We start from the raw sequence: 549,242 nt of genomic DNA, 5'->3' as shown, positions 1-549,242 counted from the left end.
GCGCACGGGTGAGCCCTGTGCCCCATCTCTCCGTGCAGCGGAAGCCGGTAAACACCCGTAGTGTTGAGCGTGAGGCCAGCAGGCACCCTGGTCCCTGAGTCACTTGGGCCAGGAGAGGAAAGTAATACAGAGACGTTTCCTGGCATGTATTTTAGAAGAACTAGGGTGACCATGCCCAAGGACCCCCTCACTGGTTACTCAGCAATGCTCTACCCCACCGCAGTTCATTTCTTCCTTTCTTATCTATCTATCTATTTATTTTTTTCTACCTCATTTTATATGGGTATCATTAGGTTATGATTCAGGGCAAGCTCTTCCTGGAAGAGGCCAAACAGGACAAAAATGCAGCGATTCAAATGTCCCAGGAGTCTGTTTTTAATGCATCAGCAGGCAGATTTTTGGCTCTACTCAGCGACCTCAAGGACTCTTGTTATGATCCAGCGAAAGGGTTAAGTGGGCTTCTGTTTGACCACCCCTCCTAGTGGCTCCAGACTATCTGGAAGGAAGAGCTATGGTCTGGGCTGTGTCTGCCTGTTCTCCTGGAGAGCTAGACCCTATGTGCCACTAGTTTCCTATCCTGTGCAGATGGGGCCAAACCCACTATTATGGGGCCCTTTAGAGAAGAATGCCCTTATTTGAGACCTCTGAGCCCAGAGACAAGGGCTCCAAGCTAGGCATGTGTATTTGTGTGTGTGTGGGGGGGGGGGGGGGGAGCATCAGTCACTCTGAGTTGTTTGAAATGGGCCCTTCTGGGAGATTTGTAGAGGGTCTGCGAGGAGGATGTCAGACAATCAGTGAATGTTTGTTGAATTACAAGACTTACTTTCTTTGAAAGCTTTGTGCCAATGAGAGACAAGACACACGACTGAGAGCTCATCTCTGCACCCGGGGGCCGTAAACCCACAAACAGCTGCTGATGCTGCACTGACACCTGAGGTCAGTGACTTTGGGCTGTGGAGTGAATGACTGACCTTAAGATCCTCAGTGATTCCCCAGGAGCTGAGAGAAGGTTCCTGGGCCTAAGGGGCTTTGAAACGCAGTTGGTGCTCGTTCTAAAGATAACAGAGACCCGTCCATGTTGCCAGCTTTCCTCTTTGCTTCCCTCAATTTAGAGGCTTTGGAAATGTGAGCACCAGCCTCCTTTGAGGGCCCAATGGTCTCCTTTATTTTCCAAATGTCCCTGGAAACTCTGTTCCTGGCACTGTCTCAAATTCCTTTGCAGGTCCCAAACTACTCCTAGTCATTCAGAGGCACTTCTCCACCAACCTTCCATGTGTAAGAACACACACACACACACACACACACACACACACACACACACACTTCCCTATCAACCCTCCACAGGTACATACACATTCATACATATGTAAACCGTTATGGGTTTTCCTGATTATAAAGTAATACAGATGTGCACTACTAGATATCAAACCATAACATAAAGCTACAGTAATTAAAATAGGTGGTTTGGGTACAAGAATATATCAAGAGATCTAAAGAACAAAAGAGATAGGCTGATATTGGGGCGCCTGGGTGGCTCGATTGGTTAAGCATCTGACTTCGGCTCAGGTCATGATCTCACGGTCCGTGAGTTCGAGCCCCACGTCGGGCTCTGTGCTGACAGCTCAGAGCCTGGAGTCTGTTTCAGATTCTGTGTCTCCCTCTCTCTGACCCTCCCCCATTCATGCTCTGTCTCTCTCTGTCTCAAAAATAAATAAATGTTAAAAAAAAAAATTTAAGAGATAGGCTGATATCAGATTAATGGCCTACGGGATTTAGTTTAACATAAAGAGGGGATTGAAAGATGACATTTCTCAACTGAATTGAGAAAAAAAATCCCAATTACTCATCACAGACAAAACTACATTTTAGTCAGATTAAAGGTTTAAATGTGAAAAAGGATTTACTATCCTAAGAAAATATAAGAGAACATTTTTGTGATCCTTGGAAAGGAACAGCGTCCTCCAGCATGAAACCAAAGCAGGAAGACAAAGTCAACAATCTTGCAAAAAACAAAAACCAAAAAACAAGCCCCCCCCAAAAAAAACGTGAAACAACTGCATGGAAAAAGACATCTTAAAAGAGAAAAGAGGGGCACCGGGGTGGCTCAGTCGGTTAACCATCTGGCTCTTGATTTTGGCTCAAGTCATGACCTCACGGTTGTGAGCTCAATTAAAAAAAAAATTGCGGGGGCGCCTGGGTGGCGCAGTCGGTTAAGCGTCCGACTTCAGCCAGGTCACGATCTCGCGCTCCGTGAGTTCGAGCCCCGCGTCGGGCTCTGGGCTGATGGCTCAGAGCCTGGAGCCTGTTTCCGACTCTGTGTCTCCCTCTCTCTCTGCCCCTCCCCCGTTCATGCTCTGTCTCTCTCTGTCCCCAAAATAAATAAAACGTTGAAAAAAAAAATTAAAAAAAAAATTGCGTAGCAATATAGAAGAATGTGACAGCAAAGCGTGAAAAATCAAAATATATAATGAGGTCATACCCATCTAGAAAAATTCACAAAAGAAGTATAAATGGCCAGTAAACGTGGCAAAGATGCTTAATCTCATTACTTACCCCAAAATTGCCATTTAAAATTTTGACATCTTTGGGGCATCTGGGTGGCTCAGTCACTTGAACGTCTGACTCTTGATTTCAACTGAGGTCAAGATCCCAGGGTCGTGGGATTGAGCCCCATGTGGGGCTCTGCACGGAGCGTGGAGACCGCTTGGGATTCTCTCTCTCTCTCTCTCTCTCTCTCTCTGCCTTTCTCCCTCTCCCCCGCTTACACACACACACTCTCTCTCTCTAAAAAGAAAAAACAAAAACAAAAAACAAAAAAAACCTTGACATCTTTAAACAAGATTTTTCTTGACTTATCAGTTTAGCAAAGCTTTAAAAAAAAACTCTGTAGGTGCTCTGTGTTGGAGAAGGTGTGGGGGAAACACTTCTTGAAGTTTCTGGGAGGTGACACGCCCTAGTTTTCTTCCCGCCTCCCCAGATGCTCTCTAGATGCTTTTTGCTGGTGTGTGCTCCTCTCCCAAGAGTTTCTCAAGACTCTGCCCCGGGCCCTCTTTCTTCCAAACCCTGTACCCCCTTTCTCGGTAATCTCATCTATGCCTGTGGCTCCCGTTTTATTCACAGAAGCCTCTTTTTTTAAAGCTTATTTATTTATCTTGAGAGAGAGAGCGTGCGCGGGAGAGTAGTGGAGGGGCAGAGAGAGAGGGAGAGAGAGAATCCCGAGCAGGCTCCTCACTCTCAGCACAGAGCCCAGCGCTGGGCTCGAACTCACAAACCTTGAGATCGTGACCTGAGGTGTGAAATCAAGTCAGTCGCTCAATCGCCCCACCAAGGCGCACCGAAGCCTCTTCAACGCACGTGTCCTGCTCAGGCTTTTCCTCTTGAGCCGTGGACCCAGAGAATGGCCTGTCTGATTTCTTCTGGATGTCTCAGGGGCGTCTCAGTTTTGTCGGGCTCCAGCCGAGCGCCTCATCCTCCCCCAGCAAACCGTCAACTTCTCCTGCGTGTCTTGTCTCAGTGGATGGTAGCCTCACTCATTCGAGTGAGCAAGCCAGAAAGCGCAGGGTTCCCTTTGCTAATCGTTCCCTCTTCCCTCATCATCAACCAGTCACCGAGCACGGCTGACTTTCCCCTCCTAATTCTCTCCGCAGTGTGCGCCCCGTCTCCACCGCCACCACAGTCGGAGCCAGGGGTTCTCAGTCTAGGCACGATTTATATTTCCGGCCAGGTAGTTCTTTGTTGCGGGAACAATCGTGTGTACTATAGGGTGTTTACTTAGTAGCATCCCTGGCCTTTAGCTGCTAAATGCCAGTAACACCCTCACGCACGGTGTGACTATCGAAAACGTTTCTAGAGATTGCCAGGTGTCTTCCGAGGGGGCAACATGTCCCTGGTTGAGAACCTCTGGCCTGAGCTAGCATTCTCTTTCTCCTGGATGTTGGCAACGGTCCCACCTAGTTCTCGGTGTCTACTTTCTCCCCTTCAGGTCCATTTTTCTCACTACCACCGACTTCATCTCGTCAAAACACAAATCTCGCCGTGTCGGCGCCTCCTTAACAATCGCTCCTGTGCTGTCCATTCCTCGGTCGATGCAGGTTTCAATTCTTAATGTGACCTAGAAGGCCTTGCACTGTCTGGTGCCTGCTTCCCTCTCCAATCTCTTTGAGCCACATCCTTCTTCCCACTTTATACCCGGAGGGCATAGCAGCCATCTTTCAGTTTTTCAAATATGCCACAGGGCCTTTGCACGTAATTTCCTTGGCCTGTGGTGTCTGCCCCTTCTTCCACCCTTCCTTAATTCGTGCTTGTGTGTGCTTTCATTCTCAGCTCAGAACTTCATTCATAGCCCCCGAGACTCCCCAGTCTGGGTCACACATCCAGCATGGGTCAGGCCCTCCCTGACATGTGTCCTCAGCAGGCATTCCTTTCCTCCAGTTAGTGTTTCATTATGATAATTGTCGGATGAGTGGCACCTGTGGCCTAACATCAGGGACAGGAGTCCCAGGATGTCAAACCACTGCCTAGTTTGCAGGTGTCGAGGTTGCCAGGAAAGACATGACTCACGCGGGCCCTGAGCGGAAGGACACTTCACTCACGTAGAGAAGAGACAGCAAGATCTGCTTCAATAGCCGTATTTGTCTCCTACGCACGGCCAGTGGGTCTTGACCTCATAGCCCACACGGGGAGATAGTCCGCACGCACCCCCTTTGCACTGCAGGCCGAGGACCCCATGCCCTCCGCCTTGGGGTCTGAAATCCAGAAAGCTGAAGTCAGGTCTGAGGGCCTTTGACCACGCTTAAATAGAGCAAAGAACTACGTCTGTTCAAACGTGGGATGGGAAAAGATATTCCAGAGCCCAGAGCTATACCCAGCACGGGTCATAAGGGCTCTTTATCACTTTGTAAGGGAATGTTCCAGGCCCAGGGCCGCCCTCCGATGCAGGAGCCTAGAAGCTGCACGTGACTGCCTTTCCCAATGGTGATTTCAGATTCATTTGTTTCTGCCCACTAGACAGTGAACTCCACGCATGGAGAAACCGTGCTATTCTTACTCACCATTGTGTTCTTAATGTCTAGCACACTGCACCTGCTGAGCACTGAATAAACATGTTGAATGAACAGGACGCTCTTTTACAAATTAAGGACATTAACCCTGTGACTCTCCGACGGGACAAATACTTGCCCCTAGCTTTCTATTTAAGACTCAATGTTTTTTCCTTCCCCTCCCCCGTGGTCTTGTGTTAAGTTTCTCAGGATCCACATAAGAGTGAAAACATATGGTATCTGTCTTTCTTTGTATAGCTTATTTCACTTAGCATAATACCCTCCAGGTCCATCCGCGTTGCTACAAAAGGCCAGATTTCATTCTTTCTCATTGCCACGTAGTATAAAAAAAGGTTAGAGAGGGAGGGAGCCAAAACATAAGAGACTCTTAAAAACTGAGAACAAACTGAGGGGATAGGGGGTGGGAGGGAGGGGAGGGTGGGTGAGGGGTATTGAGGAGGGCATCTGTTGGGATGAGCACTGGGTGTTGTATGGAAACCAATGTGACAATTAATTTCATATTAAAAAAAATTTTTTTAATTTAAAAAAGACTCAACGTTTTTACGGGTGACTGCTGTATGTTGAGGATTTGTAGTATCTGAGGTGAACAGAGCATATCTAATTGACAGCAGATAGCTAACAAGGATGTAGACCAGAGGGAAAACCAGGTTATCCGAGAGAGTGCTAGAGTACTATTGGGGAAATCTGGCTTCTAGTCTCAACTCTGCTAAATTACCAGCAGATACACGTCCCTGGACACATCTCTAGGTTTCTAAGCTCTTCAATGTTATGATCTGTGAAATGAAGGCACTGGTGGCATCATACTATCTATGTTTCCATTATTTTTGAAAGCTCAAGGCTAGGGATATACATCATTAGCACACTGGGAAGGGCTGGAGTTTGGAGACTAGAGGCGACCAAGGGTAAAGATCTGAGTGGAGTCTCAGAGTGGAAGTCGTGTTGCCAGAGATCATGAAGAATGCACGAGGAGGATGTGAAGCAGGTGTGTGTGTGTGTGTGTGTGTGTGTCCATGTCCCCCCGACAACCCAAATTCCTGCCCCCCTCCAAAGCAGTCCTCACCTCTACCATTTGAGCCAAACTTAAGTTCTACTGAAATTCATTATCTCGTTTTCCCTGATGTTCTTTTGTTGATTTAGCAAATGTAATAAAGCACGAGGAGCATGTATTCTCTGAATTTACGACATTGGTCACATTTGTACCACTCTCGTAGGTGAAGGGCCATGGACAAAGATCATTTCTACTGCTGTGGAATCAGCAACAGAATCAATAGGGGATAGAGAGATCGATAGATCAATCAATCGATTGTGTGGTTATGGAGGTTGAGAAGTCCCAGGATCCACACTGGACAAGCTGGAAACCCAGGAGAGCCAATGGTGTATTTCTAGCCTGAGTCAAAGGCCTGAGAACCAGGAAAGCCGATGCTGTGAGTTTCAATTTGAGTCCAAGTCTGGAGACCGGAGAAAACCAAGTCCTAGCTCCAAAACAGGCACAGCGAGTTTGCCTTTCTCTGTTAAACCAGATATCTGAGCGTGGGATGATACAGTCAGGTTGACATATAAAATTAACTCTTCTGAAATCCAATTGCCTTTTCTTGCATGTCGATCCTGGCCCCGGATCCACGTCTTGCCTGGGCGGTGTCACATAGGCAAGCCATCCTTTGCAATAGAAGTTCTGGGCCGGGAAAAGCTTTGTCCCAACCTGCTTCTGTGGAGACGTTCAGGAAGACTGACAGATGTGCTTTGTGGCAATGGCTCAAGAGTCCCATCTAGAAAGGAGAAAAGGCAAATCTGGAACAAGATCAGTGAAATTAAAAAGTGAGACCATTGAGCACTTCTGGGCTATTCTTGCCCTTTAGTAGGGGCTCCCTGCACGTTTCCATCCTTCTAGACCTGCCCCCTGGGCCAGACCCCACTGGAATGCAGCTGGGTTTGATGCAACAGCTTCTATCCCCCTTGATCCTTCCTTCCTTCCTTCTTTCTTTTTTTTTTTTTTTGTTTTTTTAATATTTATTTATTTTAGAGAGAGAGAAAGTACAAGTGAGGGAGGGGCAGAGAGAGAGACACACACACAGAACCCAAAGCAGGCTCCAGGCTCTGAGCTGTCAGCACAGAGCCCGACGCGGGGCTCAAACTCACGAATGGCGAGATCATGACCTGAGTCAAAGTCAGACCATGAACCGACTGAGCCCCCCGGGGACCAGGATCCTTCCTTCTTCCTAACCTCATAAGCCCACTTACTGGACCAGCCCAGTATATCCCACTTCACTGCTGCTTCCCACGCCAGTTCCATTTTCCATTCATTTAACAAATTAGACTTGGTGGCCTCTGTATTCCAGGCACTGTGCTAGGGGCTGGGGCTGGGCAGGAAATGAGTCAGATGGGGTTGTAGGGCTGAGCTTCCCCTCTGTCCTTCACACCCTCATTCCAGCCCCGCTATCATTGGATCAGACTGCTACAGCCTTCAGACATCTTCCCTCCTCTTCCCACTCTTAACCGTCTTATTTTTCACTTTTCTTTTTCCTTGGGGCCTTGGACCCCTTTGCCAGTCCAGTGAACCTTATGAACATTCTCAGAATCATTTTTTTAAACGTATAAAAAAATTCTGAAACACAGAATTACAAAGGAAACCTTCATATTAAAATGCGTTTTTGAAATGTTTTAAAAATCAAATTTGAGATGTAATATATATGTGTGTTTTAAAAATTTTTTTTAAATGTTTATTTCTGAGACAGAGAGAGAGAGAGAGAGAGAGAGAGAGAGAGAGCGTGAGCAGGCAAGGGGCAGAGAGGCAGACACAGAATCCAAAGCAGGCTCCAGGCTCTGAGCTGTCAGCACAGAACCTGCTCTGGGGCTCGAACCCACAAACCAGGAGATCATGACCGGAGCCAAAGTCAGATGCTTAACCTACTGAGCCACCCAGGTGCCCCTCTGTGTGTTTTTTAAATCAATTTACTAAGTAATGAGATCCAGCAGCAGATCTAAAGCCTACTCTAATTTCCAAGGGTGATGAGTAGAAGGGTATTTAAAGACATCTACCGCAACTATAATGTGATAGGCAAATATCTGCGGTTTCTGTTAGTGCCAAAGTCACAGTTCCTGCCAATAGCACTGTGTTTTGTTGACTACACTTAATGGAAGGAAACGTCCCATTTCCTGAAAACAAAGATAAATTCCCCCCCAGGCAAGGACACAAGCCCCCTGACTTCTGTCTGTGGACCTCAGGTTAAGAAACTGCCAGACTGATCTTATAGCAGAAGTGTGGGTTTCCTGCTCAAAATCTTTTGATGATTCATTCATTCAACAGTGAGCTCTCACTGCCTGCTAAAGTAAGTCCAAATTCAGCCCGGCATTCAGAGATTTGCTTCTACCAATTAATTTCTTTTCTAACTTGAAAAATTATGTAAATGGTATTGTATATGGCTCTTCTCTTCTGCCAACCTGCCTTTCCCATTCAAGAGTTTTTCTTTCCCCAGAGACTTACCCGTCATCTATAGATTTAGTTGCAAGTAAGCTGTATACTATTTTATTAAACAAATAAAGCACAGTTCACTCATGGTTTTCCACAGTTATGGATATTTGCCTTGTTATCATTTCGCATTGTCTGTGAATGATGTATTGAATTTATTATTGTTATTTTTAAGTGAATAAAAATTTTTTTAATTTGAATACAGTGAATACTGGTAGCTAAAATCCATGAAAATAAAAGCCGTTTGGGGTCCTGAGAACTATTCTAGGCCAATTCTGCCTGCGCCACAGATCGGCACATACTCAGCCCTTTCTTAGGATGGGGCCCTGTCTGTGCCCAGGACCAGGTGGGCATGGGCGGACCTGGCCAAAACCTTTCAGGTGGACTGAGATCTAGAAACAAGTTTGGGGTGCCTGGGTGGCTCAGTCAGTTAAGCATCTGACTTCGACTCAAGTCATGATCTCGTGGTCCGTGAGCTCGAGCCCCGCGTCGGGCTCTGTGCTGACAGCTCAGATCCTGGAGGCTGCTTCGGATTCTGTGGGTGTCTCTCTCTTGGCCCCTCCCCTGCTCATACTCTGTCTCCCTGTCTCTCTCTCTCTCTCAAAAATAAATAAACATTTTTAAAAAATTTAAAAAAAAAGAAAGAAAGAAACCAGTGTTTCTCCTGGGGAACCAATTTGAATTGCAATCTTTCTCCATCACTTGATTTCAGGGAATAAACTTCTGCACTCCTAGCTGGAATATGCCTGATTTCCTTTTCCATATGACTGGCTTCAGTGTGTCTTTTTTTCTGCCTGATTGGATTCTGCATTCTTTCAACAGCTTTCTTGGCTGGCTGGCAGCCGCAATTCCATTGTCATTTTATTATTGTCCTCTCTGCAGTGTGCCTTACTTGCCATCACAGCTAGTTTTGTTCTTATTTTTATTACTTCCTTCTTTCCACTTTTTAAATTGTCATTGTCCATTTTGTAACTCCTTGAGCCAAAGGGTTACTTTATTATTAAAAAAATTGTTTTCTGGGGCTCCTGGGTGGCTCAGTAGGTTAAGCATCTGACCCTTGATTTCGGCTCATGTCATGATCTCATGGAGATCAAGCTCTGGGTCCGACTCCACAGTGAGAGCAGGGAGCCTGCTTGGGATTCTCTCTCTCTCTCTCTCTCTCTCTCTCTCTCTCTCTCTCTCTCCCCCCCACCTCCTGCACTTGAGCACAAGCACTCTCTCTCTCCCTCCCCCCCTCTCTCTCTTTCTCTCAAAATAAATACACAAACAAAAAAAATTCCTGTCTTCTCTGATTATGCTCTTTACTCCAAAGGCCACTTGGGCTGTGTTCTACACGTTTTCACATTTAATGCTTCTGTTATTATTCTGTTTGAAATATTTTATGGGTTCTATCATGCTATTCTTTTCCCCATTGATTTTTTTTTTTTTAACATGCATCTTCTTAGTTTCCAAAAGGATAACGTCTGGGAGCTAAATTTTTATAACTGATTTAGAGTTTTATTGGACTGTAGTTAGAAGATCTGTGTGTGTAATATGGATCTTTCCTGGTTCTTAAGATTCCTTCTGTGACCAGGTACTTGGTCAAGTATATATTTTATTGAACTTCAATAGACTATGTTTTTAAAATTCAATTTAAAAGTTTGTTTGTAGGCAGTAACATTCCTGGTTTTGGTGGTCAGTTCAGTGAGTTTTCGCTGATGCATAGAGTAACTACCTACCATGATGGGACTAGAATGGTTGTCATCCTCCACTGCTCCCCCGCCCCCCCAGCTCCTGGCCATCTCTAACCTGTTTTCTGTTCCTTTAATTTTGCCTCTTGTAGTCATATTAATGGACACGTAGGTATGTGACCTCTTGAGTCTGGCTTCTTTTATTCAGCATAATGTGTTTGAAATTCAGCCACATTGTTACAAGTAACAGAATTTCATTTCTTTTTATTGTTGAACAATATTCCCCTGTGTGGATATACTGCCATTCCTTTATCCATCCACCAGCTGAAAGAAATTGGTATGGTTTTCAGGAACACTGTATATTTTATTTTATGTTTTTTTTTTTTAAGTTTATTTATTTGTTTTGAGAGGGGGGCAGAGGGTCAAAGAGAGAGGGAGAGAGAGAATCCCAAGCAGGCTCTGCACTGTCAGCGGGGCTCGAACTCATGAACCGTGAGATCATGACAGGATCTGAAACCGAGAGCCAGATGCTTAACCGACTGAGCCACCCAGGCACCCCAGGAACACTGTATGTTTTAAATTGTTGGGAGTAGAATACTCTCTATATTTTTTAAAAGAAGCTTATTGTGTTGTTTAAATTTTCTGTAGACTTAGAAAATTCTTGTCTGCTGCCTCCATCACATTCTGGGAGAGATATGTCAAAACCTCCCACTATGATAGTGTATTTGTTATTGTCTCCTTACAACCCCTGTGGTATTTTCTTTATATACTGAAAAGCTTATGTTGTTGGATTCATATAGCTACAGGACTGTTACATCTTCTAGATGAATTATTTGTTCTACCATTATGCAAAACCCCCTTTCATGCCTAATAGTGCCTTTTGTCTTTAAAGCCTCCCCCCACCCCCGTCCTTTTTAAGTAGGCTTCATGCCCAGTGTGGAGCCCAACGTGGGGCTGGAACTCATGACCTTGAAATCAAGACCTGAGCTGAGATCAAGAGTTGGACGCTTAACCGACTGAGCCACGCAGGCGCCCCATAGCCCTTTGTACTGAGCGTGAAAACTGTCATACCTTTTGCCCCCCTTCTCTTCTCTCCCTGGCGCACAAACTGTCCCCCCACCCCCACCCCAGACTCTCTTGCTAGCTGCCTGTGGTTAGGCTGCCAATGGGAGGCAGGAGAGGTAAGAAGGGAGAAGAGAGGTCAGGTATTCCTTCCCTCTTCTTCCTCACTCCAAACTGCATTATATGCAGAAACGACATCCTTCCACGACTGTAGGGCATGGAGACCCCTCCTCCAGGACTCTGACATCCTCTGAAGTCTAGCAAAACTGTCTTCCCCATGTCACTTGTCGCCTGAGAGTACCAACAATTTCTCTCTGCTTCTCATCCCTGTTTTATTTCCTGAATCTTCCTCTACCTCCCTCTGTGGGCTGTCCCTAAAGTCTTTTGAACCATCTGATTTGGATTCTACTGGAACCCAGCCTGATTCACCTCGTAGATTTTTTTCCATCCTTTGACTTGTTGTGTCCCTAGATTTCCTGTGCCTCTTAAAACCTTTCCATTTTGGAGGGGCACCTGGGTGGCTCAGTCGGTTAAGCGTCTGACTCTTGATTTTGGCTCAGGTCATGATCTCACAGTTTGTGAGTTCGACTCCCACGTCAGGCTCTACACTGACGGCACAGAGCCTGCTTGGGATTCTCTCTCTTCCTCTCTCTCTGTTCCTCTCCTGCTCAGGCTCGCGCGCTCTCTCTCTCTCTCTCTCACAATAAATGAATATACTGAAAAAAAAAACACTCCATTTTTAAGGTGAATTGGTGATTACTAATATATTTTCATTCATTTTTCTACTATCTTATTTAGCGACCTTTATGCACCGTGCTTTAACACTCTGTCCTCCGTCCTTTCCTTCCTGCCTTCCACTAGAATTTATTGAGCTTTCTTTATTCCCTTATTTTCCATCCACCAGTTTTGATTTTTTTTAATGTTTATTTACTTTTGAGAGAGAGAGAGACAGGGCATGAGCAGGCGAGGGGCAGAGAAAGAGGGAGACACAGAATCCGAAGCAGGCTCCAGGCTCTGAGCTGTCAGCACAGAGGCCCACACGGGGCTCGAACCCACGAACCGTGAGATCATGACCTGAGCCCAAGTCGGATGCTTATCTGACAGAGCCACCCAGGCACCCCATCCATCCGCCAGTTTTGAATGCATACATCCTATTTTTTATTCTTTTGTTAGTTGCTATGACATAGCAAGATACACATATTTGGTTTCTAACCCTGGTTTGTGACCCAGAGGTCCCAAATGCGTTGGAATTTCTTAGGCAATAGAAGCATAGTTTGTTCTAATGAGACAATTCTCAGTGGGCTCCTGGATGGGGTCTGCTCACCAGAAAGACCAAGCATTGTTAGAAGCTTGAAGCTTTCAGCCACAACCCCCATCCTCCTAGGAGGGGAGAGGTGCTGGAGACTGAGTTAAAAATCAATCATGCTTATGTGATGAAACTTCTATAAAAATCCCTAACCTATGGGCTTCAGACAGCTTCTGGGCAAACCTGGCCATGTGCCAGGAGGGTGGCTTATCCCAAGTTCACTACACGTAGAACATTTCTGGGTCTTGTCCTATGTATCTGCTTCTGTATCCTTTCTCCCTTCGTTCTCTCCTTTATGATGAATCGATAAACGTGTTTCCCTGAGTTCTAGGAGCAGTTGTAGCAACTTATTGAACTTGAGTAGGGGCTTGTGGGAACCCCCAATTTGTAGCCAAGTAGTCACAAGTGTAACCGACAGCCTGACACCTGTGACTGGCCGCGGAAACAGGGGGACAGTCTTGTGGGACAAAGCCCTTCGCCTGTGGGGACTGCACTCACCCCAGGTAGTTAATGTCACATTTGGATTCTAGGACACCCAGTTAGTGTCTGGAGAGTTGGAAAGTTAGTGCGGGGGGGGGGGGGGGGAAAGCTGCCCCACATCTGGTGTCAGAGGTTAAGAGTAGAGCAAAACAGGTGGGTTTTTTTCCTTTCAGTGACTCTTTAACATGTGCACTTGTTATAACAAAGATGTAAAATGCATCCTTGATGAAGGTAATTGGTAACTTTATTATCTTAGCCCCAAACAATGCACAATCCATAGATGGCAATCACTCTGTTCCCAACTTCTGACATCCGCTTGCCACTTTTGTTGCCATTATTGGGTCAGCTCGGATCACCATAACAAAATACCACAGACTGGGTGGCTTAAACACCAGGTATTTATTTTCTCACAATTCCGGAAGCCAGAAGTCCCAGATCAAGGGGCTGTCAGGCTTGGTTTCCAGTGAAATCTCTCTCCCTGGCTTCTACACAGTCACCTCCTCACTATGTCCTCACATGGCCTTTCCTCTGTACATAGGCAGACAGACAGAGAGAGAGAAAGAGACGGGGGGTGGGGGGGATCTATCTGGTTTGGTCTTTAAAAACAAAATCTTTCTTTTTAGTTTATTTATTTTGAGAGAGAGAGAGCAAGAGCAGGGGAATGGCAGAGAGAGAGAGGGCGAGAGAGAATCCTAAGCAGACTCTACACTGTCCGTGTAGAGGCTTGAACTCACGAACAGTGAGAGATCATGACCTGAACCGAAATGAAGAATCAGACACTGAGCCTCCAGGCACCCCATCTGGTCTCTTCTTATAAGGACATCAGTCCCATTGGATTATGGTCCCACCCTATGACGTCATTTAACCTTAACTACTTCCCTAAAGGCCCTATCTCCAAATATAGTCACATTTAGAGATAGAGCCTCGGGGCACCTGGGTGGTTCAGTCGGTTAAGCATCCGACTCCAGCTCAGGTCAGGATCTCATGGTTTGGAGCCTGGAGCCCGGAGCCTGCTTCGGATTCTGTGTCTCCCTCTCTCTCTGCCCCTCCCCCACTCATGCTCTGTCTCTCTCTGTCTCTCAATAAATAAATAAACGTTAAAAAAAAAAAAAACAACCCTAACTATGCCTGATATTGATTTAAGTGAACTGGAGTCAGTCTTACTATGACATTACCTTTACATCTGTATTTTTCACTTCCTCAGAAGTAGTGATTTTTCTAAAATAAGCTTTTTATTTTAGAATGGTTTTAGTTTTACAGAAAAGTTGCCAAAATATCACAGAGTTTCTGTATTCCTCATACCCAGTCTTCCCTAACATTAACAATACTATGGTACATTTCTCAGAACTAATACATTGATACTGATCATGAATTCAAGCCCATATTTATTCAGATTTACAGTTTTTACCTACTGTCCTTTTTCTGACCCAGGATCCCATCCAGGATGCCATATTCTAGACTGTGACCGGGTCTCAGATTTTCCTTATTTTTGATGAGCTTGACAAATTGGAGAAGCACTGGGCAAGAATTTTGTAGATTGTCCTTCAGTTTGGGTTTGTGTGACATTCTCAGGGTCAGAGAGGAATTACAGGTTTGGGAGAGGAAGAACACAGAGGTGAAGCACCCTTCTCATCACTTCCTATCAGGGGTACCAGCTGTCAACGTGACCGTCACTGATGATGTTGACCTTGAACCCCTGGCCAGAGCATGTTCATTAGTTCTATCCAAACATACTCTTCTTTTCTTCTTTTCCTTTGTGTACTTCTGAGAAGGAAGCCTTAAAGGGTGGGGAGTTATTTCCACATCCTCGAGGGCGGAGCATCTACAGAAATTATTTAGAATTCTTCTGCACAAGAGGTTTCGTGGCTTATTTTTTCATTCAATTGTTATGTTCACCAGTTTCTTTGTGCTCCATTGCCTCTTTTTAAGTAGTTTTTATTATGGAAATTTTAACCATATACAGAAACGAAGAAAATAGTGTCATGAACTCCTATAAGCTAGTTTCGATAATGAACACTTTGTTGCTTCCATATTCTCTGGCCAACACTTTTTGCTGCTGTATTTTTTAAATTAGTATGTGTTATACCATACCCATGATCTCTCTTATTTGATTTTTTAAAATGTTTTTTATTTTATTTCTTTTTGAGAGAGAGAGAGAGAGCGTGAGGGTGAGCAGGGGAGAGGCAGAGAGAGAGGGAGACAGAGAATCCCAAGCAGGCTGCACACCTAGTGCAGAGCCCAACACAGGGCTTGATGTCACCACCCTGGGACTGTGACCAGAACCAAAGTCAAGCGATGGATGCTCTACTGACTGAGCCACCCAGGTGCCCCTGTTTTCTCTGTTTCTAAAATTAACACGTTTTTATAAGATAGAAAGCAGATTATAATGGAAGAAGAAAGCATCCCTCTTCTTAGCCCAGCAAAGCCTTGGGTCCCCCCACCTTTCACTCCCCAAAGATCTAAGTGTCCCCTCAGGAGGGCTGTTAGCCCTTGAACGTGCTCACCAACCTCCCCACCCCCCCCACCCCGCCCCGCCCCACCCCACCCCACCCCACCCCACCACCCCTCTGTAACATTAGCGTGGACAATAAAACCCAGGATGGTAATTCTGGGAGAAAATGGTTGTTTTTTGGGTTTTTTTGGTTCACAATTTTTTTTCTTTTTCTTTTTAATATTTTATTTACTTTTGAGAGAGAGACAGAGACAGAGAGAGAGGGCAAGCAGGGGAGAGAGGGAGACAGAATCTGTCTGAAGCAGGCTCCAGGCTCTGAGCTGTCAGCACACAGCTTGATGTGGGGCTCGAACTCGAGAACTGTGAGATAGTGACCTGAGCCGAAGTCTGATGCTTAACTGACTGAGCCACCCAGGTGCCCCTGTTTCACCAGTTTTTAACTTCACCTGGTAGTCAGAGGATGGGAAGATTTGCAAAAAGTTTGTATAAAGGATTTGTTTTTTATGAGGCTTTATAGTTTAAAAAAATGTACATATTGATGCTTTCTGGTATGATAAGACCCCAGTCCTATGTCCTGAATGTTTCTGGGCACCTAATGGTATTTTGCCTTATCAATACCCCATATAAGCCACATTTAGAGGCTTTATCATTCTTCCTACTTCTTCTATAGATGCAGTGGGTGTGTGTGTCACTTACATGACTCACCTCGGGGGTCCCCACCTCCCCAAGTCTAGTCGCAGGGTTTCACATCTCCACCCCTGTGGCTGTGCGGGGGCCTCCCCGGATTTAGGTGTTCTCATGACAGTATAGGGTGGCGTTGAACGGAACAGGGTACTCCGACTGGAATGGAACGAAGTCCACTGCAGTGATGGGTTTTGCTCACTTGAGAAATCACCAGGTGAAGGTGGAGGCAGCCGTGGTGAGATCCCGACCCGGGAGGTTCTCCTGGAGAAGGTGAGACATTCACCTGGTGAGACCTCAGCCCTCCGACAGGGCCTCCCGCAGTGATCCTGCACGGCACAACTGCGGGGCGTGCCCTTCACGTGGAGGGCCTTGTGCAGTGTGCAACCTACATAGCCGAGCATGGTGGCCCGGATGTGGCTGGGTGCACAGGCTTCCAGAGCATCAGGGCTCCCGTTCCTCCCCGCGTCTTGCTTTTTTGTCTCCATAACTTGCACAAGGTCAACTCCCCTCTCCCCTCCACTCATCTCTGGGGCTGTTTGAGGTTTAAGTTCTTCCTGCCTTTAGGAACTGCGAACCGGTTGTTGGATGCTAATGGTTCTGTTCCCCTACTGATGGGCCATGAGGGTTATAGCGCTGAAATACAGAGATCCACACACACACATATATAGGAATTAATGAATATAGCATAGAGTTTTTTGTGTCCAAGGCTAAGGGAACACCGGAAGGTAGCAGACTCAGTGACTATAGCCCCTTTTTACAGATGTGGAAGTCACAGTCTAGAGAGATTAAGTGATTTGACCAAGAGCACCCGGCTTAAAGTGTGGGAAGGGTAACTCCTGGTTTGCGAGCCCATCGTGGTGGCATCATATATTACCCGACCAGTGGTTTCTAGTGAGGTACAGGAGTGAGGTACACTTTCGATACAGTAAACACACGCATCTCAAGTGCTTAGTTAGCCGACCTTTCAATGTGCAGACGACTTAGTTCAAGGTATAGAAAACATTTCCATCCCTTCAGAATGTCTCCTCGTGCCTCCTCCCAGGGGCAGTCCGTATTCTGACATCTGCCACCATTAATAAGTTTTGCCGGTTCTGGAACTTTACCCAAATGGAATAGCGCGGTAACGGGCCGCCCTGTGTGGTTTCCTGCTCCAGGTAATGGGCGTGTGCGGGCTAGCACTGAGTCCTGTTTGCCCTTCTCGGCGACACGTTAAGTACAAACCCAGAAATAAACAACAGGCCCGGTGAACGGCTGAGCTGAGTCATGGATGTGCTGTGGATTTCTAGTTGCTGGGTTTGGGGGAAGGCACCATGTCGGTGGACGGCCTACATGTAGGTGTGCTTCCGGCCCAGTGACGGAAATCATCGCCTCCGTGAACTTCATCTGTTGGCTTAACAACGTCCGTTCTCCAATCACATTAGCTGTTCATGGGAAAACAAAATTAACTCCGTCAGGGCTGCACCTGGTTGAGTAAGTGCCCATTGTCCCCGAATGTTGACTGGAGTGGGCATTGTGGTCTTAAGCTTTCGAAGGACGGGGACACCTCCCATCTCTCCCATTTCTTTGTAGCGCTGCGCTGGGTAAAAACACACCCAAAGGGAAATGAGACCTGCTCACTGCTGGGCTGGCGTTGGGCAGGAACGGTCTTGCTTTCCCGCTTCCTCTTCGCTCCGCTTTCATTATTGTTCCCGTGAGCGTTGGCACAGCCGACAAGGTGACTACCGCACGTCCCGCAGGCCGTCTTTGCTTCGTGTTCTTAAAGGCAGTGAAACTAGGCGGTACACACTCAGGCGTTGCCATTTACTGGTTGTGTGCCTTTGGGCAGGTGACTCATCCTTTCTGGGCCTCCATCCGCTCAGCTGCAGAACGGGGACAGGACGGGCACCCGTGTCACAGGGTTGTCGTGGAGAAGGGATGAACTGCGCATTTATGCGTCCAGCGCCGGGCACACCACAAGCCCTCAGTCAAATACAAACTATTGCAAGAACAGCGCTGAGAGCCTCTGAAAGCACATGAGCATTTCGTGCAAATATCTGAGGCTTCAAATAACATCGACGGGCTCTATATTATAAAAGGAAAACTGCAAAATAAAATCAATAAATATTAGATAAGCTTTGTGGCAGGGACATTTACTGCTCGTGAATAACCCTGGGCTCCCCTGCGTTTCTCGGTTTCTTTGCAGTAAGCACTTTGTGGCTGGTTTTGGCCATTGGCTATGACTGAAAGTGGCCTCTGTCCCTTCTGGTAGGAAACACTTAAGAGCCACTTAAGACTCTCCAACTTACTCCTTCCCAGCTATAGAGGCTGAAGAGGTCGTATGTTTCCACTGGTGCAGCTACAAGACAATGATGCCTTCTGAAGTCGGGGTTCCCAGAGGAACAGAGCAACTCCGACCTACACTGGACATGCAGTGAGCCAAAAATAAACTTAAGTTCTGTTAAGCCACTGAGATTTAGGGGATTGCTTGTTACCTCTGCAGAGTCTAGCCTAACCTGACTAATGTAAGCGTCTACCTAACAGAACATGCCAACCATTCAACTATACTTAACTCAATTCAACCTGACTCCTCCATAGTCGTATTTAGATTGTGTAAAACAAAGGTTCTACAATGGTAGGGATCTTAGTTTTGTTCGCTACTGTGTGCCAAGTTTCTAGAACAATGCCTAGGGCAATCAATCCTCAATAAATATTTATGACATGGATGCATTTTAAAGGATTTGATAAGAATATAGGTGGGGCTTTCAAAAGTAAGAATGCTCAGGACCTAGAAAGGTCTTAAGATAGCTCAGATGGCATTGGATACAAAGGTCTTAAAACAACTCAGATCGGTATAGATGCCTTATAACCAGAGATGCTGTTTATGTTACATGTTGATGAGATAGAACTCTGATTCTTTGGGGTCCTAGCCTAAAGTCCTGCTGCAGACATAAAAGAGATAAACTTCAGAGGTGGATGAACCACATTTCATCCTCAAGGCCTCTCTCGTGTTCTTCCGTTTTTAAATTCCTGACTTCTATTGTTCTTTATAAAGAAGAGGACAGACCTGAATCCATCTTTACAAAAAAAATTTTTTAATGTTTATTTATCTTGAGAGAGAGAGAGAGAGAGAGAGAAAGCACATGAGCAGGGGAGGGACATAAGAGAGGGAGAGAGAGAATCCCAAGCAGGGTCCATGCTGTCAGTGCAGAGCCCACCTCGGGGCTTGATCCCATGAACCATGAGATCATGACCTGAGCCGACATCAAGTCAGATGCTTAACTGACTGAGCCACCCAGGTGTCCCTGAATGCATCTCTTTCTACAACATAATTTAAAAATTACTCCAGAGCAAAGTCAGGAAATGTGATGTGTAGCCTACCAGCCTATACTTCTTGAAAAACTTTTAGTTTTAATTTTTTTTTTTTCAACGTTTATTTATTTTTGGGACAGAGAGAGACAGAGCATGAACGGGGGAGGGGCAGAGAGAGAGGGAGACACAGAATCGGAAACAGGCTCCAGGCTCCGAGCCATCAGCCCAGAGCCTGACGTGGGGCTCGAACTCACGGACCGCGAGATCGTGACCTGGCTGAAGTCGGACGCTTAACCGACTGCGCCACCCAGGCGCCCCGAAAAACTTTTAGTTTTAACAGTGAGATAGTATGTTGTTTTTAAATATAGAAATCTCAAGCATTAAATTATCACAGTAAGATGACACTGGTAATTATACAGACAGCTTCAGATATTAGCATGAACTCAATACCAAAATAAATCAGACCATGGATAATAGGAATCAGAGAGGATAAACAGTGTGACTAACAAAGTGAATATATTTTGGCTCTGTCTTTCTTCGAGTTAGTTCTCATTTTGAAATTGTGAGACCATCTTGCTCTTCTGATACAAAGAAAAACTAAGATGGACCAAAGGAAAGGCATTTATCAGCTTTAGAAAAACCAATGAAAATATGAGATCTGGAGAAAATTTCCACCCTCCGTTCTTATAAGAAAGACAGAATGACATAATCATATTCAAACATGGACAATATCTTTTAGTAACTTTTCATATTTTATTGGCCATTTGGTGTTGTTTGTTCATTTTGGTGAACTGGGAGTACATACTCTTTATTTATTTTTTCTATTAGGTTGTTTACCTTTTAAAAAAATTATTATTTGAGGGAAAGAGAAAGAGAGTGTGAAAGCATGGGGGAGGGGCAGAGAGAGAGAGAAAGAGAGAGAATCCCAAGCAGGCTCCACGCTGTCAACACATGGAACTTGATGTGAGGTTCGATCTCATGAACCGTGAGATCCTGACCTGAGCCGACATCAAGAGTCAAGTGCTTAACCCACTGGGTCACCCAGGCACCTGTAGGTTGTCCATCTTTTAAATGAATTTCTCCGAAAAGATAAAGGATTAAACATAAGGTTTGTGTCCAGAGCCCCTGGACCTGCTGCAATCTTTGGAGGACTTGACCGTCCTAGGCTGTGTGTTGCACGATTCAGGGTAGACATGGCCTGATCAACGACAACACGGTTGGTACTCCTTCTGATCTTGGCGGTCGTGATGTGGGGCACCCAGCCCTGGACTTTGCAGGCAAGAAGTGACCTTCTCCTGTCCACAGGGATGCCAAGTGCCACAAGGGAAAGACTCAAGGACACGTTGCATGAGTAGTACAGCCCCTGAAAAGACACTGCCTGTTCCAGGAAGCCCCCGATGACATGTCCGGCCCGTTCAGACTCACTGGAGCCACATAGAGAGACAGCACCCTCCTGCAAACATCCCTTCATCCTGCACACCTATTCCCTTCCCTCCACCTGGAGCAGGATTCAGCAGGTGGACCAGCGTGGGCGCCGGGGGCAGGCGTGGACGTGTCGCTGCATGAAGAGGACTGTCCATACTCATGGGAAAACTGTCATACCTGCTTCACCTGCACGAGCAGTGGCTGAGGGCAGGAGGTGGGTTGCAGGACGCACTAGTGCCGGGTGGGGACTGCCTGCCTCCCCTTAGGTTTCTACTTCCCCACACCCGGCACTCTGTGCAATGAAGGGGATGGTTGCTGCAACCAGATATGGTTTGAGCTGCCCCAGGGAACAGGGGAGGTCCCGTGCCGTGACAGTGCACTTAGGCTGTGCCCCATAGGGCCGGCCTCTCTGGCCCATCCTGCCCCTGTGGCTGCTCCACTGAACGATTTCTCCTTCCTGATGCTGGGACATCCCAGGTTGTGCAGCCCACAGCTCCTAGACTCTCAGTTCCTGCTTGGCGGTGGGGTGTCTGGCAGGCGATTGAAACAGACGTGCCTGCTGCCCACACAGAAGTCTTGCAAAAGGTTGTGTGAGGGAAAGAAAACCTCCCTCCAAAGATATGCTGTATTTCAATGGTTTCTTGTTAAAAATGGTAACTTGAGCAACATTCATAGTGCTCGTCTGAAAAATGTCCAGATTTGGGGAGGAACTGAATTTTCCTATCTCTTTCTCGACTGTTAATATTTAAAGTTTCTCTCTTGGTATAGTTATTTCTCCCACAGAATTACTCAACATACAGTTGCCGGTGCCCTTTTACATCAAAATGATGCTTTGCACCTTTTCCTTTCGGCGCCCGTTGGGCTGGGATATCTGAGCATCAGGTCCAAGACCCTGTCTGGTAAATGTCACCTTCCTGTGAGTTTCACCTCTCATCTTCCTGCCCTGTGCCCTGACCCATGCTCCTTAAATTCTTCTGATTTGGTTTCATTGTTTTTTGGTTTTTGTTACTGTTGTTTTGCTTTGTTTTGTTTTTTGTTTTGTCTTTGCTTTTGTTTTGTTTTGTTTTTCCCAGAAAGCATGCCCTTACCTGCTTTACTGTTTTTGTTTGGGTTTGGAGAAAAAACAGTTTTAAAAAATCGGAGTAAATTGTGATGTCTATTTTAGGAAGGAAAACTGCCTGAGAACACTGAGAAAGTCAATGGAAACTGGCTAATAGTGATCACATTTCTCCCAAAAGGTGTGATATGGGCTTGACTGAGGCTCATAAGGGAGCACTCGGGAATGTTTTGAAGAGAGCTTTGCCTGAAGGAGAGGGGAGGCCCGATGTCTAAAAAGGGTCAGGCTGGTCCACTCAGTTTCCTCTGACCAAACCCTTCATGGCTTTACCACAGGAAGTTATAGATGGGTATTCTCAGGCTCTCCTAGAAATGGTCTAGATTCTGGGAGTCTGGTTTGGAAGATTCATTAGATGCCTGGTGATGACTGAAGACCTCAGCTCCAGGCTGAATGGTAAGCCTTAAATACGAACCAAAGCCAAGGCTGAGTGGAGAAAAACCACCAACGTGCATGACCGAGTGGGAGACAACAAGGAACAACAGCCACAACAAAACAAATCGGAAAAAGGGAACTCAGAGAAAGCTAAGATGATGCAAATTACAGAAGAAAATATAAAAAGCAAACCCCCAACAACCATTCAGCTTCTCAGGCCGACTTGAAGGTACTGGATCCATTACGCAAGAAAGAAATTCTTTGGAGCGGGAACTGCCAGAGCATAGGAAGCCCTCTGATGGGCATTTACGACAGGATAGACAAGTGAAGAATATAACAGACTGTTTGGAAGATAGAGATGGAAAAGTAATATACATTTGTATGTCACATAAATGTATAATATTAGTATTATAAAAAGATACAGTTATGGAAAATGGGACAGAAATGATAAGAAAATTAGAGGCTCAGTCCTGGAAGTACAGCACCCAATAAGGAGTTCCAGAGATAAAGCAGAGAGGGTGAGAGGGAAGAGATTATCGGAGAAGTAGTACAAGAAAAATCCTCAGAGTTGGAAGAAAAGGAATGTCCAGACTGAAAGTGCTGATGGAGTGCCTAGCACCACAGATGGGAAAAGAAGCAACGAAGACATCTCACTGTGAATTTTCAAAACACTGGTGATGGAAAGGAGGCTGGGGAGAAAGGGAAGGAGAAAGAGAACTTCTTCTCGGTTCTGTCCTACCCCTATGCCAGATAAGCCTGACTTGGTGTCTTTGACAATACGGTACATTCCGCATCCACCGTGAGCCTGGGCACAAAAACGAATCCTTGTCCACTGATGAAGCCAGCTTTTTACATTCAAACGTGTTCTGATGTGAATAGGTGAATTTACACCGTGAGCCCCACTTCCCTTGTGAGGCAGGAGAGGGATTTCAGGGAAGAACATTCAGGATGTTCTGGCAGCCCCTGGAGAGGCGGACATATCCCTGGAGGAAACGGAATTCAATTTATCTTTTTCCAAGTGGGACTGTGGCTGGTAACACGGTCTCGGTGAAAGCAAGCGGGAACAAAGGAGGCTCTTAGGGAGGGAGGGAGTCCCCTTGGGTGCTGCTGTTGATAACCAGAGGTGATAATCACAGGACGGGGAGAATGAAAACCATTCTGAGGGGTCACTTAAAAAAATTCCACGGAAAGTTAAGCAAATGAAAAACAGGGAAAAACAGACCACTATAAAAGGAAGCAAATCATAGTGCGAGACTAGGTATGAGAAAAGCCCTGAAAGGCTTGAGAGCAGGTGCTTCTGAAGGACAGGGGGAGTTTGGGGGTAGGGGTAGGTCAGGGAGAGAGCTTTCATACTACTGATTGTTAAATGCTGTGCCGGTGTTCTTTTACCTGCATTTTTTAAATGTTAATTTATTTTTGAGAGAGAAAGACAGAGACAGAGCACGAGCAAGGGAGGGGCAGGGAGAGAGAGACACAGAATCCGAAGCAGCCTCCAGACTCTGAGCTGTCAGCACAGAGCCCGACGCGGGGCTCAGACTCATGAACCACTTATGACCTGAGCCAAAGTTGGTCGCTTCACTGACTGAGCCACCCAGGCGCCCCTTAGCTGCATTTTTTATAATAGAAAGTATTTTCAGATGTTTCAAAATTCAAATGGCACAATAAAATGTCTCCCTCCTTCCCTGCCTCCTTCCACCTAGTTCCCCTCTGCAGAAGTGACCAACATGTTTTTGCTCATGTGCTGTTTCAAGGATAATTTGCTTATACAGTTTTTATTAAAATAAATATTCATTTTTTAAGTTTGATTTACGTAAGTAATCTCTGTCTCCCACGTGGGGCTTGAACTCATGACCCCGACATCAAGAGTCAGGGACTCTCCCAACTGAGCCAGCCAGGCGCCCCCGAACACTTGTGACTTTCAAAGGAGTTAAGGCCAAAAGAAGATCTGATAAGGCGGGCAGCCGTAAAATAAATTAAATCTCAATGCAACAAAGTGACTCTTGCCGCAGATTCGTAGAATGTCATCATTCCTTGATATCATCGATCGTAGTCTACGCTCTTGCTTTAACAACAGTTTTTCTGGGAAAAAGAATCATGTCATTAAATTAAAAATCAACAGATTTACAATAACTACAGCTTCTCTTTCTTTCTCAGGGGCATGGGCCCAGCTTGTAATGTTCCTGGATTTGCTTCCACTTTTAGAATGAGAGGGAGCTGACTTCAAGCCAAACATTCTGCCCTTAGGCTTGACATTGGATCCTTCTCCCAGAGCCAGTGGTGAGTTTAGCTGCTGGTTTGCTTAGAAGTCAATTACAGATACTGGTAAAGACAAGATGTGATTTGGGGGCAGGCTAACTTGTTATTAAGCACACTGTGTTTTGTCCGGTGCTTGCTAAACACTTTTCCCCCGGGCCCCGAGGAGTCATTCCCAAGCATGATATCCAGCAGGAAGACGAGAGCAGGATGGGGGCAGGGTGGGGCAGAGGAACACCATCCCAAGGCTGCCTTGTTTATTTATTTATTTATTTATTTATTTATTTATTCATTATTGTTTTTTTTAGCATATGAAATTTATTGTCAAATTGGTTTCCCTACAATACCCAGTGCTCATCCCCAAAGATGCCCTCTTCAATACCCATCACCCACCCTCCCCTCCCTCCCACCCCCCATCAGCCCTCAGTTTGTTCTCAGTTTTTAAGAGTCTCTTATGCTCTGGCTCTCTTCGGCTGCCTTGTTTAAGTGTACAGGAGGTGAGAGAGGCCCAGGCTTCGTAAGTCCTTATACCTCAGTGATCTTTGTGTCATTGACCGCGTCTGTGACAAAGCCGGCTCCAGAGAGTCTGAGGAAATCTGTGGTGTATTTGTTCAAACATCAAATTTTATTCACCGCCTGCCATGTGTCAACACTGGGCTGTGTTCAGGAATTACAGAGGGGAGGACTGAGGCTGACAGGGGCTCACTGGCAAGATGGTCTGTATTTTTCTGTGACGCCAACTAAATAAAGTAGTTGATGGAATCTTAACTTCGGTCCCTCTGTGGCGCCTGGGTGGCTCAGTTCGTTAAGGTCCAACTCTTGATTTCGGCTCAGGTCGTGATCTCATGGTTCAGGGGTTCGAGTCCCATGTCGGGCTTCTCACTGGGAATGGAGGCTGCTTGGGATTCTCTCTCTCCCTCTCTCTCTCTCTGCCCTTCCCCCATTTGTTCTCTCCCCCACCTCCAAAAAAAAAAAAAAAAAAAAAAAAAAAAAAAAACTTAAAAAAAAATAAATTTGGCCCCTTAGAAGCTATTTTTCCAGGAGCACCTGGCTGGCTCAGTCAATAGAGCACATGACTCTTGATCTCGGGGCTGTGAGTTCAAGCCCCACATTGGGTGTGGAGATTATTTAAAAATAAAACCTTGGGAAAAAAATAGCTATTTTTCCAGATGGAGCCCAGTGACATTAAGAGACTGGCCCCAAATCTCACTGGCATTTGCAGCACTGAGATGAAAACCAGTCTCCAACCTGGTTGGGGTCCATGCAGTAGATTAATATTAAAGGTGTGAAAGGAGTGTAGAAATTCTGCATCTCTTATGATAGGAAGGTTCTGGAAAATGCATGACTAAAGGGGCACCTTGACTTTTCACAGAAGGAACAACTCAGTTGAGCATCTTTGCCAAGGAGAAGAGAACTGCTCCTGAGGGTCAGGAACCTCTCTGGCTCTGAGCTGTCAGCACAGAGCCTGACACGGGGCTCGAACTCCACAGGTTTCTAAGAGAATGGAAAGGATCGTCCTGGAGGCAAAGCGTGTAGTGTGATATACTCCACACAGGCTCTTCTCTAGCTTGGCAAGAGCTGCTGAGCTACAGGGAATAAGGCAGGCAGAAGTCTTTCACAAGGAAATGGTAGCCGAGTTATACTTTCTGAAAGAGAGAGAAATAAAATCCGTCTCACACAATTTTCAAAAGAATTAGGAGCCTGAAACACGAAAACATGAATTAACAGCAGAACATACTCATTAGCTCAGGACTGATGCTGATTCAGTCACGGGGGTGCAGGGGGAGGAAAGAACAGAACAACAGAAAGAGGAGGAAATCAGAAGGTGGGAAGGGGGCAGGGCAGGGGCGGGCAGGGATAGGATTTAGACAGAAATAAGCAGAAGAAAAAGGGCGGAGGGCAGAGACACAGCGAGAAGGGAAAGGAAAGGTACAAAGAAGAGAGATTTCAAAAGAATAACGTAATGATTCCTCATGTCGGCCGCTCTCCCTCCGCCATCCCATAGTTGTGGGGTCCAAGGTTGCTGGGTCGCCATGACTCATGCAGGTGAATTGAGCCCTGCAGCGTTCACCCCCACCTCCAAGAGATGGTTAAAATCTCTATTTTCTTTAGCCAGTGCCCATCTTCCCAGATTTCCACTGCACTTTTCTTCAAGCTCTTGGGCCTAAAGAATACGTCATAACTGTGCACCTTCACACAACTTTTTTTTAAATAATTTATTGTCACATTAGCTAACATACAGTGTATACAGTGTAGTCCTGGCTTTGGGAGCAGATTCCCGTGATTCATCGCTTTCATACCATACCCAGTGCCCATACCCAACAAGTGCCCTCCTCAATGCCCATCTCCCATTTCTCCCGCTCCCCCCAGCCCCCACCCCCATCAACCCTCAGTTTGTTCTCTGTATTTAAGATTTCTGGGGCGCCTGGGTGGCGCAGTCGGTTAAGCGTCCGACTTCAGCCAGGTCACGATCTCGCAGTCTGTGAGTTCGAGCCCTGCGTCAGGCTCTGGGCTGATGGCTCAGAGCCTGGAGCCTGTTTCCGATTCTGTGTCTCCCTCTCTCTCTGCCCCTCCCCCGTTCATGCTCTGTCTCTCTCTGTCCCAAAAATAAATAAACGTTGAAAAAAAAAGTTAAAAAAAAAAAAAGATTTCTTATGGTTTATCTCCCTCTCGTTTGTAACTTATTCTTCCTTCCCTTCCCCTATGGTCTTCTGTTAACACCATTTTAAGTTAACACCTACTTTCTTCTCGTCTTAAGATTAAATAAAGGATAGAATCCTGCAAAGGACAGAATCTCCAGTGTGCCCATATAACATATGAATCTTAAATATATCTTTGTCAAAACACTGTGGTTGCAGACTTAGCCTGTCTAATTTATGGAAATGCCTGGGTACAATCCAATCAGCCACGCCAGTCCTCATGGTCAAACCCAACCAGCAGACTGGGCTTATTTTTTCTAGAAGTTGCTGCATTTAAAATTCAAATAAACATGTTACGCTTGCTCCTTTACGACCGCATCACCATACAGAAAAAGTAGGGCCAGAGTCTCCCCCAGGAGGCGACGTGCTCTTTACGTTTCCAGTTTTGGGGTGCCCTGTGCCCCAGCATAATTCCCTTTGGAAGCTTTGGGGTGTGTGAGACGTGAGCCTCTTCTACAGTAGAAGGAAAAATGGCAGACAGCAAGCTTCTTCTCAGAGAGCTTTGTGTGAGGAAGGAGTTCATAAAGAAGGCAAGGTTCTGGAATCCTGTCTGCCCTCAGAAACCCCTTGGGACCACCCAGGACACAGTACTTGGCTTTGATGATGGCCACTCTGCTGCCTTGTCTGTGGCTTTGCCATGCTGTGTACCTCTCTGTCCTTGACGTGGTCACCACCGTTCTCCACTTCCTGAAACGCTGTGTGGATGTCCTGCCTCGACCACTTCTGGGAATGTTCTCCCCACCTCCTTGCCTTTAACCCCACCCCCCTCATGTCTACTGGGAGTGCTTCCCCCGCATGACTTTTTATTCTCTTACAATCCAGGGTGGGGAAATGATTATCGTTTTTCACCCCACCTTCTCATAAAATCTCTGCCATGTGGCTGACAGTAATACAATGTGGGACGATCTCTATTTGGTCAAATGGTTTTTCAGCATTAGTGAGATGATAATGTATTTCCCCTTTAATCTCTTACTGTACTGAATTAGAGTAATAGATATCTTAATGGTGAATCATCTTTCTATTTCTAGAATAAACTCATAATACATTATTCTTCTAAATCATTGCCAGACTCAATTTGCGAGTATTTTACTGGGATATTTTTCCACTATGTTCTTAAGCAGAATAGACCAATCACTTTCTTCTAATTCACTAATTTTGGTATCAGATTTTTAGGCCACAATCCTAAATGAGTTGGGGACATATCCACCTTTTTCTCTGCTGTAGGAATATTTATGTGACACGGAAATTCTTACCTTGTTTTAATCATTTTACCTCAGGTGCCTTGTTTAGGGTAGATCTTTGACTGCCTTTTCTTTTCTGGTTGTTTTCTTTCTCAAACCAGTTTTTTATTATCTGTATTACTCTGGAAAGCAATCCATTTCCTCTAGTTTTCCAAATCTATTCATACAAAATTTCACATAATTGATTTATCCCTTTCAAACTCTTCCATGTTTGCAATCATTTCTCCTGTGTGTGTGTGTGTGTGTGTGTGTGTGTGTGTTCTCTTTTTTCTTGATGACACTTGCCAAAATATTTCAAATTTTAATTGATGTGTAATTTAAAAATTTGGGGTGTGTTGCTATAGGGGGCAAACAGTTGCCACTCTCAATTTGAGAGGCGTTTAGCAAAGAACTCTACCAAGTTGTGGTCAGGGTACAGGGAAATGCCAGGGGCTGGCATTGGTGGGGGCATTATCACTCCTAGACAGGAACAGGTGAGGGCAGGAAGCAGTGACCAACACCCGGAAGAAGAGAACCCTGGCGGGGCGGGGGGTCCGCCTTGGAAGGAGCTCTGATTTGACAATGAGATACACAGGCAGACACAGTCTGAAGAAAGGGACATACATGGAACAAAGGAATAAAAGTTTTAATCTGACTCTTTTTTCTCTTCCAACACAAGCTAGCGCTCTCCAGAGGCCAAATCCGATTGGAGACCCCTGGACACCATACACAGTGATCAGTATCTCACTCAAGACATAGAATCTGGTGGAGAAGGTGAAGGCTCTCGAGGGACAAAGGGAAGATGTCCTTTAAAGAACAAGCTTTTCAGGGGTGTCTGGGTGGCTCGGATGGGTAGGTGCCTGACTCAGACACTTACGTTTTTAATAAACTGTAAAAATAAAGAACAAGAGTTTCTTTTTTAAGTTTACTTATTTATTTTTGAGAGAGACAGAGCATTGTCAGGGGAAGGGCAGAGAGAAAGGGAGAGACGAGATCCCAAGCAGGCTCTACGCTGTCAGCACAGGGCCCCACTCGGGGCTCGATCTCCCCAACCTGGAGCTGAAACCAAGAGTTGGAGGCTTAACTGACTGAGCTACCTCAGGGGAGCCCCTGAAAGAGCAAGCATTTGATTTGATGGTCTATGTTAATTTCCTATTTCATCTTTTTTTTTTGCCTTTATATTTATTAATTCCTTTCTTCTAATTTCTTTGATTTGATTCACTTGCTCTCTCTTGCAGATTCTTGGGTTTATTTATTTTCAATCTTTTTCTGTTTTAATAAATTCATGTAATGCTCAAAATTTTCCTTTAAGAATAACTAGATTGCATCACAGGTTTTTATAGATCATCCTCTTATTTTTTAATAGTGTTTAGTTTCCTTTTGGGGGGTGCTTAGACTAGGAATTACTTGTTTTGTTTTTGTTTTTTTTTATTTTTTACCCTGTATAATTCTGTTTATTTAAAGTCCAAAATTGGGGCGCCTGGGTGGCGCAGTCGGTTAAGCGTCCGACTTCAGCCAGGTTACAATCTCGCGCTCCGTGAGTTCGAGCCCCGCGTCGGGCTCTGGGCTGATGGCTCAGAGCCTGGAGCCTGTTTCCGATTCTGTGTCTCCCTCTGCCCCTCCCCCGTTCATGCTCTGTCTCTCTCTGTCCCAAAAATAAATAAAAAAACGTTGAAAAAAAAAATTTTAAAGTCCAAAATTAAGCAAAAACTGATCTATGGTTAATGGAAGCTAATATATTGGCTAACTTTGGTAAAGAGGGGGATTGGGAGGGGAAATGATGAGGGCTTCTGGAATGCTGATAATTTTCTATTTTGACCCCCTTGGTGATCACATGGGTGTGTTCGCTTTGTGAGATGCATTGAGCTTGTGTTAGTCAGCAGCTTTGGTTGTCTTAACGAAGTATCATAGACTTAGTGGCTCAAACAATGACACTTATTTTCTGATAGTTCTTATGTTCTCATTTTCTAGGATGTCCAAGGTCAAGGTGCCAGCCAATTTGAGGGCCCTCTTCCTGGCTTGCAGATGGTTGTTTTCTTCCTGTGCCCTCACGTGGAAGGGGGGCAGAGGGGAGAGCATTCTGGTGTCTTTTCCTCCTCTTATAAGGGCATCTTATAGGATCAGGGTCCCTCCCTTATGACCTAGATGACTTATGGAATTTAACCTTTATCATCTTCTCACAGGCCCTATCTCCAAACACAGTCACATTGGGGGTTAGGACTTCAACATACGGAGGCATTTAGGGAGTGAAGCGGGGGATACAATTTAGTCCATAGCAGAGCTATTCACCAATGATTTGTATGTTTTTCTGAATGTAAGAAGTGTATTCAGTAAAATATGGGCTGTTCTTGGTAGCTCAGTCGGTTGAGTGTCCAACTTGATTTCGGCTCAGGTCAGGATCTCACAGTCGTGGGATCAAGCCCTGCATCAGGCTCTGTGCTGAGTGTGGAATCTGCTTAAGATTCCCTCTCTCCCTCTCTCTCTGCCCCTCTCTCCCACTCATGCTCTCTCTCTCTCAAAAAAAGCGTATTCAATAAAATAAAATGAAAGAGAATATGATGAACATCAGATATCCAAGTCCCATGGTCACAACAACTCTTGGAGACATGTGAATCACAAAACCAACTTATAGAGATGGACCAGTGCTCATAGGCAGTGTGAAAGCTTCAGTCCGGTCTCCAGGCCTGGGTTCTTTGCCTGACTGCCCATGGTGGACACACCATATCTCAGGTCAGTAGGGAAGTACTCACTGTTACCATGCAGAGTGCTGTACCTCATTGTCCCCCGCAGTTTTCTCCTCCATTGAGCTGCTGATCTCATAGACAGATCATGGCCTGTACTTACCATAGAAATGGTTGTTGATCTGATACTGACAACCCCACACCACATCCTCCAGGGACTCCTCTTTTCCCACAGCCTTGCAGCTCAGAACTGAGCATATCTCTAGCACAAAACATGGACTAGTTGTTGGGGGGGGGGGGTTGCCAGCACGAGGTGGGCTAGGGAGAGAGAAGGGAAGAAGAAAAGGAAGAAGTCAAAAAGTATTTTAAAATATCAAAGGGCAAAGATTTTTAAAAGTATTGTTTGGTTACTAATTTGTAATTATATTACACCGTTGTCATTAAATGTGACCTAGAAATTTCCTCTCTTTGAAGTTTGCCAACATTCCCTGTGTGACCTAATACCTAGTCAAAATTTGCTAATGTTCCATCTTAGCATGAAAAATGCATATTCATTCAACAAATATTTATTGACGTCCTACTATGTGCCAGGCACTGTGCCAGATTCCTAGGATCCATCGGTGAATAAAACAAAGATCCTGCTGAGAGCAAACAGACGATAAGCAATACTTGCAATGAATAAGCAAATTGTTAAGTAATGATATATGTACATTAGAAAGGGACAAATGTTTTCCAAAAGAATAGAGTAGGGTAAGTTGGATTGGGATGGCAATTTAATTGGGTGGTCAGGACAGGCCTCAAGATGACGTGGAATGTGAGGGTAGAGGAGGTAGGTAGGTGTGTGTGTGCACGTGTGTGTACATCTTGTAGGGCTTTGTAGGGCTGTGTAAGACCCCTTGACTCCTGGTGAAGTGGGTTTGGACAGAGGAGTGTCATGATCTCAGTTTTTAAGGGCTCACACTGATAACTTTGTGGGGAATTGACTGTAGGGAGTGAAAAGTGGAGGCAGGGAGATGTCCAGGGGGTTAATGTCGTTGTTCAGGTAGGACATGATTTGGATCACAGCAGTAGAGGTGGGGAGAAGTGATTGGACTGGGGATATAGATATATAGTTGAAAGTTCATTTATTTTGAGAGAGAGAGAGTGCGCATGCGTGCACAAGCAGGGGAGGAGCAGAGAGAGACAGGGAGAGGGAATCCCAACCAGGCTTCACGCTGTCAGCACAGAGCCTGACGCGGGGCTCGAAGCCATGAACCTCAAGATCCTGACCTGAGCCGAAATCAAGAGTCAGATGCTTAACCGACTCAGCCACCCAGGTACCCTGGATTTGGGATATATTTTGAAGGTAGAGCCAACTGGATTTCCTGACCGATGAGCCATGGGGAGTCCAAGATTGGAGTCTAAGATCGTGTCAAGGTTTGTGCTGTGTGACTTTCCACAGTCGCCATCCGCTGAGATGGGGAAAACTGTTGATAAGTCAGGTTGGGGGGTAAAGGTCTGGAATTCAATGTCCAAAATGCTAAATTTGAGTTGTGTTGAGTAGACGATTGGATCTATGAATGTGGGGCTCAGAAGAGAGGTCAGAATGGAGATATAAATTTAGGAGCTGTTAGCAGGCAGTTAGTATTTATAGCCAAGAAACCAGACGAGGTTTCCAAGGGAGTGGATGTAAATAGAGAGGAGAGCTCCAGCATCATGTGAAGTCTGAGGGAAGGAGAGGAACAAGGAAAGATCTGGGAAAGAGGCACCAATGAAGTGAGAAGAAAACACAGGATGGATCATGGAGGCTCGGTGTAGAAAGTGAATCAAGGAGAAGGAATATATTATTTGTTTTGAGGCTATAACATTTAATGTACGTTATCAACTGTTATTCAAACAATCTATATTCTCATTTGTTTGTACCCACTCTGCCAGTGTCTGAGACTTTTAATTTTGTCATAAAGATTGTGGATTTGTCCATTTGTCCTTGTACATCTACCATTTTTGTTTCACAGATTTCAAAGCTTTCATACTAGGTGCATAAAGTTTCACGTATATAATTCTTCTACCTACTCTTAATATTTAGGTACATCTCCTGTTTTCATTGTGGGGGGGGGTGGTTAGAGGAAGATGTGAAACATCACAATATTAAGAGCAGAGATTCAAGACATGGCCCTGGAGGAAGCGTTTGAGGACGGCAGAGAAGCAAGCATGAAGTTTTATGTCTGAGAAAAGCTATAGCTATTAAAATCTGTTAAATACAAGCTCTCCAAATACGACCAACACAACCTATTGTTAAGACAGTGCTGAGTTGATTGCTTACTCTGGTAAGGAAGAACAACACCACAATGGAACTCTGAGGGGCAAAGGCAAAGCTGGACTTTATTGAGAAACGGAAGTGGGTTTTTCTAATGTTTGTTTTTTTAATTTTTAGGAGAGAAAGAGAGAGAGAGTGTGAGTGGGCGCGGTCATAGAGAGAGGGAGACACAGAATCCGAAGCAGGGTCCAGGCTCTGAGCTGTCAGCACAGAGCCCGATGTGGGGTTCCAACTCATGAACCGCAAGATCTTGGCCTGGGTTGAAGTTGGACGCTCAACCAACTGAGCCACCCAGGCGCCCCAGAAATGGACGTGTTATTTAAAGTGACTCTTTCCGTGAGATGCTCAATTAGGATTGGATAAAGAGCATGGCATAATGGTTTAGAGTTTCTGGAAACAGCAAGGCAAGGGTTTTGAGGTGAGAGATCCAAAGAAGTTTAGAAAGTCAGCCGTCTGCTGACGCTTCCCAGAGAGGCATTGATGTGTCTTTTGGGAGGTTCTTATAATGAACTTTCAAGTTACTTTCCTGGGCAGGAGTCTCCTGGCATAGCGAAATTACGCTCATGAATATAATGGAGATAGTAAAGTCCTGTTAATGCAGGCAGGACACTCTGTGTAGTGGGGAGCGGGTTGTGTGTTCAACACAAAAACCTCCCGGGCCCTTCCTCACCACTGGGTGCCGGCCTCCAGCCCTCCAGCCCCGACTGCACTATGCCTGCTGACTCTGGCCCCCAGGCCTTCCATTCCCATGCTAGAACATGGCGGATCGTTTGACATCTTCCTAAAGTTCGTAAAGTTTCTGTAGTCGTTGAAAATGCAATTCGTAACAAACAGAATCATTTGAAATTGAAGAAACAATAAAATATTTGCCAACACTTTTCATTGTTCATCCGCAGTGGACGTTCCAGAAGACATAACGTGTTGTCCGTTGGTGACAAATCAGATCTTGAGTTTTCGACTCCCGCTTTATTCTGTTACAAGGTTTTAGTTACAAATAACTAAAGGCTGTAATTGTCCTGACCTTATCAGCGCTTCCATTTTTTAGGAAGCAGAGATTTCCTGGTAGACATGGGCTCTCCAGCTGCCAAACACAATTCACAGTATTCAACCTCATTCCCTGAAATTCCCTCATTACCCTGGGCATTGCTGCGGAAGACTCAGCTGACCATGTGGCCTTAGTTTTATTATTATTTTCCCTAGAAGAATCACCGAGTTCCTAGGAAAGACATAAGAGAGTTTAATTCATCTCCCATAATTACTACCACTACTACCTGAGTTTGCTCTTTGGTCATATCGGTTAACTAAGTGAATAATTAGCTCATTGAATCCACTCCCAGCAGCTGGGAGTGTTGGTCATGAATGACTCACAGCGTTCCCCTTCAGAGGGTTATTTTGCCAGAACAGGAGCCATCTGGCCTGGAATATCACACCCCCAGTACCCCAGGGCAGCCCAGAGCCAATGAGTGACTGACATGGAGGTACGGACGGCCAGCCCTCGACCAACTCTGTGGTACAACTCAGGCTCCACAGCCTCCCAGGGGATCAGGCTGAAGCTTACTCCAGCTGAGACCACTTTTCTGCTTAGCCTCCACCCTGTTTTCCCTCCCTCTCCTCTCTCTTAAGAACACTCCCTCTGTAAATCATAGGCGCCCGGTGCCTGTCTCGGGCTCTGGCCTTTGATACTCCTCCCATTAGCTGTTGTGTGGTGATTCAGGAAGACAGGAGCTAGTCTGGATGGAGTCATAATGAAGTATATTGACCTTAAAATGCAAACTCCATGAAGGCAGAGGGGGTGCCTGTTCTGTTCATCGGTGTATTTCTGGCACTTCTGCTGAAAAAGCACCATGAGATCAGGTATTGTGGTATCTCAGGGCCAGATTCATGGCGGTCGCTTTTGTGGCCTCTTGGGGTAGAATCTCTTGTCCTTGTCTACCCCCAAATTCTGACTTTTATCCTGGGGAACTACCCCTCTCCATCTTTTGGTTCAGATGGAGCTGACCTCACCCCAGCCACTACCTAGCAAGTGAAGACAATGCCGAAGAAGGCAGAATGAATGATGTAGTCTGAGCTGCCGGGGTCAGCCGTGACTGAAGATTGGTGAACCAATTTGCTTTTTTATGCTTTAGTGAACTTGTGCTATGTTTCTGGCACAGGCAACCAAAACAGTCTGGACTAATAATACAATGCTTCTGCTTATATTGCAAACTATCTTGCCTTTTGACCTAACCGCTTCCCTTTTGGCCTACATCCTCAATGGCGGCGGACAAGAGAAGACAGCTTACCTGTGAAACCTGACTTTAATTGCCACTTGAGAGGTGCTCGTCCAGGGGAGGCATATACTCTCAGGCATCTTCTCTGCTGATCATTATGTCTTTGATCAGTACCCGAAAACCCTCACCCAGATCAAAATAGAGGTCTCCCCTGCTCCCTGAAAGCTTGCTTTATGCCTGCTTCCTTTTACAAAAGGCCTACGTCAGTTTTCTGCTACTGACAAAAGGCCTACGTGTTTTTGCTAGCTGAAAGTTGAAGAGGAATTTTGTCTCTACGAAATGGTAATGCTTTTTCCATTCACGCCATTTCAATTTATGCAAGGTTCCACAGGGGCACTGTTGTCAGAGAGTGGGTGAAAACCTCTACTCTGCTTGATCTCTGGGACTGGGAAATACTGAACAGAATCATGGAGCCGTTTGCCAAGGGTGTACTTTGGAGAGGACGTAAGAGTCATACGGTTTCGATAGATTTGGTTTGAACTGCTCAATAGATCAAGATGTCGATGGTCGTTGTTGGTGTTTGACCTTTAACAGCAACACCTAGGGGCAGTAAGATTTGGCCATGCAAATGGTTTTCATTCTTAAGCTGCGGTGAACTTGAATTTTTTTTTCTCAGAGTAAGATAAACCCATGGAGCCCAGTATATTTAGCGCCCATTTCAGTAGGTCTTTGGATGGAATTCGTGAATGAGATACAAGCCCTTAACTCTAACGTGTCAGCCATGGCCCCCTCGTGTTCCCACATGGATCCAACGACTGGACGTGAAGAATGGGGCAGCTGCACTGTAGTTCTGGCACCAGGGGGGGTAATCAAGTTCATAACTCAATGTGCCCATCACATGTCACAATGAGAGGCCTGTGTTGAGGCCAGGGGTGGGAAAAAAGATGGGGTAGAGACAGGGAGGGCCATCAACTCCTTCTTTGGCATCTAACACTCCAACGACTGGCTTCTTTTCTATTTTTAGTCACATGCTTCATTTATCAAACCATGTGGAAGCACAAAGGAGAGTTTTGAGAACCATTGATTTGGCCCAAATTTCTCCAGCTAAATCAGAAATGCCTTCTAAGAACTCCATAGCTGCCTCAACTCCATTTGAATATCTTCTTCTTTTAAATGTTTATTTATTTTGAGAGAGAGAGCATGAGATGGGGAGGGGGAGAGAGAGAGGAAGAGAGAGAATCCCAAGCAGGCTCCACACTGTCAGCACAGAGCCTGATGTAGGGCTCGATCTCACAAACCATGAGCTCATGACCTGAGCCAAAATCAAGAGCTGGACGCTTAACCGGCCGAGCCACCCCGGCACCCCCTGAATATCTTCTTTTAAAGCCTATTCTATCAAAAAGAGTTTTTGACTCATGCGATAGACTCTGGGACGGTTTTTGTTTTGCTTTGAAAGTAAGTGGGAGAAACTGAATCCAGATCAGGTTAAATGAGGGCTTCAATAAGGAATTAGGTGGCTTTTAGGGATGAAAAATAGAGTGACAAATATTCCTCAATCATTGAGTGGAAGAACCTGGGAAGAATTCAGACAAAGAAGTGACAACAAATGACTGTATCTGGGGGACGAGTTTCAGTACATATATCTTGGTAAAAAAAAAAGAACAGGACAGAAACAATCCAAATGTCCATCCATGAATAACCAAATTGAAGGATAGCCATACTATGGAATATTATCCAGCTATAAAAAGGAATGGAGTACTGATACATGCTTCAAGGGGGATGAACCTTGAAAACATCATGCTGAGTGAGAGAAGCCAGACAAAAGTCTACCGACTGCATGACCCCATTTATACAAGATACTCTGAATAGACAAATCCACAGAAACAGAAGATAGATTGGTGGTTGCCAGGGGCTAGGGAGAGGGGCATGGGGAAAATTGCTTAATGGGAATGGGGTTTCCTTCAGGGGCAACGAAAATGTTTTGAAACTAGATAGAGGTGGTCGGTCGTCGCACAGCACGGTGAATTTTGCTAAGTACCACTGAATTTATCACTTTGAATTGGCTAATTTTATGTTATGTGAATGTCGTCTCAACAACCGGATGGAAGGAAAGGATATTCCTGCTTCTATTATCGTCCACGTTTAGGAGGAGGATGGGAGCAGACATAGTTTCTGGGGTTAGTGTTGTGGTTCCATCTAAGCAGGACAGGAGGAGCCTCTGGTGTGTGGTGTGGTTAAGGCCAGCAGTCCCCCCGAGGAGCCCTGCTCTAAGCTAAGCTGTCGGGTCCCGGAGCCCTACCAGCCAACCCTTGCCTTGATCAACTCCCAACAGGGCATCCACGGTTTTCTTGAGGAACCTCAGAATCGTATACCTCAAAAAATGACCGATGGCGTGAGGACAAGAAATGTGAGGTTGTCAGAGGATGGTGACTAAGAACAACTCACTAGATGCTTTCATATGCCCTCATCCGATACTGATGGGAATGTAAATTGACACAATCTTTCTAGGAAGCGATTTAGCAATGTGTTCCCAAAGATCGTTCTAAAAGGATAGTGGCTTTTGACCTAGTTTTATTCTTAGGAAATAGATGACTAATTAAGAATCAGCTATATGGAGGCTCATCTCACTGTTATTTGGACTAATAAGAAATTGGAGACAACCGAAAACCCCAAAAAGGAGAATTATTATACGTTCATGCAATGCCATACTGCTTCAGGTACTAAACAGTAACCATTTATTATACCATCGTTTTTTAAAGTTTATTTATTTTTGAGAGAGAGCAGGGGGAGGGTCAGGGAGAGGGAGAATTGCAAGCAGGCTCCATGCACACTGTCAGCGAAGAGCCCGACGCAAGGCTTCATCCCACAAACCATGAGATCGTAACCTGAGCCGAAACCGAGAGTCAGACGCTTAACCGACTGAGCCACCCAGGCGCCTCATCGTTATTCCTTCTAATCATGGTTTTTGTGGTCAGAAATTCGGACGGGACACAGTGGAGATGGCTTATCTCAGCTCTGTGCCGTCTGGGGGCTCAGCCTGAGAACTTAAAGGCGGGAATCACGTGATGGTTGGTTTGCTCACGTATTTAGCAGATGCTGATGATCGGCCAGGAGCTCAGCTAGAACATTCACGTGGGGCTTTTCCACGTAGCTTGGACTTCCCCATGATATCGTGGTTTGGTTCCCAGGTGGAAGAGAAAGAAAGAGTCAGGCAGAAGACATATTATTGCCTTTCATGATCTAGCCTTGGAAGTCACGCAGCATCACCTACGCCTCCTTTGGTTGACTGTGACCGTTAAAAAAAGTCTGGCTAGGTTCAAAGAGAGGAAACAAAGACCCCACCTCTTAATGGTGATGTGTCAACGTCGCATTGTCAGAAGAGCTTGCAGTGTGGGATCTACTCCAGTGTGGGCATCTTTGGGTAACACGGTGTGACTGTAACTAATCGTATTTTAAAAGAATGCCTAATGGCATGGGAAAACATTCATGACATGTTAAGAAGTAAAAATCAGATTACAAAACAGTGTGGATGGTGTAATTCCAGTCTGAAGGAAAACAGTTATAGGTGCAAAATATGAACACTGGTTATCTCTAGGTGATGGGACAACAGGACATTTTTATTTTCTTCTTTATGCCTCTCTGCATTTTCCAACATCCTCACAACAAGCGTGTTATCAATTTTGTAATTAGATAATTAAAACGAAAAAAATACCCAATACATCCAATACACGTTATTTTCAAAGGGATGCGTCCCTCTGCCTTGGGGTGTATCCGAACATTTTTACCATAGGGTGTCAGGGACCCCACACCCCACTGCCCCGTTGCCCCCCAGGCTGATGTCTGAGAGTAATGGGTTTTCCTCCTCATGAAGGTCAAGTCCCCATCTGGCATCACTGGGTCCATTCTTGCCCTCATTTGAGGAACTTTTCTCAGCCGGCTACCCTGCCTGTCTCCTCTGTTTCCGGTCTCCTCTTTGTTGTTGGATCTTTCCTCTCTGCTTACAAACACTCTCAAGTGACCAAACTTTAAAAACCAAAGTGCTTCCTTGACCTCAAGAACTACTCTCCCTCTGTTCTGGAATGAACCCCGTACACTGGCCTTCTCTATTCTCACCTCCAATTCCTTCCTCAGCTCTCCACAATATGCCTTCTGGCCCCCCTCCTCAACTTAAATTACCCCAGGAAAGGTCCCCGTGGATGTCTGATTGACAAACCCAGTGCAACCAGAGGCTGCAAGCTGGGGGATTGTGGTGGGTTCTGGTGCATGAGTAGGTTTCTCGTAACTTCACAGTATTTGAACATGTTTGAATCGATTCCAAAGTTTAAAAAATTAAGAAAACCCATAATAAGAGGCAGAGTTTCAGCCTCTTTAAAAATGGAAAGATCTAGCAAAAGTGCCCCCCCCCCCTTGCATGGCAACAGTCACTTGAGCAGAGTAGGAGCTATCCCCAAGAGAGGACATAGCCACCCCCTTCCCCCCAGGACCCCTCATGCACCTCCTGGCTTCTTCACTCATTGACTTTGGCCTGTAGATATTTGGGCTCACTCTTAGTACAGCTACCTTGGAAATGTCATTACTGAGGTTAAGAGTAAAACTGAGTCTTAGTTTGAGTTCCTCTGAAAGCAGATGCTGAGACTAGGATTTGGATGCAAATACCCTGTATTTCTGTATTTGAAAAGCGATTCTATAAAGTGAGTCAGAAAAGGGAGGAAGGCCAAGGCAGGGAAAGTTAATGAGCAGGGGGCCAGGGTGGGCAACGGGGGCTTCCTCCCACCCAGGGGCCCCAGGGAACCCAAGTGGGACAAGGGGTGAGGAGGCCGTGATATTTGTCTGCCAGCTCCTCCCTCACCGGACCCCCTCCTGGGGGCACTTTGCGACAGTCCTGTTCACATGCCTCAAGCTCCCACAGCCAGAGATGGCCCCCAGTCAGAGACGTGCGGGGGTTTAGGGTAGGAGGCCAAGGGACCGTAGGTGATTTCCAGGTGCGTGGTGGGCGGGGTACTGGCCACGTTTGCTGAAAGGTGATGTCACCTCATATCCCCACAGTGCCTGGCACCAAATGAGCAGTTCCTCCATGAGAAAGGTTAGAAGTTCTTGTTTTCACATCCTCATCCTGAAGGCTTCCCAACAGAAATGTGATGAATTTAAATAGGTAATTGTGTAATCCCAATTTGCGTGCGCGCGCGTGTGTGTGTGTGTGTGTGTGTGTGTGTGTGTTGGAGTGGGGGCATTTACTGGAAGCACCTGTTCTGTGCCCAGAGGCAGCTCTCGGCTTCCTTTGGGAGTGCTCTCATTAGCTCCCCGAGTGAGGCATTGGATTTAATAATCAGGAGTCTATTTTTACTCCCTGATGCCTCTTGGTGCTGTTCTGAGAAGCCTGGCTTCAGCCCAGGTGACTGTGGCTCAGATTCCCAGCAGCACGTGGGCACAGGGACAAGGCATGAGTGAATTCACGTTTAATTACAGGTGAAACTCGGCTGTAGATGGGGTGACCTGTTGCTTCCTGGGTAGTTCCCGTGGGCGAGGTTCGAAAGGGCAGCATAAACCCCAGCCACGTTGCACCACTCTCCCAGGCTGGTGTGTGATCGATCAGTCCCCCCAAGGGCAGTTTTGTGGGACACGTTTCTTTCTCTTTGGCAGAGGGGATACAAAAATGTGGAGGAATATGGCGGTACAAACACAGACCGCTAGTGTGGGGCAGTCTGGAGGAGGAAATGCAGACTAGGTTCCTGGGTCTGTAAGCCACCTGGAGCCCTGAATTCCGGGCCCCTTAACCCCCCGGGCCCCTCAAGCAGCCTTCAATACTTTTTACTGGGATGGGTGAGCCAGCTTCTCTGTCCACTGCCAAGCTGACTTACCTGCTCAGAGAAGTCATCGGAAGATCGGAAAAGGGGGGCATCTACGTGGCTCCGTCAGTTCATCCATCGTCCGACTCTTGGCTTCGGTTCAGGTCACAATCTCACAGTTCATGAGTTCGAGCCCCGCATGAGTTGGGATTGTCTGTCTCCCTCTCTCTGCCCCTCCCCCGCTTGCTCTCTAACTCTCTCTCTCTCTAAATAAAAAAATAAATAAACAAACATTAAAGAAAGTAAAAAAGACCGGGAAAGCCACAATCAGGGCTCGGGAGTGGGCCTTGTCACACCCTGGCTCTGGGACTTTGGGTGAGGCCCAGAAGCCATTTGAGCCACAGTCCTTTCGGTTGGATGACAGTCCCTCGCCTTAGCCGGCCTGGGGTGTGTCCGGGGGACAATGACGCCTGTCAGGGTTAGGCCACATGAGCCTTTGGCACCAGAACATGACAGCAATGAAGAAGACAGAGTTTCGTGGAAACCGAAACTCTGCTTTGCAAAGCAGACCCCCGTGGTACCAGGCTTTGGGGTGACTGAAACCGGATCCACGGGCACGTCCCAGGGCTTCAGCAAATGGAGTTGGCAGGCCTGCCCGGTAACACCGACACGATGATGGTGAACCTGAGAGGAAAGTCCAGGGAGAAGCGACTTTGCAAAGCACATGCTCACACCCTTCCACACGTTGTCTCCTCAGCAGAACCCAGGAGGCATTTCACCCCCTCGCCACCCCCCCCCCCCAGTGATGCTTCCTAACCCCCTGTAGGCAAACGTTCGGCCTGCCCTCGCTCCTGCTCTCCTCTGGCCTCTCCCGGGCCTCTTTTCAGAAAGCCACGGGGCCTACTAACCGTTTGATTATTTCCCTATTTCCCAGCTCGGCTCAGGTTTCTGACAGCGGGAAAATCCCCCATCTCCGGGGGCCCAGGCTCATGCAACTTCAGACACTCTTCACGAAGGGAGGGAGAGGTTTGCATGCAAATCTAGCCTGGGGTCCTGGAGGAGGCCTGAATCTGAAAGCGTGTTTGTTTCAGGGCGAGCCGGTCACGGCTCGAGTCCAATAATAAGGCGCTTTTGGTGGTTGGGGTGGAAGGCGACATTCGGTGGGGTCAAACCGGACCGTTAGAAGCCGGAGCCTTTGAGCGCGGGCCCTGTGTCTGATGTTCTTTTCTCAACCATGCAGGGAAACTGGTCTTCTCCGGGAGAACTTGGCCATCTCCCCATCTCATGGGTGCTTCTCTTCATCCAGAAGCTGGATGTGGGAGACGACAACTTCCCTGGGGCCGCAGACTAAGTGTGGGGTCCCCGGAGACCTGCAGGGGAGGGCGCAGGCACAGGATGGGTAATGATCAGGTGGTAATTCCCATCCTGAGCGCTCCCCAGTACCCAGCTCCCGAAGGACTCCAACGGGGATAAGGAATGGCTGGATCCAGCTGAGCGTGGGGACATTTATAGCGTTCACGTGCCATCGTGGATTTGTCAAAACCTTTCCATGCTTCCTAACAACCATCTCTGATGGTTTCTCCAGCAAAAGTGCCTGGAAGCGGAAAGGTCTCAACTTTTCAAGGGCCCCGACATGTACTTTCCTTCAAATGAAATCCAAATTTCATTCTAGGAAGTTGTGCCAACTTACGCTTTCTCCAAAGAGGACGCATTCGCCCACGTCACAGCATCCTCACCAGTCATGGAAGCTATCATTTAAATCAATTCCATTTATCGTGTTTCTCTCAGGACAAAGGTAAGAACCATGCACTTTATAAAAATTCAAATGTGCCAGAGACATACAGTGGAGAAAAGGAAAGCCCTCCCACCCAACCCTCCAGAGGTACCCACCACGAACAGTTTGCTGAATATTCATGCAGATTTTTTCTATGTCATTTTAATAAAAAAAAAAAAAGATTTGGGTTTATTTATTTTATTTTGAGACGGAGAGAGAACACAAACAGGGGAGGAGCAGAGAGAGAAGGAAAGAGAATCCCAAGCAGGCTCTATGCTAGAGCCTAACTCGGGGCTTGAACTCAAGAACCGTGAGATCCTGACCTGAGCCAAAATCAAGAGTCGGATGCTGAATCGACTGAGCCACCAAGATGCCCCAAATTTTAAAATTTTATACAAAACGATGTCACACGAGAAATACTTCTTTGAAACTAGCATTTCTGATGTGCCACATGGATTCCTTCCGGGACCTCTTCTCTATACAATCTCTCCCTAAAAATTTCACCATGGCTTTAAATAGTCTGTGAGTCCATACCTCCTGAATTTATGTCTTCTCTGACCGCCAGCCTCATACACCCAACTAACTACCTGCCCGACATCTCCAAAGGGGCGCGTGTCTAAAGTCCCTAACACATAGCATATCCACACAGAATTCGCGTTTCCACTCCTTAATCGTGTGTCTCTACCCCAGCCTTCCTCATTTTGGTCATGTCACTTCCTGCCCCTCGGTTTCTAAAGGTTGGATGTGGGAGTCATCTTTTCCTGGTCACTGACGTCCAGTACAACCCCGAGTCCTGTTAGTTCTGTCCCCAGAACAAGTGTGTAACCCGCCCAACCCTTCTCTTTGCCACCATCTCCTGCTTGGACCGGTGCAGTAGCCTCGATTTGGTCTCCTCTCTTCCACTACTGCTCCCCCTACCTCCCTTCCTCTCACTGTGCAGCAGCCACAACTGGCTTCTTCCAGTCACTGTATCGGGCTGTTTCTCTGCTTTAGAACATGCCAATGCTGGGGCGCCTGGGTGGCGCAGTCGGTGAAGCGTCCGACTTCAGCCAGGTCATGATCTCGCGGTCCGTGAGTTCGAGCCCCGCGTCGGGCTCTGTGCTGCCGGCTCGGAGCCTGGAGCCTGTTTCGGATTCTGTGTCTCCCTCTCTCTCTGCCCCTCCCCTGCTCATGCTCTCTCTCTGTCTCTCAAAAATAAATAAAGGTTAAAAAAAATTTTTTTAAACACACCAATGCTTCAGGGTAACACTCACGCTTGTGGCCCCGGCCTATGAGCCCGTCTGACCGCCTGCCTTTCTAGCTTCCTCCTCTATTGCCAACCTGCCCTCTGGCTCAGTGCTCTCATCACACTGGCCATCTGCTCTGTCACGGGGGGCCCTTTGTGTCTGCCGAGCCCACATCCTGAAGCTTGCCACCTCCCACCTTTGGCCTGCCTGGATCCTCCTCGGGCTGAAGGTATTTACTCATTCTGGCTCTGGGATTGGTCGTTTCAACCACGGTGCCCGAAACATCTGAATGCATTCCGCTTTGCCCCAGAGTGGAATGGCTAGGAGGGAAGGGAATTCGTATAGGACACTTTGATATGAAAATGGTAACACGCCCTGCACAAAATTGGGCACTCTCTGTGATCCTGCGGATTCTCCTTCTGTTCTCATTCTCTGGGGAGAAGCCGTGGACCCCAGAGAAGGAAGGGCTGGCGGGTTAGTGGTCTCCCTGCGGCCAAGCAGGAAGCCCTGCCTCCGGGGGTGGCCCTTGCCCCGTGGATGGAAGCCTGGAGGCTCGTCCCAGGCCTGCCCGCGTCCCTCCACGTTAGGGGGTTCGTAGGGCCGTCTGGGGACTGCTGTCCCCTTCTTCCTTCCTCCATCTTCCACGAGAGGGCTGAGCTGTCTCTCTGGGCTTCCTCTGACTCCCTCGTCATGAAAACTAAGAGATCAATGCCGCTGCATCAGGCGGATGGATGGTCTGTCTCCCTAGTTTCCAGCAAGGAGGCGGGTGGGTTTTCCCATATTTTTAAATTCTGTACAACAGTGTGTCAGACTTGCGCGATCTCAAGACGTTTCTGGGCACCTGTTAAAACGTTGAGTCCCTTCCCTCCCCAGACATTCTGAAGATGTGGGAGAGGAAGGGTCTCACGGGTTTGTGGCTTTTCATAGCATCTCGGGCAGATTTAGAAAATGAGTCCACAGATCGTTTCCGTGACAAACTAGAAGTGGTCCAGGGCGTCCTGTATCAGTATTCACACTGCCACGTTCCGTGAAAGTGTCACATCTCCTGAAAACGTGACCAAGTTCTTACCCTGGCGAGGCATTGGCTTGGGAGCCATATTCAAATCACTCCATTTCACCCTGTGTGTTATTAAGTGTAACATCCCTAAGTCACTGTTGAGGAAACTGAGGCTCTGAGAGCTTCTCTGGCTGGGTCAGCTCACACTTCAGCATGGAGCCTGGATTTGAAGGCAGGCCTTCTGATTCCAAATCCTAGAGATTCTCTGAAGGGACCACCACCCTGACTCCTGCCATTAGACCACGGCCATGAACGCTTGCTACCCAAAGTGTGGCTGGCAGACCTATGTTACCAGCATCACCTGGGAGCTTGTTAGAGATGCGGACTCTCACGCATGTGGCTAGACCTCCTGAGTCAGAATCTACATTAAAAGTTTTTTTTAAATTTAATTTCTACTTAGTTAACACACAGTGCAATATTGGTTTCAGGAGTAGAATTCAGTGGTTCATCACTTACGTACAATACCCAGTGCTCATTACAACAAGTCCCCTCCTAAATACCCACCCCCCATCTAGCCCATCCCCCCCCCCAACCCCCCCTTCAACCCTCAGTTTGTTCTCTATCATTAAGAGTCTCTCCTGGTTTGTTTCCCTCTCGTCTCCCCCCACCCCCGCTCCCTTCTCACATGTTTATCTGTTCGGTTTCTTAAACAGAATCTGCATTTTAATGAAATCATCAGGGGATTCTTTCCCCTCCAGCTTGAGACAGAATTCGTATATAACATTATGTAAGTTAAGGCATACAATGTGATGATTTGTATGTACTGTGAGATGTTTACCAAAGTAACGTTAGTTAACACATCCTTCACTTTCTTCGCTTCACATAATTACTATGTTGCTGTTGTTTTGGTGGACTGTTGAAACTCTACTCTCGCAGCAACTTTTCGGTACAGGTTACCGTATTGTTAATTACAGTCACCAGGCTAGGGATGAATGCGTTCATTGGATAATTGAAAGTTTGTATCCTTTGATCAACATCGCCCCATTTCTCCCACCACCAGCCCCTGACAATCACCATTCTCCTGATTCTAGGAGTTCCAGCTTTAGAGTCCACATATAAGTGAGATTGTACCGTCTCTGTCTTTCTTTTTTAAATTTACTTATTTGGAGAGAGATAGAGAGAGAGAGAGAGAGCACATGCACAAGTGGGGAGAGGGACAAAGAGAGAGAGAATCCCAAGCAGGCTCGGTGCTGTCAGCACAGAGCCCGACTTGGGACTCAATCTCATGAACCGGGAGATCATGACCTGAGCCGAAATCAAGAGTCAAATACTTAACTGACTGAGCCACCCAGGCGCCCCCAGTCTTTGCCTTTCTCTGTCCAACTTATCTTGCTTTGCATAATTTCCTTAAGGTCCATCCATGTTGTCCCAAATGCAAGACCCCTCTTTTTTAATGGCTGAGTAATATTCTGTTATGCACATATATATGTACATACATACATACATATACACATACATATAGCATATATATACATATATAACATACATATTTATTTGTTTTATAACATATGCACACACCTCACATCTTCTTTATCCATTTGTCTATAAATGGACACTTACGCTGTTTCCACCTTTTGGCTATTGTGAATAATGCTACAATGAACATGGGAGTGCAGATAGCTCTTTGAAATAGGGATTTCATTTCCTTCAGATGGATACCCAGAAGTGGGACAGCTGGTGGTTCTTAATCAGATTAAGTCTCAAGGAGCACTTAGGAGGCTGTGGTTTGAACAGAGGGCATTTGAGAGAGACAGGACACAAACACGAGGATATGTGTACCTTGGAAAGGTAATCATTCAAAGGCGGATGCCCTCCCTCACTGTCACTTCCACAACCTGTTTCACTCTGGTGGAAAATTGTGCCCAAATAGATTCTAACCTTTTTAACCCTTAAAGGTGAGTTCTGGGAGGAGCGTTCATCTGTAATCCAAAACAAATCATCCAGGTGACTGCGCCAGGAGAACCATCACCAGGGACTGACTGGGCAGATCACTGGGACATCAGGACGCGGAGGGAAAACAAATGCTCCTTCACCAGACCTCTGGAATCAGAAGTTCTCACAGGGACATTTCTCTGCTTCTTTTTATTTATTTATTTGTCTATTTTTAGTTTTTAAAGTTTTATTTATTTTGAGAGAGAGAGAGAGAGAGAGAGAGAGAATCCCAAGCTGGCTCCACGCTTTCAGCACGCAGCCTGATGCGGGGCTCAATCTCACCGACCTCACTGAGGTCCATGACATGAGCTGAAATCAAGAGTCAGACACTCAACTGACAGAGCCACCCGGGCACCCCTCTCTGCATCTTTTAAACCAAAGTTTTAATTTATTATGCTTATATCTTGAGTGCCTGGAGCATCTAAGTGTTCAGCCGGTATCATATAACCTCTCTACCTCTTCTGACTTTGGGGTCTTTTCTTTGAAACAAACTCACATGCAAGTCAGCAGAAATTAGAGAGCCCTACGGAATAAAAGAGCTGGCCTTAAATGGGTCAATAGCATCATCTATTGGCCATATCTGGGTACTGCATCTCCTTTTTTTTTTTCCACTTAAAATTACAAGCTACACTTGGAGATCTGTGGTTAACTAAGACAAATTGTCTCCCCATCACACCCCCAGCCCTGCCCATGCTGTAACAAAGCAAAACCACAAAGAGTGTAAAAGCAGTGCTATCTTCAAGGCAATAAGTTGACATCTGATATCTCCAAATAGAATATTTGAAGAGAGTTTGACACCAGCAGTAAAAATGAATCTGGTTCAAAAAAACAAAAACAAAACAAAACAAAACACACGAATCGGGTTGAGGATACCTGCAGAGTTCAGGGCAAGAGACCACAGAGCTCTCCAGGGAGCTTCGGGAAGACCATAGTTAATGGAAACTAGAAAATATCTCTTAGTGAATGATAATGAAAAGACTAGCTATCAAAACCTGTGGGCTGCACAAGGGGAATGTACATCCTTAAATGCTTACAGTGGAAAAGAAGAAAAGTTAAACGTGAGGGAGCTCAGTGTCTAATTTTAAAAGTGACCAAAAGGATGGGGCGCCTGGGTGGCGCAGTCGGTTAAGCGTCCGACTTCAGCCAGGTCACGATCTCTCTGTCCGTGGGTTCGAGCCCCGCGTCAGGCTCTGGGCTGATGGCTCAGAGCCTGGAGCCTGTTTCTGATTCTGTGTCTCCCTCTCTCTCTGCCCCTCCCCCGTTCATACTCTGTCTCTCTCTGTCCCAAAAATAAATAAAAGTTGAAAAAAAAAAAATTAAAAAAAAAAAAAAAGTGACCAAAAGGATAGAACAAAGAGAGTGGAAGGAAGAAAACAATAAAGGGCAGAGATGAAAGAAACAAAAGAATAGACATATTAGGTTTCCATAGTAGGTCAAGGAAACCAAAGAAATTTGTGGTTCTTTGTTTACTTGTTTGTTTTAACAAAACGGATACGTTTTTGACAATACTTATCAAGAGAAAAGGAGAAAAGGTACCAACAAAGAATGAAAGTGGAGCCATCACTACAATGCTATGGAGATTAAGCAGTTCAAGATCAAAGTTGACTCTTCGTAAACAGGGGCCACTGTGCCCGGCCCCAGACTTAATGCGTGGACTTGGTCCCCAGGACTGTGCAAGCCCTGCTTCTAACAGGATGGTTGAAATGCCACCTTAGATCTCACATTTTCTCATCATGCACCTCGTTGATTTCTGTAAAGTGGACACGACCAATGTTTTCTCCTTTATAATAACTCAAGGAGAAAGCATTTGTTAAATGCTTATTAGGTGCCAAGCACCGTGTAGTTATCCCCACAATGAGTCCCTGAGGTTATCATCATCATGTCCATTTTATAGATAAGCAAACTGAGGCTTGGGACATGGAGAAATATGCCTCGTATCCCAGAGCCAGGATTTTGGCTGAGCAGTCACGGACCAAGCAGACAACAGAATCCAGGCCTTTTTGACCAACGTCCTAGTGACATCAACAACTCTAAACTTGTTTATTTTTTCCTCTCCTTCTCCAAATTGAGCGGGGATATGCTTTGAGACTCAGGATAAATCCATAAATGCAAGTCTGGTCCTAGATGTGGGCATTCGCATGGTCCCGAATACGGGGAGGTTTCCAAGGCTTTGGGGGCCAAGTGGCCTCTACCTCAAGTCTCCCTCTCCTGCCTGTTTTGGAAATAACTCTTTAAACAGGCTTTCCTCCATTGTTATGGGCCACTACATTTTACTTTGAGGGGCTTCAGATAAAAACCTGCTTTACATTAGAGAGAAGTGTGGCTTTGCAAAATGCCATCGTAATCAGAACGGTATTTCTTGGTCCTGTGTGTGATTTCTTTATGCGCCATGATCCCCGTGTCACATGAAATTAGGGTCTGGAAACTATGAATCCTGGGCCACATCCAGCCTGTTGCTTGTTTTTCCATGGCCAGTAAGTTCGGAGAGAATGGTGTTTCCATTTTTAATTGGTGGAGAGGAAAATCAAAAGAAGAGTAATATTTTGTGACTTGTGAAACATCTATGAAATTGGAATTTCAGGGTCCATCAATAAAGTTATATTGGGACACAGCCACTTCCAAGATGGAGTTGGATGATTGAAATAAAGGCCATTTAGCCATTATAAGAAGGTCTGCTGCACACAGACAGCTCACTTGGGTTTTCACCTGGAGATGTTCTGCTCTGCCGTTGGGTCTTTGGAAGCCTCTGTCCTTGGCTGGAGTTTCAGGAGCCAGGGCGGACGACCTTGTTGGGTTACAGAACCTCAGGTACTGGTATTGCGGGGGAGGAAAACCTTTCCTTATCCTTCGAGAGCCTCCCCTGGGACCTTGCAAAGGAGACAACAAAAGACAGAAGTGTATTAACACGTGTTTACACACAGGAGTATTCGGTGATGAGTACCACAAAGGGATGGGTAGCACTTGGGTCCGTGTAGCAAAGAACAATAATTCTGTGGAGAAGTGATAAGAAAAAGGGAGAGGACTTGGAGTTTCTAGGGACAGCAAATTGCAGGAAGGCAATTATCAGCAGAAACTAATGGTACAAAGAGCTGGTTACAAAGGTTTGTTACGTAGATTCCTCTGAAGTCCAAAGTTTGGCTTCTCCAAACTGTAATGGGAACACCCAGAATTTCCACACCTGAGTCTGGACAGGCAAGGTCCTAGGGGGGAGGGGCTATCAACCACTGGAGAAGGAATAATGAATGACATAAAAAATTGTGAATGAGAGAGAAAATAATAAAATGGGGTACAAAATATAATAGACAGGCTAATCCTACTTTCATTATAAAAACAACTATACCCCAAACCCCCAAAAGCTATAAGATTATTATTGTTTTTAATTAATTTATTTTGAGAGACAGAGAGAGAGAGAGAGAGCATGAACGGGGGAGGGGCCCAGAAAGAGGGAGAGAGAAAATCCCAAGCAGGCTTTGCATTATCAGCACAGGGCCTGATGAGGGGCTCGATCCCATGAACCATGAGATCATGACCTGAGTCGAATCAAGAGTCAGACGTTTAACCGATGGAGCCACCTGGGCACCCCAAAAAGCTATAAGGTTATGTACTTACATGATACAGTGGCTCCCCTGTATGGTGGAATTATGGGTAACTTTTATTTTTTTCTCTAAGCTCTTCTGGATTTTCTGTGTTTTCCAAAAGGCCCGAAAAAAACCCCACACATTACAGAGATAACAATAAAAAAGTTCAAGCTTTCATGAAAAACAAAAAGTTTATTCTTTCATTTAATTATCTCCAGTTCTAATAGCCAAAACACGAAGCTGTCTTCCCTCAAATGGAGGTAAAAAATTTTTCTCTTTTTTTTCTGAAAGCGATGATATGTGCATATTTTTGAAAGAAGCTTAATAACCCCTTGGTATATATTGAAAATGTTTCTTTTTAGTTTGGTTGTGTCTTTAAACTTTGTTGCTTTAGATTTTATTTTGTTTGGTTTCTGAAAGCATAAATTTAAAAATTTGGCCAAATCAATTAATTTTTGAAGGTGCCGGATTTTAAATAGTCAGAAAGGGGCAGAAAATCCTCCAATGAACATTGTGGAAATAAAAATCATTCTCAAGTACAAAAGGCTTTCTTTGCTGATTTGCAAGAGTTCCTTATATATTCTAGAATTTAGCGCTAAACCTTCATAGGTTTTAGGCTTTGTAATATCTTCTGTTATTGTCTGTTAACTTCGCCTGGTGTGTTTCTGACAAAACACAGTCTTTATTTTCAAATTTTTTTTTGTAACTTTATCTGTTTTGAGAAAGAGAGAGAGCAAGCAAGGGAGGGACAGAAAGAGAGGGAGAGAGAGGATCGCAAGCAGGCTCCACGCTGTCAGCGCAGAGCCAGATGCAGGGCTCAAACCCACAAACCGTGAGATCGTGCCCTAGCCGAAACCAAGAGCCCGACGCTTAACCTACTGAACCACCAGGCATCCCTCGACAAAACACAGTCTTTAATTTTAATGGCGACCAAACCGTCAATTTGTCTCCTTATCCTTTGTTTGGGGTCCTGTTACAAAATTCCTTTTCTGCCATATTCATAGCAGCTTTATTCACAATAGCTAAAAGGTGGAAGGAACCCAAGTGTCCACCAATGGATGAACGAGTGAACCAAATGTGGCACATACATACCACGGAGTAATTATTATTCAGCCTTAAAAAGAAAAGAAAGGGGCACCTGCGTGGCTTAGTTGAGCCTCCAACTCTTGATTTCAGCTCAGGTCATGATCCCAGGGTTGTGGGATCGAGCCCCACATCAGGCTCTGTGCTGAGTGTGGAGCCTGCTTAGGATTTTCTCTGTCTCTTCCTCTGCCCCTCTCCCAGCTCTCGCACGCTCTCACTCTCTAAAAAAGTAAAATAGGGGTGCCTGGGTGACTCAGTCGGTTAAGCGTCCGACTTCGGCTCAGGTCGTGACCGTGCAGTCAGTGAGTTCAAGCCTTGCATCGGGCTCTGTGCTGATGGCTCAGAGCCTGGAGCCTGCTTCGGATTCTGTGTCTCCCGATCTCTCTCTACCTTCCTCCTGCTCATACTCGGTCTCTCAAAAATGAATACATGTTAAAAAAAAAAATTAAAAAATACACAAAATAAATTAAAAAAATTAAGGGACGTTCTGACACCTGCTACAACGCGGATGAACCTCGATGACATCATGTGCCACATGAACTAAGCCAGGCACAAAAGGACAAATGCTGTCGGACTCCGGTCGTATGGGGAATCTAGAATGGTCAAATGTATGGAGATTGAAAGCAGAATGGTGGTTGCCAGGAGCGGTGGGGGGGGGGGGGCGGGTGGAGGGCAGGAGAGGGAGTTACTATGTAATGGGCACAGAGTTTCAGTCTTGCAAGATGAGAAGAGTTCCATGGAAGGATGGTGGTGGTGGCGACCCAAGGCGAATCCACTTAATACCACTGACCGCACCTCAAACCGGTTAAGATGGCAAATTGCATCTTAGGTATGTTTTACAATAGAAAAATCTTTCGCGTCTCGAAGTCACAACATACCCTACTACGTTTTTTTGATTACCGTTAAGTCTTTGCTTTTCACAACTAGATCGTTGATCGTCTGGAATCCACCACTATTCATCGTGCGAAGTGGGGACCCAACTTCTTCTCCATTTAGCCAGATTTCCCAACACCTGCAACCAAACAATCCATTCTTTCCCCCAGTGGATTCCCATTGTGATATAGAAGGCCTGTGAGAAGGATGTAACTAAGTCTCATCCAGCATCTTGGCAGGGCCGGGCACTGGGTAATGCTGGTGAATGCCAGCGGGGCCCAGCGTCCCCGTCTCCCCAAGGCCCTGGTAGGCTATGCCTCCGCCAGGCATCCTGTCAGCTCTCTCTCTCCTGCGTCTGAATTCCTCTCCTCTGCCCCCACTCCAGGGAGAGGCATGGGTGACAGGCAGGGTGAGGAGACAGCTCGCCAGGAAGAATTGTGTTCAAACAATCTGATGACAAAAAGTGTAGCCGTTTCCCATTTCGGGGATGAGTGGGCTCCAAATGCCTTCGCAACCGGAACGATCCGCAGCTAAGTTATCTAATTGGATTGGAATTTCCCAAAGGGTGAGTGGAGGTCAAAGGAAGGAAGACTTAATCATTTGTTCAACAAGTATTTACTGAGCATCTATGGTTTCCCAGACCATGTTCTAAGCACCGGGGGTGAGAGATACAGGGGCGTCTTAGGTTGGGTTCCCACGGAAGGCTGCGATAAGGATTTAAGTGCCCGTAGTTTATCTGGGAGGTGAGCTCAGAGAGCACTGGCAGAAGAATGGGGACGTGAGACAGGAAAAGAAAGAAAGCCGATCAAGGGCGCAATATCGATAGGTTATTATTATGGGCACCTGAGGTCCCAGCTTGCTGGGGAATTCTGGGAGCCAGGATAGAACATGCTTCCAAGTTTTCCCATCTGCGGGCGACGGATCTGGGGTACAATATACCAATTCCCACCAGTCACTGAGGGCCACCGAAGTAAGGGGCAAGGCGCAGGCGTTAATTCCCTTCCCCGTGCAGGCCCAGCGTGCTCCTGTGGCCAGAGAAAGCCCTCAAGCGAAGGCCACAGCTGCTTGTAGATGGAACACCCAGGGAACGTGCACAGGAATGGTGAGTGCCGAGGGAATGAGGGACCCTGACAGTGTCTCCTGCAAGAGTCTCTCCTGGACCTTACAGGGAGAGGAAACCAGCGAACAAGTAATGAACAAGATACTTTTGAATAAATGGAAGTACTATGAAGAAAGGAAAATACAGGGTGTTTTGTTAGCAATGGACGGTGGGGGGCTTGTGAGGACTAGATGGTCAGCGATGGCCTCCCTGAGGTTGGAACTAAAATGGAGTGACAAGGAGGGAGATGGAGAGGGGGCAGAGCATCCCAGGCAAAGTGAACGGCGAGTGCAAAAGCACCAAGGCAGGGGACCAGTATGTCCCGAAGCAGAGTGGAAAGTCAAAGGTGTAGAACAGGAGGCAGGCAGGGAACAGGTCACTGGGACCCCGTAAGCCCCTAGAATATGTTCAGCATTAATATTAAGCACAGTGTTCACAAAGATTTTGTGCAGGGAACTGACGTAATCTCATTTGAATTTTATAAGGCATCTTCAGGGTCGGGGGCCCAGCTCATGGTGCTGACGCTGATCATGTAGGATCAGATCCCTACAGTACAATTTCTGTGTCGCCCCGAGCCCTCATTACGTCTCCCCTGCTTGTGACGTTGAGCCTCTCCAAATGAGTTCTGTTCTGGGTTCTCCAGGCTTAATGGAACGGCATCGTGTATTGTGGCCTTACAAGCTTTTAGGGAATCCCGTCAGTACTTTCCCCAGATAAAAATCGCTGATGTGCAGCTGACCCTCTATGTGGGTGTGCCTCTAGTAGCCAAAAAGGCACAGTAACCTGTGACACAGGTTTAAATCGAGAGCACTATATTTGAGTTCTCTCTCTCTGTGTATAAAACTCCAACTGTGTTCTTCAACAGGTGACAGTTTAGGAGCAGCACTTGTTCTCTGGAGGCTCTAAACAGATGTCTCTGTTTACATTTGAGTTAAATTCCTTCTAATAACATTGTGGTCGATAGTAGGTGACGTGGCTTTATGCTTCCCCTGGGTGAGGCTGCAGAAACGTTTTCTGGTCTCTCCCACGTAAAAGCAGATCGCAACAGGTTTTTATGGACTGCAGTGATAAAAGATCGGCTGGACCAATTTCGGCCTAATACGCGAGGGGCGACAAAATTGAAGTCGTCAGCTGGTGCTTTAAGGATCCCCTGCCAACAACTTAAACCTCAGCAGTTTACTATGAACTGCCTTCCAGGAGCTATCGTTTTTTTCTTAAAGTGGCCACAAGGCGGCGGTAAAGGGCTACACACTTGCCCCAATCACCTCCCCTTTTCACCTGCCCCTTTAATTCCCGGTCTCTCTAATAGCCCAACTCGCCCCTGCACCCTATGCGGTTTTATTTCAACAATCCTGGTCTACCAAGGAGGTCGCTAGGGGCTCCTGTAGTCCAATCTGAATATTGGGCTTACATTTCCTGTGTTTTTGACAAGTCGATGGCAACAAAGAGCTGACAGTGGCACTCAGTTCGTGACCAGGGAGTAGGTGGGCCTCTTGCCTACTTCAAATAGTTATGCTTCTCTCCAAATCCTTGGCGACGTCTTCTCCGCGGAATTTGTCATGGTTTACATGGATTAAAGTACTTTTTGATTCTATCTCCACTGCCGTGCTGTTTGCTGTCGCGTGCACCTGGAGTCCTGATAAGAATGTGTGAAGGGGGGCGCCTGGGTGGCTCCGTCGGTTGAGCGTCGGGCTTGGGTTCAGGTCATGATCTTGCTCAGGTCATGATCTTGTGGCTCGTGGGTTCGAGCCCCGGGTTGGGCTCTGTGCCGACAGCTCAGAGCCTGGAGCCTGCTTTGGATTCTGTGTCTCCCTCTCTCTCTGTCCCTCCCTTGCTCATGCTCTGTCTCTGTCAAAAATAAATAAACATTAAAAAATTTTTAAAAAATGTGTGAAGGACACGTGGAGACAACCTGAGGGTTACAGTTAGCCTCCTTTAAGACAGTTCTGTGTGCCCAGAGGCCCCGTGAAACCCGCCAGGCTGGAGAAGAGAGCTTCAGCTGAAGCACCGTTTGGGGGGCTGAGATCACTTAGATTCCCGTGAGGAATTCTGGCTTTGAACTTTAGTCCCCTTTTGTGCCTTGAATGAATGGCACCTATGTGTATACTTGCTTTTTGCATGAAAAACGTGTGTAGGTTGTTCATTCCTTTGAGATGAAGGCACCAACCATAATTCCAATCATGCCCTCAATTCATCGGGAGAACTACAGACCGCGGCAGATTTACCGCTCCCCCTGCTAGGTTCAAAATCAGACTGATGAGCCGCTCGGTGAGCTGCCTGACCCCCAGGCATCCTCACAGCCAAGGCTGACTTTAGCTGGGCATTCCAGTCCTCTGTGCAGGTGAGAGGCTCCCCACTGGCTGGATGGCATCGAACACGATGAGGCCTGGATGAGGAGGATCCAAGGACAGTTGGAAATTCTCTCCCCTTTCTGGCACTAATTCCACTCTGAATGATTCTCCACGAGTGAGGAAAGGCAGCCATTCCTCTGATTAATGGTGTTTCTTTTTCCAGGTTTCCATTATCCAGATGGAGGGAGTTAAACGCCAACATGGCCACGCGAAAGGAGCTGTCAACGCTGAGGGCCCTTTACATGGTTTGACTCCTGCTTAATCGTAGCTGATTTGCTTGGTCCCTTGACCCCAGACAGGCATCGTGTCACCTGGCTACCGCCTGCCTGTCGAGCAAGGGCAGCTGGTTGCAATCCCTGCAGATGAAGATTCCCTTGGTTTTTTACGGCAGGGCCATGCCTCCCTTGTTCTCTCCCCCCCCCCAAGGAATTCTGGCTTGGTAAGGGGAATCCTCAGGAGCCCCAGTGGAACAACCCTAATGACGTTGTGGGCAACCTGGTGAGGCTGGTTTTTGCACGAGCTACCCGTTCCTTTAGATGGAGCCCAGCCGGTGGCAGGTGGCACACAGAAATCTATTCACGTTCTGTGTTTCTGACTTCCACGGCCGTGTGACTGGGAAAAGAACTGTTCTTCTGTGTGAAGAGTCGCCCCCTTCCGAGGATGGTTGAGAACAGCCACTGTTACTTGAATCCTTTGTAGCTAGAGCCGGGGCCACTTCTCCAGGCTTTCCTCTGCCTCAGGGCTTCTGAGATCTGAGGGCAGGGGACGTCACTGCTAGTGGCCCTTTCCTCCAGGCTGTGCCTCAACCAAAGGTTCATTTCCTAAAGGCTTCGCCAAGACCTCTGCCAAGTCTAGAGGTTCAGGGACAAATGTCCTCGTCCTCTATTCAGTATTTTCCATGTTGCGTCCTCAAAGTACAGACCACTTACGACACTGCAGATCTAAATACTCCCACACCAGAAGCACAAGGAAGTACGCCCCTCGGCTAGTTATTTTCGGTGCGTTTAAGACGCGATCTATTTTCCCTCCTCGGTCATACAATGCTGCCTAGTCCCCCTTGCCCCTGAAGCAGACAAGCACAGTTGGTCCTGCTCCTGTGCCTTTACGTACCTCCAAGGCTCTCAGAGGGCTTTTCCACGTGAGGGTGATGTTTATTCCAAGTTCATCCTTTGATGATGAACTTGCAGAAATCCGTAGCTCTTAGTTACGTCCTTTCTTTCCACGGCATTGCAAACACCAGAGAGGAAAGGGCACATGATCTGTTCTTGCTCTAAGGATGGGGATTGCCCTACAGGTGAGAAGTCCAATCAGGTATCTGGGGCTCACAGGCTAAAGGGAGGTCGAGAGAGGTGCTCCTCAAAAAAATCCAGTTTTGCTCAAGGTTTTTGATCCATGCGGTGGGAGTGGCCTGACACATTGACGATGGGAGAGCTTACCTATGGGAGCCCAGATGAGGTCCCTTTTTATCTGAAGTTTCCCTCTTTTTTTTTTTTTTTTTTAACATTTATTTATTGCTGAGAGAGCATGAGCAGGGGAGGGGCAGACAGAGAGGGAGGCAGAATCCGAAGCAGGCTCCAGGCTCTGAGCTGTCAGCACAGCTGGACATGGGGCTCGAACTCACAAGCCGCAAGATCACGACCTGAGCAGAGGTTGGATACTCAACCGACTGAGCCACCCAGGGACCCTTTCTGTGTTGTTTTAAGTCAATTCTCTCCTGGGCAATAGTTTGACTCGACTTTAAATACGCCACAACGAGGGGAGCCTGGGTGGCACAGTCGGTTAAGCGTCCGACTTCAGCCGGGTCACGATCTCGCGGTCCGTGGGTTCGAGCCCCGCGTCAGGCTCTGGGCTGATGGCTCAGAGCCTGGAGCCTGTTTCCGATTCTGTGTCTCCCTCTCTCTCTGCCCCTCCCCCGTTCATGCTCTGTCTCTGTCCCCCCAAAAAATAAATAAACGTTGAAAAAAAAAATATTAAAAAAAAAAAATATGCCACAATGAAAAGGCAACTCTGGAATGTACCTGTTAACTCAGGTTTCTGCTTTATCGTTTTCATAAACTGTTTCCACAGCACCTCTCAACTAGAGGTGGAATCATTGTAAAATGTTATGGATAGAAAATTGAGGATTGCTCAGTGAAGCTGAATAATGCTCAACAGCTCAATCTTCTTGTTCAAATTGTACTGTTTTTCAGAAATGAGCTTGCTAAATCTGGCACCATATTCTGGTATTCTCACTTAATAGGACCAATCTTAAGTAGTAATGGGGTGAGAAAGGAAGTCTATTACTTAGTGTCTTTAAAAGGTCAACTATGGGGCCCATTTTGCTTGTCCAAAAGCAGTCCCCTCAAAATAGGGGCAAAGGTTCAGCTGGTACACAACTGGTGGCCCACGTGAGACATCGCTCACGTCATCATCAGGCCGAAGAGGACACACTTGTGGACGCGTCTCGGCAGAATGGTTTCAACGGCATGGCTTATGTAACCGAGCAAATTATTACCATCCACCATCCACAGTGGAGTGTGGAACTCGAGCTGCAAATCTATTTCTCACACCGTCCCCAATCCCCTGCGAGATCACCCACGGCTCTCACTTCCTGTGGCGGAACACATACCGAAGCCAAGATGCAGCGAAAGAACACGGATCTTCTGGCCCGGGAGCCCTGAGCGGGCACCCCGATGCCCAGCACTCCTGGCAAGATAATCTGCACCTCGTCTTCCATCTGTAGGACAGCGACACCAGCCACCAACACTTGCAGGACAGCGCATGTGACTGAACTTATTTGGGGTCGGGAGCCTGCTGTATCATCTGGACTTAGGGACAGATTCACATGGGTAGTCCAGTAACGGCAAGAAAAACACACAGAAGAATTCTACGTGCTAATACCTGGGAATTTAAACTGTACTTCCTATTTTCAAACTTTAACACCACCTTCTGATAAATCTTGCCTCTGGCTGAGCTTATACTCCAGTTCTCATTCTCATCTGTAAGTCAGTAAAGGAAGAACACAGGTTACATGACAAAGGTTCCCCTCCGGCTTTGGGTTTAACAGCAGGTGAAAACTAAGCAGAAAGAACACTTGCAGAAGGAGAACTCCAACTCTCAAAGACAAAACCTGCGTATTTACTTGCTTAGATTTGGGAGCCTAACTGCTCACAGAAGGATTCAGAGATGTTTCTTTATTGTCAAGCTGCAACATACATGGTTTAATACAACAAAAAAGCATTTAATCAGGTGAAAAAAAGCTGAACAATAAACAAATAAACACTCAAAACAAAATATTTTCCATTGGAAACATGTTAAGATGAATACGGGGTTTCGTTACCATCTTACTGCAATTTTCTTGTGTGTTACTAGCCTACATACCCCATGTTTTCTGTAATCATGCACGTGTGAATGGGAGTTTGAACGATTAAATACATGAAAAGTCCGTTTACTGCAGAGAGTCATTTCACGAGGCAGCCACACTGGGTTTAGAGGACAAAATCATTCAAGAAATTCTCCACGTCTTCGGGTTCGTTTTAGAATCCATGAACCTTAAGCTGTTCCTCCTTGACAATGCCAACCTGCAAAACAAACGTAACAGAATCGCTCTGAGGGATGCAGGACTTCAGCCCCAAGAAAACGTGGAGCCCCGATGATAAAACAATCAGGGTTAACAGTCTGTTGCAACACTGTTCCTTGTGGCGTTTACCGTTAGCAATTCAATAGACGCTTACACACCTTGACGTGCCCCAAAACTGGCTGTGCAGATACAAGAACGGTCACGTCATTCGAATGACAAAATAAACCAAAAAAGGTTCCGCTGCCTTTAAAGTAAGTACCGACACTGTATTTCTCTCTCAATTAACGGATTTACCTCATTCACGTAATTTTTTTTTTTTTTTTTTTAATGAAGTAGGAGATAATTCACATTGTCCTTGAATACAATTTTGGAAGCAATGTCAAGGTTGTACATAAAGCACCCAATCACTCACCTCCAGGAGAAACTGGCAAATGTTTTTTCTTTGGTCACCTTGAAGCTGAATAACCTCTCCGTACTCAGGATGCTCAATCACAGTACCATTACAGGCGAATTTCTGGAGAAGGAGATGTGTCACACAATGGAGTCAGATACAACAAGGAGGTTTTACTTTGACCATTAAGACCCATACCATTTGAGTAGAGCTGATGGTGTTTAGGAAACACGTTTGGTCTCCCCAACACTCCCAAATTAATTTGCAAGTGAATCAGCAGGAAACATACAGGGAATGATTTTACTTAGAACACCAAGAACTGAGTATTCCACATCTCGTTTGGTTTGAAAGCCATTCACATCTCAGTTTGAAATGGGAGGCCACCCATAAACGCCTGGGTGTTAATTACCAGAACCAACAGGCTTTCCCTTCCCGAGCCCCATCGTTTGCGCCCACACTGTGCCCACACTGTTGGAGTGTGCCCACACTGTTGGAGTAAGGGTGTCCTGCTCGGAAGCGCATCAGCAGCTGTGGTTTAACCTTTTCTGCCCAGCACCTTTACCTTTTTGAAAGCTTTCACAAGTTTCTTTTTGTCATAATCATCTGCGATGCCCTGGACAGTAGTCAGTGTCTTTCTGCCGTTCCGTTGCTGGATTCTTATATGAATGTAATCCTCAGTCCCTGCCGGGAGTAAGTCGTCACCCTTAGTTGCATCAGCAAAGGGGTCTGCAAAGGGACACACACAAAAAATGCCAAAGCAGAAGAATTACCTTCCAGAAAGTGATTCCCCGGTGTACGGCCCACTACGATCCAGGCCAGCGGCAAAGAAGGTTCTAGTGCCTCTGCTGTTTTTGCGGATGGGGACGGGGCGGTGATGGGGGTGGGGCATTACCAAAACCTCCAGGCAAGGTACTCTCGCAGAAAGAGACGCATTTGAACGGCCGATGCCCGCCCCCCCGACATCCGACTAGAAAACGCTATTCTAGGCAGACTTCTCGGGGAGCGGCGTCCTCTAACGGGGGGGGGGGGGGGGGGGGGGGGCAGATTTCAAAAACACGATTTTACAGCTACGATAAAGACGTGCGTCATCTCGCCTACATTCTGATGACAACAGAGGCACTCGAACGTGCCCACCGCAAGCACTTAACCGTGGCCGCGTCTGGAAGCAGCGGAAAGGAGAAACCTACCCACGTCCACGCACAAGCACGAGCGCGGGTCTCCCTCCCCAAAGGCGTCATTTTACAAATTACTACGCCAGCCGAGGAAGCTGGACCGCGGGCCCGTGACCCATCGGAGGCCGCGACCCGCGTCTCCAGCCCGACGCCCGCCGGAGCTGCTGGGCATCGGCTCCGACCGCCGAAGGACGCCGATCCCCGGGGGGCCCGGCCCCGCGGCGCCCCGCGGCGCCCCGCGAGCGGAAGGGCAGGTCCAGGCGCGGCGGGGGCAGGGCCCGGGCCCCGGGCTCCGCGGGGAGGGCCCGGCGGCCGCGGCCGTCCTCGGGGAGGGGGTCGCCAGGGGCCCAGTCGCCATTTTCTGGGCGCCGAGACAAAGCCCCACTCGGGGTGCGGGGAGGGCGGCGGGGGGCGGGGTGGGGTGGTCCTCGGGGCTGCGGGGCGGCCGGCGGCCCCGCCGAGGGCGGGCCGGGGCGGCCGGCAGGCGCGCGGGGGGCGGCGGGCAGGGGGGGCGGCGGCCGGATCTTACCGAAAGATTGGAGGTTCTGGATAGTGGACATGCGATACTAGTGTGAGGCCGGTGAGGGGATAAAATTCCTGCGGGGCCCGCCCGGATCACCGTGTCTGGAGGCTGCAGTGGCGAGAAAACGTAAATAACTAAGGAGACGCTTTGCCCCGGGGTTGCGACTCGGCTGGAGCGGCGGCGGCGGCGGAAGCCGGGAGGAGGCAGGAAGAGGCGAAGGAGGAGGCGGAGGAAGAGGCGGCGGCCACGGAGGCGAGGACGCGAGAGAAGAGGCGGCGCTGTAGCTTCTCCCACAAAATGGCCGACGGAGGCTATTTAGCCGCGCCCGCCGCCCCTCCCTCGTGACCCGCCCGCGCCGGGCATCCTGGGACTTGTAGTTTTCTCGAGGCGGCAGAGCCCGTCCAGCCCGGGGCCGGCGGGCTTCCGGGACCGCAATTCCCGGCAGGGAGCACGCCCTCCAGCGCCGGCGGCCGGGCCGGGAGGGTACCGGGGGCTTCGGCGCCGTCCGGGCAGAGCCCGCGGGGTTCGGGGAGTGGGGAGTGGGGGGTGGGGGGGGGCTGTGCACCCCGTGCCTCGCTCGCTCTCCCTCACTCCCCTTCTCTCGCCGTGCAGCTGCGGCGCCGAGGGGTCGGTGCTGGGTGCACAGTCTCCATCACTCACCGTCGAGGCTCGGGGGAATGTAAGTAAAATCGGGGTGCAGGAGCAAAACAAGCACCCCGGCCCTGGTTTGGGACTCGTCGGCCGCCGCTCAGCGCCTCTTGCGTCGCAATTCCGTCCCCCGACTCCGACCCCCGTCCCTGGTCCGCAGCTGTGGGAGCCAGCTCCGAGGTTGGAGGCGAGAGAGCTCCTCCGCCACCCCCACCCCCACCCCCACCCTCGCCCCGGGTGGGGCCGTCCCCCCCCCCCCCCCCGTTCCCTACGGGCGGTTGTCCAAGTCCAGCGTGCATCTCCCGGAGGGCTTGATGAAACACGGATTGATAGCCCCGGGTGCGTTTCAGGGCTGCGGTGTTCCCCGAGAGCCAGCAAATTGGCAAATGTGACAAACTGCCAGGAGACGCAGATGCTGCTGGGCCTGGACCACGCTGCACACTCACTGCCCCGCTTCACCAGGGGCCCGGCGTCCAGCGGGGGGCCAGGGCTGTGTCATCCGAACGTACCAGAAAAGCAGCCTGTCAGCTTGGGACACAGGACCTTGAACAGGACAGGTGCCAGGCGTAAATGGAAGGCGAGCTTGGCAAATTGACTGATACAGAGTCGGGTTCCAGGACTGGAATATCGTTTCCAGCGAGCTACGGACAGAAAACAAACCTGAGACTTTGGGAATGGGCTCACCCAGGCAGGTGCTCAATTGTCCAACTTGGTTGGCTTTCTGGAAGGAAAGAGAGAGACTAAAATGTAGGGATTCTTAACCTGTTTTTGGTGCCATGGCCGTCTTGTGAGGCCCATGGACCCCTCCTCAGAATAATGCTTTAAGCGCATAAAATAAAACATTGATGATTACAAAGCAAACTACGCTTCTCGAAATTAAAAACAAACGTTGATAGCATAGTATTGTTTCTTTACTAACGCATTAAGATCTAGCACCAGGTGTAATGACAACTAGATTTCAGAGAGACGATAAAAGATATTTTGACATAACTGTAACATCAGAAATGTAACATGAAAACACCTGTAACTTCTATTAGTGCAAAGAGACAGGTTCTTCTAATACTATTGTGGTGAATATTCATAATTGGGAAATGCTGAATTTTGCTTAGAGGTTAGCGAAAATGTAGATGTAATCTCTTTTCCCCATCCACGTTTTGGGATTCCCCACAACCCTGCAGTTTTGTCTATGGACCAGGTATCTGTAGACCCCAAGTTAAGAACACCTGGCTTTAATAATCTTTTCTAGTTAATGATGACAGGTACCACTTACTGAGTGCTTACTATTTGTCTGTTGGACTTATACGTAATATTATTACGTATTTTCATAGCCATTCTGTGATTTAGTTATAACTATTGAAAAGATGTAGGAATGGAGGCTTTCCTAGGTTAAATAATTTGCCTTAAAAATTCAAATTCTTAACTCTCAGGTATCTTACTACAATTTTGGTCTTCCAATCTTGATGTAAATGAGTAATACTTTTTAAATACAAACTTAGGTATAAGGTTTTAGAGCTGGTTCCAAAACAAGGAGAATCAGGCATTTTTTTTGGTTGCCCATTTGTTGATTACAACTATGATGGTTTGTGTTCTTTGGTTTTAACACCTCTGTAAGCATGTTTTAAAGTAATTTTTAACACTACTGTACTGAAGCACAGGACATACAAAATGCATAGCTCTTTCTGTTTTCTTTCTTAGCCATTTTATATTACATTGTTTCTCAGAAGGAGACAAGGGTGGTTTAGTGAAGAATAAAATAACAAAGGTACATAGAGAAGTTAAACACACACACACACACACACACACACACACACACACACACACACACACAGTATCTTCGGGATTTCATGATCATTACCCCTGGGAGAACTCCTTTCTACTTGCTAGTGTTGTGTCAGAGACCCCCAGGACCTCAGAAATCTTTAATAAAAGGCAATCACATAGGTTAGATACAATTATCTTAAAAACTCTTCCGATTTTCTGGTCATTGGTAGGCCTGTTTTAGGCTTACACTGTCTAACACAGGAACCATTTTTCACATGTGGCCACTGGGCGGGGACTTGTAGTGTGGCTGGTCCAAATTCATACATGTTCTAAGTATAAAGTATACACTGGCCTTTCAAAGGTTTAAATTGTTTCCATGTCATTTATTTCCTTTTCCTTTTTAAGATGTGGCTACTAGAAAATTTAAAATTACACGTGGGTTGCTCACTGTTTCTATTAGGGCTGGTTTAGAGTAGAAGGGTTGACCTGTATGTAAAGTTACCGTAAAAGGAATAAACTGAAGCATTTAAAAACTACTCTTTTTAGTTCTAACACGTACTGGCCTAGTTGAACGTGATTATATCCCGCCTTATTTCAGAAAGGATTATAGATCACCTGCAGGGAAAAAAGACTATTGACTAAAGGAATCAGGAAAGAATAGAAAAAAGGTAGAATGGTTGAAAAATAAAAGCCCCAAAGCTAAAGTTAGACCCCAGGTCTGGATCTTAACTGGTTAAGACAAAGGGAAAATCAATGAGAAAATTTGTATGTCTACAGGATGAAAACATACCAGTTGTACAGGAGGAATGACTTTGCCCGGCCCTGAGCCACAGTAGATGTTTCTCTTGGGTCCTCATAAAGGAGATACTGTGATGTAGTGAACAGCATCCCCAGCAGTTTGCCTACCACGAAGACAATGGTGGGTTTTATGTGGCTCTTTTTTATATCTGCTAGTTATGAAGATGTACTGTCTGGTTAGAACCTTGGGTCCTCATCCATCCTTCTGTGGCAGGCGGGTGATAATGCGCCACTCAGATTCCCTGCTTCAGCATGCATAATTGACCAACAGCCCCAGACACTGGGCTCTGAATTCTACCTTGCTTACTGCTGAGGCCACACTTCCCACCCGCTGCTCCCAGCAGATGACTGTGCAACAGGGATGCCGGTGCTGGCTGTTCTCCAGATGTGGGACTCGACTGATGGGCACCTTTCCTCACAGACTCTCCATTGGCCTGGGTGAACTTTCCTAACCTTGGGCTGAGGTCTGAGTCTCTTATCCAACCCTTCTTCCCTCCTCCTTCACAGGGTCACCTCCTCTGGCTCCTCCCTCTTTCCCCCACACATCCTGCGCATCTAAACCCATGTCAGTGTCTGACTCTCAGAGGACCCACACTGGTACACTAACCCCATGCTGGGTGGGACACAAGGTTCAGCTTCTGTGGTCTACTCTCGCACTAAGCTCAGAGGCAACAAGAAGGGACCCGAGCGTCAGGCCATCTTCGTGCGATTCCAGCATGTGGTTGCTTGTAGGGTTCCGGCTTGCCTGAATCTTCTCTTCTTTCCCTTACCTGCATCAGATGCAGAGATGCAGTCCTAAAGAAGCTACTTAAAGGTCCCTTACAGTCACATAAGCCGATCATCCCCTGTAACAAATTCCTTTCTATATATTTGTGTGTCTTCAACTAGAGAAGTAGAACCGGCAAGAGATACATACAGGCGCTATTCCCAGCCCTGTGTGGGGTATTGCGCGCTGTTCCCCTAACCTTTTGGGTGCTTTCTTCCTAAGCTCCACATGGTTGCCTTAGATTCATGTGCTGATCAGTATCCTGCCAATTACTGGAGAAGGGCCCAAGAACTCTTCAGAGTTCCCCCTTTCTCGGAAGCTCTTTCCAGGACTTTTGTCTATGAACTCTAGCTGCCTTGGACTCATCACTGTTTCTACTTAGCTTAGGGAGTCTGCTGGGCTCTGCCTGTGTTTCCCTCCAAACTCTTTCAAGGCAGTGAGATGCGGTGGTCACAGGGCTCACCTCACTTGTTTTTCATCTTTTAGGGATCGCTATCCTTTGACATAGAGTTTCTTGAAAATCCGTGGTGGCTCATATTGTGTCCTTTGTTTTGGTTATTTTAGGTGGAGAGTAAATTCAGGAAATTCATCTTGGTTGACAACAAAAGTCCACTACATGTATTTGGAATAAATGAATGAGCTTCTCCTTGGCGTCCAGCCTGAGGTTAAACCTTTCGCTGTGAAGGTGTTCCTTGCCATGTGGATGTGCTACAGTGGTGAACACGTATGTGTGTGCAAATTTTCTATCCACCGATGGTGCACATTTCTTACAGTACTAAAAACTGGTCCTTCAGAAGACCTTTACAAATGTGTATTTCTGTAAGTGCTATTTTGTAGCAGGGAAACTTTGGGTTGCTTTATGGCAGAGAAATGAATCAGCCTATAAATTACGTTAACTAAATTCCTGTTGTGTTAGTCTGCCCACCTATCCACTTTTATACCTGAGACCTTGAAAATTTTCTTAGTTATTTGCAAGTACTGTGTAGGGAGTTAAATATACTATGAGTATTTGGTAAGTGTGAGTTGACCTACTTTATGGCTAAAAAGAGAAAACAGGGGTGCCTGGGTGGCTCAGTCGGTTAAGCGTCTGGCTTCAGCTCAGGTCATGATCTCGCAGTCTGTGAGTTCGAGCCCCGCGTTGGGCTCTGTGCCGACCGCTCGGAGCCTGGAGCCTGCTTCGGATTCTGGGTCTCCCTCTCTCTCCGCCCCTTCTCTGCTCATCCTCTGTCTCTCCCAAAAATAAAAATAAAACATTAAAAAAAATTAAATAAAAATTAAAAAAAAAAGCAAGAAAGCATATTCTGAGCTGAGGCATGCACTAAATGACCAAAGAAAATTGCTGGTAATATTTTGTATATTCCATGTGGGCCAGGAGATGTGCTAAGCACTTTACGTTACTGTTTTACCGTTCATAATAAATAATTTTGTGAGGTGGGCTTATTATCCTGTTTTACAGATGAGGAAAATGAGTCTCAGGAAGTTGATTACTTACACACACACACACACACACACACACACACACACACACACACACACACACACGAGGGGTATTCCTTCCTCAGGAGTCTGTAGCCAGTAAATGGCATAGCCAGGATCTGAACCTGGGTTTGTCTGCCTCCAAAATCTATGCTCTTTATCCTATATTCTTACTCCTTTATGGAGGTTAAGCATACACTGTGAGCCACACTATGTTTATTAGTATTTTTACAGGGAAAGAATAGGAAAATCTGGCCAGTTGAAAACATGTAACACATGGACCAGGAAAGTACAGTTCCCGTGGTTGCTGATAGATGCCCTAAAATCACTCACGAATATAGATGTCACTAAAGCTTGTGTCAAACATACACTAACGCCAATTTTTCATAATGCCAGGGTTTTCGTTGCTAACAAAGCAGGTGTAAAACCACGGTGTTCTCATTCACTGGGAATAAAAAAGTGATTGGATCTCCTCTTCATGATAACCAAGCTCATATTTCTCAGTTCCGTGACCCTATCCAAGTTCTGAAGCAGCCCTGAAACTCCTCCCTCCACGAAGGGTACAAATTCATTGGCCAAGTGATAGCATCAGGCAGCCTGGTGCTGTGACAAGATACACATATTTGAACCAATTAGGGAGTAATTCAGTATGTGCTGGGGGCCCACTCATTATTTTTTTGAACGTGAATTAGTATATTCACTAAAATTGTATAAAATTTAGGTTTTTTCTCTTAAGGACAGTATATGAATTTCTAGCTTATCTTTATTTTAAAAAAATTTTTTTTTTCAACGTTTATTTATTTTTGGGACAGAGAGAGACAGAGCATGAACGGGCGAGGGGCAGAGAGAGAGGGAGACACAGAATCGGAAACAGGCTCCAGGCTCTGAGCCATCAGCCCAGAGCCTGACGCGGGGCTCGAACTCACGGACCGCGAGATCGTGACCTGGCTGAAGTCGGACGCTTAACCGACTGCGCCACCCAGGCGCCCCTCTAGCTTATCTTTAAAAAATTCAGGAGCACTGGTAGCAGTTGCTCTACCTTAGCTTAGGGACAGTTCTTGAATTTGTCACAATACCTATTATTTCTTTAAATTTCTTTTTTATTGTTTATTTATTTTTGACAGAGAGAGAGAGAGAGAGAAAGAGAGACAGAGCATGAGAGGGGGAGGGGCAGACAGAGAGGGAGACACAGAATCTGAAGCAGACTCCAGGCTCTGAGCTGTCAACATAGAGCTCAATGCCGGGCTCGAACTCACGAAGGGCGAGTTCATGACCTGAGCTGAAGTCGGACGCTCAAACGACTGAGCCACCCAGGTGCCCCAATACCTATTTTTCCTTTTTTAAATGTTTACTTACTTATTTGGAGAGAGAGGGCGCACAAGCAAGGGAGGAGCAGAGAGAGAAGAGAGAGAATCCCAAGCAGGCTCCACGCTGTCAGCACAGAGCCTGACGCGGGGCTCGATCTTATAACTGTGAGAGTTGGACACTCAACCCACTGAGCTGCCCAGGTTCCCCGACAATTGAGATTTCTGTCTTCCCTTAAGAAAAAAAAATCTACGTTTATTGCTTGTCTTCAAAAAAACAAAGTCAAGGCTGATCTGTAGATACTTCACTTCTGATTGCCCAGGCAGTGGGATGATGTTAATGGAATTGTGATTAAAAAAAAACAAACAAACAGTGAATTAGGAAAATATTAGAAAGCAGTGGAGCCACTCATACCTGGATTATTCCACTTTAGGGGGCATTTGGGGAAGAGTTTAGTACCGAGTCAAAGAGTGGGGTCCTGAAGGAAGGAATTTGTGTTTTGTATTAAAAAGTTAAAATTGAACCTTTTGGCTTGAGAGAGCATCTGGTGGTACAGAGTTTTTGGCTCCTCTCCTGACTTGGGTTAGTCCAGAGTGTATAATACATCAGCAATGCCATGCTGTGTTGTTTCGCTGTTCTGTGCCCTGGGATTTGTGGCAGAGATTGTGGGTTGCTACCTAGTATCATTCTCCCCTTCTTTCGTAGCAAACAAAACCCAGTTTCATTCTGGGTTGCAGCGTGCCCAGCTAAAAGAATATACTCCATTTCAGTTGGCCTTGCTAGATGTGGCCAATGCGGTATAGGCACAAACGTTGAGTGGGCTTTCTAAGAATTCACTTAAAGGAAGCCGACTCGGTTCAGAAAAGGGCCCGGTTTGCCCTTCTCTCTTCTTCCTTCCTGCTGCCTTGAATGGAGACGCGATGTTGGAAGTGTGACCGCCATCTTGGACGATAAGGTGACCTCGCCATATGGTTGTGCTGCCGCCGGTGGCTCAGAATGATAGAGGGAGCCTGGGGCCACGGACTGCCTGTCTCTGGTCTTGTTATGTGACAGAAGGAAGCCCACGTGTGTAAGCCCCTGCTATTTTGGGTTTTCTGTCCAATGAAGCGGAACCCAGCCTGCAGAGTGCTGCTGCCCCAGTGGAAACCCCCGGACCCAGGGAAGCTGGGCGTGCACCTTCCCGGTGCCCTGTGTTGGGGTTGTCTGTGGCATGGATCATGCCTTCTGTGCTAGCCGTGATCCAGAAGTTGGGCCCGCTCAACGTGGGCTGTAGGAGGATGTGCTAGAAACAAACTGACAGTATGTTACATTGTGTCTCCTGACACTTCAGAGGCCACCTGGCCGGGCAGATGTCCATCAACTGTCTTGGGCTCATCACATCTTTGCCATAAACACTGGTGACAGATGGCATCCTATGGGAGTTTTAAGGGGAAGGGTTGGTGAAATTTAGCCTTGTTTATTGTCTGCCTTATAAACAACGTGCCTGGACTCTCCCCATGGACCTGGAAGCAGAGTCCGTAAAGCTCAAGTTTAAAAAGTCTTAAATAAACATTCTTTGGCTTTTTAGAATTTGGTTGTATTTGTTGGAGGGTTGACATCCAGCTGGTGTACGTGACTGCATCCATACAAGTCGTTAAATTATTAAAATACGCCCATGCTGGTCGGCAAATAGTTACTGCTCAGCACCCCCAACGCCCGCCCGTCCCTTTGGACCTCTCCGACCATTGCATGAACAAGCAACGAAAACAGCAAAATTTCTCCTGGATTTGGGCCCTCTGCACTTTTAAAATTAGGCATCTGAGCTCACAGTGCTCGTTTTGCCAGCAACGTGTTCGTTGCTGCCCAATTTTTGTCAGTCGTTTGATTGAAACACTGTGGAGGGTATTGTTCTAGATGTTCCAGAGTCCAGCCCTGGATCAAATCAGGTCAGCAGAGGAACTGAGAACGGGTATATTGTTTCAGTTTGTTCCTGCCGCCTCCCACCCTCTGCAGAGCGGGTCTTGCTGAACTGTTTTGGGTGATGTCATCAGCCTGTGCTGAGAGACAGGGAAGGGACCGGCACAAATGACTCTCACTGTCATCTGTCTTACAGATCGTTGTCAAGCTGTGTGTGTTTTTTTTTTATATCACCGTGTCTATTTATAAGAATCCTCAGAGACTTGTTTCACTGGTTTTAGAAGCAAAACAGTTGTATTACTCCGGGAAAACTGTGTTTTTTGGGTTTTTTTTTTTCAATCTTACAAACCTGTCTATAAGTGTCCAATTTTCCCTTCTCCCTGTCTTTGTAAGTATACTTATTACAACCTTTCTGGAATGAAGCAGAGAAGAAACGAAGGGAGGAAGGAAGGGAGAAAACACTCAAAAGTTACGGAAAATCAAAGTAGATAGGTGATCAAAGCAACCCAAACACACAGGCATTTTATGTTTTTTTTCCTCAGCGGAATTTCAACACGAACTCATCACGGATTTATACCGAGTAACAATTAGGAACTTCACTTTTCAAAGCTGTGAAGTACAAACAGGAAGTACCCGAAGAGGATGTTCTTTCTAAACGCCATGTCTGGGGACACTTCTAAGCTCTTCTTCCCACCATGTTTTTGCAAATAACCACTTCAGTACAGTCAGCGCCTTGGTAGAATGATACCTGGACACGTTGCTTTCATTCGAAGGTAGGCACAGTGACAGTGTCTTTGTTGGCCTTGATCTGCATTTTGGCAGACAGGGAGAGGGCAGTTCGTGATTTCCATAAACAAGTAATCCAGGCACATCCAAGCGCTGCGTCTTCTGAGATTACTGCTTCCCTTTTTCCTTTTGTTAATAAACTGATTCAAGTCCAATCCCGCGGGGCCCTGGGCCGTCCTGCACCCTACCTACAATTCCCAAGGCTTCTCTGGCGGTCTGCATTCTCCTGGTCCTCCCCTACTTTCAGTTCTGACCCTGGCGGAGTTCTTTGCCCCTCTTCCTCCCTTACTTCCCTAAACAGCGCTAACACAGGGCGAGAGCGCATAGCACTTTCATGGAAAAATTGGAGAGAACCCAAGAGGCTACAGCATTGCACGGGCTGGGGATCAACTTCCAAGTTCAGGGTTAGGCATCATTGCCTCCTGAGACCCCTCCCACTGCCATGTGACTCATCCTCTCCCCGTGTTCCGGGCAAGGAAACCACTCATCAGGGGAAGGTGAACGTTTTCTGGTACCTTATCCTGCAGAGCAGTTTTAAATGCCTCCCTCAATCCCCCACCCATCTCGGGGTAGAGGCCTTGCTATGCTGGAGTCCCATTACATAGCAACAGTAGCAAAGGGCGGCAATGTTGTAGGTTATATTTTGCTTTAAGTTCTGGAAAAGCAAATTCTTGGGCAGCGCTCCCTCTCCACCAAGCTGGATCCAGGGATTGTGGGGCCTTATGGTTTGCGGGGAGGAATTTGGAGCCTGTAGTAAAATAGACACTCTTATCAGGTATTTTTGGGCTGTTTACAGTAGAGTTTGCTAATCAAAAAAGTCCGTTAAAGATCTATAGCAGCGATAGACATACTATGTGTTTGCATTTTACCAAAATATGTAATTTGATAGTCTTTCAATATTGGGCTCAGGCCTTTTTTTTGATGATCGGCTTACTAACTGGAGCTCCCTGGGATCACAAATTCTACCAATAACACACTGGTTACAGTGTCCTCTTTTTGTGTTTTTAACGTAAGCGCTTAAAGAGTATTTTTAAGCTCTCGGTGCAAACTCTGTCTAGATTTTTATGACTACTTCCCGCTAACATTTGTTGGTTTTGTTTGTACTTTACTTGACCGTAATTTTCTTCAGCGATTTGCTTTTATCTCATTTTTCCAAAGTAGCCCATGTATTTATCCTGGATGTGACGACCGTCTTTCTGTGTGCACTCACTTACTCAGTTTTATTATAGTTGAATTAGATAATTGCAGTGACATGTAAAACCTGCACAAACAGATTTGGGAGCAAACACGACTGACTCCTGGTGGGCATGCGTTTCACGTGGTGGAGACCCGGCCAGACTGGGCAGCAGCATCAGGGCGGGGTGATCGACGGAAGGAAGGAAGGGGTCGAGCAGCCTGGAGAGTTGGTTAGTGAAGGTCCATCATGGGAACATCTGAGCAGATTCATATCAATAACCAAAGGCCCAAAGGCTCACTCTGTCTACCACATGCATGGCTTCATGGATGTAACATCACCTCTCTGAACCTCAGTTTCATCTGTAAATTAATGGGGGGAAAAGAGTACTTGCCAAAACGACCTGCTAGGAAAATCAAATGAAGCGATGTACGTAAATACGCAAGGCCCTTTTGAAATAGTAAAATAGGTTTTAAAAAGCAGGTTTTTAAAATTCATTCACAGTAATTGAGAGATGTGGGGAAATACTTGTCTGGACTCTCTCCCACCTTTTCTTTTGTTTATGATGACCGATATTCGTGACTTTTTAATTTACCTGGAGCCTTATGTGACGTGGAGAGGCTCAGTCACTTGTAAATTGTTGTCCTGGAGATGAGTTGCCTGGTCCCAAATGTAAATACTAGCCTTTCCAGATTTCAGTTTAAGAAATAAATTTGGTTCCAGTTAGACACCAAGGCATGTGATGGTTTATCTGGCAGGTTTTTTTGTTTTTTTTTTTAATGTTTATTTATTTTTGACAGAGAGAGAGAGAGAGAGAGAGAGCATGAGCAGGGGAGGGGCAGAGAGAGAGGGAGACACAGAATCTGAAGCAGGCTCCAGGCTTCAAGCTGTCAGCACAGAGCCCGACGTGCGGCTCAAACTCACGGACCACGAGATCATGACCTGAGCCGAAGTCAGACACTCAACCGACTGAGCCACCCAGGTGCCCCTATCTGGCAGTTTTAAGGCCACCAAACAGAAGCACGACTTGTTCCCTATATTATACATATATTTCAACGTCTGAATCCTAAGACTCTAAGCATACAATCATTCTGGCTAAAAATGTCCAAACCAGAGCATTTATATATATATTATTTTATTAAATGCGGGTAAATAAAGCAGGTGATACTCTCTTATGTTTACGTAGCAGGAACTTGAGGCTAAGAAAGGGGTTAAGAATCTTGTTCGTGCTCACACAGCTTCAAGGCTGAGCCTTGAATCCAGGGCTTCTGATCCAGTCTCATGATGACTTATGCTCTAACTCCCTCGTACTCTTTGGGCAGAAATTGGATAAACATACCTCAGTGATGCACAGAGCTGGAGCAAACGGAAATAATTACAGAATGTCTGAAAAGTCAAGAAACGTAAGGATGAACTCGTTTTTAGAAGCATATTAATTACATTTTCAAATAACGTTTGAAATAACATTTGAACTCATTTTTAGAAGCATAGTAATTACATTTTCAAATAACATTTCAAATACGTTTTCAAATGCTCCTAAGATATTTTTTTTTGAACCCCTGGAAAACTTTTCAGGTGAAATAACTAAGCTTAAAGCAATAGGTCCAGTCTATTTTTTATTTTGAAACAAGTGCAATAAATACACTATTTATGTTTCTAGGCTTGTTAGACACCGTCTCATGTCCAGGTCCGGTAGAAAGAGTAAAAAATCTCAACTTACTATGAGCACCTGATGTTCTATCAGCAACGTGTGATATAAAGGAAATACTGGAAACATTACTAGGTAGAAGGATTTAATTCTTTTATTTATCACTGAAAATAGAATTCTGTCACAGCAGAACTCATTGTTAGGCATATTTGCACCGGCCAAAAGTAAAATCATGTCCCCAGAAACCTACTTAACCTACAGTAGGAGCTTGGATGACAGATCATTAATAGTAATCATCATACTAAAAGGTTATACTATCTTTAGAGAGAAGGGGATAGTAATTGGCTCAAGATGGTTAACTCAGCATCTTTACCATCAAAAAGTCCCTGGGGGTCTCAGACAAGGTACATTTTGCGACAGGATAAATCTAGCACTGGACAACAAGGGTATACTATCTTTGGATCGGACATTTCCTTCCACCTGAAGGAAAAAACAGATGAAAATCAGTCGATGGAAGAAACTGCATATTTAAACACTAGCACCATTGGATTCTTAAAGATCACAGAATATCTTCAAAATTTGGAGACTTTGAATCCCAAATCCTATATTTAAGTAAAAGAATATGCAAGAAAGAAGGCAAAATAAAGGCCCTTTGAAGCATTTTTTAAAATATTCAAGAACTCGGAAAGTTTTCTTCCACAGGCAATATTGATGACACAGAAAAGAAAGATATGGGACAAAAGAAATATAGGTATATAAAGAAATCAGTATTAAAAATTAAAAACCCACAGAAAAGAAAGGCATGGGACAAAAGAAATATAGGTATATAAAGAAATCAGTAAAAATTGAGGTTATGTCTAAATCATACTGGTATGTAATGAGAGTGAAATATTTTATGGGTGATTTCTAGAAGAATAGAAATTTAATGCATTTTTTAATTAAACAAAAGGCAAGGAAAAGGATAAAGTCCAGAAGAAATCATGTAGTAAATTAAAAACATTAAGTGGTAACAAATAGAAAGTACATTATTATTAGTAATCCACAAAAAATGTGAATGATATGGGGTGCCTGGGTGGCTGAGTCGGTTAAGCGTCCGACTTTGGTTGAGGTCATGATCTCATGGTTCGTGGGTTTGAGCCCCGCCCGCATTGGGCTCTGTGCTGACAGCTCAGAGCCTGGAGCCTGTTTGAGATTCTGTGTCTCCCTCTCTCTCTGCCCCTCCCCCACTCACGCTCCGTCTCCCTCTGTTTCAAAAATAAATAAACGTTAAAAAGTGAATGATAATATTTTTTGGTTATAACACAACCTCTGGTTTCAAAACTTTATCTAGCTTGTAGTTATGACACATTTAAAGTCAAGTGACAGAGAGATTGAAAAACTTATTGCGAGCAACTGCTAATTGAAAAGTGGGGTGTATATATGTGTATATGTGCATATATATGTGTATATATATATGTGCATATACATATATACACATATACACGTATATACAAACTGCGAGATCATGACCTGAGCTGAAGTCAGACGCTTAACCTACTGAGCCACCCAGGCACCCCAAGAAATTCATTTTTCAAAGAAAGCAGTATACATCCAAACTTAGGGAATATAGCCAAAGCAGCATTAGGGGAAAATGCGTAGCATTACTTGTACTTACGAGAGAACATGGGAAATACCTGGACTATATTTTCAACTCAAGAGCTAGAAAAAGAACAAAGTAAGTCCAAAAATATGGGGAAAATCACCAAAATCATAAAGAGCAAAGCAAAAGTTAATAAGTTAGGAAAAGCAAGAGTAGTGATCAGTATAACTTATTGATCAGTAAGAAGCCAAGTTTTGTTTTATTTTAAAGGCTTTCAAAATAGACAAACTCTTGGCAGTTGCGAACAAGAAAGAGGAAGAGGGCTTATAAAGATAACCTGGTGGGGCTCCTGGGTGGCTCAGTTGGTTAAGCATCCAACTTTGGCTCAGGTCATGGTCTGGGGTTTGTGAGTTTGAGCCCATCAGTCTCTGTGCTGACAGCTCAGAGCCTGGAGCCTGCTTCGGATTCTGTGTCTCCCTCTCTCTCTGCCCCTCCCCACTTGCGCTCTTTCTTTCCCTCTCAAAAATTAGCATTAAAAAAAGTTTTGTTTTTTTTTTAAAAGAAGGAACCTGGCCCAATAGTTTTTGATGGTCAAGTTCATCAAACATCAAAAATCCCATCTTATTTAAAATGGGATTTTTAAAGCATAGAAAAAGATGGAAACCTTTCTAACTTGTTTTAGAACTCTAAAAGCAAAAGGAATAGTTTATAATAGCATCAAAATAATAAAATACTTAACAACAAATTTAACAAAATAAGTGCAAAACTTATACTTTTATTTTATTTTATTTTATTTTCAAGGTTTTTATTTATTTATGGGACAGACAGAGACAGAGCACGAACGGGGGAGGGGCAGAGAGAGAGGGAGACACAGAATCGGAAACAGGCTCCAGGCTCCGAGCCATCAGCCCAGAGCCTGACGCGGGGCTCGAACTCACGGACCGTGAGATCGTGACCTGGCTGAAGTCGGACGCTTAACCGACTGCGCCACCCAGGCGCCCCAAAACTTATACTTTTAGAACTATGCAATGCAATATTCTTGAAAGACATTAAATAAATGAAGAAACATCTTCATGGATCAAAAGGCTTAATATTGCTAAGGTGCTAATCTCCCCCAAACTGATTTACAGACTCAACACAATATCCATTAAAATTCATGCTGACTTCTTTGCAAAAATTGAAAAGCTGATCCTAAAATTCGTATAGAAATTTAAGAGACCCAAAATAGATAAAACAATCTTGAAAAAGAACAGCATTGTTGGAAGATTCATACTCCTTACTACAAAGCCACAGTAGTTAAGACAGTGTGGTATTGGCATAGGATAGACATTGTAGGTCAGTGGAATGGAACTCGAAGTTCAGAGAAAAAAAAACCCCTAAAATTTATGGTCAACTGATTTTTTGACAACAGTGACAAGACAATTCAATGGAGGAAAGAATAGTTTTTTCAAACTATTGGTGTTGGGACAACTGGATATTCACATACAAAAGAATGAAGTTAAACTCTAAATTCACATCATACATAAAAATTAAAATGGACAAGAAAGCTAAATGTAAGAGCTAAAACTATAATGTTCCTAGAAGAAAGCATAGTGTATATGATCATTGTATTGGGTTAGGCGATGGTTTCTTAGGTATGACACCGAAAGCACAAATAACAAAAGGAAAAAGATAAATTGGGCTTCATCAAAATTAAAAAACTTTTGTGCTTGAAAGGACACCGTCAAGAAAGTGAAACAGAAAGCCACAGAATGGGAGAAAATATTTGCCAATTATATACCCGATAAGAGAGTTGTATCCATAATACATAGAGAATTCTTACAACTCAATAATAAAAAAAATAATCCCATTAAAATAAGGAAAGGATTTGAATAGACATTCCTCTGGAGAAGATAACACAGGTGGTAAATAAGCACATGAAAAGGTGCTCAACACCATTAGACATCAGGAAAATGCAAATCAAAACCACAATGAGATACCACTTCATACCCACTGGGATGGTTACAATCAAAAGGAGAGATAATAATAAATGTTATTGAGGATGTGGAGAAATTGAAACTTTCATAAATTGCTTGTAGGAGCTACTTGTAGGAATATGGAATGTCTTTTTGAAAACAGCCCGGTAGTTCCTCCAAAGGTTAAAACACAGATTTGTAATATGACCCAGCTGTACTACTCCAAGGTAAATACCCAAGAGGAATGAAAACCTGTATGTTCGCAAAACATTTGTACATGAATGTTCATAACAGCCTTATTCATGAAAGTCATAAAGCAGAAACCACCCAAATGTCCATCAACTGATGAATGAATACACAACATGTGGTCTCTCCGTACAATGGATGTTCAGCCATAAAAAGAAGGTTACATGCTACAACACGGATGAACTTTGAAAACATTATGCGAAGTGAAAGAAACCAGTCACAAAAGACCACATATTACATAATCCCATTTATGTGAAGTGTCCAGAATTGGTTGGTCTCTGGAGACAGAAAGTAGACTAGTGGTTGCCTGGGGTTAGGAGTGCATGGTAAGGGGAAAATGCGTGGTTGCAGCTAATGAGTATGTGGTTTTTTTGTTTTTTTTATTTTTTGTGTTTTTTTTTTTTGGGGCGACGAGAATGCTCTAAAATTGATTGTGGTGATGGTTACATCAACTCTGTAAATATATTTAAAAAAAAAAAAACATTGAATTCTACACCTTAAATGGGTGAATTGTATGGTATATGAATTTTGTATCTCTCTAAAATTGTTATAAAAAGGAAGAGTAATCAAAAAAAGTGAACACCAGTTTCTCCTATTTCCTGTCAATATATTGACAGCATTATATCAAAAAGAATATTATTAACCCAGACATGCAAGGGTAATCAAGCATAAGTAAATGTACTATTGTAATTACAGTAAAAGATCCAGCATTTAATATATCAGGATTCGAATACAGGATTTTGCCATTTTGGAGGAACAGGGAGACGTGTTTACCAACTCTCCACACTGAGGAAGTCTCCACACTGAGGAACCCTCCACACCGCAAGTTTTTAACACATCAGAATGAAGGCTTTTATGACCCATATATAACCAAGACCGCTCGTGGGAGTTTCCTTTCAGTTAATAAGGTTGAAGGGGCCTTGGGACACTCAACGAGGGAATGGAGACTTGGCGATACTCAAGTGGAGGTGATGGAGACCCACATCTGCCAGATGGAGGAGATGAGACCCCTTGACAGCATGGGAAAGAAAGGTCAACATCATAAGTACAATCAGCTAACTTCAGAAAGGCCCTTTGGAAAGCGATGCTGATCATATACATTTGGAAAGTGGCATGGAGGCTGTAACTCCTAGTTAAGCACGTGATGCACCACCATGTTGTAAAAGGAGGGCTCGCTCTCTTCCCCAAGACATTGATACATTAAAGAACCCCAGCTCTATGGTCCTCTCAATAAGGTGAAATAAAAAGTGATTTTAATCAATCACCTTGTTCTGTTCTCTAAGCACAGCCCTCCCCCACAACCCCTGCCTGGCTTTGTCCCCAGTGTGAGAAGGGCCAAGGACCACAGTGGGGGTTAAGGCCTCATGTTAGATCACCTGTATGTTTTCTCAAAGTGGGGTGATGCAGGAGCTGTTGCTTCTAATCTCAAGGATAGACCAGTGACCTTTCCAAGTTCTAGATTTATGCTGATATTTTCATTGTCATAATAGCCTCCCCAAATTCTTTCCACAGCTCACTTCAATATAAGAGCTGCTTAATGGATTCTATTACTCTTTTAACCAAGAGTAATATTTTAACCAAGAGTATTTTTAACCAAGAGTAAAATTTTAACCAAGAGTATTATTTTTTTATGTGCAATATACCCATATTGTAGTCTGCCCACCAAAGTTTGTAATCCCAGGCCAACCATGCCCTTATGTTACAGGGCTGCACAAGGCTATCACAATGTAGTAGCCACAATGAGACAAACTTGTGGTACCGTGTCTGTATAAAATCTTATTTAACTGATAGCACGCTCTTCATGTTTCATTGGTTCCTTAGGCTTTAGGTCTACTTTTCAAGACTCTTAAATTCAGTCATCTTACTTTATCGGAAATGTTTTCTGTATTTAATGGACTTACAATGCTGGTAAAGCCATCTCACCCAAGATTCATTTTCTCTTTCTTTGTTTCCTTCCTTCCTTCCTTCCTTCCTTCCTTCCTTCCTTCCTTCCATCCATTCTTTGGACGGGATCCTTCCTTCCTTCCTTCCTTCCTTCCTTCCTTCCTTCCTTCCTTCCATCCATTCTTTGGACGGGATCCTTCCTTCCTTCCTTCCTTCCTTCCTTCCTTCCTTCCTTCCATCCATTCTTTGGACGGGATTGTATCTCATCTAAGCAAACAGTAAAGACATATTCATGTGGGAAAATAGTAATGGCTTGCATTTACTGAATGTGCATTATATACCAGGTCAGGGCTAAGTGCTTTACGCAAAATACGTCTGTGTTCATTAGCCAGCCTCATTTTAAATTGGAGAGCACAAATCTCAAAAGGGTAGTCTGCACTTCACTTCTTGCTGTACTCCCTGGGATGCTCTTTTTTAACTCTCTACAGTGATGGTTTGAGACCTCTTCTCTCTTTGCAAAACCCAACTTCTCCCCCTATATTCATCTTAGCTGATGGCCTTGCGCATACTTTATTGAGAAGATAGAAACAATCAGATGGGAACAAACATCATCCAGCCACGAAATCTCCAAATTTCTTTGCATTTGTACCTCTGGTCTCTACTTTGCCTCTTGTTACAATCGGTGTAGAATCCCTGTTTTCCTCTTTTGTCCCTTCTCGGATGTTGGTCCCCGAAGAATCCCCTTCTCTTTATTGTATTTATAATGTCTTTCTCTGTATAGTGTTAGTTCTACCAGGATGCAGGTATTCTCTAGAACCTTCCATCTCAAAAAGACAAAAGTAAAAACCTCCCTTGACCTCATTGCTTGTCTTGCCAGGACCCATTTCTCTGCTCTTCCAAAGAGCTGTCTGTTTCACTCTCTCCACTTGCTCAAGACCTATCTCTCCTGAACCCCTCCAAGCAGGCTTCTCTCTCCGTTGCACCAAGAGTATACTTGTCCAAGTTTGGTTGACCTCCATATTGCCAGTTGAATGCGATTTCATTTTTTTTTTTTCCTTCCATGACTTCAGAATTTGATGAAGTGAATTACTACTCCTTTCTTCTTTTGGTTTGTGTGACATCACCCCCTCTTGGTTTTCTTCTCTATCTTCTGTCACACTATTTCCAGCACCTTTGCTGGCTCCTTCTCTGCTCAGACTATGTCAGTGTGATCATCAAGAAAGGAGGAAAATCAGAAGATGGTGTTTTGGATACCAAAGGAAGGAAGGGTGCATCCTAGAGGCTGGGTTAGGAGGAGTCGTCACCGGCAGAGGACAGTCAAGCCCAGTGGCCTGGCAGAGTCACAGTTTTATTCGGTGGCACGATGCTCTCAGGGTGAGGAGGATAGAGGTGAAGTAGAGAAAGTAGCTATTTCCAAACCCTCGGGAGACCAGGGAGGGTCTCACATCATCCACATTTTGGTTATACTAGTTACAGTAATCTACCAGCAAGAAGGAAATGCATTAGAATTTTCCCTTGAGCTAAAGAAGAATGAAGATGGAGAGGAAGTTTTTCTGCATCAAAAACATCTTTTTTTCATGTTTATTTATTTTTGAGAGAAAGAAAGAGGGAGAGAGAATGAGAATGAGCAGGGGAGGGACAGAGGGAGATAGGGAGAGGGAGAATCCCAAGCAGGCTCTGCACTGTCAGTGCAGAGCCCGATGCAGGACTCAAACCCATGAACTTTGAGATCATGACCTGAGCCGAAATCAAGAGTCGGATGCTCAACTGACTGATGCATCATGCATCAAAAACACCTTTGAGGAAGGGAAACAAAGGTGGGCGATTATGTAAATAAAGGCATTCGACCTTAAGAAGTGGGTAGGACACGGAGAGAGGGTGAGAAAACAGATTAAATAAAACAAAATCTACTCTTTAGTTCAGGGCACCTTAATTCCCTTTGAATATTAGTTCACTTTAATGCAGAAACATGAAAATTTGTAGAGCTATCAGTAAGAGCCATGAGTTTGGAGGGCAGCATCATTGTTTCTTGGGCTATTCCAAACTAAATAAAGTACCCCAAGCAATATAACAGACTATTTTCAAGAGCAATTTCCACTGTAAGCACAGAAAGGGGTTCTGTGTCGCTTTTTCTTATAGGGGAAAAAAGAGTGAATATCTTTACTGTCTTAGAAACAGTTGTATTAAAAGTACCCAGTCTTATTATGACTTTGTATATGTGCTTGACGGATAGAAATGCCGTTAGTTTCCCCTCTGCAATGTCAGAGATTCCAAAATAAGTACCCAGTTACAAAAACCAGATCTGGTTTTCATAGCAAACACGTATATTTTTCTTTTTTAAAAAAGCTTATTTATTTATTTTGAGAGAAAGGGTGAGCAGGGGAGGGGCAGGGAGCAAGGGAGAGAGTGAATCCCAAGCAGGCTCTGCTCTGTCAGTGCAGAGTCCCATGAGGGGCTCGAACTCATGAACCATGAGATTATGACCTGAGCCGAGATCAAGAGTCAGACGCTCGACTGACTGAGCCACCTAGGCACCCCCCTATTTTTTCTATGTAATTGCGTGGTTAGCGGTGGGGACATCACCGCTACATAGCTGGGGTGCTAAGTTACAGGAGTGGTGGGAATGGTACAATCAGTCTTCTCTCAGTTACTCAGATAATTTTAGGTGTTGCTCAGAGTAGCTAATGAAAAAGTGTGGAGATTGCAAAATCAGTTCAAGCAAAAATCTGAGCAAACTTCAGAGTAAAAGCAAGAACTACATCCCATATCTGTTCCATTGTTTCAGCTACTGACCCAACAGCCCTAGCAGGAAATCTGGGGGGCCTTCCTGCCTTTCTTCCCTTCTCTCTGCTTTTTCTTCTTGGTTCTCCTCGTCTGCCTCCAACCCTTGAACACCTGTTTTCAGCCTCACTATTGCCTTGGGCCTGGGTGGGGAGGGGGCCATGTTGAGGGTGGGTCCCTTCCCTGCCTCTGTGCAGACCCCGGTTCTTGAGTTCGTCCAAGAAAGAATGCAGAGCCAAACTCTCAAGTAAGCAAGGCTTTATTAGAAAGTTCAAAAGCAGAAGTACACTCTCCGGATGGGACAGCAGGCAGGCTCAGAGACGGCAGATGCACCAGGGCTGGGGGTGCCTTCTCTCTTTATGCTTTTGCCTCCATAGGTAGGGCAGTCTCTGAGATTGCTTCCAGTCAACTAAGGGACCCTCCTACTGGTTGGGAGGGGGGAACTTTTGGCCCTATAGGGTCCTTGTCCAAACTGTCATGGCAGCCTTCCCTTCCAAAGGGGAGTCGAAACTACAAAGTAAATGTATTATAATGAAGCTATAGGTTGCTTTAGGGCAGTGGTTATAGGGAAAGGCACATGTGTGCTCCCTGGGGCTTTTCCTAGCTGTTTGTGTTCTGGATTTTTATTTATTTATATTCGTTCGTTTGTTTGTTTGTTTGATTAATGGTCAGAAAATCCTGTTCCCTGCTAATATCTAGCTAACTGCCTATTCTATCAGATAGGGAATAAGATTGTGTGAAATTAGAATTTTGGTAGGGAAAGGGGGCTGGCATGGGCTGGCATGTGTATTCTTAAAAAGCACCCCCCCCCCCCGGGGATTCTGGTTCCCCTCCCCACCACCACCACAGTTAAGAACCTGAAGGTATAATACAAATTCTGAAGATCAAAGGAAATACAAGATCTTTCACAGCAGGAACAGATATTCTAAACCCCAGATGCGTCATTCAGGCAAAATAAAGGACAAAAAGGCACCAGGAAGGAGATGTGAGAGAACATGAAATAAAACAGGACAAGCCAGAGACCCAGATTTGAGATATTCAATACCGATCTTTGGCCACCCCTGCACCCCCAGCCTGCCTCTGGGCAATAGGACTCTGCCCAGTTCTGACTGTATGTCCTTCTCTAATGGGGATGCCAGCGTCATTAATTCTGTGTCTTCCTAGACTGCAGACTGCCAGAGGGCGGAATTACAAATCTTTTACTTTTTACCTATCTGGTGCCTGGCAAAGGGTAGACACTAACTAAACATATGCTGCTGAATTCAGTGAGTGAATGTGTGTTTCTAATCTGCACCTGGATATCTCTATCAAGATGTTCCAAAAGCACCTGAAACTCAACATGACCCCAAACTGATCTTTTTATTTGGATTGTGCTTACTCGTGTGCCTCTACTTCCGTATTGGTTGGTGGAATGGAGTCGAGCAGTCAGAACCCTGATGTTTTCTGGTGTGCCCACAACTTGGCACTCAGTAGCCACTCGCTTTTTCCTTCTTAAACTTCCTGTTTCCTGAGACATTATTATCCCCTGGTTTTCCTTCTTTCTGGCTGCTCTTCCTCGGCCGATATGGTTCCATAGGTCCAGGCCCTCGGTACCTATCCGATTTTATAAGGTCCCCCGGTGACCTCATCCATGTGCACACTTCTAGTTCCATCCGTGTCCCAGTAGCCCTCTGATCTCCACCTCCAGCCCTGGTCTCTGCAAATGTAGACCCACCTACCTCCTGGACCTCTCCACTTGGCCAATATCTCAAATTGAACATATCCCAAAAGGAATTCATCTTCCTTCACCATCCGCCAGTTCAGTGAATGGGAGCAATGTTTTCCTTATTTCACACCTCAATCTTTTTTACTCCCCATATCCAACCGATTCCCCACTCCCGTCTTTGCCTCCAAAATGTCTCCTGGATCCACCGAAATTCTCCTTCCTCCCTGCCCTGAGCCAAGCTGTCTTCATTTGTTCCTGGACTCTCTGGGAAGTCTCTGAATTAGTTTCCCCATAATCTTTGTCCTGCTGCAATGTATTCCTTATGCTAAAAATCCAGAGCAATTAAAAAGAATAACTCACAAATCTGACTGGGTCACTTCCCTCCCAAACTTTTCAATGTCTTGCCTTAAATCATGGACTAAACGTAGGATTTCACTGTATCGATCCAGACTTGCACATAAATGATATTTATCTGTGATAAATGGGATGGTGATGGGGGAACATGCAAAATGGTCTGCATAGAGAGGAAGGAGTGAATCACGCAACTAGGTGGAAAATGATAGCTTAACAGTGAGTCCCGGCACTCTGCATAGGTGGAGAGGTGTCTCTGGGCAAGGGCTTGGGGCAGCAAGTGGGACAGATTGCATGCCTTGAGTTTTCAGTGGGGCCAAAACATCACGGAGGCCCGTGGAGTTGGCCAAGCAATCCTGGAGGTCAGAGAGGAGGAGACAGGACACAGCAGGAGACTGGTGCCATATGGAAAGTCCACTGTTGGTTGGAAAGAGGACTTTTGAGGAACAGGAATGTCTCAGTGGGATTTTTAGCCATTAGGTGACATGTATATGCCCCCACCCACTCCCCCACGCCACCCCCAACCTCTGCCAGCTCCTGCTGCCCTGAAGCCCTTCAGTGAGGTCTACTATTTAGAAATGGTGGGTTGTTGTCTTTGTTGTTGTTTTAAATGAAAATGGCGACGGGCTTAAATTTCCTCTCTGGATTGTTGCAGTGCGAAACAGAGCCTGCAGCAGGGAAGCAAAGATCAGAAACCACAGATCTTCAAAAGTACAAACTCACAGACTTTGGGGAAAGGCTTTGGGCTTCGCAGGAAATAGAATTAAGGGTTTGAACCAGTATAGGTTTGAACCTAGATTTTGAGTGGCACCCCCCTCCAACTACCTGGGTTACACTAGGATTCTCCTAGGCTGGGAGGGATCCGGCACCATCAGAGAGGAGGTGACACTTGAGCACAGCCTTCTTAAAGAATAGGTAGGGATTTTCCCAGTCAGAGGGAGGCATTCCAGGGGATTGAATATGATGTGGGAAGACACAGAGTTGAGAAAGGTCTTAGCTTTAATGGCTTGTGACCCACAAAGGGTAAATGGGACCCTACCAGGAGCTGTGGTCCAGAATTCCCATCTGGTACAGCCCAGCTCTGACAATGCCTGAAATGGGCTTTCTAACCACATTGTAGATCTGTCATTTCAGCATTAGCCAAGATGTTTATTTTCCCCTGCAATCAAAGACAGAGTGGAGGCCAGCAGAGCAGAATCCTAACTCCTTCGAGTCAAGAAGGACTGACTTATTATTCTTTTGTCATCAGATAGTTCAACAATCAACGGGCACCAAGCTGACATTTGGCCGAGTGACATCAGCAGAGCTGTTGAACCTCAGATAGTCAGCATTTCAATAGCCCGTGGTCACTAGGAAGAATTGCTACTGGGCACAGCAAAAGCAAAAACAGTGTCATTCAAAGACAAAAAAGAACCTCAACTCTGCCAGACTGAGGAGAGCAAACCCATTCATCACCAGGATGGTCCTACAATGACCCAATTTACAAATGGGGTGGAAATGCTCATTCACAGTCTGTTCCCGGTAGAGCATTCACGACACATGGTCTACATTTATCAGGGCAAAGAATGCTTGTCCAGCCTTCCCCTTTTAAAGACTGGCCCGTCCTCAAAGACGGAAATCTTTTTCTGACTTCTGAGTGCGTTTGTCATGAAATGAATAAAACAGAAGGGAAGAATAAACCAGGAAAGACAGGCTTGAAAGTGCCAAGTTATTGTCATTACCAGAAAACAGGGAGGGCGTGTTGAAGACGGAAGTGCAACAAAAAATCCTACCCCGACTGACTGCAAATCGCTCTTTTAGCTTCCATTAAGTAATGGCCATATTGCTCAATGAATGAGGACAGCAATTACGTGCCTTCTCATCCTGTCATCCTAACACCTCATGGCTGTGGCACACCCTGGCTCTGGGCCAGCATCACTTTTTCATTTGATCACACAGCACACGGAGAAGAAGGTGGCTCTCGCGGTCCTCAGGCCACAAGGCTCTCCGGTCGGTCTCGCAGACCTTCCTGAGCAAGCACAGACTGAGAACTTGGCAAACTGGATGGGGAAGTGTCAAGGGCATACTCTCCAAATTGCTCTGCTCAGAGCAGAGTACAGCCTCTCCTGGACTCACGCGAGATCTTAAGAGATGGCAGATGTACGGATGTTTGGTGCCCTTTTCCTGTGCAAGTAGACTTCCTGGAGGTCCTTAGGTTGCTGGGCTTGTGAACGGCTGAGCCTGCCTGGCTGGAGGGCTTTGGGGGCTATAAACCGGAGGGACGCAGAACGGGATAGAGGAGAGGCTGTTACACCTGCCTCACCGTGCCACGTGGCTCTTACCTCTACTAGCAGAGATTTAACTTGGGTCTGCTTCAGAGAGCCACAAGGACACCTGATTGGAAATCCCCACACCTCAAGGCTGCCTCCTGGGTTGTTTCTGGGAAAAAATACCCTGATGTCCTTTAGAAGCTCAGTTGAGATGGCTGGATAGGAAGTAGACATTCCCTCCCTGGGCTGGGGGCGGGGGGGGGGGGGCGGGGAGAGCGAGGAAGGCAAGACTGACCGAAAGCTTTTCTCTGAAGGGTTGGAGGGACACTCATCCCAGGCAAACCAATAGATTGGGGCTCTCAGGATGACCTCCCCACCTCTGCCCTGCTTTCAGCTGCCCTTCAAGCCCTGGGTCATGTCTTGAGAGTTAGCACTGTCCCTGACAGGGCAGGGGTGGGGACTACCTGGAAGGGGAATTTGAGTCATGAGAAGTGTAGTGGGTGTTCTAGTTCGTGGGTGGTCTCCAAACCTTTTTGGCTACATATGCCACGAGTGAAAACTGTTTGATGATGCGTGCTCAAAAGATGTAGTTTCATTTATAAATTATTTACATGTACTGTCATCTATCATGTGTTTAATATTGGTAAACTTGCTTCCAGATAAAAAATAAGTATAAATAGAAGTTCTAATATTTTCTTTCACCTGTCCGCAGTTGACCACATTCTATACCTTGTGTGTTATCTGTACCCCACTTTGGACTACTACGTTTTTTGAGTGCTTATTATTTTTTATTTTTTATTTTTTGAGAGAGAGAGAGACAGAGAGGGAAAGAGTGCAATTGGGGAAGGGTCAGAGAGGGGTGGGGGGCAGAGGATCCCAAGCAAACTCTGTGCTCACAGCAGAGAGCCTGACCGGGGGCTGGAGCTCCTAAACCTCGAGACCACGACCTGAGCTGAAGTCAGACACTTAACCGACTGAGCCACCCAGGCGCCCTGAGAAGCGCTACCTTAAAGCTCTCATCTTTATGAAACCTGGTAACTTTGATATAAAACATACTTTTCCATATTGTAGGACTTGATTCTACCAACCTGGATCCTTCTAAACAACTTCTTTGAGGTTTCCGGTGTTTGAAGTGGATATTAAAGTTTTCTAGCCCTTTGAACACTCTTTAAAATGCAGCTCCGTTTACCTGCACTTTATCATAATTGGAACTCAATTGCAGAGACAGAAGGCTCGCACAGCCAACTGTTCTGTAGAATGCAAATTGTGCATGGGAAATACTTCCCCTGGGAGAAAATGGAGTGGCTGTTGTGAGAGAGGTTATTTTTACAAGAACACACCAAATGTCTCCCGTGCTTTAGTGTTTTATCGAAAATCTCAATGAAAGAGAACCCTTTGTGAGAGATCAATACACACACGCACAGGCACACGCGCACACGCGAGAGTAAGAGCAAGAGAGCGATGCTATGTTTTAGGGCGCGTGATGGAAACCTAACAGAATTTGCCTACATCAATTGTGAAATGTCAAAAACAAACAGCCCAATAGTTTGCTTATGCATCCTTCATACTGGCACGTGATTTTCTCTTTGACAGCCACTCACCTTCACTTCTTCCCCAGCAGGATTCATCTAAGGTGATAAAACTCATCTTTCAGGTAGCGTATCCATTAGCCATTCCTGTGTCATAAGCTACTGCCAGATTCAGTGGTTTATTCTTGCTCGTCTGTCTAAAGGTTGGTGGGGTGGCTCTGCTGATCTCGGCTGGGCTCAGCCCAGCTTGGCTGCAGGCTGTAGGTTGGTTGGGTCTGGCCCTGTTCCTTGGACCTGTGACACGTTCTCATAGTGAGTGGCAAAAGGTAAGTGGACAAACCCACCTCCATAAACGTATTTCAAGCCCCTTATGCAGCTCTCACCATAACATCTTATTGGCCAAAGCAAGTCATGTGGCCCAGTCCAAACCAAGGGTTGGAGACTCCAATGCTACAATCTGAATGTGCCTCCCCGCCCCCCCATTCATATGTTGAAACCTAACCCCTAAGGTGATGGTATAAGGAGGTGGAGCTTTGGGGAGGTGATTAGGTCATGAGGGGTCCGCCCTCCCAATTGGGACTGGTGTACTTTTAAAGGAGGCGCCAGAGAGATTCCTCGCCTGTTTCCACCGTGGGAGGACGCAGTGGGAAGATGGCGGTCCGCAACAGCTTCCAGCAGCACCTGGCCATGCTGGCACCCTGGTCTTGGATTTCCAGCCTCCGGAACTGTGAGAAATACATTCCTATTGTTTATGAGCTGCTGGGTCTCCGGTATTTCATCACAGAGCCCCAGTGGACTGAGAGAGGTATGTTCCACCGACCATAAGGCATGTCACGTGGTCAAGCCCAATGTCAAGGGTGGTGCCCTCCTCTCAGAGTTAGGGTGTAAAAGGCGTGCATATTTGTAGAACGAGGGTCTTTTCTACTATCAGTAGGAAAAGTGAGGCATAGCATTTTGTACAAGTCACGGTGCTCGTGTGTGAAGGATTTTCTTATCCCGAGAGAAGGAGGACATAAGCACTGAGTACCTATAGTACTCCAAGATTCTACTGAGTTTTCTCCCATGTTATTTCATTGAACCTTTTAACACCACTAGAACCCATTTCACATACAAGGTGACAGGCCAAGGAGCTAGGATGTGGACAGTCTAGGAGTGGAGCCTAGTTTTTTCTGGCAGCCTTCACTTGCCTTGACTATTGGGTCACATTTTTGGTGGTGGTGTGGCAAATCAAGCACTGACTTCTTAGGGGGAAATATTTTTATTACACTGTTCTAATACCCCAGAAGAAAGAAGCGCCATACTTTTTCTGTGAGCATAGCTGCCCATCACTCTTGATATTCAAATTGTTGGCTCAAATGGATTCTCTTGAAAACCTGCACTGATGATGCCGATTGGTTGCTCAACACAGGCTTTGGGGACTTCTACGGGTTAGAGAGGCGGACTGTTCCCGTCACTTGAGTGTGACTGGCCTCTCTTGACTGTCTTGCTATTCCTATCCTGCAGGGCTGGGGCCGTGGGGAGGAAGGATGGAGAAATCAGGAACTCCAGCCAGGAAACGCTGCCTGAAGAGAATTTCAGGTGGGTCGATGATGTTGTTCTCCCCCATCTGAAATGCCCTGTTGACCTAAATGTTAGCTTGTTTGTCACCAATGCTTAGCAAACACCGATGTGCCAGGCACATTCACGGGAGTGTGGAGAAAGGTAGACCGAGCGCTAGTGATGACCGGGTGAATCCTATGGATCTGTGTCTTAATAGGTGATTCTGGTGCCACTCAAGTTGGAGTATTACTGTGTTAGGCCACCAGATAGAGAAGGCTGGTGGCTTCTATTAGAGTTACTATTCACTCATTCATTTCAGGTTAGAGGAAGGTTCCTACTCTTCTTCAGGGATGGCAGGGGCCAGGGTCTGGGGAGGCCAGCCTCAGAGAAGCAACAGTTGCCACCGATCCCGTGCAAGACTCTGGGAGAGTCACGGTCCTGCTTCCTGCTTGGCTATGCAGTCCCTGCAGGGATGGACAGGGACCTCCCCGGTGATGTCCAGGCTTACCTGCAGGGTCTAAGGTTTCTCAGCCTGGGCACTATGGACATTTGGCACTGGATAATTCTTGGTTGTGGGTGGTTATGCATTTACCAGCATCCCCGGCCACTCTCCACTGTATGCCAGGAGGAGCACCCGCCCCCCCCCCCCCAACCCACTCTGCCCCGCCAAGTTATGACAATCAAAAAGGTCTCCTGAGGGATTAAATCACACCACTCCCCTCCCGTCTCCTGCTTTGAGACTGCTGGGCTTATGCTGGGAAATTCCCTTCTCAGGATAACGAGCAATGGAAAAGCCAGTGGTGTAACTGCAAGGAACGTGGGGTGTGAGGCTAGCAGCCTTGAATCTCGGCCCCTCCGATGACCAGCCACGGACTTCTTTCCCTGCCTCCTCTCCACTCCCAGTCTTCCCCAACCCCCAAAAACCACACCCCCACACACATTATTTTCATAAATGACTTTTACTTCTTTATCATTTCTCTTGACAGTAATTCTTGGCGATGTGCATATAACATGAAGGCAAGCATAACTTTCAGAAGTCATCAAAGATATGGTCTTATTGTCCTCGTTTTCTTAAACCATTAAAATATTTTCATTTATAAAAATTAATCTGAATATAAATATTGACACTGAAGATCAAAATCACTTGATGACAAAATAATTCTTCCGAAACTATAACATATGCTTATGGTTTTTAATAGTAAATTAAATCTTTGCACTTATTTGGCACAAGGAAACCTTTATAAAATTTCAAATGCCGTAGAGCAGGCTTCTTCTTTTTCTTCTTTTTGTTTTTTTGTTTGTTTGTTTTTGTTTTTTGCAAGGCTTACACAGTACACATTTTTGTCAAAGAAAACTGAATATTAACACTGGAACACACCAATAGTTGCTTTTCATGCCTCTTAAAGGAAACATTCGATTTGGAACTCAGATCTTTTGTTGTTGTTGTTGTGTTTTTAAAATTTGTATTTGTCTGCTTTGAGTCATACCAACAGAACAAAAAGCCAAGATTTACTGTGTTTCAAAGAAGTCACTTCTGTTGGATAGCACATACACAGGATCAGCAAAGGGTGTCACCGTAAGATAGGTAGATCGCATCAGGAATGGATCGGAACACACATTTCAGCAGCAAATCAGGTCTGGCAATGTGTGTAGCAGCAAAAGAAGGTAGGAGTTGAAACCAACGCAGGGTGAGGCTTTGGGGAGGCATTCCGATGACACTTGGCTTAGAGGTGTGACTTTGGCAAACTAATCTCTCTGGCCCCCTCGGTTCCCAAATCTGAAAAGTGGGGATACCTACTGAAGAGGGTTGCTCCAAGGATGAAAATGAGAAGAAACTGCCTTCCTCAAAGCAGTCACTTAAAACATTTCGGTCAAACTATCCCCTTGCCCCCCATCGTTTGCTTTCTTCCTAAGATTCAGAATGTCTCAGGGACAAATTTTAACAAAGGCTGTAAATGCTCAGTTCATTGAGCGGAATTCTGTTCCACTGGCTTTTACAAGCACACTCTACACGGTCATGCCTTCGAGACCGCAAACGTGGAGCACGTGTCGGCTCGTGTGTCTGTTAAACTCACAGTTTGTCCTTGCTTTTTTCATGCCTGTGAGCTTTCCAAGGCTATTCTTTAACCATTTTTTTCCTTTAAGGTCATCCTACTACTTTTGCCGAATTATCTACTGGGAAATAAATTCTGGAGGACATTTTCTCATGTGGTTAGCATCCATTTAGACGCGGCCATCACTAAGCTGCATCACGTGGATTCCAGACAGCGCCCCAAAGTTAAGCCAATGGTGAGCTTTCTCAAGCTCCTCTCCCCTTCACACTGGGGAAACTGTCAGTGAGTCCAAGGAGAAACCCTAAATTCTCCATGAGACCTCGATTCAGAAAGACCTGGGCCTGGCGTGGGTGAGTCAGAACTTTCCATTCCGTGGTGTGTGATTGCAAAGCGATGGAAATGACTGGGCCACTGGTTATGGTCGTGTGGTGTGGGGAGAGGGGTAGCTAGGAGCTTCCCAGGAAGGAGGCGGCTGAAGGGAGACCTGCATCCTTGCTGGGTGCGCGCTCCCCAGATGGGACGGTCCGGATGTTCACTGCGGGGACATCTGCACATTTTTCCTTAGCATTTGTGGGACAAACGTGGTTTTGAGAGATTAGTAAGAACTGGTGATGAATTCAATGGTAATCTCCATCTCCCTTCTTTCCACCTCCCCCCCCCCCCCAGCCCCCAGCTCCCAACAGTTCTCCTTTGGACAAATAACTATTGACATATACTTTCAGTTGAATCAAAGGGATTAAAAAAAAGATCTTAAAGACAACACACAGTAGCAAAGCGAACACGGAAAAGATGCGTCTTTTGAACAGGGAGCTCTGTTGTTGGAAGCCAGCGTCTCGGTTTTCTGTCTTGGATTCCCCTGGGAGCCTAAGGCAGCGAGTGGGCAAGACCGCAGTGCTCAAGTCTGGGGCTGCTTTCTGGGTGAGGTATCAGGGCAGCCCTGTGCGGTGGTGCACCATGGCCCCCCCAGGCCCCCTCCTCGGGTGGAAATCGGTACAGTATTGGATGGGTGTTGGGTCAAGGCACTGTCGTGTACGGCCGGAGGCAGTGGGTCACTGGCAGTGGAGCTCCGTGGCACTAATACATCACAGCAGACGCCAGACTGGGCTCCTGCGGCGAGACAATGAGCACATGGTCATCAGCCACTTGGCAAGAGCAAGAAAAGGCAATTAAAAATGTCTCCTGCTTTTTTTCTTTTTTTTCTTTTTAAATAGGCTTCACACCCAACATGGAGCCCAATGCAGGGCTTGAACTCAAGACCCTGAGATCAAGACCTGAGCTGAGATCAAGAGCTGGATGCTTAGCCGACTGAGCCACCCAGGTGCCCCTGTTTTCTATATCATAAAAAATGTTTGTGCTCGTTGACTGGGAATATTTAATTATTTAAAAAATGATACTTTACAAAAAGTTTATTTTGGAGAGAAAGAGGGGTGCACCTGCACGCACATGAGCAGGTGAGGAGCAGAGAGAGAGAGGGAGAGAAGGAGAATGCTAAGCAGGCTCGAAGCCACAAACTATGAGATCATGACCTGAACCAAAACTGAGTCAGACGCTCAACCGACTGAGCCACTCAGGCACCCCAAAAGTGATGCATTTTTTACTTGTACTTTTTTAAAAAGTGTTTATTTATTTTTGAGAGAGAGAGAGAGAGAGAGAGCACAAGCAGGGGAGGGGCACAGAGACAGACAGAGGGTCCGAAGCAGGCTCCCAGCTGGCAGCAGAGAGCCCGAAGTGGGGCTTGAACTCACAAACTCATGAGATCATGACCTGAGCCTAAGTCGGATGCCCCAGCTACTGAGCCACCCAGGTGCCCCTACCTGTACTTTTTAATCTGTCTGAAATTTATTTGGCGTGTGGAATACAGCAGTTATTTAATTTGATTCCCTTCCCATTACCACCCCCATGGCCAATTTCCTATGTTCAGAGTCTCTTGTGGTTTGCTTCCCTCTCTTCTCTTCCCACCCCCACTTCCTTAAGTTCATTCGTTTTGTTTCTTAAATTCCACGTATGAGTGAAATCATACAGTATTTGTCTTTCTCTGATTGACTTGTTTCGCTTAGCAGAATACATTCTAGCTCCATCCACATTGTTGCAAATGGCGAGATTTCATTCTTTTCGATGGCTGAGTAATCTCCCATTGTGTATATAAACCACATCTTCTTTATCCATTCATCAGTTGATGACATTTGGGCTCTTCCCCTAGTTTGGCTATTGTTGGTATGAGGAACCTCCATACTATTCTCCAGAGTGGCTGCACCAGTTTGCATTCCCACCAACAGTGCAAGAGGGTTCCCCTTTCTCCACATCCTTGCCAACACCTGTTGTTTCTTGTGTTGTTCATGTGAGCCATTCTGACAGGTGTGAGGTGGTATCTCATCATGGTTTTGATTTGTATTTCCCTGATGATGAGTAGTGTTGAGCATCTTTTCATGTGCCTGTTGGCCATCTGGATGTCTTCTTTGGAGAAGTGTCTCTTCGTGTCTTCTGCCCATTTCTTCACTGGCTTATTTGTTTTTTGGGTGTTGAGTTTGATAAGTTCTTTATAGATTTTGGATACTAACCTTTTATCAGATCTGTCATTTGCAACTCTCTTCTGCCATTCCATAGACTGCCTTTTAGTTTTGTTGTGCAGAAGTTTTTATTTTTATAAAGTCTCAGTAGCTCATGTTCGCTTTGGTTTCCTTTGCCTTCGGCAATGTGTCTAGTAAGAAGTTGCTGCAGCCGAGGTCAAAGAGGTGGCTGCCTCTCTCCTCCTCTAGGATTTTGATGGTTTCTTGTCTCACACTTAGGTCTTTCATCCATTTTGGATTTATTTTTGTGTATGGTGTAAGAAAGTGGTCCTGTTTCATTCTTCTGCATGTTGTTGCCCAGTCTTCCCAACACCATTTGTTGAAGAGACTGTCCCTTTTTTCTATTGGATATTCTTTCCTGCTTTGTTGAAGATTCGTTGGCCATATAGTCGTGGGTCCACTTTTGGGTTTTTGATTCCATTCCACTGCTCTATGTGTCTGTTTTTGTGCTTGTACCGTATTGTCTTGATGATTACAGCTTTGTAATATGGCTTGAAATCCACAATTGTGATGCCTCCAGTTTTGTTTTTCTTTTTCAGGATTGCTTTGGCTATTTGGGGTCTTTGGTGGTTCCATACAAATTTTAAGATTGTTTGTTCTAGCTCTGTGAAAAATGCTGGTGTTATTTTGATAGGGATTGCATTAAATGTGTAGATTGCTTTGGGTAGTATAGATGTTGATTTATTTATTTTTAAAAGAACATTTATTTGTTTATTATTTATTTATTTTTGAGAGGGGGGAGGTGCAGAGGGGGGGAGACAGAAAAGCAGGATCCCCACTAACAGCCTCATGCGAGGCCCGAACTCATGAACTGTGATATCATAACCTGAACCAACGTCGAACACTTCACCAACTGAGCCTCTCAGGCAGCCGGGGGAGTACAGACGTTCGAACAATGTTTGTCCTTCCAATCCACAAGCATGGAAAGCTTTTCCATTTCTTTGTTGCCCTCTTCAATTTCTTTCGTAAGTGTCTTGTAGTTTTCAGCGTACAGATCCTTTACCTCTGCAGTTAGGTTTATTCCTGGGTATCTTATTGTTTTCGGTGCAATTGCAAAAGGTAGTTCCTAATACTTTAAAACAAATCAAAAACACATTCTCAGATATGCCTGTACCTCTTCTGAGCCTTCTTTTCCACTGACCATTTTTTATAGCTTTTAATTTGTTTCAAAATCTAGCAGGAGGGGCGCCTGGGTGGCTCAGTCGGTTGAGCGTCCGACTTCGGCTCAGGTCATGATCTCATGGTTCGTCAGTTCAAGCCCCGCGTCAGACTCTGTGCTGACAGCTCAGGGCCTGGAGCCTGCTTTGGATTCGGTCTCTGTCTCTCTCTCTGATCCTCCCTTGCTCACATTCTGTCTCTCTCTCAAAAATAAATAAAGATTTAAAAAAATCTAGCAGGAAAATCACTTTAATTTTGCAAAATGCTTTTGTCTATTCTTTCTGAGTCATTCTTTCAGGAACTTTAGTTCGAAAGAAAGTCCCACTGAGAGCTTTATGAGAATTGGATTAAACTACAGATTAATTTGGGAAGAAATGACTTTTCTTGTTGAACTACTGATGTAACTGAGTAATCAATACCTCAGTATTAAAGGTATCCTTGCATTTCTGTAAAGGTTAGTGCTGCAGTTAACTCGCTGATGCATTATGTAGTGAGCTGCGTGTGTGTACATGTGAAGAAGGATAGCTGTTGTGTGGGGCGTGTGTGCACGCGTGTGTGTGAGCAGGCACGAAACACGTGCGCACACGTACGTGTAGCTTCACAACACGAATCTTTCAGTTTTCAAGTTTTTTAAGTGTTCCGGAGTACTTTATATTGCCTGGAATTAATTTCTGCTTAAAAAATCTATCCCTGAGGGGCGTCTGGGTGGCTCAGCTGGTTAAACCTCCCGCTCTTGATCTTGGCTCAAGTCATGACCTCACTTTGGTTCATGGGATTGAGCCCTGAGTCCAGTTCTGTGCTGACAGCATGGAGCCTACTTGGGATTCTCTCTCTCCCCTTCCCTCTGCTCCTCCCTTGCTTGTGATCTCTCAAAATTAATAAACTTAAAAAAAATTTATCAGCAAAACTATTTGTCCAGTCTTTTTTTTTTTTTTAAATATGTTTATTTATTTTGAGAGACAGAGAGAGAGTGAGCAAGGGAGGGGCAGAGAGAGAGGGAGAGAGAGAATTCTAAGCTCTCTTGGAATGCAGGGCTTGATCCCATGAACTGTGAGATTATGACCTGAGCCAAAATCAAGAGTCAGATGCTCAACTGACTGAGCCACCCAGGTGGCCCCAGACAATCTTTTCTTTAAGTTTTACTCAGTTTTAAGTCAGTTCTTACTAATATTCTGATGTAATTCTTATTTTATTAGAATTAAGCCTCTAAAATTCATTACTATATATTTACATCGCATGGTATGTTTAAATTAAAAATTTACATCTGTTAGAGTCTCTTATTTTTATTTATTTATTTATTTTCTTGATCTGGCTTACAAAACACTCTGCTTTTTATTTTTTTGAAGAATAAGCTCTTGAACTTATGATCATTTCTATAGTTTTCTGGCTTGCATTCATTGGTTTCTGCCTTTATCTCTGATGTCTGGAATGCATCGTGTATGTGGGTGTACGTGCTTTCTAACTTCCAAGTAGAGTTTCTGTGTATTTTAAGTTTTGTTCCAATTTGCTAGGTTTGCTCTGTCACTTCTGGTAGTCTAGGCACATGTGGCTCTTTAGATTAATTAAAATGAGTGAAATTTAAAAAATCAGTTCCTTCAAGGCAGTAGCCACATTTCAAGGGCCCAACAGCCCCATGTGGCTGGCGGCTGCCATATTGTGCACCACACAGAGAACATATCCATAATTTTGGAGAGCTCTGCATGACAGCGCGGCTGGAGAGTCTCTCTTTTTGAAACTTGTTTTTAATGTTTATTTATTTTTGAGAGAGAGAGAGAGAGACAGAGAGACAGCATGAGCAGGGGAGGGGCAGAGAGAGAGGGAGACACAGAATCCGAAGCAGGCTCCAGGCTCTGAGCCATCAGCCCAGAGCCCGACGCGGGGCTCAAACTCATGGACCGTGAGATCGTGACCCGAGCTGAAGTAGGACGCTTCACTGACTGAGCCATCTGGACGCCCCCTGTTGAAGATTATTTCTGGCACTGGAGTCACAGAAGTTTGTTCTATGCTTCCCACTTTTTGTCGCTTTTTGTAACCTCAATAGGTTTTCTTTGTAGCTGGTGAAAAATCAACTTTTATAAAGGGTCCACTGATGCTTGGAAACAAAGTGAATCTTCCATGAAGTGTAAAGTAAGAGAAATGCCTTAACTAAAGCTTATTAATTATACTATTCCCATGCTCTCATTTGTACTTAATTTTTAAAAAAAATGTTTATTTTTGAGAGACAGAGAGAGAGCACACACATGTGAACAAACAGAGGAGGGGCACAGAGAAAGGGAGACAGAGGATGCAAAGCAGGCTCTGAGCTGTCAGCACAGAGCCTGACACGGGGCTTGAACTCACAAACCGTGAGATCATGACCTGAACTGAAGTTGGCCGCTTCACCAACTGAGCCACCCAGGCTCCTCGTAATTTGTATTTATTTTTGGCATATTTGGGCTTCCCAGGGTTGCTAAGGGAATTTTAAAGTCACCAACCATGGCACAATAAATTGTATCACTTTTGCATGCTGAATCAAGAAAGGCTCAGGAATTACCTATTTATTTTTTAAAGTTTACTTGTTTATTTTGAGAGAGACAGAGACAGTACAAGTGGGAGAGGGACAGAGAGAGGGAGAGAGAGAATGCCAAGCAGGCTCCACACTGTCAGCACAGAACCCGATGTGGGGCTCAAACTCACGAACCATGAGATCATGACCTGAGCTGAAACCAAGAGTCAGATGCTTAACTGACTGAGCCACCCAGGCACCCCGATTTTTTAAAATCAAAATTAAAACATCCTCCTTCCCCATTTTCTCCAAATGTTTTTCTCTTGGATTCTACTTTGTTTGAAAGTGATATTGCTGTTTTTTGTTTGCATTTGTTTAGGAAATATTGCCCATTCTTTCATTTTTAACCTCGCTGTATTATCTAAAGGTAACTTATTCTTCAAAATAATCTGAGGTGAACTTAGGTGATGTAACATTAACCATTTTATTATTTTATTTTATTTTATTATTTTATTATGTTGAGGGAGAGATAGACCATGAGCAGGGGAGAAGGGCAAAGAGGAAGGGAGAGAGAGAGAGAGAGAGAGAGAGAGAGAGAGAGAATCTTAAGCAGGCTCCACTCTCAGTGTGGGGCCTGATCTCACTACCCTGAGATCATGACCTGAGCCGACATTAAGAGTTGGACTCTCGGGGCGCCTGGGTGGCTCAGTCGGTTGAGTGACCGACTTCGGCTCAGGTCATGATCTCACGGGTTGTGAGTTCGAGCCCCGTGTCGGGCTCTGTGCTGACAGCTCAGAGCCTGGAGCCTGCTTCCGATTCTGTGTCTCCCTCTCTCTCTGCCCCAACCCCACTCATGCGCTGTCTCTCTCTGTCTCAAAAATAAATAAAACATTAAAAAAAAAAAAAGTTGGACTCTCAACAGACTGAGCCACGCACATGCCCCAACATTAACCATTTTAAAGTGAACAGTTCAGTGGCATTTAGTACATTCACCATGTTGTGCAGCCATTGTTTGAAAACCTCCTGTCCCTCTAAAGTAAAACCTCCTATCCACCGAGTGGCTTCTTCCGATGGCCCCTCCCTAGAGCCCTTGGCACCCCCTGATCTGTGTTCTATCTCTATGAAAGGTAATTTATTTGTAACTCTCTTATTTATAACAGATTCCTTCCCTGACCCTAATGGTCTGCCCTTTTAAGTGCGTAATGCATCTTTTTCACTCTTTGAAGTAACGCTCTGACGACCAGGAGCAAAGTAACTGGACTTTAAAAGGTCGAGGGTAACGGCTGAGCAGTGAAGAAAAGCTAGCGGGCAGCGCTGTTGCCATGGGGTGCCGAAGAGACGCAGTAATCCGGAACCCCAAAGGGCACGCCCCCCATTACATCATTACCTGGTGCTCTGCACTCAGAGCACAGGGACGGTGGGGGGGAGGAAGGGGAAGGGAGGGAGGGGCGAGGCATAAAAGACAACAGAATAAACTGGCCCTTGTTCTAATCCTGTCACTCAGACATCATCTGCCCTCAGCATATTGGTACCACTGAGGCAGGTTAGCTGGATTATCACTTCCCATATCAACAGCACCAAGCCTCTGCCCAAATCTGAAGCATGTGTTGGTGTTCAGGCAAACAGTCCGTTAGCCCTCTTTACGCGATCGCCTCTTTACGTGCCAATGATGTCCTGTCCCTCCCTTTGCATTTAGGGGCAGCTGCTGGCTTTTCTCAGGAGCACAACAAGTAATTCAGGGCTAATAAGAGATTTAAGGAAGAGTGAATTTGGATCAAAAACAGGAGAAAGACTCTGGCACCTCAACCAGACCTTAACGTTCCCATGTACGTATTTTTACTTCTCTCGGATCAAACCCCACAAGGAGCTGGATGTACGGTTGAGAGGACGTATCCACGTATCAAAGAGGTGAGCGGTCCCGGGCACGGTGCTCATCACTTCTCACTGCACCCCCGCCCCCGCCCGTCTCCCCAGCCAACGGACCATGAAACCATCCACGGAGGATGCTTCCCGGGGCTCTGACGGGGGAGCTGCAGACGGAAGGGCTACAGACTGGAGGCACCATCGGCAGTGGAAGCGATGGGCACTGAGAAAGGGCTGACTTACCATCAAATCCTTGGTGGCGCTTTTCCTTTCATTAGTCCTGTTTGTCAAGGAGCCTTGGAGAAGGAAGTTGCGGTTAAATGTTTTAATGGTGGTCACTGAAGATGCCTCAATGTTTTCGGCTAAAAGGAAACACATGGAAGTAAGTGGTACCCAGGAGCGGGGCCGAGTGTTGAGGAAGAAAGACCAGGTGTCCCCATCACCCAGATTTTTGCTCTAGACTTGGCATCTCATTGCAGTCCACAGGTCTGACTGTAGAATCTCTAAATTTTGCGTCTATGTTTATGATATGCACCAAATGAACTCAAGAATTGTTAGCGGCTTTCCAGGAAAAGGTAGCTTGGAGATAATTGACCATAGTTCACAAATCCTTATTTGCAATTCTGGACTATAAAAGGCTCTAAAGACAAAATCTTTATAACTTTGGGGCCAAAACTGTCTGATGGGAAACCCTGACTTAACTGACATGTGGCCATTTAAAATCCTGGTCCATCCCACCCAGTGTGAACATTCTCGAGCTTTGCTGAGAGGATTTAATGTGTTTATCAGAGGCTTCCCCAGACACCAGAGGGAGGGGACTGTTATGAAATATACAGTACATGTACCGTCTTAGCTTTCTGATGTCCAACATGTCCTAAAACATATATTTATCCAAGGGTTTCAGATAAGGGACCGTGGATCTGTAATAAATTGTAATTGTATAGGGTCTCATGGAATATCAAGTAGGCATTCAATAAATGTTGAAGAAAAGATCGGCGGAACCAAGACTCAAACATCTATCTTCTGTCTGTCTGTTCTTCTACTTTGTAGATCTAAATTTCTGGTTTGGCATCATCGTAAGTGGCTCCTAAATCCAGGGAAAGTGTTCAAAATGCCCAGTGGATGAGGATGCCACCCCGGCATTGCTGGACTCCCTTCTGGGCGGGGCGCTGTGTTAGATGCCTTCGGTGTCCTGCCCACGTTTCCCTGACATCACCACACATTCTGTCATTCGGCACATTCCGGAAGCATGTGACCACAAGCACCGTCACTCCCTTGGCTCATGCACGGGGTGGGGCAGAAGCACCAGGGGATTAATGCCTCCCCACCCCCACCGGAAACTTCAGGGGCTGAGGGCTGACAGCTGATATCCTCATCTTCCTGTTCATTGGGCAGAAAACTCTGAGGTGCAGTCAATACTGTCTCTCAGGAAGTCCCCAGCAGGATTCAGCCTCATTTGCCCAGAGAAGTAAGCTATGAACTAAATCGCACTGTACCGGGGTGCCTGGGTGGCTCAGTCTGACTCCCGATTTCAGCTCCGGTCATGATCTCGCGGTTCATGAGTTCGAGCCCTGCATCGGGCTCTGTGCTGACAGTGCGGAGCCTGCTTGGGGATTCTCTCTCCTCTCTCTCTCTCTGCCCTTCCCCCGCTTGCACACACACACACTCTCTCTAAATTAATAAATAAACATTAAAAAAAAGACATTGGACTGTACTGATTTAATTTCCTTCCCTGAATCATTTCTCTCTTTTCCTACCACGATTTCTTGCAATCACGTTCCAAATCACATCCTTGTCCATGGATCTGCCTCTTGGGGGGATTCAAGTCAAGACAGATTCTCCACAAGAGCACTTCCAGGTAAGAACTCCCCGTTAGGTCTGGTTCTCAAACTCAGATCACCAAGTCACTCAAAGTCAGGCTTAATTCTTTGATAGCTCTGCTACTGTTTTCCTTTAAGCACACCTTTCACTGGTGGGGCAGGCAGTTTCCTCCTCTGCTGCCTTGATGTGTCTATGGTTTGTACCTACAAACAGAACACAGCAATCAATACGCCTTTGCAAAGCCAAAGATACATTATCTTCCAAATTTTCCAGGTGGTGCAATATTCCAACAGAGGGAGTGAGGGACAAACGCACCTGGTTCCTTTGCTTCTGATCGCGTCTTCTTGTGAGGCGGACACACGGTGCTATGTTTAACCCTGCAATGGTCAGGGCTGAAATCCGGCTCTCAATATCAGAAATCTTAATGCAACAGAAAGACAGAATTGGTAGGCGAAAAAGCACAGGAGGGGAGAATCTTTGTTAAAAGTGTCAGGAACCTCGGGGCATCTGGGTGGCTCGGTCAGTTAAGCGTTGGACTTCGGCTCAGGTCTCGATCTCACAGTCTGTGGGTTTGAGCCCCGCGTCGGGCTCTGTGCTGACAGCTCAGAGCCTGGAGCCTGCTTCCTTTTCTGTGTCTCCCTCTCTCTCTGCCCCTCCCATTCGCCCTCTGTCTCTCTCTCAAAAATAATAAAAAAATTTAAAAAAGTGTTAGGAATCTATAAAGATTAAATCTGCCTTTATGTATACTCATTTACTCAACTTGCTTTTTTTTAAGATTTTATTTTATTTTATTTTTTTCAACGTTTTTTATTTATTTTTGGGACAGAGAGAGACAGAGCATGAACGGGGGAGGGGCAGAGAGAGAGGGAGACACAGAATCGGAAACAGGCTCCAGGCTCCGAGCCATCAGCCCAGAGCCCGACGCGGGGCTCGAACTCACGGACCGTGAGATCGTGACCTGGTTGAAGTCGGACGCTTAACCGACTGCGCCACCCAGGCGCCCCAAGATTTTATTTTTTAAGTAACCTTTACACACAACGTGGGGCTCGAACTCACAACCCTGAGATCAAGAATCCTGTGCTCTACTGACTGAGCCAGCCAGGTGCCCCTCATTCATTCAACTTCTATGAGGCCCTTCTCCATCTAGTGCCATAGTAAAAAAACAGCATAGGTTTTTCTTTGTAAATTTATATGTCTAGCTTGGTAGATCCAGACTGTATCAACACCCTTGTCAGAGTATTTCTGGGGATAAATGGAAGCCTGGGGCATGATGGGAACCGTGGCCCAGGGCCTCCTGGCTCAGCCCGGGGGCGGAGGGTGTGAAAGGTGGTCAGGGAAGGCTTCTAGAGCAGGCAACACTTGATGTGAACTTTGAAAGGCAGGTATGATTTAGAGGCCCTTCCATCTCCCATGACTCCATGAACCAAAACCGCAGAGCACCGGCTCTTAGGAGGGAGGTCCAACAGCCCCTGGTTCAAGTCCGTTTCTTTCACTAAAAGGACAAGTGCCTTGAGAAACTCCCTCTTCTCCCTGGGCATCAGTTTCCTCGACTATAACATCAGAAGGTCAGAGAGAATTTTTTTCCCCAGCAGAGTCTTAAGGCAGATGCAGGGAGCAGGAGCCCACTCAGGGCCCAGAAAGAAGCCTGATCCATCAGGTCCCCAGGGTTGAAGAAGACAACAGTCCCTGCTCCCGGAAAAGAGCATTAGTATGTGCTGCCATCATGCGAGGCGCTTTAAATATGCGAAGTCGTTCACGCTTCGCTCACGGACTCATTCGTGAACCTGTGACGCAGGTACCGTGCTTTGAAAGATGGGGAGACCGTGGCTCCGAGGGTAGTACGGCCAACGTTTCACAGCTGGTCTGGGGCAGAGCTCCGGATTCATGCCAACGCTCAGGCTCTTGCCACACCGCCACGTTCTCAGAGGATGTGCCGTGGGGGACACAGGAAGAGGCGGGAGCGGGCCGGTGGAGGGGCGGCAGGAGGCAGGGGTCCCAGCCGTCTTGCTGCTCTCCCCACGCAGCCGGAGTGTTACTGGGGTGTCAGGCAGGAAACCTGAAAGGCGGCTGCAGCCAGTGTGCGTGGGCTCTGCCCTGAGGTCCCCCCTCCCTCCCCTATCCCTGCACTCTCTTGAGCTGCTCGCGACACATCTGTCCTTTAAGGGCAGACTACAGGGAGTGTGAGGCTTCCTGCTCTGACAGCGGCCCGCAGTTCGGTTCCCGGGTCGAGACAAGGTCCATAAAACCGAAGGCAGGGCTGATGCCCTCCTCTGCCAATGGAGGGCACTGATGCGAGTGTCTGCGGGTCTGAAGGCAGCACCGACACGTTTCTCAGGAAGCCACACGGCGCAGGCTGGTGAAGAACGTGGCCGTGAGGTCAGAGAGGTTAAAACCCTGGCTCCATCACCCGCTAGTTATTTGACCTTGGGCAAGTGGGGATAACCTTTCTGAGCCTCAGTCTCCCTAGAAATGAAAGGGGACACATCACAGAGCCCCTCGTGGAGTTGCTGGAAGGATTCATTACAATAATGAGGTCAAGCGCCAAGTACAACTTTTGGCACAAAGAAAGGCTCGCTGAACACTAGGTATTATTGATAACGTTACTGTAATGTTTAAAAACGCAGAAAAACCAGGCACATTCAAACCCAGAAAATGGTAGTTTGGACTCCAGGATTTTCTCCCATAAAACACCGCTCTTACAATTGAAGACCGGAGAAATCTAGAAGCGGGAATAACTAATTATCCAACATAACCCTCCCAGACACCCGCAAATAATATTACTTCTGGCTAAACCATTCAAGAAGTTATTTGCTGCAGAGTGTACCCCAGAAAAGAAAAGATTTGATCCCACTTTCTGTAGCTTTATGGCAAACGGATTAAAGGTTGGGTGGCACTTATGGGAAATGATTTGTATTTGGGGAGAGACGCTCTTCAGTCATTCTTGCTGATAATGAATAGTTGACGGGGCCGCGTCCAAGGAGACCACACCTATAGCACACAGTGTTAACGCACCCACAGGGTGGAGAATGGCACACTCACACTCTCAAGAGTGCTTCCCGCTGTCAGTGGCGGTTGTGATTTTTGACTAAGACAAAAATCCCGGTTGAAAAAATAGTTACCGTGCAAGACTGTCATCTTCTCTCTCCATAGGTGGTTTCTACTGACCCCAGTTTTCCTAGGATACTGTTTAGGGATATGCAAGGTGTCCGTCCGTGAACCAGGGGTTTATACTGAGCTTACACTGCACGTCTTAGCAGCACGTCTCAAGGACCCCACTTTGAGCATCAGCGACTTAGTCCACAATCAATTCTGATCCAGAGTCAGAGGCCACGGGGGTATCCGTGCAAGCTGCAAACAACTGTCTTCACAAGCTAATATCACAATGATACCATCTTACAGATAATATCATTTCAGTTCTGAAAAGGCCATATCTAAATCATCAAAATACTGGTCTGAGAAATCTTTTCTTTCCTTCTTTCTTTCTTTTTGTTTTTCTTCCTTTCTTTCTCTTTCTCTCTTTTCTTTCTTTCTTTCTTCTTTTTTGTTTTTCTTCCTTTCTTTCTCTTTCTCTCTTTTCTTTCTTTCTTTTTTGTTTTTCTTCCTTTCTCTTTCTCTTCTTTCTTTCTTTCTTCTTTTTTGTTTTTCTTCCTCTCTCTCTCTTTCTTTCTTCTTTTTTGTTTTTCTTCCTCTTTCTCTCTCTTCTTTCTTTCTTTCTTTTTTTTCTTCCTTTCTTTCTCTTTCTCTCTTTTCTTTCTTTCTTTCTTCTTTTTTGTTTTTCTTCCTTTCTTTCTCTTTCTCTCTTTTCTTTCTTTCTTTTTTGTTTTTCTTCCTTTCTCTTTCTCTTCTTTCTTTCTTTCTTCTTTTTTGTTTTTCTTCCTCTTTCTCTCTCTTCTTTCTTTCTTTCTTTTTTTTCTTCCTTTCTTTCTCTTTCTCTCTTTTCTTTCTTTCTTTCTTCTTTTTTGTTTTTCTTCCTTTCTTTCTCTTTCTCTCTTTTCTTTCTTTCTTTTTTGTTTTTCTTCCTTTCTCTTTCTCTTCTTTCTTTCTTTCTTCTTTTTTGTTTTTCTTCCTCTTTCTCTCTCTTCTTTCTTTCTTTTTTGTTTTTCTTCCTTTCTTTCTCTTTCTCTCTTTCTCTTTCTTTCTTTCTTCCTTTTTGTTTTTCTTCCTTTCTCTCTTTCTTTCTTTCTTTCTTCTTTTTTGTTTTTCTTCCTTTCTTTCTCTTTCTCTTTCTTTCCTTTTTGTTTTTCTTCCTTTCTTTCTCTTTCTCTCTTTTCTTTCTTTCTTTCTTCTTTTTTGTTTTTCTTCCTCTTTCTCTCTCTTTTCTTTCTTTCTTTCTTTCTTTCTTTCTTTCTTTCTTCTTTTTTGTTTTTCTTCCTCTTTCTTTCTTTCTTTCTTTCTTTCTTTCTTTCTTTCTTGTTTTTCTTCCTTTCTTTTTCTCTTCCTTCTTTCTTTCTTTCTTTCCTTCTTTCTTTCATAAAGAAATCTACATTTTCAGTTTCATTCAGCTATTCACCCCAGTTTTATTCAAAGTGCTAAAGCCGTGTCAGATGTCAGGCACTGAAGTTATCGTGTTAAGCTAGACAGCTATAGTCATGTCCTCATGGGGCTATTAGTGTATAGAGGGGAAAAGGGCATCAAGTAAGTCATCAACAGTGTGATACAGGTTAGGGGAGGGTGGTCTTGAGATGCAATGGGACCCTATATAGCAAGGAGATCTGCCTGTGGGTCAGAGGATTTGTCAAAGAGGAAGGCGACATAGGTTTAAAGAAAATTCTGATATATTATCAAGGCTATAATTTTTTAGAAGGAGGGTTGGGTGGAATCCACCCGAAAGGACCATGCGAGTGTGCTAGGGAACGGATACAAAGGCTTTGCAGTAATTCTTGTGGAAGATGGGGTGCTCTCCCCTTGTTCACGGTGGTCCTCCATCTGGGCGGGAGGGGGTTCTTACCTGGAGCTCAGCGTGGTGAACCTGGGCTGCAGCCGTGGCCACCTGGTCCTCCAGATCTGCCAGTTCGGTCTCATCGGTGCCACTGTGGATGCAGCGGGCGGCATCCTCCAGTTCACTCAGCTGGCCTTCGAGTCCATACACGGTGCCTGCCGCCAGGTACACCTGCAGAGGGGGTGCAGCCTTGAGCTCAGGATTTGGATCCAGGACTGGTGGGGTCCCTTACGGGCGCCCAGGTGATTCAGGCTCAGCACTGGGGGAAAAGCCAGGGAATGCCCCCATCTATAAACCTTCTTCACGCTTAAATGGTAGCATGAGGTCTTACCACCCCCTCACCGTCAACTGCACCTCCCCTGCCTCAACTTTCCGGCAAGAAATAGCAACTTATAAGTTTTGAAAATCTGATAAAATACTCCAAAGTACATGGCGTCAGCCACATAAGTTGCAAATTTGTCCGGTGATTCACACAACCAGAATACCAAGACAGAAGAAGCAAAGAACAACTCGTGATGCGATTTTTCCAATAAAAATTTTGTTTGAGGAAAAATAAGATGAAAACAGAGAAGGAGGCAAACCATAAGAGACTCTTAAACATGGAGAACAAACTGAGGGTTGCTGGAGGGGTGTTGGGGAGGTGGGCTAAATGGACGATGGGCATTAAGGAGGACACTTGTTGGGATGAGCACTGGGTGTTATATGTGAGCAATGAATCACTAAATTCTACTCCTGAAGCCATTAGTACACGGTATGTTAACTAACTTGAATTTAAATAAAAATTAAAAAAAAATTAAAATTAAAAAAATTTTTTTGCTTGGCATTTAGTAATTGAGAAAAATTCAGAAAACATAAAAGAGATGAAATTAATTTAAAACAACAATTTAAAACATTTCGAATGAATTTTCTCTGATTGATTACCTACAGCTTGCCTGGAGCAGGTGAAGGGCATTAAAAGGGACCTGAAATTCATAGCAGGAAAATAGTTTATTTCTTAGAAAAAAGCGCGATGTTAAAACAAACCTGTCCACTCTATTCATCTGTCAAGGAAGACAGTTTTTTTGAGAGCTACTGAAAATTAAAGAGAGTCAGACAAAGGGAGTGATGTGAGGAAAAATTAAAGGGAAAAAAACGTTGACTCGAGTTAATACAGCGATTGCCGTAAAAGTGGGCAAACAGAAGGTAGGATTGTTGGAATCATTCAGACCATGGGAGGAGTGAAACAAATCCCTTCTGCCTACAGAATAACGTGGATGAAATGACCAACAACACCGGACCTCTTTGATCTAAAGAAGCTAATTACTTATGAGGGGTTTTTTGAAATTTAATCAACATCCACAAAGCTCTAAGCATCTGATTGCAGCAATTTGGAGTTGATTTGAATGAAAACACATGGTGGTCACACAAGCTCTTTTAACTTGAGTTAAATAAAGCAGAGTTGGGATAAGCCAAGAGCTTGTGCACATAGGACAAGCAAGCGTTTTGCACTGAGCTACAGCGAGTGTTGGGGAAAGACAACTGAGAACCCCGTCAATTCCTTAGCCCGATTCCTGCATCTCCATAAAAACTGGTAATTTTACGGGCGCCTGGGTGGCTCAGTTGGTTAAGCATCTGACTTCGGCTCAGGTCGTGATCTCACAGTTGATGAGTTCCAGCCCCTGTCGGGCTCTGTGCTGACAACTTGGAGCCCGGAGCCTGCTTCGGATTCTGTGTCTCCTTCTCTCTGCCCCTCTCCCACTCACGTTCTGTCTTTATCTCAAAACTAAATAAACATTAAACATTTTTAAAATAATAATAAAAAAAACTTGGCAATTCTACACAACATTTCAGAGTGCAGCAAAGGCAGGTGCAGATCTGATGAATGAGCACTGGTGCCACACCAGGCACAATGGGCTTGGCTGGGGGGGCTTCCGGCACTGACTGGGGTAGTGGACGTCCGTTGTGTTAAGCGATTCGTCAGTCGCATGGTGGGCCACGAATCAAACGTCTGTTGACAATTGCCATATTTCAGTTTGCCCTTAGTTGTGCATTTCTTGGTCCTATGTGAGTATCAGAGAACTTGTGTTTCTAAAAGATCCTCACAGTTTAATAGAAGACATTTATTCTTCGCCTTGAAAACAAGATACACTCCTTTACTGTTTGTCACCTGAAGGAAATGATGAATATTTCAAAGCTATTTGAGTGTAGAAAACCTTAAAAATTAGTCTCTCAAAAGTTCTGAAGTTAAAAATTTCTCTTCAGAGGGAAAGAAAATTGAGGGGAGAGAGAAAGAGAGGGAGGAAGAGACAAGGAGAGAGGATAAAAGGTAAATGTATTTTGATAAGATAATTTTATTTTTTAAATTTTTATTTAATTTTAAAACATATTTAATTTCATTTAATTAAAAATATATAATTTTGAGAGGGAGAGAGCGAGCAGGGGAGGGGCAGAGAGAGAGGGAGACAGAGGATCTGAAGCTGGCTCTGGGCTGACAGCAGAGAGGCTGATATGGGGCTCGAACTCATGACCTGAGCCTTAGCTTTAGCTTTAGCTTAACCGACTGAGCTGCCCAGGCACCCCTTGATAAGGCAATTTTATTTTATTATTATTAAAAAAATTTTTTTTTAAGTTTTATTGATTTGAGAGAGACAGAGACAGTGTGAGCAAAGGAGGGGTGGAGAGAGAGGGAGAGAGAGAATCCCAGGCAGGCTCCTCACTGTCAGTGCAGAGCCCGAACCCATGAAACCATGAGATCATGACCTGGGCTGAAACGGAGAGTCTGACGCCCAACAGCCACCCAGGTGCCCCTGGATAATTTTAAATATAAACTTACAGTGTTGCACAATGAAACAAAATTTGGAATTATTATTTAAATGAGACCAACAATTTGAGTGAGTGTGACAATGGGGTTAAACACAACTCGACATGACTTGGGTCTCAAGAGCCTGGATTTTTCCAGAAACACACAAAACTCAACATCATCACACCCCACAGCTGTATCATCTCGACGGTCTCTTGTTTTGTCTTCAGCATGGTCATCCGCTAACGTTCTTTGTTTTCTCTGCCAAATCAAAGCAATATGAAATAGCTCCAAGCCTCCGAGCTCCCGTATGCAATAGCTCAGTAAGGCCAGAATGTTAGTCTTTTACTCTGTGTTCCCTGAAAGCCTACTCTCCTGGCACGAGGGGGAAGGGAAGGTTCTGTGGTTTGGCACCGACGCGGGCTGAGCGGGAACTCACCGCCACGGTGATGGAGCCGAGAGGGCCCGTGATGGTGATGATGGTGACGACACACATTTATGGAGCCAGGCGCTGAGCCAAGGGTTTGATGTGACGTTTCTTTACTGCTCATGGCAGTCCCTGAGGTGGGTGCTATTACAGTCACGGTGTGAAAGAGGAGAACACTGGGTCCTGGAGTTCTGGTGACTTCCCCAGGCCTCGCAGCTGGGAAATGGTGCAGCTGGGATTTGAGCTCCTGGGGGCTGATGCCAATTCCCTTGCCTTTATTCACCCTGTCCTATGGTGGCCTGATATACTTAATCTTGCTTGCCATGTTATGTTATGACTTTTTACGTTTCGAACTCTGACCTGAAAGTCCTAGAGTTACTGTGGTTATAGATCAACATGACTTTGGCTCTGTTGCTGGGGCTAAAATAACAAACGTTAACATTCTATAACAATGGAAATGTTATTCTAATCTTAAAAAAAAAAAAAAAAACCAACAAAAAAAACAACCCATTTGAAAACCATGAACCTGGAATTGCTGGCTGACGAAAGGCCCACTTTTGGCCAGAACCAAGGCTACCATTTTAGTGCAATCTATGTCTTCTCCAAGCTCCAGCCACTGATGCCCATGACCCCATGGACTGGCTCCTGGTTCAAAACGCCCTTCTCAAAGTGGGTCAGGGGACGAGAACAGGTGTTTCATTAAGGAGGGACTTGACCTAACTTTGGTCTCAAGAGGCCTTGTGGTCAAAGCCTGTAGGATGAAGAGAATGAAACATATTTCTTTGCTGCAGGACTTCTTGGAGTCTTTAATGTGCTAATCCGTATCTCAACGATCCTAGAAAGACACTATACGGATTGATCAAACTGATTTGGTCTTATCGCATCTCATCAGACTAACCTTCCATGAAACACATTCTAGAGAACTAAAGCTAGACAGGAACCGATAGCAATTCTTTGCTTGCTCTCGAGGGCAGAGGAGCACCTGATGAGCCAGGACCATCTCCAGGGCCACAACCTCTCCGGTGCTGTAGGGGTCCCGAGAGCCTTGAGGAGGAGGACCGACAACACCCTCTGCCCGGTCCCAGATTCTGTGGCAGAGCTGGGGCCCCTCAAGGGGAAGTCCCCCGGTGTCTCCAGCCACTACCTACGCGACAGATTTGGTGTTGCCAAAAGTTACGGGGTAGTGCGAAAAGGGAAGTTGGGACTGTCCCTCTACTGCCTCTGTGCTGGGAATTACGGGGTGCCCCAGGCTGTCTGGAAGTTCCTCAAATGGTGGCAGTGGAGGGGTGAGGCAGCTGACTCATCCCTCCTACTCATAACCCTGCATAAATCCACAAGATGGCCTCTGTGGGTCCCTACTGCTCACACCACAGGTCTGAGAATGGTCATGCCCGTTCTTCTGTGGACTCCTAGATCCATTTTCCACTCTTCTCTGTCCCACTCTGTTCTCAGGCTGCCCTGTGTGGACCTCATCACCCAGGCCCCCTTGTGGGTTGGGCCGGTGGGAGACACCAGCAGATCAAAGGCAGGAGGAGAAAGAAGTTAGTCTCCCTTCCCCTGCTCCCTCTCTGTGGGGGCTTCTTGGTGACAGCTCCCACTAGGGGGCGATCCCCCAGGCTCCAGCTCTCCCTGGGCTCCACTGCCCAGGGGTGGTGACCGCTTGCCCGCCTCCCCGCCGACTGCTACTCCCTGGGGGCTGCAGCATCCCTGGACCTTACCCACACTTCAGATTGTAGTCCCTTCCCGAAACTTGCCTTTCCCAGCCAAGTCCCTGCAGGTACAATGGAACCCTACAACCCACAGCTGTCAGCGAGAGCTTCAAACACAAGAGACGCAGGCACGCAATCCAAGGGACTGAGCTCCCCGTGGTGCACAGGGGAGGCTGGGATTGGCCCGAGGATCCCCCTGCCTGCAAGGGAGCCAAGAGCTGATTTCACAGTGCCCAGCCAGGCAGCAGGTGAGAAGTGTCAACACAGAGAGACTAAGGGAATTCTGAAGTCCCCAAGCCCTACTCTAATTAAGTGGATTAACAAGGCACCTTGTGAAAACAGGAGATTCGCCATGTGAACATTTTTTTGTTATCAGAGGCAGCTCTGAAACCTTCAGAAGTATTTTTGAAGGTGAAACATTCTCGAGCCAATGTTCTCTTTCATTTCTGAGTCCCCGGGCTGGTCTGCGGTGGCCAATGTTCAGAAGGTGACAAGAGGTGTCCCCGTTGCTATTTCTGACAGTCCCCATCCCTGAGCACAAAGGAGCCAGGCAGCGAGAAAACGAGGAACGTGGGAGCCGCTCTTTAGAACGCAGACAAAAGCCCCAGTTTAATTAAATCACTGCACCCAGAGGCCGGTTTAAGAATCTCCCTGCCCTTCTGCTGCTCCGCTGAATTCCATCCTGGAAACCGCAGAGCCAGACCCGCCCAGGGCTGTGATCTCTGTCTCTAAAGAGATAAAGAAAACAGCCATCCCTTCTCTGACTCAAAACCCAGAGAAATCAAAGGAACAGCTATGGAGTTTCTTCTGAGGTGCAGTTTGAAGAGCTGGACGGGGGGAAGGGAGGAGGAGGAAGAGGCAGTTAACTCTTGGGGACCAGGAGAGGCATCTCCCAGGACCGCGCAGGGGTGAAGTAAACTACAGACGCTGAGCAGGGGTGAGGTGCACTACAGACGGCGGCCTGCAACGCAGTCCCTGCTGGGGTTTGGGACCTCTCACATCGGCGGCTAAGTGGATGTGTTTTGAACTGAAAGTGTTAAGGAACCCCAGGAAAGGAGACATAGCGTGTAATAAAAGGACGTTACAAAATGAAACCCCCCACGATATCCCCCTTGGAGGGCAAAAAAGGCAGGCTGTCTTCGCTTTAAGTGTGTGCTACGGGAACCCACGGTTGTCATTTAAATCTGAATATTTCACGCACTGTATTTTTTTTTTTTTTTAAATACAATACCTTGTAAAACAAACAAACGAACAAACAAAAACCCACGCCCCTTGCCTGGTGAACCATATCTTGACTTTCACTTTTTCACTTCTATGTGTCCAGGGGATTACGGCCACTGTAGGACCATCAGCACTGAAAGAACCGTATTATAGACGTATTTAAAGAACAGAGGCCCGACGCATCAGAAGCAAAACATTTTTTCCGGAAAAAAAAAAAAAAAAAAAGGACTTCATTCATCTGAATCTTCTATCAGGTAACCACATTCTTTGAGCACCTCTGTGTCAGGCTCTGGGCAAGGGCTGGAGCTCGTGATGTGCAGGACCCTGGTCTTCAGGGATTTATACACCTGATTCCTAATCTGGGGGCGACTGCACCTCCGTGCATCTCCCTCTCTGATGTTTGGCAACATCTGGAGACATTTTGATGGTCACAGTTAGGAGGGTGCTGTTACCGGCATCTCGTGGGTAGGTGCTGGGGTGCTGAACATGCTCTACCGTACAGGACGCTCTCCCCCCGCAACAAAGAATTATCGAACCCAAAATGTAAGTGGTGCCGATCTAATGGGGATAGACGAGTGGACAGAAAGGGCAGCCAAGTGACGTTAACTGGCAGACAGACCTCTGCTCAGGTTTTATGGGAATTCAGAGGGAGAGAGTCTTTACCTTTTAAGATAAAGCGACTATCAGCATTTTTTTTTTTTTTTAACCTGGAGGCATTCTGATTTGTCGTTGTTGCCACTTTCTGCAAAAATTGCCTCTACCAACCGGTCCTGATTTCTGGGAGCTGCATTCCTGACAGCACCCCAAAATCAGGGTTGGTTCTTGCTGGGTGTGGAAAGATGGAACCACCCGACTTCATTTGGTATCTGATTCATGGGCAGGACTCTGCCAGCTGGTGATGGTGCGTGTGGCCCAAGGGGCTAATGTTCCAGATCTCTCTGTGTCACCCCCTCGTCTGAAGTGTTGGCAAATTCTCATCAGACATTTCTGAAAACGCTCGGCGATGAGCGGGGATACTTATATGGAAAAATCTGTTCCCGCCATCCTTTCCTCCCGAGGGAGGCTAGAGAAACGCCCTACTGGCAAACAGACCTGTAAGCTGGGCAGACCACTTGTGACCTAAGTTCCGTGGGCAACCACGCCCTTGCCCTGCAGTGGCACTGGGAGTGCTCCACCTGGATCCTCCCGGGGCCCTTTTGTAGTTTCTGCATCGCCCCACCCCCCCAGCTTCAGTGTGCCTGCGTTCCCACCCGCTCAGCCCTACACACCAGACCGCCTGGGGCTAGTGTAGACAGAAGTGTCTACGTTTGGCTTGCTTGCCAAGAGACCGAAGTGCCTGCTGGCTGGGTAGAAAAAGCCAGTTCCTTTGGCTCGCGTCAAGACAACCCTGAGATGCAGCTAACACCTCAGGGCTCCCTACAGGTCAAATCGACTCTTGGTCTAAGGTCACACCTTTGCTTGACCCCTTAGCTTTCCCCAGTCCTTCCCCGCTCCCTGATGAGCCTCCCTGGGGGAGCACTTCCGAAAGAAATCGCCTATCCTCTCCTCAGGGTCGGCTTCTGGAGGACCCGGCCTGACACCCTCCCTGAGGATATACTTGCTACGCTGTGTGGTGTGCATGTGTCCTTGCACTGTCTGTGACGGGTCACAACGTCATCAGTGTCTTCTCACGTTTGCCCCAGATGGGGAACACCCACACCGGCTTACGTTTTCTTCCAGAGAAGTCAGCTGTTCATCCAGTCTCACTTGGTCTGTCCCAAGAGGAAATGTCCCCTTCTCTCTGTCGGGAGGGACAGGTGGGAACTCCCAGGGCCCTGCGGACTCTGCTATCAGCTCCTCGGTGGCGTTGATGACTTTCAGGACTTCTGTGGAGATGTTGCAGAGAGAAACAGCAGAATACTTCTGTTTGGCCCAATAACAGAAGGGGACAGAAGACAAGAACAGCACATTAACAATGACAAGGGAATTCCACATTATCTGGTGCTCATCATGAGACTTATTCCATCATAACACACATAAACATCGCTGTGCCGAAGGAACGAGAAGCTAAAAAAAAAATCTACAGGGGCGCCTGGGTGGCGCAGTCGGTTAAGCGTCCGACTTCAGCCAGGTCACGATCTCGCGGTCCGTGAGTTCGAGCCCCGCATCGGGCTCTGGGCTGATGGCTCAGAGCCTGGAGCCTGTTTCCGATTCTGTGTCTCCCTCTCTCTCTGCCCCTCCCCCATTCATGCTCTGTCTCTCTCTGTCCCAAAAATAAATAAATGTTGAAAAAAAAAAAAAAATCTACACAGCAGGAAGGCGCCTGGAGGAGGCCTGATTTGACACGGCCTCGCTTCTGGGACTCACACGGGGTTATCTGATCCCCCGAGAAGGAAGGAGACCTCAAGCCGAGGCTACCACATCTTCGGCCCACTGCTGGTGGTTTTAGACGCATCACCTCACTGTTTGCATGGCATTCTATGTCCTCAACAGAACGTCAGTCACAGACTCTGTCAAACCCCATCCATGGTGTGGTCTGGTAGGTCTGGACTGGATGTTAAGAGACCTGGGCTCCAGATCTGGTTCTCCCTTCATCTGGTGCTGGGATCTCGACCAAGTGGCTTCGTGCCTCTGGAACTCTGTTTTGTCATGTGTGGAATGAGAGTGGAAGAGTTTCCCTGCAGGGTTCGGTAGCCCCCCGTGTGTCACAACCTCCTCTCGAGCCCATTCTCCCTTGCTCTCCTCTACCACAGAGGCGGGACAGAGCACTCCATTCCCCACGCCTCTGTAGACAGGGGCAGGCATGGGACACAGTTCTGCCCAGTGAGCCCGACAGGAAAGCCTGCTGAGGGGGTCTCTAGCAAAGCCGCTGTTTTCCTAACCCAGTGAAGAGATCTAGCTGATGTTCTCCTACCCCACTTCTTTTTCTGTTATCTGTGGCTGAAAAGATTCCTCACCGACGTAAGTCAGTTCCTGCTTTTACATTCATGGCTGAAAATTACAATCAGGATCTGGGCCAAAGTCATTGATGGAGCAGAGGCACTTCAACCACCAAGAATTATCTGCATCTTCGAGTTCATCAGGACATAGAACATCATTATAAGCTGGAGATCAATGTGTCTTGATAGTAATGGCATCTACCTATGATCAAGTTTATTTATCCCATCGAAGGGTTTGTAAATTGGAACTCAAATATTGCAGATGCACGTATGTGTGTGTGTGTGTTTACCATTTACCAGTAAAGTGTTTCAAGAAAATCTGGAATTTTAATCCCTTTGGTACCTTCTAAGGTACCCTTCTGACTCACGTATCCTGGCCAAAATGTTAATGGCAGCTATGGCTCGATTTTGCAAAGCCTGTTCCTCCAAGCAGATGATGCTACTGCAGGTTTTGTTTTGCTGGAGGATTTTTTTTTATTTTTAATGTTTATTTACTTTTGAGGGCAAGAGAAAGAGTGTGAGCAGGAGAGGGGCAGAGAGAGAGGGAGACACAGAATCCGAAGCAGGCTCCAGGCTCCGAGCTGTCAGCACAGAGCCTGACGCAGGGCTCGAACTCACAGACGGTGAGATCGTGACCTGAGCTGAAGTTGAATGCTTAACCGACTGAGCCACCCGGGTGCCCCAGAGGATGTTTTGACACCCTTCCCAATTCACTAGGGAATCAAAGTGTTTGAGTGACAAATCAGTGAGTGAGTCCACAGTCTAGAAACTGGCTCTGGCCTTCCATGCACATGGTCTCCTATCTGTCAAATTTTTGTAGGCTTAGGGCGCCTGTGATAAGAGGGCCCCCCATCTAGCCCGTCCACTCCACAACAGCTGCTTGCCTGACCCAACGGCCACACTCCTTTCGGTTTAAGGGATTTGGTATAAACCCAAACAATTCGGTCTGCGTTGTCAGGAGAAGGGAATGGAAGGGACAGTACACAGACCCAGTAGAATAGGGCCAGTGTCCGAGGGAGCAGCCAGTGCCAACTCTTTATCTGAGGAGGAACTTGCAGGGGCTACCCCACCACTTTCCAGGACGCTGGGACTTGCCGTGGCACACGGCGAGGATGAACGGGGCTCGGCATGACTTTGGCACGACACGGCTATACCACTGTCGGCTCGCGTCCGTTTCAGAAGAGGCAACGTTGTAGGTACGAAAGCAGATGCGTTGCCCTGCTCTTAGCATGTGAGTTCGTGTTTAGAAACTCTGCCCCCTCTTTGGTAGAAGAGGTGTCCTTGTACAGTTTTTTGAAAAGAAAAACGTATGACTAGGAGACTCCGAAGAAGAAAAAAGGACCACAGCACAGTAGGAGGGAAAAGTGTGAAGATGGACACACGTCCCCGGTGGGCACAGGGTCATTCAAGGGCCAGGGTTATTGATGGGAAGGGTTTAAGAGGTGCTTCGCCAGGAAGGGTTATCTGCATCCTGACTCCGACTGAACATATCACGTCAAAGCTGGGCATCCATGTTGCTTGGCGGCCACTGTTCCATTCCATCCATAAATAGTGTTGTTTATTCAGCCACAGGGGTTGCACGCTGGAAGCCAAACATTGCCCAGGGGCATGCTTTTGGGTTTTTTTTTGGACGAGAATGCTTTCCTTGAGACATGTACTTCCCAGGTCTCTGCAGTCCCCACATGGCTCACCCTACATATTTCATTGGGGGTGGTCTGTGGTGGGCAGGCTCTGATCTAGGTGCTGGGATCAAGCAGTGGACAGTGGATGAAGTCCCTGCCCTCGAGGCACGCCTCTAGTCCTACCCCCGCCACTGGACGTGCAGACATACTTTCCTGTCCCCTGAAGGCCGTCCGCATGTGCCGCTGAGTCAGAGCGTGGGGTCCCCGGCGGCCGGTCCGAGGACAGCAACCACAGCTTTAATGGGAAGATCTGTGGTCTGGGGGAAGCCCCGGGAAAGTTCAGAAGCGAACTAGCCACCAGCTGGGGGACGTGGCCAAAAAGAAAGAAAGAAAGAAAGAAAGAAAGAAAGAAAGAAAGAAAGAAAGAAAGAATATGAAAACTGGACAAGATCTCTCTGGTTGGTGAGCCAGTCGGCGGGACCACTGCCCTCTGTCTGGTGGTGAGCTCTCCGTGGGCAAGTGCAAACTGGAAACCATCAACCCCGGCAGGGAATCAGGTCTACTTGTCCACTACAAAGGGCTGATGGGACTTTTTGCCTGGACGTGGGGGTGGGTGTGAACAGTGCGTGGACTGGAAGCTAAGATACCTGGGATTTAATTAGCCACATGGCAGGAGCGGGGCTCCAAGCCTCCCTGCTCCTTGGTTTACTCGCTGGTCCAATTAAGGAGACCAGAAGATTTGGTGCAGGGCTGACACAGACTTGTTATATAAATGTCCCGCTCCCTGCCCGGTCCAGAGTTAAAAGTAGAAAGCACCTTGTACAGTTACGTTAAATAAAGCTAGATTTAGCACTGGATGGGATCTTGTTCAGATGAAAAGCTGGTGTGGACCGGGGTGCTGGCAGGGAGCCCCGTATGTGGGAGAAGTGAAGAGGTAAAGGACCCTCTGCTTTATTGCTCATAGCCCCAGAGAGCCGAGCTGAATGGCACCAACAGAACACAATTGGAGAGCCCAAAGCGAGCTACTGCGGTAGCTTATGGTACTCCAGATAGCAATTATAAGATGGGTCCAGTGTGACAGTTTCATGGGATCAAATAGGGAGGGGTGAAAGTGTGGACATTAGCCCACAGAGTAGGGACAACTACCAAACGGGAAGGTGGCCTCACTGACACTTGGGGCCAAGGCCCCACAGATGACAGAATGAAAACGGCCACGCAGTAACAAATTCAACCTCCCAGCTGTCAAAGAGATACAAGTTAAATGGCAAATTGTATCAGGCACCAGATACCCATGCGATTCCCATTTAAAATGCTTGTGTGGGGGGCCCCCGGATGGCTCGGTCGGTTAAGTGTCCGACTTCAGCTCAGGTCATGATCTCACGGCTCATGGGTTCAAGCCCCGCATCGGGCTCTGTGCTGACAGCTCAGAGCCTGGAGCCTGCTTTGGATTCTGTGTCTCTCTCTGGCCCTCCCCTGCTCATTCTCTCTCTCCTCTCTCTTTCTCAAAAATAAATAAGTAAACATTAAAAAAATAAAAAAAAAATACAATGCTTGCGTGGGCCAGCATGACTTTGCATAACTTCATGGGGACTTCATATGGAACATCGCATCCATCATGCCGACTTTGCTACCTCTGGGGCTGAAACAAACGGTCTACACTCGGGGTACAGAGAGGGTGATGAGACGCTCTCCGGTGCCCTTGATCGCTCACAGCAGCAGCAGAACAAGCAACCTCAACAAAGACTCCTGTTTCCTGTCCGCCTGTAACCTACAATAGGACCGATGCAGACCTTTCAGAAGGTTACGTACCGCTCGAAGGCGGGGGTCCTGCCACGGGGGCCATTTCAATGGCAGAAGAGCAGGTCAGGACCCAAGTCGTAAACCCCAGCATCCTTCTTCTCTCACTAGGGACTGCAGAGATTAGCCTTAGTGATTTCTCCCTCCTGTCCCCACACACTCCCTATTCAGATAAAACATGTTCTGGAACAAATTCCTCCTCCATTTAATCTTCCTTAGAAACTGCTTTCCAAAGGCATGCAGACTGCAGGGTGTTGCCAGGAGATTCTGAGTCTGTGGAGTTCTACGGAAAAGACGGTTTCCATCCTAACCATTAGCTATTCTTGCTTATTAGCAACCCTTGCAAACTCTCCTGAGATTTTTTTTTTTTTTTTCCGGCATCATCATTCATTTCAAAGCTTTATGCTGGACAAAGAAATGCAGACTCATTTCAAGCTGGAACAGACAGGAATGTTCCTTACCAGAATACCCCAAGCTTGCCAACACGCAAAGAGCGGGGGTGCGTGAAATGCCTGGCTTGATCCAGAGGGAACACTGTGGATGCCAGACGGCTGATTCTGGCCCCAGTTCTACCCATGTGCATGCACGTGTCTGCCTGCCTCGGCTGGGCCAGAACAGACCCCATGGCTGGCTGCGTGTGATGAACTGGGGTGTGACAGAGGCCTGGGGTGTCTATTTATTTGACTTGATATGAGTCTTACGATGATCTCATCGAATACAAGGTCGGGGGCGGGGGGAAGCTTTGAGGATTAAGTTATATGTACAGGTATCTGGGGCAGAGGAGGAATTTTTCTAGTTTGGGAACTGCTCTGAGTCCCGTCATAGGAGCAGGAAAGCTAAATTGGCAGAAGCCGAAAGGACAGCGACACCGGGGTGTTTGTGAGATACGGAGGCAGGCGGTACGCTTTGAGGTCCGTGGGTCACTCCATGAGACAGGGATGGTCAGTGGCCAGGGTCTTGCAAAGGGCCTCCTTGCCCACTGGGCTCAGCAGGTGTCGAGCCTACAGCTCATCGTTCTTTTAGAAGCCTATACAAATGCTTTAAAATCAGAAGATAAAAGAGAACTCTTAGGCCCGGGAGCATGTTTTGATACATAATATTAATATATTAATCTATATACCAACACAGCTGTAAGATTTGATTCGCAAGTGTGTTTTCTAGAGCAAAGGGCCCATGAGGGCAAAGGGAAGGGGGCAAGGAAGTCGTAAGTTGGCCTGGATCTGGCTGGCCTGGAGCCCCTCTGTGAGAAGGCATGTGGGCAGCAGAGGCCTGGTGAGACCCGTCCTCTGGGGGCACTGCTGTCCTCCCTGGATATTAGTGAGGCCCCCAGGCAGGCCTGTGAGAGGGGGCTGTCCACTCACACTTGGGAGAACCTTTCCGAGCCTCCCCCAGATGACGGAGGGAGACGGTGGGTGTAGGTGCTGTGGTCCTGCGGCTTCCTATTGAGGATTGATGCTAATGTGACCTCCCCATTGCACACACCAGACCACGAGGCTTGGGAAATTCAGGTTACACTGCCTGTGACACTTTGGGCAAATAACTTAACCTCTCTGAGCCTCCATCCCAAAATGGAGATAATAGCATCCAGCTCAAGGGGCTTCTGAGATTAAATCAGACAGCATATGTCGTGTCCACAAAGTGTCTGGGGCCAGAGCTGTGAGCCGCCCCTCCTTCCCTCGCCAAACTGCCCCACCGGCTCTAGACGGGCCTGTTACTGCCTGGCTTACGTGCCTTCCATTATGTGCCACGCTCTCGAAGCATCTTTCCCTGCCTACGAGGTGTTTTGAAGAATGTTTTTTCTTGTTCTTTCCTGAAAAAAGTTAAACTTTGCTGCTCTCCGTTTCCCAGTTTTTTTCCTCGTCAACTAAGAATACCTTAAAAAAACAAAACAACAACAACACTGTGATCTAGTATTGTCTACCACCATCACCACAATTTCATAAAGAAGAGATAACGTGGGGCGCCTGGGTGGCTCCGTCGGTCGAGCGGCCGACTTCGGCTCAGGTCATGATCTCGCGGTCCGTGAGTTCGAGCCCCGCGTGGGGCTCTGTGCTGACTGCTCAGAGCCTGGAGCCCGCTTCGGATTCTGTGTCTCCCTCTCTCTCTGACCCTCCCCCACTCACGCTCTGTCTCTCTCTCTCTCTCTCGAAAATGAATAAACATTAAAAAAATTAAGAAAAGAGAACATAATATCACAATATAGAAGGTCTATCCTAAGCAACGACAGTAGGTGACCTGACATGGACATTCGGACAGCCCCCCACCCCCCCGCCCTGGGCACTCACACATATCCCCGACCCTGTATCCCCCTCTGACTGCAAGCAGACTGAATCGTATGTACTGCTGATGCAATAAAAACAAGGTATGTCATTGCCTAGCTGGGAAACTGAACGAATCAGGTCCTCAAACATTGTCTGCTGTTTCTCACTGGCACTAACTTAATGCAAAGCCTTCGGGAAGAGTCTCCTCTGTGCCAGGGCCCTGGCGTGGAGCCCTGCAGGGGATGCAGAGGTGAGTAAGCCATGGTCCCTGTCCTCAGAGAGCAGAGAGGGGAGAAGGACACGAAGACCAACAGCAGGTAGCAGAGGGAGGCCCTACCCTGCTTGTGAGCCACAGGCTGCAGACCTGCAGAGGCCACGCCGGTATGTGACTTTGGGGTTGGTCTGGAGGCACAAGAAAGAGGTGAAGAAACCGCGAAGTTGGGCTTCCGGCCTCAGCTGGAAGGGCACCGGCCTCGGAGGCTGGAGGGCACAGCCTGGGGCGTGCAGATGACAAACAGGAGGGAGGCGGGGGCAGGGCAGTGCCCCGAACGCCAAGCTCAGGAGTTTGAGTTTTGTGCTCCCGGCAATCAGGCGCCACCGCAGGTCCTCGCTGCTGCTGTTCTCAAGAGCTGGCATTTCCTGAGCACTGACTGCATGCCAAGCTCTGGGACAAGCACTGGACTGGCCTTGCCTCCCCGAACTTTCTGAGTGCCCTCTGAGGCAGGTATGCTGATCACATCTCACAGATGAGGAGATGGGCCTTAGAGGGGAGTTCGCTCGTCAGGAGTCGGCTTTGCACCCAGACCCGCCCGATTTCAAAGCCAGGTTCCTCCCACGCCGCACAAGAGGCTTAGGCTTCAGGAAGGCGGTTCTGACCGGCAGAGGAGGCACAGATTTAGGGCTGGGGAGGACCCGTGGCAGAGAAAAGCGTCGGAAACTATTACTGCAGCTGGAATCCAAGGTCACCGGGGCCCCGGGGTGGGGCAGCTGCGTGGGAGTAGGTGGTGAGCGGTTTTCTGGAAAGAGAGCTGAGAGCATGCTGTGGCTGCAGGGTGGGGAGGGAGATGGCAGGACAGGCTGTAATCCCAGTGGAGGGACCGGGTGCAAACTGACGCCAGTAAGGAGATTTAGATGCAGAGAAAGAACGGTTCACTGGGCTCTTGGAATAAGGGACAATGTAATATTTCAAAAGTCCTTCTTTTTTAAGTTTACTTATTTTGAGGGGGGGAGGAGAGAGAGAGAGAGAGAAGCAGAGAAAGAGAGGGGGAGAGGGAATCCCAAGCAGGCTCCGAGCTGTCAGCGTGGAGCCCGATGCGGGGCTCAATCTCACCAACTGTGAGATCATGACCTGAGTTGAAATCAAGAGGCCGTCGCTTAACCGGCTGAGCCAATCAGGTGCCCCAAAGCTCCTTTCTGACAACCCGAGAGGCTGTGATTACCAACGGCCGGGATGGAAAACCTCCAGGTCATCTATTTAGTCTTTATTTTGAATCTATCATTTTTGATGTCAAGTGTCCTGAGCAGGCTGGGGGGACACAACCTCCAGAGGTGGCTTTGGCAAAAAAGGGAAGATGGTGGGAGTGTGGAGCCCTCCAGGTCTCCTTTCAGCCCTGTGATACGTGAGTGTTCCTCAAGGGGCTCACAGGACAGCAGACATCCCAGGTATCGGAGGAAAGAACTTTTTAACAGGGCCCTTCTAGGGACCGGTTTGAACACAAAGGGGGGCTCTCATGCAGCACAGAAAAGCCCTTCAGGAGCTCACCGTGCATCAAACACATATGGGCCCCTGCCGAATGCTGCTCCCGAGACCCCTCTAGGAGGGAACAGAAGAAGAAAGAAGGCGGCCAACTCAGAGCTAATGTGGGTCCATCCGGTGCCATTGTGACTCCAGGCTTCTCGTCACTGCATTTAGCCCTCACAACAACTGGACACGGTTGATGTTTTAATCCCATCTTTAGAGATGAAGAAACTATGGCTCAGTGAATCAGACGCAGAGCTGGGATTTGAACCCAGAGACTGGTCTCCCAAGCCCATGCTCCTTCCCATCTGTCATAGCACCTCCTCCGTGCGCATAACTCCTGGGACCCAACGGTCTGTAGGAAGTGATGGTGGAACTGAATTGTATTGAATAATCAGGTCAGGGAATAACAGATCAGCGAGAGAAGGGCATGTGAGAGCCCTCGGAATGTTCTGCACCCTCGACTGGTTGACATCCGTAAGAATTTGGCCACACCAACCACCAAGCCACACAATAGAGCTTGAGATCTCCCTGGTGACAAGCTCTAGTTCTGAGCCTTACTGAACCCACTAGGACTGGGGCACCAAGGACACTCAGTGGGAAGGAATTCGGTCTATAAGGAAATCTGCTCTAAGTGTGGTCCAGACTTGACGGTCTCCTCATTACTTTTCTGTCCCATATTACAGGTGCTTTCTTGGCTTTACAAAATGCTTCCATCAGACAACCAGAGGAAGCAAGGAAATTTGTCCAAAACCCCCGATTTCATGTTTTTTTTCCCCTGTTCAAAGGTAAGAAAAGAAACTCCATATGTCCTCTTAAATAGTTGACAGAAATCTGCTGGAAAAACTAAATGCAAATACGTTTCAGCTCTCATAAAACAGAAGGCGCTCTGGCGATGCCTCTACAACCCGTCAAAATACGTTCTCCATGAACAGACTCATGTCCCTGAAGTGACTTGATGAAAGTGGGTGACACAGAATTGTAGAAAGAAATTGGAGCACAAACCTAATACATTAGCATGTGTAATAAAACGAAGCTACGAACCGTAACAGAGATTAGAGAACTGACCTCTTAGGAATGTTTAGGTTCTTAAATCACCTTGGTTTTCATGGCCAAGGCCATTTATGAAATAAGTATTTTCCTTTTTTTTTTTTTTTTTGAGAAAGAGAGAGTGAGTGAGCATGTGAGCGAGTGGGGGAGGGGCAGAGGGGGAGAGAGAGCCTGATACAGGGCTCGATCTCACAACCGTGAGATCCTGAGCTAAGCCAAGACCAAGAGTCAGATGCTTAACTCATGGGAGACACCCAGGTGCCCCAAGGTTTCCTTTTTTAATGGTGATTACAGAAATGAATTTTTGAAAATGTGCTATCTGTAGTTTTGTTCCAGAATTAAACTCACTGGTCTGCATGTTTTCCTGAGGGCATTTTCTTGCCCCCTCCCCTGCTCATGCTCTCTCTCTCTCTCTCTCTCAAATACATAAACATTAAAAAAAAAAAAAAGAAAGAAAAATAGTTCCTGGGCACCTGGGTGGCTCAGTCAGTTAAGCGGCTGACTCTTAGTGTAGGCTCAGGCCGTGATCTCACGGTTTGTGGGTTCAAGCCCCATACCAGCCTCTGTGCTGACGGTGCAGAAATGGCTTGGGATTCTCTCTCTCTCCCTCTCTCTCTTCCCCTCCCTAGCTTGTTCCCTCTTTCTCAAAATAAATACATAAAAACTTAAAAAAAATTAGTTCCTGATCCTGATTGGAAACATTTCTCCACTGCTGGCGGTAGCCAGGGTGCTGCCCAGGAACACGCTCACGTCTACAGAAGCTTAGTGGGACGTGAAACCACCTTCCACGTTCACTGGGGACGGAAGTGGCACATGGCAGCCTGGGTGATCTTGGTAAATGTAAGGTCCTCCTTGTCACTTCTGCTGACACCTTCCCAGATGTTCCCTATGTCAAAGCAGAAGTTCCCCGCCTGGCCCTCTGTCACCTTCCCTCACTGCCCTCCCCTTTGCCACGGTGCTCGGGCCACCCTGGCTCTTTCATCTGTTCCTTAAAGTTGTCCAGGTCATTTCCAAAGTATGGCTTTGCTTGTGTTCCTCTGCCTGGAAAGCACTTCCTTTCGATCTTTGCCTGCCTTCTTCTGTCTTGCCCTTCAGATCTCGATCCAGGGGACACTTGGCCAGAATGGTGTCTGAAAAGACCTTCCAGGACTCCCCTTCCTCCCAACTCCCTCCATCACTGCCCTGCTTAACCTTCTTTTGAGCTCTTATCTCTATTTGACACCTTGCCCTCAACCTGTTTACATCTTTCTCAGCTGTCTCCTCCAGTAGAAGGTAAATTCCACGAGACAGGGGACTTTTCTCTCTTATCCCTGCTGTATTGCAGCTCTTGGAATAGTTCAACCATTATTTGTTGGATAAATGGCAAGCGAACAGGGATTCAGAGTCCAGAGCTTTAATCTTCCTTTATTGTCTCCCGTAAGTACTGTTGGGCCTGCAGACCAGGAAGATTCATTGGAGGGAAAATTAAGGACGTTCTTCTCTCGCTACATCTTCCCCTCTTCCAAATAGCTAGTGAATGTTTGTCCCAACACCATTTATTAGAAAGTGTTCTTTTTCCAAACAGGGGTGACAGGTGGGTGGGAATCATGAGATAAATCGTGAGTTAAATTTTAATATATTCTAGACTGTACTTCTGGACTATTTCATTGTATCTTGTATCACTATCTCACAAATTTAATTACTAGGACTTTATTTTTTTTTAAGTTTATGTATTTATTTTGAGAGAGAGAGAGAGCACAAGCAGGGGAGGGACAGAGAGAGAGGGAGAGAGAGAATCCCAAGCAGGCTCTGTGCCATCAGCACAGAGACTGATGTGGGGCTAGAACCCATGAACTGTGAGATCATAACCTGAGATGAAACCAAGAGTTGGATGCTTAACTGACTGAGCCACCCGGGTGCCCTTTTAATTTTTTTTTTAAAGTAGGCTTCAAACCCAGCACAGAGCCCAATGCAGGGCTTGAACTCATGACGCTGAGATCACGAACTGAGCTGAGATCAAGAGTTGGATGCTTAACCGACTGAGTCACCCCTAATTACTGTGCCTTTAAAGCATACTGTAATATCTTAATACTGGGGTCATTTTCATTAGTTTTTCTAAATATTTCTCAACTATTCTTGACTTTCTTCCCTATCCAATGATTTTTGAATCCATTTGAAAAGTTTAAAAAACATCTGGTTCAGATGTTGATTTGACCAACATTAAACTTCTACCCTAATTTTGGAAGAATTCTCTTACATTATCTTTTCTTCCATCAGACTGCTAGGTTTCCTGGAGAACTTCAGTTTTCTTAAGTTTTAAGTTATATATATAACTTATTATATATTTGTTATATATTATTATTATATATTGTTATATATAATTGTTATATATTATATATATGTTATATTTATATATATGTTATATGTTATATATATAATTGTTATATATAATTGTTATATATCATATATATGTGTGTGTGTGTGTGTGTGTATATATATATATATATATATATATATATATATATATATATATATATAATTTGTTTCCATTTTATTTGCTCTCCCCAACTCCCAAACTTGGGTTGAGATTCATCTACAAATTTCACTGCAAATTAATGGTTAAATTAGAAACGCTTGATATGAAGAGTTGTAATGTAAATCCTAGAATTGACACTTGAGTTGTCCTATGTAATTTTGCTGAATGATGTGGATTTATGAATACACCTGCTACTAACAGACCTTTTCTTCAAATAGAATGGATTTTTATTTTGCATTTATTTTGCTCAAGGTTACTTGCTCTTTATGTCTCAGGTAAATGTTTGTGGTCACTGATCTCACCCAGGCCTTCCTTGCCGTGTGGGGACCCTTCTTATTTGCCCACACTGTTTCCTTTCCCTTTCTATGCTAGAGCTGTTTCAAACCTTGAAACTTCAATTCCAATACCCCCTCACCTTCAGAAGACAGACTTGCCTTCTAGTTCAGAGAGTGGGAGAAAAACCCAGAACATAAGACTTCTCCAACTTCCTGACATCAAATTTATGCACTTCCTTGTGTCTGGACCAAATCTGTCTGCTATTCCAGTGCTGATGCCCCATCTGTTTTCTGGACCCCATCCCCCTCCATTCTCCCGAATCCCTTATTGTTGGACAGTAAGGTCATTGTTTCCCTACAAGAATAATGCGATGCTTGGTGAACTGCACTGATATACCCTTGGCTTCTTGTTCAGTTTTTCTGTAGGATAAAGCATGGAAAGTACAATTAATTGCTGGATCGAATGCTATGCCCCCTTTGATTGCTCAGAGCTACCCAGTTACCACTGTGCTAACATGTGCCCCTACTATTTTGTGTCTATTAGACTGGCTGTTTCCCTGAGCTCTTACCGACTTTGGTCATCGTTCTTTTTAATCGTCCAGTTTGTTAGGCAAAGTGACATTTCGTTATTTCAATTTGCATTTCTGTTGCTTGTCTAAACGAATGATGAGCTTTGCCCTGTTCATGGCTGCCTTCCCAGAGCCTCACTGTGCACTTGTTGAACGGGAAAGATGAATGCGCAAACCATACGCTAAGTTCTGGGCGTTGAAATACAGTTGAAATACAGATGAAATACAGATGAAATACAGATGAAATGAAGTGAGATATTTTTTTCACATGCTTATTGGTCATTCACGTTCTTTCTCCTTCCTTCCTTCCTTCCTTCCTTCCTTCCTTCCTTCCTTCCTTCCTTCCTTCCTTCCTTCCTCTTTTTGGTGAATTGCCTGCTTACATGCATTGCCCTTGTATCCATTAGCATTCTGAGGCTATTAATTATTTGCCCATTATATATTTAAGCAATATGTCTTTCCAGTTATCTGTCCTTTAATTTTATGGTTTGTGAAAAATCAACTTGTCTTTTCCCTCCAGAATTATTGGGATATAATTGAGACAGAACATTGTGTAAATTTAAGGTGTATAACAGGATTTGATACACTTTTATATTTTGAATGAATTACCATAATAGGGTTAGTGACTACCTCAATCATCTCATATAATCCTTTTTTTTTTTTTTGGTGTATAGTGAGAACATTTAAGGTTTACTCTTAGCAACTTTTAAGTATATAATACAGTATTGTTAACTATATTCACCACACTGTATGATTCTCGGGACTTATTCATCTTATAACTGGAAGTTTGTACTCTTTGACCAACATTTCCCCATTCCATCCATCCCACAGACCCTGGAAACCACCATTCTACTCTTGGTTTCTAGGAGTTCAGCTTTTTTAGATTTCACACGTAAGATCATACAGTATTTATTTTTCTCTGACTTATGTCACTTAGCATAACACTCTCAAGTTTGTCACAAATTGCAAGATTTCCTTATTCCTCATGGCCGAATAATACTCCATTGTACCAATATGCCACATTTTCTCTATCCATTCATCTGTAGAGAGATACTTAGATTGTTCCCATATCTTGGCTACTGGATAATGCTGCCATAAACATGGGAGGGCTGATATCTTTTCCAGATCCCAATTTCATTTCCTTCTGATAAATGCTCAGAAGTTGGATGACTGGACCATATGGTAGTTGAACCTCTATACTGTTTTCCACAATGGATGTATGAATTTACATTCCCACCAACTGTATACACAAGGGTTCCCTTTTCTCCACATCCTCACCAACACTTGTTTTCTCCTATCTTTTTGATGACAGCCATTCTCACAGGTGTGAGGTGATATATCAACGTGGTATTGATTTGGATGTCCCTGATGACTGGTGATGTTAAGGCTTCTTTTTATGCACCTACCTCTCGGTCATTTGTAGGTCTTCTTTGGAAAAATATCTATTGAATTCCTCCGCCCACTTTTAAATTAGGTTGTTTTGCTTTTTTTTTTTTTTTGCTATTGAATTGTATGAGTTCCTTATATATTTTGGATATTAACCCTTATCACATAGACAGTTTACAAATATTTTCTCTCATTCTGTAGGTTGCCTTTTCCTTTTGTTGACTGTTTCTTTTGTTACGCAAGGACTTTTTAGTTTGATGTAGTTCCTTATTATTTTGTCGCTTGTGCTTTTGGTGGTGTATTGTCATATCATTGCCATACTAACGTCAAGGAAATTTTTCCCTCTGTTTCTTGAGATGTTTTAGAGTTTCAGTCTTTGATTCATTTCAGGTTAATTTTTGTGAGTAGTATAAGATAGGGGATCATTTTCATTCTTCTGCATGAGGTTATCCAGTTTCCCCATATTGTTTATTGGAGTCTATCCTTTTACCATTCCGTACTCCTAGTTGAGTATTTGAGGGTTTATTTCTGGGCTCGTGATTCTGTGTCATTGACCTGAATGTTTCTTTTTCAACGTTTATTTATTTTTGGGACAGAGAGAGACAGAGCATGAACGGGGGAGGGGCAGAGAGAGAGGGAGACACAGAATCGGAAACAGGCTCCAGGCTCTGAGCCATCAGCCCAGAGCCTGACGCGGGGCTCGAACTCACGGACCGCAAGATCGTGACCTGGCTGAAGTCGGACGCTTAACCGACTGCGCCACCCAGGCGCCCCTGACCTGTATGTTTCTGCTAATGCTAGTACCATACTATTTTCACATCTCTGGCTTTGAAGCATAGTCTGAAATCAAGAAGTGCAATGCCTCCAGCTTTGTTCTTCTATCTCAGAACTGCTTTGGCTATTTGGGGTCTTTTGTGGTTTCACAGAAATTTTAGGATTGTTTGTTCCATTTCTGTGAAAAATGTTATTGGAATTTTGATAAAATTTTGATGGGGACTGCATCGATTCTATAAATGGATTTGCATTGTATGAGCATTTTAACTATTAATTCTTCTGATCCATGCACATGGGGTATTTTTCCATTTGTTTGCATCATCTTCAATTTCTTTCATCAAAGTCATAATTTTCAGAGTACAGATCCTTCACTTAGTTGGTTAAATTTCTTCCTAAGCACTTTATTGTTTTTGGCGCTAATATGAATGAGATGATTTTATTTCTTTTACAGATGTTTCTTTGTTAGTATTTAAAAACACAACTGACTTCTGTATGTTGATTTTGTATCCCACAAATCTACTGAATTCTTTTGTTAGTGCTAACAGTTTTTTGGTGGAGTGTTTAGGGTTTTCTCTATATAAGCTCATATCACTTGAAAACAATGACAATATGACTTCTTCCTTTCCAAATTGAATGCATTTTATTTCTTTTTCCTACCTGATCATTCTGGATAGGACTTCATGTAATATATAAAAAAGGAGTGGTAAGAGTGGGCCCCTTTGTAAAAGAGGAAAAGCTTCCAGTTTTTCACCACGGAGTATGATGTTAGCTGTGGCTTGTCATCTCTGAGGTATGTTGAGGTATGTTCCTTCTATACACAATTCGTTGAGGGTTTTTATCATGAAAGGGTGATGAATTTGGTCAAATGCTTTTTCTGTATCTACGGAGAGGATCAAGGTTTTTATCCTTCATTATATTAATGTAGTATATTATATTTAATGGTTTGCATATGTTGAACCACCTTTGCATCCCAGGGATAAATCTCACTTGATCATGGTGTAGGATTCTTTAATGTGTTGTTGAATTCAGTTTGCTAATATTTTGTTGAGATTATTTGCATCTATATTCATCAGGAGTATTGGCCTGTAGTTTATAGTGTCCTTATCTGCCTATGGTAAAAGGGTAATGCTGACCTCATGAAATCACTTTGGGAGTACTCCCTCTTCTTAAGTTTTCGCAAGAGTTTAAGAAGGATTGGCATTAATTCTTCTTTAAGTGTTTGGTAGAATGAACCACTGTGCCATCTGGTCCTGGGCTCTTCTGTGTTAGGAGGCTTTTGATTACTGATTCAGTACTCATTATTGGCTATTTAGACTTCCTATGATGACTCATGATTTTTCTTCATGATTCAGTTTTGGTAGGTTCTGTATTCCTGGGAATTCATTCATTTTTTTCTAGGTTATCCAATTTGTTGGCATATAATTGTTCATAATATTCAGTCATGGTATTTTGTATTTCTGTGATAGAGGTTGTTATGTCTCCTCTTTCTTATGATTTTACTTGAGTCTTTTCCCCCTTTTCTTAGTCTAGCTAAAGGTTTGTCTATTTTGATTTTACCCACAAAACAAGCTCTAATTTCATTGATCTTTTTCTTTTCTTTTTTTGTAATGTTTATTTTTTGAAAGAGAGAGAGAAAGAGCACACGCGAGTTGGGTTAAGAGCAGAGACAGACAGAAGAAAGAGAATCCCAAGCAGGCTCTGGGCTGTCAATATGGACCTTGATGCAGGCCTCAGTCCCATGAACCATGAGCTTATGACCTGAGCTGAATTCAAGAGTTGGACGCTCAACAAACTGCACCACCCAGCTACCCCTCACTGATCTTTTCTATTGCCTTCTGGACTCTATTTCATTTATTTCTGCTCTGTTCGTTGTTATTTCCTTATCTTCTGCTAGCTTTGGTCTTAGTTTGTTCTTCTTTTTCTAGTTCCTTGAAGTATAAAGTTAGGTTGTTTATTGAGATCTTTCTTTTTTAACATAGGCATTTAGCACTATAAACTTCCCTCTTCGAATTGTTTTTGCCAAATTCCATAAGTTTTGGTATATTTAGTTTCCATTTTCATTTGTTTGAAGTGGCTTTTTTTATTTCCCTTTTGATTTCTTTTTTGACCCACTGATTTTTTGGAGTGCGTTGTGTAATTTCCACATATTTGTGAATTTTTCTGTTTTCCTCCTGTTATTGATTTTTAGTTTTCTATCACTGTGGCTGTAAAAGAAATTTAGTATGATATCAACCTTTTTAAATTTGTTAAGACTTGTTTTGTGACCTAACATGTTCTGTCCTGAAGAATGCCCCATGTAAGCTTGAAAAAAATGTGTGTTCTGCTGCTATTGGATGGAATGGTGCAAATGTCCATTTGGTCTAAAGTACAGTTCAAATCCAACCCTTCCTTATTGATTTTCTGTCTCTCCCCTACTCTTATTGTATTGTTATTTATTTCTCTCATCAGACCTGTTTGTATTTGCTTAATATATTTAAATGCTCCAATACTGGGTGCATATATATTTATGAATTTATATGCTCTTAATGAATTGAATCTTTTATCATTCTAGAATGACATTGTCTCTTATTATAGCATTTGAGTTAAAGTCTATTCTGTCTGATATAATTACAGCTACCTCTATTCTCTTTTGGTTTCATGGAACATCTTTTTCCATCCCTTTACTTCAAGCCTATGTGTGTTCTTAAAGCTGACGTGAGTCCTTTGTAGGCAGTGTGTAGTTGTGTCTCGATTGGTGAATTTAATCTACTTACATGTAGAGTAACTATTCACAGGTAAGGACTGATGAATGTATCTTATTAACTGGTTTCTAGCTGTTTTCTTGTTCTCTTGTTCCTTTCTTCCTCTCTTGCTGTTTTCCTTTGGGAATTGATGATGTTCTGGCATGGTATGCCTTGACTCCCATCTCTTTATCTTTTGTGTCTCTACTATAGATTTTGCTTTATATCATAAGGCTTACACAAAACATCTTCTAGATATAGCAGTCTACTTTATGCTGATAACAACTTAACTTCAATGGCATACAAAACTACCCTCTATTCTCCCCCTTTATGTTTTTGATGTCACAATTTACCTCTTTTTATATTGTGTATTCATTAGCAAATCATTGTAGCTATAAGTTAATTTTAATATTTTTGTCCTTAGTCTTTTTACTAGCATGAAGTGGTTAAGACACTACCATATTACAGTATCCGAGTATTCTGAATTTGACTATATATTTACCTTTATCAGTGTGTTGTATATTTTAATTCATTCATATTATTAATTAGTGAATTTTCATTTCAGCTTGAAGAACTTTCAGCACTTCTTGTAAGGCAGGTCTAGTGTTGCTGAACTCTCTCAGCTTTTTTTTGGGAATGAATGTCTTTATCTCTACTTCATTTCTGAAGGAAAGCTTTGCCAGTTAAAGTATTCTTGGTTGGCAGGGGTTTTTTTCCAGCACTTTTTAGGAGGGGGATGGGCAGTGGGGGAGGGAGAGAGAGACTCCTAAGTAGGCTTCATGACCAGCATGGAGCCCAATGTGGGGCTTGATCTCACCACTCTGAGATCATGACCTGAGCCAAAATCGAGAGTTCGATATTTAACAGACTAAGCCACCCAGGTGCCCTTTTTCTTTTCTCTTCTCTTTTTTCTTTTCTTTTTCTTTCAGCATTTTCAGTACCTCATTCTACTCCATGTTGGCCTGTAAGGTTTCTGCTGAGAAATCTGCTGATAGCCTTATGAAGATTCCCTTATAAGTGTAAGTTTCTTTTCTCCTGCTGTTTTTGGGATTCTCTTTCGGTCCTTTATTTTTGTTAGTTGTATTATTATGTGCCTCAGAGAAAATATTTTTGACCTTTTTGGGGACTTATGAGCTTCATGAACTTGGATGGTCAAATCTCTCCTCAGATTTGGGAAGTTCTCAACCATTATTTTTTTTTTTTTTTAAATTTTTTTTTTTTCAACGTTTATTTATTTTTGGGACAGAGAGAGACAGAGCATGAACAGGGGAGGGGCAGAGAGAGAGGGAGACACAGAATCGGAAACAGGCTCCAGGCTCCGAGCCATCAGCCCAGAGCCTGACGCGGGGCTCGAACTCACGGACCGCGAGATCGTGACCTGGCTGAAGTCGGACGCTTAACCGACTGCGCCACCCAGGCGCCCCTCAACCATTATTTTTTTAAATAAGCTTTTTGCCCCTTCTCCCTCTCTTCTCCTTCTTGGTCTCTAGTAATTCACAGATTGCTTCTCTTGATAGTATCCCATAGTTCATAGGCTCTCTTCACTCTTTTTCATTCTTTTTCCTTTGTTGTTCTCTGGCTGGATAATTTCCAAGATCCTGTCTTCTACTTCACATATTCTTTCCTCTGCTTGATCCATTCTGCCCTTGATACTCTCTACTGCAGCTTTCATTTCATTCATTGTGTTCTTCAGCTCCAGAATTTCTGTTTGGTTCTTTCATATGATTTCTGCCTCTTTGTTAAACTTCTCATTTTGTTTTATGCACTGTTTTCCTACTTTTGTTGAATTAACTTTCTGTATTTTCTCATAGCTCATTGAGCTTCCTTTAAAAGCTGTTTTGGGGTGTCTGGGTGGTTTAGTCAGTTGAGCGTCTGACTCTTGATTTTTGCTCAGGGCATGATCCCAGGGTCATGGGATTGAGCCCTGAATCGGGCTGTGTGCTGAGCATACAGCCTGCTTGGGATTCTCTCTCTCCTTCTGCTCCCCACTTGCATGCGCTTTCTATAAATAAATAAATAAATAAAAAGCTGTTTTGAATTCTTTATCAGGTAAATCACAGATATCCATTTCTTTGGGGTCAGTTACTGAAAGATTATTTTGATCCTCTGGTGGCATCACGTTTCCTTGATTTTCCATGTTCCTTTAAGTCGTGTTGCTGTCTTTGCATTTGAAGTAGCAGTCACCTCCTCCAATCTTTACTGGCTGACTTCAGGAGAGAAATACCTTCCAGCAGCTTTACTAGGGATTCTGAGGCTTTCTCAGACCTTCTATGGATACTCATGCTCTACACTTCTTCCTCCCTCCTGAGGCAGAATTCTTGAACTTGTATGCCTTCTCTCAATTCTGCAGTGCACCAGGCTGAGTGCTGACAGCCTGCCTTTTGCTTTCCAAAGGGCAGTGCTGTTATCAAGTCTATGGCCTCTCCCATACTCACAGGTTCAGTCCTGCTGTGTGTGCGTGCTCACTAGCCATCTGGCAAAGCTTCCTCTCACCGCAGCCACTGGGGGTATCCTTGTCGGGGAGCCTGTGGATGAGGTGTCCTAGTGGTGGGCAGGACTCTAGAAGGAGTCCATGATGCAGTTAACAGGATCTGAGTCCATCTGATACATTCTGAGCCCTGGCTGCTGTTCCTGTAGCTTCTCGCCAGCCCTACTCATGTAGCTTATGACTCAGTATTCTGGATGGGGCAAGCGAGAAACTGACCTCTTTGGTAGTGTCCTGCACAGCTGGGGAGGCGGGGTGCTCACTCACACGCTCTTACTTTCCCCCATGGGAGACATCATGGGCCATGCGCCACCCTGGGGGAGGGGTGAGGCAGGTAAAGTCAAACTGTTACTTTGACCATCTCCAACGTGTCCAGGCTCGGACTGGGTTTGCTCCAACAGGATGTTGGAACTTCTCTGATGGACTCCTGGACCTTCCACATTCCTAACCGCATATATGTGCAATTGTCTAGGTCAGTGTTCTCCAGGGGCTTCTAGACCATGGCTGAGATGGGCTGCAGCTGGCTGATGGGACACATCAGGTCCACAGCTGGGCCTGGGCTCTGTATTCCTGTGACTTGATGCATAAGTGAGTGAGACTCATCCTGGGACTCTATCCAAATCCTTTTCATTCTTTACAGGTTTATGGAGAGCATCATATAGTTTTCATCAAATTCCTAAAGAGACCAGCGAGACTCAAAAGGGTCATTACTGTTGAGTTTTTATCTTCCAAATTATCAACTATTTTTCACTCAATACTTATGAGTGTTCATGAGTTTCCTACGACATGTTAAACACCAATCTAGGAATTTATCAAAATAATTATGTTTTCCCCCTTTGATCTGTGAATATAATGAAAAGTATTAACAGGTTTCCTAAAACTGATGTGATTACATTCCTAGACAAAATCCTACTTGGCCACTGTAAATTATTATTTTAATATGCAGCTGGAAACGTTTTGTTAACATATTAAGAATTTTTGAATATTTATCAACCAGTGAGATAGTATGCAAATTTTTGGTGGTATGTGATTTTTGGGTTAGACTCAGACAAAGTTTTTAAATAAATAAAGTGGACTTGTATACCTTTAATTTTTTAATGCTAAATCATATGGGAGTAATTGGTACCATGAACGATTAATGGATTTTATTGGCAAGATCATGGGGACTATCTTCTTTTTGATGATAGTTCTTTGACCACTTTGCCAATTTCTTCTGTCTGGTCCGTTTTGCTCATTTACTTCTCTTAAAATACTCAATATTTAAAAAAATCATTACAAATATCGAATTGTTCACCTATAATTTTACATAAATCTTAAAGCCACACATACTTATTTTTCAAATGCATGTACATGCTCTTTTGATTAACAAGATAAGCATTTATGCAAAATCATTTGCCTTCATGACTCATCATATATGGATTTGATCAATAATGAAATATTATAATATTCAAGACATTTTTGATATTTACAACGAGTTCTCATTGAGGAAAAACTCCCTAGGTGCTTTGAGATGAATATCCTTCATTAGAATTATCTATTTCATTGGGAGTTTTTTTTTTCTTTTAATGGAATATGTGTTGAATATTTCCAAGGGCCATTTTGGCATCAGTTGGGATTATCGTGTGTTTTTAAAAAAACAGTATTTACTAAGCAATTTATTAAAACAGTGGGGTGTCCTGCTATTGCCTCCAGTTTTTCATCCTGAGAATAAATGTGTTAGTTGTGTGGGCATGCAATTCGAATATTACAACATTTAGTTTGCTAATTATTTAGGATTTTGGTATGTGTGTTTGTAGGTCAGACTGGTATATATTTCTTTCTTTTGTTCTTATATTCTCTTATATTGTTCTTATATTCTCTCCACCCAGAAGTGTTTTCCAAGAGCACACTCCTACTTATTCTGGGGAGCTGCCTGCACACAGTATGTTCTTTGGTCTCTCTCCCTTCTTACCTCCTGTGGTCCCATTTCCCCAGGGGATCCTACTTTAGAGCTTTTGTGGGCCAAGAACTCTGAACCAGTGCTTTCCTATTTGCAGCCTTCTAGGGCAACTCTGCCTTTCTCTCTTCCAACCACATCTGTCCTATGTCCCATTCTATTGCTGTCGCTGAGGCAACCTCAGTTTTTCCTGGCCTTTCAGATAACACCTGCATTTCACAGAGACGTTAAGGAATCTTTGCACTGGAGTTCTGGACAATCTTTCTCTAGTCAGTTCATCTTCTGCCAAGGGAAGATGGTGTTCTGCTGCAACCCCAGTGATCCAGGAAAGAACCTGGAACTCTTCCCAGGCAGGCAGCCAGGCCCCTCCCCATACACACACAGGATACGGTTGTGGGAATCAGTGACGCCAATGACATCCTGAGTGGTATGGAGCCTCCTCACCTGTTCAAGCACCGTGGATAAGAGCCGTAGTTCTCAGTGGATGGCTAAAGCTTCTCCCCCCCACCCCAACGGCTAAATGGAAAGTTAGAAAAGAGGCTCTAATTCTTCAACAGGCACAGGCCTACTGAGATGAGTCACTTGTAAGATACAAGTCAGTATCTAACACTATATTCTCTCTGGCACCAACTGAAGATCAAGACATTCTTCTCAAATAGAATATGACCTTGGTTGAAAGACACTGGATCCTTATGTGAATGGCGAGTTATTTTACGGGGTGTGACACATGTGGACAAACTTGCCTTTATGTCAACACTGATATCAACGAAAAGTTTTTCACAAGCACATTAAACTTTAGAAACCCAAGGCTCTAGGTTTTCTGGAACAGTTAATAGATCGGTCTCCTTGATCATTGACCAGGATTGTGTTTTTCTGTCCCTTGAGGTTAGTAGATGGGGAACAGCCAGGAGATACACAAATTTGTCTCTTGTTTGGGGAGAAAGTCATTTAATAGTTCAGGGAAGTCTTAATACTTTAATGAAAATTGTTTCAAGAAACTATAAATATGGGTGATATGTGCAAGTCTGTGACTCCGTTGGAAAGCAAAGCACAATGATCCAGCCACTTATAATAATAATAAACAAAGCCACTTTAAATAAAATGCTTTTAGGAGCCTGGATATACAAACATTTGCCTATAATGTAAGAATTTACTAATTTGGGCCTTCAACAGACACTCAACATCCCATGGACATCTTTTGTCATATAAACAGTGTCATAGGGGCGCCTGGGTGGCGCAGTCGGTTAAGCGTCCGACTTCAGCCAGGTCACGATCTCGCGGTCCGTGAGTTCGAGCCCCGCGTCGGGCTCTGGGCTGATGGCTCAGAGCCTGGAGCCTGTTTCCGATTCTGTGTCTCCCTCTCTCTCTGCCCCTCACCCGTTCATGCTCTGTCTCTCTCTGTCCCAAAAATAAATAAACGTTGAAAAAAACCATTTTTTAAACAGTGTCATAAATGATACTTATGTCAGGAAACAAAAATCCATCTAATCTGTTACATATCTAGACCCATGGGACTTTGGAGCCTGAAGGGACATTGGGGACCACTGCTCCAAGCCTGGAAAGATTAGGGGGCTTACAGGAGATCCAGCCCCTGAAAGTAGTCTCCAAACTCAGGCCAGGAGTTCTTAGCCATTCTTTTGCTCCTTCTTTCAGGAATGCTGCGCTTGCATACCTAGAAGCAGACAGTTGTAAGAACCGCTTTGTCCATGACTTTTCTGCCAGAACCATCGGCATGACCACCGGCCCAGTGGTAGAGGAGAAGTAAGTGCTCACTCCTGGGCTCGAAGGATCACATGGTTTGTAGGACTGACCACTGAGGTTTGACGGAATACGAGGACTTAAGGAAAGAACGACTCTTTGGGAATCCGGTTCCCAAGAGGTCTCTGGGCTTGCCCCAAGCTCCACAGACTTGTTCTACAGTTGGTTAAAATGCAGATGGTGCTGACTATCCCCCAAGTGCCACCTATATGACAAGTTTGCCTACAGCAAAGGGCTGACTCCCATCAAGGTAAAGCATGTTTCAAGGGCACCTAGGTGGCCCAGTCAGTTAAGCATCCAACTTCGGCTCAGGTCATGATCTCATGGTTCGTGAGTCTGAGCCCTGTGTTGGGCTCTGTGCGGACAGCCCAGAGCCTGGAGCCTGCTTCGGATTCTGTGTCGCCCTCTCTCTGCCCTCCCCCGCTCGTGCGTGCACCCTTTCTCTCTCTCTCAAAAATAAACAAACATTTTAAAAAAAGAAAGATAAAGAATGTTTCTGAAATGGTTCTTCTGCTGTTGCATAGGATTCTGAAGTCCCAGTTCCCATATGGGTCATCATACTAAGGACACTAAACAGCCACTGATGTCATGTGTCTATGGGAACAGGAACATTCCTCTGCTTTGGCTCCTGGGGAGCAGGGCCAGTGGTGGAGGCAGGGGACAGTAGGGCCTGAGCAAAGCTCTCTCTGTGTGAGGCAAGGCTCCTCTTAGTAAGGCAAAGGCCATTAGCAGCCAATCGGGCATCTGGATTTCCTCACTGCCTACGTGTGAACACCGACGTACGGTCACAACCCTGGAGTACTTGCCAATCGGGGACCCTACATTTCTCCTGTTTGGTTACTGGCCTAGTCTGGTTTCACCCAGAAGCCGATCTGAGATAGGGATTTAGTTCATTCGGGAGGTGATCCTGGGGAAGTAGTGGTGGAGGAGGGGGAAGTGGGGCAGGGATGGGAAGGGAGTCAATGGGGACGGCTCATCAGCGTGGGTGCCCAGAGCTCAGCGTGCCGGGGAGGCTCGGGGAGTCAGTGTAGCTCTGCCCCAGAATCATCATGCCAGTGGGGGCCAAATAGCTGGAGAGCATTTACTTTCTTCTCGCTCCCAGCCTGCCTTCTGTGCAGGAAGAGGGGCTCCTGCCGCGTCAGGTGTCCGCAGGCAGTTGGACTTTGGGCCAGGGGGCACTGCCACAGTAAGAAGATTAGGGGAGCACCGGCAGCTTCCGAAATAGTCACTTTAGTGAGTTCCACTCCCAAACCATGCTGTGCCAAGGTCACGGTTATTCTCTCTCTCTTTTTTTTAGGTTTATTTATTTTGAGACAGACAGAGTACAAGCAGAGAAGGGGCAGAGACAGAAGGAGAGAGAGAATCTCAAGCGGGCTGTGCAATGTCAGCACAGAGCCCGATGCGGGGATAGAACTTACGAACCACGAGATTATGACCTGAGCTGAAATCAAGAGTCGGATGCGTAACCTACTGAGTCACCCAGGCGTCCCAGAGATAGTCCCAGTTATTCTGATCCTAAAGATGGGAACCTGGGGCGTTCTGATGCCCTGCCTTTCCACTTACATTCTACGTCGCATGACAAAACCCCAAAGGTGGTTACAGACCTAGGCTTGACATACCAGGTGCTGACTGCAACCAGGTGCAGAGCTGTCCCTTCAGTCCCAGCAGACGGATGTTATCTCACAGCAGTGAAGTTTATTTTCCTGGAGGTTGTTCCAGGGGATATGATATTTGCTGGCCTCCTGCTAATGTGCTAAACCCAATGCTGTATAACTCAACCCTTACAACTCTATTAGTGGGTATGATTACCCTCATTTTACAGATGAGGCCAAGATGTGTTTATCTAATCAACAATGAAGCCCTGGGATGGGTCCCAGGGATGAACTGAAAAACAAGACAGGTGTGGGCCTGTCGGTGGTGTTGGGAGCAAAGCTCAGGGACTGGAAGGCAGTTCCGGCTGCTGAGTGCAGAAAGGACTGGAATACCACGCAGGGCCTGGAGGGACAGGGGGAGCAGCCTGAGGGTAGGGTACGCCAGCTTGTTCAAAGCACTGGCGGCGAGTTAGGATATTAACCACAGTTCACAGAGTTTGCAAATTGCATGGTGGGTATTCAAACTCAGTCTAATCGCGAAGCCTATCCCTGTATCTTTCTGCTTCTAAATAATATTGAAGATAGAAACCTGTATTTGTTTTCCCATCCCAGAGTAGCCCTCTGCCTGATATGTGCTAATTATCTGTTTCTGTTTGCTCATGTGGATTTTTGCAGACAACAGATCTGATTGATATTTTCATGCACTGATTCATGATAGGCTGGGGAAAGACTTAACTTTCGAGAAATGGACATATTTGGGAGCTTGAATAAAAGCTAGCGTTTTCAACAACTCTCCTCATTTCTTGCTCAGCGAGGCATGGGGAAGGATAGGGGAGCTAAGATTTTTGCCCACTGGCTCCTCCTTTCCCTGTTCACTCTCTGCCCAGGAGAACCCCGCGCAGATTGGTGGCTGTGCCTCCAGAAGGTGACGCCTGCTGGCTGATGGAGGGGTGGGGTGGCGGGCGGGAGTGCATGACTCATCAGGGTCTGGAATGCCAGAACAGCAGGAGTTTTTGGAGCCTTGTGACCATCAGGCAGCAAAGCCAGTAGGATGTAGAGCCATTGTAAGAAATAATGTGATATTCTTCAGTTACCCTCTGGCTCTTGGTTCTGGCAGACAAATGATGACAGTAATGGGGTATTGGTTCAAGTAACGGAGAGAAGCAAAGCCCACTACCATTGAGGAAGCAATGGGTTGGAGCCCACATCCCTGGGAGGGGCTGCCTGCGAGAGCCAAGCTCCATGCTCCAGCCCATGGGCAGGCCAGTGGAAAGATGTGCGCACTGTCCACAGGCAGGCGACCCGATAGATTTACGAGTATAAGGACTCAAAGGTTATGGAGGGTGGGGTGGGAATGAGTGAAAGGCAGAGTCTGAGACATTGGAGGGTTCGGGGGCTCAGCGATGGGAGATGGTCCCCACACCCCTCTGGGCCTGCTCTTGACCATCTGCGGTCATTCCTGGCTTGGCCTGGCTCCCCCATGGCACCCAACTGTACTACGGAGCTTGGCTCCAATAGCCTGGCTACAGAGCAGATGAAGAGGGCTTCTTCCCCCATTCACATGGGCTACCGGTAACTTGTTGGCCTATGTAATGTACTCTCAGAATAGGGGGAAAAACCTGACCACAAGCGCAAAGAAATCTAAGTGTTTCTAGGCAAGATCTTATCTGAGTTACAGAAGAAGCAGCTTGCTGTAGAAGGAGCCTGTGATTTAAGGCCAAGCAGGTTTGTGAAGCGGACCCAGCTCTGAAACTTACTAGCTGTGGGCCTCAGGTAAGTACCTTCAGAACAAGCCTGTTTCCTCCTGTACGTCTCCAGAGGGTTTTTATGAAATGAACGAACTAACATAAGCAAAGCACCAGGCACATAGGAGACCCTCAGCAAATGTTAGCTTCTTCCTCTTCCATTGGAAGCAGCCTTATCCTGACTCTAATGTGGCCAAGTCTAGCACGGATGTGCTTTGAGGAGCTGTAGAGGGAAGGACAGGGGGTGGAGCACTGACTGGGGGGCAGGGGGTCTGGGACCCCCTTTCTGCCAGGGGTCCTTTCCGCTGTGGTTTTCAAGCAATGTCCGTAGGTGCTTGAGGTGGGGTGGGGTTGGCTTGGGGTGGGGTTGTCTGTGCTGACAACTCAGAACCTGGAGCCTGCTTCGGATTCTGTGTCGCCCTCTCTCTCTGTCCCTCCCCTGCTCACACTCTGTCTCTCACTGTCTCTCAAAAAGAAATGTTAAAAAAATTAAAAAAAAAAATAAATTATGGTCTCGAAAGTAAAGGGCTGTCTGGTGAAGGACAGCAGGAGGAGGAAACAGGGCTCAGGAGGCCCGGGCCACACGGGGCCCTTTTCCTGCTTGAACTACTCAGTGCTAAACAACTGGGGTTTCTGGGGTCTCCTGTGTGCACAGGATAGGCATTTGAAAGACAGCTCTTTGGGGGCACAGGACACTTCGGCACAAATATAGAACTTTCCCCGCACCCCGGCCACACAAAACAAGCTGTCCACCGGTGGCTTCACGGTGCTTACCTTCTTGAGCTCTTCCTGGACGCCCTGGCTGTTGTCTTCAGAGGACAGACTCTCCTTGGGGTTCTGAGACTCCGTCTTGGGCTCCGACTCCTGATCGTCCCCCGAAGAGGTCTCCTTCTCGCTCACTTTCATTGCTAACTCGTACAGCCTGTTTCTCAGTTTCTCTTCCGTGGCGGCCGCCCGGCTCCGAGGGTGCCTGGCGTCGTCGCTGGTGTCGGTCTCCGACAAATCACCGGATGCCTAAATGCAAGTCAGAATCAGCAGCTGAGGACTCCTCTGCCAGAGTCCCGGTGCTCGTTCCCCTTCACCCCCCGGGGAAGGGACTGTCCAGGAAAACCAAGCTCTCTTACCTGACCTGCTTGCTCTACAGATGGCCTTTTAGTTCCCACTTTTACTTACTCGAATACATGCACCTTAATGCTTCGTTAAAGCGACCATGCAGGTGAGCGCCTGTGCTCAGAAACGTGTTCAAATTCAGCGTTTTTCGCTCACAAGATGCTTACGCGGCGCCCCCCGAGGCAGCCCTGTGTGGGTAGGAGGAGGCTGAGACACCTGGCTGGCGACCCCCTTGTGGAAGGGACACACTAAAACCTCAGGTGCTAACTGTCCTGGTGGTTAAGTACAGAGAAGGGGGTGGGGAAGGATGCTCTGAAGGCCCCCCTAAGGGGCACTTGAGGGCCGAGAGATGGAAGAAGCTCTCTCATGGAAATGGCCATACAAAATGCAGCAGTTACCGAGCTAAAAGGGAGACAGGGAAGGACAGCACTCTGGGCAAAGGGCAAAGATTTTGAGATGGTGTGAGGTCCTTGTAGGTAGGTAAGCAATACTGTGTGACCTTCCTTTGATAATTACAGTCCCAGCTTAATAATGATACCTTTGGCTCCTACTGTCCACTTGGTGGGTATCTCCTAAGCTGCTTCTGGGAGTAGATCCCTGAAGACATGGAGACTGTGACTCTCGCTCTGGCCTTGGCCTTAAGGTGGACAGATGTGCATGGAATTTTAACAAGATAACCCTCAGCAAACCATTGGGGTCCATTAGACCAGACTTCAGTTCTTTAATTCCCCTCAGTTGCTCTATCTATTTATAAGGCTTGACACTTTATTGTTTTTATTCTTTCTTGAAGGCTTTCTTAAGAACAAAGAGAAAATTTACTGATTTTTTAAAAAATAAAATAAGACTCATTCTATTTTGTAATTACTACGTGGGTTCGTTGGACCCTTTCATCAATCTATGGTACATGACGGGATCTTTGTGATCTTCTTTTTCCTATCTTTCGAAATATTTTGCTCTTTCATCGTCCTGGGAATTATCTTCCATCATTACTCATCAATTATGCCCAATTATGCTAACAGACACCAAAATAATACAACAGAAGAATGGAATTGCCTGGAAGGATGATTCAGTAACGAAATAAATCATCGCCGTTTTGACTCTGCTTTTAGCTCACTGCATACAGTTGAGAATTCAAAATTTTTCATAACTGCAAAGAGAAGGAAAGTGACAGAGAACAACATTTCATGACGATGAGATGACTCAGAGGATGAACTCAAAGAGAAGGAGAGCGGCTCTTCAGAGCTAACAATGATGGTAACTTGCCTGTATGAGTAAAAGCTCAGCCCAAGAGTCTTCAGATGATAGTGTCTCAAGGTGAATTTCCTCACACTAAAGAATCTGATCAGTAAATAATGCATTTATAAGGACACAAGGAAATACGGTATTTTCATTCAGTTGGCCATTCAACAGGAAGGGCTTCATCATATACCATATTATAGCAAGAATTGGGACCGTCCTGTTCTGCTAAAAAATGTGTGACAGATTCTTTCATTCTTTGTGACATTTGCACATCAAATTCACTTGACACAGTTGTAACTGGACGGATGCTAAAGGCAGCAGTCTATATAAAGGGGAGTAGGAGCAAACAGATGACATAGAAATGAAAATAAAGAGCCCCTGACTGGATTGATAAAAGAAAAAAACTCCACTGGAAATGATTGTTTTTCTGGTCCTGAGCAAGAATCTGTGATGAACTGGCCTCATGGGAGGTGACCAGTACTCCCAGCGAGCTTGAGAAGGAGGAATTCTTTTGCCTGGGGATACAGGGAAGCTCAATGGGGAGAATGGCCTCTGAGTAGGTTCTTGAAAGATGAGGAACATTTTAATATGCAGATGTCAGGTCAGACATTCTTGATGAGGAAGCAGCAGGGCCAGTAAGACCCAGGGAGCATGAGATTGCTTAGTGTAGCTGGAGGAATAAGGCTCAGAAATGGGAGAGTGGGGGGGGGGGGGGTTGGGAGGGAGGAGAAAATGGGCCTGGGTCAGACTGCAGAGGGCGAAGGATGAGCCCAAGGAGCTGAAATTGTCTACCAGTTTTGCTGCTGCCTTGTGGTGTGAACCACACTAGCCTGGAAGTCAGCAACTGGCCACAAATCCACATCCAGCAACCTCTTTTCAGCTCACTCAACAGATTTAACACACTGAAATAGCAATTCGTCTTAATTCCAGTTTGCTTTTCTTTAGCTTTGGCTTATGTCTTTACCTCACCGGAACCTTTGAAGACTTGGTCAATGGTGATTCAGTCTACATTCAGCAAACGCATTCCGAATGCCTACTATGTGCTGGGCCCGTGCTGGCCACTGGAGCCCACAGGTGGGAGTGAAAACCATGCCGCTCTGGTGAAATTCTCTGGTGGTGGAGGGACGTCATCTTGACACATGGGGTACCACACACACACGTGAGCATTTGATGAGACTCGGGGGAGCCCTCGCCTAGTTCGTCGGATGGATGTTGTCAGGAAAGAAAGAGGAATCGGTGATAGCTGAGTAGAATCTTAAAGGATAAAGTCCTAGAGATTATCGGGATATATGTCCAGTGTTATTTGAGTGTTGAGAATTGTATTAATGATACATGATGGCCCCAGAGTTCAATAAACACTGTAGTCGTACGCACAGGGATCTGACATCAGGAGATGTAGTACCATGAACGTAGATGAAAGCATCATTATCAAAAGCCACGAGAGCTTCAAAACTAACTTAAGTAATATTTGGCCCTGTAATATTTACGTAATATTAAGTACGTCAACAAATAGTTACATCTCTAAAGAAAAATGGGTCTGTGTTTCCAGTCTACAAAGGATCGAATCATGCCTGCTCTGTTATAGACTTAGAGGTTTCCCCCATGTATTGATTTTAATGTCAGTCTCCATGACAGCTGGAACAATAGATGTTAAGTTGGGGTCTCAGCTAACACGGGTCTGTGGTTGGCCTCTGGGGATCCCTGATACTGTTTTCACACTTCAGTTTCCATGCACAATTTTCTAGGGAGGGGGTTACTGGCCTTCATCAGATTTTCACTGGCATCCATGGCCCCAAAAGACTAAGAAACAAGGAAAAGAATAAATAATCCTACTTCCTGATAAGACAACAGTAGACAGATACACGTTACTCGAATACGGAATAGCAAACTTCCAGTTGAAATCAAAGGAAGGGGGAGAAGTGTAGTTGGTTTCCAGAGTCTGTTTGGAACCTGGACAGAGGGTTTAGAGAAGATGAGAAGGGCTGCAGAATGTCCAGCCTGAAGACTATATTCTTGTACCTCAAAGGGACCTTGAAAATGAAAATGTTGGACGGTGACTCAAACAGATTACCAGGAGCATTATGAAGACAGTGGAGAATTCTAAGAAACTTTGGCGACTCGAAAAATAAAATAATCATAGAATGGAATTCCTGAAGGGCAAGCTGGATAACATAGCAATATGTGTATCTGGGCATAAGACATTTTATATAATCAGTTAAGAATCATAATTGCCTTCCACTGGTGCTTTTTCTCAATCCCGCCCACTCCACTTTATAGATCGGCATTGGTATGTATAATGGGATGACATTACTTTGAAAATAAGAAACTAATGTTTTTCAGTTGCCATTAAAACAATACTCCTTCGCACCTCCTTTTTCTTAGCCAAGCCTAAGCATCTTACCCAGGGGAGAAGAGCGTAGATCCAGAATGGAAGGATCATGGATCAGCTCACTCCACCACCTCTTTAACATGGGGATAATGGAAAGAGAGAAGAGGCTTCTAGAGACTCAAGTTCCCTAAAGTTCAAATGCTGGATTTTGCTTGCTCCTCAGTTGGGGGCCAGGGAGAAGGAGCCTCACGGGCTGCCTATGTATTAATTTGGGGCTGCTGTGCCAGGGTTGAATCAGACCCAGAGGAAGGGCCTCAGAGGGACCTGAAGGGGCTCCTGGTCTCCCCGGGGTTCCTGTGTGGTGCAGAGAGCATCCAGGAGCCGGCTCGCAGAAGATCATTGGTGGTGCCGGAAGGTGAGCTTAGTAGCGTTTCCTCAGGTGGGAAGGAAGCGGCTGACTTGGGGCTGGACAGCCGGGTCCCAAGGGTGATGACAGTGACGGCCACGGGGGAGGGGGGGCGGCCCGAGGGAGAGATACTGGGTTCTGACCAGGCACACAGGGAACAGACCAAGCCTTAGGACGGTTCTCAAACCTTAGGACGCCAGCGGGGTGGGAAGGACTTCATGAACAGGGACCCCATCGCTGAAGAGACCTGCAAGGACCCAGAGGACCCTGCTGAACTCTAAGATGGCCATACAGCCACAAGGACACAGAAGCTCCCCGACAGGTGCCCCAAGATGGCAAAAGTGGAGAGAGTGGAGGGGTTGGAGGATTAATTATCTACCTAGAAGAGGAAAGACCATTTTATTTATTTATTTATTTATTTATTTATTTATTTATTTATGTATTTATTTATTTTTTTAGAGAGTGGAGGAGGGGCAGAGAGAGAGAGAGGGAGAGAGAGAGAGTATCCCAAGTAGGCTCCATGCTCAGTGCAGAGCCTGATAAGGGGCTTGATCTCATGAACTGTGAGATCATGACCTGAGTTGAAATCAAGAGTTGGACGCTTAACCAACTGAGCCACCCAGGTGCCCCAGGAAAGACAGTTTTAAAGAGAGCAACCAAAGAGGCAATGTGTTCTTGGATTGGCTCGTTTACGTCGCTGGCTACGCAGCGTGGGGAGGCAGAGAAGGAAGGCTGAGGCAGTTACAGAAGGACACAAGGTCACCTTTTCCTTGCACACTTCAATTTAGCACGTGGAACCCGGAGACCCCGGCTAAGTAAGAAAGTGATGGGGGTGTGAGAGTGGGGGGGCCGGAACTGGACAGCTGTGGCTGTGCACGTTAGCGTGGGTGAGCAAGGAGCTGGGCACAGGACACGCAGGGTCTCACTCGCGTGTCCTGACGATTCCCTGCGTATCCACGAGGGCCCTGAGGTTGAGCAGGCTGTCGGAGGTCATGTGACCAGACAGCCTGACCCTGAAGGCCACACTCTTGCCATTTTTCCAAGACAAGGCCAGATGCTCCGGATGAAGCCATGCTCATTAGAGAAAGACAGCAGAACCACAGAATAGGGACAGAACCCGACAGGCAAAGGATTTAATCTCTTCTTTCATGAATCGCAAGTGTAAATGGGGGAGAAGATACTTTCTCTGGAAGCTTTCTGGAGATGGCTACCTTCAGATTTCCTTAGAGGATAAAGTGTTCTTACCTCCACTCACCCTTGTGATCTGTCTTTATGCACCCTGAAATCCTGCCTGCTTTAATTTAAAGCAGTTTTTCTCCTATTACGCCTCTCCATCGTCCTTATCAAAATTCTCCACATGTTTGAAGGGAAGCAATGTCAACGTCTTCTAGACTGAGCAACCCCGGTCCCAGGAACGCCTTTTCACAAAGCCCGTCTTTCATCTGCCAGGTCATTTGAGGGAGAGGTGGGAGGCTTAGCATTTTCTCCACCTTTGAAAAAAACCCGGCTAAAGGATTACTTTCACATGTTAGGTATCAGCCTTCGTTGATTATATCCCGGGTTCTCGTGGTTCTCTCTGTTCCTGCTGATGAAAAATACTGAACCTGACCTAAAAAAGCAGTTGTGCGGCTTGCTTTTAGGTATTCCAGTGAACTTCAGAGAAGGGGCCTGGCTTCCAGGTGCACCCGCCCTGGGACTACCATGCGTGGCGAATATGCACGTAGTTTTCCTTGCAGATGCCCTGGCAGAGTTGTCCAGAAGCCGGAGAAGAGAGAAGGAGCCTCAGCGCTGGCTGGCTCTACCGTCGGCCTGTTTCTCCTGAGGACTCGGACGATTTCCGTCTCTGGCGCCTTAAGGCAGAGGTCTGTCCTCTCTCGACGTACTGCCACTAACCTAAAACCAGTTTTGCTCACAGGCTGTGCCCTGGTGATCAAGGCATTTATTTTTCTTGTAACTGCTGTGATAAGAACAGACACACAGCCACACACCAAATCCCTGGCCAACTATCACGGTTAAGATGGGAACGCATCACCTGGAATCTTATCAAATTGAATACGATCATCTATTTCTTCCTGCCTCTGTGAGAAGCCCTTCACATGGAAGGACCTGGGTTTGGCCGGTGGAACTGTATGGAAGGCAGATGCTGGCCCCAGCTGCTGCGGATGCATTTGGTGAAGGAGGTTGTGAAAACTTAGCACCTACGTGCTGATCCGAAAGGCTTAATTTTAGCTTCTACAATTACAGGTCCGTTGTCCTGTATGGATCCCAGGCTGTTTTCTGAGTCTTTCATATTATAAAATTGATTTAAAAACGAACGAACAAGGGGCGCCTGGGTGGCTCAGTCGGTTAAGCGTCTGACTTCGGCTCAGGTCATGATCTCCTGATGGTGGGTTGGTGGGTTCGAGCCCCGCGTCGGGCTCTGTGCTGACAGCTCGGAGCCCGGAGCCTGCTTCAGATTCTCTGTCTCCCTCTCTCTCTCTGCCCTTCCGCCCTCTCACTCTCTGTCTCTCTCTTAAAAATAAACATTAAAAAAATTAAAAAACAAAAACAAAAAACCAAATGAACAAAACCTCAATCTAATCTGGGGCACATCTCCCTCTCCCAGAACAGAAAATCATTCCCTGACGGATGGGCTCTGCCACTCGTCTGTGTTGCCTCTCTTTATAATCTCCTCTCTGACGTGATTAGACCATGCTGTTTCTTGAAAGGGCCAGAATGATGGCAGTTCCATATAAAACAGCTAGAAAATCACTTGCCTGGGCTCCTCGGGTCAGGAGTCTGTGTTCATCAGGTTCTCAATAGGGCCTATGACACAAACATATTTAAGAATCACCATTATTCAGCAAGTGTCTCTCCTGGTTTTCTAGACCTGTTCTCTGCAGGGAGGTTACCTTGGAGGGCACACCCAGCAGTCCTCATGTTCAAGGGGAATCATTTGCCAGATACTTAAGATTTTGCTCCTGTTGAGGGGGGTATTGGTCACCCCCATCCGGAACTGTTTCCAGGTTATTATTTGTTTTTGCTTAGGCTGTTGTGTAGGTGGGAGTAAGGGACAAGGGCAGAGGCCAGCCCTGTCTCAGAGCTGTTCTGCTTTCAGTTATATTATATATTGTCTTCTCCTTAAGTTTGCATTTCAGGCAAAGTTCCCTGCCTAAAAAGGTCTGAAAATCAATGGCGAAGGGGCGCCTGGCTGGCCCGGTTGGTAGAGCGTGCGACTCTTGATCGTGGGGTTGAGTTTGAGCCCCACATCGGGTGTGGAGCCTACTTTAAAAACATAAATAAAATATTAAAAAAAAAGACAACTGGAGGTGAAGAATTGGGGGCAGGGTGTGGGGATTACCACCCTTTGGTCTGTGTACTGGAGGCAATTCAAATTCAACTGGAGTAAGACTGAAGGGCCTGCTTGGGGGATATTCTCTTGGCACACCTCAGAGGGAGGTGCACCTGTTGGGTGCCTCAGTGTTCTCGGGATGCGGGGGGCGTCACACTACCCCCAATACCCGTGGGTCTTGCTAGCACTTGTCAGAGAGCACCCCCTTGAATGCGGAACTTAACAACGCTCATGAACCAGGGCTTGGGGCGGGGGCAGCCATCCACTCCTCCACATATCCCGAACTGAATCCCGAACAACCTGGACCAGCAGAGGTTGGTGTATTTGGCCCCCGATAGACTGACTTGATGGAACTGTGCCCGCGGTGATATACTGGTTCAAGCTGAGTGACACTGCGAGGAGCAGCCTCCAATGTGTGTGCTTGTTTGGAGCCATTTATAGCAAAGGGCGATACATCCTGCCTTCTCTCCATGAGGACCCATGGGATAAATTTCTCATGGATCTCAGCTCCAGGAGCAGCCTGCTTTAAGGAATGGATTTACTGTTCTAATATGGTTTCCCTGACTCAGCAAGCTGCTCGCATCATTCTCTCCTATTGTCTTCTGGAAAGCTCAGAGCCAAATTTTTGGTACTGTTAGCCTGTGATTAGGAACCTCACTGCATCCGTATTGGGAACTAACATGACTCCTAGCTTCATTTATTTTTCCTATCCTGATTTCCCCTTTGTCCTACTTTTCTTATATTTTCATTTTATTCTCTTCTGTTTACATTTATAGAAACCACTTTAAATTCTCTCCGTAGCAAGGCATAAACACGCAAAAATAAAGGAACATTTACAGATTCTTAGTTATAAAGGATTACTAGCTTCTCAATGTGGCGAGATTCTTAAAATGTCTTTTGAGAATAACTGGGACCTAGCACGCTAGACAAGGGGGCAAATTTCTCCCAAGGAAACAAGTTTCACTAATGAGTACAACAAAACGTGAAACCTCAGAGGAAACTGAAAACAGCAGCCCCTGCAATCCTGACGTCTCAATCAATGAAAAATTAACTAGCAGGTTTCCATTTTAAAATGGCATCTGGCAAACATCATTCTACAGCTTCTCCAAATTTTCCACCAGAACTGTGTGGGAAGATGCAGATAAAGGTGAAAACTTACGTAACAGAAAAGGAATGGAAGTCGGCTCATTACTGGTAAATGGATGGGAACAATTTTCACTAAGTACAAAGCCCAGGGAAATGAACTGGAGAGAAAAAAAAAATGTTTGCGGAGGCCTGTCCACTCTCTCCCTCTCCTAAGTGGTCAGGGTAATTGGTTGCCCTCCTACCAAACAGTACCTCCTCCTGGTTCAGAGTATAAGATAAATGCTCACAATAAAACAAAACAAAACAAAACAAAACAAAGCAAAATAAAACAAAACACCAGACAAACAAAAGCACATTATCCAAGCTGTTGTGGTATTGGCCATCTGAAACATCCAGAGATAAGCCCTACTCCTAGCCCTTTTTCTTCCTCCTTGTTTTATAGCTACTTAGGAAGTATCTTCTTCAAACATTCAAGTGGGCGGAGGAAAGAGCTCACCATGGTACCATGTTGCCTCCTAGGAGCTATGGTCATGAAATACAAAGCGCCAGGGGCAGAGACTATAAAACCATGTAGAAACATAGAATGCTTTTTGTTCTTTTCCATTCATTCACTCGTTCATTCGTTCAACATACATATACATATTGTAGGTTCTTAGCCATTTGTCCAAAGAAACATAAAGCAAGACAATGCGAGTAGGAGAAAGCTTGTATCTTAAGCTAGCAGAGGGGAAGTGGTTTGAGCATGTTAGATACTGGTAAACAATGCGGTGGAGACAGCATTATTCTCATTTAGCGATGACTAACAGAAACACGTTAACATGGAACTTATGGAAAAATACTGCAGAGCAAAGGAAACAAAAGCTAGCTCAGGCATCACGTAAATTTCACTAACAAGTAGGGCACAATGTCTGATGGTGGTTTTGCATTTTCATTAGGGCATAATAATACAGCGTCTCAATGAAGAGGTATAGAAAATTATGAGGGCTAAGCACCCAGACTGAAAGGCAAGGCAGTAGCATGAGATAAAATGGGGAGACTGCTGAGGCAAAAGAATCCAGGAAGACTGCAGGCATGGCAGCAGGATTAGAACTCATATCTGACAATGGTAATAGCTGAATTAACCCTGGGAACACAAATGAGTGATGGGGAGGACAAACTTGGGAAGGCATTCTAGAGGCTGAGAAAAAGATCAATAAGAGAAGGGGAAAACAATAAGACAGGGCTGCAGACATGGAAGATAGAGAATCAAGATTCAGCATAAGAATTACAGGTGAGCTGGAAGAAGTAAGAATCAAAATGGCAGAAGAAAACACTAGAGTTGGAACAATACTTAAGCGTGTAGGAAAAAAGGTCTGTGTATTATGTGCAACGGCATGAAATATGAGTAGACACTACCGTTCTGGCAAACTGTTTGCTCTTTAAAGATAACGGCAAACCAAACAAACGTCTAAGAGAAGAGAAAATCGTTACACATAAAGGAAAAATTAGGATGTCTACAGGCGTCTATTCACTCCAAGGCTAGAGATGGTGAAATACCTGTTGCAGGGCTTTGGAGGGAAAGTGATCCAGCCGCATGGATTTCATCCCATCGGCGGACATCAGGGGTTGGGGTTCCAGAGGTCAGAGAATGTGCTCAGCAGTCTATGGTAACAGATGACAGAGCGACTCCATGTGCTAAGTTATGTGTGAGGTGAGACTGGAGGCTGGGGGTGCAGTTAGAGAATGTGGGACGGGACTTCTGCCCTCAATGGCTCTACCTGCTGATCAGGGCTGGCGAAGGCAGGGGTCCAGGAGGGGGTGGAGCCTCCAGTACCCGCTGTGTGTCTTCCAGGGAGTCGCCAGAGTCCGAAGAGACAGAAAGTAAGAAAACCACAGAAGCACGAAGACGACAGTAGAAAAGAGTGGGGAGTTAGGGGAATGAAGCCTGACGGACGTGAAGGCAAAGGAACGTGAGCTTCTGAGGCACTGACTTGTCTATCTTGCTGACGTACACAACATTGTGCCTGTGTACATGGTGTTTCTCCTCAACAGACAGATAATATGTGTTCTTTTCAAACACACAAATGAAACAGTCATGAAAACTGGCCACGGACTGGGCCACAAAGGAAATGCCAACAGCAAAATCACATAAGCCATATTTATTGTTCACAATGCTGTAAGACTAAAACAAACAAAGACTAAAAAAACAAAGCAAAACAAACGAGAAAGTTATCTACTCTTCTGATTACCTCTTCATTTTGATTGAAAAGAGAATCACATTGGGAATGATAATTTACTTGCAAAAGTTTGACGATGGGTACACTACATTGCCTACGGGATGTTAACAAAGCTGCACTTGAGGGAAATTCATTATATATACACATATATATACACATACTATATATTATGTTACATATAATGAATATATATATATATGAGCCAGATTATAATTTTATTAATTGATCTCAAGGTTTTTTGTTTTGCTTTTATATTAATTTTTTCATTTAACTTTCTCGTTTTCTGATATATTTCTAATATATATTTTCTACAGATTCTAATACATAAAATATTTCACGTAAAAAATTCACTTTTAAAGCTGTGGGCAGACCTTGATAGCTTTATAGGTGAATTCTTCCAAACTTTCAGAAAATTATCAAGTCATATAAAGCGTTCTAGAAAATAGTAAACAACAGAGAGTCTTTGTCAAGTCATTACTACAACTTGATAGCAAAGCTCAACAAGGCGGCATGAAATGGAAACGTGCGACTAGAGACCAGTTTTTGTACAAAGGAACCAGGATCCAGTAAGATTTACGCAGCAAATGAAAAGATGTTTCAGAATTAAGCACTCTATTAATGTGACTTACAAACATCAACAGGAGAAAAACTATAGGATCATTTCAAGGGATGGCAGAAGGCAGTTGATGAAACTCACATTCCTGATTTAAATCATTGAGGGAGCCAGGGACAGACAGATGCTTCTTCGTCTTGGAATATCTACTAAAGGTACAGGAGGTAACTTACTTAACCGTATCTGCTAAACATAGAGGAGTCGCCACTGGAAGCAGATGGCTAAGGACCGCAGCAAGATAGACACCAAACGCTGGGTGTCACTAGTCCTTCATAGTATAGCACACGATTGTCGCCGGGCCATAATACGAGCAAGACAAATAAGTGTAAATCATGGAAAAAACCATGAAAATGTCCTTCCTTGTGGACAAGATGATCATCTACCAGGAGTCGCTAAAAGAACCACGGGAAAGACTATTAGGACTAAGAATCTATTAGGGCTAAGTTATAAAATTACAAACATAAAGTCAATAGTGTTCTATACACCGTCAGAACTCAGAACAGGGAATAGATAAAAGAGATCTTAGGGGCACCTGAGTGGCTCGGTCGGTTGAGCGTCCGACTTCGGCTCAGGTCATGATCTCGCTGTCCGTGAGTTCAAGCCCCGCGTCAGGCTCTGTGCTGACAGCTCAGAGCCTGGATCCTGCTTCGGATTCTGTGCCTCCCTCTCTCTCTGTCCCTTCCCCGCTCACATTCTGTCTCTCTCTCAAAAATAAATAAACATTAAAAAAAAATTTAAAAAGAGATCTCAACCACAATGTCAATAAAATGTACATAATTAAAAACTTCTTCACAAAAAGAGGAGAGCTTTGAAAAAAATCTCTAAAACTTGACAGAAAGTAAACGAATAGAGACAAGGAGGACACCGTTGGATGGGGAGCCTCAGTATTATGCAGACATACATTTTTTCCAAATAGATAAATGCATTTGGAGCAATCCAATCAAAACTTAAAATTTTCTTCAACTGGAAGAGAAGATTGTGAAAAATCATTTATGTGAGTAAAGGCCTGAGACAAGTTGAGACACTTTATAAAAGATCCTCGGCAAAAACCACCACGAAGGGAAGATCATCTACCAGATATCAAAGTACGTTATGATGTTAGTACAGTGAAAATAAAGTTGTATCTGTACATGAATGGACTTCTGCGTCAGTGAAGAAAATAGAGCATAAGGAAACCAGGCTCATGGAGATAAAAGAAGGTCAATATATATTAAAGGGGACACCTGAGGCCAGCAGATAAAGGATGAATTATTTAATAATGATTTGGTGACAAATGCTTCATTTGAAGAAAAACAAGGTCAGATCTTACCACATATCATCCGGAAAAGCAAAGAGCAGAGCCACTGAAGGCCTAACCGTAAGTTACGCTACTCAGAATTGTCCCGGCATGGTGCAAGGTGACAACAAAAAGGCTGACTTTTGTTGAACTTATTATTGTTTTAAAATTCTCTACCGGAAGTGCACCCTTCCTGCTTGCACCCTGAACACACTGTTCTCTCTCCCATGCCCCCCCCCCCCCCCCCAGGGACCACCTGGAGGCAATCTTCTGCAGGCACTGCGTGGAGATGTGTGCTGACATTTCTATCACTGTGAATAGCAGGTGGCAGGAGAATATGGAGAGTAAAGGCCCGTTTTGCTAAGATACTGATCGCTTACAGAACTGTATTTCTTTAAAAAAATTTTTTTTTAATGTTTATCTATTGAGAGACAGAGAGAGACAGAGCATGAGCAGGGGAGGGACCGAGAGAGACAGGGAGACACAGAATGTGAAGCAGGTTCCAGGCTCCGAGCTGTCAGCACAGAGCCTGATGCGGGGCTCGAACTCACAAACTGCGAGATCATGACCCGAGCCAAAGTCGGACACTCAACCGACTGAGCCACCCAGGTGCCCCCAGAACGGTATTTCTAAACATATTCTATGTGTATGAATGCACAAACACAACTGCAGTTATTCTGGGGGACGTGGCAGGGATTTAGATTGTGGTCAAGGGGGACTGTATTTGTACGTTCACAACTTTTTTACACTACATTCATTTATTTATGTTAAATATAAATTTGGATAGTTAAAAAGCATGCAGTTAAAAATAACTACACATATATATACATGTATATATATATATGTACACACACATATAAGATCTAACCTTATGAAATATATCTAACCGTATAAAATATATATATTAAATATAAATTTTCATAAAAAGCATGCAGTTAAAAATACTATACATATATATACACGTATATATATGTTCACGCATATATACAAAAGATTTCATACTTTTCTCAAAAAATGATGCATCCCTCAGTATTGGAGATGTGTGTGTGTGTGTGTGTGTGTGTGTGTGTGTGTGTGTGTTTATTTTTATTTTTATTTTTAGTTAGTTTTGTTTTTGAGAAGACAGAAGAGAGACTTGCCCTAGTAAACTAAGAGGGAGAGCTAGGAGGGCCAGTTTTGAAGTCTCTGTTGGTGCAACACCACTGCCACCTACTGGGGAGGAGAGGACACTGCAGGGAGACAGAAGCGACGCTGGTCCCAAGTGCTTTTCTGCCGGTCCTGCCTTCTATCGATGCCTTGCAAATATTGCCACCGGAAGACAACTTTCAAGCCACTTCAGAATAAATAGGAAGCTTCATGCAGCCAGCTGTTGTGGATACGTGGCATTTGATGCCTGCCTGTGAGTCAGGCCAACTGCCCTCAAGAACATCCCTTCAGGTAAGTCACCCAAAGTCTCTGTAGGACAGTCTCCACTTGAGCTAGATAATAATGGTCTGGTGTTACGGAGGAGCAAATGAGACCTTGGAGCAAAGAAAGGATGTTTTCTAGGGGATACATTAGCAGCTCAGGAAGGACCGCTGCCAGATTCTGTGACCCGAGGGCCTCTGAGTCCCCAACGATCTTCACCACGGGGTCTCTCAAGAGCAGGGATCTGGCTGATGCATTCCCGAGAGGGCACTGTCGGAGCCACTGGTGACGTCCCAGCCTGTATCCGCTGGAGGTGCCTGAGTTGCCTGAAGTCCTGAAGGATAGTTTCTGGCTACTGATAGTTTCCCACCTCAGACCCGGGTGTCTCTGCCTGCAGGATTTCTCCAGAAACTGCTTGTGTCTCCAGTTAATTCTCTCCTGGGAGGGGCCACTCTCTACCAATGGGAGACGGGAGACTGTGACTAATGCTCCTGTCCTCAGGGGGGAGGCGTGTCCCATGTGGCTTCTCAGTGGGTCCCTGCTGGAGAGCACAGCCTCAGTAGTCAGCCTTAATAGGCCTTTCTCGCCACCCTGGCTCACCCTTGGGGTTCCTGGGATCTCCTCCCACCTAAACCTGCATCCAAATCCTTGACTCAGCGCCTGCTTTTGGTTAGACGCAAACTAGGAATGCAGAGCACGGTGGCTGAGGGCTACTGGCAACGCAGTGAGGTTCCGGAAGTGGGTGTGCTTTCTCTAGGAGTGTAAAAGGTCAACCCGACAGTAATGTGAGCCTACAGAAGGCAGGGGCACCCTAACAAGATTCTTCCATTAGACTCTCAGTTTCAAATGCAACCCATTGTTTTCATGAAGTCATTTCAATTCTCCGGGCCACCTGTGTCGCTTTTCAGTTTAGAAAATATTGAGATGAGAGCGGGCTCCACAAAGTCCCACATTCAGTTGGCCGCGTCGCGCTTCGCCGGGAAGAGGCAAGGGAGGGGCAGGGCACAGCGTGATCCCAGCACAGAGTTGCGAGCGAGCGAGCAGGGTGTCTTTGGAGAATACAGAATTAATCCGGTTGGGGGTGCACGAACTACCTGACGTTGTACGTAAAATGACATTCGAGTGCACGCCTGTGTGGGAGTATGTGTATGTGTGTGTATATTTGTGTGTGTGTCAGGTGCGTGAGTGTGTGTGTGTGTACGGGTGCATTTTTCCAGGTAGAGAGTCTGTAACTTTCATCACAGAGTCTCAAAGGAGGCTCGTGAACTAATTCATGTTGGCAAGGCCACTGAAGACACGTAGAGGGGGTGTGAGGCGGACGAAAGAGTCACAGAATGTGAGTAAACTGTGGCCTGAGCTATCATACTGGAATAATATTTACTGAGCCCTGTACTCTGTCCAGGACAGAGCTCGGTTCCTTATAAGCCTCACCTTTTTCGTGCATCAGAACCGTTCTTTGAAATGGCTGGTAAAACCATCTACACTTACAGAGGAAGGAACTGAGCCCTCGCCCAAGGCCACACAGCTGGATTTGAAGCCAGGGAGCCTGACTCTAGACCCCATACCTTTAACCCTAAGCCAGCGGCCCTCACGCTTCGGTCCAGCAGACTCACCAGGAGAGCTGGTTCCAGCAGATGCCGCACCACGTCCCCAGGGTTTTTGGGTGGGGCGGGGCCTGAGAATTTGCATTTCTAACTTGTTCCCAGGTGGCGCTGACGCTGATGGTCTGGGGGCAACACTGCAAACCCACTTTGACCTGTCGGCGCTCGTCTCCAGAGAGGAGGTCATGGAACCCCAGAGAGGTGACGCGAGCTGTCTGGGCCACTCAGCTACCTCCCAGCAAACCAAGGTGAGAATCTGGGTCTGTGAATTCTAAACCCAGCCCTTTCGGCACCAGTCATGCTGGCAGAAGGGCACCTCTTGCTGAGAAGCGTGTACATGCACCTGCACACACCCGGTTTTATTACCTGATGTGCACCCAGCCCCTGGCAATGGGCGTTGGGAGAAGACAACTCCTCGCTCGGCTCCTCTGAGCCCACACGGGCCCTTCTCCACCTCCTGGCCTTCCGGTCCGCAGCCTGGGGCATCTCCTCGGGCTCGCTGCTGTCCGAGGTCTCCCTGCTGGCTGCCTGGGGGTTGAAGTTCACGTCCAACTCTCCCTGCAGGCGTATCTTCTCCGCGGCGGGGTCCCTGGGGGCCTTCCTCTGCAACCAGGACAGTCTGGCCCGGCGCCCAGCTTCCCGGGAGGAGCCCGCAGAGGACGTCTCTGAGTCGGAGCACATGGCCTCGGGGTTGGGAGAGAGCCCAGAGGAGGCGGAGGTGGCCGAGGGGCCTTGGTCCGAACCCTGGGCCTGTGTGGGCTGAGGCTGGGGGCTCCTGGGCAGGCCTAGGGGCCGCGGGCACAGCGTGCTCAAGGCCTCACTCCAGTCAAAGTCCTCCTCGCTTTCGGAGCCCATCTCCTCGTAGGCAGATGTCACACGGGAGGCTGCCTCCAGGGACTGGAACGTGCCACTCTTGGGCTTGGCCAGCAGGCGGGTGGGCGGCAGAGCGCCATCTTTCAGGGCCACCCAGTTCCCGTCGGGGCTCTGCAAAACCGCGGCCAGGTCTGCGGGTGGGAGGAGAGAAACCAGAGAGGGCTGTTATCACCTGACAGCAAGGTGAGGCTGCTGTCTGTCTCTTCCCCACGACCGGCTTGTGGGGGTCCTTGGATCGGCGGACTCTAAGAAGTCCACGAGGCCACGCCTCTTTAGCAGAGCTGAAGGTCCCCAGGAAGTCCCTCGAGGCCCCAGTGCTCCACAGATGGGGAGAAACTCAGAGATCAGGCTTCTATTGCACATATACCTGGGTAGTTGGTCACCTCGGCCTCCTCAGAATGGCCCCCCTCCTCCCCTAGGCTGGCTGGGCACAGAAGAGGTGAAGGGAGAGCTACTGTTGGCAACTGCGGGTCTGGCCTTTTGCCCTTGGGCCATGGTTTCCCCTGGTTGGATGGGAGATGACTCCATCACCCTCCCTGGCCTCCCTCCAGGTTAACACACCCTGCCTGCCCTTGGCACTTGGACACATCCCACCAATCACAGCCCTGTGAGATTGCATGCACACACACACACACACACACACACACACACTCCAGACTCTGTCCAGGTTCCTGCTAACATTTGGTCTCTGACCCCAGTTCCTGACACAGGGCTCCTAAATTAAATCCCTTGGAATTTCCTGGGTTCTGGGAGCATCTTTTATGCTAAGGAGGTGACTCTGGGGGACTCCAGGATGGGACTGGCCACCAGAAAGGCCAAGCCACGAGTAGAAACTTAGGGCTGTCGGCCCCACCCCCACACTCCAGAGAAGGAAGAAGGGCTGGAAAATGAATTGATAATTGATTGTGCCTACAGAATGAGGCCTCCATAAAAGTCCCCGAAGTAGGGGGTTCTGAGAGCTTCCTGGTCGGCACATCCATGTGCCTAGAGAGTGGTACACCCCAGCTCCTCGGTGCTCAGGACCCTCCAGGGCCTCACTCTATGTACGTCTTCATCTGCTTGTTCATCTGTGTCCTTTATTATGGACAAAAGTACTTCCCCAAGTTCTGTGAGCTGAGCCGTTCCAGCAAACTACTGCACCTCGGGAGGAGGTCGTGGGAACCCTGAGTATAGCTGGCTGGTCAAAATGCAAATGACAACTTGGGACTTGCAACTGGTATCCGAAGTCACGCAGTCCTGAGCCCTTGGCTGCGGGATCTGGGGCTCACTCCAGGGAGACAGGGTCAGCATGGAATTGCAGGATACCCGGCTGTGGTCAGTGAGTTGGTTGATAATGGAAAAACCCCACACATCTGGCCCCAGAAGTGTTCTGTGTGGGTCGTGGAGGAGTGAGGGTTTGTTCCTGTTCTGCATGTACGTTTCTCTTCAACTCAGGGCACGTGCCCCATTCTGAAGAGGATCTGAGGGAGAAAGCACTTGGTATCCCCAATCCTACCTTGCAGATGGGGGAACAAAGGTAGGCAAGGCTACGTAACTTGTCAAAGGTCCCAGAGCCCATAACGGGCCGAGTCGGGATGAGGGGCCTCTCTACCCAAGGCCAAAGCAGCCCTGCCTTATAGCCTGTGCTGTGGAAACCCTTGGTCAGCTGTGAGGCTGGAGAGGTCCTCAGTTCAGGGTCATGGTCTGGATTGGCCCTCAGCTAGGCTCAGTTTTGCTCAGAGCATCTGTGATGGCTGCTGACTGGGGCCCCGAGGGTTGATCTGCATGCCAGGGGGTGAAAGTTGCCTTGTCTTATTTTTGCCGAAGCCTAAAAGGACGACGTGTCCTGCCCATGTGCCTGGGGACCATGTACATGGTCCTTCTCAGCCCTGAGTACCTGGCGGAGCTCACCGGCCTTGGGCACAGCAACTGCCACCAGAAGCTGTTTCCTTTATGAGGAGCCTTACAGGACCCCCTGGGGGTTGGGTGATGAGGATCCTGGGGCTTTGGGGACTAACTTGTGTGTGGACACCAGCTCCTGGGCTTGAGGCCTACAGGGCCACAGCGCTGCTGTGCTGGGACATGGGGGCAGAGTCCCGTCACATGCCACTTCAAACACAGATTCATTTTTACCCATTAGATGATTACTGTCTCACGTAATGAAATGAAGGTTATCAGTATTTCACGGTGTTGTCCACGGAGGACTGCCCTGGCCAGGACCCTGCTTTAGAACCACAGCCTGAAGGGCATTCAGGTGTTGGCTGGACATTCTTCTCAGCTCAGAGACCGAGTTCTAATTTAGCCGCCCAGGCTGGCAGGACACCTGAGTTCCCTTTTTTCGCCGGGAGTCAGAACACAGGCCTTCTACATTCTGAGCCCGGTGGCGGCTGATTGGAGTACAGCCCTCCCGGAAGCCTGAGGGCCCGGGTCCTGCCTTTCTCTGGCTGGTTCCGCTATCTTTGGGGTCCCTCCGCACATCTCCATGTGGCAGAGCTCTGGTGACCCCTCAAAGGCCTCACGTCCTAGGCCCCCCTTTTCCTAGAGCACTTGCTTCTCCCCCTGCCCAGATGTGGCCTCCTCCTTCCCCGAGTCCTCCTGGTGTGATAGCCTGTCGGGCTCATTCCATGACCCCATCCGTGTTCCGGTAGATCACGCGCATGACCGCACCCTCTCCCCACCCAGGACAAGGCCCCCGCGGCTGGGGCTGCATCTCTGACCTCTCCAGCCTGCTCTGCCCCACAGCCAGCTTGTGTAGAGGGGAGAGCAGACGCTGTGGAGTCAGGGGGCCTGGGCAGAAAGCTCTGAGAGCCTCTCAGCCTTGGTACAGCTAATCCCCCCCTGGTCGGGTGTGGGGTTTAAATGAGAGGACACCCATCAAGGGTGTTACATGTGCCTGTTCAGAGCAGGGGACGGTCATAATAGCACTCTTCCCCTCGCCCATACCTGGGCTGCTTTAGGGCAGGGTGAAGAACAGGGACTGTGGGTTCAGGCAGATCCAGGGCTGAGCCCCAGCTACTGGGATTCCTGGCAGGCGACCTTGGTCAGAGAGCACCTCCTGTGCCAGTTCCCTGACCTGACAATGGAGACAGTGTGCCCTCCGTGGCGGTCAGAGGATTATTATGAGACAACCTGTGTAAAGCATCGATCATACTATCCGCTACCCCTCAGCCTTTTTTATCTTCTACCTGTTGAATGGGCTTTATACTATCATTATTTTTATCTGACGTCACAGGGCAGCACCACGAACTCCATACATGTGTATATGTATGCATCTACCCCATAGTTGCTATTCCGGACCACAGCAACACTGCTCTCACTGGCCATGGAAACATTCAGAAGAAAGGCCAGTGAGGGTGTTATTACCATTTACCTGTTATGGGCTCCACCTGCCATGGTGGTAATGGAGGTCTTCTTCTGGGAAAAAGGGTCTCTATTTTGCTGGCATTTTCCCAATGCCACATCCCAATAGCATCAGTCAGCTGGTGTGGAAGGCAGGGACCAACGAGCCCACCTGGGTTTCTCCAGAAATGCCCGGGCTCTCTCTCAGTGAGGCTATGAATGGCCAGTAAGTGGCAATATTGATTTTCTCTGCAGCAGACGTTGTGGATCATTTCAGGGTATATATATCCTCTGGGCTCCCAACTGCCAGCACTTGTGATTCTTTGCCTGAGGTGTGCTCTGTTTATCAGAGACTGCTGGGCTGCCCCAGGGGCGGGGGGCGATCCCGGTCCCCTGGATGCAGCCCTCAACGAATGACAGGGGAAGCCGGTGGATAAGTCTCCCCACTCCCCTGCCTGTTGCGCAGGACAGTATTCTATGCTGGCTCTTAAGAGTTCCCCAGTGGGGACGAACTGAGTTCCCCAGTGGGGACGAACTGCCATCCTGTTTAATGAGTCATTTGCTGCCTTCCCTTCCTGTCTCCTGTCCCCTCCCCTCTCTGTGTCTCCTGGGCTCACCTCCAAATAAACCACAGGTCCTCAAGTCTTCACATTACAGTCTGCCAACAGAGACACCCCCACGATGCAAAGCAGACTCCGCCTTGGCCGCGGGGAGCGTTCACTCCGAGGGGAGAGGTGTGGCCCTGGGGCCTTACAATCGGTCACCCTGTCTGCCTTCTGGGTGGTCTTTGGAGGCCCAACTCACCGACTGCTTCCTGGGCAGACTGGCCCCTCTGCTCTCTGGGCTCTTCCAGGAAGCTTTCACTTTTAAACCCTTAAACTACACTACAGCTTACTGCCTTGGCCGTCCACCCCCATCACCCCTGGCCCGCCGCCACCCTGACCACAGCTTGGGTCTTCTTTGCCGCTCTACCTCCAGTCCCTGAGCATTTCTGGAACCTGTCCTGGGCTCATAAAGACTACTTGTTAGTGAACACGGACACCCACAGGCTGCAGGGACGAGGCCGAACTCTCAATGCAAGGCTGTCTGGGGCCGTGGGAGGAAGCCAAAAAGAGAAAGGCCCTGAGAAGGCCGCTCCTGCCTGGCTCCAGGGCGGACTGTGTTTTCTCTGCGGTCACGCATCTGCCTTCAACACCCACCCCAGGGCGGGCAGGGATTCAGCCCGCTGCTGGCTCCTCTCTTCCGCCTTTTATGGTCCCATCTACCACGGGCCTCTGCGGAAGCTAGAAGTTGACCGACTTCTATCTCCGCAAAAACAGAGCTAGCTCCCTGAATGGCCGACCCGATGGAAACCTCGCTGTCTAGCTTCCTGGCTGGAACAGCTCAAGGCTGCGCCTGGGCTCCAATACCACATGCTCTCAGTCCTCCGGGAATATGCACTGGGGACCCTGCGTCCCTCCGTTCTCTCCTCTTTCCACATCCTCTTTCACGACGGTGCAGACAACGGCTCAAGAGCAGGGGCTGTCCCCTGACTGCAGTGTTCCAGCACCAAGCAGCACGCAGCCAAGGTCTGTAAGGGGAAGATGTGTTTTGGGAGACATCCACAGACTGCGGTCAAGCCCTGCCAAGGCCCCAAGTGGATCTGCTTTGGTTTACTCAGCCCACAGCGTCCCTAAGGCTGACCCTGACCGTGAATTAGCAGGCTCTGGAAGCGACCTTTCCCCTGAGGCATACACAGAAGTGCTGAAAATAGCCCAGTGGACATTAACCCAAGATGCTCTCCACCTCTGGGTCTCCGCTGGTCTCCATTTCTGCTCTGCTGACATGGGGCAAGGGCCCTGGGTATAATCTGCTTCCTGCTAAACATATCAGACATCCCTCATCACCTCTGGGGTTGGCCTGGAGACCTTAGCAAGGCCAAGCAATCCTCAAAACACCCTGCAGTTTTCTGCACAAGGGCTTTATATGTTTGTAATTTTAAATCTCCATCCCGAGGGATGCATGGAGCTTTTGAGTATGAAATCTTTTGTGTGTGATATTGTTGAACTAAATTATATATATATTTAAAATTTTTTAATGTTTATTTTTGAGAGAGAGAGAGAGAGAGAGAGAGAGAATGAGCAGAGGAGGGGCAGAGAGAGAGGGAGACACAGAATCCGAAGCAGGCTCCAGGCTCCAAGCTGTCAGCACAAAGCCCCACACGGGGCTTGAACTCATGAACCATGAGATCATGCCCTGAGCTGAAGTTGGACGCTTAACCGACGGAGCTACCCGGCACCCCTAAATTTTGTTTATATACAACTGGTGAATTATAATATGGGTGCTTTATTTTACAGAAAATTAGGTTAAAAAAATCACATTTTGAAAATTAAAATCCTTTCCAAATTTATTTGGAATGCTCATAATTCAGCAGGGAACTATTTCATGAATTGGAGTGTTTGTCAGACGTTTTTATAATCTCTTCTAAATGTATCAGTGTGTTAAGCATGGATTCTGAAAGGCTCTTTGTCGCTGCTGTTGTTTATTGGTTTGCTTTTATGGAGTTGGGACGCACTTATTATCATGCAGTGGTTGAAAGAGCCCGCAAGCTGGGGCCACGATGTTTGGGTTTGGGCACACTAGCTGTGGGATCTCAAACTCGTTCACCCTCACTGCCCCTCACAAGATAATGACCCTGGAGGAATGAATAAAATAGTGCCTGCAGATGAACGCTGTACGTCGTAGAGTATTTTTAAAAGTTAGTTATTATTGTTTATTGTTTATTGATGATCTATCATATGCCTTGGGGAACTTTTACAGTCCCTTCTCTGTGGGGACTTTCAGTCTCTGGTGGGAGCTAACGAGAGAAAAAAAGAAAGAATCTGAATGAATGAACAGCAGGAGGAAGGCAAAGTAAAGCTCATTTAAAATGGAAGAATGTGGGGCGCCTGGGTGGCTCAGTCGGTTGAGCATCCGACTTCAGTTTGTGAGTTCGAGCCCCGCGTCAGGCTCTGGGCTGACAGCTCCGGGCCTGGAGCCTGCTTCAGATTCTGTCTCCCTGTCTCTCTCTCTCTCTCTCTCTCTGCCCCTCCCTCGCTCACACTCCGTCTCTCTCCCTCTCAAAAATAAATAAACATTAAAAAAAAAATTTAAATGGAAGAATGCCAATTACAAAACAAAGCCCCAAAGCATATACATAAAGAAAGACCATTTCATGAGTTTCACCGAATCCCTGCAGGTTCTCCCGATGGGTTCTACTACATGGGACGCATGGAAGTGACCCGTTTGGAAAAAAGTTTTAGAACGACTGTAGTAAACAGTGCACTGGCCATTCTTTGCCCTGGGAGAACATGGAACATCGGAATTTGCGTCAAAAGCTGTTAGTTCAGTCTTTTCCCTTAGAGAGCAGCAATGATAGCGCCATCTTTGAAAGCATATTTCTAAGACGAATGTTTTGCTGCGAGGTTTTGTGGTGTTGTTCGGAAAAGGGGAGGGCAGAGCTGACATATACTGGGAGCTGAGGACCCTTTTGTGGTTTCTTCCTGTGAGGACAGTGGTCCTAGCTCTCATTATGTGTATCTAGGTGAGGAAAGAACAGGCCCGGGCCAGAGTGAAGTGAGCATCTTGACGTGGACAGTCAGTCACGGGCCGGGGAGACCGAGGTGGCCTGGCCAGGCCGCTCCATGGCCCTCGGCCGTTACCCACGTGGTTCCAACCCCCTCACGGCCTCCTGAGGTGCGACTCTGGGAAAGCGACAGGCTACTTCGAGCCTCCTCATTGGGAAGGGTTACGTGACTTGACAGGTTTACAAGGGACCGCGTGTTGTGGATGTCGGGTCTCTGGAGAGGTGAGTTCAAGGGCTCTATGCAGAGACAGGGCCTTCCGGAAGCAGGAGCAGGAAGAATGGGGAGCATGCCATTCTCAGGTGTGGCGGGGATGACAGCTGGCCACGAAAGCCCCTCTCCCGGCCCAGCTGTGTGGCCGGAATGTGTTTGCAACGCCAGGACTGTGTCTACCAGGCCCTCTGCATCAACGTGGGGCTGTGTGACCGGTCCCGGCCTGCGGTCTGGGAGTGAAAGTGGTGCGGGCCATTGGGCCATTTCCCTGCTGAGGCGGGTAGGGAGCAGGTGCACTGACTTCTCCATTCTCTCTTCCTCTAACTGCTGGCCGAGGTGAAGGACCCGGCGGAAGAGTCAGAGGCCACAGGGCACAGCAGAGCCACAAAGCAGGAGCCGCCTCTGGCCTCTGAAGGCCCGTTCGAGGCACTGCACCGGTGTGTGGTGAGAAATTAAACTCTTGTGTTGAGCCGCCTAAATGTTTGGTTCCTTTGGGACAGTAGAGAGTGCTACGCCGACTAGTATGTCGGGTTTTAAAAAGGACTCTCTTCAAACCAACCCACGCTGGGACCCAAATCCTTCTGAACGCTGAAATGCCCTGCCAGGTGGGATTAGCCTTTTTGGCCTGCCTGAGACATATTCTCCTGGCCCACGTGGAACAGGAGGCTGGAGTGAGACCGTGCAGCCAAGGACCATAGCGCACTGGCCCAGGAACCCCCCGCTGGCCCGTGGGTCTCAGCAGGAACCCGCCCAGTGGGGAACACGACCACATTACAAGCATGTACCGGGCTAGAGGCCTCGTGACTTGGTGGCTCAGCGGCCCCCAGGGGGCACACACCAACTCGGGCTGATGGAGGGGGGCCACTCAACAGCTAAGAGGCCCCCAGACAGCACGTTGGAGACCCATAGACCAACCAGATGCTGCTTAAAACAGTTACTTGTGTCATCCAGCCTGTCCACGCTCTTCCAGATGGGCAAGGCCGCCTCCTCCCTCGGTGGCTGGTCCTGGCCCCTGGGCGGCCTTGACATAGCTTCCAGCGAAGGGGTCCTCGGGGCATCTTCTCTGGTGAGTGAGAATGCAGACTGGGATCGCTGAGGAGAGACAAGAGGGGAAAAGGGTGAGCTGAGCGAGAGTCACCGGGAGGAAAGCCTTGCGCTTTCTGGAGGACGATACGACGTGGAGAAGGCAGGATGGCTTTTCTGTGCTAAGGCTTAAAAGCTGCGAACCAGTGCATAATGCTGTATAACGACAGGAACGGTGCCCTGTTTGCTGCACCGCAAGCTGGCCAGGCCTTCCGGAAAGTGTCAGAGACGCAGCGGCCTCCGACAGAGCCTGTGTCGTAAGGCTCCTTTTATGCAGCAACACTTCTGAGGCCAACTGTGCCGGAAAAGGAAAGCATCTTCCCCCTGAAGACCTCCAAACCCGAGAGTTCCTGCAGCACAGATAGATCTAGCACCATGAAAATGCTACGACGGCTAAGTAAGCCAAGTGTGGCCGTCCACAAACCTACAACTATTGCAACATGTTCCCACCCAGCAGGGAAAAGACAGTTACCTAAGAAGTGGTGAGGGGGAAACACGTTTGAATTGTATCACATGTATATGTTACGACATATACACAAACATATATATGTTACGAATGTTACAAAGAATTATATGTATATATTATATATTAATTACATATATTAATTTATTATTATATATTAATTGTACATATTATATATATTAACTAATATATATAAATTAATTATTATATATATAATTTATCGTCAAGTTAGCTAACACACACTGTATACGGTGTGCTTTTGGTCTCGGGGGTAGATTCCCGTGGTTCATCGCTTACCTACAACACCCAGTGCTCAACCCAGCAAGTGCCCTCCTCAATGCCTGTCACCCGTTTCCCCCTCCCCCACCCCCCACAGCCCCTCAGTTTGTTCTCTGTATTTAAAGAGTTTCATCAAACAGAAAGAGGCCAATTTTTCCCTTTGTCATTTCATCAAGGGATTATCCCTCCCTGGTGATTGATTTTGCTCTTTTCGTGTTGATCAAGTGAGGAGGGAAAGGACAGAGCCACTCCAAGCCTCTGTGACTCCCACGGGAAACAAGGCACTGAGCTCTAATGCCGGCCCCTGGGCAGTCTGTCTCCCCCTGCTGGCAGACCTCAGCGCCAACAGCCCCCCTTGCCTTCCCTTCCAGGGAGAAACGCTGCTCTTGGTAAGGTCCACCCTCCACCACAGGTGCTAAGAATAGGAGAAAAAGGAGAGCATGTTGGGAGAGTGTTGAGCAGGGCCCTGCGGTGGTTGGAGCCAGGTCAGGACTCAGTCGTACCCGGACTCCACCACAGCCTCTGCTACGACACCTTGGCCAGATGACTGAATTCCCTGGGAGATGTGGAAACTTAGCCTTGTCCTGCACACAGTAAATGTGTCAACAGTTCTGACGCTTGACAACAACCAAGGTTTTCATGGAGATGGGTAGTCAGGGAGCCATCTATGATTTTGCTAGATCCTTGGCAGATGATGATCAGCTACCAGAGAGAACAGAGATCAAGGCTGATGGTCCAGTGAAGTTCCCAGAAATGAAGGACAGGGGCACCCGGGTGGCTCAGCAGGCTGAGTGTCTGCGGCTCAGGTTATGATCTCACAGTTTGTGGGTTCGAGCCCCGCGTCGGGCTCTGTGCTCTCAGTGCAGGGCCCGCTTCAGACCCTCAGTCTCCCTCTCTCTCTGCCCCTCCCCTATTTGTGCTTTCCTCTCTCTCTCTCAAACATAAACATTAAAAAAAAATGAAGGACCAAATCCTTCTATGGCAAACTCCTGTGTATTCAGGGCCTACACCCCTGACCACTCATGCCTCCAAGGTCTGGCAAGAAGACCGCCCTTCTGTGTCATCGCACAGACCTTTCCATACTCTGATACAGTCATTATTACGACATGTCAGTTCTGCCAAAGATTGTGAGCTCCTTGAAGGCAGAGATGGTCTTTTGGATGTGATGGTTGGTTACACGTCTGTGACTGAATTTACAGGATGTAAGACGGAGGTCAGGCGCTAAAGGAGCTGATGATCTGTCGTCAAGGACACAATGAGCAATTTTATATGCCCTTCTCTTCCTTTTCTATAATTGCAACCTTCTCAACTATAAACCACTGAATACATGTTTACATCATGACAAAAATGATATTTAATGTTGCATTTTACGGTGGTTCGCATGGTATTTTATGTATGTCCGTATGTGTCTTTAAGAGGTGGCTTGGGTCCACTTCTATGGTTCAAAAATGCTCCCCCACCTACAAAAGCCAAACCCAAGAAATGGGTCCAACATGGAAGATGGAATCTGTGTTCTTCATGAGAGTTGGGGACACCAGACTTTTATAATCTATTTCAGGCAAGCTGCTCTTTCACACTAGAAGAGAACTATATCCTGACAGTCACAGAAGACCCAAAGATCTGGCTTCTACAGGTCTCAGGACGCTGCTGGCCAGGTGTCCAGCCAGGGTGCAAAAACCCCAGTTCTGAGACCCATATCTGGTTTTGCCACAAATTCATTGCAATAAGCACATGGTCCAGCAGATGGCGCCACGATAATGCTTTTACTCACCAGTTAGTTCAACCTCTATGGCTCCTGGGAAGTGATGGGATTACTTGAGTCATTTACTTGCTCATTACCCTGGCTGGACCTTTGTGCCCACTCTTTCGTTCCTACCCATGACCTCTGCTTCTCTTCCCTTTCCTTTCTCTTACCCACCCTAGTGTCCATGGAAGAAACAGGGCTGGTGATGTCAGGAAGGGCTGACCTGAGTTAGCATCTGCACGTGCATTGCAAGGAGGGCCCAGAATGGTTGGTGGAATCGACGGTCCAGGAATATGAGGCTTGCAAAGCCAGCAAAGCCTCGCAGGGATGAACTTGAGAACCTGAGCTTGGAAACAGGCCTGCCTCAACTCTTCAGGCACCAACTAATGGGGCATGTTAGGCAGAAGTCCGTGCCAGCTTCTCCTCCTGCTATGTGGGATCCTGGGTGGAACCTCAGCTGTTCTACGCCTCAGTTTCCTCATGTAAAGGGATCAGTGTCAGGCCTGGCACCTCAAAAGCACTCGATGAATATCAGTCAAAACAAGAGTGTTTGTTAAGCTCTGCCACCTAGCCCAGACAACGAGGAAACAAACACGAGGAAACTGAGGCCGGGGTGGACTAATTTGCCCAAGCACATCGTTGGTCAGAGGGCAGAGGCAGGGCCTGAGCTCGGGTCTGTCTGGTTCCAGGCTGATGCTATTCCATGCTGTGTGGAGCCTGTGCCGGGAGCCTGGGAACAATGAGCTCCTGGCTAATATGCTCCAGCCTGGCGGGATTTGCCACTTGAACCAGCTGGCTCTGCTGCTCTGGGCGAAACACGCAGCACGACCACGAGTTACCTCTGTTACAGCTTCCTTTGCATCGTGTGCTGCCCACAGCCCTTGGAAGGGTATGCTGTTGCGATGGTGGCTAGGGCTATCAATGGGGCAGGCTCCCTGAGGCCCTGACCATGGCTCCCCAGTGGCCTTTGCTCTCACGGAGGCCGCGCCACAGGGAGAGAATGTTTTTAGTATCAGGCGTTGGGGGCCAAGGGATCAACAGTGGCGCCTGTATGAATAACAACTGAGACCAAGCTTTTGCTTTGGAGTTTTAGGGTCAGGCATAGATACTAAATTCAATCTGGTAATCATAACTGATGAGAAATACTTTAGGTCTATACTGGAGTCCCTCAAAGGAGAGAGCAAATATGAGGGAGGAAGGGACCGAAACACAAGAGGAAAGGCTGAGAAGAATAGGGAGGAATAGAGAAGGGACAGAGAGGTGCCTCTTGGTCACCGGGCACGTCCTAAGAGTCTGGCGCCTGCTGTTGCCATCGTTATTATCGGTAGGATCATCAAATTATTACTAAAGCAATTTTGTGTATATACACGCCCAAAGAGACAGGCCTTAAATGAATTACAACCCCTGCAGTTTTAGGATATTGCACCTTAAGGCTTGGAAAGCTGGGTGGCACTGACCCCCCTCCCGGCAGGGAACCACACAATAAGGGAGGAAATTAAAAAGAGAACAATCACAGTCAACTTTTTTCAAGAGAAGGGACGAGAGCTCCTGTCTGCCTGGGGATGGGCTCAGTGTGTTTGCAGATCAGCGGAAGTCACAGGGCCTGCACTGTCTGGGATTCTGCATAGTTATTCCCTGAGCCAGCGGGGGCCAGGTCAATGGGGCACTGAGGCCACGCAGACGGTCAGGGCCGTCCACGGTCCGGAGGTCAGGGAGCCCTCCTGGGATAGAAAGAGGCTGTCCTTAAGCCTGTTGGCCTCACCTGGGCAGATCTGGGTCAAGTACACTGAGGCCCAGGCTCCACGCCAGACCCCATGAGTCAGAACCGCTGGAGTGGGGCTCTGGTGGGTGACGCAGATGAGCATCCAGGGTGGGAACAGCAGGTGGGGAGGTGGGGACGACCAACTTCCACAAAGTCCCCAAGAACCAAGACTTGGCCCGCTGCTTCATGTCCAGGCTCTGGCCAGGGATCAGGCATAGTTCTGCATTTATGCGCTCCGTTTATCACTTCATCTATTTATCTCTTCCTGTTTATCACTTCCTCTGTTTATCACCTCCTCTGTTTATCTCTTCCTCTGTTTATCTCTTCCTCTATTTATCGCTGCTGTTTATCACTTCATCTGTTTATCTCTTCCTGTTTATCACTTCCTCTGTTTATCACTCCCTGTTTATCACTTCCTCTGTTTATCTCTTCCTCTGTTTATCACTTCCTGTTTATCACCTCCTCTGTCTATCGCTGCTGTTTATCACTTCATCTGTTTATCTCTTCCTGTTTATCACTTCCTCTGTTTATCACTCCCTGTTTATCACCTCCTCTGTTTATCTCTTCCTGTTTATCACCTCCTCTGTTTATCTCTTCCTGTTTATCGCTGCTGTTTATCACTTCATCTGTTTATCTCTTCCTGTTTATCACTTCCTCTATCACTTCCTCTGTTTACCACTCCCTGTTTATCACTTCCTGTTTATCTCTTCCTGTTTATCACTTTCTCTGTTTATCATTTCCTGTTTATCACTTCCTCTGTTTCTCTCTTCCTGTTTATCACCTCCTCTATCACCTCCTCTGTTTATCTCTTCCTGTTTATCACTTCCTCTGGTTATCTCTTCCTCTGTTTATCACTTCCTGTTTATCACCTCCTCTGTTTATCTCTTCCTGTTTATCACTTCCTCTGGTTATCTCTTCCTCTGTTTATCACTTCCTCTTTTTCTAAAACCCTGGACCAATGCTGTGCAATAACACTTTCTGGAGTGATGGAAATGTTCTGCATCTGGGCTGCCCAATATTGTAGCCGCCAGCCAGAGGTGCTGCTGAGCACTGGAAATGTGGCCAGTGTGACAGAAGAACTGGGTTTTAAGCTTTGTTTCATTTTAACTAATTTAAATTTCAACGGTCACTTGGGTCTTGTGGCCACAGCACAGCCCCAGGACTTGGAGGTCACTGAGTCTGCTGATCTCATTCTATAGAGGAAGAAGCTAGATCAAAGGCTTTGGAACAGGAGAAAGGTGTTCATCTCCCAGCCCCACCAATCACAGGCTGTGGGACCTCAGGCAGTCTATGGTAAAGCGTTAGCCTCAGTTTACTTATCTATAAAATGGGTTCAATAATATCCGCATCCCTGCCTCATGGTGAGGGGTAAGAGAGCCCTGAGGTGGGCAAACGAGTGCCTGCTCCTTGACCCGTATGCGCTGCTGTCCCCTCCCCACACGGCCTCATCAGCAGTCACCAGGCTGCACAACCCAGGGGGTGCCGCTCGGCCTGGGTTCTAGGTGAATGGCTGTGCAATGTGGTGGCCTTGGCCAGGGTAAGTCCCCCTTAGGCTCTCACTCCGGATGTGGTGCTGGCACAGACTCTTTCACGGCAGGGGAGCGGGGCCAAGTGCAGGCCAGGGGCCGGCAGAAAGCACCAGCTTAGCCCTCAAGGGCAAGCCTTTGGAGAAGCTGACCCTCGTCCCCTGGGTGTGTCACCGCCTGAGGCCCCAGGCTGGCCCTGCCATGGTGCCGGTCAGAGGGAAAGGGCTTGGGGTCCTGACCAAGGGAAGTCAGGCTGCGGTCTATCCAGGGGGTAAGCCCCAGCTGCAGCGTCACATGGAAGTCTGAAGGCAAGAGAGGAAGGCAACAGGCCAGAGACAGGGACAGAGGGAGGAAGGCATGAAACATGGTGGAAAGTGGTGTGTCATGGGCACCGGAAGGGGCCCTGCCCTCTCCTGCAGGCCCTCTTGGGGGCCTTGGCCGGCCAGCTTGTCCTGTTAGTTTGTTAATGTGGTTGCAGCCAAATGAGACGGCAACTCAGGCAGAGGAGGGATGCAGGCTTCTCTGTCCCCGCACAGCCAGCACTTGGCTTATGCCTTTCCGAACAGCCAGCTAATCAAGACTGGAAGGGTTCTTATCACCGAGGGCTGGGTAAGGCACAGGCTCTCCTTCCAGACGTTTTTGCAAAGCTCTAATCACACTGCTGTCTTTAAACCAAACCAGGAGCTACAAATGGTTTTTCTCGAGGGTGTGGATCACAGCGTTTTGCTGAGACCTTAATCCACATGTTCTCCTTCCTTCACGGGTATCCCAGGAGCCAGAGGGGAAGCGCTCAAGTCCGGGCCATGACTGAGTCTCCACAGATCAACATCCTGCCATCAGGTGGCCACGGCCCTGTATCCGAGAAACCCCTGCCACGTGCCTGATGCTGAGCTGGCCCAACGCCAGAACATACGTGACCAGTGACAACCGGGGGCTCATGCTAGAGGCCGCTACGTGGAACAGGCTGTGCCAGGGACCCGGCTGCATGCTCGATTTCCCTTCACTTCCAGATTCAGGCTGCTCTGTTTGGGGCCGCTCCCATGAGTACAGTGTGGTTGGAGAAAGACGAAGCATTCATGTCTCTCTGCCTGATGTTGTTGACAAAAATATGCTGTTTACATATTGCAAATCACAGTATGGGCACAACTCACAGGGAGAGGCCAGCAGAGGACTTCTTTGATCAAACACCAAAATTCATGGGGCCCCTGGGTGGCTCAGTCGCTGAAGCGTCCAACTTCCGCTTAAGTCATGATCTCACAGTTCGTGAGTTCGAGCCCCGCGTCGGGCTCCGGGCTGGCAGCTCGGAGCCTGGAGCCTGCTTCGGATTCTGTGTTTCCCTCGCTTTCTGCCTCTTCCCAGCTTGCACTCTGTCTCTCTCTCTCTCTCTCTCTCAGAAAAATAAGTAAAACACTAAAAATAATTTTAAAACCCCCCATCAAAATTAAAGATGAAATTGTCGGTGATAGCAGCCAGCTCGTGATCTTATCCCCTCGGTAAGGTGCCCACACTCCTGCCAAGCCCTGTGACCTGGGTGGTTAAAGTGTTATGCAAGAAGGTGTAACAATGTCCTTTATGGGGTGTTCCCAAACTACAGCCTCAAGGACCCCCTCCCACCCCCTCTCCCACAGGTGGATGCAAGCCCTGGGTCAGGTGGACACAGCTTCCAAAGCACTGCATGAAAGAGATTCAAGAGGTACTCGATCCGAGAGGACTTCCATTAGGCCTTGGTCTATGTCGACATCTGGAAACAAATCATACTCTGCCATTTGCCTCAGGAAAAGTAAGTAAGAAATGCGTCAGCTTTGTCTGCCTTGATGTGGGAGCCAAAATGACAATTGTGCTGTGCAGAGGTCAGGCGTTGGGCAAGACAGACTTTCTGGTGAGAAAAGGACCCCCGAGAAGCTTTGACGTAGCAACAGGAGTCCCGTGCGACTCTGACCTGTGCCCGCTGCGTGCCTGCGTCCCAGCTGGACTAGAGTCTCTCCAGCTGGCCGAGGGGCTGCGCAGGGGGTCCCCCCGGGAAGCTTCAGGGCCGCTTTCGGCCAGTGCTTGACTGGGGGGTGTGCGTGAAGCCCTTTGCGGCCCCGCTGTGGAAAGCTGGGGCCGCTGCGTTCTGGTTCATTCCAGCACCCACCGTCCCACGTGTCTGGTGACACGCAGAGTGTCTCCAGTCTCTGTGAGGGGACAGGAATAGCATTTCTAGGCTGCGCTATGAACACGGGGGGGTCCCCCGGAACACCTGGCGGGGAAACAGGCAGTTCATATCCAATGAGCCAGGAGACGGGAGCAGGGCAGAGCAGAGGAAACACTCGGAGCCAGGAGACCTCGATTCTGGTCCCGCCTCCTCCCCCAACTTCATTCCAGTGGCTCAGACTAGGTAGGCCTCAGTTTACCGCCCTGTAAAATGGGGGTTATAATGGGTGCTCTTGCGTGAATCGAATGAAATAATACGTGGGAACACCCTGTGAGTTTAAAGCCTACGTTAGGGAAAACTATTGGCCATATGCTATTCCTACAGATGTCCGACAATCCCTCAATTACTGCTATTTATTAGTTACATTTCCTATGATGACTCCCAAGTCTGTCTGCATCCGTTAGTTACTGTGCAGAGCTGCGGGCAACTGACGTGACCAGGGAGCGTTGGAGGAGTGTGTTTCCGGGGAGTGAGTCTCTCCCCTGCCCTGGGGAAGCAGCACAGGGTCAGGGTGGGGGAGGGGAGCTTCCGGCCTCCCATGAAGAAAAAACAGGATGGCCCAACATGCAGTGAGTGGCCAGAGGCATCCAGTGGGTGAGCTGAGACAGCGGCAGAGAAGCAAGATGATGCCTTCTGGCTGCAGGGGGAGGGGTGGGGAGCGGGCACCCGGGAGGACACGAGGCAGGGGCTGGGCTGGGGGAGAACGGGGTGGGGGGACTGTGAATCAGAGCAGGCAGATCAGTGACCCACTGACAGCTGCTGCCCTAGCTGACCAAAGCACGGCGGGTTCAGCTCACAACTCGCAGAGGTCCCTTGATGATACTGTGGCCTCAGTTCTGAAATGTAGAAATAAGGTGATAAGAAGAAGAACAATACCTATCATTTGGGGAATGCCATCTCCATGCAAAGTGGCCAGTTGCCACGTCTCATTTAGTTACTGTTCTAGTCTATTCCTTGAACACATTAAGTTCCTTCCTGTTCTGAGCCTCCGTGCATGCTGTTCCTTCTGTGGGAATGCTCTTCCTCTCACTGCTCCCAAGTCTCTCAAACCTTAGTCTCAGGTGACCTCCTAGGAAGGGCTTTCCCTGACCGGCCCCCTAGCCAAGCTTTCACCTGCCTCAGTACTCTGTTCCTGCCATCTTCTTGGCTCCTCTTGACGACAATGACTAGAGTTTGTCCCCTTGTATTTCTCTTATCATCCCTATTTTACAGACAGTTACTAAACAGCTGCTCAAGGTCACGGTTAAGGGCAACTCCAGACTCTCATGCCCAGAAGTGCCAGAGGCAGAGCGCCCAAGCCCCCTGGGCTTGCCTCTGACCCCTCAGCTCGCGGCCAGGTCTGGGGTGCTGTGGAGATCTGCACCTCCTGGAGACCCCCAAACCCGACGCTTCGAGTTTCCTTCAGAAAGACCCCCGGAAAGCAGGGGGTGCTTTCTGTGTGCGTGCTGTGCACGTGCAGTGCGTGCTGTGCACGCAGCCTGAGCCCGCAAGGGCAGGGATCACTTAGCAAAACATCTGAATGACAGGCTATTTGAAGGTCGTGTGCCTCTCCCTTCTCTGAACCCCGAATCCACCTCTGGTCTCAACCTTTCAACCGAGTGCCTATCACCGTGGACTGACTCGTATCCCGGCCCTGCTTTGCCAACCAGGTGATTGAGTCCCGGAGGGCTGGGATCGGGTCTCCTACTTACTTTGTGGAGGAGCACACACAACGAACAGCAGTCAAGCTGACAGCATGTTGGCAAGGGGAGGTTCTGCCAATAAATCAATGACGTTAAAGCTCTGACAAAGCCATCAACGTGCCTCTCGTCACCCCCCATGCATCTGGTGGTGGTGAGGCCACGGAGCATCACTTCCGGAGTTGCACGCCGACCACGCAGCTGGTGTGCACGCCCTTTTTTCGACCCTTGACCCCAAGGAGGGGCAGGCTACGGGCTTGGCATCGCTCTCCCCACGTCCGACTGCCCAGTTCGGCACAGCGCCTGTGTGCTGCCCCGTCCCTTCCCCCTGCCAGGTCCGTGGATGCCGACAGCTTCTAGAACACGAGCCCTGCCAACCAGTCCCTGTGTTTCGGGCTGAATCTCCACCCGGAAGGCCCGGCTCCGCAGCCTTAGCCTCCGTCCTTCCCAGCAGCCCCCGTGTCCCTCGAGGGGCCGCTTAAACCAGTGGAGGATTTTACAGGCTTGGTGGCTCCCCCAGAGACATCAGCAGGCCCAGACCCTTGGGTCCCAGGAAGGCCACCGTGCCTTGTGATTCGGCCCTTGGCTTAATTTCAAGGTGACAGGCAGAAAGGCCAGAGCCCCTTCCTTCCCGACTTCCCAGCCGTGTCCAGATGTGGCCGTGGCCACTTTGGTGGCAATTTTCTCACGGTCACCTCTCAGGTCCACTAAGCAAGGGGTGGAAGTTGTAAGGACACACGTGGCCCTCATACAGGTGTTCTTTTCACAGGGCCAGTACAACTCTTTCCAGAAGGAGCATGCTTACTGACACCTTTGTTCTTCCTAAATTGGTCTCTGCGTAAAAACCCGCCTCCATATTCCTTAGGAGCCCGACTATGTTTCCTCCCTCTGTCCCCTCCCAGGCCCCCCACCCCCCCCCCGACACTTTCTCTGTTCCTCACCCCGTCCCCCCTTCAGGAACCCTTGGCACACCAGTCAACTATAGATGGTTGGGCGTGGCAGCCCCACGTCCATGGGGACAACGGCTCTGACCTGTGCCTGATGCAGGACATCTGCATGGGAGGGGGGGCCTGGGACTCACCCAGAGGGTGGAGGGAGCTCGGGGGCCTCCCGGGGGGGCTGCGGTCCCCTCGTCAGCGGCCTCTGCACTGCAGCTCTGGGGCTGTGACCACTCTGGCTCTTCTCCCATTTGCTGCTCGCCTTTGTTCTTCTGTTTTCTTATGATCTGGGGAGGAAGTGGGTGACACAAGGGGGCAAGTTACTGGCAAGGCCTTTGGGTGCTGGGTGGAGCAACTGGGGCCACCTCTGGGATTTTTTTAGCCACTTTCTTTTAGCCACATTTAAGGGCTTAGTTTCAACAGAATACCAGCCTGTTTCAGATCTGCCTTAGGGTAAAAATGACACAAGTACAGCCCTAAATATTCTACGGCACTGTGCGGTTTATAAATAATCCTTTCGTGATGCCGACAACTTCTACTTATTAAGGGCCAGCACGTGCCAGGCTGTTTCAGGCACTGTATATGGTCTACCTCATTTAATCATCGAAATAATTCTCAGGGCTATGTTCTATAACTCTTCCCATTTTACAGATGAGGAAAGGGGCGTGGCGAGGTTAAGTTATCAGTTAAGGCCATAGAGCTCATGAATACTGGAACTGCATCTCAAACCCAGAGTCTCTGGCTATAAATCCTGGTTTTAGGAAGCGCTGGCAGTCTGCGAAGCGGGCAGGTACCAAGAGCCATCAGGGAAGGCTTCTGCTCGTTTGTACTGCTTGCTACGTGGGGCACAGCCATTTGGATATAATGAGTCCATTTATACAGTGGTGTCTGGGCTCCCAACCTCTTGTAGGCAGGAAGCAGCCGAGAAAACGGCTGAGCCATTGATCTGAGTGTATCCTTCGATGTCTTTGTAGACCAGACAGGATGAGAAAGCGGGAGGCCGAGAGCCAGGGGGAGTGATGAACTGATGTGCCACGCCCTCGGGCAGACCAGGGCCGGATGGAGGCGTACCCCCATCTCCAGAGTCCTGTACCAGCTGTCTGTGCCCCCACAGGGTGTGTTCGACCCGTGACTTGTTTGCTTGGTTCGTAGGTCTCCAGCTTAGAAGCAGCCGAATCTGGGTTGAACGTACTTTGAGCTGTGGGTGGGATGAGACGCTTGGGGGGTCTCTGGGCGGAGTGAGGGACATGGATTTTGTGACCAAAAGGGACGACCGAACGTGCTCATCGCTCCCCGTGTGCAGTCCTTTGTTGTGTGACTCCTCATCCCTCCCAGGACAGGGAGAATGTACTTCCCACCTTGGCTGTGGCTGACTGTGCGCCTTGCTTTGGCCAATGACGGGTGACGAGGGAGTGGGTAGCGACAGGTGTCAGGGCGGAGCCTGGGCCCTCGTCCACACCACTGCTTCCTCTTGCTCTCCCGTGCTTCTGTCCTGGCTGTGTAGCTGAAGTGCCTTCAGTCCGGCCCCAGAATGAACACATTGCACGGACTAGATCCCAACCCATAGCTCGAGACGGGGTCACTGCAGATGCACGCGTGAGAAAGAGACTGCGGTATGATAAAACGTATGTGTGGCCTTTGACCCTGGCTCCTGGCACAAAGCTTGGAGCGTCGTTGTTAGGCTAATGAGGTGATGAGCCACACCACTATACAGATGGAGGCTGGTGGCCAGAAAAGCCAACCATGTGAACCATGGGACTTTCAGCCCCACCTTCAGCCTCCCTCGGGGCGAGGGAGGAACTCTATGCACCTGACTGGTGCATGCACTGATGTGCTGGGAGTGAGTGTGGTGGGCGGAGAGGGCATGGAGGTCTGCACACCCCTCCTACACAGGCCTTGTTACCCTCTGTATCTCTTCATCTGGCTGTTCATTTGTCTCCTTTATGATAAACCAGTAATTGGAAGTATAGCGCTTTGCTGAGTTTTATGAAAATCATCCGACCCGAGGGCAGCCATGGGAATCCCTGAATGTGTAGTAGGCTGGACAGAAGTGCAGTAACTTGGGCGTACCTGAAACTTCACTGGTACCTGGAGTGGGGGCACTCTAGTGGGGCTGAGCCCTTGGCTTGTGAGGTCTGTGCCAACTCTGAGTAGACAGTGTCAGAACTGAATGGAATTGAATTGAACTGAATTGAATTGAATTGAATTAAATTGAATTGAAGAACACCCCTGTGGCATCAGAGAATTGCCTGTGGAACACAGAAATAATCCTGCTCAGAGGCACAGAGTTTTGGGGTGGCTGGCTTCTCAACAGTAATTAACTGACACACCATGTAAGGGACAGTTTAGGGCATAGAGGTAGCAGGGGTGACTGCAAGTTTTCTTCAGCAAGAGACTATTTGAGAGATGTGAGAAGAGGACACACGTATACACACACATGCGCGTGCACACACACACTCGTGGGAGGCACACTCCAGGGAACAGGAAGACAGTGAGTAACCTGCTCCGTGCTGAGTTCCTGGCTCCCCACCCACTAGCTCCATCCACAAAGGCAACCATATTCGACCCCTCTGCTTACGTTTTGCCGGGCAATGCAAATCCTTTTGCACTGGCCCCCAGAGCACAAGAGAGGAGAGTGACAAGGCACAGAAACGGCGCCCAAGGCAACAATGGTACCCACAGGTGCGCCTCAGCCGGCCAGAGGCCCTGGTCTGGGCCAAGGTGACGAACTGCAGTGCGGGAGGCCAGGGTCTACCTACCTTCTGCAGGATGGTCGTGGCCAGTTCGTCCGTCAGCTCCTCCTTGTGGTCCCGCAGGTAACTGGCCTCATTCTGCTTGTCCTGCGGAGGGAGGGAAAAGAAGGGCCGCATGCTGTGGGTGGGTCGGGGGACCTGGCAATCACTTTCTTGGGAGTTCTGACCACAGAGGCAGAGGGAGGGTGGGCCTGGCTCTAGTCAAGGACAGACACCATGAGGCCGGTTTGCTGACAACCTATACTTTGTCCTGGCGGCCAGGACCTTGACCCGCACCTCCCCCCAGGGAGGAGAAGGGCGTCGTACCAGACTGTCCCCATAGGCTTCTGCTTTGGAAATTGCCTCCTCGATGGCCTCTTCAGCCACCCGCAGGGCGACAGCCAATGTGTCCATCATGCTGTGTCCTAGACAGGAAACAGAACACAGACCACTTTCGGAAAGGGAAAGACAGGTAAAATGATGGTTCCACTTTACTGCTTCTGTCTAAGTCTTGCAGGGGCCCGGTGATAAGTTCCCCACTGTTCACCCTGGCCCCTAGTGGTTCCCACTCACCCTCGACTCCAGCCACAACAGAATCGCTGCAGAGTTATTATCTCTCCCTTTATGATCCCCGTATCTTGGGCTTCCTTCCTCTGGTCCCTGCTCTGTAACTGAGCTGGTTTCTGGGGACCCCAAGCCTTGGCCCAAGTGTTCCTCCTCTGAAAATCCTCCTGTCCAGATCCCTTCTGTCCACCCACCTTGGCTGGATGTCCATCTGAGGTTCTGCAGTTCCTTCCTGTGGGGCCAGAAAGACTGTCCCTCCCTGCACAGGTCATTCTCAGAGAGCACGACTGGATCACACGGTCCCTCTTGTGGCCTAACACTGAGCATGGCTCCCGACACACAGAGTGGCTTACGGATAACTGCACAGAAGGACTCCATGTAAGGAAATACTGGTTCTTCTAAACCAAGTCTATCACTAACAACTCTGACCAAGTTCACCGAGCTCAACCACCTGCTGGCCCCAGACTGAGTGTCACATCCATGGCCACAGTTAATCTCTACAAGAATCCACTGAGTAGGTGCCATCTGACAGACAAGAGAACTGAAGCACAGAGAGGTCAAGCAACTTGGCCAAGGTAACTCAGGGAGACAGGAAGAGAGATGAAGTTGGGATCCAGACTGTCTCCAAAGCCCTCGATTTTAACCGCAAAAGCGAGACAAATACAAGCTAACGTGATTTAAAGTCTAATGCTATCGTTATTTTTAGCAAGCGTATTTTTTGCAAATGGCAACAGGTGGATAGAGATGTTCCCATGTCAAAGGACTTTTGCAGGTGACAAAATTCTTTAATTTTTTTTTTTTTTTGGAGAGAGAGAGAGAAAAGAGAGAGAGAGAGAGAGAGAGAGAGAGAGAGAGAGAGAATCTTAAGCAGGCTCCACATTCAGCATGGAGTCCAATGTAGGGCTTGGTCCTGGAACCCTGGGGGGTTGACCTGACCCTAAATCAAGAGTCAGACCCTCAACCAACTGAGCCACTTGGGTGCCCCAACAAAATTCTTTTTGGATCTAAGTGATTGGAAGAGTTCTGCTTCCCCAGAAGCTAGATTTCTTCTTCTTACTTGAAAGTGCGAATTTCTATCATCCCTCTCTTAGTTCAGCCCGGAAACCTGATTCACACCAGGCACAAAAACACAGGTCTGCAAGGGCTGCGTGCCTATGTCTTCTTTGCCCGGATTTCAACTTCCTGTTTCCATTTATAATCTCCTCCTCATGCATTATTTAACACATGCAAACCTCCTGAAAGCTGCCTCAAATCCTTTGTAGAGCGAGACTAGGTGTAAATACATCAACTCACTCATTAATCAATCAAAAAAACTTAATTCAAGCTTCTTAGGCTCCTAAAGACACAAACATGGACCCAGATTGGCATCTGGCAGACATGAGTAAATCTCTAAAGCCAAGCCGGTCAAGCTCAGAACGATCCAGCCGGCTGACGGGTCCATTGTAAGCTGACTATGATGATACAAGACACCCGGATCGGGGTGACCCAGGTCGAGGCTCTGCGCACCTCAGGGTGCCCGACTGAACATGTATTTTCTCTAATGTCTCCATACGAACAGGCTACAAAATTGGGGTTGTCATGACACCAAGTACTCCCTGGAGGACACTGAATTTCCCATGTCTCTTCTTCAAGATACTAGCCAATATATTTGTCACAGAAGAAGTGCTTGTAAGCTCTTGCTGATTCTGTGAGGGGCCCCATGATGCCTTGAGAGACAAACCAAGTCCACGCTCTTGTGTGCTTCCCAGGCTACTGGGTGGCGGGGATCATTACCCAGCTCCACAGGTCCCGCGCAAGTACAAGCCTGGAGCCAAACCCAAAGGCTCTGGATGCTGCGGTCATGACTTCCAGAGGAGGATGAAATGGAGCACTGAAGATGGTTTAGCTTGAAAGTGAAGGTTCAGGTCGGTGCCACAGAGGGAAAGACTGTTGGGAGGTGTAGAGGAAGGAGAAGAAGCCAGAGGCAGACTGATCTAAGCTCAGAAGGCCAGCAGACAACGGGATGGTCAGTTTTAGGCATCAACCTGGCTAGGCTACTGTACCCAGTTATTTAATCAAACTGGGGTTATGAAGGTATTTTGTGGATGTGGTTAGCATCTACAGTAGTTGACCTGAAGCGAAGGGCATTGCCCTTTAGGTAACGTGGGTGGGCGTCATCCAAGCTGTTGAGAGCAAAGGCCTTAAGGGTACCAACTGAGGTTTCCGAGAGAAGAAAGCCTGTCTCAAGACGGAAGCATGGACTTCTGTCTGAGTCTCCCACCTACTGACCTACACTGTAGACTTCAGGCTTACCAGGCCCACAACTGTGTGTGAACCAAGTCCCTAAAATAAAATAAAATAAAATAAAATGAATCTGTGTGTGTGTGTGTGTGTGTGTGTGTGTGAGTGTGTGTGTGTGTGTGTGTGTGTGTGTGTGTGTGCAGATGTCCTACCGGTTCTGCTTCTCTGGAGGACCCTGGTGGATATGAACAGTCACTGAAGGCAACATCAATACCAGGGAATTGTGGGCAGGAGGTGCTCAGGCCATGGATGTCAGAATATCAGGGTAGAAACTGAAGGACAGAATTGGAAACAGAGCTGACAGGAACTTGAGTGGCTGGGGCGACGTAGCAGGGAGGGGGGCTGAGGGAAAGGGAACTCTTGCCGGTGGAGCTAGGCGGCTGAGGACCTTGATTAGGATGGGCTGAGGTTCAGATCACTGTAGGATTTACAGGGCTTAATAATCAAGCTTTGGAAACGTGAGTTGAGATCTCTGGGCTGAAATGAGTGCCGGGCATTTCAGCCTCGGCAGTGAATGGAGGTGCACGGGGGGCACAGGGGTGTAAGGTACCCCGTGGAGAGGTTCCAGGCGGCAAGGATGGAGGAGGATGGGACCTTCCTGGGAAGGCACCCAAAGAAGAGAACGGAGAGAAGCTGTAGGGCGCCAGAAGCCGGGGGCTCAGGAGGCTCTCAAGGTCCAGCACTCAGGAGAAGGAGGTGAAATAGTGGAGAAGGTTTTATTGAAACTGGAAGTTTGTTTGGGTTTTAACTTGTGCTCTAAGGGGACTATTATATTGGTATAAAAAAAGGAGAAGTGAATCAGGAAATGACACATTCTTTATAAGAATATTTTTATTTTATTATTATTTTTAAATGTTTATTTATTTTGAGAGAGAGAGAAGCAGAGAGAGAGAGAGAGAGAGGGAGAGAGAGAATCCCAAGCAGGCTCCGCATTGTCAGCACAGAGCCGGATGCGGGGCTCGAGCTCACGGACTGTGAGATCATGACCTGAGCCAAAACCGAGAGTTAGACGTTCAACTTACGAAGCCACCCAGGCACCCCTGCAAGAATATTTTAATATGAGCTACGTGGGTGTATTCATTATTATATTCCAAGTCCGAAAGATGGTATTGGAGCTCTGACTCACCAGGTGATGTGAGGTACCCAAGGGTGGGGTAGCAAATGCGTTTCTTTAGGCCACGCCTTGCGTATACTCACGAATTTCAACGATGGAGTCACACAAATGGCAACAACAAGAATGCCCGTGGAGACTCACACACAGCCACAAACAGTTGTGTCCAGCGGTTACAGTGCAACCGGGAGACCCTGATGGGGTCTGAAGGTGTTCCTAGCCCTCCAACTTCCCGTTAGCTATAAACTCTTAGGCAAACTCACCTTCAGACTGTCTATAAAATGTTGAATCACTGCCTGACACACTTCCTTCATTCTCCAGGTTTGCCTCGAAAAAGCTTCCTCCTACAGGGAGGGAGAAAGCGGGACAGAGAATAGGATTATCACAGGTCCCCAGGGAGCACAGGTGCACGGTCACAGAACTGGCAGGTCACCTGTACCCACTCTGATTAAGTCAGCTTTGCAAACAGGTTTAGGGAACCTCTGGGTTTTATAATAATGCTACAGTTTTGGACCAGTCACCCTATTCTTCTCACACTGATTCGTGGTGTAACGTTGCTGCCTCCCCTAGCTTTCTTCCGGTACCTTCTTTGGAGGCAGTGTGGAGTCAAAAACAGAACAACAGATCGAAGTCAGAGACATGAAAGGTTGATTCCTGGACCTGCAAATTACTAGCCATGTGACCTTGAGTCTGTGACTTAACCTCTCTGACACTCGGCTTCCTTACTAGAAGAAAGAGAAATCTCAAGAGCTCGTGACGGTGATGAGACCCTGTGGGTTTGGTCTTTAGCTGCGGTCTGTGGCACGGACCCACACAGCTGCCTTTAGCTAATGATTTAACTATCACCCTTCTCTTCTGTAGAAGGGAGTCCACGTGGAACAAGCCCAGAGACAGCCAAGGTCAACCCCCTGGCATCTGATCTTTGAAGGCCCGCTGCCTCTCCTCTGGTCTTCTTTGGATCGAACACACAATCCTAATCTGAATCCAGGTCGGGCAGAGCAGTTGGCTAAGCCCTTTTTAAAGCCCTTTTCCAAGTTGGGAATTTTTACATGTGTTCATTCATCAAATGAGATCTCTGAAGATGGGGATGATGGGACTCTTTTAAAGTCACTGGATATTATATCCTTGGTACCCAAGATAGCACCTAACAGTGGGTGGCTCAAGAAAAATGGATTGGATTGGATGTTGGTGGGAACACTGATGGAACCCAGAAAATAAATATGGGTCTATGTGCCTTAGCTCGAAATGGGGCAAATGCCAGTAATGCTATGTCAAACTAAGCAACGGGCCTCCAGTGCTTATAATACACCCTGTGCTTTCTTGGATGGCTGTTAGGGGGGGCTCCCATGTGGGAAATCCAGGGGTAAATGCTAGAGGTATTTGAGGCAGGTTTAGTAGCCGGCTACCTTCACGAAACAAGCCATTAGTGGGTAGCCTGTCATGGCGACTCAGTCTGACCATATACCATTCTCTGTGTTTGTGTTTTTTGCCCAGCCTTTCATAATATATATGAAGTCCATTTATTCTAGCTCTGTGACCCTGAGGATGTGGCCTTGTCTTTCTGGGCCTCAGTGTCTTCACTTACGATGTAAGGCTTTAAGATGTCATCTCTGCAGACCCTAAGCTACAGATCTTAGTGCAAATATTTCACTGTGGCGTGGCTACAGCCAGTATTCATTCATCCATCCAGCCAAAAGTCCGCAAGCACCTACTAGGCGCCTGGCTCTGGGCTGGGTGTTAGGGTATACTGGCCAGCAAAGCCAGAAATCCTTGCTGCCCTGACCAATTGGATAGTCTAGTGGGAAAGAATTCATCAAAGATTTATGTAAGTCAATGTAAAATTATAGATACGTTAAGTGCCCTGACTGGGTGCTTCATAGTATGGTGGACGTGTCTAACAGGGACAGTGAGTCACCAGGCAGAGGGGTGGTGGGGAGGCGGGCAAACAGCGTGCACAGGGAAGGCGGTGGGCGTAGCAGGTGCATCTGAGGACCGAAACAGGAGGCAGTGTGGCTGGGCTTGGAGACCCAGACCACACAGGGCATGGTGACCGCATCTTTATTTTTTGATCTTTATTCCAACAGCCACATGAATAGCCAGTGGAGCTTCCATGGAGGTGATCTGGTCAGATTTGCACGTCCAAGTGCACTCTGGCTACCATCGGGAGAACGGCTTGGTGGGGGCAGTGAGGAAAGGCAGGGAGTGGAAGCCCTGAGTGCAGTGTGCTCTCGGTTGAGGGTCTCCGCCACCTACTGGGAAGAGCACTGAGGCAGGGCGGCAAGTGGGGGAATGTGCAGACCAGGAATGGTCTGGGAAACAGAGAGACCCGGGCATGTTTACAGATCAATAGGAAGGAACCAGTTAAGAGAGAGGCTGGCTTAGCAAGAAGGAAGGGATGCATGACCTTGAGACCTTCCTGGAAGGTGACAGGATCCAGTGTAGGGGTGCATACTACCTGCCCTGTGAAGAAGGTGCGGTCATCTGCCGAGAGAATGGGGGAGGGTGGATGGGGGAATGAGCAGAGAGAAGATCTAGAAATATCTTGGGGAGAATGAGCTGCCCAGAGGGCAAGCTCTTGCTGTGCATCATTTTGAACCTGCTAGTACAGCATCTCTCCCCCCGTGTCCCTTTAAATTCACAGGTGGGATCTTTCAGTGTTATTTAGGAATGGCAGAAAGTGGCTGAACTGTTCTGGAAAGCACTGATGTGGCAGTCACACCAGGTCATCCTATCTTTCGTGAGTTGCAGGAACCTCTGATTTCACACGGCTCAGCATTTTCAAAAGACCACGTTTGTCAGTCAAATCCCAGATGAAGGATGTTATAGACCTTTACAGGAATCACATCCAAAATAGATATACAGTGTTCATGAATAAAAAGGCAGGGTTTATTTCTCCCATTTTATTTATCCCATAAACACGTATTTATCCAATAAACGTTTATTTATCCAATAAACGTGTATGTTATTTATCCAACTGTCTAGAGATTAAGTACATTAATAACGACTACATTTATCATTTCACGTAGTGTCGCTTCTCTCTAGGGTAATGATTAAAAATGTCACGCTCAATCTATCGGATGAATCAGGTGAGCACTCGTTACCATTGGACACTGTATTTTTAAAAAATTTATTTACTTATGATCTGACCTCTCCAACTGGCCTGCTGGCTCTGGAATGGTAGGGTATTGTCTGTCTTGTCACTTAAACCAGGTGGGCACACAGTAGGTGTTCAATACATGTTTGCTGCATGTTTATTAAAGGAATGAATACCTCTTAGATCTATCTGATGGAACCAACGGGTCTCCTTGTAGGCCTGGCCTATCCCGGTCACCTGATACGGTCTGTGGGAGGAATAAGCCTAGCTTGGGAGGGCCGGAAGGACTGACGTGGGTGCAGGGCGGGCACCTGGTGGCTGACCCATAAGATTCTACGAACTCGGGGCGCCTGTGTGGCGCAGTCGGTTAAGCGCCCGACTTCAGCCAGGTCACGATCTCGCGGTCCCGTGAGTTCGAGCCCCGCGTCAGGCTCTGGGCTGATGGCTCAGAGCCTGGAGCCTGTTTCCGATTCTGTGTCTCCCTCTCTCTCTGCCCCTCCCCCGTTCATGCTCTGTCTCTCTCTGTCCCAAAAATAAATAAAAACGTTGAAAAAAAAATTAAAAAAAAAAAAGAAAAAAAAAAAGATTCTACGAACTCAATGAATTTTCAATGGACTGAGGGTGCTCAGGCCAACTACGCTGGTCCTGGGGGTGGAGAGGTTTCACAGGTACAAGGAACTCCACCCCGAGAGTTCTGGAGCAGAGCACATGCCTTGCGTGCCGTAGATATTGCATGTTATGTTCTGACCAACACGATTCTGAAAATGAGTACCCTTTGCTGGATCTGAAGATGGGCCCATCTTATTTAGAATGCTTGCTGCATAGGGCCGCCTGGGTGGCTCAGTCGGTTGAGCGTCCGACTTCAGCTCAGGTCATGATCTCACGGTCCATGAGTTCAAGCCCCGTGTCAGGCTCCATGCTGACAGCTCAGAGCCCGGAGCCTGCTTTGGATTCTGTGCCTCCCTCTCTCTCTAGCCCCTCCCCTGCTCATGCAATGTCTCTCTCTGTCTCAAAAATAAATAGAAACATTAAAAAAAAAAAAGAATGCTGCTTCACAAATTGTGGTCAGGTGCTCTCTGGGGCTCTCCATCTCGGCTGTGCCTTAACATACCCCATGGAGCTTTACAAAGTATCTGTACTGGGCTCACCTCCACAGATTCGGAAGTACGTGGCTGAGCGTGGAAGATGACCCTGTCACTGGAAGGTGATTCTGGACTGAGTACATACGGTTGGGATTGAGGAAGACAGGTAACAACAATGCAAGGGTGCTGGGTGATAGGTGGGAGCTCATTGTGAGGGCGCCCCAGTCATTTGGCGCAACCGGGAGGCCACGTGTGCCCTGGGGAATTTCCCTCTACTTGAGGCGTGAGTGAATTTTCTAGGCGGTGTGTAGAATAAATCCCATTGTTTCATGATCGTGGCTTATCAGCTTTGAACATGATCTCACAAACTGTTTCTTGTCCCCTGGTCTTCGCTTCTGTTAAACAGAAATCTTAGTTTAAATGGCGCCCTGAATCATGAAAGCAACTGACTGGAATGCTTCAGTGAAGCGTCTTCGTACCCACAAAATGCTTTCAAGATTAAGCGAGTGCCACGCTGAGGACAGAAGATGTGCCAGGGGTTGAGCCACACTTTGGGGACACAGAGGTGATGAAGCTATTGCTTCACAGGGTTGAGCAGGAGAGAGGCGTGTAAAGCATTCCCTGAAGGCCCGGATGAAGGAAGTGGTGAATCCCGGAAGGCCCAGAACCCAGATCTGCCTCTATGGTGGCAGACAGCTACCCCCAGTGGATGGTTTTCCTCAGAAAGTGACGCGTGAAAATTTCAAAGCCCTGAGCTGGCCCGCTTGGGACGCATGTCTGCCTGAGCCACCCTTGGGGCCTGAGGGAGAGAGGGGAGGAGAGCAGACCTGTGGTCTGTTCTGTGGGATTCTCCACATGTTTGCTTTTCCCCTCGTCTTGCAGTAGGCAGTGGAGGTCTGAATTTGGTGACTGGTATAGGGGTACACCAAGCAGACCTGGGGGCGTATGTGAGAGAAAAGAAAGGATGAGATGCAGTCAAGTGAGCCAATAATATTCTGGAAACTTCCTGAGGTATCTCTCTGGGTTGAAAAACGACTGTTAACAGGATTCCTCTCAGGCTTTATTTCTTTTTTGGCCTCCATTCCTGGAGAAAAGGTTTTTCAAAAAACCAGCAAAGCGAAGATAAAAATAATCTGTGGAAACCTTCAGCGCTGCTCTCTTAGCTTAGGCTTCCTGAACGGTTTGAAAGATAGGGTCTAGCAACCACCACAAAAGGCCCTAATGATTCTCTGTGTTTAATGCGTCCTTTAATGCTTTACTCCCTCGTCTCAGTGGCTGGCATATTTTTAGATAAGACATGGCCATAGACTTTATTGAAAATACGACAATGTAAAATAATGACGGCGAAAAAGCTCCAGAATGAGACGGATGAGATCTTTTTTCCTTCCCTCTTTCTCGTGGATAAAAAGCATTTACCTGTGTCAGCAAAGTGTTGGAAAAAATCTGCCTTTAGATAGAAGGAAAAAAACAACAACAACAAACACCAGCCTTTTTTTGGAGGATACGCTGTTCATATTCTGACAACGATTTCTTTCTACTGGCTGGTGTAATAGAACTGAAGAATATAATTTCTCCTTCTAATTACATTGGTTGTCTTAACTGTATAAAAACAGCGAAGGTAGAATTAGTCCTTCAGGCTTCCTGGGAGAGAAGCCCGCACTTTCCTGACTCTCCCAACACATCAAGTTCTGGAACTGGTGTGAGTAGAATTTTGGAGTAGGAGGGCAGGGGAGTGGAGGGCATACCTCAGAGTACAGACTAGTCTATGTGATCAAAGAGGACTTTCTGACGTTTTAATCATTAGGGGGAGACGATCCAGAATCTTTGATTTCTAGGGATCTAGAATTAATATGTGCACAACACGCAGAAATACTTTGGTCTTCTTTTTTAAATGTTAATTTATTTATTATTTTGAAGGGGGAGGGGGCAGAAAGAAAAAAGAGAGAGAGAGAGAGAGAGAGAGAGAACCCCAAGCAGGCTCCATGCTTTGGGCACAGAGCCCGACTCAGGGCTCGAACTCACCAACTGTGAGATCACGACCTGAGCCGAAATCAAGAGTCGGACACTTAACTGACAGAGACACCCAGGGGCCCCAATACTTTGGTCTTCTCAGCACATTCGACAGCCCAGTGGGGATGCTGGCACGGGGTAAGTCAAACTTAACAGAATCTTTGGTATTTAGCCTCCTACTTCTGATCCTCATTGGGGCCAGATAGTTAAGCAACTTTCTTGGTCCCAGTTGAGTGTGGCCGGTGTCGGGGGCCTCCCAGCCCGGCCTCCTTCCATCCCACCAGCCCCGCAAAGACTCCCAGAGCAGAGCACCGCCCACATACCTAGAATATCGAAGCACGCCCCGGTCTCCAGCCGGTGTTTCCTGTACAGGTTCTTCAAGACTTTAGCACTGCCGAAGCGTTTGAAGCGACTCTTCACGTTATTGTAGAACCATTCCAGAGACTGGGTCCTCAGAAGCCTGCGGAAAACACAGAATTAGAAAACAAAATCAGAATTAAAAACCGGAGTGATTAAAATGGTGGGTGGCCAAAGGTGCCGTGATACTCCGCAGCGCCTTCCATCAAGACGTGCAGCTGCCTTCTCCACTCTCGAGTCCGGGCTGGTGCGCGTGTGTGACTTGTTCGGACCACGGAGATGGGTGGGTGTGACACTGCAGATCTTGAGCCTTACGGTGACCTCTCTTGCCGCTCCTGGAGATCCTGCACCCCGTGACCACGCGAGCAAGCCCAAGCTGGCCTTCAGGGTGCCCACGGACACTTGGCCCAAATCACCCCTTCCGCCTCAGGCAATGACCGGCCCATCTCAGACAGGTGAGCGAGGGAAAAGGTGACAGGGACCTGGCGAGTGACAAGAGTGATAGCAGCCAGGAGGACAGCAGCGAGGATGAGGTCCAGACCACCCGGACAAAGAGATATTCAGCAGCGGTGTGGATTCAGAAGATGAAAGAGCTGACTCTGGTGATGAGGACACAGGCCAGCCTGTGGCAGTGACGGGGGGTGGCCAGGGGAGCTGCAGCCACAGCCGGAGCCACAGTACCAGTCTCACCCCCAGGGGCAGCGAGCACTCAGCCCAGGAGGCTGGCAGTGAAGCCACAGCTTTGGATTCCAGGCACAGTGACCGAGTCCCGGGACTCCCGGGACTGGCGCCGACATGATTACTGTGCATAGAAACGCATGTTTCCAGCGGTCTCTTTGTGAGCCTTCCGCTTTGTTCGTTTTCCTCCCCTCCTCCAAACCTTGGCTGTTATTAAAGCCAGTCTCTCTTTAAACAAATAAACAATTGCCTGGAGATGCATGAGTGGCCTGAAGAAGGACCAGCAGAGCAAGCATGCATCTGAGCCCAGCCAAACAGCAAGTGGATAAATGCTGGCCATTTTAAGCCACTGACTGATACACCTGCTTAATAGCAGGCTTTGTATGTGATACTCCTGTTGCACTGACAACACCTCTCACTCAGCACGAGAGAGACAAGATTTTCCAGCCACTTATGCATTCAGCTGGGAGCACGGAGGGAAAGCAGTTTCTTGGGCAGTGCTGGAACGGTGGGTCCAGAACACTGACAAGATGCTTCTCTCTTTTTTTAATTTTTAAAAAAATTTGTAAGAAAGTTTATTTATATTTGAGAGACAGAGCTTGAGCGGGGAAGGGGCAGAGCGCGAAGGAGACACAGAATCCAACGCAGGCTCCAGGTTCCGAGCTGTCAGCACAGAGCCTGTGCACGATCATGAGATCGTGACCTGAGCTGAAGCTGGACGCCCAACCGACTGAGCCACCCGGGCGCCCCTCTTTTTAAAATTTTTTAAAGTTTATTTATTTATTTTGAGAGAGAGCAAGACAGAGAGCAGGGGAGGGGCATAGAGAGAGGGAGAGAGAGAATCCCAAGCAGGGTCTTGCACCACCAGCACAGAGCCTGATGAGGGGCTCAAACTCACGAACCGTGAGATCATGACCTGAGCCAAAACCAAGAGCCGGATGCTTAACTGACTGAGCCACCCAGGTGCCCCCAAGATGCTTCTCTTTTTGGCTTGATGACATATTTCTAAGTCCCTTCCATTTCAAGAATAGCTTTTACTGTTACTTTTATTATGAATGTAATAACACATGCTCACTTTAGAGAATTCAGAAAAGCGAAACGAACATAAAGGCCTCTAATTCAATGGATGAACAAGCACATCTGTATCTACTCTTCCTCCCCAGATGCCAGTAAAATGGGAGAAGATACCCAAAGGGAAAAATCTACACAAACGAAGAATAGGGGTGAGAGCAAAACACCAGAGATTTTGACATATTTCTGGAAAATCGAAAGTGGATGATAGCATGAACGTAAGAGAGAATTCTGTCCTCCAGACAGGTACAGGATCTGGGCCTCCTGGACCGAGGGGTCCAACTTGGAGCTGGCTTGTGCCAAGAGCAGCACTGGCTGTGAGACGGAATTCAGAAAGCTGATCTAATGGCTGCATACACGACAGTGAGGCCTCTCGGTCTCCATCCCAATTCCTAATCAAATGGACAACTGGTCCAGGGATGCTTTGTCCTTAGGTCCCAAACGAAAACAGTCCTGTAATAAAATTGGACAATCTACTTGAAGAAGACTAGGGCTTGAATACAAGGGTCACACCTGCAGTGAAACCTTCCTTGGGCAGCTTTGGAAGAGTGTTCCCCCCCCCCCCCCCCCCCCCCGCCAACACCTGCCCACCAGATCCTGTCCATCTACCTGAAGATGGGCCTGGCCGACAAACTTGGAGCTGTCAGTCAGCACATCACCCCCGGTTCAAAGGACAGGTCTACTGGGAATACTAGCCTATCCATGTTAGCCATCTTTATTAATCAGCCAAGACCTTTGTTAAAAAATATGAATAGACAACCAGAGATCACTAGAAATTTGAAACAATCCAATGGATTGGGAAAGAAGGACCAAGAGAAACTAAGAGGGAACTTTTAAAAAGAGAAATGAAGGTAATCTAGGGTAATGAAAATCGCTCTAAACATTCTAATAAATGACAGTGATTTGAAACGACACTGTACCTCATCCATATAACAAGATTACGTGGTGTGAAAAGTAAGTAATCAGGCAATAATAGTTTCTTGGACACAGAACCTATGATCGGTGAAATCTTCCAGAATGCAGAGCAAGAAGTCAAAAAGATAGGACTTATCGGAGAAAGGAACATGAGGATCAATTCAGTGGGCTCAGCATCTAACAGGATTCCAGGAAGGGAGAAGAGGAAAGAAAAAACATCAGACATATAACAGAATAAAAGGGGCCCAAGCTAAGAAAGGCAAAGGTATTTAGGTTAAGAGTCTACCAAAGGCCAAGCAGAATAAATTAAATACCAAACAAAACACAGCAGACAATCCTACCTACATACATCTAAGATTCAGACCCTCAAAAAGATGAGGCTTTGAAGGCTTCCAGACAGAAAAAAAGGGCATTTTTGCAAATGAACAAAAATATGAATGACATTAACATTTGAAATCTATAACACCGAATGCAAGGAGACAACGGAGCATGGGTTTCCTAAGCCCAGAGAAGAAATAACAGGAACTCAGAATTCTATGTTCAAACTGTCATCGGAGGAGGGCCCAATAAAGGTATCTTCAGCCATGCAAGATATCCGAAAGTTTATGTGCTTTCTGGGAGGAAAAAAATTCTTAAGGTAAACCATAGGAGAGTGAAAAAACCATCTAAGAAAGAGGAAATCACGGCCCTCTAGAAAGAGGGAGTCGGTGCAGGGATCCAATGGGCAGAAGTCTCAGCGGGTATGAAAGGCGGGCAGTGCAAACAGGCCATTCAATAAGCGCATAATTAAGAGGCCAAATGAATGTAGAGAGATGCTGAAGAAGGAGGCACATCTTTCTTTTGGCAATAAGAATAAAGAAAGATAATTAGAAGCCCCGGGGAAAACAAAAACAAAACTCAAATGGCAGCTCTAGAAAGCGACGGTCTAATCAGGAAGCACATTCAAGGCCGTCAGATTCTGCCAACTAACGAAGCAGAAGAAAAGAGGCAAACGGCTCGTGGCCCGGGTTCGTGGCCAAGGATCACATTTCCTTCTCTCTGCAGACTTCACGACAAGACTCTGGTCTGTAGCAAATTGTATATATTGTATTACATATATAATATATGCATTATAATTTTATGTGTATAATGAAAACACCATTTTACTTTTCACACCCTATTTATAGACAAAGCATGAAAGGCCCTCCCTGTCAAGACGTTTGCATTTTTTGCTGAAAGCGAAACCAAGTCATCAGCTGGCCTGAAAGGGAGCCCGGATGCAGAGAGAGGCAGGAACAACACAGACGGCTCACAGAGGCTAACTTCCTCATCTTGCACAGTGGGGTCCAGAACGGCTTCTCGAATATATGGACAACCATCACGGTTTAAATATGTCATGTAAAGTGACAGAGGTCACCGGGTATTAATAAAACTTTGGGGGGAGGGGAAAGAGGTAGCAAGGACGTGGGCCAGGCATGAAAGTCTAAAGTTGATGAGTCAAGAAATGGTAAGATCAACACGTTAGTTAGAATTTTAGCAGTAACCCCAAGGAATGTTTACAGGTGACTGCTTGGGGCATTGGGACTTGGCATGTTGCTGGGGGCATGAGATCCCTTAACTTTCGTATCATTTTATATTGCTTGAATTCTTTTTTAACCAGGTACATGCATTAACGTAAGAGCACTGAAATAAAAACAAAAGGGGCGTCTCGGTCAGGTGGGTGGCTCAGTCAGTTAAGTGTCCAGCTCTTAATTTCAGCTCAGGTCGTGATGTCACGGTCATGAGCTCGAGCCCCACGTTGGGCTCTGTGCTGGTCGTGGAGCCCGCTCAAGATTCTCTCTCTCCCTCCCCCTCTGGCCCTCTCCCCAGCTCATGCTCTCAATTTCTCTTTCTCTCTCTCTCTTTCTCTCTCAAAAAAAAAAAAAAAAAAAAACATACGTAAAAGAAGATTTTTTAAAAAATCACCCCAAAGTCTTACCACTGGAACTTGACATCTGAAGTGTTTGTTATGGACTGAAAGTCTATATCCCCACAAAAGTCCTATGTTGAAACCGAATCCCTGATGTGATGTTACCTGCGGGTGGGGGGCTTTGGGAGGTGGGGCCCTCATGAACAGGATGGTGTCACTATAAAAGAGACCCTAGAGTGCTTCGTCCCCTCTCCTACCGTGGGAGGACACAGCGAGAAGCCGGCCGTCTATGAGCTGGGAAGCAGCTCCTGGCCAGACACCAAGTCTGCCCGTGCCTTGATCTTGGCCTTCCCGGCCTCCAGGACTGTGAGACATACGTTCCTGTTGTTTAGAAGTCACTCAGTCTGCGGCATTGTATGATAGCCGCCGGGAACAGTGGTATGTGTGGGTGTGTATGTGTGTGCACACGTGTGTGCATGCACGCCTAACGCAACACACATGGGGAAGACAGTGTCGGTCTCAAGTCTGTTGGTGCAGAAGGGGCCCCAGGGCCAGTGTCGCTCTGAGGGACCACGTTTAAGAGGGAGGAAGCTCCTCCCCCTTCCGATAAAGCCCAGCCGACAAAAGCTGTGGGGCAGCATCAGTGCAGCCACCAAGAGTACCCAGGAGGCAGTGAGGGTGGCAGTGGAGGGGCACCCCTCCTAAAAGGCTCAGGACTTCACTGAAGAGAAGTTCTGGACGGCCTTGCTCCTGAGCACACGCGAGGGACCTCCAGTACATGTAATTCGCACACTGTCTTTTCTTAATTTGTTTTTAACATGTATTCATTTTTTGAGAGAGAGAGAGAGAGAGAGACAGAGAGACAGAGCCTGAGTGGGGGAGGAGACACAGAATCCAAAGCAGGCTCTGTCAGCACAGAGCCCGACACGGGGCTCGAACTCACGAACCGTGAGATCATGACCTGAGCCGAAGTCTGACACTTAACTGACTGAGCCACCCAGGCGCCGCCCCCCCCACCCCCACCCCGACACTGTCTTTTAAGAAACAAGGGATCACAATGACTTCGATCCCGCAGATGCCTTCAGAGCTCAGTCTGTCACTTCATTCAAGTCTCGGCACAAACGTCACCCCCTTGTGAGGCCCTGCCTGGCCACTTTGGCTAGAATACCATGACCACACCAACACGTCTTGTATCGCTTTCCTTTTCTCTCTCCGTTTTCCCATAGAGTACTTTTCTGCACCTCATGTGTCATTATATATAATTGTATAGAGTTACTTACAAGTTAATATGCTGATGCATTAATTAATGATTGTTAAATTGGTCATGATTTCTTTCTCCTTTCCAACAGAACGTAATAAGCTCATGGGAAACAGGGTTTTTTTTCCCACTCCTGTATCCTAAGTGCCTAGACCCACCGTGTGCACACAGCGGACACTCAGTAAAATCCGGTGAGTGAGGGACACACACTGTCCTAACCTACTGTTTTCACTTGCTATTCCTGATTGAGTTCAATGTCCTTAAACAGTCTTCCCCCACGGCACCTTTGGCAGTCCCAGGGTTCTCCGCGGTTTGGATGCAGCCTGCTTTACATAACTGATCTCCTATCTTCGGACGCGGAATTTTTCCCCATTTTGTTTTCTATTAACAACAATTCTATGACACGTATGTTGGCGGCTATGGTTTCACACAGCCACGATTGTGGATTCTAGAAGAGGAATCACTGGGCTCACAGATATCAATCTTTCATAAAGTTTGTACCAGAAAGCTTGCTCCTCACCTGGGCGTGAGATTCTAAAATCCTCAACGTGGCCTCACATTGAAAAGAAAGCCCCAGAGGAGTGGCTGATGGCTCCGTGCAAAGCCCACTTGTGGTCCCTACGTGCAGCCCAGGAAGGCAAGCATCACCTCCTCCGCACTCCGGTTTGACCCCCAAGAGGGCATTTAGAGGCCGGTCTCCACTGAAGGGAAAAAAGCAGCTATCCAACAGCACGTACCAAATGTGTCATCCCTTTTATTTAAAACTGCATTATATCACCCGTATCATTGCTATTAAAACAAATGGACACGGTTATGCGAGTGCTTGTTCCGTCTTAGGCACTGTGCCAGAAGCTTTCCTCGAATCCTTTTATTTAATTCACAGAGCATAGCACGGGGAGTTAAGACCATGCGTGCTGGCCCAGGGATTTGCTACCTGTGTGGGTGCTGAGCAAATTCCTGTCTGTAAGCCTCAGTTTTTTCGTCTATAAGATGGGGATGACAGTAACCACCTCGTAAGGCGGTTTGAGGATTAAATGATAGAACACAAGCAGTAAGTTGCCTGGCGAAACGTGATTTCTTAAGACAGCTCCACAAGGGCGAGCCTCATTGGGATAGATGGTTAAGTCGAGATGTAGTAAGATTGCCTGTGTCGCCCAAAGGAGCAAAGCGCGTCAGCAGGGATTCAAAACGGGAGCTCAACCATGCAGATGTGCTCACCACGGGCATTCAAAGGGAAGAGAGATTGGCTCTCCTTAGTGCACTTTCCTGTAGCATTTTCATTTACTACAAAGAATAACTGTCATTTAGTTTAGCATCTGTCACTTTTATCAAAAACCCATACAGCTATTTTCAGAATAAACACTAACACAGCAGACAGGAAAAAAAGTACAGAAGACTTTGTCCTTGGAAACCATAACATCTGGGCTTACGATTTACTTGATAGCTTTAAAAGCACAAACGGAATGTGACTCTAGACATGTTCTCCAGGCCACGTCCCCGGTGCACTGCCCTGCTCTCCGAGCCGTCGACCATCACAAAGGACCTGTTGGTGGCTCAGCAATGTGGCTGAGGGTCCACAATGGTCCTGTTGGGGGATGGTTGTTACTGTGCTCCACATTCCTTTCACCAAAGGACATTCCCTGTCCTTTTGGGACACTCACCCTTCCCTCCTAATGGAGGGTAAGTTGTTCTGGAAAACCTAGCGCCCCTTCCCCTCGCTCTCCCCCACCCCAACACCGCCCTGGTCAGCATGCGGGTGGTCACACGACACAGAACAGCGAACCCAGGTCATGATGGAGGTTTTTGCTGCTGCTCTTGGAAGGCGGGGTGCTGCCTTTCTGCTGGGCTGGCCCCACAGAGGAAGGAAAGCCCAGAACTGCTGGGGCCATCCCGCCCATCACTTGGGGGGATATCTGTGGTCTTCTGGACAGAAGCAGATCTGATGTTGGAAAGGGACAGGATCCTGCTGCTACGCTTCGAACGCTTGTATCTCCTCAAGCCCAAGGTCAAGCCCTGGACTCGTCTATTACATGAGCCAGTAATTTCCCTCTCTTACACCTTTTGGAATTGGTTTCCCTTATTGGCAACCAAGAGTCTTCATACCTCAAGTATACAAAAGGATGAGCTCTTTCCTCCCTGGTTGCACCCAAACTTTTGGCATTCAGAAGCGCGTTAATGACCTCTACAGTGGAAGCCCCAGTGTGCTCAAGTCTTGGAGTGGGACCAGGGCACCGCCCTGGGCTGCTGGGAGGTGGGAGGCCGGCACCGAATCCTTGGAGAATGACTGTCAAAACCACAGCCTGATTTGGGAGCAGAAAGCTTTTCTCTTACAAAGTGATGTGTTTTAGACTATGTTTTGACTTAGCGTTACCGTGGAGAGCTTTCCTGGAAGTCAGGCAAGGCTCGGTCAGGATGACCTTCATTTCATATTAGCACTCTTATCTCACTTATTTAAAATCTCAGGGCCCAGAGGAAACTCATGGGACGCACGTGATTCGTGCGGGAGGGGTGTGGGGAGGGGGCTGTGAGGATGCCAGCACCAGCGGGGACTGGGTAAATGTGCTCCTGGGGGCTCCCTGGTCTCAGGGAGGCTGGAGACCTCAGGGTAGTCCGGTCTCCAGCCTCCACCTGAACGAAACATGACTGCAGGCAAGAGCGGACGGGAAGGAAGGAACCTCGTGTCGGCATCCTGCTCGAGTGGAAGGCAGAATGGAATCCTGTGCGTGCATGTGGACTCCTTCACTTGTCCACTCACCCATTCTTTAATTCCCTCGCTATTTCTTGCGTGCCCCCTGGGGCAGGCACCGTGCCAGGGATACCGGCGGTCACACACCGATAAGGCGGCTACCCCTCAGTGCTGCCAGACTAATCTCAAAGAGTGCCAGGTGCGTCATGAGATGGGATCAAAAGGAAGCCAAAGGTATCTCAGGAGTGGCCGGACATAGGCTTTGGCTTCTGGATTATTCCCACCGGTGGATGCGACACTACGTGTGGAGGAGAGGAGACGTAGGCAGGGGTGGGAGCCACCCTCCTGGTGACGAGGCTTGCCAACAGCTTCCCGACCCGGAACCGTCCAGAGGGACCCTGCTTGACTTCCCTGGCTTATTCTGTAAACGATCCCGCGTTATCCCTAAGAATGTTTGCACAGCGATTCTCAGCACGCTGTAGTTTCACCAACTTAAGTGTGAACGTTTCTTTAAATACTAAAGAGTTTTAAAAGTCAGCAGCGAACCCTTCAACTTCAGCAATACAACATAGTCAGAATTGATTACTTTTGGTCCTGGGAGCTACTTCGTCCTCTGGAAAATGTGATACTAATGGTACCTCGCAAGGCTGGAGGGAGAATTAAATAACTCAGCCCAGGGTGCCCAGAGAAAGGGCAGGCCCACGGTGCCAGCTGAGCCTGATGTGAGTGGATACATCTTTGGGGCATGGCCTCCCACGTCCGTACTCACTAAACGCTGCAAACGCGTGATCCCCTGTGGGGCATGTGCTTTGATGGGGATGATGGCACTGTCTATTGGCAGGAGGGTTTCCCCCCAGATGCACCTGCTCTTGGAGATGCTGATAAGCCCCTCCTCTGGCACCCCATCGTCCCTTCCTACTCCGCTCCCATGTTGCAATGAGAGATGTTACCGATAAGGCAGAAAACAAGACTGGGCACGACAAACTACTTAGGTGATGCGACGAACCATATGCCACAGGGGTATGCCTGGACTTGTCCTCCAAGACCTCATAGACCTGTCAGGACAAGAAGGTGCCCAAGGGCCCGAGGCCATGGGTGTGGCCACCTTACTATGAAGCTCCCGAAGGAGTGAGTGAGTGAGTGCTGGGCCCCAGGACAGGCTGGGTGAGCCCCTCGAGTTACACCGGGGAAGCACAGCACCGTGGAAAGAGCTGTTCGAATTCAAGGGAAGCACGGTCCGAATTCTGGTTCTCCTGCCGTCCCGCGAGGTCACTCCGCCTCTTGGTGCTTTGGCCCCCTCTGCAAAGTAGCCGGAGAGGTGACGTGACAAACAAAAGATGCAGCATGTGCCGACTGCGGCAACAACCCACCTCAGGCAAGTCACTTAACCTCCCCCTGCCTCCGTTTCCTCACCTGTAAACTGGGGATAAGCACGACAACCATCGCGCGTAGGGAGCAGCTGACGGGCAAATCCAAGTCAAGTGCTCAGCCCTGACACAACTCAACCGCTGTCCTGAGTTCGAGGCGCTTCGAAAGAAGTGTATGTAGAGGAAGAGGGTCAGGTGTCCCACTCTGAGAGGGTGACAAGAGAGCGGGGTGTGACAGTGAGGGGGGGCAGGGTAGGCAGACAGGTCAGGAGCCCTGTTGCAGGCTGGACCGACAGCGGGAGGTAGGACGGAACGCCACCTCCCATCAGAAACATGAGCACCCCACCTTCACAGACAGAAGCGCCCAACTTCCTTCCCCGGCCCCTAATGGTCTGTTCTGTCTTTGAGGAGACTGACGCTTCCTTATAAAGTGCTCGCAGGAGGAGTGTGTGTGTCCCCGATGGTCTGGCAGTTAGTTTCATTCTTGGAATCTCCCCAGAGAAGCACTCACAGGTGTCCTCAGGGGTATTCCCTGAAAAAAAAACCCGTGAACAGCCTTGGCTCATTCATTCATTCCTTGTTCATTCACTCACTCGTACATCAAATACAAATTCATTCATGAGCACCCACCACACGCCAGGTGCTGGGGTGAGCACCGTATCCTGCAATGGACAAAATGGACAAGGTTTCAGACATTCTAGGTGGAGGAGACAGGAAGTGCAAAGGCCCTGGGGCCTGGTTTGCTTCCAATATCTGAACGACAATAACAAAGAGGTAACTGTCTGGAGGGGAGTGAACAAAGTGAGAAGTCTGTCAATGAGAGAATGGTTAAGTAAACTGCGGTTTATTCATTCCACAAAAGATTAAAAGATTACACAGTGATATTAAATGGATGAGCCAGATCTACCTTATCAACATGTTTAATCTATAAAACAAACTTCAGAACCCTATGGGCTGATCATGCCATTAACGTAAGTTGGAAGCATCACATAAAGTGACTATGTGTATGTGTATATATAGTTATATATAAGTTGCAAAAGTGAATTATCTGTATGGGAACAATGTGTCCAATTTCAAGGAGAGAAGGGTTTGGAGTCAGAGAGGGCTCACAATGGAACTTCAACAGAGTCAGTAATATCTCATCTCCATAAAATCTGTTCTTTTTTTTTTTATTTTTTTTATTTTTTTTTCAACGTTTTTTATTTATTTTTGGGACAGAGAGAGACAGAGCATGAACGGGGGAGAGGCAGAGAGAGAGGGAGACACAGAATCGGAAACAGGCTCCAGGCTCTGAGCCATCAGCCCAGAGCCCGACGCAGGGCTCGAACTCGCGGACCGCGAGATCGTGACCTGGCTGAAGTCGGACGCTTAACCGACTGCGCCACCCAGGCGCCCCTCTGTTCTTTTTTTTAATGTTTATTTGTTTTGAGAGAGAGAGAGAGAGAAAGAGAGAGGTCGGGAGCAGGGGAGGGGCAGAGAGAGAGAGAGAGAGAGAGAGGATCTTAAGCAGGCTCTACACAGCCAGTACAGACCCGGATGCAGGGCTCGAACTCACAAACTTTGAGATCATGACCTGAGCTGAAATCAAGAGGTGGACACTTAACCAATTGAGCCACCCAGGCGCCCCACTGTAAAACCTGTTCCAGCGGGGTCCATGAGGGCTGCCCCATCAGGACGGACACGACTGGCCCATGGGTGTCTTTGTAGCCTGCCGGGAACTTTGGAGTAGGCCTGGAGCAGTCCACAGTATAAACACAAGAAAACCCAGCAGAATCCGAAACACATACCTTGCCACCTATCGTCCTCATTCTTAAGAAAACCTCATCCAACCTCTTCATCTGTTCTCTAAGCACAAACCTTTATTGGAGCACTTTCCGGCACTGTTTTCATAAATTATTTTAGGACCTGTCATCACTGCTAAGTTAAGTGTCCACTAAGAGAAGAAGCCTCTGCAGACACACTTCACGGTCTGCACTATGATGCCACGTCTCCTAAGATGATCTCCGCGAAGAGAACAAGAATATATTGCTTCAGGTTTTCTTTCCTTTTTTTTTTTGTAAACCCCAACCATAACCGGCTCTTAAGTTGTTATCTTTCCTGGCTTCGCAGGAGGGTTCTTAGTCTGCGGGTGGATGAATTCTTGTTTTTCTGGTTGACTCAACAGACATCACTTTCTTTAAAGCTCCCTTGTGCCCTGCACTGCAGATCTCATGCCCTCTACCTTCCTCCTCATGCTACGACCGTAGGCACCCCCCCAGCACAAGCTCTACGTTCTCCCCAGCACGGAAAACTGTGTGGGCTGCACAGTGACCTCTGACCCCACGCCATCGGCCCGTCAATGTTTGCTAATCCCCACCATGAACCAATGGCCCATTAGCCACAGGAGTCTCCCCACGGCTGTGTGTCAGCCCCAACAAAACCCAATTTGCCGCCAGGCCCCAAGGAAGGAGGGCTGGTCTGGGATGGGAGAATGTGTCCACGTCCAGACTGGACCGCGAGCCCATGTTGTGTGACATCACGGGCTCAGCCGCTGGACACCGTGCCCGTCTCTGCGCATGGCCCCGGTGTAGTGTGGGGTTGGGTAAAGATTCTGCACCATCCCTGGGGACAGCCTGCGGTGGTTCAACCCTCTTGGACGGCCCGTGTTCCAACCAGGAAGGAAGGGCTGGACGGCAACCTCACGCACCCAGGGTCGGGCTTCCTGAAGAGTCTGTCTGGTGTCAGACTCTCTGGGGGGGGGTCCACACCCAGAGGGAACTGGGGTTTCTTCTTGGTCTAGCCCTGGCCCAGGAAGATATCTAACTGTGGTCTTATGGTTTCCATTCCCCCAGCTGTGGGGCTTCTGGGAAATTGGTCTGCCGCCCAAGTAGTCTAGCTCTGGACGTATTAAAGTGTGACAGCGTCTGGTTCTCAAAGTCACAGGTGGGCACAGAGAAGGGCTAGGAGAGGAGGCAGCTGCAGTCAGAGCTGAGCACCTCCTGGTCCACAGCCACGGGGCCCAACCTTTTCAGTCTGAAAAGTGGGGGCAGGAGGGGGTAAGTACATTTGTTTGGGAAACTCGTGTGTTTTTTTTTAAGTTTATTTATTTTGAGAAAGAGAGAGCACATTAGGGGCAGAGAAAGAGGGAGAGAGAGAGAATCCCAAGCAGGCTCCACGCTGTCAGCACAGAGCCTGATGCAGGGCTCAAACCCACGAACCATGAGATCATAACCTGAGCCGAAATCAGGAGTCAGACACTCAACCGAAGGAGCCACCCAGGCGTCCAGGGGAACATCTTGGATGACAACGGGGCACCCGCTTGGAGTCAAGTTCTCTTCTGCGGCTAAAGTCCAACCAAACAAAAGATGGAGCTCCTTTCCTGCAGCTACGGAGAATCAACAACATATTTTCGGCATTCTTTGAAGCCTTTTTCCCCATTTTCTCTCCGCCCTGTCTCATTATCCTGCGTCATGATGTCTTCACTAATTCCCCACTTAAGGAAGGCATCAGGAAGAAACTGGCAGTTCCATAGTCATTAAGGAAACTGATCTCTTAAAAATGATATAAGCCCGGTTTAAATGGATTTTTGCCATCATTTATCGAGAGCCTCCTCAATCCAGGCTTTTTCAAATGGAGTGTTTTTTGCATGGAGAGAATTCTTGCTGCTGTGTCTAGAAACTCAAAACAGCCCCTTCCCACAAAGTAGAAGATTTACAGAAGTTCTCATTTAAAAAAAAAAAAATTAGGGGAGGGGCGCCTGGGTGGCTCAGTCGGTTAAACGTCCGACTTTGGCTCAGGTCATGATCTCAAGGTCTGTGAGCTCGAGCCCCATGTTGGGCTCTGTGCTGACAGCTCAGAGCCTGGACTCTGTTTCAGATTCTGTGTCTCCCTCTCTCTCTGAGCCTCCCCCGTTCACACTCTGTCTCAAAAATAAATAAACGTTAAAAAAATTTTTTTTTTTAAATTAGGGGGGCGCCTGGGTGGCTCAGTTGGTTGAGCATCTGATTTTTGGTTTTGGCTCAGGTCATGATCTCGTGGTTTTGTGGGTTCGAGCCCCACACCGGGCTCTGCGCTGGCAACATGAAGCCTGCTTGGGATTCTCTCCCTCCCTCTCTCTCTGCCCCTCCCCTATTTGCACTGTTAAAATAAATAAACTTTAAATTATACAAAAAATGAGGGATATTTTTCTAGCTAAGAGAAGCTTTAAGAAAGAAAAAAATATGGGGGCAGGGTAAACTTGACCTATAAGATATTAAAACAAATGCATAATAACTAAAATAGTGTGTTATATTAAAAATATAAAGACAGGGGTGCCTGGTGGCTCAGTTGGTTAAATGTCCGACTTTGGCTCAGGTCATGATCTCACGGTTTGTGGGTTCGAGCACTACGTCAGGCTCTGTGCTCACAGCTCAGAGCCTGGGGCCTGCTTTGGATTCTGTGTCTCTCTCTGTCTCTGCCCCTTCCCCACTCATGCTCTGTCTCTATCTCAAAAATAAATAAACATTAAAAAAATATAATTACAAATAGGAAAGAAACCTGGAAGACAATGTATAAAATATAACTATTGATATCTCTGAACAGTGATATTATGGGTAACTTTGATTTCTCAAACTGTGCAAACATATACTATTTATTTACTTATTTATTAATTAATTAATTTACTTATTTATTTTTGAGAGAGAAAGAGAGAATGGGTGCGTGAGCAGGGGAGGGACAGAGGGAGAGAGAAACAGAAAGAGAGAGAGAGAGAGAGAATCGCAAGCAGGCTCTGTACTCAGAGTGGAGCCCAACACAAGGGCTTGATCTCATGACCACGGGATCACCACCCGAGCTAAAATCAAGTCAGACATGCAACCAAACTGAGCCACTGAGGCACCCCAATCGTATACTAATTTATAAACAGAAAAGAATGTCCTGCATCTTTATGAAGTTTCCAAGTAAAAGGAAGAGAGACCCTATTCCTCTATAGTATATTAACAAGGTCTATGGCCATGGGGAAGAAAGGGTAGGTGCTCCAGCCTACTCACTTCTGTGTGATATTGGGAAAGTCAGTAATTACTCTCTGTGAACCTCAGCGTCTTCATTTTAAAATGATGTTTACAAAATCTACTTCCCAGGTTGTGAAATGAAAGATAGCATCCCAAAGGTACATAGTAGGAATGCATCCACGAAGGAGAGGGACAGGCTGCAAGAAACGTGTTAAGGAAAAAGCTGAAAACACACAGATACATCTAGATCACAGAATATAAAATAAATTAGAAAAGTACAAAGCTTTGCTCACATGGATTCTAGATTCATGGCAGTTCACTATAACCTGGCGGCAGAAATAATCAACAAAAAAGCTACATTCACTTAAAAAAATTTTTTTTAATGTTTACTTATTTTTGAGAGAGAGAGAGAGAGTGAGCGAGGGAGCATGATTGGGGGAGGGGCAGAGAGACAGGGAGACACAGAATCCAAAGCAGGCTGAGCTGTCAGCACAGAGTCTGACACGGGGCTCGAACTCATGAACCTCGAGATCATGAGCTGAGCCGAAGTCAGATGCTTAACCAACTGAGCCACCCAGGCACGCCTACATTCACTTTTTCTTTGGCAGGACGGGGGGCTGTAATTCTCCACAGTTCTTAAAAACAACTTTCGGGAGTGGTAAGGACCATCCAACTTTATGAAGTTTCGTTGAATTCAGGTATTTTTTGAGCATTTTGCTGCGCTGAGTCTGGCAGAGGGTACTGGGCTTATAAAGGCGAGTAAAGCCCAATTACTGCTTCAAGGAGCTCACAGTTTAACAGGGAATGATACCTCCCGGCTTGGATGAGGAGGGCATAATGGTCACACAACCTGGTCACATAACCAGGGGAGGTAATATAAGAAGGGGCTCAGGTCTGGGGGGAAGGTGGAAGTTCAACGAGGCCACCTGAATTTGGGGCGCCCATTGCAACCCCAAGTGGCAACAGAAATCCGGACGAGAAATATAGATTTGGGAATTCTTGGTCCATGGGTAGCAGTAACTAATTGATGTATCGGAGGCATAGATCTTCATCTGCTCTTACTCGGAAAATGGAAACCCGTTAGGTAATTTGCTGATTTGTCACTGAACCGGCACGTCTGGGAACAGACTGCAGACCCTATTCTTGGGTCAGTGCCTTGATGTCTGATCAGACCGTGTTTTCCTTCCAGAAATCCCGGTTCGTGTTCTTATGGAAAATTAGGGTTTCTGCCGGAAAGTTTAAGCTAATAGAAAGCTCCATAAATCAAGGAATCAGAGGAAAACCTAAAAACGTTGTACTGTTTTCCTAAAGAACCCTCCACTTATCCCATCGCGAACACCAACACTTCAAGGCACTTACTGTGTAAGCAGCTGTCTACTTTGGTTTTTTTCTCTGACATGAGTCAATTTGTAAACATGATGAAGTCTTGTTAGAAGACCAGAATCGTAACACAAGAGCGGCACTGAAATTACAATCACATGAAGCTTTGCCCAAGAATGCCAGACTGATTGTGGCTCATTGGACTAAAACAATATAATTGTGGGAAGCGTGGAATTTGCTTACATAAAAACTGCTCAGATCCTGGCTGCTAGTGATGAAGCAAGTCTTCAGGCCCTCTGCCCCAGCTCGGCAGGGCACCGCATAAACTGAGTTCACGCTGGGGGAAGACTGAGATCCTGTTATCTCTGCTTCCTGTATGGTCCCTGGGTGCCTTCTGAAGGCTTCAACGGAAATGCACAATCCCAGACCTCCACCCGCACCCTGAGACCTGCCCGATCAGAACACACATTTTGACAAGATTCCCAAGTGACTACTCTGTTCCTCAAAGCCTGACAAGCACGTGCCTAGCACAATTAGCAGAGTGTTTTCTGAGACCACTTGATTCATTTTTCTTTTCATTTCTGACCACAACCCACTTACATAGAGGGGAGACAGAGCAGCTGACTTGCCTCGCTCGTTCCCACTTTCCAAGGACAAAGAAGTGAGCTGGGTGATAAAAAAACAAAAACAAAAAAAAACAAAAAAAGGAACAGAATAAATGGCATCCCCAAATGTCAGGTGCATTCGTTATAAGAAAATAAAAGGCCAAAAATACTGTTGACACAAATGCAAATCATCATACGCAGCACGGTTCCTCCAAACAACCTACAACCAAATAAACAGTAGCGATTAAAATCCACACCGAAGACAGTTTTGATGATGTCTGGAAAGGGAGGCATCCCCCCTAAAACCTGTAAGGACGTCTGTGACCTTGAGCTGGGCTTTCGCTTGTGCAGGATGCAAAATGAGAAGCTTTAGCAAGCGCCAATGACACACTGAATAGCAGTAAAAGAGAAAGGGCTCCAGGCCTTTCAAACAGAGGGACTTGAATACAGGCAATTGGTTTCAGAGATAAGGAAACTGCTGAGACTCTAAACAGGGGACCCTGAGGGACTCTAGAAGCAAACAACAGAGGGAAGCTGCCGCCCACCCCCCCCACCCCCCCCCCCCCCAACGGCTGGAGGAGGCATTGCCAGGGGCAGAGTCTCGGAGCCAGGAGCTCGGGCCACCGAGGAAATGATGCCAGGGACAGATGGGGGAAATTACTGGTACCTGGTCTTCTCTTGACCTCCCGCCCTGCCATCTCCCTCCAGGCCTGCCATTGGCCAAGGTCAGAAGAGAGTCAGCCCATGATAAACAGAGCAGAGCAAGGAAGAGCCAGGATGCAGGGTCTGGGATCACACAGCCAATGACTGGGACACATGGAATGTTTATGAACACCAGACTCCAAGGGCCCTTAATAATTCTCTTAGTAGGTTACTAGTAAGTAGCCTTAGCTTTTTTAAAAATTAAAAAAAAAATTTTAATGCTTATTTAATAAATAAATAGGGAGGGAGGAGAAGGAGAGAGAGGGAGAGGGGGAAGGACAGAGAGAGAGAGGGAGACACAGAATCTGAAGCAGGCTACAGGCTCTGACTTATCAGAGCAGAGCCCGATGTGGGGCTCGAACTCACGAACTGAGAGATCGTGACCTGGCCCAAAGTCGGATGCTGAACGGACTGAGCCACCCAGGTGCCCTTAAATTCTTTTTAATGTTTATTTATTTTTGAGAGAGAGAGACACACAGAGTGCTAGCAGGGGAGAGGCAGAGAGAGGGAGACACAGAATCCAAAGCAGCCTCCAGACTCTGAGCTGTCTGTACAGAGCCTGACACAGGGCTCAAATCCACGAACCGTGAGATCATGACCTGAGCTGAAGCTTAACTGACTGAGCCACCCAGGCACCACTAAGTAGCCTTGGTTTTAAGTTGAAATTGTAAGTCTGCAGAATTGTGACTCATTTGGCCACAAGAAGGGAAGAAAGAAATTATGTCTGGGGGTCGATTTGCAGCCATGTGCCCACAGAACATACCTTAGGACTTGCTGGTGTGGGGCAGACAGGGGGCTGGGTATTAGACTGGATATTAGCATTTACCACCTCTGTGGCCAAGGGCACGTTACTAACCTCTCTGGGTGCTGTGTTCTTCATCTGCAACCTGCAGCTGCTAATATTTATCTGGCAGAGTCTTACGAGGCATAACTGGCCCGATGGGCTCATGCATCTACTGTTACTTGAACACAGTAAGCACTAAGAAAATAGGTATTTAATCTCAGAAGAAACTACAAATTCACTAAATCTAAGTTCTGTTACAAGCAAGGCTTTTTCTCTAAAGAAGTCAAACAAAGAGCCACCCGCCCCCTATGTGGACCACAATACAAGGTCAGCAGGAAGACTTGGGTTTATCCTTTAGGACCAATAACTGACATCACCTTGGGTCTCAGCCTCTTGATGTATCTCAGAGGGAAGCCGTGTGCAGGAACAGCTTCCCTCAGCAACAAGGACACAGCATCTCCTGCCAGCACAGGCTTGTAGAGTCCAGAACTCTTTAATTGGGGTCCATCATCCTGCTGAGGGCAGCTCACCCGAATGAGCGCTCAGCATCGCGGAGGGGCCCAGGGATTGCCCTGCTACCGGAATCACTCAGTCCTATTCTGCTCAGTGAGACCCAACTCTTAGGAAGTATGATTTATTTATTTTTATTATTATTTTTGTTTTTAAATTTTTTTCAACGTTTATTTATTTTTGGGACAGAGAGAGACAGAGCATGAACGGGGGAGGGGCAGAGAGAGAGGGAGACACAGAATCGGAAACAGGCTCCAGGCTCCGAGCCATCAGCCCAGAGCCCGACGCGGGGCTCGAACTCACGGAGTGCGAGATCGTGACCTGGCTGAAGTCGGACGCTCAACCGACTGCGCCACCCAGGCGCCCCTGTTTTTAAATTTTTTAATGTTAATTTTTGAGAGAGACACAGAGCATGAGCGGGGGAGGGGCAGAGAGAGAGGCAGACAGAGAATCCGAAGCAGGCTCCAGGCTCTGAGCTGTCAGCACAGAGCCCGACGTGGGGCTTGAACCCACGAACCGTGAGATCATGACCTGAGCTGAAGGCGGACACTTAACCGACTGAGCCACCCAGGCACCCCAAAGTATGATTTCTAGATAACTCTTTGGATACAGTGTCCCTAAAATAAATGCAAGGCGCGATTGCCCAATTCACCGAAAAGAGCCCACCAAACTTTTCTCCCCTAAATCTGATCCTGGGCAATTTATTTAACCTAGCAGAGCTTTTGCGTCCCCAGATGCAAATGAAGAAAATAAATATTTCTTCAGGTTTTTATAAGGATTAAATGACATAACACACGAGAGACATTCAGCACACTATTTCACCCAGGGTAAGGTCCAGGACGTGTCATTTCTCATTATCATCAACACTGTCACTTCATCCTAAGCCCTCTGCATTCTTTTTTTTTTTTTTTTTTTTTTAAGAAGGATGTGAATACAATCAATAAATAAAGAGTAAAACTAGACTTGGGAAGAAATGTGTTCCATCCTTACATTTCATCTGAATCAGAAGGAGACTTTAGGGTTAAAGTGGTTCTCAATTTTTCATTTTTTTAATGCTTATTTCTTTATCTTGAGAGAGAGAGCATGAGTGCGACAGGGGCAGAGACAGAAAGAGAGAGAGAGAATCCCAAGCAGGCTTTGCACTGTCCTCACAGAGCCCGAACACAGAGTCCATCTCACGAACCATGAGATCATGACCTGAGCCGAAATCAAGAGTCGATGATTCACTGACTGAGCCACCCAGGCGCCCCGGTTCTTAATGTTTAGTAGTTGTGGAACGTGTGACCACCCGGCTTGCTGGGCCCTGTCCAGAGTTTCTGGTCTGGTAGGTCTGGGAGAGACCTAAGGATGGGCATTTCGGACAGATTCCCAGGCGAGATGATGGTGCTAGCCAGAAGACCAGAGAGCCACGAGGTCGAGGACAGATTTGGCAGGTTGCAAAGAGCGCACAAAGATATTGTGGATTCAGGGCCGTGGGCAAACTAGCAGACTGACAGTCAGGTGTTTGGAAAACAAGGCTCCTTCAGCCCTGACAGCAGACAGGCCCTTGAGCACTGAGTCAGAGCAATCGGTTTTGAAAAGGCAAGAGAGACTGGGAGGCTGGATGGAAAAGAACAGCCCTCACACTGGGACCCCTGCGTGTCACTGGGAATTTGCAGACAGACTCGCCGGGAGGCTGCAAGCGTCACGTTCAGTTGATACGTGACAATGGCCATTAATGTGAAGCATCCTGCGAAGGGTGAGAAGCTAGAGCGGACAAATACTGAGAAGGAAGGACAGCGAGTTGTCTGACAAACCCACGGCTGCTCCTGGGCCCTCCGCGCGCAATGTCGCTAAATCTGCACGGTGTTTAGGGGGAGACAGATGAGGAAACTGAGGCTGAGGGACACTTGAGATGCCCAAGGTCACACGGCTTGACTGGGATTTTTAAATCTTAAAAGTTTTTAGTGTCTCGTGACTCAATCAGGTTTAAATTTTTTTTAACATTTTAATTGAAGTATGGTTGATATACAATGTTATATTAGTGTCAGGTGAACAACAGTGACTGGACGATTCTATACATTATGATACGCTCACCACAATAAGTGTCGTCACCGTCTGTCACCGTGCAACATTATGATGATAGTATTGACTATGCTCGCTATGCTGTCCTTTTCATTCTCATGATTTATTTATTTTATAACTGGACGTTTGAACCTCTTAAGGTGAACCCCTTCACCTATTTTTCCCATCCTCTCCGGCAATCACCAGTTTGTTCTCTGTATTCATGAGTCTGTTTCTTTGTGGTTGGTTGTTCCTTTGTTTTTTGTTTTTTTGTTTTTTGTTTTTTTATATTCCACCTGTAAGTGAAATCATACGGTATTTGTCTTTCTCTGACTTATTTTGCTTAGCGTAACAGCCTCTGGGTCCACCCATGTTGCTGCAAGTGGCAAGAACTCATACAACTCCCCACCAAAAAAAATGAACAACCCAATTGAAACACGGGCAGGTGACCTGAATAGACATTTACCACCCTCCCCCCACAAAGATGACCTAGAGATGGCCAACAGACACAGGAAAAGATGCTCATCGGTAATCCCCATCAGGGAATTATTGCATCAGGGAAATGCAAACCCAAACCTCAGTGGACTATCACCCGACTCCTGTCCGAATGGCTAGTACCAAAAAGACAAGAAATAACAAGCATTGGTGAGGATGTGGAGAACAGGGAACCCTCATGCACTGTTGGTGGGAGTGTAAGTTGCTGTAGCCACTGGGGAAAACAGTACAGAGGCTCCTCAAACCACTAAATATAGAAGCACCATATAAGCCAGTAATTCCACTACTGAGTGTATACCTGAGGAACACGAAAACATCAGTTTGAAAAGATACAGGCACCCCTGTTTATTGCAGCATTATTACTATTAAAAAAGTTTTTTAATGTTTAATGGCGGGGGAGGGGCAGAGCGAGAGGGAGACCCAGAATGCGAAGCAGGCTCCAGGCTCTGAGCTGGCAGCACAGAGCCCGATGTGGGGCTCGCACCCACAACCCACGAGATCGTGACCTGAGCTGAAGTCGGACGCTCAACCGACTGAGCCACCCAGGCGCCCTGCAGCCTCATTTACAGTAGCCAAGATATGGAAGCAACCCCAGTGTCCATGAACATATGAGTGGACGGAGATGATGTGGTACATATACAACGGGGTATCACCGGTCCATGAGAAAGGACTGGGATTTGACCCCAGCTCCATCTGGCTGCAGAGCCCCTACGTCTCCACGGGACCACACGGATTATGGATGTAATGTGAAAACACCCACCCTGTACTTCCCACATGCCAGGCAATGTTCTAAGCCCTTTATGCAAACTCACCTGTCTAAGCCTCACAACCACTCTATGAGGTAGTGTTGTTCTTAGTACCCATTTCACAGAGAGGAACCGGAGGCTACATGGCCTGCCTGAGGACATATGGGAGTAGGAGGCAGAGCCGGGATGGGGCCCAGCCGCCTGGCTTCGGAGCCTGTGTCCATCGTCACTGCCCTGCACAGGCTCCCTTCTATAAAGCGACGATTCGAAAGAAAAATAAGCCGAGCAGAAGTGTGTGGCTTGTCTAAAGTTATGGAGGAGAGGGGCGCCTGGCAGGCTCAGTGGGTAGAGCATGTGGCTCTTGACCTCAGGGTTGTAAGTTCGAGACACACGTTGGGCATAGAGCTCACATTAAAAAAAAAAAAAAAAAAATTACGGAGCAGCTGCTGAAAAAGGCTGGTGGTATCTGTGGGGGTCTGTGTGGAGATCCCAGCTTCCCCCCCTCCAGCTGCATTCTGCTGATCCACTCTGACTCATCTTTTCTGGATCCGATCACATTTTTTTTTCTCACCTGCCACTCTGCAGGGCCATCCCTGCCAGCCTGTGCTAAACCCCAAGGACCCCCTCGGGCCAGCCTTTCTCTTCAGGATTGAGCCTCCCTGCAAAGCCCCAAACAGGGACAGAAGTGAGTGCAGGGAGAGAGTGTGGGCTGCCTGGCTGTCCTCTCCCTGTGTCACACCCCTAGCTCCAGCCCTGGCCACAGGAGTGATCAGCCCCCTCCTCCTTCTCCCAATGAGCTGACAAAGTGTGGAACTTCTTTCTTCAGACAGAGCCACTCATGGCTGTAAAAATCAAAGGGTGCCGAAGTCACAGAGAGCACTCAAAGAGGGCTCCTGGTACAGGGAGGAGCCTGGCCCAAGGAAGCCCGTGACATGGCTGGGTCCACAGCTGGCACTCAGATCTCTGAGTTTCTGGAGGCTTTGCAGTCAGGCTCTGATGGAAGTGTCTTTCCACTGGAACAGGGTGGGTGGAAGATGGCTGCAAATTCTTTGCTATTCCTCCTTTTGAAAAGTGGAGTCTAAATTCTCTGTCCCCTTAAATCTATGTTAGCCTTGGCGACTTGCTTGTCCATTAGAAAATGGCAAGAGGGCGCCTGGGTGGCTCAGTTAGTTGAGTGTCCAATTTCAGCTCAGGGCATGATCTCGTGATTTGTGAGTTCGAGTCCTGCACTGGGGTTCACCGCTGTCAGTGCAGAGCCTGCTTTGGATCCTTTGTCCCCCTCTCTCTGCCACTCCCCCGAGCTTGCTCTCTCTCTCTCAAAAATATAAAATAAACTAAACATTTTTTTTAAAGGAAAAGAAAATGGCAGACATGTTGTTCTGGAGCTTCTGAAGTTAAGTCACAAGAAGTCCTGCACTTCTGTTCCAGGCTGCTTGGAACATTCTGGAAGTCTGGGACTGCTGCATAAGAGACAGAGCTGTCCTGAGACCATTAGGCCACGAGACTGTGGGGAGGGCTGGCTCCAGCCACAGCCACTGAGTCCATCCTGTTTTCAAATTGAAGAAGTGCCCACGTTTGGTAATGTTTCCAACCAAATTACAATGTGAAATAATGTTTAATTCCATTCCACTTGCTGGAACTTCTTTCACAGGAGGCCAGGGTGGCTGGTGTTGTTACAGACAATTCTCAAGAACACTTCCAAATTGAATAACACCAAGCTTTAGAAGATCCAACCACGATGGCGATTTTTATTACAAATGATTGATTATTGCATGTTGCTTGAATCTATGCCAGAGGACATTTCTATAGGATTTAAATTATCAGGCCAGTCAAGAGCCAAACCACTGGCTGCTTTGTACAAGTCAGACAGTCACAGAAAATAACTCTTCTCAAGTTAAAAAGTCATAATCTGCAGGCCTTCTGTTTAATTTTTATATCTCCATTTCAATGTGAAATAAGAACATCTATCATCTTCTTAATTTCTATTTTAATACCAGTTTCCTGTAAGAATTGATACTCTGACCCAGCAAATTGATGCATTTCCAGTCTGTCTGTCATTTATTTTCAAATTTGGGAGGTCATTTCTCTTGTTAAAGTCTTATGCTCATCGAACAGACTTTCAGAGCTCCTTCCTCTCACTGAAACTTACAGCTCTCAGGTGAAAACAAGGTAGCACAGAAGTAGATTTTTGAAAATGTTGTCAATGAACACGGTTCCATTAAGGCCAGGAAAGTGAAATTGCAGCAGGCTCTACTTTCTATTTAAATAAGATATTTAAACTTAAAATAATGTGAGTTTAATACACCTACTTTTCAATTTTAAATGTCTCTTTTTTCAGACTTTTTAATATTCTAGAAAAATTAACCATTAAAAATGCATATAAACATAATTCCTTATGTCCCAGTCTCTAACAGAGACTTTGTACAAGATCTTGTCTTTATTCAAAATTTTTACATTTGGTTATATATATATATTTTTTTCAACATATGAAATTTACTGTCAAATTGGTTTCCATACAACACCCAGTGCTCATCCCAACAGGTGCCCTCTTCAATGCCCATCACCCACCCTCCCCTCCCTCCTACCCCCCCATCAACCCTCAGTTTGTTCTCAGTTTTTAAGAGTCTCTTATGCTTTGGCTCTCTCCCACTCTAACCTCTTTTTTTTTTTTCCTTCCCCTCCCCCATGGGTTTCTGTTAAGTTTCTCAGGATCCACATAACAGTGAAACCATATGGTATCTGTTTTTTTCTGTATGGCTTATTTCACTTAGCATCACACTCTCCAGTTCCATCCACGTTGCTACAAAAGGCCATATTTCATTCTTTCTCATTGCCACGTAGTATTCCATTGTGTATATAAACTACAATTTCTTTATCCATTCATCAGTTGGTGGACATTTAGGCTCTTTCCATCATCTGGCTATTGTTGAAAGTGCTGCTATAAACACTGGGGTACAAGTGCCCCTATGCATCAGCACTCCTGTATCCCTTGGGTAAATTTTACATTGTTTTGGTCTTTTGAAAACGTTGCAGTATTATTTATCTTGATTGTTAGTGTTTTTGGCACTGCCTTCACTTTTTTATTTTTATTTTTTGAGAGCGAGCGAGCGAGAAAGGGCACAAGTGAGCGAGGAGCAGACACAGAGAGAGAAGCGGGGCTAACCTGAAGCGGGCTCATGGTGTTTTTTCACCAGCTCACCCAGAGTGGGGTTCATGTTCACCCAGAGTGGAGCTCCAGCTCACTTGATATGGGACTCGAACTCAGAACTGTGAGATCATGAATGACCTGAGCCGAAGTCAGATGCTTTAATGACAGCCACCCAGGTGCCTAGCACGATCTCAACTTTTGCACTTGAGGTGGGTGTCTTGCTCACCTCACCCCAACCTCTGCCCTGATGGGGCAGCACCATGTTGACACCTGTGACTCCAGGGCTCCAAGGTGGCCACGGGGCACCTGGTGGTGGGCACTGTGCTAGTGGAAAGGGGGAAAGTGTGCAGTACAGCAGATGATCCCAGGAGAGGGGGGAGCCCAAAGAGAACAGCGGCTGTACCCAGAGGGATGCGGTGGGGAATGGATGTGGCAGTGCCCGAAATACATACACTGGGAAGGAGAAGCGGTGGGGAAAAACAAAAGGAAAACAGATCCCAGGATGCCACGGGCCAGCTGCTGAGCCCTGTGCCTTCAGAGGCTCCCAGAAATCCCGAGGGGTAGGGTAGCCAGGAGGGCTTTGAAAGGCTGGGGTCCTTCGTTAGCAGTTAGGGATGAAAACCAATGGAACACCGTCATCCAAGAAAAGTCTGTAAGAGAATACGTTTCTGAGAAGGTCCGGAGGCAGATATATCAGAGTACCTCTGTCCCTTCTAGGACTTTCTTTGGCGTCATTCAGGCACTGCTGTGCCTCTTCTTTGCAGGCACTCTGGCCTCAGCAGGACCTGCCCAGCTGTCCATATCTGGCCCTCAAGCAGCCCTCTCAGACCTAAGGCGGCTGGCACTGACCTTGCCCTAAACTTTCCATCTCTCAGGTGGTCTCCATGGCCCCCAGCTCCGCCCTCCTGCCTGACTCACTCTGTATGGTGAAGCAGGTTTGACTCCTATGCAACCAGGCAGCTGTCATGATGGGGTGTGGGGGACGACACGGTTTCGTTCAGCATGAATAAATGTCATTGGAATATGGGTTTTCTTTTGCCTTCTCATTTATAAAGCTGATTGGGACTTTTATTTGTCAGAATCAACTTGAAGCGAGTGAGCCAATTTACGGGCGTTGATTTGAAAAGCTGCTGTCCTTGCTGTCGCAGCTAGGGGGAGCCTGGGTGGCTCAGTCGGTTGAGCGTCTGACTCTTGGTTCTGGCTCAGGTCGTGATCTCACGGTTTGGTGAGTTTGAGCCCCGTGTCGGGCTCTGCGCTGACCACGCCAAGACTGCTTGGGGTTTTCTCTCTCCCTCTCTTTCTGCCTCTCCTCTGTCAAAATAAATAAACAAACAACAACAGCAACAAAGAAATCTGCACTCCGAGCCAAGCTGGCCCCGGAGAGCAACCCTGCTCCCCTCCTGTGTTCATCTGCATGATCTGGGGACGGAGACAGCAAAGAACAGTCAGCGTATCTGGATTCTTTCCCCAACCACATCACTCCGTGTGTGGCCTTCGGACTGTCAGTTTATCTTTCATGCATCTCACCTCCCATGGCCTCAGAATACAAATGGTCACAGCTTCCTCCAACCAGACTTCCAGGGACACGGGGTCGCATCGGATGTTACCTCATTTCTCACGTCCCTGACACGCTGATCTGTGCTGGTTTCGCTCTGATAATATCTTGCCATTCGTATCTAGAATCGTGTCCACTGCCCTCTTTGGTTTATTCACCAGCTCGATTAGTGGTAGCATTATGCTACGTGGCGGGACATTTTCCCTTTACTTTCTTTTACATGTTTAGTTTTGAGAGAGCTCAAGTGGGGGAGGGGCAGAGAGAGGGGGACAGAAGATCCGAAGCGGGCTCCACGCAGACAGCAGCAAGCTGGATGCGGGGCTCGAACTCGCAAACTGTGAGATCATGCCCTGAGCTGCAGTCAGATGCTCAACCGACTGAGCCACCCAGGTGCCCCTTTTCTTTTAAATTAAGTTCCAAGCTGGTTGTTGGAAGAGGATCTGATTACTGTTAATAGTAGCCAATTCTGGGCTCTGGCTATAATGTACACACGATGTATTGCTGTGCAAAGTGAAAGTCAAGGACTCTGCTGTATTAAGCGAGCGGTTAAAGATACCGTAAAAACATCGCTGTTTGTTCATAGCAAAATACTTAGGTTGGAACTGTTGGGGCTGACATGTATGTGATAATCTCTGCCACTTGCTGAATGCCTACTACGTGCCTGCCATGGAGCTAGGTCCTTTTCGTCCCAAAAAATAAGACTGAGACAGGTCAAACAAAGCCTACAGAGCTGGTCAGGGGGAAGCCAACATTGTCTCTTTTTGCCTATGAATTTTTTTTAATAAAAAAATTTAAAAGATGGGTCACAGAGTTTAAAATACCATCCGTGTTCCCCCTCCCTCCAGTTCCTCTCCATAGAAACAAATGACGTCACCAGTTTCTTGTGTATCTATTGCACACCCAAGAAAATGCTCACCAAATATTCCTTTCTCCTTTTTTGTCTGCACAGCATGCCATCACATGCTGCTTTGTACTTGCTGTTGTCTCTTCTTTTTTTCAAGTGTTTATTTATTTTGAGAGAGAGCGCGCGAGCATGAGCAGGGGAGGGGCAGAGAGAGGAAGAGACAGAGAATCCCAAGCAGGCTCCACACTGTCAGCACAGAGCCCAATGAGGGGCTTGATCTCACGAAGCACAAGATCTGACGCGAGTGGACATCAAGAGGCAGATGCTTAACCAACTGAGCCACCCAAGCGTCCCTTCACAAGAACACAGTCTGGAGAGCATCCCCTGTTATAAATAAAAAGCTTCCTCATTCCTGTTTAGGGGAATATTATAATTTATTTAACCTGTGCCCTATTGATGGGCATTGAAATTGTTTCCTAATTTGCTATCCCATCAATACACCCACCCTTTTGCATATGGGTGAATGTGTCTACAGGATAAATAGGATTGAGTGTTGAAAGGTATGTGCATTTGAATTTCACAGATTGTGCACAATTTTGTCCCCTAGGGGTTACCTCAACTTCTCCCCGTCCTGCCTGTAATGTGAGTTCCCTGAATCTTTACCAACAGCGTGTTATCAAATTTTTTTAATCTTTGCCAATCTAATAGATGAGCACGGGTGTGCTACTGTAATTTAATTTGTATTTATCATATTATAAGGGAGGCGAAGTGCCATTTCATTTGCTGAAGAGCTATTTGTGTTTAATTTTCTAAAAACTCTCGATTCGCTTTCCTCGTCCCTTTATCTATTATTAGGTTGTTGGGCTTTTTTTCTTTTGGACTTGAAGGAGCCTCTGTATGTTAGTACAACTGCAATGAACTGACTGAAATTAAGTTTGATGTCGGTGGGCGGGAAGTATCCAGACCCACATGTTTTCCAGGCAGAGGTAAGATTTGAACCCAGATACGCCTAAAAAAACAGCCTCCCACTATATCCTACGGCTTGCTGTTTCTTTTCTGTCTCTACACTAACAGAATGCACCGGGGAATCAATATATCATATTGATGATAACAGAGGGTTCTTTCTTCAGATGTGCCATTACCCTCAAGGGAAGAAATGATACCAAGGTACGTGAGGGTGCTAGACATATACAATAAATAAAAGACACTTCAATTTGGAAATCTAAAAAAAAAACAAAAAAAAAAACCTAAGTACATAGAAGTGGGAATAATCTGGAAAGGAGGAGAACACACATGGGTAGAAGCAAACCAGTCACAGGTTACTTCAAGCAGTGGAGGATAGTAGCTAAAAGGGTGGAGTCTGTGATGTGATATTAATGGAATTACTTTTCTATTACCCAAGTGCCGTGTTATAGCTCTGGTGAATCACACGTTGTAGCGTAGGACTCTCAGTTCTGTTTCTGACGTCCAGTTCCCAGAATCAGTGCTGTTATTTCACTTCTGCTTTTATGTACCATGTGTCTTTCCAGGTTCTCAGATCAACATGTTAGATGGAGGATGTAATGTCTTCATTAATTTAATTACCAAATGTTCCTAAATTGACCACTGAAAGATGGTGCGGTTACAAAATTTTCAAAATAATAAACTTTCAGAAAGGGGGGAAAAAGGATTGGAAGGCACACGTGGCCTTACCGGATGCTATAGTAATATCGGCAGGGAACGGCCAAGAGGTCACAGCCGTGGGCTTGGCTACGTGTCCCCGACTGAGATAGAGATGGGAAAGGGAGGGCAGGGAATTAACGTAGCTGTGGCCTCCATGGAGGTCATGCAGCTATGGATGGGGAATGGCTTGAAATATATTTCTGTATGGCTCCCGAAAAAAGGGCTTCATAGTTTAAATAACAGTTCCATTGAGACTGCAAAGTAATCTTCAAGCCGACAGATCATTTTAATGTTTCTTAAATACACTCATTATTTCTTGTCTTTTTGTACTAGTCGTTGTGACAGGTGTAAGGTCGTATCTCATTGTGGTTTTGATTTGAATTTCTGTGATGATTAATGATGTTGAGCATCTTTTCATGTGTCTGTTGGCCATCTGTAGATCTTGGGGAAAATGTCTATTCAGGTCCTCTGCTCATTTTTAAGTTGGGGTATTTTTTTTTCTGGTGCCCAGTTATGTAAGTTGTTTACACACACACACACACACACACACACACACACACACACACACACCCCTACATACATACATACATACGTATGTATATAAAGTTTTTATTTAAATTCCAGTTAATTAACATACAATGTAGTATTAGTTTCAGGTGCACAATAGATGATTCAACATTTCCATACAACACCCAGTGTTCATCATGAGGGCACTCCTTAATCCCTATCACCTATTTCACCCATCCCCTGCCCCCCATCTCGTCTGCTAACTATCAGTTTGTTCTCTATACTTAAAAGTTTCTTGGTTTCTCTCTTTTCCTCTTTGCTCATTTGTTTTGTTTCTTAAATTCCACACGAGTGAGATCATTTGGTATTTGTCTTTCTCTGACTGATTTACGTCGCTCAGCATAATATTCTCTAGTTCCAACCATATCATTGCAAATGGCAAGATTCCATACTTTTTTATGGCTGAGCAATATTCCATTTTATATATATATCACATCTTCTTTATCTATTTATCAGTAAATAGACTTGGGCTGTTCCCCTATCTGGGTTATTGTAGATAGTGGTGCTATAAATATTGGGGTGCATGTATCCCTTTGATTTAGTATTTTTGTATTCTTTGGGTAAGTACATTGTAGGGTAGGGTAGTTCTACTTTTTTAAAGTTTACTGATCTTTTGAGAGAGAGAGCAAGTGAGCACGTGCTAGTGTGGGAAGGGAAGAGAGAGAGGGTGAGAGAGAAATCCTAAACAGGCTCAGAGCCTGACACAGGGTTCAAACTCACAAACAGTGAGATCATGACTTGAGTGGAAACCAAGAGTTGGACTCTTAACAGAATGAGCCACCCAGGCGCTCCAGGGGCAGTTCTGTTTTTAATTTCTGAGGCACCTCCATACTGTTTTCCACAATGGCTACAGCAGTTTGCATTCCCACCAACAGTGCAAGAGGGTTCCCCTTTCTCTATATCTTTGCCAACACCTATTGTTTGTGTTGTTGATTTTTACCATTTTGGGAGGTGTGAGTCGATATCTCATTGAAGTTTTGATTTGCATTTCCCTAATAATTGGTGAAGTTGAGCATCTTTTCATGTGTCAGTTGGCCATCTGTATGTCTTCTTTGGAAAAAGGTCTATCCACGTCTTCTGCCCATTTTTTAATTGGATTATTTGTTTTTTGGTGTTTAAGTGCTTTATATATTTTGGACACAACTCTTGATCATATCTTTTATCAGATATGTCATTTGTAAATATCTTCTCCCATTCTGTAGGTTGCCTTTTAGTTTTGTTGATTGTTTCCTTCGCTGTGCAGAAGCTTTTTATTTTGATGAGGTCCCAGTAGTTCACTTTCGCTTTTGTTTCCCTTGCCTCAGGAGACATAGTTAGAAAGTAGTTGCTATGATCAATGTCAAAACAGTTATTACCTGTGTTCTCTTCTAGGGTTTTTTTGGTTTCAGGTCGTAAATTTAGGTCTTTAATCTATCTTGAAATTATTTTTGTGTATAGTGTAAGTGGCCCAATTCTTTTGCATGTTGCTGTCCAGTTTTCCCAATACCATTTGTTGAAGAGACTGTCTTTTTCCCATTAAATATTCTTTCCTGCTTTGTTGAAGATTAACAGTTATTGGTTCATTTCTGGGTTTTCTATTATGTCCCATTGATCTATGCATCTATTTCTGTGCCAGTACCATACTGTTTCAATCGCCTCAGCTTTGTAATATAACTTGAATACCAGAATTGTGATACCTCCAGCACTGCTTTTCTTTTTCAAGGTTCTTTGCCTATTCAGCATCTTTTATGGTTCCATACAAATTTCGTGATTGTTTGTTCTAGCTCTGTGAGAAATGTTGGCGGCATTTAGATAGGGATTGCATTAAATGTGTAGATTGCTTTGGGTAGCACAGACATTTCAACAATTTTATTCTTCCAATCCATAAGCATGGAAAGTTTTTTCATTCTTTTTGTCATCTCCAGTCTCTTTCATCAATGTTTTATTGTCTTCAGAGTACAGGTCTTTCGCCTTATCGGTTGAGTTTATTCCTAGGTATCTTCCTTTTCTGGCGCAATTGTAAATAGGATTGCTTTCTTAATTTCTCTTTCTACTACTACATTATGGGTATATAGAAATGCAACAGATTTCTGTATGTTGATTTTGTGTCCTGTGACTCTACTGAATTCATTTATCAGTTCTAGAAGTTTTTTGGTGGAGTCTTTTGGGTTTTCTATATATAGTATCATGTCATCTGCAAATAGAGTTTTACTTCTTCCTTACCAATTTGGATGGCCTTTTATTTCTTTTTGTTGTCTGACTGCTGTGGCCAGGATTGGCAGTACTATGCTAAATAGCAGTGGTGAGAGTGGACATCCTTGTCTTGTTCCTGACCATAGAGGTAAAGGTCTGAGTTTTTCCCCATTGAGGATAATATTAGCTGTGGGTTTTTTCACATATGTCCTTTAGTATGTTGAAGTATGTTCCCTCTAAACCTACTTTGTCAAGAGTTTTTATTATGAATGGATGCCGTACTTTGTCAACTGCTTTTTCTGCATCTACTGAAATGATCATATGGTTCTTATCCTTTCTTTTATTAATGTGGTGTATCGTGTTGATTGATTTGCAAATATTAAACCATAATTGCATCCCAGGAATAAATCCCACTTGATCGTGGTGAATGATTTCTTTTAATGTATTGTTGGATTCAGTTTGTCAGTATTTTATTGAGAATTTTCGTATTCATGTTCATCAGGGATACTGACCTGTAGTTCTCTTTTTTAGTAGTGTCTTTGTCTGGTTTTGGAATTGGAGTAATACTGGCCTCATAGAATGAATTTGGGGGTTTTCCTTCCTTTTCCATTTTTTCTTTGGAACAGTTTGAGAAGAATGAGTATTAACTCTTCTTTAAATGTTTGGTAGAATTTGCCTGTGAAGCCATCTGGTCCTCGACTTTTGTTTGTTGGGAATGTTTTGATTACTGATTCAATGTTTTTGCTAGTTATCAGTCTGTTCAATTTTTTGATTTCTTCTGGTAATTTATATGTTTCTAGGAATTTATCCATTTCTTCCAGCTTGTCCAATTTTTGGCATATAGTTTTTCATGATACTCTCTTCTGGGGTGTTAGTTGTTATTTCTCTTCTCTTATTTGTGATTTTATTTACTTGGGTCCCCTCTCTTTTTTTTCTTCATAAGTATGGCTACAGGTTTATCAATTTTACTAATTTTTTCAAAGAATCAGATCCTGGTTTCATTGATCTCTTCTATTGTCTTTTTAGTTTCTATATCATTTATTTCTGCTTTAATCTTTATTATTTCCTTCCTTCCGCTGGTTTTAGATTTTGTTTGTTGTTCTTTCTCTCGCTCCTTTAGGTGTAAGGTTAGGTTGTTTGAGATTTTTCTTGCTTCTTGATATAGGCCTGTATTGCTATAAACTTCCCTCTTACGACTGCTCTTTCTGCATCCCAATGGTTTTGGACTTTTGATTTTCATTTTCATTTGTTTCCATAGATTTTTCTTAATTTCTTCTTTTATTTCCTGGTTGACTCATTCATTGTTTAGTATAATGTTGTTTAATCTCCATGCATTTGTGGTATTTCCAGATTTTTTCCTGTGGCTGACTTCTCATTTCATAGTGTTGTGGTCAAAAAAGGTGCATGGTATGACTTCAATCTTTTTGTATTTATTTAGCCCTGTTTTGTGACCTAATATGTGATCTACTCTGCAGAATGTTCCATGTGCACTCTAAAAGAATGTGTATTCTGCTTTAGGATGGAATGTTCTGAATATATCTGTTAAGTCCATCTAGTCCATTCAAAGCCATTGTTTCCTTATTGATTTTCTGTTTACATGACCTGTCCTTTGATGTAAGTGGGGTGTTGAAGTTCCCTACCGTTATTGTATTATTACCAATTAGTTCTTTAATGTTACTAATTGTTTTATATATTAGGGTGCTTCAGTTGGTTGCATAAATATTTACAATTTTTTATGTTCTTGCTGGTTTGGATTGTCCCCTTTATGATTGTATAATGCCCTTCTTTATCTCTTGTTACAGTCTTTGATTTAAAGTCTAGTTTTTCCAATATAAGCATTGCTACTCTGGATTTCTTTTGACATCCATTTGGGTGATAAATGTTTTTCTATCCTCTCACTTTCAATCTGCAAGTGTCTTTAGGTCTAAAATGAGTCTCTTGTAGGCAGCATACAGATGGACCTTTTTTTTTTTAATCCATTCTAATATCCTATGTCTTTTGATTAGAACGTTTAGTCCATTTACATTCCAGGTAATTATTGATAGATATGTATTTATTGCCATTTTATTACTTTTTTGTCATTGTTTCTGGAGATTTTCTCATCCTTTCTTGTCATTGTCACTTTTGATCTCTCCTTTCTGTTCAGAGTCCTCTTTAATATTTCTTGCAGGGCTCATTTTGTGGTCATGGAATCCTTTAGTTTTTGTTTTGGAAACTCTTTATCTCTCCTATTCTGAATGATAGCCTTGCTGGATAAAGTATTCTTAGATGCAGATTTTTCCCATTCATCACGTTGAATATATCATGCCACTCCCTTCCAGCTTGTCAGGTTTCTGTTTAAGAAATGTCCAGCTAGTCTTATGGGTTTTCCTCTGTAAATTAAGGACTTCTTTCATCTTCTTGCTTTTAAGATTTTTTTCTTTTGCACTATATTTTTAAAATTGAATTATAATATGTCTTGATGTTGGCCTACTTTTGTTGACTTTTTAAATGTTTATTTATTTTTGAGAGAGAGAGAGGGAGAGAGTGTGAATGGGGGAGGCGCAGAGAGAGAGACATACACAGAATCTGAAGCAGGCTCCAGGCTCTGAGAAGTCAGCACAGAGCCCAATGTGGGGCTCGAACTCACAAGCCATGAGATCATGACCTGAGCTAAAGTCAGACACTTAACCGACTGAGCCACCCAGCCAACCCTGCTTTTGTTGATTATGATGGGAGTTCTACGTGCCTCCTGGATATGGATGTCTGTTTCCTTCCCCGGAGTAGGGAAGTTTTCAACTATTGTATCTTCAGATAAGTTTTCTTCTCCTTTTTCTCTCTCTTCTTTTTGTGGGGCTCCTATAATATGAATTTTACTATGTTTGATGGAGTCACTGAGTTCCCTAAATCTATTCTTCTTTCTCTCCTTTGTTGAGCTTCATTACTTTCTATTATTTTGTCTTCTAGATCACTGATTCATTCCTCTGCTTCTTCCAGCCTGCTGTTCATTGCATCAGGCCTATTTCCAATTTTGTTTACTGCTCTCTTCATCTCGATTCCTTTTTAACTCTTTTATCTCCGTGGTAAGGGTCTCACTAATGTCTTCTATTCTTTTCTGAAGCTCAATGACTGTCCTTATGATTGTTGCTTTAAATTCTCCATCAAGCATATTACTTACATCTGTTTCACTTAGATCTCTGGCTGTGGACTTTTTTTTTTTTTTAATTTTTTTTAACGTTTATTTATTTTTGAGACAGAGACAGAGCATGAATGGGGGAGGGTCAGAGAGACAGGGAGACACAGAGAGTCTGTGAAACAGACTCCAGGCTCTGAGCAGTCAGCACAGAGCCCGATGCGGGGCTCGAACTCACGGACCGCGAGATCATGACCTGAGCCGAAGTCGGCTGCTTAACCGACTGAGCCACCCAGGCGCCCCTGGCTGTGGCCTTATCTTATTCTTTCATTTGGGATAAATTCTCCCATCTTGGCATTTTATCTAACTCTCTGCCTTCTTCTATGGGTTAGAAAAGTCAGTTATTCCTCCTGCTCCTGAAAGTAATGCCCTTATGAAGAGGTCACGTACTGCCCAGGGCCTGTTGCTTTAGGGAGTGTCTCCGGGGTGTGTTGCATGTGCTCTGTTGTGTGTTTTGGCTTCTCTATCCTTAAGATAAGTCATGTTCGGAGGCTCTCCTTGCCTTCTGTGGGCAGTGTTTGGTCCCTGTCCTGAGTGTGGTGAGTTTTAACTAGGTGTACTCTGGTCTGCTTGTGAAATAAGACCTGACACCACCTCCACTGGAACTGAGGTCCTGCAGAACTCTCTGGTTAGAAAATGTGGTGTGGGCGAAAGTTTGTGCTGGTCTTCTGGGAGAGAAGCCCACTGTGCTGGGACTAAGGCAAGCTTGACTGAGAAGGGCAGTCCCACTGGAGTGCAGCAGGGTGGAGCTTGGTATAAGCAAGTTAGGCACACAGTGTAGGTGCTATGCTGCTTCCCACAGGTGGTTTTGTGCTTATGCTGGGGGAGGGGGAAGGGAAGTGTCATTGGCCAGCTATTTTCTCCCTGGACGGGTGTTTCTGTGAATAGTGCCTCTCAGGGACATGCTCCAAGAAGAGCAAATAATCTCCCCACTGTGTGCCCCAGGTGCTCTTCAGATTGCTGTTTCCACACTGTCTGCCCCTGGGTGGTCTGCCTGCTTTCTCTCCAGGAGCAGCATGGGGTTCTCTGGGCTCTATCCCGCCAAGCCAGCTGACCTTTAATACTCAAGGTTTTAAGGCCTGCTGGTTGTAAGAACTCACAAAATTCAGCCCCTCTCATTTTTCAAGTCAGTAGCTTTGGAGAAATGTTCTCTTTGGGCATTCCCCTGTGTGCTCCTCTCTCTCTCACCCTTCTCTGTGACCATGGCTCCCTCCCCTCTGCAGCATCCACAATTTGTTTCTCCCCTAAACCATATCTCCATATTTCCTACCTTCTTCAATATGGCCTCTCCCTTTAATTGTGGAGTTTGTTTTTTCAGTCTTAAGGTCAGTTTCTAGGGTATTTAGACTTGATTGTTATCTAGTTGTGTTTGTGGGACAAGGTGACAATAGGGTCCTCCTATTCTGCCTCCATCTTCTTCTCCCAAGTTCTTTATATATTCTGGATATTAATCCCTTATGTATCACTTGCAAATATCTTCTCCCCTTATTAGATTGCCTTATTTGTTGTGTTAATGATCTCCTTTGCTGTACAAAAGCTTTTTATTTTGGTGTAGTACACTCATGAATTGATTTGTGGCTAAGAACCTGTAATCTCTACATAGTATGTTCTATTCTGTTCTCCAGTCCTGTGAGCATCCTTTGAAGTTTGTCAAAATCCAAAATGCTATATACTAAAACTATAGGTTAAAAATGGCGCTTGAAACCTGTGGCAAAGATGGAGACAGACAGAACCTTCCTACTCTGGATCAGATAAAATGGAACTGAGCCAAAGATTGCCGAATGTAGAGAAAATAAAGTGTTAGAAGCAATGAGTCCTCTCCTTGTTTTACCCCCAGGGGCAAGAGAGCAATGAAGGAGGTTCTTTAGTAGTTGTTTGAGGGCGCAGAGATCCCACTGCCAGGGACAAGAGGACACACATTAGAGGGATGTGGCTGCCTGCTCTTTTAGGGATCAGGTGGAAAATGTGGATGGAAACACAAAAGGATGGCCATTCCAGGGAGCTCTCTGGGTGCCACATGAACCTTACAGCCAGCTCCTTTAATGACCCTTGAGAATTCAGACTCCTCCTTAGTCTGTGCCAATTTGTACTCCCGTTCCACCCACCCACGTCACTCTGTGGAGCTGTTGATACCTGCAATGGCATGGCTGTCACCACAGCAGAGTGAGGGGACAGGAGGGCATGGCTCTCAGACCAGTTTTGGTGTCTTTATACGCACTCTCTTATGGAGGCCCACTTGGGGAAACTGACACGTTCTGTTGTAAAGTAGCCAAGTAAACTCCACAGCAAAGGGCATCACCTAGAAGAAGGAACAACTGAACAGGAGGTAGGAAATCTCATGCCAAGTTTCTTCTTGAGCTTAACTTGCTGAGTGACTGTGGACTTAGTAAGCATCAGGTTCTTCTGAAATTAAGAGAGTGGAAAGAGAAGCTGTTTAAGGTGTCTGCTAGCTCAGTTCCTGGAGTCTAACTCTGGATATACGGCTTAAAATACTAATTTTATTTTAAAATAAAAAAGTGTGGAGCGCCCGGCTGGCTCAGTTGGCGAAGCGTCCAACTCTCGATTTGGGCTCAGGTCATGATCTCACAGTCACGAAATTGAGCCCTGCATCAGGCTCCGTGCTGAGCCTAGAGCTTGCTTGGAACGCTCTCTCTCCCTCACTCGCTGCCCCTCCCCTGCTCATATGCTCTCTCTAAATAAATAAATAAATAAATCAACACTAAAAAAAATAAAATTAATCATGTAATAAATGTGCTCGGCAAGTAGGAAGGGGACATTCTGTCCTCTTCTTTCTCCAGATTTTCCACCTCACAGTAGGGACAACCACTTTCTCTTTTGTATCCCCCCAAATCTCTGGGCATAGACAGACCTATTATCATACCAATAGTTCCGTATCAGCACATATAGAAATACTTCATTTTCCCCCCGTCCCTATAGAATCTTCTACTAGAGGCTTACCCCATATTGTATTTACAGCACCGAATGAGAGACTTTTAGATAGTTTCCAGTTTTGCAGTTACAAACCATATTGCAATGAATGTTCTTAGGTATAGGCACATTTCTCTACCCTGTACTCCTAGAAATGAAACTTTTAGCTCAGAGGTTATGTGTTTGTCATTTTTTGTAGCTATTGCCAAACCACCCTCCAAAAAAGGGAGCTATACCGATTCACATCCTCACCACTAGTGCCTTTAAGCACCACTTCTCCATCCCGTCAACACTGAACTATCAATCCTTGTGAGGTTGGCCCCTTCCGGTCAGCACCGACTTACACTTGGCCTCTCTCGTCTGCTAAAAACACACAAAAACTCCAATCCCCTCTTGACCACTACCTCTCCCTCTTGTTTGAAAATGTAAGTTTCATTATCATTCAGATCCGGTGGGGCCAACAGATTGGAAGACCACTGATATGGAAAAGGTAGTTTATTATCCAAAGATTGACAGCTCCCAAGAGTAGGGGGCATGCCATGCCATGCAGGGTCTCAGGGAAGCACCAGGAAGGGTCAGGAGGCAGAGGGACTAAGAGGAAAGTGTGGGTGAGGGTCTGTGTTGTGGTTGCTATGGGAAGGAACGGGCAAGGTGGTCTAAGATCGGCTAGTGTGAATAATTTCCGAGGGCTCTGGGCATAGGGGCTGTCTCTGTTGTCTGGTGTTTGGCTCTGGGGTGATTAGCGCAGGGGACAGTGGCCCACTGTGACAGCCTGATGGTGGCAGGGGGCTCTGGAAGGGCTCGTTTGCGTTTGAAAGGTGTACCCATAGGTGAGTTGTTGAATGTCTTTAGAAATAAGCTGTCCCTCCAGAGTCAGCAGGGTCCCAGATGTGAAAGCATCATATAGAACCTAAAAAACCTAATTATTGCCCCTCTCTCCTTAGCAGGCAGGAGCTCCCGGCCTTACAGTCCACTGTGATTTCCTCATCCCCCCTCCCTCTGCAGATAATTCAGTGTCCATCCCACTGAAATTCCTCTTCCCGAGGCTCCCCTCCTTCCCCACCCAGTCGAAGGGCCACTTTGCTGACCTTAGCTCATGTGCGGGTTCAGCCCACAGTTGATGTGTTTGACCTTCTCATTGTTTCTGAAGTGCTTTTCTTCCTTTGGCTTCTATGACACTCTCTGACTTCCAAAACGCTGTTTTCCCTTCATCTCTGGCTCTTCCTTCTCAATCTCAGACCTCTGTAAAGTCTGCCCCTCTCCCTATCCATTGACCGTCAGTACTCTTAGACCCAATCCCTGAACTCACCACGGTGAATCCAGGGACACCCCCGTGGCTTCAGCGGCCATTGCTTCTCTCTTCTAAACTCCGACCCTCCTGCTCACTGCATATCTCCACTTATGGCTCCCATGCCAGATGCAATGTGCCCCAAGGTCAGCACACTGTCTTTTTTCCCACAAGCATGGGTGTGGGTCTACACTCCCTGCTTCAGTGGCTGCCGAGCACCCCGTCATTTCTGACTAATTCCCTCTTTCTTACAACCATAGCTAAGTTGCAAGTGCCTCTCCGTTTCCTTTCTGCGTTTGACTGAAACCATATTATTACTTTACTTGCTTTACCCACATGTTCTTTCCAGCCACCATCACCCCCACCTGGATGACCATGCAAGGCCTTCGCATCATCCAGCTTCCCCCTCACCCCTCGAAGGTAAGCTCCATGCTGAAGCCAGATGGTCACTGTCACTTTGATGAGGGACACTGATGTGGTCAGTTCGGCTCCCCATTAACTCAGGATGAGGGCAGAACCTTCTCTGATGGTGTTCCAGGCCCTCAGAGATCTTCATTTGTTTCTCTCCCTCACACTGGCCCCTGGAGCCCTGGCAAAAGGCCTAGTAGAAAGTCTATAAATTCTAGAATGAGCTTGTTAGTAAGGCTTAAAATGCATGGGCACCCGGGTGGCTCAGTCAGTTAAGCGTCTGACTTCGGCTCAGGTCATGATCTCACGGTTCATGAGTTCGAACCTGTGTCGGGCCCCGTGCTGACAGCTCAGAGCCTGGAGCCTGTTTCAGATTCTGTGTGTGTGTGTCTCTCTCTGCTCCTCTTCCACTTGCACTCTGTCTTTCTTTCTCAAAAATAAATAAACATTAAAAAAAATTAAAATGCAGACAGTTTAACATCTGGTATAGATATCTGGAATGTTTTTTTGATGTTTGCCCCCACTTTAGATTATAATTCTTCTGAACTTGATGCTTTCAGTTAGCTTCGTTCAGGGATACCTATGATTTGTGCTCTGGCCACAGACTTCGTCCTCTCTAAAGACCTTGGCCTTGCCCCCACAGTTTCCTTAGCCCCTTCTTTAGCCCCTCCAGGGCGACTCCTACTCCTCATTTGACTCAGCCCCGTGGTCAGCTGCATCTTGGCGGCCTCCCCGACTGCCAAGAAGCCCTGCTGTGTTGTCACAGTCCCCTCTGCCAATTCCTATTAGGGCATCGATTACCCCATATTGAAATTTCCTGTTTTCTGTCTCTCTGTGTTCTTACAGGAAGGACCAAGCACAGAATCTATGCAGCTCCCTACAGAGTGAAAATGTGGGTTCCCTTTTAAAAAAATTATTAAGAATTTCAGGGGCGCCTGGGTGGCGCAGTCGGTTAAGCGTCCGACTTCAGCCAGGTCACGATCTCGCGGTCCGTGAGTTCGAGCCCCGCATCGGGCTCTGGGCTGACAGCTCAGAGCCTGGAGCCTGTTTCGGATTCTGTGTCTCCCTCTCTCTCTGCCCCTCCCCCGTTCATGCTCTGTCTCTCTCTGTCCCAAAAATAAATAAATGTTGAAAAAAAAAATTAAAAAAAAAATTATTAAGAATTTCAAAACAACAGTGACAGAGCATTCAACGGAGCTTGGGGCCACGAAGCCACCATGCCTGTACAGGTGGCCCTGCTTATGGGGCAGGAGCTCAGTTATATCCTCGGTTGTATCCCCAGAGCCTGGCCTGGAACCCGGTACCCAGCAGAGATGCGGTAACTGTTTGCACAATTTATGAGTGGGGAGATGTGTGGGTATCCAACTAGTTATTACTCACCCCCATCACTCTCCAGTGGCAAAAGGCGGAGTTGTTGGGCCACCCTAGCGGCTTGCAGATAAAGCATACAAGAGGCGACAGACTTGTCAGTTATCATAATACCTGTCAAGAGGTCTAGTCCGTATTTAATAGATGCTCGGAGAAAGAAAAAAAAAAAGCAAAACCCAATTACATGCTATTGACAAGAAACATGTCAAAAAAAAAAAAAAATCAAAGGGAAGATTAAAAATGAAGGAGAAGGCCGCAGAGCACCGGGTGAACACAGAGACACAAGGAGAACAAACCAGATAAAACAAATTCAAGAAAAATCCATGAAATAGGACAGATCATGATTTTTCCACTGAGAAAGGGAATGGCCCATAATGAGGTCTGTAATAGGCTGAATCATAAATGTGGTATCTTTGAAACAGAAAGGGCACGTTTCCCCACCAAGGTACCAGGAGAACTCATAAACTGAATCACATTCCTGACAAAAAAAAAACCCTCAACAGATCCCTCAGAGTAGACACCGTCCAGAGAAAATTCTCTGACTTTATAAAGGTAGGCATTAATAACAAGCATATAAAATGGGAGCACTCAAGCCACTAGGAAATTCGATATCCACCTATCCCCCACCCCCCATCAAAAATTCCTCTTAAATAGCTTTTGCCCAAAAAGGAATGAAACATCTAATTGTGTTGTGGTGTTTCCAACTGTTCTGTATTTTGTTTTTTTTTTTAATTTATATTCATGTTAGTTAATATATAGTGTAGTCCTGGCTTCCGGAGTAGAACCCAGTGATTCATCTCTGACATAGAACACCCAGTGCTCATCCCAGAAAGTGGGTGCCCATCACCCATTTAACCCACCCCCCACCCACCCCCTCTCCCTCGGTTTGTTCTCTGTATTTAAGGGTCTCTTATGGTTTGCTTGTCTCTCTGTTTTTATCTTATTTTTTCTTCCCTTCCCCTATGTTCATCTGTTGAGTTTCTCAAATTCCACATATGTTCTGTATTCTTTTCACACGTAGGTGAGACCGGCATGGGGAGCCTGTGGGCAGCTGGACGTGTAATGCAGGCAGGCAGACTGTCTTACATTCAGTCGCGGTTACCCCAGGCACCCATGTGCTCCTTGACCCCATAAGAGGACGCCACTTTTCCACGGCAGTTCCTCTCACTGGACCTTTCCAGTTAGCACTGTTCAGGGCTATCGATGAAAATGGTAAATAAAGCCCTAAAGGAAAGGATGATTAACACACAAGTTAAGGAGCGATGTAACTGGCCAGAGGAAGGGGGTGTGACTGTGGAAAGGTGGTTTTCCTTAATCCAGACATTCACTTTATTATTCTCTTCTATCCATTACAAATACATATTTAAAAAAAATTTTTAATGTTTATTTTTGAGAGACAGAGACAGAGTACAAGTGGGGGAGAGGCAGAGAGAGAGGAAGACACAGAATAGGAAGCAGGCTCCAGGCTCTGAGCTGTCAGCACAGAGCCCGATGTGGGGCTCGAACCAACGAACCGTGAGATCATAACCTGAGCCAAAGTTGGACACTAAACGACGGAGCCACCCAGGCGCTCCATACAACAAATACGTATTATACACTCTTTGGGATATAGGACACATTTGCAATTAAAAAAAAAAAAAAAGAGTAGAAAAACATTAACCACAGTTTAGTGCACAGCTCAGCTGGGAACAGCAGTTATGCAGCCGTAACAATGAAACACTAAATTATGGTGTTGGCTTTACTGGAAGGTGAGGGAATGGGAAGGGAGGGAGTACGGGGTCTAAATCCTGTTCTGTGGTTGAACGTAACAGAGAATGCCTGAAATTGAGCAATCAGCAAGGAACGAGGCACACCACAGACAGCAAGGACAATTTTATCAAGCAAATAAGTGGAAGAGATCAAAGTGGCCCTATGGGGTTGCTCGGGGAGGGACGTGTTGGAGAAAAGTGAAAGACTGTGTTTCTCACAACAAAGCCTGACTCTTTTAAACCCTGTGCGTATACATCTTTAGGAAAAGTAAAACCTTAAAAACACAGAGTAGATTGCCTCACTGTGGAGGACGATATACACCTGCGGGATAGTTTTAAAAGCTAATATTATGCGACTGTCTCTGTGTTGTAAATTAAAAATGCCAGTGACAGAGCAATCTGTAGATTCGAGATCGCTCAGATGGAAACACGGCTGCTGTACTGGGGAAACCATGTTGCGTGACTCTGGATGGTTCTGATGAAAAGGAGGCTGACAGCAAAGATACAAAGGGTTTCAGGAAAACCCCTTTGCAAAATGAGAGAGGAAAAAGGCAACGCTTCCCAATGAATACATGATTGCACACAATGAGCTATTTAAAATTTTTTAAATGTTTATTTATTTATTTATTTTTTTGAGAGACAGAGTGAGATGGGGGCGGGGGAAGGACAGAGGGAGGGAGACACAGAATCTGAACAAAGCAGGCTCCAGTCTCTGAGCTGTCAGCAGGGACCCTGACACAGGGCTCGAACCCATGAACCATGAGATCATGACCGGAGCCGAAGTTGGACACCGACTGAACTACCCAGGTGCCCCCACCATGAATGATTTTAAAGGTAAGCATTATTAATAGCTTTATGAGAAGGCATCAAATTACTTTGCCTATCCCTCTAAAAGTTTATGTGTCAAAGATGGACAGAATTCTACTTCTGTTCATTTTTCCATGTGAAAATGGCGATTAGCATTTTAGCTGGGGTGGCCAGCTCATGACCTGAGCTGAAGTTCACCACTCAACCGACTGAGCCACCCAGGTGTCCCCTCTTCCCTTTTTTTCAGACGGAGACAGAGAGAGAGAGCATGTGAGCAGAGAAGAAGGGCAAGGGGCAGAGAGAGAGACAAGCTCCATGCTGAATATGGAGCCTGACGCGGGGCTTGATCCCGTGACCCTCCATCATGACCTGAGCCCAAATCAAGAGTCGAATGTTCAACGAACTGAGACACCCAGGCGCCCCTCTGGAAGTCCTTTTTAAGCATGACCCTAAGGTAGGAATTGTAAAGGAAATGGCTGATGCATGGTACCCTACTAAAATTTAAAATTAGCAGAGAAATTAAAAAAAATGGTAATCACTAGAAGAGGCCAGCCTGTAGTTCAAAAGGCATTCTCACCACACGTGGGACTTTGAACTGGTTTGTTCTTTCTGGAGGACTTGGAAGCGTGTATGTAGAATCCAGTCAAAGTGCTGTACTTACAGGATTTAGAATTCTGTACAATGATGCGGACAAGGTAGTTCTTCACGATACGTCAAAGAGATACTTAAATACCGAACAGTAGAAAATTGCTTAATAGATTACAGCATATCTTTAGGAGGGTATACTATAAGCATTGTATGCTAGAAGAGTACTTTTTCACATAAAAGTAGTTGACATTTGTTACTAGGTAATTCCTACACGACTAACCTACTTTTATATCAAAGCAAAACAAAGCAGGAAACCCCCCGAGCAATACATGACTGAGGGCGAGTGGGAAGGATGGAAGCCAGAGTCTTTATGGCCATTGTCTCCAGGCGGTGGGATACATTGGACAGCGCCTTCCCTCCTTGGTGCTTCCCTAATTTTCTATGTTCTGTGCTCTTCTCTGGCCATAGTTCAGCTTTGTGATACAAATGGAAAACATGCATGTGCATTCTGACCCCACGATACCTGGGATTCTGCGTGCACATTAGGGGAAGCCTCGCAGGCGCTTGGCCTTCTTGCCTGGGTCTCCCGGGGTGCGTGGAGCTCACGGGCGCAAGCTGGGGGGCGTGGGTGCTCAGGCAGGGAAACCACTGTCAGGAAAGGGCTACAGATGGGGGGGCAGAAAGCGTGCCGGAGTTACCGCTGTGGGGGGGCACCCCCCACCATGTGGACATGCTGCGTGCGGGATACAGGATGGCCCGAGTGTGATAGATAGATAGAGAGCTCTGCAGAGTCTGAAGCAAAACGATGACAATCGTGGTGATAATGCTGCCAGTGTGGCCTCCGGTCACTAGTGCTTTTCGGACTTCTGGTTGTGACCCATTAGTGAGTCGAGAGGATCATTAAAAAAAAAAAAAAAAGTGAGACGGATTAGAAATATCTGAGTGCTGTGCCAGTGGCAAAGGTAGGTACTGTTTTTCCAGACCTCTGCTTTTTCTACACAGGAGTTTTACATACAGAAGTGCACGTAGCTGCCTCCTAGCTTGTGAGATTAACTGAAATTCTTTTAAGAAACTTTTCTTCTTTTTATTTATTTCTTTAAGATTTGTTAAAAGTTTATTTATTTTGAGAGAGAGAGAGAGACAGAGAGAGAGATTGGACAGAGAAAGAGGGAGAGAGAATCCCAAGCAGGTTCCACGCGGTCAGTGCAGAGCCCGATGCAGGGCTTGAACTCACGAACCATGAGATCATGACCTGAGCCGAAACCAAGAGTCAGATGCTCAACCAACTGAGCCACCCGGCGGCCCCACACTGAATTTCTTAATGTGGGTCATTCCTCCCCTAGCACTGCCCTCCTCTAGGGTGGTCGTGCCCAACTATGAGATTCAGGGGCCACCCTCTGGCTGCCAGAGAGGAATCACACTTTGTGCCACTGCCACGGCCTGAGACTGGTGTTTCATGTTCCCAGATGGGTCCTCATGTAGCCTCAATTCCATCAATTGGAGCAGGAGTCAAAGATCAGGCTTCTAGCTGAACAAGGTCAATTAAACCCATGACTTTACCCCTGCTCTTTCCCAAACCCTAGGAAAACACAAATAACATGCAGACGCCACAGCAATGACATCTGGGAACCTGGAAAGCAGATGAAGCATAAGTAAATGACTCAGCACCTGTAAGTAAATGACTCAGTGGACCCTGATGCTGCAGTAGGGAAGCCTGAGTGAGACATCAGAACCCCAGCAAGGCTCCGGAATCACAAGCATCAGTTACCTCTGGAAGTGGGAATACAGGTATAGAAAGCGGTTAGGCCCTCAGGTACCCTTTTACGCTCTGTTTCGTCCAGGTAACTGCCCTCATCCGTTTCAGCAGAAGACTCAAGGTTTAGTGCTAGAAAGGCTCATACAGGTATCTGAGACCAGGGCTCCAAGCAAATCAAGGGCAGGGACACCCACAGAAAACAGGAGAATCAAGTGAAAGCCCCCCTGCTTAATGCTGGGTCTGGCCTTGGCCCCTCTCTGCCCTGGGCTCCCTTAACTAACTCTCAGACTTACATCCCCAGTTAGAGACTGGAACATTCTTCTCTGAAGAAACGGACCATCTCCAAAGGAAAAAACCTCCCGACAGTTCCTCCACTAAAACGGTCCAGTCAGATCATTCTAGGAGAAAGTCCACCAGCCAACAAGCCCCACTCAGCCCCACTGCTCTTCAGATGAACTTCACAGTCCTGGGTCATCTCCTGCTTGATCAAAGTGTCTGTCATTAAAGATATACACCAAAAACAAACAGAATAAAGAAATTCAAAGGAGAAGAAAGCTTCAGAACATCAATAATGGAATACACTGCAGATATGAAGGAACAACATTATACTCCAAAAGGAACAGAGAAACAAAAATAACAGAAATTAAACACAATTATTCTGGAAATTTAAACCTTAGTAGATAGAATGGAAGATGAGGGGCGCCTGGGTGGCGCAGTCGGTTAAGCGTCCGACTTCAGCCAGGTCACAATCTCGCGGTCCGGGAGTTCGAGCCCCGCGTCAGGCTCTGGGCTGATGGCTTAGAGCCTGGAGCCTGTTTCCGATTCTGTGTCTCCCTCTCTCTCTGCCTCTCCCCCGTTCATGCTCTGTCTCTCTCTGTCCCAAAAATAAATAAACGTTGAAAAAAAAAAATTTTAAAAAGAATGGAAGATGAAGTTGAGGATACCTTCCAGAAAGAACAAAAGGACAGACAGAATTCAGGAGAAAAAGAAAACTGGAAAATTAATCTGTGCGATCCCATATCTGTGCTCCAGAAGGAAAAAAAGAAGATATTAAGAACCAAAATGATCCAAGAAATAATTCAAGAAAATTTCCCAAGCCTGAAAGAGCTGAGCTTCTCAAGTGGAATGGTCTCTAGGAGCCCAGTAAGATAGACGAAAAAAAGACCCAAGTGAAAACACATCACTGTGAAATCACTGAGACCAGAGAAGATCCTATCAACTTTTTGGGGGTGAGGGAGGGGCGAGCCACATAAAAAGGATCAAACATCAGAATGACTTTGGACCACTCAGTAGCAACCCCGAAAGGCTGTTTTTTATAGTCACAATAGTAAAACACTGAAACTGATGTAACAGAGACTATGTCATAAATAACCGAAAGAAGAGAGTAAAGGGGCATGTGCATGTGCTGGGAACTTGGAGCTGTAAGAGAATAAATCCTTTTTACAATAGAAAGTGAAGAGATTAAAAAACATAAAAGCAATGTAAGCAAGCTGTTTAAAATTTGGAGGGGGCACCTGGGTAACTCAGCCAGTTAAGTGTCTGACTTTGGCTCAGGTCATGATCTCACTCATGGGTTCGGGCCCCGCGTCAGGCTCTGTGCTGATGGCTCGGATCCTGGAACCTGCTTCAGATTCTGTGTCTCCCTCTCTCTCTGCCCCATCCCCACTGATGCTCTGTCTCTCTCTCACTCTTTCAGAAATAAACATAAAAAAAAAAAAAGACCCAGTTCTCTTGGAAAACATCAATCACGACAACCAGGCAGCCTAAAATGAAGGATTATAGTAAATAATCAATAACAGTAAGCTGTGAAATAAAGGACAAGTCAACATCACTTAATTATTCAAATGGCCGGAAACAGTGGTTTGTTTGTTTGTTTGTTTTTTTTCTGCCAAGTTCTTCTACCCAGACCTAGTTCAAGTGTCTTGAGAGAGAGTTAAATGCCAGGACACGGGGAATGGAGTCCTCACATCTTCACTCTGTGTCCTTATGCCCACAGAAGCCCTGAGCCAGAACATGAGCCAGGAATCCTTCTTAGGAAGACACAGAACTTGGGGCAGACGGCAATCCGGGAAAGGTGACATCGCCTGTTTCTATTACCCGCTCCAGAAGGGAGGTGACGGGGAGCTGGGAAATCCCAGACAACCGGGCTGAGGAAAACCCATCCGTGTGCGTGGGAAAGGGAGGGAGAGGGGCTGCATTTCCTTTAAAGCCGCCCGCCTAAGAAAACTTCATGGAGGAAACGTCCCCTATTTCGTACAGTGTCCCCTCATTCCTGCCCCCCACCCTGCTGAAAGAATCAAAAGAGATCACGCTTGTAGTACACCTGGTTACTATACCTTGCATGTTTCAGTGCTTGGGCGTAAGCACTATTACAAACACAGAAAAATGTTTTCCTCCGATCATACCAACTCTGAAGGTGCTATCGCAGAACGTTTCCTGGTAACCCCAGCACGTACTGCAAAGCTGTTCCTGCAATGTCCCTCCCACTCTGCCGCGAATCCTCCCTTCTGGGTAAGCGGGATGAATCCAAGTGGTCGCCAGAAACTAAAAGGTTCTTAAAAAAAGAAAAAAAAGCTGCCAAGTGGCCCAGTGCAATTCCAAGTAGCAGGTCTCGGCTGGGCCAGTCTGCTCTCTGTCCAAAACCAGCATAGATTCTTCAGATAAGATCTCATTCTGGTGCTAAATACAATGTGACATCTTGACCCACAATTCCTGCGTGCGCGCTCCCTCGGGCACTCCTCGCCTTCCCTCCCAGGAGCAGAACATCTGATAGGAAAGAACTGGGAAAAGCTTCTCTCTAAAGCACCCAGGCAAGATTTTGAAGAGCGTGCACACCCTTTTACTGTGGAGTGGTAGGCAGAATATTGTGCAAGTGATCCTACAGCTCCAGTCTGTGAGTATGTGTGCATGACTCAGAATATTCATGAAAAGCTAGGTCACTCTGTCAACCAGAGTCCACCCACCTCTGTACGCAGCGCTTACTTGGAAAAGGACCTATAGATAAACCCGGGGTGGTAAGGTGGAAAGGAAGGAGCTGGTTCTTTTTTGCCCACTGCCAACCCTCTGCCGATGGGTCCCTCTCCTCTGGACAAATGCGCAGGTGCACAATCCTGCTGACACTTTTACGGACTGTATTGCATTAGACACGGGTTCTCTTCACACACGCCAGGACATAAACACAAACTTTGCAAAGGCACGTGCCTCACCCGCTCATTTTCATGCATAAATCAACGGCTATTTCTTACACAAATGGAAACAAATTTAAATTCTGCAAATCACACGTGAACTTAATGTACTTCTGTTCACATGTAAATCTCAAGAAAAGGCTGCTGTTATTGTCTGACTTGAAAAGAAGTTGAAAGTCTCCGAGGGGGCCAAATGCAAATCATCTGAAGGTGCCAGTAACTCTGACTTACAAAGGATCGGTTTCCACGGTTGCTCCGCAAGATGAGAGAGGAAGAGGGCTACCAGGATGCGCTAACCATCTTCTAGCTAATTCCCCCAGTAGTACTTCCTTTCTCGTTCAGTCACTGAGCTCCTTCCTCTTCTGCAAGTTCTGCACCACCTCTGTCTTCCATGTTGTCAAGAGAAGGTCACAAATCCCTTTCCAGTGTCCACGCTGTTTGAGCAGAAGGGACCGCCAACTGGGTTCTGTGGCAACCACCAGACCTTGTGGATTTCTGCCTACAGAGAAACTCAGGGGGCTCTGAGTTCCGAGCACCACACTGTGGGACACACTTCCTTCAGGGATGGAAAGGGTGCACATTACCAGTCCCCACCTCCGGAGTGGGAGCCTGGCCAAAGATCTTGTGTGTGTAGGTGGTGTTGGGGGGGGGGGGGCGGGGAGGGATTTTATTTTAGCATTAACCACCATGGTGGACTTCAGGGATTTGCATAGAAAGATCTACTCCATCTGTATGTGGCCAAAAAGTCTTTCAAGAGAAGCCTTGAAAAACTGAATACACTGTTTTAGAGTGTATTGAAACCGCCCGCCAGGATTCAACCAAGGACCTGCGATCCCATTCTTCAGAAAATCTGCATTTTTGAGTTCTTGAGAGCATCACAGCATGGAGGGTAAGAATGGCCGCCAAGGAGCCGGTCTGCCCGGCCGTGCACCTGGCTCCTCCACTTCCCGGCGGTGAGACCGTGAGCAAGTTCTTGACCTCTCTCCTCAGTCTCCACGTTGCTAAAACGGACGTAGTATACTTGCTTCATGGGGTCGTCGTCAGGGTGACTGAGTGCCAGAATGGTACAGAACAAGCTCTCAGTGTTGGCTACGATACCGACAGGTAATCTCCCAGCTACACAAGCTGGTTGTTGTTGGTTATGGGATCTATTTGCGAAGGCAGCGATTCAAGGCCCAGCCTCTGAAGAAGCTGAAAGCCTCCGTGGCAACAGATGGGCCTTTTTTCCCTGACTGCTGGGCCTGGCAGGGCCTCTGGTACCAAGGCACGTTGACGTAGAAAGCAAGGAGAGAGGAAGACGGCGGGGGGGGGGGGGGGGTGCGTTTTGCTTCACCCAAACAGTAAACCAGGGCTCTGCCAGGCGGCACAGATGCTCGATCTCAGGAGCGCCCAGAGTTTTCTTACAGTTGTCATTTTGCCTGGCAATAAAAGCTTTCGTCATTTCAAAGGCGTCGCTTCATCCTTGTTTATGCCCCCTGCCCCACTGCTCTGGGAGGGACCCACCTGGAGCTGGTCCTGCACTGCTCTATGCCGTCCGTGGCATGGATCATTCAGAACTGGCCGGGGATGGCCACCCCTGTGGCCGGAGCTAGAGCAGGCCTGTTAAAAGTAATCTTTGGGGGGGCGCCTGGGTGGCGCAGTCGGTTAAGCGTCCGACTTCAGCCAGGTCATGATCTCGCGGTCCGTGAGTTCGAGCCCCGCGTCAGGCTCTGGGCTGATGGCTCAGAGCCTGGAGCCTGTTTCCGATTCTGTGTCTCCCTCTCTCTCTGCCCCTCCCCCGTTCATGCTCTGTCTCTCTCTGTCCCAAAAATAAATAAACGTTGAAAAAAAAAAAAAATTAAAAAAAAAAAAAAAAAAGTAATCTTTGGGGCACCCGGGTGGCTCGGTCGGTTAAGTGTCCCTCTTCGGCTCAGGTCATGATCTCGCGGTCCGTCAGTTCGAGCCCCCCGTCGGGCTCTGTGCTGACGGCTCAGAGCCTGGAGCCTGCTTCCGATTCTGTGTCTCCCTCTTTCTGTGCCCCTCTCCCACTCATGCTCTCAAAAATGGACATGAAAAAATATTTTTAAAAAAGTGATCTTTGATTTCTTTGGTCATTTATTTATTTTAAGGAGAGTGTTTAAGAAATCTTTTTAAATGTTTACTTTTTTAAAATGAAATTTATTGTCAAATTGGTTTCCATACAACACCCAGTGCTCATCCCCACAGGTGCCCTCCTCAGTGCCCATCACCCGCTTTCCCCTCCCTCTCACCCCCCCCAACCCTCAGTTTATTCTCAGTTTTTGAGAGTCACTTATGATTTGGCTCCTTCTGTCTCTAACTTTTTAAAAAATGCTTACTTTTGAGACAGAGAGAGAGAGAGAGACAGAGAGAGAGCAGGGAAGGGACACAGAGAGAGAGAGACACAGAATCCGATGCAGGCTCCAGGCTCTGAAATGTCAGCACAGAGCCTGACAGGGGGCTTGAACCCACGAACTGTGAGATCGTGACCTGAGCTCAAGTCGGACGCTTAACCGACTGAGCCACCCAGGCGCCCCTCTTTGGTTATTTAGTTGGGGGTTTTGTCAGAAGGGAGTTGGACTTAAGGCCTTGAAATCGTTTGCATACAGAGATCTCTGCATTGATATATCAATACATCTTGGTACTATACTAGATTTGGCCTCCACTTCACAGTGTGTCCCTTACTATGCAGTGAGCATGTAGGACAGGGGGGTGTACCTGAAATCAGAAGAGACATGTAGGGAATAGCAGCCTGGGGGCTGGAGAGATGGGCCCCATGCCCATCTCTGCCACTCTGTGACCTCGCTCGGGTCACTTCCCTTCTCTGACCATGGTTTTCTTATCTGAGGTACTCCGTGTGAGCACGGGTCCAGTTTCTGAAGCTGGAACATAAGCTTAGGGTTTGGCTGCCATTTGGGGAGTATCCAGAGAAGGAAAACCTGAGAAAACCCAGGGAGGCCAACCTTTGAAGGATCAGTGCTCATGATCCGAGGGCTCAGGGTTGGAGTGTGTGTGTCAGGGTCTAGGGAAAGGGGAAGAGTGGGGAGGTGTTACGTTGTACGCCTTGGGCGTATACGAGCGAAAGGGGGTGTGTGCGTGGGAGAGAAGCAGAGAGACAGGCACTATCCATGTTAGGGGCCTGTGAGAAGGAAAGGATGGGGAAGGGAAGGAGAAGAGGGCAAGTGGGAGAGGGAGGAGGGAGAGGTGGAGAAGGGGAGGAAGGAGAAGAGGGAGGAGAGGGTGTGGAGTATTCGAGGAAGACATTGGGTGACAGCATTCTGAGTATGTGAGGGAAAAAGGGAATGGGGAGAGGGAGAGAGAGCAAGACAGAGCAGAGGCAGAGAGGGCACCTGGGGGGTGTGTGTACCTGTGAGCAGATGCCTATGTTTGTGAGTGTGTGTATACCGTGAGTCCATGTCTATGTGTTTGTATGTGGCGTGTATGTGCGAGTACGTCTGTGTGTGTGTGTGTGTGTGTGTGTGTGTGTGTGCGAGTGCGTGTCTGTGTCTGGGAGCACCAAGCGTGGTGCATGGCAGCTATAACTAGTGACTGGAGTAACACACACCACACACCGCCCCTGCCTACACATTTCTCAGAGAACTTCCGAGCTCCTTGAGGAAGCACAGGCAGGGGGTTTGGGGAATTCTCTCCTCTGCCTGGCTCTCCAGCGAGGCTGCCTTCTCCACATCTGCAGGCAGGGTACGGGGAGGCCCCTCCAGGGTCCTGCTCTCTGGCCAGGGCCCCATTTCTGGTCTGGGTCTGCGGAAGTCGGCCTGGCTCTAAGCCGGATGCATTGGCCCTCCCTGAGGAGGCTGCCGGTCCCACCCTGCGGGTTTCTCGGAGCAGCAGCTGGAAGCTGACCCACCCTCTCCGCCCCACGAGGGGGACGCCAGGAGCTGTTCACAGACAGGGGCCTGACAGAGCCTTCCCGGAAGGGACGGGAGGAACCGGAAGTCAGGCCCTAGCCTTGCGACGACAGAAACAGGGCCGCACTAGTCAAGTTTGGAGGAGGTGTGAGGTCAGGTTGGGAAATCTCGTTTTCAGGGCCTGGTATCCATCCCTCCTCTTCCTAGTGAAACAGTACTCCAAATACTCGGGGACCGGCCTCTCCCCACTCCCAGCTCTCACTCTCAGCAGTGATGGTAGGTCTGGCCCCTCTGAACTACGGCGACTGCATCAGGGAGGGGCAGGTGACCCCGAGGCAGGCCAATGTGAGCCACGCCTGGGACTCGTCCTGCCCTGAGAGCACTGGGGCGTGTGTCTGAGAGAAGGGAGTGTAGGGCTGGGCTGTCACCTTGACATTGTGAGACACTGTGAGTCCCGAAGGGAGTTTGAACCCTAAATGCAGCAGTGCCGGAAGCCAGGCCAGTACCCTTGAACTTCTTTGATGACGCAAGCTAATACATTCCCTTTTCTTTAAGCCAGCTTGAGTTGGGTTTTCTGTCACTGGGGATCCACATAGGCTTGGCTGAAGTAAGTGAATGGGATTCCCAACCCCCTACTGAGAACCCACAGTGTGCTGGGCAGGTGTAGTGACAGGCACAGGGGAGGGGAGGAGGGGATTAATCACGGGCTCCTGTCCCTGGCTTCCTGTAATTTACACCTGAGAACCCACGCTTAAAAGGAAGAAAAGGAATCTTCTTGGCTCCTTCCTGAACCCCCACCTCAGCTCCGCGCGAGTACCTGAGGACAGAGCTCGGACGCGGCACTCCTGAAGGCGCCACGGCCCCAGCAATCTAGAACACAGCTCAACACTGTGTGTCCCTGGCAGACACCCACACAGGAAACATGCCAAGGAGAAGTGGGACACTACCGCTGGGGAAAGAAAGAACAGATATTCGGGCCACATGAGACGTCCCCTTTGGGCCTTTTATTCTGAAACGGCTCTGGGCAGAGAAGTGTGTATTCCAGCAGGTTTGAAAGATAATGAGTTAAAAATGAATGAACTTGGTCACCTGAGTTCGGTTGTCCTTCCCCGAAGTGAGACCACAGCCCGTAACACAGTTGACTTGCTTTTGGAGAGGAAACCTTCCTTCAGCAGAAAGTTGGGCTGGTCACCAAGGAGAGAGGGCTCTCTCTGGGGGCTTTAGGCTCCTAGCAAAGGTAAACCCCTCTGCTGCCCCTCCCCCCCCTTTGCAGCTGTCTTGGGGAGTTACACTGACCCCCACGTCCACATGCACGATGCCACCTGTACACAATCACCGCCCTCCACGACATCAGCAGATGTCAGTGCCGAGCCCCAGTCTGGCTCCCAGGGCCGCCCCCTGGGTGCTCTTGAGGAATGTGTCACGGTGGGGGTGGCGCCCAGAAAGGTCAGGGATTTTGTACAAGGTATTAAAGCTCACCAAGCAAGAAAAAGAAAGTCCAAGTAGAAACAAAACCAAATGTGTTGATTTTTCTGGATGCAACTGTGAATGCAGCAATTATTCATGGAGTGTTTTTCAGGTCTCACAACACCCACTAGGAACTTATTATTAAGCTCCCGAGAACGATTTTCCCAAGGTCAAAAACGAAAGCATGGAGAGAAGCACTTTTATATTACGATCAGAGGTGCGCACAGTATAGACATCTATTTCCTTGGCCTTGTCCCACAGAAATAGATTCACAGGCTCTTATACATTTACAGATACCTTGGTGTGAAGATCCTGTGTAGAATTTGAGAGAAGAAAAGAGAAATCTGTAGAAAGCGGTTTGAGGGAAGCAAATGCAATTCTGCACAAACAATCCATTGCCAAGGCCATCGCAAGACAATAAGCCCAGAAATGTCCCACAGAGAGAGACATCTCTGTCAGAACTAACGTACAAAAGCTCTATGAAACCTCAAAACCTCCAGCTCTGTGAAACCTCCAAAACCTCAGAAAAAATTCTGCTTTCAGCTTTGTTTGTTTGTTACTGGCTCTCGTTTGAGTTGATGTTTTTGAGCCACAGACAAGTCTAAAGATCACTGCCTGCATCTTGGCATGCTCTAACTAAATCTACGACCCAAGTTTTCCTGCAGCGTGAATGCATCCCGATCTAAGATGCCAGGAGAGCATCTCAGAGTCTTAAAAACCTGCATGGAGTCACAGAGAAATAGAGCACAGAGAACATAGTCAATAATATTGTAATAACGCTGTACGATGACAAATAGTGGCTACGTTTACCGTGGTGAGCACTACATAATGTTTAGAATTGCTGAATCACGATGTTGTACACCTGACACGAATATAATGTTGTAGGTCAACTACACTTCAATAATAATTTTTTAAGGTTTATTTTATTTTTGAGAGAGACAGAGCGTGAGTGGGGGGAGGGGCAGAGAGAGAGGGAGACACAGAATCCGAAGCGGGCTCCAGGCTCCGAGCTGTCAGCACAGAGCCCGATGTGGGGCTTGAACCCACGAACTGTGAGATCACGGCCTGAACCAAAGTCGGATGCTTAACCGACTTAGCCACCCAGGTGCCCCGATACTAATTATTTTTTTAAACCTGTGTGGAAAGCTACTAATGCCAAAGATGATTTTTGAAGGCTATCAATAAAAAGAGACCATGTTTTCCCCATCTCTACAAGCATCAATTTCTTCAGTCACAAAACCAGAATGGTGGCTCCACATACCCCATGGATGGCTGAGATGTGAAAATAACATAATGCAAGCACATCAGTTTGAAATTTAAGTGCCAAATCAGACGTGGCTGTATTCTTCTTAATGACCCAGAGTCCAGTTTTGGGTTCAGGCTGCTGATGGCCATCCCTCTCCCTAGGTCCCTGTATCTGGCATCTCCACTGGGGGGGACGACAGCCCCACACTCACGTATCACCCTCCATGCGAGCCTCTCTTCCTCCTGCATTGTCTCCCTGGAAATGACACCAGCATCCATCCAGGGGCCGAGCTGAAACCCCAGAATTACTTTTGACCCCTACTCTTTGCTCCCACCGTCCACATGCCTGGATCTCTCTCAAAGCTATCTGTGCCTTACCACACCCACGGCCACCGCTGAGTCCAGGCTCCCATCCCAGCCATCGGTGACTGCCGTGGCCTGTGTTCCTGCCTCCAGATGCGTCCCTCTCAGGACCTGTGCACTGCCTCTGGGTGCTCTCCCAGCATGGTCTTGAATTCTGTGGGGTCACAGATGGGGCCTTCCTATCTCCCCTAGTCTCCATACTGGACTCAGTTCCTGGTGGGCAGGAACCTCATCCTATTCGGGGCTGTGTCCCCAGCTTGTGCATGGTGCCTAGATATGAATGAGTGAATGAGAGAAAGAAAAAGAAATAAAAATGAAAGAAAGAAAGAAAGAAAGAAAGAAAGAAAGAAAGAAAGAAAGAAAGAAAAAGAAAGAAAGAGAAATAAAGAAAGAAAGAGAAAGAAAGAGGAGAGAGGAAACTGGCGAACATTCAGGCTATAGGAGGGTAACAATTTCTGATTTTCAGGTATCTGAGTGCCACCCCCGCCCTACAGCTATCAGCTGGGTTGACTGGTGGGCTTCAGCCTGCGTCCCAGTCATGCTCCAGGTTCCGAGCCAGTTCTGACTGAATGAACACACCGTTTACCAACAGCTATGGCCATCTGAACCACTGGAGTAAAAAATTCTAAGGCTGGAAACTAGTAAACACTGATTAGTTCCAACATCTGTCCTTGGTCCCCCTTCCTTCCCCACCTGCCTCTTAACGACCAAACCCTTGTGCCTCATAGTACCCTCCCTTCTTTTTAAGAAATTTTGTATTTAAATTCCGCTTAGTTAACATACAGAGTAATGTTAGTTTCAGGTGCACAACGTAGTGATTCAACAATTCCATACAACACCCAGTGCTCATCACAAGTGTGCTACTTAATCCCCATCATCTATTTCCCCCATCTTCCCACCCCCTCCCCTCTGGGAACCATCAGTTTGTTAACAGTTTGTTAAGAGACTGTTTCTTGGTTTTCCTCTTTTTTCCCCCTATGATCCTTTGTTTTGTTTCTTAAATTCTACATATGAGTGAAATCACATGGTAATTGTCCTTCTCTGACTGACTTATTTCACTTTGCATAATACTCTCTAGCTCCATCCACGCCATTGCAAATGGCAAGATTTCATTCTTTTTTATGGCTGAGTAATATTCCAGTGTGTGTGTGTGTGTGTGTGTGTGTGTGTGTGTGTGTGTGTGTGTGTACCACATCTTCTTTATCCATTCATCAGCGGATGGACATTTGGCCTATCTCCATAATTTAATACTCTCCCTTCTTGAAGTGAACTTTCAGTACGTACTCTCGGTTCCCTCGACCTACTTGCCTGGCTTACCACCCACTGATGGCAACAATAACGACGGTAATAATAGCTAACATCTGTTGGTGCTCACTATGGGCCAGCTGCTAGGCTGAGCTCTGGCGTGTACTTCTCGTTGAACCTCATCCATAGTGCTGTGAGGCCAGGACTATTGTTACATTCATCTGACCAAGGAGGACATTAAGCTTTGGAGCCTTGCCCGAGGGCAGGCAGGGCCAGCACCAGAACCCAAGCTGTCTCAGCCCTATCGCCTCACTGTCATGGTCACACTGGGTCACCTGCCCTGCTTCCTTCTTGGGGCCTCCCTCTGGAGGGACAACCATGCCTCTGCATATGTCCGACACCAGTGGCCATGGTTTTATTGTCTTCTGTGTAGCAACGGCACGAGGGGAGTTCACTGATAATGCCTTGTGGCACTTTATGAATTCCCTGACCGTCCTCAGTTTTCATCCCGGGCTCAGGGCATGGGGATGGCTTCCCTGTCCCCATCCTAGAGCTCTGAACGTCAACCAGCCTCAGTGCCCACCCTGAAATTCATTTGCTACTCCGTTCTTCCTTCTGGGTTGAGGCTCCCAGGAGCCATAGCCATTCAGATGGCCTCTCTGATCCTGGCCACATACACATTCACTGAAGGTCCACTGCAGTAGGAACTGGGCTCTCTTGGTTATTACTCCCAGCACTTCCCCAAACCAGCATCAGTTCTGCCTGATGGATGGCGGACTGGGGGACAGAGAGCTAGTAGGGGCCGAGCCAGGGTTTAGGCCAGTGTATCTCATGGCGGGGCCAGCATTCCACAACGCCAGGGGTCCTGAGTGGAAGGCAGGGGATAGGCCTCTGAACGGCCGGGGAAGCCAATTCACACCACCATGTCCTGGCACCTGGCCCCGAGAACAGCCGGCCCCACGTTGGTGACCCTCTCGGTGGGCCCAGCCTCCCATCCCAGCCCCTGTGAGCAGGACCCTGTAGTGGGCCGAGCTGTGGCCTTATTCTGTGGGCATCCCTTGCGCCACAAAGTTTTCTCATCCTTTGGAAGGAAGAGTCCACACAGTAAGAAGGAAGTTCTTGACTTTGTTTTAAGATGGCGGCTAAGGTAAGAGTAGCTCAGGTCACTTAGGGGACCACTTCCATTCCTCCCGTGTCCTTGTGGGACACCCTAGTGTGAGTGGACCTTTCACACAGTAAGTCATTGTCCTGGGGTCTATACTGGGGCTCACCTGGGAAGATGCAGAACTTTCCAAACACCCAGTAGGAGAATTTCCCCTGATTTTGCCCACACTTTGGCAATTCCTTCTGAAATTGTTTCTTTTGGGTTTCGTTCCTTTGTTTTTTCCTTTCCTGCCTTCTTGTGTGCTACTTTTAGGGTTCTATCTTGAATTATTCATGGGGTTTTCGAGTATATCTCTTTGTATAACTTTTGTAGCGATTACTCTGGGCAACACAACATATGTTCCCGATCACAGTGTACTGGTATGAACATGTTCCCACTTCAAGAGAGGTGTGGAAACCTTAATTACATTTAGGCCCCCTTGCCTTTCCCACTTTTAATTTTTTTTTTTTTTTGAGAGACAGACAGAGCGCGATTGGGGGAGGGGCAGAGAGAGAGGGAGACAGAATTCGAAGGAGGCTCCAGGCTCTGAGCTGTCAGCACAGAGCCCAACACGGGGTTGAAACTCATGAACCCTGAGAACATGACCTGAGCCAAAGTTGATGCCTCATCGACTGAGCCATCTAGGCGCCCCTCCTTTCCCACTTTTAAATATCATTGTCTTGAATATCAGATGGTATTATCATTTTTGTTCTTGTCCTCATATATGATTGATCAATTGATTTTTTTTTGTAAGTAGGCTCCATGCCCAACATGGGGCTTGAACTCATGACCCTGAGATCAAGAGTCATACGCTCTACTGACTGAGCCTGTCAGGCACCCCCCACCCCAACATGTGATTTATAAAGATAGTCCATTGGGTGTACCCATAGTTCTGCTTTATCCATGGCTGCTTCTGTTTTCCTAATGCTCTAGGATTCCTTCTCTGATCATTTATCTCCTGTTTGAAAAGCTTCCTACAGCCAGTCGTTAAGGACGTGTCTGCCAACTACAAATTCTTTTCTAATTTTCCTTTATCTGAGACTCTCTTGATTTCTCTTTCATTCCTGGAGAAGAGTTTCCTCACACCTAGAATGTACGGTTGACAGGGCTTGCCTCTCTCAGCACTTGAAAAATGTTGTGCCATTTCCTCCTGGCGGCCATGGCTTCCGAGGAGAAATCTGCCGTCACCTGAGTAGATCTTCCCCTATAAGAAATGCGTTAGTCTATAGGGATGCTTTTGAAAATTTTTTTCTTTCTCTTTAGCTTTTAAAAGTTTAATTATGATGCATCTTGGCTTGGATCTGAACGTATTTCGTTTTCCAAGTTGTGTGGTTATTTTTCAGGATCACATTTTAGCATTAGTCTCAAAGAATGACTTTTCTTTTCTCCTCAACAGTAGCCAGTGAGTTTATTCGGTTTTCGCTTCCCACAAGTACCACCCACAAGCCTTCTTTAGAGGTTTCTAATTTTCTCCACCCCTGCTTAGGAAATCCTCTACTGCAATGAAAGGGGGAGTTGGAATATTTTTGTGAGTGCGATTAGAAGCGATGTTCTTGTCATGGGAAATGCCACCTGGTGGCACTCCCGCGGGGGCGCAGCATGGCTATTTGTGCCATCCAAGTTGGAGCTACCTGAGCCTGGGGCTTTGGACCGCAGACCATCACATAGAAGAATTTAAGTTCTCACGAGGCGCCTCCTACTGTGTGACAGACACTGTGAGAGTCACAAGTCACCCTTTCTCTAATCTTTCAGCAAACCTTACAGGCCCAATATTATCGATTCCCATTTTTCAGATGAGGAAAATGATGCTCAGAGATTCTTGGCAACTGGCCAGTAGCTACACAGCTAAATGGTAGCACCAGGGTAAATGTTTCGATTAATTTTTTAAAATTTATTTCGGGGCACTATGGCTTCCATATAATAAGGTGTAGGGCACCTGGGTGGTTCGGTTGGTAAAGAGTCCAACTCTTGATTTCAGCTCAGGTGATGATCTTTCGGTTGGTTGTGAGATTTGAGCCCTGTATCGAGCCTGCCTGGGATCCTCTCTCTTCCTCTCCGCCCCTCCCCCCACACAGGTGTGCATTCTCTCTCTCTCTCTCTCTCTCAAAATAAATAAACTTAAAAAAAATTAAATGGGGCACCTGGGTGGCTCAGTTGGTTAAACATCTGACTTCAACTCAGGTCATTATCTCACAGTTTGTGGGTTTGAGTCCCGCATCAGGCTCCGTGATGACAGCTCAGGGCCTGGAGCCTGCTTCCAATTCTGTGTCTCCCTCTCTCCCTCTGCCCCTCCTCCACTCACACTGTCTCTCAAAAATAAATAAACATAGAAAAATTAAAAAAAAATTAAATAGGGGAGCCTGGGTGGTTCAGTCGGTTAATCGTCCAACTTCCGCTCAGGTCATGATCTCATGGTTTGTGAGTCCGAGCCCCACGATGGGCTCTGCGCTGACACCCTGGAGCTTGCTTCAGATTCTGTCTCTGTCACTCTCTGACCCTCCCCTGCTCATGCTCTGTCTCTCTCTTAAAAATAAATCAACATAAATTAAAAAAAAAATTAAATAAAATTAAGTGTCACACTCAGGGAATGTTTACATATGTGTATGCCTGTAATACCACCACTTAGTCAACATACAGAACATTTTAATTGCTCCAGGAGGCTCCCTTGTGTTCCCTCCCATTCAGTCACCCTTCCTACCCTCAAGGACCATCACCATTCTGATTTTCATTATAGATCAGTTTGACCATTCTGGAAGTCTGCATAAATGGGATCATGTGGTATGTGCCCGTCTGTGTCTGGCTTCTTTGGCTCAACATCATGTCTGTTCATCCATGCTGCTACATGCCTCTGTAGTTCATTAGACGGATGTATTTCATTAGACGGATACAGTACAAATTATACACTCATTCCAGTCTGGGGGTGTTACAGATGAAGCTAATATGGACACTTGTGTGCACGCCCTTCCTGGACACACACCATCATACAAAAGCAATGGAGGCTCCTCTTGCCTGGTTCCGCCATGTAGCAGGAAGTTCCGGTTTTGTTTTATTCTATGTGTTTGCTTTTGCTATGGAGATTATATTTCTCTTCTTTTTAGCCACAGGGGCACAGGGAAGGCAGACTCTTATTGCCTTAAGTAGGAAGAATTCTGAGTAAGTTCTTAGAGTGATCCCCAAGCAGTTTTCAATCCCTTCTTGGTGAGCCCTTGGAAGCAAGGCAAGGGCAAGTCCTGCCTCTCCAAGAAACACGCACGCGGGAGCACACCCTCACACCTCCCCATGCTTTGCAGCATCTCATACTCTGCATTGCTCTACATGTTCCTAAACTTCCCACATCATCCACTGACTTCCCCACTGGCCCCCAGTAATGAACCCCTGCTTCAGGCACACCCGTTCTGCTGCTCCTAGAAAAGACACGCTCCTTCACAACCCTGCATCCTGCTTCACCCCTCCTCGGCCAGGCTCCACCTCTCTTTCAAATCTTTGCTTGAATGAAGGCTTGCTTCCCTCTCTTTCTGTTGCAGGTTGATAGAACTGTAAGTGGATGGGGACAGAAATACTAAATAAATAAACCTAGGACACACAGGCGCGCGCGCGCGCGCACGGACACACACACTTTATTTATATAGATTATACAACAAGTTTTGGTTCCCTGAAGGTCACTTTAAACAAATAAAGGACATAATTTAATACATAGGAAATTTATAAAAGGCAAGAAGCAAATTCCTTCTATTTGATAACACATAATGGCCAAGACATAGCTTACCTATTGGATGGTGTATTATTTTTCCCAAAGTTGAGACATATGCTACATTGATTAGAAGCACTGAAAAAGTTTCAGTGCTCTATGACTCTATCTGAAGGGCACAGCTGACAAAAAGACTTTCTAAAGTTATTCAGCTTATTTGGAATTTGTGACACTTCCTGAATTTAGAAGGCCATTCCTACACATCTCTCCAGGGATCTCATTTTAGAGGTTGGCATGAGAACCTCACTCCGCAGCTTGAACAAATCACCTGAGGGACACACAGCCCTCGAAAACGCACATGTCTTTGTGTGGTTTCATTTGGACAAGTGTCTGGAAGTTACCTGACTGGGCAATTGTGGTTCTTGGCACAACTTTTTTTTAAAGAATAAATTAGATCCTCTTTTCTTAATTATCTTCTAACCTCAGTTCTACCACTATAAATGACAAGCCTCTTCAATTCTTCCCTTACCAATGAATTCCTAAACCCAGGTATCTCCTGCTCTTTGAAATTTCACATTATGCCACTTCGTTTTTACAAAAGTCCTACTTTGGTGCCTATTTTTGCTAACTGAAAGAAATCTAAAGAGGATTTTCCTTCTCAAGAAAAAAGGCAAGAAGTGAAAAAGCATTTGGTGTTTGTTTTACAGCAAGCCATTTCAGGGGCAGCGCACCCCAAGCATCCAAGCAGCGAGAGTGGCCCCGCCAAGGTCCTTCCCCAGGAACTTCCCCCAGCATCTTCACAGGGAGCCGCCACAGCTTTGGACTGAGCGAACATCTGTGCTTTATCTTGAATTATTTTGTGCATCCATTTAGCAAGATGTGCCCTAAGGTATCAGAAAAGCCTAAGAGGTAATTTTTGGGTTCTGGGAATGCTCAAAAAATTTTCTATGTAAGTTAATGCTAATTACTTCTTTGCTTTGCATCATTTCAGCTTACGCAATGATTCATAGGCACGCTCTCCTTTCAGATAGCAGGGGAAACCTGTACTCCCCATCTAGGGCTGCCTTTGAATTACAGACAGCAGAATGTTCTCAGATGCCTTTATGGGGATTCTGAGAGCAATTCACACCTCAGGTAGGATTCCTAGGAATCCTCATGGTGGCGGATAGCTTGCACAGCCCAGGCGATGCTGAATTAGCTTGCTTTCTTTAGGCCCCTTGTTCCTGCTGTCCGACGAGAATTCAAAATATTTAAAAGCATTTTGCAGTAGCTTCTGACTCTTTGGGGGAACTTTGATTTTTTACCCGTAAGACTCACCCTCCACCCTGTTCTCCCCTCACTGCACCATTCAACGTTGGTGTGCTCCCTCCAGCCCCAGGCACCATCCAAGCACTTATGAGCCCCTGAGCTCTGGCCAGCTCCCCACCTGAGACACCACAGCGAAGGCACCCACGCCCAACATGCGCAAAACCAAATCTATCACCTTTACACGTCCTTCCAATGGTACTTCACTACTGTTCTCTGACTCCATCAGTGGGGCCACCCTCCTCCCACCGATGGTAATCCAGGAACCAGGCAGTCATCCTTGATCCCTTCCTCATTTCCCAACAGCCAATGCATTCTTCCAGCTAGCAGTTATTTACTAAGTATCTGTAAGCACCAGGCACTGTGCCAGGCGCTGGGGACCCAGCAAGGGCCAGGACACAGGGCCCACAGAGCCTTATTCAAGGGAAAAGAGAAATAAGAATAACTAAGAAAACAGTTGGACAACTGAATGTATAGTTACAAACCATGAAGTGTACTGGCATAGGAAATGTTACATGAGAATATGTGTCAAGGGAGCCTTGCGGGCCATGGGAAATTTCCTTCAAAAGATACATGAGCTGGGTCTCAAACTCATCGCCTACCCACCCCCGCACCTCCCCACCCTCCGCATGAACCTGGGCCATTGCAGTCGCCATCAGACAAGGCTTCCCCTGGAACAGAAGCACATGAGGCAGGCATTCTGCTTTTTGTTCTGGAGAACTCTCAGCGCCTAGAACAGGCCTGAACAGAGAAGGTGCTCAGTAAATATTTACTGAGCTAAAGGTCTCAACTTTCTCACCAAGGCCAGTCCAGGCCCTTGCCACCCTCCATCCTCACACCTTCCCCCTCTTCTCCCCTTTGTTAGCTCCAAACACCCCGGCCTTCAGGTTCTTTATTTAGGCCACGTTTCCACTCATCTCAGGGCCTTTGCATATGCTGTTCCCTCTAGCTGGGAACTTCTCTTCCACACTGCCCATCCACTGGGCCTTGTCAACACTTACTCAACCTTTGGATCTTAGCTTAAACATTAGGGAAGGCTACCTTTCCTCCAGCCCATACCAGGTATCCCCACTATAGGCGCTCACATCTTTGTAAACTTCTTTTGTACAGTCCTTGGCACTGCTTGAAAATATGCATGCATTTCTGTGGTCATATCAGCATAGTCACATTCTCCCACAATGCTATAAGCCCCAGCGAGCCGAGAATTATGTGCATTTTGTCAACACTGTGCAGCCAGGTCCTAGCACAATGGCTGACACACACTAAGTGCTTAGTACATATCTGTAGATTAACTGCTAATAATTTTTTAAAGCATGAGGCATGGAAAGAAGATGGAAAAAAAACTGAGGCCCAAATTTCCATATTGATATACAGAATGAAAGCTTAAAACCCAATCAAATGGGGAAAACTCTCCTGTTGAGAAGGGGCTCTACGTCGCCCTGTCTGGGTCCCAGCCTTGGTGAGCCAACACCACCTGGGTGCCAGAGCGTTGTCTGCCTTTCCAAACTAGCTGAGGCATGCTTCACTTGTGATCACTGCTTAAACTTTTCCTCTTGCCTCTCAGTTTAGACCAAAACCATCTTTCACAAGTGTTTGGAGACTCATTCTTGGATGCATTCCTATACTTCCCAAGGCCTGGAAGATGTGGGGGCTCCTGAGGGAGAAGTCCTCTTCTCTGTCAGCTCTGGGTCCACAAACAAGTGTTGGAGTTGGATCTCTGAGGAGGGAAAATTGGCTGCTTTAGGCTTTTAATGGCCATGAACCCTAGCATTGAGTCTGTCATGGGTCAGGGATGTAATAAGTTTCCTGCAATGAATGGAAAAGGGGCAAGAAACTCCTTTCCCCATTTTTTTTTTTTTTTTTGGTCGTTGGTACTTTGGCTATAAGAATAACAGGGCACAATGACTACAGCATCTCTCTACTTTCCTGAGCTGGAAAGTAACGGTCCCTCTGCAGAGCAGAAGTCAGTTAGGGTTGCCCACAGAAGGATAACAGAAGGGAATTACTAGTGATGGGTTCCTGGCACTTGTCAGAGCATCCCCTTTAATCCTCACTACAACCCTGAGTGTTAGGTATTAGTATCTTTATCTATAGATGAGAAGAATGATGAGCAGAGATGAGAAATAAAAGGCTAAAGGCTACACAGCTGGCAAAACTAAGAGTCAAATCTAAGTTTCTCTGCCAAGTTTGTGGTAGAGGTGAAAGGAGGACAAGAGACTCTGTTAGGTATAAAAGGACCTTTCAGTCATAGGCTACAGGGATCAAAAGGGTAGAAGAAAATTCTAGAAACAATTATTTCCTAGGGGGTTTCTGTCCTGGCTGTGCTTTGAACCCTTCTGCTCAGACAGCCTGAATTGTACTTTAACATGCAAGCAGCACATAATTAGAACATAAACATTTTTATTATAATCATATCAAAAAACATAATAGGAATAAATTTGACAGAAGATGTTCAAGTGTTTTACACTGAAAACCTATAAATTGCTGCTGAGAGAAATTAAAGAAGAACTAAACAAATGGCAAGTTATACCATGTTCATGAACTAGGAGACTTGGTACTGAGATGTTAATTCTCCCCAAATGGGTCGTCTGTGGATTCAACACAATCCCAGTCAAAATCCCAGACAGTATTTTTGTAGAAGTGACAAGATGATTCTAAAATTTACCTGAAAATGCAAAGTACCTAAAACAGAGCAATTTTGAAAAAGAACAAATTTGGAGAGTGTACATTATCTTCTTTCTAAACTTAATTTATAGTAAGCTATTATTACTATGTGGTATTGTCATAAAGGATAAACAAATAGATCAGTGGAGAATAGCAAACCCAGAAACAGACTCACACTTCTATGGTCATGTGATACTCAACAAAGGGACAAAGCAATCGAACAAGGGGAGAAACATCTTTGTACAAATGGTGCTGAAATAACTTGATATCCAAATTAAATATGACTGATTTCCTTTCAGAAAAAAAAGCACTGAGGACAGAGGCAATACAAAAGAGTAGTCACTTAAGTTTCCTTATCTGCAAAAGGAGCAGGTTTGCTAAGATTGTCTGAGTTTTATACGCAAGGTTTGGAGAGGCAGATTTTTGTGCTGGCAGGAGGGAGGGTCTGGATGCTTAGCTGAACTTGAGTGTGTAGCTAATGAAGAAGCAAAGCTATAATTAGGAGAACTATAAAGGTGGTAACCCAAAAAGCCAGGGCGTGGGTACTTCCAAGGAGACAGATGGAGTCATAACCAGGAGAAAAAGTAGGAAAAGAGGAGATAAAAGGAGCAGAATCTAACCAGAGGTTCTAGAATCTGCATCTCTAAAGTAAGCTTGCTTGGGGTAGCTCTTGTGAAATACACTGCAGGAGATGGTACTTTTACCCCTGGCCCCCAAGTTCTCACTGAGGCCCAGTATTTAGGGAGCTCCAAATACAGGGTTCTTCTGATAGTTCAATACTCTTCCCTTTGCCTTTATCACCACTACCACGTTTTACTGTTGAAGATGGAAACTGAAATGAGGAGAGTGGAAAAATGAAGAAGAAAGAGAAATAAGGAAAATAAGGAAGGAAGCAGTCTTGCCTACATCTGGCCTTCTCTGGGATGTGTTTCTCCTCCTGCCTTTCTCACTGCCCAGTCTGCCTTTGTCTGACCAGTTCCCACCATCCTTTTAGAGAACTGAAACGTCACCCCCCCACCCTGGTCCCCATAGCCTAAATCTTTCTGTCTCACAGCACTGTATCTTTCCCTTTCAGTACTTACCCTGACTGGAATCACACAGTAATTTGCTTATTCTCCTTCTAGGCCATGAGGTCCATGAACCTGTGTCTGGTTCTGTTCACTTCCAAATCCCTAATGCTGGAACACAGTGTCTTGCACATAATGGCTACTCATTAGATATATGTTGAACAAATGACTAAATCCCTATCAGCTCCTAAATGGGTTACCAAGGGATTTTTGTGTTCTTATCTTGGGAAAACTCCAATGTCTACTAATGGACATTAATTGCCTATTAAATGTAAGCTAACGCTCAGCTTCTTCAAATTGGGGTCCTCACTCAAAACGATCCAGTATTATTTTATGGGCAAATACTTTGATTTTAATCAGATTTTTATCTTATTAAGTGTTTTGTTATAGAAAGAGTTATGGGACTAATTTCTCATCTTTATCTGCTAAAGAAATGTAGGTGGCCTTGCTGCAAAGAGCCATGTAATAAGCAGGTGAAAATTCATCGTGTTTGGTTTTTCGCAGCCTCTGTAATTGAACTGACAGTAAGATTTATACTTTAAATAACTTGGTCACTAGGCCCTAATTAGAATGATAGGGTTTCCAAACCCTAATGATCACAGGTAAAGCATACAGTGCACTAAATGCTAGAGAGATGAACTGTTGATTTCTGGCCTGGAGGATAAATGAGCTTGAAGTTCATAGTTTTGGGTAATTAAATATAAATTGACTAAATGATTAATGAAACACATACACAAGAGACAGGTATCTGTAATTTTAAGAGAGCTCAAAGCTGTTGGAATTGGTTAAATGTAGACCCACCAGAGTCGCAGGCAACTACTGATTTCAGCCATGAGTTTCTGCTGTGGCTTCAGCTACTGGAAGGCTCAGAAATGCCAGGAGGGATCTGAGAAACTTGTCCATGAGAGTGTCACTAAACTTTGGTGGTGGTGTAACCTAAAAAGGTATAAGTTGACTCCCATTCCCAGGAGTATGGTGGGCTATGTTCCTTAAATTATAAACTCCTAAAAACAGCGAAAAAAAAAAAAAAGGGAAATCTGCAAAGCTCAAAGCTATGCAAAAATGAGAATTCAAGGAAGTAAGCAAATATGGAGGTGCCTTTTGCTCAGAGGGTTTCAGCTGACTCCAGGCAATCCTTCTCTTTTTGACAACTGCGCTGGGTGCAAGGCATCAGATACGAATTTTAGGGCTCCCACCAATGTAGAGAAATATGAGAAACCCTTTGTATGAAGCTTGGATGTCATAGGTTATACTTCCGGTCTAACAGTCACCTAGAAATAAATCCACTATGGCAGAAGGGGCCAGCGAAGAAACATTTTCGTGATGAAAAGGAATAAACTGTATTTGAAGATGGGTGTATTAAAATTTCCTCTGAAAAATTTATCACCTCAAGTCAGACCAAAACTTTCTTGGGAGTTTTAGCCTAAATTCTCACTACCTTTATTGGTAAACAAAAACAAAAACAAAATTAAAGCAATATCTGCTAAATCTGGATAATCTTGAGCAAGAATCAGGAGAAATAACAGAAGAGTCAGACCACTTAACATCTCAAATATTAGAAATATCAGACAAAAAAATAACTATGTTTAATAAGTATAAAGAAATAAGAGAGTATTTAAATTATGAGCAAGGAACAATTATTATATGATCATCAATCCAATTTCAAACAATAAAATATAATTCCCAAAAGTGAAAAAAAATTATACTTGAGACTGCAAACTTGATGGACATGTTACACAGCTGATTAAACACAACTTGATAGAAAATTAGTGAAATGAAGGAGAGACGTAAACAAATTATCCAAAATGCAGTACAGAAAGCCAAATTGAAAAAGGAGTATTTAACAATTGTAAACCCGTAGGTACCTAATAACATAGCCTCAAAATATATAAAACATAAACTGATAGAATTACAAGGGGACACAGACAAATCTATTACTGTGGTAGATTTTGAAATGCCTCTCTTAGTAACTAATATATCAAGCAGTCAAAAAACGTGCAAGGATACAAAAGACTTAAATGGCACAACGCAAGGCTTGATCTAATGATCATATATGCATAGGACATTCTACTTAGTAATTCATATATATATATATATATATATATATATATATATATATATATATATTCTTTTCAAGCACCCATGGACTATTTAGAGAAGATGACCATGATTTGGGCAAGTCTCAACAAATTTCAAAGGTCTGGCATCATATGGACCACAGTCTGGGAGCATAATGTAAGTAAGTTTGAAATAATAACAAAAAGACAATTAGGAAAACCTCATAGTTTGGGGGTGCCTTGGTGGCTCAGTCAGTTGAGTGTCTGATTCTTGATTTCAGCTCAGTTCATGATCTCACGGTTCATGAGTTTGAGCCCCACATTGGGCTCTGTGCTGATAGCCTGGAGCCTACTTGGAATTCTCTTTCTCCCTCACTCTCTGCCCCTCCCCTGCTAGCATGCACGCACTCTTTTTCTCTCTCATAATAAACAGACTTAAAATTTTTTTAGAAAAACCTCATAGTCTGGAAATTTATTTATTTATTTATTTATTTATTTATTTATTTATTTAATGTTTATTATTTTAGAGAGACAGACAGAGCATGAGCAGGGGAGGGGCAGAGAGAGAGGGAGACACAGAATCCAAAGCAGGCTCCAGACTCTGAGCTGTCAGCCCAGAGCCCGACGCGGGGCTTGAACCCACGAACCGCGAGATCATGACCTGAGCTGAAGTCGGACCCTTAACCGACTGAGCCACCCAGGCGCCCTGATGGAAATTTAAAAACTTATTTGGAGGAATCAAACACATGGGTCAAGGAAAAATAATCAAAACAAATTAAAAACTCTTACAATTGAGTGATCATCTTGAAAACTACAAATAACTTATGGGACATCATTAACATGGTACACTGAGAGGCATTTAGCGGAAAAGCAAGAGACCAAAACTAAATAAGGTAAGCATCCACATTCAGAAAGTAGAGAAAGAACAGTAGGAAAAAAAAGCACAAAGAAAATAGAAGGGAGAAAAGAAAGCAGGAATAGACTAGAAAGCGAATATTCAATAGAGATAACCTAGCAAATCAGAAGCTGGTTTTAAAAAAATGAGAAAGTAAATAAACTTCCATCTTAAAAAAGGAAGAAAGAAGTCATGATACTGGTAGGAATGATGCTACAGATGCAGACAGGAAGTAGAGAGAGAATAAAATGCTATTCTAAAGAAAAGAATGCAAACTAAGTGGAAAGTTACATGGAATGACGCATTCCTAGAATATGCACCTTACTGAAAACCAACTCAAGATAAAATAGAAAACATGAATCATTCTACACTTATTAAAGACACTCAGTCAACAATAAAATGTTTTTCCTAAAAAGAAACCACCAGTCCCAGGCAAGTGAGTTCTACCACAAATCAGAACACAAATAATTTTATTTCATATATAATTTTTTTTTTTAGAAAATGGAAAAAGAAGGCATAATACTCTATTCAGTTTATGGGGATAATGTGACATTAGCACCAAAAGCCAAAATCTGACAAAGAAAAGTAAAAGAATGGAAAAGTACAGGCCAATCTCATCAGTGAACCTAGATGCAAAAGTCCTAACGAATATAAACAGAGTATAAGAAGATAATACGTGACCAATTTGGGTTTCTGCCAGGAATGCAAGTTAGTTTACTTTTTAGAAAACTAATGAACTTAATTCATCAAATTAATAGAGAAGAAAAATTACCCATTTATGTTAAAATCTCTTGGCAATCTAGGAATAAGAGGGAACTTGCTCATTCTGGAACAGAACATCTAAAACTCCATACAGTCAACATCACACACGTTGGTGAAATATTAATACCATTTCCTTTAACATTAGGAACCATACAATGTTGGTGGTGATCCCCAATGTTACTTAGCTTTTACTAGGGGGTTGGGCAGTGCATAAAAACAAGAAAAGAAATGAAATTTATGAGGATTACTTAGTTCTTCCTATATGGTAAGAATAGTTTCTTAGAAAACCCTGAAAATCAACATATAAATAATTAGAATTATTTTTTAAAAAGGAATCACACAAGCTTTGTGGCAAAATTATGTTGAATTGTTGAGGAAGTATCTTCTTTCGTGAAACACCTGTGCATAATACTATAGTTCGCATTCACTTGGCCCCAGCCCTCTGAACTTGACCAACTAAGAGGAATTCATACCTCAGGTTAGCCAGCACACATTCATTTCAGGATCCTATGTTGGTTTTGCAAGAGGTCTTGGAACGAAAGGGCCTAGAATCCTGCAAAAGGAGAACGTGCCTAGCTAATGCACGGTGCCGGGGCACCTGTTCTGTCTCAACCAACCAGAGTAAGTCCTGACCGTTTTATCACAAGGGCGTGATCTGAAAGCTAAATGCTTTAAGGGGAGGGTCTGGGTCGGCTCTGACAGAGGCGTGAGCCCCCAAAAGGACTCTTCAGGGGGGTTTGTGGCAACTGTCCCCTGACGGAGCTGAATGTCTCAGACTCAACAACTGGGTAGGGCTCCCCGGATCTAGGGTGATAGGCCGGCCCACTGGCCATGAAAAGTTAGAAATACATACCAAGGAGGACTTTTTTTAAGTTTACTTATTTGCTGACAGAGAGAGAGAGAGAGAGACAGCACGACTTTGTGAGCAGGGAGGGGCAGAGAGAGAGAGAGAAGGAGAGAGAGGAACCCCAAGCAGGTTCCACACTTAGTGCCAAGACGCACGCGGGACTCGATCTCACATGATCTACTGAAATCAAAAGTCTGACACTTAACGGACTGAGCCACCCAGGCACCCCCTGAGGAGGGCTTTTCTGTGAATGAAAATGAGGGCCACATAATTAGGGACACCACATAGTCCCGTTCACCCAGAACAGTCCCAGTTCATATCTACCGATCCTAGTGCAATTAAAGGCACTCCCCTTTACTCTCAAAAGTGTCCTAGAAGGCTTAACTGATGCATTATGCGATCTTACATATAGTTAACTTCCAGATGCAGCATTTTAAAATCCCTTTATCTCTAGTGACAAATACCAATGGAGCGAGTCCCCTGCCAGTTTCTATCTACTGTCTGGGCTTGTCACTGCTAAATTAGAGACTCTGTTCTTTCTCCTGAAAGTCCCTTCCGCGCTGCTTGGCCTCATCCTAGGGGTTACAGGCTTCCGACTGAATGGAGAACCAAGGTGACTGAGAGAGAAGGAAGGTTCCGAGGTCTCGATGCACATCCCACTTTCCAGAGGAGCTCAAATCACGTTCTGACAGGTGGAAGTCCCAGCACGCCTACGGTACCGCCAGGCTGTAGTATCTCCTAAAATCGGGCTCTTTTCTCGAGAGCCCAAGCCAATGCTTGGCAGACAACCTGCCCGCCACAGCCCAAGAAGCAATGCCACACATACTAATCTGGGAGGCGTGGGGGCGAGAAAGGGAGAGAAAACCACTGGAGCCTTTCTTACCGGCAGCTGAGGTGCCTGTGGGAGGCCCAGCCACATATAAACTTGGGAGAGAGGGAAGAAGATCCTGAATTCAGTGGTGTTTTCAGCCACATATCACGTACATTTCTAAACTGCATTTTAAAACCGTGACACGAAAATCGTATGCCAAAGGCTCGTGGTTCTATTTTACCGTCTAACTGAAACGAGAACGTCATACGGCAGTGCATTGTAAACTGTCGCGTGCCGTGGGAAAGCAGTTATCAATATTAATACAACCACCCTCGGGGCGTCTGTGATGTACCAGCGGATTCGCTAATGAGATGCCATCCTCCTTTCTGTTTATCGCTGTGCCTCGCTTTTGAATGTCACCGTAGACAGCCGCCTTGAAGTACGTCCGCTCCATAGTAATGACATCTCGTTTTCACAAGTTGAGAACTGTGTGTTTATTTCACAAAACTCAAAAGAAAACTAAATGTTTCTTTTATTCCAGCTTAAAAAAATCACATTAGACTTGCTGAAATACATGAAGCTATAAAGGAAGAAATTCAGCCATAGCCCTCCCCTCCGGATAATCTTTGCTATTTGCGGGGGGCGGGAGAGGGAGGTGAAGAATCTTCTCAAATGATCTGTGTCACGATAGCTGGCCACCAGAATGCCTTCTCCTCTTCTTCTCTGGTAACGGGATTGTAGCCATGTGCTGGCCAGCTCCCTTGTGTGACTATGTTCTGGGACAAGAGAGTGGATGCACAGGGGACGTGTGCCTTTTGGGGTCAGGCCCTTAATATGAGAGTGGGCCTCCTCCATAGCTTTCCTCTCCTTCTTGGGGACGGAAACTCCATGTGGCTTTGGCCTCAACCGTTAGTAACGGTTGGTAAGTCTTCAGGGCACTTGGCTGCGTCAGAATCTCCTGGAAGACTGTAAGAGTTATTGGTATCTGCGTCCCACGCCAGTGATTCCGACTGAATGGGAAAGGAGTGTGGCTGGACAATGTGATTTTCTCAAAGCTTTCCAGAGGATTCTAACAGGGAGTCAGCTTTGGGAACTCCCTGGCCCTGGGGGATGGTGGAGTCCTGAGGCCTTGAGTGACCGTGTGGAGTCAACACATTGGCCAACGTGCAACACTCTCAGGGGAGAGGTAACCACCTCTTCTTTAAATCACATTTTTGGAGTTTTTTCTGTTATCACAAATTAGCTTTCCTAACAACACAGTTGGGCAATTCGGGAAACACGGACAGAAGTGTAAAATGAAGAAAGTCTCTTCCACTACAGTTAACCATTTCCAGGCTCAGATCAAGGTTGACCTATCACATCTCCTTACTCCACTCACTCCCTCTCTTCCTCTCGCACAAGAAACCACACTACACACTGGCCTGTACCCTGCCTTCGCACCATTTAATAATATATAATCCTCAGCGTTTACTGACAGCTTACGCTGTGGTTGGCACTGTTCTAAATACCTCTTTATTAATTTATTGAAACCTAAAAATATCCCTCGGAGGTAGGTCCTCCTACTCACATTTTGCAAATGGGGAAACTGAGGCACAGAGATGCAAGTAACGCTCCTCACCTCTCCCATCAGGACGGACGGACCTACTTCAACTTCATAGAAAGGATGTCTCAATTTTTAAAACCAGTCCTTGATGAATGCGCATTTATATATTAAACATATAAATATACAATATATAGTAATATAATATAATACAATACATAGTAATATAATATGTAGTAATAAGTATTATATATATGGTAAATATATATTTTTCTTAGTAATTGGAAACGATGCTCCCATATGTCTGCCACTTTTTGGGGAATTGTGCAGCTGAGTGCATTTTTAGAATTGGAAGTATGTGTAAAACTGTCCTCCGGAAGTTTGTACTAGTTTATAGTCCCACTAATTGTGCAACAGAACGCCTGTTTCCCATATATAACTGGGTATTGCTATTTCTTTTTCTATAAGCTGCCTGCTTGTATGCCTTTTCCCCTATTTCAGTATCTTTTCTTTTGGTTTTGTATTAACTTTTATAATTGGAGGATGCTATCCCTTCGAATTCATGGTACAGATATTCTTTCCCAGCGTGTCCTTTTTTTTTTCATAAATATATATAGTTGACTGCTTCAATTTCATTATACAAATTTCTAATTTTTATGTGATCAAATTAAGATGTAGTTTAAAATTTCTGCATTTGGGGTTTGACTCCCTCTGAGATTATACGTTTTCTTGTGTTTTCATCTACTTCTTAAAACGTTCAGTCTTTGATATTGAAATATTTGATTAACCTGGAATTTGTTTTTATGTAAGGAGATAACTTAAGGAGATAGCCCCCCCCCCCTTCTCCAAGCTGGCCAGCTAGCTAAACCAAATACCATTCGTTGAACCCTTCTCCACTGAATTGAAATGCCATCAGTGTCACAAACTACATCAGTCCATTTCAATCCTATGTGGCCTATTTCTAAGCTCTCTGTTTCAAGAGCTACCTATTCAGGGGCCAGTATGCTGTTGTTATATTTATAGCAGAACTACCTCATGTTTGGTTATCTACCAGGACAAAATTGCTCTCCATTGTTCTATCTTTTTCTCTGAGTTTTCCGAGTTTTTCTTGTATTTATTTTTTTCCATGTGAACTTCTACGTTCAGCTCAGATAGCTTTAATACCCATCCTGTTGAGAATTTCCTTGGGTTCAGATGGAACTTACAGATCGATTTAGAGAGAACCAGGCTTTTACCACGTTGGCTCCTCCATCCAAGGGGCATATTTCCACTTAGTGAAGTCTTCTTTTATGGCCGGTAGAGATTTAACATTGTTTTGTTTTGTTTTTCCATCTGGAGTCTATGGATTTCCTGTTATTTTGAGGCATCTTACCCTTTTTCGCTATTGCTGCTGTTATAGATGGGATGTTCTTTTCCATTATATTTGTAACTGTTTCTAGGTAGGAGACCTACTGGTTTTTATACCCTAGCCTGGCTGTCATTTGCCACTCATGACTGTAAGTGGTTTTCAGTAGCCCACCCTCCAGTGTCACAGTTATACCATTGGAAAATAATGGGGATTTTGCCTCCTCTTTTTACATTTTTAGACATTTGACTTCTTTTTCCGTTATGTTAAATAACAGTGGTGATTGTGAACATCCTGGCTTTAATGCCTACGCTCCTGGTACTTAACTGCCTTTGGCTTCAGGAGAGAGGGAGTGGGTAGGCAAGCAGGCACTCAGGTATTTATCATTAAGAAAACATTCACTTCTTTCTCTTTGTCCATTTTAAAGTGGAAAAGATAACGGATTTTGTCAAATGCATTTTTTAACGTTGATTCAGAGACTCACATGGTTGATTTCCTTTGGCTTATTAACATATGATATTGTATTAATAGATTATTGAATTCCTTGTGTTTCTGGGATGAAAACTACTTTATTATGAGGTGTTGTTCTTTAAATGTATTCCTGGATTCTATTAGCTTGTCTTTTACTTAAGGATTTTGCATTAACATTCATAAATGAGACGATCTAACATTTTCATATATTGTACTATTGTTTCAGATTTTGGTGCTATCTTAGCATTGTGTAAAAATTTTTCTCTGTACTCTGAAGCCTTTTGAATGATTTAAAAATTCTCAGTTAGGGGTGCCTGGGTGGCTCAGTCGGTTAAGCATCTGACTCTTGATTTCAGCTCAGTCACGTTCTCAAAGTTTGTGAGTTCAAGCCCTGCATTGGGCTCTGTGCTGACAACATGGAGCCTGCTTGGGATTCTCTCTCTCCCTGCCTCTCTCTCTCTCTCAAAATAAATAATTCAAACAAATTCTTGGGGCACTTGGGTGGCTCAGTTGGTTAAGCATCCAAGTCTTGGTTTTGGCTCAGGTCATGATCTTGTGGTTTGTGGGTTTGAGCCCCATTTTCGGCTCTGCGATGACAGCACAGAGCCTGCTTGGGATTATCTCTCTCCCTCTCTCTGACTCTCCCCTGCTCACCACTCTCTCTCTCTCTCAAATAAATAAACACTTAAAAAATTCTCAGTTAAGGTGAAGAAATGGGGCAAAGGCTAGTGGTGATGAATCCTAGGAAGCAGGGCTGTGGTAGAGAAAAATCAGCCTCCATTCAGTCAATACTCCATCTTTCCACTTTTTTTCTATAAAGCATGTGATCCTCAAGGTACACTGAAAGATCACACTGTCTATGACACCTAAACATTTCTGCTTCTGCCAGTTGAACTGTAAATCAAGAATCAGTATGCACATGTGTTTATTTCAGTTATTCATAATTTAGTTACATAGTATGGAAGTAATGAAAGACGTATAAAAGAAAAGTGTTCTCTTAAAATGAAATTGAAAATTTGGGAAGATTGGGTAGACTAAATTAGGTATGGGCAAGAAACTAAAGGATAGGAAAAACTAAATAAATTAGAATGCTGCTTCTAGATTCTTTGCAAGAATATTCAACTTCTTGCCCTAGCTTAAAGACGCTGCAATTGGAATTTTAACATGGCCCATTATGAATATGCTGTATACAGAGCTTCACTAAATCCATCATTGAGGATCATAGCTCATTCCTCCATGAAAGTATTGGCAAATAGACGGGCATTTACATGTTTTAAGTTTTAAAAAGGTTTCAAGTATGCATACTTCAGTCAGATCATTCCCTGGGAAATTACAAACCAGTGAAGCCTCTGATTGTATTACATGAGGGCTTGTCTGTAAGTGGCCACCATCATTTATAGTCTATAACATCCGAAAGGTGAATATTTAGTACAAAATATTCTTTGTTGTCTTTACCCGTGTACAGTTGCTGTTGGTGCCTGGCCCAGAAAAAAATAGCTGAGAATTCTCCAGAACCAGTGAAAGACATCATAACATACTGGTTCAAGACGTCCAATGATGGGTAAAAAAGATTTTGAAAAAGCATGTCTAGATACACCTTAGTTAACTGAACAAAATAAAAGATAATGAGAAAATCTGAAAAGCAACCAGAGAAAAGAGGCAGATTACCTAAAGGAGGGAGACAGCTGATGGCTCAACAGCAACACTGGACGGAAGTGATAGGCCAGTGGAGACACAGTAGTCAAGGCGGTGACGGAAAATAACTGCCAACCCAGAATCTCCCACCACAGAAAAGAACCTTCAAGAACGAAGACAACATCAAAGCATTTTCAATCAGGCATTTCAGACCAAAATAACTTGCCAGCATGAAATCAGCCACCACGGAAATTCTTGAGAATGGTAAGCACAAGGAAATTCATTTCAGTCATGTGAAAAGTGTAGAAATTAGCAAATACGCATGTACTGTGACTATGTAAAGCAGAGGTCAAAACACTTTTCTTGTAAAGGACCAGATAGTAAGCATTTTTTTGACTTTGCGGACCATATGGTCTCTATGGCAATTAGTCTGCCATGGTGGCATGGAAGTGCTAAATATAATACATATATAAATGGCTGGAGCTGGAGTTGGCCTATGGCAGGCTGATTTTGGCCTGCTGGCTGTAGTCTGTCAAGTGGGGTGTGGGTACATATGTATGCCATGTAATTAAAAAATATAGTTAGGCACCTGGTGGCTCAGTCAGTTAAGCACCTGACTCTTGATTTGGACTCAGGTCATGATCTCACAGTTCGTAGGTTCAAGCCCCGTGTGGGGCTCCACTTGGGATCCTCTCTCTCCGTCCCTCCCCTGCTCACATGCATGCACACACTCTCTCTTTCTCAACATAAATAAACACAGGTCTCAAAAATATAGGAATTTATACACAGATACTCAGAGCCGCATTATTCACAAAAGCAAACTGTGGAAACTTCTCAAATGGCTATCAATGTATGGATAAATAAATGTGATATATCCATAAAATGGAATATTATTTGGCAGTAAAAAGAAAATGAAGTTCTGACATATCCTACAACATGGATAAGCCTTGAAAATACTATGCTAAGTGAAAAGAAGCCAGTCACAATAGACTACATATTACATGGCTCCATTTATATGAAATGGACAGAGACACATCCACAGAGACAGAAAGGAGATTAAGCCGTCCAGGGCTCAGCACAGGAGGGGAGAATGGGAGTGATGGCTCTAACTGGCATGAGATCGCTTTACAGGGTGATAAAAATGTTCTAAAATTAGACTGTGATGATGGTTGATGTAACTCTGTGTTACACTAAAAACTACTGAAGTGTACATGTTAACTGGGTGAACTGGGTGGTATGTAAATTATATCCCAATAAACTGTTTTAAGAATTCAGTATTAGAATATGTTGATACAATATTAAAATACCACAAAGCTAGAATAGGAATCAAGAGGGGATTAACAAATATTTGAAATACTTGCCTATAACTTTAGGAGATGGATAAAGGTGATAATTTGGAGTTAATATTAGACTTCCATGAATCAAGGACGTATGTTATAATCTCTAGGATAACCCCCAAAATATAAATAAGAGAATAAAACTTTTAAACTGGTAGAAAGAGAAAATAGAATGATGAAAAATTACTCCTGCCATCTAAATAAAGATCAAGAAAGGAGGGAAAAAGGGGCAGAAAAGAGATACGACAAATAGAAAGCATATAAGAGTGTAGTATATTGAAACCCAAATATATGGTATTATCCTAAAAGTGTATGGACTACACAGTCTAGTTTTAAAAATTATCAGACTAAATGAAAAACAAATAACTACAAAAAAGCCAAAAAGGCAACACATATTTGTGAATTTTCCAGTTTTTCTTCTGTTACTAATTTCTAGTTTCATCTGGTTATGGTTAGAAAAGATACTTGGTATGATTTTAATCTTCTTTAATTTGTTGAGACTTGTTTCGTGACCTAGCATGTGATCTATCCTGGAGGATGTTCTGTGTGCACTTGAAAAGCATGTGTACTCTGTGTTTGTTGGGTAGAATGTTCTGTACATGTAGAGTGTTCTGTTGAGTCCATTCGCTCTACATTGGAGTTCAAGCCTGCTGTTTTCTTATTGATTTTTCTGTCTGGATGTTCTATCCATTGTTGAAAGTAGGTGCTGAAGTTCCCTACTATTACTGTATTGCTGTCTATTTTTGTCTTCAGATCCGTCAATGTTTGCTTTATATATTTAGGTGCTTTGATGTTGGATACATATATATTTGCAATTGTTATCTATTCCTGATGAATTGACCCTTTTAATCATTATGTAATAACCTTCCTTGTTTCTTGTGCAGCTGCTATATGATAGTTCATCAAAAACTTAAAAATAGAACTACCATATGATCTCACCATCCCACTTCTGGGTATAGACTAAAAGAATTGAAATCAGGATCTTTAACAGATACCTGCACCCCTATGTTCACTGTGGCATTGTTCATAATAAGCAAGTTATGGAAACAACCCAAACGTCCATCAACAGATGAATGGACAAAGAAAATGTGGTATATACCAACATTGGGATATTATTCAGTCTTAAAAGAGACAGAAATCCTGCCATTTGTAACAATGTGGAAGAACATAGAGAGCATTATGTGAAGTAAAATAATCCAGCCAAAAAAGGATAGATACTTCATGATTCCACTTATGTGGAGTCCATTAAAATAGCCAAACCCCACCCAAAGCTATCTACACATTCAATGCAATCCCAATCAAAATTGCACCAGCATTCTTCTCGAAGCTAGAACAAGCAATCCTAAAATTCATATGGAACCACAAAAGGCCCCGAATAGCCAAAGTAATTTTGAAGAAGAAGACCAAAGCAGGAGGCATCACAATCCCAGACTTTAGCCTCTACTACAAAGCTGTCATCATCAAGACAGCATGGTACTGGCACAAAAACAGACACAAAGACCAATGGAATAGAATAGAAACCCCAGAACTAGACCCACAAAAGTATGGCCAACTAATCTTTGACAAAGCAGGAAAGAATATCCAATGGAAAAAAGACAGTCTCTTTAACAAATGGTGCTGGGAGAACTGGACAGCAACATGCAGAAGGTTGAAACTAGACCACTTTCTCACACCATTCACAAAAATAAACTCAAAATGGATAAAGGACCTGAATGTGAGACAGGAAACCATCAAAACCCTAGAGGAGAAAGCAGGAAAAGACCTCTCTGACCTCAGCCATAGCAATTTCTTACTTGACGCATTCCCAAATGCAAGGGAATTAAAAGCAAAAATGAACTACTGGGACCTCATGAAGATAAAAAGCTTCTGCACAGCAAAGGACACAATCAACAAAACTAAAAGGCAACCAACAGAATGGGAAAAGATATTTGCAAATGACATACTGGACAAAGGGCTAGTATCCAAAATCTATAAAGAGCTCACCAAACTCCACACCTGAAAAACAAGTAATCCAGTAAAGAAATGGGCAGAAAATATGAATAGACACTTCTCTAAAGAAGACATTCAGATGGCCAACAGGCACATGAAAAGATGCTCAACGTCGCTCCTCACCAGGGAAATACAAATCAAAACCACACTCAGATATCACCTCACGCCAGTCAGAGTGGCCAAAATGAACACATCAGGAGACTATAGATGCTGGAGAGGATGTGGAGAAACGGGAACCCTCTTACACTGTTGGTGGGAATGAAAATTGGTGCAGCCACTCTGGAAAAGAGTGTGAAGGTTCCTCAAAAAATTAAAAAGAGACCTACCCTATGACCCAGCAATAGCACTGCTAGGAATTTACCCAAGAGATACAGGAGTACTGATGCATAGGGGCACTTGTACCCCAATGTTTATAGCAGAACTCTCAACAAGAGCCAAATGATGGAAAGATCCTAAATGTCCATCAACTGATGAATGGATAAAGAAATTATGGTTTATATACACAATGGAGTACTACGTGGCAATGAGAAAGAATGAAATATGGTCTTTTGTAGCAACGTGGATGGAACTGGAGAGTGTGATGCTAAGTGAAATAAGCCATACAGAGAAAGACAGATACCATATGGTTTCACTCTTATGTGGATCCTGAGAAACTTAACAGAAACCCATGGGGGAGGGGAAGGAAAAAAAAAAGGTTAGAGTGGAAGAGAGCCAAAGCATAAGAGACTCTTAAAAACTGAGAACAAACTGAGGGTTGATGGGGGGTGGGAGGGAGAGGAGGGTGGGTGATGGGTATTGAAGAGGGCATCTTTTGGGATGAGCCCTAGGTGTTGTATGGGAACCAATCTGACAATAAATTTCATATATTGAAAAAAAATAGCCAAACCCCTAAAAGCAGAGAACAGAACAGTAGTTATTAGGGGCCAGAGGAGAACGGAAATGGAAAATTATTGTTCAACTGGTATGAAGTTTCAGTTATGCAAGATGAATTAGTTCTAGAAATGTGCTGTATAGCAGAATGTCTACAGTCAACATAGTGTATTATGCACTTAAAAATTGGTTAAGAAGGTAGATCTCATGTTATGTATTCTCACGTCTCTCTCTCTCTCTCTCTCTCTCTCTCACACACACACACACACACACACACACACGCACAGGAACACAAGGAAACTTCTGGAAGTGATGGATATGTCTATTGTCTTGACTGTAGTGATGGTTTCACGAGTGTACACATATCTTCAAGCTCATCAAATTGTATACATTAAATATGGGCATATTTAGTGTATCAATTATACCTCAATAAAGATGCTTAAAAATAAGGCAACAATAACAGTAATTAAAAAAAACAAAACAGGGGCGCCTGGGTGGCGCAGTCGGTTGAGCGTCCGACTTCAGCCAGGTCACGATCTCGCGGTCCAGGAGTTCGAGCCCCGCGTCGGGCTCTGGGCTGATGGCTCTGAGCCTGGAGCCTGTTTCCGATTCTGTGTCTCCCTCTCTCTCTGCCCCTCCCCCGTTCATGCTCTGTTTCTCTCTGTCCCAAAAATAAATAAACGTTGAAAAAAAAAAAACAAAAAAAACCCCCAAAACAACCACAACATATTCTGCTTAGAAAAGACATATCTAAAAACACATGATACAGAAAGCTGGAAAGAAAAATGATAGAAAAAGTATGTATATCATGCAAATACTAACCAAAAGAAATTTGTTGTACCTATAGACAACTCAAGAAAAATAGATTCTAGGGAAAACAACATTACTAGCCATAAAGAGAAATAATTCACCATAAGATTTACAAGGAAGACACAACTATTCTAAATATGTATGCATCTAACAATATAGCCTCAGATATATAAAGGAAATAAAGCAGAAATTGACAGAGCTATCAGAGAAACAGACAGACAAATAACCATACTGGAATATTTTTAATACACCTCTTCCAAAAATTATGCAAGGAATACCTTAAAAGAGCATTAAGAACATAGGAGAGTATGGATATGAGTATGATGTACCTATTCACACATATATATATGTATACATATATATACATATATATATACACACACACACAAACACACATATGATCTATATACATATATATGTATGCAGATCACTGCATCCATCAACCGCAAAGTATACATTAAAAAAAAAAAAGACATACAGTGGTGCCTGGGTGACCTGGTTGGTTAAGTATTCGACTCTTGATTTCAGCTCAGGTCATGATCTCACGGTTTGTGACTTCGAGCCCCACATTGGGCTCTGTGCTGGTGGTGCAGAGCCTGCTTGGGATGCTCTCTCTCCCATCTCTCTCTCTGCCTCTACCCCACGTTCTCTCTCGTTCAAAATAAATAAATAAACTTAAAAAATACATACAAAATTTACAAAAATTAACTATACACTGGACCATAAAACAAGTCGAAAAACATTTCTTGGGATTGAGATCACACAGCAGACATCTGTGATCTCAACTCAATGAGGTTAGACTCAGTAACATAAATGTAACTAACCTATTTCTATGTTTGGAAATTTAGACTTGATCTTAGCCAAAAGGCCGAGAAGCGATATGTTTGGAAATTTAGAAAACACACTTCTGAATAACTCACGGGTCAAAGAAGAAATTATAATAAAAATTGTAACATATATTGAATTGAGTGATAACAAAAGTACTATTTATAAACACTTGTAACTATAGTAAAACAGTATTTAGAAAACAATTTATGCTTTCAAATGTATATAATAGAACAGAATAAAGGTGGAAATTTAGTGAACTAAGCACCTATCTTGATGCTTGTCCCAGATGAGTTCTATGACCTGCCTTCTGCATGCCGAACCCCAAGGCACTGAAGATGCTATAGAAAAATCACATGACCAATCTGGCTTGGTTTCCCAATAAATAGAGGCTATAGACTTAAGTGAGCATGCCCTTCTGATCAGCAGTCCTTTTGTGTTTCTTTAGCAATGCCCTTCCCTTCACAAAGTCAACTCTTTTTTGTGTCTTCTCTCCTCAAACGTACCAGCTAATGCCCTTGCCTCACTCCTCAGGGATAAAAAGAGTGAGTTCCTGATCTCCCACCCTAAGCCTCCCAGCACCCTCCTCCCCACCATCCAGTAATGGTGGGAGTGCCCCTCTGATCACAATCCAGTCCCCTTCATGCTCTGGATCCCATCTCCTCTTAGATTCCCAAGAGCCTCATACCCAAAGTTACCATTGTGTTCCCGATCACCAATGTTTCCCTCTCTATTGGATCATCACACAGGTTCTAAGATCACCCATGGTAAATAAACAGACGCCCACCCCTTGATGCCCCCATCTTTTCCAGTTATCACCCTATTCTCTATGGCAAACTCCTGCCAAGAGCTGTCTAGATGGGCTGTCTGCATTTCCACATCTTGCATTTTCAACCCACTTGCCTTCATTCCTGACCCTGTACCCCTTCCAAACACAAACTATTCCACTCATATAATTGTCTGAGTCCTCTGCTCCTGCCATTTCTCTTATGGCCCACATTCTGACCCCAACAAGATCCTTAATGCCTGCCTGAGTGGCCTGAGGGACTTCTTCATCCAGGAAATTATAGCAGGGAATGAGTCAGGTCAGAAGATCTGGGGGGTGCCTCTTACTTGGGTTTTGCCTGATACCTTTTTTGACTCGCTCCATGTGGAAGAGAAAGTATCATCTGGCCAGTGAGTACCACGAACCCCACCGCATACTGGTTATGCTTTAGGGTGTTTGGAGCTCGCCATAAACCCCCACATGGAATGCCAGGGAAGATGCCTGTCCCAATCCCCAACACTGAACAAACGCATGGTTAGAGAAAATGGTATTTAGGATGTTAAAGGACACAAAGCCAAGATTTCTAGCCCCTGAATCAAGTCTGATCATCAAAAGCGCTAGGCTGTACTTTGTGATCTCACTGAGGGTAAGAACTAGGTCTCATTTGCTTTTGTTATTCCCATGCTTATAGATGACTTAATACATACACGTTAAACAACTACATGAGTAATGTCAACTTCAGCCATGCTGTCTTGGTTGTACCCTGAAGGCCTTTCTCAGAGGACTTCTGCGGAGTCAAGCCTTGGGCTAACTTTAGAAGTTCACTAAGGAGCAGTCTTGTGAAATCCTAATGAAGCCATTATCAAAAATATAATTCCCCACATAAATGCTTCCCTTCAAAAAATGAAATGGAGAAAAGTCTTGCAGAATTAAAGGGCTTGGAAACCCTCGCTTTGCCTGGAAGTCATGTTTTCCTCTCCCAGAGTTACATAATCCATCGAGTTGTGTTTTCTGCTTTGGCCACCAAGGAACTCAGATACAAACGTGTGGTCCAGCATCTGGAATTGTGTTGTTTACTGCAGGGAGTGTTTTTGCATTATAGCTGATTTATATTTTCCTGGTCCTATTTCTAAATTTCTTTACATGTATCTTTCTATTTTAGAGAAGACCTTTTCGTAAGGCACTACAGACCACGTTCACATAAGCTGGTAAAAAACTGGAAATGTTTACCAATGTAACTCGTAAGACGCAAAAGGGCAAATTGTAGGACTCCAGTTACATGAGGTGTGCAAAGGAGGGAACATTTATAGAGACAGGAAGGAGAATGGTGGTTGGCACAGGATGGGGGGAGACTGTAGGGGGTACAGGGTTCCAGTTTGGGAAGATGAATAAGTTCTGGAAATGGATGGTGGTGGCAGCATAATAGTGGAATGTACTTAAAATGCTGAACTATGCATCTAATCGCGGTTAAAATCATAGGTTTTAGGTTATGCAGATCTTATCGCAATTAAACAAATTTTTTTAAGTATCTTGTGAGACTTGGCCTGGAGGTAGGCTGGATTAAAAGGTGTTGTAAGTGTTTTTAGATGAAATGAGCAAGTGAAAGGCCTAACTGAGGAGTCACTCGTATAATGGCATTAGGGACAAAGGGGTGGCGTGTGTGATCTCTGTGTAGCCACTGCCCGGTGCCAGAGGGAGACAAGATATCCAGGTGCACCCCTAAAATGGGCAACAACCTCTTGCCCTTGCAAAGGGGCCATATTACTGAACCCACTGGTTGTCTCCAGTCATTTGTCCCATGAATACCAGCTACCAATATATTCATTTATTTAGAAAGGCGGGACTATATTATGATAGATAGATAGATAGATAGGTAGACAGATAGATGATACACAGGACAAGTCAGGCTTTGCTTCTCAGGGTTTTTTTTTTTTTAATGCTTATTTATTTTATTTTATTAATTTTTTTTTTCTTCAACGTTTTTATTTATTTTTGGGACAGAGAGAGACAGAGCATGAACGGGGGAGGGGCAGAGAGAGAGGGAGACACAGAATCGGAAACAGGCTCCAGGCTCTGAGCCATCAGCCCAGAGCCTGACGCAGGGCTCAAACTCACGGACCGCGAGATCGTGACCTGGCTGAAGCCGGACGCTTAACCGACTGCGCCACCCAGGCGCCCCAATGCTTATTTATTTTTGAGAGAGGGAGAAGGACAGAGGATCCGAAGTGGGCTCTGTGCTGAAAGTAGAGAGCCTGATGTGGGGTTTGAATCCACAAGCCGCGAGATGATGACCTGAGCCAAAGCCAGACGCTTAACCGAGTGAGCCACCCAGGCGCCCTGGGGTTGGTTTGTTTGTTTTTTAAATATAACAAAGAGGTGAGTGAAAATGGGACTGTGCTCAGGATTTGCAGCTGGTGATACGGAGAGCATGTTTTCAAATTGGGCATCCACAAAGGCATGATGCGTTCGCAGCCTTCCGGACACGCCATCTTGCTACCGCTAAAACCAGCCTTAACAGTGCTCTCTGCATAGAAGCGTAACGACCACCTGCTAAAACACTAATGAAAAACCAGCAAAGGGTTTGGAACGAAAGCTAGAGCTAATGTAACTTTTCCTCTCGTGTGCCCTCTCGCCTCAGTGAAGGAAAGCATTCGAAGTCATCGATACAGCTGACTCTCCTGCAGGAAAACACTGTTCTATTCCCAGCAAAGTAGTAAGAGCTTAAACATTGAGAGAACCTGACATTGGCATTTGCGCTGAAATTGATGTTTACTGCCGAGGGCAGAAAAAGTTTGGACGATTCTGCGGGAACGCAGTATGGTACTCTTTAATCAGAGTCAGAGGTATATACACAGTCTTTGAGCCAAGAGTTCTACACCCCGAGATTTTCTTAGGAAAATAACTAGAAGTAAAAGGGCACCTGCACGAAGATGTTCATGGAAGTATTGCCTGTAAGTGCCGAACAAAACTGGGACAAGGAATGCCAACGTTTAAACACAAAAGTGGGTTGTGAATGCTGAATAGAAATTTGGATAAGATGTGGGTAAAAGTTGATGTATTTAAGTGAGAGAGTAGGTATTACCATGATGATCACCATGTAAAATATGGGTTTTTATGGATGCTAATACGTAGAGATGATGATAACTCCATTAAGGTAAGAGGAGAATGGGCTGGACCACACCCGGTTTCTGACTGGCAATCCATAAATGTTAGCACGGATACTGGTGCCACTGACTCTTAGACTTCGTTTCAGGGTGTCTAGGGCATACCGTGAAGAAGAAAAGTTGGGCTTTATGTGGAATAGCTCCTTTTACAACAAAGGCAGAGCTAACTAGGTCTCTCTGTGCAGAAATAAGGCCTATCATTCGTTCTGAGTAAAATATCCAGCTTGACTCGCGGAGCCCCTCAGCCTCCTCTCTATTAGGGGAAAACGCACACAATAGAACTGACTGCTCTTGCTCCCTAGAATGTTCCCGGTATTTTGGAGGGAACGGCTCTTCTTGGCTGAGACTGTCCCACATACTGAGAGATGGCTGGTCCCTAGGGACCAGAGGCCAGTAGTAATCCCACTGTGATAATCAAAATATTCCCACTAAAGATATTTCTGAACTCCCCCCTGGGCAGTGATACTGACACCTGTGGGAACCACTGGGTCCATCCCGACCCAGACCCTCACCCAGACCCTCACCCAGACCCCAGCCTTGCTTTACAACTGCACAAGGCCTTTGTTCAAACCCATCCACGTGTGGATCAGAGATGCACATCTTCCTGAATGCTTGCTTAGTTTGTAGCATTTCTAATTGCAGGCATGTTCTCTTCTGAAAAGCCCAGAGTTAGAATCTTTACTTACTATCCCCAACTCTTACAGTCTCTGACAAAGGAAACAGATTATTTTCATTCTTAACCTGGGTTTAAGAGTTTTGTTTTTTTTTTTTTTTTCTGTAAGGCCATCACTGTTTTCCTGATTATATAAGTGTTGATTGCAGGAACTTTGGAAACTACAGAACAGCAAAGGGATATAAAAGTGGCCTAATACATGGAGAGATAACTGCTTTTAATTTACACACATACACATACATGTTATTTGTGCACATAGTGTATTAAATAGCATTAAATCGTATATTTAAATTTAATCCAAATTAAATTCCTTTGGTAGGAATACAGTAAGTGCAAGGTGGGAGCAACGCAGACTGCTGAAAATATCTTAGACAAAAATTAGTATTTTAATCATCCATTCGCTCCTATGGCATAACCTGCAGTCTTATCCAAGTGAGTATCCAAGTGAGTATTAAGAGTAAATTATTTAGAATAGAGAGCCTTTTCTGTAACAAGATTCCATTGAGTAAATTTTAGGACTTCCAAATTCACTAATTAAAAAAATATATTCAGGGGGGCCTGGGTGGCTTGGTCGATTGAATGTCTGGTTCTTGATTTTGGCTCAGGTCACGATTTCACGTTTTGCGGGATCGAGCCCTGAGATGGGCTCCATGCTATCAGCCCAGATTCTCTCTCCCTCTCTCTCTGCCTCTCCCCAGCTCACACTCTCTCTTTCTCAAAATAAAAAAAAAAAAAAAACACTTAAAAAATTGAAAAAATTTTCAACCAGAATTCAGAAGTTAGGAATCTGGTATACATTTAAACTAGAGTTATGACCTCAAGGGCACCACAGGTGTTCATTTACATCAAGAGTCTTAAGTCATGGATTAAAAAAGTCCTTACTACAGTGTTGAAACCAGCATGTTTTAATAGCCCCAATTCCACCCCAAGCAAGCACTGCCAACACCTTTTGCACAGAAGCGGGGATGTCATGAAAATAAAGGAAAATGGTTTTCTCCAGGCCTAAAGACTGTGTTGTGTCCTCCCCTGCCCCCCACTCCCCGCAGAGGTGCAGTCTGGGGAGGGATTTCCTTTAACATATCAGCCCCGAAAGTCTGTAGTCTGAGAGTGTGACAGCTTCCAAGGCAGAGTCTTCCAAATGCAGCTGGGAAGGTGCAGGACAAAGGCCACATTGTGTGTGTGTGTGTGTGTGTGTCTGTTGGTAGGGGTGGGACAGCACAGGGCTTCCTTGGTCTCATCTGAGAGGTCTGCTTTTCCTCTTTCCACCCCTGCTTCTCTGAAACAGTGAGCACCACAGCAACCCTAAACCCACCTCTGCTCCCACACTATATGATCCCCGCGAGGCTGTACAGAAAGCTACAGGATCCTTCTTCACCATGACATAGTCCTTTTCCTCCTGGAATTTTTTGCAGGCAGGGGAGAGGCAGAGATAGGGGAGAGAGAGAGAATCCTCAGCAGGCTCCTCACTGTCAGTACAGAGCCTGACCTGGGGCTCCAACACATGAATCATGAGATCATGACCTGAGTCAATACCAAGAGTCAGGCACTTAACCGACTGAGCCACCCGGGCAGCCCTCCTCCCAGAATCGAGAGCAGGAGCCCACATCTGTGGGCTGAGCCGTCACTCACCCATGTCCCCAGGCTCTGCCCTGCCCTGCAGGAGTGCCGGCCCATGGGACACTGTCCCGGCCCTGAGACTTCAATTCCACATCTGCCAGACGCTGGGCTTGAGCTGTGGGGGTACAAAGACCAGACCCCATCTTCCAGGGCTGGTAGAATGAAGCCCAGCCATGTGCTGGGGGACAACAGAGCCAGTGGCTCCTTCGGGGTGTGATGCTGTGAAATGCAAGATGTGTGAAATCCTTCCTGGTGTTAAAAGCATCTCCCTTTTGTTTCAAAACTGTCACCTTGTCTGTGGTGCCCACATGTTGTGACCTTTTCCTACCCACTTGCCACTGCATGTTGCTATCTCTTTCTTAAGCTTCAGTCACACTGACGCCAGTCCCAGACTAACACCCTGAGGTCCCAGCTTTGAGGGTGCAACCTACAGCATTGACCTCAACATCGCCTGAATGACACTGACGGGTAAGAGACAAGAAACACAGAAACAGGGTGTTATAAGTGGAATGGTGTGGTCCATCCCTCAAAAAAAATGGGGCGCCTGGGTGGCTCAGTCAGTTAAGCATCCAACTTTGGCTCAGGTCATGATCTCACGGTCTGTGGGTTCGAGCCCCGCATCGGGCTCTGGGCTGATAGCTCAGAGCCTGGAGCCCACTTCCGATCCTGTGTCTCCCTCTCTGCCTCTCCCCTGCTCTCTCGCTCTCTCTTGCTCTCTCTCTCTCTCTCTCAAGATTAAATAAATATTAAAAAAATAAAAAAATAAAAAAGACTCGGTGGAGTCCTAATAGCACGTAGAACCTGAGAATGTGACCTTATTTGGAAACATGGTTATTGCAGATGAATTAAGTAAAAAGGAGGTCATAGTGGAGCCCTTAGTCCAATATGACAGGTGATGACTGGTGTCCTTATAAGGACACCACCGTGTGAAGACAGACACAAATGGGACAATGCCATGCAACCACGAAGGCAGAGACAGGAGCTAGGCAGCTGCAAGCCACACAATGCCAGATCAAAGAGGAGCCATCAGAAGCCAGGAAGAGGAGAGGAAAGGTTGCCCTACAGGTTTCAGAGGGAGTGTGGCCACGCCCACACCTCAATTTCAGATGGCTAGCCTCTAGGACTGGGAAACAGTACATCTCTGTCTTTTTAAGCCACTCAAGTTTGTGGTACTTTGTCACAGCAGCCCTACGTAATGTTACTCATCCGCAGGCAGCCTGGAGTCTGGTAGGTCATCACTCCCTAAATGGCATTTACCCAGGACCACAGCTGTCTTCTGTCCCCTCTTGGGAATATGCTCCTCCGACACACTGCGCCCGACCCGTCACTTTGAACAGGGTGAGGAACGAAGTGACAGGGTGAGGATTCTTTTCTTGGATCAACAAAAGCTCATTTTGTCACTTTTTACAAAGAAGATCAACCACGGCTTTCATGGGGCCATCCGGCTGCTTCTAACGAAGCCAAGGAAGCCATTAGCTCAAGGAACAGAAATGTCAACCTGACTCAGGCATCTCAGCACCTATATGGTTTGAGGACACCTGTCCTTGCCGTCTGGCTCTAAATAGTGTTTCACAGACTTTTATTTTCACTATTGCCTCCCCAGGAGTCTCTCTCTCTCTCTCTCTCTCTCTCTCCTCCCCCCCGCCCATAAACTCATAAACCCCACTCATAAAGGTTACCATGGGGGCTGCACGAGCAGTACTGTGATCCCTCTGACTCTCCAAGCTTGGTGGTTTTCATGGGCCTGGGCATTCGCTAACATCTCTGCTTATCACACAAAGAAATCACAAAGAGATCAAACTCTCAGGCTGGCCCTTTCCCCCAAATAACAGCCCTTAACTATGCAAAGAGGCTTCAGGATAAAAAGAAGAATCATTAAGGATAACAGGCACACTGAGAATTCCTACCCCCCAAGTTATAAAACAAACAACACAAATGAAAATGTGAACAAACAGTTCTCTAGACACTCAGTGATGGGCAGGACACAGTTTTTTTACCGCAAGCCTCCTGTGCAGACTGAACTCAGGAAGGATTTATGGAGGAAAGAAGTGAACAATACGTCAGTTTGCCATGAGATGTTTCCATGTGTATTTCCATGTACAGTGATCTATTTCAGAAAATTTTAAATTAATCTAATACTATTCTACTATTATCCATATTCAGATTTTGTCAATTGTCCCAATATACATTATGGCTGTTTTCCCTCACCTTAGGAATTGGTCCAGGATTAGGCATTTCATTTGGCTATCATGTTTAAAAAAATTTTATTTTACATTTATTTATTTTTGAGAGAGAGAGAGAGAGAGTGAGCAGGGAAGGGGCAGAGAGAGAGGGAGACACAGAATCCAAAGCAGGCTGCAGGCTCTGAGCTGTCAGCACAGAGCCTGACATGGGGCTCAAACTCATGAACAGCGAGATCATGACCTGAGCTGAAGTCGGACACTTAACCAACTGAGCCACTCAGGGGCCCCTTGGCTGTCATGTTTTGTTAGTCTTCTTTAACCTGAACGTTTCCTCAGTCTTTGTCTTTCCTGGCATCAACATTTTGAACACTTCAAGCCAGTTTTTTTTTATATATTTATTTTTGAGAGAGAGAGAGAGAGCATGAGTGGGGAGGGGCAGAGAGAAAGGGAGACAGAGGATCCAAAGTGGGCTCTGTGCTGACAGCGGTGAGCCTAACATGGGACTCGAACTCACGAATCGTGAAATCATAATCTGAGTCAAAGTTGGACACTCGACCAACTGAGCCACCCAGGTGCCCTTCAAGCCGGTTATTTTGTATAATATCCCTCAATGTGTCCTTGTCTGATGTTTCCTCAAGATCAGTTAGATTTCTTCTGATATTTGGAAAGGCAGTACCTGAATGGACCTTCACATCAACTTTTCCTAATTTATTTTTCCCTCAGATTTGTCAGTCTAGTCAAGAGATTTGTCACTTTTACAGTTTTTCCTATGTAAGATGGGAGTTTCCAAGCACACAGTACATTTCTTTGACTTGCCGTATCATGGTGGGTGAAGACCTCTCAAGAGCTAATCTTTCAATGCAAAATGGAAGTTTGGCTCACGGCTCTACCAACACAACTCAACTGAGGCGATCATTTCAAGAACAGACACCTCTTATGTAAGGCCAAGTCTACAAGTGAAGGGACAATTATAATTACAATTTATTCTTTTCCTGGTGCTTGGTAATCACTTTTAAGACACATCCTGATTTCAGGATCATTAACGAGTAAAAACATGAGCCTCTTATTCTGACCAATTAACAGCATCTAGACTTAATCTTATCTGATTAGTCAAGATTTGGGTGCCTAGGGATTCTGGATAGCTCTCCTACAAATTGCACATACTCTAGAACTTTATTTAAAAATAAAATATATTTAGTATAATGTTTATACTAAATAGTGCTTTAAAATCCTTTGATACTGTCCCTCATTTCCATAAGAAAAAATTTTTAAAAATGCATGATAGAATGAGGCTTTTAATCAAAGATATCTAGAGCAACATCAATGTGCATATCTTATTGAATGATTAGGAAAGCATATCCAATCCAACTGTGTAAGCCTAAAATCTTTAATTTGTTGGTTTAATATAAAATCTCATACTGAAATCCTTAACGTTCCCCAAGAAACATGGCCCTCTGAAATATTCAAGTATAACCACGCATATGTAGGTCTTGTTTGCAAAATCATCATGAACAGAATATATACTTTTTGTCAGTGTTTTTTTCCCTTGGGATAAGGAAAACTAAGAAAACTTTTGAGGTTATTTAGAACACGGTCCACAAACCAGAAGTGGCAGAACTCTCCCTACCCATCAATATCATTTATAAAAGAGGCATTTAGACAGGAGGTTTCTGGTTTAAAGAAAACAGAGCAGAGGCATCACTGTCTGCTCCTTTCTCTCACGCCATCTAAGAAGAGCTCACAGTTCTCAGGCAAAATGGTCAGAGCATGGAGTCCTCCAAAGCAGGGGTCACCCTAAGGGGCAAAATTAATGATGCCCGGAGAAACTGAGAAAAAGACTCTGTTTTTGCTGTTTGACAGCTGACAACTTTGAAGTCCCCTGCTTTCCCCCGCGTTTTGCCCTACATCTGGGCAAGCAGATAAGAAAGCCCACTCACCCCACGCAAGACCTGAGTCCCACACAGGAACACCCCTCCCCTCCATCTCCTGTCTTATGACCTAGGCACTATAAAGTCCCAAACACTCTCTGCTTTGCTTGCTATGTGGATTGTCATGAGCCTTCCAGCTGTCCCCAGAAAGTCACATCATGTGAGTAATAAACCCTTTTGTATCCTCTTGGTGGATGAGGGGTCATCAGTCTTAACATCCAAACAAATTTTAGATGGAGTCTGAATCTAGCACCCGGTCAGTCACAAAACACCTGGCTTAGATCAGCGAGGTCAAGGCACATGTAGGCTATGAGATCCTACTGGTGTTCTTCAGCATGGATTGGCAGGATAGGGGCAGGTGAACAAAGTGAGCCACGGGAGCCATGTTCGAAGGAAGCAGGCAGGATGGAGGAGACAGTACAGGTGACAAGCTTCCCCAGAGACTCTGAGTTTAGACAGCTAGAAGAGTAAATGTTAACAACTCATTTACACACACACACACACACACACACACACGCACACACGCACACACGCACACACGCACACACATTGTAGCATGCAAGGCTCACTGTAAGGGTGGGCAAATCTTGCTAGCCCTTGAGAATGTGTTCTGTGGTAGCAGACCAAAATTCCAGGTTAACGGCTACCTCATCTAGACTGTTAAGGCTCCTCTGCCCCATGAATATTCCGCAAAGGGCAAGCAGAGGAAGAATGGTCTGCATTCAAAACAAAAGAAATACAGCCTTTTTTTTGACATTAAATTTTTTAAAATGTTTATTTATTTTGAGAGAGAGAGAGCGAGCACAAGCAGGGAGGGGCAGAAAGAGAGAGATGGAGACACAGAATCTGAAGCAGGCTCCAGGCTCTGAGCTGTCAGCACAGAGCCCAACATGGGGCTTGGACTCATGAACCAGGAGATCATGATCTGAGCCAAAGTCGGATGCTCAACCGACTGAGCCACCCAGGCACCCCAAGCTGCTATGGCTTTCTAGGACTCTCTTACTTTGAGCCTTGCAGTGCTACTAGGGGACATCCCTCTCCTTCAGAAGTCCCCATGCTCTTCTCTCCTTCTGAGTAGCGATCCCCAGGTAGTTCTGGACAGACACCTGCTGTAAGAGCCTCCCCTCGTGCAACGCTGTCCAAGTGCCCTACCCCCATCACATGAAGATTCATCAGAGCCCATCCCTGCCTAAGGATCTGTGCTGAACATGGGCATTTGATCTGAAACTGGAGGGATAATCTCCTCCCTCCACCACGAGAAAAAAAATACTCCTGTTTTGGGGGGTGGGGTGGGCAGAAACCTGGAGCAAGAAGATGACTTGAATCTCAGCAGAGAGGCTGACCCATTAATGACAAAGGGCCCCACCCCAGTGCTCTAAGGCCACAGTAATGGAGCTGTATCTGGAAAATTCCAATACATCACATTAGATGAAACAGAGGATTTGGACAGAGCTTCCCATGTTCAGCCGGGTCACAGTGAAAAGAATCAGGATCATGACTGTGCAAACAGGGACCACAAAGAAAAAGAGAACAAAGGGAATGAAACACAAGGAAGGATGGCAGGAAAGATTATGAACGTGTAGAAGAAAGGGAGGGAGGGAGGGAGGGAGGGAGGGAGGAAAAAAATAGATAGCATGTCAAAGGCAGGAAACAATCCAGTCTGGAAGCCAAGAGAACCCAAGAAAAAGAAGAAAATTCCCCCTTGAGGTTTTGGCACTATGGAGAACTTAATAGGAACATGAACTCAACAAGAGAAGTACTCAAGAACTTAAAGAAAAAATGATAAACAAGAGGACAGTATGGAAGGACGATCACAGATCTGAAGAAACAAACAGGATAAAACACCACTGTTACTGAACTACTACATAAATTAGAACACGAAGGAACACAGCAGATAAAAATCAAATTGTGGGCCTAAATAAAAAACAGGGAACAATCAGAATGGATCTGTAGGAGAATGACCAAGCGACTTTAAGAGAATAGATACGCAAGGCACATGGAGAGTATTCAACATAAGGGCAACTCCTGTTCATGAGGTTCAGTGAGCAACAAATGAAACAACAACAAAAATATATTGAGAGATAGGATAGCAGAAAATTTCTTTCAAATGAATGAGAGATTGAGTCTGTATATCCCAAAGGCACACAATATTTTCATAAAAACTTTTGCTACATTGAGCCTTACGGTAGTGAGGTTATAACTTCATATATACGGACAGAACTCCAGGCAATCAGACAGAAATGTGGTTGTGACCTAAATGGGGGAAATGTCAATCTGGCCTGAAATTTCTCCAGAGGAGCATTCACTGACATTCACGGGCAATTTCTGCAGTTCATGAAGAAGATGTGATCCGAGGACAGTGCCCTGGGGCAAACTGTTGTTAAGAATGTAGAAAAGCATCAGGCAGACATTCTCAGATATGAAAAAAAAAAAAAAGTTACTCATGAATCTTTCTTGAAAAAACAAATACCTCCTGAGTAACAGAATCCAGCCAACAAGCTGATGGATGGAAAAGCCCTGATAAAGGGACTAGCAGAAGCCCAGGACCAGAAAGCAGTGGAGTTGTGTGTTGATCAGAGCCGGCTAGATATGGGTGCAAACAGCCCTCACCTCTCAGTGACTTTTGTCCTCAACAACCGACTTCGCCATCATGCAAAATCTGCCATAGGTCCATCACCCTTCCCTGTGAAGGTTCAGCACGGCACCTCCACAGCAACACGTGATGCCACATTCTCCAAGACAAGGGAGGAGGGCTCCAGAGGTTCTCACAAGGGCAACTGAGTGCTTCCATCCAAAAGTGACACATGGGCGTTTGTGTTCTTCTATGAGATGATCAGTCAGGGGCAGCCAGGAGAGGGGTCGAAGAGAGACCCAGGGAACAATGAAGGTTATTATACTCACAGGTCCTAGAGACGAGAGGCACAGAATGCCACACAGAGTCACACAGGAAAGACACCCGCGCGGTCAGGAGGCTGAAGGCAGGAGTGAGGGGAGCGCTTAGGCCAGGGCCTTTCTCGGGGTTCCCGTGGGAAGGGCAAAGACGGGCTGAACGGTTTGGGATTGGCTAGTCTGAATAATCTCTGCAGGCTATGGGCTTCCGAGGGGGTCCCTGGTTGGCAGGCACCTGACCCTGGGATGACTGAGGCAGAGGAACATTGCCTTCTGGGATGTACCAGTCAGACAGAGGAGGCAAGACCGGGACTGCTTAGTTTGCAAATCAAAGACACACGGTGGGCTCCTCCCTTTGCCGTCTCTAAGAACTGGCTAGCCTCAGGAAGGGCAGTTTCTCCCCAACCAGAAAGGGTTCTTTTTAAATGTCAAAATATCATACGGGGCAGGAAACGATCTACAGCACATTGGGTCACCTCCACTCCTATTTTATTGGCCAGAGCAAGCCACAGGGCCACACCTGTCCTCCAGAAAGTGAAGAAGACCGTCTCTCCACGTGCCTGGGAAGACGAGAGCTGGAAATTACAGTGAACGGGGCTAATCTCTACCACAAACAATACTGATAAAGGGCCCGAGAGGGAAGAAAGCTGTGATCACAGAGTTGTATATGTGACATGATTTTAAATTTTCTTAAAAAAAAAAAAAAAAAGCTTCATGATGAAACCAACCAACCAAACAGAAGATACATAATCAAAATAATGGAGGCCCCCCCCCCGGGGCGGGGGGCGGGGATCAGTCGGTGAAGTGTCCTAATCTTGATTTTGGCTCAGGTCATGAGCTTGTAGTTTTGTGCGTTCGAGCCCCGCCTCCGGGGCTGTGTGCTCATGGTGCAGAGCCTTCTTGGGAGTCTCTTTCTCCCTCTCTCTCTGCCCCTCCCCTCTCTCTCTCTCTGTCCCTCTCTAAATAAATAAATAAATACATAAACAAACAAACAAACATTTAAAAAAATGACCTCTGGAACAGGTGGATGTGTTAAAAGCACTGGTGATGAGCACAGATGTCATCTGCATATGAGATGAAGGCAAAGGGCCGAGTGCTTCTCCTTGGCGGGCAGGCACAGGTCTGGCAGGGATGGCAGAGGTCCCAGGGTCAAGTTCCTCCTTTGTGGCTCTGGAAGGCAGCCGGGTGGGATCTCCACCCAGCAGGGGTCGTGGCTGAGACGGGTCATCCTGGAGCCAGAACTGGGAAGGAGAGCCCTGATTTCTGGGGCCTCCTGAAAGTCTCCTGCTTCCTGCTCTTGGCAGAGGAAGCGATCCCTTTCCTAGGTCAGTTCTCCAGGTTGTTCTGGGCGTCCTTCCATGAAACTTGGCCTGGAGCATGCTTCTCCAGGCCTGCCAACAATACACAAGCATCTAATTCTCTAGATTAAATATCTTTCTGCTCAAAACAGGCAGATTGGCCTCCTTATTTGTACCTGAACTGTGATCCATATTCCCTCAAGTCTTAGGCTCAAATCAGTTTTAGGGGGATCAAAGAATTACAGTAGTCCCCCCTTATCTGAGGGGGGGTACATTTTAAGAACCCCCTCCAGCAGACGGTTGAAACCACCTGCTGAACCCTATAAATGCTATTTTTTTCCTATACATACACACCTATGATAAAATTTAATTTATAAAGTAGGCACAGTAAGAGATTAACAATAATAATAAAATAGAACAATTATAACAACATACTGTAATGAAAGTTATGTGAATATGGCCTCTCTCTTTCTCTTAAAATACCTTGTGCTATACTCACCCTTCTTCTTGTGATGACATGAGATGATAAAATAAATGCCTGTGTGAAGATATAAAGTGAGGTGAATTACTCTGATAGAACATCAGGCTACTACGGACCTTCTGACGATTCGTCAGAAGGAGAATTATCTGCTTCTGGACCACGGGTGATGGCCAGTAACTGAAAACTGTGGAAAATGAAGTTGTGGATGGGGGGTGGGGGGTGGGTACTGTACATGGAAAGCAAATCTTTAAAACTTCTAGAAGAATATGTAGTAGAATATGTTTATGCCCTGAGAATTGGGAAGAATCTCTTCACAAGACTCAAATTTCTAACTATAAAGGAAAAGACTGAAAAAGTTGACTACATTAAAATTTAAAACTTCTATTTGTCAAAAAAATGAAAGGACAGGCCACAATCTGGGAGAAGATACTGGCAGCACAAAGAAAAGATTAGGGATTGGTATTCACGACATAAAAAGAACTTCTATTTGTTGTTTTTTTTTTAAGTTTTTTTTTTTTTTAAATTATTATTTGAGAGGGACAGAGGGAGCATGAGTGAGGGAGGGGCAGAGAGGAAGGGAGACAGAGAATCCCAAGCAGGCTTTTCACTGTCAGCACAGAGCCCGACTCAGGGCTCAATCCCACGAACCGTGAGATCATGACCTGAGCAGAAGTTGGACGCTTAACCGACTGAGCCACCCAGGTGCCCCGAGAATTCTTTTTTTTTTTTAAATATTTATTTATTTTGAGAGAGAGAGAAAGAGAGCATGGGAGGGACAGAGAGAGAATCATAAGCTGATGTAGGGCTGAATCTCACGACCATGAGACCATGATCTAAGCTGAAATCAAGAATCAGACACTTAACCAACTGAGCCATCCAGGCGCCCCTAAAAATACATTTTAATACCAATGAATGGGTAGTAAGGTTGTGACACAAAGGGAGGTTTTTTTGTTTTGTTTTGTTTTTTAACTGATTGTGGGAATATAAACTGCTGTAATTCTGATGGAGCACAGCTGGGGTATAGCTAGAACAGCTGGGGTATAGCTACAACCCTAGCTCTATACCCTAGAAAAACTCTTGCATATGTAGATAAATGTATAAGAATGTCTTGGTAGCACTGTTTTATAACAGCTAAAAATGTGAAATAATGTAAACATCCATTAAGAGGAAAACAGAAATCATGGGGCAGTCATACAATGGAGAACTATATTAGCAGTATGAGTGGCTGTCTTGTTCAAGATACAATAGGCTTTGATATATTAACCTCCAAATCTTAGTTGGCTTAAAACTTCAAGGGATTTTTTTTTTTTTTTTTTTGCTCATATTACATGTTCAGTGTGGGTTGACAGGAGGCTCTGTTCCACACAATCACTTAGAGACTCATGCTGTGGAAGACTTTGCCATCTACAGCTGCATAATCTGAACCCTAGGCCTTTAAGGCCGTCATTGGAGGGGAAGAGAGAAGGCCCTCTAGTTAACTGCCTTGACTTGAGCACAACATGTGACTTTTCTGCTCAGCGTCTGTCCAGAATCAATTGTATGGGTCTGTAAAGGAGGCCAGAAGATACAGGGAGCATAAGGCATACTTGATGAACACTGTGTCTCTTCCATGTAGACGAACCATACATGTAATATGAATAGATGTAACAAAGTTTAATGAGGAATCAAACTGTGGAACAATATAGATAGCATAATACCAATTACATAAAGATGACAAGCAAAATAATACAACTTTTTTTAGGGATTTGTCCAGTCATACCAAAGGTCTGCAGCAATGAATGAATCAACAAGTCCCATGTTCAAAATGGTGGCTACCTCCAGAAGAAGGGGGGAAGAGATAATGAAAGGGGGACACTCAGGGGCTTCCTTTAGGATAGGTAAAATTTTAGTTCAAAATCTGGGCGATGGGGCGCCTAGGTGGCTTAGTCGGTTAAGCCTCTGACTCTTGGGTTCGGCTCAGGTCATGATCTCACGGCCTCGTGGGTAAGCCCCACGTCAGGCTCTGCACTCACTGTGGTGGAACCTGCTTGGGATTCTCTCTCTCTCCCTCTCTCTGCTTTTCCCCCACGCGTGCTGTTTCTGTCTCTCTCAAAATAAATAAAATAAACTTAAAAACAACACAAAAATCTGGGTGATGAATCCATAATTATTTGCCAAACCGTTTTAATTCCCTTTGTGGAACTTTATTATTACGTAGTAAATTAAGCAACAGTGGCTATTAAAGATAACATTCACACTGCCAAGATAAAAAAACATCAGCTGTGTAACTTAGCCTGATGAGTAAACATTTTACTTCAGTAGAAAAAAAAAGTGAAATGCATATTGTGATACAGTACAAATGGTTTTTACCTGATGCTTATATTAAAGCTATAGTCTGCTGTGCACATTTTTTAAGTTCCTAGCGGCACTAAAATTTAAAGCAATGCACACTTAAGTTTATTAAGTGGTTTAAGCCAATATCCTCAAACACTCTCTTAGTGATCCTATGGCATCTTTCAGATGGTGGACCAGTGTTTTCATTTGTTGAGTGGTGATATATTTAACTGTCTTGGTCAATGCTGGGAAAGAAACTATAAGAATTAATTATAAAACGAAATTATTTTTGCCATGCTTCATGTTTATAGGCAACTATACTGTGCTTAATATTTTATAAAGTAAAGGGAACAGCTATTTGACAACCTCAAAATGAAAACAGCATATGGGGCACCTGGGTGGCTCAGTCGGTTAAGAGTCCGGCTTTGGCTCAGAGCATGATCTCACGGTTCGTGAGTTCGAGCCCTGTGTCGGGCTCTGTGCTGACCGCTCAGAGCGTGGAGCCTGCTTCGGATTCTGTGTCTCCCTCTCTCTCTGCCCTGCCCCTGCTCATACTCTGTCTTTCTCTCAAAAATAAAATAAAAACATTTAAAAAAAACTAAAAAAAAAAAAAAGAAAACAACATAATAAGAGCTATCTGTTATTATAGTAAAGTATTGCTAAGTGATTTATATACCTTTTCTCTCCTGCTGGTTATAGTAATTTTTAAGGCAAGTCTCATAACTCCCAAATTCAAAAGGATCAAATAACTTTGCCCAGGGTCACATGGTAAAAACGTGGCTGATGATCCAGGATTCAAATGCTAGGTGTGTCTACTGCAGGCTGTGGGATGGAATGAATACAGGGTGGAAAAGAACCTCAGGAGATCACCAAACGAACTCCTTCCTCCGGGAAGTGCTGTCAACAGAGGAAAATTCTGGACTTCCCATCAACGTAAGTTTCCAGTGTAGAGGACCACCTTTCGTATACAACATATTTTAGGTTCCGTCACCCCATGTGTGTGCACCACTACGTTAGGGAAGGAATGAGTTATGGGACAATGATGGTCTGATGGTGGACACTAGGGCCCCTGAACAGGACTCACTGAGGGTCACCAAGGCACTTTGGTACCCGTGTTCATGCGTCAGCATCCTTCTCCTCTCCAATTAGCCAGTGGCACACGTCATCTGCCTAGAGGAACACAAATGGCTGCTCATGGCTGTTCCATTCCACTCAAGAGTTCTGCTGGGTTACAAAAGAGAGCTTTCCATGATCTTTCTATGAAATTCAGCCACTGTGGAAGATCGGCTGCCTTAACCCAAAAATACGATCCCAGTAACAAGCCTGTGTGGATGCGTCAGGCTGAAGGAAAATGTGAAGAACACACTGGCTCAAGGCAGCCTTTGCCATAGGGCTTTCTTTAGGCTTCTTGGAAGTCTTAACTGAGGCTCTTTCTGTGCATCCAGGGCTCACCAGAATCCAGTACATAAGAAGGCTGGTGAACAGAGTAGGAAGTGGGAGGTTTGGGGGGGGGTCAATATCAGCATGCTCCACAATCACTAAGGGGGCTCCTCTTTAGGGTCCCCAGAGAAGCCAGCCACACTATGATCATGACATCAACAGTCATAACAATAGTAACTGACATTTGCCAAACACCCAAATGTCAGGCATTGAAACAGGTCCCCTCAACTAAATTCTCACAGTAACTCCAAAAGGAGGGCATTAGTATCCCCTGCCCTTGCCAGCGAGTGGTGGATTTGAACTCAGGTCTGCAATTCCAGCATCTGCCCTATTTCCAACACGGCACGGACTGACTCCTATCAGTAAGTGCCCAACCTGCTTAATTTAGGATATGCTATGGTTTTTCAGCCAATCCCATCCCATCTATTGAAACAGACCTGTTTAATAGAATCTAATCTATGTAACCTAAGTTATTTAACCTCTTCCTGCTTAAGGGTCAAATAATAGTACCTACTTCAAATACCATTACGAATATTAAAAGAATTACTATTTATAATGCTCGTAGAGCATGCCTAACCCACAGCGTTACGTAAGTGGCTGTTATATAAAATTCTCACTAAATAAAGCTTGCCCCTGCGGTATTTGGGAGAATGGCCACATTCTTCCAGCAGAGAAAAGCAGGAGCTCGGGAACCTGGGGTGGAGGGAGACTTGGAAGGCAGGCAACAAAGAAGGTTCTTGCTGTGTGTGAGGGTGTCGAAGGAGGATGCAGGCTTCCAGTCTGAAGCCAAAGGTCTAATGTCAACAGGTACTGAGCTGACAACTGAGCCCTTGAGTTCTATCTTCTCCATCGGGAAAAACAATAGTGAAATCGCTAATTGTAGAACAAACAGTGTCATGAGGGAGCTGAACCACAAGATGCGTGTCGGGGTGGGGTTGCCTCAACTACGTTCATGTTGAATTCCATCCCAGGAAAGAAAGAATGTCCAGGCATGGTTCTGGAAGCACTGCTGCTCAGCAACAAAGAACCACAGATGTTCTCCAAAGAGCCCGAAGCCACCCTGGGCCCTGGCCTCCTGCCTCCTCCCCAGACATCCCAGTGGCACCCTGCACACTAGTTGTGCTGAACCACCTGTGGCTCCCTCAACTTCCCAAGGAGTTTCAAGCTCCAGTCTCACCCCACCTAGAGCACAGATGAACGGCTACAGTCTTACTGGCTTTACAGAAGGTCCAAGACCTAGTTTAAGACCAGAGAAAATAAAAATCGTACGGCTGATTCATCCAGTCCCATTTGGTCATGCAGGCACCTACCCTGAGCAAGCCCTTCCCAAGCAGCCACTCCGTCCCAGCACCGAGGCCGGGTGCTGACCCGCTGCCCACTCCTGCCCTGCCAGGGGCAGCACACGGTCAGGGCAGAGTGTGGAAAGATGAAAGGGCCCTCCCGTGCCCCCCACGCCCATTTCTAGAAAAGGAGTGCCCAAGAACATACACCTTTAGCGTTCTCACAGTCCATAGGGCTGGTGATAAAGGAAGAGGATTATTTGTTTGCCGAGTAAGTAAATCTTGACCTTGCTACACATCCTCCCTCACCCGCCAGTCCCCAGTACATTGCCACATCTTCGTTACCCATTCAGATATACTCACCACCCAAGCCATAGCTTTCTGTTTGCTGTTCCAGCCTGTAGCAGACCTCTGGTGCCAACATGACACGCTCAAAATGCAGCCAGTGCCAAAGCATCACAGCCAGATAGAGCCTGTCATGCCTGTGAGGGTGTCTGTAAAATGTTAACCATGCCCCAGCCCTCTCCCCCAAAATATAAGGAAAAGAAAACCCTTCAGTTAGGGGACAGTAAAAAGAATGCTCAGTACAGTTGCAGATAATGCTTTTCTGTATTAAAAATATAATTTGGGGGGCACCTGGGTGGCTCAGTCAGTTAAGCATCCAACCTCGGCTCAGGTCATGATCTCACAGTTTGTGGGGTCGAGCCCCACGTCAGGCTCTGTGCTGACAGCTCACAGCCTGGAGCCTGCTTTGGATTCTATGTCTCCCTCTCTCTCTGCCCCTTCCCTGCTCACGTTCTGTCTCTCTCCTTCTCTCTCTCTCAAAAATAAGTGTTAAAAAATTTTTAAAATCTTTTCAAGTAAAAAATAAAAAAATATACAATTTGGAAGACGTGGCCTGTAGATATTTTTGCTGCTTGTTAATTCCCCTTACGCTAAAAGATAGGGTTCACTCTGATTTACCATATCCACCCCTGCCTACCACCCAATCTTTTTGTTGGCCTCCTTATCTTCCAAGACCCTTCTGACAGGTCCTGACTGCTGTAGAACTTTCCCTGATTTCTCAAGCCAGAATTGATGGTTGTTTCTTTCTCCAAACACATCTTTTATATATGAATTCTAGCAGTTACACAATTAATTACATTGTAAATACATGCTTGCAAGTTTTGGTTATCCCCACCCCTCCCCCGGCCACCCACCTGCTCTCTCGCTCGCTCACTCCAATTACTCACCTACGAGCTCCTTGAGGTCAAGAACCATGTATTATTTATCATTCTATCACTGTGTAAAATACAGTGTTGACAAAAATAATGGACATTTATTAAATGTGTTTGGAATGGATTTTTTTAACGATTTTATTTTTAAGTAATTTCTACACACAATGTGAAGCTTGAACTTCTAACCCTGAATCAAGAGTCATATGCCTTATTGACTGAGCCCACTAGGCACCCCAGGAAGGAATGTTTTTGAATGGAAATTCCCAAGTGTTAACTCTCCTGCTTCCTCTTGCCTATCTGATTCCCAGGTTTTATTCAAAGGCATCTCCAATAACTGCTTCGATAGCTACAGTTAATCTTTCATGGTCTCACTCCCAGTGATAGGATTCATCTGAAGAGAACGGATCTGTGACAGGTGTGGTTATTCCTCACCATGCAGCCTGCCAGAGTACTGGTAGAGGGAGGCTGGGTTCAGGACTGAGTTGCTATTCTTTCACAATTTCAGCCACCAATGACTGGTAGCCTATTATGTGCCAGGAGCCGATCCCCGTGCGGGGTTCCGGCTTCCAGGGACTCAATGCTGGCTGCCGAGCTTTTGTCTACAGGCCAGCAAATGTGTAAACTCAGGTGAGTCCCCCAAGCCTCTTGGCTTCAATCCCCTTGTTTATGGGACGGGAAACAAGACTGCCCTGCATATTTTGGCCAGGATCAATTGATATAAGACAGTGCATTCTTGATTTCTGTCCTAGAAACTGTTCACGTCCCTAAACAAAAAGCCCAAGCTGAAAAAGTTCAGGTGTTGCTGAAAAGTGCTCACCAACAAGGTGCAGAATACAAGACTGAGCTCAAGTTTCAGGCGATGCAGGCGAGCTCAAGGATTCATGGACCCAAGCAGGGGCCAGTTGGGACCTCTGGAATCATTCCTGCCGAAGACATTGTTTCTAAACTATAAAATCTGAGCGACTGCAGGAAGACTGTGTCTTCGCAATTGTTGTAAAAGCCTTGGATTAATGAGACACTCATTCTTGTGCAGGTTGGGAAGGGTTGGAGAGAAAGCGTGGCTGCCAGACGAAGAACCAGGAAGATGGATGGGGAGGGGGACAGGGACAGGGCTGTCTCTCCTAACTCTTGGCTGGACTCTCACCCCTTCTTCAGTGGGGAGGGATTTGACATTGACATCAGAATTCAGACGTGCAGGAAAACCTTGTTTTGTCATGTTGAGCTTTATCGCACTTAGCAGGCATTGTGTTCTTTACAAATTGAAGGTCTGTGGCAACCCTGTGTCCAGAAAGTCTGTCAGAGCCATTTTTCCAACTGCATTTGCTTACTTCGTGTCTCTGTCACACGTTGGTTTTCTCGCAATATTTCAAACATTTTCATTATTATTATATTTGTGATGATGATCTGCGGTCAGTGATGATAATTCACTGAAAACTCACAAGATTAGCATTTTTTGGCAGTAAATATTTTCAAATGTTTATTTTTGAGAGAGAGAGAGAGAGAGATAGACAGAGCATGAATGGGGTAGGAGCAGAGAGAGAGAGCAAGACACAGAATCTGAAGCAGGCTCCAGGCTCTGAGCTGTCAGCACAGAGCCCAACACAGGGCTTGAACCCATGAACCACGAGATCATGACCTGAGCCAAAGTTGGATGCTCAACGGACTAAGCCAGCCAGGCACTGGCAACAAATATTTTAAATAAAGGTATGTATATTGTCATTTTAGACATAATGCCATCTCACCCAGTAGACTACAGTAGAGCGTAAACATAGCTTTTATAAGACTCGGGAAACCAAAAAATTCATCTGACTCACTCTACTGTGAGATTCACCTTATTGCAGTTGTCTGGAACCCAACCCACAATATCTCTGAGATGTGCCCACGTTCTGTATTTGTTGAATTATGATGATGTTTATGTGAATGTTCATAATCATATAGGGTCGAGTCCATGGCATGGCTTCCATCATTCCCAATGAATTCTCTTGTTTCTGTTAATCAGGTTAAAGAGAACCTCCAGCTAATGTTAAAAGTGGAATCTATTCTGGGGCTTTGGGCTGACACCTGTTGCCTAGATCGTGGTCCAAGACTGGCATCAGTGGAGGAGCTGTTTCTCTTGGCAAAAGAAAAGGTCTGTTAGCTCTGGATGTAATACACCTCAACAAAGACATGTGAAAACAGTAAAGTGCTAGGGAGAGGTAAAGTATTGTTATAACAGGGACCATCTTTCATAAGGCCTCTTCATGTCTGGTACGGTATGGCAGGTGATGTGAGGCAAACCAGAGAGACGGGCATGCTCTATCTCCGGAAAAGCATCAAGCATCTGAAGCATGGGTGCTTTCTACATTCTTCTCTCTCTCTCTTTTTTTTCTTCAAATGACAACAAACTGTTCACCACTGGTTCAATTTTAAAGACTATCTTCTAATGTTTTTCTCTCTTAAGGTATCATCAGTTGGGGGCCTGGTGGTTGGTTAATTACAGGCTAAAAAAAGGTGCTGCTGGGTTGAAATGACTATTGGCATCAAGATTGAGTGCAAAAATTTAAATATCTGAGTCTAATGGTTAAAAATTGGGCATTTTTTCCCCTACCATGTCAACGAGCAAAGTTCATGATGAGGACACCTGCTAGACTGATCAATGTTAGAAGAAAATCCTGCAAAGAACCAATGATTTCTTAAGTTCCCTATCTGTTCCAAGGCCACAAAGTGTGGCTCTCTCCGTGGGGTTCTGTGGTCCATAGGTCTGGAGTCAACGAACAGAAATGGTGCTACCAGCCTGTGTGACATTTTGCGGGGGTGGTTGAGATCCCCGGATATTCTAAACTGTGCATAATGGTACCCACTGATGGTTGTCATCACATCCATACCCCCTGCATTCTGGCTAGCATCTTATGATGAGAGTGTCCCAGCACGTTCATGGTGGAAATGCATTGGGATGGGCCATGATTGGTCTAAGCTGGGGGCTAGCAAACTTTTTCTGTAAGTGGCCAGATAGCAAACATTTTTGTGTCTGTGGGCCATATGGTCCCCACTGTAACTATTCCCGTGTGCTGTTGTAGTTGAATGCAGCCATAGACAACATGTACATGAATAAACATGCCTGTGTTCCAGCAAAGCTTTTTTTATAAAAACAGGTAACAGGCCAGATTTGGTCTGTGGGTCATAGTTTGCCAACTCCTCTAACAGTTGGAATATTAACATTTTCCATTTTCCTCCTTGAACAGATAGTTCTATCTCATCTACTTCCCTTTCAGAATTTAATTTTATATCATATATTTTGATGTTTCAGTCTTATTTATCACCTTGCTATCATTCTTTGTCACAGAAATATGTGTAATAAATTGAATTTAATAACTTTTTGAGCCTTGAGGCTCAAAGTGTCAAAATACGTATCTTGAATTGAGTTATCAATTCTGATTATTAAGACACAGTTGATCAAGAACATAAACATACAGTATCTCATAGCATATGAAAACTACAAAATTCAACTTTCAGGGCTCATAAATAAAGTTCTATTGGAGTACAAGAAAACCCCATAAATATATTCCAATTCTGATAAATAGTAACAAAACATAAGCATACGTTTATTGGAAATACATCTTGCAGTGAGATGGCTTTTTTATTGGTTCCTTTGTGCACAGATGGGTATCATTTATTATCTGAACGAGATTGTGTTCAGCACTAGTTTTAGGTCTTCTTTTTAAAAAATTAAGCTCTGAGGAAACTTCTCCCTCTACACGGGAATGGAAGCAGTTTGGTTTTTGTTGTTGTTGTTGTTTTAATGTTTACTTATTTTTTTGAGAGAGAGAGAGAGAGAGAGAGAGAGCGGGGGAGGGGCAGAGAGAGAGAGAGAGAGAGGGAGGGAGGGAGAGAGAGAGAGAGAGACAGACAGACAGAATCCAAAGCAGGCTCCAGGCTCCGAGCTGTCAGCACAGAGCCCGACGCGGGGCTCGAACTCACAAACCGTGAGATCATGACCCGAGCAGAAGTCGGACACCCAACCGACTGAGCCACCCAGGCGCCCCTGTTGTTTTGTTTTTTATAGCAATGTCCTTCAACTTTGGGCCCCATCTGAGTTATATGCCAAAAATCACATGGCTACCTATGACCCAATAGTACCTTTAGTGGCCATTCAGGTCCTCCTTTAATTTGATTGAAACTAAAGACGCAGAAACCACCTGACCTACAAAAGGGGTCGCTTCTCAGTTCTTAGGTACGACAACATGTTTGTACCACTCCTGGCCTTTGCCCAAACATCGCTTATACCCTCATATCCTCCACCATGCCTGTAGATCTACTCTTCTCTTTCTAACACATATTTAACTAATGTCATAGCTGAAAACCTTTCTGTTTTCTATGCAACAGGGATCTTAGAAAATTAGAAACTCAAGAATTCTTTCTTTCAGGTCACACTTCTTAGTCAGGCCTGCCAATTTCGAGACACCACATTGAAGTGTGGAAGATAGGAAACATGGAAGAAACAACAATATCCCCTTCTTAGTCCCATATCAGGGTGGTCACCTGCCTCTACTCTTTCTTGGTCTAAAATTTCTATCTTGCAGCTCTGGTTGCATTGTGTCTACTGTAGCAGATCTGGTTCTTTAGGTTCCGTTTTAAGCCATAAAAATGAATTCTGGATGACTTCTGTGAAAAGGTAATTTAATGGAAAGATCCGGTGGCTTAAAGAATTAAGGGGAAAGTTGAACATCCAAGACTTGAGGTGGCAGGACCAGGGCTCTCACTAATGGGAACATCACCCCTGGTCAACATTTGGGACGTTGTCATGTTGGGATGACTCAGCTCTAACTGTCCTCAATCGATGTGTTGCTCCACCCAAGATTCAAATTCCCAGAGAGGATCAGATTGGCATTGTCAGGGTCATAGGCCTGCTTATTGAGGTGGTCCATCTACCAATGTTTCAATATCCTAGGGTTTCTTTTCTCCTCGCTTTGCCCAAATCAATGCCTGCCTTACGACTGCAACCCGAATTTCACCAAGTGCCACCAGCCTGTGGGAAACACATATATAAGGTCATCTTAATAACAATTCCAATGGTACGGGTTCTGTGTCTCCTCCTGGATGAAGCAGGACATCAGCCTCCACCCACTGTATGTCTCCTAGGTGTTTTTTGGAGTTCTCGGGAAGTCTTGCAGGAAGTCACTAGTGGTGCATCCCCCCTCCAGCCCCTGCTAACGTCCAGTTGTAGAGAAACCACTGGATTTCTGCTGCTAAGCCCTGTTCTCCTGGGCAAATGCCAAATCACTGCCCAGCTCCCCTCAGCGCTACCAGGGACAATAATCCTTCTTGTGTTTGAGCTTCTGTCCTCAAAGGACAATGCCTCTCTCCCCATGTCTATATCATACATTGTGCCCTAGGCTGCAGAGCAACACTGTTGAGTCCCATGTTCCACGGTGAAAATGGCTTCTTTGCTTCTGCCTGTGGCTCCCTCTCTCTCAGGGGCCAGGCTGGACAATATATGATGAGGGGTCCCATTTTACTCTCTCCTTTCCACTTCCAATCTCCCATTGTCCTGCCCTCCTTGAAGGTCCCATTCTTAGTTAAGGTTCCCCCCTCCCCAAAAAAAAGAACCATAGGAGATTATAGGAGATTATAGGAGATTATATCCATCTATCTATCGATCGATCTACCTATCTACTATCATCTATTGAGAGAGACGTTTATTTTAAGAAATTGGCTCATAGGACTATGGAGGCTGGCAAGTCAAAAAAACAAAACAAAAAAACAACTCTTTAGAGTAGACCAGCAGGCTGGAGACTCAGGGAAGAGTGGCTGTTGCAGCCAGAGACCACGGGCCATCTGCTGGCAGAATTCCTTCTTCCTTGGGGAAATCAATCTTTTTTCTCAAAAGGCCTTCAACTCACTGGATGGGGCTCACACATAATGGAGGGTAATCTGCTCTACTCCAAGTCTACTGATTTAAATGCCAATCTGATCTAGAACATATCTTCACAGCAACCTCTGGACTATTGTTTGACCAAATACCCAGCGAGCATGGCCTACCCAAGCTGACACATAAAATTAGCCATCATAGCTCCTTATATAAACACACTAATAAAACCCATGGTTGTCAGCCTAATAATGTATCCTAAATGCTCATTGTGAATACTGCAGATTTAATCAAAGCCTACTAAACTTTGTATATCAAAGTAAATCTTTTTTAAAACCTGTTAGAACGATGTGTTCAGAGGCCACTGGTTTACCAAAAATAGCTCAAAGATTTAGTTCATGCTCTTAATGTTCAATGTCACACAATGTCATAGTCTGTATCTTCCCTAAAAATGCAGGCTTTCGGAGATTCAGTCAGTCATTCAACAGATACAGTACCCACTCGACCCTGATGGCACAGATAGGATGCACGTTAGAGTGACACATCTCAGGTAAGTGGGGCTGTGAGGAGCCCGAAGGGCCAACGGGAGGGGAGTGCCATGTGGTGGCATGGGCTGGGAAGCTACCGCACTTGTCCTCCTTCCCTGATGTTCCCTCCCGTGTCTCAGTCTGTCCTCACTGCTCTGGCTGTACAGGAAGTGCAAGTGTGCACGTCAAGAGGAACTGAAATCTACACTATCCCTTTAACACCGTCTGGGAGCACAGGCTGTCCCCTGCTTCTGCAGACTTAAAAATAGGGTCCAGGTGGCTGGCTGAGCAAGGAGGCCTGCCGGGCAGCTGAAGGAGAGGGGCCCAGAGGCTGCATTCCTGGGGAGATTGTAAGGAGACTCCCGAACTTGAGACTGACAAAGTGACCTTGGCTAGCCACTTGGTCATTCCACATTTCAGACCGCCCTGCCTCTAAAACGGGCCTAATCTCTTGCCCTCTCTCAGAGTTCTTATGAGGGTTACATGAAATAATTCATCTGAAAAGGCAAATTCAATCCCATGTCCTTAGCAGGCACTCTTGATATATTTGTTATTTAATCTATTCATAGTAAAAAATCAGTGACCAGAATTTAGATGCTTAGGTTTCACTGGGGACAATTTATAGTTTTCCAAATTCCCAACTGCCTCATGATTCAGGTCACTCTGACAATGATTAGTCTGAGTGCTGCAGTCACAGTCTCTGTGGAGATCTGTTATAGACAGGCTGCTATCTGTAACCTAAAGTGCCCATTATATGGGTCTTCAAAATACAAGTTCCCTTTGATGGGTCCATTTTCCCTGGGAAGCCGGGTGGTTTTAGCTCTGTGGCGGAAAGCAGGGTGCTGTTGGGGGAACAGCAACACTGAGGTGATGGGCAAGAGGACTTGGAATGGGAAGGCGAGAAAGGAGCACATCCCAGATTTCATGTTTGCTTTATGTACACCTGGTTATAAAAGCACATGCGTAAAATGTGGGAAATTTGGACACTTATTGGAAAATAGAGGTAAGAGAAAAATGATTTATCCATATGTTATCTCCCAATGCCAATGTTAACAGCATTGATAGCGTATTCCCTTTCAGTCTTGTTTCTTTTATTATACGGCAATTATATTGTACACACATTTTTCATTGCAGTTTTTTCTAATGTTTATTTATTTCTGAGAGAGAAAGAGAGCGTAAGCACACTCGGGGACAGAGAATCTGAAGTGGGCTCTGTGATCACAGCAGAAAGCCCCATGGGAGACTCGAACTCCCCAACCGCGAGATCATGATCTGAGCTGACATCGGATGCTTAACCGAGGGAGTCCCCCAGGCACACCTACATTGCAGTTTTTAATATAATGTTTTAATGTAAGAATTTACCCTTGTAAATTTGTATTTGCTAATACAATGTATACACTACTTTAAAGGCCTCATCATAATCTATTAAGTTGAATATGCCCTAATTTTCTTCCACTGTTCTGCTGTTGGACATTTAGATTACTTCTGTTTTTGTATTACAAATAATTCAGCACACCTCATTTTTGTGCAGTATTCAAAAATGAAATGATTGGCTTGGACATGCTAAAGGCTCTTGATACGTGTCGGTAAAAGATAATGCCCATTTCGATTCCACCAGCAATGGATAAGGGTGCCTTTCTCAGTCTACTGTCATCAACACTGAGTAGAATGGTGAAAAAAAAAATCACTAATTTAATGAGGAAAACAAAACTACTTGAAGCATAAACCTCTACCCCCTTGCATTCTAGTGAAGTTCAATATTTTCCAAATATTTGCTCCCTTGTGAATGTTTTTATCATATGATGAGAATTTTTAATATCACTGTATCTTCCTCAGGGATATTGCAAATCCACTGGGGTATCTCTCAAACATACTGTGGAGTTTATACCAAAAGGTCAGTAATGCTAGTTTATGAATCATGTGGACTGTGTGACGACCCAAGGAATAAATGATCGGATAGAAGTAAAGGATATTCAGCTCCAAGTGAAAAGAAATGAAGCCTTAAGTTGTCTCAGAAAAAAACAAAGCAAATGACACAAGCATAATGAGGAGATGTGTTTTGATTTCAATTCCAAGGATAATTTTTTTTCTCACTCCCTGACAACAATCTCCCAAATTGGTCTGTGTTAAAGATAATAACACAAAGTGACAAAAATCAGAGAGAACAATTTTTATAATGAAGCAAAGAACTAGGAAGCCAATTTGTTCCCAAGGAAAATAGGAGTGTTGTTCTTGAATCAATTTGACCGCAAATGACAGTGGCTGATAAGCAAGGTCTGGGCTCATTCTGAAAGTTTTGTTTCCTGTAGAAGTTCTTAAAATGCAACTACTATTACATCCTTATTTTTAGTGTTTGGATAAATCTATACAAGAAGTTGTTGAGAAGATCAATTTACATATATATATATATATGACATATATATACACACATATATATATATATATGACAGAGGGAATGATTCAGTAGTATCCGATTGGCTATATAATCTCTAAAATAAGTAATCCATCATTCATTCTATAATAAATTCATCTAAGGTCTGTTAATTTCCCAAAGTTAAAAATTCTAAACTGACAATAAAAATATATTTTAATGCAAAACTTATGAAGCAAAAGAACGGATGATGAACTAACCAGCATCATAATTATAGCAATGACCATTAAAAGGGAATTTTCATTTAAAATTGAAATATTTTTACTGTAATAAATAACCAAACAGAACACTAGGACATGAGACAAAAAAGAAGAAAGGTGAATTTACTATTTTTACAGAGACTAGACACGATTTGGGTCCTCCCTGATGAACCCTACATTTCTAATCCAAATCGCTCATTTAGAACTACACCAGAGACAGGCTCAGGTGCCTGATAGTCATTTATTTCTGATGCAATTTGTTAATTTTTTTGCATAAATGTCTACCCTCGACTCTTAGCCCCTTAATTTTTTGTGGACCAGAATTCTTATCATTATAGTCATTCATGGCTCCATATGCATATGGTATAGCCACTGGATAAACAGCTTGAAATTAAACCAATGCAACAAAAATGAGATTAATTTCCATAGGAACGGAAAAAGTACATCATGGCCAGTGGGCAGTGATAAATGGGTCTAAATGTGGCCTCACCAAAGTGCTCACCTCTGCAATGTCACAGAGCTATCAACCATTTCATTGAGATTTCACACACACACACACACACACACACACACACACACACACACACACGCACCGAATGTGTTCTTCATAGATTTTGACATATACAGTGGTTTTAAATCTCACTGCTTGACTGTGAATCTACTGGAAGAATATCCAAAATAAAACAAATCACTTCTAGACCAAGAGGTGAACTTCAGATTGCCCCAGGAGTAGAGGAACCAATGAACAACATGGAGGGAGGCACAGTGCCCATGATGCCATCCCCTAGCATGACACCAGCTTTTGCCAGGTAAAATCTGTATTTAGTCTCCATAATCTCTTGTAAACTATTTTTTTTTCCTGTTTCAAGAAACTGGACAGGCTTTAAAAGCTGTTACTAGTCAGAAATTTTTCAGACAAGATTCAAGTCACAGTGGCCCTTAAATGCTTCACATGATGAATTTAGCTGTGTCTGTTGTGTGGCAATGAGGAGTTACACAGCTTGTTAGTACATCAGAAAAATAAACTCTTCTGAGGCATCCTTCAAAATGTAAAAAAAAAGACTGTCAGCCCACAGGTCATACATCTGAGGTGCTTTGACCCAGGCATACTTCTCTACCACACTGGGCCTTAGAGAAATTTCTGGAAGCAAAAACCTGCCACATGCATCACAGATTTTTTCCCTAAACGAGTTCCTACAATGAACTTGAAGAAAACAGGGAACAAGCTCCGCTTTTTCATCTCCTTTGATTTCAGACAATATTATTACAATCCTAAGACTCCCAGAATTGTCCCCACATGACATTACACAAGATTAAAACAGAAAAATTCCCAACTTCTCCTCAGGATCCTCTTTCTGCCAACTTTGGTTAAACAAGTGTGGGTGTGTTCTATCTGTGCTAGACGCACTGAATGTGGATGACTTCTCAGGAATCCCCACCCTTCTTTAAAAAACCAATGGAGCAAATTTACATTAGTTTTTTGGATATCTTTCAAGGTATCCCTTATACAAATGGTTCTTGATTTTCTGACGTCCTTCTTTTGAGACTCAGGGAGTTATCACGCGATGTTGACACGATGATGCAAGATTCAGGTCAATGGGGTCACCTGAGCCTCCTGCCTCCTCTTTAGGTGGCTCGAAATGTAAAATGGAAATTTAAACTATAGTCTTATAAACCATTTGCTGCCCATTTATGGCTCGTTTTTCAATATCTGACTATTCCTTGAGACAATCTAGTATAAATGAAACAGCACAGCATTCAATCGGCAGACTGGCTCTCAAGGCAAGGTTCTTCCATTTATCAGTGATATGATCCCGAGGCAGTATGGAACTCACTTAACATCACTACTGTTTGAGGAAAGCAATGTGCCATTCAATTGGAACTGGTAACAGACCCATACACACAACTTGGGGTGGATGTGGGGTTGAAAGGCTGTGATTGCAGGTTTTATTGCTATTAGCTGTTGAGTAAAGGTGGCGATTTTTCTGATCCACCAAGAAGAGGAAAAGAGAAAAATTGAAAAGAAACAAGATCGTGCAAGAGCTAGTATTTCCTGCTGTGTGGAGATGAATACATGAAGAATAGTACAGAATAGCGTATTTTGATGACTGCTAGAGTCTCAATGCTTTGAATTTCAATGATGCCACAACCTCTTGGGGATCAAACCCGAATTCTTCACCTAAACCGACCTAAATTCTACATGCCACTGCAAGAGGGCTCTGTCCCGGGCCCTCCGCACACCTTGTGGGATCTTTTTGGCTCATGGCACACCCTGTCCAAGAGTGCCCTGTGATGCCTCTTCCCAACCTGAGTACCATCTGGGGTCCCCCTGTTTTCCAGAAAAAGAATGCCCCAACACTCTCTGGATCCCTTCTCTTTAAAATTCCTGAAGTCTTACCTGCACCATGCATTTGGCTGCTTTGGAACATTGTCCTGTTCTGTTACTCAACCCACAGAGATGTGCGTGTCTCCTACATGCCGGGCTCTGGTACTCCAAATGGAGTTGAAGGTATTGGCCACAGACTAGGCTGGTCACCGAACACGGGTGCGGCACTGTGGTGCCGTGGCAGGTGTTTGAGCCAAATGCTGTGTGACACCCGCCCAGATACACAATTGTGATATCCGGCCACACCACACTCTTCTACTCCTTATTGCTATCACCTCCTGGCCTGCTAGTTCCTCCTCTTTGCTCAATGAGATTGTGTCACCTGGATCGCCATCATACTTCTGCCATCAACCTGGTCACCTTGGAATCCATGTGCACCTGCCTTCTAGTCCCGTGATTTCCTCAGCTAGACCTCAACCTCCTATGCCCATGTTCACCTCCCGACGGATCCACTTCAGAGACCACTAATTCAAACATCTTTTCCGGTACACAAAATTTTCTCTGCTAAATACCCCCATGGTCACAGTTCTTCAACTTTACCAGGCACTTCTAGCTGACTGACCTCTTCGTTCTCTTCCCACCATTTACAGCTCCTTTCTGACTTTCCTTCCTTCACCATCTAGATTAGTCTATGATTTTAATTTCTACGTTTTAAATATCTTGAACTCCGTATCCTTGAATCTGTCCCAAAGCTCTGAAAGGCCCCTCCCCGCCCCCCCCCCGCCCCCAATCCAGGAAGAGCCCAGCCGTCTACTTTCCTCATGTCTACATACGTGAGGTTGAGCACGGCTGGAGCAAAACACACAATGATCCCGTTGGTTGGAAGTACACAAATCAATGATTAGAACCCAGCTCCAAAGCCTGGGTCTCCAACTTCTGTTGCACATAATCTCTTCCGACAGCCAACTCTCTTGTTATCAGCACTTGACCTTAACCCAACTTTACCCAGAAAGGGAAGGCACAGGATGTACCTCTTTGCATCATCCACTCTCAATCGTAGGCTCACATACAACTAAAGTCTCCTCCTTCTCTTTGTTGCCACAGAGCTTCTCCTCCTCCTACCAAGGAGCTGCTATATGGAGACTCGGATGGATTCCTTGCTCTGAAAGTCATACACAGAACCTGGGCAGCACCCACCCTGGGTAATGAGTGCTCAACAAACCCCATTTGCTTCAGTTGGTATCTCTGGTATCTACAGCTCAGAGACAGATTCCCTGGGGATCGATCCCAAGGGTGCTTGGCAGTCATCCGCAGTAACTAGCTTTACAGGAAAATGCTGGGACTTGATACGTTAAAGGATGGAAGTGAACAAACGAAGCAGGAAGAAAGAAGGAAAAGATGAGGGGGGCAGGGGCTCCTGTGTGTGTTCTTGGGACGGGCCAGACCCTATCTTGCTCACGGCGGGAGGCATTATGAAGGACACAATGAATACGAATGTGCCTTGCAGATGCTGGGATCAGCAAAGATTTAAGAATTCCAAAGGACAAACGCCAGACCCTGGCTCATCAGGCTTACCGGTTTCCAAATACTCAATGTATCAAAAAATGCTCTGCCAGTCACTGAGGGAAGAATAAAAATATGTGTCCCCGTGAGACTCCACGCTAGCCATTTCCCTCACGTGGAGACCATCATCCCCACCCCACTTTCACGTTAGCATTGCTTTTTCATCTTTTACCATCCTGCCCTTATTTCTTGTTTCCTGGGAAGCTTTCTCCAAACCCTAGAGCTGGCGGCCCCGTGCTCTGTGCCCCCACAGCCGAAGGGGTGACTGGTCGGGCCGGACAAGAAGCATCGCCCTCCCTCGTTGTCTCTGTGAAGGGCGCTTGGTGTCCCGTGCACCTGGGCCATCTCTCGACTGCACGCGGTCAGGACTCTCGTCCTGCCCGGCCGGCCTCTGCTGCTCCCACCCGGCTGAAGGAAGACGGGGCCACCAGCGGGCCCCTGACGAGCCCACTCGGCCACTCACCTGGCCTGCTGGCAGACGCAGCAGATCCACACCTTCTCGTGCTTCTGGTAGGAGCAGCAGCTCTTGCAGACGTTGAACTGACAGTCGGCACACCGGCGCTTGGTGTTGACCAGGAAGGTGAAGGGCGAACAGCAGCGCATGCAGCAGTGGTCCACGAACTTCTGGTGCTTCGAGAGGATGCTGCACTTGCTGCCTTCCTCGGCCAGCTTCTGCTTCATCTCGCTGGGCCAGCAGGTGGGGGGTGGGGGGGAGAAGAGAAACAGCGCATCCGGTCAGGACGCTCTCTCCGTAAAGCACCCCCCGCCCCGGGCCCCCCCACGGGCCGCACCGCCCCGGACGACCTGCCCTCCAAACGACAAACTCCAAGAGACCAACTGCTTGACGCGATATCCAGAGAGGAGCCCTACTGGTGGATTAATTCTTGCGCACTTCTGCGAGTCGCATTTTCTACGAGAAAGCCCAAGAGCCTCATTACTTCTATTTCAGACAATAGGTTGAGATACAAATTATCATAAAACTAAGCACTTCCTTGAAAAATAAAACCTTTCACTTAATTAATGCCTTTCTAAAGGAGCAGGAGATCATCCATGCTAAAACATTAATTCTCACAACAGCCCTGCTGGGAATACGATAAATGCAGCCCCGGTCCTCTTTAACCTCCCCTGAAACTAACGCACCCAGGGATTTTTAAAAGCTTTCAAATCGATGTAAGTCAATAAAGCTTCCCCGGGTGATGGGCAAATCCCAAGCACTGCTGATTCAGAACCGGATCAAAGACAATCCTTTCTTCCAAAGAGCTCACGGTCATACTGGGCACACGGCCAGCCGTATGAATGCAAAACACCACGCTGCCTGCCTTTCTGTCTACACTCAGGGAGAAGGAAAGAGAAGCTTGGAGAGGCAAGGATGCCCCCAAACAGGCCGAGTTACTTAAGGAAAAACTGACCGCAAGTAGCCAAGTTACTGTGACCTGGCAAATTTGAGTGGTTTTCCTGCCACAAAAGTGGATGCCCACAAACAGTAACAGCAAAGTGCCTCATTTTTCCACCCTCAGTCTGTGATGGTGCAGTTCATTCCAGATAAATCTACGATGTATGTGGCAAATACTTTCTCCCGTCTTGCACTTGTCTTTTCTACATGCCATATGGTATCTTTCATCATTTAGAAGTACTTCCTTTTTCTATAAACTTCTCAGTCATACAGCCCCTGCAGTGGGTTGAATGGTGGCCCCAAAAAGGTATGTCCATGCTCCCACCACCACAGCCTGAAATGTGCCTTATTTGGGGAAAAGGGTGATGTAATCAAGTGAACAGTCTTAAGGTGTGATCATCCTGGATTACCCTGGTGGGCCCCGAATCCAATGAGAAGTGTCTTTATAGGAGACACACAATGGAGAAGACAATGAGAAGATGGGGCTCAAGTCCTCAACCGTCTTGGCCCGTAGGCTGCCTCCCCAGGCCCAGCACCAGCCATGATGCTGTCCCATCTCTGCACATCCAGGCTTCCTCCTGACCCCTTTCTTTCCAGGGGCCTCCGTGGCCCACCCGACCAGAAGCAAATTCTCAAAATCCATGGCCTAAATGGTGAACAATGGCTGCGTGGATAGGAGTTGCCCTTGCCTGACACATTAGGGATGGGAGTAAATTAACCAGGACACAGGTAAGCAGAAAGGACAAATATTAGAATTACCTGTATTCTACTACTCAGAGCTATTTTAGGTATCTACCCTCTCTCACCCTTCTTCTTCTTCTCCCCAATCCCCTCTCTTTCTGTTGCCTCTCTCTCCCTCCCCCGCCTTCTTATTTTAAAATGGTATTACATATACTGTTTTGATCTTGGAGCCTAGGAAATGGTCTGTTTTGTTTCGATTTTCAAGAATGCTGGCATAAAGAGGTTCACAGATTTCTCTCACGACTTTAAGACCACCGCTATATTTGTAATCATGTCTCCTTTTCTTCCAAATATTGCTTAGTTGACCCTAAGCTTTTTTGCCCTTTGATCAGTAAGTTGTGAGGTCTATTTATTTTATTAATTTAAATGAAGGACTAGCATTTGGTTGCTGGTCTATGTTGCTTACTTATTTTCCGCCGCAATAAAGTCTAGTCTCACCTTTACCACTTCTCCCTTCTACTGGTTTTGAGTTTGCTCTATTCTTTTCTTCTTTTAATTGAAGTATAATTAAAATACAATATTATGTTAGTTTCAGGTGCACAATATAGTGATTCAACAATTCTATACATTAATCACTGCTTATCATGTAAGTGTGCTCTTAATCTCCTTCACCCATTCCCACCCCCCCCAACCCCCACCCCGCCACCTTCCTTCTGGTCAGTTTGTTCACTATAGTTAAGAGTCTGTTTTTTGTTTCTCTTTTTTCTTTGTTTGTTTTTTAAATTCTACATATAAGTGAAATCATATGTTATTTGTTTTTCTGATTGACTTACTTCAGTCACCATTACACCTTCTAGATCCATCTATGTTGTTACATATGGCAAGATCTCATTCTTTTTTATGGCTGAGTAATATTCCATTGTATGTAAATACCACATCTTCTTTATCCATTCATCTATCAATAGACACTTGGGCTGCTTCCATATCTTGGCTATTATAAATAATGCTGCAACAAACACAAGGGGGCGTGTATCTTTTCAAATTAGTGTTTTTGTTTTCTTTGGGTAAATACTCAGTAGTGGGATTACTGGGACATAGGGTATTTCTATTTGTAGGTTTTTGAGGAAGCTTTATACTGTTTTCAACAGTGGCTGCTCCAGTTTGCAATTCCATCAACAGTGTACGAGGGTTCCTTTCTCTGCACATCCTCACCAACACTTGTTATTTCTTGTCTTTTTGATTCCAGCCATTTTGACAGGTGTAAGGTGATATCTCATGGTTTTGATTTGCATTTTCTTGATGATTACTGATGTTGAGCATCCTTTCGTGTGTCTGTTGGCCATGTTATGCCTTTTTTGGAAAAGTGTCTATTCAGGTTTCTGCCCATTTTTATGGGCAGAAATAGATTTTGTATTATTTGTTTTGGGGAGTGTGTTGTTAACTTCTTTCTGTATTTTGGATATTAACCCTTTGTTGGACATATCTATCATTTGTTAATATCTTCTCTCAATTCAGTAGGCTGCCTTTTTGTTTTATTGAGGACTTCCTTTGCTATGCAGACTTTTTTTTTTTTTTTTTTTTTTTTGGTGTAGTCCCAATAGTTTAATTTTGCTTTTGGTTCCATTGCCTTAGGAGACATATCTAGAAAAATGTTTCTATGGCCAATATCAAAGAAATTATTGCCTGTGGTCTCTTCTAAGAATTTTATGATTTCAGGTCTCACATTTAGATCTTTAATCCATTTCGAGTTTATGTTTGTATACGGCATAAGAAAATGGTACAGTTTCATTCTTTTGCATGTAGCTGTCCAGTTTTCTCAGCTTCATTTATTGAAGATACTGTCTTTTCTGCATTGCATATTCTTACCTCTTTTGTTGTAGATTAATTGACCATATAAGTGTGGGCTCATTTCTGGACTTTCTATTCTGTTCCACTGATCTATGGGTCTATTTTTGTGCCAGTACCCTACTATTTTGGTTACTACAGCTTTGTCTTGAAATCTGCGATTGTGATACCTCTAGCTTTACAAGACAAGACTGCTCTGGCTATTTTGGGGTCTTTGGGGGTTCCATACAAATTTTGGGAGTATGTGTTCCAGTTCTGTGAAAAATGTTGTTGGTATTTTGATAGGAATTGCATTAGACCTGTAGATTTCTTTGGGTAGTATGGATATTTTAGCAATATTGATTCTTCCAATCCATGAGCATGGAATATTTTTGCATTTGTGTTGCCTTCAACTTCTTTCATCAATGTTTTGTAGTTCTCACCTCCTTGGTTAAGTTTATTCTCGGATATTTTATTATTTTTGGTACAATTTTAAATGGGATTGTTTCTTCTTATCCTGCTACTTCATTACTACTGTGTAGAGATGAAACGGATTTCTGTATATAATTTTGTATCCTGAGACTTTGCTGAATTCGTCCATCAGGTTTTTTTTTCAGTCTTCAGGATTTTCTGTATATAGTTTTTTCCCTAACTTCTAAAAAATAAACCTTAAAAAAGTAAAACACACTTACTTTTAATAATTTAACATATTTCCAAATATATGGCTTTTGTTATTGATTTTTACCTTTACTTTTTTTTACATTTTTATCAGAGAAGAGGGTCTGGAAGAAGTGAATTCTCTGGTACTTGTTAAGACTTGCACGATAGCCTACTACAAGTTCTATTTTTGTAAAGTCCTATGTGTTTGAAAAGAATGTTTATTCTCTATCCATTGAGAATAAGACATTAAATTCTCCCATTATAATTGTGGATTTACCATTTCTCTTCAATTCTAGTTAATTTTTTATGTCATGTTTTTTAAGACTATAATGTGAGGTGCATCAAGTTTCATAAATGTTATGTACTTCATGAAATATTCCTTTTGTGATCACACATAACCCTCTTCATCCCTAATAATGCTTTTTGTCTTAAAGTCTGTCTTATATTTATAGTCTATATCAGTTATTTTGTTAATATTTTAGATTTTTTAAACTGATGGTGTGCCGGGGTATATCTTTTTATGCCTCTTCACTTTCACCATATGTATCATATTTCAGATTCGGATATTATAAGCAGAATGTAGCTGAATCTTCTACTTTCATACTGTATGAGAATCTCTTTTCCCATGAAAGTGTAAACCATTTATATTGAGATTACTAATACATTTGGATTTATTTCTACTGTTATATCTACTGTTAATTCCATCTAATGTTATTTGTTTCCTCTTTTTCTCCTTTTCTCCTTTCTATTACATTGATTTTCTTCATTGTCTTTGCTTTCCCAAGCATGATCTGGCATTTTATGTTCTTTGTTACTTCTTTTAGTGGTTAACATGCATATTGGGATTAACACCTACTGTTAACAGCTTTCCCCTCATCAACATCGTGTTAATTCCCTCTAATGGTCTATGTTATTATTGAGAGTGTTTTGGTTTGATCTTGGTTTATAACTGCAAAAATTATTCTTAATATTGTTCAGCCATAGTTTTAGCCACCCCCCGTGATGCAGTCTGCGACCTGCTCTCAGACGAAAAGCCCTGAACACAGGAAATTCTGGGGCCACTTCCTTCCTCCAAGTGGCAACATCCCTCTCCTACCTCTTGGATTTGGTTACAAATGGGGTGCTGTGCAGTAAATGGTTTTGTATTGTGCCCAGAAAGTATACTTTTTATCTGCAAGAGGGTTGGTCCAATAGGAGATTACTTCGTCAATACCAGAGGCAGAATTCATTTACTATTTTTTAAGTTGACATTTGTATAGATTTATCCACATTTACAGATTTCTTTGTTCATCATTGCTTCTTGCCTCTGATGTTTCCTCTCCTGTTAATTTTTTTTTAATTGCTGAACTTCTTGCAATTCTTCCCACAAGGAAAACGCTAGCAATCTTCATTTGCTGCAAGTGTCTATTTCATCCTTAAAGTGGAATGATGTTTTAAATGGGTATGGAATCCTAAGTTGACAGTTCTTTTCCAAAAGCACCAGATAATATTAAAAGAATTAGTCCTTTTTTTTTTTTTCTGACATCAAAAGTTGTATTATGAAGTTTGTTAGTCTGATTATTCCTTTGTAGGAAATCTCATTTTTCTCACTGGTTACTTTTGAGAGTTTTTGTTTTTTGTTGTTGTTGTTGTTATTGTTGCTGTTGTTGTTTTGTTTTTGTCTTTGGTGTTCCATTTGGTGTTCACCATAAAGTGTCTAAAAGAGGATTTTTTTGCATTGTTCTCCTTGGAACTGTTGGTAATTTTTTTAAAGCTTTCATTCATTTTATAGTATTTTTAAAAATTTCCTTTGAGAGACAGCACATGCATGAGTTGGGGGGGGGGGGCAGAAAGAGGGAGAGAGAGAGAATCCCAAACAGGCTCCGCACTGTCAGCATGGAGCCTTACGTAGGGCTTGAACCCAAGAACCGTGAGATCATGACCTGAGCCGAAATCACAAGTCAAATGTGCAACTGATTGAGCCACCCAGGAGCCCCAAAGTTTTCACTAATTTTAAAGAATTTTCCAATTATAACTTTGAGTGTTGTCCCCTGCTCTATTTTCTCTAATCAGTCCTTCTGGAATTCTATGTCAAGCCTTCCCTGTTCTTCCATGCCTCCTAATCTTTCTGTCATCTCTTTGTATTTCTGAGATACATTCAGCACACATATTTCAGTTCTAGCTTCTAGTTTAGAAATTCTTTCTTCATTCACGTTTTCTCCACTGTTTAACTCTTTTGAAATTTTACTGACTTTAACTTTCATTTCCAGAAGTTGTATTGATTTTTTTCCCACTGAAGTTTGCCTGTCTTCTCTCTTTTGTGCAAGTCAATACGAGTTCTATTGATTTTTTTAAATCTTTTTAATTATTTTAAACATACTTCCTTTATACCCTCTTCCTGATTCTTACATTATCTTAAATTCTGAGAAGGAGTGCTAATTCCTCTACTGGATGTGTCTATTAAGTCTTACTCAGGGTGAAGTCTCTGCTTTCACAGTTTATCACTTTGATTGAGGTCCTCGTCAGCCAAGCTCACTCCTCCTGTGGTGCACCTGTTCTGTGCAGGTGTCATGGCAGAGCGGCTATGCACCTCCTTTCACGAGGCATCACAGAGAGGTTATTGATTCCAGACCAGGTTCATATTCACTTCTCAGCTTGGAGAATCCTGTGCCACATGAATAATAAGATTCGGATTTTCAATCCCATGTGTACTGCAGGATTGGGACTTTGAGGCTTGATTTCTTGATGGAGAGTTATTTTCTTCCACCCAGGGGTCTAGGCAAAGGTCACCTGCTTTGTAGTTCCCCTAAGCCAGTGAGTAGAAATTTCCCGGGTGCCCCCCTCGCTAAGAGTGAAACCCTCCAATGCTGAATGTTATACATGTGTCTCATTTCCGTCTGCTTGTCCTCCAAAGGCTCAAGCCACATCTCCTGCCCCCGTACAGAAATTAACACTGCAGTCACTAGCCATCAGAGCCTGTAGCCCCTTCCTTCCCTTCTGACTAGGCTGACCACTCTGGTTTTACTTCCCTCTTTACTTCCACCCTCTGGGAGTTTCCCTTTTTACTTTTCCCCGACTTCAAAAAAAATTCAGATATACTCCACATGCCATAACATTGACCCTATTAAACGGTTTGAGTGGTTTTTAGTACATTCACAAAGGTGTGTAACCATCAGTACTATCTAATTCCAAAACATTTTCCTCATCCTCGAAAGAAACCCCATACCAATCAAGCAGCCACTCCCCACTGTTGGCCTCCCCACCCAGCCCCTGCCAACCACTCGTCTACTTTCTGTTTCTATGGATTTGCCTATTCTGGACATTTCATACACATGGAATCATTCCATATGTGGTCTTTTGTGTCTGGCTGCTTTCTTTGCACATGTTCAAGGTTCATTTATATTGTAGCATGTATCAGCACTTCATTCCTTTTTACTGCCAAAGAATATTCCATTTGTGGATGCACCATATTTTATTTACCCATTCACACAACTGATGGTCATCTGGGCGGTTTCTACCTTTTGGCTATTACAAACAATGCTGCTGTGAACATTCATGTGCGAGTTTTTGTGTGAATCCATATTTGGAATGCCGGGGGTGGAATTGCTGGGTCGTATAGTAATGCTATGTTGAAGCCTCTAAGACAGCGGCCTCTCTTCCAAATCACTACATCATTTTACATCGCCACCAGCAATACATGAGGGTTCCAGTTTCTCCACATTCTCACCGATGCTTGCTATTGTCTGTCTTTTTAATTATAGCCATCCTAGGGACAGTGAGGTGGTATCATATTGAGGTTTCCATTGCATTTTCCTAATGACACATAACGTGGAACACTTTTTCATGTACTTGTTGGCCAGTGGTACATCTTCTTTGGAGAAAAGTTTATTCAAACCTTTTGCCCTCTTTAAAGTTAGACTATTGGGGCAGTACCTGGGTAGCTGTTGGTTGAGCATCTGATTCTCGGTTTCGGCTCAGGTCATGATCTCATGGTTCATGAGTTGAGCCCAGCATCGGGCTCTGGGCTGACAGTGTGGAGCCAGGCGCTTGGGATTCTCTCTCTCTCTCTGTCTCTCTCTCTCTCTCTCCCTCTCTCTTTGCCCTTCCCCTGCTTGCACTCTCTGTCTCTCTCAAAAATAAATAAAACAAAAATAAATAAACCTTAAAAAATAAATTAATTAAAACAAAAGAAGATAAATTTATTTGGCTTTTTTTGTTGCTGTTTATAAGAGTTTTTTTTTTTTTTATGTATTCTGGACGTAAGTCCCTTACCAGACACACGATTTGCAAATATCTTCTCTTTCTCATATTAAATCTTGTATTTTATTAGTGTTTTTTGGACAAAGAAGGATTGCACTAGCTTATCCTACCTTGCTACTAGAGCTGGAAATTTATGTACGGTTTTATAACTTCATTTTTCACTTAACAGCAATGTGTCATAAACATCTTTCCATAACAACTCAGGAGTGTTTGCAGGACAATTTTCAGGTGTCCTGAGCTGGCTTAAACACCTGCCAGGATATGAGCAGGACTAACTGGTCTGCATAACAGTGCCCAATACTTATTTGTTGCTTAAGTACTGGGGAGATGGGGGAGGCTGAATCCAGAATTACAAGGGGATGCTACATCAGGCCAGCTGATCAGTTATACTTGGCTGGCCAAAGTATTTACAGGGAAACAAGTAGAGGTTTTTGGGGTTTTTTTCCCTTAAGTCATGAAGAGGTTGTTCTCTAGGCTCTCAGATTTAGAGCAGAAGCTAAGTCATTGACAGCTCTGACATCTGTAAACAACATAAGAACAGTCTCAGCAATTGACCAGCTTCTATTGATATTTCAGAGACACTAAATTAAATGGGATGAAACATCCAGGAAGGAAACTCTTTGGGGATCAAAAGAGCTCTGTGAAGTCAATCCACAGGATCACTTGAGCTTGATGAGTTTTGTTTCCTGATACACAGGGCTGCAAACTCCAATGGCATTTTAAAAGTGAGTATCTAATAAGAAAACTGTACCAAACCCTCCAGAATTTGTTCTAAGCAAATGGAGTGTCTTGAACCAGAGGCTGAGTGGAGGAGTAGCATGCCCTTTTCTGGAACCATCTCTCATTTATCGCATTCTATGCCCTGTAGTACCTCAAGGAGAAAGACATCGAACAGAATTATACAGGAGAACTTGTAGCAGCTGGTTGCAGAATCAACCAAGAATCATGCAAGACCAGGTACCTGCTTTGACATGTCCTGGGAAGCACCAGGCCCCAAATGGTCAGCCGTGTGGGAAAGAGGGATGGGTCAGAAGCTAGAGGGCGTAGCTGAGCTCAGCCACTTACCAACAGCCCCATCCTTTTTGAGTGGCAGTAACAATTTCTACTTTCTAGAGTTGCCTCAAGATTTTAAATGAGCAAAGCAACAATAAGCAAATACTAGTTATTCATCTGGATTAGCAAGAAACCCAGTGGTCTGAGTATCTGTAACATTGAGTCACCTTGTTTGTATGTCAGGAAGGTTTTTGTGCTCATATCTGGACAAGAATGCTCAGCACTCACTTGTTGCTCGAGTACAGGGAACAGTGGGTGCGAAGTGACATCTCGTGGTTTTGAGTTGCATGTTCCAAATGACTAAGGACGTTGACCGTGGTTAGTCTGGTTTTTAGCAATGGCATCCAACATCTGGTCTAGCCCCCTCCCAACTACAACGGACATCTGAAAAGCTTATCAACATTTTATGGTTTCTCTGTCCACTGCCACGCCAACTCTGATTGGTTGGTAGATGGTGAAGCACCATGTGTTGAGAGGAGGCACACAGGCTCAATGGAGCTAGAGAGTCATGATAAGTTAGCCGTGTCTGCCACAGGTGTAGCAGGGAGAAGGGATGGCATATGTCACTTGCTTTCTATCAAAGAGACAGAGTTCCGATCCATAGCTATGAGCTGTCACTTCATGGTCACAGACACTATTGCTTAGCTTGCCAATTATTCACTCAATTCACACTTATTGAGCACCTACTATTCCAGGCACTAGGAATAGAAAGAAAACAAGACATTGTGCCTCACTTCATGAAACACGTCCTGTAAAAATTGGCACACGTCACATACCATCATTTCTATAAAAGAGAAATAATAGCACACCTAGTATATAAAAACAGTTGCCTTAGTCCCCTCTCCCAGGTATTGGCTGTTGGAACTATGCCTCTTTCTTGCTTTTTCATGGCCTCCTCCAGGTAGCAAAGGGGGCTGGAAGCCTGGAAACTACATCTCCTAGACCCTCTTGCCTGCTGGTGTTGGTTGGACTCTGCCAATGGGAGGCATTTGTGTGAGACCGGAAGGTGGGAGGGAGACGCCATTTTTCTGTTTTATGTTACAGTAGAGGCAGGTGACCGTCGGTGAATGTGGCTCCTTGGTCTCCTTTTTGCAGTGGGCGCTCCTTCAGCAGCAAGGTGACAACACCAGTGACTCCATCAAGTGCAGGCCTGCGGGATCTGAGTTGCACTTTTTCTTTTTTTTCTCCACCCAGCCCTCCAGGCAGAAGCAGCGCCTATGGTGACTGATCTCTGGGGAACATGGCTTTCTTCCTGTTCCTCTATGATCTCTTCCAATACTTTTGTAGCCAATTCCTGAATTTAAAAGCCTCTGTATGAAATATTAAGAGGGCTTCTGTTTTGATGGGACCCTGACTGACACATCTTCAGACAGTGGAAGTCGCACACTGTCATATCCAGAGAGTTTTTTGAAGTCCCCCTTCCATCTGACCTTCTTGACATCGGCTCTCTTGACCACTCTGCTCTCTGGCTACGGATCTCCTCTCCAGATTAATTCACGTTTCATTACGTCTTCCTCAGAGGTTTCTCCTTTTGCGTCATCTTCTTCTACATTCCCCCTTTGAGGAATGGAGCCCCATGTGCATCACAGATGACGCTCATGTGCTGGTAGTTCTCACACGTTTGGTCCCCTCTGGTCTCCTAAGCTTCAGATTAGGGTTTGGAGCAGCCAAGATCTCCAGGTTGTCACCTTAGGTGAGACTGAACTCCCACTCTCTGAAATTATAGTTGTTACTTCCATCCCCAGATATCTCCCCAAGAGCACTAACTTCTATCCCGAGGCCCCTCTGGAATCCTCAGAGCCATCCCCGACTCTTCCTTACTTTTGTTTGTAATTGCACACCAAATCCTATCGATTTTGCCACTACAATACCCCTTAAACGCACTTCCCCTTAGCTTGGGCCCTCAGCCTCAGCAGCCCGCACGGCCGCATCAGACTCTATCTACTCCAAGCCCCCTGCAACAATACATAGTGACCAGCCCCGAAAACACACGTGGCTGCCCTTCACCACTACTTAGAGAGGCGTGATGATGACTTCCGACCGTATGGCACTCCCTTGAGCTGCAAAGACCAGTCTGTCCCTAGGCCGGCTTGTGCTCTCTCCCCCACGTGGGGTGTCTTCGCCCGCTACCTTCCCGGCACACTTCTTTTCCTTCCAGACCCACTTCAGGTGTCGGCTTCCCTTCTGCGTTTCCAGTTCTGACAGGCATGACTAGCACTTTGTGCCTCACTCTCTCAGGGCACTCACCACGCTGGATTTTAATCATTTGTTCATGTCCCTTCTACAGGACAATGAATGAGTTCCTCAGAGAGGAGGGCACTGGTGGCTTCCTTTCTCCCAGGCACGGAAGGCCTGGCCTGGATTGCATGTCTCAGTGTGTATTTTTTCTTTCCAAGCAAGTTCTGCCACCGGGCTGGAGATTACAGTCAAACAAGAGCACTGGCCAGGTGAATATAAAAACCTCCGGACAATCAATTGCTTAGGCTTCCACCATTATGGAGAACCCGTACACAAAACAACCAAACACCTGACCAACTCTTACTCTGTATCTGTGAATTCTGACTATGCAGGTCAAGACGTTCTGCTTTCTGCTGCTTACAATTCACCGAAGAGAAAGCACCAGAGGAAAGTTAAAAGAACGCAAAACACATATAATGAGGGAACGGATAGGATTCTTCTTTTTTATTTCTGAATAAGAGAGAGTATTTCAGTATCTGGAAGGTTCTTCCTCATCATTCAAATATATGCAAATAAAAGTTTCTCTGTGGTTGAGCGCAGGCATCGCTTCTGGAGCTAGTCAAAGCTGCAGGCCATCGCATCCACAGAAACAGACACTTTTTCCTGAGAGAATTTTCTTCTTGCTGTTCAGCTAGTTGATATAGATCTGACCTTGAGCAAGAAAACTCTCCCATGAGAAGTGGAACTGTCATCACTCTCCAGGCTGTTGTGAATGAAACAGAAATGTTCCAGGCTTCATTCTCTCTCATTTACCTGGGCTGGACACAGGCTCAGAAAATCTCTACATTGCAGACCATCACACGTATTCTGACATTTAATGCATCGTGCGCTGTATGTGAACACCTATTTCAATTCTATGAATATTTGATTTCTCCATCTAGAAGAAGTCACTGTTTAGGTCAGCTTGCAGAGAGATGCCAAATTTCACTGGTGATGTGGCATAGATGTTAAGGCACTTACCCCCCTAATGCTCATGCACAGCTGAGTCTCCTGACCTGGGTCTCCCCTTTCATACTACGTAGTGAACTACCTTCTCCAAATCTGAATACAAAAAGGAAACTATTGGAAAACTTACAGAAACATTTTGTAAAGCCTCTTACAATATTATATTTCTTAGACCCAAATGTAAGACAGGAAGCCATCAAAATCCTAGAGGAGAGAACAGGCAGAAACCTCTTTGACCTCGGCTGCAAGAACTTTTTACTTGACATATCTCCAGAGGCAAGGGAAACAAAAGCAAAAATGAACTATTGGGACTTTATCAAGATAAAAAGCTTCTGCACGGCGAAGGAAACAATCAGCAAAACTGAAAGGTAACCTATAGAATGTGAGACGATATTTGCAAATGACATACCAGACAAAGGGTTAGTATCCAAAAATCTATAAAGAACTTATCAAACTCAACACCCAAAAAAACAAATAATCCAGTGAAGAAATGAGCAAAAGACATGAATAGACACTTCTCCAAAGAAGACATCTAGATGGCTAACAGACACATGAAAAGATGCTCAACATCAGTCATCATCAGGGAGACATAAATCAAAACCACAATGAGATACCACCTCACACCTGTCAGAATGGCTAACATTAACAATTCAGGCAACAACAGATGTCGGCGAGGATGCGGAGAAAGAGGATCTCTTTTGCACTGTTGGTGGCAATGAAAACTGGTGCAGCCATCTGGAAAACAGTGTGGAGGTTCCTCAAAAAATTAAAATGAACCACCCAACAACCCATCAATTGCATTACTAGGTATTTACCCAAAGGATACAAAAATGCTGATTTGAAGGGGTACATGCACCCCAATGTTTATAGCAGCACTATTGACAATAGCCGAGGTATGGAAAGAGCCCAAATGTCCATCAACTGATGAATGGATAAAGATGTGGTATACACACACACACACACACACACACACACACACACACACACACAATGGAATATTACTCAGCAATGAAAAAGAATGTGTATGAACTAGACTGTATTGTGCTAATAATAAGCAAAGTAAGTCAGTCAGAGAAAGACAAGTATCATATGGTTTCACTCAGATGTGGAATTTAAGGAATGAAACACATGAACACAGGGGAAGGGAAGCAAAAATAAGATAAAAACGTAGAGGGAGACAAACCAAAGAGACTCAAATACAGAGAACAAACAGGGTGCTGGAGGGGAGGTGGATGGGGGAATGGGCTAAATGGGTGATGGGCATTAAGGAGGGCACTTGTTGGGATGAGCACTGTGTGTTATACATTAGTGATGAATCACTAAATTCTATTCCTAAAATCACTATTACACTATATGTTACCTAACTTGGACTTAAGTTAAAAAAATAAGATAAATATTATATTTCTTTGACATCTCCCATCCCAGAGCAAAAAGGAAGTCCAGACTTCCTTTCTTCAGTCACGCTTCCATAAAAGGAATGGCAATCGCCTTTGCGAAATGCCTGCTACATGTGAGGCCTTTGGCAGAACTGATCCCTCCAAAACGTTTTTGAGGCCGAGAAGGAGGGGCCTCCACACTTCTCTCAGGCTGCTTTCTAGAGGGTGCAGGCAGGTGCCGTGTTCTGTACTTGGACGATGAGCAACCCGTGGACATGAGTCGAATCCTTTGCTTGCAGGGCATCTAGAAGCATGGCTTGCTCATGTGAGCACTTGATGACAATGTGATGGTTATGATGGTGTCAGAGAGGATGTGTGCAGCCGGTTGCAGACCATGTACAAGTACCAAAACTGCAAATCAGAAAAATCAGAGCGGCCCCAGGAAAGTAATTGTTCTACATATAAAGTATATTATTTGATGTATTCCCAGCTTTTCCTGGATGCCTTTACCATACCTGCAACTGACACTCCACATCCAGAATGTGTGTGCTCAAGGAAAACCTTATCTTCTGGTACAACCCTTCTCATCCCACAGGCAGGTAAATAGGTGCAAACTAACACGTGCAAGGTCCCGTAGCTGGTCACCTGTCTGCTCGTGTCATTAATGACCACCCTTCACTTGAAATTTAATCACTGCCTGGTGGGACTGGTCACAAAACAGTTCACCTTGGACCAAAGGCAACACCGGTTCAGAAAATTCAAAAGGTAGGGCACCTGGGTGGCTCAGCTGGCTAAGCATCTCACTTCGGCTCAGGTCATGATCTCATGGTTGATGAGTTCAAACCCCATGTTGGGCTCTGTGCTGACAACTCGGAGCCTGGAGCCTGCTTTGGATTCTGGCTCTCCCCCTTTCTCTGCCCCTCCTCCGCTCGTGCTCGTTCTCTCTCTTTTTCTCTCAGAAATAAATAAACGTTAAGAAAAAAAAAGAAAATTCAAAAGGTATAGGTAAAGAAGTACAAATTCTATTTTTAGAAATAAACTCAATTGAATAACTTAAACAGGTATAACTGTTGAAGCTATCATGTCTCTAAAAGTTAAGTAATACTAGGTAAGGATAAATTGGTATTAAACACAATTAAATATATGGATTCAAATACAAAAGGAACTTTAAAAAACATCTCAAAATATGTCAGTTCAAAACATGTCTCTATCACCTATTAGAGACACTAATTGTTGTGTTCACTAATCCCATATGAATGTTCAAAAAGGTTTTCTTGCCAAAATAGAGTATCTCTAACTAATCTGAATAACTTCTACCACTTATGCTAACTTACACTCTAAAAATATACTTTACACATGTCTCCAACAAAAAGGAAATTATTTAGTTCATTCCTTGTTATTCTTGGAAAATTCATTCTTCATTCATTCATTCATTCATTCACCCAACATAGTTAAAGCTCCCATTCTGTGTCTGGCTCTCTGCCAGGTTGTGGGGATATCAAGTAAATCATAGCTCACAGCCTTGAAGAGGAGACAATACAAAGACCAGGGAGCTACAGAATAATGTCCGAGGTGCGACGGACAAGGGTATAAATTTCCAGGCAGCAGACGGGGAGAGATGGAATTTGGTCTCATAGAAGCTGTGGGGCTTGAGCTAGGTCTGGAAGGATGCATATGAGTTTGCCAGCAGGAGGATGCAGGGAGATCTCCCCCCAGCTTTATCGAGGTATAATTAACAAAACTGCAATATATTTGTAGTGTACAACATAATATTTGTAAGTATCCATTGTGAGGGGATTCTCAACCACTGAGTTAATTAACATGTCTAACACCTCATATGTTAACCTGTATTTTATTTTATTATTTCTATTTTTGGTGAGAACACTCACGTTCCACTCTCACAGCAAATTTCAATTATGCACTGCATTATTATCAACTACAGTCACCTGGTTGTACATTAGAGCCTCAGAGTACAACCATTAATCTTATTACTAGAAGGCTGTATCCTTTACCAATCTCTCCCTATTTCCCCGACACTCAGCCCTTACTTTTCTATTTTCAGTTTCTACGAGTGATCTTTTTTATGATTCCACATGTAATGATACCCTGTGGTATTTGGAAGAAGGTATTGTAGGTGGGGAGGCCACCTTGCACAAAAGTGCAGGTACATAACTGAACAGAGTCTCAGAAGGAGGGAGTTGTTGGTTTGGTGTCTGGAGTAAGAAATGGAGGGAGGAGAACAAGCCAGAGGTGAGGGCTTGTGGCTGGTCTTAAAGGGCCTTGGAAGCTACGGAAAGAATGAGCATTTGTGGGGTGACTGAGTGGCTCAGTCAGTTAAGCATCCGACTCTGGATTTCAGCTCAGGCCATGATCTCACAGTTCATGGGTTCGAGCCCTGCACTGGGCCCTGCACTGACAGTGCTCGCTTGGGATTCTCTCTCCTTCTCTCTGTGCCCCTCCCCCACTCATTCTCTCTCTTCTCTCTCTCTCTCTCTCAAAAAATATAAACTTAAAAAAAAAGATTTGTAAAAGTAAATAAAAAGAAGACAATGATGGTCTTCACCAAGGTGAAATCTGCTTCAAGAAGGGAACTCGTGACCCAAGAGAGTAGATTAGAAGGTGCTAGCTGACTTAGGGGAGGGAAGCTGGCTGAGACTTTTGTCACAGGGATGGTTACTGAGGCTGAGACTATAAATGAAAACCAAGGCAGTGGGACTCAAGGAGAAACTAATTTGAGAAATTTTTAAAAAGTAGGCCTCATAGAATGTTGGGATTCATAGAAGCCAAAGATGGCAAACGGGTTTCTAGCACGGATCACCAGGTGGGTGATGTGTACTGTTATTTGCGATCATTTCCTTCCTTCTTCTCATGTTATTTATCTTTTATAACCACCTTATCGATTTGCTTGTCCCTGATGTTAAAGGCATCACAGCTGGAAGTGAGCTCTTTTAGGAATCCCAGGATTGCTACACTTCCATGGCCTGCAGGAGGCATGAATGCTGGGAGGGAAGCGGACAAAGGGCTCATCCCGCCCAGGCCTGGACCAGGGAGGTGGTGGTGGGAGCAGAAGGGCTGACATGGGTGGGAGTCACGTCGTGACAAAAACATCCGAGAGGATCTGGGGCCTAGAATATCAGGATATAGGAAATGGGGGATCCAAAGACCACCACCGTCTTCAGGTTTCATGGCTCACTGACAGAAGGCCCTTGCTGTGTGCATGAAGAAATCAGTCACGTTGAGGACGGGGGAGCATATGGTGAGTCTACGTCTGGCTCACTAACTCCAAGCAATGAATAGAACACGAAGTGACCGAGTGTAGCAGGTGACAAGAAAGCACACCGGACCTCTGGGAGGATATTTCTGAGGGTGAAAGAACAAAGGCAGACTGCTGAGGACTGGGGCACATCAATAGTCAGGGAAAAAGGGGGAAAACAGTCGTGGACGAAACTAAGACATCAGTCAGAGTGTCGGTAATGTAGTAACATAGTGGCCAAAGAAGGGGTGTCCTCGGGGAAGGGACAGAAAATGGTAATCCATACACACCTTGCTGGGCTAGGACTGACACATTTCACACGGCAAAGAAAAAGCTTCCAGTTTAAAGTTCACACAGGTCTCAACTGTGTTAGAACTCACTGCATGAAAAATTCATGTCTTCCTGTTTGGAATTTACTCTGTTACCTGAAAGGACCATGAAAATTCACAGGAACACCCAACTCCAAACGAATGGTCACAATTTAGTGAAAGACAAATGAACAAAAAAGCTTCGATAACAAAAAAGCCTAATGATTACTCATTAGGCTAAGTGGTGAGAAATAAAATGGATTAAAAAAATTTTTTTAACGTTTATTTATTTTTGAGAGAGATAGAGACAGGATGCGAGTGGGTTAGGGTCAGAGAGAGAGGCAGACACAGAAGAATCCAAAGTAGGCTCCAGGCTCCGAGCTGTCAAAACAGAGCCTGACGCAGGGTTGGAACACACGAGCTGCGAGATCATGACCTGAGCCAAAGTTGGACGCTCAACCGACTGAGCCACCCAGGTGCCCCGAAATAAAATGGATTTTAATCTGCTAAACTAAAAACCAAATACACTCTTCCCCTCAACAACTCGCAAAACATGGCCCCATCTGGAAATTCCCAGAGTAAATAATTCCCTTGTCCAACACTACTCACATTCAGGGGAAAAGAATGGTATGTCTTTTGTCTCAGATTCTCTACTGTTTGCCAGAAAATCAACCTGATTAAGTGGAATTTGGAAATTATGCACGTATCTTCATCAGCAAAACTTCTGGTGGTTAAGTATTCAAACAAAAGGAGCAGAGATGCAAATATGTATAGAAGATATCCAAAAGAACACAGTCATTAGTCTGTAGGGTTAGGTTTGAGAACTGACTTGTCTGCCAATAGTCTGCCTCTCCCTGGGCAAGTCACTTATCTTAATCAGAACCCAGCTTGCTCAGATATTCAACAAAGGGATCGAACCCGATAAAGGTTATGAATAAATTCAGTTTATATATTTGTTTCAGTTTGTGTCTTTGTCTGTATCTCCCTATGTATCTATCTCATGGACTGGGAGTGGTCATCTGGAAGCTTTATTAAGACCATATTAAGATGGGTTCTGAGAGCACATCTAAACACTCTGGAAAAGAGCGCCATGTTTGATTAATGACGTCTGCTCTGCTCATAGATATGTAAGACAGTGCGAGCTAGCATTTGGCTTTGCTTCTTGCGTAATTTCTAAGTTCCCTTCCAGCTTTAAAGTTGTACAATCTAGGAATATATGTCCAACAACTTCAGTTGCTTTGGATGGTGAGTTCCAAAGGGAGAAATCACACATGACAGAAATCCAAAGTATAGCATTCCATCTCTGTAATTACGTCAATGAAGGAAACTGCATTTCTAGTTCGAGAAATCACTGCAACGTGTACCTTGTACATACCCTCTTAGAATCTCAGTTTTCCCATCTGGAGAAGGTAACACCTGGACCTCCCCATCAGCCTGGTCCAACTCTTTATAAGAAACCTGACTGGACCATGAAATGCAGTACAATCTGTAACTTGACTGAGAGACACCGATTTTAACTGGGTGCACTCAAGGCGTGTGTACATTAGTAAGATGTGAGGAGGTGGGGGACATTTAGATATAGTAATTCTGAGCTGTCAATATCACAGTTGTGTTAGCCCAGGCTCCAGGAGCAGAGTCTGAGATGACGATTCTCTTGAAAATACTTCCCTCAGGACACGGGATGTAAGATACACTGGACAGGGCAAGAGCAAGGTCTCAGCAGTCTTCTCCAGCCTGATCCCATGTGTGCTTTGCAGCAGGAATCATTCCAAAGTCATCCCATGTCGTAGCATGACCCCATGTCACCTGCGAGCTGGCAGAGATCCTCCCTTGGGGTGGGGTAGAGGCAAAAAGGAGGCAGATCCAATTAGGTAGAGGGCAGTTGTTTGGAAAATGGGCTACAGCAGCTGGGGGATGGGTAGGCCTGGCAGTGACCGGGACCTGGGTGGGACACTACCAGTAGCTATGAAAATACTGGAACAGAGATGTTCTGTAGGAAGACACAGAGATCTGAAACACAGAGGATAAATCTGGGCATAAAATGAAAGTATAGAAGTTGTCAGCATAGAGATGGGAATGGGTGAGATTATCTGAGAAGAGAGGGCAGACGTAAGATAAGAAGGAATCCGGGACCAAGCCATGTACCTATCTGTACGGATGGCAGACAAGGTAGGAAGAATCGGGGCTGGAGGGAGGAAAAATTCTTCAAGGACAGCACGGTCACCTTTGCCCAATTCCACCAAGAGCTCAAGCAATCGAAGACCCAAAAGGCGTCCCACCACAGTTACTCCGATCAGTGACCTTTGAAGGCATGCTTGCAGTGAGGGGTGAGGAGGGAAGCCAGCCAGGCAGCAGTGAAGAATGGCTTGTGAGATAAACTCTCCTTAGCGGGATGTAAAAACAGGTATGTGATGATGGTAGGTAATAAGTGTCCTGTCTTAAATGCGTCGCTTATTAGCATCGCAATAATGTCTTTAAAAGATACAAAGTACAAAACCAGATCGACTGCCGAGAGCATGCATGCATAGACGCCCACATGGTGGAGATGCGTGGAGGGCCCGGGGCTGGGTGAGCAACCCACCGTGGCTGTCTCACCGGGCCATGCTGCTAAACTAGCTGTGCGGTGCCCACCCTCTGGCACAGGGTCCAGCTCCCTCGGAGAGGGGGATGCAGGGGCCCCTAGACCTCCCCTCTTCCGTCAGTGCCCTGCCACGTGACTGCCGGCCCCAGAATCCATGTCCACTGGGCAGGTGCTCTTGGAATGCTATTGTCACAAGCCTCAAATGTCGCTCAGGCTCATGCGCTGAGCCTGCCGGTGATTGGGCCTTGCTCCCCGGGGCTCTTGGGTAGGCTGCAGTGGCCTACAAAACACCTGAACAAATTTATAACCGAACTCTCACCTGCAGCCTGACTTTCTCAGACCAACCTAACCACTTCCAGAGCAAATCACGTAAGCCAGAACTACCCTGCAGAGTTCCACGAGAAATCAGCAAGGGTCAGGGCGCCTGCGTGGCTCAGTAGGCTCAGGTCACGATCTCGTGGCTCGTGGGTTCGAGCCCTGTGTCGGGCTCTGTGCTGATAGTGTGGAGCCTACTTGGGATTCTCTCACTCTTCTTCCCTCTCTGCCCCTCCCCTGCTCTCACTCCCTCAAAATCAATCAATCAATCAGCAATGACAACATGCAACTTTGAAAGGTAGGGTTTTCCTTTAGTTGTGCTTAAAAAAATGGACCCATGGAAAGTTAAAACCATCTCTTTCATTCTTAGAGATATTTCCACTCACAATCAAATCTGTGAGGGGAAAGAAGAACAGAATGAATTCTGCTACTACAGTGTAAAGCCTTGACAGTTTTGTTTTTGTTTTTGTTTTTGTAAAGAAGAAGTGCCTGCCTTATTAAGCTTTGAGTGGGGAGGGATTCATCTCAAAGAGGCAACATGTTGCCAGGCCACCTTCCCCTACCGAGGCACCTTTGTCTGAGAGATGTCGCTTGATTTTGAGAACTGACCATTTGGGCCACTTGTTTTTTCTCTTCCTTTGCTTTACATTCCCACTCCTAAATTTTAAATTCCCCAAGAGTGAGCCTGAGAAACCCTAGGCCCCCACCCTTGACCTCAGTAAAAGGAGAAGCCTGGCCCCTATGTGCATGGGCCCCAGTGCACTCACTCTCCTTCTCCCTCTCTCTCCCCATGGCCTGGCTGTGTGGTCCCAGGTGTGCTATGTAATTTCCAGGTCTTGTAGGTATAGACCTTGATTTTTTTCAAAGTTTCCTGATGGCTGTTGACGACGGGCATCCTGCAATCAAATACAAACCACAAGGGTTACCACAAGTGGTAATACTAGTTTGGAAAGGGGAGATGTCAGTCGGAAGCTCACTGGGGCCCACGGAGGTGCCCCCAGGCATTTTTAGCCAACAGCATTACTATGGATAGGCTGAGACAAGCACCAATCAGCTACTCTATAAGGATTACCCAACTCTGGTGGGCACAAGTCCTGGGCAGGTGACCTGGGTGAGCCAGACTAGGACAGGTAGGGAGCAGGAGAGCCCAGACTCTCTGACTCGACAAAGGGGTGGCCATATAACTCAAGCGTGGACAAAAGTTGTACCAGACAGCCAGCGTTGCAAATCCTCCGATTTTTCAGTCAAAGCTCTTGATTGAATTTTTATGAAAGCTCTCCAGTTTCAAAATACTGTAGGGATCAAACAAAATGTGGGGAGCGCCTGGGTGGCGCAGTCGGTTAAGCGTCCGACTTCAGCCAGGTCACGATCTCGCGGTCCGTGAGTTCGAGCCCCGCATCGGGCTCTGGGCTGATGGCTCAGAGCCTGGAGCCTGTTTCCGATTCTGTGTCTCCCTCTCTCTCTGCCCCTCCCCCGTTCATGCTCTGTCTCTCTCTGTCCCAAAAATAAATAAACGTTGAAAAAAAAAAATTAAAAAAAAAAAATGTGTATAGTCGGGTTAAGGTCTGCGAAGGTCACCAGTGTTTTAAACCCCACGTAACATGCTTGACTTGTTAGACCTGCCCAGGAAGAAGGAAACTACCATAGGCCAGAGGGCGGGAGGAAGGGGCAGTGGGGGGAGCTCCTCACTGTACGGGCAAGGGAACTAAGGTCCAGGAGAGGGGTGCCTGCCCAGGGAACAGTGGTCTCTGGGTGGAGGTCCACGCTGTCCCCTGCAGAGGACAGGTTCTTCCCACTGTCCCCTGTTTCCTTCAGAACCACACTAATGGTGGTAATTGTTCTGTCTCCAAGACTCCAGGGACTTTGCTAAATGCTTTCAGGGGAAAAACAAAACAAAACAAAACAAAAAAACATGCAACATAACGGTCAAAGAAACTTAAAAGCCTTATTTCGGTAAATTACGTGTACTGTTTCGTATTAAAAATGTTGGTTTATTATTATTTTTTGGAGCTTTCTTTGGCACAGGGATAAAACCAAAATAAATTCTACCAAAGGAGCATTCTGAGACAATATTTTGGTCTTGGGAATTTTGGAAATGTATACAAATCACTCATAATTTTGCTCATATGGGTAAAAATGTCGAAAGATCTATTTAATTAAATGAGATCCCTAAATCATCACATGGTTTCACAGAAAAGCAAACTCAAAAAACAGTTTCTTATAAATATCTTCCCCAACACCGGCATCTACAAGATGTCCTAAGAGATCTATGTTTTCCACTCTTTATGAAAATAAGATTAGGTCGTGAATAAATTTAATGCTCATGTTACATCAATAGATTCGAGTGCTTCTGGCAGTGGGGCCCAATACAGTAAGAGCTGTGTTTAGAATATGAACCAGACAAGGATGAGAAAAGAGGTGAGAATTTAAGCAACCCCCTTTTTTTTAATTAATAAGCTGGTCCCCAGCTCTCAAGATCGCCCACCTGCCCAAAATGACCGCGGGTAACCTCCACAGGTTCACAGAACTGTCAAAGATGCTGGTTCCATCTAGTTGCCCAGAGACCATGTGTCGTAGAGGCAGGCAGCTCTCACCCTCCTAGCTTACAGATCGGGAAACTGAGGCATGGAGAGGTTAGGAAACTTGTTCTGTCCCACAAAGCTCATGAGTGGTGGAACCTGGGGCTGAATGCAGACGTCCCACCCAAAACCCCGGGTTCCCTTTCCCACAGTAGACCGCCGTCCATGATTGGTAAGGAAACCATGGCTGGCCATGGAAAACACCGAAAAGGTTCTTTCTTTGCAGTAAGATGCTGCTGGGTGAGGGCCCATGTTCTAATCTTGGAGCAAGATTTCAGAGAACTGGGAATGAGAACCCTCCAGTCTTGAACCTGCAAACACAGAGCTCAGGCTCCTAAGATCTGGCGTTGCGTTTTGTGAACGGCATCCGTGGTCTCTCTCCTTCCACAGGAAATAAAAGGTTTCTGCCTTCTGGAAGAGACCACTTTGCACACTGGTTTGTCCACATGCACCACAGAAGGAAGACACTTTAGGGTTCTTCCTTCTCCAGGGCGGCTACTGAAGGTAATGAAAGGAAGTACAAAAATGTGATTTTTCCTGTTAACTCGGCATCCTGCCCGTTCCACCCCTACCTCCTCCAAGGATATGCAACAAAGAAAGATGTGAGGAGGGGGACACTGGGTCACCAGAGAGAAGCTGTACAGGCAGAAAACAGAGAAGCGGGGGGCAGCAAGTAGCAGCAGTGTCGGCAGGAGAGACAAGAGGGAAGGGCAGACAACTTGAGAAGAAGTAACAGGATGGGGAAGGCTGGGGAGTGTGATACAGGCAACTTTGGGGAGACCAAATCATTGGATTCTCCACTTGGAGATACCACCGTGGCTGGCAGTATTCCAGGGCTTCTGTGGCTGCTGGGTTTTATTTCATTTTTAACACACTTCACTATTTATGAAATCGTAAGAAAAAGAAAACCAGGATCACATTCAAACCTGTTATGTACTCTATATTTTTTTCTGACTTTTTGAAAATGTTAATATTTTTTTTTTTTTTTTTTTTTTTTTTTTTAGATTTTTGACAGAGAGAGCATGAGCAGAGGGGAGGTGCAGAGAGAGAGGGACAGAGAATCTGAAGCGGGCTCTGCACGGACAGCAGAGAGCCTGATGCGGGGCTCGGAACCCACAAACTGCGAGCTCGTGACCTGAGCCTTAGTCAGGCGCTCAACCAATGGAGCCAGCCAGGCATCCCCTGAATTTCTTTTCTTTTAATTGAAGTATAATTGACACACAATTATACTTAGGTGAGTTTCTGGCATACAACGCAGGGACTCAACAACTTTTGTTAGGCTGTGCTCACCACAAGGGTAGCTACTGCCGGTCCCCGTACAGCCCTCATACCGTTGACGATATTCCCTGTGCTGTGCCTTTCGTCCCCACGATGGACTCATTCCACAACTAGAAGCCTGTACGTCCCACTCCCCTGTACCCCTCTTGCCCCTTCCCCACCTCCCTGCCCACTGGCACCACCAGTTTGCTTTCTGCATTTATGGGTCTGTTTCTTGTTACGTGCTATCTTTTAATATCTCGAAGCCACTAATGGCTTAGCCTGAACTGTCAAGGGTCATTTACCACTGTGGGCTGGGCAGGTTCACATAAAGGCTGTTCCTCCTGTGTAGACCACACGGCAGAGCAGAAAGAGTTGTGACATGAGCTGTAAACGGTGTTACCGTTTACAATCACTCATCTATGTGTATCCAGATCTCCATGATGTCATGAAATATGCTGCGATATTACGTCTGAAGATACACGCAAAATAAACCGAATATCAACCTTGTGGTCAAGACCACCCCTGTAAGTATTGATTTCAAGTAGTTTCGCGCACTCACATGGCTTTATTTCATGGCGGGATTTATAAGTAAATAGTACACATTTGAATATTAAGTAAACTAATGGAAATAAAATACCGCTTTTCTAGCTTTACACACTGGGAATCGGCCTGAGGTTTTATCTTTAATATGGTTCCTTGACGTAGGCTGAAAGTCACCGAATGTGGATACCTTGAGGCTGTAGATTTTGAGCTTTTTTATTTTGTGTATTTTTTTTTACTTGTTTTTGCTTAAAAGAGCTTCTACAGTTGGAGTGGGAATTGTTTACCTTTTACATGCCCCAGGACTTCTATTCTCTTGCTTCTAATTCTGTCTGTAAAGGCTGGTTCGTGAAATAGAAGAACAAACTCAGGGCACACTGTATCTGTCCTCAGCTGCTCTAGGGCTTTGCCTCCCCCGGGTGTGATCACAGCACAGTGTGTCTGGGTCCCCGCAGGGGGCTGGAGCACACACAGTGGCAGCAATGCTGTCCCTACAAGAAGACAGGTAAGCTGAAAGCCTGGCTAGAATCTTGGTGCTAAGTTCAGGTTAGACGTGTCTTAATTTTCTTCCATACGCAGGCAGCTAAAGACACTGAACCCAGAAGGAAACCCAAACCATGACTGATGGTGAGCCTGGTCATTGCCGAGAAGGAGGCACAGCGGGAGGGGAAGGAAGATACCCACTCTTCTCTTCTTCCTCAATGACGGAGCCTGGGCTTTTGCTTCCCAGAATAAAGACCACGCTTCCCCGCACTTCCTACAGTTAGGTGTGGCCATATGACTACATTCTGGTCCATGAGACAAGAGCGGAAGAGACGTGTGGGACACAGGGTGCTTAGAAGGAGCTCACTCAGCCAGTAGGGGCACTGTTTTGTCTTTCTGCTTTTCCTCCCCCATTTCGCTCTGTGCTCTTGATAGCATGGGCTCCGGCTGCCATCTTGATCTACGATTTGAGCTTGGGAAGCTGTGTGGATCAGAAACATAGGAGCTTGGGTCCTCAGTGACATGGGAGAGCCACCACACTAGTCCTGAACTCACCACTGAATTTCTTTTATGTGAAAGAGAAATGAACTATCCTGTTTGATCACTGTTTACCCATTTTATCCACTGTTACTTTGGGTTTCTTTCTCATATGCAGGTAAGCCTCACTCTGAAAGAGGAAGGTAGGGCCAAGGTCAAGGAGAGCAAGGTAAGGATGGAAAGGGAAAGCTGGGTGATGAGGCAGAGAGTGGCAGGATTCAGAGCAAGTTGGAATGGAAAAGAAGAAGGGAGGGCCCAAGCAGCCCCAAACGAAGACCATACATCCCAGAGATTACTGAAGTCCCCTTTAAGGTGGTGACTGGGGCAGGGGAGGTACCTCAACTTAAAGCTACCATACTGGGCTGGGGAACCCCTGCAAAACACAGTATTGTGTGTAGAAACATGCTAAACCCACCACAGAATGGGGCTGGGTGTGAAGATTGTCTAAAAATGACCCTGCTGTGGGACAACCTTCTATGCATGGGCTTCTGACATCTCTTCGTTCACTGGCTCACTAGGGGCCTCTCTGTTCTTATCTTGGAACCAAAGGGAAATATGAAGGTCAATCAGGAGCCCTCATGTCACGGTCCTGTAGGGCTTACAACTGGTCACTGCTATTTGTCACCGCTATGGGTCCTTCCTACTAGAATTTCGGGGTGGCCAGGGTCCCTCTGCCCTTCTGGGCTCTGGATGCCAGAGCTTCTTCAGTGGCGGCTCTCAGAAACCAGCTTTCCATGGGTTTCTGGGGGCCCAAATTCCTTGAGTCTTGGCACTGCTCTTTCCCCGTCGCCTTGCTGTCCAGCACAATTCCCAGAAATCTCCTGGCTCTGTGCTTCAGAGTGGACAGCACTGGCCCATTCTCTCTGCCTTTCCCTGCCTGGATATACAGTCCCCACCCCCACCCCATTGGCTTGCCCTTCAATGGCTGGCCATATTCATAGGGCTCTGATTTGCTGTCCTTCCTTCCTAGTTCCCAGGATAACTTTCCTTTCCCTGGGCTCATCCTCCCTTGGAGGAGAAAGAAAAATCATCTTTATCAAGAAAGTTCTTCATGAAGAGCACAGGCCTTGGCATCAGAGGGACCTGGGTGACTATCATGACCTGGTGAGGTATTTCAGCTCTCTGACTCAGTTTCCTCATCGATAACATGAGGCCAATAATGCTTACCTCTGAAGGCTGTCAGAGGACTAGAGATGAAATGTGCAGTCGCAGCACCTGTACATCATGGGCATATAATAAAATCACGGGTTTTATCATTGTAATGATATTAGTAGGTCATATCAATATGACCATTTATGGAAACATTGAGAAATGCAGTCCTTTGCTAGGACATGGCCTCTCCAACTGAGGGATTTCCAGCCCCAGGAGACCACCATCCATCCGGAAGACCTGTGTCCCCTAGAACCGCATCTCAGATCGCTCCTTAGGAAGTCCCAAGCCGTCACGCTGGAAGCTAACAGCCTTCCATCCCTCCACCTGCCCATGGTGACCCTGCCCAGGACAGGGCTCAGCAGCAGGCTCTGGTCGGCTCCACATCTGGGCCATGCAGCTCTGGGCTCCCTGTCTGCCCGTCGCAGATGATGGAGCTAGAAGACTCACTCCAGCGGAGAACCCTGTGTTGTCACTTCCTTCCCCTCCCTACCCTGTTTGCCTCGGCTTTACGACAGTGAGTCCGACTGCCCCAACCCCAGTGCTGGGGCAAGAACAGGCAGGAGCTTTAAGCAAGGAGGCAAAAAAAAACAGTCAGAGGGGAGACTGACTCAGTGAGGTCAGTCTGCATCACCCCATGTCTGCCTCCCTACGTTTTCGTGGCCCCGTCTGGGAACAAGGGACTGGGAAGACAGGAGCCAAAAGCGACTGCAGAGAACCTGTAGTTCTGTGTGCTTCTCGTTCCTTAAGGAACGCCGCTGGTGGGGGGGCGGGAGGGTGTTGATCGGAAGGAGTGTGTATTCTGCCCTTGGCGGTGGCAGGGTCCCCTGAGGGTGAGTGTCCACACGGAGAGCCGTGATGTTAGGTGTCCTGCAGGGTCCTGCAGTAATCACCAAAATCACTGAAGAGCTCTCTCCCGCAGCTGTCTTCCAGCATGCTCTCTGTTCCCTGGAGAGAAAACCAGGGCCCAGACGAGGACTTAGAGCCCAGCTATGCCCGACAACATGGTCTGAAATTGAATACGGGAAAGACCATTTTGGAAAAGAACGACAGCATTAATTTAACGGTCTCCGTGGGCTTTGGTTGTATATTTTTATTTTAACGGTATGTTAAGATGTGTGTCCTGAAGCCTGCATCTAAATGCATCCATTGCTTTAAAATTTTTACTCAATAAATAAATTCACAGCCTGTTGAATTTTCTATCTTTTGCTTCTATAAATGAATCCTATATAATTTATGTGGTTCTTTATTAAACGAACAGATATGGAGATGCTACCTTGTGCTGTATAATGTCCTAAACACAGGGGGGTTCAGAGACCAAAAAAAAAAAAAAAAAAAAGGACAAAGTCATGCATGGAGGCAAGTAACAGGAGGCATGAAAAAGGGCGAGAGCCCTTCTGAGGGTTCACCTGGGCAGGGAGAGCTAGGGAAGTCTGAAAGGCATTTGTTTTCTCTCTCTCTCTCTCTCTCTCTCTCTCTCTCTCTCTCTTCCAGAGAAAGAGCACAGGAAGGGAAGTAGGGAAGAGGGGCAGAGGGGCAGAGGAAAAGAGAGACAGAGAAAGAGAATCTTAACCAGGTTCCATGCCCAGTGTGGAGCCCAACACGGGGCTCAATCTCACAACCCTGGGATCATGACCTGAGCCAAAATCAAGAGTCAGACACTCAACTGACTGAGCCACCCAGGCACCCCCCGTCTGAAGGGCGTTTTGTAGAGACCACCTGTGTGATAATTAATCTTAGATGTCAGCTTGGTTAGGCCAACCAGGTATTTGGTTAAACATGTCTGGGTGCTCCTGCTAAGGTATTTTTTAGGTGAGATTAACATTTCGATCAGGAGACCTTGGGTAAAGCAGATTACCTTTTTATAGTGTGGATGGGCCTCACCCAATCAGCTGGATGTTTTTTTTTAATGCTTATTTATTTTTGAAAGAGAGAGAGAGAGAGAGAGAACATGAGCAGGGAAGGGGCAGTGAGAGAGGGAGACACAGAATCCAAAGCAGGCTCCAGGCTCTGAGCCATCAGCACAGAGCCCGATGCACGGCTCGAGCTCATGGACTGTGAGATCATGACCTGAGCCAAAGTCGGACGCTTAACCGAATGAGCCACCCATGCATCCCGAATCAGTTGGATTAATTTAAAAAAGATTGACCACCCACATTGGAGCAGCAGTTCTGCTAGCGGACTGCCTTTGGACTGGAATGATCTCTAGCCTGCCTGCATACCCTACAGAGTTTTGATTTACCAAGCTTCTGCAACTGCAGGAACCTAGTCCATAAAATCTCTCTCTCTCTCTTCACACACACACACACACACACACCCTATTGGTCCTTTTTCCTGGAGAGGACTACTTCAACCTGCTATGGGCCAGGAGTAACGTGAGGCACCCTACACACATGGCCAGCGTGTGCAGGAGGAACTGAGGTTCGTGAAGGTTGAATTCTCATTACTCAGCGAGGGATTGGTTGGGAGAGGACGTGAACCCAGGCTGTGTGCACTGACAGGAGAAGATGGCCTAGGTGAGGCCGGGAGCATTCATGTGCATTAGTGTGTCTGTCTTACTTCCTCCCACAACTTCCTTATTGGTTCTGCTATTTTAAAAGCCACGCTTTGTGCATACTTTCTCATAGATTTAAATAAAGATAAAATCAGAGAACGGTCTGCTCAGCAGCTCATGGGAGAATGATGACCGGCCAAGGCCCTGCTGCTACTGTCTCAACGTGAACTGTTCCCTGACACCTGATCCGGTCTCTTCTGAAACCGCTTTCCCCATGGCTGGATGCATTAGCCTGAAACAGAACTCTGACAAAAATAGAGGCTGTCTCTGTCTCCCAGTGACTCTGAAGACTAAACTGACATGAATTCCTTCTCCGAAGCAAAGGGATTTTCCCAAGCATTCGCTGAGGCCATCGCATACTGCGTGCCCCTCATTCGATGTGGCTACTTACGGGAAACACAACCATGGCAATTTTCCATGGAACCCGACAGCTCTCCTCATTTCCTGAATAGTGGCCAAAGTGGGTGCAGATGGTGGCCAGTGAACGCTGCAGACACACAGTGTTCCCGAGTGACACTCATAGCCTTGATCATTCCGGGGGTAGCACCATTAACACTTAACGTGGAAATTTCCACCACCGCAACATGGGCGCTCAATCACAGATTCCTCAAGTACATACGTGGATGCCATTTCACAGACACCTCAAATTTAACATTTTAAACGTTGGATCAGTCCCTGCCAAGCTGCTGGTTCCTCAGGATTCCTGGCCTCCGGGAGCGACCCCTCTATCCACCCAGTGGCTAAAGCCAGACACGGGATATTTTCTTGCTGTTGCCTCTCTTTACGTATCATGGCCAGTCCAGTAGGAGCCAGTCTATACATTCTAGCTCCTCAGTGGGAAATACCTGGCATCCATGTGCTTGTCTTCACTGCCACACCTCACGTCCCTTGGGACCAGGGCAATAACCTCTTTCTAACTGATGAAATCTCTTTCTCTTCCCTGATTTCTTCTCCAAACTACAAGAAGGATCTCTAAAACTGAATGCCGGGGCGCCTGGGTGGCTCAGTCAATTAAGCATCCGACTTCGGCTCAGGTCGTGATCTCACGGTTCATGAGTTCGAGCCCCGTGTCGGGCTCTGTGCTGACAGCTCGGAGCCTGGAGCTGCTTCAGGTTCTGTCTCTGTCTCTCTGGCCCTCCCCCACTCGCTCTCTCTCTGTCTCTCTGTCTCTCTCTAATATAAAAAATAAAACATAAAACTGAATGCCTAACTGGGTTACCCACCTGCTTAACACGACTTCACAGATTCCAGTTTTTCTCAAGCTATAACAGGAGCCACATGGCCCGCCTGCCTCCAAACTCCCCTTATCAGGCTCTCCCCACACTGTCTGTTCAACTTCGTGCTGTTCTTTGAAAATGCCATGGTCTTGCCCCCTCCGAGGTTTTCCCACAAGACCCCTCTCCTGGAAAGCCCCTCTCCCCCAAGTTCCCTCAGCCTGAGTCCATCTACCCTCCTCCGTTCCTCCATGAAAGGACTTCCCTTGCCCTTCAGAGTAAAGCAACTCCCCCGTGGTCCTCCCAGCACTTCATTTCTAGTCACACACGTGTGGTTATTTTTGTTTTGCCACTAGAGACTCCGTTACAGAAGAGACTTGCAAAATATCACGTGACGTTATATACATACCGTGCTGCAAAATAGAGACAAGACTCTCAAAAGATGAGTACGGCACGTGTCCGACATGCCCAGGCTGCCACCGGGTGGGCCAGGGACAGCAAGGGGCAACACCACTGATGGTTCCATTACTATTTCGCTTCGGTGCCCGCGAAGTCAAATAGCATCGTTTCAAATCACCTGCTCGCGAAGCCTATGTCCGCACTGTCACGCTCTCGTCTGTATCCTTTTGCAAACCACAGTTGCTCTACCTCATTAATTTTGTGCATCCACTTTTACCTTGGAGCCATTAACAAAGAGAGGGTGAAATGGCTAATGAAGCCAAAGAATGACCTGAATTATTTGTAGGGATAACAACTGAGGGTAAAACTAAAGCCTGGGCAGAGATGTGTGCTATTTCATGCATTTGACCAGGACCGAGTTGGTACTGACTTGCTCACAGCACAGGGTCACGTGCTGTAGGCCACAGAGGGGGGTCAGTAGGACAGGAGCCTGGAGCGCACAGGAGCAGAGGGACTCAGAACACACGTATGTGGGGATTAGAAAGAAGCAGGATGTGGAGGACTCAGAGTGGGCCCGATGCGGGGTGTGCCAGAATCCGTGGGCACGATGGAACACCGACCTCGTAGCCCAGCCCGCTTTCATGCTGTTCCAGCATCACAGGGGTAGATGGAAACTCTTCCCGGGCATTGCAGACTTCTTTCTCGCAAGGCTTCCGCTCCGTGGCTCTATGTTCTAACAGTATACACTCTCCAATATTTCTCTGGCTCTTTTGATGAGTGTAAGTCCCTCAGGTAAAGGTAAGAAATATGACAGTAATATAATGCTGCTGGAGGTGAGGTGGGTGGGGGAGATGGGTTAACTGGGTGGTGGGCACTGGAGGAGGCACTTGGGATGAGCACTGGGTGTTGTGTGCATGTGACGAATCATTGAATTTTACTCTTGGAGCTAATACTACATTATATGTTAACTAACTTGAATTTAAATGAATGAATCGGGGCGCCTGGGTGGCTCAGTCGGTTAAGCGTCCGACTTCGGCTCAGGTCACAATCCTGCGGTCCGTGAGTTCAAGCCCCGCGTCGGGCTCTGTGCTGACAGCTCAGAGCCTGAAGCCTGTTTCGGATTCTGTGTCTCCCTCTCTGAGACCCTCCCCCGTTCATACTCTGTCTCTCTCTGTCTCAAAAATAAACTTTAAATAAATGAATGAATGAATGAATGCATGAATGAATGTATGTTTGGAAAGAAGACACTGGCATAGCAGCAAGTTTAAGAACTCAGACATGCTGGCACCAAACTCCACTGGATTTCAACAAATGTGTTCAGCCTCTCCCTCCATTATTGTGTCACCTCAATCTGCTCACCTGGTCTCAGCTCTGCCTGTCCCCAAGCACATTCTTACGTCCCTGCGGCAGAAGGGTGGGCTTCTGCTGTGTTTCCTTGTGTGACAACGTAATACAGGAGTCCAGTTTCGAGATGAGCTTCAAGGTGAAACTTAAAATGGGGCGGAGGCGACTGCTCTACACTGGAAGTCAATCACCCATGTGATCTTATGTCCCACGTTCTCCACTAGCCCATTTGCCAACATTGGTCGAATGCCTTTTACATGCTTGGCCTCATGCCAGAAAAATAAGGATGTTCCCTTCAGGACGAATGACACGCAAGCCACAATGGCAGCACCTCCCAGACAATGTGATACTGAGCCCCAGCAATGTGCTGTGTGAGCTTCGGGGACCTGACATCCCCCCACCCACGGGGCTTCTGAAGCCAAAACCCTAGCGTTCCTCCTGACTCCCATCTTTCTCTCATCTCCAACGTCCTATCGGATCTACCCTGAAGTATCTCTAGAACCCGCTTGTTTCTCTCCATTGCTGCCACCACCATCGTGTCTTCCTGCATTACCTCTTCTCCGGTCTATTCTGTTTCTCCTGCCCGTCAAGTCACAGGGACAGCCAGGATGAGCTTTCAGAATAAGTCACTCCCAAGCTTAACACCCTGTGATAGGTGACTTTCTCATTCCTCTAGCTCCAGCCCCTGCCTAGCGCCTGACACACACATGTGCTCTACAGCGTTTGTTGAATGAATGACTGACGGAATTCAGTTGTAGTCCCTAGGTGGTTATTTGCAGACTCTGAAAGCAAAAGACTCCATGGTTCCTACCATTTCTTCATGAGACAAAACGCCGTAAGAATGGTAAAGTAATGCCCACTCTGCACGGGCAGCTGTACTTTCCAGTGGGAAACTTGAGTGCCCAAGAAGATAATCTCTCCATAAGGGATTATGTTGAGTTGTCTCGTTTTAAGGAATGGTCTTCGAAAGCTTCCATATCCTTTGCCATGTAAGAAATTGTGTCTGATGGGGGCACCTGGGTGGCTTAGTCGGTTAAGTGGCCGACTTCGGCTCAGGTCATGATCTCGTGGTTCACGAGTTCAGACCCTGCATCGGGTTCTGTGCTGACAGCTCAGAGCCTGGAGCCTGCTTCGGATTCTGTGTCTCCCTTTCTCTCTCTGCCGCTCCCCTTTTCATGCTCTCTCTCTCTCTCAAAAGTAAATAAAAACATTAAAAAAAAAGAAATTGTGTCTGATGGCTCTGCCCTTGAGGGCATCACCTTCTCATTGCGGGTCTGCAGGCTGCTTACACAATTTTTGCCACATGCATTTATCAACTTTATTACTATTTACTTAATGCTCTTAATCATCTCACCTAAAAGAACTTAACTATCCTTATTTTGACTGACTCTAGGTATTTACATCCATGAAATACTGGGCAAGATATGTTTTGTTAATTTTTTTTTCCAATACACATGAAAACAAAAACATAACTATTAATATAAAAGATGTTTAATCCAGCACCACCCACATTCATCTGGTCTACCGTGTATGCCTCACGCTGGGAAATACTGCTACAGGGACCTTATGAAGCTCCTTTGCAACTGAAATGCAAAAACTTCTATCGTTTTCCGGGTATTCAGATACTGGGTAGGAGAAAGGAGGAGGCAGCCAGCCATGTTTCTAATGTAAGGACATGATTAGGAGAAATGAGCAAGCATGTATAATTTCCATCTGTAAAACCTTGCAGAGACCTGTCATCACAGCTGTGGGCTGCTCAGGGCTGTCTGTGCGATGATCCACCACACGGGGAGCATTTTATGCCAGTCCCATCAGATGTCTTGGCTTATAATCTGGCTCTCACCTCCCAAAAATGAAGACTCACAAAAATTACGGAAGGAACAGAAAGCAACATAGAGACCATGAAACCTAAGTCCCTGAAGTATCTTCTCCTGGGTGTGAGTCTGTGTAAAGATCTAGTGTGTACCTTCCCATGACACAGTCTGGGGACCAGCTTCATGCATGGTTGAAGGATTTCAGGGGCAGTCTGTGTGGGTTTTTCACTTGACTCTCTGCTTTGGAACTTAAGTCATCTGTGCCGTGGGAAGGAAGGAGCCTTTCCTGGAAGCACAGATGCTGTTTCCAGCACAACCTCGTACATTCTTCCTAGCTGTGCTACTGCAAGGAAAGGTTGACAGCAATCTACTTGGAAACACGGAGAACTGTCTTTATGGATGATAATATCTCACCCTGCAGTAACCAGGTGGCATATGTTTATTTATAGCATTTATAAGGTTACATTCATCCGTTCTTCTTGTATTTGTAAGTTCTGTGTCTTTGGGACTCCCCTTTGAAGTGTTCATACTGTAATCATTAAGTATGCTTTAAATCACAAAAGAACCGTTTATAGTTTAAACTATAGTTTAAGCTATACTGAAAGTAATCCTTTAAGTTATCAAGTTCAAGTTATGCTAATTTAGCAGGCAACTTAAAAGCAGACAGACGTATGATTAAAGATGATGTCATTATTTCAATGAAATCATTGTAAAGAAAGTAACTGGAAGGTTGACGGTCTTTGAAGGCTGAGAAGAGTTAGCACAGGGTCAAAGTCTTAGAACCTCAAAAACTCAGGCCTGCTATGCCCATCTCTCTCGGGCTCTGAGATGCTGGGGATACCGCACCTACCCACAGATTGTTTACTGCTACCCATGCTTAATGTCTAGTCACCTGCCCGAAGAGGAAAGACAGAGCAGATCTGGTGGTACAACGATGACGTAGTTGCTTCCAATTGCTTTTGTTTTCTTGCTGAATTAAAACAATATTTAATTGAAAAAAACAAACTTGGCCTCATAAACACCAAAATATTAACAGTGTGTATGTCTGGACAGAAAGTAGCCCCAGGTCTCTTTAAAATGGAAGTTGCCGGGGGCACCTGGGTGGCTCAGGCGGTTGAGGGTCCGACTTTGGCTCAGGTCACAATCTCACAGTTAGTGAGTTTGAGCCCCGCATCGGACTCTGTGCTGACAGCTCGGAGCCTGGAGCTTGCTTCGGATTCTAGGTCTCCCTCTCTCTCTGCCCCTCCCCGACTCACGCTCTGTCTCTCTGTCCCTCTCAAAAATAAATAAACATTAAAAGAAATAAATAAAATAAAATGGAAGTTGTCCATCTTCAAAGAGGGGCGAAGATCAGACTAATGTAACTTCAGCCTTAATTTCTCTATACAAAGTTTAGTAGAAGAGGGAAAAATTGAATGGGGACCAGCTGACTTTTCTCTTAGGTCCAATTTACTTCTAGTTGAAATTTCAATTACTGGTTCATTATTATTAATAAGCAACCATGCCTGGGAGGACAGGACTCCCCTATTAATAAAACATGTGGCTTTATTCTTAGTTAGAAAGGAATAAATAAAATTAATCTTCAAGAAAAAAGATTTAATTAGCTGAGAATGAGGGGGGGACATGGGTGAGAAGGGTGGAGAACAGAGGACGAGGTGTGAATAACTGACGTTTTGGAGAGTGGAGATTGACTATGGAAATGATTTAGGAACACCAGGCAGAGCTGAGGACCCACTGACTCTCATGGTCAGAAAGTCAGCATGGTGGTCCATTTCCCTGCATCCATACTTAGCTGCTCAGGTGCTGGGGGGGGTGCAGAGGGCAACTGGGGGTTTACCAGGGGTGGGGTTTCCCAGGTGGGTATGGCTGAGGAAGCAGAGGCCAACAGACTGAAAATGAACGCACAAAAACCAAATACGTTAATGAAATCCCAGCTGAGTAAGGATGAAGTCAGGACAAGAGGTGGCCTTGACACTGAAAACGTGGGACCCACTGGATCCCAGAGAAGAAGAATTGATGGAGACCGGCCTCCAGAAGATAGGAAGTGGTGGTCAAAGACCAGGATGCTCGAGGTCAAGAATGTAAGAGCTGGACATTGTTGAGGATGCCAAGGGCTAGAGAAGGGCCATGGACTGGAAGATTAATGGAAGGCAGAGAATTGAGAGACTAGGATGCTGAGTGGGTCCCTGCAGAGATGCTGAGGTCACCAAAGAGAAGTGGACGGGTCATAGGAACAGAGAGTGAGACACAGAGGTCTAGGTAACAAAATATTCTGTGAATGAGGGGGACTGGCCGCAAGGCTGACAGATGCCCAGAGGAAGGTCAAGTGGTGAGTAGTACATTCAGATGGCAAGTGCTTCAAAGGGGTGAGGTTCTGGTCTGGAGCTGGCCCAGGGGTACAGGGGAGAAGAGACAAAGCAGCCACCTTCTGAAAAGGCTTTGGGGTAATGGTGTCCTTGGTGGAGAGGTGGAAAGACGAGGCGGTTGCTTCCAATTACTTTTGTTTTCTTGCTGAATTAAGAAGATATTAAATTAAAAAATAATAATTTGGACGAGTAAACACCAAAATGTTAACAGTATGTATCTTTGGATAGAAAGTAGCCTCAACTCTCTTTAAAAGGGAAGTTGCCCATCTTTGAAGAGGGGCAAAGATTAGACTAATGTGACTTAAGCCTTAGTTTCTCTATAAAAAGCTTAGCAGAAGAGTGAGACAGCAATGGCAACTCTCAGAGAAGTGGCTGCCACTGGTGGTGATGAGCCTGGAGGCAGAGTAGAAGTGTTTGGGGGAGATGGGGAGGCGGAGTCAGAGCACAGGCTGACCTGCCTTGCAGGGGGAGAGAGCCCAGGGATAGAGGAGGCTTGGCCTTGTGGGCATGAAGGCGGTAAAGGGTGGATAAGGGGTTTCTAAGCACAGTGGACCTCTTGAGACTGGTCTCTTGGTGGACAGAGTTGAGACAGCAGTGGCCTGATACTTCATGAGGCATAGGATATTTGTTCAACCTCTCAGACGTCCCAGAGATTTGTACTTTCACACTGGAGTAGTGACGTTTCCATTAGGTGACAAATGCATTTTGGAAGGTTAATTAATTCAACACACACTTATTGAGTCCCTATTTTGTGCTATGCACTGTTCCTGGCACATGGACTATGTCAGTGAACAAAAGAAACAGAGATCCCAGCTCTCGGGGCACCTCCATTCATCATATTACATAATGAATAAGTAAATTATACAGTGTGGCAGGAGGTGATAAGTGCTATGGGAAAAAAAAAAGAAGAACAGGGCAAGGGGAAATCTGGAGTGCGGCGGGGGGTGGGGGTGGGGAGCGCTGCCACATTAAATAGGATGGGCAGTGTGAGAAGGCGACATTTGGGCAAAGACTTGAAGCAGGACCTGGAAGAGCATGGCAGGGAAAGGGAACAGCCAGAGCAAAGGTCTTGGAGTAGGAAGGTTGCCTCTTGTGCTGGAAAAACAGTACGATGACAGGCTGGTTAGTGATAAGTGAGCAAAGTGGAGAGAAGCAGGAAGGGAGGAAAAATAAGTAGTATTCGATGTCATTAAACAGATGGGAACTATTCATAGAGAACGAATCCATTCCCACAAAGACAGCAGCACATCACACAACAACAGTCAGAGTTGGAAGCTAGAGCTCAAGTAAGATTTGAATTCAGTTCTCCTCATTCATCATGGGGCAGTGAACAGCCACTTTGCCTCTCTGAATTCTGAGTATCTTCTCTGAAAATGATAAGTAGGAGCAGATATGAAAGGTTCCACTGGGTCCTAAAACCCAAGCCTCAAGGAAACAGGGACACAAGTTCTGAGGACACTTGGTTGCCAGGGTTTGTCTCTAGACGTAACTGGAAGCTTGTTAAAGCTTAGAGAGAACAATCTTCACACAGTTTGCCATTGGGTGCAAGAGTTTTACTGCATAACAATATCGTAAACTAACGTTTATTCAGAGTCCCGCAGAGGGCAGCCCTGCACTTAGAAATGGGAAAAAGGTGGGGTGCCTAGGTGGCTCAGCTGGTTAAGTGTCCGACTCTTGATTTCAGCTCAGATCATGATCTCATGCTTTATTGAGTTTGACTCCCGTGTCGGGTTCTCTGCCAAATCTGTGGAGCCTGCTTGAGATTCTCTCTCTTTCTCTCTCTCTCTCTCTCTCTGCCCCTTCCTGGCTCCTGCCCTCTCTGTCTCTCTCAAAATAAATAAATAAACTTAAAAAAATTATTAAAAAAAAGAAATTGGAAAAAGTCTACTGCTTAGCAATCAGATTATTGTCATCTGCGGGACCATGATGATTAGCACCATCCAAGTGAATAACAAGACACTCTAGAAGTGTTCAATAAGGTTTCAGTTTTTCAACATTCCTTTAGCCATGTGATGTGGCCTTCCCTCATATAACAGTTAATATTAGCTCCTGAACGCTTATTTTTTAAGTCTTTCTGGACACTATACATATATTATTTCACTTGATCTTCAAAAGAATTCTAGCAGTGATGAGCTCTCTTCATTCTACAAATGAGAAAATAGAGGCCCAAAGAGCAGAGCTTGAGATTGGGATTCTTGTGCACATGATTTATTGTAGGAACGTTCTCAAAAAAGGGGGAGAAAGGAAGCAGGTTAGGAAAGGAGAAGGAGTCGGGCAGAGATGTAGTCTCAGTGGAATCTGCTTCAATCCAACCCCATGGGAGCTCTGGGGGCTCTGGGATTATACTTAAGAGCTGGTGCCACTCTGAGAACAGAGGATAGTTTTTCGCACCCTTGTGTAGGTCAGTCGTCTCTGTGGGAGGCCACTCCGCCCCCTGACCCAAAGGGGTTGTTACCTCTAGGGATAAAAGTCTAACATGGGAGCAATTACGAGCCATCAGCAGTCAACACTCAGAGCCACTGGGCTGTGGGAGCCCTGCACCAGCAAAAGGGATCTGGGTGGGGGCACTGCAGCACCCACCGGAAAGCAGCTTGTCCAAGGATACTGCCGGTCGGTGTCAGAGCAAGGATTTTAATCCAGGTCTGTTCGCCTATCACACTGTAGGTTCTCAGCGTACTCAAGAGAGAGGGATTTATTTCTACTTATCATCAATGTTCACATACACAAAGGTATAAACCCAGTAAAATCAACAAACCAGGAAAAGAAGTAATAAGGAAAAGCAATGAAAAGGTTCAGGAACAAAATGTAAACAGAATGCAGCTGGCCTCTTCGGGACATCTGCTCTAACTCTACAGCCAATTTGAGGTCAGCTTCAACACTTGGATGCATTCCAAAACACAAATCCAATTCCTACCGCACACCAGAGAATAATGTAGATTTTACGGAGAATTTGGTGCAGAAATGGAGGTGTGAGTTATGTTGCACATCATATGGAGAAACTTCCTTTTAAAAACTCCCCTTCAAGTACCTCTGCTCTGGGCCTGTGGGCGGCTCAGTTGGTTAAGCACTGGACTCTAGATTTCAGCTCAGGTCACGATCTCAGGGTCATGAGATCCAGCCCAGTGTGGAGCCTGCTTGGGATTCTCTCTCTCCCTCTCCCTCTGCCCTCCCCTTCTTGCACATACACATGTTCATGTTCTCTCTTTAAAAAAAAAAAAAAAGAATCTCTGCTGTCTCTGCTCTGGTCTGAAATATCTCTTTTCCGGTCTGTTTAGGCTGGCCCTGGCCTGCCCCAGAACCACTCACTATTTTATAAGCACATCCTTGGGTTGGGGGTGCGAGGGCCAGGGTGGTGCTTAGCTTATCTGCTGCACAATCACATTGACCAGAAGAGAGATTTTAATTGGGCATCAAAGTTTTCTCCAAGATTTCTGGAAACCAAAGTCGGGGAGGGGGGACTGGTGAGGAAGAAAAAGAAAAAAAAAGGGGGGACTAGGATAAATTGGATAATTTTCTGTTCTACAAAGAAGGAAGCTCTCCAGTTCCTCAAAGGAGGTAGCATTTTCTGGCACCTAATCCTAAATTAAATGTCTCATGTCCTGTTTACATTGGGAAATCAAGTAACATAAAGGCTCCTGTCTTCAAATATTTTGTAGACAATGTGTCCCCATTGATGTCTATCTCTCTCTATTTCTTTCTTTCCCAGATCTTATCACAATCTGTAACTGATGACTTTACATACCTATTCATTCATTTACTTGTTAATTGCTTCCTCCCCTAGAACTCCCTGAGGGCGGGGCCAGGTCTGGGTGGCTCCCCACTGCAGGCACAGCCCTTCCCGGGGGTCAAACAGCAGGCTGCCAGCTATTTCTTGAATAAATAGGATAGGTCAAGCCTCAGGTTAAAGTGGTGTAGCAGAAAAGGCATTAAGAACTAAACTCTGCAGGGTCAAAACCATCTAGCATAACAGTCAAAACTGAGTAATTAGTGACGAGGAATACTGCTGGTTAGTGACTCATATGACTCAAACTTTAGGCTTAAAAACTGTGTTATACAACAAAAAGGTAAAAATATATACACAAACACCTGACATCCAAAGGAAACAGTTTCAACCAAGGAAACCAATGTTACCTTTTGTTTTGTTTTGTTTTTTTGTTTCAGGTTTTCCTTTTTTCTATGCAGTACTATTTCACATTTTCCTGACAATGTTTCAGTTAGTGCCCTATATCCTGCTCAGAAGCCAGCAGGGAGGAAGGAGCTGGGTCACACAAAGGCTGAAATGTAGGCCAGGCCCACCTTTTCAAATATCAGAAACCTGTATTTCAAGTTTATATTTAGCAATGGTATTTGGTTATGGATTAAGCCTCGTCAAAAGCAAAATTTCAAAAAGATTTACGAAGAATTAGGTTTCTATGGTTGCTTTAGGCTTTAAATATTTCTAACCTTTAAACCCTCATTCTCATTCATCATCACAATAAATGCTTTCTGTATTATTCTGGATAACTCAAACTCATGGACAATGGAGTTGACACGTTCTTGTATCTATAGAGTTTGACATCACTGGGTAAATAATCCTGGAGGAGATTTTGCCAATGCACCATGATACAGTTTTGCCTCAGTTTGCCAGGAAGTGTTTTTGAGAGTCCATTTTCAGTGAAAATTAGTCCTAATTGTTAGGATAATGATTCAGGCAACAACAAAAAATTGAATGTAGAGCAGATAATAAAAAGACACTCCCCTCTCATTTAAAATACTTTTTAAGGGGCGCCTGGGTGGCTCAGTCAGTAGATCATCTGACTTTTTTTTTTTTTAATGTTTATTTTTTTGAGAGAGAGAGAGTGCATACAAGTGGGGGAGGGGCAGAGAGAGACAGAGACAGACTGAATTCAGCGGGTTCTGTACTAATAGCAGAGGGCCCAATGTAGGGCTCAAACTCGCAAACCATGAGATCATGACTCAGCCAAAGTCGGACACTCAACCGACTGAGCCACCCAGGTGCCCCTAGAGGATCTGACTCTTGATCTCAGGGCTGTGAGTTCAAGCCCCACACTGGACGTGGAAGCTACTTAAAAACATTCAAATCCTTTTTAAGATTAACAATATGTACTCGGTTAGTATCCCCTAATAGATATTTTATGATGCTGAAATTACTAAATTGGTTATGAAAATATTTTGCATCCTTCCCAAGAGACTTGGCAGGGCCTAGGATTCTGAAACACAACGATGAGCAATTCTTGTTGTTTAATATGATCAAGGCCATCAGGTATTTGTAAATAATATTTAACTGCAACTGTCAGTTGGTGATAAAACTGGTAATTCCATGAACAAAAATGCCAGGCCACTTTAGGGGATCAGACCTACCCACCAGGGTCCAACTTCTCACCCTATATAAACAAACAGAGTGTCACCAACAGATATGGGTGTTGCTGCTAATGCAGATCATGAATGGATGGATAGAACCACAAAATCTTGTTCAACTCTCAGGTGCTAACTCTATTAAGTGTTTTTGGATACACTTCTCCACCCACTACTCTACAAAATTAACTCCTTTTCCCTGCCGTGTACATATCTCTACCAAATAGCACCCTAACATTAAGTCTATCATCCTGTTAATATGCACTATTTATAGGCACTATTTCATTTAATACTCTCCAAAGAGAAGTCTTGCTCCTAGTTTATAGACGAGGAGATTGAGTCACCTAACAGTTTATTTAATCGTGTGTTTATAAGTCCACTTCCCCTTCTAGTATTTCAGGTTTTGCAAAACTCAAAATGTTTTGTCTCTGTATTCTCCAAACCAGCCAGTTCACTTTTATTAAAACTACATATAGTTCGCCATCTCTTCCAATGCACCAGAAGCCCCCCCACAACCTGTGCCCCCACCACTGGCGTACAGGAAAACATGAGTTGATGTGTTCTAACCTCCAACATTAAATCGGTCCTTAGACACAGGTCTTTTGGTAACATACATTCCTACAATTGGAAGAAATCTACCAGAACTGTCTCTTCGGGAACTTGGCAGTGTTTCAGATCTAGCAGCCAGGGTGAAAATGACAAGGACTCAAAACATCTCCAAGGAAGGACCACAGTGGCATCAACAGGGGGCCCCTCTCCCACCAAGGCCTCAAAGGCATGGATGCTAAGGGAGGTCGGAGTCAGCACAGGATTTTGACAAATGACTAGATTTCAGGAACCTCCTCCCATCTGCTATCCGACGAGAAGCAAATGTTAAGAAAGAACTCAGAAAGGTGGAGAATTCAAGGAGGAAAAAAAATGAACCGATACCAAATAATAAAGACAGGCACTGGAGAAAGCTGTGAAAAGACCCGAGACCGCAGAGATCTAAGAGACAAACCCAAATGTGGGAGGAAAGGCGGATGTCATAAGGACATAGCCCAGATAAAGAAGTCCACTGTATGTAGCAAAACTTTTGTGTGATTTTAAAAGTATGTATGTATTTCTTGACCTCAAAGACTCTTTCTTTCTTCAACCCTGGGCCAATTTCGAGGAGACAGGAATTCTGGTCATGTTTGGTGAAGGAAAAAAGATTTCTCTGAAGCCAGGTAAGTCATCCCATATGTCAAGTTGCACCTTAAAGCAAAATTCGAGGGCACTTACAGATCTTAGGAATAAAAATGTAAGACAACCAAAGCGGGTGTCTCAACACATGCTGAAGAAATGTGAAACAGGGTCCAAAATAGATTTTGCTGTTTAAATAGAAAAGATAACTGAAAGTTCACCCCACCAGGCCCCACAGGCAATGGCAGTCTTTTCCAGAAATGTGGCTCTTTTTCTGGGTGATATGGGAGGCCACCAGAGGGTTCTGAATAAGGAAGAATACTGTGTCACACTTGCTCTTCACATCTCTGGAGCATGCAGCTGGTGCCACACCCAGGGCCTCTAACAGGTCCACACACTCATTCTCTCTGTTGCTGTCCTCCTCCTCTGGGTGGTGCCCTTGACCTTACAGAAGCCCGCTTGCCCAGAGGACATACCCATCCACCGCAGCTCAGACCCTGGTTAATGTCTGACGAGTGCAGGGCAGGAGAGACTATGAAAGACCAGCCTTGTCTTAAGGTGGGGCAACTCTGGGTACAACTCGTGCTCCAGAGCTCCCCATGGGATTAGGCTAAAGCTCCGTCCAGCTGAGATCTCATCTCCACTGCCTTGGCCTGATTTGCACACTCTCCTCTTCCTACCAGCACTTCCCCAATAAATCATGAAATCTGAACCCTTGCCTCAGGCTCTGCTTCTAGAGAACCTATAATGCTAAGCAGCATTATGATCCTTCTTCATTACCTGTGTTACAGCTGTGATTTCACACTCCTTCTGCCAATCTTTGGCTAATTTCTGCCTCCCCACTGGATGTGAACTCGTGTGCTCACTTCTGTTATCCTCAGCACCAACCACAGCAATCTTCATTCCCTAAATACTTTTAAACAGATCTTGTAGAAGTCTTTCAGCCACTGATGTTAATTGTCATTACAAAAGTGTCATGTTGATGTTAACTAAAGGTGACATGGTATTTCTGCGGTGGCCATGTTCATTTGAAAATATAATCAACTGCCAATTTATTGGCCATTTAAAAGTTACCTATTAATTGCCATGAAATCGAATGTCGCCTGCATCCCCCAGGAGAACGTGTGATCAAAGGCTGTTCACCTGACTATATTTGGCAAACCAGCTGCTTAGTTTTCGTTACTAAATGCTGCAAGTCCCAAGAGGGACAAACTCATTAAAAATCTGGGCTGAGCGCTCCACAAAGCTCTAGAATATGAAAACATTAGGCCCTAAGCATTCTGTAGGTATTGAGTTGGATTTCATTCAACAGTCAACACTAATGGGACACTGAATCGATGGGCCGTTTCTATTGAGGGCTGCACCCTCTGTGTAATTTCTCTCCATTTTATACCATTTTTTAAAAGTAGGGGGAGGAGCAAATGAGCATCAAATCATATTGAAAGTGCAAAAATGCTACCACTTTGAACATAAAAGAGGCTGGGGGCCTAGGTGACGGACATGAGGATTCCAGTTACATTTTCACGAAAGCAACAAAGTTCAGTAAGACACAATGGCAAGTTCTGAAGCACTTTTCTTCCAAATAACTGTCTTTGACAAGATTTATGGAGCTACCCACTTGGAAGGTTAGAGCACCAAACTCAAATTCAATAATCCGATCAAGGCTCAGGTTGGAACTGATTTCTCTGTGATCTCTAGGAAGTCCGGTCCCCAGTTAGCATGTGGCCAGGCTTGTGCCAAATTTCTGAGAAGACTATTTATGTCCACACAAACATATGGCAATGAGGCATCATAATCCCAGGCGGAACATAGCATCCCCAGTTATTTTTACTATGTAAAAGAGACAAGATGCAATGATCAGGGAGGGGCCGGGCACTCACTTTGCACAGGCCCAAGGTCACCTGAAGACAGACAAAACAGACAGTTGTGGGGGACACCAGCCAAACTCCATAGCACAGACACCCCAACATCCATAGTTCTCGTCCCCCACTTTTAACCTTTGTGCATCAAACTGAGATGCTACCTGCTCAGCGACTCTACACCAGTGAAACCTCTGATGTCACACAGGTCTGATACATACCAATGCACCATATACCACTAGTCTGAATTTGTCTATTTATACTTGAGGCCTATGATAGACATTGGTAATGTAATGGACACACTGCATACCACCCAGGTCTCAATTCAAAGGCATCGACTAGGACCAGCCCTTGTCAGTAGTAACATGGTATGAAGCCTCAGTCTAGACTCATATCCAGAAGGCGAAGGCTAATGAACAATGAACTCATCTCTAAGAGGTCCTGCTGAGAGGAGGGCTGGAGAGCCTTTATGTTAACGAAGGGAGGTTACTTTCACGGGTCCGCGAGGGCATCTACCCTGCCCAGGACCTAGGACATATGCAATAGGGACTCCACAGCCATCGATGGATGAGTTCCCCGGCAAACACAAAAGAAGGGAGAGCTGGACCCTGTCCTGAGAGGTGATGACCAGCACTGACCATGTGGAAAGAAGGTTAAGAGTATTACACAAGAAGCCTGGAAATTCTGGTCTAAAGAAAGCCCAGAGGAGGAGGTCAGAAAATGCAAATGGTAAGTAATAAAGGCTGACCTAGAAATTAAATAGCCTCCAGGTTTGCAGGTTTCATTCTTTCCATTTCAATAGGTTTTGTGCAGGTCTCCACTGCAAAAGGTAAGCTTCATCCCAGTCGTGTTTAACCAAAAGTTCTTGTGCCAAACACTCTAATAAGGGCAGTGCGTCCCTCCCATGGAGATGGAGGCCAAAGGCGGTCACAGCCTGAGAGAGGGAGCCCCACCCTGGTTCCGTGCACACTGGACAAACGTCCGCTCTGGAGCCAGCAGGGCAGAGAGCACCCCAGTCACGTCAACAGGGGCATCCTTGTCCCAGAGGCTGGAACTGCCCAACCATCATACTGGGGCCCTTGTGCTCTGACGACGTCCCTGTCGGATTCTGGGAACCTCGTCCTGGGAGTCGTCCTGGAGAGATCTCTCGGTGCACTTGCCAAACGAGTGGCTGGCCTGAAGGACCTGTCACCCTCACAACCCCTTAGCACACACCCCCTCTTTCAAACTCCTATACTGCTTTCTTTGGCTGTGCTCCTTAGTGGATGAGGTGAGGAGGGAAATGAACACTTTTACTTACTACCAACTTTTTTTTTTTTTTAAATAAACTACTGTATGATTAAAGGAAATTTAGAAAATAAAATACAAGAGAGAAAACAGAACTTACCCAGAAGTAATCATTTTCAATTTTTAGCAATATTCCCTCTAGGTCTTTTATAAATCAGTACGGATACACATATAAAACCCGTTATTTATTTACAAAATTGGGGTTTTATTATATACCCATCATCTTTACCTTCAAAATACGAAGACAGTTTAATAGACAGTCACATTACTCAAGTCAGTTGGAATGAGAGATAAAATCAAGACTTTGCAGGGCATGAATTTTTTTCTGGCCCAAAGGAGATGCTTACCAACAGAAGGTAGCTCCTCTGTCGCCATGAAAAGAAGGGTCTATTCTCTCATTTTAGAAGAAAAAACTAGGAGGATCTGGCACGGTAGTGGCCAGCCCTGAGGTCTGCATAACACACGCCTCTATTTGCTAACCCACTTAAGGTGAGATTCTCAGACATTCCCACGTTGTTCACCACAGAGTAATCAGATCACATCCTTGGGCCAAAAAATGCGAGATGGGATGTTCAAAAACAAAAATAATCAACACGGCAAAAGTCTGATTGGGGTTTGATACTTTCATAAAGTATAACTTCCTTATTTTTCCCCGGGGCGATCAGGATGTCAGAAAAAGCAATCTCTGTGATTTCTGAAAATGACTCAGAATCATAACAGTTCACGTTAAAAATCACTCTGTGTCATGATACTTTAAAATCGTATCCTTCTGCTGATAACAGTGCCACCTTCACCCAACAAAAAAGAAATTAAATTACCATGTGAGCTATTACAAGCTGGTAAAGATAGAGGCACTAAGAATAATCACATCTTCAGTACATTCTGAATAAGATCTAAACTGCCAAAAATTACTACCTCAGAGAAGAAACTAGTGTTGTTAATAATTATTGCCACTGAAAGAGAAAATTCCAGGGTGAATATCCATATTTATTCCAAATTGTCTTTGTGAGTCATTAAGTCTTGCTCATGTGAATGTAAGATGTTGTATTCTAAGAAGTAATTGAAGTTTAACATGTTGCCAACATTTTGTAGCTCATAGTTCTAGAAAGGAAGATCTGTGATACTGCCTTTGAGGTGATTAATGCTTAGAAATAGCAAAGACCCATAACTGTCAGTTATATTTTTACTGGCATTTTATTGCTGAGGAAGGTTGTAAATGCCAACGCTGCTTTACCCTAGGAAATGGAAATCACGCATTTATTAGAATTCCTTAACTGGCTTTTTGGTCAACAGATGGCTCATGAATTACTCATAGGTGTATCTTGATAAACTGTGGCAAACCTCCGACCTGGTTTTATTCACAGGCAGGAGTCTCATCCATGCAGACAACTTTGTCCTAAGGAACCAGTAAGAATGTCTTTCAAAATCAGATGCTGGGGCAGGACCTGGAAGGTGCAGATTTCTTTCTTTGCAAAGACCACAGATTCCCTCTGTATCGTTCCTAAGATGAAATCTTAAGATGTTTCTATTTGGTTTTCCATGTGACTTAATGATCTAACTTACAAAGCACAGTAATCTGTACTATGTATATACTATTATCTATGTTACTTTATCTATAAATCCTCCTTTCTAATGATAAATACTCTAGAGAAGAGAAATTACACAGGTGGGCACAGTTATTGTATCACAATGCCTATACTCACATTTTTCATCTGCCTATATAGACTCACAGTTTTCATGTAATCACATCAAATTGCAGTAACAGTGAAGTCAGGAAATGCGCATTAGTCTCCGATTCTCTCTGTTAAAATCTTTTGTCCTTTTTCCGTGTCTTTAAATTCTCCTTTACGAGATAGGTAGGGGAATGCAATTCAAAGTGGGGAAGTTACTAATCTGTTTTTTATCCCTGGCAATTATGGAAAAGTGGATTTTTTGGGTAATAAGGCGCTTCTAGAGGAGATGGGAGTTTTGTTTTATTGATGATCAGAATTTAGGTTAAAGTATGTATATATGTACGTAAGATGCTACGGTTATTCTAAAACAGTTTAAAATGCTTCTTAAATATCTTACCTCTTTCCCTATTATTGGCATGTGAAGGTCTGGTCTATGTTAAGAGTTAGCTGAGACAGGGGTGCCTGGGTGGCTCCATCGGTTAAGCATCCGACTCTTGGTTTCAGCTCAGATCATGATCTCGCAGTTGATGAGTTCCAGCCCCACGTCAGGCTCTGTACTGACTGCGGGGAGCCTGCCTGGAATTTTCTCTCCCTCTCTCTACTTACTCCTTCACAACTTGCTTGCTCTCTCTCTCTCTCTCTCTCTCTCAAAAAAGAAATAAACGGGGTGCCTGGGTGGCTTAGTCGGTTGGGCATCCGACTTCGGCTCAGGTCATGATCTCGTAGTTTGTAAGTTCAAGCCCCACATCAGGTTCTGTGTGGACAGCTCAGAGCCTGGAACCTGCTTCAGATTCTGTGTTTCCCTCTCTCTCTGCCCCTCCCCTGCTTGTGCTCTGTGTCTTTCTCTCTCTCTCTCTCAAACATAAACATTAAAAAAATTTTTTTTAAAGAAATAAACATTAAAAAAGAGCTGAGACAGTTATGAAATGCCACCCATTATTAAAGGTAATCCACATATACTCTCTGCCCCTAAACTAACGTAGCCAGATAACTATGATCGTCCCATTTTTAAATGAAAAAATGGAAGCTCAGAGAAATTACTCAGCTTGTTCAAGTTCACATACCTGAAGCTGTCTAGAGCATTAATTTTGTCTCTCTGATCCACCTTCCACTGTGCCTCCCAGTGACTGACTTGAAGGGAACACATCAGCAGACTCCTTGGCCCTCTGATTTTTAGTGGGTTCAGCCAATGGGGAGCCCAGGCAGGTGAAGAGAAGGAGATAATGTGGTCCATTTTCAGGGCAAGGGTATTTCTTTTCCCCAGCTTCATCTCCAGAGGCCACAGTCCCTCCATCCCAGACTTTGTCTTCAGACTTCCAGTAACTTCCCCCACCCCTAATTCCAGAGTGGAGATTATCATTATCATTTAGGGTTTCCCTAGGCCTTTTGGTGAACCCCTCCTGAAATTATCCGGATTTGAGTACACTGTTTCCTGCTGGGACCCAAACTGGTACATGTGCTACTTACTGTGGCATGCTCTGGGCACTGATAGTCTGTGCCTTCAAGAAGTTTTCATTTTCAGAGGTGGAACAGAAGCAGACAAATGCAGCAGTCACTCCATGTTTCAAATGCCTAGTGTCTGTCACCCCTTTTCTGGCAATGGTTGGGGAGCCACTCCTTCATCATCACAGGTATAGTCGGTAAAATTCAGGGTGCCTTCCCCTGGCTTCCAAAGCTTCTGGGTTTAAGCCTGGCTGTTTTGAATAATCATTCAGCAACAGACATGCTCTGAACGGCCAAGGAAAGCCCTCTTGACTTATTAGACAGAGCCCTTCAGAAAGATGAGATCTGAGGAACTTGAGAGAAGACAGGACATACTGGGGTGCACTTGCCTTGAAATCCTGGAATTACTCTACTGACTGCCTGTCTTAGCTGCAGGGCAGAGAATCTCAGGGACTGTGGGAAATAAGTTTAAGAATTCTGTAGGCTTGCACCAATGGGTTAACACGGTTTAGGGCAGAGAGCTGCCATAGGGCGGAAGTGCCCAAGGCCAGTCATTAAAACAAAGCAGAGAGGCAGAAAGCCACCACAGGGCGAAAGCACCCAAGGTTAGCTAGTGGAAAGGGTGCCTTGTTAGCCTTGAGGCAGCGTGCTCTGGCAATCTTACACTTCGGAGATAACAACTACTTGACTGTATCACCCACAGAGAAACACTGTCCATCTGGTATCTGGCTCCAATATGTAATTGTGCTTTAATCTCAACTTCTAATGACACTCACCTTGCAAACTCTTTGCTTCTTACATACACAAATTAATGGTCACTATTTTATTGTTTTCTTCTGCACATTCACCACATATGGAAAACCTAGAGAGCTCAATAACTACAGAGACAAAACCCCTGTTTGGGGCTCTTGTCTCCTCCCAGGCATTAGCCTCTCTCTTATTCAATTCTGCATCCATTCTGTTTCTGGACAAGACAGAACTCCGGACTCAAAGTCTGCGACAAGGGACGACCACCCGTATCACCTCTCTAATGCCCTGCCAAGGTGTCTGCCAAGACAGGAGGGACTTGAACATTTATTTTCCAAACGTGCATTTCATTGCAACACCAAGGGAATGACGGGTTTCAGCTGATATCAGACAAATATAATTATGCATAAATCTATATCGGTTTTGCTGAATTTGAAATGTCTTGCATTTGAATGTTGTGATGCTCCTTTTTCATGTATCAACTTGGCTAAGCTATAGTCTACAGTGATTCAAACATCAATCTAGGTGGTCCTGTGAAGGTATTTTGTAGATGTGATTAAAGTCCATAATCAGTCGACTTTAAGTAAGGGAGATTATTTTCAATGATCTGGGCAGGCTTGATTCAATCAGCTGAGAGGCCTTAAGAGCTGAATTGAGGCTTTCCTGAGAAAGAAGAAATTCAACCTGTGGACAGCAGCTCAGCTCTCACATGAGTCCTAGCCTGCCCTTCCTGACAGCCTGCTGTGTGGATTTTGGACAAGCCCAGCCGGCTCACACAATCACGGAAGCTAGTTCTTTGCAATAAATGTTCACACATATCCCATACTGGTTCTGGCCCTCTGGGTGACCCTGACTGATACAAATATCTACTAGGAAAAGTAAAAAGTTGAGAGTTTAAAAATATTCTTAATTGCTATAATTAAGTAAAAATAAAGCTGCACTGATTTGGGGTGCAGGGGATAGAGGGACAAAATAGCAAATCATTAAGTAGCTCCAAATGGGAAGAATACCAAGTTTAAATTGAGAAAAATCACATTTAGTTCTATAAAATGCTTTTGCTTTTCATACAACTCACAGTTATGTGGCATTCGGGAAACGGTGTTAAGAAATGTGTGAGATATCGTCCAAAGGGCTTCACCTAGAGGCTCCTGGGATCCACAAACATGTACATAAAGAAGGCTGCCTCCAATTGGGTCAAAATACTAATAAGTTCAATAAAACCAAATTTAATATGTAACATGTCCACTTGCGGGGGGAGGGCGGATTTATGGAAAGACACGGAGAAAATTATAAAGAATAATTTCTACTAAACTTGTGCTTCTACATAAAATACTTCACTGCATTGTTAGCTTGAGCCTCGGACACAATCGCAAATATGAATTTCATTGTAAATTTAAAGTATTTCAAAGGTATGTATTAAAACATTGTGAGTTTGTAAATTGACTCTTTATCACCCCTCTAGCAAATACACCTCTCCTTCTTCCTCTCAAAACTAGAAAGGGTATGTATCAAAATAACCCAAGATTTATCCTTGGCATGATTCTCCAAGCAGCTACACCAATCAGATGTGTCCACAGTTAAATGAAGACTATGAGAAAAGTTTCCAACTTCTACAAACAGTGTCATCTTCCATGAAAGCTGTGAACAAATTCCATCGCAGCCTACAGCGCGCTCCAAAGCAGTCCAGAATTCCAAGCTCTTCTTGGATGGGTTTCATGACAATTTCCTGGAAGGCCAGACCTCTTCCAAATGATGTTTTACCGGCAGCCTGACCCTGCAGTAAGGGTTTCACGAACAGCATCTACTCAGGCCTCAGTGATCTTGTCATTAGTTTAACATCGAATAGCACTCCACTGTGAGCAAAAAAAAAAAAAAAAACCAAACAAACCAAAAGCCAAAAAACAACCTGCACCCGGTTTTTAAAAAGAGGAACCAAAGACCTTGAACAGATGTCAATTATTTATCTGGATCCACTCAATAACTCAGAGAAAAGGCTCTAGGAGAACAGAGAAGTTCTTTCTCCTCACAGTCAGGCCAGAATCCCGCGGCAGGGCCCCACGCTGTAGCCTCTTCGTTGCATGGTCCACTGCGTAATATCTTACTGCCTCTTTGCTTGGAATGCCTGCCAGCAATTTCTTACCTGCTCTACTGTCATGCATGCCATTCAAAAACCCTTCATACTGCTTAAAATACTTTGTAAACAATTTTTTCAAAGTTTTCTTCTGAAGCAAAACAACCGGAACGGAACCAAGTTGCTCATAATGGTAATTAAAAGCTAAAAAGTAGGGGCGCCTGGGTGGCTCAGTCGGTTGAGTGTCTGACTTTGGCTCAGGTCATGATCTCATGGTTCATGACTTTGAGTCCCACATCGGGTAAGCTCGAGCCAGCTTCAGGTAAACATGAGTCCTGCTTCAGGTGAACTCTGCTTCTCTCTCTCTTTTCTCTCTCCCTCCCTCCACCCGCCCTCTCTCTCTCTGCCCCTTGTGGGATTCTCTCTCTCTCTCTCTCAGCCCCTCACTCACTTGTGCCTTCTATCTCTCTCAAAAAAATTTAAGAGTAGTTCTTAAACATAAAGCTAAAATAACTGATCTTTGAAGATGGACATTTCCGGTACATAACATGAACATGCAGATTTATTGGAAAAAGACTCAGGAAACAACAATGAGCAAATGAGATTCCATGCGAAATGAGATCCCACTGCTTTTACTTCTAATACAGATAAGTGATCAGTAGAAATATAAATACACATGTTCACACGTACGTATAAATATCACTTTTGGACACGCAGATCATCGAACTTCTCCTGGTATCGGTGATTCTAGGAATATGCTTTATGTGTTCAGTGTGACCGTGTTTTTATATCTAAACACCAGCACGTGAGAGTAAGGAAGAAGGTGACATCTCTACACTTCCTGTTTGGTGCCATGTCTCAACTCCTATTTTGTTCATCTGTGCTTGGCACACTGCAGGATGCTCAATAAAAAGGGCTGCGCGGGTAGGTGAATGGAGGAATGCACGCATCTATGAATAAATAAGGTGGAAGACAGACTGATGGACAGAAAGAAACCAGATAAGCTTCACCGGCAACTCAGTGGAAGTCATTCCCCCCTCTAACACTCTATCACAAATCTTCACAAATCGCTCAGGCTTCCCCCCTCACCCCATCAAGCACCCCCATGCAAACCCGGCTGGGGACAATGCACAGGAATGGATGCGGGCAGGCAGTTCACGCCTGCCCGCATCTGTTGTGTGCGACTGTTAAGTCAGGTGGACAGTGTCCATCACGAGACCGACGTTCTGAGACAGGACATGCCCTGGCACTGTCACTCTGAAAGTGCTGAAACTGGATTCAAACCCAGGACACAAAGTGTGCTCTTTCCCTCTTTACCTTTCTATGACATCTAGATGGTACCGGGCCCTCTCATACACGAGCTTATGCAATTGTATGCATAGAATTGTGTTAATTTTCCTTCGCTCCGTTTGTCTCATGCATATGTTCTCTCCCAAGACTGAGGGGTGATAACTTTAGAATACACAACAGAGTTGAAAACAACTCAATCATCCAGAATTCTACCACTCTGACACAGAAATAGTTTCCAAGTCAAGTGATTTTTGGCATCTATCTGAGTGTCTTGGCCAGAAATGGGCTGGCGGAGACATTCTATCTTCTTACACAGTGATTCCAAGTCACGGCCACAGTCAGCAATGCAGGGCTCTAAAACATGAGGCGCAATTCTCCAAGATTTCGGGGTGCCTCTGGCCCCTCGTCCCAGCTCTGGGACGTCCTTGGTGGAGGACGTTCTGGAGCAATGTCTTTGGCGGAGGTAACTGCACCAGAGTCCGCGAGCCCTTCCTTTTGTGGTGCAGTTGAGGCCCTCCTGGGTGGGCTGTGTATCTCTGGACAAGCACACAGCTCCCTTTCACCTACAGAGAACCCCGACATTACAGCGAATTTTAAAATTTTTTTTTTCAACGTTTATTTATTTTTGGGACAGAGAGAGACAGAGCATGAACGGGGGAGGGGCAGAGAGAGAGGGAGACACAGAATCGGAAACAGGCTCCAGGCTCTGAGCCATCAGCCCAGAGCCCGATGCGGGGCTCGAACTCACGGACCGCGAGATCGTGACCTGGCTGAAGTCGAACGCTTAACCGACTGCGCCACCCAGGCGCCCCTACAGCAAATTTTAAAGATGCTCTGTTCTTGTCCCTTTGTTGAACTCAGAGAACATATAGCTGTTAGTGTCTCTGCGTTCTTCCCCATCTCCAAATTGTTCTCCAGGAGATTGATAGGCAATTTTTTTCCTTCTAATTGTCAGTCTCTTAAGCAATGAAAATGCAAAATTACAAAGTCATAACAACAACAGGTTCAGGAGTTTAGACACCATAACCACTGCCATTTCTGAGGCACTGTCACATATCAGGTGATACCTAAGATTTTTATGTGCATAATCTTCTCTGACCCTCATAATAACCAAGAGAAAGGTAGCATTCTTACAGTCATCTTACAGATGGGCCAACTGAGGCTCTGAGAAATTAAATTACTTACTTAAGGTCATACAGCTAAAAAATGGCAGGTCTGCCGTTTGTACCCAGATGAATTAGGGGGTTAGAAATAAGTGTCTAGGGATGCCTGGGTGGCTCAGTCGGTTAAGTGTCTGACTTCGGCTCAGGTCATGATCTCATGGTTCATGGGTTTGAGCCCCACATCAGGCTCTGTGCTGACAGCTCAGAGCCTGGAGCCTGCTTCGGATTCTGGGTCTCCCCCTCTCTCTCTGCCCCTCCCCCACTCACGCTCTGTCTCCTTCTCTCTCAAAAATAAACAAACATTTAAAAAAATTTTTTTAAAAAGGAAGAAGTGTCTACATCAGCAGGCTATGCTACCGGGCCTGTGACTGGCCTTGGGAGACCTTTTAGGGAAGTCCATTCACCCTCTGTTCATGAAACAGAATCACACAGTGAGTCAGTTTAATCCTGATGCCTCCATCCATGTAACCAGCCACATAATACCCTATGCCATTGGTCCTACCTGAAATATTGGCTTTCCATTCCTTTTAATTCCCCATGTGCTGAACGGTCCTACCGCAAGATGTGGCTGACTGCCATAATGAAGAGGGGCTACCTCACAGCAGAACAGGAAAAATGTGTCTTACAGACGGAGCTAATTCTAAACAGACAAAAAGAGGGAATAGGGCAAAAAGATGCAGTTGTGTGGCCCTCTGACAGTAGACACCCCAACTAGGATTAGAGGGGTTCGTTCAAAATCCAAATCTGGAATCTTCCAGAGGGTAAGGCCAGGCAATGAGGGCGTTGTGGCTAATCTTGTCCTGCAAAGCCGGTGCCTACCCCCCGGGCCTCAACCATGCGGACTACACTTTGCTTCCCAGCTGGGTCTCCAGAGCATAGAGGAAAACGGGCCTCGAGTGGTAGGAATCCCCAGCGATTCCCTCGAGAGTAACCTCGGTTCATCGCTTCTTGCTTTTCCACTGCTGTATTTCCCCATGCCTGGCGGAAAGTGGTAACATCAGGAAGCCACTTCAAGTAGTCCTTTCTGAAGTCAAATAGAGGTGTCAATGAATAAAGCAAATATCACTAGGGAAACGTGTGTGGGTCCGTTTGCTCTCTGAGTCTCCTGCTGTTTCCTCCCCTCCCCCACCTATAAGCTCCAATCTTCGGAAGGGCGGGGGGGGGGGTGAACCTCAGGGAAATCTGCTCGGAAAACAACGTGTGTGGGAAACATGGTCTTTGATTTCAACCCTGGACACAATGTTCTAAGATGTTTTTTAAAGCTAGATTTCCTTCCAGAAAATCCAACTTGCCCAGGTCTGCCAGATAAACATTCTGGATCCAAACCATAGTTAGGGAAATATTTGTGTGCTTCGATTTGGATGAGAAGAGGAAACTGCTGGGGCTGAGAGATTGCAAAGTCCCATTCCATTTAGCAGGACGTTACAAGCACAACAACAATCCAAGGGACACTTCTCCTTGCCGTGAGGTTCCTGTCTGCACAGCGCCCCCTTCATGAGGGGAAAGGCACTGATTTTTAGGAGGAAGATCCAGTGTGCAACTAGCTTCCTAAGAAATGGAATTGTTTAAAACCAACCCTGACTATGGGGCACCAGAGTGGCTCAGTCAGTTAAGCATCTGACTCTTGATCTCACAGTTCATTGGCATTGAGCCCTGTGTCAGTCTCTGCACTGACAGCACGGAACCTGCTTGGGATTCAATCTCTCCTTCTCTCTCTGCCCCTCCCCTGCTTGCACTCTTTTTCTCTCTCTCTCAAAATAAATAAATAAACTTAAAAAAAAAAAAAAAACCCAGCACTGACTAGCGTGGCTTATGTAAGCTCACAGTGAAGGCAACATCTGCCTCTGTCTTGATCCCCCAGTTACCAACCTGTTATGGCTAAACCACCACATGGAAGCCCAGAATACTCAATTCTTTTCAGTTGGAACTTGGCCAGAAGAAATGCCCAACAAATGCGCATGGTGCCAATAGATTACAGAGACACATAAGGCAGCCATACTAGTTTCATTGTGGGTACAGTGTTGTCTTTACACAATATTGCTCTTCTGTGAAGCTGTATGGACTTCTTCAAGTTCTGGTTGCTGCTGAAGAAGGGAAAGTAAGCCATGAACTACAAATGCCTTGGTTAGGGAAATAAAGGAAACAGAAGAATTGCATAATCATAAGCAGAAACAGTTTACCGCATGCTTTTACTCAGCCTTGCCTTTCTACGTAAAATTCACTAATGGCTTTATTACCTGGGCTCATGCTTCTTACAAGAGCATCTCTCTCTTACAAGAGGATGCTCAGTGAGAACTGGTTCCTACTTTGATGTGATGGCCTTTCGAGAGCATGATAGGGCAGAGACAGGAAAGAATGGGGATGGTGGGAGGGGACACTATAAATGGACTGAACGATGGTCAGGAGGTGGGACTAGTAGTAGGTTCCATATCTCACCAACTTCCAAGACCCAAACCCACTGACTCTCTGATGTACCCTGGGCCAGTAACGGGGACTAGAAGAGAAAGTCATGGTCACATCTACTGCTGGTTTCTCATCTCCAGGGATAATTCCAAGACCAAGAGAACAGCCTGTCGTGGCTCTGGGAATGGGAGATGCTGTGGGGGCCCAGGAAGCTGACGTCACTTCCTGCCTTGTCCACTCTACCCAATAGTCTTCATTCCTACCCTTTTTGCACCTGATACCAAGACTGCTCAATTCCACCTGCCTACATTGGTGGACAAGGAGGCTAGGGATGAACTGCTTTTCATGGCTCTTCATTCCTCTGGCTCACTCAGGGCCCTCCCAGAACAAGAAAGAACTCTGTGTGACGGTGCTAGACAGGAGGACTACCACTCAGAAAGAAAACTATTTTATACAAAAATATATTTAACTATGCTATCACTTAATCTATAATATGTATATTTAATAATACTTAATTGTTTAATATTAAAATTTCATTCCTCCACACAAATCCCGTTTTAGTAGCACGTTTGAATACCCTGAATAAAATCCAGTAAGTTTTCTTGAGCCAATAATCCTGTTACAGATTTTATTGCCAGTAACAAAAGAAAAGTAGATTTTCCATAAGCTGCCTAAGAAAGGAAGCATTAATCAATAAGTTGAAAAGACTGTACAATGGCAGCATGAGTAGCTCAGCAAATCCCCAATGATAAAACACAAAAAAGTCATTCTCCAAAAAGCAATGACAAAATTCAAAAGAAAAAAAAAAGTCAAAGACGGCTGTTTCAGGACTCTGGAAGTGGTCCAAAGGAACACAGCAAATTAAGAAGCATTTATTCAAATAACACTATGGAGCCTCACGTAAGAACAGAGGAAGTCTGTATGTTTTAGCGTGAGGCAGACACCCACATGCACACCCATCCCCACTTGCCAGCTGATAATTCTACCAAGGTGAAGGAAGCCATGAAAACCTGTGGTTAGGCTGCCAAAGGAAGCCGTTCTCATTTGGAGCAGAACAGGAAAAACCTCGCGTCCCTAGGCATTGTCAGAAACAGGAGCAATCCCAGAGACAAAAGAATGGGGAAAGACGAAAGTTGTGATCTTATTTCAGCCAAACAACAGAGCAGCAGACAAGCCAGAAATTTACCAGGGAGACATGGCAGGTGAGGAAGTCGCAGTAGATAATCATCAACTTCCATATATCCCTGGGGTTCTGGAAGGCAGTGTATAAGAGCAAGGCTGTACACACACTCAGTAGAGACTGGAAAGGACTCTCACTATCCATATTCCTATCAACAAAGAATTCAATATCCAGCAAAACTATCCTTCAAAAATGAAGGCAAAATAAAGACACTACCGGATAAGAAAATTCATTGCTATCAATCCTTCACAAACACATTCAGAAGACAGAGAACACTTTTCAGCTCATTCTATGAGGTTAATACCAAATGCCAAATACCAAAGCTACATAAAGATATCATAATTAAAGGAAACTACTGAGCAATACCCCCCCAGGAATACAAATACAAAGATCCTTAACAAATATTACAAACCAGACCCAGGACCATATAAAAAGGATCATATACCATGACTAAGTTTATAACATTTGAAAATCAACTAATGTTACACACCATATTAGTAGGAAAAGGACAAAAAAAAATGCGTGATCATTTTAATAGGTGCGGAAAAAGGATTCCACAAAATCCAATGTTCTTTTGGGACAAAAACTCTCAACAAAGGAAATTGAAGAGGAATGTCCTCATAGAAACATTATTCATGATAGCTAAAGAATAGAAACAATCCATTTTGTGAATGGACAAACAAGATGTGGTATATCCATACAATAGAATACTATGGAGCAGTAAAAGGGAGTAAGTTACTCATGCACGCTACAACATAGAATAACTCATAAACAGTATGCTAAACAAAAGAAGCCAAATGCAAAAGATGACATATTGTATGATTCTATGTATATGAAATATCCAGAAAAGGCAGTGTAGGCAGATTAGTGGTTGCCTGGGGCTGGCATGGAAAAAGAGGCTGAATGCAAATGGTCACAAGAAATCTTTGGGAAGGTAATGAAAATACTCTAAAACTGGGTGTAGTAATGATTGCACACAAATCTATAAATTTACTCGGAATCACTGAATTGCACACTTAAAATGGGTTAATTTATAGCATGTAAATTAAACCACAATAAAGCTGGGATAAAGAGCCTAAAAAGACAAATACCACAGTGACTAAAAAGTGATTGTTAAAAAAAAAATAATGATGAAACCCTCCTCCCAGACCATGAGAAGTGTTTCAGTGGAGGAGAGATCTTTTGTCAGAGGTACCTAGAGCTGGGGTCACTGAACTCTGGCCCGTGGGCCACCCACCACCGATTTTGCTCAGATCCACCATAAGCTAAGAATGGTTTTCCCATGTTTTAATGGTTGAAAAAATCCCAAAGAAAGAATCTCTCATTTCATGTGAAAATTACATGAAGTCGTAATTTTAATGTCCATAAATAAAGTTTACAGAAATATACACATGCTCATTCTTTACAACATTGTCTGTGGCTGCTTTTGTACTACAAAGGCAGAGTTGAGTGGTTGCAACGGAAAACTTATGGCCTACAAAACCTAAAATATTTGCTCTTTGGCCCTTTACAGAAAAAGGGAACACCTGTTCTAAAGTAGCGCTTCTTTATTCTGAATGTACATTAGAACCATCTGGGAGTTTAAAAAAAAATATTCTCAACTGAATTCCATCAGCTTCCTTCCCCTTTGCCCAACGAATTACACTGACAAACTTCAGACAGTGTAGTTTTTAAAAAGCTCTTTAGCTGATTCCAGTCACCAGGACTAAGGTTCACTGTTCTCCATCAACCATGGACGCAAGACCAGAGGCCTTGAGTTTTATTTTCACATCACATCCAATTGTGAAAATGAGTACACAAAGCAGCTTTAGGTCAGTGATCTGAAACGAAATCCCTGGCAGATTAAATGTACCTATCTGTGACAAGCTACCTTGTTCTCGAGTCTCCTGAAAAGAAGGGACCAAGACGACTGCTGCCTCCCAGTCAGTGTTTCAAGACACATTAACTGAGCTGGTCACTATTAACCAGTCCCTGCGACAAAGCACCTCCAGAAGGTGAGTGCCCTTGATAAGGAATAAAGGGTAAGAAATCTTAACGAATTATTAGTGTGGCTATATGGAAAATTATCTGATTCATTCACTCATACACACAAACCAACAAACATGGAATATCAGCCGTGTGCAGAGTGCTGTGTTCTAATGAGGCCATATTTTTAAAAGCATAAACTAAACACAGAAGAACTCCTATTTTTGAAAAGAGTATGTTTAAAAATTTATTTTAAAAAGGGGCATGGATGTACAAGAATATTTACAGAAAAGCTCAGAATAAGCTAAGACATTCAAAATAAATGGTACCTAAAATCATGTCACAGGGCAATGAGAATAAGAAACAAAAAGTGATATTGCTTGGAGCAGGTGGTATAATGCTGTTCCATGGAGCCTAGTGGAAAATTCAGGGCGCTTCAACATCTTCTTTTCTTTCATCTTCTCCACTGGAGAAACTATTTTCCAGTTTAAATAAGGAACTGGAATCCAAGACAAGAGGTAAAATGAGTTAAAACAATATAGGACACAGGTGCCTGCCTGAGACAAATCGCATCAGGGCCCCCACAAAAGTTGCAAATGTGATCACAAATCACTGTCAATAGTCTCTGAGGATAGACACCAAGAGTTCTGAGCCAGATCAGTGGTATTCCGCTTTTCAAATGAGAGAAGAGAAGAAGGTAGATTTTAAAGGTAAAGTTTCAAATCAATGCCTGATTAAAGTCTAGAAAGACAGTCAATGAAACAGGTGGTTAATGGGCTCTTGGAAAAAAGCTGACTCAAAAGGGTTAGAAATCACTGCAACTTGTGGCACCATATACAGCTAAGGTTTTTTGTTGGATATCACATGTCTTTTAGTTCTCACACCACCTCAGTGAGGTGCATGGCATACTGCCATGATACAGACGCAGACATCAAGGCTCCTAAACATCAAGTATATTTGTCCAAAGTTCCGCTGTAAGTGACTGAGCTACAATGCAAAATCAATTCACACCAGACTAACCTTATTTAAAATTACTTTAATTAAAAAGCCTACTTGGTCCCATGTAATGCATCTTGCTGTGAACTCTAACTTGTCTGACATTAATAGCAACACTCCAACTTTCTTGTTCAGACCGTACGTGTGTCTGTGTGTGTGTTTTCTATTGCTATATAACAAATCACCACAAACTCAGTGGCAATGCCACTTTGCCGCTAAAGGTACTATCTACCATTTCCATGGGTTAGGGGTTTCTGGGTGTTTTAGCTGGGGCCTCTGCTCAGGGTCTTGCAAGGCTGAAATCAAAGCGTTGCCAGCTGATATATCATCCAGAGGACTCCACTGACCAGGGGAAGATCCTTCCCCGAGCTCCCTCAGGCTGTTGGCAGAACTTGTTTCCTTACAGTTGCAGGACTGAGGTCCCTGTTGTCTTCTAGCTGTGACTTTCCTCCTAGAGGCTGGTCTCAGGCCCTTGCCACATGGCCTGTGCCCTCCCAGCGACAGGGAACATCCCCGGTGTCACACTTGTAATCTCTCTGACTTTCCCTTCTGCTATCATCCAGAGAAAATGCTTTGCTTTTAAAGGGCTCATGGGGGGCGCCTGGGTGGTGCAGTCGGTTGAGCGTCCGACTTCAGCCAGGTCACGATCTCGCGGTCTGTGAGTTCGAGCCCCGCGTCGGGCTCTGGGCTGATGGCTCAGAGCCTGGAGCCTGTTTCCGATTCTGTGTCTCCCTCTCTCTCTGCCCCTCCCCCATTCATGCTCTGTCTCTCTCTGTCCCAAAAATAAATAAACCTTGAAAAAAAAAAAATTAAAAAAAAAAATAAATAAAAATAAAGGGCTCATGGGAGTAGGTCAGGCCCATCTGGACAATTCCCTTTCCTAATGGCCAGCTGTGCCAGATCACATGACACAATCATAGGGCGGGGAGGGGGATACGCAGGGCTTATATACCAGGATGGGGTCAGATGGAGTGGACCTTGAGGATGCTCTTAAAATTCTGCCAAGCACCACATTCATTTCTTTATTTTTATCTTTTCTACATCACTATGTTTAAGTGGGTCTTTCACAATAGCACTGGCTTTGCTTTTTTATTAAATCTGAGCATCTTTACTTTTTAATAAATAACTTTAACGAATTCACATGAACTGGGAGACTATATTTGATCTTCGTGTGTCATTTTATCTTGTTGTCCCCTTGCCCTCCTACCAGCTTCAATATCTTTTCCTGCAGGGATCAAAGCTTCCTTTGATCTTTCTTCTCTTTCTCTGGTCATCCAGAAGTTCTATGTAGTCTCTTCAATTTTTTAAGCAATCACCTGCATGTTTTTAAACTATTTAAGCCTATTTTCTCTATCATCGTAAAGAACAAAACAGTATCTGAAGATAGGCCTATGAAACTTTCCCTCTTCTTCTTACCCCCCGCCACGGCCACATGAAAGAATCATAGCCTTATTATTCAGATTAGAATATTAATGCTTTTCATGACTCTTAACAATGATGTCATGTTAAGCTGTACAATCATTAAGAACAATTATTTAACACTAACTCAAATTTTGTAAATTTAATTACCCACTACTTATTTATATTTCATTTTCCTTTAATCTGAGGTCTCTCTTTCAATTAAATTTTTAACTGACTGGACAATTTAGCAAGAATTTTCTGAGTTCTTGGATGGGCTGAGGAGTCCTTTGGGTTGAGGACTAGAAGGTATTCCCTTGTTTCTGGCTTGTTGATGAAGCTCCTATTATTTTGATAGGCCTTTCGAATGAGGTTAAGTGCATAGGAATAACTGTGATTTCTGAGGCCAAAATACATACTTAAGGTAACAACAGCAACAACAAAAACAAAACCAGAAAAAACCAAAACAAAACAAAAAACCCATGAAAACATCCAGGCATCTCTGACTAGCTGTGGACCTTATGCATATCCTTCAATGGGGCCCAACCAAATCACCTTAGAGACTCTTCCAGATGTACAAGTCCAGACTGTATAAAACAAATAAAAATATTAATATTCTATCAACACACTACTCCATAAAAGCAGAAAAATTAAGTTCCAGCAAAACATTAATGAAATCTACTGATACGTGTATAAAGATTCAGGGTCACACAGTGAGGGACAATAAATATAAAAATGAATACTTCTGCATAAAGAATCTAGTCAATGGTATTGCAATAGTGTAGTACAGTCCTTATGAGGAGCACAGCATAATGGATAAACTTGTTGAATCACTATGCTATACGCCTGAAACTAATGTAAGCTTGTGTGTCAACGCCACTCAGATAAAAAATTTCAAAGGACAAAAAAATAAATGTTTTTCTCAGCACCCTGCTTCTAAAGGAAAGTAGAAACTTATAAACAATACTTCTTCCAAGGATATGTACAATCATGTTATTTTACAATTTAGGGAAAAGGAAATAAACTTCTGATGAACCCTTAATATTCATCCAACAATGTCATAAGCCATTAAGACTCTTATGATTGTTTTTAGGCTCCATTTACAATTGTTTTACAGTGACGTGGCTCAAAGTTTAGAAAGTATGGAAAGGTTTACGATGAAAGGTCTCCTCCCGACCCGGGCTCAGTCGGTTAAGTGTCCGTCGTTGGCTCAGGTCATGATCTCAAGATCCATGGGTGTGAGCCCCGTGTTGGGCTCTGTGCTGACAGGTCAGAGCCTGGAGCCTGCTTCAGATTCTGTGTCTCTTTATCCCTCCCCCGCTCACACTCTGTCTCTCTCTCAAAAATAAATAAAACATTTAAAAAATGCTTTTAAAACAGAAAGGTTTCTTTGCCCTTAATTCTGTCCTTCAGCTACCAACTGCCCTCCCTACGGTCAAACCAAGTTATTTGTTTCCCATATATCCTTCCAGAGATATTTCATCCATATACAGACTCTTTCTCTCTCTTCCCCATCTTGCCTCTTCCTGCTCCCCTTCTGTCTCTCTCTCTCTCTTTTTTAAAAATTTTTGTTCCTTTTGATAAAATTGTATCATTCAGTTGTCCTGAAACTTATTTTTTACTTAACATATCTTGGAGATCTTTGTATATTAAGACTGCTTCCTCCCTCATTCTTTTTTATAACAATGTAATATTCCATTGTCCACATATACCATGGTTTATTTTCCCAATAACTTAGTGGTATATATATTAAACAATATTACAGTTAAAACCTCAAGTATGCCATTTCAAATGTGTGAGGTACATATGCAGGATAGTTCTGAAGATGATGAAATCACTAGGTTATAGGCTACACATATTATAATTTTGATAGTTATAGCCACACTGCTCCCCAGAAAGCAAATAACAATTTATACTTTCATCTAGTAATGTATGAGCCTACTATAGCATGATTTTTTTGAAAAGGTTGCAAAGTGCATGATTTAATTTATGACACTTTTTAAAAATAATTTATTGTCAAAGTGGCTTACATACAACACCCAGTGCTCATCTCAACAAGTGCCCTCCTCAATGCCCATCACCCATTTTCCCTCTCCCCCACCCCCACCCCCCGTCCACCCTCAGTTTGCTCTCTGTATTTAAGAGTCTCTTGTGGTTTTCCTCCCTCCCTCTCTGTTGGTAACTATTTTTCCCCCTTCCTTTCCCCCATGGTCTTCTGTTAAGTTTCTCAAGTTCCACATATGAGAGAAAACATTTGATATTGGTCTTTCTCTGACTGACTTATTTCACTTAGCATAATACCTTCCAGTTCCATCCGTGTTGCTGCAAATAGCATGATTTCATTCTTTCTCATTTCCAAGTAGTATTCTGTTATATATATAAACCACATCTTCTTTATCCATTCGTCAGTTGATGGACATTTAGGCTCTTTCCATAAGTTGGCTACTGTTGAGAACGTTGCTATAAACATTGGGGTCCATGTGCCCCTATGCCTCAGCACTCCTGTCTCCCTTGGGTAAATTCCTAGTGGTGCTATTGCTGGGTCGTATGGTAATAAATATAGCATGATTTTTAATAGCTCCAATGCACACTATATGGTATTTTCAAATTTCTGTCCCCAATTTTTTGTTTGTTTTTTGTGTGGCTGTTTGGCTCTGATTTTTGCTCCAAACATCCTGGCTCCCCTCACTCTAACCCTATGACACGTGAATACCACAAAACACACTATCGCTATAAAGCTTCAGGACATATTGAAATGATTAGTGTCCAGAATCCATTAAATTTGAGCATCTCTACAAAGCCCATAAAAACACTAAACTCAACATAAAAGCAGCAGAGTGCTGGTGAGTTCTTGGTTCCATGAATCAATGTCTAATGAGAATTGATTTAACAGGCTCCAGGGGACCTTATCTTATTGCTAATAAAAGAAATCCCATCCGGTACTATCCTACATTGCCTAGATATTAATAAGGCTTATGATGATTAAGCACCAGAAAAGTTAATTAAGAGGTAATTCCAGGGGAATGTACTGATCTCATAGAGCAGTGGTCTTCTACTGGATAACTAAGGAGGGGAAGGCAGTTACCAAAGTCGAAGCACTACACAGAGGCACCACAACACACAGTCATGCTGCCTCCAGCCCATCCCACTTCAGCCCTCATCCACCGAGACCTTTCTCTCAACACTGAAGGGACACTCATTTTCACTTCACCTTCAGGACCTGCACTATCATGGGATCTCCACCTGGTAAAAAGCACAGGAAACCAGGGCAAGATGTTTGCCACTTATTTTTCATCATTGGATGGGACCACCATAAAACCTTAACAATATTAAACCGAAGGGTAGGGTCTATAAAAATATAGAAGTAACAAGAATGTTGTCATAAATTATGGTGGTCATCCAAGCAATTATGCCCAAAAGTTTAATGAGCTCTATAGCTCATCCATATCAGAGACAGAAAATCTCTAGAGCATGAAGATTGCTTTACATCCCTAAACATGGTCTCAGTCGTGGGTGTCCCAGATGGGTCAAGACTCAAGGTCATCAGAAATAAGACTGCTTATATGGGCACTCCATTATTGTGTCTTTAGGCACAGCACTGTTCCAGAGCCAACAAGTATCTCATTTAATTTTTTGAAAGCTATTTGTCTTTGCTGATTAAATTGACATATCTAAAACACAAAAGAAGTTTGCTAATTCCTATTTCTATAAAATCCAAACATCTGAGATGTCAGATATGAATTTCTAGGAGAGAGTCTTAGCAGGGTTCATATGACAAAATTTTTATTCTGGAACGAAGTATATAGGGCTTGTTGTTTCTTATATTAGTGGTGGTCCTTTCTGCCTTCCACGCCAGACATATGAGATCAAAGGAAACTCCAGTGACATGGCTCTCGTTTGTTATTCTGACCTCCACTTAACCCCCATTTCCTATTCTGAATGCACAGAGAGGTACTAACTCCATGGGGCTGCTATCACTGTTATGTTGTAGGTGGAACTGAGCTCCATTTGCTTAATTGACAATAAACAGAGAACCGTGCCAAACAGCACTTGCCATAAAGATCTTAACACAGGGCGTGTTCCCTTGGATTCGGTCCACAAGTTTCAGAAGAAGCAAATATGAAATGTTTCACCAGTGAGCAAAAAATGGGCAGGCAGCTGGCACTACCCTCTGGAAACCAACTTGATGGCGTGTCCCATAGCCTGGAAAAGTTTCATCTCACACACTTAAGCCAGTCGTTCTGTTTTCAGGAATGGATTTTAAGGAAAAAAGACTGGGAAGATGACAAAATTTCATTACATACAAGGATATTTGTTGCAACATTCTTTATAGTATAAAAATCATAAATATCCCAAATATCAATCAAGGAAGGATTAACTAGATTAAGAAGCAAGCAGGGCACCTGCGTGGCTCATTCGGTTAAGCATACGACTCTTGATTTTAGCTCAGGTCATGATCTCACAGTTGGTAGATGGAGCCCTGCGTCAGGCTCCGCACGTGGCATGGAGCCTGCTTAAGATTCTGTCTCTGTCTCCCTCTGCCCCTCCCCCCTTTATCTGGCGCATGCACACCCTCTCTCTCTCAACCTCTCTCTCAAGCATGCATATGATATGATGTGATGTGATATGATACTGCAATATCATATGGCATAGCCATATCTGACAACATAGGATACTGCTTAATATAATATTAACATGGGAAAACATTACATAGAATGCCAACTTGCTTTTTAACAATCTGGCTACTGTATACACACATGCATGTACTTGCGTATATATGTATGCATGTGTGTGTGTAAACTTGCACACAATTTTTAGAAGACTACAATTCCCCCATAATAGCACTTTTCACACTGAACTGATAGAGGACTCTTCTGTTTTGCTCTCCCTCCTCCCTCCTCTGCCTTTTGCATACCTCTCTAACACACACACACACACACACACACACACACACACACACAGTGATGCCCAGGCAGACACAGTAAGTTATGTGAGGGCAGGATCTTGTCTGTCCTGCTCACAAACTCTTCCCCAGAATACGGCAATGCAAACCATGAAGCTCAGTAAATACCCATTAAAGGCAATAACTGGTAATAAATGCTGAATATCTAGAAGGCAACTCACCACTGTTTTCTAAAGTGGTTATTTCTAAAGTGTGCAATTATGCAAAATTTTAAGTTTCTTTTTTTAATGTTTGTTTATTTATTTTTGATAAAGGGGGGATGGGAGGGGCACAGAGAGAGGGAGACAGAGAACCCCAATCAGGCTCCACACTGTCAGTGCAGAGCCTGACATGGGGCTTGAACCCATGAACCGTGAGATCGTGACCTGAGCTGAAATCAAGAGTCAGATGCTTAACCAACTGAGCCATCCAGGCACCCCTTCTTTAAGTTTCTATACCCTTTTCTTAGTTTTGTATGCTGTCACATGTTTGTAATCAGAAAACATTTTTAAATAAATGAATCTTAACAGATAAAATTATATTTATTTGCTGCCTGATACATTTCTATTCCCTTGTTTGGTTTACTAAACACATAAGTGCACAAAATGAATAATGTCTCATTATCTATCCAAGTAGAACAGAGCATTGAGCATTAAGAAGAATAAAAGGATTCATTTTGTCTCTGTTAAGACAAGAAATGGGGTCTAATAATCCATAAATCTGATAGAAAATAAAACAGACCTTGAAAAGAGAACAAAGCCAAGAACACATCCTCATTGTTGGCAAAAAATCTAACATAACATTCACAATTTTTTTACTGTATTATCTACTTAAAGAGAGCTGTGGTTTGAACAATACAATTCAATGTTCCTTTGGAAAACAGAGAACAATATCTTTCCACAACACTGCCTTTTCCTTCATAGGGTCCTTACCCATCTTACAAAGGGGACTTAGAAGTTTCAAATGTTACCTAAGACCTTCCTTCTGACTTTTCTCATTTAAACACATGTTCATCGTAAAAAAAATCTTCAAATACAATAAAGTATAAAGGAAAACTATTCATAATACCACCAAGAAATAGCAATGATATTATTTTGTGTATTTCCATGCAGACCTGTGTATATATGATTCAGCTATATGAAAATATACACACTTACAAAATGTATACTTTACCATATATATTTTATTGACCATATCTACTATTATACACATATTATACATATTTTACTTCCCAGGTCCTTAGCATCCCTGTCTATCTTTAAAAGAGGGAGACTAGGGGCACTCAGGTGGCTCAGTCTGTTATGCATCTGACTTGATTTCAGCTCATGGCTCATGACATTAAGCCCTGCATCAGGCTCTGCACTGACTACATGGATCCTGCTTGGGATTCTCTCTCTCCCTCTCTCTCTGCCTCTCCCCTGCTCGCATGCTCTCTCTCTCTCAAAATAAATAAGTAAAACTTCAAAAAAAAAAAAAAAGAGGGAGACTAATAAGAATGAGCAGAAATAGACTGATAAATTACATATATATAGTGTGTATAGTGAGTTTGAATCATGTGTTTGCATACACAGCAATGTATATATGTGCAGATATATGTACATATGCATAATTACTAATACATCTATTTATACACACACAGATTATAACCTCCTTAATTCTACTTCTGGAATAGGTCCCATTTTATTAATATAGATTCATTTCCTTATTGGAACACTGGCTGCTTTCACTCATTTCACTGTAGTACCCTGCCATTAATTGTTACATGATGGTTCTGTGATTTTTAAACACAATGATTGCAGAGCTTCAAATGATTACAGCTCTACATTATTTTCCCCAAATGTAAGCAGCAAAAACATGAAAGGAAAACAATCTTTTTATTTATTTTTTTTTTTTTTAATTTTTTTTTTCAACGTTTATTTATTTTTTTGGGACAGAGAGAGACAGAGCATGAACGGGGGAGGGGCAGAGAGAGAGGGAGACACAGAATTGGAAACAGGCTCCAGGCTCCGAGCCATCAGCCCAGAGCCTGACGCGGGGCTCGAACTCACGGACCGCGAGATCGTGACCTGGCTGAAGTCGGACGCTCAACCGACTGCGCCACCCAGGCGCCCCAACAATCTTTTTAGATATAAGCGATTTTTTTTCCTTTACAAAACTAACGTAAGCAATTTGCAAAAAACTTCCACGAAATACAAAAGAGACTACAAACCCCTAGGCACTGTCCTATCAACCTAAAACAATCACTATGAGCCATTTGCTTTTTCTTGCTAGCTTAAAGACACATGTTCAGGTGCACAGGCGTGCTTTATTAGATGTAATTTCAATGGTCGTAACATTTTAGATCTTGCTTTTTTTTTTTTTTTTTAACTACTACTTGCCTATTTGTCATGTCTGGTCCATTTCCCACAGTCTCCACGAACGTCTGCAGAAAGAACCCTCTCATGCAAAAATGTTGCCCGCTCTGGCTGTTTCCGTTTCTCGTCGCTCTTTTCCTGCTGTCTGACAGAACTGGCCTCTTCCCTCAGAGGTTGGCCGGCAAAGACAAAGAGTGAACCACAAGTCAGCTGCTTTTGGGGCTCACTGGGAAATTCATTAATGGGATTTGGAATTTTAAATGTGAAATCAAAGTGCGATTTGGGGTGCAGTGTGCAGTTTTTCTGGGTCCAGAAAATGACATTTTGAGGTTGGTTTGACAATCGAATGGCCAATGACAGAGCTTGGTTAAAATATCTGAGGCGGGGGCCCACAGAAGCTGACTGAGTTATTGGTGTGGTGGCTGGCCAGGGCTGACCAACATGGATCATCACAGGAAATGAAGCATCTCCTGGGAGGAAGGAAGATCATGGGGGTGGCGTGGGGGGGGGGGGGCATGAAGCCCGGAGCCAGCTGTAAGGGTACAAACACCAGCTTCACCACTTGGGAGGTATGGAGTATCAGACACCTCTCTGTGCCTCAGCTTTCTCCTCCATTACCTAGTGGTCACCAGAACGGCTAATATTACGAGAGAAAATACAAGTTCTGATGAGGATAATCAGAACCTTTAGAGGTGCGAACTGGTGCAAAACCACTTGACAATGTCTTCCCTAGCAATACACTCATGCTTCCGACAGGAAATCCCACTCCTTGGTGTGTACGTGACAGAAACCCATCCACGTGGTCTCATCAAGACAGAGTGCTCACGGTGGATGTATCTGCAACAACCCCAACTAGGCACTATGCAGATGCCCATACAGAGAGTCGAATACACTGAATACTATGGGACAGTGAGACTACACAATCCATAATTACACGTATCATGTGGATGAATCTCGAAACAATATTGAGCAAAAGAAGCCAAACTCAGAAGAGAATATATACCCTATGAGTCTATTGCTCAAAAGTAGGCCAAACTGATCCTGCCACTAGAGGCACAGATTGGCCTTCTCTTTGAGCAATAGTGACGAGAAGGGGGAAGAGTGGCTTCTGGAAGCTGGTCACGTCTGTCCTGCTTCTCGATCTGGATGCTTGTTACACGGGGGCATTCAGCATCAAGGTTGGTGCCAACCATGTCTTCTCCCAGCACAGAGACCATGGTTTTACTAAAGGTAGCTGGCTGCTGCTTCTCTGTGCCCTCATCCTTAATTTCTTCTTCTTCTCATTTGGATCCTATTCTCTCTCTCTCTTTATAATTCTATCTCTGATTTAATTCACTGCAGTTCTAAATTATCCCTCTTCCTCCCCCAAAAGTTCCTACCTATCATATATACAGAAGGAGGTTAATTCTCCCCTGGTGACAATTCAGGGAAACCTAACACTCTCTCGGCACCACTAACACGTAATTCACTATTGTCATGGAAGGTAGAGTCAGCAGTGGCCGTGATTTACCAGTTAACCTATCATTAGTTGTTTTCATTTTTCTTATTAAATCGTATCTTTCAGGCCTGCAAGCATTTTGCAGCTCATATTTGAGCCCCTTTCATTAGCTCCCTTTTCATTTGGGCTCATGCACGGAGGTCTAAGAGAGGCCACACTGGATGTGACCGGACAAACTCCAGTGCCTCTGAATGGTGACAAGCCTTGAATATATAAGTACTGGGCGGTCCACATCATAGAGACCAGTTGGACCTGAGCATAAAGAGCAGGCGCGTGTTGGAACTCCGATGCAGAGGCTTCGCCCCAGCCTGAGATGCTGTTCAGGGGTGCCCCGGTACAGAGAAAGCACACTGGGAATGTCCACACCGTTTTCCCACTCAGAAATGACGAGGTGAAGGACACGGGTACAATGTGCCAGATTTCCGCCTCAGAAACCTTGGTGTAAATAAAAGTGTCAGAGACCCCGACTCGTAAGAAAAGAGTACTTGGTGAGAGCAGCATAGCAGTCGTACGGAACAACCTTGCCGTCGTCCCGGCAAACACACATCTTGCCCCAAGTACACTGAAGGCAGCCTTGTCTGTCTTTGGAAGATGAACACACCGACGTCAGGCCGCTGTTACCGGGAAAGCGGCCAGATTCATGCACCTGATGTTAAATATCCTGGCTGGAAAAGGAATCCTCAGCATGGGCGGACGTTAACACAACCACGGCCAGTCGTGCCAGGCAGCAATCTGACAAACGACGGCAGGAACAAAGGACAGGTCTGGTCTGCAACGACCTTTTCAAACTATCTGTTGATCCCTTAAGCTAAACTGTCCATTCTTAATGGTGCAAGCCCAGAAAAGCGCAGCACGGTTTGACAGAAGGAACCACAAGGCTCTAGTCTCTCTTTCTGCAGTTTACTCCTGGGGTCTGTGCAAAAACACATGCAAAATGCTAACACCTCGGACAGATCATCTCCAACGTGAGAATGAAAACGTCTTGCCTGTAGACAAGGGACAGGCTGCCCATGATCTCCTGAAGGCCCTTCTAAGATCCAGTGGCTGGAAGCACCAGATGATTTCACCTGGGCTGGAGCACGGTGGCCAGGTGTTAAGGTTTGGAGGGACAGGCAGGTCTGGGCTTGACCACCGGTGGAGCTGAGTGACTTTGTGTCAGTGACTTTTCCTCCTCCAGTTGTAAATCAGGGACAATAATGCCTAACCTCACACAATTTAAGTGAGGACTAAATTAGGCCAAGTGCATAAAGTGCTGAACAAAGCCAGACCACAAATGCAGGCGGGCTTCAGGTTCAAGGGTGTGGAGAATGACAACCTGGATACGGTTCAGTTACTTAACTTCAGAGCAAAGGAGATATATACATATACATATACATATACATATACATATACATATACATATACATATACATATACATATACATATACATATCATATACATTTATATATATATGGTTAAATATAAATCACAAATGCTTAAGAGAGTGCTTAGAGCCCTGGGAAGAATCTGCCAGAAGTCCTCATCTGCCATGATGTAAACATATGCCTACATGCTGCTGTTACAGGATCTGACTTCCGGTTCTTCCTGCCCTTCCCATCTCCAGAGTTTCATTGCGAAACACCTGGCTGTGCGCTCAGACATGGCCAATGTGAACGTCCCGGAGAGACCTCTTTGTTCGAAGATCGGCAGCCCACCCCACCACATCGTGCTGGCTTTCTGGAGACAGCGGGGCTCCCAGGTTAGGCTCACGCCTCAGCCATCTGATTGACCTTCAGTGGCCGTCTCTCACTCCTTCCTGTCTCCGTCTAGCTCCACGAATCCCCAGCGCTCCTCTGTAGAGGCTGCACTGGCCATACTGTGGTTCTGTGGTTCTGTCTCCTCCTATGAGGGGACTGTAGCTAGCTACCTACTGTTCCCAAACTCCCCAAAGATAATGTGATTCAGAATGAGAAGCTAGAATTCCTGGCATTCTTGGGAAAGCTCAAAATTGTAAGTTTCTTGAAAACTTACTTCACCATACTCACTTCTCCATACCCTCTCGCCTTTACTACAGATACCTAAAAACTGTTTAAGAAAAACAAATATTCTGTTTAGTAGAACTTACAAAGGACTGTGGTCTATGCCAAATATTCAAACACTGGAAAAAAAGAGTGAACGTTACATGGTGGTACATGAATAATGAAATATTTGATATCCTAGCAAAGTTAACAATTCCACACGGCTTTAATGTTGAAATGACCAAAAGGACTTCTTTTGTTTCAAAAACTTGTATCTTGAAATATCACTCACGGAATTTGACTAAAGTACACTATGCCTACACACTTTTAATATTTATTCTATTTGCAAACAATGACTTGGGTTCACAGCAGCCAGGGCTATAGACCCACACTTGTAACACGGAAAGAGACGTAAGCAAGAATGACCACTTAGACCATGATTGCTTCTCTCCTGACTGCTCTGTCCTGTTCCCAGAAATGTTGACCTTCACCTTCAACATCGTGTGTCTGTGGCTTTTGTCCCTGCCCTTGCTTGACATCAGTGGATTCCTTCAAACTAATAACATCTCTCCATTGATTGGTAAGCTTCATTTCTCAAAGAAAAATTCTAACACTTCCTCCTATTGTCATGAGGCCTCTACTGATTTTTCTAGGGATTTGGGAAAGTGCAAATACCCTGAGTCATGCTGGGAAGGAATCCCCACGTGGAGACACATGCCAAGACTCCCAGTGGGGATGTCTGGCCTCCTGCTCTCCTCATTGTTTCCCACACAGCTATTTCCCCAACACTCTGGCTCACCTCCCCACCCTGAAACTGCAGGAAGGCTCCTGCCCTCTTCCTAACTCCTGGGCTGTATTCGACAATCCGCTCAGCTCATGAATGTGCTTTATGCTTTAACTCCACCGTTCTCTGAGCGCTGACTGTCTGTGATTTACAGAATCCCTTCTTGCCTTGTGCCCCAGCAGCTCCCCATCTTTGACAACTGTCACTCCAACTGTGCACACCCCTGTCGGAGACTTTCCAGTCCCTCGAGGCCCACTTTATGGCTGCCTCACCCTGTGATTCCTGTCCAAGCACTGTTAAAAGAATTCTAAACTGAGGGTTGGGGGCTGGGGCAGACAAGCATAAGGAACACGATCTGAACTCAGGACGCGTGGTGTTCTAGAGAGGGAGCTGTGTGTCTAGGCAAAGAGCTCAGCCCCAGATCCCCTATCCCAGTTAATGCCTGAGCACAGAGCAATACCAGTAGAGACAGGGATGTTGTCATTGACACACAAGTCAGGGGAGTGAAACAAAACATCACCCGTCATAGAAGGAGGAAAGGGATCAGCCTGAGAATGGGAGAAAGAAGCACAAGTTGGGGGTTTCTCTCTCTCTTTTTTTTAAAGGTCATCTCATTTGTATTCACTGCATATTTTTATTTTCCACATCTTGGGTAACACACCAATCCCATCCAGTCTCTGGCCCTTTAACCACATAAACACATAATAACCACCTGACAAAGACCTTGTTCAGCCACTGCCTTGGAACCTTCCCACTTGTATTTAACATGTTCTCACTCAGACCCTGTCTCTGGACAACTTTAAACTCAACCTTTTATCCAGAAGTTCCTGCCTCATGATGTCTGGGTTCATTCTCCATCACAGAGTTATCCCTGTCACCCAGTTCTTGGCTTTTTCAAAATGACTTTTGCCACTTTAGCTTAGAAGAGAGGCAGTTTCTACCTGCTCTGCCCACTTCTTTGGTGGGGCAACTTTCAGATTACATCTAGCTACAGTCTCAGTGATGGAGCCTTCATCTGAATTACACCTGAATGACGGACTATTCTATCACTTCCTCTGACCCTCAACTCCTGGCTGATGCCTCGCTGGAGACTGATAACACCTCTCATCTGTGGGCGCGACTCTGATTTTTAGAAACAGTAAGAATACCTCAGGTACTGCTGCTCTCTGCTTCTTCTCCAGCTGGACTCCAGAGCTAGGTCTTTATCCTGAATCACGTCCTCAGATCCTGCAGCCCAGCACACCGAGGCATGCAAAAGAAAGAGCAACACTCTTCCATTCCCTCTGGCCCAGTCTCGTCCTTCCCTGAGCCGTCTGCTGCTGCCTGTGCTGTGGTGATCCCATCTGCCTGGCACTCCAGTTTGGGCTGTCCTCCTCCAGCTCCGAGCCTGGGCTCCAGGCTCACCGCTGCAACCTGGGCGTGGCTCTCACTCATCCTGCTTCCTGAGGCCTGTCTCAAGGGGGACCTTACACCCTACCTCCAGAAACACAGACGTGACGAGGAAAGTCTATCATTTCTGGTAGTTCCGTCCTCCTCGCTCCAGGCTTGCAGAGCTCACGCATCCCTAGAAGACTCCACATGGCACACTGTGGTCGCATGCCTGCTTCCCTGGGAGGCCAGAGCCTATGTACTTTCAGGCACAGTAAGGGATCAGGTGCATGGCCACAGCATCCAGGGATGTTGGCTGAACTGCATCCTTAGAGAAGACAAAGGTATTAAGTGCTAAGTACTGCCATATCACAGCACTAGCCAGTGTATGGCAGGACACTGTAATCCACGGGTTCTCCAACTTTTCTCCAACACACAGTGCTGAGTGTCACCTCCTGAGTTTCTGAGTCAATAGTTTGCAGCAGGAGAATTTCATTTCCAACAAGTTCCCAGATGGTTCTGATGTTGCTCTCTAGGTTCCGATAAAACTTCACATACAAAAACACGTGGCAGTCCAGATTTGGCCCGTGGGTCCATCGTTTGCCAGTCTCTGCACGAGAAGGTTCCTAATGCTGAGCTATTCACTTTTCAGTGATGGTTGATCAGGCAAGAAATTAAAAAGCTGAGAGTTCATACTGCTGCCTCTAGATACATGCAGTTTGCCAGAGGGTCACTTGTTCTAAAGTAGTTCTAGAGACTCTGTGCATTCTGTCCTCGTTGAAAATCTGGTCTACGTATTTTTAGAGGTAACACCATTCATGCAAATGTAACTTTAGATTTTATATGCAAATTATGGTTGCTTTAACATATCCAATTCAGAAGCTTGGGCCGAGGCTCTGAGGAAATGCAAGCACACTGCTAGGAAGTGAGGCCTGAGGGTCTGGTGCCTGACACTGGGCACTGTCAGTGCCTAATACACAGACCCCAGGGGTGGAGAGCAGCCTCAATGCCGTTAGCTACAAGAGTGGAGGGAGGACTGAGTGAGCTCTCAGGATCGACCGCGGGACTCTCTGACCTCTTCTGGCCCTGCACACACTAGGTCTGCAGACACTGATGGGGAGAGCTAAGACTCGCTCTGAGGGCACAGACTGATGGACAAAGTTACCGATTTCCAATTTGGAGGCATCTTCCAACTCATGTTCTTCTCCGTGGTGGCTCTTTATACCTTGGTGCTGGACTCATTCCACAGTAACCCACTGCCTCTCCATGGTTGACTGTGGTGTTGGGTTTTTTCTATATCTTTCCTGATTATCTGTCTAGTTGTTCTGTTAACTGTTCAGAGAGGTTGTTGAAGTTTCCATCTCTAATCGTTGACTTGACTACTTCTGGTTTCAGTTCTACCTGCTTTTCTCTACCTATTTTCAAGGTCTGTTGTTTGGTACATGCACATTTAAGATTGCTACATCTTCTTGGTACAGCAACCCTTTTTTATGTAATGCCTTCTTCCTCTGTCTCTGGTGATTTTCTTTGCTCTGCAATATAGCTTATCCATTATAATATAGCCACTCCTGGTTCTTTTTTAATGTTTATTTATTTTTGAGAAAGAGAGAGAGAGACACAGAGCATGAACAGGGGAGGGGCAGAGAGAGACGGGGACACAAAATTCAAAGCAGACTCCAGGCTCTGAGTTGTCAGCACAGAGCCTGATGCAGGGCTCGAACTCAGGTGAGGTGAGATCATTACATGAGCCAAAGTCGGACGCTTAACTGACTGAACCAACCAGGTGCAAAATTAAGTTTTGCATGATATTTCTTTTTTCACTTTCAACCAGCCTGTATTGTTATGTTTAAGGCAGGTTTCTTACAGACAGCATATCTTTGGGATGTGTCTTTTTATCCACTTTGCTAATTTGTGTCTTTAATTGGTTGGTGTATGTAGGCCATTTATATTTAATGTGATTATTGATATGTTAGGGCTTAAATTTGCTATTTTTTTTTCTGTTTATTCTCTTGATTCTCTATTTTCTTTGTCCTGTCTTCCTACAGGTTACTTGGGCATTTTTTAGAATTTCGTTTTGATTTATCTAATGTTTTTAGAATGTTATCTGTATAACTTTAATAGTGGTTAGTAGGTATGACATTTTATATATATAAAACATAGTACTGTCTGCTAATGTAGTCATTTTTACCAGTTCAGGTGAAATATATTAATCTTATCTCCCTTTAAGTCCTTTTACCCTGTTTACAATATAATTGCCTGAAATATTTCCTCTACATACATTTAGCATCACATCAGACAATGGCATAATTTTGCTTCCACTGTCAAGCATAATTTAAAAAACCTATTTACCAGGGAATAAAAAATATTATATTTGCTCCTATTTTTGCTTATCAAATTCCTCTTTTCTGATGTTTTCAATTTACTTCTTTTGTCACTTCATTTCTGCTTAAAGAACTTTCTTTAGCCAGTCTTTAGTTTTTCCTCACCTAAAAATGTCTTGATTTTTCTCTTCGTCCCTGAAGACTGTCTTCACTGTGTATTAGATTCTGGGTTGACAGTTCTCTCAGCACCTAAAAAAAAATAATGATAGTACCACTTCCTTCTGGTCTACACAGTTTCTGTTGAGAAATCTGCTGTCATTCGAATTGTTTTTCCCTTGTATGTAAGGTGCCATTTTCCTCTGGCTGTTTTCAAGATTTTTTCTTTTCTTAATTTAGAAGAGAGTTTCTTCGAGTTCACCCTGTTTTAAATTCTATCAGTTTCTTAAATCTGTAGGCTTGTGTCTCTTTCTTGACAACTTTGGCAAGTTTTCAACTATTATTTCCTCAAGTACTTTTTCAGCCCTCTTTCTCCTGAAACTGATAACACGAATGTAAGATACCTTATTATAGTCCCACAGGCCACTAAGGCTCTGTTCATTTTTTTGTTTCATTTCACTGTCTCTCTGTTGTTCACATTTGGTAAGTTCTATTGTTATATCTTCCAGCTCATTGATTCTTTCCTCTACCCTTTCATTCTGTTCTTGAGCTTCGGTTACTATATTTTTCAGTTCAAAAATTTCCATTTTGTTCTTCATCATACCTTCTATTTCTTTGCTCAAACTTTCTACTCCTTTGTTGAGGCTTTTCGTTTTGTTTTGTCTGCTTGTTTCTAACATGTTCAAAATTGCTGGTTGAGCCATTTTTATCAAGGCTGCTTCAAAATACTGCCTATTCCCATCATATCTGCCATCTCAGCGTTGGCATCTACTGATTGTCTACTTGCATTCAGTTTGAGATGTTCCTGGTTCTTGGTATGCAATTTTTTTGTTTACTGAAGACTGTACATGTTTGTATTATGTTCTAAGACTCTAGGTCTTATTTAAGCCTGTTTTAGCTGGCTTTCTCTGACACCAATGTGGCATTGTTGCTGCCAGATAGGGGGAGAAGTGTAGGCTCCCCACTTGGCTTCTGTTGACACCCGGGGAGGAGGCTCCTCATTACTGCTGGGTAGGAACTGCAGCCCCCCAAATGGTCTTCGGTAACTCCATAGGGCAGATGGCCTCATTATCTCTGCCAATGCTGGAAGTTTTGACTCTTCCCTAGTCCTTCACTGACACCACCATGGCAGGGATGGGGAGAAGCACTTTGTTTCTGCCGGGTGCAGGTAGAAGTCTGGCTCCCTACAGGGCCCCATTTACACCACAAGAGAGGTGGGGGCTTGTTAGTGGCCATTGAAGCTAAGAGTTTCAGCTCCCTACCTGGCCTTCTCTGGGTGGGGCTGGGAGCCCCAGATCCTCTTCTGTGGTGTTTGGATCGAGGACAGCAGTTGTTGTCTACAAGTTTTCAGTCTTGTTCAGCTACTCCTTTCCTGGTTCTTTGGCTTTTGTTGGATGGTCTTGTTTGTTTGGGGGGTGGCGGGGTGGGGGGGTTGAGGCTTTTTTTGTCTATGACCATTGCATTTCCAGGCTGCCAGATATTTCACTTCCAAATCTCAGATTTATATGAGGCACAAAGAAAGCCCAGGGAACTTGCCACTGTGTCATTCTTCAGTTCCAGGGGCACTTAGCCAGTCTGCCTTCTTCCAGCTACCTTTCACAGTCTCCTTCCATTTGTCTAGATATAGTGTCTGGCGTTTTTAGTTGTAATTAGCAGAAGGAATAGGGAGAAGTACCTCTGTTCCACTTCCCGGAAGCAGAAATCAGCCAGCTGTTGGCATTTGTACAACGTACCTAGAGCTGGGCTGTAATATCCCACGTGAATATGCGTGAGTTTCATAATGAAGGATGCAAACTCACTTCTCAATTTTCAGAATCAAATGCCTTAAAAAACAAATTTATTTTAAATCATGACTGTTTGTATTTCAACAATACAGTGGGCTTAAATTAAATATTCCCTTGAAAGTAGGTGGGGCTTGTGGAGTGTAGCTCTCCTGACATTTAACTGAATGCCTAACTGCACTGCAAAACAAAGACTAAACAAGAGACACACTGTCATGATTGAGGGAACAGGATGAGACTGCCAGCATCACTTACTGTGTTGCTTTATGTAACACGCTTAATTCCCAGGGACTTCGATTCCCCATTTATAAATCGAGCGGGCTATGCTTGAATTCAGGACTGATGTTTACAGCCTATTTTAGCTCTTAAACCCGTCATTTGCTCTAGAATGTTGTCTCTCTACTTCAGAAAGGGAAACGAAGGTTTGACAATGTCAGTTTTAGGGACAGGCTTCTCAATGTAAAGCTTTTCCAACCAGAGGCATCCTTTGCTGTTCCCAATAATGGCAACAGTGGACCAGAATCACCTCTGTGTCAGGTGGCTTTGAGCACATCAGCAATGTTGAGGGCTTTAATGTCACATGAGGGCAGAAAGCCTTCAGAATAAAGGGACTAACGGATGGACACTGTCTGTGCAGTGCTCGGAGGCCCTGCTGACTGTAGAGCTGTGACACGCAAGATTTTGGAAACTGCCTTGGAGACAGAAATGTCGCTCCAGGAGAAAACAAACACTCTCGGTGGCAGCATCTAAGGTCAATTATAGTCCTGCTGGGGTGCCTGTCTGCGTACAGGGCTTCTACTTTATATTTAAAAGCTTCCCTGGGGCGCCTGGGTGGCGCAGTCGGTTAAGCGTCCGACTTCAGCCAGGTCACGATCTCGCGGTCCGTGAGTTCGAGCCCCGCGTCGGGCTCTGGGCGGATGGCTCAGAGCCTGGAACCTGTTTCTGATTCTGTGTCTCCCTCTCTCTCTGCCCCTCCCCCGTTCATGCTCTGTCTCTCTCTGTCCCAAAAAAATAAATAAACGTTAAAAAAAAAAAAAAATTAAAAAAAAAAAAAGCTTCCCTTTCATACTTAAGCTGTCAAAGCAGAAAGTGTGATTTTCTCATAAATCCACTCTTCATGGGCCCACTGAGCCATTTTCTACTTCATATAGAAATACTTTGTTTCTGTAATCAGAAAGAAAAGAAGCTACTAAGCAGCCCTACGAAGGTATGCAGGGCAACAGAAACTATATAGAGAAACCTCCCTAAATGAAAAGGAGTGAGAGTGTCCAAATCTAAGGGAAAAAAGTCTCCTTTGGCCACGGTGGGTCAGGACTCGAGTGAATATACAAAGTGGAGACAGACATCAAAGGTTCAAATAATCAGTATTTTTGGAAAGACAAATACCATATGATTTCATTCGCGGGGGTAATTTCAACAAAACAAAAGAGGAAAGGGGGGAAGAAAGAGAGAGAAAGGCAAACCAAGAAACAGACTCTTAACTGTAGAGAACAAACTGATGGTTACCAGAAGGGAGGTGGGGGTGGGGATGGGTTAAAGAGGTGGCAGGGGTTAAGGAGGGCACTTGTCACCATGAGCACCGGGTGCTGTATGGAAGTGTTAAATCACTATAGTGTACAACTGAAACTAATATTACACTGTATGTTAACTAACTGGAATTTAAATGAAAACTTATTTTAAAAGGTCCAAACAATTAAGCATTGGCTATAAAACAAACTCGAGCATTCCTTTCTACCTGTCGAGAATCATCTAATAATCAGAAAGAGAACGTATCTCGCTTTAGGAAAAGCCAAGCCATAAAACCATTTGAATGTATTAAACAGATATGAAAATGTAAATGTAACTGCAATGATTTAACTCCTGCATCAGATGAACTGGCCAAAAGCAAGCCACCAACAGCTCTTCCAAGTCCTTTCTATGTCCCGAATCTGTCCACGGGGCTGTCCGTGTATTAATCCACGGAACCCTCACAGCCCCCAGATAGGCACCTCCACCATTCTTCGTGCACAGTGGGAAAAGCAGAGCACTAAAGATGAAGGAACATACCCATGGTCACATGTCAGGTGAGGCTTCTTCGGCCATAAAGCAAACCAACATTGATGAACTCCTTCATTCTTGTATTTTCAACAAGACATGTAGTACAGTTGAGCATCTGGCCTTACATACCGCCCCCATGCTTTTGCTCTGAGGTTCATGTAAAAACGAAAAAATACTGTGCCAAGGAAGGAGGATCAAAAATACGGTCAACAATGAATTTTAAGAGTTTTCTCTCCCTCTCTCACCACGCGTCACCAAAGCACGGCAGACAACCTAGGCCATTATGCTCTGCTTCAGGACCACACACAGATGTTTTTTTTTTTTTTTTTTTCAACGTTTATTTATTTTTGGGACAGAGAGAGACAGAGCATGAATGGGGGATGGGCAGAGAGAGAGGGAGACACAGAATCGGAAACAGGCTCCAGGCTCTGAGCCATCAGCCCAGAGCCCGACGCGGGGCTCGAACTCACGGACCGCGAGATCGTGACCTGGCTGAAGTCGGACGCTTAACCGACTGCGCCACCCAGGCGCCCCCACACACAGATGTTTTTTATGCTCTCGCAGGAATAGAAGCTTCTGGAAGTTTTGTCCTGGACCCCCCAGTTGGATAAACCTGGTTGTGGGGGAGCCGACCCAGGAGGGGAAGGAGAAGGCGAGGGAAGGAAAGGGGAGGACACAAGAGCAGGGTACGGCAAGACCATACGGCAAAAGTCCAGGGTCCGGGGAAGTGTCGGTCCTCTTGGGGCTCAGAGATGCGGCTCAGGGAGGGACACAAGCCACAGACATCGGGCGGTCTGACCGGACCTTGCCTGAGCCTTGGTTCAGGGGAGGGTGGCAATCTGCCAAGAGCACTCAGGTAGACGCCAGCCCTGGTGTGTGGAGCAGTAGGGTAGGGAGCTGTAGGGACGGGATTCCGAGAGCGATACAAAACCATGTCTGTCTAACCAGTGGCCAGGAGCAGTCTTGGGAAGGGAGCACATGCAGGCTCCAGGCACATTCCTGGCATGGAATGGGGCAAAGCAGGCCTTGGTGGCTATGAGTTGCTCAGCGCAGAAGACATAGAAGGCAAGCGAAGCATTACATTGTGGGAGACGACCAGCATTCAACCAGCACAGCTACAGGGGCTGACCACACACCAACATTTGGGGAAGCCTGGTAGGGGCAAAGGAGACACTCCATTCCTGAACTAATTCCAAAGACCCTGGCAACTTACTGGGTATGTCAACGTGTTGGGACCCAGAATCTACTTAGACATGCAGGAGCTAGGCACTCTGGGTTTGGCCTGAGGCATGGGGAGAAGAATCAGCCAGGGCAGGACACTTGCCTCCTAGGCTTACACACATTAATAGTTAATGCAGAATGGGAGCCCGTGAGTCAGGCCAACAGGGGCCAGGGTGAGCTGAAGAAGGCTGGGACTTGAGGCGCACCTGGGGCTGAGCTTTTCTTGGAATTAGAGGCCTTGCTCCAATTTCCAGCAAAGGAATCTCTACCCTGGACCAGGAGTCTCCCATTGGGGTGAAGGAGCCCATTAAAAGTCACCTGTGAGTCAAACAGGTTGTTCATGAATTTCCTTATGAACATGTCAGCTTAGGAACTGTTGGCTTTAGGAGCTGGTGAGGAGGGAAGGGAAGGCAGCTGCTGGCCACCAAGGCTAGGGTCCATATCCAGAAACTGAAGAAGTTCACGGAACAAGCAAGTTATTCTAGCAACACAGCACAGAGCGAGGAAGTACAAGAAATTCTGATCTCCATGTTGCCCATCTGCCCTCACCAGCTCTGTGTCTCTGGTGAGATGATTGTGTATGTGCCTGAACTACTGTAGTTGGAGACAGCTGCTTTTTCAGTGGCTTGGAAACCTTCCTCCTTCCTCCCTTTCAAGTTCTGAAATCTGTGCACACCTAATGCCAAAGAAATGCCTTCCGCAGCCAGGGGTTGGAGGAATGAGGGCTAGGCCAAGAATTTGTGCCAAGAAGCTTTATCACAGCCCAACAGAGTTTAAGCTCTGACATTTGCAGTGGAAAAGTAAATAAGATCAGGAACTTAACACCACAAAAGCAACCTTGTAAGAAACTGTTATTAAAGACTATGGGATTATGGGGTGAATGGAACCAGAACCTCCCAATTAGTAACTACACATCTTCGAAGGGCTACACATTTAAAAGTGAATGGAAGCTTTAGTATCATTCCCTTTTACCCTACAACCACATTTGCAGCAACAAACTCCCCTGGCCATTCCTAAAGGCAGGCCCCATAGGCAAATACATGATAATTTAATTTTATGGTGCCAGAGACACTATACAAATTATGAAGATAAGGCTATTCTAAAGCCACATATTATTTCAAAGGTCATGACATACTTGGTCAACCATTAACTTCAAAGAGACATCAAAGGATTTATTCCATCCTGAGATGTGCAAACTTTCTGCAGTGAATATAGCATGAATACAATGGACTTTCCTTTTAAACTACATAGTAAGGCCCAAACCAGGACATTATTCTGAGACCACCTTCACTTGAGAGAGACGACAATACTTGAAAGCAAAGGTCAATATACAATTTGGTAGCTAAGACATTGCCTGGACCCTTCAGAAAGCTAAAAACCTCATACAGAAAAGCACTAGCCCCAAACAAAATTGAGAAAGAAAGCTTACTTTTTGGTCTTATAAATTCCAAACTGCTTAACCTGCATTCCAAACTAGTGTTGTCCAATAAAAGCTTAATGTGAAACATGTATATAAAGTAGTCTAGCAATCACATTAAAAAAAAGAGGGGGGGTGGTGCCCGGGTGGCTCACTCGGTTAAGTGTCCGACTTCGGCTCAGGTCACGAACTCATGGTTTGTGAGTTGGAACCCTGCGTCGGGCTCTGTGCTAAAGCCTGCTTCAGATTCTGTGTCTTCCCCTCTGTCTTCCCCTCCCTCACTTGTGCTCTCTCTCTCTCTCAAAAATAAATAAAACATTGAAAAAATAAAAACAAACAAAAAAACAGGGTGCCTGGGTGGTTCAGCAGGTTGAGCATCCGACTTAGTTTTGGCTCAAGTCATGATCTCATGGTTTATGGGTTCAAGACCCGAGTCAGGGTCTGCACTGGCAGCACGGAGTCTATTTGGAATTCTCTCTCTCTCCCTCTTTCTGTCCCTCCCCTTGTCTCTCTCTCTCTCTCTCTCTAATAAAAACATTTAAATAAGTAAATAAAAATAAAATAAACAATGGGTAAAATTAATTCTAACTGTATTTTTATTTAAAATGTAATTTTAGGTACGTTTTGTTTTCAATATAAAAATGATTACTGATATCTTTTATAGCTTTTTTTCACACTAGATCCTCGAAATCCAGAGTGTACTTTATATTTGGACTACATCTCAATTTGGACAAGCCATATTTGAAGAGCTCAATGCCACAGGGGACTAATGACTACTGTAATGTCCCAACTACCCTTTCCCATATCCTAAATCAAGCCCTCCTAGCTCCCCCCTCCAATATGCAAAGCTTTAGCAAGCACAGGTACCAGATTTTCTAAGATGGCCCTAACTTCCCCTACTACGTCCCATGGCGCCTGGGTGGCCTTGGTTCAATGCCAAGGCTGTGTGCTATCTATCCTAGTTACTGGCCTCAGCTCTGGGGTGAAACTGCCTCGGCTTGAATTTACCTCTCACTGTGTACAATCTGAGTAAGTTACTTAACATCTTTTCGGATCCTCAGTTTCCCCCTTTTGGCAATGGATAAGAAACCGTGTTTCTGAGGGTCACTAGAAATAAGAGGAGGTGATATTCTTGGAACACCACACTCTATCCTTTATGATCAGGAACAGTGGATGCAAAACTACTGTCTTCCTCCACGGCCCCCCACAGGTCCCGATGTGGGGCTGAGAAAACATGTCCTTATTACCTTGCCCAGGATGCTTCCTGTTACCCAGACCTTTGTTTCATTCCGCTTAAAAAATCCTGTCCGTCTTCAAGAATCAGATCTAAAAATTCCCCTCTTCAGGAAGTCTTTCCTTTTTCCTACCTTCCACCGAGATGTAGGTATTCCCATGGGTCTGCCTTGATGGTTTTCTTTCTTTTTAAAAAAAAATTTTTTTTTTTAATTTTTTTTTCAACGTTTATTTATTTTTGGGACAGAGAGAGACCGAGCATGAACGGGGGAGGGGCAGAGAGAGAGGGAGACACAGAATCAGAAACAGGCTCCAGGCTCCGAGCCATCAGCCCAGAGCCTGATGCGGGGCTCGAACCCACGGACCCCGAGATCGTGACCTGGCTGAAGTCGGACGCTTAACCGACTGCGCCACCCAGGCGCCCCATTTAAAAAAAAATTTTTAAAGGTTTATTTTTGAGGCAGGGACAGAGTGCAAGTGGGGGAGGGGCAGAGGGAAACAGAGACACAGAATCCAAAGCAGGCTCCAGGCTCTGAGCTGTCAGCACAGAGCCCAATGTGGGGCTCAAACCCACGAACTGTGAGATCATGACCCGAGCCAAAGTCAGACACTTAACCGACTGAGCCAGCCAAGTGCCCCTTGATGTTTTTATTTCTAACTCTCTAGAACATTCTAATTATACACATAAGTCTTAACTATACATGTAAGTCCACCTTCCGGACTATTCCTCAAGAGCTAAGACACTTATTAAAATTATAAAGCTCTCCCTCTCTCCCTCTGCCCTTTCATTCCCTTCTCATTTGCCCAGGAGGGTCCTGACATTAAGTCCATGATTTTGAAATAATCCAACAACTCTGATTTAGTATATTTGACCTTTTCATTATTAATAAAAATTCTAATAATAAGTAAAAAGGAGATTCTTAAAAAAATCTTGGGAGGTCCCCTCTAGTTTGAGATTGATACTCTATACCCTGTGCCCCCCACCTGTTTCTGAGGTCCCTGCGCCTGCCCCCACAGGTCTCCAGGCTCTCTCCCGATGTCTCCCGGTTCTGACTCTCACAGGGCCTTCCCCTTCCCAAAGTGACATTCAAACAGAACCATACCAGACCTTCCACTGGACTTTAAAATGCACCTGCTCTCGGGCTCTCTTCTTTCAGGGCCCTTCCAGGTGACTGGCTGGCCACGCTGATCTATTGCTACAGAGGAAGGAGTCCCTCCTGTCCCCTCTGAGATGACGGATTCATTAACTGGACAGGTCAGTGCCACGGTGTCAGTGTGGAGTATGCGGAGCTACAAAGGGCCAGTGTGGAGATGTCAGGCAGAGGCACTCTGTGAACGCCCAGCTATCTCATCAACCGTAGGGCCCACTTATTCCAACCGAGTAAAGACAAGGCCATCGGACTTCCAAATTCAGAGACGGATACAACCGGGGGCCTTTGTTCATTCGTGAGCTCGATTTAAGCGTCCCAACAAAAGACACTGAGAACAAAGGCGTTTTACTTTTTGAAAAAGAAACTTCTTGAACACTCAAGTTCTTGTAATAAAATTTTAATTTGTTGAAAATTAAAATGAATTTTGAATGAAGAAAGATCACTGACCCATTTTATTAAAAGTACTGTGTTCTTTCTACTTTAAAAAAAAAAGGGGGGGTGATGAATCCTCAAAGGAGCGTCTGTAGAACAGACTAGAAACACAAACTATTTCTAGACCGGGGGAGACGCTTCTCTTCCCTACAGTGCCTCTTCCACATGCCTGGCAGCTCTGATTTCCTCAAGACACTTGGACCTGACTCTTGTGCGGTGGAGTACCGCCCTCCCCCACACAGGGCAAAGCAGGTGCGGGTCCTATCAGAAGTGAGCAGTTGAGACCAGGGGGCGGCAGAAGCAGGTCTCCAGGTGCATTCGGTTCCCTTTCCTTAACACAGGGAAAGGGGGAGAAGCTCGCACACTGCCATCCCCCATCCCCGAGAGCCTCTCAGACAAAGACAGGCAGGAAGCGCTCTGCCTCCCGCACTCTCAACCCTTCCCTCCCTTCCTTCCGCTGGCCCGGTCCAGCCTGGCCCCGCGGTGCGTGGTAGGCTTCAGGAGACCGTCAGTTCAGCAAACGCTGGCAATTAATGGCCAGTCGCAGTTACAGGAAACCACTTCATTACCTCTAACCTCTGCTCCACCACAGACAGGCCCACTAGAGCACCAGCAAATGTTTGGAAGTTATCCAGCTGCTAACTAGCTTCTGGCAAGCATGTATTAAATGAAAAACTGTAAAGGCTGTGTCTATCTCATAAATGCCTCCGAGACTCAATTTGAACACCAGAGTACCGTGCAATGAACGGTCACTGTTAAAACCACTTTGTAAACGCGCCTGACAATGTAAAATCATAGGGTCTAAACTATGATGCGACTGCGTGTCTGGAGATCTTTCCACGGTATCTTCTACCACACGAGGGGCCAGACGGTGGAAGAAGGCCAGGCGCCCTGGCATCCAGAACCTCAGGGCCTGGCCAGGCTCTCCCGCTATCTGCACTGTTTGAGCCTGCTTCTTCAGCTGCAAGTCAAGGGCAGAGAAATAATGAATACTCCGGTCCCTTTGAGCTCCCAGAAACTATATTACTCAAAGCAATACTAGAGTATGTTGCTGTTACAAATAAACCCCGAGGCCTCAGCGATTTAACCCAATAAAAGTTTATTTCTTTGTCACATAAAGTCCCTTGCTGGCCATCAGAAACTCTGTTCCATCCAATGTCTTAGGGATTGGGTTCCGTCCATCTGGTGATGCCACGTTTCAACATGAGGCCTCCAGGGTCCCCACAGCGGGCAGGGGGATAGAGAGGAGTATCAGCTTTTAAGTGTCTTGGTCCAACAGTGCCACGTACCCTTCCTCCCATAGCCTATTGGCCGGACTTAGTTACATGGCCTCGACCTCACCGCAGAGGAGGAGGGGAGGCTGGGAAATGTGCAGGAACACATGACGTATCTGACGAGCACTCTCTATCTCCACCGTACAGATGACACCTCATTTATTTATTTTACTAATTTAATCTGTTTATCTGAGCAGATATTGACAGAGCACCACGATAGGCTACATCACAGAAGAAAAAGAAGTTCTTCAAATTAAGGATGCCAGAAACATAGAAAGGCAGATGGAGAGAAGGGAACACCAGGCCAAATGCCCAATACTCAAGCGAACACAGCCCCCCGAGTAGGGATGAGGTACAAGTCCGGGGCCGGGCCCTCTGTAGGCTACCACAGGGAGACTGGCACGCTCAGATGCATGCTGGGCCTCCTGGATCTGAGTCACATGGGAAACACGAGGAGTCCAACAAAGAAGCAACACGACTTGGCCGTCCCCACCCCCAGCCTTACTGGCCTATGGTGGTCTGTCCACTAGTCTGCCTACAGCCTAGGAAGCTATGTTTAGCACTTCTTCCTCCAATCAGGGCCTTGCTCCCCCTCTGAGGCTTTGTGGCTGCCATAAATGATGTCATCAAAATCCTGGCTGGCTCAGAACTTCCATGGGAGCCTGGTGCCAGGCTCAGAGCTGCTAAAGATACCACACTGATCCCGGCCGGGGTTCCCACACTCCAACTGTCCCAAGAAACTCAAATTCTAAGGAATAAAGCGGTTGGGTAAGATTCTGGAACAGCATGGCCTTCAGTGCAGCAGATATGTCTAGTTACTTTTTTCTACCATAGAAAGATTCTTTAAGAGTTGCATAACTAAGGAAAGAAGGCAATAGAGAAACTTCATACGCCGATGACGAATCTCATTAGCTGTTAGGGCACACCGTTGAACACAGCGTTGAACACACTGAGTTTTTATACAAATTAACTTTATTATTCTCAGTGAATCCTGTGTAGACAATATATTGAACCCAGTTTCCTCTGTCAAGGAGACCAACACTAGAAGTAGAGAGGGCAGTCAAGCAAAGAAAAATGTAGAAACCTGAAATCCATGAGAGGCTGTGCCTCTCAGCAGGCATCGCTGATGCCTGGAATTATGGATCCAAGACCGAAAGAACAGGGTCCATTGCATGGGTTGCCTTCCCCCCACCCCACCCCCAAACACTCTATCCACAGAGGTGAAGTGAAAGTGAGGACAGACTTTCCAGAAATGTCAACTTTCCTGAGAATAGGACAATGTTCCCGTACAGCAATGAACCAGCTTCTTCTGGACTCCTTTCGACCTCCCAGGTTCAGGAAGCTGGGTACCAAGCCTAAGAGAAGAGGTGATAGAAGGAGACATATCCACATCCCTTGGACCGCGAGCGTGCTCTGGGTTCATGCCACCGGAGTGCTCGTCACCTCTGCACCTCACGGCCCTGACCAGCAAGTCCAGATGGAAGACTAAACAAACACTTAGCTGCCTCTCCCTCCTTCGCAAGACTACTTCAAAATGACAGCAAAGAAATAAAAGTGCAATTAATTTATAAAAGTAAAGAGAAAAGGAGAACAATCAGCCACCTACAGATTCCAGTGAAGTTCTAAAAAAGGAGAGGGAGCACAGATAATATGTTCCATCATAATTACTTAAGGGCTGCTTGCTGATTTTCAACATTAGCGTCAACTTCTGAACAAAACTGGAGAGGCTCAAGTATGTTTGCAGAAGAGCCTGTGAATGGCCTCGGCCTTGAGTATGTAAGAGCAAAGATAGATGTGAGCTAAAGAAAGCCGAAGAGTGGTAGAGGGAAGGCAGGGGCACCAATATGCACATCTGCACTGTCAGAATCAAGAAGGGATAGCAAAAGTTGATGGGGTAAGACTCAAAGGTCTCTATCTATCATATAAGGTTGAAAGACGACTAAGAGAAAACCAAGCCAAAAATAATTCAAGAAATATCAAGAAACAAAGATAAGAAACATCCAGGAACAAAAGCTAATGGTAGTGTAAGTGAGCAAAAGCCCATTCAGAGCAGAGAACTGAAGGAATGTCTAAAATTGATTCATCAAGAAACAGCAACATAAGCATACTTTTTAGATTTATGGGGGCAATTCCAGGGAGACTAAGAGCTAAGAACAAGATGATTAAACATGAAGCAGAGGGCATTGTGCTTTTCATTATAAGATCTTCTTTACCATTTTGATTTCTACTGTCTGCATGAAATCATCTGACAAAAACAGAAAAAGCAGAGAATAAAATCAACCGAGTATAATGTGCATTTTCTACACTTGTGCCTGAGTAGATTAGACCCAAGCTCCCTGGAAGGTAGGAACAGAAATCAACATGTCTTGTGTTCTCCAACATCCTCTATTCGTAGCTTCAATGCTGTTGTGTGTCTTAGAGCTAAGTGCAATCGCCATTCACTCCACTGAACTTGTAAATAAGTGCCCCCTCTGCTTTCTGGTACTGCATGTCTACCAGTCTCAGGACTTTCCAGGTCTTGGTCTCCCTCCAAACAGTCCCACTCTACACATAGTCTTTCGTGAAATTAAATGTTCAATGCCCCACATCTGCAGCACTGGGAAAGCACGTAATCTTACTGACATGGGGTCCACGGAATCACTTTATGTAGTAAGACCTCTGCGTGCGCGTAAGAGGTGATACATAAGAGCTGATGTATACATCCCAGTTGTGATGTGACTGTGCCCATCATAAGCTGCTGGGGGGAGTGGGGGACAGGCATCTTCTGGTCGCTCACTGGGAGCCCTAGAAAAAATGGAGGCTGTAACATTCCACACCGTGCCCTTCTCCACTCACCCACCTTGACGACCATGGTGTCCTTTCTGCATGCGTTAAAATATCCCACCCAACCTAAATACATGGTTTTGGGAAAAGAAAAAGAACACTTAAGTTATGGCTAAAAAATTTTTTAATAGAATTTGGAGGGAGATCAATGGAAAAAATTGCCACAAAGGACCTTCTTAGGGGAAAATTACAACAAAACTAAGCTCCATTTCTAACTCTGCCTGACCATGAGAACAACAAATCAAAAGTAAAACTATTCCCGGGGGCACCCAGTCCTGCTCTGGCCTGCTGATTTAAGTCAGAAGTCATGACAAACCAAGGGACTTTAGATTCAAAACATTTATTAGTGAGTGGACACTTTTCATTCTCCGTTGAAAACACTCACCGTAAAAAGACCTTTTAAAAAAAGACCACTGGGGGGCGCCTGGGTGGCGCAGTCGGTTAAGCGTCCGACTTCAGCCAGGTCAGGATCTCGCGTGTCCGTGAGTTCGAGCCCCGCGTCAGGCTCTGGGCTGATGGCTGTTTCCGATTCTGTGTCTCCCTCTCTCTCTGCCCCTCCCCCGTTCATGCTCTGTCTCTCTCTGTCCCAAAAATAAATAAAAAAACGTTGGAAAAAAAAAATAAAAATAAAAAAAGACCACTGGATAAACTTACCAAATAACAGGCGACAGTAAGGAATTATTTTAATGCTGTTAGCTGTTAACATGCATTATGCCACGCAATAAAACGCCTTTTCTGAGATGCATGATGAAGTATTTCAAGGCAAAATAATACCATGTCTGCCACTGCCTTTGGATGCCGGTAGTTGCTACGACTGGAATGGATACACACTGGTTTTTTGTACTTTCTACTTGTGTGAACCTCCTTAAGACCAAGCAATTTGACCTCTAAGTATTTGCTTGAGAGAAATGAAAGCACAGCCCACACAGAGACTTGTACAAGAACGCTTACAGCAGCTTATTCGTAACAGCTAGAATCTGGAAAGGACGCAATTAACAACAGGAGGAGGGGTCCACAAGCTGGGGCAGCATGGCTCACACTGGGGAGTCCTACCCAGCAAAATAAAGGAACTAATTGCTGATGTACACCACAACACGGATGAATCTCAAAGCCACCGTGCTGAGCAAAAATAAATACATAATACATACATACATCAATACAGCCAGATTCTAAAGAGTACCTACCGTGTAATAGAAATCAAAACAGTCAGCCCCGCGTCAGGCTCTGTGCTGACAGCTCAGAGCCTGGAGCCTGCTTCGGATTCTATGTCTCCCTCTCTCTCTGCCCCTCCCCTGCTCACACTCTGTCTCTCTCTCTCTCTCTCTTTCAAAAATAACTAAACATTAAAAAAAAATTAAAAAAATAAAGAAATCAAAACAGTCAATACTACTGAGACAAGGGGACTGACTGGAGGCAGGGAACTGTGGGAGATGATGGAATGTTCTACATCTTCATTAGCATATTGGTTACATTTATGTGTGTGTGTGTGTGTGTGTATGTGTGTGTGTATCCATCCATATATATATATATATATATATATATATATATATATATATGTTTATTTATTTATTTTGAGAGAGAGAGAGAGAGAGAGAATGCCGAGCAGAGAGAGAGAGAGAGAGAAAGAGGGAGAATCCCAAGCAGGCTCCGTACTGTCTGTACCCGATGCAGGGCTCGAACTGATGAACTGTGAGATCATGACCTGAACCGAAACGAAGAGTCAGCTGCTTAGCCAACTGAGCTACCCAGGCACACCCATTTGTGCATATATTTATCAAAGTTCAACCACACATGTAAGCTATGTGCACTTAACCTTATGTGAAATTCATCTTAGAAACCAAAAATGTAATTCCGTACAAAAATACAATGATGCTTGGTTTGACATCTCGTTAAAAATGAAAACCCAAACCTGACTCTGTTCTTCACAACACAAGCTAGCCCAAGGAGAAACATTTCACTCTGGACTTCTGGAGAGGACAGCTGCTAAGGGCTCAATTATGACTGAGACCACGGCCAAGTGAAGATACCTTGGGCACAGAAGACAAGGTCACTTGCCAACATAAGATATCAAATCATATACGAGCCCTGCAGATTTACGGGTATTATTTGCTTTTGTAAATTCTGGGCTTGCAGAAATTTTACAGGGCAGGAAGTAGAAGTTGCTGGAAGTTAAGGGCTCCTCACATCTTTTATAGATTCCAAACTTACTTACTAATGCTGCCTGGGGACTCAGAGGAGAGCAAGGCGGGGAGGGCAACCATTAAGGGCAGCGAGTGGGTGCGAAGAAAGATTTCCATTAGACCAGGAGGAGACCACAGGTCGTTAGGCAGAGTGGCAGGGGGACATCTGCACTGGATGTGGCAACAGAGCAGCCCAACCAACAGGACCACGTGGCCTGAGATAATGGGCATCAAAAAAGAAACCTATGTGGATGGACGGGTAACCAGAGAGAAATCTCCAATACCTTAGGGCTATACCCACCTGGGATCTTTGCAGAAGCAGGGCGACAGGCCACCCTAATAATGACTGAGTTCTCCACCAGCCTATCAAGATGGGCTTAGAATTGATCCACACGTCAGCATGGGGACCAAGATCCACAACAGCACGGGCGTGAGGTCTAATGATGACTTGACTCTGTGGGCTCATCATCAGCAAGGGAGTCTCTCTCCCCGCTCCCGCAGCGAACCAGAAAAAAGGATGTGTCGAATCTTCAGACACCTGGTCCAGGGGGCAGATTCTGCAATGCTCCCAAGCAACGGCTTAGAAGCTCTGTCACCTCTTCACACATTTCATTTATACTCTTGTATCTAATTCTGTTTTTGTGACCAGAGTACCTTCTACAGCCAAGCACAGGCATTGCTGAAACCAGTTTGGTATATAAATGCTCAGTGACACCATCCCACTGCCCAAGGTGGGGAGATGGGAGCCTGGTACAACGTGATCCTGGGCACACATACCAAAGCTGCCACCAAAACGTCCACATAACTTTTGACCCGGCTCATTCCAGATCAGCCTTGAGGATGAGCAGGAGTGTCAGTTTCCTGGGAATGTCTTCTATGCCCCCAGCATCTAACCCGTTCTTTTGTGTGTGCTCTGATGAAGCATCCTGCAATTTTCCTTCAGAGCACTCTCCACAGTTGAAGTTATATAGCCAATTGTAGAATTTTTTTGCTTAATGTGTGTCACTGTCCCTGGGCAGGACATGTAACTGTTTCACCGATCTTCTATACTCAGTACCCACCATGGTGTTTGGCACATGGTAGGCACCCAATAAATGTCTCTTAAGTACCATTTCCCCACAGCCCACAGGCAGTTTAACCCAGGAATAAACTAAGGAAAGAGCCCTAACTTTCACTGAAAATGTGCCATTATTTTTTTTTAAAGTCTACCCAGAGCACCCTAAATCATAATGGACCACCCAGGTGTGCCTGGGAAATCCGAAAGGCCCTGCAGAAGCCTGCTGTTCCTCCTGCTGAAGGCCGGGTCTACAAAGTCAGGCCAGTGTCTGTCACTCCCCATCCCCTGCCACCTTGGGAGAGTGTGCCGTTTGGGCACAGCAGACGGAGGTACTTGTGGGATGTCCCGGGAGGGCCATCTGGAAGCCATGTGTTAGCCATGTGTTCTCCAGAGTGTACTCTGTAGGCCTGAACTCAGGACAGAGAGATTGGCTTGAGGCACAGACTATCCATCCTACCTGCCTGTCACTCCAGTTAGTGAGGATTTTGTCCTGGCTCGCCATCTTGAAAGGCTTCCCCAAGTCATGGTGCTTCCACTACTGGTCAATGTTCTCCTACTATCTATGTCAGTTACTATGATCTACATATATATCTTTAACAACTCATAAGCACTTTTTTAAAGTTTATTTATTTTGAGAGAGCGAGCGAGCGAGCGCATGAGCAGGGGAGGGGCAGAGAGGCAGAGAGAGAGAGAGAATCCCAAGCAGGTTCTCCACTGGCACTGAGGAGCCAGATGTGGGGCTCAAACTCACAAACCATGAGATCATGACCTGAGCCGACCAACTGAGCCACTCAGGCGCCCCCATAAAGCACTTTTAAATGCATCACTTATTTCAGTATCTACAACAACATAATGGAATAGATAGGGCAAGTGCCTTTAGTCCCCTTTTTTTAGAGGTTCAATTTAAACCGAAGGAGTAAGTGTACTTCTAAGGGTTGGGGCTCAAGCTAAGACCCAAACTCATACTTTGAAACTCTAAAACCAGACTCTCTTCACCACCTCGGGCTATCTTTTGGTTAAACACGATCCTAACCACAAGAAAGACAGAGGAAAGAAAGGGAAGGAAAGGGAAATAAAGAAAGGGGAAGGGAGGGGAGGGGTAGAGAAGAAGGAGAGAAGAAGGGAGGGAAGGAAGAAGGGCTAGGAAGGAGGGAGGGAGGATGGAAGGAAAGAAGGGAGACAGTTTTGAAAAGGCTTCGCCTAGTATATATAACTGAGAGAAATTTGGGAAACAAAATCCTGGCTCTGTCCCCAACGGGCCGTGCTACTCTGAGCAAGCTTTGCAACCTCTCTGTGCTTGGGTGCCTCCGTGTAACGTGGAGATCCACCTTATAGAGACTCCTGGGAGGAAGCAGTAAGATGACTTCACAGAGTACCCAGGGCAGCGCCAGTTCACAGTGACTGCTTTGCACCTTCTCGTTCTCTTTTCGTGAATTCACTTCCATGACCTAATGGTGCTGGATTCTTCAGTCCCACTAGCTCCCCTTCTGTTCTGAGGCCACTTAATTCACGCTTCCACCACCTATTTATTTGCCACACTTTATGTCCACGCTGAAGATCATCAGAAACACTGCATAACTTCTAAACCCAATCCTACCCCCACCAAAGCTCACCAGAGAAGCCAGGTAAATAAAAAAACAGCTGATCAGGAGGAAAGACACGTAATTCAATTTAAAACTTTAAAATAAAAATCCTCCATTCTGAGTCCTGTGGTCATTTAAGCAAATATTAAAGAATTCAAAAACGCCAGCTATAACACAGCTCCCTAGATTCTCCCATGCACCCTAAATCCAAGCAATGCCGAAAAGGTGAGGCAAGTGTTTTGATGATCTCGGTGGTTTTGAGGTGGTGATGTCTCAACCTCTTCTTACCCAATAATAAGGTCCTAGGCCAAATCATTCAGAGTTTGGTCAGCATTCACCGAGGCATGTTGACTGGGCTTTGGGTAGAAGGACAATAGTGACGGCTGTCTTCAGAGGAAAATCATCCACTCCCAGGGACAGAAGAGGTGCTGCGTCACTCCTCTTGAGGCACTGATGGCTTCAAGTATCATTCTTTCCTAACACATGCAGGTTCCCACGAGTGTGCATTTGTACGGAACTGCAGCAGAGTCACTGACTACTGGCCAAAGGCCAAGAGTCCTCAAAGAAAGATGGCGCCCACCTTGGCAAACCACTGTAATGGCAACTGAACTGCCTTTAAAAATAATTCTCCCCAAACCAAACCATGAAGCAACTCTTCTACACAGTCCAGCACATGACTCCAGTGAAGCTAAGACAAGTATCCACAGTCAGAAGACACTGAACACACTCTTGGTTTACCCATACCTGAGTCTGCAGGAGATGAGGCACGATACACAGCTGGTCTTTATGACTCCTAGAAAATAGGAAGACTGCTTCTTCAAGGCACACATAAAGATGGCCATACAGATTGACAGCCCATCTACACTCATCCATCTGTTCCACAGATATTTAGGGCATGCCTACTATGTGCCAGGCCCAGTGCCCAGAGCTCGAGGCACAAAACTGAGTTAGACATGATTCTTGTTGGTGGTCCTGTTGAGGAGAAAAGCTGGATAACGCAGCGCAAACGCACTACCGTGCTGAAACTGGGCTCCGTGGAAATGAGTGGCCACAAATCCCCAATAGTCTTAGTGTTGACTGGCATTATACTGTACTTCCAGGCTCTGCCTACTCTGCTGCCCTTTGGTGGCCATTTCTATTACAAAGTGTTTATCTCTGGCTTGGATTTCCCACCTGAACGTCAGATGCAAGTACAGAATTGCCGACTTGACATCTCTCTGCTTTTCTGTCTTCTCCACTCGGTGAAAGGCAACTTCATTTTCTCAGTCACCCAAGACACAAACCTCACGGTCTTCCCTGACTCTGTGCCCTCTTACACTGCATATCTCAATAAGGAAATGCAGCAGTATTCACTGTTGGCTCAACCTCTGACACATATCCAGGATCTGACCACCACTCACCACCCGCTGCACCTCCCCTGCTCTGAGACAGCCCGACCTTTCACCTGGACCGCTGCCTCCTATCAGTTCCTCCGCTGCTAGTCCCGCCTTTCTGTGATGCCTCCCCCCCAACCCCCACCGAGCAGCTACAGTGACCCTATAAAGCAGATGTCAGGCCACCATGTCTCCTGTGCTAAAAACTCTGTGATTCCTCCACCTAGAGTGAGATTCAGGGCTTTACCACAGATTCTCTGCTTACTACGTGGTTTGAGCTCAGGCTGTTGCTGAGATTTCATTCTGTACTATGTTTCTTTGGCTCACTCCCTCCTAGCTCCTCGGGGAAACATACAAGGCATGTCCTTAAGTCAGAAACTTGACATCTGTAGGTCCCTCTGCTGCACCTAATGTCGCCCCAGGTAGCTGCAGAGCTCCCTCCCTCCCTTCAGATCCCTGCCCAAATGTCCCCAACGTCCCCAGAGAGGTCTTCCCTGAGCAGCCCACGGAAAAACAGCACCTGCCACCCTCCTCCAGTCTCTGCCCCTTTCCCTGCTTTATCTTTCTTCATGGCTCTCACCGCTACTGAACGTATCTAAACACATTTTTATTTGTTCATCTCCCCTGTCTCTCCTCCCTCTAGAGCAGTGCCATCCAACAGAAATATGGCATGAGACATATACAGAATTTTGAATTTTCGAGTAGCCATACTAGAGAAAGTAAAAAGAAACCGCGAAAATTACATTTAATGTTTTTTTCTTTCCCCTCGTATATCTCGTATAACAAGGGCATTTCAAAAATGAAGTCAATACAAAATTATTACTAAGGCAGGACACATTGTTGGGCACTAAATTTGAAATGTGGTGTGTATGTCGCACTTACAGCACATCCCAACTCAGGCTCATCACATTTCAAGTGCTCAGTAGGCACCCATGGTTGGTGGCTGCAGTGTGCATCAGCTCAGCTCTAGAATATAAACTCCATGGGACAAAGACTAGGTTTGCTCACCATGTTCCCAGCAGCTTGAACAGTGCCTGGCACATGGTTTGTAAATCAATTAATTATTTAATTAACAGGTGTTTTTTTTTTTTTTTTTTGTCTTCCTTCAAACAAGCACATATTAACCATATATAATATGACAGAGAAAAAAAACCATGATAGAAATAGACATGATTATACCAGAGTGCTTATAATCTAGTCAGGGAGGTAATATGTAAAGAACTGGAAAGTCTGACGTACCCCAAGAGAAAAGGAAAAAAAGCCCACATTTTAAGCTGATTAGGAAAGGACATGGTTGGGGCTCAGATGTCGCACAGCCCTGGCTATTTGGAGGAGTGGAGGCAGAAGGCCATAAAGATTATGACAGTTCCCAGGATGACAGTGATAAAAGCTGGACTTGGGGAAAAGTCGGGGACAGATGGTGAGGAGGCAGATTCAGCAGTGCCTGGTCCAGCCCTGTGTGGGGACCAAGTCAGGGGAGGAATTACAAAGGGGTTTTGAGCTCGGTGGCTAAGGAAGAAGACAGTGCCATGATAAACCCATCAGATTCCAAGGGAAAACAGACGGATGGACGAGGGCAGGTAATGATGACTTACTATCTAGTTCCAACACACTAGACCCAACATATGACCTCATTTTGATCACTCTGACCTCTTCCAAATTTAGTCATTTCTACCCAAATGAGCAGCAACTGTATTTCTCAGAATATTCCACGAGGAAATGCCAACTAGAGCGTTGGAAGAGCCCCTCTCTGGGCCTCAGTATCCTCCTCTATAAAGTGAGGAAGGTGGTGCTAGGCCAGGTGACCCCAGCCCAGCCAGATGGCACTTTCCTTATACCAGGTCTTTGGAACTCTTTTTCTGCACCATGGGAGTTGAGTATTCTAACAGGAGATTGTACAGACTCTGTGAGTCTAATTCTTCCAAGAACTGTTCACCTAACACTTTATTCTTCAGCAACAGGAAGATTACTACCTGCCAACAGGAAAATTAAAGCCAAGTTGCAAGCTCCAAATAGCCACTGTCATCACAAGGTATACTTTTCCTGCAGCTAAAACTGTGCAGGGTGAGAAGCCCAAGGAAAACCTTGATGGGGAGGCATGTTTCTGAACGGGCACTATGGTGCCCAGCATTGAAGCTGGTGAACCTTTCTGTGAAGGACAGGGCAGTCTTCCTATACACAGAAGTGTGTGCACATGACATAAAGACTTCGAACTCAGGGCTAGCGGAGAGGAACATTCTCAGGAAAGCTGTCCCGTGCTACCCAGGAGGGCAACAGAAGCATCTCACCTTAGCCGTTCTTCCTCTTTTTTGCGAAGATTGAAGTCTCGTTGAACCACCTGGAGGACATGCTCCGTTTCGTCGTCGGTCAGACCAGACAGGTCCAGCTTCCTCCCCATGATTTAATACCCAACACAGGCGATAACACAAGACCTGAGAAATCAAGGAGAGACCACAAATTGAGGGCAAGAGGAATGCGCTCCAGGGACCAAAATCAACCCATTTTTTTATTAACATGAAATTAATACAGTTTCATCTAAGATGGTGCCTTGCTCTGCTCTCACATTCAGCAAACATTTACAGACGATGTCAGGCCACAGAGAAAGGGAGAAGGTCATCTGCCAGTCTCATTCATCCCACCCAACCCTTAAATTAGAGAAAAAGACATAAATTACTTTTTTCGATGCAATGAAGCAAGCATACAAGAGAGCTAGTGGCCCTGGCCACTAAATGCCAAAGACTGGATCCAAAACTTCTAAATTTTTGTGACTTGAAGTTTTAAATTCCAAGTATTATCTATAATTCCAAGATAAAATAAATTATAATACTTTTTAAAATATCCTATGTACACTATATCCCCTGAACTTTTTCAGGGGAATAAACTTCTAATGTTTATTTATTTTTGAGAGAGAGAGAGAATGAGAGGCAGAGGGGCAGAGAGAGAAGGAGACACAGAATCCGAAGCAGGCTCCAGGCTCTGAGCTGTCAGCACAGAGCCCGACGTGGGGCTCGAACTCACAGACCACAAGATAATGACCTGAGCTGAAGTCAGAGGCTTAACTGACTGAGCCCCCCAGGCGCCCCTATCCCCTGAACTTTTAATCATATGGCTCTAAAATATAAACTAGAAACCAATAAACTCTCTTCTGCAAAAGGAAAAAATACAGTAAAATAATCTTATTTAGCCATTTTCTCAGTGGTAGAAAAGATGCTATTTCAAAGGAGCACCTCCCAGCAGTGCATACCTAGAAATTACAGGAAGCAATATTTTTAAAAATCATTTTTAATGAAGAGCTGTATCCATTTATAAAATCAAACACGTAATTCCAGAAAACTGCCTAGAACTGAAGACCAGCATAAACCTGAATGCAACCATCCTCCGTAGAGTATTAGCAGAACCAATGCAGCAAGATTTCAAAAAGATGATTATATATATAGACCAAGTGGGTTTTATCTAAACAGTTCCAGGTTGGTTCAACATTCAAAATCAACCAGTGTAATTCACCACATTAACAGAATAAAATGGAAAAATCATATGATCGGTTCAATGCCCATTCGTGACAGGAGCCCTCTGCAAACTTAGACTACAAGGAAATTTCCTCCATTATATATAGGACAGGGCATTGATGGAAGGAAGGAAGGAAGGAAGGAAGGAAGGAAGGAAGGAAGGAAGGAAGGAAGGGGGGGAGAGAGAGAGAGAGAGAGAGAAGAAGAAGAAGAAGAAGAAGAAAGGGAGAGAGAAAGAAAGAAAGGAAGAGAGAGAAAGAGAGAGAGAGAGAGAGAGAGAGAAAGGGAAAGAAAGAAAACCTAAACTAAAATGAACATCATACTCAATCACAAAAGACCAAATGCTCTCCCTAAAGGTCAAGAACAAGGCTCAAACATCCACTCTCACTACCTCTACTCATTGTGGAATGCCTTTATTATAAAGCTACATTAATTAAGACAGAGTAGTATTGACATACAGGCAGGTGTATTAGTTTGCCAAAGCTGCTATAACAGAGTACCATAGACTAGGTGGCTTGAACACCAGAAAAAATTTCTGGTTCTGGAAGCTAGAAGTCTGAGATCAAGGGGTCGACAGGGTTGGGTTCTTCTAAAGCCTCTCTCCCTAGCTTGCAGATGGCCATCTTCCCCCTGTGTTTTCACAAGGTATTCTCTCCATATGTATCAATGTCTAAATTTCTTCTTGTAAGGACACTAGACATATTGGATTATGGTCCACCCTAATAGCCTCATTTTAACCTAACTGCCTCTTTAAATGTCCTATCTCCAAATACAGTCATAATTTGAGGCACTGGGGTTAAGACTTCAACATATGAGTTTTGGGGTGACAGCTTGGCCCACACCCTCTACCCTTTGGTTCCCCAAATTTATGGGCTTCTCACATGCAAAATATATTCAGCCCATCCAAACAGCCACAAAAGTCTTAGCCCATTCCAGCATCAACTCTAAGTACAAAGTCTCCTTTAAATATTATCTAATTTAGGTACAGGCAAGTCGTGAGCAATGATTCATCCTGAGGTAAAATTCTTTTCCAGCTGTGAACCTGTGAAATCTGGCAAGTTACCTGTTCCAAAATGGAAGACACAGGAGAGGCATTGGATTGACATTCCCAATCTTGATGGGAGAAACTGAAAAGAGGAAAGGGGTCTTGGGTCTCAAGCATATCTGAGAGCAGAGCAAATTTCATTAGATTTTAAGCCTCAAGAATAAGTCCCTTCCTCTGTGCCCCCAAGTGGCCCTCCCTTCTGAGCCCACCAGGGTGGCTATCCCACTCCCCTGGCCCTGTAGCCACAGCAGCTTGCCCTGCTGAAACTGAGGAGGTGGCCCTACCACAGGAGGAGTCCCACCCCACAGGCCATGGTGGCAGTCCAGCTCCAGGGACCTCCGAATTGCCTTCGGGATCATTCTTCCCCTTTCTTGAAGGATAACACAACGCGTGAAGCCAGATAGCTCTATTGGCCACATCCCGCAGAATCTCAGAGGACCACCAGGCTGCTTTCATTTCATCCTGTCTCTGTTTAGTCTGAATTGGCAGTGCTTCCGCTGATATGAATTCTCAAAAACTCTGTTGGCTTCCCATGCAATACACAGAAGGCCAAACCATCAAACAAGAGGGTCCTCTACAGCTCTCTCCTGGGTAACCAAAGCTCTATTCCTGGCTTCTGCTGAAATGGCTGATTCGATCCCTGAGTTGTCCTCATAATCTGTGTAGCAAGTGGCTGTCCAGCCACACCCTTGATGTTCTCCCCAGACACACTTTCTCATGTTTTGCAATATGGATAGACTGAGAACTTTACAAATCTTAACATCCTGGTTCCTTCTGCTTAACAATCTCTTCTTCAATTCATCTCTCTACTCTTGCACTTTACTAGAAGCAGCAAGGCCAGACCAGGCCACGCTTCAACACTTTGCTTAGACGTCTCCTCAGCTAAATACCCAAGTTCATCACTGACAAGTTCCACCTTCCACAGAACACTAGAACACAACTTGGCCAAATTCTCGGCCGCTTTATACAAGGATCCAATTCCTTCACTTCCAATAACATGTTCCTCATTTCTGCCTGAGCCCTCAACAGAAGTACTTTAAACATTCACATTTTGACCACCTTTCTATTCACAATGATACCCGTATTCTCTCAGAAGGTACCTCTCTTCTTCCCGAGCCCTCAGCATCATCACCTTTACTATCCATATTTCCACCAACAGTCCTCAAGGCAACCTCGGCTTTTTCTAGCATGTGACTCAGGACGCCTCCACCTTCACCCATGAGCCACTTCCAAAGCCGCTTGCACACGTTTACATAGAAATAACAGAATACGAGAGATGAAAAGACGCTTAATTTCACCTGTAATTACAGAATTGCACATCAAAACCACATTTCACACCCACCAAAATAAACAGCCTTTATCAAGTGTTGACAGGAGGAGGGACAATGGCGGCTTTCACATAGCGCGTATCAGTGACCCGATTGCTTTGTGACACAATTATCATTTTCAAAGCTGACGATGCATGTACCCTATGAACTAGCATTTCTGCCACACCTGGGTGTATGCCTCAGATATAATCTTGCAAACGTGCACCAAGAGGTAGGGATTTGGTTGGCTCACATGAAATTTCTAAATCTGCACCATTCCAATTTATAAAAATGTCTATTTCACGTAGTTCGACCTAGCAGGAGACGTTACTAGCAGTCACATTCAAAAAAGCAAAAAGTAAAACAAATCAAATAAAACCTGCAAACTACCCTGAACATCCATTAATGGCAAGATCAACAGATATGTATATTTATTTCACACAATGGAGTTCCCCACTGCAGTGAAAAACGGCATGCTGTAGGTCTATCCACCAACATGGATGAATCTTAAAACATAATGTTGAGACGGAAAAGCACACCATATGTACACACATGTGCAGCAGGCACACACTATAATCCTGTTTATAAACAGTTCAAAAGCATAAAAAGTCAAAGCATGTATTTTTTAGGAACAAATATGGTAAAACCCTAAAGAGCAAGATGGGATCACTGAGGGAGAGGGAGGGTTTGGGGATAATTACATAGAGGCTTCACAGCTCTCACTGGAAAGACAGTGTTACTGCTGCTGCTTCTTATTATTACTACCGTTATTATTAAGTTATAATTATATTAATAGTATATTATTATTATTACTTATTATTATTATTATTATTAAAAGTCCAACTTTTATATACACTTTTGTCTATAAGGTATCTTTTATAAGCATATAAACTCAAGTAAACGTAACACTAAACAAAACTCAGGTAATTTCACCATCATTAGAGCAAACATTTGAAACACTGTCCAGCGAATATGCTGAGAAGTGTAAGAAAAATGATGAAAATGATTTTGATAAGTAAGTCGTGAAGGTGAAAAGTACAGCATGTAGGGGCGCCTGGGTGGCGCAGTCGGTTAAGCGTCCGACTTCAGCCAGGTCACGATCTCGCGGTCCGTGAGTTCGAGCCCTGTGTCGGGCTCTGGGCTGATGGCTCAGAGCCTGGAGCCTGTTTCCGATTCTGTGTCTCCCTCTCTCTCTGCCCCTCCCCCGTTCATGCGCTGTCTCTCTCTGTCCCAAAAATAAATAAACATTGAAAAAAAAAATTAAAAAAAAAAAAAAAGAAAAGTACAGCATGGAGAATATAGCCAATAATCTTCCAATAACACTGTATGGTGACAGATGGTGACAACACTTGTTGTGGTGAGCAGTGAGTAATGTACAAACTTGTCAAATCACTAGGCTGTGCACCTGACACTAACACAAATAACACTGTATGCCCAACTATCCTTCAACTATAAAAAATTGTAAATTGTTAAATAATGATTTTGATAGATCACTACTGGTTGAACACCTACTATGTTTCAGAGGAAATATAGATATACAGATATAGATATCTGTATACAGATAGATATATATATACAGATATAGATATAGATACAGATATAGATATAGACACAGATACAGGTATAGATACAGATATAGATATAGACACAGAGACAGACATAGATACAGACATAAATACAGATATAGATACAGATACAGATACAGAGATAGATACAGATATAAATACAGATATAGATACAGAGATAGATATAGATACAGATATAAATACAGATATAGATACAGATACAGATATATTACACTTGATATTCTTAACTCTCACAAAATTCTACAGGCAACCACAGCCATTGCCGCCACTCACAGATGAGAAGGTGCAGATTCACAGTTCCACGTTCTGGCTGTAAAACAGATAAATGACAAAAGACCGCTAGGGTCTCACTGGGTCTATATCTGGCTCAGAGTCCACACCTTTACTCCATGTGTAGGCCTTCCTGTGAGATGCAGAGGGAAACTCTAGACCTCAGGTTTTCACCCTTGGGGTCTAGAGTTCCCTGCCCTCTCTTTCTAACATGTTAGAACAGGGGATCCCATCACTTGGCTGCTATTCAGACAAAGGTAACCTGCTCTTTTAGTTTCCAAATAATGGCAACAAACGCAGAGAACAGAGAAGCGTCAGTCCTTAAACGTCCTCTGTTAAATGACTTTAAAACCCCATGCCCGTATGATACAAATGAACCTCAAAATTTAGCCAAAATATCACAACAGGAGTCCCAACTATTTGAAAAAAGAAAAAAGATTTTTCACGCCTCTTAGGCTACTTGTCAAAAGTAAATCTGTGGGCCGCTTTGCACGCATGGTGTTGGGTGGGGTGGTGGGGGCGGTGGGGGCAGGGAGAGAGCCTAGTGCACCTGCTGGTCCGCAGAAGTAAATTAGAAGTAAGACTCCACTCTTAGGCTGCCGGGCCAAGGGAAGCTCCATAAGCTGCCATCTTCAAATCCCTCGATGAGCAGGAAGAAACAGATCAGAGGGCACAGGGAAAATGCAGACTGACTTCTTCCTTCAAAACACCCCATTAAAGGTGACAATGGCACTTCGGAGTTTCCCCGAAAGTGACATATCTGTCCCCTTCACTTCACTTCACTGGCTTTGGGTTTCTGAGAATTCTGAGTTTCTAAGATGCCCAGTTAGTGAAAGACAGAAATGGCAGCTCTGATCATCTCAAATCTAAATAGAATGATCGGGACTCCAAAGGGATACATGGTTTCTGTAAAGAAATAAATAAAGTAGCTCTACATGGGCAAGGCGGAGAACAATGAGAAAACCTTTTGGGAAAATGGGGAAAGCGTCTTCCTTTTCTAGAGTAGACACAATTAGATTTCCCATGTAACAACAGAAATGGCGTCTCAGAGCTAGAGAAGCCTCACATCCACGAGTCACAGGTCACTTAGGTATGACCTCTTCGTTTACAGACGAGAGAGGGTAAACATAGGAAATGGAAGAGGGTTCCCCAACACACACTGGTTCAGAAGCTCCTGGTTTCCAGAACAGTGCTTTTGCTCCTGGATCTCTCTGGTTTATAAGTAAGACGGTAGCAGAGAGAATACAATATTGTAATAACACATACTTTTGGTAAACTACATGTTATATCTTTCATCTGATTTCTTCCCTTAATATGTCATAAAATTCTTTCCTTTTAAGACATTTTGATGGGTCCAAAATATTCCATAGTATGGCGGTAGCACAATTTAACCAATCATACTTGCATACTTTCTGCTTATTTTCAATATTTTTCTATCATAAACAACACTAAGATTGGGGCGCTTGGGTGGCTCAGTCGGTGAAGTGTCTGACTTTGGCTCAGGTCATGATCTCATGGTCTGTGGGTTCGGGCCCTGCATTGGGCTCTGTACTGACAGCTCAGAGCCTGGAACCTACTTTGGATTCTGTATCTCCCTCTCTCTGCCTCTCCCCAGCTTGTGTTCACTCTCTTTCTCTCTGTCAATAATAAGTAAACTTAAAAAAAAATAAACAACACTAAGATGAACATCTTTGTACATATATCCTTGCACATTCTTAAAGAAAATTCTTAGACCAAAACAGCTGAGTCAATGCTTAGGCATATTTGATAATAGCTGCCAGATTGCTATTAAAGCATTTATTCTTGTATTTCTCCTACTGGGATATATGAATGCCTGTGTTCCTCAAATCTTATTCAATGACAATGGCAAGTTATTATAATTAGCGGTGCTTTGGTTACTAGTATATGGAATATATCATTAAACCTTGTTTTGGACCTTGATAGTTGTGGAATTATCTACTTTCATGAGCTGTGTTATTTGATCTTTTAGAGAACCTTATGTACTTCTTAGTATTTTAAAAGTATGCTTAATATATTAAAATAATCATCTGTCCTATTTTTCCCCGAATCGCCACTGGCCTTTTAATTTTATTCATCTTATGTTTTGCCATGTGAACTTCCCTGTTTTATGCAGCAAAACGTTGGGTGTTATTTTTAAGTTATCATCAAGTATGCATAAACTCCTACCTATCCTCCACTCCTTGATGAGAATACCTAATACTGTGAAGACAGAAGATCTTTCCCAGGTTAAGTGACACATTCCTCAGTCAATAAAAAATTCATTTGAATTTTTGCTCCTAGCTTGGCAAAGATGTTTTAAGGTTCATCTGGAAACATAAATGGATAATGTTAGCCAGACAGTTCTGAAAAGGAAACATGATGAGAGGTGATTTGCAATAGTGGGTTTCAAAGTGTGCTACTGGAATGAGATCAGCTGGTAGGTCACCACCTTAGGACAGGTCAGGACAGAAAGTCCCAACAAAGTCCCATATGTGTCTGTGTGTCTGTGTATCTAACTATCTGTTCATGGATCATCTAAGTCAGATAGATAGATGGGTCAATAAATGGTATTGGGTCAGTTGGCCAATCACATCAGGTTTGTGAGATTTCTAAGGACATCTGTTAGTGAGTTAAAGAAACTAAAGTGATAAAAACAAATGAAGAGGAAAATGGAAAATTTATTGCTGAGATGAAAACGCATCTGGTGCAAAGCAGCATTATGAATAATAGACCCAGACTAGGAACGAGGCAAATACTCTTCAACAGAAGACTAAAGGGTAGTATATTCACCAGTGGAATACTACATGCCAGTAAGTATGGGTAAACTACAACTACATACACCAGTGTGACTGAATCTCATGAATATCATGCTAAGCAAAATAAGCTAGACGTGGAGATTCCAATTATACAAAGTTCAGAATCAGGCAGTACTATTCTGTCGTGTGAAAAGTAGGATAGTGGTCATCACTGGGCAGGAAAACAGTGGCCAGAAAGGGCAAGGCTGGGGACTGTTAATGCTGTTTCCGACCTGGGTGCCGGTTACACAGATGTGTTCAATTTGTGAACATCCACCGACGTGTACACTTTTGATTTGTGTATTCTCCTATGTGTGACATGGCTCAATAAAAGGTAGAAAATACAGTATGAACAGTAAAATCCTGATGTGAACAGATAAACTCAAAATATACAATGAAAGATAATCACAAGAAATATTATCAAGGGTTATCTCTGAATGGTTAAATTTCGTATGATGCAATTTTTGAAAATTCGCTTCTGCGTGTTTTTTCCCTTTCTTCTACAATAAACACCATTTGAATAATTAAACACACATTATCAAGGATATGTATGAGGGTATTCTCCTTAATGCTATTTACAATAGCAAATCTGTTTAAACAACTGAAATGTCTAATGACAGACCACTGGTTAAATCTGCTATATCTCTGAGACAGTATATTCAAATGCTATAAAAATGATATATTATTGACATGGAAAAATACTCACAACATATTTATGACTGAAAATTACAGACTGGAAACTGTATTAAGTGATTTCAATTGTTTTTTTTCTTAAAAAAAAAGTCTGAATTCCAATGAAAAGAGACTCTTAAAAACTGAGAATAAACTGAGGGTTGATGGGGGGTGGGGGAGAGGGGAAAGTGGGTGATGGGAATTAAGGAGGGCACCTGTTGGGATGAGCACTGGGTGTTGTATGGAAACCAATTTGACAAGAAATTTCGTATTAAAAAGAAAGAACAACCAAAAAAATGAAAAGAATAGAATGACAAATCATATGTCAAACATTCATAGTTATTATTTCTGGATGACTGGATTTCTTAAAGCTTTTAATTATTTTTTAAGTTTTTGCTTATTTATGCTTTCCAATTTTCCCACAATGAACATGGATTACTTCCTTAATGAAAAATAAATGTTACTTTGAACACTAACAAAGCTAGTAATAACATTGGAAGAGTAACTCAAAATTATAATACATGATCTTGACATTATAACAGGATCATGATAACTAAAATGTCAAAGGAGAAGCCTGATGTTATCATAATATAGGAAAGAGTCTGAAAACTGCTCACTACTCAATTATATTGTATTTCACATCAGTTTATAGCTCCAGATACCCTAACACAAGAAGAGCTACAAGACTAATCACTAAAAAATCCCTTTTTATGTCAAAGCCTTGAAATAATGCCTGATGGATATGCTATTAGCATCAACTGATAAATAACTCATATCAATTCAGGTTCCTAATATGCTCCAGAAACCAAAGAATATTTAAATCTCAAGACTTGGAAAACCTTTAAAAACCTGGGGTTGAGCAAAAGATAATTGGAAATTTTAGTATAATTAATGCAAAAATGGGTAAATCCTTCCAATCTTGATAGGCCAACAAAAAGAAAACAGCTTGGCCTGAGGCCGTCTGTAAACAGTACAATTCTCAAAATGTGGAGAACAGAAAACCCACCTATAAAAGAGGTGGGGGTCTTACTTATGAAACCATGCAGCCCATTCAAGACTGAACAGTGTTTTAATTCTGTGCGTGGTCAAATTTGATGACAGCAGCTTAGACAGGAAACCAAACAAAGTCTCATCATACTCAGCTTCCATTTGGAGGTTTTCCATGTGACACAAAACAGCAGTGTGCTCACATGTATTCACCTGGACTTCCGCAAGACATTATGGAAGAGGTATTTTATTGTAAGCGTCAGAGAAAAAACGACCTGTGTCAGCCACCCTGAAAAGCAAAGCAGAAGCTAGATTGTAACAAAGTAGCAGATGCCTGGCAGCAGTTGTTCAGGAGTGATTTTCTTTATATTTTCAAAGCTCTCTATAGCTGCAAATGGCTCATAACTTTGAAGTTAGAAGACCCAACACAAGTAGAATCGTCTGTATTATTCCTGGATAGAAGTAACAACCATGAGGGAGGACACAGACACTTCTACAGGAAACTGGTTAGTACAAACCTCGCAAATGAAAAAAAAAAAAAAAAAGTAACTCCAAGGACACTAAGTGTATATATACATAATTTATGGAAAGTTCATCATAAAAGGTAAGTGTCTATCTACACAAGTGACATTCTAGAAAGGTACTAAGAAGAAAAAGGTCAAGGACAGACAATTGAATGAGATCTTTACAAACCCACAATGTGTGATATGATGAATCTAATAGAAAGAGAAAAGTAAAAAGGTTAACTTGCAATGTCCGAAATTCTGAAGGTGATAAAATGATAAAACTGTAAATACAGCTTGAGCTTCACTCTTTGACCATGGCTAGATGTTGACTAGAATTGAAAATAAATGTTCTTATCCCTTGAAAAAAATCTAAATGTTAGAACTCTCCCAGGATAAAAAGAAAAGAAGAAAAAAAAACTTTACCTGGAAAGAAACACACACACACACACACACATACACACACACGCACTCACACGAGACATATTTTTCACTGGGTCTGTTCTTTGGAGCAAGTGGTACTTGGGCTGTAGGGCTCAATGACCTTCATTCCTTCACCTTTAAGAGTGGTTATCCCTGCTACAACAGCCTGCTTCTCTGAGACTCCCCCTTTCCCTACACACAGGAATGGCCCAGAGCAGACACGTTGCACCCTTGGGGCACAGCTGATTGGACCAAGGATGGCAGAGTCCCTTGTCTGGGAATGCTATTAACATTCAGCTAGAGTGATCTTGGCGGCCTGCTGCAATCCCACCTGAAAATGCCACCAAATGACTTTTAAAATAAAGGTGTTAATTATTGGGCCTTTTGCAGCTTAAACAAAATCTAGACTGACTTCTAGTTCAAGCCGCGTGTGTGAATGTCGACATTTCCCCCTTCTCCCCCTGGAAATCATCCAAAAAATCAACAAGGAAAATGAGAAACAAAATGCAAGTTTCATTTCAGCTAAACCAGGAGACAATTAAAACTATAGAGACCGAATGTAAGTGGAAAAGCATCTAAAACAGAGGAAATTAAGTTGGAGGAAGAGAAGAGAAAAGGCTGCAGAGCTTGCAGCTGAAGGTCTCAGCAAACACCAGCAAAACTACCGTTCTCGAAGGCAAAGGACACAGGCTGACATTTCAACTCTTGCTTGAAACAGGAGAGGTAGACCAGCTGGCTCCATGAGCTTGTGTGGACGCAGTGCTTTGTCTGTTTCTTTCTTCCCCCATAAAGAAAATGGCAACAATTTACAAGGAATCACAAAGAAAACTTATTTACAAGAAGCAGTCTTCCTTTTGTGCCCTAAAGAAAACACAATCTTTTCATCACCCAAAAATAGAAGAGTTAAATCAACACAAAACAAAAAAATCTTCCTTTCTTCACTGGCTTTGGTAAAATAAAGGCCAGTTCTAAAAAACAAAAACAAAAACAAAACAAAATAAAACAAAACTCCACCTAGTAGAACCACATCCCCAATCTCTATAAACCTTCCACAATAATTATTCAGGAAAAATTAAACTCCTTTGATGATGAATAATAAAAAAGAAAAAAACCCTCAGGGACTACATAAAACATTAGAAGATAAGAACAAATGAGCAAGAAAGGCAAGCAGCAAGGGAAGATCTCTCATTACAAGACATTTGATGAAGCAATGGAGTGACCAAAGATTTTTAAGAAATGAAACACTTATTGATCAAATCACAGCCATGAATGAAGAAACAGGAAAAAATATCAAAGTATCAAGAGATGATAAAATGTGAATTGACAGCGCTTGGGAAAGGAGTGGGGAAAACTACAACCACTACAGAAATTATGCCAAGAAGGCAGTCGAGGTAGCTGAGAAACCAGCGGAACAAAGTGAGAGACACGGTAGGGAGAAGACATGAGAAAGGGGCCAAAGTGAAACAAAATAAAGTTAGAAAGATCAGGGAGAATATTGTAGATATGGAGGAAACCTAGAAGAGACCCGAAAGGAAATGGAAATACTAGAACATAAGCAATTCCTGAAGATTTTGAGACTACACTGGGTCTGAAGGAAAAATGACCTTTTCAATTTTGAATTTTTGTAAGCTACAAAAATAATGGGTAACATAAGCAGACCTCACACAGCACCAGAATAATTCCAAAATACAGGACTAACTTAAAGGTAAAAAAATAAAACCATAAAGGTAATAAAAGAAAACAGGACAAAATTCTTTCATAATCTCAGAGGGGGAAAACCATTTCTAAATAAGACACAAAATTCAGAAGCCATTGAAAACAATGGATAAATTCAACATAAGATTGGAAATGTCTGCATAATAAGGTACCAAAACATTATGAGCAGAGTTAAGTGACAAAGAAGAAAGAAAAATACATCTTACATCAAAGACAAAAAGATCATTTCCTTCAATATAAAAACTTTGACAAGTGAGTAAGAAAAAAAAGAGCAAAAACCCAATAGAAAAATGGACAAAGAGAGTAATAAAAATAAAAAGAAATAGAGTGCACCAAAAGAACTATCAACGGCTCATAAACCTATCAAACACATAAAAAGACAAATGCAAATTGAAAGACTTTTTTTTCACCGATCACATCTGCAAAGATTCAAAAGCTTAGTATCACGGTGTGCTGATAAGTCTTTAAGAAAACGGGCACTCTTGTCCATTGCTGTGAGGACTGTAAATGTACCATCTCTGTGGAGGACAATTTGCTAATATCTATTGATATTATATGTAGGTGGATGGATGGGTGGATGGATGGACGGACGGATGGATAGATATCCTTTCATTCAGCAATTCCACTTCTAAGAATGCATCCCACAGAGATAATACACATATGTTTATGCAAAATGGCATATTTAGAAAGATCACTAGAGAACTAAGTGAAAAATAACAATGGGCTAGTCATACAATGGAAAACTATGTAGCTATTAAGAAAAAAATGAAGAAACTGTATGAGCTGATATGGAAAATTCTTCAAATACAGGGTTAAGTACAGGGTGCACAACAGTAGGTACAAAAAGCAAAGTGCCCAACAGTAGGTGTACCATACCATCATTTGTATAAAAAGAGAACAAAATATATGTTTCTAATGTATATGTGCATACACACGTTTGCTTGTATGTGCATAAATATCTCTGGAAAAATGCATGGGAAAAACCCAGTAGCATGACTTACCTAAAGAGAAGGGTAACTTACCTAAATGGTCAGGGATGTGAAACATACTTTTTTAAAAAAATTATTTAAATCCAACATATAGTGTAATCATGACTTCAGGAATAGAATTCAGTGATTCATCACCTACATATAACACTCAGTGCTCATCCCAACAAGTGCCCTTCTTAACACCCATCACCCATTTAGCCCATCCCTCCCACCCGACATCCTGCCTGCAACCCTCAGTTTGCTCCCTGTATTTAGAGTCCTTTACGACAGAGAGGGAAGCAAACATAAGAGACTCTTAAGTACAGAGAACAAACTGAGGTTGATTAGGGGTGGGGGGTAGGAATGGGTGATGGGCACTGAGGAGGGCACTTATTGGGATGAGCACTGGGTGTTGTATGTAAGTGATGAATCATGGGACTCTACCCACGAAAAGAAGAGCAGACTGTATACACTGTATGTTAGCTAACTTGATAACAAATTATACTGAAAAAAGAAAAAAAAAAGAGTCTCTTATGGTTTGTCTCCTTCTCTGTTTTTATCTTATTTTTGCTTCCCTTCCCCTATGTTCATCTGTTCTATGTGAAACATACTTTTTAATGCTTTTGAAATTTTGAAAGATTTAAATGTATTGTGTATTTAATATTTTAAATTTAAATACAGTAAAACCTTGGTTTGCGGGCATAACTTGTTCCAGAAACATGCTTGTAGTCCAAAACACTTGCATATCAAAGCAAAGCAAACCACTGGCTCAGTTGTGATCATGTGACATTGAGCAATCACATACTATTTGTTTTGGAAGACATCGCTCGTTTCTCAAGTTAAAATTTATTAGAAATGTTTGCTTGTCTTGAAGAACACTGGCAGAACAAGTTACTCATAATCCAAGGTTTTACTGACATATAATCTGTTTTAAAAGAGATAAACTGATCAAGTTACCCCCATGCGTAAAAACCTTTTGTTATTCCCTACAGTTTTGCTGGCAAATTTCAGAGAACTTCAGCTTACCACCAAGGCCCTTGAAGACTTCATCCTAACCTGTTCCTTCTCTCTGGGCTTGACTTTGACCTTCCCTGATCTCTATGAAACAACAGGCACACTAAGTTATCAGAACACATCCTGCTCTCTCTTGCCCTTACCCTTAAACGTGTTGATCTTGTGTTACTGTCCCATAGGTCCTTGAGGCTCTACTCATTTTGTGTGTGGCGGGGAGGGGGGGGTCTGTTTTCTCTCTTTGTTCAGATTGGGCACATTCTATTGGTCTGTCCTCCTGTTCACTGAGCCTCTGTCATCTCCACTATAGTTTTTTGTTAATCCAGCAAGTGTTTTCGTTTTTCTTTCTGTGGTTATATTTTTCAGTTCCATAATTTCTTATTTGGTTCTTTTTTTTATAACTCCCTTTATTGTGATTTCCTATTTTTCGTTTGTTTCGAGTGGATCTGTAATTATTTGTTGAAGCATTTTTATAATGGCTGCTTTAAGATTCTTGTCAGATAATTGCAACATCTGATTCATCTCTGCGTTAGTATCAGTTGTTGTCTTCTCTCATTCGAATTGTAATATCCTAGGTCTTGGTATGATGAGTGTTTTTCATTTGTACCCTGGACATTTTGGCTATTATGTTAGGAGACTCTGGGTCCTATTTAGTTATTTTGTTGTAACAGGAAGTACCTCTGTTTAGGTTTATTTAGCACAAGGTCCTGTCCTACTTTTTTAGATTAAGGTTCCAATGACAATTTACTTACCATGGCCTTCAAAAATCAATTTGGCTTATCTCGTGCCACTGAGGTTCACACTGGTCCCTGTTGTGCTTCATGAGGGACTGCGCTGGGCTTTCCTAAACCGGATTGCCCGGTGTGGTGAGGAGGACCCCACCCGTGGAACAGAAGAGGCTTCTAGGTCTAGGCTGCCTGTTATGGCAGGATTCCTCCTAGTATGTCTAGGTGGGGAGAAAGGTATCAGGCCCACAGGGATGAAGAGGCTTCCCAGGCTGGGCACCTGTGGTAAGATACCCCCAGCCTGTGGTGATACTGAGTGCTTCTCAACCGGGTACTTGGGGCAGAATCATCCCCTTCTTCCAGCAGAGGGGGGGGGTGCTTGCCCTGTCTACTTGATCCACCACTGATTCCCCATTTCTACTTGATTCCCAATCCCTACTTGGCTCCCAATTGATTCCCCTTGTGGGTGGTGTCATGTTCATCTGCTGTTGTTGTAGGATGCCTGTTCAACCTGGAAAAGGAATGAGCCTATAGGTTGGAATTCAGGAAACACTGAAGCTGAGTCATTTTCTGCTGTTGGTTCCAGTATCATCAGATGCCATGCCACTATGTTATTTCTCTGGTCCGGGGCTCCCCAGATAGTTGGCTTTTGCTTCTCTTCTTTCAGAATTCTCCTTTGGTTGTTGTATTGGTCAGGGTTCTACAAAGAAACAGAACCAGCAGGGTAGAGAGAAGGAGGAGAGAAAGATTTATTTTAAGGAACTGGGTCATACAATGGTGGAGGCTCGGCGAATCCAAGGTCTGATAGGGGAGTCTATTAGGCTGGAGACCCAGGGAAGAGTTACAGTTTAAGTCCAAAGGCAGTCCCTTGGCAGAATTTGTTCTTGCTCACAGTAGAGGAAGGAGGGTGTCTGTCTTTGTTCTCTTAAGGCTTTCAACTGATTGGATGAGGTCCATGCACATTATAGAGAGTGATCTGCTTCACTCAAATTCCTATTTAAATGTTAATCACATCCAAAAAAAAAAAAAAAAAACCATACTCACAGAAACATCAAAATAGTGTTTGACCAGGGGCGCCTGGGTGGTGCAGTCGGTTGGGCGTCCGACTTCAGCCAGGTCACGATCTCGCGGTCCGGGAGTTCGAGCCCCGCGTCAGGCTCTGGGCTGATGGCTCAGAGCCTGGAGCCTGTTTCCGATTCTGTGTCTCCCTCTCTCTCTGTCCCTCCCCCGTTCATGCTCTGTCTTTCTCTGTCCCAAAAATAAATAAACGTTGAAAAAAAAAATTTTTTTAAATAGTGTTTGACCAAATATCTAGGCACTGTGGCTTGGCCAAGTTGACACATAAAATTAGCCATCACAGTTGTGTTTTGTTTCATAATTACATTCCATTTTGTAGAGGTTTTGTGGAGAAATCCTGGATCTGTAACACTCCTACACTTCCATCGGTTTTGTAAATTTCTCAGGCATTTTTTCCCTCTAATAATACTTCTTTTATTCCTTCTCTTTCTTTCTGGTGACTATAAGCACATGTGATTGTCAGACCTTCTCAATATACTCGTCTCTTTTTTATGCCTTTTTGTTTCTCATACATCATTCTGGATATTTTTCCAATTGAGGTCAGCATTCTTTGATTGTTTATTCATTTTCTCTTCATGTATTTTTAGCCTATCATTAAATCTATGTTTAAGTTTTTAATATCGGTAATGTTTCAATTCTAAATTTTCCATTTCATTCTTTCTTGCTTGATCTGTTGTTTTTTTTTTTTTTCCTTTCTAGATTCTCAATCTTTTCCTTTACCTCCATGAATACAGTAACACAGTTATTTTTGAATCTGTCTGATAACTCAATATCTGGGAACTCTGTAGGTCTGTTTTTATTTCCCTTTTCTTTCTACTTGTTTGTATTCATTTCCTCTCATCTCCTCTTGTACCCCATTATTTTTTTATGCACACTGGGTTTGAAAATGGAAGCCTATGTTGTAGTTACTTTCCTCTACGGAAGATTCTTGTTTGTTTGTGTCAGGGGCCTTGTAGTGACCGCAAGCAAGCACTCTTATCTTCAAGATTGAACTTCAACTTCAAAACTGAAAACACCGGAAGCTGAGCTTGCTGTTCTTGCACAGGCTTTCTCCACCCAGTTCACCCCACTTGAAGGGTGGAACCCTTGGGGATCTCAACACAAGGAAGTTGGCTTTGTCAGGCCTCTAAGTCCAATCTCCCTAGTCCCAAGAAGCTGTCAAAAATACTGCTCAGCCTCACAAAATGGCAAATGCCCCAGGGAAAAGCCCCAAATGACGGTCTCTCGTCCACCGAAGCTCTGGCCCATTGAGTGAGTCTTCACTATCTTGTTAGCTCTCCAACGCTCTTAAACAGAGGTATTTTGTTATTTTTTCCCATATATTTTATTCAGAGTTTCCAGTCCTCATCAATAGAAGAGCAAGTCCCAATTGCCTGATCTGCCATTAACAGATATGCTCTTCTGCTATCTTAAACAGGAGGAAATTATAGGATTACGTGTGGATGACTTAACTCTGTATGCCTGATTCAAAGCACATAACAGGAAACGCATCACAATGACGACAGAGCAGGCACTGTTTTAAACACTTTCCATGCATTAACTTTTTCCTCCTTAAGAAGTGGGTACTAATATTATCTTCATTTCAAAAAGAAAGAAACTAAAGCAAAGAGAAAGCAAATGACTTGCCCAAGATCATGCATCTGTAACTGGCTCCAGAGTCTATGCCCCTAACCACTGAGCAAAGCAGTCTCACCTAGTTAAATTTCTCAAAATCATATTAGGAAACTATCCAGAAATAATGCATAATCTTTTTCTAGAAAAAGAACAGAAAAATTAAATTATATTTAAGATCATTTACAATGCCATTTTGAGTCCCTAAATCTCTATTCTGGTACCCCCCTTCACAACATATCGTAAGACTGGTGACAGGATTTAATGCACCCAACTGGGCATGCAAAGTAGTCCAATGGACAGGCCCAACAGATCCTCTTATGGGATGCAAAAGAGAAAGATATTCTAGAAAAGATGAAATTTTCTCAGAGCTTCTAAACTGAAACTGGGGCCACAGGGAAAAGAAGTTAACATGCAAAGCATCAACCACCTTTGTGGAATAGACTGGGCATAAATCCACAGGTATTCAAACTGAAGGATGACTTCAGTACATCACTCAAGATATAACAGTCACTGGAAAAAACATAATAAGAAAAGGGAAAAATGTTCAGATACCATTTTTAATGTTCATAAATTAGATAAAATATTAGAATAAGGATTACATTTAACAAAGATGTTTCTATTTATACATACTGGAGTAAACATTTATCTTCTATTCCATCTCCCAAAACGCTATTTAAAAAGATGGGAAAGAAATCTAAAAATCATTAGAAAAACAAAACAAAACAAAACTCAGGAACAAAGAAACAAAAGAAGAAAAGACAGATTAATGATGTCAACAAAATTTTGAAAGAAATACACAGATGAAGGATAATTGACTTGGTGAAGTTAAGAAAACTAAAATCCAAGTTTGCAGAGGGGAAAGTCATCAGGAAAAAGCTGATCCGTTCCACAACAGCTGAAAAAGTATTAAAAAATCAGGGAGCACCAAGGACCACTAAAAATGGGGTGATGGGTAAAGAAGAAACATAGTTTCCTCTCAGGAGAGACTGAGCTAGAGAATCTCTGAATGCACAAACTATAGGCATAGCGAAGGTCAGTGTAAAAGCACCCTGAGGGGCGCCTGGGTGGCGCAGTCGGTTAAGCGTCCGACTTCAGCCAGGTCACGATCTCGCGGTCCGTGAGTTCGAGCCCCGCGTCGGGCTCTGGGCCGATGGCTCAGAGCCTGGAGCCTGTTTCCGATTCTGTGTCTCCCTCTCTCTGCCCCTCCCCCGTTCATGCTCTGTCTCTCTCTGTCCCAAAAATAAATAAAAAACGTTGAAAAAAAAAAAATTAAAAAAAAAAAAAAAAAAAAGCACCCTGAAAACAGGAGGCTTCATTAAAAATCTACATAAAGTGGGCCTCCAACCCACTCCCCATACCCAGTTCCCAGGAAGGTGGCATTCAGGCTTATACCTGAACAAAAGACCAGAAGATTCCTTTGAGGAAAAACTGGTATGTTCAAATGGAAAGCCCTGGAGGTACTACTCACTTTGGAGTTCCCCAGTCAGGGAGTAGCAAGGAAACAAGTTACTTCATCCTTTGGTGATGGCTATACGTCACTAAGGCCTCTCACACACGTGAAGCTTCTAACCAGCATTTTATTACTTATTTTTAAATATGAGTTAACGGGTGCCTGGGTGGATCGGTCAGTTAAGTGTTTGACTCCTGATTTCAGCTCAGGTCATGATCCTATTCCACATAGGGCGCCACACCTTTCTGCCCCTCCCCCACTCATGTTCACTCTCCAAATAAATAAACTTAAAAAAAAAAATACATAAATATGAGTAAACAGCCTCAGGTGGTCAGACAGCTCAGGCCACAGCTAAGACAAAGAATAAAACTAACAAAAAGATTAATAGAAGAAATAGATACAATGCTCAGATTTAAAGAAAATGCAAAAAAAAACCAACCCTATACCTTCCAAGATATGGAAGAAGATGTCAATTTCATCCATGAGAAAAAAAATGACACTAAATTAAAAACAAATATTTAGTTAACAAACAAAAATAAACATCTGTAAGTCGAAAACATAATGGCAAAAACGTATTCAACAAAAAAGTTTGGAAGACTGAGGCAATCTTTAGGAAGTGAAACAAACAGAAAACTGAAGACTAAAAGGAAAAAATAAAAGGAGATACAAAAAGATATAACAGAGAGACTGGAGAGGAATAAATTATCAAAACAAATTAGCAAATAATTCCTACAACTGAGGGATATTCATTCCCAGATTAGAAGAATCCACTGAGACCCAAACAATGAATAAAAAATGACCTACCTACATCAAGAAACATCAGAGCAAATTTCAGAACACATGGTTTAAATAATGATTAACAATAACACAATTTCCCACCATTTATTGCAGTCTATGGGTAAATAATTATTTACATTATTTTACATGTGCTGACCCATTTAATCATCACACTTAGGAGACAGAAACAATCATACCCATTTATCAGATGAGCAAAGGGAGGCAAAGAGAAACCACATAACTTGCTCTAGGTAACACATATTGGAAGTAGGAGATTAACGAAATGAACCAAGGTATCTGGTTCCAGAGCTGACTTATTAGCATGCATATGGTTTTTACAGGCAAAAAAATACAGGAACAAAGCTAGATTTTCCTCAATGAGGAAATGGCTAAATAAATTTGAGAACACCTATTCCTTACAAAATTAACATTTTCCAAGCTATTAAAATTTAATCATTCCAAGTGTGTTCCAGTAATAGACAAGTAGTCTATATCAGACTAAACTTCTCACATATAACAATTATAAACTTTGGAAAAAATTAAATATAACTGCTTGAAGGTACCAGGGAGCAATCAAAAGCCAACAGAAATTTGAGGGGATTTGGCCCTTGAAAAAAGGGAAATACATTCATGGGGTAACCTCCATATTTCTAGGGCTTCTCCAATGAGAACAGTCACTAGTCTGTGTGGTGCAGGATGACTGGAACTCATGAAGTATCAGAAGACGGAGTTCAGTGTTGCCAGGGCGGCTGGAAATTGAGGTGGCGGGTTGAGGGTAGTCCCAGAACAAGGGGAGTCCTCGAGGGGAGCTTCAAAATCCACCCATAAATTCCCCTCGAATCCTTGGCTGACCTCATCACTGTGGGGGGTGGCGGGGGAAGAATTCCAAGGAGCGCCATTTTAAAGCAATAAATACATGGAACACTAAGAAATATAAGGAGAGGTTTCAGCTCCTGCTGAAGAAGTGAAGAAAGTTTGAGATCTGCCAAGTTAGAGCATCCTGGTGAATGAACACCTCAAGCTTTTCCTTTGACACCAAGAAGGGCCACAGTGCAAACGTAAAGACTGTCCCCCAAAATTAAGGTATTCACCCTAAGTCTAAGGACAAAACCTGAAATACATCCCTCTTAATAAAGTGTAAAATCAAGCTCCATAAAATCAAGATGAGTTAACTGCCTTGAAGGAAAAAACACAACACTCTTTAGAAGAAAATGACAGAAACTACAGCTCTACAATATATCCTCTACAATGTCCAATATACAATCGATAATTATTAGACATGGGAAAAATAGGACAAAAAAGTCACTCAAGGCCAAGAGAAAAAGGAAACACAGGCTGAGATAACCCAGATGTTAAGATTAGCAAACAAAAATGAGACAGCAGGAATTAAGACCAGCCTGTAATTTATAATAGCTGTAAGTGAAATAAAACCACTTTTAAAAAAGACTCTCTCGGGGCGCCTGGGTGGCACAGTCGGTTAAGCGTCCGACTTCAGCCAGGTCACGATCTCGCGGTCCGGGAGTTCGAGCCCCGCGTCGGGCTCTGGGCTGATGGCTCAGAGCCTGGAGCCTGTTTCCGATTCTGTGTCTCCCTCTCTCTCTGCCCCTCCAACGTTCATGTTCTGTCTCTCTCTGTCCCAAAAATAAATAAACGTTGGAAAAAAAAAAAAAGACTCTCTCAAAAAAGATTAACAACCAATTTTATATTCCATATATGAGGCATATTTAAAACAAAAGGAGGGGCGCCTGGGTGGCTCAGTCGGTTGAGCGACCAACTTCAGCTCAGGTCATGATCTCACAGTTTGTGAGTTCGAGCCCCGCATCAGGCTCTGTGCTGACAGCTTGGAGCCTGGAGCCTGTTTCAGATTCTGTGTCTCCCTCTCTCTCTGACCCTTCCCCGTTCATGTTCTGTCTCTCTGTCTCAAAAATAAATAAACATAAAAAATAAAAAAAAATTTTAATATAAAAAAGACTCAAAGGGTAAAAGTAAGATAATTAACAAAAATATATCAAACAATATATAAAAAGCAGAAATTGCAGTATTTATGTCAAAGGCAATTTGCTGTAACAAATTCAATGTGTTTGATAACCTATACACTTTAAGAATGAGGAGTTTGGGACAGCTACATTCATTGATATCTCCTTGTTATATTTTTTAGTAAAAATGCATTAGAAAACCTATTTGGTATGAAGATACATGGTATCCTCAAAAATATTCACCTTCTGAAAGTACCAGGTGCATACCGTTGAAAAATTACACCAAAGTTCATAGTGAAAGAGTTAGTATATTCTTTACATTCCTCTAAGTATTTATTAACTTTATAATCAGAAACTATATATATACATATATATGTGTGTGTATACATATATATACTATCACATATATAATAGATATTACACAGAATACATGTATGTATACTATTTATATCGGGAGGGAAAGTAAATGAAAAATTACATGATTTCTGAAAAATAAAGCTGGGCCATGAGACAGGAAATGCATCAGCAGTCCATGGTTTATAAATGCACCTCCAGGGATAAGAACAGAAAGAGATACAAAAATATTTAATAACAGCTTTGGGGCATCCATGATGTGTGACAGCTGCAGACAATTACAGAATATACAGCAGCTTGTACTGGGTTCAATTTTTGCTATGTATTTTGTGCAATATTATAAAATACATGTATAATGGTTGGCACTTTGTAAGCCCTCTTTATCACTCTCTCTACTTTATACTAATAGTACTAGAAATTGTTTTTAGAAAGTTAAAAAATGATTCTAATAACTCAGACATAATTTCTATGTTAGCATTCCTGCTTTCTGCAAACACTATCTCTGTTGGCCAAACATATGGGTCTAAGTGATATTAATGATGATTATCATTAACTAACAATAACAAAAGTGGCTAACATTTTTTATCAAATGTATTATTTGTGGCAGGCTCTGCTCTAAAGTCTCTCAAAAATCACAGTTATTATAGTTCCTATTCTTTCACTGAGGGAAACTGAGGCACTGAGTTAAACAAGCGACTCAATGTCACCAACTGGTAAGTGGCTGTACCAACCTACAAATTAAAGATACTGGACTCCAGAATCTTGTTCCTAACCTGCTCCATCCTACCATCAAAGGATCATTATAAGAAGCAATCACATTGAAAATCTTTCCCTGTATGTGTATGAAAACAACTGTTAAAGGATAGTCCCACAGTCCATGCTGATTTTAAGTTGAACTTGTAATGCAAACCTACATTTAAGTCTTAAATGTAGGAGATTCCAACTTGCAAACAGTTTTATACATTTGAAACTCTTGGCTAAACCAAAATATCTAATTTAAGTGGCATATATTCAAGCGTATGTCCCAGAATCTTCCTACTTGGGGGTTGTCAGAATACAATCTGCCTCCCCCAAAGGTACCAGCTTCTTAGATTAGATTAACCCTCACTGGCTTCTGGTGGAAGATGTAGCTACAGAGAACTGGAAGGTCCCAGGGGGATGTGTCATTAAATCCCAGTAAAACTCCAGCAGGTCTCACAGCCTACCCACACAAAAAAGGAGACTGCAGAGAAGGAAATCCTCAACTGGACTATAAACATTATCATTTCTTTGGCAGGAATCAAGATCAGAAAACCTGAAGACACGCCATTGTTCATTTTTCACTAAGACTTATCTGTCAGTACATCACCAACTGTGGTATAATCTTTTGCCGAGACCCAAAGAAACTCCTGTTATCACATTCCCCTGTTGCTCAAAGAGCTGATGAAGCATCTGATGAAATTAAGTTCATAAATAAAGTCTGTTTGAATTTAAAGTTGTCAATGGAAAACACAAATTAAGTAGGAGTAAGGCAGATGAAAAGGAGTGATTTTTTTTTAATTACCTAGAATTTGCATTCAAGTTTATATTTTGGTTTCCTTTGGCTTCCTTGCTTTATAGGATTTGGGAGAAAGACAGGAATACTGATTGAAAATACCCGTTAAAATAAGTATTTCCTAAAATGGATAGAAAATCAAAAACTGAAACAAAAGGAAAAAAATTATTGCTAAACTTAAGGCAGTCCTATAGCCAGGAGGAAACGTTTATGATGAAACTCAGCCTTAGCTCTGGTTAAATGAAAGCACAGCCTACCTGCATCATTTGAGAATTCTGTGCCATGTTGGCTGTTAATGTGGAAAGGAATAATGGTGCCTGCTGCAACCTGACCCAGCTTTTTCTGCATCCAAATTCCCGAGAATTATTCAGTCCGCATCAGATATCCCCTCCCTCCTTCTTTAAGGACAAAGTAAAGATAACCCAGAAGGATTACACTTTGCGAAGGATGTTTTCCAGGAACAAGAAAAGTCAGAAATTCCTGGCTTGATATCCTAGTCCTTCCCATCCAGGTAAACCCTGGCCAGCTCTCCAGCTCTGTCCCTACCCTGAGTACGACTATACTCTAGCCATGCCAAACCAATGCAGTCCCTCCAAGCACTGTGTGCATCAGGTTTCTCTCATCATTTGACCTATGCGGTGCCCCCTGGCTCAGGATCCATCTCTGCTTTGGAAAACCTTTCCTGATCAGGCTAGATGCCCCCGTTTCCTACCATCCACCCGTCTGCCTTCACACACCTTGTGCTGATAGCCTGCAACCGTCTCTTATGGCAGAGTTCTTTGAGGGTAGAGACCATACGTTGTTAGTCTTAATTTCCTCAATGCCTAGTCAAGAAGGGGTTGAATAAATGTTTTCTTGAGGGTTGTGAGTTTAGGGGAAGAGACATCAGTACGTTGGCTTTATCCGAACATGTACTAGCTGCTGCATATAACGACATTACAAAACTACGAAACTATGAAAACTATGAAGGGTGAAATTATCAGTTCCCCATTACAGATGATAAAACTGGTGCTTAGCTTGATTAAACACTTGCCTGATGCAGGATCAACAGAAATCAAAGAGGTGGAGTCAGATCCAGGTAGAGTTTGGGCTCTAGGCTCTCCACCTCCCTATTGTGAGGGAACGAATCCTGTATCTCTCTTGAGAGACCAATATCAGAACCCCACGAGATCCTGAAGCCATGTCTCAGAGAACATGACTTTTCACCATCCTACCTGCTACTTTATAAATCTTTACCACTGGAATTTCCAAACACTGTAAACAATTTAAAAGGTGGGAGATGGTTCTTATCGCCTCTGAATTTAAAGCACAGTGTTTATTCTGTTCACATCAACATGGCTTCTGCCTACCAGGCTTTGATCAATTCAGGCAATTCCTAGAAGGTTGTACTTGGGAGAATAGATACATGGTGTCTTCCCCTGCCTGGTATCCACCCCCCCCCCCAAACAATTTGGTAATGCTACCCAACTCCGTTCCTTGGAACTTCTAGTCCCACATTTCATGCGGTCTTGGTGGAACCATTTCTTTTAAAGTTTTTGTCACTCCGGGCAAAACACAGGCACAGAGCTCCTGCCAGGCCAATGAGACTTTCTCTTCCAAAATGTGACTCTTGTACCAAGTAGCCCAAAGACTGCTTATAATTGGAGCTGAGTAATTCCGAGGGCTCCTCCGTGAAGAGGTTCTCCATCTGGTCATACTACCATGTGCCAAGATCCTTAGAGCCATCCTAGTTTCAATCCCCGAGGCCTCCACGTCTCTTTCCCCAAACTTCCTTGTTCTGCTTGAGTAAGCTCAAGGCTACTCCTATCCTTTGCAATCAAATCATTCCAACTAGCACACCCACACGTATGAATAGTAGGACTCTTGTTTCCACACGTGAAGAGAAGCTGAAATCCTTTTCTAGGCATGAGAAACTAAAGCTGGAAAGCATCAACTTATTACTAAGCATACATAAAGCTTTTTAAAAATAACTATGCTATTTTTATGGTAGAGGGTTTTTTGGGGGGAGGGGGTCAAAATTCTAAGTAACAGGGAGACAAAGTTGGTTTTTCTGGTTTTCACAAACAAATAAAAGACAGTCAATAATAGCAATTTTATAAATCCTTATCTAACTAGGCAACAGATATCAATAGTCTCATTCTTCCTATGGGGAAACGGGCTTAGAGAGATTCAGTGCTTTACCCCAGGTTACAAATCTAGTTATTCAAAACAAATAATGGTGTCCCTCCAAAGTCAATGCTCTGCCTCCTGTGACACATCACCTCCATAGAGCATGATTCATCGCTATCCACCCAAAACGCTCAAACATCACCTACCATATCTTAAGCTCCTTGCCCACCGGTGCAGTAATAGAAGTTGCCTATGATTAACAGAAATGGATCTCACTCTCCTTTAGCTCTGGGTTCCTCCGCGGCTGATAACAAGCATGCTTATTATGAAGTATGAAGACTGCTTCACCAGGGAGGCAGACACAGACCCAAAGGATCTCCACAAACTGGTTCACCACCCTTGAATAATCAAGACAGTTTCAGGTTATAGAATTCAGTTTTTAAAATACAGGTTTCCCCTGTTATCTGAAAGTAAAGTGTTTCTATGAAAACTTTCTTAAGCTGAAATTGTGTAAAGCAAAGACACAATTACCATTAATTCAGATGGAAAATTTTTAGCATTCCCAGACCCCAAAAATAACGTCTCTTAGGCTTTTTTGACACCTTAGGACAATCTTGCTAATGGATGCACAAAATAAATCAAAATAAGGCACAGGTGCTCACAGACACAGTTCAAAGCTATGACCACTTGATGCTGAGACACTGAGTGAGGTTCTTGGGGAAGGAGCTGGGCAGCACCAGTCTGGTGGCTTAGGATGCACACTGCCTCTGTAGTGGCTCAGCTCACTGGAAAACAGCTGAATGCTATCTTCATTTTTGGCCTCTTTTTTTTTTGGTAAATACGAAAGTCCTCTTTGCATTTCTTCCTTCCTTTCTTCCTCCCTTCCTTCCTCCCTCGTTCTTTCTTCCTTCTTTCTTTTCTTTTCTTTTCTTTTCCTTTCTTTTCTTTCTTTCATGTTCATTCATTTTTGAGAGAAAGAGACAGAGCGCAAGCCAGGGAGGGGGAGAGAGAAATGGAGACACAGAATCCAAAGCAGGCTTCAGGCTCCTAGCTGTCAGCACAGAGCCCGATGCGGGGCTCAAGTTCCCCATCCATGAGATCATGACCTGAGCTGAAGTCAGATGCTTAACCGACTGAGCTACCCAGGCGCCCCTGGATTTCTTTCAATTAGCAAAAACAGGTACTAATGGATGTCTTTGGTATAATGCTTTAGAAATTAGTTGTACAACAATGTGAATATACTCAATACTACTGAACTGCACACTTAAAAATGGTTACAGTTCTAAGTATTGTGTTATATATATTTTATTGGAATTAAAATGGAACTAAGTAAAATATATCTAAGTAGAGATAGAGATAGAGATAGATCTTTATTTCCAAAAACAAATGTCAGTTTCATATCACATCTACTTAAGCTACACTAAGGAACGTGAAGCAGACTCTCTTCTGTCCCATGTTCCAACGGGAAAATCTATACTTTCTAGTAAACGATATCAAGCTTTCAGTAACAATTATGGCTTAGTTTGAAAAGGTCAGCTCTGTTCAACCCAGAGCCAGCAGCCTTGTCAAACCAGCATCAGGAACTGAAGGCTATTCAGCATATTTCAAAAACATAAATAATTCCCACATTTCAAGTCTATGCCTAACAGGTGAGAGGTTGCAAAGAAAGGTTTATCTAAAAAGAATTCCTATTCTGAGTGCTGAATAAGAACTTTAAATGCAACACGGAAACACCACATATCATATGGATAAGGAATTTTCCTTGTGTTACAGAGTCCATAATAGTCATTTGTTCCACAAACATCTGGGAATATGTTACACATTTTCAGATGCAAAAAGAAAAAGTATTGATCACTGGTCTAGATAAGCATCGTAATTTAGGAAGGGAGATATGCAAGTCAACAGACTACCTCATATAGAAAGTGAGTCATGCTCAGTCTAGGAAGTGCACAGGGCTCTACAAGTTAGGAGTAAAAAGAACATAAGGGGACCCAGAAAAGAGTATCCTTAACTACTCTATGGATAGAGTAGTTACTCTTAGAGTAAGAGTTACTCTAGAGTTAAGTGTACTCTAAGGATAGAGTAGTTAAGGATAACTGATAAGGATAGGATATCCAGTAAGGATAACAAGAGGTTGGTCAAAACACTTAAAAAGAAAAACTGAAAAATGAGATGTCCATGGGAGGTTCTGAAAAGCTTCAATACATGCCTGGGAATCTACAAAGCTGTGTGCATTCACAGAGCTGTGTGTACCTTCAGGAAAGAGATGAAAAGACTCCAATCTCTCATCTCTAGAGGAACCTTCAGGCACTGAGCAAGCAAGAGGTGAAGACTAAGACAGAGGTGTAAATTGCCTGCCACAGCACTGAAAACATACTCAAACACAGAGCCCCTTTGGCAAAGGCTGGGAGACCTGGTTCAAAGCACCAAGGAAATCTTTTGTCTAATCCGCTGACCACTAAGCTAACCAAGAACCTCAGGGGTCATACATTACCAAGAATACAGCATTTACATAATTAGTCCAGAAAAGTCACTAAACAAACAAAGAAAAACAAACAAACCGAGGGGAAAGGGAGATCTGATTTTCAGTGTGGCCATACTATATTATTTGGAATGTCCAATTAAAAAAATTATGACACAGGAATAGACAAATGACTCAGAGAGGGGAAAATAGCAGTCAACAGAAACTGTTCCTGAGGAATACCATATATTGGACTTACTGGATAGAGACTTTAAATTAACTATTATAAATATGATGAAAGAACTGAAGGAAACCATGTCTAAATCATTAAGGCAAAGTATGAGAGTTACATTTCATCAAATACTATCAACAAAGGGAGAGAAATTATGAAAAAGAACTAAGTAGAAATTCTGGACTTGAAAAATACAATAACTGAAATGAAAAAATCACTGGAAGGACTCGACAGCAAATATGAATTGTCAGAAGAAAGAATTAGGTAACTTGAAGATAAGTTTTGAGATTGTTTGAGATTGAGATGATCTAGTCTGGGGTACAAAAAACAGGATGAAGAAAAATGAAGAGAGTCTCAGAGACCTATGGAACTCCGTCAAGCACACAAGAAAAACAGTTGTGAGTAAAAGGCATAGACAAATATATGAATAAATAATGGTGGATAACTTCCCAAACATGATGAAAAGCATTAATCTTCTCATCCAAGAAGCTCACCAAAAACTCTAGGTAGGATAAATTCAAAGAGAAGCACACTTAGACACATCATAGTCAAATTATCAAAAGCCAAAAAAAAAAAAAAAACAAAAGACATTATCTTGAAAGCAAGAGAAAAAGTTACTCATCACATACAAGGGATCCTCAATCCCACCAACTGCTAAACTTCTTATCAGAAATCATGCTGATCAAAAAACTGAAAGAAAAGAACTATCAGCCAAAAATTCTATACCCAGAAAAACTATAGTAATGAATGATAGGCCAATAAGACATTCTAGATATACAAAAACAGAAAGACTTCGTGATTAGCAGACCTGCCTTGCAAGAAATACCAAAGGAAGTACTTGTAGCAAAAACTAACAGAAGCGAAGGAAGAAATGGATTCAAAAATAATAGCTGGAGACTCCAATACCAACTTTCAATAAAAGGACAACCAGCAAAACATCAACAAGAAAATAGAAGACTTGAACATTATAAGCTAACTAGACCTAACAGAAATCTACAAAACATTCTATACAATAGAAGAGTATACATTCTTCTCAAATGCACATGGAACACTCTCCATATAGACCATATATCAGGTGTAAAATAAATCTCAATAAATTTACAAGAAGTGAAATAATATAAAGTATGTTTTCCAGCCACAGTAGGTTGAAATTAGAAATCAATAACAGCAGGAAATGTAGGAAGTTCACATGTATATGGAAATTAAACAACACACTTTTATTTATTTATTTATTTTTTTAATTTTTTTTTTCAACGTTTATTTATTTTTGGGACAGAGAAAGACAGAGCATGAACGGGCGAGGGGCAGAGAGAGAGGGAGACACAGAATCGGAAACAGGCTCCAGGCTCTGAGCCATCAGCCCAGAGCCCGACGCGGGGCTCGAACTCACGGACCGTGAGATCGTGACCTGGTTGAAGTCGGACGCTTAACCGACTGCGCCACCCAGGCGCCCCAACAACACACTTTTAAATAACCAAAGGGTCAAGAGATTTAAGAAAATACTTAGAGACGAATGAAAATGAAAACACACATAGCAAAATTTATGCACCTGAAGCCGTGTTTAGGGATAAATTTATAGTTATAAATACCTATATTTAAAAAATGAAGAAGAATCACAAGTCAATAACCTCCTAAAAACTAGAAAAAGAAACCACATAAGCCCAAGTAAGCAAAAGGAAGGAAATAATAAAGTCAGGAGAGGAAATAAATGAAATAGAAAGACAACAAAGAAAAATCAGTAAAACCCATAGTTGGTTCTCTGAAAAGATCAACAAAATTGACAAACCTTTAGTGAAACTGACCAAGAAAACGATACAAGATTTGTATCATTACAATGTAAGAGGGACATCAATACAGACATAAAAAAGGATTATAAATGAATACTGAGAACAGTATGCAAACATATTACATAACCTAGATGAAACGAAAAATTTCCTAGACAGAACATACAGAAACTGACTCAAGAAAAACAGAAAACAGATCTGTAACCAGTAAAGATTTTGGATTAGTAACCAAAACCTTCCCACAAAGAAAAGCACAGGTTTAGATGGCTTCAGTGGTTATTACACCAAAAGCAGACAAAGATAGCACAATAAAATAAAACTATGCAGCAGTATCTTCATGAATATAGATGAAAAATGCTCAAAAATATTAGCGAATAAAATCTAGCAACATATAAAAAAAGATTATGAATACTATATGAAAAAATATGACTTATGCCAGGAATGTAAGATTGGTTGAACACATGAAAATCCTTCACTGTAATACAGCATATCAATAAGCTAAACAACAAAGACCACATGATCATCTCAATAAAAGAAAAAGCATTTGATAAAATCCAACACCTTTTCATTATATATACACTCAACAAATCAGGAACAGAAGGGAACTTTCTCAACTTGATTAAGGCTGTCTACAGAAAGCTCACAGCTAACATCATGCTTCATGATGAAAGGATGGATGCTTTCTCCTCAAATATTGACAAGATTGTCACTCTTACCATTACTATTCAGTATTGTACTAAAGGCTCTAGTCAGGGCAATTAGACAGGAAAAAGAACTAAAAAGCATCCAGATTGGAAAAGAAAATGTAAAACTATCTCTATTCAGAGAAAACATGACCTTGTATATTGAAAATTCTAAGGAACACACACACACACACACACACACACACACACACACACACCCAAAAAACTGAGATCAGCAAAGTTGCAGGACACAAGATTGATATATAAATACCGATATTTCTAAACATCAGAAATTGACACTCAAAAATAATGTTAAGAAAGCAATTTCATTTACAACAGTATCAAAAATAAAATACTTACAAATAAACTTAACATAAGAAGTTCAAGACTTGTACACTAAACACAGAAGAAATATCCCATATTTATGGACTGGTTTCTGTCTGGTGGCCGCAGCTATTAGGAGATGGTTTGAAACGGCAGTAGAAGGACACTCACACGCACCCCAAGCACAAAGTGGAGGGAGTTAGCAGAAGCTGGTTGGCGGAAGGGCAAGAGAGTAGGAGTCTAAACCAGTGGATTTCTGGTTTACACTGAGGGTTATATCGCCTCCCAGGGGACAATCAGCAATGTCTAAGAGGTCTCTAGTTGTCACAGCTGGGGATATGCTATTGTCATCCAGTGGGTACAGGTCAGAGGTTGATGCGCAAAATCCTGCGATGTACAAGACAGTACCCCACAACAAAGAATAACCTGGTCCAAAATGTCAATAATGCCATGGTTGAGAAACCCGGATCTAAACCGAAAGCTGCAGAGCATGCTCTTTGTGCCCTGGCATCCCCAGGCATGCCCAGCACAGTCCACAAGGGGGCCTTCATTACTGTCTCCACAAGGAGGCATAAGGGACTAGGATCATCATAGACTCTGGGTTCAGAAATCACTCACAGACCCTGTGATGATTCACTCCATGTGTCAACTTGGCTGGGTCACAGGGTGCCCAGATAGTTGATTAAACATTATTCTGAGTATGTCCATAAGGATCTCTAGATGAAATTCACATTTGAATCAGCAGACTGAATATAGCAGATTGCTCCCTCTAATGTGTGTGGGCCTCATCCAATCAGTTGAAGGCCTGAACAGGACAAAAGGGGTGACCGCTCCCCCTAAGTAAGAAAGAATTCTTTTTGCCTGATGTGTTCAGATTGGGACACTGCCTTTTTCCTGCTTCAGGACTGAAACTGAAACATTAGCTCTTCCTGGTTCCCAAGCCCGCTGATCTTTGGGCTGGAACAGCACCACTGGTTCTCCTGTTCTCAGTCCTTCGGACTCACACTAGAACCAACCATTGACTCTCCTGGGTTTTCAGCCACAAAACACGGGATAGGTCACCCTAAGTAATCGATTACTCATGATAAATATCTTGAACACATTTATATAAATATGTATATTTATACACACGCATCCTGTTGGTTCTGTTTCTGGAGAACCCTAATACATACACACATCACACTTTATTGACAAAAAAAAAAAAAAAAAACAAAACCCTGACCTCTTTAATAAACCTTGATTGCATTTTCTGGCTTCATCTGTGATGACTGTACTTACAGGAGACAAAAAAAGCCCAGTGTTTACATGAAGCCCAGCACTTTTCTCTCCCATCTTGACATTAAAGCAGCACCTGACACCCCATTACTTTTGTTTTCTGAGCCACTGGACACAGTGGAAGCTGTGTGAGGCCTCTCCTGCTGTTTGGGTTTTTTTCTCTACTTCCCATCCTTCGGGGAAGGGAAGGGTGTTTTCATGTAGATCCCCTGCACAGAGGACAGCTAATGAACACTCGATAAAAATACACAGCTCTTCTCCCCACTGAGAATGTCCTCTTCAGTTTCAACTGGATAATGATGCTCTTTGCTCCCTCTACTATATAAAAGTCTGGTACATTTCTTCTGCCTGTAATAAAAGTGCATCAAGATAAGAGTTGGCAGCTGGCTGTATTTGGAATTAGATCACATAATTACAGTGGAGAACATAAAACTATGAAGAAATATACACTAAAACCTCACTAATTCAGACCTCATCAGTTCTGAATTTGTGATCAAACATGGTAGGCTAAAATTTAGCCATTTGTTCTCAGAGTAAAGGGATAGCTAATAGCAACTATCAGCAGACGAGAAAAGGAGAATATTTACAAGGGAGCAAATTATTATCAGGTACTTACTTAGAAGTATCAATTTGTATGTAAACACTACAGTTACAGTGTAAGCAAATAACAGCTGCAGAGCCTGGGTTTTTAGTATGCAAACCTCAGATCTGAGAGTTCTCCGAGTCACAAATGCTGGCACTTAATCCTGGGACCAGGGTGAGTCCTGTTTGTTCACACTTTCACTGAGTGGAGATCAGGATAGCAGGCAATAAAGGGAAATCCAAGTACAGAGTGGTCAGGGCTACCTGAGGAATGGACTGTGAGTCACTGCCCTTGGTGGGAGAGAAGGAGGAGGAGCCGGAGATGGGGAGGTTTCCAGGTGTTGGTGATCCCTCCTCCTTCCCAAGATGCCATCTGACACCAGGGGCAGGCTTTACTGCTCTCTTGGCAATGAGGGACAGGGTGACTAGTAGACAAGGGTTCTTCTAGGCTGGGCTCTGCCGCAGGGGGGCCGGTCTGGTGTCTGGACCATATCTATCAAGTGGTAACCAGCCCTCTCTGTCCTTTGTCATGAATGGCACACCGAGCTGTTGACCGTGACTCCACCGAGGCATCTCAACATCAAGGTCCTTGTTCTTGGCAGCCTCCCCTTCTGGACCCCAGGCTTTGACAGCTCCAGCTGTTCATGCAGCCATTCAACACTCGCTCACTAGAGCTCACAGGAACCCCTGGCTTCCTGCATGGCCTGCACAGGCTGAGGGACCCAACCCGAGAGGTGGCTCTCCCCATCAGTGCTCCATGGTCACACCTGGGCCACGGTGCATGTGGTTATACAGGACTTCCCGGAGAGGGATACAGTGCCCTGCAGCCTAGTCTTCCCCACCATGTTCTCAGACCCCTGTCCCTTTCTGCTGAAGGTTCTACTCTGCCCAACATATGGCATCCACACACACCGCCCTCCATCCCACTGCAAGGAGGGTCAGGACATACACTCCTCACCACATTGTGCGCTCTCTCTCTCTCTCTCTCTCTCTCTCTCTCTCTCCTCTCTCCCCTACACTTCTTGGCCCAAAGGGCCAGGATTTCTTCTCTCTACCTCCCACGTTTCATCCTTTGGGCCTCACAGCTCAGTCTGTTAAGGGAGAGTCAGCCTCTCTCCACTATAGAAGAAACTCTCATCTGAGTCAGATGAAATGTGGCTGCAGGAAGACCAAAGCCCAAGGACTGCCGAGGACAGGAACTCTTCAGTTTACGGTCTTAAAAATGTCTCCTCTCTACCAGATTAAAATGGCTGAGAGACAACTTGAAAGTTCCCACTTTCAAGTTATGTTATCAGAAGTTACCAGGTTATAAGCAATCACCACGATGTGCCTGCAGTCCCCATTTCTACATGGGGCTTGCTGGACCTCCATCGCCCATGGCCCGCTGCGGCATTCTGTGCACTCAAGAAAACCTCTCCCTAGTCTTACCCTGGTACAATTTTTCAAACACATCATCAATTAAAAACACCTTGTAAAAATGTAGTTGTTTTGGTGTCTTCAGTATTTAGACTCAGAAATAAATGATGAGCCCAGAGATGGCTTTATCTATTTTTATCCAACTTCGGACGACCCAAAGCATCCTGGGAAAACCCCTTTTCTCACCGTGCCCTGGTTACGGGACATGGAAGCCTACTTGAGGATTAGGGTGTTCAGTGCCATGGTGGAAAGAAGGTAAAGCAAGTGTCAGCAAATCATTTCAGGTCCTTTGTCCTTTCCTTCTGCTCCCATTTCAATGATGTGGTTTATCTACCAACACAGAGTTCCCACTACATCTTAGAAATGGGTTCCACAGAATAAAAGACTTCCTCTTAGCTTCACTGAACTGCAAGAAAGAACACTGAAAAGTGATTCATTCCCTTCTCTGCAAACCACTCCTGTGCATGTTTGATACAGAAGCCTGAGCAACTTCTAGCATATTCGACCTGGATCTCCCCTTTCTCTTTCCAACGCCTTCCTTCCGTGGAGTTGTAAATTATTATAGCTCATGAGGCCTTCCTCTTTCTTGGTGTAAAAATTTAGCACTACTTTTAGGAAGAGATGACACTAATTGGGAACAACATACTTCATAGATTTGCCTTCAAAAAAAGAAAAAGTGCTGAACGCTGCGGGAAGGAACTCTTTCAACTTCTGTGCTTGTTGTAGTCCATTTTAGATCTTTCAAAACAAGATTTTCCAAACTATCTACACACTTCAACTCTCTAGTACACCCTTTCAAAGGCACACACTTATTTGATCTGCCTGTTCTGGAATCGTTCTGTGACTGCAGGAAAGTTGTTTCGTTCTGTAGCAAATTTAAATTATTTCAATCTGATCTAAGCTTTTTAAAAATTTTTTAAGCTTTATTTTTGAGAGAGAGAGAGCATGAGTGGGGAGAAGAGCAGAGAGAGGGAGACACAGAATCCAAAGCAGGTTCCAGGCTCCGAGCTGTCAGCACAGAGCCCAACGCGGGGCTCCAACTCATGAACCGTGAGATCATGACCTGAGCCGAAGTCGGATGCTTAACTGACTGAGCCACCCAGGCGCCCCTCTGATCTAAGCTTTTTCAGTCTGTGTATTCAGATCCAGATTCCAGGTGACTCCCAGAAGTATGGATTTTCTGCTGGGGGAAAGACTGTGGTGCCACAGGGTACCTGTTCAGCAGGGCTTCACTGGCAAAGACTTGGCTTGAGAAAAGTGTCTGAGCTTGGAAAACATGTGGGTGACCATTCCCTCAGCACCCAGGGGGCCTTCCAGCCTCTGCCTCTACTCAGTCTCTCATGGGTTGGTGGCATTTATTTGACTGACTTCAGAGTAGGCCATTAAAAAGAATTTGCCAAGGGGCGCCTGGGTGGCGCAGTCGGTTAAGCGGCCGACTTCAACCAGGTCACGATCTCACGGTCTGTGAGTTCGAGCCCCGCGTCGGGCTCTGGGCTGATGGCTCAGAGCCTGGAGCCTGTTTCCGATTCTGTGTCTCCCTCTCTCTCTGCCCCTCCCCCGTTCATGCTCTGTCTCTCTCTGTCCCAAAAATAAATAAACGTTGAAAAAAAAAAAAAATTAAAAAAAAAAAAAAAAAAAAAGAATTTGCCAAATTTCACAAAATCCAGCCACGAGTGCTGTTACTAAGACAGTGCCAACTGGCAAATAAGTTCATCCCAAATGCCTACCGAGTGCCTAAAACCCAATATATGACTTTGAAACTCAGAGATACAGTCTATACATAAAGAGAAAAGAAAATGACCCCGATCATGGCCTTTGATGAGCTAAAGGAAGACACACATATAGACAATAATCTTGAAGAAGAGGAAATGAAATGTATAGAAATGATAAACTCCCAAATGAGGGGTACTTTTCAAAACCATGATAAGAAGACTAATTCTACATTTTTTAAATGTTTATTTATTTTTTGAGCGAGAGACAGAGCATAGATGGGGGAGGGGCTGAGAGAGAGGGAGACACAGAATCTGAAACAGGCTCCAGGGTCTGAGGTGTCAGCACAGAGCCCGATGTGGGGCTCGAAACCACAAACTGCAAGATTATGACCTGATCTGAAGTCAGACACTTGACTGACTGAGCCACCCAGGCGCCCGGTAAAAAGTCTAATTCTAAACCAGCTCCCACAGTACTTTTTTTTTTTTTTTTTTAATTTTTTTTTTTCAACGTTTATTTATTTTGGGGACAGAGAGAGACAGAGCATGAATGGGGGAGGGGCAGAGAGAGAGGGAGACACAGAATCAGAAACAGGCTCCAGGCTCTGAGCCAGCAGCCCAGAGCCCGACGAGGGGCTCGAACTCACGGACCGCGAGATCGTGACCTGGCTGAAGTCGGACGCTTAACCGACTGCGCCACCCAGGCGCCCCGCTCCCACAGTACTTTAAACCAAGAGTTTCAAGAATAAGCATCTGTGCCCCCAGGAGTGCCCGCCCCTATCAGTCTACCTGGGTCTCACCAGGATGTGACAGAGTTAGCACCCCAACTTGCCAGCTGCAGACTTGTGTCCCAACCACCTGCGTGTAGCTGTTATTTCTCTGATCAATGTCCTAGACAGCCTAGGGTTGTTGTTTTATTATTGCTATTATTATCATCATCATCATCATCTTTTAGCCTTTCATTAAAAAAAGAAAAAAAAAAAGAGGCTTGAAGCTTTGAGGGCTGTTTTGGATTTCAAAGATGACACATAGAAACATATAAGCAGGGGCACCTGGATGGGTCAGTCAGTTAAGCGTCCAACTCTTGGTTTCAGCTCAGGTCATGATCTCACGGCTTGTGAGTTCCAGCCCCACACTGGGCTCTGCACTTGCAAAGAGCCTCCTTGGAATTCTCTCTCCCTCTCTCTGTCCTTCCCATGCTCATGCTCTCTCTGAAATAAATAAATAAAAACTTTAATAAAAAGAAAAAGAAAAAAATAAGAAACACACAAGAATGCTGCTCTCAGCCATTTCCTAAGTAAACTATAAGGCAGCCAGAAGTGAGCGGGGCCCTAAGTCAGACAAGACCCTGTAGCGATCCGGGCAGCAACGCAAGCCACTCTGCCCCTTGGTTTACACAGGATCCGACAGATCCAGTGACATACGAAGTGTCTGTAACAAAGAGAGGTGCTGGGAAGGACCTCTGGGAAGTTCTAAGAGAGGCTTCACAAGGCCTCTAAGGGTGTTAAAACACAGTCATGCCCTCTTCTACACATAAGCGTTCTCCTTGTGCAAAACGGCTTCTGGTACTGAACACGTGACAGTGAGACATCCAGTGACCGCCCCCCCCCCCGCCCCCCCACCACGACCAGAAGAACCCAGCATTGAGCCTCTCGTTAGGCTGGACAGTAGGCATCTACTGTTAAGTGGAAATGGCATATAGGAAATCAGGCTGAAGCAGTATCAGATGATGTAAGCTGCGGGGGCAGGCGTCCCAGGCTGCCATGCCCTCCGTATCTGTTGTTCTGTCTCCTCTCCCTCAAGCCACACCTATCTTCTCACAGGAAGTTCCTGATGATCGCCAACATGAAGAAAACCCCCAAGCCTGCTTTAGACAGTTCTGCGAGATTTCCAAAAGTGGAAAGCCATGACATCACAGCCCTGCTGAGGGGTGGCCCCGAAGGGTAACAGTGAAGGTTAATCCTTCTGGCAGACAGGATGTCAAGCAGTATATTGATTTTCCATGTTGTCTGGACTAAGAGATGTCTGGAAGAACGGACCTAGACCAATTCAGGGGCAGTGGCTGACAGTACGGCAGGATGGGAAAGAAGACTGGGAAGCCAGTGACAAGGAGGTGTGAGGAAGAGGTACGTGGGCGATGGGCCCCCCAGAGGAGCGCAGCAGGGCAACGTCTCAGTATCTCTGTGGAAGCTGTCGATAATCAGGTGGACAAGATGACATCTGGGGAGATCAGGTGGCCTCTTCCCCAGCGGGGCCCCTATTCAGTGGGCCCTGGGGACACGGTCCACCAACACGGCCACACGCGGGTCCCACCTCACAAACTTCCCCGCTGCAGGCTTCATCTGACTGTCACCACTGCTCAGTGCCTAGCCTGGGAAGGCTCGGTGCCTTCCCAATAGCAGAGACCAGCGCCAGCCCTTCCCCAGGACGTGGAGGGGAGGAAACCAGCCAATCACCTGGTGGAGAGTGACTACACTAGTCCCTTTCGGTCACACAGGGAGCACTGGTTCCTGCCTGGAATAGACACGCAGGGGTTTGCCAACTGCGCCTGTAACGCTCCTGCCTGCATCTTTGCCCGTCAGTGACGAATACGTCATTCTCTACCACGGTTCCCTCTGTCACATTGTGACTGACCAAGAAACTCGTTTTACAGCAAAAGTAGTTTGGCCATGGGCTCATGTCCATGGACTTCACTGGTCTCACCAGCATGCCACATCACCTGGTGAGATAAGGGAATGACCTACTGATGGCTCTTGGCCCACCAGTTTTCTACCTCTGGACCAGATCCTTTTCTTTTTTTTTAAATTTTTTTTTTTCAACGTTTATTTATTTTTGGGACAGAGAGAGACAGAGCATGAACGGGCGAGGGGCAGAGAGAGAGGGAGACACAGAATCGGAAACAGGCTCCAGGCTCCGAGCCATCAGCCCAGATCCCGACGCGGGGCTCGAACTCACGGACCGTGAGATCGTGACCTGGTTGAAGTCGGACGCTTAACCGACTGCGCCACCCAGGCGCCCCTGGACCAGATCCTTTTCAAAACCCCTTTCCGATCTGATCCTTTTTAACTGCGTGCTTTCGTCAATGACCCAAGGCCCACATGCAATAAATATATTGCTTTTTCTTTCTTTCTTTCTTTCTTTCTTTCTTTCTTTCTTTCTTTCTTTCTTTCTTTCTTTCTTTCTTTCTCTTTCTTTGAAGTCTCAATATAGTGAACATTGAAATGAGTGTTTGAACTAGACTGGAGTGTACATTTTCAAAGGGAAAATAGTTTCAAACAGAAAAGCTTATAATAAAATATTGTGCTAGGCTAGGCCTTTCAAATTGTGGTTATATTCAAAGATATATAAGCAAAAGCATTATAAAGAGAGATTTGACCCTAGATAATAATCCTACTGGATAGATACCAAAGAAGAGAGTAAAGCTGCTCTAGGCAATAAAAAAAAAATCTCCAATTCAGTACCTTGGCAGAAGGGAAATTATTTAATGATCTTTAACATTAGCCTGATCTGTGGCGGGTTTCACAAACCCAGCTATGAAGTACATCTTCCATCAGCAGGGGGTTCAGGGACACATGCTTTAATTAAAGTTAGCTACTTCGAGGATAATTAAAGGTGTGTCACAAAATTCTATAGACAAGATTACAGAACTCTGAAGCAGAAGCTAACCAAAATAACTACACCTTTATTTTCAATAAACAGGTTCAGGAGCGCCTGGGTGGCTCAATTGGTTGGGCAATCGACTACAGCTCAGGTCGTGATCTCATGGTCTATGGGTTCGAGCCCCACGTTGGGCTCTGTGCTGACAGCTCAGAGCCTGGAACCTGCTTTAGATTCTGTGTCTCCCTCTCTCCCTTCTCCTCCCTGCCTTGTGTTCTATCAAAAATAAACAAACGTTAAAAAAATTTTAAATAAATGGGTTCAGCAATTTGAGAGATGGCGGGGAAGGTAGTTAGTCTTGAGTAGTAATGCCCATAGACATTCCATTCAAATTGGATATAAGTGAACATTTTTTCTTCCAGTTTTTTCTCAAAATTCAAAGGTAACACCCTAAGAGCATAATCTTAAGTGTTCTGTAACATGGCCAATGGAATCTGCTACAGTCTGTGCCCATCGATTCTTCAGTCAACAAACGCTGTATGGGTGCCCCCGTGTGCCCAGAGATATGTCCGACAGAGGAGGACTGAGATTCACAGCACGCAGCCCTGCCCGACCTTTCCAGACAGGCAGAGGAGACAACCTCCCAACAATGTGTATCCCCACCTGGCCCAGCTGGGGCACCTGTCCTCTACCATCTCTCCCTTTTTTTTTCACTCTCAATTTTGCAAAAACAGTTCTCAAAGAGAAACAATGTCCCAGGTGCTCCTCAGAAGGAGCCTCTCACAGATCTCCACCCCTTCTCATCCTTTTGAGTTTTTACTTTGGAATTTTTGTGTGGTTTTCGGCACCCCCAGAAAATGCTCACTTAAGAAAATTTGAAAGATAGGATGACGTCATAAAAGAAAATTAATCCCACGACACTACTGAACAAACAGCGGATACTAACACATGGCTTTGCTGAAGTGTCATTTGTCCCACTCTTTGTAGGGACTGCTGTTGGGTTTTGTCCAATGACACACAGAGGCAGGTGCCGTTGTCCACTAAACACCTTACCTCCGGTGTATTTCTGTGTTGGTACAGTCCCTTTTAAGCATCACTCTTAATGGTTACATTACATTTTATCCAGCGCATATCCTTATCGACCCGTTCCCAGTGTGGTACATCTGGGTTGATTCTAATTTTGGGCAATTTCACAGAGAACTATGAGAAACATCTTTGTGCATCAAGGGTTTTCCGCATTAAGGACTTTTCCCCCTTAGGCTAGATTCCCAGAAATGAAATGGCTAAGTCCAAGGGTACAATAAGGCTCCTGAGACATACTTTCCGGCGTGTCTGAAGGGCGGCATCTAAACAGTGAAGGCACCTAATGAGCAAAAATGGACGGAGATGATGGTGTGCCCACAGCCGATCTCCCATTTGTGCAGGTTCCCCGGGAACACCGCTCTACACTAAAATTAGGCCTTTGCTTCCACACCGAACCCCAAATAATTTTAGATTCTTTTTAAAAACCTGTTTTTGCCACTGCCTAGGTTTTCAGTAAGTCCCTTTCTGAGAAAGGAGTGTTATATGTCCACACTGCCCAGGCTGTACATTGATAGTGCTTCCTCAAAATTTTTTCAATTTTATCAGGCTTATCTGATGTAAATACTAAGTGCTGAATGCCTGTCCTCCCAAGTCCCAAAAGCTTATTTCTAAGACCACTTCAGAATAATGAGTCCAAAAGGGCAAAAACACAAGATCTCAGCCTCTGTCTCGGTCTGGCAATTAAGTGAATTTCTCACATGTTTCTAACAGAAGGAATGGAAACACAGCAAGACATCCCATCCCCTGGAAAGATAATTATTTGAGGAGTTCTTCCATGAATCTGGAGAAGAATCACTTGAAGAAAATTAATGCCAGGTGGCTACAGCTATGTTTTGAGTTATAACCCAGGGTTGCCCCCCTATTCAGGAAGGAGACACTGAAAATATTTCTGATAAAATAGGGTGTTCAGCTAGGCCCTTCAAACTGTGGTCATATTCAAAGATATTTAAGCAACAGGATTATAAAGAGAGTTGACCCTAGGTAATATCCTACTGTGTAGATAACAAAGAGGAGAGCAAAGTTGCTGCAGACAAAATTTTTGACTTCCTTCTAACCAACAGAGAGCTAGCTGCTATGCAAAACAAGTCTAACCTTTCCTGTTAAATGATAGTCAATTCAGCTATGGGAAAACATTTAAATAAATTTAGAACAACTTGGGTGTGTGGATGCAGTTTTTTAACTGTATATTTCACTAAATCTAACTATGAATCAAGTAATTCTTTTTAAGGTTACTCATTTTTGAGAGAGAAAGAGACAGAGCATGAGCAGGGAGGGACAGAGAGAGAGAGAGAGAGAGAGAGAGAGAGAGAGAGGGGAAGATACAGAATCTGAAGCAGACTCTAGGCTCTGAGCTGTCAGCACAGAGCCCGACGTGGGGATCAATCCCACAGACAATGAGATCATGACCTGAGCCAAAGTCAGATGCTTAACCAACTGAGCTACCCAGGCACCCCTGAATCAAGTGATTCTGATAAAAATTTAGCATCCAAATTGAGATCTTCCATGATTGAAAAGTACACATCAGATTTCAAAGAGTAGTATGACAACAAAAAAGAAGGTAAAGGAAGGCATTAATAATTTTAGATTGATTATATTGATTGGGACCTAAGCAACTTGATGAGAAAAAAGAAGGTAGAAGAGGTTTGGGGGTAAGATCGGGGTTCGGTTTTCAAAGAGTTGAGATGATTATTACACATGCAGGAGGAGAGGGCAAGTAAGTTATTCGAGGAGTTTGAGAGAGAGGTCTTGTCCAGGGATAAAGGGTCAAGGATCACTGGCATAGATGGTATTTGAAACCATGAAATAAGACCAAGGTGAGGTCTGTAGGGAGGAAATGGAAATAAAAAGGCAAAGCGGATCAAAGACAGCCCTGGGGCCTTCCAACATTCAGAGGTCAAGCAAAAGACAAAGCAGCAGCTAGAGAACTACCAAGGATGTAGAAGGCATTTATGAATGTATCCTCCAGACTTAGGGAAGAGAGTATATCGAGGAAGAGGGGCTGACTGGCGGAGTCAAATGGTGCTAATGGAACAAGAAGGATGAGAGTGAGAACAGCCCTTGGGTTCAGTAAGGTGGAGTCGCTCACGGATCATCAGGCAGTTGCTGGTGGAGTTGGTGAAACTGAGCTGGCCATCTGCGGCGGGCAGGGTGGGGTAACACAGAACGGGAGGAGGGAATTTGTGGACAGTGAGACTAGACAACCAACTCTCTTTAGCTGTTTTTGTACATAGGAAAACAGAGAAATGACTCAGAGCTAGAGGTAAAAGTCAGTTACAGAGGGAGCGTTTTCCAAGAAAGGAGAAATAACATGTGTGTAAGCCAACAAGAATTATCTGGTAGAGAAAACTGGCAATACAGAGGGAGAATCGCTGGAGTGATATCTTTGAGTATTCAAGGTAGGAGGGGCTACGGGGCCAGGGAGCGGAGGGTCTCACTTTAGATCCAAACACAGATGTTTCATAGGTAGTCCAGAACACAGGGCAGAGTATGTAGATACAGAGGAAGGCAGGTGGGAGGCAGATGGTGGAGTGAGTCTGTGGGAGCTCCCTCTGGATGGCTCCGGCTTTCTCAGTGAGAGTGACAGCAGGGACACTTTAAGAATGAGGATGGAGAGGTGAGCACATCTGAGGCAAATGGGAAGGCAGGGGAGAGTGTGAAACAATCAGTGAAGAGAACGGGAGAGGGCCGGGCCCAGGGAAATGTCAGGCCCCCACCCGAAGCCCATGGCCATACGAGGCCAGTCAACTGCTTATGAGTTTTCCTTTGGCCACATTCAGTGGCAAAGATGCAGGCAGGGAGAGGCAGAGATGGGGACTGAACCAGAGAGAAGGATGCTGTCCAGGATGGGTATGTGAACTGAGGGCGTGCTCCAAAGATTGACTACAGGGCATGCCACGAGTTACAGGCTGGAAAAGGCAGAGGAGAGGACCTCAAGGGTCTAGGGTCATGGGCTGAGAGTGAGGAGCACTGAGGGACCGCCGGACTTGGAAGAAGACAGGAAAAGGGTTGGAAGACGGAAGTTGGTTGCATGAAACAGATTATGAAGGGCTGGCCGTTACTGGGAATGAAAGTGTCCATCTATGACTGTGGAAGTCGGTGGCAGGACGGGGTGGAAGACAGAAAATCAGAGCAAAGCAGGTCAAGGACCTGGGAGGCCTCGATGCTAGAAGGATTCCCTACCTGTATACTAAAGTGCCAGTTCTAAGGCAGGAGCTTAAGTGCTGCAGGGAGTGGTGGAAAATCTGGAGCTGAAGTCCTCAGGAACTGAAGGGAAACAGCCCCGGAGTCAGGGGGACTGAAAAACGGGGATAAAGAGCACGATGGGATGAGTCCTGGTCCATTCAAGGCAGAGTGGGAGTGGGACCATGAGTCACAAGGGGCCAGAGGGAGAGGGAGGAGTGTTTCAAGTTTCCTCTTGACCAAGTCAATGGAGAACAGAAGGCCAAAGTAGACGTGACCTTTAACCCAGCGTGAGGGGCTCCTTTCAACTTTTATTGAGCAGGGGCAGATTGGGAGCAGGGTGCCCTGTGGTGCCTACCGTGGACGGTGAGGATACCAGAGGAAGCCCGGTACTACTCACGCTTACAAACCCCTACTGCCTTTTGGGAGGGACATGGGTAGAGCATCTGGAGAGGGCAAGTCTGAGTTCTGGCGTGAGGTCCCCAACATGACCCCTTGTTTAATAAATTAATAAAGAACCCAGAACTAGACTGCCAGATCAGTCTTCCCCAGTAGCTAAATTCCTGTTAATCATGAAATTATTTTATACAAAACATTAAATAAGTATGCTTAATATGGTTCAGGAAATAAGACTTTATCAAAGTGCAACCGTGAACGAGAAGCTATAAAAATTACATTTATTTGAAAAAGTTAATGGAAACTCAGTGCACATACTAAAAAACAGACTAGACACAGCAGAGAAGATAAGTGGTAAATTGGAAGAGAGAGCTGAAATAATAATCCAAAGTGCAGCCGGAAGAAAAGAAGTAAAATAAGAAAGGAGTTTAAAGGACCCAGATGATATAGGAAGAAGGTTCTGATCAAAGTTTCAGGAGAAGATAATAGAGAATGGGGAAGAGACAAAGAAAAAAATGGCTGAGAATTTTCCAGAACACTGATTAGACAGCAATCCTTACATTTAAGAAGTCCAGTGATTCTTGAGTGGGACAATTAAAAAGAAGCCCATTACTATATATGTTATAGTGAAACTCAGAACAACAAATACACTAATAAGGAATTAAAACCAGCCAGGAAGAAAAGATTACTACAAAAGAACAATAATCATATTATTAGCTGAATTCTTGGAATGAAACAATAGAAGCTAGAAGACAGTGGAATAATATCGTCAACACATCACATACTATGTGAAAAAAATAATAATAAAGTGTTAAAATCTGACTAAAACACCAGACAGCACTCACATATACATTGGGGAGGGAGGTGATCAGAGTTAAGTATAAAGTCCTTGAATTGCTCAGGAAGACAGAAATGACTCTGACTCAGTTTGAATTTTGTTAAGGTAAACACGTATGCTAAAATTACCATATCATAAACACTAGAAAACAGAAATAGAGCATAAATTTTTGAATAAGTGAGAGGGGAAAGTGTAATGTGGGGTAGAAGAGAGGATCTAAATTATACTGAAAGCAACTAGATAGAGTAACTAAGTATATAAAAGGTGGGACAAAGTACAACAGTAAAATAGAACCAAATATATCAATGGTAGTACTGAAAATGAATGTATCTTTCACATTAAAACATACAGGTTAAAAAAAGCAACTTTATGCTCTTTAAAACAGCTTCACAAGTGAAATAAAAATATACATAACTGTTGGCAGTGAAAATATAAGAAAATGATAAAACAGGCAAATACTAAGCAAAAGAAAATTGGCATAGCTCTATTAGAACAGACTTAAAAACAAGGGGCATTACTGGACATTAACAGGGTTATTTCATAATGATATAGGTTCAGTTGACCAGGAAAAAAAGTAAACTAGAATGCACCTAATAACATATTGCTTCAAAATATACAAAGCAAAAACTGAAAGCAGCCCAATATGAAATTGACAAATTCATTTCTATATATATTCTCCCTCAATAACTGATTAATTAAGCTGCAAAAAAATGAGTAAGGAAGAGGGAAGATTTGAATAACACAATTAACTGGCTTAAGCTAATGAACATATATTGACTACTGTAACCAGTTACTTTATTTTCACGAAAACACAGGAACATCTGCGAAAACTACGTACTAGGCCATAACACAAAATTGCCACAAATTTCAAGGAAGTGGACTCACGTAGACCACATTCTCTTATCACAATGTATTAAAATAGAAAAAATAATGGCTAAAAGGTTCTGGAAATTTAAAAACCAAAATAAAAGCATACAAAGAACTCATAAGTCAAAGAAGAAATCCTAGTGAAAATGCGAAAAACTTACATGTGAACAGTAAAAACGCTACAAATCAAAACTGTGGAATACAAATATCGCTAAAGCAATACTTGAGGCAGATTGATTGGGCTCATGCATGTGTATGTAAGAAGAAAGGCTGGAAGTTAATGAGTTAAATGTTGTAAATGTAAGAGATTATAAAAAGAATGAAGTCAAAGAAAGTAGAAGGAAGGAAATAATAAGGATGAGAACAGAGATTAATAAAATAAAAAAATAATGACACAATAGAGAAAAGAAAGCCAAATTTGGTTCTTTGGAAAATCCGGGGGAAAAAAACTGTAACTTTAGTGATATTGATCAAGAGAAAAAGGAGGACAGCACTAAGCTGTGGGGGTAGAAAGTGGTGGCCAACTCTATAGGCTTTCTTATCCCACTGTGACCTAGAAGGAAGTTGGGTTTTGTGTCCATCCAAAAGCCCCAGCCCTCCTGAGACGTGGTCTTGACTGAACAAGCACAGCACATCTGCCCGTCTCCAGAGCACTCCCACCAGATCTCACTTCTTTGGGAAGCCCTTCCTCTTAGGGGAAGCAATTTTAACCATCTCCCTGATTAGCCAAAAACGGTGCTGGGCTCCTTTTGTTTCTCATGCTCTTAACCGGCTCTGGATCATTTAAAGAACAGAGGGGGAAGATAACAGCACTGTATTGGCCCCCACCACCACCAGCAGTCTGAAGGGAAGGAAACTGAGGCAGAAAGTGAGGGTGACCACAGTGGGAAGGGAAGCATCAGGTACCTGGAAGCTGAGGGGGACAGATTCGAGACTGGGAGCCCAAAGGGACAGTTAGGGGATTTCCGAAGCATTCAGGCGCCAGACTGCAAGATCTGCCGTCCTGGGAGAGGCACCTGACATTTACTGGACTGCAAAGCCGAAAAACCAACTCGCTGATTTCTAAAAGACTAAACATTCAGTTAAAACAGCATTTTTTCTTTTTCTTCTAATTAGCCATAAAAGAGACTAATCTTGACTCTGCTGGTTACATGTCATTCTAGTAAATCCCTAATGATCAATAAATTGCTTTTCAAAAAAAAGGCAAAACACCCAAACCACATTTATATAACACAAACACAAAACAGCACCTTCCATATTTTCTGAGTCTGGAGCTACACAGATAAAGTGAAATGACGCTTGAGACAATGGTTTTCAAGAGGAGGTTAGGAAGATGTTTGGGGCGAGAAGCACTGCTTATCCAGACTGTGAATCTTCAGAGAAAACAATGTAAAGAGATGGGTAATTTTCCTTTTCTGCAGTGATATAGATAGCACATCCAAGCCTAGAAAATGACCCTGCACACTTTGAGGTAGTTCTATTTCATACCACAAAGAAAGAACCGTATAGAATGACATGGTTATCTGAGTCACGAGTCAGTGTCAGAAGATGATTTGGGGACTCTGGCAAATAGCCACAACAGATCCTGGGGCCACAGGCGGGCACCTCCGTCCTCCAGGCACCCGCCCTTCCTTGCACATCTTGCGTTCTTTTCTCAAGTGTCTGCTCAGTGAGATTAAATTGTCAGCCCACAGAATGGATTTGTGCATCCCAGCTGCAGATCGCGTGTCTGTCGTATCTGTGGCATTACGCTGTAAATCACAGCCACAAAAGAACTTTGTACAGAGTGTTTTTCTTTCCCCAGCTGATGATATATAAATATATACAAAAAAAAAATGAACTCATAATTACTGACAGAAGAAAATGGGGGAATATAACACATGGTCGAACACCAAACCAGAAACAGTTTTCAGACAGCATTCATGCAGTTTCATTAGGCTCTCTTTAGGTCCCTTCCACAAATGCAGACTTGATTCTCAGAGTACATTTGAATGGGGTCAGGTTTCTTTCAGTAAAGTTTCCAGCCTGTTTCCAACCAAGTTACTCATCCAGCTTTTTCCCCACTAAACTTCTAGCAGTTTCATGCTGTTCTGGTCTTACTTCTATGTAATCGTTTCTATGATGCAAGTTTCTAAATGAAAAAGTCAACAACCTCTGAGTTTTGCCAAAATAACTTTAGGATAGTTACGTACACACAAACATACATACCTATTATGTTTTCTTTCAACGCCTTTGTCCTCCCTTCTCTAATAGTATCGGTTCCTTTATGGGACAGACACTATCCATACACAATGCCACGGAAGTTTAACTGAGTATGGCCGCTTTGGAGAGCAGTTTGGCAACAGGTCATCAAGCTGTAAAACTGCATATAATATGATCCTGCAATCCCACTTCTGGGCACAGATCCCCCAGAATTTCTTTTTCATGCACATAAATACATTTCCAGGATGTTTATTGCATGTATATACGTAATGGCCAAAAAATACAGAGATAATCTAAAGTCCATCACGGAGGAACAGCTTTTTGAAATATGGTATTTTCATATGACAGAATATTTAACATTAAAAATATGAACATGATTTGTATAAAACAATCTGTTCTCTCTCAAAAAAAAAAAAAAGCAGAGTGATAATGCAAGTTTCTTTTACAGAAAGCAAAAGAGAAACAACCCTCATGGAAAATTCTATAGTGAAGTCAGCTTTGAAGAACCAATAAACATGAAGATGTATTCTGTCTTACTAGAAAAGAAAAGCTAAACGAATAAACAAAACAACCCAGGATTCTGGCTTTTTTCCTTTGCCCGTGAAACTGGAAATGATGATGAATAATTGTATTTATCGCTGGCAAGTCATGGGGATCTGTCATACTCATATACGACTAATAGCAAAATCAATTTATAAACTCTCCTGGGGGGTTAATTGGCAATGTGTACCAAAAATGTAAGGAAAAGTAAACAACTTTCAACAAAGTAATTCATACAAATGAAACAGAGATGTGTACAAGGATGAAGTTACAATAAAAAGTATAAAGTGCTTCAGGTTTTAACAAAAAGAAGGATTTGTTAAATAAATTACGGTACATAAATGAATTATTACGAGGATACAAATGTCACAGAAGAATAATCATTGACTTTAACATTGCTCGTATGTTGTTGAATTTAAAAAATGATCCTATATGTGTTTGAAAAATCATATTCAAATGGTCCTTATTATTCAAGATATCTGGTGCCAGAGAAGAGTCACATAAAGTGAATCCATTTAAAATGGAGACCAAATTATGGGAAATTAAAAGTTTTGATTAGCACAATATATATTTGAAGAAAAAGAAACACAAAAATATAGTTTATTTGGTATTTTACCAAATTTCCGTAATAATATTTTTCATTAAAATGGACCTTTAGGAAAGATCCTAAAATTCATGTCGAAGCCTAGGGGGTCAAGAATAACTGAGACCATTTTGAAGAAAAAAGCTAAGAAGAAAAGATTATACAGCCTTAATAATTCAATAAAATGGTATTAGCTGAGGAATCATAAGAGATTTAATAAAGCAGAGTTTAGAAACAGATCCAAAAATGTAACAAAACTGGCATATTATGGAGACTGCAATAAAATAAGTGAGAAAATAGGAAACTATTCAATAAATGATAATGGGAGAAGTGGTTTTGAGTATGGAAAACAATTAGATCCCTGCCTCACACAATACAGAAATACAAATTTCAGAGGAGTTTTAAGATCTGAACGTTTTCTCTAGTAAAATATAGCAATGCCTAGAAAAGAAACTTTGAAAACCGAAATGTATTTTTTAACAATCTCTAAGTGAGGGGCACCTGGCTGGTAGAGCATGTGACTCTTGATCTCAGCGGTGTGAGTTCAAGCCCCACACTGGGTGGAGAGATTGCCCAAAAGTAAAATCTTTAAAGAAAAAAAAAAAAAAAGACTCTCAGGGAAATCTAAAGTAAAAGTGAAATGCAAAGTGAAATACATTCTATGCTTATCAGATGAACCAAAATCGAAACATCTGATGCACAAAGATATGGGGACACAAGGCACTCCAACACGGTGCTGGTAGGAATGTAATGCGGGCCAACTACTACAGAGGGCAATTTGCAAAACCTGTAACAGACAGATGTTGAGGCAGGCATATCCTACTACCCAGTTATTCAACTTCTGGGGATATATATCCTAGAGACACTTACACATTTCTACAAGACCTTATCAAGGATAGTCCCTGCAATATTTCTCATAATAGCAAACAGTAAAAATATCTTTTTGTCCATCAAGTGAGGTATTGATGATACCAAACAAGGAAATATTATGTTAAAATGCATCAACTAAACTTTCAGTTATCAACAAATGCTATCAACATATGTTTTTAAAACAATGTTAGGTGAAAAACAGAAAATTACAAAAATAAATTAACAGACCTTCATTTAAATAAATTTTTAAATGTTTATTTATTTATTTTGAGAGAGAGAGAGAGAGAGAGAGCACACATGCAAGCAGGGGAGGGGCAGAGAGAGAGAGGGAGAGAGAGAATCCCAAACAGGCTCTACACTGTCAGTGCAGAGTCTGATGCTGGGGCTCAGTCTCACGGATCGCAAGATTATGACCTGAGCCGAAATCAAGAGTCGGTTGCTTATCCAACTGAGCCACCCAGGCGCCCCTAAAATTTTAAACATGAAGTAAGACTACACATTCTGATGAGCACACACTCAGTCCCAATGTTGCAGGCTGCATGCACTCAACCCCATATATATCCATATATCCATATATATATATAATATTATATATATATTATATTATATAATATATATGTGTATATATATAATATTATATATATATTATATTATATAATATATATGTGTATATATATAATACACAGATATATATATGTGTGTGTGTATATGTGTGTGTGTGTGTGTATATATATATAAAATACAGGGATATATATGTATACATGATCCAGCACATGGCCAATATGCAATACTCTTAGCATGGTGGCCATCATGAATACAGTCTTCTAGGCAGCATCTTGATCACACGGACAGTGAAGGGAAAAGGCACTAGAATGGTCTGCTTAGCCCTCTCCACAGCTGGATACAAAAGCCCACACCCTGTGGTCTCCCCATGTGACTTGGCCCCCACCTCTGTGTGGAACACAGAGGGCATTTCAGAGGGCAGCAGTCTTATTCTTCCGAGTTCACCATGGACAGTGCGGTGTGACTATAGTTACCTGGCTCAGGAAAGAGAACTCCTTCTCTCATACCTTTGGGGGAATTCTGGGGTGAAATGAGTCCAAAATAATCACAACACACCTGAGCTAGCTTCTCAGTCAACCCTCTTTAAAATCCCAAGGACATACCACAGTTCCATACTACCAAAGAGAGGGCCATAATGTCCCAACTCCACCTTCTCCAACACACAAGCCACCCTCCTAAAAAGCTGGGATAGGGTTTGATCCGTGGATTTAGGGTAGCAGGCGCCAGAGGGGAGGCCTCCCTGCCAAACACTTTGGAAATCATTTCCGGAGATACTGAACTGTTGGATTTTATTCCTGGGATTCCTTACTGGGGGCTTGGGAAAGAATGCTCTTAGTGCCGTTCACCAGCCAAGGTGGCGCCACCATGTGGTAACAGCACAAACAGCTTATAAATCACTCAGCCTTGAAGTTCTGTGGTCCTCTACCGATTTTTAATATTGAGAAATTCACAATATTCCCATTTTTATGTTTCAAATGAGAATTAATTCATATGTTTTTTCATTTATATTTTCTCATGATACTATTTCAGGTCTGCTTTATTCAAATACACTCGATGAACAACCTGGCTTCAATTTCTCAATGCCGGTGCTGTTGTATCTGCGGTCTGGCTTCTTTCACCACCCAAGAACCAGCTGGGGGGCGAGGAAGAGACAACCAGTTTAGATTCCACCTAGATCTTAAGCCCAAATCCTCCCTACTAGCTTTCTGGACTGGTTAATGTGCAACTACCTTTGGTTAGCATCCGTTAAAAGAAGAAGTAGAAAATCACCAAGCAGCTTCATTTTACCTTTGACACTAAACTGGTAAAATAAATAATAATGAAAATAAAAATCAAGCTCACCTGAAAAAACTAAGCAGGATGATGGTTACCCTTAAGGGATAAGATCTATGGAGGACATGGGGAGACGAGGAATATTCTAGGTCTTAATCTGGGCAGGTGCAGGTGTGTCCAGCTTGTGAAAATCCACTGACAGTACAGTTCAGATCTGTGCTATTTTCTGTTATTATGTCATAGCTTAATATAATGTTAAAATAAAGTCACCAAGTTCAGACCCTTCGTCCCTCTTTAACTTGCCTTTGAAACAAAAGACTGCATAAACAATAATAACCCAAAACAGGGGATGCCCATTTCTCTCTGAGGTATTCCAGTCTGCCCCAACTGATTTCTCTAAAGACCAAGGCCACAGAGGAGCTCTCCTTCTACCCTTCTGGACAGGAAGGAAGGAGACAGGATACAAGCCATACCACTGTTTACACTGCTGAGCCTGGCTAGCCCTTCACTTTTCCCAAAATGAGCAGACCCTGGAGCAAACAATTGTCCCTCCCCCTCCACAGGAAACCTAGGCCACAAAGAGATACACACATCTCCACAGAGATACACTTCACCTTCACAGAGACAACACCCCCCCACACAGATACAGTGCTTCGCCACCACCACAGACAGCCCCCAGCCCGGCAGAGACAGCCAGCTCCCTGCCCACAAAGACCACAGATGGGGCAGGGGGTAATTAGGAGAGATGTAGCTGCCCATGGCCAAGTGAGAGACATCAACTGGAAGATGAAAAGTAGTATTTTCAAAGTCTTGGCAGAGTAAATTTCTCTAGAAACAAAGATTTTTACATCTGTGCCTAGGGTCTCAGAGACTGCTGTAAAAAATTCTTGAAATCACCTCCACTTCCACCCACAGCTCAGATCGTCTGGAACCATCTGCCTTCTACGTTCACCTCCACCATGTCCCCTGAACCCTTACCGCCCTGGAAAGACTGAAACACAAGGATTATTCTGCTTTATAGATTTTAAATACTGAGGCTCGGGGGCGCCTGGCTGGCTCAGTCTACAGAGTATGCGACTCTTGATCTTGGGGTCATGAGTTCAAGTCCCACATTGGGCACAGAGCTTGCTTTAAAAAGAAAAAAAGCTGAGGCTCAAAGATATTTGTCAGGCATCACAAAACTATCCAAGTAGCCATGTGATCGCTGAGTAAGGGCGGGGTAGGCTGAGTTGGAGGGACAGAGAAACAATGTCAAAAGAGGAGGGGTAAGTCTCTGCCAAGCCCAAAGCTCTGAGAACCGCCCACAACCCACTGGAACTGCCTCAAAGGGTCTGGAATAAACGACAGACATCCGGCAACAGTTACACATTCTGGGACTGGACTCCACCCTCCCCAGGGAAAGTGTGCAACAAACCCAGATCAAGGGGCAGGGAGCAGGGAGGGCAGGAATGAAGCCAGACTCCAGGCATTTTCCTAGAGCAGATGGGAGCCAGGGTTGGCTAAACCAACAGCAGAGCGAACCCGCTTCTCTTACGAAGTCCCTGGACCCAAACTGACATGTCCAGTTCGTCTCTCCCATACTTATCTTGGGGACAGGGCTTGTCTGGGAAACGGAAACGGAGCAGGACTGCTCTAAGAGCAGGCACCTAGAAAACGCCCCTACCCCGCCGAGACGTTAGCAAATTAAATGACTGGGATTGGAGGGGATGCTGCAAATGTCTCAGGTCAGGGATTTCCGCCGCGGAAGCGCTCGGCACCGCGCTCACCCCAAAGGTCCCCCACGGACGCCCCCCAAACCTCTGTAGGGTCCCTTGGGACGGGCTCCCGACATCTGCAAATCCCGCGGACTTGGAGGGAAGGAAGTAAGAGGAAGAGACCGGGATGAAGCCGAAGTGACCACCCACCCGCCACAGCGCGCCCCTCCCCAGGCAGTCCGCGGACCCGGCCGGAAGCGATCGACCAGGGTTCTCACTCCGCGCACGGGCCATGACCTTGAGTGAGTCTCTGAGTAGCCCCATTTTACAGAAATTGAGAGTCCGAGAGAGCCAAGTCCGCCGCGCTGGCTGCTCCCGGGCGCTTACCCGGTGGTTCCAGGCGCCCGGCGGATGCACCTGCAGCGTAGTAGGCGCGCGGCGAACCGCAGCCCGGGAGCTGCGTGGCCAGCGGGGAACGGCGAACGCGAGGGAAACGCAGGGACGAGCTCCGGCCGCGGCCAAGGGGGGGAAAGGGGCGGTTGCGACTCTGCGACGAACCTCGAGCAAGTTCAACGCCCCCGCCCCCCGCAAGCCCGTCCGCAGAGGCAGGCTGGCCGTGCCCGGGGACCCTCCTGGTTCAGGACTCGCACGGGCGCGGGGGAGCGTGAGAGGCACCTCCACACACCCACCCCCGAAGTTGCGGCAACGCAAGGGGGACAGTGGCGCAAAGCCGCCGGAGGGGAGGAGACGGTACTCACGCGGGGTGGCCAGGCTGGAGCAGGTCCCTGGCCAGGGTCACCGATGGCGGCCGCGCTCAGGCCACCGCGCCTCAGGACGCCCGGGGCACCTGCCGCAGCGCGGCGCGTGGATGAGGGAGCTGCGAGCGGCGAGGCAGGGGCGCGCGGGTCGCTCGGCGCGCCGGATCTGAGCTGCAGCGCCGCGGGGGCTCGGCCGCCAGAACCGCAGCCGCAGCGGGAGCCCGGGAGCGGGCAGGAGGCGGGAGCGCGGCGCTGGCAGCGGCTGCGAGGGAGGCGCCCGCGCCGCAGGCAGCCGGGGCCAGCCTGGCCGCAGCCGCCGCCGACACCTGCTGGCCCGGCCGACGGCCAATCAGAGGCGCCCGGGGCGGGGGCGCGTGCGGAGGCGGGGCGGGGGGCGCAGCTGGGCGCCCGGCCGGAGGGGCGGCGCGCGCTCGCGCCTGCGCCGGGGCACGGGGTGCCCGCCGGGCCGGTTCCTCGGAAGCTCCCCGGGCGCGCGGGCGGCACGCGCCGGGAGGGGCGGGGCGCATGGGGAGGAGGCGGGGCTGGGGCTGCGCGCGCCCGGGGCGGGGACCCGCGCCCCTTCTCGGGCTCTTCCTGGCGGCGCAGTGCAGTGCTGGGGCCACGGCCCGGGAGCCCCTAGGTGAGACTTCAGGTCGCTATCAGCCTTGGAGGAAGGTGTTTCCTGTCCCCTGCCCCTGAGCCCCGGGGGCCCGGACCCCCCCAGACCGCGGAGTGACGCGTCACCCGAATCCGGGGTGGGCCTGGCTCTCCCAGCGCTGCCGCTCGCCCTCCGGAGTGTGGGCGCCCTCTCTCCCGAGCCTCACCAGGGCCGGCGTGGCGCTTCTCCAAACACAGCTCTTCCTCTCTTCACAGCCCCTGGGTATTTAAAGTCACTGTGCTGACCCATTCCCTGAGCTGGATTCCTTTCATTCTCCCGGGAATGTGCTGTGTAGCGACGCCCAGTCGTTCATCACGCCCCGACTGGGTTCGCACCCGGCTCAGGGTCCGCCCCGGGCTACTGCGCGCGCAAACCTCCCAAGACCCCTTCGCCGTCGCACCGCCGGGTTAGTGAGCCCGCGCTGCCAGAAGGATGCCCGAGGCTGGCCGCAAGTGACGGATGCATTCGGGCCCCTGCCAGGGGGTCCAGGTCCTGGAAGAACGCCCGGGAGTTGAAAGGTTCCCCCCCCCCCCCCCCCCCCCAGGCCAGGGCTTCCTAGCGCCTTTGCATCCTTCAGGCGCAGGGCCGGGAATCTTCCTGAGACTGACTGCCTCAGCCCCAACAACTAGACTGAAAACACATTGTCGGTTTTAGCCGCAGCCTGGGAGTCACTCCATCAAAATAACGCGTTTGTGGAGCTACCCTACACTGGTGACTCCTAAAACCCTGGGAATCCTCTCGCAGGCCGGTGGATTAAGAGTGTCCTCTCCGTGTGGATTTGCTCAGTAGAATTGGATGGCTCCTTTGCTGATCTGTCCGCAGCAGAAAAAAGAAAAGAAAAAGAAAGAAAAAGAAAGAAAGAAAGAAAGAAAGAAAGAAAGAAAGAAAGAAAGAAAGAAAGAAAGAAAGAAAGAAAGAAAGAAAAAAGGAAGGAAGAAAAGACCTTTAGGAAGGGAACTTGGAAGGTAAAATCAGTTAATGAGTTGATTTCTCTAAAGATCTGATTTCCTCTCTTAAAGGGATTTTATTAGCCACAGACGGGCTAAAGTGGAAGAAAGTTTGTGTTTTGTTCCTTTTTTCTTTACATTCAGTTTTAATTTTATTTACCTGTACTTGAATACCATTAGCATGGGACGAAATTCAGAAAGTCCAAATGGGTACACAGGTAACAAGACACCCTCCCACCCATGCTCCCGGCCTCTCACTTCCTCTCCCCCGGGGGGGGGGGGGGGGGGGGGGGGGGGGGGCATTGCTGTCCTGTTCCCGGTTACCCTCCTAGAGAAAATGTAATCAACCAGATGTATTTGTCCAGTGTTCCCATTTTTGCCTTTTGTTATGCAAAATGGTAGGTCTAACTTTTGACACAGGCCAGCAGAGTAGAGGTGTGACTTACTCTCCACCTGGGGGTTGCCGAGTAGTGGCTGCATCCTGGCAAGAACGGGGACTGGGTTCGAAGGTTATTTGACATTATGCAAGTGTTTGCAAAACTGTCCTAATATATAAATTCGCCACTTCACAGCCTCTTTCAGAATCAAGATCCTAACATCTTTCCTAAGTTATAAACATTTCAAAAGAAAAATGCGGAAGGGTTCAGCGATTTGGGCAAGGTTACAAATAAGACAGGAAGAAAGTACAGATGGAAATCCAGGGACATTATGCACAAGAAAGAGCCCCAGTTCCCTTTTTGTTGTCTTATAGGGTCAGAAACAGGCACAGCTTCCATCCTTTGCCTGAGCTATTACTGACTTTTTTTTAAAACATTCCGTGAAAGGTTTGGCATTCGAAGATGATTTGGGTAACAATCAGCCTGCTAGAAGGTGACCTAAAGTGCTACCCCCTTGATTACTCCATCCTGGGCTGTCATTCAGCAAAATTTTACTGAATTCCAGCAATATCCATCCCTTCTTTTGCTTCTCCTGACTCACGGGTAGTGCTTGTTTTTCCATTTTTTTGCATCATCTTGACCACTGTAAAAGTTTGAATGGATTCTTCCTTTATCAAGAAGAGCTCGTTGACTTTTGTGCACCAAGGATATGTATCTCATCTTTTTAAAACATAAATCAGACAGTCCATTTCTTAGCCAGAAGATTGATGAGTTTATACTGGCAGGAAACTGACTGACATGTCTCAGGAGGATTCTGGGTAGAATTAAAAGAGCATTAATCACAAAAGACCAGGGTGCTCCTATGACCTTACTGCTTCCTGTCTTTGTGACCTTGGACAAGTTACTTAACTTTGCTGAATCCTAGATTCTCTAAATTTAAAATATGGTATAATCCTCTCCACTGCCCGGCAAGATTATTATTGATACAATGTTTGTGAAATTCTTGGCACATAATGAGATTTAATATGTTAGCTATCTAAAAACGATTGTTTCAATCTGGGAGAAAACGAGTTTATAAAGGAAGTTTCCATACCATTTTGTGGCATCTGCTGGCATAGAAGCGATGAAACCTTTGCCCACTACTTTGCTCTCAGCCAAAACATAATATCTGACTTTAAAAAACAAAAAACAAACATGTATCTCTACCTCTTCCATTCCACGTAACAGTTGTTAGGTAATATTAGTTATTTGGGTGTATCACCAATCTCCCCAACTAGACTGGAAATGCCTTGAAGTTGGGACCATGTCACATCTTTGATTCCTATGGGCACCTGGAACATTATCTTGATAAACCGTAGACATGCAGTAATTATTTGTTGAATGAAAAGCAAGTGGGTGAAAGGAAAATTGGCTAAATTGGACCTCACCAAAAAATGTTTTAAACCCATTTGTTGTGTAAAAGACCCTATTAAGAGGATGAAAAGACAGTGGTATGCTGGGAAAAAATATTTTCAAATAACATCTCTGACAAAGGACTTGTATCTTGAATATATAAAGAGCTCTCAACATTCAATAGTATACTCCCAAACAGTCCAATTAGAAAATGGGCGAATGACATGAAGAGATATTTCACGAAAAGATGCTCAACATCATTAGCCAAGGGAAATGGAAGTGAGAACTACCGTGAGGTGTCACTACATACTATCAGAATGGGTAGGATAACAAAACTGTGACAACACCAAATCCCGGCGAGGAGACAGAGAAACTGTGACACTTCACACATTGCTGGTAGGCATGTACAAAGGTGCAACCGCTCTGGAAAACAGTGTGGCTATTGCTTTTCCGACAAAAACCGAACCTACCACACAACCCAACGATCTCGCCTTGGGCCTTTGTCCTGGAGAAATGAAAACGTATGCGTTCACACCAACTTTGACAAACCAAGCCGCTTAGGACCAGTCCTCAGAGCTCCACCCAGCACGGTAGGAGAACAGAGGACCACAACATACATCCAGTCTGCATGCCGTATGAGGAGACAGGATGGAGTTTAGTGTTCACTAAGTGAACACGCATGTTTTTGGACAATCCAAGGAGAAATGGGAGGCTTCAAAATGGGCATCCTGGACTCTGCTCTTCAGCAGTGATTAATTGGAAAAACAAAAGACATGTGACCATATGTGTAACTTGCATTGATGAAATAGATCATACTAGATGAAACAGAACTAGAAATAGAAATGCTTAGAAAAGAATTCATTGTTTCTAGTAAGTACAGTATTTTTCTCCAAGGTGGTTTTTTTTTTTTTTTTGGAACAATGAATATTTTTTATACAGCTATTCATTCCCTACTACATAATGGCTTCTAAAAAGCTTTATTGCCTTCTTTAGTAAAGTTGATTCTATCTTGGAAGGACAGTATAGAAGTAATTATAGAATCTTGTCATTCACTGATTATAGTATCCAATAAGGAATCCTGCTGCTGCTAAGAGATACTGATAAAAAATGTTATTTCACGGGAGTATAGATGATTACCAACTTACAGAGCCTTCATTTGCGACTGTCTTCTCTTAGAATTTTCTTACTATAAATTAGGTCCCCACGATAAAGCCCAGGCTTGGTTGTTAACCTCTACAGCCAAATCAGATAGAATGCTTCTCTGAACCCTGAACCAGTTGAGGTCTGAAGCAGCTGATTCAGCCTGCGGTTGTGCTGGGGACTAATAACATTAGCAATAATGCCCGGAAACTTAGCCAGTGCCCTGTGTGTGAGTGTGCATCCCCTTCGGAACAATCCTCAAAGCCTGAGGGATGGTTTAATTGCCATGATCTTATTCACGGAGGCTTTAGCAATAAAGTTGCCATTGCAGTGGCAGTCATGCATCCCCAGGCAGGTGAATCTGTCCCCTCTCACTCGCTGCCCTGCTCTGCATTTTCTTTATTCCATAGCACCTGTCACCCTCTAACACACTATGAACTTTCTTATTCTGTTTACTACTTATTGTCTGTCTTCCCCACTAGGGCATAAGCTGCATGAGGGCAGAGATTTTTGCTTTGCTCACTGAGCCTAGCACATAGGAAGTGCTGGATAAATATTTATTACACAAATGAAGATGCCAGAGAAAATGCTCATCCACCAACATTTACAATTCAAAGATGTGCAGAAGCTTTTGCGCATGCTGAATATTCACATTGATTTTTTTTTTAGTCAGGTGACCTGAATTTTCATGTGTTTTGAAATTCTTTCCAGAGATGAAGCATTTCCATGCTGGCTGCAGTGTTGACGGTTCATTGAGGATATTTCTCCTCTCAGTAATTCCCCCCTCCCCTATGATCATCACTACCTTTAAGGCAGAGCCAAGAGGCTTATGACTCCAGGAGACAAAAAAGATCTGGAAAGAAAGGGGATATAATGTGGAGGAAGATTCTGTTCTGTAGAAAAGGAAAGGAGAAGAAGGAAAAGGAGGAGAAGAAAAAGGGGTAAAAGACGAGGAAGAAAAATAAGGAGGAGAAGAAGGAAGAGGAGAATTAGAAGGACAAGGAGAAGGAGGAGGAGGAGGAAGACAAGGAGGAGGAGGAAAAAGAAGAAATCTCTCTACCAGAAGAGCAAGGGAATCATTTGGAATGAGTGTGGTAGGTAAAAAATAATGCTGGTTCTTCCAAAGGTGCAGGACTGAATCTTGTGAATCTTTCTTGGTCCGCAGGGCGCTGAGAATAGCAAGTGAGGGAAGGTGGTGAGAAGATGAAAATCACATAGCATTTGGGGCTAGCGGAGTGGAGCCCCTGAGAGACTGAATGTACAAATGGACAATAGCCAGACCATAGATGACAACAGGACTCTGACCCATGACCTCTCCAGCAACCAGGCAGGAAGCCAAACCACAGCCTCTGCGGCAGTCAGCCCTCAATGATCAGGACTTGGTCACTGGCTACCGGCTTCCTTATTTTTTGGCCCTTGCTTCCAACTTAGGGCCAACCGAGAAAGCCAAATACGCTCCAAAATCACGTAGGACTGCCCTGCTTTTAGGTAGCTTGCTTCCGGCTTCCTCATGCCCCAGCCTGCAGTCAGGGAGGTTGCTGGAAGCCTTTCCTCTTTTTCATTATAAAGCTTTCCTATTCCCCTGCCTGCCTTTGAGCCGCTGCCAAACACAAGTGCTGAACAAAACGCTTCTGTTTATTTTCATTTGGGTGGTCTTCATTTATTTCCGGTTTTCCTAAAGGTTCTACTGAGACAAACTGCATTGCCCACTGCCACGGACCCCAGCCTTTACCGGGCGAGGTGCCCACAGAGGCCCCCTGTGCCTCGCCACTGTGGCTTGTCAGGTTCTCACCAAACATTTGCGAACCAGCCCTGGTCCTGAGCTCTGCTCTCTGGACATGAAATTCCTCCACTATTTATTCTCAGTTCGGTACCTGGGTTTTGATCTTGGTACCTATTGGCTTGGCATCCTTAATGTAATCAGGCTTTTTTTTTTTTTTTAACCCTTTGCTCTTTTGCGCTTCTGTTTTGTGTGATGTGCTCTCAAAAGTGTTTGCCATATGAGGGAGAATCACAGAATAGGAAACAAGCATAGGTCCCTTTGAGCCTGAGTTTGTGGTTCCCAGCAAAGCAAAGCCCATTGGGGCAAATTTTGCCACGTTACCTGTAAGACGGGGTGAGATTCTCCTTCCATCACATTTTTTGTTCTTTTTGTTCTGAAAGCTTGGCTTTGATCCAGAGAAAATGTTCTCTTTGCTGAATGTTCTCTTCGGTTTTCCACCTGCCTGGAGGTGCTGATGGTCAAGTCTGTGTTCAGAGGCAGCCAAACCATCAGGTTGGGGGCCAAGCTACAAAGTGCACAAGCATCACTTTACAGTGGGTTGCCTGCTCCCAAGGGACCATCTCGGTCTAAATCCTTTACTCCTCCTCCTCCAGGAGAAACTCCTCCTTTCTACCTGAACTCTTCTTATAATCCTAATTCTCAAAATATGGCACTTCTTCACCAGCGATGATTTGGAGCTTCAGTAGCCACCCTGGGAACACTTGGCTTGAATAAAATTGTTCATCTGGGAGGTGCCTTAGAAAACAAAGGATCCAAGACTTCTCAGATTTAATAGGCAGCATTTTTATTGGTATGCAGAGGCCTCCAAATGAAATTCTGATTGAAAAAATTGCTTCACCATAAGATTCTTTGGCCGAAGCCAGTGAGAAGCCTGACAATCCTAAGCAATGACAAATTAGACTCATTTCCTGAGTAAATTCTCCCTCTTTGTCCTCCAGTTCCCTCTTTATATCCAGCTCTCCTTCATCCCTCTTTTCCTTCTGATCTCTCTCCTTGCACACTTCTGATAACTTCTTTCTCTTTCCCTTGTCCAGATCCCCTATCTTTTCCTACTGACTTTCCTAAGACCCCTAAATGCTGGTTGCTTCTAAAAATTCATTCCTGCCATGAGTCAGGTATGCCTTGGACCCAAGCTGAATTTACAGTTAGAATTCAGAATTTCCCTAACCCAGAGAAGGCCAGCTACTATTGATAGAATTTACCTTTCTTTTGGGTGCATATGTCCCAAGGTTACCTGAACTATATCAACTTGTACACATGTTGATCAAAACATCAGATGCTAAATCCTGGATGGCAAAAACTGATCAAACAAACACAGAAAGGGGTCTACCAAGTCACTCTTTTGTAATAATCCTGAGGGTACAAAAGGGCCCCCCAAATTGGAGAAAAGTCTGCTAAAAGACATACCCAAAACATTTCCAGCAGAATTTTATTAGACCATAATTCAATCATACACACAAAGAAAAGATGAGCTGTAGGAGATTGTGGCCATTCAGTCCACTCCCTCAGGCACACGTCATTATCCCCCTATGATCTCATAACTGCAAGACCCACACATTTAGGAATTTCATTTCTGATATTCTACCCTGTTTCTTGCAGAGTTGGTAAAACATTGCAAAGGACTCATGTACTCAGTCCCATCATCAACAGGTTAAGACTGCCCTCTCACAACATCTTCCTAAACAGCTTCAGCCTCCTATCAATCTTAAACCAGAAAATTTCACCTATTAGAAGAGACATCAAAGAAAAACTGCTCTTGAACTTCATTGGAATGGACCCTACCATATACTGTTAGCAACAAATATAGCAGTGAAACTCCAGGGAGTCTATCCTTGGGTCCATGTTTCATAATTAAAGAAGCATTCAGAATTCCACACAGTTGGCAGTCTACTACATTAAAGGACCTCAAATTTCAAATTCTCAGATATCCTCTAGTAGCAGCCAACTTTTGGAAGTAGGTAGCTGACCCAAGGTCTGTGGAATATGCAAATAACTTAGGATAGTGGACAGCCACTGCCTGAGACATAGGACGAGGCTCCTGGCTAATTCCTGTTTTGGAATTAGCTTGCTCATCTGCTCGCTTATAACCATTCTGCTCGTTTCCTATAGACCCTTGGTTATTGTCCACCCACAATGGCCCTTTTGGTCTTTATTATAACTGTTAGGTCATAACATACGCATCCTAATGCCATTCTTGGATTATCCCAAACAGTAACCACTGCTTTGAGTCTTGCTGATTGCTGTATATGGCATCCATCACCAGATCATCATGATAAAAAAATCTCAGGGGGATTTCAGTCTTAATAAGCAAGACCATAAGGAATGGCATTTGCATCGAAATAGACAAATGACCTTAATTAAATCAACGCATGAATTTGGTAGTGCCCTTCTCTCAGAAAAAGAACCAATTATTATAAGACATTGGAATTCAACCACCTTCATGGGGTGATGGGCCAATTACTTGCCACCTGGAAGACATTAATAGAGATGAAAACTGTAACTGGGCTAATGGAAGACCTCCTCTTCCACCATCAGGGACTCTTTTTCTCCTGGGTCTCCATGTGCCCCCTACTGGATACTACTTCTTTTGCAGCCAGAATGCCTGGTCTTGTTTGCCTCTGACTCATACTTCATGCACTTTAGCAATAGTATGCCAAGACATCGCTATACAGAGATCCTAATTCTAGAAATCATGAACGTAGCAAATTCCAACTGAGATGCAAGTTCCCAAACAAGCCCATTCTTGATTATCCAGGCATTCTGAGAAATTACTAACCAGTTGTTTATGTGAAGAATCACAGCAGTGTTTCCAATGGGGAAATCTTATAAGCAGAAAACCTAGAAAAAAAAACTTATCAGTGGGGAGCCTGGGTGGCTCAGTCAGTTAAGTGTCCAACTCTTCATTTCAGCTCAGGTCATGATCCCAGGGGGCATGGGACTGAGCCCCTGCATCAGGCTCCATGCTGAATGTAGAGCCTGCTTAAGATTCTCTCTCTCCCTCTCCCTCTGCTCCTCCCTAGCTCACTCGCTCACGCACGTGCTCTCTAAATAAATAAATAAATAATTATTAACTTTGGCAGAAATGATTAACAATACCACCTCCACCCTAGATGATGTACAGACCAATCTCAACTCACTGGCACAAGTAACGATGGACAATTATATTACCCTAGATTTTTTGCTGGCTAGTCTTGGTGGTATCTGTGCCATTGCTAGTCTTTGCTAATACTTAGACTAAAGAAACAGGCAAAGTAGAACAGGTAATACATTGCCTTAGGGAAACAGCTACTTGACATTTTTAGGTTGATCTTTATGGCCCCTGGGATTCATTTACTGGGCCTGGGATGGGCATTTGGGATTCCTGGTTCTTGTAAGTGTCTTACAGGGACTATTAATTATTCTTGTTTTTTGTCAGTGGTCATGATGTTGGTCTCTGGCATCCTATCCAGAATAGTAAATCCTACTGCATAGCTACTCTCTTGACAGATAATCACCGTGACAACACAACAACCAAAAGCTCAAGGTGATCTTGCAGTTATGCACTTGACCATGGAGACAACTGAACCATCCCCACAGCGAAGATCTGGATCTGTAGCCTTCCCTGAATTGGCCAACCCATCACTCGCAGGAGTGAGAGAATTACCAAAAGGGAGACTGAGAGACTGAATATACAAAGGAAAATGACCAGACCATGTATGACAATAGAATGCTGGCTCACAACCTCTGCAGCAACCAGTTCAGGAAGCGAAAACACAACCTCTGCAGCATCTGGCCCAGAACAATTAGCATTTTGTTAATAATTGCCAACTTGTTAATTGTTTTGCCCCAGCTCCCAAGTCAGGATCAAACAGAGAGAGCCAAACATACTTTCTAAACCAATCGTGTAAGATGCCCCGCTTCTAGTTAGACTGCATCCAGACTTCCTCTGCCGACAGCCTCCAATCAGATCATACTTAACACCTTCCTTTTCTCTTTTGTTATAAAACTTTCCTACTCTCCTGTCTGCTTTTGACTCTACCAAATGCAAGCAATGGTGGCTTTCTTATTTGCATGGTACTCCTTTATTTCCGTAGCTCATCTGTGACTCTGGAAGGAGACAGCCCCACGTGGCTCCCATCTGGCAACACAGAGCAGCCGCTGCCAAGCAGGAGTGGAACTGTGTCCAACTTAAGGTGAGAAAGAATAGGAGATGGAACCCCGACACTCCCTCAGCTGTTATACAGCATGGAAGAAATCCACAAATGCCTGCATACTCCCCGTATGGAGTGGAAGATACCGATTATTGAGGGCCAGCAAGCCTGCAGGGGCCACTGTCGGGAGGGGGTAGGCAATATCGTTGCAGGGGATGGGAGGTGGCTTGCCAAGGCTGGAGACCTGATGTGAGATTTGGCTGAAATTCAGAGGTTCTGTTATGACGTTAAGAGCCAAAGTGGGGTTAGGTCATCAAGGGAAAGACTCCAGATCTTCACCATGCCAAGGACACTGCATCAGCTAGATGTTGCTGTGTAACAAACCACGTCAAAATTTTGCAACCTAAAACAATAAGCACTTGGGGCGCCTGGGTGGCTCAGTCAGTTAAGCGTCCGACTTCAGCTTAGGTCATGATCTCACGGTCCGTGAGTTCGAGCCCCATGTCGGGCTCTGTGCTGGCAGCTCAGAGCCTGGAGCCTGCTTCAGATTCTCTCTCTGACCCTCCCCCATTCATGCTCTGTTTCTCTCTGTCTCAAAAATAAATAAACATTTAAAAAAAATTTTTAAAAACCCAAACAATAAGCACTTACTAATTCATCATTCATTGGGGTAGCCGGGTGGTTCTTTGGGACTGGACTGGCTCAGCTGATCTTGCTGAGGTCATTGAGGAAGTGGGTCATCTGCCAAATGGATAACTTAGCCTTACTAACTGAATGAAGTGGGTTGTAAGTCAGAGGCCATCTAACAAGTTATTTTAGTGATTTTCTATGCTTTTCCCTCATTATTCTTGTTCCCTCTCCACCATTCTTTAAATAAGACATACTTGTAATTCCAAGGCACGCACAAAAACGTTTTTGAAATATTTATCAGTTGGTTGTATTACCAAGCGCAGTAATGCTCCTAATAATTGACCGGGCAGTCTCTTCCTAGCATGAATGTTCAACTTCTTTCCGTGTACAACCTTACAACTCAACCAAATATATACTCTACAGTATTTTTGAAGATGAGCGTGTGCAGGAGGCAAACTTGGAAAAGGACTTTCTACACGACCTTTTGAGTTATATAAACATCTCTCATTCCTTTGCCATCTAAAAAACGAGAATGTAGCATCATTCCCACCCCATCGTGCCTTTTGAATCAGGTCACTGGTGATGAGCTCCTCCATATGCTCCTCTGGTAACCATGTGTATCATATAGCAAGTTCTGCAGTTCAACAGGCCAAGCTCAACTAACATTACTAGAAGGAAACGCTGCTTCATTAACAATAAACCTCCCACAGTTTACTGTAGATGGAGAGAGAGCTCATGGTGGACTTGGTGAAGTTTCAGACCCTGTTCCTATTCCAGCACCAAGATTTATTTCCCCCACCTTCCTTCCACCATGTTGGTCTCAGTGGATTACTACTATTCTTCTAATCAACATACCCAAACAAGGACACAAATCTTTTCCTTGTGTCTCCAGAGAACACTTGAGATAAGGTTGGGATGTTAAAAAAAAAATCACTGAAGACTAGGAAAAATGGAAATAACATCAAGAATGCCACTATTTGAGGGGTGCTTAGGTGGCTGAGTCAGTTGAGCGGCCAACTCCAAACCAGGTCATGATCTCGTGGTTCGTGAGTTCAAGCCCCGCATGGGGCTCTTTGCTGATAGCTCAGAGCCTGGAGCCTGCTTCAGATTCTGTGTCTTCCTCTCTGCCCCTTCCCTGCTTGCACTCTGTGTGTGTGTCTCTCTCTCTCTCTCAAAAATAAACATTAAATTTTTTTTTAAAAGAGTACCATTATTTGAGACTAGTGTTTCTCAAATTTTGCCCCACAGAACACTAATTTGGGGGCCCTAATAGAAGATGCTCCATGAGAAGATGTTTGTGGTTGAACGAAGTTGGGCAATGGTGCACACTGTATCTAACTCACGGATACTAAAAGGTACATGGGCATAATAAAGGCTCTGAGCAGTCCTGCAACAGACCTCTAACTTTTCCTAGTGCAGCGATTCTCAAGTATAGAACATTTTATTTTAGCACACAACCAATATCTTATGGGCACCATGTCCTGAGATATCAGTTTGGTTACCTGAATTGTATCCCAAGCCTTACAAAGGGCACCCACATAAGGCAAATAGGGTGCCGGAGTCTCTTCTTCCCTACATCCTCCTCAGCTTCTAAATGGTAGATGCTGTCCTGAAAACTCAAGGTGAATTCCTCCACGAAGAGACAAAGAGAAGAACATCAGGACCTTCTGTGGCTACCTCAGCTCTGCGTTCACAGTTCTACATTCTTCTCTAAGAGGTCCTTCCTTTTCAGATGAGTGATACTTGGAAAGGCCTGTCTCACAAGACAGGAGAGAACTGTAGAATACTTGTCAAGAGCAAGAACCCTGGAGTCTGAGCTTCAAATCTCCACGCTTCCATGTTCTCATGTGTAAAATGATAACAGTAGTCACCACCTCATAGGATATTGTGACTATCCCATGAGCGTAAGCTCATGAAATACTCAGAACAGGGTCTGACATAGAGCGTGTCCTCTGTAGATGTCAGGAATTATGTAGTTTAGCTTAGACCCAGCAGCCCTCAAAAGAATATCCCCATCGGACTACAATACTGATTTCAAAATTCATACGAGAGGGACACACCTTGAGGAGGGAGGGAATCAGTTTTTTTCTGGCTGCAAATATTTTGTCAGCATGACTATCAATATAGTTAATTGATACATTTACATTTTTATATTTTATAATTATGAATGTAATACATTCTAACACTGGGAGCCTGTAAAACATAAAGAAATATTAGAGGGAGGAATGCACTCAAATGATCTGTCTTTGGAGACCCCACTGGTCATATATATATATATATATATATATATTCTTTTTTTTCTTTGAAAGACAGAGAGACAGAGCACAAGTGGGGAGGGGCAGAGAGAAGAAGACACAGAATCCGAAGCAGGCTCCAGGCTCCGAGCTGTCAGCACAGAGCCCGATGCGGGGCTCAAACCCACAAACTGTGAGATCATGACCTGAGCCAAAGCCGGATGCTTAACCAACCAAGCCACCCAGGCTCCCCTTTCTTTTCTTTTTTTTTTTGAAAGAGAAAGACAGAGCACAAGTGGGGGAGGGGCAGAGAGGAGACACAGAAAAAAAAATATATATATTCTAACACTGGAAGCCTGTGAAACAGAAAGAAACATTAAAGGGAGAAATGCACTCAAATGATCTGTCTTTGGAGACCCACCGGTAATATATATATAATATATGTGTGTGTGTATATGTGTGCATATATATAAATGTGTGTGTGTGTGTGTGTGTGTGTAATGAAAATGATAATATAATATACTGCTAGAAATTTCTTTCACTTGGCAAAATGTTATGTACACTCCCCTTGTCACTATTCAACAGCTGCAGATCATTCCATACTATGAATGTATTAGAATTCATTTCTTGATTCCTGAGTGGTTTACGCACCAGGATGATTTGGTGAATTACCCATCACAAAACCAATGTTTCAACAGAAGGAACCCACACACTCTTCATCTCCTGAAGGATTAGTAAGCTCTGTCAGTGCTTTCCACTGCGTTTCCCACTCGCGCACCATGTCCACCTCTTAGTGTTCATTATTTTTGAAAGTAAATAAATTCAAGTCAAGCGCATCCGCAGTCAGCCAGAAAAAAATCAAAAGGCTAGAAGACAAAGCTTATTAAGTAAGATTAAAGGAAATAGTGTTCTTTTGTCCATTATCTGCCAATGCTCTGTACTTATTATTCAAGCATTAACATCTCTTTCTTCATTTTATGCTTCTAATTCTACTTTCCATACAAACGGGAGCATTTGCTATAAGGAGTGTCATTCTGTAACATGTCACAGTGTAAAATTGGCCAACACTTCCTTCCTTCACTCTCAGGAGAAAAGATCTCTGATATACTTCAAGGATAAAATATGGTAGAAGATAAGTCATCCAGAAATCCAAACACTGAAGCGTTCAAAAGACAAAACTTGTTTTGATTGACTTTTTTTCCTCGTGATCCTTCATGTTTCAAATCATGCAAGTAGAATAATGAATAAATGAATTTCTCTGGTGTCCGTGGTGAGGACAGAATCTACAAAGCAATGAGTGACCAACCAGTTGGAAACATCGTAGCAGCTAAATTCTCACATTAGAGGCAATGAGATACGGTGCAACCTGTGCGTTGTGCATTTTTGCCTTTTGGGAAGCATCACTATCTCACAGTCTATCCCATCACCCCAGTTTCTGAAAAGGACCAAGATATGGCCACCAAGCATCCAACTCCCTGGCCACCGTGTTACGCTATGTGAGCTAGGCCAACTATTGAGAAAGAGGGGCTATTCATAAAACTGGACTGGACATGAATAGAATAAATGCCAGAGCTGCTTACAGTCATCTTTCTGAGGACAAAGGTATACAAGAAATCACTCTAAATTATTTGGTTCATGATTTTGTGGGCTGCCAGTATGAACTGGGCTCAGCTGAGTTAATTTTCTGGTCTTCGATGGACTCACTTGCATATCTGTGGGCATCCCCTTGATTAGCTGGGCCTGGCTGGTCTAAGATGACCTCATCTGGAATGGCTTGTCTCTACTCCATGTGGTCTCTAATTATCCAGCTGACCACCCCAGGCTTATTCACGAGGCAGGAGCATGGCTCTTGTGAGCAGAAGTGGGCGAGACTTCTTGAGCATTAGGCTCCAAACTGGAATGGCCTCACTTTCCCTACACTCTTTTAATCAAAACAAGCCCCAAGTCCAGTCCGGATTTCAAGCAGGGGTGAAATGGACTCCATCTCCCCAGGGAAAGAACTGCAAAGTCATGGTTCATGGAGGTCTAGATTGAGGGAAGAAAGTAACTATGGTCATTTTTGTAAATGATCTTTCACAGCCTTATGTTCTGGCCATAATTATTCCTGTTTCCTCTACATGCAAAATAGACTTACCACCTTCCAAGATCTCTTTCCATCTGGATTGGAGTCCATGGTTTTGGGACCTACCTCCTTCCACATGAGGCTTGATTGGAGGCCTGGGAACTAAGAAGAGAAGTTATTTGCCCTCAACACATACAACATATAAATGGGAGGCGAGGACAGGATGACCACAGTAGACTTTCTCATTCAGAACACTCTGTTGAGAACAATTCATTCAGTGAAAATCTTGTAAATTTCATGGGCCAAAGGACCTCATTACTGTTGGGAAGGTCATCAAGAGGATGTGATCCCAAGTTGACCCACAAGCTGCTAGTGGGTAATGAGAGATTCCCCAACCCCTCTCCTGTCCTTGGAATGTAACTTCTGCCCACCTTTCCTACAACTGGAGCCATTTTCAAGGGCACAGACTCGAGATAGTGAGGTAGGTGGTGTTGAGGCCCTCTGGAAGGTCGTTATACATGACTGAACCCTGTCCAGAAATTTATGTAAACTTTTTAAGATTCTGGCAGTAGGTATGGGTCTACTCGTCTCATGGCCACCCAAGACAAGCCTGGCAAGTAAGTTCCCTTGCTTGTTAAACCTGCCATCTGCCAATCTGGAGTGGCCTACCCTTTCCTTGGGTCTCTGCTTGGCCTCCATGTATGGGTCTGGTTTGCGAACCAACAACCCCAGCGCAGGAGACGCTGCAGATGTGCGGGCTGAAGAGAGGTCCCAACAAGAGGCTGTGGAAAGCACTGAGACATTTTAAAGTAGATAATTTCTTCTTTGGTCTCTGCAGATGCTGACACAACAAATTCTGATTCTAAGTGACTTGGCCAGATTCCTACCTACAGATCAAGCAGGATTTTCTGGTAAATAAAACATTCATGCATTTTTTATTAGTGCATGATTCTTTTTTATGAAATTGTCATTGCCATTTTAAAGTGCATCCTAAATTCTAATATTCAGTGCAAGATTCGATGAGTGAAAGATTTAAATTGTGTCTTATCATTAAACATTTAGGGTTTTCTATAACATGTTACTTGTTTTTTTCTGTTTTCTACTAAGTCTAGATGATTTTGGTTAATGTAAGCTGAGAGCTGCTTAGCATATTCTTTGTTTGAATCCTAGGGTATATTTTTTATTAAACAAAGGTTTACTAAAGCATAGGTAGCTTTTTAGCATTTTAAAAACATGTTGTTGACAGATAATGTACATCTAGAAAAGTACACATGCCATGTGTATAGCTTGATGAATTTTCCAATGGAGCACACTTGTGTAATCAGCAAGCAGATAAGAAACAGAATATTACCAGACCCCAGAAGCTTTCCTCTGTATGTTTTCAGCCATGACTCCTCTTAAGATAGGGCTTCTCAACCCCAACACTATTAATGTTTTGGGCCGAAGAGTTCTTTGCTGGGGGTGGGAGAGGCTGTCCTATGTATTCCAGGATCCTGAGCCGTATCCTTGGCCTCTACCCTCTACCCTCTACCCTCTACCCTCTACCCACCAGTAGCAACTCCCATCTCCGGTGTGATAACGAAAACTATCTCTCCGGATATGGCCAAATATGCCCTGAGGACCAAATCACTCCTGGTTGAGAACCTTTGCTTATGAGGCAACCACTATCATGACTTCTAATAGCATAGATCATTTAGTCTGCTTTGTGCTTTATATGGATGAACTCCTACACTGTATTCTTTTGTATGTGGCTTTATTCTCTGAATATTATATTTGCGACATTCATTCATATTTTTCTGTGTAGCTGTAGACTGTTTATTTTTGTTGCTATATAGTATTCCAGTGTGTGGCTATACTACAGTTTATTTATCCATTCCACTATTAAAGGGCATTTTGGTAATTGCCAGTTTTTAACACTTACAGAGTTTTAAAACTCATTTCTTTATTATTATGCCTTATATTCCAAATTATATACCATACCTTATCTCTTAAAAAGTTTTTTTTTTTAATTAAGGCATCTGAAATTTGGAAATTTTGTTGACCTGGGACAATTCACATGCGAGGCATTATAAGTAAAATATTTTATGGTAATTTCATAAGAAACCCCCAATAGGGCTGCTGATCCTGAAGGTGACGTTGGGAGGAGGAAGAAAAGGAGTCTAAGTTCAGTACAACCAGTATTTACTGAACACCCGTGACTGCCAGGTATTGTTGGCAGCTCTGGAAAAGTGAAGATGATTAAAATAAGTTCTTTGAGACTCTTGCCATCCTTTTTCTTCTAGTGCTTGATGGCTTTTCTCTCCTGGGGCTGATATGATCTGATGGTACCTCCTGTGTGGAAGGTCGCCTCTGATGACAAGATCTGGGCAGTGCCAGGAGGAGGGGCATGGGATAGGCAGTGGCCCTGCTACCCGCTTTTGGTCTTTTTCGAGAAAGATCCAAGTGGGGATCCTAGAGTTGTAGCTCCACTCACCACCAGAGTCAGGACACAAGGAAAGGTTTGGAGCAGAAAGCTTGGCTAAGAATGGGCAGGGTGCGAGCTGCAGGGGAAAACGCTCCCCCAGAGATCCCTAACTGTAGGGGAGACCGGATAGGGCAGGGCAGGGCAGGGGAGGTGGCAGACCCAGCCCCCCGAGGAAATCCGGCCGGCAGGACAGAAATGCTTATGGATGCTCCACGAGTCACTTCGTAACTACGTCTGAAGAGTCCATTTACATTCACAGCACACATCCTACTAGACAAAGGGGAATATGAAACTAGGGAAAGGATGGCTCTGCAGGGCTTCTGTGTTTTAAAAATAGGCTAATTTGGCCCTTAATGGGCATCAATCAACCAAGTTGAGCAGCTGCCCTTTCACAAGAAGACTTTGGTCACCAGTATTCCATAAAGCACCTTTGTCTCTTGTCTTTGATACTCAAATATTTTATTAACTATCAACGACTTCAGCACAATGGAACAAGGAGGGCCAGTGTAACTGGTATCACCCTCCTTACTTATTCATCATCCTCGACCTTCGGAGACTTTCACCCTTCACCCTCAGCTTATGTTTGTTCATTATTGCTGCACACTCTTTACACTCAGTACTACTTAATTAAATTGACCAAATGATTATGTTGTGAGTTCATTTTGAATTAACCTTTCAGCTGAGTTTGCATTATAATGATCAAATCACAAATATTTAGGAAATTAAAGAATTTCAATCCCACATAGGAAGGTTTCTAAATTGTCTCTCAAGTAAACCAATAGAAAATAAAAGAATATTTTAATTTTTAGAACCATGTGCATATTCGTCGTTTAAAAGACCATTGCATGGGGCGCCTGGATGGCTCAGTCAGTCAAGCGTCCAACTTCAGCTCAGGTCATGATCTGGTTCGTGGGTTTGAGCCCCGTGTCGGGCTCTGTGCTGACAGCTCAGAGCCTGGAGCCTGCTTTGGATTCTGTGTCTTCCTCTCTCTCTCTGCCTCTCCTGCACTAGCACTCTGTCTCTCTCTCCCTCTCAAACATAAATAAACATTAACCAAAAAAAAAAAGATCATCGCATTAAACCCAGACCTATTTCCAAGAAAATTTTAGATGGTATTTGTAAAAATGGCATTTCAACTACTTCCCTGGGCAATCCTTTAAGCACCTTGCCTAATTTACTAAAATAACAACAGGGAAAGCAAAAACAAACCCAAACTCAAGCTTTTTAATGGCCCTGTTGATGTGCAGTCTCCTCAAGAACATGCCATCCTCCCCAATACCAACCCCCTGCCCCCCTGCCAATTAGCCAGTTAGAGAACAATAAGTCATTGAGTCACCGAATTTCAGAGCCTTAATATTTAAAAGCCAGGCTTTTATGTTTTCCCTCAGGAAAATCCTGAAAGAACACATTTTTCACCATATTTATCCATCACATGCTAAAATGACTCAGAACAAATATACGAGACTTTCCATTGAACTACTTGTGCCTTCCAGTTAATCTGTCTCAAAAACCTTTCCCAACAAGGGATTTGTAATGGGTTATCACGTGATCGCGGAAGTGTTTTTCTCTTCAAAATTCTTGCTTACTTGTTTGTGAATCCCAATGTTAAAAGTTATTGTGTAAATAAGTATTGCTTATTGTTGAAAGCAAACTGCATCTTTTTGTAAAGCAAAATGTGTATGTGTGTTCTTTAAGACATTACCTACACACATATGTGCATCTGTATGTCTGTGGATGGGTGGGTATACTCACCCATAGTACTACATAGCTAGCTATATAGTATGTATCTAGAAAGATGGATATATACATGCATAAACTCACAGCGTATATAACATATATCTATGTATATATACATGTATATATACGTATGTATATGTGTATGACACTGCAACCAGTCCAGTTAGATTTAAGTTCCAGATCCATATGGTAACAAGAGCAAGTTACTTAACCTTTGAGTGCCTCAGATTCTTCCTCCTAAAATAAGAATAATATCTGTATCTATTTCATCGGGTTATCCAAAGAGCTAAATGAGTGAATATACACGCAGCTGTACGTAGAGTTTAGAATGGTACCCAGCCCATGGTAAATACTGTGTAAATATCAGCCTGTAACCAATCTGTGTGTATTTGTGTATATAATACAGGCATAAATAACCTCTCTTGTGTCTATTTCACACGTTTTTGTACACTAGATCTTTCTTCGTGTAAGTATATATGTAATCACTTAAAAATGATCGAAAAGTTAACTCTGTTTCTACTAACTTTCCTACCAACTCTACTTCTCCAAGCTAGCTAAACCTAATCTTTGACTTTTGCCTCATATATTTCATGTTCCAAACGCCGCAGATATTTCCATCCATTCTTTTCTTGAATCTTCGTAAGTTTTCCACACCTCTAGACTGTCGAACCCCGAAGTGTTCCCAGTGTTCTAACTGGGATATGAGCATACAGGTGTGAAGCCCTCCGCAGGGCCGTGAGGTCTTCAAGGAGGCTGAGACCAGCTGTGGTTCCCGGGTCTCACCCCAAGTGCCTCGTACTTGGCTCTGCCCAGAATGTGCCTCTGTTCTGTGTTACCCTGGCGCTAACACCCGGGGATTATAGACCAGACGCTGGCCCCCTGGCTGCACATTAAAATCGCCAGGGGAGCTTTTAAGAAGTGCTAATGCTTTGGCTCACCCAAAACAATGAAATCAGAATCTCTAGGGGTGTGGCTGTTTCTTAAAAACTTCTGTGTGTGTCTACAGCGCAGTCAGGGGTCACAGTTGGAGCCGTGCCGAGAGGACATCGCCATCAAACTGATGTCCACATCTTTGCTCTGATGCAGGCAAGGTGGTGGCAGGGTGAATTCCTCACTGCATGTGGGAGGCAACATCTTCCCAACTCCTCAGAGAAGGTCAGGGGACAGCTTCTTGCGGCCATGCTCCTGCCTTGTCACTTAATGCTTCCAGAAGAAAAACTTACCTGCACAACGGGCCTGGAAATTGTGTTTTAGATCAACTGCTCTCAAATTTTCCTTCTACTGCCATGCATACGATGGACGATACTCATGTGCATGACACTGTCAGGCTGGAATAAGCGAGGGCCAGTTCCCAGCTGTAATCCTACCTAAGGAAGCATTTTAAAATGCAGGTTGGTGACAGTGATGTAATTACAGGGACACTTTGGGTTGTCATTAAACAAAGTCAATAATTCGCAAACTTAGGTACTCTAATTACGCTTCACTTACTCAACACATATTTACTGAATATCGACTCCCTACACACTGGTCGAGGGGCTTGGCATGAAATAGTTTAAAACCACACAACAACAAATTTCTTGCTATCTGTAGAAATTACCTTTTAGGGTAATTACATTTTAGTGAAAAGACAGTAAATAAATAGGTGAATGAAGAAATGTGTGTTTCCGTGTGGTGGTGGGGGGGGGGGGCGGCAGGGGTGGACAGTGGACAAATGTCATGAAGAAAAGAAAAGGAGAAGGTGAGGGAGTGCCTTGTTGGGTAAAGTAATCTGGAAAGACCTCTCAGAGGAGGTGATGTTTTGAGTAGAGATCTAAAGGAAGTGAGAAGGCCAGCCTCCTAGGTGGGAGAAGGCCTTCTCCGGGGGAAGAGTGCTACAATCAACTGCAAAAGCCCTAGGGAGGGAGCCTGCTGTGTGAGTCAGAGAACATCAAGTAGGCTGAGGTGGCTGGGCTCGGAAAGGCATGGGGAGACAGGTGGGAGTAAAGTCAGTGGTCACAAGGAGTTTAGAGTCTGCAGCGTCTCTGGATTTAATTCTTAGTGCAGTGGGAAGCCTCTGGAGGGTTTGAGCTAGGGAATGCTCAGACTTACCCTGTAAAAGGTTTGCTCCGGCTCCTGTGTTGAGTGCTACTGTGGTAGATGGATGGAGCCGGAAGCATGGGACCTGGCAGGTGGTTACCGTCACAGTCCAAAGGAGCTGTTGGTTAGAGCTGCAGCAGAGGAGGTGGGGAGACGTGGCGATGTTTTGGATAAGTTTAGAAGCAGAGTTACCAGGACTTGATGATGGAGTAGAAGTGGGGTGGACAGAAGGAGAGATCGATGGGACGTGGATGCCGTTTATTGAGACGGAGGACACTGAGAAAGGGGGCATTAGGGTGAAAATCATGAGTTCGATCAGGATATGTTAAGTTAGAGACACATGTCAGACATCCAAGTGAAGATACTGAGCAGAGAACTGACTGTATGAGCTACAGGTAAAGGGAGAGGTTGGGACTCATGATCTTAATTTGATAGTCATCATTAGAAGATTATGTATTTATCTGTTTATCTATTTTTTTGTCTCTTTCTACCCCAAGAATATGTATTTCATAAGGGCAGAAAATTAATCTGTTTTGCTTTTCACTATATCCCCAGCTCCTAGAACATTGATTGGCACATAATAAGGGCTCAATAAATACTAGTGAATGAATAAAAAACTAAATACCAATTCAGGGCAGTCTAGCTTAAATGAAACATAGCAGGATATAACAAGTGCTGAAGGATGATACGGTGTGTGAGATGACACTTGGGAGTGATCAGTGTGGTCTGTAATAGTCAAGAAAAGTCTTGGAGGAGACTGACCTTTATCGGGTCTTAAAGAATGGGTAGGTTTATAGGTAAAAGGAGTCGGGAAGAGGTGTCAAGTCTGGGGGAAAATGGTGACTTCGGGTTAAGTTATGTTGAATTGGAAGTAACAGAGGAATGTTTGAATTCAGTACAAAGACATTTACTTTAGTTCTTTAGACGGTTGGAGATCCGAACTTGCAAAGGACAGACACCAGCATCCCTCCTTTCTGAAAATAGAACCCACGCTGCTACATTAGGAGGTTGAACCACAAACGTGTTAACAGAAAATTAAATAAGAAGTTTTGACCGAGACACCAAAATACAGTCGAAAAGAGTTTCTAGAGCAGCGCTTCTCAAAATCTAACATGCGCACAAATTGCCTGGAAATCTTGCTAAAATGCAGATTTTGATTTTGTAGGTCTGAGACAGGGACCTGAGTTTCTCTGTTTCTAACAAGCGCTGAGACGATGCTACAGGGTCCTTGGACCACATTTGAGTAACAAGGTGTTAAACCAAAATGAAAATTTTCAAAGGAATGAGTAGAAACCAGTTACGTGACTCTTAAACTCCTCATTGACACTGAGAGTATAAAAGGATTGGGTTTCTGGGCATCAGAGGGAGCTTATCATAGTTTGGACTGATTTGTGGGGAGCTGTTCATGGGCTGTGAGCAAAGGTGAAGGTGGGCGATGCTTCCCTTAATCTCAGACCCAGAGTTTCATCTCAGTGAAACTCTTCACAGCACAGTACCGTATCACCTACAGTTGGAGAGACAAAGTGGACCGAGGGCTGACTGAGAAGACAAAGGGTGAGACACAGCCTGCTACCTGACAGGCTGAAGTGGCTGGGAGTAAAGAGGCTGTTCACGCAACCTGCCAGGGCAAAGCAAATGTGGGTCGGAAACCAGGCTGGTAAGCAGAAGAGATATAAGGGAAAGATTACAGAAGGCCCTAACTAGGAAGGCCGGGAAGATTTAACTTTGAATTAAGTTTGGAATCTAAATTATTATTGGTGACTAGAACTTTAATTTCTCCGTGGAGATTCTATGCTTTATTTTTAAATGTGTGAAGGATCTTCCATGATCTATGAGAGACCAGAAAACAATTTACTGAGTGAGTTTTGAACTAGGGGCGGAGAAGTCCTCCCACTGAGCAAACTTGAAAGAGGCAGTGGGAAACAAAGTAAAATTGATTTATGGTGACGAGTTCTGCCCATTCAGTGCCGCGGTGATCAGTGGATCGAAGGGAGAGAAGAAAAGTCAGCCTTCGATCTGCGTATCAGGTACAAATTCAACAGTTTCAATAATCTAGCCATTGAGTTCCTTTGTCCGACACCACCGACCATGGCAAGATTGTTTTCGAAATGCCGATCCTCTCAGAGATCTCGGGCAACCTGTTGCTGTTCACACCACTCCTGTAGGTCAGCCCCACAGTGTCTGCTCACCCTGGGTAGAGTTCAAAGCGCTCCCACGGGTAGAAGACTCCTGCTAATTCCCCCTCTCCTTGGGCAGACAATGGTGAGGGAAGAGCAGCCACTCCTGGGTCTGTCAGCAGCTGCAACCCTAACACATTTTCATAGCGTCAGAGTTGGGACAAAGGTGGCTTGGAGCACTCGAGTGTCTGCTATTGTCATCTATGCCCAAGGAGGCTGTGAACGTGGAGATCCAACGAAACACACTTGGTTCTTGGCCCAGCAAACGCTTACCCTCCTAACACAAGGGATGATTTTGTTAGGTGCTAGGCTGGAGCCTGTGAGACGGTGCAGTGGAAGGACCCATGCATCTCCTCACTCTTCCCTTTCTGGAAGCTTCTCTTTGGGCTTTCAACCTCTATTTTCTGCACCAGCTACACTAAGACTTCGTGAAATTCCGACATGTGAAGACTTCCTTCAAGACTACCTCAATGTCTCTTCCTCTCTGAGAGCCTCCCTGATCCTGTTTCCTTCAGGAAAACTTGGCTAAATGAGACAGCCTTTTGAGCCTCCACAAAACTCCATGAGAGCTTTTCTTTGTGTGCAGTCATTCTTGGTGCATTAACAGATGTGTGTGTGTGAAGGAACGTGCTCCTACTAGTGGATGACTTTTCTTTTATTGGATGTTTGATTCCTTGTGTGGTTAAGATACTGCTAGATTGTTCTGATGTCCTAAAAGTTAAGAAAATTCTGGATTAAGAGATCTTAGGTGTACAACAGAGAATCGTCAAAGTCATGTTGTCTTACAGCCGACTGGGGGACGGTGAGTGGTGAGAGGCAGCCAGGCAAGCTGCTCAATCGCTCTAGTCCTGTGATGCTAGAATGTCAGCATCTCAGCCTGTATATGCTGGAGGCCCCCCAAATCTTGCACTCTTTTTGTTCATTGCCCTTTTGTTTTTTCTTAGAATTTAGTAGGTTTTAGGTGTGCCTGTGTGGCTCAGTCGGTGAGGTGTCTGACTCTTGATTTTGACTCAGGTCATGATCCCAAGGTTGTGGGATTGAGACCAATGTTGGGCTCCATGCTGAGCATGGAGCCTGCTTGGGATTCTCTCTCTCTCTCTCTCTCTCTCTCTCTCCCTCCCTCCCTCTAAAAATAAAATAAATATTTTAAAAAAAGTATTTAGTATATTTTTTTATTTTTTAAATGTTTTTTATTTATTTTTCTGAGACAGAGAGAGACAAAGCATGACCAGGGGAGGGGCAGAGAGAGCAGAACACAGAATCCAAAGGAGGCTCCAGGATCTGAGCTGTCAGCACAGAGCCCCACGCGGGGCTCGAACTCATGAACCGTGAGATCACGACCTGAGCGGAAGTCAGATGCTTAACAGACTGAGCCACCCAGGCGCCCCAGAACTTAGTAGATTTTAAAGTAACCCTTTTTCTCCTGACTATAAAGGTAATATATACCTATGGTACTCATAGTACACGCTGGTGTCTGACACCATCCCTGTTGGCACCTGCCGTCCTGGTATAATTATTAACAGCACTGCCTTTCACTCTCAGAAATATCCTGGCTAGAATCACAACTTGCACTGACACCTTCCTGAATGTACAGGATTTGAATGACCTCTTGTACACATACATACTGGTGCTGTAAACAGAATTGCACACAAATTGCTGCACATCTGATTGTACGTATCTGTGTGCTTCTGTGTACATCTGATCACTCTCTTAGGAAAATTCCCCAAAGTAGAATTTTTTAATCAACATTTACAAAGGTATTTCAGACCTTGGATAGGCTATGCCATTTTACTCTCCAGAAGAGCCACTTACAGTTCCTAAAAGCCTCAGATATTACCAGACAGAAGTTTGGTTATTAAAATCAATCATCTCAACACCAACACCAATGTAACAACTTCAGAAACCAAGAAGTTTCTATTTTCTCCGAATTAAAGTGGGAAAATTAGCAACTCCTACTTCTTCCCACCTCTGGCCCCGTTTCCCGTTATTTGCAAGTGTCCTCTGAGCTATATTTCTGTGTCTTAAAGATAAATTATATTTTACATTATTTATCTTTTCATTTAGGAACTATACACATACATTATGTTTGTCATCAAGATTACTGTAATTATTTAGACTATGATTAATATATGTAATTACATCTTATGTGTATTAATATATATTTATATATTTGTGTAGTAATATTGTACCAATATATATCTATATATCATACACTGACATCTGTTTATATATAATATGTTTAAATGGAGCCAAGACTTCCTGTGCGTTTATTGCCACAGCTTGTCCCTCTGTGAGTTCTTCTTGTTTTGCTTCCTTCTCCTTCCCTTTCTCTCTCTTCCTCTTGGGCTGCGTTATACCCTGAAGTAAATTCTTTCATTAGAGAGCGTTCGTTTTAGATTTCCTGGCATATTTGATCACATCTCCATCACGACTTCTATGATGGATGGCCCCGGTCAGAGTGGAGTCGAAGATTTCCAGTTCTCTTCCCAATCTGCCTAAAACAGATAACATGGAACTCTCTGGGTAGCCAGGCTTTTGGAGTATAGAAACATTTACTGGGATATAATTTGTTGAAATCATAATAGGGCCCCAACTACCATCATTCTACTTTTCCTGTTTTTTCAAGACGGGGTATTCCTGGGGCGCCTGGGTGGCTCAGTCGATTAAGCGGCCGACTTCGGCTCAGGTCATGATCTCACGGTCCGTGAGTTCAAGTCCCGCGTCAGGCTCTGTGCCGACAGCTCAGAACCTGGAGCCTGTTTCAGATTCTGTGTCTCCCTCTCTCTGACCCTCCCCCATTCATGCTCTGTCTCTCTCTGTCTCAAAAATAAATAAACATTAAAAAAAATTAAAAAAAAAAAAAAAAGACAGGGTATTCCTTGGCTGGGGTTCCACCATCTTGGGGAATTGTGTCTTTTCCAATCTAGTCTCGACACCTAGCCATTGCTGGCTCCGGTAATTATTCAACTGAGGTGGGGCTGAGGGGCACACTGGGATCTCCGCTTGTGGTGCTCTGGAACTATCTGACAGGCATGGACTGCCAAGGCCTCACACGTTTGAGTTGGAACAGCGGTTTCAAGTGTTTAGTCCTTCTCCTCTTGGTGTCACAGAATATCACTTAGGTCAAGTCCCTGAATAGCCCATGAGCAGAGACGGTAGGTAAATTCTGTGGCCTTCATGCCTTTGGAATATTTCCTCCTCAAATGTGTCTAACTCAGACCTTTAGGTCATTTTTGACCCACATTCATACACACTTGCCTCCCACCTTGTTTCTTTGTGGCATAGATCCCTGAAAACATTCACGCACCAGAGAACGTTCCAGTATTGACTTCACGTGGCTGATTAGTTTTAAGCTACAACTACCAGGTGTCGATCCACATTCAAGTGTAGCACAGTTTCAGTTATCCAGTCATGAATACAAGACAAATAAAAGCAAAGGGTGTATGATCAATGCCTCCCATGTCATTTTAAATTCCATTATACCTTCTTATCATGTAGATGGCACTCGGTATCAATATTCTTGTATCTTCTGCAATCATATGTGTTCTTCTATCCTCTTCTGAGGCTGGTCTAGTTCATTTTCCTTTGTAAGTGTACTGCTTCTTTTGCATGCTGGCATTAAAGGTTGGTGATGGCTCTATCCCTTCTTGGGATCTGTGGATTCCTTCCCTCTACAGATGCGGGCCATCTTTTTATCTCAGAAAAAAATTGCTTTATTAATCCTTCTGTAATTTTTCTCTGTGATTTTTCACCCTCAAGCTTGCACTTCATATCCCTGATACACTTTCCTATTTGGTCAATCCTACTTCTTGCTGTTTCTTGTTTTAATGTTTAGCTTTGAGGCGGTTTTCGGTTTCTTTTCCGTCTCTTTAATTTATTCTGCTAGCTACCTCTACATCCCATTCTGTTGCTTTATTGCTTCTTGGAAGTGCTGTGTCTCCTCTTTAACTCCTGTTTCATTGAGTCCCTGTTGTCATTGATTCTTTTTTCCGGTGTGAGTTTATATTAGAAAGGATTCTGGTTACGACTGATGGAAACAAACCAGTTTAAGTACAAATGGAAAATTTATTGGCTCACATAACCAAAATGCAGGAGGGGCAGGGTTGGAGCTGGATTTAGGGGCATAATGCCATCGGCAGCCTCTCTGTCTCCTGCCTCTACTTCTATCATTGTATTAATTTCCTTCTCTCTCATGGTATACCTGGTCCCTACAGGCCCTCGTTCAAACCCTTCATCGTGGGAGACAAAATACTTTCCCTCTAGCTAGAGTGAGAAAGGAGCGTTTAGGAGGTAGCCTGATTACATTCCTACCCCTACATCAGTGAGTGTGGTCAAAAGGTTAAGAACAGAATGGCTCAGGGGTGCCTGGGTGGCTCAGTTGACTGAGGGTCTGACTTCAGCTCAGGTCATGATCTCATGGTTTGTGGGTTCAAGCCCCGTGTCGGGCTCTGTGCGGACAGGTAGAGCCTGGAGCCTGTTTCGGATTCTGTGTCTCCCTCTCTCTCTGCCCTTCCCCCGCTCACATTCTGTCTCTCTCTCAAAAATAAATAAACATTAAAAAATTTTTTTTACAAAGAACAAAACGGCTCAGCTTGGGCCATGGCTCTGCCTCTGTGATGGGGGTATGGGATCTGTTGCAGTAATCCATATGTTTTCTCCATCTTTCTCTTGCAAGCTGTTTAGTCCTTAGTTTTGTGGATGTTCCTGCTTGTTATTCAATTTATAAGTTGGACAATTCTAACTGGGCTTGTTCTTTGCCCAATATTAATGTGAATGATGATCCTGAGCTATGCTTTTGCCTACCTTGTCCAAGCCTGTGTGTCTATCAACATCGATGGTTGTTCCTCTCTTTCAGTTGTTTGGTTGTATATTGATTGGTGCATGTAAGGGGTTGGAGAGGGCAGTATGTGAAGGCGAGGGCTTCCGTGTGCCCGTGGCTAAAGGCAACCTCCTGCCACTGCGGCCTTTGAGTACTTTCCGATGGATGAGTAAGCCGTCAGATGAGAAACCACAGCAACTCTCATTTGGTGGATATGGGACGTAGTCTAGTTGTAGGCAGTGACACATTGAGTACCACATAGACCCCGTAGATGCTGTAAATTCAGCATCGTCTGACTGTTCTGTTTAAGATTGTATAAATATCTTTAGCTACTTTATTGAGGTATAGTTTACATAACATCACACTCACCCATTTTAAGTGTACAGCAATTTTTAGTAAATTTACAAAGCTGTGCAACCATCACCACAATCCACTCCTAGAATATTTTGATCACTCCCAAAAGATATATACTGCAAACGTTCCCTATTCTCACCCCTGAACCTCAAGCAACACTAATCTACTTTCCGTTTCTACAGATTTGTCATTTCTGGACATTTAGTGTAAATGGAACCAGAACATGTGGTCTTTGGCATTTGGCTTCTTTCACTGAACATAATGTTTTTGAGGTTTATTCGTGTGGCGGTCAATATCAGAAGTTGGGGCTATTTTATTGATGAATAGTATCCCCTGGTATGGATTGAATGGCTGTATTTTTTGAACCTCTAAGTGAGATACACTGTCTGACAAAGATTGTTTTTTCTGATTTGTAGGGAGAATAAAATATTTTAAGTTGAGCCCTGCCTGGATAGTGGCTGTAGACAGGGCATGAAAACATTCTTTCCCCTTTATCCTTGGTAGAGTTTGGCACATACCTGCTCCAAAAACATTAATACTGCCATTTGCACACAATCATTTGGCCAGAACAAAACGTTCCTATGCCAATGCAGCTGTCATGGATGGAAATAGGGGACCAGGGAGACAAGGACAGCAGATGATTTGCACAGTTCTTGGACTGGTGAGAAGCAGCACCTCCTCATAACCCAGACACACGAACACACTTCGACACACGCACACAAAATACCAGATACACGCACAGAAGCACGTTCCTGCAAAACAATGAGCACGTATCTATGCAACACCTAACAGACACACAAAAACGTTAGCCTTCTCCCAGCATTACTCAGAATGCGGAGCATCTTGATTTCATTTGAGGTGAAAATAATGATCATATATCCTTTCTATTTCAAGATCATTAAAGACAAGGAGACAGACTGCTCTTCCCAAAGTTAACAAAGCTCAGGTATTCGTAAAGAGTACGCTTTATGTAAAATAAGTACGTTATTTGTTTCACTCATCCCTCTCGTTGCTTATATTTCCGAAATCACAGGGCCCATAGTCGCGTCAAAGGAAGAAAAGACAATGACAATAAGCACATATCTATCATCGATCTATCTATCATTTCTCTTTATTTATCTATCTATTCGTCTATCATCTACCTCTGTATCTCTTCCCTCCTTTTTAGAGTTGCATGATATTTCATATATGCATGCACTTATTTAATTTAAATTCTCTTTTTAAAAATTTTTTAATGCTTATTTATTTTTGAGAGAGAGACAGAGCATGATCAGGGGAGGGGCAGAGAGAGAGAGACAAATCCGAAGCGGGCTCCAGGCTCTGAGCTGGCAGCACAAAGCCTGACTCAGGGCTTGAACACATGTGCTGTGAGATCATGACCTGAGCTGAAGTCAGATGCTTAACTGACTGAGCTACCTGGATGCCCCAAATGTTCTTTTTTAGACATTTACATTGTTGTCAATTTTCTGAATACCTTCCTCTGTGGACATTTAGAGCATTTATGATTTTATAAACCAAATTTCTAATGACTATCCTTGTGTGTATACACTTGTGTATGAGTGAGAGCATTTCTCCAGAATATTTTCCCAATGGTTGAGTTGTGAATAAAGACTATCCCAAGTTAAAAGCTCGATAGATGTTGCCAATTGCCTTCAAAAGACGTTGCCCCAATTTACACTCCCGTCAGCTGTAAAAAGTAAGTTTCCATGCCCCCCAGTCCCCATTATTAGCATTCTTTTCATTTTTTGCCATCTGTGTTGGCATATGCCATATCTTTTTGTTTTGATTTGCATTTTTCTGATTATTTAGAATCTTCTCTTAGAAATATCAGTCATAGGAATTTCTTTCTGTGTTTGTTTTCCATTTCATATTCTTTTTTAAAAATGTTTATTTATTTTTGAGAGAACACACATGAGCTGGAGAGGGGGGAGCAGAGAGTGAGGGGCAGAGGGCATCCCAAGCAGGCTCCATGCTGATGGCAGAGAGCCCAGTTAGGGGCTGGAACTCACAAACTGTGAGATCATGACCTGAGCTGAAGTCGGAAACTTAACTGAGTGAGCCACCCAGGAGCCCCTCCATTTCACATTTTCTGTCCAGTTCTGTACCAGACTGTTTGCCTTTTATTGATTTTTAGGGGCTTTTTATGTATGTATGTATGTATGTATGTATGTATAATTTTCTTTCTGTTCTGTCATTATAATATTGTCTCTTTTTGTGCTGTGGATTCTTCATTATTATCAAGCTTTTAAACATTTTTAAGTCTTGAGATAATTTTAGATTTACAGAAAAGTTGCAAGATAGGACCAAGAGTTCCTTCCTGTATACTCTTCACCCAGCTTCTTCTAATATGAATATCTTATATAATCATTACGTATTTGTCAAAAACTAAGAAATTAACATTGGTACAATAGTATTAGCTAAATTACAGGCTTCTTTCAGATTCCACCAGATTTCACACTACTGCCCCTTTTCTGGTCCCAGATCTCATCCAGGACACCCTGATGCATTCGGTTATCATGTATCCTTTGCTGCCTCCAATCTATGACAATTTCTCAGTCTTTGTTTTTCATGACATTGATACTTCTGGTGAGTGTTTATCTGTATTTTGTAGAATGTTCTCAGTTTGGGTTTCTCTGGCATTTTCTCACAATCTGACTTGGAGGAAGAACACCTTGGAGGTGAAGTGCCCTTGTCACCGCATCATCTCGGGGGTACATAATATCCACATGACCTGCCACTGGTGACGCTGGCCTTCATCACTCACTGAAGATGGTGTCTGCCAGATTTCTCCATTGCAAAGTCATTATTTTTCCCTTTCCATTCTCTGTTTGTTAGAAGCAAGTCACTAAATCCAGGTTACACTTTAAGGGGAAGGAAATTAAGCTCCGCCTCCTGGAATAGGGGAAAGAATCTACATTTATTATATGAAATTCTTCTATTAAGGTTTTCCCCTTCACCACTTATTTCTTTATTCTTCAGCCATTCCTTTGTGTCGATATGGCTTTATGAATATTTTAGTTTTCGGATTATCGTTCAATTTATTACAGAAATTTGAATTTCGGTGTTTTCGAATTTGTCAACCTTTTACATATATCTTATGTGTTTTATACCTTGTGAGGAACAGCTTCTGCCGCCTTAATAATAATAATAGTTCCCTGAAGCTTTATGGCATTTAAATATTTAATAGTAATTCAATTTTGTGTGTGACATGAGAGAAGGCTCTAAATTTGTTTCTTCCATATTTACTTTTATTTGCCCTAATGTCACTTTTTATTCTAACATCATTTATTAACATTCTCTCCCATTGGCTTGAACTGCCACCATTATCATGTGTAAAGTGGTGGTCTCTGCTGTGTGTGTGTGTGTGTGTGTGTGTGTGTGTGTGTGTGAGAGAGAGAGAGAGAGAGGGAGGGAGAGATTCATTATTTTCTCTTTCTTTTTTTCTTTCTTTTGTTCTTTCTTTCTGTATAATTTTTTTTTTTTTAATTATTGAGAGACAGAGAGAGACAGAGCATGAACATGGGAGGGGCACAGAGAGGAGGAGACAAAGAATCCGAAGCAGGCTCCAGGCTCCCAGCTGTCAGCACAGAACCTGACGCGGGGCTCGAACTCACAAACCACGAGATCATGACCTGAGCCGAAGTCGGACGCTTAACCGACTGAGCCACCCAGGCGCCCCATCTTTCTTTCTGTATAATTAACATACAGTGTTATATTAGTTTCAGATGTACAATGTAATGATTCAACAATTCTATACATTCATTACACAGTGCTCATCAAGATAAGTGTACTCTAAATCCTCTTTTTCTGTTTCACCCATTATCCCACACTCCTCCCCTCTGGCAACCAAGGACCTGAATAGACACTTTCCCAAAGAAGACACACAGATGGCCAGTAAACACGTGAAAAATTGCTGAACATCACTAATCATCGGGATATGCTTTTCTATGTCCACCAAAATTCTGTGCTGTTTACAGTATGTTTTAATATCAGGCAAAATTCTTCCATTTCTTCTTTTTTCAAAAGAAGCCAGGCACAAAAAAGCACTACTGTATGATTCCATTTACAGGGAAATGTCCAGAATAGGCAAATCCGTGGAGAGAGAGTTAGATGAGTGGTTGCCAGGGATGGTTGGAGGAACAGATAGGGAGTGACCGCTAATGGACTTGAGGTTTCTTTCCGGAGTGATGAAAATGTTTTGGAATCAGTGGCAATCTATGAGCAACTTTGTCATGCACTAAAAATCACTGAATTGATAGTTTAAAAAGATAAACTTTATGGTATGTGAATTATATCTCAAGAAAGCTATCATTTTAAAAATGCAACTGAAAATGGAGACCACATTTCTGTTTGGGATGATGAGAGTGTCCTAAACTTAGATTTTGATGATGGTTGCACAGCTCTCTAAATACTAAAAACTGAGCTGTACACTTTAACAAGTTAACCTTATGTTTGTAAATTTCACGTCACTAAAGCTATTCAAAAATATATAGGCAATCTTTGTTAATTTTGTCATCTGAGAAAACAGACCTGGAAAATTACTTTGAGGACTTTGATTAACACTGCATTGAATTAAATCATGGAATAATTTGGAAAGAACGGCTAACATTACATTATCGACTCGTCCCATTGGGATCTTGATGGTCTGCGTCCTTCTGGATAATTGAATAGTTTCCTTCATACAAGTCTTGCACATATTCAGTGTCATTTGTTAGCTTTGGTTTCCTTTGTGAATCAATCTTTCTCTATTAACATTTTCTGATGTATAGAAAATGATTGAATTTTTAAATTGTTGGTTATGTTTCTGGCTACCTTATTGAATTGTCTTATTGGTTAAAATAGCTTTTCATTTGATTCTCCTGAATTTCTAGACATATAGCCATATCATCTACACACAGAGTTTAATCTTTCCAGAAGAATATTTGCATCTCATATTCCTATTTCTTGTATTGTTGCAATGACAAAGTTCTATGTTATAATCTTGTATATCAGATGAGCGAACTGGCCTCTCTCCTATTCCTTGTCCTTTTATGTATGTTATTTGATCTTGGTTGCTGTAAATACCTCTCCTAAGCAAAAGTAGTATCCTGTGTCTCCCATTAGAAGGTAAATTTTTCCCTTTGCAAATGAGTAGTTTGTGGAAAGGTAACTTGAAACCATTTGAATATTCTGTTTCCCAATAACTTATCAACAAATGATATCAGCATCCATTGTGAATTCTTGCCTAAATCAGTTATGACACTCAGGTTGCAAGATGGTGATTTTCCTCCCTAATTTCTATTATTTCTTCTCTATCTGTTAGCCAGCTTTCTTCTCTAAAGAAAAGGTCTTTCCTTGTTTATCTCTATTTTGGGGTGTCACTATGGACTCATGGATTTTTTTTTTCCAATTCATGTGTTCTAATCTATTACTGCCATTATTCTGTTTGGTCCTCACATCGTCCCCTATTTGGCCTGGTGTTCTCCTCTACCTTAGCTTTTATGTCAACATGGCACGACAAAATGTCAAGGTTTATCCTTTACTCTCCCAGCCCCAGCCCTGGCATCAGCCATTTCTCCAAGGACTTCTGGATTTCTTCATTAGAAGATGATATTTAGCAACTACAATCTGGGCATCAGATGTATTTACTACTACTGCTGTATCATAGCTTCCAGACTCACAGTGGACAGAGCTAGGAAATGTATGTATGTACACGTAAATATACACATCTCTTCATCTCTATCTATCTATCACCTATCAATGTATCTCTATATCAGAAACCACAAGTTTGTGCTGATGCTTTCAGTTCCAATCCAAAACCACAGCTTTGATCGTACCTTCTCCATCCTTAATATATTGACTTATTTGCTCAATCTTAGAATGTATAAAAAGTAGTATTAGAGGGGCACCTGGGTGGCTCAGTCGGTTAAGCGTCCGACTTCAGCTCAGGTCACGATCTCGTGGTCCGTGAGTTCGAGCCCCGCGTTGGGCTCTGGGCTGATGGCTCAGAGCCTGGAGCTTGCTTCCGATTCTGTGTCTCCCTCTCTCTCTGCCCCTCCCCCGTTCATGCTGTGTCTCTCTCTGTCTCAAAAATAAATAAACATTAAAAAAAAATTTTTAAAATAGTATTAGAATTGCTAACACACAATGGTGGGAAAAAAAAAGAAACTTACTAACTAGAATTCAATATTTACTTAAGTTTTTTATTAATTTCAGATTGAGGGTATCTAGTCAAAATACTGTGTGGAAAAGTTACATTGGTTATTTCTTTTTTTCCCCTCTTCAGTTTGGTTATGTTATTCATTTGAAGTATAATTAAATACATTTGGTTTTGTTTATTCTATTTTAGGGTTTCCCTTCTTATCCTTGGTAATTTTTTTTTTAATTTTACTTGTTGTTTATATGAAACACCACCATGGTTCCAAAAGTCAAAACTATCCAAAACCAAATACGCAGAGGAATATGAGTTATTGCCCGCAACCCATCCACCCCTTTCACATCCACCTCCTTTAGGTAAACAATCTCATTAGTTTTTCGTTTATCGTTGTCAGTTCACAAACTGGCTCCATACATGGAGGGAAAGGAGAAAGGGTTGGTGATTTAATAAGCAAAGGGAACTTACTTATGATGCTTGTCTCTGGTGGCTACAAGACCAGTAGATCCCCATGCCTCCCCACCAGCATCTTAAAAGTGTATATAGAGGCTTATCAGGATTGAGTCACATATACCTTGCAGATGGTCTCAAAACCACATCACTATCTGAAGACTGCGTCCTTGAAAATGGCTCCCATTGTGGGAAGGCTGGGGAGAGTGTACATTCCAAGGACAGCAGCTGGGGTGAGAAAATTCCAATTGCTCCCCCACCCCCTAGCCCCTGCTCCCTACCGCACCCGTGTCCAGCTTCTGGGTCAACCAGGGGTCACATCCTCTCAATGACTTTCTCCAACAATCCTTACCGTGTTTCCTTTTGCAAAAATATACAGATACATACATAGTGTTATTATTTCATTATTTCTCTTACACAAAAAGTGGCATACTATATATACTCTTTTCATTTTAAGATGCAAACCATGGGCTCAGTGAAGTTAAGTAACTTTTCTAGGCTCATGAAGCCAATAAGTGGAGGAACCAGGAAAAGAGTTGCACCCTGATACTTTCCATCTTTTTAATAAGCCCTTCTATTACGTTTGTAATTAATTGCTAATTCCCCATATTAGAGGAATTAGGCAAAAAGAATGTTTACATTTTTATTTTCTAGAAATATTACTGCTTCCCAGGAAGCAATCCTAGCTTTGCTCAGACAGGTTGATGATATGTTTAACGGACATTTGGAATAGTTCTAATATTTCCTGTTGTGGCAAAGCTTACTTTCAAATGTATTTTTTTTTTTTAGAATTGAAAATACTCTGCAAGATTACTTGCTTCCTTACCATCCCACACTCCTTCTGTTTAGTCCTCCTTTAGGCTTCCCAGCTGAGATGTATATTGCCTTCAAAATCTTTCCAGTTTAATGTAGTAGGGAGTTGACATTAGCATCAAAATCACAGCAAGTAGGGGGGCCTGGCTGACTCAGTGGTAGAGCTTATGACTCTTCATCTCAGAGTTCATGAGTTCAAGCCCCATGTTGGGCATGGAGCCTACTTTAAACAAACAAACAAACAAACAAGAAATCACAACAACCAAAGCTAGCATACAATTTCTCCTTTTTTCCCTTCTAGCAGTCAGAAAAAAAAAAAACACAACAACTTACTTTGGCCCTATTAATAGAAAGGGACACATGTAGCAATACTATATTTCACTAATATGTAAATTAATCTAAAATCTAAAATATCCACCAATCACGGAAATAGTTGGAAAAGGGGAGAGTGGATCAGTCAACTTCAGGCTTCAGATACCTACCTCTCAGCACAGTGAATAATTTTCCTGCCATGCAGCATTTTAAGTGAGAATTCACTGCTTTCCTCCCTGCTTAGTTCAAAAGACTCAAATACAACAACATAACGCCACTGTAAGTGTAAAATTTAAAACAAGGGATATAGAAAGAAATCTAGATCAGGAAAAAAAATGCCTTCAAGGAAAAAAAATATGATCACTGAATTGTAAAATACAACGGATTCTCTTAAATTCTCAGATATAAAATTACAAGATCTACATATAGTAATATTTTTGCCCGTGCCTTTCTAATATCCTATGATTTATACCTTTTGTTCTTTCTCTTATCTAATCATATTGGGTATTAGTTATATTACATATATGTGTTATATAGTTACAGTGATAAAAGAATTCTTAAATTTTTCCTGCCTGTAGGATTTTGTCCCTATTTATAAGTGAAATTGATCTACTACTTCCTTCCTTCCTTTTTTTCTTCCTTCCTTTGTGTGCTCTTTGTCAGGTTTGGGTATCTGAGTTATATTGGTTTTTAGAAAAGGAATTTGGAAGTCTGACCTCTTCTACTCTGTTCCAGAGCAGTTTACTTTGGGGCCAATAGTACCTCCTCTGTTTGTGGAAGAGCTAGGTCATATAACACATAAAGATCTTAACATATTTTTTTTAATTTCTTATTTTAGAGAGAGAGTGTGAAAGTAGGGGAGAGGAGCAGGGGGAGATAAAGACAGAGAATCCCAAGCAGCATAGTACCACGACCCTGGGATCACGACCTGAGCCGAAATCAAGGGTCAGCTGCTCAACCAAGTGAGCCACCCAGGTGCCCCCATATAAAAATCTTAGATCAGTGGCAAGCACAGAGTAAGCACTCAACTAACATTAGCTAGGATGGGACATAGTCACAAGTTTCAGGCAGTTTTTGTTTTTGATATGAGTGACAGATGCATGATTACAGAAGTCAGTATATAGGTGATATATAGATGGATGGTATACGCAACCCCTATCAAAATAACACCAGCATTCTTTACAGAGCTAGCACAAACAATCCTAAAATTTGTATGGAACCAGAAAAGACCCAAATAGCCAAAGCAATCTTGAAAAAGAAAACCAAAGCTGCAGGCATCACGATCCTGACTTCAAGCTGTATCACAAAGCTGCAATCATCAAGATAGTATGGTACTGGCACAAAAACAGATACTCCGATCAATGCAACAGAACAGACAACCCAGAAATGGACCCACAAACGTATGGCCACCTAATCTTTGACAAAGCAGGAAAGAATGTCCAATGGAATAAAGACAGTCTTTTCAGCAAATGGTGCTGGGAAAAAATGGACAGCAACATGCCGAAAAATGAACCTGGACCCCTTTCTTACAGCATACACAAAAAGAAACTCAAAATGGGTGAAAGACAGGAAGCCATCAAAATCCTAGAGGAGAAATCAGGCAAAACCTCTTTGACCTTGGCCACAGAAACTTCTTACTCAACACGTCTCCAGAGGCAAGGGAAATAAAAGCAAAAATGAACTATTGGGACCTCATCAAAATAAAAAGCTTCTGCACAGAGAAGAAAACAATCAGCAAAACTAAAAGGCAACCAATGGAATGGGAGAAGATATTTACAAATGACATATTAGATAAAGGGTTAGTATCCAAAATCTATAAAGAACTTATCAAATCAACACTCACAAAAACAAATAATCCAGTGAAGAAATAGGCAAAATACATGAATAGACACTTTTCCAAAGAAGACATCCAGATGGCCAACAGACACATGAAAAAATGCTCAACATCGCTCATCATCAGGGAAATACAAATGAAAACCACAGTGAGATACCACCTCACACCTGTCAGAATGACTAAAATTAACTACTCAGGCAACAACAGATGTTGGCGAGGATGTGGAGAAAGAGGATCTCTTTTGCATTATTGGTGGGATTGCAAACTGGCGCAGCCACTCTGGAAAACAGTATGGAGGTTCCTCAAAAATTTAAAAATAAAACTACCCTATGAACCAGCAATTGCACTACTAGGCTTTTATTCATGGGATACAGGTGTGCTGTTTCGAAGGGGCGCATGCACCCCCATGTTTATAGCAGCGCTATTGACAATAGCCAAAGTATGGAAAGAGCCCAAATGTCCATCAATGGATGAATGGATAAAGAAGATGTGGTATGTATATGTGGTATATATACAATGGAGTATTACTCAGGAATCAAAAAGAATGAAATCTTGCCACTTGCAACAATGTGGATGGAACTAGGGTATTATGCTAAGCGAAATTAGTCAGTCAGAGAAAGACAAATATCATGTGACTTCACTCATATGAGGACTTTAAGAGACAAAACAGATGAACATAAGGGAAGGGAAGCAAAAATAATATAAAAACAGGGAGGGGGACAAAACAGAAGAGACTCTTCAATATGGAGGACAAACAGAGGGTTACTGGAAGGGGTGTGGGAGGGGGGATGGGCTGAATGCGTCAGGGGCACTAAGGAATCTACTCCTGAAATTATTGTTGCACTATATGCTAACTAACTTGGATGTAAATTTTAAAATAAAAAAATAAAAATAAATTAAAAAAAAAGACGGACGGTATAGGATTCTTCTTATAGCTTTTAATCCATTCATCCAAAGACGTGCAGAAAGGGGGATGCATAATTACAAATGAGCATGTTGGAGGTTCCAAGACCTAAGTCCTCTTCGGTGCCTCCATTTTGCGAAGTAACTCCATACCCCCGTTTTAACTGCTCTCGATACCCATTTCAGACCCCATTATTCAATTGGTGCCCCCGTCACCTCAGTACTGTAGTACTGAGAAGTGAAGGGTAGAAGTGAGTGTAGACCTCTTATGGTTCACAGCTGTCCCCTCTCCAAAATGATGCCCTCAGCCAGAGGAGAGCTGACTTGCTACAAGGTGGCAGCCCAGGACGGCCCCACAGCAATGAGTGACTGGCAAAGGGATTCAAACACTGGCCGCCTGTCTCAGAGTGGGACCGACTCCTGAGCTCATACTCCTGAGCTCCCCACTGGATCGGGCTGAAGCTGGACCCCAGCTGAGATCATATTCTCTCTCAGCCCCTCTGTCCACCTTATCTGCTTCTCTCTTTCCCTTTCAAGTCTCCCCCTGAGAGCACATACCGAATATGTCCTGTGCACGTGAATCCCTGTCTCAGGCTCTACTTCTGGGGACCTCAACTTTACACAGCCATGTAAATGGAGGAGGTTCTGTGGGCCTGGGTGTTGGAAGGTATTAAGAAATAAAGAAAGGGGTGCCTGGGTGGCTCAGTCAGTTAAGCACCCAACTTCAGCTCAGGTCATGATCTCGCGGTCCGTGAGTTCAAGCCACACGTGGGGCTCCAGCTTGGAGCTTGGAGCCTGCTTCAGAGTCCGTGTCTCCCTCTCTGTCTGCCCACCTCCCCACTTGCACTCTGTCTCTGAAAAAAAAAAAATAAACATTTAAAAAATGTAAATAAAGAAAGAAAACAGTAAAAGTTGCTCTGAATGAGGCAAGGGGTGGGATTTGTTATCAGAATCCTGAAAGAAGAGGAGAAAGTATCCTAGGAACCATGGTGGCAGCCAGTGAATCGAGCTGGACTTCTGCCCTTGACACCCTCTTCAAGCTCCATCCATCCGGGCCTGTGACTTCACACTTCAGCCTATTCCTTAATTGCTTTCACTGCACTCCAGCCTCTTTGTCTTAAAGCAGCCTGACTTTTCAAACAACCTGGCCGGTATCCTGAAAACAGATGCTTCGGGTACCCTGCAAGTACCCAGGTGCTTTACAGAAATAGGGATCTCTGCTGGAAAGCTGGTTGTGATTATAGATGTTACGTCCTTGAGGATGCCCTCAACCTCTGTCAGAGACAAGGGTCCTATTCTTCCCGTTTCACACGCACAGACATGGACAGTATCTGCCAGAGGTGGGCATGTGGAATGCTTTTCACAGCTGTGTCGTATGCACAGCACTGTAATGATCCCAGGAAGCCTCTGTGATTGGGAATAATGTAGGTAATAACTGCTTTTAAATGATGAAAACGTCAGTCTAGTGGCTCAGGTTCCAGTTTCGAACGGAGGATATTCTTGCATATCATTTATTAGACAAGCTTGGTGTAGACACACACATATCGTGTGTGTGTTCCTTGAAACATAATTGGGTAAGCTGGTTGTAGATCTCCTGGTTTTGAGTCAGTTTTCTTCAAATTCACTCTTTCATCCATTCATTGAACAACCATTTATTGAGCACCTGCTGTATGCAAAACTCTGTGAGGGTTCGAAGGAGAAAGGCTTGAGGAACATGGACATAGACTAAACTCACGTAGCTTACCTTGTTAGGGAGAGAGTTAATACCTAAGTAAACACAATAATCTTACATTGTGCGGTGCCTGGGTGGCTCAGTTGGTTATGCATCCGGCTCTTGCCTTCAGCTCAGGTCATGATCTCCCGGTTCGTGAGATCAAGCCCTGCATTGGACTCCATGCTCACAGCGCACAGCCTGTTTGGGATTCTCTCTCTCTCCCTCTCTCTCTGCCCCTCTCCCAGTCACACATGCTCTCTCTCTCAAAATAAATAAATTGGTTTAAAAAAAAAAAACACCACCAATAATCTTACATCGTGGTAAGTGCTCTGAAGAAACAAACAGCGTGCTCTGAAAGAAAACAACCTGCTCTGGGTTTGTAACCGGGAGAGCTGTAGTTTGGGTTTCCTCAGAAGCAGAACCTGACACAGAGCCTGGAGAACAGGCAGCTTCCTAGCGAAATGAAGAAAACACTGGTGGGTGAGTGGGGAAGTGAGACAGGAAAGGGAAGACAGCCAACTAGGGATGTATCATCAAGCAAAGCTACCACGGGGGGCACCTGAACCTTAATCCCACAGGGGAGATTTGGAGCCAGCTGGAAACTCAGGCCTCCGCGTTGTTCTGCTGGAAGGCAAAGGAGCTATAGGCTGTTTCTACTCCAGCTCAGTCATGGATCAGGGGTTGCTCCTTGCAGATGTTAATTCCTCTGCACTTCTGGGTCACCTCATGTGATTTTTTTTTTTTTTTTTTTTGGAGACCAGGGACAGCTCTCAACAAAGAAAGGCAGGTGCTGCCAGTTGGAAGTTGGACAGCCATGCCCTGAGGTAGCAAGAGTGAGGGGGTATGGGAGGGCAGCACACGCATCTGCTGCAGGCGATGACTTTAAAACCTCAGTGAAATCAACTGGAAATTTCTCTTGAAATGCATTCAAAACAGAAAGTTAAAGAAATCCATCGATAGCCAGAATAATTTTGTTTCTCTTTCAGGGATCGTTCTCAAAGAGGTTTTGAAGCAATGGGCAATATAAATGCAAGATCCAGAATTATTAAATTAATTCTGATTTAGTGGTTGTGAGCACCAGAAGCACTGTTGACGGCAAGGGGGTTGGTGACTGATTGGACCTTTGGACGTCTGCTCTTCCCAGACTCACATGGGAACTGGAAACAGAAAAAGCCTCAGAGTGGGAGAGAAAGAAAACAAAATCAATCCTTGGTTTCTCCTTCCTTGAGTCTTACTAGACAGTGTTCTCTGCAGGGGCCACAGGTTTCTGAGAAGAGCAAAGGCACATGGTGAAAATAGGAAGAGAACACTGAGGCCCCAGGTATCATGAAAGGAGTCGCATGAGACCCTAGAGGAGGAAGCCTCTGCAAATCCCTTCTTGTGACAAACATCTCTCAGAGCCTAGAAGGTGAGATCTAGGGTGACCAACTTATCCTGGGCTACTCAGCACGATCCCAGTTCTAAAATTGAAAGCCCTGGAACACCTGGGTGACTCAGTCTGTTAAGTGTCCGACTTTGGCTCAGGTCATGATCTCACAGTTCATGGGGTCGAGCCCCACATCGGGCTCTTTGCTGACTGCTCAGAGCCTGGAGCCTGCTTCAGATTCTGTGTCTCCCTCTCTCTGCCCCTCCTCCAATCACACTCTGTCTCTCTATCTCAAAAATCAATAAAAACATTTAAAAAAAAAAAGATGTACTCTCTAAGCACTATTCGAATATATAATATAGTATTGTTAATTATGGTCGTCATGCTGTACATGAGACCCCCAGAATTTACTCATCTTACAAGAAGTTTGTACTCTGTGACCAACATCTCCCCATTTCCCCTACTCCCCTCCCCAGGCAACTCCCATTCTACCCTCTGTTTCTAGAAGTTTAGCTTTTCTTGTATTCCACATATAGTTGTCCCTCCCTGTCTGACTTACTTCACTTCGCATAATGCCCTCAAGGTCCATCGGTGTTGTTGAAAATATTTCCTTTTTTCTCATGGCTGAATAATATCCCATTATACCACATCTTCATTATCCATTCATCCCATTGATGGACACTTAGGTTGTTTCCACATGGTGGCTACAGAGAATAATGTTGCCATGAATATAGGAATGTAAATATGTCTTCCAGATCCTGATTTCATTTTCTTTGGCTATGTACCCAAAAGTGTGATTTCTGGGTCATATGGTAGTTGTATTTTAATTTGGAGGGAGTCTCATATTGTTTTTCACTGTGACTGTGCCACTTTTTACAGTATACAAGGGTTCCCTTTTCTCCATATCCTTGCCCACACTTGTTATCTTCTGTCTTTTTTTTTTTTTATTATTTTTTAAAAAAAAAATTTTTTTTTAACGTTTATTTTTTATTTTTGGGACAGAGAGAGACAGAGCATGAACGGGGGAGGGGCAGAGAGAGAGGGAGACACAGAATCGGAAACAGGCTCCAGGCTCTGAGCCATCAGCCCAGAGCCCGACGCGGGGCTCGAACTCACGGACCGCGAGATCGTGACCTGGCTGAAGTCGGACGCTTAACCGACTGCGCCACCCAGGCGCCCCATCTTCTGTCTTTTTGATCATAGCCACTCTGACAGGTGAGGTGGTGTCTCATTGTGGCTTTGATTTGCATTTTCCTGGTGATTAGTAATGCCAAGCATCTTTTCATGTATTTGTTCCATTTGTATCTCTTATTTGGAAAAATATCTGTTCAATTCATCTGCGCATTTTAATCAGATCACTTCCCCCCACCCCAGTTCCTCAGCTGTGTGGGTTCCCTGTGTGTTTTGTTTTGTTTTGTTTTTAATTTGGGTTTATTTTTTTAATGTTTATTTATTTATTTTGGGAGAGAGAGAGAGAGAGAGAGAGTGAGCAGGGGAGGGGCAGAGAGAGAGGAAGAGAGAGAGAATCCCAGGCAGACTCCACGCTGTCAGCACAGAGCCCGACCCAGGGATTGAACCCTGGAACGGTGAGATCATGACCTGAGCCAAACCAAGTGTTGGATGTTTGACTGAGCCACCCAGGCGCCCCTCCTTGTGTATTTTGGATATTAGCTTCTTATCAGCTATATAGTTTGTAAACATGTTCTCTCATTCATAGGTTGCCTTTTCATTTTGTTGGCTGTTTGCTCTACAGAAGTTTTTTTTTATTTGATTTAGCCCTGCTCATTCATTTTTGCTTTCATTGCGTGTACTTCTTGTGTCATATCCAAAAAATCATTGTGAAGGCCAAAATCAAGGAGTTTTTTCCCCTAAGTATTCTCCTAGGAGTTTTACAGTTTCAGTCTTACATTTATGTCTTTAGTCCATTTCAAGTTAGTTTTTGTGAGTGGTGGAAGATAGGGGCCCAATTTCATTCTTTTGTATGCGAATATCCAGTTTTCCCAGCATGATTTATCGAAGAAACTATCTTTTCTCTATTGAGTATTCTTGGTTCCCTTGTCAAATATTAGTTGACCATAAATGTGGGGGCTATTTCTGGGCTTCCTATTCTGTTCCATTGGTTTATGTGCCAGTTTTTATTCCAATACCATACTGTTTTGATTACTATAGCTTTGTGGGGATGGGGGTGGTCTTTTTGTTTTGTGTTGTTTTTTGTTCTCAAGTTAGTTAACACACAGCGCATTATTGGTTTCAGGAGTAGAACCCAGTGATTTATCTCTTACATATGACATCCAGGGCTCATCCCAAAGAGTGCCCTAAATATGGTTTATAATCAGGAGATGTCATGCCTCCAGCTTTGTTCTTCTTTCTTAAGATTGTTTGGCTATTTGGGAGTATTTCGTGGTTGGATACAAATCTTTAGGGTTGTTTTTGCTATTTCTGTGGAAAATGCCATTGGAATCTTGATAGGAACTGCGTTGAATCTATAGCCCACTCTGGGTAGTGTGGACATTTTAACAGCGTTAATTTTTCTGATTCATACACACGTGATATAATTCCATTTGTGTGTTTTTCAACTTCTTTCATCAATACCTTACAGTTAGCAGTGTACTGGATCTTCCACCCCAGGTTAAATGTACTCATAAGCATTTTTTTTTTTTTGCTTTTGATCCTTTGTGAATGGCAAGTTTTCTCTATGATGCAAGGCATAGGTCAGATTTATTTATTTGCACGTGGATGTTCTATTGATCCAGCACTGTTTTTTGAAATGACTGTCCTTTCTCCACTGAATTATCTTTGAACATTTGTCAAAAATCAATTGATCATATTCATGTGTCTATTTCTAGAGTCTTAATTTTATTCCAATGATCTATGTGTCCATCCTTTCACCAATATTACTTTGTCTCAGTTCCTGTGGCTTTATAATAAATCTTAGAATCAGTTAATCTGAGTCCTACAAATTTGTTCTTAGGACCCTCACTTTTACCGCTTTATTTTCCCTGAATATCCTTAAAGTTCCTACCCAGTCTCTGCTCTCCTCTTGGAAGGCAAACTTCTCAAAATCTTCATTACCATTCACTCTTTGTCTTCTCTTCTTCCACAGTATTGCCACCCAAGTCTCGTATTTTTATCCCTTTAGGTCTACAAGACTTCCCCAAAATGTATTGGCTTCTCTGCTTGTTAATAGTAGCTCTCTGGCGTGGAAGCCACTCAGATTCCCAAGTCTTCCTCCTGATCCTAGAAAAGGCAAATGCCCCAAGGCAAAACCAACTGTAGGGTGCTGGCCCACCTCTTCAGGATTTCCTTTTCCAGAATACTGGCCCTGAAGTCCTGGGAGCCCCAGAATCTGTATTATGCCTTCCAATATATTTTTTAAATAACTGATCTGGCTAGTCTTGGTCTGTTACAAGCTATTCCATCATGATTGGAAGAAGTCAATTGTGATCTTTACATTGTAGAGTTTGATGCAGGTTTTGTGAGATCTTCTATTATTTGACTTGTTTGTTGATTTGACAGGTAGCTACCACATCCTTTTAATGCTCTCTTCTCTTTTGATTTAAGTGATTGGTTGGGATTTCCTTTTTTCTTTATCCTTTCTCTCCCACCCCATATTTTACCTGGTCCAGATGGAGGTCTGTCTCTGGTAAGACAAAGTAAGGAGATAGAAATATTCTTGCTATAATAATGCTTAAAGGTATGCCACAGGAGATGGCTAATATAAGCATGAAAAAGATATGTTCACCTTGAAGATAGCACTCTCAAGGATCGGAGGGGCCTCAAGCTACAATCTGTTGCCTCTACCTCCCATCCCCCTACTCCTAAGGTCAGAGCATCAAGATATGCTGTCATGGACCAGGAACCTTGTGTGTCTACTTCACAAATGAGCTCCCTGAAGGAAGGATAGGAGTGTAGAAGAGGCAAATGAATCCTGAGGAAGGGGAGAAGGAGGAGGAAGATCGGGGGAAAAGGGCTCATATGTGTTTGACAGAAGTCTCCATATGGACCAATAGATAGCATTCATCAAAAGTATAAAGCTGCATGTAACTTTCTCAGGATTCTATAAGCATGTTCTCTTTTCTCCATGTCCATCTTTCTAGATGCTGGTTCCATAATGTCCATGGATTCATTCCCCATTGATGTCGCTGGATGCTTTCTATTCCCTTTGTGGGGCTCTTCTTACTCATCCTTTAAATATGTCTTTCTCCAGAGACACCTTTAGATTCTTCTCATTCCATACTTTCTTCTTGTGGAAATTCCTATGTTGATTCTTACTCCATTGGCTCTAGTGACCACCTGTATACTCATTACTTACAAATTTGTATCCCCAGAACTGATTACTTTACTGAGTAGGACCAGTGACAGAATTTGTGGGGCCCAATGCACAATAAAATTATCATGGGGCGCCTGGGTGGCTCAGTCGGTTAAGCAGCCAACCTCGGCTCAGATCATGATCTCACAGTCCGTGAGTTCGAGCCCCACGTGGGGCTGTGCTGATAGCTCGGAGCCTGTAGCCTGCTTCAGATTCTGTGTCTCCCTCTCTCTGACTCTCCCCGTTCATGCTCTGTCTCTCCCTGCCTCAAAAATAAACATTAAGAAAAATAAATTTTAAAAACTTATCATGAATTTCAAGATGGCAACAGCAGAACATTAAGCCCAGCAGGGGGTTATTCTGAACTCGGGGCCCTGTGTGACTGCCACACGCTGCACACCCATGGGACCTGCTCTGCTATGAGATACAGACCAAAATATCAACTGTCTCTGAGACACCTCCACTTGGTTGTCCCACAGGTACATCTCCAACTCAAGGTGTCCAAAACTCATCTCTATGCCTCTATTACGTCAAAACCCCTCCTTCTCCTGTGTCGTGGGAAGCAGCAAATGGCATTGCATCCCCTTAAATAGCCAAGTCAGAAATCAGAATGTCATTCTTATCTCCTTGGTTTTCTCATCATCTGCAGTCCCAGCGATCCAGGGTGATTCTGCATCCTTCATACCCCATCCTCGCTATGTCTCTGGTTTCAGACCCCACTGGATCTCATATAGATGACCCCTGCATCTTCTCAGCTAGCCTCCCTGCTCCCAATCCTTCTCTCTTGTTAATCAATTTTTTCCTACCATGATGAAAAAGATCATTCTGTAGTCTAAATTCAATCCAATACCTTCCAGCTTATAAACCTTCAATGGTTTCCTGCTGCCTTCAACATAATGTAAGTTGGATAGCTTGGCAGATAAATGTCCTCATGATCCAGCACTGGCCCCCACCTATGGCCATGCATATTGGACCACAGGACATTCCACAGCCCTTTCAGCAAAGAACTACATTGCCAAATAAAATTGTTTTAACCAGATTTCCATGTTTAGTATCCCTGATTCTCTCAATCCCCTTTCCTAATTCTTCTTGTTCTAAAGGCACACCAAGGGCAGGGGAATCTCTCCAGAGGTGGTAGCTAGCTGTGTCTGATTAGCCTCCTTATATGGCTATTATTTCTGTTGAGCAGGGAGGTACTGGCCATAGGTCAATTCACCCATACCCATAGTTAAATTTGATTATGAGAACAGGTTAAATTAACTTCTGGCTTTCAATGTCTGTGATTGTTAAATCACTATCACTGACACTCATCATTCATGTGGAACAAGAAATGACTTCCATACACCTATTCTGTGATCCAACAATTCCATGCCTATATATTTCAATAAAAATAGAAACACTTATTACAAAAGGACAAAAATCTTCCCACAATGGAACACCACTCAGCAAAAAAAAAAAAAAAAAAAAAAAAGGATGTGCTATTGATACATGCAGAAACAAAGATAAATCTCAATGACATTATGTTAAATAAATTTTTGAAAAGCTGCAAAATAGGGGCACCTGGGCGGCTCAGTTGGTTGAGCATCCAACTTTGGCTCAGGTCATGATCTCACAGTTTTTGAGTTCAAGCCCCACATCAAGCTCACTGCTGTATGCACAGAGTCTGCTTCAGATCTTCTGTCCCCCTCTCTCTGCCCCTGCCCTGCTTGAACTCTCTCAAAAGTATATCAAATGCTTAAAAAAAAAAAAAAAAAGGAAAAGAGCATCTATTTACATGAAGTTCAAGGACAGACCAAACAAGTCTATGATGACAGAAATCAGAATAGTGGTTACCTTCTGGCTCCCTCTGAATGGGAGGAGGATGAGGAAGTTCCCCGGGTGGATTAACATGTCAAATTAATCAAACCGTTTGTTGAATCATATTATATTGTGCACTTGAAACTAATATGTTTAACTGTAATTTAATTATATGTGAATTTAATAATAAAAAATAATCACAGTGTACACTTAATATTTGTTCAGTTTATTATAGGCTCAATTTTTAAAAAGTAAACATTGGGAAAAATGAAAAATTAACTAGATAAAATACTAGGCGTGTTTATCAGATCACTTAGATTTTTCTTGTGAGGTTAAGTAACACTTATGGAAAACCATTTTTTAATTAAGATTTTGTTTTAATTCCAGTGTAGTTAACATACAACTTTATGTTAGTTTCAGGTGCACAAGATAGCAATTCAACAATTCCATATATCACCCAGTGCTCAGCAGGACACATTCACTCCCCAGTCCCCATCACCTATTCCCCCATTCCCTCACCTCCCCTCTGATGACCATCAGTTTGTTCTCTAGTTAAGAGTCTGTTTCTTGGTTTCTCTCTCTCTCTCTCTCTCTTTTCTCCTTTGCTCATTTGTTTCTTAAATTCTACATATGAGTGAAATCACATGGTATTTCTATTTTTCTGACTGATTTATGGAAAACCATTTAAAAACACACCAAAATATGTAGATGAGCAAAGTTCATGCATCATAAGTGTATGGAAGGAAGATCTGTCTTAAAGACATCAGGTAGTAAAGCATCCAAGTGGTTCAGGCATTAAAAAGCTGGAAGCAGAAGCAGTCACATTAACTACATTCCACTAAAAGTTAGAGTTTTTGGGTGTAAAAATGACATGTTGAATGCCGTCTGAGCAGCCTTTTGCATAGTCCCAGTAACATACCACACTCCTGTCAATGCCCCAAAGTAGACAGACTGCCAGGATCAAGGAGATTTTCACTAGTCTTGTCACTCTGGTGAGAATCTAGAATAGCAACTGATGTCTGTATCGGCCACAGCAGTTCCCAGGTGGAAAGCACTGGGCATGGTGAGGAAAGTGACACAAGCACAGGCTTTCCTCCCAGAGCTAATCTTTGAGTTAGAGCTCTAGGAATCTTAACAATTGAAAAACCTGGAATCATCATGGCTTGTTGAAGGGTTCCCTACCCCTATCACCATGATATCTTTTAGGAATTCTTTCTGTGAATCCCCTCAAATGGCAACTCCCTCCCCTTGCTCACCACCAACCACAAAAAAAGGGAATGGAGCTCAGGAAAGGTAGGCAGGAGTGGAGATCGACCAAAAAAGCCCTGATATCCATGAGTGCTAGGGAGAGTTTTCCTTCTAGCACATACATGCTCTAACGAGGATGCTGTGGTACCTGGTCAGGCCAGGACAAGAGGATCTGCCTTTGTTCCTGGGAAACCACCTTTGGATTAAGACCCACTAGGAAGATGGCGGCGTAGGACGACGCTGGGCTCACTTCGTCCTGCTGATCACTTGGATTCCACCCACACCTGCCTAAATAACCCAGAAAACCACCAGAAGACTAGCAGAATGGACTCTGCGGAGCCCAGCATAAACAAGAGGCCCACAGAAGAGGGTAGGAAGGGTGGAGAGGGGGTGCGCGCTACACGGACTGGCAGGAGGGAGCTGGGGCAGTGGAGGGGCAGCCTGCCCGGCGAGGCAGAACCCCCGAGTCAGACTTGCAAAAGTGGAGGGGCCAGACTCCATGAGTTCTGACAGCCGATGGGACTTAACATCTGGAATGTTAAAAGTCAACAGCTCTGCTTGGAGAGCAGGAGGGCAAGAGGACACCAGGAGGGAGAGGTGTTGAGCCCCGGAAAACAGAACTCAGCTTGGTGGGGAACAAAGGCGCTGGCCAGTGCCATCTCCCTCGCCCATCCCCCAGCAGAAACCCCAAAGGGAACCAGTTCACCGAACTTGCTTGCACCGTGCAAACACCCAACACAATGCTTCTGTGGATCCATCCCTCCGACGGGTCTGCCTGCCTCCCTCCTGGTGCTGCAGGAACCCTCCCACAGGGGGCCACCAACGGCAAAGCGAGCTGAGCCTGCCCCTCCCACCCCTGTGCACCTTGCAGATCCACCCCAGCTAATACGCCAGATCCCATCAAAGCAGCACCACAAGTCTGGCAGTGTGCAAGTAGCCCAGACAGGGGCCACACCACTCCACAGTGAGTCTCACTCCTGGGAGAGGGGAAGATAAGGTACACACCAGTCTGACTGTGGCCCCCGATGTGGGCTGGGGGCAGACATCGGGTCTGACTGAGGCCCTGCCCACCAACACAAGTTACTCCAGACAGCACAGGGGAAGCACCCTGCGGTTTGGAGCCACCTCAGGGACTACCCAAAATGACGAAATGGAAGAATTCTCCTCAAAGGAAACTCCAGGAAGTAGATCAAAAACGATTTAAGCAGTATAACGGAACAAGAAGGTAGAATAATAGTCATAAAATTAATCGCTGGGCTTGAAAAAAACATAGAGGACAGCAGAGAATCTATTGTTACAGAGATCAGGGGACAAGAAATAGTCATGAGGAGCTAAAAAATGCTATAAGTGAGGTGCAAAATAAAATGGAGGCGGCCATAGCACGGACTGAAGAGGCAGAGGAGAGAATAGGTGAATTAGAAGATAAAATTATGGAAAAAGAGGAAGCTGAGAAAAAGAGAGATAAAAAAAATCCAGGAGTATGAGGCAAGAATTAGAGAACTAAGTGGTGCAATCAAACGGAACAATATCCGTATCATAGGAATTCCTGAAGAGGAAGAGAGAGAGAAAGGGGCTGAAGGTGCACTTGAACAAATCATAGCTGAGAACTTCCCTGATCCGGGGAAGGAAAAAGGCATTGAAATCCAAGAGGCACAGAGAACTCCCTTCAGATGTCACTTGAATCGATCTTCTGCACAACATATCATAGTGAAACTGGCAAAATACAAGGATAAAGAGAAAATTCTGAAAGAAGCTAGGGATAAACAGGCTCTAACTTACAAAGGGAGACCCGTAAGGCTAGTGGAAGACCTATCTACTGAAACTTGGCAGGCCAGAAAGGAATGTCAGGAAATCTTCAATGTGATGAACAGAAAAAATATGCAGCCGAGAATCCTTTATCCAGCAAGTTGTCATTCAGATAAAGGTCTTCCCAAGCAAACAAAAACTGAAGCAATTCATCACCACTAAACCAGCCCTACAAGAGATCCTAAGGGGGATTCTGTGAGTGATATGTTGCAAGGACTACAAAGTACCAGAGACATCACTACAAGCATGAAATCTACAAACATCACAATGACTCTAAATCCATATCTTTCAATAATAACACTGAATGTAAATGGACTAAATGCTCCAACCAAAAGACATAGGGTTTCAGAATGGATAAAAAAAACAAGACCCATCTATTTGCTGCCTACAAGAGACTCATTTTAGACCTGAGGACACCTTCAGATTGAAAGTGAGGGGATGGAGAACTATCTATCATGCTACCGGAAGTCAAAAGAAAGCTGGAGTAGCCATACTTATATCAGACAAACTAGACTTTAAATTAAAGGCGGTAACAAGAGATGAAGAAGGGCATTATATAATAATTACAGGGTCTATCCATCAGAAAGAGTTAATAATTATAAATGTCTATGTGCCAAATACGGGAGCCCCCAAATATATAAAACTATTAATCACAAACATAAGCAACCTTATTGATAAGAATGTGGTAATTGCAGGGGACTTTCATACTCCACTTACAACAATGGATAGATCATCTAGACACATGGTCAATAAAGAAACAAGGGCCCTGAATGATCCATTGGATCAGATGGACTTGACAGATAATATTTAGAACTCTGCATCCCAAAGCAACAGAATATACTTTCTTCTTGAGTGCACATGGAACATTCTCCAAGATAGATCACATACTGGGTCACAAAACAGCCCTTCATAAGTATAAAAGAATTGAGATCATACCATACACACTTTCAGACCACAATGCTATGAAACTTGAAATCAACCACAGGAAAAAGTCTGGGAAACCTCCAAAAGCATGGAGGTAAAGAACACCCTACTAAAGAATGAATGAGTCAACCAGGCAATTAGAGAAGAAATTTAAAAATATATGGAAACAAATGAAAATGAAAATACAACAATCCAAACTCTTTGGGATACAGCAAAGGCAGTCCTGAGAGGAAAATACATTGCAATCCAGGCCTATCTCAAGAAACAAGAAAAATCCCAAATACAAAATCTAACAGCACACCAAAAGGAAATAGAAACAGAACAGCAAAGACACCCCAAACTCAGGAGAAGAAGAGAAATAATAAAGATCAGAGCAGAAATAAACAATATAGAATCTAAAAAAACTGTAGAGCAGATCAATGAAATGAGTTGGTTTTTTGAAAAAATAAACAAAATTGATAAACCTCTAGCCAGGCTTCTCAAAAAGAAAAGGGAGATGAACCAAATAGATAAAATCGTAAATGAAAATGAAATTATTACAACCAATCCCTCAGAAATACAAGCAATTATCAGGGAATACTATGAAAAATTATATGCCAACAAACTGGACAACCTGGAAGAAATGGACAAATTCCTTAGCACCCACACACTTCCAAAACTCAAACAGGAAGAAATAGAAAACTTGAACAGACCCATAACCAGCGAAGAAATTGAGTCAGTTATCAAAAATCTCCCAACATGTAAGAGTCCAGGACCAGATGGCTTCCCTGGGGAATTCTACCAGACATTTAAAGCAGAGATAATACCTATCCTTCTCAAGCTGTTCCAAAAAATAGAAAGGGAAGGAAAACTTCCAGACTCATTCTATGAAGCCAACATTACTTTGATTCCTAAACCACACAGAGACCCAGAAAAAAAGAGAACTACAAGCCAATATCCCTGATGAATATGGATGCGGAAACACTCAATAAGAATGTAGCAAATCAAATTCAACAGTATATAAAAATAATTATTCACCATGATCAAGTGGGATTCATTCCTGGGCTGCAGGGCTGGTTCAACATTCACAAATCAATCAATGTGATACATCACATTAATAAAAGAAAAGATAAGAACCATATGATACTGTCAATCAATGCAGAAAAAGCATTTGACAAAATTCGGCATCCTTTCTTAAAAACCCTTGAGAAAGTCGGGATAGAAGGAACATACTTAAACATCATAAAAGCCATTTATGAAAATCCCACAGCTAATATCATCCTCAATGGGGAAAAACTGAGAGCTTTCTCCCTGAGATCAGGAACACGACAGGGGTGTCCACTCTCACCGCTGTTGTTTAACATAGTGTTGGAAGTTCTAGCATCAGCAATCAGACAACAAAAGGAAATCAAAGGCATCAAAACTGGCAAAGACGAAGTCAACCTTTCACTTTTTGCAGATGACATGATATTATACATGGAAAATCCGATAGACTCCACCAAAAGTCTGCTAGAACTGACACATGAATTCAGCAAAGTTGCAGGATACAAAATCAATGTACAGAAATCAGTTGCATTCTTATACACTAATAATGAAGCAACAGAAAGACAAATAAAGAAACTGATCCCATTCACAATTGCACCAAGAATCATAAAATACCTAGGAATAAACCTAACCAAAGATGTAAAATATCTGTATGCTGAAAACTATAGAAACCTTATGATGGAAATTGAAGAAGATATAATGAAATGGAAAAAACATTCCATGCTCATGGATTGGAAGAATAAATGTTGTTAAAATGTCAATAGTACCCAAAGCTATCTACACATTCAATGCAATCCCAACCAAAATTGGACCAGCATTCTTCTTGAAGCTAGAACAAGCAATCCTAAAATTTGTATGGAACCACAAAAGACCCCGAATAGCCAAAGCAATTTTGAAGAAGACCAAAGCAGGTGGCATCACAATCCCAGACTTTAGCTTCTACTACAAAGCTGTAATCATCCAGACAGCATGGTATTGGCACAAAAACAGACACATAGACCAATGGAATAGAATAGAGACTCCAGAATTGGACCTACAAAAGTATAGCCAACTAATCTTTGACAAAGCAGGAAAGAATATCCAATGGAAAAAACACAGTCTCTTTAACAAATGGTGCTGGGAGACTGGACAGCAACATGCAGAATGAAACTAGACCACTTTCTTACAACGTTCACAAAAATAAACTCAAAATGGATAAAGGACCTGAATGTGAGACAGGAAATCATCAAAACCCTAGAGGAGAAAGCAGGAAAAAATTTCTCTGACCTCAGCCGTAGCAATTTCTTACTTGACACATCTCCAAAGGCAAGAGAATTAAAAGCAAAAATGAACTATTCAGACCTCATGGAGATAAAAAGCTTCTGCACTGCAAAGGAAACAATCAGCAAAACTAAAAGGCAACCAATAGAATGGGAAGAGGTATTTGCAAATGACATATCAGACAAAGGGCTAGTATCCAGAATCTAGAAAGAACTCAACAAACTCCACACCCGAAAAACAAATAATCCAGTGAACAAATGGGCAGAAAACATGAATAGACACTTCTCTAAAGAAGACATCCAGGGGCGCCTGGGTGGCGCAGTCGGTTAAGCGTCCGACTTCAGCCAGGTCACGATCTCGCGTTCCGTGAGTTCGAGCCCCGCGTCAGGCTCTGGACTGATGGCTCGGAGCCTGGAGCCTGTTTCCGATTCTGTGTCTCCCTCTCTCTCTGCCCCTCCCCCGTTCATGCTCTGTCTCTCTCTGTCCCAAAAATAAATAAAAAACGTTGAAAAAAAAAAAATTTTTTTTTTTAAAAGAAGACATCCAGATGGCCAACAGGCACATGAAAAGATGCTCAACATCGCTCCTATTCAGGGAAATACAAATCAAAACCACACTGAGATACCACCTCACGCCAGTCAGAGTGGCTAAAATGAACATATCAGGAGACTCTAGATGCTGGCAAGGATGTGGAGAAATGGGAACCCTCTTGCACTGTTGGTGGGAATGCAAACTGGTGCAGCCGCTCTGGAAAACAGTGTGGAGGTCCCTCAAAAAATTAAAAATAGATCTATCCAGCAATAGCACTGCTAGGAATTTACCCAAGGGATACAGGAGTGCTGATGCATAGGGGCACTTGTACCCCAATGTTTATAGCAACACTTTCAACAATAGCCAAATTATGGAAAGAGCCTAAGTGTCCATCATTTAGGATGATGAATGGATAAAGAAATTGTGTTTTATATGCACAATAGAACACTACGTGGCAATGAGAAAGAATGAAATATGGCCTTTTGTAGCAATGTGGATGGAACTAGAGAGTGTTATGCTAAATGAAATAAGTCATACAGAGAAAGACAGATACCATATGTTTTCACTCATCTGTGGATCCTGAGAAACTTAACAGAAGACCATGGGGGAGGGGAAGGAAAAAAAAAAGTTAGAGAGGGAAGGAACCAAACCATAAGAGACTCTTCAAAACTGAGAATAAACTGAGATTTGATGGGGGGGTAGGAGGGAGGTAAGGGTGGGTGATGGGCATTGAGGAGGGCACCTGTTGGGATGAGCACTGGGTGTTGTATGGAAACCAGTTTGACAATAAATTTCATATTTGGAAAAAATACATATAAACATTAAAAAAAAAAAAAAGACCCACTGGACCATGAAAATGGCACTAGGATTAGGCACATCGCCCAGTTTCCACCAGTCACATTCTTAGAAGGGAATGTCACAGTAGCTAAGTATGTGGGTAGTGGTCCAAGAGAACCCTTTCCAACACTCCTAATCTTTTCAGAAACACTGTGTCCAGATGGAGCTCTTCTTTGATCTTCTCGATCAAAATCAAGACCTTGATTTCATCATTTATGTGTGATTTTTAGAGATTTTAGGCACAACCATGTATTCAAGTGGCCATCATGATACAATCTTTGCTTTCCTCGGGTGCCTCATGGCTCAGTCAATTGAACATCGGACTCTAGTTTTTGGCTTCGGTCATTATCCCAGGGTCATGGGATCGAGTCCTGCATCAAGCTCTGTGCTGAGCATGGAGCCTGCATAGGATTTTCTTTCTCCCTCAGCCTCTCCTGGTTCACATGCTTTTTCTCTCTCTCTAAACACACACACACACACACACACACACACACACACACACACACAACCACAACCACAAAAAAACAATCTTTGCTTTCCTTAAAATGCAATTTACATCAATTTTGTGCAAGTTGTTTTTTGCTTGTGATTATTGTATTGCAATAATAACTTTTCATGGTTATAAGTGGAAAGGAAAGAGTTTTAGTTTAAGTAGAAGATGTTTTGGAATATACTTGAAAAACCCAATTTCTACATATTATAACAATGCCAGAGTGATATCCACTTACAGGCTACCGGCCTAGCGAAATGAGCGTCTATTCCCAAGTTATTCTGCCTTTATTCTCTCTAACAACTTTTGTTATACAAAATGCTATCTCTGAATGTGCCAGTTAGTACCCTGAAGAATGGTCCATGTCTCTCTTGTTAATCTCTGTGCAGGTTGTTGCCTCGTCCTTTAAAGATGCAGTAAGTGGGTCTTTCTTTGGACCAGAAAAGTTCAAGAATAACTAAATCTTTTGGCACTGTCTTCTATTCAGAGAGAATAATCGGTCTTTATTTCTACGCAATTACATTAAGATGCTTCTTAAGCTCCAGACATGTGCGTTTTTAAGATCCTGATTGCTGTCTTTTTCACTGAAAGTGGCCCAGATGGGACTGGACTGAGAAGTGTTAATGAAGAGGAGGGACAGGAAAGCTTTGCATCATACCTTTAGCAAACCAGGAGGCTCCTGCATGTGCCAGGTGCCGTCTCAGGATACAAAGATGGAAGAAGTCCGGGTTCTAGCCCTCAAGGACCTCTTGGTCTCAAGGTGGAGAAGGACACAATAAATACATTAACATACCCCAGGGCTACAGAGGAGGTATGAATAGAGAGGGGGGAAAGCCAAGGGCCCTGGGCGGTCCTAAAGAAAGGACCTTCTGTAGAAGGAAAATGTCAATTTCTTCCACTTGCTATCTGCACACAAGAGAAAGAATCTCCTTGATTCTGTGAAGTTCCCGTAGTGATGCTATTGGTGACCAGATCCCTTTTATCAGGCAGGTGCTCCCATAAGCAGCTTCTGTGAATGTCAGATAGCTGTCTCTTTATCCCAAGATATGCCCTTGGTCTGTTGGGAATCACTTCTGGAAATGCCTATCTATTACGCCCTTTCCACCAGTGGCATACCAGTCACTGACTGACACAGGGTACAGAAGGCTGACCCCCTGGCCTCAGGGAAGGAACCCTACCCACCCTTCTCGTGAAGTCAGGCTGAGGCTAGACTTCAGCTGACTCACGTCTTTGCCTGGCTTCTTTCCCTCTCCTGCCTGCTCTCCTCCCTCTCATGGGAATTGAGATCATTCCCTCCATTATTTGCAAATAAGCCATCTCAGGTTCTGCTTTTAGAGAATCCACACAAGATAGTTTTCTATGTTTACTCTCAGATTGTTGGTGGTATGGCTCTCATGAAAGAAAGAAAGAAAGAAAGAAAGAAAGAAAGAAAGAAAGAAAGAAAGAGGAAGGAAGGAAAGAAGGAAATAAAAAAAGGGAGAGAAAAAGGAAGGAAGGAAGGAAGGAAGGAAGGAAGGAAGGAAGGAACGAAGGAACGAAGGAAGAGAGGGAGGGAGGAAGGAAGGAACGAAGGAAGGAAGGAAGGAAGGAAGGAAGGAAGGAAGGAAGGAAGGAAGGGAGGGAGGGAAGGAGGGAGGAATATTATCAGGGAGAGAGGGAGAAATGGAAGGGAGAGAGGAGGGTCAGGGAATAATCTTATCAGGACATGTCTCAGCTCCATACCCCTCTTCTAAGTGAAAGGACCACTGTTATAAGGAGCAAGGTGGCATGGAGGGAGGATCTGGGAGGGAGGGCATATACACGGAAGGCTGGCCTCCTTCAAGAATCTTAGAAACCCTTGGGGCACCTGGGTGGCACAGTCGGTTAAGCGTCCGACTTCAGCCAGGTCACGATCTCGCGGTCCGGGAGTTCGAGCCCCGCGTCAGGCTCTGGGCTGATGGCTCAGAGCCTGGAGCCTGCTTCCGATTCTGTGTCTCCCTCTCTCTCTCTGCCCCTCCCCCGTTCATGCTCTGTCTCTCTCTGTCCCAAAAAAATAAATAAATAAACGTTGAAAAAAAATTAAAAAAAAAAAAAAGAATCTTAGAGACTCTCAGTCTATTCTAAAAGTTAAATTGAGAATTGATTGAAGTTAGGAGTGAAATCACTTGCATGCTTGAGGTTTCAAAATTCACTTCCATGGCAATAAAAAAATATATATCCTGGAGGAAATTGAACTCATAATCAATTTGTTTATGATGTTCTTTGGCTTTAACTTCTGACTTTCACAACGGATTTAAATCCACCCAGGACTGTCCCTGAATTCCCCACAGACCAAAGCCCTCCTTCACTGGGACGGCTGGGGCTTGCCCCGGGGATCAGCTGGAACAGAAGTTGTACTTTCTAAGGAACATCCTGGCTACCTAGGCAGGCAGTGCAGACAGCTGAGTCCACTCAGGAGAGAACATTTATCCAGAAGAGCTTTCATTCTGAGCACAAGCCCTGGAGGAGGCACTTGGAAATTTTCTTGGATAAAGTGTTTTTGTATGCATTAGCAGTTTTTCATTAAGAAGATTGGAGCAATTAATGTTATCTTGATTAATGAAGCCAAATTAGCTTTCTCATTTCTAATGCTTCTTCCTTCTTGCTAGGCAAGAATTTGGAACTGACTTAATGCAGCCCACCAGGCAGACTTTTACACAATGCTGGAAATTGGCTGTAGCTGCTTTTCAGTGAAGTAATCGGCAAAGTCAGGCCTGATCTACTTGTGTATAAAATTAGGCAAACAGAGAATAGATTTTAAGCATCCCAGACCTGAGTGCAAGTTCTCGCCTGGTCACCACCAAGCTTCAGTTTATTAAATGAAAAATGGACATCACCCTAACACCATCCTCAAAGTTGCTCTAGATTGATGGTTCTCATAGTACAGTCCTCAGACCAGCAAAATCAGTGGTCCCTTGGGGCCTTGTATGAAATGTAAATTTGTGGTCCCCACCCCAGATCTACTGAATCATCAACTCTCAGAGGGAAGCCCAGAAATCCTTTTTACCAACCCTCGGGGGCATTCTGATGCACACCGGTCTAGAAACCACTGTCATAAGCCATGGTGCTTCACTCTGGTTGTGTTCATTACAAGCACCCAGTGAGTTTTTAAAATGTACTAATGCCATGTTCCAACCCCAAGCAAGTCCACTATACTGATCCCAGGTGGACCCACCAAGTGTTCTTTTTTAAAAAAAATTTTAATGTTTCTTTATTATTTTTTATTTTATTTTTTATATTAAACATAATTTATTGTCAAATTGGTTTCCATAAAACACCCAGTGCTCATCCCAACAGGTGCCCTCCTCAATGCCCATCACCCACTTTCCCCTCTCCCCCACCCCCCATCCACCCTCAGTTTGTTCTCAGTATTTAATAGTCTCTTATGGTTTGCCTCCCTCCCTCCCTGTAAGTTTTTCCCCCCTCCCGCTCCCCCCTGGTCTTCTGTTAAGTTTCTCAGGATCCACAGATGAGTGAAAACATATGGTATCTGTCTTTCTCTGTATGACTTATTTCACTTAGCATAACACCCTCCAGTTCCATGCACATTGCTACAAAAGGCCATATTTCATTCTTTCTCATTGCCACATAGTATTCCACTGTGTATATAAACCACCATTTCTTTATCCATTCATCAGTTGATGGACATTTAGGCTCTTTCCATAATTTGGCTATTGTTGAAAGTGCTGCTATAAACATTGGGGTACAAGTGCCCCTATGCATCAGCACTCCTGTATCCCTTGGGTAAATTCCTAGCAGTGCTATTGCTGGATAGATCTATTTTTAATTTTTTGAGGGACCTCCACACTGTTTTCCAGAGCGGCTGCACCAGTTTGCATTCCCACCAACAGTGCAAGAGGGTTCCCGTTTCTCCACATCCTCGCCAGCATCTAGAGTCTCCTGATTTGTTCATTTTAGCCAGCAAGTGTTCATATAGTTAAAAGCTCCCAGGTAATTCTAAAGTGTTATCACAGTTGCTCTGACGATTAAGTGACAGGCACAGTGCATAGCATGTAGTAATTTCCCAAATGCTATTTATCATTCACTTATCGTTAATAATATAGATGAAGGTATTGCGGGTAACACTTGAGTAACTGCATTTACTGGGTTTTTCTCACCTCTGAGGGGAGTTGTACCATGAACCCCCACACCCACCCACCCAGGCTATCTGCTAAGTACAACTGTTGCATTGGGTTGCAAAGTAGAACAGATATTGGTTTTGGAGGAAGTCGGACCTGGTTTGAATGTGAGCATTGCCTGGCCATGCTGGCTAAATCACCATAGGGAAGCCACTTAATGTCTCTGAGCTTAAGGGACATCACCACAAAATTAAGATGAGACCATCTCACCAGCTGGCAACAGGAAGCACTGTGACCCACCTGTCTATTCTTTCTTCCTCCCTTTTCCTTCCTCTTCGTCCTTCGCCCAGACTTTAATCACTCTCTCTCTTCCTTGAGTGCCAAGGCAAGTGGCACTCCAGTCATGGGTGCATTTCATTCTGAGTTTGCTCTTTTCCCTGGATACCTGTATATATCCCTATGTTCGAGAGTCACCCTTTTCATTTTGTGAAGTTTCCAGGAACAACCTCTGACCTCTTTCCTTTCTGTGGCCCAACGTACCAACACAAGAGGAAGCATAGGAATGACCATCAAGTCTGAAGATGATGTAAATCCAGAAAGAATAGGAAATAAATAAACTGAGCAAATACATGGGTTGTGCTCCACATTACTTTAAATCGAACAGAGGAACATGAATGAGGAAGACTTTAAGGTTCCGGGACTCAAGATTCAAAGACAGTGGTACCAAACACTTCCTGAGACTAGGGACAAGACATCCGACACACCCTTTTACATTTTTTGATGTGCTTCTTTTCTAAGATCTGGGTTCTGTCTGAATATTGACTCTTAGGCACAAAACCTGGTGTTGCAGAGAACAACAGATGCTGTCAGTGGCTCTCTGCATATTCCCTTGGGCCTTAACATTTTAGTGCCCACTGGCCAACGTCCAGCTATAACATCTGCATTCTCTGGACACTGGGGTCTTCTGCCTGTGTGCAGAGCACGTCACAAGCACATGTCAAGAATTAACATAATATTCCTCCTTCCTAAGAGGCAGCAACCCCAGGTGGGTTAACCCAGTGTGTTCTATGCTGGTTCCCAGAGCCCCCCAGTGGAATGCACCTGCAGTTAACCCACACAGCCACTAGCTTGATAACGAACCCTTTATCGGCTGCCTGCCCGTTTCCCCATGCCTCTCTCAGTGTCTCTTGGCATCATCTCTCAAGTAAACGGCTTGCCTCAAATCCTTGCCTCTGGGTCTGCTTCTGGGGAATATGAACTAAGACACAGAAGAATCCCACAGTTGCACTGTGGTTACTACCTTCAGTAGGGATGTGGGGCCAGGGGCCGCTCTACTGAACTTACCACCACAGCTTAAATCTAAAGCCTGAGGCTGCTCAGGGGACAGCCTTATTCTTCCAGCCTACAAAGAGTTAATTTTCTTCTAGTCTACAATCTTCCAGGGCAGACAAAACAAATTGAGCTCTTGGAACAGGCATAGTAGAGATAAATTTATTAGTGCCCATTGAATTAGGAAGGAAGTTGACTGCTTGTCCTGTTTCCCTCTGCCTCTGTTCTGGGTGATGACTCATGTCCTAAGTGTCCTCCCTTGGGATGGATGTGACTAACAATGGCTCAGATAGCAGTGGCTCCTGAATTTCCAGTTCTGAGGAAGGCTAAGGGACAGAGAGGTGGTCTCAAAGATCGGTCATTCAACTGTGATGAGTGTTATGGAATAAGGGGTTGGGTTATTTATAGAAGTTGGACATTGCCCAACTATGGGAAAAGCAGGGGGAGTGAAGTTCTGAAAGAGATCATGAGCTCAGAGAAGCCCTCACCAGACGTCCTGAAGCACAAGTCAGGTGGACAAGTCAGAGGCTGCAGGGATCTCTGAGAAGCCAAGCGTGTCCGGTTCCCCAAGCAGGTGTGTTATGGAGACAAAGCTGTTGTCTCTGAGCTACCTCTCTGCCCCTCCACAGTCACATTTCTGGTGGTGAACTGGGGTCGTTGTCGGTCAGCAGGACCAGCTGTCGGGAAGAAGCAGACAAGGAGTGGAAGAGAATGAGGACAAGCTGGAGTTGGCTGTGTGTCTGCCCCTAGACCCTGAACATCCTCTGCGAGTGATGGCTGGTGCCTCACTTCGGCCTCCCAGATTCGATGCAGTTTCCTCTGTTGACCAGCCCTGTCTGAAGCCTCTCAGGGATGGGGCTTCTGAGAAATCTAGTTCCAGCTTACAAAGTTGACAGCAGAAAGACCCAGCACAGCCAACTCAGGGAGACGTCCTCATGCTGAAAGACCCACCCTGCGTGCCGACCAAGTCTTGGGCTGCCTTTGTTACTGTTTTCGCTTGTTTGTTTTTATCTCTTCTCTTCTCAAAAGTGGGGGACTATTTGCTATTGATTTATCTACTCCAAATGCTATGATTCTAAGGTGAATTCACTAGAACAGTGATTCTCCGTGGGAGGTGATTTTGCCTACCAGGGGACATTTGACAGTGTCTGGAGACATTTTGGATGTCACGACTAGGAGGTTAGTAGACCTGAGGGATGTGGCTAAGTATTCTACAGTGCACAGGACAGATCCCCACAACAAAGAATTACCCCACTCAAAATGTCGATAGTGTTTAAAACCCTGAACCAGAAGTAAATGCCTACCTCTGATTTATTCACTTCCTTTATTTTGCTTCATCAAGCACATTTAGAAATACTAACAGAATACAAAAGCGTCTACTGATAACTATGGTGTCTTAGCTCCTTCCTTTACCCAAAGCCTTGCATCCCAGACCTAAACTTTGGTAATAATCTCAGGACGCTCCCCTTGTCTTTTCCTAACTGGGTATCATAATGACATCATTCTTCAGTACATCTTCCCTAAGACGTAAAGTTACCCCCAACCAACCCAGATCCCCATTAGTGACTCTTATGATGTCCTGAATGCTTCCTTTTCATCATTCATCACAACGACAACAAACGCTTACCAGTACGATCATGGTTTGCTGGATGCCCGCCCCACCACAATGTAACCGTGATCTCACAACAATCCTACGAGGAACACGTTCTTATCCCATTTTACAGATGAGGAGACTGAGATTTAGAAAGGTTGAGTGCTCTGTCTAAGCTCACCCAGATAGCCTATGGAGGAATCCATTATGTGCTGTAGTAAACAGTCCCGAGAACAGATAAAATATTACTAACACAAAAAGCAAGATGGAATATCTGCTTCATAAGTGTTTTCCCGTAAGTATTTAAATGATGCTCTGCTAAAATCCCTTCTGCCTGCAGGTCTGTGGATAGAGGCAGACCCAGCTCCCAGAATCATTAGCCAGCATGTCTAAGCTCTTCTCGACATGGCTGTTCGTAACAAAAATGCAAATGAGGGTGCCTAACTGCAAATTGCTCCCGCCCCGTTTTGAGACCTTCTGCGTGACTGGGCCAAAACTTCCTCCTAAGCAGACAGATGTGCTGGCTTCTCTGTTCTGGAGCTTAGCTGTTTCCTTGGCAGGGAACCAAGCCTGTGGCAGAATGACATTGCCGTGCCCACTGAAGGACATCTGAAGAGTGTGGTCCCTGCTGGAACCCACCCACCAAGGGCACAGCTGTGAACAGAGCCCCTCCACGTGTGCTAAGAGTGCAGGACCTAGAGCCTTGGCTTCGCTTTCAATTACAAACCGTTATGTTCCCATGTTAAATGGTAGTCAGTGAGAATAGCATCAACACATATTAAGACATAACGCGTTTAGACACACGCACACGCACAGGCACGTGTATACAGGAGGATGTATAACTATATGGTATGGAAGTGACTAGAAAAGTCAAGGCTTTCCAAAAAGGAAAGTACAATGCCTGGAAGATAACCTTTCTTTCAAATCTCGCCCACTTACAATGCAACAATGTCTGGTGTCTTGATGTTTGTGCAGGACTTTCCCATGTTAAGTTAAACCAAATGAAATTGACGTTTTCGTAGGTTAAAAAAAAAATATACGGATAATATGGTTTAACCGAATATGTAGTGAGCACCCAGCAGGGTGGCGTTAAGAGGAGCCCTTCTCCAGGAGGCCCAGCAAGTGTGAGGACCCCAAGCTAGGAGGAAATGGGGAGGCTGCTTGGCCGGAACCTAGGGAGAGCTTTATTAAACCACAGCTGAAAGAAAGCGCCCAGCCTCCAAGGATTAACATCAGCCAAAAGGGCTGCTCTGCTCGGGGACAGGGGTCAGAGAAAGTAGCATTGAGAGGGCTGGCTGGGCCCCGCCCTGGAGCTCCTGGCACGGTGACCCTCAGGAAGGACCACCTCTGCCCCCTATAGGCTGAAGGCAGGAAAAATGTCAGCTGCAGATGGGGAAAGCATTACAGGGAGAGATGGACCAGATGCTGAGTTCTTCCGGAAGCAAGTGGTGATGGGGTGGAGGCAGAGGTGAGATGGGGAAGCCGAGTGGCCTCCGGACAAGAACGTGTGCAGGAGAACCAGACAAACTGTGCTCGTCAGTGGGTACCACAGAGATTGCATAGGGCAATCAGGAAACCTATTCTCATTGCAGACTTGCTCTCAGCTAGCTGTGCTCTTTGGCAGACGGCTCTGAGCCTCGGTTTCTTCATCTAAAATGGGAGCACAGTTCAGTTTCTGGGTCCAGGTTACCCAGCAGAGGACTGATGGCTGGTCAGAAAGCGGCTCACTGGGGAAAAGAAATGGCATTCCAGAGTATTTTCATTTATCTCACCGAGGTGTAATTCCAGAAAACGGAGTCATGGCACCCAGGCATATTTTAATCTAAGTAGACTTCTTAGAATCCTAATTTTTGAATCTGACTGCCATCACATTTGCTGAGATTTCTTTTGTTTGTTGCCGGTTGTTATGAAAAACAGGCCCATGATTTAAAGAACATGTCCAGGACTCTCTCTTATGGGGACGTTTGTATGGCCAGAGATGAGAGTAAAAGTTCCCTTTTCATAGAGAAGAGATGTCTTAAACCGTGGCCCCCTCCCCCAGGGAAGAGCTGAAGCACACTTCAACTCGGGACTCAGTTGGAGTCATAATGGCATAATGCAGATTGCCATAGTTGGTGCTAACAGTTAATTTCTAAGAGGCATTTATGCAACTTTGGATTTATGTGTACTAATAAATTAAAGCCTAAAGGGATGGAAAAACTAAAAAATTCTCTTCATTAAAGCATTTTTTGGTATACATAATTTGATCATAATTTCCAAAATATTTAAGTATCGGCATGTAGTTATATATGCTCATAATTTTCCAGCTTATGAAAGAATTCATTTAATGCAGAAAGCTTGAGGGCACACAAACAAAAGTGCACCTCCTGGCCCCACCATCCAAAGTTAAGTATTATTAAAATTTTGGTATGTAAATTTCCGGTCTTTCATTCATTCCATAAAAATTTATTGAGTGACTACCAGAGCCAGGCACTCACTGTGTTGTGTGCTAAGAAGGAAATGATACTATGGGTTCCATTTCTCTTTTTTTACATGTTCCACACCCCTCTTTCCCATGCAAGTTTGTACCGGAATAAGAACAGGGCAATATGGCGCTGTGGCTGGAGGCAGGCGCTGGCCTCACTCCAGCCTTACACATTTGTTGCAGGGATTATGATGAATAACTGTAAGGAACCTGGCAGAGAGCCTCCCAGAGCCCCAGACTCAGCAGGTGCTCAATCAACAATAACTGTTATTACTTTTTATTACTGTTATTTTTATGTGAAGGTTCTTATTACCAATTGCAGCTAATTTTAGGTCTGATTCTAAGATTTTCCAGATGTAGTTTTAAGTGCTGAGTCTCCTCCATGGAGTGTCCTTCCATGCCGTCTCCAAAGTTCTTGCTGCTGGTTATTTATTTCCCCCAGAAATGGCTTTTCTTGCCATTGTGGTGTGTGTGTGGTGGGGGGGGGTGGGGGTGGTTAGCTTTTATTATTATTTTTTTGTTTCAAGTTTTTATTTAAATTCTGGTTGATGAACATAGAGTGTAACATTGGTTTCAGGAACAGAATTTAGTGATTCATCACTTACAACACCCAGTGCTCATCACAAGTGCCCTCCTTAATGCCCATCACCCCACCCACTCCCTCCATCGAAACTCCGTTTGTTCTGTATAGTTAAGAGTCTCTCACTTTGGTTTTATACTCTATGCTGTTTGCTCAGCCAGTTGTCTTCCTGCTCCCCATTGTGGAGGTAAGGGTCAATGCTGATGTTACACCTCACCCCTTTGGGCAAAAGAATGACCCCAGGTAGGTCATTCAGTTAAGTGGTGAAGGATGGTCCTCTGGGGAAGAAGCAATGTCGTTTTTATATTTCCTGTAGTCCCCTGCTCAGACCTCTGTAGTTTAAACAACTCAGTTGTTTAACCACATATGAATCAATCATGGGGATGCAGAGGACACAACCTCCCGGGCATGTCCAGAAAGAGCTCTCCTTGGCCAAAAACAGTTCTTCTCCAGGGAAGGGGACAGTGGAGAGCCATGTGAGGGCACACACCCGCTAGGGGATGGGTCCATTGGCTCCATTAAGGGGTTCTGGGACAGGAAACACCAACATTGACTATACCAGCCTAAAGCACGGCTCTCTTTCCCCAAAGAATGAACGTAAAGAACTCTGAATATTCCTACATGCCACTTGATACAACTCAACTGTATATACAATTGTAGCAATAGTTATTTCTGTATTTCACTTAAGGAACTGGGTCTGCCTCATGGAAAGAGGGGAGAGTCAGGGACTTGGGGTTGGGCAGAATCATGCTTTATTAAAAAGGGAATAAATTCGGTGTTACTCTAGAAAAGAAAGGAATGAAAGAGAAAACAGTTAATGATTTTCATAGAATGTTGCCAGATACCACAACCCCCTGTCCCAACCACTTGGAAGATTATTTGAAACATTGGGTAAGCACTATCTAAATAACATAGAGTACTACATTTATTTATATATAACATCTCTATATTACATATACACATAATAGTATATATATGTAGTATTATATAACACAACACACAAATATATATATTTTATATATATTATTTACATATATACACACAACACATATAAAACATTAAGCATGCAGTTTGAAAAGAGCCACTGGGAATTTCTGGGTGACAAAAGCATGCAAAATTTACTTACCTCACCTCTCCGTAGGGCCCCATTCAGATCCTCAGCTGTCCATGAGCACAGAATTCTATCATGTCACTCAGTTTGGTCCCCCCTGTGACCAGATGGCTTTTGTCACTATCTTTTTCTCTCTCTGTCTTGCTCTTAGCCATGGTTGCTAATTTTTCCAGTTCTCTGGGTCCTAGTATCATGCAGGCTTTTTATGTTTTTTCTTCCACTTCAGGTCCCATGCCAATAGCCCCTTCCTTCTGTCCCAAGAAGGCTGCAAAGGAGGTGACTCCATTTCGCTTCCCCTTTCCATTTCATTGGTCAGAAGGATGCCTTGGATACTGGAAATACTCATCAGGCCTTGTTTCTTACAAGAATCCAAACATTCTTCTTTACATTTTGGCTAGGATAACCTGATTCTGATTTTTCCTGGAGCCATTCCAATCTCACATTATGAATCAGTGTCCCGAAATTATTTATCAAACCATATGTCTTCATGTTGAAGTTATTATGCTGTCATTGTAGTTGGCCTGATTTCAAATACAGTCTCCTTTACCTCTTGGATCCTGAGTCTATTAGAGATGCCGTCCCCATTATGGATGACTTGGGACATCGAAATACTGTTTGCTGTGCCTGGCAACCAATTAATTAAACAAACCATTAGTCTAGGAGCAAAATGGTCAACATTATTAATTTCCTTATCATTGTCACTCCGTAGCTAGACACAGTAGTGGTCCAGCAACTGAAAAATGAAAGGTACGGATGTGTAGCTCAGCTGCCAAGGCAAAGACAGACTGGGTATTTCAACCTCCTTACCCCAACTTTGGGCGCTTTTTAAAATGGAAAAAATTAGAATATAACAAATGAAACCAACATATCATCCTATTTTTAGCAGGAGACGAGAGAGCCTGTATTACATACACTTCTTGGATTCCCTGTGCTGATCACTTCATCAAGCACAGAGTAGGCTACTAGAAAAATAAAATGATTAATTGTTTCCCATTGCATGAGCATTTACTAGGAAATGGGTGGGAAAAGTAGAGAAAAGTGGAAACAAATCAGTGGAAATTGTTTGCAGAACGACTTCTTTCTAAGCTATCTGATCATACCTGGTAGCAACCCATGGTGGCAATGCCGGATGGCACAGGTGGTGAGGTTGCTTGCCTCTCCAGCACTCCAAGGTAACTCAACATTCAAAACCGTGCCTTTTTCTTTTAGGCTACACTAATTTCATTTTCATTCTAATAGTGCATGTGATTTTAATAGGTATGCCGTGTTGTTAAAAGTTTTTAATTACAATAATATATTTCGACCGGGCTTAAGTCCGGAGTATTCACTCTGGATCAAGTAGGACAGTCCAGAAGAATAATGGAAGTCCATTCGACAGTTATTCAGTAAGGATTTATTGAGCGCTTACTATGTGGTAGTACTTGTTTACACACTGGAGTGTATGTATGGAGTGTGTGTATGAAGCGAACACTGCGGTGTTTGCAGCCGCTACCGCTGTGCCTTCCTTGGCTCCCTAACACCCGCGCCCCCTCCGGCTCAGGTCGCTGCTGTCCAAGGAGGAGAATCAAGGAAGGGATCTCTACACCGTGCTGACTGCCCGCAACTCCGCCGGTGGTAAAGCACAGAGGAAGCAACCGGCTACAAAAGCTGCTGGCCAAAGTGTGCCCTCTACTGGAGGGGTGAAGAAACCGCGTGGTCACGGGTCTGATCCTGTGAAATGAGACGTTCTCAGACGCCCGCGGGACGTCTGATTCGCAAACTTCCTTCCCAGCGCCTGGCGCGAGAACTTGCTCAGGACTTCAAAACACCTCTGCCCTTCCAGAGTACAGCTCTTGGTGCTTTGCAGGAGGCAAGCGAGGCCTATCTGGTGGAGCTGTTTGAAGACACCAGCCTGTGGGCTGTCCATGCCGAATGTGTAATAATTACGCCAAAAGACACCCAGCTAGCGCACTGCACAGAGGAACACGTGCTTAAGATGGTGCTATGATGGGGGCGCCTGGGTGGCGCAGTCGGTTAAGCGTCCGACTTCAGCCAGGTCACGATCTCGCGGTCCGGGAGTTCAAGCCCCAAGTCGGGCTCTGGGCTGATGGCTCAGAGCCTGGAGCCTGTTTCCGATTCTGTGTCTCCCTCTCTCTCTGCCCCTCCCCCGTTCATGCTCTGTCTCTCTCTGTCCCAAAAATAAATAAACGTTGAAAAAAAAAATTTAAAAAAAGATGGTGCTATGATGGAAATCGTTTCGTTCCTAGAAATAAATAAATAAATAGATAGATAGATAAATCTCTTCTTCCTGTTATTGATAGTTCCACACATTAGATATTTTTTCCCCATGGGGCCAAAGGGTACCTAAGTACACGATTGCGAGTGGAAAAATAGGGGACACAAGTCAGGTATTGGCAGTTTTTCCATTTTCATTTGTGGGTGAATTTTTAATATAAATGCGGGGACAGAAAGCATTAATGCAAGTCAAAATGCTTCTGTGAACAAGTTCAACTGTATAACAATTATAAATAAACCTGTTAAATTTTTCTGGAAAAAAAAAAAGTAAGGTGAACATTGCTTCTGCCTGCATGGCATTTACAGCCTAGTGGGAGAAGTGCCAAGGACGAGATCCCAAATGCGTACAAAGCAGCAAATCATTCTAAGTGCAATGAAGCCGTAGTAGGGGTGCTGAGAGAAAGTGTAGGGGAGAACATTTCCTACTTGGGGTGGTGGGCTAGGGGCAGGTTATCTCTGAGGAGGACCTTTAGGCGACCCCTGAAGCATGAATAGGAGGTAAGCAGGTGGGGAATGAAGGGAAGGGCATCTCACATAGAGGGAACAGCGTGTCTGAAGGCAAATTTTAGGAAGGCTTTATGAAATAGTGACTAGAACGAGGAGAAGAAAGGACAGAGTTACAAGGGAAGAGGCTAGAGTTGTAGGGCCTCGTGAGCCAGGATGAGAACTTTGAATTTCACTGTGAACAATGAGCAAATGAATGGAGAGTAGGGCTGCAATTAGTTTTAAGCCCTTATTTTTTTAAAAAAAATGTTGATTTCTTTTTGAGGGAGAGACAAAGCACGAACAGGGGAGGGGCAGAGAGAGAGGGAGACACAGAATCCGAAGCAGGCTCCGGGCTCTGAGCTGTCAGCACAGAGCCTGACGTGGGGCTGGAACTCATGAACTGTGAGATCATGACCTGAGCCAAAGTCGGACACTCAACTGACTGAGCCACCCAGGCACCCCAGGTTCAAGCCCTTATTATAATTAGAACAGATCCACCACGAGCTCTTCTCCAGGTATTACTAGAGGACATTCCACAGCTGTTGTCTCAAAGGCCAAAGGGGGGAAACATCCCAAAGAAAAGAGAAAGAATTTCCCAAGAAAAATGCTTGGGACTCATCACTGCCTTCTGTCGTCTCATAACAAAAGATGAAGTCTAAGAAAACTATTCAAATTCTCGACGGAAGGACTTTTATTTAAGCCACAAAATGAGACTCACAAATCTCGTTGAAACATTATCAAAAGAAGTTTGATGGCCCTTGAGCTATTCTGATCTCCTCTCTTGTTCCATTTCTCTTAAAACTCAGCTCTTTGCAAAATGTTGATGACAGGGGCAGAAATGTCTTGTTAAAAAGGTCCTTGCCTTCTCACCTGTTGCCTCGCCCTGTTCTCCATTCATGAGAGAGGGCTCAAGGAGCTTGATTTGAAAAGATTATTGTCCAGGTGATAGCCTTATACCCAGGCCGTGCTTATTTCTTAGAACACATAAGCAAACATAGCTCACCTCTGGCCATGGAAGTATTGACCGGCTGACAGGGTCTTTCTGCTCTGAGAAGTACATTGGCCTGAGGTCACTGCTAGGTAGTACTGGGATGGAAACATCAAATTCTCTTTCTGTCTCTATGGAGATTATCATAGGACTTTTCTTCTTGAGTCTGTTAACATGGTAAATGGTATTGATTCTTCAGCGTTGACCCAACCTTGCATTTCCATAATAAACTTCACTTCATTGTGATGCAGTATCCTTTTTCTGTAGAGCTGAATTTGATTTGCTAATATTTGGAGGGGGGCTGTATCTATATTCACGAGGGATATTGACCTGCAGATTTCTTTCTTCTGTCTTTGAGAAGTTTGCTTTTCTTCTATATTCTCAAACAGTTGCGTAGAATTAGTATTATTTCTTCTTTAAATGAAATCTTCTGGGCCTGGAGTCTTCTTTATTGCTTTAAAACAGTATTAGCAATAATTTATTCAATTTCTTCAATAAATTCAGCAATATTCAAGTTATCTGCCCTTCTTCTTGAATGAATTTTGATAGTTTGTGTCTTTCAAAGAATTGATCCATTTCATCTAGGTTGTCAAATTTATAGACATAGTGTTTTTATAATATTCCCTTATAATCTTTTTATCTTTTGTAATATTCCCGTATCTTTTTAGTTCCCTCAATGTCATCTTTGTGACAGATGAATTAAGTATCTTTTTAGTGTTTTGTCATATCTGTAGCAGTGGCCTCTCTTTTATTCCTTCTGTTGTTAAATTGTATCTTCACTTTTTTTTCTTAGTACATCTGGCTAGAGATTTACCAATTTTTTTTTTTTTAATTTACATCCAAGTTAGTTAGCATATAGTGCAATAATGATTTCAGGAGTAGAATCCAGTGATTCATCCCCTACATATAACACCCAGTGCTCATCCCAACAAGCGTCTTCCTTAATGCTCATTACCCACTTAGCCCATCCCCCCACCCACAACCCCTCCAGCAATCCTGTTCTCTACAGATCTCCTGTTCTCTACAGATCTCTACAGATCTCCTGTTAAATACAGAGTGTGTTCTCTGTATTTAAGAATCTTTTATGTTTTGTCCCCCTCCCTGGTTTTATATTATTTTTGCTTCCCTTCCCTTATGTTCATCTGTTTTGTGTCTTAAATTCCACATATGAGTAAAGCCATATGATATTTGTCTTTCTCTGACTAATTTTGCTTAGCAAGATACAGTCTAGTTCCATTCATGTAGTTACAGATGGCAAGATTTCATTCTTTTTGATTCCTGAGTAATACTCCCTTGTATATATACCACATCTTCTTTATCCATTCATTCGTCAGTGGACATTTGGGCTCTTTCCATACTTTGGCTATTGTCGATAGCGCTGCTATAAACATTGGGGTGCATGTGCCCCTTCAAAGCAGGACACCTGTATCCTTTGGATAAATAGCTGGTAGTGCAATTGCTACATTGTAGGGTATTTTTAATTTTTTGAGGGACCTCCATACTGTTTTCCAGAGTGGCTGCACCAGTTTGCATTCCCACCAGCAGCGCAAAAGGGTTCCTCTTTCTCTGCATCCTAGCCAACATCTTTGCTGCCTGAGTTGTTAATTTTAACCATTCTGACAGGTGTGAGGTGGTATCTCACTGTGGTTTTAATTTGTATTTCCCTGATGATGAGTGATGTTGAGCATCTTTTCATGTGTCTGTTGGCCATCTGGATGTCTTCTTTGGAAAAGTGTCTTCATGCCTTTTGCCCATTTCTTCACTGGATTATTTGGTGTTTTGGGGTGTTGAGTTTGATGAGTTCTTTATAGATTTTGGGCACTAGCCCTTTATCAGATATGTCATTTACAAATATCTTCTCCCATTCCATTGGTTGCCTTTAGTTTTGCTGATTGTTTCCTTCACCATGCAGAAGCTTTTTATTTCAATGAGGTCCCAATAGTTAATTTTTGCTTTTGTTGAGATTTACCAATTTTATTAATGCTTATTACCAATTTTATTAATGAAACCAGCCTTTGGTTTCATTTGACTTTTTTCTACTCTATTTTTATTTTCAATTTCATTGATTTCTCCTTGTATGTCAATAAATTCCTTCTTTCTGCTTGCTTGGGATATAATTTGCTCTTTTTTTTAGATCCTTGTTTTGGAAGACTCGATGCTTGATTTTAGAACTTTCTTTTTCTAATATAAGCATTTAAGCTCTACGTTTTCTACAAGCACTGCTTTCGCTTCAGCTTACAGAATGTTGGTGGGATGTGGCAGAACTAGAACTCTCGTACAGTGCTGATGGGAATATAAAATGGCACAACCACTCCGGAAAAGAGTTTGTCAGCCTCTTAAAATATTAAACATAACTTACCATATGATCTGCTCATGCCACTTCGAGATATCTATGCAAGAGTAAAGAACATTAACTGTTATTTCATATTACTTACTAAAACATGTGTCCCTACAAAACCTTGTACATGAATGTTCATAACATCTTTATTTATAATAGCCTGAAACAACATAAACGTACATTGACAGCTGGTGGATAAGTAAACTGTAGTATATCCATAAGATCAAGCCTGTTCATTAATAAAAAGAAGCGAACTGTTGATATATGCAACAACACGGATGAATTTCAAAGGTATTATGCTGAGCGAAAGAAGTCAGACTGAAAACAGTACATTTATATGAAACTCTAGGAAGCACAAAATAATGTTTAAGTAGATTGCAATAGAAAGTCTTTTCTATAACGTTAGCTCTTTAGACTTCTATGTTATATGTCAAAAATCACATTCACTAGTGTGAAACTTTTTAAGCAATCCAGCAGCTTACCATTTAGGTTATTAAAGACAACAGATGCGGTTTGTCAGCATCTGATCTCCAAAGTGATCACTCCAAAGTGATCACTTCCCTGATCCCCAAAAGTGTTTTTACTGTCTTTAGGGTCACTTTTTCAATCCTGACACCGTTATTCTGAATTGTGCCAGAGATATTTACACCAAGGGCAATCATGTACAGTAGTAGTCTTCTGGGTGGGTAAGAAGTGGACCTTGATTTTTTCAAGTGGGGTAAGGGTGATCATTAAATGGGAGTTTGGAAAGAAAAACCCACCAAGCAAACTAGTTCTAATAAATAGTGCATATGTTCAGGATATAGGAATTGATTCCCATGAAACTTGCCCATTTATCTCCCTAAAGAATCTTTGTATACTCCTGAGGTAAGTGTATCTTATATTGAAGACTGCTGGAATAAAATATTTATGTAATATTTCAAAAATAATTATAAGAACAAAATGTTTAAACTATTTTTCTATTGCTTTTAAGCATAAAGGTTTGACAGAATGGGCACCTGAGTGGCTCAATCAGTTAAGCATCCGACTCTTGATTTACACTCAGGTCCTGATCTCATGGTTCGTAGTATCGAGCGCCATATCAGGCTCTGTGCTGAGCATGTAGCCTGCTTGGGATTCTCTATGTCCCCCTCTCTCTCTGCCCCTCCCCCACTCATGATCTCCTCTCTCTCTCTCTCTCTGTCTCTGTCTCTCTCTGTCTCTCTCTCTTTCTGTCTTCCATTTTTAGGAAAAAGTTAAAACTTTTTCCTAAAGTCTATAGAGGTTTCTTCATTGTACTTTGGGGTCTAGTATTTCCTTCCAGGGAGATGCGAGGCCAGTCGGATTTCCATTCTAGTTTTTCCCCTTTTATTCAATGCTCATAGAAATTTCTGTCCTCCCTCTCTCTCATCTATTTGTCTACCTATCTATCTACCTACCTTTCATTCTTTAAATACAAAATTTACCCAGGATGCATTTTGTGTTGCTATGCATACCCTGGTGTTCTTTTTAGTTCAGAAATTTTTTTCTTCAACTATTAAAATGACAAATATTGATTCAGCGAGTACTATGTGGCAAACATTCTAATGTGCTCATGAAGAAGGCAGAGTGACTCTCATTTCATAATGCTAGCTTTCCCCTTCCGTTTCATAAAACATGACAATTTCTTAAGTTTTATTTTATTGTCTATACAAGTCATTTTCTCAAAGACGATTCTTTCTTTTAATCTTCAACAGACGCTTCTCCTGTTACTTGTAATTTTTAATTACTACATATTAGCTTTTTAAGGTTTTATGCATCTTAAGAAGGAGGGAGCTGGCGACTTTGTGCAAGAAGAGACACTTAGAATAGTTAAATTCGTTATTCACAGTACACAAGATGTGTAATAGCATAATTGTGGTGGTGGAGAGAACTTCTCCCTTATACATATATATGTAGGATCAAGTGAACTTTAACATTTTTCATGGCAACTTAGGCCAAGCAACTTTGGGTGGAAATTGCAGGTGTGGATGGTGTGCACTAAAATGCTGTAGAGCAGGGGCGCCTGGGTGGCGCAGTCGGTTAAGCGTCCGACTTCAGCCAGGTCACGATCTCGCGGTCTGTGAGTTCGAGCCCCGCGTCAGGCTCTGGGCTGATGGCTCAGAGCCTGGAGCCTGTTTCCGATTCTGTGTCTCCCTCTCTCTCTGCCCCTCCCCCGTTCATGCTCTGTCTCTCTCTGTCGCAAAAATAAATAAACGTTGAAAAAAAAAAAAATTAAAATGCTGTAGAGCAAATTCTGGAAGTTCTATGTGACATGGTTGCTTGCTGCTGGCATATTCGCAGTCCCTAAAATGAGAGAATTGTCTCCACTTCCATAATGAACGCTGAGATGAGATATACCTACATAAAATAAAATTACATGGAAGTGGCCTAGAAAGAGGTGGTATGTGTCCATTAGCAGACCAGACATTTATTTTAGGGGTGCAAAATCCCCTGTAGCTGATTATTTTACTATTGACTGAATAATAACAACTTCATTGGAAAACTCTGCTGCCTGTTAAGAGGAAACATTATCTCAGATAACTTACTTTTGAAAGTTAATGAAATTTTTAAAAAGATTGGATGGATCATTTTTTAAAAATCCACTATTCCTCTCTCTTTGAATTCCATTTCATTGACTACATAAAGGGATTTGAATTTTACTTTATTGCTTTGCATATTTTAATTAAAATTTTGTATTTAATCTTGAAGAAAAGGAAGTTTTACATCATTGAAGAGACACTTCTACTTATAAGAGCTCTTTGAATAATGAAAGTACAAATCATTAGTAAATTATTTTGATGAGAAATTACATTGACTAAAATAATAACAAGATTAAATTGGGTAGGCATGCAAATCAGCATTGGTTTATTGGCCTGGAGCCTGGATATATTTGTGTTGAACCTAAATAGTTACTATCTAGTGATAAAAAAAAAAAAAATTATCCTCAAAGGTCAGCAAAACATTAAGAAGCCAGAAGCCTACATCCTAGAAAGGTAGGACTTTACAGGTAATTTGATTTACTTTCTCTAAGTTAATGAATGCATTAGGAAATAAAAAAGGCTGAAGACCAAAGGGTCAAGGACATTGTCACAGTTAGATACAGCATCTCACATAGTCATATTTGAATCTAAGTTGTGGGTGTAGAGGAAAGGGAGAGGTGATAAATGTGCAATGGATTTTCAACCAGTATACGCTGGTATAGCTGTCCTGGTTATTTATGGGTGTCATTCCTTCTGGATGCTTTTCCCTGAGTATATTCCTTACAGTATCAGTATCAGACTGTCTGGTGCAGCCTTTCGTACGATGCTCTGAGGCTGTCCTTCTTTGTGTTACTTTCAGAAGCTGGAGGTTCCGGTCTGTAACTCATAATAGGCCCTCAGGCAGAGTGAGAGGAGAGCAGAGAGACCACCTACTGATGACAAAACAAAATGAATGTTTAATCTGTTGCAGTGACAAACAAGATTTAGAAATGGAGGATGATAGAATTCTTTGACAGATAAACACACCCACACACAAAGGTATGGCCAACCAATCTTTGACAAAGCAGGAAAGAATATCCAATGGAAAAAACACAGTCTCTTTAACAAATGGTGCTGGGAGAACTGGACAGCAACATGCAGAATGAAACTAGACCACTTTCTTACACCGTTCACAAAAATAAACTCAAAATGGATAAAGGACCTGAATGTGAGACAGGAAACCATCAAAACCCTAGAGGAGAAAGCAGGAAAAAACCTCTCTGACCTCAGCCGCAGCAATTTCTTACTTGACACATCTCCAAAGGCAAGGGAATTAAAAGCAAAAATGAACTATTGGGACCTCGTGGAGATAAAAAGCTTCTGCACTGCAAAGGAAACAATCAACAAAACTAAAAGGCAACCAACGGAATGGGAAAAGATATTTGCAAATGACATATCAGACAAAGGGCTAGTATCCAGAATCTAGAAAGAACTCAACAAACTCCACACCCGAAAAACAAATAACCCAGTGAAGAAATGGGCAGAAAACATGAATAGACACTTCTCTAAAGAAGACATTCAGATGGCCAACAGGCACATGAAAAAATGTTCAGCACCACTCCTCATCAGGGAAATACAAATCAAAACCACAGTAAGATATCACCTCACACCAGTCAGAGTGGCCAAAATGAACAAATCAAGAGACTATAGATGCTGACGAGGATGTGGAGAAACGGGAACCCTCTTGCACTGTTGGTGGGAATGCAAACTGGTGCAGCCACTCTGGAAAACAGTGTGGATGTCCCTCAAAAAATTAAAATTAGGTCTACCCTATGACCTAGCAATAGCACTGCTAGGAATTTACCCAAGGGATACAGGAGTGCTGATGCATGGGGGCACTTGTACCCCAATGTTTATAGCAGCACTTTCAACAATAGCCAAATTGTGGAAAGAGCCTAAATGTCCATCAACTGATGAATGGATAAAGAAATGGTGGTTTGGGGCGCCTGGGTGGCGCAGTCGGTTAAGCGTCCGACTTCAGCCAGGTCACGATCTCGCGGTCCGTGAGTTCGAGCCCCGCGTCAGGCTCTGGGCCGATGGCTCGGAGCCTGGAGCCTGTTTCCGATTCTGTGTCTCCCTCTCTCTCTGCCCCTCCCCCGTTCATGCTCTGTCTCTCTCTGTCCCAAAAATAAAAAACGTTGAAAAAAAAAAAATTAAAAAAAAAAAAAAAAGAAATGGTGGTTTATATGCACAATGGAATACTACGTGGCAATGAGAAAGAATGAAATATGGCCCTTTGTAGCAACGTGGATGGAACTGGAGAGTGTTATGCTAAGTATACATGCACATATATATTTTTTAAATAAGTCAGGCTGAATTATTACCCTGAAGGTAAGAACATATTGTAGCTGTGGAGAGCCTTTACAAATCTCTCCAGGGGCTTCCAATCCATCCTGTTAACTGGGTGCAACATTAAAAAAAAGTTGTTGCACTCTGAAAAGACACATGTATAAAAGATGTTTCTAAAGGTAATAAAGTTGCATTATATCCAGAAAAAAAAAAATTGTTGCAGGAGATTGGCCTCTTCATTAGGATAGGAGCATAGGAGCCTGAGAATAAAAAATGCTAATAGCTTGGGTCCCTAATTAACCAGAGTGGCAATGCAACAATTTAAAATAGGTACAGCAGGGGCATCTGGGTGGCTCAGTCGGTTGAGCATCTGACTCTTGATTTTGGCTCAGGTCATGATCTTGCAGTACGTGAGATTGAGCCCTGCGTCTGACAGTGCAGAGCCTGCTTGGGATTCTCTCTCTCCCTCTCTCTCTGCCTCTCCCCTACTCGTGTTTTCTCTCCCCCTTCTCTCAAAATAAATAAATAAAGTTTAAAAAAAATAAAATAGACATCACAGAAGGTAACCTGGGAGCTTTAACACTTTAGACAAAGGAATTTTTGATGTTTGCTTATAAAGTAATTCAAGAGCATAGCAAAAGTCAGCACAAAGACACAAAGTTATCCAGCACTCAAGTGAGAATTTGGGGGGGTGGGGGTGGGGAGACAAGGAATGTCTGTTTTGGGGGCAGGTTACACAAAGTGGAGAGAACAGCTCTTTATGACCTCTTATTAAGAGCTAACTAAATTCTCCAAACATCAGGTTTAAGCTACTAGTTCCCTCTTTTTCATCATGCATAGGCTTCCTTTGTTCATTAATTATAATATACTTATATAGGTATATGGAAATACACACACTAAACAAATAGATGACACTATTTAAAGCTTTCAACTTTAATTTTAAAATAAAATTAACTTTATCTACATGTTACAAATCATGGTGTATAGTTACTGATTTAAGCATCTTATTTTTTCTTCCATATTTTTATTTAAATTCTAGTTAGTTAACATATAGTATAATATTAGTTTCAGAAGTAGAATTCAGTGATCTGTCACTTACATACAACACCCAGTGCTCATCATAACAAGTGCCCTCTTAATACCCATCACCCATCTAGCCCATGCCCCACCCAACTCCCTCCAGCAACCCTCAGTTTGTTCTCTATTGTTAAAGGTCTCTTATAGTTTGCTTCCTTTTCTCTCTCTTTTTTTCTTTTTCCCTTCATTTTGATTGAGAAGTTAACTTTAAGTTAGAAATAGGAAAACCTCAATATGTTAATCATTTCTAAAACACCAAATTATGAGAAACTCTCCTAAAAATAGAAGTAGATTTTAAAAAAGGAAGTAAATGTTTGCAGGGGTTTTTTTAAATAGGAATAATAACCCACCGTTGTAGCCCAGAACAAAATCTGGGAGGAAGGTTATTTCAGAACCATTAGAAAACTAGGTTTGAAATGTGTTCGTGAACTGATGTGCCCAAGAGCAGAGACGGATTCACTAGAAATAACTCACTTCCCAGTATAAGGTACAGAAATCCAGTGATAGCAAAAAGTGCGAGAACAAAGATACTTGCTTGCCTACAGTCATTTATGACCACTGTGAGCTCTTCAAGACAGGGACATGTTGGCCCACCTCCAGCACCCAGCGAAACTTGTGGAGCTGAGTGAGGCAGCAGTTAAGAATGAGGTGCAGATGGGGCGCCTGGGTGGCGCAGTCGGTTGAGCGTCCGACTTCAGCCAGGTCACGATCTCGCGGTCCGTGAGTTCGAGCCCCGCGTCAGGCTCTGGGCTGATGGCTCAGAGCCTGGAGCCTGTTTCCGATTCTGTGTCTCCCTCTCTCTCTGCCCCTCCCCCGTTCATGCTCTGTCTCTCTCTGTCTCAAAAAAATAAATAAACGTTGAAAAAAAAAATTAAAAAAAAAAAAAAAAAAAGAATGAGGTGCAGAATCCCTGGGGAGTGAAGTCAAGGCTGACATATAGGGAGTATTCCTTTCCCTGGACCCAGGGACCAGGCTGAGACTTTATCCTTCTTTAGCTCTTTCTCCTTTCCTATTCTGGTTCCCTTCCTCACTTACAGGTTTTTCCTGAAGAGCACTCCATCAATAAATTCCATAACCTGGAGTCTCTCATGGGATCTGTTCTAAGAAACCCAACTCAAGACAGATGAGCACAAGTCTGATAACATGGCCGCACTGATAGTGGAAGATTTTCTGACACTTCTCATTACTGGTTACCAAGAGGCTAGGCTTGCTGGGTTATCATCTCCCTTCCCTTCTCCCTGCATCCATCAGTCTTTCATGATTCCTCTTATTAGGGTTAAAGGAAACTTCTCTTTAGCTCTAAGATCTTGGGAATAAACTTATGCTCAAAGAGCCTGACCCTGTTCCCTAAAGGGTTATTACATGCCTATCTTCTCCCTTGTGGGGAAAAACACCCTAATAGGAGGCCAGCCAGTGCAGAGTCTGCTCTAAGAGACTGTGCAGAATCTATCTCAAGATACAAACCATTCCCCACTTCAGCTTCAAAGGTGATACAAAGTCAAGACAGGAGAAAGCCTCAGAACAGACGTTAAGGTCCTCTTTCCCCACAGCTACCAACCCTGGCCTGAGCCCTCTTGGCTCTGACCCAGGGAGGAACACCACAACACTTAAAGTTCTGGATCAGGCTCGACTTCTAAGGAGCTTTTTAGATATCTTTGCCGTCCCATCTCTTCTTCCAGGGAAAAGGTCTCAGGATACCTAGGCGGGGAGCCTCAGTGAGCCTTTGCAAAGCCAGAGAGAAACATACTCAAGACACTGTTGCCTGCTTCTGGCTTGCTTATGCAACAAGTAAAGGCCAGCTGGAGCCCTGACCTCTATGCAGTGGCTGCAGCTGAGTCCCACTGTTGAGAGTGAGGATAGAAAGGCTGACAGATGGGCAGGGAACTAGAAGGGCCTGGTGGATGCCCCTCGAGACTCCAGAAGCGGCTGCAAAGACTACACGCAGTTTGCAGGAGATAATTAGGAGGACATGAGTGTATAGCATCTACCTAAATGAGGCCACCCAGACTGTGTCTGAAGATAAAGGGACAGATGTTAATGCAAATGTGTCATCACTGCTCCTCTCAAGGAGTTATGAACCAGTTCACCTCAGCAGCTCTGTGTCTGTGGAAAAGAGGGAGATGGTGGGACAGTGGCAGACCTGATTTGTAGTCAGCCAAGGATATGTCAGTCCAGCAAAGATATCTGACAAGGGGTAGGAAAGTTCTGGAGGAACCACCAACAGTTGCCTCACTAACTCTCTCTATTCTTAAGATGCATCCAGCCTGTCAAACCATCCTCGGCCCATATGTACTAGCACTGCTCCCTCACCCTTCCCAATATATTCTCCTGGTAGCTTTCATCCATAATCTTTCTATCATTGTGATTACCAAACTTTAATTTGCACAAAAATTAGCTGCTGGTGTTTTTGAGAAATGCAGACGCTTAGGTTCTTATCCCGGGTCAGAGGGAGGGAGCTGATTCTTGCTCGTATCTCAACTTCAGGATCTTCAGTAGTTGGCAGGAAGAAATGATCAACATTTGCACATAAAATGGCGAGAAACCAATACATCCTTCCATTGTAGTTGCCTCTCCACGACAAATGCCAGGTCTTGGATCTTCACAGTCGTAGGACTGAGCCTCTTGTATAATTCATTCTGGCTAAAGAGAAAAGTGGATGAGGTACTGGGAAGCTAGGAAAGATCATGGTGGGAGACGGTGAGATGCTAGGAAGCTTGCTGTCATCTCTACAGTTTTGTGCAAAACCTCACGAAAATCTGTCTTTCTCCACATCATGGCAGGACACAGGTTGATAAAAAGAAAAGGATATTAGAATAAATGCCTACATAAATGGAGTTCTTTGACTCTGGTCCACATTGTCATTGTCTTGCCATGTATTATAGATCTTTGCTGGACACAAACTCTTAACTGTTTAAAAACTATTTCGGCAGCAAATAAAATACTGGCTCTTCCACCTAACTCTGGGTCAAGTATGAGGCCTCTCCTGGGGAGGTCTTGACCCTCCCACCAGATCTCTAGGATTAGACATGTGAATTACAGTCCCATTGGTCCTTACAGTGGCCTCATACAGATGAATGGTCTGTCAAAGGTCTTTCCCAGCCTCTTCCATTTGTAGATGAAGAAGCCTATCCAGGAACAAACGTTTCCATGAGATGTTCATTCTAAAGACATGTTCATTCTAAAGATTTCAGGAGTCACCCTCTAAGAAGCCTCTCTATCCTCCTGGACAACATGGGTTTTAATCAGCCCTGATTACCCTGCTTCCTTCTGCATTAAGTATTCATCATATTCCACTGTCTTTAAAATAGTTGGTTATCCATTTGCTGGTTGGTTATTCATCAAATGGTTGATGAATCATTTGCTTGCTTGGTTCAAACAAAAATCTCTGTGTTCAGAAACAATACATTTGACAACGCTATCAGTGGTTTTGTGGAGCCATGCAAACTTGAATATGGAAACAGAGAGAGAACTACATTGCTCTGCATATGAATTGAGAGGAGAAGACGAGGAGCCTACAGGAAGATGGCTGGAGGAGAGCAAGGAAATTCTGCGACTGCAAGTCCCAGAAGAGAGAATTAGAAGATATCTAGGAATTTTTGAGTGAAACACATCTATCGTGCTATGTAAAGTACTTCCTCCACCCCTCTTACAAATTCTTTAGTAAAATCTACATTTGCAGATAGGATTTGGAATTGGGGAAACAAGTCAATAGTGTTGTGAGGCTGGCTTTTGGGTGAGACCAGAGGCCGGGAACCCATGGCAGGTGGAATGACAAGATGCAGCGCATACGTTACACTAAGAGTTAAAAGTGAGAGGCTCTTGAATTATCAGTTACACCTGAAATAATGATAGTACTTAGAAAGAAGACTAGAAGGCCTTTGACCCTGGGAAGCACTCCTAAAAGAGAAAGACCAAAGACATTGCCATGGACTGCCCCACTCACAACGAAAAGGTAAAGCTCTATAAGAAACAACTACAGTTATGCAGACTGACCTACTTGGGGCTGGTAATTGGTAAACTGCCCCTTAGCTGGGAGACCCTACAGAGTAGTGGTTAGAGAGGGTGGTTCCGAACTCAGACGCGGCTGGCTTCAAACCTTGGCTGGCTCCAGCTCTGTCTTGGACATGTCACTTAATTTATCCTCATTCTCCCCATGAAGCTTCTTATTAATCCAATTTTTATTTTGGAGACAGTCCAACCAACTCTCAAAATTCTTTTCTTTAGGACAGCAGTTTTACTAGAACACTAGTCCAGCATGAACTGGACGTAAATGAGGTATAGAGGATTGTGTTCTAAACCATTTTGGTGGCACTTTCTGTCCAACCCAAGAATTTGGAGCTTCTCTCCACTGCACCTGGAGAGGGCTTCTCAAGTCCCTTAAAAAAAAAAAAAAGAGGTATTCAATGAGCTGGTTTTAAAATAAAAAATAGTTAAAGAGTATTGAGGGAGATG

General features: G+C 44.7%; 2 protein-coding genes and 2 long non-coding RNA genes across 11 annotated transcripts; 2 read left to right on the top strand and 2 right to left on the bottom strand.

The window, feature by feature from the left end:
* Positions 1-59,658: 59,658 nt before the first annotated feature.
* Positions 59,659-62,459, bottom strand: EIF1B (eukaryotic translation initiation factor 1B). 2 transcript variants are annotated; one of them, XM_086720508.1, is made up of 4 exons: positions 62,152-62,459; positions 61,013-61,131; positions 60,472-60,573; positions 59,659-60,060 (listed from the first exon to the last, which is right to left on the bottom strand). In XM_086720508.1, the coding sequence occupies exons 1-4, from the start codon at positions 62,180-62,182 to the stop codon at positions 60,016-60,018; spliced, it is 297 nt and encodes a 98-aa protein (XP_086576634.1). In that variant the 5' UTR covers positions 62,183-62,459; the 3' UTR covers positions 59,659-60,015. The 2 variants fall into 2 exon arrangements, with proteins under 2 accessions (XP_086576634.1, XP_086576633.1); XM_086720507.1 differs by having other exon boundaries at positions 61,013-61,176; positions 62,152-62,456.
* Positions 62,460-62,669: 210 nt separating this feature from the next.
* On the top strand, positions 62,670-73,489 carry LOC147577071 (uncharacterized). Its single transcript, XR_015255973.1, has 4 exons — positions 62,670-63,481; positions 65,332-65,473; positions 66,683-66,842; positions 71,338-73,489. It is a non-coding gene; the product is annotated as an uncharacterized LOC147577071 (long non-coding RNA).
* Positions 73,490-91,161: 17,672 nt separating this feature from the next.
* On the bottom strand, positions 91,162-465,860 carry MYRIP (myosin VIIA and Rab interacting protein). Of its 7 annotated transcripts, XM_086720499.1 has the most exons (18): positions 436,214-436,411; positions 433,908-434,043; positions 409,891-410,034; positions 309,984-310,205; positions 191,870-192,006; positions 185,624-185,704; positions 181,733-181,830; positions 181,433-181,513; positions 178,817-178,960; positions 167,944-168,097; positions 159,366-160,003; positions 143,160-143,399; positions 114,952-115,146; positions 107,118-107,279; positions 102,485-102,589; positions 102,312-102,372; positions 100,592-100,710; positions 91,162-93,382 (listed from the first exon to the last, which is right to left on the bottom strand). In XM_086720499.1, the coding sequence occupies exons 3-18, from the start codon at positions 409,998-410,000 to the stop codon at positions 93,350-93,352; spliced, it is 2,580 nt and encodes an 859-aa protein (XP_086576625.1). In that variant the 5' UTR covers positions 410,001-410,034; positions 433,908-434,043; positions 436,214-436,411; the 3' UTR covers positions 91,162-93,349. The 7 variants fall into 7 exon arrangements, with proteins under 7 accessions (XP_086576625.1, XP_086576626.1, XP_086576624.1 ...); XM_086720500.1 differs by lacking the exons at positions 433,908-434,043; positions 436,214-436,411 and adding an exon at positions 465,742-465,860; XM_086720498.1 differs by lacking the exons at positions 433,908-434,043; positions 436,214-436,411 and adding an exon at positions 464,918-465,055.
* On the top strand, positions 99,526-102,170 carry LOC147577070 (uncharacterized). The gene is made up of 3 exons (XR_015255970.1): positions 99,526-99,812; positions 100,182-100,730; positions 101,399-102,170. It is a non-coding gene; the product is annotated as an uncharacterized LOC147577070 (long non-coding RNA).
* Positions 465,861-549,242: the final 83,382 nt, after the last annotated feature.

The sequence above is a fragment of the Puma concolor genome, chromosome C2 (assembly GCF_028749965.1).
Source record: "Puma concolor isolate L17-30 chromosome C2, mPumCon1.1.hap2, whole genome shotgun sequence".
Taxonomy (NCBI): Eukaryota; Metazoa; Chordata; class Mammalia; order Carnivora; family Felidae; genus Puma; species Puma concolor.
This window is presented reverse-complemented; position numbering and strand designations above follow the sequence as displayed.

Excerpts from the sequence above, each read along its gene's own strand:
- EIF1B (XM_086720507.1), bottom strand. The coding sequence starts at position 62,182 with ATGTCCACTATCCAGAACCTCCAATCTTTCG. Across the intron at positions 61,177-62,151 it reads CCAGAACCTCCAATCTTTCG|ACCCCTTTGCTGATGCAACT; the intron begins GTAAGATCCGGC and ends GTCCCTTTGCAG. Across the intron at positions 60,061-60,471 it reads TTTGCCAGTTTCTCCTGGAG|GTTGGCATTGTCAAGGAGGA; the intron begins GTGAGTGATTGG and ends TTTGTTTTGCAG.
- MYRIP (XM_086720500.1), bottom strand. The coding sequence starts at position 410,000 with ATGGGGAGGAAGCTGGACCTGTCTGGTCTGACCGACGACGAAACGGAG. Across the intron at positions 185,705-191,869 it reads GGCGTGCTTCGATATTCTAG|GAGGAAGCTTTTTCGAGGCA; the intron begins GTATGTGGGCGG and ends CCCTCCCTGTAG. Across the intron at positions 115,147-143,159 it reads TCCAGGAAGAGCTCAAGAAG|AAGTATTCTGCTGTTTCTCT; the intron begins GTAAGCACCGTG and ends TGGGCCAAACAG.